This window comes from Rhineura floridana, chromosome 6 (assembly GCF_030035675.1).
Source record: "Rhineura floridana isolate rRhiFlo1 chromosome 6, rRhiFlo1.hap2, whole genome shotgun sequence".
Classification (NCBI taxonomy): Eukaryota; Metazoa; Chordata; class Lepidosauria; order Squamata; family Rhineuridae; genus Rhineura; species Rhineura floridana.
Genome location: NC_084485.1, coordinates 101119867 through 101567280, shown reverse-complemented (window position 1 = coordinate 101567280; position 447414 = coordinate 101119867). Strand labels below are relative to the sequence as shown.

The 447414-nt window shown below is 41.1% G+C and overlaps 2 protein-coding genes across 9 annotated transcripts; both read right to left on the bottom strand.

Moving 5' to 3' along the window:
- Positions 1-4696: 4696 nt before the first annotated feature.
- Positions 4697-338411, bottom strand: ROR1 (receptor tyrosine kinase like orphan receptor 1). Of its 6 annotated transcripts, XM_061633311.1 has the most exons (11): positions 245281-245422; positions 233985-234053; positions 233735-233799; positions 122454-122525; positions 67814-68101; positions 65650-65680; positions 21118-21245; positions 19692-20009; positions 18183-18428; positions 8817-9028; positions 4697-7367 (listed from the first exon to the last, which is right to left on the bottom strand). In XM_061633311.1, exons 4-11 carry the CDS (start codon positions 122521-122523, stop codon positions 5943-5945), a joined length of 2718 nt encoding a protein of 905 aa, XP_061489295.1. In that variant the 5' UTR covers positions 122524-122525; positions 233735-233799; positions 233985-234053; positions 245281-245422; the 3' UTR covers positions 4697-5942. The 6 variants fall into 6 exon arrangements, with proteins under 6 accessions (XP_061489295.1, XP_061489297.1, XP_061489294.1 ...); XM_061633313.1 differs by lacking the exon at positions 233985-234053; XM_061633310.1 differs by lacking the exons at positions 233735-233799; positions 233985-234053; positions 245281-245422 and adding an exon at positions 338029-338411.
- Positions 338412-385453: 47042 nt separating this feature from the next.
- Positions 385454-432727, bottom strand: PGM1 (phosphoglucomutase 1). 3 transcript variants are annotated; one of them, XM_061633299.1, is made up of 11 exons: positions 432380-432727; positions 407709-407871; positions 406940-407086; positions 406350-406475; positions 405079-405269; positions 401435-401589; positions 400245-400360; positions 389208-389343; positions 388303-388486; positions 386738-386872; positions 385454-386152 (listed from the first exon to the last, which is right to left on the bottom strand). In XM_061633299.1, the coding sequence occupies exons 1-11, from the start codon at positions 432623-432625 to the stop codon at positions 386063-386065; spliced, it is 1689 nt and encodes a 562-aa protein (XP_061489283.1). In that variant the 5' UTR covers positions 432626-432727; the 3' UTR covers positions 385454-386062. The 3 variants fall into 3 exon arrangements, with proteins under 3 accessions (XP_061489283.1, XP_061489282.1, XP_061489284.1); XM_061633298.1 differs by lacking the exon at positions 432380-432727 and adding an exon at positions 417201-417496; XM_061633300.1 differs by lacking the exons at positions 385454-386152; positions 386738-386872; positions 432380-432727 and adding exons at positions 386882-387020; positions 417201-417509.
- Between the last annotated feature and the right edge of the window lie 14687 nt (positions 432728-447414).

The window sequence follows — 447414 nt, the reverse complement described above, 5'->3', positions numbered from 1 at the left end:
AGCTCAGTCAGTGGAAGAGGTGAAAAGCCTCATGATACTGGATCAATTATACCATCAGTTACCACCAGAAATAAGGCTCCTGGTCAAAGACCGTTCCCCTACATCTGTGCAGGAGGCCGCAGAGATGGCGGATCACTTCGCCTCCAATAGAACTGGCTGGGTGGGGAAAACATCAAGAGAGTTTAAACCCAGACCATATAGTGCTGGCAGAAGGGATGTGGTACCACAGCGAGTGAGTCCTCCATTAAAATCTGAAGGGCACAGGACACCCCAGAGTGGACCTGTGTACCCTAAAAGTGAGGAGAAATTATGCTACAAATGTGGTAGACCGGGGCACCTACGTTTTCAATGTGAGGTTGCCAACCCCATTAGTAATCCTTCTCAGACAAGGGCAGTGAAAACAGAGCCCAAGGCTTTAGAAACAGCGAAAAAGGTTCAGTTTTGCCAGATAAACTGGACAGAAGTAACAGACCTGGATTCAAGTCTGAGAGAGGAAGTGAGTGTACAAGGGGCAACTTATTGGGCATTGCTTGACACTGGTGCCGCTCAGACGTTACTGAGGCCAGATTTAATAAAATCTGAAGAAATATTACCTCAGGAAACAGTGACTATCCAAGGAGTGAGGGGTCAACCAGAGAGTTTGCCTGTGGCCCTAGTGAAAATGGAATGGAGAGGCCGAAAGGGCCAATATAAAGTTGGTATTAATGCCCAGCAACAAGAACCAGTAATACTGGGAAGAGATGTTATGGGGGCACAGGGGAAAATATATGTAGTGACCAGACAGCAAATTGGCAGAGAAAAAGAAGCCATATTAAGGGGGGCTGAAACAAACAGGGTGGAATCTGTTAACCAGCCTCAGGTCACCATAGCAACCACTAGCAGGCCTGCTGAAGAAGACAAACTGTATCAAGTGGTCTCTGGGGAAGAAGCAGATCAATTCAGGGAAGAGCTGCATAAAGATATAAGTCTGAAGCAGATAAAGGAACAAGCGCTGACCCAACAGATTCCTTTCACTGACAAACTGAGGAATCAAGTTGTGTGTGAGAATGGGATTTTATATAGACTGTGGATGCCCGCTGAAAGGATGAATGTGAACCAGTGAAACAAATGATGGAAGTGGTGAAAGAGAATCTCAGTCAAGCTCAGCAGAAGCAAAGTTACTGGTATGACAGAACAGCCAGGGAACGTGTGTATGATGTGGGAGATATGGTTATGGCGTTCATACCCAGGAAACATGACAAATTACAGGCTAACTGGGAAGGGCCATATACCATCAGAGAAAGGCTTGACACAGTGACGTATGTAATCACCACAGATCAATTAAACAAAAGCAAAGTGGTTCATGTAAATATGTTGAAGCCTTACCATACCAGGGATGCACAGGTGTTGCAAGTTACCTTATTCCCTGAGGGAAGTGGGCCTGAACTTCCAGATTTGGTACAGGAAAGCAAAGACAAAGGAGGGGTAGATCAAGTGGAATGGTCAGAGGAGGTGAAGGAGGAAGTAAAAGAGGAGATTCTGAGAGTTTTGAAAACCTATAGGAATCTCTTTAGCAACAAACCTGGCCGAACCAGTATAGTTATACATTCCATTGATACTGGAGATCATGCCCCAATCAGATCTGTTCCGTACCATGTGAATGGGAAAGTTTTGAATGAGATCAAAAAGGAGGTGGAAGAGATGCTGGAATTAGGAGTGATCAGGGAATCCATCAGTCCCTGGGGCTCAAGTATTGTCCTGGTTCCGAAAAAAGATGGAACGACAAGGTTTTGCATTGATTATCGGCTAATCAATAAAATTACTGTCCCAGATGCGTATCCTATGCCTAGGGTAGACGCTATGTTAGAGTTATTGGGGGCAGCAACCATTATCTCTACACTAGACCTCTGTAAAGGATTTTGGCAAATGGAACTAGACGAGCAATCCAGAGCCAAAACTGCCTTCAGTACACCAGATGGGTTATATGAGTTTGTGACCTTACCCATGGGACTAAGGAACTCACCAAGTTCATTTCAGAGGCTAATCAATACTGTGTTGCGAGGCATGTCAGATTTTGCAGTGGCCTATATCGATGACGTGGCCATTTTTAGCAAGTCGGTGCCTGAGCATGTCCAACACCTGACAACAGTATTGGAGGCCTTAAGAAAAGCAGGCCTCACAATAAAAGCTAAGAAATGCCAGTTTGGACTAAAGGAAGTAATCTATTTAGGACATAAGGTGGGGAGTGGGAAAATCACTCCCTTATGGAGCAAGGTGGAGGCAATACAAGCGTGGCCGATCCCCTTAACCAAAAAACAAGTAAGGGCATTTCTGGGTGTGGCTGGATTTTATAGGAAGTTTGTGAGAAATTTTGGGGAAATAGCAACCCCCTTGCATGAATTAACAAAGAAGAAGTGTTCTGAGCGTGTGGTATGGACGGATGAATGTCAGAAGGCTTTTGATCTACTGAAGCAAGCCTTGTGCCAAGGACCCATATTAATAGCACCAGACTATGAGAAACCATTCATCGAGGCTACAGATGCGTCGGACCTCGCGCTGGGAGTTGTCTTGCTACAGGAGAGAGAAGGCACCAGACATCCAGTGGCGTACCTGAGTTGCAAGCTGACGCCGAGGGAGAAAAACTATTCGTCGGTCCAGAAGGAGTGCCTAGTGGTCGTGTGGGGACTGAACAAGTTGCGCCCATACGTGTGGGGACGAAGATTCACAGTGACTACGGATCATCGGGCCTTGTTATGGTTGCAGACTATGAAAAACCATAACACTATGCTGCAGAGGTGGTCCTGGGCCCTACAGGACTATCAAGTGGACTTCCAGTTCATAAAAGGCAAGGACAATGTACTGGCCGATGGACTTTCCAGGCAAGTGGCTGGGACTGCAGTGACGTGACCAGACAGAGGAACAAAGAAAGACATTTTCCCCATAGAGACTTTTATTTGTTAACGCGACGTATAAATCCTGGAACAGGAATAATACTCTGCCGTTGTTTAAGGGGGGGGAAATGTGATGTTCCTATATATTAGTGTATATATGGTAAGTGCTGGTTGTTTAGAGTATACATGGTGGAGTGAAAGAGGGGGAGTGAATGGGCAGTAGAATGCGAGATGATTGGCTGAGTGTTTAAAATGGCTGAATGTATAAAAGGAAGAGTGAGAGTGGAATAGGGGGGAGAAGAGAAAGAGTGGATTGCTTGGTGGGGTTTGAGAGAGTTGTTTGCCAGGAGAGAGTGAAGAAGGAGGGGGGTGGAGTTCAGATTGGTGGAGTCCCTGGTGGTGCCTAGAGACAGGCAGTAACCACGAGCAGGTAGGAACCTGACAGGGAGAGCCAGGGAAGGACGCATCACAGGGGCCCCCTCACAAAATATGATCTTGCATATCCATCCTAGAAAACCACCAGCCAGCCATTGACACCACTGCAAGATTCTGCCCCTGCTGTTGTGCTATGAAAGGACACATGCCTGGTACTAGTGAGAGTAGAGACAGGTTCTCATCCGACCTAGTGACTACCCATTTTGGGCCAATCACTACTCTGGAAATTAGATTGGCAAGAGGATTAGAAAGGTAAAGCCATTTATCAGTTACAGAATGTCACAGGACCTCTAGTGGTCTAAGCTACCCCTTGCAATTCCAAGAAATGCAAAATAATCATGATGTGTATGCAAATACTTAAGCCCCTACCATAAAAACATTTTATACATTCAGTTGCACATATTTGTAGTGCTACAACATGTGCAACACTGAGATCTACACTTCAACAAGAAAATAAGTGAAACACTGGATCAGGCCTGGTATCAGCATCCCACATCTTTGGGCAGCTGCCCACTAGTTCCAGGCTTTATCATGGAAGGGGTGGGTAAGTGGGTGGCAGGCAAGCTCCCTTTTAAAACTGTCCACTGTGCCCCAGAGTGATAGTATTTCAGGGGATTGTAGGTAATGACAGTGGTCATAATGGCTCTGCTGCTGCCTGCCACTACCACCAGTAAGCCCATCAGGGAAGCCTGCTGATGTTGGAGGGCACCCATCAGAGTTCACTTTGTTGTGGGACCCCTTATATCTGGAGCTAGCCCCGATTAACATCATCCACAAAGACTAATATTAACAGTAAAATGTTTCATTCAGTTATCATTAAACATTCTTGGGCAAACATCTGGATTGACAGGTGCAAAAAAGTTTTGCGAACAAATCTGTTTTGCTAATAACAATAGTCTGTGTAAGGAAGGCTAGCAAGATATGGTTTTTAATCCATCTGAAATGTTCATACTATTTATTATAATTCAGAAAATATGTACGCTCTCCTTAAAACCATGTAAAACCAGCATCATATAATAATCAGTGTTTAATATCATTCTGGTGTCTCAAATACAAAAATGCACTTAGCTTCTGTATAAAATAGCCTGTGTTACTACATTTACATGCTTACCTTCATGCAAGATCCTCAATGAGTAGATTACTAAAGCAATATAGTAAACAAATGCATGCAATGAAAACACAATAGGTATTAAAACAATGACTAAATATCACCATATGTTTTCAACACATTTTCATCTAGTTAAAAAAGGAGAAAGACGAAAAATAAAAAGCAGGATGTATTTTCAGTTCTGCTATACAAAAACAACATTTTTGTGCAAAGGATTGTTTAAAAAATTACTGAAAAAAGTTTCTGAAAGATTTGTGTGTATAATCCATACAAAAATTATTTTAATAAAGCTTGTAATTTACACAGTATTTTTTCAAACATTACAGTGGTTTCAAAATAAATCTAGACTGATTACACCTGAATAAATTTCAGTAATAAAAATGCCATTTTACAGTAGAAAGTTAATTCTAATTCACATTATTTGAATTGATATACAAAAGGTATCATAGACAATTTCTAGAAAATGGTTGTGTACATCTGATGGAATGTAGGCTTCCCATTTCAGGGTTATCACTACAAAAGCTATTTATTTTACCTGAAATAATAAATATTCTTGGGAAAACTGATTGTCTGTTATAAAATAAGTATTTAGAGCTTTCTTTAATTAAAGGGTTGCATAGCAACAAAGGGATACAAAAATTCTATTGCAGCTATAGATATAAAGTCAAATATAATTTTTCACTCGTGTATCGTATGCAATTCCATGAGGGTTCTTTTATTCTAAGAGTCTATTGCCCGTACAACCTCATCTGCCCATGAGCACATTTTATGATTTTTGCTTATGCATGAATTTAGGTGCATCACTAGATAGGAACTATTTACATACTCAAAACTGAGTATGTCTGAACAAATATTCTTGTCTAAAAAAGGAAACAATTACCTGTCATTCTGATTTGATATTGCACAGCCATTAAATTTCTGATTTGTGGTGGTGTTTAAAGGGGAAAAAACAGTCAAGTCAATGCCCAATGTGTGCCATCAGAATAAGATAAAAGCAAATTTGTCACTGTGTTTACCTTCACCCTAGTTCTGGATCAGGTACTTGCGGTGCCCCCAAACCACATAAGACCAAACAAGAATAAAACTTCTATTCTACATGAGTGTAATGAATTGTCATCAACATTAGTCTTCATTCATTCATGAAACTGACAAATATTAAAATGGTTTCAGACTAATAAGGTTGCTGAGACAGAAATTACTTGGTTTAAAGAACTGTGATTAAATAAAATGTGTTACAGTTAAGTTTTTAAAAAAAATAAAATAAACACCACTCATCAAACAAAGATTTCTTTCTCCTTGGTATATGTAAAATAAATGTACACTCAAAATGTTGAGTGTTAAGTCCATTTTTAAAAATCTGGTTCACACCTCTATCCTGTTAAGCACAAATAAACTTCACAGAAGATACTTACTGCAAATATCTCCTTATACAGCCAGAAAAATCTCCAATAAAATATTTGAATATAAATCTCCTCTAAAGCATTCTATTCCATATTGTAAATAGTTTTATTTACAAAATTCTTGTTTATTTACATCTCAGCTGAAATCACAGTTTCATTATGTCCATGAATATTGGAATCTCCTAATAGAGATGCCTGTTTGGAGTCAATTTTGTAGGGTTTTTGAGTTTTGTTTCCAAAAACGGTTATACTAATCCCACTTGGATGATTTTGCATTGACATATGAGATAGTAAAGGAATATTTGCATCCTGATTGGATCCTGAAGAGGGCAAGCTAGTCACATGCCCGGTGCTAGTTGATCCACTTGCACTACTTGGTGAACGACTCTTTGGCGGAGGACAGTGCTGAATCACCCTGGGTGGTCCTGTAGGCTGGTAGTGAGCAGCTGGAAAAGCAGCATATCCAGGAGGAATTGGATAACCATTGATAGGAATAAATCGCTGGTTCTGAGGTATTGGGGGGGCAATAAATCCAGCAATTTGGCCTTGCGGTATACCTTGTGCTGGGAACATGTAGTTAGGGTACCTCGTGTTACTCAGGTTGCTAACTGGACTCGCACTGAGAGAAGTTGTCTGAGTGGTAGCATTTCCACCAGAAGGAGTAGTAGAACTAGTGTGACTTGACAGCCCCTCCCAAGACCGCAGCCTAGCATGGATATCTTTAAATCTTGGTCTCCGAGATGGCAGCTCATGCCAGCATTCTGTCATTAAGCTGTACATTCTGGGAGGGCAGTCTTCAGAGCATGGCAAAAGTTGTCGTTTCCTAACCATTTCTATGACTTCTTGATTACTAAATCCGTAATAGGGCTGAAGACCAAAGCTGAAAATCTCCCACAGGACAACACCAAAGGACCAGATATCGGAATCAGAAGAGAATTTGCCATACAGAATTGCCTCAGGGGGCATCCAACGAATAGGCAAGAGGGACTTATTCTGAACTCTATAATAATCCGCTGAGTATATTTCTCTTGACAACCCCAAATCAGAAATCTTTACATGGAGCTGTTCTCCAATTAAAATATTTCGAGCAGCCAAATCCTTATGGACAAAAAAATGGCTTGACAAGTATTCCATCCCTGCTGCAATCTGGACTGCTATGTGCAGAAAATCTCCATGATCTAAACTAGATTTTACAGTACCATCCTCATCACTGCTGCACCCAACATCTGAATGTGGTGACCGCATAATAAGAAATTCATGGAGATCCCCTTGGTTCATGTACTCAAAGAGCATGCAGATTGGTTGCTCTTGAGTCACAACCCCAAGAAGGCAAACAATGTTAGGATGATGCAACTCTGCCATCAGAGAGGCTTCCTGCTGGAACTCTGCCCACTGCTGCGGGTTGTTGCAGTCCTTTAGGGTCTTGATTGCAACCAGCTGAGCATGATCCATGCCTGGGAGATAAAGATGTCCCTTGTAGATTTTGCCAAAGGCACATTCACCCAACTCTTCCATAAAACGGACAGCAGATAGAGGCAACTCTTTAGCTTTGCTCTGTTAGAAAGAAGAAAACATGACAAAGGTGATTTGGATCGTTACTACAATCTCACAGTGCCATAGGTCTGCTACTATAGGAGGATACTGGAAGAGTGGAGCTATAGTGGTTTTCACCCCCTCCCCGCATTTATATGTTGTTTACTTATGGGATTTAAAAGAACATAATCATAACTCTTGTGAACTTCAATGTTTCCATTCAAGAAAGAGGTGACAGTAACTGAGTGGGGAGCTCAGTGTTCCAGACCCTTAGGTAATTAAGTTTTCCTTTACTTGAGGTTCTTGTTACTCCAAAGCAACATGGCAAACAAACAAAAAGGAGGGGGAGCCTCAATGCATTTTATTATCATCTGAAAATGACACTCGGGACTGAATTCTAATTTTCCTGACCATTTACAAATTTTAGATAAATACTGTGTGAATTAATATATAGCAGATACATTTAAACAAGCAGCCAGTTCACTGTGCAGTGATGGCAGGAAATTAGCTGTATTGTTGAAAAACAGATGGTTTATATTATACAAATCCTTTAGGCTAAAACTTGTTTAGGTCTGGCATATTGTAAATTATATTTTAGTAAAGTGAAATGACCTCTGCCTGACCTCATACAGGGTTGTCTGTTTTAACCAACCTAGTGGAAAACTATGAAAGAAAATGAAGTCATAAAGTTTTGGCAGGAAAGGGGTTCATTTAAAGTTAAGCAGTTATAAATCTGCTTAGGTTTTGTTTGACAGGTATTTGTCATTTGGTGGTGTACAAAATGCAAAGAAGTGTAAAATACATATGAAGAATCATGTTAAAGTAAACCAAGTGCAAAGGAAATCTGTCAGGGACACTTATCAGTTGCTTCTATTAAATGAATGACAAGAGTGGACTGAATTTATGATATTCTGCAAGGTAATTAGCAGTACAATCCTAAGCATATAGTTTGTTGTTGTTGTTGTTATGTGCCTTCAAGTCAATTACGACTTATGGCGACCTTATAAATCAGTGGATGTCTTGAATTAGAGATTACTCTGTAGTAAATGTATTTAGGATGGCAGCCTAACAGTGCAATCCTATAAATATCCATTCAGAAGGAAATCCCACTGAGTCCTATACAACTGAGTTCCAGGTAAACAAGAATAGGATGTATAAAGTCTCATATATAAAACCAATGATTTGGTTTATTTATTTTTTTCATTGAATCAGTCACCATGTGTTTGAAACTCAGTATGATTCTATATTCAAAGAAAAAAATCTTATTTTATGGAATGGAAATAATTCTAATATTGTCTACTGTTATTTGTGATATGCAGCCAGCTGGGAGTAACACATTGTTAGGAAAACAATAGTACCAAAAAGAGCTGGAAGAGACTTAAATATCAAAGGTTTTTTGAGTTAGAATACTAAGTAGAACTCTTTCTCTTTTATGACATTGGCATATAAAGTAGATTTCATCAACAGTACCTTTGGTTTGTATGCATTTAGCATCGACATCTCTACATTCTGTCCTCTCACGTGCTTAGGCTGTCTTTGTACTGGAGGGGAGGAAGACTTTTGGTTGTTGCGGCAAATACAGATGAAGAAAAATAGCAAGGCAATAGCCAAGGGAATGGTAACACTTGGCACCAATATATAGAGGATTTCCATTTTATTTTTTTCCTTGGAGTCCTTTGTGTCTATTTCAGAAAAAAAGAAGTGGGTGGGAAACAATGGGGGGGGGAAGTGTAAAATCACAGTGCAGTGTTGTACACATAATAAAGACATAATATTCCCAATCAGGTTTGTGTGTCACATTAACTGTTCCTGCTCACTGTTGTATTTCTTAGCTGAACAGCAAATAGTCCTGGATGAGGAGGTGCAGGGAATGCTTATCAAATTTACAGATGATACAAAGTTGCGAGGGATAGCTAATACCTTGGAAGACAGAAACAAAATTCAAAGGGATCTTGATAGGCTGGAACATTGGGCGGAAAACACCAGAATGAAATTTAAAAGGGATAAGTGCAAAGTTCTATACCTAGGAAAAAGAAACCAAATGCACAGTTATAAGATGGGGGATACTTAGCTAAGCAATACTACATGCGAGAAGGATCTTGAGATTGTTGTTGATCACAAGCTGAATGTGAGCCAAAAGTGTGATGTGGCTGCAAAAAAGTGAATGCTATTTTAGGTTGCATTAACAGATGTATAGTTTCCTAATCGCTTTAAGTATTGGTTCCCCTCTATTCGGCACTGGTTAGGCTTCATCTTGAGTACTGCATCCAGTTCTGGACACCACACTTTACGAAGGATGCAGACAAACTGGAACAGGTTCAGAGGAGGGCAACAAGGATGATCAGGGGACTGGAAACAAAGCCCTATGAAGAGAAACTGAAAGGACTGTGCATGTTTAGCCTTGAGATGAGAAGACTGAGGGGAGCTATGATAGCACTCTTCTGAGTACTTGAAAGGTTGCCACAAAGAGAAGGGCCAGGATCTCTTCTTGATCATCTTAGGATCATTCTCGATCATCAGGACACGGAATAATGGGTTCAAATTACAGGAAGCCAGATTTCACCTGAACATCAGGCAAAACTTCCTAACTATTAGAGCAGTACGACAGTGGAACCAATTACCTAAGGAGGTGGTGGGCTCTCCAACACTCAAGCATTCAAGATTATTATTATTATTATGTAATAATATGTATTATGTGGAGCTGTTGCAGCAGGGGAGTTGTATGGTCCCTGTAACCAGCCCCAGTTAACATTCTGGCTGCAGCTCGTTGCACCAGCTGAAGTTTCCGAACAGTCTTCAAAGGCAGCCCCACGTAGAGTGCGTTACAGTAGTCTCAAGAGGTTCTCAAGAGGCAGCTGGACAGCCACCTGTCAGGTATGCTTTAATCTGGATTCCTGCATTGAGCAGGGTTGGACTCGATGGCCTTACAGGCCCCTTCCAACTCTACGATTCTATGATTCTAGTACAAGGGCTACTTATCAGCTAGATAGCTGTGTGTTAATAGGTCTGAGATCAGTTCATGTGGAGGCACTTTTGGCTCCGGGTGGATAGTCACAGATCTTATTTGGAAAAAGCTAGCCAAATCCCATCCCCCAAACTATTATTATATGAATTTACTCAATAGCCACAGGGTATGAAGTGAACATTGAGAAGCACTTTTAAATCTCCAACAAATTATCTTCTCTTAGTTCATGCATGCCAAAGGTATTCTTTAGTGAAGACTTGATAGTGGTTGACTAAGAATTAAGATAACCTAGACAAAAAAAAAAGATATATATCCATGCAAATTGGATGTGGTTGCCCTGTAATAGGATAGAATAGATATTAAGAGATACAAGGGCCATTGAATGCTTAGTATAGAATTAACTGTTTTTGCAATACTGCCTTTTGGCACAGCAGTAGTTTTGAAGCTCAAAATTGCCTTACTAGGAAAAAAAGCAAAACCAATTGTTTTCTTTGCAGAGAGTGGGTTTATGTATCATTACAATAATGTCCATCTGTAGTGCCTGTGGTGTAACTCATAAATGGCTAGGTGCGTCTCAATAATTTCCACACCAGAAAAATTTGGCTGAGTCTTTTTGATTATATTGAAAAGTTGCCAACAGATTTGGAAAGCCAGGCAATTATACAATGCCTTGGCCAAACCAAATTGGATGGAATGTTTTCCATATCTTTTAGGAAAAAGCTACATGCATAATGTATAATATTCTAGAGAGCCAAAAGATACTATTGTTTAAAACCCTGAAGGTATGAGACTGTATTATCTTACTGTGACATGAACCCCTTCATTTCTAAAATTCAAGTGCAGGCTAGTTCTCAAATTTCTTTTAAGTATTCCTAATTGTGCTCTGTGATGTCCCTGTATATATAATACTGTAAATACTGCTAGGAGGAAGGGCGGGATACAAATTAAATAAATAAATAAATATGGTAAGTTCAGGGTTATTAGAGTATATGTGGTAAGTGGACTGGTGAGAGGGGGGAGTACATGGGTTGGAATGCTGATGAGTGTAGTATGATAATTGGCTGAGTGTTTGAGTGCCTGAAGGTATAAATGAGAGGATGACAGTTGAGAGGGGGGTCGGTTGGTTCGGTGGGTTGGTTTTGGATAGGGTGGCTTGGATTAGGCGGGTAGTGAGGCAGGATATTGACGACTAGAAACATAAAGAGTAATGCAACTTATGAAACCACACGCTTGTTGACTAAACCTTTAAGTAATCTTGTTATTCCCTGTGTATATAAATAAATATTTCTTGGTTTACCAAAACGGCTGATCCTTGGCTGGGTTTACACAGACCAGAAGGGTGGGCAGGGCATATACCAAGGTTGGGAAACAGTATCAATGGTGGCAGCGGTGAAGAGATAGTGTAAACATCATCAGGTATCCAGAGCAACCCAGGGCTGTAATCTTTATAGGCACAAAGATACAGGGGGGTTGAGGCCTGTAAGTGCACCCAGACACAACGTAGCAATAAGCCAGGCACAGTCTCAAGGCAATATTGTTTACAGGGAGTGTCTGGTGGTGCTGCCTAGCAGGGGGATCTTGAGAGATCTTTGCTACAGCCGGTGAGAGAACCATTTTGAGAGCAGGACCCTGAGGTAGGACCATGACAAGGTGGTGACCACAGGAAGGGGCCTGACATGCTCCTCCAGGTATGGGCAAAAGTACAACTCTTAATTTCTGGTTCTCTAATTTATCTAGACTTTCTTATGCCATCCACTGCGTAGTCACTGGCATTGTTCAAATGTAATGTTAAACCATGATCTGTTACAAGTTCCTAGGGGAAAAAATAGTATATAGGCTTCTATTATATACCTGGCTGGATTTATTTCTCCCACTCTTTCTAAACTATCTGAAAAATGCCAAAGGTACTAAGTCAGATCCTGAATACATTTCAGAAGACCCTAATGCTTCAGGGTGAGAAAGCGGCGCTGCTTTTACAAAAAACAAAAAAATGAGACAAAGTGAAGAAAATGAGACAAGTGAAAACGGAATGAGACTGGAGAGAGGCTGCTGCTGTAGCTGGTGTTCTGCGCTGTTTCCAGCTGTGCCCCAAAGCCCATTTTTAGTAGTCTGGTCTGCCCCTCTTCTGCCTTTCCTACTTGAATAAGGCCACTTTGCAATACGGACAGCCTGTCACTTCTGTTGCAGATCATGTATGTACACCCAAGTCTTGCATACCAGGTTTGAGCCCCAGAGGACCCTCTGTGGAAGATGGTGAGGAAAGTGAAGCAGAAGTGCCTCATTTGTAGCTAATTCTGGCTAAGGATCCCTGACTGAAGGAGGGTTGTCAACTCTATTGAGTTCTATGAAGCTCTTAAGAACCTTGCATTAAAAAACTCTGTTCAGTAGCATAATTTACACATCAAAATTCTCTCAACTGTTAGCAAACCTCTCTGGCTGTTTTAACTACCACAAGTCACCCTGGGCTCCTACTGGGAGAAAGGGTGGGGTATATATCTAATAAATAAATAAGTCCATCCATGATAAACTAGGGAGGTTTAATCAGGGCTGTGGAGTCGGAGTCGTGGAGTCAGAGTCGGAGTCAGGAGCAATTTTGGGTGGAGTCGGAGTCGGTAGAAATGTACCGACTCTCTTCCAAATAAATTTTAATTGACAAGAAGCAATTTTGGGTGGAGTCGGAGTCGGACAGTAGAAAAATAGAGGAGTCGGAGTCGAAGGTTTGGCATACCGACTCCACAGCCCTGGGTATAATTAGTACATTTTATTTATTATCTCTTAATTAATAATCTTGTATTGTTATGCATCATGTTTCCTTTTTGTTGCTGGTATTCTCAAATCCTCCTAAAAAAATGAAGTGAAAAAATGGAGGGGCATGTGGATATCATATTGTAATAGGAAGGAAATTGCCCTTCCCATTGTTTGCTCTTGAGCATGCACATTTTGGAAAAAAAAGTTTGGAAGTTTATAAAGTCCTCCCTGCCTCTGGGAAGATGCTTGTTTGCTCAACACAAGTATATCTGTTTCTTTTTTTAAATTCTGAAGGCTGGGAGTTAATCTGAAGGCTGGGCTCCTACTGGGAGGAATGGCGGGATAAAAATCTAATAAATAAATAAATAAATAAATCTTTCCAATTCCTCCAGTGCTAGAGAACCAGATAATGGTCTTCCTCATTCTTGCACTCTATTCTTGCAAGAATGTAACCTCCTGGGGACTCCACATCACTCCTGGATTGCTAACAGCTGATGTCTGCTGACACCCACCACCCATTCCTGAAACAGCCATAACAAATGCTGGCCAGTAAGGTATGCTGCCAAAAGAGTTGGTGATTCCATCCAAAAAACTGAGTACTGGTCCAGTTCAAGCCCTGCCAAGAGGTGAGTAGCAGCTTGAACATTAGGCTGACATATCTTGAATGCTGGAAGAGGAGATGTGAACTACTAAGTCAAAGAAACCATATGTAGCAAAGTGATGAAAGAAATGAGAGAGACCAGAAGCATCACAACCACTTGATGAGTCTTTTAAGAATAAGAGAAGAGAAGAGACTTTTTGGATTTCTGGCAGCAAAACTTGTTTCACCTCTAGCCCCCTCTATTTAAATAACCAAGAAGTACATGAGCATATGTCAAAACTCAAGGAAGCATGTCTTTTGAAAATGTTTTGAGTCCAGCTCATTCCCTTTTTTTCTGCTGTTTTTGAGACTATCATCATCCTCAAAGGCTTTTAGAGTGGGCTAAGAACTTTTAAAATATTTTCAGGGTAGTTTTAAGGGCTATGCAATTATGGTGATCCCCCCCCCCCGCCCATGGATAAATTCTATACTGTAGGATGGAAGTTTGTTAAAAAATGTAAAAAACTTTTTTCAAACCTATTGTCGCAGTTAAGATGTAATGTTTTCACTCCAACAAACTATGTTTTGCTGGAGGAGAACTGAGCTTGGGCATTCCCACCTTCTCATCTCATGCACCTGGACTGAAAGGAGAATTCAGGGAAGGTTATCAATGGGTACTAGTCAAAATGGCTGTGTACTGTCTCCAAGTATCAGAGGTGGTATGTCTCTGAATACCCGTTGCTGGGGCACACAAGTGGGGAGAGTTGCTGTTGTGCATATGTCCTGCTTGTGGGCTTCCCATAGCCATCTGGTTGGCCACCCTGAGAAAAGGGCTAGTTGAGCTTTTGATCCAGCTTGGCTTCCTGGTTTGTTAAAACTACAGCTTGTGTGGTTTTACATATGAACCAAGAAACTTTGATTTAAGTGCTCCCTACAAATCAGGATTGCAAACCACAGTTTGATCCTGATGTCTAGAGTTCACTTAAACTAGTTTCCCAGTTCAGATGGCATGGTAAATTGAATAAACCAGAAAGTTTTCTTTGAAGTCAGGTGTGTAAAAAGAGGAAGGAAGAGGAAGAACACTATTTAAGCTCATTGCTTATTCCTGCTCTAATAAACTTTTTTTTGGGGAGGGGGTTTCTGGGAACTTTACATATGAGCCAGGCTACTGTCTTATCAGTCTTTAAAAGATATATATAGATTTGTTTATTTAGACATAGCATGTAAATCCCCTGATCACAATAAATCAGGCAAAGGTATATTTGCCTACTAAGATTAACTAATGTATGTTTTTTTTACTTTAAAATATTATATTTTTCTAAGCGTTCACAAGTAGCACGGCGCTGCAAGACTAGGCAGGTGATGCTGAGCAGCGGTGGCAATGGTACACGAAGTGCCCGGTGGCAGTGACATGTGAGGCAGCAGCAGCAGCAAAAGTGGCACATGAAGCACCTGGCAGTGGTGGCACACGAGGCACCCACTCGCAGTGGTGCACAAGGCACCAGTGGAGGCAGTGCACGGGTGAGCGAGTAAAGGGGTGCAGGAAGCTGTGCTTACTGGGCCTGACTCTGTGGGTGGGGGGAGGGAGGGGGAGGAAGACCCATGGGGGGAGAGAGAGCTGGTCACCCATGGAGAGGGAGGTGGGAGGGAGGAGAAAATTCGTGTCCTGTGGGGGGAGGGAGGGGAGTGCTGGTGACCCATGGGGGGAGGGAGAGAAGTGCTGGTGTCCTGTGGGGGGAGTGGGAGCACTGGTGACCTGGGGAGGGAGCACTGGCAACATTAAGGGGGGTTGACGAGCAAAGCGAGGAGGGATGGAGCCCCTAGTATCTTGATATATATTAATTAGACAAAAATCACTCCTTATATTTGCTGTTTTTCCTGTTCATCACCCTTTCCTTTTATATACCTTCACATCAGAAGGTGTCAGGCAGGAGCTGCTCATGGTTAGGAACGGCAAATACTGGTAGCTACAATGGTTACTTCAGCTGGCAGCTTCACATTCAGATCTTCTTGGACTTACTGAGGAGAGCAGAACTCTCATATCACTAAAATACTGTGTATGCCCTCCCCCACCTGCTCTTTATGGCTGCCCAGCCTTAAGGAGGAAACAGAAGGATTGGGAATTCTACTTCATTACCATAATATCATCATCATCATCATTAAACTTACAAGAACTGGACCATTCATTACAATCTAAAATACCTTGTTCTTTCTGTTGTGCCTCAGAAGTCTCCAATCAAGCTCAAATATATTACCATCCTTTAAACTCGGAATTCTTCCCCACTGTATTCTTACAAAGACTTTTTGTTGTTACCTCTACACAAACTTGAAATTTAATTACTGTTACATCTGCTAGAACTAAAAAAGGCACCCAGTGATACTACTAGAATAGCTTCTAATCCTAGACTAAAGTATATATGGAGGCCTCAGGGATAATTCCATATGTACAACAGTTCACCAATTATGTGGAATTATAATTTCTCTTAAACTGCAGATAACACCACAAAGCTTTGTTAAATGGATCTCAATTAAGCAAGTTTCACAATTCAAACTGTCATCAATTCTGAGTATTGTATAGTACCAAAAACTATGAACATTACAGTCCTAAGATAATTCACACTTCAGCAACATTGTACACAGTTCAAAATGCCAATTAATGTGACCGTTTGACCATTAATGTAGTAACATTACATTACTTTTTAATGTTTTTAATTGTTGTAAACCGCCCAGAGAGCTTCCGCTATGGGGCGGTATACAAATGCAAGCAATAAATAAACATACTTTTCTGAAATAGAGAAGTTGCTTTGCATCTTATTTTTGCTATTTTTATTTTTAGTAACACCAAAGCTAATAAAAATAATACAAAGTCAGACACATGCACTATAGAACTGATGGGAAATTTGCATTAAGTTGCAGAAGTGACTACAGCGGGGTGACCAAACACTAGCTTATGAGCCATAAGAGGCAATATTAATGCAGCTCCTGCAACTACAGAAAGTGAATATAATTTAAACTGCTGTAAATTACCCACCAAATACTTAAAACTACAGTTGTGGCCAAAGTCCACATCTAATAACATTTGATATAATGTATTAGTCTTACTTTTATATTAGTTTTACCATACTGAAGCATTCTGTAGTTGGTTTAGAACTTTGTATGCTATGATTTTCTGAACTGTACATTGTTCCGTGCATTCCCCTGTAATTCGACTGGAGTCTGCTTGGTTTATCTGTTTTGAAAATAAATCCACACCATCTAAGTAATAATAAAAAATATGTTTCTTTGTATGTATATGGGGCTCTGCTAATTAGTAGGCTGGTGGTCTCTCATAGCTCCTGGAACCCACCAGACCCTTCCAATAGCCATTGAGATCCAATATGTTCCCATCAAACATAGGAACTGTGAATGCTGCTTGGTACTGAGAAAGCTTCCCTGTCTAAAACTCTTTGATAGACAGACTCATCAGACTCTTGTAAAGATACTGAAGCCTGGATTGCCCCTTCTTTTAAGGACTTCATGTTTCTCATCCATAACTAGGCCTGCACTGGCCACACTGCTCCTGACTATTGTTCACCGGCAGGATCTGAGTCCTGCTTATTTCTCGGCACCAATTCATCTCTGTTGTGCGGCTGAACACTTCGCATGGCTCAGTCATCCTGACTGGCTTTTGAGAATTCCTTTTGCCACACCCAGACTTTTATTTGGCTTCTCCTCTTGCCACTCCAAGCTAGCTTCCAGCACCCCTCTCTTCACCATCCTCTCATTTTCAAAGAAGGGTAATTCTACCTCACTTGCTCTCTCCTTACCTTAGAACGTTCCAGTTTCATTTCAATGAGCATGTTTAGAACTTGCTCATGCAAATCATTCATTGATTTCATTCCATGAAATCTAGTGTACTCCTGTTGAACTCACTAAACAATATTAGTAGGCTGATTTCTTGTAATCATTTATACTGCACCTTACAGTTATCTACCAAAAGGTACAAGATGTACAAATGGCAAATGCTAGGAGAGATTTGCTATTTTTTTAAAAAAACACACACACAACTGCTCTAAACACCAAATGAGAGTGTGACTTCTTAACTGTGACTTTCTCAGGCTGGTTATTCAGGGTCAACCTACACATGGAATAAGTAGTGTTTAAACAAGGGTGGTCATTCAGGCTGCTTTTATTTTGGAGAAAATGCAACTGTGGGCCCCCATTCTAGAATATGTTCCTGATCCAGATTGGGGGTCCACACTGGTTTCTCTGAAAGCTGCCATCTACCTAGCTGCTATTTGCTTCAAATGGCACTTCTGGGAGCAATAAACAGCAAGAAGGGAGCAATGTTTAGCAAAAAAAATAAATAAAATAAAAACCTGGCACAGGCCCCCAATATGGATCAGAACCACCTTCTCCCAAGAAAAAGTCAAACCCAGTTGTTTAAACATGTCACTAATGTCACGTGTATGTTAGCCCACAGTCTAAAGCAATGCAAACTGTCAAGCAAACACAATAAAGCAATTTGCCTATTTCCCTTTCAAAATAGGAAAGCTGCATTTACCACAAGCAGGGATGTCACACAGCTCCGATTTAAAATGTTCATCTAAGGTGAAGCACCATGGAGCCTCCTTCTGATTCCCTGGATTACGGCAGTAGGAATGGCCCCCATTTAGCTCTGGATAGCGCACAGCAGTGAATGTGTGTGTGTGGGGATACTGAGAATTCCACGGCTGGCACTGTCGCCCAGATTTTGTGATGCTCATCGTCCCTCGATAGTCTGCTCCTGTGCTGTTATAACATTTGTGATCTGTAAAAGAAGACAGCAGTTCACTATAGTGAATCAGGAGGGTATTCTGCACATACTGATTGGTATAAGAACATGAAAGCTATCTCCAACAATGAGATAGGGTGTGCTTCTGCTGACTTATCTTCTGAAATTCAGTTCAGGTTCCCAATTTGCAGAGGCCAAAATGCTAGGCTTGCTACTCATTCATATTTTTGAGAACATTTAAAAGTTAGGTTTCAGTAATAAAAAACTGATTCCAAAAGGTTTTAGAATAAAATATAAGAAATAAAAACTTGCCTGGAAACCTGAAATTAATCACCTATTTTGGCATGAAAGTAAAGAGAAATGAGACCCAAATGTTACCAAGCTATCTTTAAATTTGATATTATGTTAATTCTAATCAGTCTGTAATCTAACATGAACTCTACTCAGTGTCTGGAGTTAGGCCTACTAATGTAGCCTACAAGCACTGCATAGCAACCTTTGGCCTTATAAGAAGTCTTTCGTTACCATTAGTAGTGCCGTTTACTTTAATGGAATGTCTAATGGGGACTTTAATGAGCAAGGCTTGGGATACCAGACATTAACTGGTATAAGAATACTAAGAACAGTTCAAATAATATTTTTTAAATTCTGAATTTAAATTTTAAAAGGCATTCTAAATAAACTGCTGGCAAACTAAATCCAGACAAAATGGGCGGGCGTATTAGAAGATGGATTCTGGAATAATGAGCTGGGCTTCCTACCATGCTAGTACAGGAATTCCCCGCATTAATGTATGCAATGGGTCCAGAGCAAGTACGTTAACCAAAAATGTACTTAAAGTGAAGCACTACCTTTTTTCACTTGCGCCGCCACTGTGCTACATCTCCTTCATGCGGAGCCTCAAAGCCCCGCGCTAAAGCCTCTGCTGCTGCGCTGCGGCACCTCTACTGCTGCGCCGCCACGCCTCGCAGCTGATCGCGATCGCGCCTCCCAGCTGATTCGCGGTCGCACGATCGTGTCTCTTTCCACCCCCCACGCACCGAAAGAACAGGCCACAACCAAAGGTTAAGTGTCTGTTCTTGCGTATGTAAACAGGGGAATGGTGCTACTGTAAGTATGTCCGTACTCACGAGTGTCCTTAAAGTGAAGGTCCGTATAGCGGGGTATTCCTGTAATCTGCAAATATGAACTTCTCTGTTTACAAACCATATTACTAATTCTTCTTGACATTTAGTGAAAGTACCAAAGACAGATAAGATATTTCATTTGCAAGACATCAAGTTCACAACTATCACTCACTCTTATTGATTGGATCTGCCATAGGGATGCCAATACGGATACAATTTACAGCCTCTGGGCTATCAGGCTGTGGAAGATCTTCACAATTAGGCAGCTTTAAGCGCATCAGAATCATGGGGTTGGATCTTGCAAAGATATACTCAGTTTGACAAAGGACATTTTCCAGAATTTCACACTCATCACGGCATAGATCCCGTGGCTTTGCAACTGAAGAAGTCTCATCACAGTATGGAAAAGCATAATGGCACAGTGAAGGAATCGCAAACTGGGAACATTTATCAGATAAATGACTGGAGGTTCCAATCATAGTGAAGGCAGCTGTAATACACACATACCAAAGAAGTTGAGACATGATGTGAAGTGACATATTCAATGCAATAATACTTGCACACAGTTTACTACTTCCAAATAATATACACAATAGGACATCTATTTCTTGGAGACTTTTAGTTTGAAATTTTCAGAAATCATTTCACGTCAAATGTTGACAACTCTGCACAACTTGTGGCCTGGCACACTGAAGGGAGCCTGCTATGGACTCATTTCTGTTTTTTTCCTGTCTGCATGGAGAAACAACAGGATAGTTGCTAAGCACCTAGCAGGTCACAATACATGGTTTATAGACCACAGATCAAGGCCCAAGTTTCACATGGTGAGTCTCAAAATATGCAGCCCTGCTTTTAGGGAACACTGGCCTATAAAAGTAAGGCAGAACGGAATCCCAGTTGGTGCCCTTGCGCTCATGGAAGGGCTTTTGATCCAGTGGTTGCCTCCACTAATGAAAGAGCACTACAGCCTCTGCACCACCTTCCATGCTGTTCTGAAGATTTTCCCCAACTCCCTAGAACTGTTTTTAGGCTTCAGGGAGCAGGGGAATCAGCAGTAATGATCTCAGTACCTTTTCCATTAATAGAGGTATTCATTGGAGCAAAAGCCTTTCTGCAAATGCAAGGGCATCAACTGGACTACAGCCATAGTGGCACTGAAAACCCCATTGATGAGGCTGGAGTTAAGTGATAATAAATCTACCATTCTTTTTCGATGGAACTTAAGTACCACTAACTTTGTCTGGGCTGTGGCCTATTTATTTTTTATAAAGTTGAAAAGCTATAAATAATATACACATCATGGAAAATATCAGTAAAGTTCAAATAATATACAAAGATATTTTTGTATTACATCTTTTTAAGTACCAATTTTATTTTCATGATAGTGTTTTCAAAATTTGTAAAGGGAACTGCATGTCTTATTTCTTCTGAATATATTTACCATAGTGCTAATCAAATATTCTACTGAACATGTAAGAGCAAAATTAGTATATTAAATATACTAAATCCAAAGCAAGCTTGCTATAACGTAGATTATGGCATGGTCAAGGATGAAGGCAATCTAGCTGAAAATAGAAGAAAGGGAATTCTTAACCTACCAGTAATCTGATTTTCTATTTCGCCTTGCATATGGAGAGACTCCATATAAATGGTTCGGTTTCCAATAAATCTCGCACATGCTATTCCTCTGTATGGCTGACAAAATCCATCCTCTTCATATTCATCACTAAAATCAAATATGCATAACATAATTACACTGTGATGAGCATTGTGGATTACTCAGAAATATTTTACATAAACACCTTGAATACAATTGCCTTGGGCAGACACAATTTTGAATTCATTCAAGGTAGTCAGATCTTTCCTGTACTCATATTTCAATGGTGACTCCATAAAAATTCCTCTTCTCCCACTTTATCTTTTTCAGACATTAGATCAAATTAAACAATTCATCTTTGTTCTAACTACCGTTCCCCACCTAGAAAGTCCAAAGCTTCCCAGAATGTCTAGGTAGAGAAGGGTTGTAGTGGAAAATGATTTCATGCACCTTTTCATACTGCTGCACATCTCTGAATTCTCCCCCTCCTAATGCTGCTTTTTAGTGAAGAAGTGAGCTGTAATGGTATCTTAAGGGCTGGAAGAAACAAGAAGCATGCAGAAATATGTAAATAAACAATAATATTCAAAGCTGGAAATACCCAAGTTGCCTCATGCTACAGATGCCAAGAAAAGTCTTGGAACAAGCAATTCACAGTAAGATTTATTTCAGCTGTAGGAAACATCCAGCCTGTGGGCCTAATTAGGCCCTCCAGATTGACCCATTTGGCCTACAAGCTATTTTGGCCAAGTCACACCTACCTGCCCTATACCTGATGTCGGATCTGGAGCAGGTAAATATGTGGCTGTTCCAAAAAGGGGGTTGCATAGCACCTTGCATGGCTCTTTGTAAGACCCAACAATCAGCTGATAGTGTTTGCAGAGAGCTCTGAGCAGTGCTTTGAAGCACCAAAGAACTGTCGATCATCGGGTCTTTGAAGCACCACACAGGGCTCTACACAAGCCCTAACCAACTGCTGATGTGGGGGGCTTGCAGAAAGCCATGCATGGTGCCTTGAAGCTCCATTGATCAGTTGACTGTTAGAGCTTCAAAGCACTGCACAACATATGGGATGAAAACAGGTTACCTGATGTCATTGTGATGTCAGGTGATTGCCAGGTGGGTGGCTGCGCCATCCTGTTAACGTTGGCCCACGGGTGCAGGTAATAATCTGCCAACTGGTCAGATCCAGTTCCCCACTGCTGGTTTATTTTGAAAATGAAGCCTTTCTGTGTGGATCTAGAATTTGTGAAGGAACTTTTTTTTGCTACACTAGTTGTGATATTTACAACAAGTCATTTTGCTTTCTGAATGCTTATATAATACTAGATTTTCCATTATAAGAACTGCCCAAATTTGGGTTCAAAACTCAAAGTCCATCTATTTATGGTTAAATACTGAACAATGAAAGGAATAAATCCTTTTCCTGGTAAGTGGGAGAACAGTCCCCCAGCATAGAGAAAGTTAGTTAAGCCTCATTTACTTCAATGGTTTGTTGTTGTTATGTGCCTTCAAGTTGACTACGACTTATGGCAACCCTATGAATCAGCGACCTCCAAGAGCATCTGTCCTAAACCACCCTGTTCAGATCTTGTAAGTTCAGGTCTGTGGCTTCCTTTATGGAATCAATCCATCACTTGTTTGGCCTTCCTCTTTTTGTACTCCCTTCTATTTTAAGATTTGTAGTAAGCTTCACATAAATGATCTTCCTTCCTAACTGAATTATCACTATCTTTTTCAAGCTAACTTGGGAGGTCTTTGCCCTGAAAAGTAGCATATACATATATTTTAAATAAATAAACAGAAGGAGCTTTGCCTATGAGAAGAAATATGTTTCTTTGATTTAACATGTGGAGATGGAATATATGGAAAAGAGTCTGTTCAATTGGGTAACTTATTTTATGCGCCTTCAGATAGGTAATTTTACTATTATATATAGCAGAACATACTAACACATATATTCAAACCTGTGATTTATTTTCGTTCTCTTAACAAACTCCCTGCCATATTCTGTAATGTTGTTCCAACTCTATGTGGAGTAAAATGTAAAAGCTTTTGCTTGGCAAGAAGACTTTAATGCAAATGGATAAATAATATTCTGTCATACTTTCCAAAGGAGTACAAAATAGTTGTGTCCCACTTAAAAATGAATGCATGCTCACTCTGTTTCATGACAAAAATTTGGAAATTCAGAGCCTATATTTCACTTTGGGAAGGGGAAAGAAAATTATCTCAGATACTATTTTTGTATCATTTGAGGCTTGCTAATGTATTTTCTGGGCTCCTTTGGGAGGAAGGGCGGGATATAAATTTAATAAATGAATACATAAATAATTGAAGGTGGACTTCTGATAACTTAATTCCTCCCTCTGTTCATCATACCCTGCATGGAACTATGTTGTCTGAATAGACAGAATTAAGGGTGAATTAACACATTCTTTTCCACAGATGTATCTTTCTGTATGTGTCGTTACTACCAAATCTTTTAGGTGATGCGATTCTATGACAATTCAATTAATGATTGAAGAACTTCCTGTGTATTCTGTAACAAGTTATGCTGTAGGAAGTTTCACATGAGTGATATGAAGCAAAAATTAAAAGTAATAAAAGAGCTATAATAATATTATGTTGACATAATTTAATTGCTCATGTGATATCTTAGAACAGCTAATGAAAATTCCCATTTCTTTCATGAATTTCACTCCTAACTTATGCAAGTAATTTTTCTGCAAAAAATATTTAGATGACAGAATCACTTACAAGAAACTGTTTTGAGGACTGGGTCCTGAATTCACAAGTACAGATGCATCTTTAGAATTGACTAGACCCATATAAGTGTTTTGGGCCAGCTCTCCGCCACACAGAAAAAGCAGTGGTCCAGATTTTTGTAAATACCAACAGCCACCCACCGCTCAGCTGCCATGCTGCCAAAAATTCTAGACAAGGAACCCAATGCTGGTGGTGAGTATGGACCAAATCTAGTCCTCTGAAAATAACCTCCTTATTTGCAGATTAAATGACTGGCAATAATTTATTTCTAGAAAGCCAGCTCTGCACAGAGAAGAGGCACAAAACTATGGTAGCTGCTGTCAGATCAACAGCAGCTGTTACTAGTTATGAAACAGCACTGGTAATACTGCTTGGATCTTTCCTAGTGGCTTTCTTACATCGTTTTTCAACATGAACTACAGCTCATATGCTCACAGTTATGAAAATGGCAGGAAACGCCTAGAACTCACTTTTTGTTTGACAGAGCTATTTTGGGTTTGTCTTGGAGGGTGTCTAACCTTACAAACTTTGGATAAAGAAATCTATACAACATAAGGATCTGACAAATAGGATATGACTATAAATGCTAAGCACTGCATATTGTACTGTACTTTTGTACAAAAGTCTCCGTATTTCATGCACTTGCATCATCATCATCACCACCATCATATAAACATGTAATTTGGCATCTGGTGCAGAAACTGAAATTCTGAGAATCTTAGTTAAGATTTAAAAACAAAACAAAAGCAAGAAGCCAAAACTATTATAAAAGTTAGAAACAAAGAGGATACCCTGGTATGACCATTTTCTAACTTGCCCTTTGGATACAGTAGCATCTTATTTACAGGATCTAACATACCCAAAATATAGAAGAGCCTTCTCCAGGGCACAGTTGAATGTGCTTCCTTCAACAGTACTTGAGGGTCATTATAAGAGAATACCATTACAAAATCGAATATGTCCATGTGGAGATGGCAGTGTCAAAACTGTGGTTCATGTACTGCTGTTTTGCTCTTTGTACAGAGATTCGTGTAAAGAATTGCTGCCCCAGCCAGGGCTTCCAGTGAATTATTATGTGACTTTTCTCCTTGCGGATCAATATTAGCAAACTGAGCAAAAACTGCAACATTTTTATCAACCACTATTAAAATTAGGGCCAAAACAGTGCCCTGAGTCTTAAACTGTATAATTTTTAAATTATAGTTGAGTTTGGTAATTTTGTCTGCTTAGTAATGTTCTTATGTTTATATTTGTGTACCAATTGCAATTGCTGGTGCTTTAATTTGGTTTGGTAAATTTACTAGCTTAGCTGTTTATGTACTTTTGTATTTTATACTCAAATTGCAAAGGCCAGTGGCTAATGAAAATAAATATCTGATCTAGAAACAAAATATTAAAGTTTCTAGTTCTTATGGTGGCCCAGATCCTTGAAAACATGTTGGGCAATCTATCAGGCAAAATCTCAGAAACCCAAAACAGACTGAACCAGACTACTGGTGAGAAAGAACCAGAATTATGCAAACATAATCAGATATATACAAATTTGATTTTTTCCATAATCTAGTCAAAGTGCAGAACTTAGGTTCCCTTGCGACAGTATTTGTACCAAGGAAAACTCTGCTTTTCTTCAACAAAGAAATATTTTACTACTCTCTCAGTATCATCACCTAAGGTATAGGAGGGCCCCGCTTATACGTCAGGTTCCGTTCCAGACTGCCGCCATAAAGCGGAAATCGCCATAAAGCGAAACCCATTGAAAATAATGGGGCGCGTCACGCAAAAATGTCACAAAAACGGCCTTAAAATGGGGAATTGCCCTCACTGAAAGCTGCTGCATCAGCGGAACGCCGGAAAACGGAATGCCAGTAAGCGGGGCCCTACTGTATATGGAACTCTCATCAATGCTCTGTGGGTAGCAATAAGAGCCAGTCTTATACTCAGTAATAATTTATTTTATAGCTATAGATACTTAAAATGCAGCTGGACTTGTTACTTATCACCGGATAATCACATTCAGTTGTTAGCCTAGGAAGTTAAAGTCAAATCCCAATTAAATTGAAACATGAGAGGAAAGAACTTCTCTTGTGGAACCAGCACAGTTTTAACCCTTAGGTTACTTTTAATACTTTTGTTCTTCAAAATTCCTTTTTAGCTGACACTTGATACTTTTTTAACATGAGCTTTATTAACAGTGATGAAGTACAACAACTTCACAGTCAAGCAGTTCTGTCTTTGTTGGCCACCCAGATGGCCAACCTTTCATGGCTTTGTTGTAGCTTTCTAGTATAAATAATATAGGTCTAACGTATCTGAAGTTGTCTTTAGTAAAACATTCCACTGTTTTTGCACATACAAAATCTATTTACCTGACATATTGGACCAGGAAGCTGAGATTCTCTAGAGGAATGCCACATATATATTCTTTGCCATAAGTAGGAATTATTATATACACACTTTAACACAGTGTGAGCCTTTAACTTTTTTCTTTCTTTTTTTGCTTATGAGGTAGAGAACAGGATACTTTTTACATCTTGGAATGACTATAAGCATTGTGCCAAATCCCAAAGTACCTGCTTAGATTCTATACAATCCTTAGTCAGACAGAAGTCCTTTATACAAAAGATTTGGTCTACTATTCATTTCACTGAGTTTCATTTGTGTAATGGACTAGTTATAACTTTAAGTACTGCAGGTGATGATGGTGTTAATAAGGCAAACTTGGCATATATGAACAGCCTTTCTGTTTATAGGCAAACAAAGTAATCAGCAACTGACACAGCAACAAATTCATCTTTGATTTATGAGGCAGGTGCGTGATGCATCCCCCCCCTTCACAGCAGGAATAAAAGCCAACAGTTGGTTTATGGGTAAAAACAGGCTACAATTTTATTGATTAGAGCAAGTAAGCAGTGTTGGCATGGCAGTAGGGCAAGAATCTGCTTTGACTCAGTTAGCCTGTGCTGAGGGAATGCTGGGTCAGTGCAGCAAGCAGTTGGTGCCCCAGATGGCAGCTGGCCAGTGCAGTCTACAAAGGGAGAAGAGGAGCAGCATCAGCCTGGCTGTGGCTCCAAAACAGAGGTGAGAGCTGGGGAAATGACAGCCACCCAACACGTGGGTAAAGGGGGGGAAGAGCTGGCCTACCCATATCTCTAAGAGGGCATACAAAAGCTGAGGCCCAAACCTACAATTAACTTGATGCTTTGATCTCACATGGATGCTTCACTCTCCAATCAAAACCTTCAAGCACTGATTGTCCCAGGAGGTGCGGCACCGGTGGCCGCATCACCCATCCGAGTCAAGGCGCCAGTGGAACTACCTCCTCGCTATGGTGGCCAGAGGGACCAGTTCACCACGTTCCTTGCCCAGTGTGAACTATACATACGTGTATGTCAAGCAGAGTTTCCAAATGGTGATGTGAAGGTGGTGTTTTATCAGCCTCTTGGAAGGAGAAGCAGCCAAGTGGGCTACCCGTATGTTGTAAGAAACAACCCTATCCTGGGACAATATACCGCCTGCATCACAGCCATGACCGAGATTTATTTATTTATTTATTGCATTTGTATACCGGCCCATAGCCGAAGCTCTCTGGGCGGTTTACAACAATTAAAAACATTAAAAACAAATATACAAATTTAAAAACACATATTTAAAAAGCAATTTAAAAACACATGCTAAAATGCCTGGGAGAAGAGGAATGTCTTGACCTGGCACCAAAAAGATAACAGTGTTAGCGCCAGGTGCACCTCGTCAGGGAGATCATGCCATAATTTGGGGGCCACCACTGAGAAGGCCCTCTCCCTTTTTGCCATCCTCCAAGCTTCCCTCGGAGTAGGCACCCGGAGGAGGGCCTTTGATGTTGAGCATAGTATATGGGTGGGTTGCTACGAGATGTTTCATGACCCTCAGCATAAGCAGACGGTCACCCACCAGCTGGGAACTTTGAAGCAGGGGAGGGGATCCATGGCGACCTATACTAACACATTTTGCATCTTAGCCCAGGAGGTGGAATACAATGACCTGGCTTTGATGTACTTCTACCGGAATGGGCCTAGCCCGGAGGTGCTGGATGAATTGGTACGCACCTCTCCACCCGGCAGCCTGGCGGAGCTGATCCAGTTATGTTTGCAGATAAGCAGTCAGATTGAAGGTCGCTGTTTGGAGCGCAGGGTAGAATTTCTGCGTTCTCAGGCTCCCACACCTCTCCCCCGCGTCTGTTTCCTGCCTAGCATGGGAACCTCGACTTTGTTGGGGGTGGAGCCCATGCAAATTGGAGGGGCTAGACCATGTCTGTTGGAGGAGCAGAAGGAGAAGCGCAGGAGGGAGGGGTTATGTCTGTACTGCAGGAAAGGGGGGCGCCTGGCCCAAGGATGCCCCTCCAAAGGAGAAAGAGCTCCGGTGCAGAAAAACTTCAAATCCCAGCTCTTGTAGAGGCCAAAGAGTTGGGGGCGAAGCAGGCACCGCGGCCTTGCCAGCAACTCCTCCTGTCGCAGCCTGCCCTTTATCTGTCGGTTCAACTGACGCTTCCTTTGGAGTGAAGTCTCCAGGTTAATGCCATGATCAACAGTGGGGCTTCGTCAAGTTTTATGGACTGGAATTTCACTCAGGAGCATGGTGTGCCCACCCAAATGCTTGAGCAGCCCTTGTCTGCCGAGACCATTGATGGGAGGCCCTTAAAGTCAGGAACTGTTACCAGGGCAACAGAGATGCTAGAAATGGAAATCCCGGGACACGTGGAGATACTGTCATTCTACGCAGCTTCCCTGCCTCGCTTCCCAGTGGTGCTGGAAATGCCCTGGTTGGTTCAGCACAACCCCACCATATTCTGGGATGAAGCAGTGGTGGTGTTTACCTCGGGATATTGCCATCTGCACTGCCAACCGCAGGAGAATCCCCCCCGATGTTGTGGCTGGAGTTGTATTGCAGGAGAGAGTAGTCCTGCCGGACAAGTATGAGAAGTACCAGGATGTGTTTGACAAAAAAGAAGCCAATCAGTTGCCCCCCATTGACCATACTACTGCACCATAAACCTGATACCAGGGGCGCGCATCCCTGCAGGGTGGATTTACTCTTTGCCAGAACCAGAGCTGGCGGCGCTAAGGGAATTCCTGGAAAATAACCTAAAGAGAGGCTTCATTCGACCCTCCCAGTCTCTGGCCGTGGCCCCTTTGCTGTTTGTTAAGAAGAATGGAGAGCTACGCCCTTGTAACGATTACTGAGAGTTGAATAAGATCACCATTCCCAACAGCTACCCCCTGATGCTCATCACAGAGATGCTGGAGCAACGTCGGCCAAAATTTATACCAAGCTGGATTTGAGGGTAGCTTACAATCTGGTACGAATCAAGGAGGGAGATGAGTGGAAGACAGCGTTTAAGGCACCTTATGGACAGTTTGAGTACTTGGTCATGGCTTTCGGACTATCCCAGTCACCAGGAGTCTTCCAGAGCTTCGTGAATGACATATTTAGGGACTATTTGGACTGGTTCATGATTGTGTATCTGGATGATATCCTCATATATTCGGACTCCCCAGCGGAACATGAGAAACATGTGTGGGCAGTGATACAACGTCTCAGGGAACATCATCTTTATGCCAAGCTGGAGAAGTGCAGCTCTGACCTGACCACACTGAACTTTTTGGGGTATCACATTTCCCCCACCAGGGTGGAGATGGACCCACGCAAGGCTCACTGTGTCTTCATGTGGCAGCCGCTCAAAACAAAGAAAGACCTTCAGTGATTCCTGGGGTTTGGCAACTACTACCATTGGTTCATTGCTAATTACTCTGACAAGACTGTGCCGCTCACAGACTGCCTGAAAGGGCCGGGTCCCTTTCGCTGGACTGATGCCGTGCAAGGAGCTGAAGGTGCAGTTCGCCTCGGAACCCGTGCTGCAACACGCAAACCCAGCATGCCCCTTTGTGGTGGAGACAGATGCATCCGACGAGGCCATTGGCACTGTGCTTTTACAACCAGCACGGGGGCGGGGGGTCTGAGACCATGTGCTTACTTTTCGCAGAAGTTGACAAGTTCAAAGCAAAATTACACTGTGTGGGAAAAAGAGTTGTTGGCCATGCGTTTGAAGCTTGGCGACACCTTTTGGAAGGAGCACAGCACGAGATTGAGGTGCACACCAACCATTGGAACCTGGAGAGCGTCCACACTGCCCATAAGTTGAAAGAGAGACAGGTGTGCTGGGTGCAGTTCTTCGCTCGCTTCCACTTCAAGATCCATTACATTCCTGAGGCGCAGAATAAGCGGGCAGATGCCCTATCCCGCAAACCGGAACACCTGGAGAATCCAACTTCGAGACCGCCTCAACTGATCATACCCCTTGAAAAGATGGTGGCAGGGGTGTGCCAGGACTCCTGGGTGGAGGATCTGCAGATGGCGCAAGAACAAGATCTGTCTGTCCAGGAAGCACTCAGAGTTAGAGGAGCAGCCTACTGGGAGTGCAAAGGGCTACACACTGAAGGGGGGATGCTGTATCATCACAACGCCATGTACATGTTCCCCGGGAGACATGAGAGCCAAGGTCCTGTGTCAGTGTCATGACTCCACCACAGTTGGGCACTTTGGAGTCTTCAAAACCTTGCAATTAGTCGCCAGGGTGTTTTGGTGGCCCCGGATCCCTGGCAGATGGTAACCATGGACTTCATCACTGACCTTTCCTCCTCACAGGGGACAACAACAGTGTTGGTGTTGGTGGATGCTTTTACTAAAATGGCGCATTTCATTCCGTGCACAAGACATGGCTCAACTGTATGTGTAGCACGTGTACAGATTGCATGGCCTCCCAGATAGTTTAGTTTCGGACCGAGGGACACAGTTTATGGCTTGGTTTTGGCGTGCCTTGTGGCAGCTGCTCCAGAGTGAACTAAGACTATCGTCATCTCATCACCCGCAGACGGACGTTCAGACTGAGAGAGTGAACGCCACATTAGAGCAATATCTCTGCTGTTATGTCAACTACCAGCAGGACAACTGGGTGTCCTTTTTGCCTCTAGCGGAGTTTGCTTACAACAATGTTTTTAATGCTTTTAATGTTTTTAATGGTTGCACACCGCGCAGAGAGCTTCGGCTATGGGGCGGTATACAAATGCAACAAACAAACAACGCAGTGCATGCTACCACGCAACAGACTCCATTCTTTGCCAACCTGGGATATCACCCCACACGGTAGTCCCTCCTTGCCACCAGCCGAAGACTTTGTGTAAGAGCTCCAGGCAAGAGCTATTAAGGGAACAACTAGAGAGGGAAAATGCGGACTATAAGAGAGCTACAGACCAACATCAACAGGAGGGGCCCGTAATCCATGTGGGAGACAGGGTGTGGCTGTCCACGCATTACCTGCCTACACGGGGGTGCTGCCATAAGTTAGAAGACTGAAAGATGGGGCCCTTTGAGGTGGAGGCTCAGATCAATCCAGTGGCTATTCGTCAGAGGCTGCCTCCTTCCTTCAAGATACACCCAGTGTTTCATCGCTCCCTGCTTACTCTGGAACACCCCCCCCCAGATCCCCACCGAACGCCAGAGTTGCCTCCGCCCCCCCGTCGTGGTGAATGGACAAGAGGAATATGAAGTGGAGCAGATTTTGGACTTGCGGAAGTGCCGAGGGCGGCTTCAATATTTGATTCACTGGAAGGGACACAACCAGATGGAGCGTTCATGGGAATCAGCTGACAACGTTCATGTGCCAGACTTGGTGAGGGAGTTCCAAGATGCTTACCCGGACAAGCCCAAGCACAGGGGGGTGGGGGGAGATGGTGCATGGAGGGGAGGATGATGTTGCACCCCAGGCACCCCAGGAGTTAGCTCAGGGAGAGGAGTCAGATGAGGATGAGGTCCCTGGGAGACTCCCTCGGCCAGCCCCCCCATCAAAGCAGTTCCCACTCTGCCTGCGAGCCCCCGCCTGAGCTGTTGGGAAGCAACCTCTTGCATGCACCAACCACGCCCCCATAGGAATCCCTGCCTGGCACTTCAAACACTTCCCAACCAACCAGCTTCCCGCTCCCTGAAGCTGAGCCATCGCCTATTGAAGCCCTGCTGTCAGATGGACTATTGGAGGCTCGCCCCCCCCCACCCCGCACAAGACGGCATGAGAAAAAGGTCCTTGAGAGGAGCCTTCAGATGAGCTGTCGTTTACGGGCATAGACCTTCCCTACTTAAGCAGGTGCCCACTCAGGCTCCAGTGCTGATTCAACTCTCCTCACATGCTGCAGAGACTATTTAGGTAGCTTAGCTAGGGAAAGTAGTGAGCTAGAGTAGACAGGTTTATGAAGCGCACTGCTTTGGACGTAGCCATCACTCTAATAAAATGAGAATTAAACCAAGCCTCGTCTCCGTCTTATGTCTCGGGCTCTGGGCAGGACACTCTGCCATTTTGGGTGAACCACAGCCACTTTTCCTGCACCTGACATCATATGATGTCAGACACAGAAAACCTCAAGGTGAAAGCTGCGAAGTAAGAAGCTGTATGGCAGGGATGGGTGACCTGTTGCCCTCCAGATATTGTAGATTTCATCTGTCATCATCCCCAGCAAGAATGGCCAAAGGTCAGTAATGATGGGAGTTGTAATCCAGCACATCTGGATGGCCCTAGGTTCCACATTCCTGCTGGTCAGTCTACAGTTCAAATGAGGGGAACCTTTGGCCCTCTGGATGTTGCTGAACTACAACTCCCATCAGTCTCAGCAAGCATGGCCAATGGAGGGATGATGGGAGTTGTAGTCCAGCAACATCCAGAGGGCCAAAGGTTAATTATGTAAAAGATAAGGCCTCCTATTATATAATTCTTTACATTACAGATGCTCATATCAAATCTTTTATACATTCTTGTTTAATTATTCATGCTTTCAGAAGTTATTTAGAAAATAAATAAAAAATAGGTAAGTTAAAATGTACATGTAATGTTCTGATAAACTAATTAGCAAAAGGAATCAAATTGCTGGGATGGTGGTCATAACACACATATGAATGCAAAATAAAATCTAAAAATCACAAATATGCCATTGGCAAGAATATTATCTTTCTAAAGATGTAATTGGTTAAAGCTCTTATGTAACTGGGAAAGGGAGAACATTAGCGGTTATCTCCCCTTGTTTACTGTTCCAATATTTTTCAAAACCATTAAATATTTCTCCCCTTGTTTTACCCATTAAATCCAAGCAATCTTACTTAAAGCTGCAAAGTCCTATAATTTAATATACCATTCTTGTAGTCAAGGGCATTATTTATTTTTCCAATACTTAGCATAAAGTATCATTCCTGCTGTGACCATATAAAATGACAGCATATTTCAAGTATGTTTATGGAAATATTTTAGATTCAGGACATTATTTATACATTCTACAGAGGCTTCCTAAGGTGAATGGCTCTATAATTATCACATGGTATCACAGGGAAATTGGTGCTGCAGGTTTGCCATGACAAGGAAGGAAGAAAGGAGTCTTTAATAAAGGACTTCATAGGCCTTCCCTTTGAAATGTAGGGCAGTAATATGATGGCTTCTATTCTATTTCATATCAGAGGCTGCTTCCAAGACAAATGATCTGAAAAACCAGTGCAAACTATTGGGCTGGTTTTAAGTTTTTATAGTCCCTGGGAAGGAGTTTCCCTTTCCATCAACAGAGAAGAGGACACCAGGGAATGCCAGGGATGGACCTGCACATACACAAAACCTTTAAAGCCAAAAGAAAGGTCATGTTCAGCAGGATAGGAGTGATGTAGTGGGGGAAACAATAAAAGGGGGGGGAGGAAGACTCACTGTTTGTTCTAGACAGGTCATCTGTATATTTTTTAATGTTTTCTGTAAATCACCCAAAATGCTTAAGTTTTATGGGTGGTATTGAATAAATGAATAAAATCAAGGATGGAGGAAGTGAAGATTATCAGGATAGCAATTAACCCTCTCCTGGTATGTCTGCACATGAATCCTCCCTGTCCCACACTTCTTCCACTGTCACTAGCAGTGAGGAAGAGGAACAACAGCTGCTGCCCTCACTGTGGCAGTCCTCTCCCTGTGGACAGTTGTAACTCCTGCTGCTTTTCCACCTTTTCCTCATTGCCACTGCTCAGTAGGACCCCTGGAAGACGCTCCCACAGTTCCTGCCATTCCTCTTTGGAGTTGTTCCTTTTGCTAAAGCCCAGAAAGAGAGCTGAACCAGCTGTTCATCCTCCTCCAGTACTGAAGGAACACAATGTATAGCCTTGTGTGCATGTTTAAAAATCACAGAAATGGGCATTCAGGCACAATTTTGGAGCTTTGATTCCACCTCTTCAAATGAGAGATTAGGGTGCAGTCCTAACCCGATTACCTGTGAGTAATCCCTACTGAACTCTAAGTAGTCATGGTTAGGATTGCACGATTATGTTCTCACCAGCATCACTTAGTGTCAAGCTTTAAAAACATAGTATATTAATATATGGTTATGGTATATGTTTTAATAAATATTACTCGGTGAACCAATGCTATGAATTTAAGTAAAAAACAGGCTGACCAGATCTAACAATTTCATGAATAGTGAAATACACTAATTGACAAAACTTAAGATATATATGCTGGCTAGTTTTTAACTGAGCACATATTACTACTTGCAAAAAAAAAAAAATTAAAAATACACTGCCAGAGGGTACTTAGAATAAGAGTTATTCCAAAGTGTGTACACAGTGCCCAGAGTATCTTTTTATACATATATGTGGCTGTAGTATGCCAGCAAATCTCATACTGATATTTGGTGTTGCCTAGTGACTGGCCAGCCAGATTCCTGCCACTTCCCTCTTCTCCTCCCCTATTGTTGTTGACAAAGTGCCCAGAAGCAAATGACTTGAGGTGGAATGTGATTGAGCTTCTTCCATCTCTGTTGCTCTGTTGCAGAGATCTTTCTTTCTGTGCTTGCTTACTTGCAACTTCAAAGCCTTTTCGCTCAATTCCCTCTGGTTGGTGAAGAGTCTAGGTACAGATTAGAGAGACCATCTGGTCTTTAGTGCAGGTAGTTGTATGTGCAATTCAAATAATTGTTATCTCTAAGCATCTCCCCTCATGTCTTTGTGCAGTCCCATATTAGAGACTGGCTAGCTGTCTTCCCTACAAGGATAATACAGAGGGCTCTTGTTACTGCCATAGGCTTTGCAGAACTTTTCATCTCACTGAGCCATCTAACCTCATATCAGGCACACAGCAGCCCTATTCAGGTGTTCTCCCTCCCCACACTTCCCAATGTGAATATTATCATGTGGTGGGGAGAGCAGAAATGAGCCCACTGGTCCTACCCCATCACTGGTCCTCCACATGTTGGGGGCTGCACATCTGCAATAGGCTGTCTGCTCTACTCAGGTAGGCTCCAGTGTTCTAAATTGCTCAAGCAGAGTAGGCTCCCCACTGCAGAAGTTCAACCGCCAACATGTGGGGGATTGTGGGAAGAAGCAGGTCCAACAAACTCATAATTTTATTGGGGGTCAAGAGAACTGAATAGGACTACTCTTTCATGAAGGGTTCAGACAAGGTAGACCAAGAGAACTTTAGTTCAAATAATATACCTTGGCTGAAGCATCACCTTTTTCCTTTGTGTATGTTGACATACTGGGGAGCTAAAATTTCACCAGCTCTTCAAAATGAAGTAACTGTTACCAGGAACACCATCTTGAGGTAAAGACTACAGGTTGCAATCAGTTCAAACAGCTTCTCAATTAGATAGGGGGGTGTGTGTTAAAAACCTTCCCCTTGCATTCAAGGAACATGTGAGGAGTTGCTTCAACTGCGTGGCTGGTGGCCAAGCTTTCCACGGTCCATGGATTCAGCAAGTTTGAGAAGGGACTCTACTGACTGGACCAGCATTGAGGGTCAATACATAAACAGCCCTTTCTCACGTTCACTGAACACCCAGATGGCTGCTGGGCATGGCGGGGGATGAGGTTAGCCCACATGACCCTGCGAACCCATTCACATGTTCCTTGAATGTGTGTGGGAGCCCTCAGTGGTGGGTGGAGATATGTTCACAAGTTCCTTAAGGAACCTGCTAAAAGCAAAGGAACCTCAGGTTTATCCGATATGCAGTTTCAGGAAAACATAATTAAGGAAGAGAAGCATACACCCTTGTCCTTGAGGTGAGTAGAAAGTCAAAGACAAGTCCTGTGGTGGAAATGACCTAAATAGGACAGGTTTTTAAAGTTTGAACCAAACCAGACCCCTATTTCTAAGGTCCTAAACATTTATTGTAAATAACCTCTCTGATTATTTGAGTGTGTTTGATGTCTTTTATGTATCAGAGTTTGCCACCCAACACAGAAGCACCAAATCTCAACCTCCTTTCATCCTGTTGGATAAGTGATGCTAATTCAGTTTTGAATGCCCTGTAAATGCTTAAGAGCAGAGGTGGAGAACGTGTGGCCCTCCAGATGTCGGTAGACTACAACTCTCATCATCCCTGACTATTCTGATGGATATTGCAAGTCCAAGAACAATCGTGCTGTTGCACTCACGTCCTTCTCGTGTGGTTCCCATAGGCATTTGGTTGGCACCATGAGTACAGAATGATGGATTAGATGAGCCTTTGGTCCGATCCTGCAAGCTTTCTCTTCCACATATTACCCACCCTTGCTGTAGAGGAACTTCTTTCTTCCTGTCAAGACAACTCTGCTGTATGTGAAGTGTTCTTATATTTATTTTTCCTTGGTAAAATTAATGGATCAGTATTTGAATGCTCAGTTTAATGTCTCCTCTTTAAAACTGAATATGAGAACTAGCATTGTGCCTCTTGTGTGATGAAGGGGAGAGTGGGGGCAAGTTCTACTTGCCCACCACACCACCACTCCTGCCTCTGCAAATGTCTACAGAGGGAAGTCTGATGTACTTGTGACATGACAGGGAAACGACGATAGCATGCTCCTTCCCATTCTCCTTCATATGATGATCACATGAGGAGAGCTAACATACAAACAGATCTTATCAGCTTCTCTGACTGATGAAAGCCTGGCCTTGCATAGCTGTGGTCAACAAGGATCACCCTATGCCCAAAATTCAGTTTGGCTTTCTCTTCTGTATATCAAAAGACAAATCAGAGAAATTTGAGAATGTTTTTCTCTTTGTATGGAATGATATCTGAGATGTTGTCTATAACTTGGTAACTATAGGATGAACTTCCTCCTTCTTCCAAAGAGTCTTTATTCTGAAGAAATATCTGAGTGACCCCATGTTGAAATGCCAAATGATTTATATAACTAACAGGGTGCTGACTAGGTTTTAACACACTGCATAATTTAATAATATAAACTGTTATAACATGATTGCATCATCACAAAAATATAGATCTAAATTTTCAGAGGAGTGGCTGTGTTCGTCTCCCATAGCAAAAACAAAAAAGATTGTCAGATACAGATAGGGATGGAAAGATCTGTCTGTTTTGGTTCTCTCAGTTTGTCATTTTTCCAATGTTAAATTCAGTTCTCTACATTTCTACAGCGATCTGCAGATTTTTTTTTTAAATCCTCATGAAAATTCTCCGCCATTTTAGTGCAAATTTCTCCAAATAAGCACATTTTTGTAGGTAATTTTGACAAAAGTACACATTTTTGCAAGCCATTTCTCATCATTTCATGCCTTTTTGCATGTTATTGTCACTCATATATTCATTTTTATGCACACTTTCCCCTAATATATGCATTTTTATAAATATTATTTAGTTGGCGAACTGCATTCCAAAATTCTAATAAATGCGAATTTCAAAGAATGGCTGTGTTTCAGTTCTCATATTGTTTTGGAAATTGTGAATTTGATAAATTCTGCTTGAAATGTGAACTGAATTGAAATTCTCACCCATTCCTATGAGACTCTGTCTTGCAATAACACCCTAGCCAGACAGTAGAATAAAATGCCTAAAAATTTTGTGTGTGTGTGTGTGTATGTTCTAAATTATGCTTTCACCATTTTGAAGGTGTTTTTTGCTTCTTAATTTAAAATGTCACGTAACCTATGATCTCTAAATATCCTGTAGACATTAATTTTTCACAAACATTCTGTTACTCTTAATTACAAATTCATCTGGCTCTTGTTAATTGATTTTGATTCCCAGATAATATTGGGGTTCTTTTTTGTTCTTTTCATAAGAGGACGTCAAAGCATTCTTCTTATCTCTTAATAAGCTAGATGGTGGTAGCGGTGTGTCAAGGTTTTTTTATACGTTTTGGGATCTGTAAATGGGCTGGAGACAGGACATGTGGCTAAAGAAAAACTCTGAGTAAAACAATCACTTTTTATCCTTTGGTATCATTCATACAATACATGAATATCAGTTTAAAATTACAGTATTGCAGGATCATAATATGAAAAGCAGAACAGTAAAAAAAATCAAAACAAGTCCAATTTCAGTGACAAAAACTACAATATTGCAGGATTACAATACAAGAAAATCAGAACCCCATTTCTTACAACTCCTTGCTTCATAGGAGATGATCCTACACATAGGGTTGTATCCAACATAGTGCTTAAGTTAGGATCCCATCAGCACAAGGATTACTTCCAGCACAATGGGACTATCTCCCCTATTACCCCATGCACCCCCTACATGTGTTCCAGGAGTTCCCCCAATCCTCTGGAGCACATTTGGGGAGGGTGTGGGGCACATGGAGGAGGAGAAGGGGAAGTTGCTAGTGGTAATCCTTGTGCTGACAAACGAGTTAGTTGAACACTGCCCATAGTGACTTTCCTGCATAATGACAAGTTTCCTCCTACAGAGCAGGAAGAAGTTTTGAGAAAAGAGGGCATTTTAGCTAGATTGGCTAGAGACTGTTGGAGAATGGCTATAACTCAGTGGCACAGCAACTGTTTTGCATGCAGAAGGTTCAGTCTCTGGCATCTCCAGTTAGGTCTGGGAAATACTCCCTGTCTGAAACCCTGGACAGCTCCTGCCAGTTAATGTAGACAATACTGAACCAGCTGGACTGCTGCTCTGCCTTTGGATAAGACCACTTCCTATGTGTGGGCTTCACTGAGGAGACAAGTAGGTTACAGAAAGGTACTTCCAGTGATGTTTGAGAAAATACATTTTGAAATTGGCTAGTTGGCTAGCTTGTCAGTGGAGTTTTGACAAAAAACCTTTGAGTTATTTTCAGACAATAATGTAAAATATTCATTTATTTTAATGGATATCTTAAGATAAGTCATGTTTTAGAATGGACTATTGTACTATTCTTGTAACATAATCCTGGAATTTTGTAAATTTTGGTACTAAAATTTAATATATCATGTTAAAAATAAAACACCCAATTGTGTGATATATTTTACAATGAGATTTTTTTTCATTACCATAGTTGTGAATGTATTTTTGCTTACTAGTATTTTTCAGGTCAGTCACCCCACCGCTACCTTTTAACTGAATCAGTTAATTCACAGAAGTGAGGATTAAGTCCCTTCTGTCTATTGGCAGAAACTTACTGTAGGTATAGAACCTCTTACTGAATTTTATTTTATTTGTTTCTAAAAAAACCCAAAACTTTTTGTGAGAGACCAGTAACATCACAGTAGTGGGAACTTCCCTTTCTGCTCGTATATATAATTCCCAGGACTGATATGGACAGAATAGGGCAAATGTTAAAATATCTAAATATGAACTAAAAATCTATACCGAAAGATACAAGTTATTTTTGGGGGCATGGGGGATATATAGCTCAGTGACAGAGCACATGTATCATTGGAGTTACCACATTTAATCTTTGGCATCTCCAAGTAAGGCATATTAAGTAATCAGGCTAGAAAAGACTTCTTCTTGAATCCCTGAAGTGACACTGCATGTGAGGGTATCCAGTACTGAGTAAGAACAACCCTTGGTCTGACTAGGGAGCAGATGGCTGCTTGAATCAATATCTTATATCTATAGTTGTGAATTAGTGTCATGCAACATTGTGCCACCTGAGCTCCTACTGGAAGGAAGTGCAGGATATAAAAATCAATCAATCAATCAATAATAAACATTATTGATAGAAAGGCACTCCAAGATAAGTTAAAGATACCTGAGAATGTAGATAATCCATTTGCTTAACATTATTTGTTACTGAAGGCAGAAGGGCTAAAATTGCTGAGACATAATTTCAGAGTATGCACAGTCTATTTAAAATTTATTAAAGGCAGTTCATTAAACATTACAAGAAATTGTTCCCTTCAGTTTGAATATATGTGAAGGAGAAAAAGTCAACTTTTTGCTGCTGATAAATTATCTGGGGCTTGTTTGGTTCAGAGCCTTGGTTTTCTAATGCCACTTGGGACAGCTGTTTTGTCCTTATTTCTTATATGCGGTTCCTCTTAGATAAAATAGATGAAGTGGTTAAACAACTGTGAAAACATTAGAAGTTCACATAACTTGTGTGTCTTTCATAAATTCCACTCCTGATAGACACGTATAAATAGAAGCTATTCATTGGGGAATAATTGGCCAGCTTTAAGAATCTCGGGAGCTAGATTAAACTGGAGCCTGAAAGAGTCAGGAAAGAGATTGCTCTTGAGATAAGAAACTGATTCCTACAGCAACAGACAGCTATGGGCATGTGCTTCAGTGAAAATTAAGAGTTGTCTCTGTATTTACAAATGGAACTGACTCATGCCAAAGAGTCAGTGCTTTCTTCAAAATTACCAAATTATACTTCTTCTACTTCTAGTGGGTCTAAGAAGATATGAGAGTATGAGGAGAATAGAATGTATCTCATGATTCCTGGGGACAGGAAAGACCACCACCATCATAGGCAGCCACGATAATCCTCAAGTTAAAAGGTCTTTTTCATTCTGGGTCTCTACTAGAGGTTTTCTTGCAAATGATCCTGGCCCTGGCCTTAGATTTTGGAGTCTTGCTGCTTCCTAAGCTGGGAAAAGTGAGTCTTTGGGAATCCTAAGGGAAGACTTTGGAGCAAGGCTCAAGTAAGCACATACTAGGGTTGCCAGGTCGGAGCCATCCAAAAACCTGAGAAAATGGGGGCGGGCCCTAGTGATGTCACGGGGCGGGCCCTAGTGACATCATTAAGCATGATACATTGTATCAACCGCAGTTGCTTGGAGCATGCCATTCAAAACAAATTCTCTGGAGATTAAAATAGAAATCTTACCTAAAATAGGGTGTTCCTAGGTCCATCTGAAGTGACAAGGTCATTCTTTCTCACAAGCTTAGGGTGATGCAAAATGGAAATGGACTGCCTTCAAGTTGGTCCCAGATAGGGTCTTCATGGTAAGCAGTATTCAGACAGAGGTGGTTTACTATTGCCTTCCTCTGAGTCTGAGAGGCAGTGACTGGCCCAAGGTCACCCAGTGAGCTTCATGGCTGTGTGGGGATTCGAACCCTGGTCTCCCAGGTCACAGTTCAACACCTTTAGGGAACATTTAATCTAGCTTCCTTGCTTCTGGCAAGAAGGGTTTACGTGCCCTCAGGCCAGGCCATTATAGAAAGAAAGGAGCTTAGTGTTGCAGAGATGTTAGATTGGAGCACAGATGGATGCTCCTGAAGGCAGCAATTATAAACATGCTTATTAAGGAACTAAGCCCCATAGAACTCAACAGGACTTACTTCTGAGTAGATATAGTTTGGATTGTGCTGTTAGTAATGCTTGACTAGGGATCCTCTGCAAAGACATCCATATCCAAGCAGGGTTGACAACCCCCTGCATGGAATGCCCTGGCCTTATCTTTTAATGTGGCTGCTCCAAACTTCTTTACAGATTTGACCCTTCACTTCAGAAAGAGGTCTGAGAAATGTGTAAGAGAAAGAAGATTGTCTACCCTTTCTGTCTACTCTGTGGGGTGCTATAAACTCACTTGGACAGCCAATCCAATTCCAGTGAGTAATAATTGACAGAGAGAAAACACCCATGGTTTGGTCTACCTTCACAGGCAGCAGCTTGGGAACAACAACTGCAGCCACACTTTCAAATATGTGAATTCTCTTTTACCATTAGTGGGCAAAAAACAAACCATCATGCAACCAACAAGGCACATCATCAATGGGTTTTAGGGGTTTAGTTGACCACATGGAACCACTGTTGTTGCTTCTATGGATGTAAGGGAGGAGGGTCAAAGGTACATGAAATGCAAACAGAAAATGAAAAAAGGCAGTGATGCTTCCCTAAATGCAATACCATACCAACCACAGCAACACATACCAAAGGGTCAGCATAACCCTTCAACTTCTGGGTAGAACTCTTACTAGGACATTAGGGACATTTCTTGGGAGGTGCAGTTCTGATGCCTTCTAGTTTACTTGCTTCTGGCAAGAAGGGTTTACGTGCCCTCAGACTTGGCCATTATTGGAAGAAAGGAGTTTAGTGTTGCAGAGATGTTAGATGGGAGCACAGATAGATGCCCCTGAAGGCAGCAACTGTAAACATGCTTATTAAGGAACTAAGCCCCATAGAACTCAATAGGACTTACTTCTGAGTAGATACGGTTAAGGACAAGGGAGGACATTCTAGGCAAAACAGACAAATAATTGGGTGTCCGAACAAATTAAACCAGAACTATCACTAGAAGCTAAAATGATGAAACTGAGGTTATCATACTTTGGACACATCATGAGAAGACATGATTCACTAGAAAAGACAATAATGCTGGGAAAAACAGAAGGGAGTACAAAAAGAGGAAGGCCAAACAAGAGATGGATTGACTCCATAAAGGAAGCCACAGACCTGAACTTACAAGATCTGAACTAAATAGGACTTACTTCTGAGTAGATACAGTTGCAGCCATGTTAAGGACAAGGGAGGGCATTCTAGGCAAGCAGTTGGCAATCACAATTATACAATTATACAATTACCTCTAGTATTAAGGTAAAGGTAAAAATGTGACAGAAATAAAACCAATAGCACCAGGTTACAAACAATTTTTTTATTAACAAACACTATCTTTAAGAGAACAAAGGCAGGTTACATCACCAATCAATCTGCTAATCATAATCCAATTGCTAGCCCCAACTAGAATAGAGACCCACTGAAGCAATGAAATTGCAGCTGGTTTTAGACATTTATCTCTCTTACAAAAGAGAAGTGGATGACATCCAAGGGATGTTTTCAACCATTATAAACATTATAAACAGTATTACTCTTTATAAAAGAAAAACAGAAAGAATGAACAAAGTGCTTTCACTGTAGGAACTGGTGGATGCGTCGGCCCCGTCTCGGCAGCGGCTGCTAGGAGACGGGTCCGATGCGGCTTGTCAGCCTCAGCAGGAGCCGTGGAGGGCAGGCTCCATTGTGTGTGTGCATGATGTTTTATTTATATGTACAGTCAGAGAATGAATTTGCTATTAGTATATAGGATTTTGAACAAGGGTCTGGAGCCAGGTTTTTAAGGACACAATCCTGTTCTCGGTATCCTCCAACTGTGCAGCTTTAGGAAGTAGTAGAAGCCTTACTATGCAGGCAGATCTTGAGATATGCTGCCAGAATAGCGCATACCAGCAGAATTCCCCTGATATACTTGTGGAAAACACTGCTGACAGAGCTATTCAACTGGTGAAGATATGCTCACAGAGCTGCTGACAAAGGGGGAAGATATGGGCAGCACAGAAAAGCAGCCCACTTAAACCAGATCCTATACCAGTGAATCTTCATCCATGTCAACAGCAGAACTTTTCCCCATAAGGAACTTCCCTTTCATTGATTTCAGCAGGAGGAGGAAAATTAAATATAACTGCCCCCATTATCTGCCATCCTGCATATGTTGCCAAGACTGAGGAGAAGGCATGGTGTAACTGGGAATCTTAGAGAAATTTGCATTTGTGCATTAATTTGGGATGTTCATTTTAGTTTGATTTATTTTATTTAAAAGTGTTGCTAAACTGCTTAATATTTAAAACTCTAGAGTATACAAAAATACAACATAAAAACAATAAAACTCTATTATAAAAAAGCTTTTAAACACACACACACACACACGAGAGTCGATTCTAAAATAAACTTTCCCCTCCCCTTGGAGCAAAATTTCTTCTGAGGAGATTAGGTAAATCCATACATCATTTTTTTTGTACAAAAAAAGAGCATTTGGGGGGAAAGAGCTCACTGGCAATTGTACAAGTCCCAGTTGCAAAATAGTTTTGTACTAAAAAAATTAAAACATGAGGTTTGCGAGGAATTGATCTGAACTTTCGAATTGATCTGAACTTTGGAACTGATGTAAAAAAAACTAAAAAAAGAATTTCTTGACAGCAGGCTGCGTGGGCCCCATCTCGGCAGCGGTTGCTAGGAGACGGGGCCTACGCAGCCTATCAGCCTCAGCAGGAGCCGTGGAGGGCAGGCCGGGCCGGCTCCTTAGCCCCGGAGCCGGTTCCCTTGCTCCGAAAAGGACGGCCGCCGGCTTCACCCCTCCTGCTGTGGGCGCTGCTGGGGGGCAGCGGCCGCGATGGGCCCCCCCAGCGGCACCCACAGCAGGAGGGGTGAAGCCGGCGGTCGTCCTTTTCAGAGCAGGGGAACCGGCTCCGGGGCTAAGGAGCCGGCCCGGCCTGCCCTCCACGGCTCCTGCTGAGGCTGACAGCAGGCCGCGTGGGCCCCGTCTCGAGATGCTGGGCGCAGTAGTGGCCATGATGCCCCCCCAACCAGAGACTGCAGCAGCCTGAGCCCCAGGGGAACTGGCTCCGGACCGGGCCAGGGCTAAGAGGGACTGAGGAAGCCAGGCTGGCCCAGCCTAGCCTCCGCTGCCACCGCTCGCCTCCACCCACCCATGGGCCATCAGATCACCCTCACACGCCTCACCTCAGCCTGTATGTTCTGTGGGTGGTGGCGGGAGCGGGCAGGGGCTGCTGCTGGAGAGGTCCCTCACTGTGGCGGCTGCTCAAGTCCTGCCTGCCTGAATGATAAAGAGCGGAAGTCGGCCAGCCACAGCCCAACGTATGAGTGGTCAATCACGCATGCGTGGGTGAGGGGGCCAATAAAAAGCCGGAGATCCACCTTTTTAAATGAAGTACAGCCGGAGGCCGGAGACGGACCTCTTTTCCCTGAGTCTCCGGCAGAATGCCAGAGACCTGGCATCCCTAGACATACACATAATCTTCAAAACAACACAACATACCTCCCCCTGCTCCAAATGGTATTAGTGCACCCAAGCTTGAATACTGACATTTAAACATTCATCCTGAACAGTCCCTATGTATGTCAGCCCTTATTTTATTTTAAAACTTTGGAATATATAAATGTATATATTTTGAGACCATATTTCCTTAAAGACTATGAACAGAAGTCATGTTATTTCTAGGCATGCAGCCATACACAGATTTCTTCTTGGTGCTTACATCTTCTGATTGCACAATTCCTGCTGTAAAGTTGGTGCTAGCCTGAATGGCTTCATAGATGATGGGTTTCTCACATAAAATTATATTGTTGATCATTTGGAATATTTAATATTTTATAGAAAATCCTTTTCTCTTGGAACAAGTTTGCTTGTTTCTAGAATTTTGCCTAATTTCTTCTCAAGTTTCCCAAGATACAACATTGCTATGGCTGTTAGACATTCAGTCATTTGATTGGCCTAAGTAAACCTGCTGAGACTTGGGCACTTTATGGCTACATAGGGTTAAATATACAAAGACTGTGAAAATAACTCCAAAAATTATCCAGCATGTCGGCTCAAAGGCAGCCAGATTTTTTAGTCTTAATTAATCTATTCCGTTATCAGACACCAGAATAGACATAGCAACATGTGGATACAGCAGAGAAATAGCACCTAGGACCAGGTGGCTTGCATAGCTTTATGGAGCCCTAAGCAGTTATCACTGTTATAGGGTAGAGACACACTCATTGTTCTGCCAGTTCCAGTGCGTCTCCATCTCTCTTTTCTGAAAAAGGGGGCACACAACGCTAGTCAAATAATCCTTTTACTGTAAAATCTGGAGGGATCAGTGCATTTTTAAAAATTGGCTTCAAAGAGATTTTGCAGCTGATCAGCAGATCAACCTGTTCCCCCTCCAAGTGTGGCCAATGGAAATGCTTTGCTGTATGTGACTAGCATGCTCACAGCCACAGATAGCATAGACAGCAGTTCATGTTCAGTCAGCTGTCCATTACAAGGGAAAGAAAGCTGTGGCAGGGATTAGAGCAGGGGTAGGGAATATTTTTTTCTGCTGAGGGTTTCATTCCCTTGGGGTCAATGTCAGGAGTCACATGCTAGTGGTGGCTGGGGTAGAAGGTAGCTGTTGGTAGTAGCGGAGTCAAAAGTATGTACCACCACCTTTTCTCTCCCTTTCTTTCCTGCCACCCCTTTTCTCTATTCCTCCCCATTTCTTCTCTACCCAGAAGGCTGCCATGGAACAGCAACAGTACCTTACCAAAGGTTTGAACTGATCATATGCAGAGGACTTTTGAACTTAAAAGGCTACATAAAATTAGGCCTAGGGACACAGGTTGCCCACCCCTGGATTAAAGAACCCTATGTTTCCTGCCTTGTCTTTGGTTATGCAAAAGTGGTACGGAGCATCATGTCCCACCACACACATCTTCTTCTAGCTTCCTTCACCCTCAGAAGATACCCCAAAGCTCATCAGCTACAAATGGGTTTCAGTGATCTTAGTTGAAACCTTATTTAGAAGCAACAGAAAAAAAAACAATATATTGTGGATGCTTTGGATGGGGTACAAGATAATACATAATGAAGATGGGTTCATTAAAATTCTAGTAATGGCCTTGGTAAACAACTGCAAAACCTTATCCTCAATATAATGCATGCAAATAATTTACAGATAACACAATATTTTGCTTTTTATGTCATTCTATTATTTAATATTTTTTAAAAAAATAATGACACCATGTATGAATTGTGTATAGTATAGTAAATATGGCTAAAGCTCTTCTGGAAAAAATTGCATGACAAGGTCAATTGTTATGATATTCTATGTAATGTTAATTACTATAGATAACCCTGTGTGCATTAATCATTTCATTTATCTGGCTTATCAGTGGAAAAATGATTACCTGGGGTAACAAAGATATTTCAAAGAAGCCGTCTAAGAGAACCTTGTATTAATAAACGTTGATATGGCATGTTTGTGTTGTTTCACTTTATCAAGTCAAAAAGCTGGAGTCTTAGGCTGGCTAGAAAGCTGGTTTATATCAAGTGAAACTCTTATCATGGTCTGGTAATAGAAAACATGCATTTTACAAGTACATTAAAAAAATCAGCTGTGGCTTCGGCCAAGTATTATTTTTAAAAATATGCCTATATGCTACCAAAACAATTAAGCAATGTTAAATTTATGAGCAATATGCTTTAGATGTGAATCAAAACATACAATTCTGTTTCTATTTCATTGGTGCTGTTAATTGACAGTTATACTTCATTTTGGCATGGGTAGTCTGCTCTCACAAAAGAGGAACTATATCTTAACATATATCTAAATTAATACAAATGTGGAACAATTCCCAATGATGCAGCTGCCCTGCCTTAACATTAGTAATTTAAGTTCAAATCCAAGCTAGGCAAGACCATCAGCCTATAATGTACAGAGTGGAGCTTCAGAGTATTTCTCAAACAAAGGCCCACAGGTCTCTTGATGACACTCTTTTGAAACTTGGGGGGGGGGAGTTTCAAAAGTAGATTCTGATGCAGTGCAAGGACCTGCAGTTGGAAATGAAGAACTCTCACCACTCTGCAATCTCACTAAAATCTCTTAAAGCAGGACATAAACCTTAATAGTGAATGTAAAAATAACTTGCCAATACAAGGACGTGGGATAAAAATGAAAACTGGTGGCATGAGTCTTAGTTGACTCAGAAATAAAAAACATCTAACAAGGGGTGGATAAATGTTTTGCTTTCTCACAGAAATAACTGTACATTTTTTGCTGTTAACAAGATCAATAAACTTGCCACATTGTGAAGTTAATGTTTAACCCTGTTTACAGCAATTGACTTCTGAACAGGAACTTCTACCATTACATTTCTTTCACTTTACTTACTTAAATATAGCCAACACTGTAGCACTGTATATGGTTTTAATTATCAGACTAAATGATGTAACACATTATAATCTGTCTTCTACACCCTTAATGATTTTGTGATGAAGTAATATAACTTGCAACTGACCTCTGTAACTACCACTCAAGACAATAATATACACACACTGCCTATGCAAACTATATTATCTTTACCTCTAAAAGTCCTTTCTATGTGTTCTATGGTTTATAAGCAGCAGTGAAAAGCAGTTCAGGTCACCAGAGATTTATTCCCTTTTTAATGTTTTTACTAGACTGAATAAACACATTCCCAAAGATTGAGACCACTGGCTACTCTAAAGATTGGTGAAGCACTGGGTAAACTTGTTTAAGTTGAAATCTGCAAGACTGACACTTCTTTACAACAATGGGCAGCTTTGTTAGCTTTAAATGGAACTGGTATGGGTCACATAGCTTACAATCTGCCCTGTTCCACTGAAAGCGATAAATGAATCTGGTCTTAGTAGCTTCATATTGGGTTTCAATGTCATCTTCACAAGTCTGTCTGTTATAAAACATTCTCATTAAACTATATATCACCCTGCCCTGATTCTTGTATAATGATTGTTTTCAGTTTCTGGTAGGCACCACAGAAAATATACACTTCAGCAATGAAGCCAAACTGAGAAGGACAAGTTAAACTTTTCTCCCCTGGAAATAAATCTGAAATTCTTGTGATGTTGTATGTGAAGAGTGTGGCTTCACCAGATCAGCCCTCTGGATTCCTGATATTCAATCACAGATAAAACGAGCAAGCCTCAAACTTTGCCTGAACTGGGATGAATATGTACTCTTTTTGAAGATTCAAGTCTCCCAACTCTTTCAAGTCTATGGCATGTGCATGAAGAATAGGATTGACACATGACTTCTAGCACAGAAAACATTTCACTTGTAGTTTTTCCTGTTCTTCCCAAAACAACCTTTTGGATTAAGATACCCACAATGAACTGAGTGTGTGGTTTTTTTTGTTGCTGTTGTTGCTGTTAGACAACCCCCCCCCTTCCCATGACTAGCTTGCTTTGTTGGTTTGTGTATAGCCCATCTCATCCTGAAAGTTCTGGTTAGGTAACAAGATATGAACATCCTATTTTTATCTATCAATTATAGGTTATGAACATTCCACAGCCTACAAAGGCCTGGAGCAGTCAACATGATGAGGACTTCAAAAGTCTGTCTCCCCACTGTTGGCAGTATTACTAGCTGAATTTTGCTGTAATGGAAAAACAGATGGAATTATGCATTCGCAGATTCTGCTGCCCAGCCTTCTAGCTTCCTTAGCTACCCTCTGAGTTCTAAAACTATGAATCATTATATGAACAGATCAACCTTCCAGCAGAGAAAACCCCAAATTGCTCAGTTTATTACTTCCTCCCACTCCCCCATATTATTAATGGCATTCACCCTGCATTCTATGGTGTTAACGCCTGCATCAGTTCTGCCAAACTGCAGAGTCAATAATTGTATTGTGGTTCCAGATTTAAGTGTTTTTGGCCAGTTATCAGTAAGTAATTTTTGCAACAATTCAACAACACAGAAATATATGGGATTAAGAAAATGAAAATGTAAGTACTGTTTAGCTTTGGGATCATGAGGAATTTTCACTGTTTCATTCTAAAACAGGGAGCATATAAATAAATAACTTTTACATTGGTTGCCAGTTCTTTTCCGGGCCCAACTTAAGGTGCTCACATTAGTGTATAAATCCCTAAATGACTTAGAAACCAAATATTTTAAAGACCGCCTCCTTCCCTACAGTCTCTCTTGGGTGTTAAGACCACTGGAGGGGCCCTCTTCGTAGTTCTGCTGTCCTCAGAAGTTTGGGGAGGGGCAGGGGAGGGCATTCTCTGTGGCAGCTGCCAGGATGTGAAATTTCCTCCCCACATAGGTGTGTCTGGCACCTTCATTAGCTAATTTCCATTGTATGCTGAAGATGCACCTCCTTCCTGTGGCCTTTGACACCTGAGGTATTCATTTTCAAGGCCCATCCTATTTCTGGGACCTTATGGTGAAGGGCAGGTAAGATATCAAATAAATAAATAAATAAAGCTTCTTTTACATGGGAGTCAAATGTACAGTTTTAGGATTTCCTCATGCAGTTCTATGATAATAAAGGTGTTAGCTGCAATTGCTTAAAAGAAATGAAAAACCAGCCTTTCACCTTCACTTCATGTATCAGTGTGTCAAGGGCCATGATGCCCTTGTGCTTAGCAAACAAGACTAAGCAACAGTCAATGTATAAAAGCATCATTAAATTAAATTTTCCCTTTTATGAGCCATAAATCTAGTTTTAAAACATATAATTTAACATCAATGTCTCATGTAACTTCCAGTAGAGAAAACCAAAGGTAAATTGCCCCACACATCATTGTATTATGTACTAGATGTCTACACAATGCCAAATGGTGTGTGCGTGTATGTATATATATATGTATATATATATATATATGTATATATATATATATATGTATATATATATGTATGTATGTATATATATGTATGTATGTATATATATATATATGTGTGTATATATATGTATATATGTATATATATATATGTATATATATATATATATATATATATATATATATATATATATATATATATGTATGTATATATATACACACATGTATGTATGTATATATATACACACACACACACACATATATATATATATATATATATATATATATATAGACACACACACACACACACACCCTTCATGCTTCTGGCTAGTTAAAACACAGCTCTCTCCTAAAATTAAAATATTAATTTCCTAAGAGAAGTCTACTATGGTGAACAGGATAATTACAGAACAATATTCAAAATAGACATTATCAAAATAAGATTCTAAAAGTTATGCAAATTAATAATATACAAATTAGCATACCTCATTTATGTCAGATTCAATAGATCTTTTAAGTGTGTAGTGTGGAAGATGTACTCTCACAGAAAATTAACATTTTTAACATGGCGCAAGAGACTATTAGGAAAAGTGGAAGGTGGGATACAATTGGAAAGAAAGGTGAGGAAGCTAGGGTGGCTCAACATTTGAGGGGGCCCTCTGCAAAGTGGTCTTAGATTTACAGGCATTGCATGTCCATAAAACTGGGAGGGACACAAAGGCTCTGAATGCCAGGATACTGCCACTTCTCTTCCTCTTATTCTGCATCAGTGGTGGCTTGCAACCACTGGACCTGGTGGGACAGCCAGACATGTAAGCGGTGGTGGGGCTAGTGCAGAATCAAGACGGAAATGAAGGTAGGGAAGAAAGATGGAGGAGCAAAGGAGTCCAGCACCCAGCCCAAGGCACTCCTAAGCCTGTTTTCAATTTGTTTCATTTTTTTAATCCCTAAAGACAAGGCTGGGTACATAGTGACTGTGATTGGCTGTGCTGTCCAGAGATAATTGGCTAGCACTGGAGATGGATAGAAACAAGTCCAGGGTGTCTTGAAAGGAGAAGAAATATATTGAATATCAATGTGGGGAACAGAGAAGATATGGGGTTATAGGTTCCAGGGGGGAGGTTCAAAAAGACTTCTGGGTATGCTGTGCCCACCTGCCCTATATGAAGAGTCCTCCATGCTCTGCATGACCCTCCAAACACCCATTGCCTTATCATACCCTCTAAAATCCAAATTATTCTTCTCCACATCTCCCTATCAAATATATCCCTACCATTCCTCCTTGTCCCTAACCTACTCTCAGATTTTCTAATTTAAGTCTGCCTTGGCTATGTCCATCGTAGAATCTGACAGCATACTCAGTGATAAACCTGAATATTTACCACTGTATTCTAATGCAGTAAGTTGACATGAGTACATGATGCATAGTGAGTATCTCGATGGGTTCTTCAATTCAACTTTAAAAGTCGGAAATAGCCATAATGGAAAGTCTTCCATCAGCACCCAAACTCTGATTCCTCATGCCAAGAGGCTGCAATTAATAAACCTAAAGTTACTTTTCTGTTGTTGTTTTAAAGAATTCCACAGGCTGCTGCCAGCTTCTAGAGCTTAGGTTGGCAACACCCAGGCCATCACCTGGGAATGTTTAATTTATGTGACTGGTATGTGTGCAAGCCAATAGATAACCCTGCATGCTGGAGGGATTTAAAAAAATACCCAGTTATGATGTAATCTTGGTAGACTGTAACATGGTTTCTGTCAGTGACAGGCATAACATGGCTTTCACAATGCTTCATTTCCCCAGTTTATTTATATATATTGGTCTCTGCTAATTTGTGATCCAGTATAATTTACATAATCAACCATATATAAGACTACTGTAACTTAGTAGGAAAGTATGTGAGCTTTTCATTCTATCTGACGGTTAAGACACCTGCATAGAGATTTTTAAATATTAAGTGGTTTATAAATGCTTTTTAAATAAAATTAAAACATGCTTTCATTCAACAGAAGTTGGTCCACCTATTTGGTATATCTAAATTAGTTCACATAGAGAACTGTTAAAACTATAACAACCAGAACTATCAGCCTTCAGACTGAAGAAAACATGCAAGAACCTATGTTCTATTCCTCCCCATAGCAAATGAACAAACAACCACACTAAACCCCTTTAAAATTCATCAATAGAAACAGATTCTCTCTACTTTGTGGATGTTTCTAAAGTCCACTAGATCTAGGATGCATGATCTGTTCTAACTTCCATTTGCAATGTGACACCAATGATACTTTATCATAACCAATTTGTATGTCAAATAGTGGCAACAGGAACAATCCAAATCCCCATGAATGCAGCGATTTCCTGTTTTCTTTGATGAAGTGAGACATTATGTGTTTGCACTGGCATTTTCCATAGCAGTCAAACAAGGATTCACACCTGGGTTCTGTTCAAGATGCTCTGTGCATATGTTGAAACTGACAGCTTTGATCGTATCCTCCTGATCCAGAACAGTTCAGACTGTATAGACACAGCCCTTTTAAAAAATGCTAAAAGCAATTATTTATTTATTGCATTTATATCCCACCTTTCTTTCATAATAGAACTGAAGGCGGCATACAAATGGTTCCCAAGAGGTCTCCCACCCAGGCACTGACTAGACCCAGCTTCAGCAAGGTGGTAGCCTCGTGTGCCTTCAGACCATAGCCTGGGACATTGATCAGGAATTCTATGAGGAAGGAGAATGCATTCGGATAGGTAGGTATAATGGAGTTTATGATATAGCAGCAGCTGGGCCACACTGAGTCTCAGTCCTAGCTGCATGCATGACACCTAATTGTGGCAGTGGTTCCCTATCAAATTAAAGATACTACACACTTATGGGTGCGTTTAAAGATTTATTTATTTATTGGGATTTCTAAATCATCTTTTCATCTAAAGACAATCACAAAATATAAGCATCATGATATAATTAAGGCTAGACTTTCAGAATGCTAGCAAAATCTATGTGTGAAAAATCAATATGTGTAGTCAGGGAAGAATAACAGCAGCTGGGCCACACTGAGTCTCAGTCCTAGCTGCATGCATGACACCTAATTGTGGCAGTGGTTCCCTATCAAATTAAAGATACTACACACTTATGGGTGCGTTTAAAGATTTATTTATTTATTGGGATTTCTAAATCATCTTTTCATCTAAAGACAATCACAAAATATAAGCATCATGATATAATTAAGGCTAGACTTTCAGAATGCTAGCAAAATCTATGTGTGAAAAATCAATATGTGTAGTCAGGGAAGAATAACAAATTGTTTTTTTTGCGTGGTCCCATTCAAGAAAGTTTGTAAAATAAAGGCAGATTTTGACAAAGTGCATATATTTTGTGGAAAGGTTCTACAGATGACCCAGGATGGCATCAACTGGAGTGATACAGGTGTCCAATTCATATGGGCAAATCCTGGATCAATATGTTTGGGCTAAGCGTGCTAAGAACCAGGACAATACACTGGTGCTGTAGGACAACATCTTAACTGGGGTTCCATTATTTTTAAAGGATGTATTTCAAAAGAGAAAGAGAAAACATAAGAGGGAGTGATCTTTTCCTTTACTGAATTTATTTCTTAAAAATAGTTTGTGTGATTGGAATCTAACTAAAATAGATTGCATTAATATATTGCAATATAAAAGTGATAGTATATTACACATACTATTGCAGATTTATATAGCACAGGCCTGCACATCTTATAACCCATCAACTCAAAAGCAGCCTATCAGCCATACATATCAACCTAGTAAGAGCTTAATTAATAAATCTTCCATTTTTTGTTGCCTACCCATGCCTGGAAAAACATGGGGGCTGTCAAGCACCTGGCTGGCTACTACACCAGAGAGCTGGTGTGGTGTAGTGGACTGGGAAGACACAGGTTCGAATCTCCACACAGCCATTATGCTCATTGGGTGACCTCGGGCCAGTTGCATCTCTCAGTATAACACATCTCAAAGGGGTGTTCTGGGGATAAACAGAGGAGAGAACCCTGTAGGCCACCCTCAGTTTGTTGCTGGAAGGGCTGAATATAAATATAAAAAAGAAACATATGTAATTTATGGCCTAATCTAGTGCACTTTAAGGATTCAAAACACGTCAAATACACCAACCTTCTTTATGCATTAATCACATGGAGTCAAGGCTCCATGTGAGGAAAGGGAAGCAAGGCTACACTGCTGGCCCTCCACTGGGCATCATATCTGTCCTCCTGACTCCATTCCTGACCGCCATACAGTGAGTGAAGGTCTGAAGGAGAAGCCAGCTATACTCATGGAGGCTGGTCCATGCAGTCAGTTAGGAAGCAATTGAGCCTCTCTGGGTGACTCTCCCTTCAGACTGTCACTTAACAGGCAGAGGTCAAGGAATGGGAGGATAGAAGTGAAACTGAGGGCAGGATTAGCAATGGAGCCCCATTTCTCTTTAGTCATGTGAAGGGACCACCCTATCTCAGTATTCTTTACAACAACCCCTGTAAGATAGGTCAACACTATCATCTTCCTAATGATAGGAAACCAAAATGAATGCACAGTGGTTTCCCTTAGATCACGTAGTGAGATTTCAGCTGGTGACACCCTAGCCCACAGTTTATTATGCTACACCAGTGGTTCTCACACTTCTTTCCACATAGACCACCTGAAAATTATTGAGGGTCTTGGTGGATCACTTACTGATGTTTCTGCCTGTTGTAATGCACTGTGCTAGATGCTGTATGATTTTAAATTACATTTTTATTGATTTTTCTAGACCTTACATGCCTGGCTGTGACAATGGACTGGATGAGGGCTAATAAACTGAGGCTCAATCCAGACAAGACTGAGATGCTGCTAGTGGGTGGTTCTTCTGACTGGATGGTGGATATCCAACCTGTCCTGGATGGGATTGCACTCCCCCTCAAGGAGCAGGTTCGTAGCTTGGGGGTTCTCCTAGAACCATCTCTGTCACTTGTGGCTCAGGTAGCCTCAGTGGCACGGAGTGCTTTCTACTGACTTCGGATGGTGGCCCAGCTACGCCCCTATCAGGACAGGGATAACCTGGCTTCAGTTGTCCATGCTCTGGTAACCTTCAAGCTAGATTACTGCAATGCGCTCTATATGGGGCTGCCTTTGAAGACGGTTCGGAAACTGCAGCTTGTGCAAAATGCAGTGGCCAGATTGGTAACAGGGACCAGACAGTCTGAACATATAAAACCGATTCTGGCCCACTTGCATTGGCTGCCTGTATGTTTCCGAGCTCGATTCAAGGTGCTAATTTTAACCTCTAAAGCCTTACATGGCTTGGGACCACAATACCTGATGGAACGCCTCTCCTGATACAAACTCACCCGTATACTATGTTCAAGGTCAAAGGCCTACTCCTCTGAGTGCCTACTCGGAGGGCAGATGGGAGTGTGGCAACAAAGGAGAGGGCCTTCTCAGTGGTGGCCCCCAAATTATGGAATATTTTTACTGACGAGGTGTGCCTGGTACCCACACTGTTATCTTTTCAGTGCCAGGTCAAGCCTTTCCTCTTCTTCCAGGCATTTTAGCATGTGTTTTAAATTGTTTTTAAAAGCTGTGTTTTTAAATTTGTATATTTGTTTTTAGTTATTGTAAACCGCCCAGAGAGCTTCGGCTATGGGGTGGTATATAAATACAATAAAAAAATTAAAAAAATTACATGTTGTATTTTATTGTACTACAATTTGAATTCCATAGAACCCTTTCCAAATGTCTCTCCTCCCCCTGCAATCATTTGCAGTCCGTTCTGCTCACCTTGCACACAGACTGGAACACTGAGAATGACGGAGCAGTCATGTGCCTGCTGTTTATAGCCTCTGCTCCCGCTATTCTTCACACATATGCTGTTAATAAAGCTCACAGTTTTGGAAACCCTGTGCTACACCACTGCCCTGGAGTAGGTTTTCTAATGCATATAACATCTTAGAAATGCCTTTGAATTTGAGTATGCACAAGGCATACTAGATCGGTGTCTTTTAATGGAACCTGACATACAAAATTTGTATTAAAGAGCCACTCTTAGTTTAATTTAGTTTAACTCTTAGTTTAATTTTATATCCAGATGACTTTGTGTGTTGCTCTTAGCTATGTCAATATAAATTCCTTCAAAGCCTTCAGACAACTTACAGTATGTCTGATTTATACTGGTGCAAATGCACCATCAAGTCTAGGATAATGATATAAGAAGTGGAAAAGGAGGGGAAATGACATGAAGATGGAAAAGGCTAGTGTTTCAACCCATTTTCCCAGGCTAAAAGTATTTTCTCCCCTTTTAAGAAATCCTCTTATCTCTGGGAATCTGCTATGCCATGTCTGCAGCGGCTGCTGCTCTTGCAGCACCAGACTGTTCTATCTCTCCTTTGATTGCAGATCCATCATGGTAGCAGCCAAACAGCTCAAAGATTAAGGAAATAATACAGTTCTAAGCCCATTAAAAGAGTAGGCTGCTCTATGGGTCATGGAAATTATCTCAGATTTCAGTGTGTGGCAAATAATGGATTACTACTTGGAAAACGTTTTAACACTTTTGGGATCAAAAAAGTGGCTCCATCACTTTCTTGCTAGTTTTCTTTTTTTATTATTATTATTAATTTTTATTCAAATTTTCAAAGACAAAAACAAAACAAAACAAAAATAATTAAACAATAAAATAAAATGTTGACTTCCGATTTGTCGCAGATCAGTTATAAGTCTACAATATATAACAATCCTGTCTCCTAAATTATATTATAAAATCACTTTCCTCCAGTAGTTATCTTAATTAATCATCAAATCTCATAAACATTACTTTATTCTTCCCACAAAAAGTCAAAGAGAGGTTTCAGTTCCTTGAGAGATATATCTTTCATTTTTTCTCCAAATAAACATGTCGATTAATCCATCTCATTCAAATCTGTTAGGTCCAATAATTTCAATAGCCATTCTCATTATCAATGTTAATTCCATCTTCTATCTTCAATAATCCTATTAAGTCCAATAATTTCAGTAACCATTCTTCCATTATCAATAATCCTATTGAATCCAATAATTTCAGTAGCCATTCTTCCATTATCAGTATCCCATAATAATCTTGTTGTCATAGTCATAATCCAAATAAATATATAGATTAATCCGTCTCGCCAAACCTGTTTGAGCCAATAATTTCAATAGCCATTCTTCCATTGTCAATATTAATTCCATCTTCCGTCTTCAATAGTCCTGTTCAGTCCAGTAATTTCAGTAACCATTCTTCCATTATCAATAATCCTATTGAATCCAATAATTTCAGTAGCCATTCTTCCATTATCAGTATCCCATATTAATCTTGCTGTCATAGCCATAGTCATATAGTAAGAGTCTGATGGGAATTTCCTTTATCACAAATATTTTCTTGCCATCAATTCTGAATATGTTGCTAAAATATTGTTGTAAAGTCATATCTCTGTTCTTTTTTACAAAATGCACAGGCTCATCTCTTAAGAATTTTTCCATTGTCACATATCTGTAGTCCATTCCATAGATTTTTTCTATGTCAAGCTCCATCACATCATTCCAGTCCAAAAAATTATCCAAGACATTAATAACTTTATCTCTATTATCTTCATTAATTTCTACAGAGACAATGTTGATTTCCAAACAGTAAACTTTATTTCTAGTATCCATAAACTCCAGATCTTTTTCCAATTTCACATTTGTTCCAATCTCCAAAGCTTGCATCTTCCCTTTAGTTTTTCTTTTTTCATCTCTAATCTCATCAACTATTTCTTTAAAATCCTGCGTCATTTTACTAAATTCATTTTTCATCTCCTGTCTACCCTGTCTCAGGGTTTGTTTCGTTATCTCAATCTCATCCATTATTTTCTGAAACATAATTTCTTCCATAGTCTCAGCCACTTTCCTGATTGCCATTCTTAAAACCACAAAAACAAAAATTATTTCAGTCACAATTGGGTTAATATTCCAGGCTTGATGAAGTCACAGTGTAGACAGTACAGCCTGCCTTATCTCTTGTATTCAGGAATACAAAACAAATTTAGTTCCCAGCTTCAAAAGAGTTAGTAGCGTCGTGAACAAGCAGATTCGTCAAAATGAAATAGACCAAAAAAAAAATAGTCCCAGACGTATAATGCTCCAAAGTTCATAAATCAAATTTATTTATTTCTTTTCCCTCCTTGAAATAGAAATCCCTCTTCCGTTTATATCTTTAGAATGCACTTCCCGGCCAGCTTTTTGCAATAAAAACTAAGATAGGCTTTTTCAGTTTCTTTCCTCCTTAGTTTCGTGAATAACAGAGAAAATTTTTAACTCACCCAGCAGTTCTTATATAGCCGATTCATTGACAAATCTCTTTTTTGCTGCAACGATTTAAACCAAATGAAAAAAAAAATATAGAAAGAAGGATGCTTGTTTGTTTAAGTTCGTTTTCTTTGAAGAAAAGATAAACGTGTCACTTAGTCAGTTAGAGCTTGATGGACGTCCTCCGGCATTGCTGGCTGAACCTTCTCTCATAAATTAATGAGATCCAGTCCTCCCAGACAAAAACAGGCTTTAATGGTTAATCTCTACGTTTTTCCCTGCCCGGGAAAAAATCATCACCAGTCAAAAAAGAACGTTCTGACTGATTTATACTGAAAAAGTTTCTTCTGAGACGAGAGCTCGTCTCAAAAAGCAGGCACAAGCGAAGTCATCCTTCCCGGAAGTCCGCTAGTTTTCTTTTTTTTAAAAAAAAAGGTGGGCTACCTCTTAATGAAGTAATAGACCAATGGCTAATTTACAGCACAATCCTATGCATGCCAACTAAAAAGTCTCACTAAATTCAGTGATACAACTGGACTGCAGCATTAACCTAATAATGCCAATTTTGGTAGTATTCAACATATCACAATGTATTATAAATGTTTCATTCAGATATTAGAACATCACATAAAGAAGCAGGATCAAGTAAGGTGCACTATAGCAGAGTTGCCAGTAGCAGAACAGGAACAGTAAAACGCTCTGATTCATTTCTTCCCAGATTCACTTCAATAACTACACCAATCTCGATAGCAGCATTGGATTACCCAACTGACAAGCACAACATAGGGTGGCCCCAGAACATAAGCAATGCTAGTCCCAATCATGTTTTCTGTGAAGCTACTAATTACTTTTCCACGCAAGCATCCTAGAATTAAATCCCTTTTATGAATAATGCTAGTGCTGCTCTCATGTCATGCCAGATCAGTACACAATAAGACCACTCTCCTCCATGATTTGATTGTGGATGAAGGTGCTGATTTGGTGTGCATTACCGAGACCTGGGTGGGTGAGCTTGGAGGAGTTGATCTGACCCAACTTTGCCCATCTGGATACTCAGTGCAACACCAGCACAGGCTGCAGGAATGGGGGGGGAGTTGCTGTGGTCTACAGAACTTCCATCTCTGTCACCAGGAAACCACTCTGTCTTGGAGCTGGCTGTAAGAGCCTGCACCTGGTATCGGGCCAAGGAGACAGTACACTAGGATTGCTGCTGGTGTACTGTGCACCCTGCTGCCCAGCAGCTTCTCTGACAGAGGCCGTCTCGGCTGTGGTGTTGGAGGAGCCCAGAACGGTAGTGCTGGCTGATTTCAATGTCCATGCTGAGGCTGCCTCTAGTGTTCCGGCCCGGGACTTCATGGCCTCCATGATGACCATCGGTCTGTCTCAAGTTGTTACTGGCCCAACACATAGGGCAGGGCACACCCTCAACTTGGTTTTTGCTCCAGATGGAGGAAGGGGTGGTATGGAAATGGGGTGGTGGTGGATGTCACCCCATTATCATGGTCAGATCACTTCCTGGTGCACTTTAGACTTATGGCTCTGATCCTTCCCTGCAGGGGCAGTGAACAGATTGAGATGGTCCGCTCCCAGAGCCTAATGGAATCCACAGGATTCCTGAATGCCCTGGGGGAGTTCCCAATAGATAGAGCAGATGACCCTGTTGAAGCCCTTGTCAAGCTGTGGAACAGCAAGGCGCATCGGGCTCTTGACACGGTTGCCCCCGAGCACCCTCTCTGGCATTGTGAAGCCCGGCTTGCACCTTGGTACACAAGTGAGCTAAGGGCAATGAAACAGGCTGGATGACTGCTAGAGTGCAAGTGGCGAAAGACATGCTGTCAGGCTGATCGGGCACAAGTAAAAAATCATAACTGTGCCTACTGTGTGGCGGTGAGGGTTGCGAAGAAGGCCCACTTCTCTGCCTCCATCGCCTCCTCAAGTAGCTGTCTGGTGGAGCCTTATTGTCAGGGGTCTGTTGACATCAGCACCAGGAAATGGAATTTTAGACCCTTTGGAGGCCCACTGTGAATTGTTTGCAAGGCACTTTCAGGGTAAAGTTGCTCACCTCCATAGCAGACTTGATGCCCCATCCACATCTACTGTAGTCCCCAATGAGGTGTCCAGTGCAACGTCTGCTGCAACTTCTTGGGAACGGTTTCAGTTGATGTGGCCTGATGTCATAAACAAGGTGCTTGTGATGATGCGGCCAGCAATGTGTCCTCTCGACCCTTGCTCTTCTTGGCTTATTAAAGCTTGCAGAGGGGGTCTGACCGAGTGGATCCAGGGTGTGGTCAACGCATCATTGCAGGAGGGAGTGGTTCCAGCTGCCTTGAAAGAGACAGTGATCCGACCACTCCTGAAAAAGCCCACCCTAGACTCACTGGTTTCTGACAACTACCAACTGATTGCAAATATTCCTTTTTTAGGGAAGGTGATTGAGAGGGTTGTGGTGCAGCAATTGCAAGTACTCTTGGATGAAACAGATTATCTTGACCCATCCCAGTCTGGGTTCAGGCCTGGTTATGGGACTAAATTGGCTTTGGTCGCCCTGATGGATGATCTTTATCGGGAGGCAGGGAGAGTGCGACCCTGTTATTCTTATTTGATCTGTCAGCGGCTTTTGATACCATTGACCATGGTATCCTTCTGGGCCGACTTGGTGAGATGGGTATTGGAGGCACTGTTTTACAGTGGTTCCTATCCTATCTCCAGGGTCGCTCTCAAGAGAATAGCATTGAGTGACTGGCAGCTGTGCTGTGGAGTGCCGTAGGGTACCATCTTGTCCCCCATGCTATTTAACATCTATGTGAAGCCCTTGGGAGCAGTCATCAGGAGCTTTGGGGCAAGGTGTCAGCAGTATGCTGATGATACCCAGCTCTATTTCTCCATAACATCTAAATACCATTACCGGTATGCGTTTTCACAATTTTTCCACTCAGCCAAAGGGAAACCACAAAACTCTGCGTTAATACATTTGTGCAAGCACTCTTCCAAACATTAACACCGTGATATAGATATAGTAGTCAACGCACTTGTTACTTGATGGATCAGAACCTACCAGCATAAACCAGATATACATCAAAACATGGGTGCCATCTAGCTCCACGGCATTACTTTCACCTGGATGTGAATTTTATCAGGGATATTGCCTATGTATGCTAGATTCTAAGTATGTAGACCTACCCCATTCATATGTTATATGTGCATGAACAGCTGTTAGTGAGAGAGGCAGGGCAGACATCTGGGAGAAGGATGGCAGTATTAAGATTCTATCTAGGTCCTACTCTTCAGCACACACATGAGAATGATCAGAAATAGTATTGACTGATCTCGGGCACTTGAAAATCCATAACTGCTGCACTTTGGCCTTCTTTAGCTCAGTGGCAGAGCATCTGCTTTGCATGCAGAAGGTCCCAGTTTCCATCTCCAGCATCTCCAGGGAGGGCTGGGAGAGATTCCCTGCCTTAAGTGCTGGAGAGCCTCTGCCAGTCAGCTGTCTACAATACTGAGCTGTAGACAATACTGAGGGAGATGGACCACCTATCTGACTCAGTATAAGGCAGCTTCCTATGGCCCTAAAGCAGTTTACATGACTACTTATGGAAAGTAATATGCTACGTGCATTGCTACTGAAATCCATGATTTATTATGGCCTAATACAATGAACCTTTCTCTTTCTAGCTTGAGACCTTGAGAATTCAATGTCTTTGCATGAGGGCATTACTATTTCTTACTTTTTTCCCCAGTCAGAATACTAAACTCCATATTTAGTACCATTTCGTCCACATGAAAGATCAAATTACCCATCAGCTCCATGCCTGAACTCTCAACATTTTAAAAAAACTAAACTCATTTCCATTATTGTGGGCTGTGGAGTGAGATGAGGCTGTTAATACGACTGGGGAAGTAGCACGGGGGTCATTCAACTATTTCATCCTTCAGCATTCCCTCAAATGCTACTATTTGCAACGTTGGGGGGAAATATAGTCATGAATTATACAGGTGCTTGTATCGTGAATGCCCCTCTGCAGAGCAAACAGTAGCATGAGACTGGTGATGGCGGGGTGGGGGGTAGGGGAGGTGCAGGTTAGAAAAGGGTTAAATGTTATTGGCAGTCACACTGTTCCCAGTGACAAATCTCCTTGTGTTGTGTGCACCTTGGCCCATAGTTACAGAAAGAGAAAGTGAGAAACCAACAACATTCATCAACTCTGTTGTGCTGCAGATTCCAGAAGAAAAGTGACTCGAGCAAAGGAAAGGAAAAAAATCCCAGCCTTTAGTTTATCTCATTTTTCATGTTCCTTCCCACCATCAATCTACTACACCTTGATTAAGAATAAAACTGAAGTAGACAAAGGCACTACAGATAATGGCAAAAGTTGTGCCTTACAAGTTTCTTCTGGATAACCAACAAATCCAAGTATACCCCACCCATGGGATTTAATACACATTTTGTTCAAGGCTATAAAGCTGCAGGTGGCAGGCTAAGTGGAAAGAAAATGCTCATGTTTTCCTGAGTAAACTGAATACCTTTATTTCAGTTATTTTCCTACCTAACACTAAGAAGCATTTTTGTGACTTTTTTCCATTAGAAATGACAGCAACATGTCAGTTTCTTATTACAGTCTTCACTAGATTGACAAATCATATTGCAGTACATCCAAAGTTGTAACTTTTCAGTACCTTCAAAGATGTACCACATCCAATGTGTAAATTATCCAATTCACACAACACCACCGCAATCCTTTGCACTTTTACTTACAATCAAGTCTCTTTGAACGCAAAGAGGCCTACTTCCTAACAAGAGTGTTTTGGAGTCGAAACATTAATTAGCCTCCATAATATATACACCTACGTGTATTAAGTAGGGCCGACAGCATGAATCGCTTAATCATAGATTAAAAATGGGAATATTTAAAATCAAAGCTGTCCCACATGAAAGACTGTTTTGCCTGGAGTACTTCTAGTACTTTGATTTTCCTGTTGTTAAATGATTTGACAGTGTTATGTAATTAAGTGAATCTCTTATTTTTGTTAACCCTCTCGCAGACAGGGCAAAAAAACCCCCACACTGGCCATTTCTGGAGTATACCTTTACTCCAGTGAGATTTCCAATGGAAGGATAGGGTAACTTTGTCCCTCAGAGACCATTTGTTTTGTGTTGTCAGCACAAGCATGGTTGACAATACCAAAGCACCTTGAGCAAAAAAAAAAACTTATTCAGAAGAGGTACAGTTTTTCTGAGCAGTACACATTGGCCCCTTCCCCGTGGATATTGAGTACAACACTATTTCTGAAGTATACTGTATTTGGATCCCAGTGTTTTTTTGTTTCCAGAAGGAAAATGGTAAGTGGTAACTGACTAAAATTTGGGGACGTTGTGTGGGTGACAGTTTCTGACAATGTCCTAGAAGGACAACTCTGTAGGTCTACTCGTGAGTAAATTAAACAATAAAAGTGTGCCTGAGGCAGAATGCTGTGGTATATTTAGATCACATGTGTTTGTTTCCAAAAGGAAAACAATAACTGGCTGAAATTTGTGGACGTTGTACAGGTTAAAAGTTGTGACAATGTCCAAGGTCTATTTTTGTGTAAATTATGCAATGAAAAATGCACCTCAGGTCCAAATGTACCCCAAACGTCAGCATGAAAGGGTTATCTGCATTGCAATACTATGATATTATTATTAGTATTACACAGTAAATTAAGAGAAAGAATTATTATAAGCAAAACAATTGAGCAATTAAGGTTGCAATCCTATCCATACTTATTTTGGAGTAAATCCTATTCAACTAAATAGAACTTACTTTTGAGTAAACATGTTTGGATTGAGCTGAAAGCTGAAGTGCAAATACATGAAACTATGCTTTGTTAAAAATCCATGGAAGTTCTTAAAAAGTGGATGTGAATCCAATGGTAAAATCATGGTACCAAAAACTTTCAATAATTTACAATCCCTTTGTTCTGCAATTCCCTTTAGATTTTTTACTCAGTTTCCTTAGTAGCAGAAGGAGCTTAATCTTACTGGTCAATAGTAGCTGTGGTGGCATAAGCAGTAGCTTGTTTGGAGCGATTCCTCAAGTTACAGGAATCCAGATTTCGACTGAACATCAGGAAAAACATCCTTAACTGTTAGTGCGGTACGACAATGGAACCAATTACCTAGGGAGGTGATAGGCTCTCCAACACTGGAGGCATTCAAGAGGCAGCTGGACAGCCACCTGTTGGGTATGCTTTAAGTTGGATTCTTACATTGAGCAGCGGGTTGCACTCAGTGGCCTTACAGGCCCCTTCCACCTCTACTATTCTGTGGTTCTATGATTAAGTCATAATATACTTAACAAGGGAGGCAGGGCTATCTGGTTCTGTCTCCTCCAACACAAAGCCTTCCTCTGCTCTCACTTCTTACTGAGGCCAGTGTTATAGTCAGAGCTTGGAAAAGTTACTTTTTTTGAACTACAACTCCCATCAGCCCAATCCAGTGGCCATGCTAGTTGGGGCTGATGGGAGTTGTAGTTTAAAAAAGTAACTTTTCCAAGCTCTGGTTATAGTAAACACTACTCTCACATGATTGGATTCTAAAATGCATTGGTTTTTAGTCTATAGTTTTACTCTGCCCTATTGCAAAGTAAAAGTCAGGAAAAAATATTGCAAAGCAAAAGCAAAGGCCAAGACTGGATAGAATTGAAAGCATAGTCTCTAAAAGTGTCTGTCAGAGGTGGGGAGTTGTTCACGCCCCATATATGAAGTGCTAACTGAGCTGAGCCTCAGACCTGACACAATCTGTCATCTACACTCTCTGCTGCTTTCCCAACACTCAGGAGAGTTAGGGTGGATTAAGGACCATGGAAGCAAGCAAACTATTTGGTCTTAGTGAAGGAAGAAATGGCCTCTTGCTCAGGCAGGACTCAATACAGAACTCCTAGTGTGTATGTATTTGGGGTTTTTGTTGTATGTGTGTAAAATGAACTCAAAGTGATACTACATATCCATTCAGTAATGATAATGGATCTTGAATTTAGAGCAGAATACACAACGTCTATAAAATCACTTTTTAAAAAAATATTGAAACACATGATAATTAACATAATAAGTGTCAAACAACTCACGATGTTCCTGGGCTTGCTGTCGGAGGTGGACCTAGAGAAATGAGATTATTTTTAAAAAGAGTGAGTTTTTACTAAGGTTTTAAGGGGGGAAATCTAGAATTCAATTTTAGATTTTGAATTGAATTGTTGAATTCAATTTTACTTTATTATATTGTTCTTGATTTCTAATATAAGATTCAAAGCTATTGTTATAAAGCAGTAGCTCTCTTCTATCAACAGATATAAATTTTGCTCTTTTTCACTTAAGATTACATATGAATATCTGTAGTTTAGTACATTTTGGCTTGGGACCCAGCCCATTCAAAACAATAAAGAAACCTCAATGTTACTACAATGCATTTTTTGACCACAAGTGTTCATTATTATGACTTCTGAGTACTTGCTTTCAGAAAATATAAGCGGAAATGGCAAAAATATTAACTGAAACACTGTATCCATTTTAAACACTCTAAACCTGCAAAAATTGTACTATCCATCCAAGGACCATAATGAACAGAAGTACAAATTACGGGTTTCCCTCCTTCCTTATCACAATACTTTATGTACACTACAAATCTATAGGTGGTATTGGGTGAAACTGCTTTGTATGGTTTGTAGAAAGGGGCTGGCCACTTAAGATCCTGAGGTTTGGGACCTGCTCACACAACCATATATACTCAGTAAAGTCATAACAATTTTGAGTTCTTTAGTGGATCTTGGCTTATTGAATTTAAATGCAAATGTTTCAACTCATCTCCAGATTTAGAATGAAGACCAACCAGATCCTGGCTCAACTCACTTTTTCAAGATTATCCAGGATATGGTGAGTTGCCTCAAAGACATGCTGAAATATTTGTAAGACTATCCAAAATTATTCAACAAGCTCTCTGGTTCATTTAACAAGGAAAAATAGCTCTGTCAACTGGCCCTTTATGTGTGCATGCAATTGCGCAGATTTCATTGACATAAGTAGGGTCCCCAGCAGATGAGTTAATCTGTGTACCAAAGACTCCTTCCTCTTTAGTCTATATCTATATGAGTCCTCCTACACCAGACTTGTGTTCTCAGCTAAGGCAGTTGCACTTAAGATACTTTGCCAGTTTGTTTACTCAGAAGCTTCCACCCTGCTTAATATCGTATGAAGGCATATGAGGCCATTACCTTGCTGAAGCTCAGCAGGTCTGGGTCTGGTCAGTGCCTAAATGGGCAACTGCCTGGGAACCATATGCACACACCTTGGGTTCCATAGATGAAGAAAGGCAAAATAAAAATAATAAATAGTGTTACATGTGCCAAAGGGCAGCACTAGCCCATTGGCCAGCTGTGTTAAGGGCAAAACTACTTGTGATGTAAAATGCATACAAGCATTTAACATGAACATTTTAAATTATTGTTTTTCAGTTGCAGGGGCTGGGGGACCAAGCAAGATCAGGATGGACCTATGCTGGAACTTAGTTATTTCCCTGCATTTTGCAGTTCAAAAGCAAATATTATCCATAAGAGAAAAGCTTCCCTTGGCACCAATAGCATCACCTTTGGAAAGTGGCTTTTTATTCCCCAGGGGCAACACACAGAGAAAGCATTGAATCCCTGCACATTGATGGCCCCCAGCCTCTGTGGCTGATTAAGTTTTTAAAAATGTAAATGTACTGCCTTCAAGTCATTCCGACCTATGGCGACCCTATGAATAGGGTTTTCATGAGGCTGAGAGGCAGTGACTGACCCAAGGTCACCCAGTGTGCTTCATGGCTATGTGGGGATTTGAACCCTGGTCTCCTAGGTCGTAGTCCAACACCTTAACCACTACACCACACTGGCTCTCCCAAGATTTTAAAAAGTGACCACTAAATGCTTTAATTCATTTAAAATAAATGTGTAGTTTGGCCTTTAATGGTAAAACTGTCCCTGCCTCCAACACTAAGCATTTAACAAGGTATTTCTAATTTAATACTATCACAAGATTCTGTATTGCAATAGATTGTCCATTAGATGTTATCTGAAAAGTAAATAATTGAATAAATTGAGAAATGTAACTGCTTTGTTGTTCTAAAGATGCATGTCTATGAGCTGGGTTAACTTGGTTGGGCACAATGAGAAAACTTCTATATTTAACAATTAAGAGAAGACATCTGCCTTTCACCTTTTATCAGAAAGAGGAAATTTTTCAGCATGAGGAACTTCTTACCGAATTTCACAAACAGTACCCCAGTGGTAGAAACAGTTTTCCTGCCATTTGTCGCCACACATTGAAAGTAGCCGGTGTCTGTGGTATCAAGGTTTCTTATCCGTAATCGAGATCCATAGCTTGTTGCACGGAAAGATAACCTTCGGGGTTCTTGTACAACAGGAGCATCATTTTTCAACCAACGCACAGTTGGAGGAGGATTACCAGAAACCTTACAGTGCAGTTCTGCTGTTTGGCCTAGAGTAGTGGTGATATTGTTCATGGGCTCATCAAGTGTCAAGAAATAATCTGTCAAATACACAAGGAAGAGAGATTAGATAAGGCAACTGAATATTAGTGCACTGTTTTAAAAGAATCAACTTCTTGCAGATGAGAAAAATCCTATTCAAACATTTCTAGTATATATACTATGAATAAGTCCCTTTTTCATTATCAAGAAAGCCTGATAAAATGCAGTTAGGCTGGCCCCAATTTAAAAACTTCAGTGCACACAAAAAGGCCCCTGTACTTCAGTTTCCTGCTTCCTCTTTCCTTGTGGTGGAACAGCACACATCCCTTTGCGCATGCGGAGCTGATGCTTCTGTCAGCATTAATGGAGATGGGTACATGTACTGCAAAGTATATATAGGTTTGGATAAAGGTAATTAACTATACAGATTTGTTGATGTATATCTATTACTACATACAACACATACAAATGTGTAAAGCAGTATAAGAGAAACTATAATGAATCTACTGAAGATGCTGTATTACATTCAGATGTATACTCATAAAACTGGCTGTGGGGAGAGTCGTTCTGTCTCTTTCACATTCCAAATGTGCTCATGGTTATGTTATGTAGACAGTATAGATAACTGCTCTGCATTGCCTTATAGACTATTTAGCTACTTCTGTCATTGTTCACCCACAGCACTTATTTCATTTTATTGCTATATAATTATGATCAGATTTTCAAAAGAATTTTAGGACCAATTTTAAAGCATTTAAAACCGATATTTGGCACCACTGCTAAGATTTTCTTCAACAAGTTTAACACCAACACATTGGTATGTATGTGTATCTATTTGTATTTGTAAAAGAGGGGCATTGATTTTGCTGTCTAAGTGATAGTTGATCCCTTTTCAGAAATCGGACTCTTGGTGCTTTAGAAACACTTTTAAAAACACAAAGAGTGGCACCCTTCTACACCTCTCAATAAGCTTGGTGGATATTTCACACTGTAGAGGTTGGCTGTAGAAACCCTGTCCAAGTGCCTGGAGTCGGTGAGTGGCTGGATGGGAAGGAATAAGCTGAGGCTGAACCCTGACAAAACTGAGGTACTGTTCGTGGGAGACAAGGGAGGGTTGGGGGATGTTGACCTGGTCCTCAATGGGGTACAATTGCCCCTGAAAGACCAGGTCCGCAGCCTGGGGTTCCTTCTCGACTCCCAGCTGTCCATGGAGGCTCAGGTTTTGGCTGTGAGCCGGGCAGCGCTGTATCAACTCCATCTGATACAGAGGCTGCGCCCCTACCTTCCCAACTACCTGCTCCCATCGGTGGTACATGCCCTCGTCTCCCCTCACCTAGCTAGACTACTGTAATGTGCTCTACATGGGGTTACCCTTGAAAACGGTCCGGAAGCTGCAACTGGTGCAGAATACGGCGACTCGCCTGATCAAAGGCAGCCGCCGGTGAGATCACATCACTCCAGTGCTGAAGGAGTTGCACTGGTTGCCGGTTATTTTCTGGGCCCAATTCAAGGTGTTGGTTTTGACCTTTTAAAACCCTATACGGTCTCGGCCCAGATCTGAAAGATCGCTTCCAGCTTCATCAAGGATGCCACGCAACAAGATCAGCCTCAAAAGGCCTCCTCTCTATCCCACCAGTTAAAACAGCTAGACTGGTGAGGACTAGGGAGAGGGCTTTTTCTATTGTGGCTCCCACTCTGTGGAATTCCCTCCCAAACAATCTCCGTCATGCCAGGGCCGGATTAAGCTGGGGAGGGCCCCTAGGCTGATTGGTGTTTGGGGCCCTCTTCTTCCTACCTTTCCACTTTTTTTCGCGCAGGTTTGCCATCAATCAAGATAGCAGCCAAGGTTTCCCTAAAGGACTGAAGCCTCTGCCGCCATCTTGGTTGATGGCAGCAATGCGCGCATGTAGCACGCATGCGTGCCATCAACCAAGATGGCGGCAGAGGCTTCAGCCCCTTAGGGAAACCTTGGCCGCCATCTTGATTGATGGCAAACCGCAAAAAAAGCAGAGAAAAAGGTAAGTGAAGGAGGGGGATGGCGGGCAGTTCGGAAGCTCTTGTCCCACGATAATTTTTTTTAGCTTATGCACGGGCCCCCAAGAGCTCCGGGCTCCTAGGCTTCATCCTAGTAAGCCTAATGGATAATCCGGCCCTGTGTCATGCCCCCGCTATGATGAGCTTCCGCCTTGCCTTGAAGACCTGGCTCTTCAGACAGGCTTTTGGGGTGGGTTAGGTTTATTACTACTGTTGAGATTTTAATGTTTTAATGTATTTGTATGTTTTTATTCTGTACGTCGCCCAGAGTGGCTGGACAACCAGCCAGATGGGCAACTAATAAATCTAATAAATAAATAAATAGAGTGATTACTGAAAGTTGCTGGAAAATGCAAGCATTTTGGATAAAATTACTTGTCACCCATTTTACCTCCTCACTGCCACACACACTTTGCTGCCTGTCATCACCAGGAATATTTGTGTGAAGGGTGAATCTGGCTGCAGGAGTAGAACTACACAGCAGGCTGGTACACCCTGCCGAGGCAATTTTAAGTGGCCATTTTAGGTAAACACATAATATGGCAACATGCTTCTCAATACCAATTGCGGGAACCTGCGAGAGGGGTGAGTGCTGTTGCACTGAGGGCTTCCCATAGGCACTGTGAGAATAGGTGTGAAAACAAGATGATGGACTAGATGGGCTACTGGCTTGATCCAACAGCCTCTTATGTTTGCATGTTCCTAACACGTACGTTCTACTAAACTGTGAATAAACTCCCAAATTATATTAAGAACTATTTGCTACCTAGACAGGAATAAGCCTAAGCCATTAAAAAAGAGATATAGAGTCTTTAGACAAGGTATTATTTCGTTAAGAATATTCATGCTCAGTTTTGTTGTTTGCTAAACATATGACTGACACATAAGATAAAGATTTATTTAATTTTGTGGAGAAGTGGAATTTTAAACCAGAATTTAATGACATGTTAAGTGCTTTTAATCCATTTTAGCATCTTCTTTAAAGGGTACATTAAATTTTTTTTAGTAGTAATACATTAGAACATTGCAAGATTTAAAATGCATTGTTAACATTCAACACTGTCATAGATGGGCTTGTGGTGTTCATAGTCAGATCATAGACTCAAAGCTATCTAAGTCTAGTTGTTAGCTATGGATGAAATCTCTATATAGAGCCACTCAGATATACATAAAATATAATGTCCTGAGCGTGAATTGCCTTCTTAGCCCAGCAGATGAGTTTCAGGTGAAGATGACAACCTAATTTGTGTCAGCACTATGCTGATGATAACCCAGCTCTATTTCTTTGTAACATCTGTGGATAGGTGGTTCCCGAGTTGGTCAATTGCCTGATATGGATGGGGTCATACTCACTCTGAAATAGCAGGTTCATAGTCTGGGGGTGCTCCTGGATCTATCTTTATTGCCAGATGCCCAGGTGACTCCAGTGGCGAGGAGTGCCTTTTACCAACTTCGACTGGCAAGAAAGTTGTGGCTGTTTCTGGACTGGGATAGCTTGGCCACTGTTGTCAATGCACTGCTAATCTCCAGGCTGGATTACTGTAATGCACTCTATGTGGAGATGCCTTTGAGATTGGTCCAGAAGCTCCAGCTGGTCCAAAATGCAGTGATGTGACTGCTCACTGGGACAGGATATTGCCAACATGTTAACCCACTGCTGAAAGAATTGCAAATCCCTATACAGCTTGGGTCCAGGATACCTAAAAGATCACCTTACTCCTTATATACTCAGTTGATCACTGTGCTCTGCATGTGAGGGCCTTCTGCAGATACCATCTCATCAGGAGGTACATTCCACACAACACAGGAAGAGGATCTTTAGTGCCTTTAAATATTAGTCAGGCACCATCTCTGTAATCTTTTCCTCTTTCAACAATCCTTTTAAATAGAGACCTTATCCCAGTCTTCATCTGTTTTGGAATTGTACTGTAAGATGTTTTTAAATATATTTGTTTAAAAAAGATATTTTAAAGATGTTTTATTTTAAAGATTTTAAAACATGTTTGTTTTTGAGATGTTTTAAGATGTTTTTAGTGTTTTGTCTCTAGTTTGCCATCCTGGGCTGCTTCTGGGAGGATTGGTAGGATAGAAATTTGATAAATAATAATAATTTAAAAAAATAACTGTTTTTGTTTTTGCAGTGTTTTACACATATTGCCACAGGTACCTCAGCCTTGATCTTCTCACCCTATCTGGGCAGGAAATGTTTTATTAAAGTGAATCTCTTTCCCACTTTTAAAAGTGGTCTCCTCTTTTGCTTTTGTAATGGGTTGCTTCATTTCACTATGATACCTAAGCAATGGTGTCAGAAAGGTAAGCTGCCCAAGAGAAGAATATAAGAGCAGCCCTGCTGGATCACTTCAAAGGCCCATCGAGTCTAGCATCCTGATCTCACAGTGGCCAAACAGATGCCAATGGGAAGCCCACAACCCAGCTCTTCAGCAAGTTGTGCAAGCTTGGCCACTCATTGATACAATTTTACTAAATGCTAGGTGCTTGATAGCTTTGATTGCAGGTCTTCGCATAAGGAGGAGTAGCCTGAGCTAATAAAGAGCATTTTAACAATATTTAGTCTCTTTAATATTCCTAATGTCCACCTAAATAGGCATGTATCTCTGGATTAGATTAGTTCAGCAAGCAGATATGTCAGTTCCTTTCAAGAGTGAGTTTCTAGTTTTGAACTAGAAATCTGGCTATTTCTGATGTTGATGCATATATTGGTTTTATTTTCCACAAGACCTACATCCTCAATTTTTTCTTGCTTCTTTTTTAGCATTTCATAAAGACTTAAATTTCACATATTAAATTTATATCCCAGTTTTTGACAATTGGCCCTTGTGATGTTCCTGCTTATGTTGTAAATATGGTAAGTGCTGTTTATATAGAAGACATATGGTAAGTGGAGTGAAAGAGGAGGGGGGAGTACATGAGCAGTAGAATGCTGGATGATTGGCTGAGTGTTTGAATGGCTGGGAGTATAAATGGAAGAATGACAGTTGAATCTGGGAGGTGGTGAATTGAGAGGTTGAGAGAGAGGTTGGAGGTTTTGAGGTTTGGTGGTGTGGAGAGTGAGTCGGAGTTCTGAGGCAATTAGTAAAAAGTCAAATACCTAACAGAATATAGATGAAGCCATATGCTTGTGAAACATTCCTTAAGTAATCTTGTTCTTTCTGATATTTAATAAATACTTTTTTGGTTTACCAAAGGCCTGATCCTTGGCTGGGGGAATATACAGACCAGAAGGGAGGGCAAGGTAATTACCAAGGCTGAACAGAAACTGTATCTAATGGTGGCAGCGGTGAAGGGACAGATTGTAACAAGTCACGTATCCAGAGCAACCCAGAGTTGTATGCTTTAAATATAAAGATACAAGGGGGTTGGGAACAGCATAGGCACACAGTCACAAAGTAACAAGCTATAGAGAGACTTAGGCAAAGTCTCTGGGAGTTTGGGTTACAGAAAGTGACTGGTGGTGCTGCCTAGCAGTGGGATCTAGGGAGATCTGTGCTAGAGCTGTAAAGGGTAAGAATAAACCTGACGTTCCTGTCTGCTGGTAGCCCCAAGTGAGAGCTTCACAGGTGGTGCTGGGGAAGGACGTCACTTGTGGTGGCTGTAGCGGTGGGATACGAACAATAGAGAGTCCCTAAAAGTGGTGTGGCAAAAAGAAATAACAAATATTACTTGTGAGACTGACTGGCAAAGTGTTTGGCTGAATATATAAAGATGAAAAGAGAGGAGCTGGTGGAGAAATGCATAGCATTCAATTTACCTCATGAGGGGCAGAGCTTGGAAAAGTTACTTTTTTGAACTACAACTCCCATGAGCCCAATCCAGTGGCCATGCTGGCTGGGGCTGATGGGAGCTGTAGTTCAAAAAAGTAACTTTTCCAAGCTCTGAGTCAAGGGTAAAGGGGTAGATGAATTGCGAGTAGCATTGATACATTCGCATCTGTCCAACAAAAACAACCTGTCAGAGAAGAGAACCCAGAAGGGTACTCAAGCAATCCTGCTTATGTAGAGTATTTAAGAGAGAAGTTAAGATGGGAACATGAGCTGGGAACTGAAAAGTTGAGGATGGAGGCTGATGAGAAAGAAAAACAGCGGGAGTTGGAAATAGAAAGGATGAGAATGGAGTTTGAGGAGAGGGAGAAGCAACGAGTATTGGATGCTGAGATACAGGTGGAAAAGTTAAAATTTGAAAGAGAGAAGTTTCATTCTGATGAAACAAGAAAGGACAGAAATGAAACAAAAATAAAGGTTACACCAAAAGACTTTGCGGTGTATGAGCCGGGACAAGATCCACAAATTTACCTCAACACCTTCGAAAAGGCAGCTCAGTTGTGGGGGCTACCGGAGGATAAATATATGCAATATTTATCAAATCTGATCAAAGGGGAATTGGCAGAGGTATACCAATATTTCCCCTCAGACAGGCCCATCACATATGCCGAGTTTAAAGAGGCAGTGTACAAAAGATTCAGGCTGGGACCTGACTATTTCAGGAAGTTATTTCGAAACTGCCAGATCCAGGCAGGGAGGTCTTTTGTTGAACTGGGAGCAAAACTGGTGGACATATTTGGAAAGTGGATGGGAAGTGCCAAAGCTCAGTCAGTAGAAGAGGTGAAAAGCCTCATGATACTGAATCAACTATACCATCAGTTGCCACCAGAAATAAGGCTCCTTGTCAAAGACTGTTCCCCTCAATCTGTTCAAGAGGCAGCAGAGTTGGCAGATCACTTTGCTTCAAATAGAACTGGCTGGGTGAGCAAAACATCGAGAGAGTTTAAACCCAGACCATATAATGGTGGCAGAAAGGATGTGGTACCACAGCGAGTGAGTCCTCCAATAAAGTCTGAAGGGCATAGGACACCCCAGAGTGGATCTGTGTACCCCAAAATGGAGGAGAAATTATGTTATAAATGTGGTAGACCGGGGCACCTACGCTTTCAATGTGAGGTTGCCAACCCCATTGGTAATCCTGCTCAGAGGAGGGCAGTGAAAACGGAACCAAGGGAGTTAGAAACGAAGAAAGTTCAGTTCTGCCAGATAAACTGGACAAATGTAAAAGACTTTGATACGAGTCTGAGGGAAGAAGTGAGTGTGCAAGGGGCAAATTATTGGGCATTGCTTGATACTGGTGCCGCTCAGACGTTACTGAGGCCAGATTTGATAAAATCTGAGGAAATATTACCTCAGGAAATGGTGACAATCCAAGGAGTGAGGGGTGAACCAGAGAGCATACCCATGGCCCTGATAAAATTGAGGTGGAGAGGAAGGGAGGAGATATGTAAAGTAGGTGTTAATGCCCAACAACAAGAACCAGTGATACTGGCAAGAGATGTTATGGGGGCACAAGGAAAAAATATATGTGGTGACCAGACAACAACTTGGCAAAGCAACAGAAGCCATTTCAACAGAGGCTCAAGAAAACAGGGTGGAACCTGTTTTCGAGCCTGAGGTTGCCATAGCAACCCTTAGCAGGCCTGCGGAGAGAGATACACTGTTTCGAATGGACTCTGACACAGAGACACAAAGGTTCAGGGAGGAGCTGAAAAATGATAGCAGTTTGAATATAATAAAGGGAAAAGCCCTCCAAACCAGAATCCCCTTTACAGAGACTTTGAGAGATCAAATTGTGTGTGAGAATGGTGTGCTGTACAGACTGTGGATGCCTGCTGAGAGAAAGAATGAATGTGAACCAGTGAAACAATTGGTGGTACCTAGCAAATTTAGAGCCAGATTGCTAGAGGTAGCCCATGATGTCCCATGTTCAGGGCATCTTGGAATAAAGAAGACCAAGAAAAGATTGGCTGCACACTATTATTGGCCAAATATTTCTAAAGACGTAAAACAATATTGTTCATCAAGTATGGTATGTCATAAAGTGGGAAAAAGTGGGGTAAAAACAAAAGCTCCACTGAGATTTCCTATTCCATTGGTGTGCTATGTTGTGAAAGAAACCTCACCCATTTGGTACTTTTATGGGGGGAAGGACTTTGGAAGTGTACAACTTACATCTTTGGTTAAAAACTACATTAGTCTTCAGAGTTTTCCTTCTCACACATTCACGAGGTATGGGTGTAATACATCCTGTGGGGAAAGAGGAAGGAACCCAGATTTCTTGATGGAAATACAATTAAGCAGGGTGAGATTCAAGCCTGAAGTATATCCATCTGGCGAATCAGAATGTGAGGTCAACTTGTTAAAGCAACCAGTTTCTTGTCAAGTGGTTGTGATTCAAGATCTTGAGAACAGAGATTGTTTGGATACATCTCAGATGAATAAATTTCTACACCTTTACTGTGGTAAAGAAATGTTTAGAAAGGCACATTCTAATATGTTGACAGTCAAAGCATTGCAGGTGTGTCCTGAGTCGGGCAGATCACAAGAGTGTTGTTTACGAGTGTCATTAGTGCCACTTTGTCTCAATATTGATCAGGATACCCTGGGGTTCTTGAAGGATTTCTTCACTAGTCTGTCTACAGAAGTAAAAATCCTAATGACTCTAGATCAAGGGGTTAAAAAGCCTCATGGTGCAGACATAACATGTACTTTACCCAAGCATCCCAGTAGTTTAAAGGAGTCAAGCTCGATTATTTCTTTTTCATTACACAAACGAGTGAGTCAGAATGAAAGAGTGCTTGAGGAAATCAGGAAACAAGGGAGAGCATTTTTAGGTGTGGCTGGTTTCTACTGTAAATTTATAAAAGATTTTGGGAAAATAGCAACCCCTTTGCATGACCTAACAAGAAAAAAGTGTGCTGAGTGTGTGGTGTGGATGGATAATAATAATAATAATAATATTTAATTTGTTTGTCGCCTATCTGGCAATTAGCCACTCTAAGCGACGTACATGAAAATGAGATAAAATACAAAAATTCAAATGCAATCACATAATAACAATAAATAAAATATTGGACAGTCATCGGTACATATAAAAACAGTTATAATAGCAGCATACGACAGATGACAAAATCATGGAGATTTACCCATCCCAAGGACCTCATAGGCCTGTTGGAATAGCCACATCTTCAGGGCCTTGTGGAATACGTCTAGGGAAGGGGCATGTCGGAGATCACATGGGAGGGAGTTCCAGAGAGTGGGGGCCACCACATAAAAGGCTCTCTCCCTAGTACCCACCAACCTAACTGTTTTGGTTGGCGGGATTGAGAGAAGGCCTTGTGTGGCTGATCTAGTAGGGCGGCATAGTTGGTGGCGGTGGAGGCGCTCTTTCAGGTAAGCAGGGCCGAAACCGTTTAGGGTTTTAAAGGTTAATACCAACACCTTGAATCGGGCCCGGAAGACAACCGGCAGCCAGTGTAGATCAAGTAATACTGGCGTGATGTGGTCCCAGTGGCGGCTGTTGGTAAGTAAGCGCGCCGCTGCATTCTGTATAAGTTGTAATTTCCGGGTCGTTTTCAAGGGTAACCCCACGTAAAGCGCATTACAGTAGTCTAATCGAGAGGTGACCAGGGCGTGTACCACGAGCGAGAGCTGTTGAACAGGGAGGTAGGGTTGCAGCTTACGTATAAGATGTAATTGATACCAAGCTGCCCGGCTCACAGCCGAAATCTGAGCCTCCATGGAGAGCCTGGAATCAAGAACAACTCCGAGGCTGCGGACCTGGTCCTGTAGGGGCAATTTCACCCCATCAAACACCAGGTCAACATCTCCTAACCCTCCCTTGTCTCCCACAAGTAGTACCTCGGTCTTATCCGGGTTCAACTTCAACCTGTACCTGCCCATCCATCGACTCACGGATTCCAGGCACTTGGACATGGTCTCCACAGCCCTCTCCGGTGAAGATTTAAATGAGAGATAGAGCTGAGTGTTATCCGCATATTGGTGACACTGCAGCCCAAATCTCCTGATGATCTCTCCCAACAGCTTTACATAGATGTTAAATAGCATGGGAGAGAGGATAGAACCCTGTGGCACACCACAATTGAGAGGCCAAGGGTCTGAAACCTCCTCACCCAATGCTACCTGTTGGCGCCTGTCAGAGAGAAAGGAGTGGAACCACTGTATGACCGTGCCTCCCAATCCCAAACTCTCCAGGCGATCTAAAAGGATACCGTGGTCTACGGTATCAAAAGCCGCTGAGAGATCCAGGAGGACAAGGAAGGTGAATTCTCCCCTATCCAATGCCCTCCTCATATCATCAACCAGAGCGACCAAGGCTGTTTCAGTTCCATGTCCAGTCCTGAAACCCGATTGGTATGGATCAAGATAATCCGTTTCATCCAAGTGTGTCTGCAACTGATTTGCCACCACTCTCTCAATGACCTTGCCCAAGAATGGTAAGTTTGAAATTGGCCGGAAGTTGTTTAAGATCTGGGGATCCAAGGAGGACTTCTTTAAGATGGGTTTATTGAAGGCTAGTGGCATAACAACCTCTTGCAAGGATGCATTAACCACTGCCTTGATCCCCTCACCCAATTTCTCTTTACAGCTCATAAGGAGCCATGCTGGGCAAGGGTCATTTAGACAAGTGGCAGGCTTTACAGATGAGAGCACCTTGTCCACATCCTCAGAAGAAAGAGGCCGAAATCGATCCCATTTGACCGGTTTGCAACTGGTCAACTCTAGTTCACTCACTGTATCCACGGCGTAGGGAATCGAGCTCCTCAGGTGCTCGATTTTATCAGCAAAGTGTTTTGCCAATTTGTCACAGGAGGCCTTAGACTGTTCCAAGGGTTCCTGAGTAACTGGACCGACCAGGCTTCGGACCACTTGAAACAACCTCCTGGGACAGCACTCTGCTGACGCAATAGAGGCAGCAAAGAATTCCCTCTTTGCTGCCCTTACCGCCACCTGGTAGGCAGCTATTGCTGCTCTAACCTGTGTTCGGGCATCTTCGGAGTGCGACTTCCGCCACCGGCGCTCTAGTCGTCTCACCTCCTGTCTCAATGTACGCAACCGTGGTGAATACCATGGTGCTACTTGAGTTCTGTTCAGGGGGAGAGGACGTTTCGGAGCCACTCGGTCTAAGGTCCCGGCGATCCTCTCGTTCCACTCCATCACCAGGGCTTCGACCGAGCGACCTTCAGCAGGTTCCAATTCCCCAAGCGCTGTCAGGAAACCATCTGGATCCATCATGCGCCTGGGGCGGACCATTCTAATAGGACCTTTACCCCTGCAGAGGGCGTGCGGCATCGAGAGATCCATCTTTACCAGATAGTGGTCTGACCATGACACAGGGGTAAAAGAATTAGCCCCCAACTTCAGCACACTGCCCTCCCCCCCCGGGACAAATACAAGGTCAAGAGTATGACTGGCTACATGGGTGGGCTCAGTGTTACTAAGGCGCAGTTCCCAGGAAGTCATGGCTTCCAGGAAATCCCAAGGAGCTCCCATGAGAGTGGTCTCAGCGTGTATGTTAAAGTCACCCAGAACTAACAGCTCTGGGGACAACATTCGCACGTCCGAGATCACCGTGAGCACCTCGGCCAGGGAGTCTGCCGTGTAGCGGGGCGGGCGGTACACGAGCAGGATCCCTAAACTGCCCTTCGAGCCCAACCTCCAGTACATACAATCAACGAAGCTAGTCCCACGAAGGGGAGGTCTGGCAAAGAGCAGCGACTCTCGGTAAATAACTGCCACTCCCCCTCCCCGCCTTCCGACCCTCAGCTGCTGTGCGTAATGGAAACCCGGTGGGCACATAGCCTCAAGAATAGGAGCTGAGGCTTCATCCAACCAGGTCTCCGTAATACATGCCAGGTCTGCACATTCATCCAAGATCAAGTCATGAATGATAGATGTCTTTTGTACTACAGACCTGGCATTACACATCAGCAGTCGAAGGTCAGCAGGAATCCTGCGTCCCCCAGCTTCCTTCTGGTTCTGGACAGACCTGGAACAAGGGATGGATATTATGTATCTATCCCTTGTTTCTCTCTGTTGACGTGGTCTGCCCCCAGCACCATTCCAGCACCTGCCGCCCAATCTTGCTATACTTTGGCCCCCCACCCTTCCCTCTTCTTCCCTCCCTGATTTACACATTTTGATGAATGTCAAAAGGCTTGTGACCTTCTAAAGCAAGCCTTGTGCCAAGGGCCTGTATTGATAGCACCAGATTTCGAGCAACCATTTATTGTGGCTACGGATGCGTCGGACCTAGCGCTGGGAGTCGTCTTGCTACAAGAGAGGGGAGGCACCAGACATCCAGTGGCGTATCTTAGTCACAAGCTGACATCGAGGGAGAAGAATTATTCGTTGGTCCAAAAGGAGTGCCTAGCGGTCATGTGGGGACTGAGCAAGTTGTGCCCATACGTGTGGGGATGAAGATTTACTGTGACAACGGATCATCGAGCATTGCTATGGTTAGAGACCATGAGAAATAATAACACCATGCTGCAGAGGTGGTCCTGGGCTTTACAAGAATACCAGGTGGACTTTAAGTTCATAAAAGGCAAGGACAATGTATTAGCCGATGGACTTTCAAGATAGATGGCCGGGACTGCAGTGACGTGACCCAGACGTGGGTGCGAAAAGACATTTTCCCCTAAGAGACTTGTTTTTTATTATTAACGCGTTGTATGAATCCTAAAGTAGGAATAATACTTTGCTGTTATTTTAAGGGGGGGGGAAATGTGATGTTCCTGCTTATATTGTAAATATGGTAAGTGCTGTTTATATAGAAGACAGGTGGTGATGGGGAAGGACGTCACAGCCCTCCTTGAAGCTGTTGATGTTTATTTATCCATTCATCTTTACTGTGGTCAATAAACCAGTGATTAAAATATAAAACACTACAAAGATGAAGACAGAACTAAGAAGAAAAAGGAGGAAATACAATTTAAATCTAAGATGTATACAAAAAAATTAGATAAAAAGTGATGTACATTGCTGTTTATGTGCCTTCAAGTTGATTACGACTTATGGTGGCCCTATCAATCAGTGACCTCCAAGAGCATCTGTCATGAAACACCCTGTTCAGAACTTGTAAGTTCAGGTCTGGGATAAGTGCAGCCCAGCAGCAGAGGAGGGAATCAGCAGGCGGCTGCATAGGCAAGCCCTGCCAGCTCTACAGAGTCTGTCCTGCTGAGCTGCACCACTGCCGGGGAAGAGAAGCGCCTGTCCTGAGTTTCAGGCATGGGAGGAGGGGCAGAGCTTACTGGCCTGTAGCAGAAGTGAGGCAATGCTGAGGGAAGGAAGGTGCTGAAAAAGAGTGTAACTATGTATATTATAATTGCCCAGAAGTAAGCCCTGTTGAATTCAGAAGGGCTTCCTCCCAGGTAAATGTAGTTAGAATTGCAGCCTAAGAGCGGAGCTTGGAAGGAAGGTAAGAAGGCTTTCCTGGTTTTCTTAGGCTGCAATCCAATAATGTCTACTCAGAAGTAAGCTCCATTGGGTTCAGTGGGGCTTTCTCCCAGGTAAATGCATTGGATTGCAGCCTTAATTACATTAAAAATATTGCCTCCCCACCCCCTTATTCCTTTTGCCCCACTAATCAGAGACAGTGTGTGTGTGTGTGTTAAGAGCTTCCCTTTCCTTTTACAGGCAAACTTCCATTGTTCAGGTCTGTCCTGGGGCTTTTGTATATGAATTCCCTCTCTCCTCCCCGCCTCCCCTCCAGTTGCAGCTGGGAAGCTCCTATTATTACTTTCACTGATATCTTGCTTTTTCTATAAGGAGCTCAAAGATGGTTCTTCCCCTCCCCATTTTATCTTCTCAACACCCCTGTGAGGTAGGTTAGACTGAGATACAGTTACTGGCCCAAGGCCACCCAGCGAGCTTCATGGCTAAGCAGGGATTTGAAACCAGGTCTGGCAGGATGTCTTTTAACTTGGAAACTTATGATGCTTGTAGCTGAATTATTGTGAATGCCTTTTTTTGTGGTTTGTGTCAGCAGTATGCAGAATGTGGTTTGAGGAGGAAAGGGAGGGGACAAAGGCCCACTGGTACCCTGTGCTCGAGGGCCCCCAGAAACCTGGAGCCGGCCCTGCTTTTACCAATCCTTTTTTCCCCACTCAAAAAATATTGATATTAATATCTATATTTTGAAAGTAAATATTGATAAAGGAACTATAAATAAAAATATTGATAATAATATCAATATTTTAGACACTGTTTTTAAAAAAAAAAAACATTTTCCGAAAATAGCAGTGGAAAATTGCTAGATAAAAATTTGATCCGCAACGATAGAGAATAAGCAAATTAATGGAAAATTCAGTACCAAATCCGAACTGGGCAGAATTCTAGCACAGAATTCTGGTTAACAGTATGATCACCATTTTACTGGAGAAGATAAAAAAGCAATGAAGACAGCTGACTCAGTTTTACAAGTGAGCAGAGGAAAGTGGCTTCACTGCTTGCTTAGGCTTCCACATAATCTGGCATCATGCTTTGAACGGTTAAAATAAAACTCATTGAAAAGTGTAGCCTGAGTCAGATCACACATTCTTGAATTCCCACAAAAATCTGCACTTAATAAAAGCACACTAATAGTGCAGAGCTTCCGAGTAACCACATTCAAATTTTAAGTATTCGATTTCTTTACTGTGCTGAACTTGATTACACTTCAAAGGCAGTAATTTAGCTGTTTTACAGTTCAATAGAGACAATATTAATTTTTCTATGATCATCATGCTGACAAGGGTATAGAAAACTAACACAGATGTACAGTGTTTCCAAAGAAGCAAAACATGTGAGGTATATAACTAACAGGGTGCTGACTAGGTTTTAACACACTGCATAATTTAATAATATAAACTGTTATAACATGATTGCATCATCACAAAAATATAGATCTAAATTTCCAGAGGAGTGGCTGTGTTCGTCTCCCATAGCAAAAACAAAAAAGATTGTCAGATACAGATAGGGATGGAAAGATCTGTCAATTTTGGTTCTCTCAGTTTCTCACTTTTCTAATGTTAAATTCAGTTCTCTACATTTCTACAGCGAGCTGCGATTTTTTAAAAAAAATCCTCATAAAAATTCTCCACCATTTTAGTGTGAATTTCTCCAAATAAACACATTTTTGTAGGCAGTTTTAACAAAGGTACACATTTTTGCAAGCCATTTCTCATCACATCATGCCTTTTTGCCTGTTATTTTCACCCATATATTCATTTTTATGCACACTTTCCCCTAATATATGCATTTTTGTAAATATTGTTTAGTTGGCGAACTGCATCCCAAAATTCTAACAAATGCGAATTTTGAAGGATGGCTGTGTTTCAGTTCTCATATTGTTTTGGAAATTGTGAATTTGATAAATTCTGCTTGAAATGTGAACTGAATTGAAATTCTCACCCATTCCTAGATATAGATATCTGAACTTGTCATACTGAATCAGATCTATGGTTTACCTAGTCTATTATTCACTTGGGGGACAGTGATTGGGGACCACATACCAGCAGTGCTGTTGCAGGGGTAAGATTGTGCTGGGACCATCAAGGGGCAAGCTTTCCCACCAAGCGTTTTCCACCTGCCTTGCCCCACCCCTGTGCCTGGACCTTATAAGGAGGAGCTGCAGACTGAGAAGTGCTGCTGCAGGGGTGAGACTGTGCTGGGACTGTCAAGGGGCAAGCTTTCCCCCCTGCTTTGCCCCCTCACCCCTGCTCTTAGTGACACTTTTCTGGGGGCTGCCTTTACCAGGAAGATGAATGCTTTTGGTTTTTAGCTGTTGTTTTTTAAGAAATGCTAGGATTTTGTTGGCTTGAATTTTTGTACATTGTATTGTTTTTATTTGTATTTGTGTTTTTCTATTTGTGTGTAAGCTGCCTTGGGGGCCTTTTTGGCCAAAAGGCAGCCTAGAAATAAACCATAACATAACATAACATAAGAGTGGTAAAACCAAAAGTGGGCAGGGATACCTCTTTTTGCCACTCTCTTCTCTCTCATCCCTTCATCATTCATTCATTATTCTCTTACTTTCACACAATCCCCCTGCACCCACCCACCCATTCACAAACAAGTATGGACTTCATTCTTCCATGATCTGTTCATTCTCTCTCTCTCTCTCTCACTCTCTCTCTCTCTCTCTCTCTCTCACACACACACACACACACACCATTCATGCAGACACACTCTTAAATTTGCAGACCATTCCTCTGCTTTACCCCTTGCTTTACCCTCTTATAGTCCCTGCAGCCTGAACTCATACATGTTTACTCAGACATTAAGTCTCAGTGAGGCATTTCCGAGGCACCTTCCTAACACCATCAAGGAGTTTTTCCCAAGAAGTGTTGGAAAGCATGTGGTTCTCAGAGGAACTAAAATCTCCTCAAGGGGACTGGGCTCTGTGGCCCACTCCTGAGCAAGTCAGGCTCCTGGTTCCTGTTGTGGTCTGGGCAGGCCATGAGAAAGTGCTTACAGAGTACAGTGGCAAGAATATTTTCCCTGTCCCAAGAGTGTAGTGGCTACAGCATCCTTCCAAAGGATATTATGCTGCTCTAGTGAGCTGAGCCACTAAGCACTGATGCCTCTGCAGAGATTATAGAAAAGATGAGAAACCGCTGGATGCCACCAGAAGCCGCATACATTAAGTCTACAAATTACCCACCTGATTAGAGTGTCAGGGAGATCCATATTCAAATAAAATCAGGATCTCCCAGCTGGGGCAGAACTAAGTGACCCTGAGAGAACTGCTGTCTATCATAGAGGAGAGGAGGACCAGAAGGTTCAGATGGAGTTTCAGAAGCACAGTCCTTTGGGTACTGCTTCACCTATTGCATACGTGAACATTGTCATTGAAAACAAGTTATATAATGGAATCTTGTCCTGACCCAAATATATCCTTGATCTTTATGCATTTGGGGGCTGTGGTATTCAAGCTACTAACACCAGAATACACCCATTTACTTAATTTATACATTTGTATTAAGGAGGATTTATGGATTGCATCATAAATCAGAGTTGGCCTTCTCTTCAGTTTTTACATATGTTGGCCTTCAATTGATACTACTTATGAAAACACTTTAATGTGACAAATTTTGAGCTGAAACCAGAAATCTAAAATGTAAACCACATATAATCTAATAATAAATCAATTTTACTTTTTAATTTGTTAAAACAATTTGCTCCCAATCTTAAATCCGAAATGCCAAGTTTCAACCCACAGAGATTTTTTTCATTATGCCCAAGTTATAAACCACTGAAAAATGCTGACAGACCCTTACTGTAGCAGGCCCAGTGGGTGCCTTATAATGAACTTCTAAATTACCTGAGATAATATCTGGAAAGCTTGGCTTTAAATATGTTTCTGGTTTTGACCTGTTGCCAGTGAAAACATTGCACATCGAAAGTCATCTCTATGAGTCTAAAAGTATAAACTGGAGACACAGAACACAAAATCTAAATATTAGGTGCCTTTATTTTGCATTTCCCCCCTCATTTTGTGTTATGGCATAGCTGCAGCTGTGCTTTAATACACAGAGAAATTTAAGAAGTTCTGCAACCACAAAATGTGTTTTATAAGAAGAATTATGCATATATTTCCAGTTATGTCCGGACATGGTTAAACAGGAAAACTTTCAGTCTATTTACTACGTTAAGTGGTGTTCAGGTGTGTTTCAAAGTAAAACTGTCAAATTCTTGCTAAGGAATTTGAATCTCTGTAGGATTGCTCTAATTTAAATTTCTGAAAGTTGCACCTCCTTGTGACAAACACCACCATTTGGCATACTAAGGCAGGGAATTTAAGGAACAAAAACACCTATTTAGGTTGCAATCCTATGCACACTAGGGTTACTTGGAGACTGGATTTTTGGGGTCCTCTCCAGGTCTCCGGGTGACTCACTGTAATCTTTGGACTTTCACCTTTCATTTTTTAAAAATTAAGTTTCTACATGGTCTGGTTCAAGATATTTTATTTATTTATTTATTTATTATTTAATTTGTATCCCGCCTTTCCTCCCAGCAGGAGCCCAGGGCGGCAAACAAAGCGTTAAAAACACTTTAAAACATCATAAAAACAAATCTTAAAATACATTAAAACAAAACAGTGTTAAAAACATTAAAAAAAACTTTTAAAAAGGGTTAAAAACATTATTAAAAAACCTATTAAGCAATTCTAACACAGACACAGACTAGGATAGGTCTCAACTTAAAAGGCTTCTTGAAAAAGGAAAGTCTTCAAAAGGCGCCAAAAAGATAGATGGTGCCTGCCTAATATTCAAAGGAATTCCACAGGGTAGGTGCTGCCACACTGAAGGTCTGTTTCCTATATTGTGCAGAACGAACCTCCTGATAAGATGGTATCTGCAGGAGGCCCTCACCTGCAGAGCGCATTGATCGACTGGGTATATAAGGGGTAAGACGGCCTTTCAGGTATCCTGGTCCCGAGCTGTATAGGGCTTTGTACACCAAAACTAGAACCTTGAACTTGGCCCGGTAGCAAATGGGCAGGCAGTGCAATTGTTTCAGCAGCGGGGTGACATGTTGGCGATACCCTGCCTCAGTGAGTAGTCTCGCCACTGCATTTTGCACCAGCTGCAGCTTCCGGACCAACCTCAAGGGCAGCCCCACATAGAGTGCATTACAGTAAGCCAGCCTGGAGGTTACCAATGCGTGGACAACGGTGGTCAGGCTATCCTGGTCCAGAAATGGCCGCAGCTGTCTCACCAGCTGAACCTGGTAAAAGGCACTCCCAGCCACTGAGGTCACCTGGGCCTCTAGCGACAAAGATGGATCCAGGAGCACCCCCAGGCTACGGACCTGCTCTTCCAGAGGGAGTACGACCTTGTCCAAAGCAGGCAACTGACCAATTATCTGAAATCAGGAACCACCAACCCACAGTGCCTCCATCTTGCTAGGATTCAGACTCAGTTTATTGGCCCTCATCCAGCCCACCACCGAGTCCAGGCAGCGGTCCAGGACTTGCACGGCCTCTCCCGATTCAGATGTTACAGAGAAATAGAGCTGGGTATCATCAGCATACTGCTGACACCTCACTCCAAAGCTCCTGATGACTGCTCCCAAGAGCTTCATATAGATGTTAAATAGCATGGGGGACAAAATGGTACCCTGCGGCACCCCACAGCACAGCTGCCAGGGGGCCGAAAGACAGTCACTCAATGCTATTCTCTGAGAGCGACCCTGGAGATAGGATCAGAACCACTGTAAAACAGTGCCTCCAATACCTATTTCACCAAGTTGGCCCAGAAGGATACCATGGTCAATGGTATCAAAAGCCGCTGAGAGATCAAATAAGAATAACAGGGTCGCACTCCCCCTGTCCTTCTCCCTATAAAGGTCATCCATCAGGGCGACCAAGGCCGATTCATTCCCATAAGCAGGCCTGAACCCAGACTGGGATGGGTCAAGATAATCTGTTTCATCCAAGAGTACTTGCAGTTGCTGTGCCACAACCCTCTCAATCACCTTCCCTAAGAAGGGGGTATTTGCAACCGGTCGGTAATTGTCACAAACCAATGGGTCTAGGGTGAGCTCTTTCAGCAGTGGTTGGATCACTGTCTCTTTCAAGGCGGCTGGAATCACTCCCTCCCGCAATGATGCGTTTACCACACTCTGGATCCACTCGGTCAGACCCCCTCAGCTAGCTTTAATGAGCCAAGAAGGGCAAGAGTCGAGAGGACACATTGCTGGCTGCATCATCACAAGCACCTTGTCCACGTCATCAGGCCGCATCAACTGAAACCGTTCCCAAGAAGTTGCAGCAGACGTTGCACTGGACACCTCATTGGGGACTACAGTAGATGTGGATGGGGCATCAAGACTGCTACGGAGATGAGCAACTTTACCCTCAAATTGCCTTGCAAACAATTCACAGTGGGCCTCCGAAGGGTCTAAGACTCCATTTCCTGGAGTTGATGTCAACAGACCCCTGACAATACGGAAAAGCTCCACTGGACGGCTACTTGAAGATGCGATGGAGACAGAGAAGTGGGCCTTCTTCACCACCCTCACTGCCACACAGTAGGCACGGTTACGATGTTTTACTCATGTACAATCAGCCTCACAGCACGACTTTTGCCACTTGCGCTCTAGCCGTCGTCCAGCCTGTTTCATTGCCCTTAGCTCACTGGTGTACCAAGGTGCAAGCTGGGCTCCACAGTGCTGGAGAGGGCGCTTGGGAGCAACCATGTCGAGAGCCCGACGTGCCTCACTGTTCCACAATGTGACAAGGGCTTCAACAGGGTCATCTGCTCTATGTACACCAAAACATCAGCCACACACAGCATGCAACTTCTGTTAAATTCCTTCGTAGCTGGCTGCTCTAACCCTGCCTTTTCAGGTTTGTAGCCAATAAGTGAAGTCAGGGTTGTGATTGACAAGGGATTTGTAGAACCCATTCCAAGGCCAAAACCTGTTTTTTTCCTGCTTGTCTGAATATCTCTGTAAGTTTATAGCTTTCATCAATAGCAAAAGTTTTTCTCTCTTGTGCGCAGGAGAACTTAATGCCATTGCAATGTGTTATGCTTTTTTAATTATGAGGGGTCAAACAAGTTTAAATTTTCCTGGGCTGTTGAAGAGGGCAGTGTTTTGAAAACCTTCCCAATATGAAGCTTTAATCCAATACTCGCTTTTCTGGGAGTAAAGCTGCAATGCTAATCCCACATACCAGGAGTAAACCCACTGAATTCAGTAGGACTTACTTTTGAGTAGACAGTTAGGATTGTGCTGTAAATTAATGGGACTTTTGAGTAAACATAGCAAACGATTGTGTTTGTAAATCTTTCTATCCCTCTCTAATCCTATTTTTAAAGCAATTAAGCAGGGTTTACTTAGGTGTCACTGCTTTTATTTCGTAGGAAACCAATACTGATTTTTTATAAAAAAAATCCGTAATGACCAACTGGTTTTGGCAATAAACTATTATATAAGGTATATGTATCTTACATTTCCAGTGTGTGGGTGCACTAGTGAGAGCACCAGATTGGCTCTGCCAGTGCACTTGCACTACCTTGACCTTACCAATGTCCTGTCTTACCCCTGGAACCAGCCTGATAAGCAGCAGTCATGGCAGCTGGCTGCATCAGGAGGGCAGCTCTCCGGCACCACTCCACGGTGCTGGCTACTCCTGTTCATAGCAAACCTGTGGGCTATAAACTACAAAGAGTCTTGTGAAAGACTAACAAACATATTGTGGCATAAAAGTGTGTGGACTACAGCCCACTTATCAGATACATAAAGTTGCAGTACACAAATATACACAAATACATACAACACACCCACACCCACTTTTTGTAGGGTAGGTATTGTAAACAATGAGGTCAAGGGAAAGGAAATGCGGAACGTATGAACAAGGATAAGAGTGGCAATTCTCAAAACAGTTTTTGGTAATGACACAGAAATCCTGGATTTGGTAAGCTAATTAACGCATACAGTGTGATAAAAAAAACCCCACAAACATTTCTTCCAATTCATACTTGTGAGAGAAGTTAGGCAGGGGACAATGATTTGCCCAAAGCCAATCAACAAGTTTCATAGCTGGATAAAGAGATAAACCTGGGTCTCTCCAGTCTTAGTCTGAGGATCAAACCAATATAGAACACTACAACATAAATCAGTGGAGGTTTTGATATTCTGAATAAACAACATATAACAGGGATCATAAAGTTAGTTTGAAGACATACCCCTGCTTTTTGAGTTCAAGTCCATGCATAGTCTCTTCCATGTATAGGAAGGCTTAAACTAGCAACAGAGCTACATTTTTAATAAAATTCCTACTAAATAAATAAATTTATTTATTATTTATTTATTATATTTATATCCCGTCCTTCCTCCCAGTAGGAGCTCAGGAATGAAGGAATAAATAACGTGTCTCAAAAAACATTTGTTTGTCAGATCCATTTCCTCCTCCAACTTTTTTTTTTAATTCAAACAAGGGATGAGTATTACTGTCATGTTATGCAGGTTTGCTTCTTTGAAGCATCTAACTAGCTGTGTATTCATTTTTTGAATGAGAGAGGATGCTGCAGTTCTGTTAAATACAGTAATTTTAATTTTTTAAAAACTGTCTTGTTGATTTAGACCAGGCTTTCACCAGTCTAGCATTCTGCTTCAGTAGTCAACCAAACGCTGCAAAGAAGCAAAAAGCTTATTATCATTACTAATGCTGCTACTGCTCCTACTACCAGCTGTATGACACTAGCATTGTTCAGCTAACACGCTGGAATCTGTTCCAAGCCATTCAGCAGCAAAAATAAGAACTGAACACAAGACCCTGGTTTCCTCTTTTACTCTTCCTTGGGGTAATGAAGACAGTGGCAGCAAAAAATACAATAGAATCTTTAGAATTAATCATTTAATATTGATCAATAAAAGCAAGAAAAAAGTACATTATCTTTTCAGACAACAAAATAATGCATTTTCTATTATTTGGCAACTCACATGAAGCATACAAAATAATTAAACAGAAATGAACTGAAACATTTGGTGTTCAGTGTTTTTGACAAGAAGGAGGCCAACAGTCTGCTTGTTCAGCCTGCTTGCTTTTATTTTATCAAAGCTCTCAATGAAGCATGGATAGAAAGCTGTACTAAAACACTTACTGCTGAATGGGTTTGGTTCCCTCTTTATTGTTCTAACATGTATATTTCCTTCCCAAGCTAATATACATAAGTGGTCAATAGGCATTAGAGTGGCTGGTGGATATATTCTAAAAGTTCAGCCACTGACTCACTCTCTCTCTCCAGAAGCTGAACAGCTTCAATGATCTACATCTGTATCAGCCTTACGCTACCAGCATTCAAGGCACAGGAGGAGGAAAGAGGAGGAAGGAAAAGACAGTGTGCTTTTGCATCCAGCATATCCACTGCCTAAGTTTATTTATTACATCTTTATCTCACTCTTCCCCTCAGGAGCTCAGAATCATAGAACAGTAGAGTTGGAAGGGGACTATAAGGCCTTCGAGGCCATGCATAGGGCCATGTTTAGGGTAGCCTGGTTCCCTCTCTCCATTTTATCCCAAAAACCCTGTGAGACAGATTATGCTGAAAGGGGATGGGGGGAGACTGGCTCACAGTCACCAGTTAGCTTCATGGCCAAGTGGAAACTGTAACCTGAGTCTCCCTTGTTCCAGTCTGACACCCAAACCATACGCTCCAACCACACTATATGTCTTTGGAACAGAACAACAGCCTATTCCCATATGAACCTACCCATTCCTTAAGTCTAAGATCTTCATTAGAAGCCCTGCTCCATGTGCCCCCACCTTGAGAGATTAGGCAGGTGGCTACCCAGGATACGGCTTTCTTAGGGATGACACCCCAATAATGGAATGTCCATTCCAGGAACTCAGCTGGTGCCTACTCTCTGAATTTCAGGTGCCAGGTAAATATAATTTCCTTCTCCAAAGCTTTAAATGGATCATTTAATTTTGCCTTTCCTGGCTATTGCTACTGTTTTATTGAGTTTTGCTATTGGCTCTCCTGGGTGTTTTTTGCTGAAAGCAGGTTAAAATGTCTTAAGTAAATAAATATCTGCCAGTATTTCAAACTGAAAAGGAAGTAGGATCATATTCCAAGTTCTAGTCTCTGGCCCACATTGAAGGGAAAGGCAATAAAACTAGAGCAAAGGGATTTTAATAGCGCATTCCATACAGACCACATTCCTAAATGCATTTATGATTCAATTTTATTACAAGCAACAGAGTCTTGTGGCCTCTTAAAGACTAGCACACTTACTATGGCATAAGCTCTCATGGACTACAGTGCGCTTCATCAAATACATGAAGTGCTATCCTGACTTAAAGGTGTATATACATATGGTGGTGGTGGAGGATTGTGTATAGTGAGGTCAGAAGAAAATGAAATGCAGAAAAGTAAAGATAGCGATAATTCAATAAATAACATTGGTCATTCACAAAACAATTGTTGATAAACACTATCATCCTGGCATTAGTAAGGTAATTAACACATAAAAAAATGAAATGGACTGCCTTCAAGTCGATCCCGACTTATGGCTACCCTTTGAATAAGGTTTTCATGGTAAGTGGCATTCAGAGGGGGTTTACCATAGCCTCCCTCTGAGGCTAGTCCGTCCCAACTGGCTAGGGCCTGCTCAGCTTGCCACAGCTGCACAAGCCAGCCTCTTCCTTGTCTGCAACTGCCAGCTGGGGGGCAACTGGACTCCTTGGGACTATGCAGCTTGCCCATGGCTGCACAGATGGCAGGGCACATAACCCGAGCCACTCACTGTGGGGGTGATCTTTAGCTGGTCCTTGACATCCAGGAGATACGAGTGGGGATTTGAACTCAAAAACTCTGGACTCTCAGCCAGGCTCTCCTCCCCACTGTGCTATACCAGCAGCAATTAACACATACAAAGTGCTAAAAATCACTTGTCTTGGTACAATCCGCAAGTGATAGTATTCAACTTGATGTATTGTTAGTCAGTGGTTTCACACTAGACCCTCACTTTGAAGTTCCTTTGCTCCAGGATAGCCATTTTAAGGTCACTTACAGGGTTTATGTTAAGTGTTGCTCTGGGTTGCTGATGATATTTTGTTTTCTATGGAGGCTGCTGCCATTTTATATTTTATGTAATTATTATGGTGGTTGTTCTTAACAATTCCTTGTTTTTTATACTTGATTGCAAGTCACCTAGAGACTGTCCCATGTTGGGCTACAAGCAAACAAACTAAATAATAATAGGTGGAGCTGTTATTATTAATAACAACGATAATAATTGCAGAGTGTCGTTTTTCCCCATTGGCACTTGAATATTGTCATTTCTTTCTTTTTTTGATTAATTTTTGAAAGATATGAAAAAGTTACAGATGAAATCGTAAAATAGAATATTGCCATTTCTGATGTCAGTTTTGTGCTAAAGACTGCTGTGCAGACTTGATTTGAAAGCTCAACAGCACGAAAGCATCCTAAGCCAGCAAATATTTATTGTGGGACTATCATTGTGCAATGCAGCTACTACTGTGATTAATGTACAATTCTAGCAGCTGCAGAGAGTGGGCAGCAAATGCATTAACTTTTTTACCGTATTATACATTCTATGTCTTGACAAGTAGCTAGGTAATTTTGCAGGTGGCATAATTATATAACATTTGAACAAAATACCAGTACATCACTGAGCCTCAAAACCACTGCAGATTAAAGGAAAAAATCTCAAGAGATCAAACAATCTTTAATTGTAGTTGTAGAACTCATCAGACAGCATCCAAACTGCTAACATTACATCAGCCTTAATATTATTTGTCTTTCATCCAAAAGGTAAATGTCTGTATGGGTCTGAGATTCACTAACCCTCATTAACAATCCCAAGGCAATCTCTCACTAATCTTGTGTCAGAAAGAGGGAATGTCTCTAAATGGAGAATGCGGCAAGTGGGACAGTGTATGTGAAATGGAATAAGGAAATGCTAGGAGCAGTTTGAATGTCTTGGTTTCATTGGCTCCATTTTCCCAGAAATTTCTACAAAAGGAAACAGGAAGAGGCTGCTGGTAGGCTACTCAACACAAATTCTTGAGTTGATTCAAAGCAAGCTTTGTATACAATACTCTTGCTTGCCTTGCCCGTCCCCCCTTTTTTGGATGCTCTAAATCAGTGGTTCCCAACTTTTATGAGTATGAGGCCCCCCGCATGGCGCTGGCTGGGGCTGATGGGAGTTGTAGTTCAAAAAAGTAACTTTTCCAAGCTCTGGGGGTTAGGCAGGGCTTACTTAGGTGTCACTGCTTTCATTTGGCAGGAAACTAATATTTCCTTTTTTAAAAAAATGTTCTGCAATGGCCGACTGGTTTTGACAATAAACTATTACATGGGATGTATGTATTTTTACATCTCCAGTGTGTGTGTATATATGTAGTCTTTCCAACAGCACTGTGAGGTAGGGTTGGAAACCAAGGCAGCTCACAACAAGAAATAAAGCCACTTATAATCCAATAACCATAAAACAAGTATAAAACAGTTGCAAAACAGCTTAACATGGCATGATTCTGAATTTTGGATTGGGTTAGTTAAGTTCCTTAATTATCACTGAACTGCAGTCCTGTGCATGCTTCCCTGTCTGAGTAAGCCCCATTGAATACACTGGGACTTGCTTCTGAGTAAACATGCATAGTCGTGTCCCTTGGGGTGGTCATGGTCCCCCCGTGTTGTTTTCACCCTGAGGGGCAGATTAGGCTGAGAGATGGTGCATAGCCCATGGTCACCCAGTAAACTTTGTCTCTTATTACCATTTAAAATTTTATTTATTTATTATTTGATTTATATTCCTCCCCTTCCTGCCAGTAGGAGCCCAGGGCTATGATATAAATTATCTATATGCAGGGAAGTAATGCAGTAGTATTAAGTATGAAGTAATGCAGATCCACATAATACATTTAAAGCACATTCAACCCGCCTATAAAGAGCATGATTTCCCCAAAAGAATCCTGGGAAGTGTAGTTTCCCCCTTACAGTTATAGTTCCCACCACCCTTAATAAACTACAGTTCCCAGGATTCTGTGGTGAGATTCATGTGCTTTAAATGTATTATGTGGATCTGCCCTAGTAAGCTGTGTGTTCATTAGTGAAATGAAAATAACAATTTTAAAAGATAATTTTTTAAACAGGGCTGTAGCTCAGAGGTTGGACACATGCCTTGCATACAAAGGTCCAAAAATAGAGACTATTTCCTGGAATCCTGGAGAGCCAATGCTAATCCATGTCAGCAGTACTGAGGTAGATGGCACCAAATGGCCTGACACAGTATAAAAGAGGGAAGAGACCCAAGGGCCACAGTGACTCAGAAATTCATTTATATTTTTTATTTACATTTATATACTGCTTTACTGTAAAAAACCTCAAAGCGGTTTATGGAAGGAATTAAAACAATAAAATTATCGGCAAAAACCATTAAAGACAGGTATTTAAAAACATTCAAAACAATAAAACCAACAATGAGTTAAAAACTCATTCTGTTTCATACACAACTATGTAAACTTTTTACTTCATCATGGCTGTGGAGAGGTCCCATTATGTCACAATTACATGTTAAGATTCACAGTACCAGTTCTTCTTTTTATGAAAACTTTAAACAAAGTACCAAGAATTCTGGTGAGCAATGTGGCAGGGTCAGGGCAGAGGCCAATGGTACACACAGGAATTGAGGCAAGGGACCCCTCATTTTGTGGGGGCATGAGGCATATTGCCCCAGTTGGCCCTCCCTCTGGGCAGCCCTGCAGTATTACCAAAGTGAATGGTTTGTGTAGAATTGCACAACATAGCAGTGTAAAGTCTGCTACTCCAGGCTTTCCCCCAGCAACGCCTATGAAAAGGGCCCAGAGAAAGCTACCTATTATTCACTGCTCTGCTTTCAGTGCACTCCAGCTCGAGATCTAGGATCTGTTGTGTGGTGTGGGTGGCTCTCAAAGGATGACTTCTTGGAGTTGTGGGCCTATATTCTTTATAAAGTTCAGCACACACAAAATGGCTCCTGCTGCAAGCTGTCCTCCCTGAGCCCCAGCACTCCCCCCTCAGCTATTACAGGTTTTTCTTTTAATATTTTTTCTTTTGTAACAGTTTCCATCTTTTGGTAAGCCTTCTTTATTTGACAACATCCATTCTTTTTATCTTTGAAAATAATAAAGAAAAGTTATAAATGCGAAAGTTATCCAGTTGACCTCTTACAGCTTATCGTTTTATTTCATTATTAGTTATATAGTGTTTAGACAGCCAGTGTGGTGTAGTGGTTAGAGTGTTGGACTATGACCTGGGAGATCAGGGTTCAAATTCCCACACAGCCATGAAGCTCACTGGGTGACCTTGAGCCAGTCACTGCCTCTCAGCCTCAGAGGGAGAATGATAAACCACCTCTGAATACAACTTACCATGAAAACCCTATTCATAGGGTTGCCATAAGTCAGAACTGACGTGAAGGCAGTCCATTTCCATTTTTTATATAGTGTTTATAGTATTTGAAATGCTAAGTGCTCGGTAACATTGCCTCAAAGTAAAGCTGTGTTCTGCTGATTTTTACTTAGTGCAAATGGCATCCAAGTTGAAACTGGGGAAAAAAATACTTTAAAGCCAATTGAAGGAAGATCATTTTTGTAGTTAGAACCCAAACAACCTATAGAACCTTGAAAAAAAGGTTACAAACACTTGCTTTTTGCCACCCTAGCTTACTGCTGACAGTATATTTTTTTAAAAATGCCACTGACAGGCTGGTGCCAGATGACAGCCAGGTTTGGCTCCTCCTTAGGGTGGGAGGGTGGTGTGACGATCCCACCTTTGGCTCCACCTGTCAGGTTCCCACCTGCTTGTGGCTACCGCCTTTCACTAGGCACCACCTCAGGACACCACCAGTCAGGATCGTCATTTTTATTTTTTCTCACTCCGCTCTAGCACAGATCTCTCAAGATCCCACTGCTAGGCAGCACCACCAGCCACTCCCTGTAAACAATACTGCTAGAGACTTCACCTTAGTCTCCCTATGGCTTGTTATTTTGTGTCTGGGTGCCCTTGTGGTCCACAACCCCCCTGTATCTTTGTCTATAAAGCATACAATCCTGGATTGCTCTGGATACTTGACGATGTTACAATTTCTTCCTTCACCGCTGCCACCATTAGATACAGTTTCCCTTCAGCCTTGGTAATTACCCTGCTCTCCCTTCTGGTCTGTATATCCCCAGCCAAGGATCAGGCTTTTGGTAAACCAATAAAAGTATTTATTTGATAACACTAGGAAATAACAAGATTACTTTAGGAATGTTTAACAAGCATATGGTTTCATATAGTGTCACTCTTATGTTTCCGGTTATATATATTCTGTCCAAATATCAGCCTAATAGAATCCAAACTTCCCTCAGAACTGTCAACTCAATCCCAACTGCCTCCCACTTCAACTTCTTTCCAATCACTCTCCTCTCAACTCCCCCCTACTCAACTGTCATCCTCTCATTTATACCTTCAGCCATTCAAAACACTCAGCCAATCATCATCCAACATTCTCCCGCATTCTAGCCCATGTACTCCCCCCTCTTACTCAATTCACTTACCATATATCCCTATATAAACCCACACTTACCATATTTACAATTTTTAACATATAAGGACATCACAGGTGGCACTCCCGTTCTGTGATTCTGCAACCCGACACTGCCACAGATTGCAGAGAGGGAGCTCCCAGGCACCCCCCAATACACACAGTTTGGCTTCAGTAAGCCCATCTGCCCCACCTACCTCTTCCATCAGTGTGAATGCCATGCACATTGTGCGTGCGTGCTTGCCATCACCCAAGATAGTGGCCAGGGCTTCCCTAAGGGGCCAGTGCATGTCTTTCACATGACTCAAGAGGTAAGTGGGGCACACGGGTGGGCTTATTAGTCCCTGTATCGGAGGGGTGTTGAGCTACAGCAGCATGGCCCCAGGGAGGCTGGTGCCCAAGGGCCCAGTCATTCCTGGCCCTGGCCACTAAGCTCAGCTAGGTGCCCCCTCAGCTCAGAGTTCCAGGCAATCCTTCAGCTCACCCACTCCTAAGGCCAGTCCTGTTTGCAGACCATCAACTGTGCAGTAGAAGAGTTATACGCATAAGATTTATTTAATAGGAAAAAAATATTTACATATAATGAAAGTCAACAATATACAAGATTAAATCTTATCAATATACGCTACTAGTTACTTACTTGATACTGTTCTGTTAAGGAAGCAGATATAACCTTTTCCAAGTTCAATTCCCTAATTAAAATGCAGTTCCCAATTACCCTTTTCCTAACTCCACCTCCACTCCTTGAGTGACTCAGAGGATAACCTGAAGTTTTTGGTCAGGAATTCACTGGAAGGATACAGGGTTGAACAAAGTCTCTCAGCTGTCTCTCACAGTGGAGTCTTGGAGTGGACTCTCAACGTTTTGGAGACAAATTAACTTTAAAGCTCATGTCAGCTTTTGCTTCTTCTGGTCAGGAACATAATGACCAGGAAACAGCAAAGAAGATATTCAGTTGCCTCAGCTGAACATTTCTTGCTTCCTAGCCAATAGCCTTCTGCTGTCAATCTGGCCAGAAACTTTCTGGAGAACCAAGTCCAAAGTGTTCCTCTCTCTGCTAGTTGTCAGTTTCTGTCTTCAGTGATTCCAGCTTCTTCAGACTCTTGCCTAAACTCTGCTGCTGCTTCCACATGGGGTGCTTTCACGCTGCACTTTATTCCGTTATTCCGACAGTTTCTTACCTGTTAATTTCCCCATTATATTTGACCTTTCACATGACATACCCGGTAGCTCCAGAATTCTGGTGGAATATAGTGGAAGCACTAATTTCTGTGACAAATGATACCAAAAATAATTTGTTAGCAAGGCTGGGAACATGGAATGTCGTGGGAGTTTTTCGCTAGTTACAGCCACTCACGTGACAGGCATCCCAGCATGCAGTGTGGAACAGAGGGGGAAATGAACAAGAGCCACTTTAAAAACAGAAGGAGAAAATGAGCAGGAGCCACCCCTGAGCTGCAGCCAAGAGCTCTAGGTGAGCCGCATTAACAGGCGCCACTGCCACCAAATTACTGAGGCCAAAGGAGGGTGAAGGGAGGTGCATTATCAGGTGTTTCCCCACCTCACCATCGACTGGAGCCACAGCCGCGAGCTCCAGTATGGATAAGAGCAAGGGTAAGGGGAGCTGCCCCCGCAAGCTCCCGATGGCTGCTAAAGCTGGCACCGCTGCCCCCGTGAGCTCCCGATGGCTGCAAAAGCTGGCACCACTGCCCCCAGCTCCCTGGGACTAGAGCTGCGAATCCCAAAATAAACGGCAATAGTAAGGGGAGCTGCCTCCAGGAGATCCCAGCAGCTGCGATAGCAGGGCCGATGCTGTGAGCCCCAAAAGCCAAGATGAGGGGGGGAATATACCAAACCCACTAAAACAAAGGAGGGGAGAAAAACTCTGAAAAAACTCTGAAGCATGTGCTGCTCCTGGAGGAACTAGTGAGCATGTGTATAACGGGAGAGGGATAAAGATGAGGCTCTGTTCATTGGAGCTGTGTGAAAGACCGTTGCACGAAATGCCGGTATATTGGCTGAAACAGCTCCTGGTCCTTAACGCAACAGGTACTGCAGTGTGAAAGGGATTTTAGAAATCGGGGCAGAAGTGCTTCCTTTTTAATCTGTTAAACTAACAATCAACCCCATGTGTGAAAGCAGCTCTGATTCTTGTTAACTGACCTATCAAACTCTGACCTTTGGAACCTCCTGTTCAGTATTTAAGCTGATGGCACTAACTGTGAACCACTAAGGCCTATAACAGCTTCCTTGGTACCTATAGCAACTTGAGCAGGCTGCTAACAGTAAGCCTTGATTAGAAAGTAACAGGCTTCAGTTAAAGATAACCTTTTTACCTCTCACTGTTATAATAATAACAATATTATATTCCATAATACCTTCTTGGTGTTATATTTATATAACATTTAAACAATATTTTACCACAGACTTCTTGATTCTTCACACATCAAGTTTTCTCATGCATGAATACAGAATCCTCACACCCCATATATAAGAAATCTTGTCAAGCTCCAAGCTATCAACCTTAGAACTCTGATGCCATGTATGATTGGGTGAATGCCCCCCCCACAAAATTACACTTATTCTTATACAGCGACTACCATTCTGGAAGAAGATTCAGTGAAACTTCAAAATGGAATGGGAACTAAACTTTACTGACATTATTAATTTATGTTGTCTCTTTTAAACTGAGAGTTATAAAACACGCAAATTGATATAGCTTAATTTTTTTCTAGGACTTTGGTGGCCTTTTTAGGCCTTCAATATTTTTGAAAATGATAGAGAATGAGCCATCTTCTGGTTGTCAATACAAAGTGGATTTTGTATCTGCGTGCTCCTTGAGGTTTTTTTAAAACTAAATCTGTGTTTCAGATTTTTCAATTACTTTGTTTTCTAAATTCATTTTAAAATTCCCAAAGAACCTTGGTGGTAGCTTTGACACTGAAAAATGGTGAGGGAGGAATTAACCTTTTATGTATTTAAGATGCACCTTACAGAATAAGTGGAAGGCCTCCACAGTTGTTACTATTTTATAAATAGTATAAAATATTATACTATTTAATATTTTCAAAATGGCCCAAAGCCATTAAAAACAAAACAATTAAGATTTTAGGGAGGGGAACAAGTATTTTTAAAAAGCCTACACAATAATAGTAGCTATTACAAATATATGATAAAGCAGCAGGATTGCAGCTCAGCACCTGTGTATATTAATGCACAGGGAAAAACAGGAAACTACAATCCAGAAAAGCATATGCAGTGACAGAAACCACTATGTTATAAATGACAAATAATTGTTTAATTTGTAACTAGTTAACAAAAATCCATATAATCCTATAATCCAAGGAACATCAAGGAAGTTTGTTGTCACTGTAATATGTTTGGGTTCAATATACAGAGCCAACAGTTAACAAGTTCGTTTTATTAAGTAGTAGATACAACGACGCCGCGTTTTCCCCTCAAGCTACTTTAGTTAGCCAGGCTCCACCCCACACCCCATTCTTCAGGGATCATCTCTAAACCCCCAATGTTTCTTGTAAGGAAATGTTACTTCAATCACTACAGTCACTTTAGAAACAATATTGTTTCAAATCACCAATGCAATACAAAAACTCAACCTTAAAAAAGTATATACGGTCTGCCTAGTAAACGTCGCAAGATGGCACCCTAAGAGTCGGAAACGACTCGCACTATAAGTGCGGGGACACCGTTACCTTACCTCTATGTGTATTATATATGTATATATCTCTATGTGGGTGTACAGATATATCACACATAATATATAGGCTGAAGATTAATGCTATAAAGCAGTGTCTCTATGTGTGTATATAAATGTGTATATCCTTCTACATAAAAAACAGCTGAAGAGTAATGCTATGAAGTCAAAGATAAGCACTTATTTTTGACATTTTGACATATAATCACATTGGGATCTGCTTCTTATTAGCCCTTCCTATCCTGTTAAAGGTCTAATTTTTAAGCCCCAAATGTCAGGAAATCTGGAACAGAAATATACCATAAAACACGTCCCTTGGCCCTCTGATCTATTAATCTTTCAAATAAACCAAGATAGCTGGATGAGCCAGGACAATGTTGTTATATATAGTTACCTTGTGTGTAATGTCAGACATTCATTATATGCACTGGGGTTTAAAAGGGGGGAGGGGAACCAACCGAAGTCTGAAATAAGTTACACATTTTCTGAAACAGTTTAGCAGATTGGTGAACGGCACTTAGGTCAATTTCTTTGGTAGCTGTTGTTGTACGACCTTCACATTTTACATCCTATATTACTCATAAATGAGACATTCAAGAAACACAAATTCTTAAATAAAAACATACAGTCTATCAGTGGAAAAGCAAACAAAAGAGCTAATGTGCTGTAACTAAAGAAATTCTCAAACAAAGTCATAGTAATTTACTGCCACAGCTACTCATGGGACCTCACAAATAGAATTAAAAAAAAAAACACCATAGTCCCATAAGGGGCACTTGATTTACTGAAAATCTCTGGATAGCAAGAGAAAACAAAAAGGTAAATTGTGCATGAATATGAAAGCTGTAATTCTAACTCATTTCACCACATGAATCAATTTCACATTTAAAGATTTTGGGAGAATCTAGGAAACACCACAGAAATAGGTGACCAAAGGCACCAGATTCTTGTTCAGTAGAATTTTACAGAATCTCTGCTCACAATCTCCTGATGTTACAAAATTTTCAACATCAAGGAGCAATCTATGAGTTAATACTATGCAACATAGTTTGAGCTTTGTCTCTTCATTGTTCATCCATAGATCAAGAAGCCAGTATGCCTATAGTTTACCAGAGCAGGTCCCAGTGATGTCACAGGAGCGAGCTCTAGTGATGTCATTAAGCATGATACATTAAGCATCAACCACAGTTGCTTGGACCATACCACTCAAACAAATGAATAGTCTCTGATTGGAAATTAAGATAGAAATCTTAGCCAAACGAGGGTGTTCTCAGATCCAGCTGAAGTGATAGGATCTTTTCTTCTCACCTGCTTAGGGAGCCTGGGTAGGGAATATTTAATCTAGCCTACTCGTTTTTGTCAAGAAGGGTTTAAGTGTCCTCAGGCCAGGCCAGACACCAGAAGGCCATTGTAGGAAAAAGGGAACCTAGTGTTATGGAGATGTTAGATGGGAGCACTCAGGAGTAAAGATGGATGCCTCTGAAGGCTGTAATTCTAAGCACACTTACTAAGGAACTAAGCCCAATAGAACTCTACAAGATTTACTTCTGAGTATGTATGGTTAGGATCCTCTGCAAAGAGATCCATATCAAAGCAGGGTTGGCAACTCTGTGCCTGGAATATCCACTATTGGGCAAGAAACAAACTGTCATGCAATCAACAAGGTGTATCATCAGTGGGTTTACAGGAGTTGAGTGGAGTGCATGGAATAATTCTTTCTGCTTCTATGGATGTAAGGGAATGAGGTCAGAGGTAAATGAAATGCAAACAGAAAAACAAAAACAAAAGACAGTGATGATTTCCTAAATGTAACACCATACCAACCACAACAAGATTCCTATGAGTAAGGCAGAAAACTCAGCATCCCACAACCAGTCAGGCTTCCTAACCAAAACGAAAGAAATTCTGGAAGCCAGTCAGCAAAGGTCACAGAAATGCCCATGCAGCACAACCTGACCCAGGAATTGCAGTTAGTGCAGAATGCTGTGGCATAATTGCTTGACATGATCCTTTGCTCTTGTGTGTCTTCAAGTTGATTAAGACTTATGGCGACCTTATCAATCAGCGACTTCCAACAGCATCTGTTATAAACCACCCTGTTCAGATCTTGTAAATTCAGATCTGTGGCTTCCTTTATGGAATCAATCCACCTCTTGTTTGGTCTTCCTCTTTTTTTCTCCCTTCTGTTTTTCCCAGCATTATTGTCTTTTCTAGTGAATCATGTCTTCTCATTATGTGTCCAAAGTATGATAACCTCAGTTTCATCATTTTAGCTTCTAGTGACAATTCTGGTTTAATTTGTACTAACACCCAATTATTTGTCTTTTTCGCAGTCCACGGTATCCACAAAGCTCTCCTCCAACACCACATTTCAAATGAGTTGATTTTTCTCTTATCCACTTTTTTCACTGTCCAACTTTCACATCCACAGATAGAGATCAGGAATACCATGGGCTGAATGATCCTGACTTTAGTGTTCAGTGATACATCTTTGCATTTGAGGACCTTTCTTCTAATTTCTTGATTACTGTCTCCATTTTGGTTAATGACTATGCCAAGGTATTGATAAATCCTTGACAGTTCGTTGTCAACTTTAAAGTTGCATAAATCTTCTGTTGTCATTACTTTAGTCTTTTTGATGTTCAGCTGTAGTCCTGCTTTTGTGCTTTCTTCTTTAACTTTCAACACCATTCATTTCAAATCATTACTGGTTTCTTCTAGTAGTATGGTATCGTCTGCATATCTTAAATTATTGATATTTCTCCTTCCAATTTTCACACCTCCTTCATCTTGGTCCAATCCCACTTTCCTTATGATATGTTCTGCATATAGATTAAACAGGGTGATAAAATACTCCCCTATCTCACACCCTTTCCAAACAGGAACCAATTGGTTTCTCCATATTCTGCCCTTACAGTAGCCTCTTGTCCAGAGTATAAGTTGCACATCAGGACAATCAGAAGCTGTGGCACCCCCATTTCTTTTAAAGCATTCGACAGTTCTTCATGATCTACATAATCAAAGGCTTTCTTGTAATCTATAAAGCATAGGGTGATATTCTTCTGAAATTCCTTCATCTGTTATTATTTTATTATTATTACTCTTTATTTTTACCCCGCCCATTTTCCAAAACTGGAACTCAGGGCGGCTTACAAATAAAAACTACACATAGGTAAAAAACATACAAAAATATACAATTAAAATAGAATTAAACTATTCGTAACATTAAAACCATGAAACACACACTTAAGATACTAAGACAATTTAAAACATTAAGAATAGGACCATAGAACAATACATCAAACTTTATGAGGTCCTATCTTAAACATCTTCTAGTCCAAAAGCCTGTCGGAATAAAAAAGTCTTTGCCTGCTGACGGAAGGATAGCAAGGAAGGGGCCATTCGTGCTTCCCTAGGAAGAGAGTTCCAGAACCTGGGGGCAGCCACCGAGAAGGCCCTATCTCACGTCCCCACCAATCACGCTTGCGAAGGTGTTGGGACTGAGAGAAGGGCCTCTCCTGAGGATCTCAACGCCTGGGCAGGCTCATATGGGTAGATACGGTCTGACAAATAGCCTGGACCTAGGCCGTATAGAGCTTTATAGGTCAAAACCAGCACTTTGAATTGTGACTGGAAACAAACTGGCAGCCAGTGGAGCTGTCGCAACAAGGGGGTTGTATGGTCCCTGTAACTAGCTCCAGTTAGCACTCTGGCTGCAGCTCTTTGTACCAGTTTAAGTTTCCAAACAGTCTTCAAAGGCAGCCCCACGTAGAGCGCGTTACAGTAATCTAAATGGGATGTAACTAAGGCATGCATCACTGTAGTCAAATCAGGCGTCTGTTCCATTATCCAACCTATATTTATAATAATATAATAATAATAAAATTTTATTTTTGAGTCGCCTATCTGGCGAATGAACGGCCACGCTAGGCGACATACATAATACAGTAAAATACAATATAAAAACCAAGAAAAGACCGTAATCAATAATTAATTAAACACCAGTTAATAACAACAGTTAAAAGACTAACCCACCCCAGAAGTCCCATAGGCCTGCCTGAACAGCCAGGTTTTCAAGGTCCGGCGGAAACTTGACAGGGAGGGGGCATGGCGAAGATCGAATGGGAGGGAATTCCAGAGGGTGGGAGCCACGATCGAAAATGCCCTCTCTCTGGTCCGCACCAGCCTAGCCACTTTAACTGGTGGGACCGAGAGAAGGTCTTTGCAATATGATCTCTGGTACCTCTTCCTTTTCTAAATCCACCTTGGACATCTGGCATTTCTCACTCCATATATGGCAAGAGCCTTTGTTATAGAATCTTGAGCATTACTTTACTTGCATGGGATATTAAAGCAATAGTTCAATAGTTACTGCATTCCCTGGGATCCCCTTTCTTTGGAATTGGGATGTATATTGAATGCTTCCAGTCTGTGGGGCATTGTTTAGTTTTCCATATTTCTTGACAAAGCTTTGTCAAAATTTGGACAGATTCAATCTCAGTAGCTTGTAGCAACTCTATTGGCATGGCATCTATTCCTGGTGATTTGTTTCTTCCAAGTATTTAGAGCAGCTTTCACCTCACATTCTATAATTTCTGGTTCTTCATCATACGGTTCCTCCATGAATGAATCTGTCATCCTGGCATCTCTTTTATAGAGTTCTTCAGTGTATTGCTTCCATCTTCCTTTTATTTCATCTCAGTCAGTCAGTGTGTTCCTGTTGATCATTCAACATCCCTACTCTTGGTTTAAATTTCCCTTTCATTTCTCAAATCTTTTGGAATAGGGCTCTTGTTCTTCCCTTTTTGTTGTCCTCTTCTATTTCTATACAATAACTATTGTCCCTAAGTACTAGTCATTGTATTATTGCATTTAGGGTTCTGACTGTGTTTCTATCTCCTTTTGCTTTTCTTCTCTCTTTAACAATTTTAAGAGGTAGTTTCTTCAGTCATCCACTGAGGTCCTTCTCTCTTTTTAACTAGAGGTATTGTCATTTTGCATTCTTCCCTGATAATGTCTCTGTCTTCACTCCATAGTTCTTCTGGTTCTCTATCAACTAAGTTTAAAGCCTCAAATCTGTTCCTTATTTGATCTTTATATTCTTCTTAGATGCTATTTAAATAGTATTTTGGCATTATGATAGCTTTGTTGTTGCTTTACTCTGATTTTCAATATTACCAGTTAATGATCTGTACTGCAGTCTGCTCCTGGTCTTGTTTTCACAGAAAGCATGGAACTTCTCATAATCAATTTGATTCCTATATCGACCACTTGGTGATGTCCATGTGTACAGTCGTCTTTTCGGTTGCTCAAAAAATGTGTTTGCAAGAAACAAATTATTGGTTTCACAGAATTCAACAAGTATTTCTCCTGCTTCATTTCTATCTCCTAAGCCCCATTTCCTCACAATTCCTAGTTCTTCTCTGTTCCCTACTTTTGCATTTCAGTCCCCCATAATTATCAGCACATCTTGTTTTGGTGTGTGATCAATTTTTTCCTGTACTTCTGTGTAAAATCTCTCCAATTCCTTTTCTTCTGTATTTGCCATTGGTGTGTATACTTGGATGATGGTCATATTAATCGGTTTCCTGTTTAATCTCATTGATATCACTTGTCTGCTCTGAAATCTGCATTAGTTGCAGATTTGCTACCAGGCCAAGTTCAAGGTGTGCTCTCCATGTTATGGGTGCTACATAGTACTTGTTCTGCTCTTGTACGAAATTGATCCTTTAGTGTGGGAGCATCTATGCTTTGAAATCCTCTGCCTATTGACATTAGGCAGGCATTTTCATTGTACCCTTTTTGGCACCCACTAAAACTATTTTTGTTTTGGCAAGCCTACCCAGGCATGCAGAAGCTACTATGTTTTTTTATCTATTTTTAACTCATTGTTGGTTTTATTATTTTGAATGTTTTTAAATACCCATGTTTAACTGTTTTTGCCAATATTTCATTGTTTTAATTCCTTTTGCAAACTGCTTTGAGGGTTTTTTTACAATAAAGCAGTATACAAATGTAAATAAAATACATAAATAAATTTTGAGTTGCTGTGGCCCTTGGGTCTCTTTCTTCTTTTAGGAACAAAGGAATCTACCTTATACTGACTCAGGCCATTTGGTACCATCTAGCTCAGTACTGATGACACGGACTACCATTGGTCCTCCAGGATTCCAGGTAATAATCTTCCAGAGATTGGATTTTGGACCTTTGCAAGCAAAGCATGTGCTCTACCACTGAGCTACAGCCCTTCCCATGTTTAAAAAAGTATCTTCCAAAAAATTCAGTTCACTAATGAATGCACAGCAATAGAGCAGATCCAAACCATTTATTTGAAGCACATTCAACACATATGAAGCACAGGAATCCCACCACAGTCATGGAAACTCTAGGTTGTTAAGGATGGTGGGAACTATAACTGTGAGGGGGACACTTTACTTCCCAGGATTCTTTGGGGGAAGTCATGAACTTTCAATGCGAGTTGGGTGTGCTTTATAAACTTTGCCTGCATGTAAATCATTTTAATTAATTTTTAAAAATTTTAAATGGAAAGCAGCTACCAAGTTGACTGGGTGACTCACCATCTCTCCACCTAATCTGCCCCTCAGAGTGAAAATAACAGAGGGGGACCATGGCCACCCCAAGGAAGAAGACCATATTTAAAATGTAGAGGAAATAATAATATACAACCATAGTGTAAAATCAGATACTTATCAGGACATAGTAGGAATAAATATTTATATGCATATGACTGTCAAAGATGTTTATTTTTTACATAACCTGTAAAGATATTTATAGTGCAATCCTATGCATGTTTACTCAGAAGGAAATCCCAATGTATTCAATGGGGCGCATTGCTGCCATCAACCATGCGTGCATTGCTGCCGTCAACCAAGATGGCAGCAGAGGCTTCAGTCCATTAGAGAAACCTCGGCCACCATCTTGATTGATGGCAAACCTGTGCGCGCAGTGCGCAGCCACAAAAAACAGCAGAGAAAAAGGTAGGTGAAGCAGGGGAATGGTGGGCAGCTCTGAGGGCTCCTGCCCTGCTATCTGTGGCAGCAATCCTGCCATGGATTGTGGAAGGGGAGTGCAGGGGCCCCCAGGGGCCCTCAGCCAGTGCCCCACCTGGCCGCCCTTTAGAACCGGCCCTGCTTGCGGTAAGAATCATGTCCTGGCAACCAGGAAGCGAACTTTTACAAAACTTTATTTTATTTTTATTTTTGGCCACAAACAACTAAGTTAGGTATATGTTAACAGATGTGCTCGTAAAAGGTTATAGGTTAGTAATTTACATGGGTTTCTTATTTTGGTAAGAAATTATAATCTTTTACATGTCTTCTCAGAAATAAATCCAATTGAATTCAATGGGGCTTACTGTAACCAAGCACAGGATTCCAACTATGGAGAAGGAAAAGACTTTTGGGCTGCTTTCATATCATACAATATGTAAATTATGCCCTATGCTGAGATTTATCTCGGGGTAGGAAACTATTATGTAGTTTATTGAGCCAAAGAATATTAATAGATGAGAAGAACTGAAAATGACAAAGGAAGAACCAAGTAGCATTTATAGAAATAAATTTCAGTTAAGGATAAACAGAAAGGAAAACAATTTCCTCCCAAAACTTATTATCATAATCAAGGAGGCCATATTTTTGCAGTATTTGGAAACTTCTTAATATGTATTTTCTATGTCTTTTATTAGCTGCTGCTCATAAAGATGGGAGGAGCCAAGATGGAAGGAGCCAGTTTGACTCATGCACTGGTAACCTTACAATTTGATTACTGTAATTAATCTTATGGGGCTTCCTTTGAGACTGGGCCAGAAGTTGCAGCAGAGGGGTTAAGTGGGACATCTGGATGTGCACATATTACACCTGAGCTGAGAGAACTACATTGGCTGCCAATTAGCGATCAGGTCATGTTCGAGGTCCTATTAACATATATAGTCCTGAACAACTTGAGATTCAGCTGAAAGCCCATCTACACCTTTAGGGATGTGGTAGATCACATGGCACCTTCTCTAACCATCTTTAGGTGCCAGGCAAAGAACTTCCTTTTCACTCAGGCCTTTGATATGCTGTCTTAGTCCTTTTTGGGTGTGTGTGTTAACCTTTGTATATTGTATGTTTTTAAGTTTGTTTTTTATTGTATGTTTTTAAAATGTATTGTAACTCACCTAGAGACCACTAGCAAATTAAACTAGACTAATTAATTAAAGGTAAATAAATAAGAAAAATGTCAAGCAATGATGAAGAACAATACAAACATCAGAATAAGTTTTCACAAAACAATTAAATAGTGAGCAATAAACAACAATTGGCTGGATTACAAATCAGTGAATGCATGCTTGAACAGAAAATTATTCAGCAAGTATAAACATGTAAGTGTTGCTACTTGCCTAATATCCATAGGGAAGGAATTCCAGAGAGTAGATGCTACTACACTAAAAGTGCTGCTCCTGGTGATAGTGGAGAAGGCTTCAATGGCACAAGGGCTTACTAACAATAAATCTCATAAGAACAGCAGTGATTGAGCAGGATCATAAGGGCAAAGGCAGTCCCTAAGATATCCAATTAATTAGGGTTTTGTACATTAGCAAAAGAGCCTTAAAGCTGCCCTGGAAGCATGTTGGCAGCCAGTGCAGTACTTTCAACAACAATGTAACATGCTGTCTGTAGGCTCCTCCAGCCAGCAGACTAGCTGCTGTGTTTTGCACTATGTACAGCCAGGGCCGGCGCTGGCATGTTCGGCGCCCCCCTGCAAATTATAAATCGGCGCCCTTACCTTTTATAAAAAAAAATTGTTCATTTTTCAATTCAAATGTTATAAAAAATGTAACAAGGCAAATAAGGACAAATAAGAAAATCATTATAGAGTAGGAAAATGTTTTGCGTGAATAGTAAAATAAATAAAGTAAAAAGAAAACGACCTTTTTGTATTGCCTTTAGCAAAAAGATACATAGTTACATGAATTTAGCCTTACGTGCTTTCATGGTTGCGAACTTATGAATTAGTTCACTAATGTTTAATTGGGAACACACATCATTTTCAATTGCAGTCATAGCTAGGTTTACAAGTCTACCTTGTGAAATACTTGACCGTAAATAATTTTTAATTATTTTTAATCTAGAAAAAGATATCTCGTCACTTGCCATGCTCACTGGCAGTGTCAGTAAAATTCTGTAAAATAATCTGGAATGACAGATGATTGGTCTGAATGAATTTTAGAATTTCTTATGGATTACAAAATTGACCAGACAGCAACTATACAAATAAGTAAATGATTAATTTAGCAACTGCATCAGGTAGAGACCAGAGCAGAAAAATAGAAGTAGGTTAATGAAACAAATTGGGTACAACTTAACTGAAATAAAAACTAGCAAAATATGCCACAATCAGGATGCCCTGAGCAGCAAATATGACATCAAACAGCTTATAGTTGTTTTTTATTGCAATTTGGTGAGAGCTTTTTACATTTAAAAAATGGTTCTACTTTTCCCTGTAGATTCTGCCCCGGTTACTTCTGAGTTCTCATTACACAAGGAAAACCCAGTTTGGGGCTACAAAATGATGAGGGCAGCCTTTTTAAAAAGTAGCTCAAGAAACTAGATCTGGATCTCTGAATATAACAGGCAATAAATACAGGCAGAGGATCTTGCTGCAAAAAAGGAGCCTGCAGCACTAAGGGTGAGAGGAGTTGACTGAAGCCGCCAAAGGATAAAGAGAAAATGCAGAAGGGCAGAAGAGGAGGAGGACGAGTAACCCATGGCTGACTGTAATATCATCAAGTGGGGAAGGAGGAGGAAGAGGGCAGCTGGGCTCCCTAACACACCCCACCCCACCCCACCCCACCCCAATGAAGCTGGCAAAGTGATGCATATGACCGACTGGTGCAAATCAAGGGAAATCAAACCCACCTCCAGAGAGAATTTCAAAAGAGGCAGCAAAACCTAGAAAGCCAGGGGAAAGCAGGCACTTTATCCACTCCCTGCAGCTGCCACCACCCCTGCCAGAGCTCCTGACCATGGCGAGTAGGGAGCCCCCACTGGCGATGAGGAACCCTGCAGGATCAAACATGGGAGCCCCACGAAGAAAAGGTGGCCCTTTCTTTGGCACTAAGCTGAGCTGCGCGTGTCTCCTGATAAGTGCGTGGCAGCTGGCTTGATCCAGCTGCATGGCAGCCTCAGCCTCCGACGGTTAAGGAAGCAGATCTGAGGGGCGGGAAGGGGGCCACCGAACAGAGCCTGGGCAAGGGAAGGACTCGCAAGCCGGCGCGAGGCACCAGCTTCAGCCTCCCGTTAAAAGCTGGGGGCGGGGGAGATGAGTACCCTGCCGGAGGCCCCAGACTGCAGAGAGAGCGACTCCCGCGGGTTGCTTCAGCAGGAGGAAGATGAGGACTGATTCACTTCCTGCCGAAGGGGCTGCCTGCCTGGCCTCCGGCGCCCCTCAAGCGTTGCACCCTCCTGCCTTGCTTACCTTGCTTAACGTGTTACGCCAGCCCTGTGTGCAGCTTCCAGACCAGCCCTAAGGGAGGCCACCTATAGAACCCATTGCCGTAATCCAGTCTCAAGGTTACCACTCTGGTTAAGCTGTCTTGGTCCAGGAATGGCCACAGTTGGTATACCATCTGAAGTTACTAGAAGGCACTCCTAGCCAGATGGTGTTTGGGCCTCTGGTGACAAAGATAGATTCAGGAGTACCCCCAAAAGTATGTACCTACCTCTTCAACGGGAGTGTCTAGAACAGGCAACTCCCAGACACGGGAACTACTCATCCACAGAGCCTCCATGTTGTCAGAATTCAAACTTAGTTTATTGGACCTCATCCAGTCCACCACTGTGTCCAGGCACCAGTCAAGGGCTTGCACAGCCACACCTGATTCAGATGTTATAGAGAAAAAGAGATGTGTCATCACTGACGACATCTTGCTCCAAATCTCCTAATTACTGTTCCCAAAGACTTCATGTAGATGTTAAACAGCATTGGGGACAGAATGGTGCCCGGTGGAACTCCTTAGCACAAGTGCCAAGGAACAAAAGTGTATCCCCCCAATGCTATTCTCTAAAATTAGGCCTGCAGGTAAGCCCAAAAGCAATGTAACACAGTGCCTCTGGTACCCATCCCACAGAATCAATCCAGGAAGATGGCATTGATATTGTAATAATCATTATGAGCCACCCAACTGTTTCTCACATGGATACAGAACCATCAACATGCTATAACTTCTAGCCTCTACTGACCTACAGTATATCTGAACTAGTGATCTACAGGCGAGAGGCCTTGTGTCCTTTTACCAATCTCAAGACACTAATATAGTTTCTTCATAAGAAGACTTTTTCTGAAAAGTCTGTGGAATCAGATTTCTTCTTGCCGCCGCTGTTTTCTGCTGCTGCCTGTGGATCTTGCCGCTGCCGGCTCCTATCTCCTGCCGCAGCCCGGGCTTTCAGGTCCCTGCTGCCTCTGCCGCAATACGCCGCTGCGGCGGCCCGGTCCCTAGCGCTGTTGCTGCCGTCGCTGCCGAGTTTTCTTTTGCGGTCCATGCTCTCGTTGCCGCCGCTTTGGCTTGCATACCCCACCGTGACTGGACTACTTCTTGGGAAGGCGGCGCCCCCTGGTTTTGGGGTGCCTCCTGGTGGATTGGGGAGCGGCCAGCGGGGGATGGGGTGCAGCGGAACAGGGTCAGGACTGGAGAGACGGAGTTGGAATTACCACCTGGACTGCAGACACAGTGGAAAGTGGTAATATCGACTGTGTAGGATAGGGAGTACTGTCGGGCTGACCCAGGAACAACGAGGGGCAAGAGGACCGTGGCCTCCTGCAATTGACGAACTAACTCCATTTTGGGGGGTGGGAGACACACGGAGAATTTAATTTATTGTTAGGATGGGGGGCCTGCCTGATTAGCGGACAGGGGGGAGGTCATGTGTAGATCGGAGGGGGATGTTGGAGGAGGGATGGGGAGTCACCACATAAAAAGGCTAGGCGGCAGATCCTGGATGGGCATGGGTGGCAGACCTCGCCGATATAGGGGAACAAGGGATAGATGCATTATATCCATCCCTTGTTCCGGGTCTGGCCACAACCAGAAGAAAACTGGGGAAGGCAGGACTCCATCCAATCTTTGACTGCTGTTATGTAACGCCAGGTCTGTGGTACAAAAGACATCTCTCATCCATGATATGATCCTGGATGAGAACGCAGACCTGGCGTGTATTACGGAGACCTGGCTGGATGAGGCCTCAGCTCCCATACTTGAGGCCATGTGCCCAGCTGGTTTCCGATACACACAGCAGCCGAGGATTGGTAGGCGGGGAGGGGGTGTGGCAGTTATTTATCGCGAGTCTTTGGTTTTTGCCAGATCCCCCCTCCATGAGACCAAGTTTGTTGATTGCATGTACTGGAGGTTGGGCCCAAAGGGCAGTTTAGGGATTCTTCCTGTGTACCGCCCACCCCGCTGCACAGCAGACTCCCTGACCGAGGTGCTTGAGATGGTTTTGGCTGTGCGGGTGCTCTCCCCCAACCTACTGGTTTTGGGGGATTTCAATGTACATGCTGAGGCCGTTCTCACGGGAGCCCCTCGGGATTTCATTGAAACCACGACTTCTTGGGAACTGCACCTTGGTAATACAGGGCCAACCCATGTAGCCGGTCATGCTATTGACCTTGTGTTTACCTCTGGAGGGGAAGGGAGTGCTCTGGAATTAGGGACTGTAAATTCTATACCCGTGTCATGGTCAGATCACTATCTGGTGAACATAGACCTCGTAATGCCACACACCCTCCGCAGGGTTCAAGGACCTATTAGGATGGTCCGCCCCAGGCGCCTGATGGAATCTAATGGATTCCTGAATGCGCTGGGGGATTTGGAGCTGACTGAAGGTCATCCGGTTGAGACCCTGGTGTTGGAGTGGAATAGGAAGATCTCCAGGGCAATAGACCGGGTGGCTCCGAAACATCCTCTCCCCCTGAACAGAACTCAGACAGCACCCTGGTATACACCATGGTTGCGGGGTCTGAGACAGGAGGTGAGACGAGTAGAGCGCCAGTGGCGGAAATCTCGCACCGAAGACGATCGGATACTGGTTAGAGCAGCAATAGCGGCCTACTAGGTGGCAATAAAGGCAACAAAGAGGGAATTCTTTGCTGCCTCTATTGCATCAGCAGAATGTTGTCCCAGGAGGCTGTTCCAAGTGGTCCGAAGCCTGGTCGGTCCAGCTGCTCAGGAACCTATGGAGCATTCTAAAGCTTCCTGTGACATATTTATTAAACATTTTGCTGATAAAATCGAACACCTGAGGAGCATGATCCCATACGCCGTGGATACAGGAAGTGTGCCAGAGTCGGCCAGTTGCATTCCAGTCCAATGGGATCGGTTTCAGCCTCTCCTCGCTGAGGAAGTGGACAAGGTGCTCTCTACTGTGAAGCCAACCACCTGTTTGCTTGATCCTTGCCCCTCATGGCTCATCATGAGCTGTAAAGAGAAACTGGGTGAAGGGATCAAGGCAGTGGTAAATGCATCCTTGAAAGAGGGTGCAATGCCATCAGCCTTCAAGGAGGCAGTGATAAAGCCCATCTTAAAAAAGCCCTCTTTGGATCCCCAAGAGTTGAATAACTTTCATCCAGTTTCTAATTTACCATTCTTGGGCAAGGTGATAGAGCAAGTGGTGGCCAAACAGCTACAGACACACTTGGATGAAGCGGATTATTTGGATCCATTCCAATCGGGCTTCAGGACTGGTCATGGAACTGAAACAGCCTTGGTCGCTCTGGTGGATGATATGAGGAGGGCGTTGGATAGGGGAGAACATACCTTCCTCGTCCTCCTAGATCTCTCAGCGGCTTTTGATACCGTTGACCACGGTATCCTGTTAAATTGCCTAGAGGGATTGGGAATAGGGGGCACTGTCTTACAGTGGTTCCGTTCCTATCTCTCAGGTAGGTACCAACGGGTGGCAGTGGGGGATGAGGTTTCAGACCCTTGGCCCCTTAATTGTGGAGTGCCACAGGGTTCTATCCTCTTCCCCATGCTATTCAACATCTATGTGAAGCCGCTGGGAGCTATCATCAGGAGTTTGGGGCTGCAGTGTCATCAATATGCCGATGACACTCAGCTCTATCTCTCCTTTAAGTCCTCACCAGAGTTGGCTGTGGAAACCATGTCCAAGTGCCTGGAGTCCGTAAGTGGATGGATGGGCGAGAACAGACTGAGACTTAACCCTGATAAGACTGAGGTGTTGCTTGTGGGTGACAGGAGAAGGTTGGGAAACATCGACCTGGTCCTAAATGGGGTAAGATTGCCCCTGAAGGACCAGGTCCGCAGCCTAGGGGTCATTCTTGACTCCCAGCTGTCCATGGAGGCTCAGGTGACAGCACTAAGCCGGGCAGCTTGGTATCAATTACATCTGATACAGAGGCTACGACCCTACCTTCCTGTCCATCTGCTCCCACAGGTGATACATGCCCTGGTCTCCTCTCGCTTGGACTACTGTAATGCGCTCTATGTGGGGTTACCCTTGAAAACAGTCCGGAAACTGCAGCTGGTACAGAATGCGGCGGCACGCTTGATTAAGCATAGCCGTCGCCGAGATCACATTACTCCAGTGTTAGTAGATCTACACTGGTTGCCAGTTGTTTACCGGGCTCAATTCAAGGTGTTGGTGCTGACCTTTAAAACCCTAAATGGTTTCGGCCCAGTTTATCTGAAGGACCGCCTCCAGTATCATCAATTAGGCCGCCTCACTAGATCAGCCACACAGGACCTCCTCTCGGTCCCACCAGTCAAAGCAGCCAGACTGGTGCGGACCAGGGAGAGGGCGTTCTCAGTGGTGGCCCCCACCCTCTGGAATTCTCTCCCTTATGACCTCTGACATGCTTCCTCCCTGACGGGTTTCCGCCGAGCTTTAAAGACCTGGCTCTTCAGGCAGGCCTATAATTTTAGGGTGGATTAGCTTTCTGTTGTATTAATTGATGTTTTATATCAGATATATTGTATATTGTAAATTGTTTTTGTATTGTATATCGTATATTGTATTTTAACCGTTGTTGTAAGTCGCCTAGAGTGTCCGAATAGTCGGACAGATAGGCGACTAACAAATAAAATTTATTATTATTATTATTTAATTAATGTACAATATCTTTTTGATAACTTTTAGCAACAACAAAAAATCATCTCTTCTCTGTGAAAGATTTATGATGATTTTATTGTTTGTTTTATGTATGGCTTCTTTATGCACATCACTTTGAAATGCAAATGATTAAGTGGTATATAAATGTTTTAAGTAGATAAAATATTTTTTTAAAAAGTCTGTTCACAAGTAGAAAGAGAAATGGAGAGAGAACAGAATGACACTTGATGATTCAGAGATGCTTTGAAAATGATTATTTTTATTTTTGATGCAGTGTTTCTTTCTTTTTAAAGTTTTGGTGAGAAACCACCACCTCTCTGCTGCATCAACTGCTGCTTTCAACAGGTCTTCACGGGTGGTTGCATCTCTTTTAAATTTCATTTCCTGATAAAAAGGATAAACAAGCAACTGTTTAATGTTGCCAATTTAGCTTATTTAATCAAAACTGAAAGTTGAATGAGTCTGAAGTCGGTAGACAATCACTGGAGAAGTAGTCAGTTCAGGCAAAAAAACCCAAGAAAAATACTCATTCAATTTTACAATATTTTAATAAGACCATGAAAAATATACCTAATGAAATACTGAAGTGAATGTGTTTGCAGGGAGATGAGGTCGGGATATTTCTGATGAGTGGCAGGAACTGTGAAGGCCACTGAATAGGGAGGGACATCTGCTTAATTAGAAGTGCTGGCTGGGAACCAATTTCACATGAGGCATTTAACAAGCGTTAAAATCAAGTTTATATGGATATTTCTGAGACCACATGCCACTCCTGGGGAAAACAGGTAGAAGCTGATTTCTTTAAACTGTATGTTTGCATTACCTGTGCATTTCTCAATGCAATTTTTAAAACAAAGGATATGTGGCTGCTGACCTTGCTATTATACACTATATTCAAGAAACACATGTCTTCAAGTGTTTTAAGGCCAAATAAGGGATTGGAAATCCCATCTAGAACTGACCATCTGAAACCCTAGATCCTATCGGGGTGAGGCTGTAGAGGACATGTTCTGCATGCAGAAGATCCCAGGTTCAATCCCTGGCATCTTTTTCTTTTAAAAAAGAGTCAGGTCAAAAGTGATTGGAAAGACCTTTGCCTGAGCAAGTAGACAGTACTGGACTAGACGGACAAACAATCTGCCCTGTTGTAACATAACTTCCTACGTTCCCACCCCATCAGAGGAATCTTTCCCTTGACCAGAAAGTGAAAGACTTTAGGACACTAAGGATTCTAGCTTTATTGATCATGTTTTCAAACTGTGGAATCACACTACCATTGGACCAAAAAAAAAGAAAGGGGATACTATGAAGCTTTGTATTGGTGCAGCTAGATGAGAGGCAAGAGAAATAGATGCCAATATGTTTTTTCCAGCAGGAAAATAGTGGCTTTTGATGGTATGGGCCGGTGTGGTGTAGTGGTTAGAGTGTTGGACTAGGACCTGGGAGACCAGGGTTCAAATCCCCATTCAGCCATGAAGCACATTGGTTGACCTTGGGCTAGTCATTGCCTCTCAGCTTAACCTACCTCACAGGTTTGTTCTGGGGATTAAATTAGGAGGAGGAGAACCACGTATGCCACTTTGAGCTCCTTGGAGGAAAAGTGGGATATAAATAAAATAATAAATAAATAAAAATAATAAATAAATTTATCAGATTTCTTATTCTATCTTTTTAGGATATTTGCCTCCCAGATTGAGGGAAATGTGGAATGACTCTCCAGCTCTGATCCAACCCCTCCTTCACTCAAGACTGGTTACTAAGAAAAGGACAAATTGTATGCATCTCCTGCACATTGTCTAGTTTGGTCCTATGCTGCTGTTATGCATTTCCTTCAAATATTGATTAAAATATTTTATTTTACAGCAATTTAAGCACAGCAGTGCTTCAGCAAGCTTTATGCAACACACCATCCATGGACTGCTGCCTACCAAATGTCTCATAAACTCCCTATTTTGCATTCTTAAGAAAGTCACAAAAACAGGAGGTGTATTTGACTCCAGGAGAAACCCTTTTGGGCTGCTTTTGGCTTGGTAGATCTTGAACAGATTATAGTGTCAAAATGAACTTGAACAATCTGTCTTGGCTACAAACTGTCTTTCCCTCTGTACATACCCCATGTGGGGAGATGAGAATGGTAAGATTTCATAATGAAAAGTGTGACCATAGGATTTTCATAGAATCACAGAACAGTACAATTGAAGGGGCCTGTAAGGCCATCGAGTCCAACCCCCTGCTCAATGCAGGAATCCATTTTAATGAGTAAAGAGTGAGATACAGGCTAGGAAAATATAGACTCGGAGCTTATCGTCTAATCCAGCCATTAAAAATGCTATATGTCCCATCAATGGATTGCAGGAAGACATAGGTGTAAACTTGGGGGGAGGGCTGTGAGATTCAAGACCCCCAAATTCCCCCAGGGGCAGCCCCCCTCAGCAGGCAGTGCCAGGCAGTACTGCCAGGCTTACATGATGGCCTAATTATAACATCAGCTGCAGCAAAGGACTGCCCTATCTCTCTGTTGGGTCATACTACAATTTCTATGATTCTTGGAGGCTTTGTTCCTGTTTGCCAGTATTTGTTCATTTATTTGTATATTAAGAATGTATAGTTCATAATAATTTATTAAGAATTTATACCCTGCCTTAAAGGGCCTATGGCCCCCGCAAAGTGGCTTAGGCTGCAATCCAATACACATCTGGGAGTAACCTTACTTGTGAACAAACATATATTGGATTGCAGCCTTAGTCTTTAACCTTGGCTCTGCCCACTTTTGTTGGAGCAATAGACTGCAAGGCTTCAGTTGGGCCCAGCAGATTGCAAAGCTGTAAAAGAAGACTCAACTATGTAAGTCAAGAGCCTCCATAATATTACATTTAAATAAAATATTGAACATATTTTACAGGGACAATAACCATTTTGTCACCGTTGGGGGTGTCTCTCAGTCACCATAAAAAGCAACAACAAATAGTCTATGGGATTTTTATTATGATAGTTTTTATTACAGAATAACCTTTTGTAGGCCAGAGTCCACTTTAATCATAAACAACCTTTGTGTTATTATTTTTAGTCTAAGTGGAGTCATGTGCCATCTTGTGATTGGTTTGAAGTTATGCTCTGTTCCTGAGCTTAGTGACTTTAAGGAAGTTGACTATTGTTACAGGATTGCGGGGTTGGTCTTTGGATCCCTTTCCAGCCTCTGATTTTGAATCTGTACAGATGGAGTTAGCAGAGACACCTACTGAACTAGTCAAACCGGTTCCTTTCATAAGCTACTGGGTCAAGACAGGTCTATCAAGTGCCCAATCAACATGTGTAAGGATTTGACCAAGAAAATATGTGTTGCCATAGGAATGAGGGTAGCCCTGTGCCCCCTCACCTGACTGGGGTGGGGAGTGGTCTGTGTGTGTTTGGAACTGGAAGATAGAAAGAAAGAGGTTTGCTCTCTGTGCTGAATCCCAAGCTATGGCTTGGGGTATTCCCCTAGAAACCTAATGGTTTCCAACAGGAGTGTTAATGCTCTGAGCCCCTCCATCTTACACTCAGGTTGTATATATGTGTAAATAAACCATATAAAGACACCACAGTCTCTACTGACCTTCATTCCAAGGAAATCAATCCTGGGTAAACACAGGAACCCCTAGAAGTCTTGCACCGCTTAGAGATTGGGATGTGTGCAACGCTGTATATCCACCCTGCCTGATTTTTCACTCTTGCATCTGAGGAAGTAGACACTGGCCTAAGAAAGCTTGTGCATTTTAAAAATAAATACAGTTAGTTTTTAAAGTGCCACAGACTCTTTCTTTGTTTTTTCCTGATACTACGGACTTAACACAGCTACGCCTGTAAAGAAAGTGGAAAGCCCATTCTGAGACAGATGCTTCCACTGGTGTACACCTACAACATCCTGCTGTGAAACTCGAATGCAGGGCCAGGAGGAATCTCCACTGCTTCTTCTTTGACAGTAAAATTAATAAAGGGGGAATCTTCCAAGATTAGAGCTCCTAATGTGAAGGGAAAGCCAGAATGACTGTACCAAGATATTTAGAAAAGCATCTATGAGTAGCTGTCTTATGATTTAATAACAGATAAAGCATATTGTGGCATCTGTTGCTCAGCAGCAAATGACATGTTAAAGTCAAATGTATTTCCAAGTTGAACCTGTACTGAGTTCGATGGTGCTTACTCCCAGGTAACTATGTGCAAGACTGTAATCATGCCCCATAAACTTAATTATGAGATTTTATGAGATTTGTTTGTTTTGAATGTCTGTGTTTTTAAGGTGAAGTTTTTTTAACAGTGATTTAGGAAAGCAATATATATAAGTGCCTGTGGATCTTCCTTGGGGCATGGCTATGGGGGTGGTCATGATGTATTTCACAATTGTTAGGATTTATTTATTTATTTATTAAATTTATATACCGCCCGACTAGCAATAGCTCTCTGGGCGGTGAACATAAAATAGCATAAAAATACAATGAATAACAAAATAATACTAAAATACAATCATCAATCCAATGCAATAAACATTTTAAAAAGTAAATCAGTGTAACTTAAAATGCTTCAGAGAATAGGAAGGTTTTGACCTGGCGCCGGAAGGAAAGCAGAGTCGGCGCCAGGCGTACTTCCTCGGGGAGACTGTTCCATAGTTCGGGGGCCACCACTGAGAAGGCCCTAGATCTTGTCATCACCCTCCGGGCCTCCCTGTGAGTTGGAACCCGGAGGAGGGCCTTCGTAGCAGAACGTAGTGCACGGGCCGGTTCATATCGGAAGAGGCGTTCCGCAAGGTATCGTGGTCCCGCACCGTATAAGGCTTTATAGGTTAATACCAACACTTTGAATCTAGCCCGGAAACATATTGGCAACCAGTGCAAGCTGGCCAGAACAGGTGTTATATGCTCGGACCGCTTGGTCCTTGTCAGCAATCTGGCCGCTGCATTTTGCACTAGTTGTAGCTTCCGAACTGTCTTCAAAGGTAGCCCTACGTAAAGCGCATTACAGTAATCCAAACGTGAGGTTACCAGAGCATGTACCACTGATGTAAGGTCCTCTTTACTCAAATAGGGACGTAGCTGGGCTACCAACCGAAGTTGGTAAAACGCATTCCTAACCACCGAGGCTACCTGAGCCTCAAGTGAGAGGGAAGAGTCTAAAAAGACTCCCAGACTACGAACCCGGTCCTTTAGGGGGAGTGTAACCCCATCCAGGACAGGGTATATATCCAACATCCGATCAGAGAACCCGTCCACCAACAGCATCTCAGTCTTGTCTGGATTGAGCTTCAGTTTGTTAACTCTCATCCAGTCCATTGTCGCGGCCAGGCAACGGTTCAGCAAATCGACAGCCTCACCTGAAGAAGACAAAAAGGAGAAGTAGAGCTGCGTGTCATCAGCATACTGATGACAACGCACTCCAAAACTCCTGATGACCTCTCCCAACGGCTTCATGTAGATATTAAAAAGCAGGGGGGACAAAACCCAATTGCCCCCAAATGTACTTGCACTCACTTATAGGATACTTGGTGAAGAGTGTGAAGTGAAAGGAAGATTGCCAATACTTTGAACTCTACATATTGCTCAGAAACTGAGTTAGTGCACGCAACTGTTTTGCACTCTGCCCTAGCTCAGAGACTAGAACCATGCCTTTACCAAATAAAGGCACCCATGAAGCTATAACTTAGTCAATTACATATTGTTAAGTCACCCTTCTGAATGAAGGAGAAACAAGACTCCTGCAGTTGAATGGCCAGGAAGATTAATATGTCCCCCTATTCACTTTTCTGTGTTTCCTTTATTAATGTTAAAATTTGTGTCTGTTCAGTCACTTGCATAGAGACTGACCAGTTTGTCCTATGTACATGCATGTGCATTTGCCGATCTTAAACTGACCATACCAAAAGTGAATTTCAAAGACAGGACACAGCAGGAGGCCCCTAAGATACCTCTATGCCCCACACCCACCTTTTCCTAGGTTTGGCCAAGACCCATGCCCGCCCACCCCCAAATTGGAAAGTCTACGCCTGTGCAGGAAGATGATGGCTCAGTCACATAAACGTCCAGCAATCTGAAGACAAGGAAAGCAGGCATGGGCATCAAGAATTACATCATCACATTGTGTGTGCATGGAAGACTCATTCCTCATGCAGGCACAAGACAGACTGCGGAGCAACACCTGCACATGGTATGTGTGTGTTTAATGTTCTAGCTCTATGACTGCTGTTCACAAATGTTAAAGCCTTTTTCATTACTCCTCTCAGTCCATAACTAACTGCTTGCCTCCAAATTTCATAGTAAAATGTGCATGCAAAGCTACTTAGACCAAAGCTTGTTAATATTGAATCCAGATTCCAAGAGGCACAGATGGAATGTCAGGTAGGTCATAAACTGCTATAATTCACATCTTGACATATTTTCTTAACATGTGGAACGCGTTACTTGAAGTGGAGAAGGGAGGGAGGGAATCCCAACATTCTTCAGAAATCACAGATTGGCGTGTAATTGAACATCAAATGCCTGCTTGGCAAACAAAACTGGCAACTCCTTCTTCCTCTGCCTTTAACAGCAGATTTTGATATGGCCAAGTACAAAACAAAGAAACGGCTTTTTAAAATCTAGAATATTTCTTTCCCTCACCCCCCCACATTTACCTTTGTCTAGTTCACTTGACACATTCCATGATGTTGTAGGCATTAAATCAGCAGCAGTTGACACATTCATTCCTGAAAGGAAAGAGAGAAGGAAAAAAGAATTAATACATATAGGCTAGGTAATATCATATGATTATTTCCAAAGAAAGACCCTTATGTGAGTGAGAATAGTTTTGAATCTCAGTTATTAAGACATCCTGAGCACGCTACACTGCCAGGATTGCTCTGAATGCAAAGGCCAGCATTCTGCTTTGTTCTGTTGAAAAAGCATAAGCCATGATGACTATGAGATCTTATACTAGCTAAATCTTCAGGGACTAATCAGTGTTTTGTAGATTTTGAGGAGATTATTGTAATGCCACAGTCACACTCAGTAGCTTAACATTGTACCCCGAAATGTGCACACAAACACACAAATACATACAAGCACTCTTATCTATCTTAATATATTAGAGAGGTTTGGGTTCAGATGTCTATATGGCAAGCTATAAGCATCTACTGGGACTTCAAAGTCTCCACCCTTCCAAATTCCCACAGCAAATCTTTATTATGTATGACACACACACTGAGGAACTCCAAAAGCAACCTCTGATTGTCCTGCTGGATAAAAATGTGACCTAAAGTACCATCCTGGACTGTAAAAATGTTTAACTAAAAGAAGTGTTTGCTCCAAGCAGTACAACTGCAGTGTTTCAAACAGTTGTCTTAACTAAAGGAAGGTAAAAATCATGAGGAAGTAAGAAACAATGTTCATTATCAATTATCTATTCCTTGTTGAACACTTAATGTGTTGTGAGCATGCTCAGGTGCTACAAAAGTGATGACAACTTATCAATGAATCCCTGGAAATCCACATTCACAGAAGCAACTATAATCAAGTTTTTTTATCTCAAATAATCTCATAGTTACCAGTGAGTAACTTATTTGTAGATTGTAGTGTGCATGAAGTAACTTCATTTGAAGTCATAACCTCCAAGAGTCACCACAGTTCACTTTTGAAAATTCAGTAAGACCAATTCTTATGTTGGCAACACCCTATCTTCAAAAGAATGATTAAATGGCAACTTTGTCTATTTTGTAATTAGTGTTTGGGCTTTTAAATATTTCTCAACTAATCTGTTCTTCAACAGCACTGTCACTTCTCTCTATCACTTGCAATTTGTTTAGAGAAACAGAAGAATCCATGCACAAAGAGCAACCAGTATCCGAATATTCTTATTAAAATGTAAACATAACATATTATGAATCCACTACCAAAGGATCCAGAACAGCTTTACTATGAAATTGAAAATAGGATTTTGCCAAAATGTAAGAAAATGTTATATTCTTTCACAGCTATATCATTTTAATACCAAAATTAAACTGAACACAGAGACTGTCGTCCAAACTACATGGGCATCCATGCTTACTCTTATGTGTATGTTCACTGGCCAAACAGATTATTTACACTATCAACTCTGAAAATACTAGTGACCTGTTAGTGAAGGAGGAGGAAAACATGGCCTAGTTTCCTTCCTCCCACTTTAAAAAATGGGGGGGGGGGAGTTTGGCATTGGAAATTTGGCTAATCTAAATTAAGCATATGTGAATGGATCCACTTTCCTCCAATTCAAGCATCACCTTATTTATTTGCATTTATGTTCCACATTTTCTCCAAGGAGCTCAAGGTGGCATACATGGAACTCCCCTTCCTCATTTAATCCCCACAACAACCCTGTGAGGTACATTAGGCTGAGAGACAGTGACTGGCCCAAGGTCACCCAATGAGCTTCACGGCTGAGTGAGGATTCAAACCCTGGTCTCCCAGGTCCTAGTCCAATGTGGCATCTACATGCATTTTTACTTTACCCTGCATAAAATACTGTTGCATACATATTGCATTGATATAGGGCAAAATGTCTTTACCAGGTTTGGCCCAAGACATTCTAATGCCTGAAGTGAATGACCAAGAGGGCACCCTCCTCATTCCATGTACCACAGCCAACAGGACTAGTAACTGAATTTTACTTGAGCATTAGCAATGAGACAGTGTCATCCACTGCAGCAGAGGGCAGAAGGCTAGCTTAGGAGGCACACGCATGGAACACTGACCCCTGTTCTTAGCACATCTACCACCTGAAACAGGTGTCTCACTCTGTCTAATAGTAGGCCAGCTCTGGTCTTTACTAGATTGCAACTGTAAGATGGTGTCACCGTTGCATTGCATTAGCACCTGAATATTAGAAAATGAAATGGAACAGAAACAATTTCAGCTAGCATCCATTTTGATGTCCATCTTTTGGGAGACATATAAAAACATATTAGTTGGAAACAAATAACTAGATTTCAACTCTTCTTGTAGCCTAAGTGCTCTGTACTTGACCTTGCATCCCACTGATTGCGGTCTCTTGGAAATTACTAGCATCAGTAGAATATTTTAAGGAAAAACACGTTTCTATGTCAAATGGTTTGTAAACTTCTTTGTTTTAAGTATGCAAAACATTTCATACATTGTTTGGAGAACTATTCAGATAACTCAGTATAGATATAAACTATTTTGTATAATGTGTTTCTATTTAAAAAGTTAGGTTTTAACTGAACCAGTTGTTTGTGTAAAGCCACTAAATTTATGTATAGTAGGGACACTACATTCTCATGGGAAAAAACAAATAAACAGAAAACCTTTCTCTTTCAAGCCCACCTGGTAGTAGAGCTTATTTAAAGTTAGCCAAGTATTTCCAAAGTAAACACAGAGGGTGAAGACATTATAATTCATCCATAAATGTTTTCATTGAATCAGCCTGTAACATACAGTACACAGAATCATGAAGCCAAGAATGTTAAGGTGATATAAATGATAAATTGTGTAAAAGAGGTATCATACAAGCAGTTGATCTGAATACCATGGAGGGATTTTCCATGACATTTAGCACTGGGAAAATGGTCTCAGAATGCAGGATACCACTTAATTTATTAAAATAATATAAAAGTGTTTAGAATGGACAAATGGCTGTTGAAATAACTGAAAATATATTTGGGTTATTTATAAACATAAATGTAAATTCTGCTTACAAAACAATGCATGTTCATAATGAAGCATTTTGTTTCTAGTCTAATGTTAGCTTTCTAGTGAAAATTGATTTCTTTATGACTCCTCTCAGCCTGAAATATCTGCTAATAAATATGGAGTGGATCCAGGGTTTGTGTTCCATGAATGGAACAGCTTCTTCTAAAGTTATTTATCCAGTGGAGGAATCCTGCTGGTGGACTCCTGAGCAGTTTTCTCTACAAGGGATGCCATAGCAGAGCAAAGCGTGTTTCCAACCCACTTGGTTTAACACAGACATTTCTCAGCTTTGGCAAAAGACCTCTTCCCCTCTTTTTATTGTGCTGCTTCTGTTCTTTATTTCCTCCTTCAGATTTGCATTTCCTGGTCTGCAGAAAGGTTGCAGAATGGTAAATAGTATCTCTACTTGGTCCTGCACTTGTTTCAGGCCCAGCCAGTGGGCGGCCAGGTTAGGCACTAGTCGAGAGCCCATGGCACTGAGAGGGGCCCCTCCTGCTCCCCGATCTGCACTAGCATCAGGTCACAGAGCATGTGCCCTGGGACCTGATGCAGATGCAGATCACAGAGCAGCCCCTACACCACAGTGTGGGCTGGCCACACAACTTCCTGTGGTGCTGCAGCACCATGACAGCGCACTGTGGTGCACTTTGCCCATCAACATCCCCACCATCTTGGGTGATGATAGGCATGTGCATACAGTGTGCTAATCCGTGATGCAGCTGGGCCTGTTTAAGCCCTTGGTGACAGCAGTAGTACCGCCTCTGCAGGCTCCTGCAGTCTGTTGTCAGACATGACTTTCTGATTTATTTTTCCCCTGGATGACTAAGATCAAAACCATTTTGATCGGGGCTGGTTAACAGACAGGCTAAAAAGACCCTGGCCTGGGACCCATGATTTTCATAATATAGCCCTTGTGCTATCTACTAATTTTCCCCTAGAAATTAAATGGGCCTTTCTCAGAAGCCTGGTCTAAGGTACATGATTTTTATAATGTAATCTTGGTTTTGATGACTATGTGAGTACTAAAGAAAAAAACGTTTATTAGGTGGTCTGCAGCAATTTTCAAGTGGTCTACAAAAGTTCTGAGAACCACTTTACAACAAGTTTAAAATTGTTACAAAACAACGTGTTAATTTGCGTGTAGCATCATAAACAGCACTGTTTGAATTTAGTACTTTGTATATGTATTTGACATATCACCTTTAAAAAAAAATTACCCTACCATGCGCAATCTTTTTTTTAAATTAGGAATTATGGGTTGTATCTGACTAAGGCTGCAATCCAATACACACTTACCTGGGATTGATCCTAATGGAGTTTACTTCTGTGTAGACATTGCAGCCAAAGTCTTACTCAGAGTATACCCACTGGAATGAATGAACTTTAGGTAGTCACTTAAACCCACTGATTTCAATGGTTCTACTACAATCCTATTTCTCCCTCATTGTATTACTAACGTAAAGTAACATGTATTTATCCCATAAAATGTATTAGTTATTCAGACATTTCCATTACCTTGCTTCTAAGTCAAAGTCTGGATTTTTGTATGGATATAATTGTCACTACAGTGACAACTCAGTTGGAGTCCTGGCCCTGATGAAAACAAAAGTGGTCACCATTCATCACCCAACACTAGATATGCATTCAAGTGATTCATCTGAGACTGTAAAGAAGATTATTCCTTTGCTGAGACACGCTAAAGAATTATATTGATCACTGTTTTGAGACCTTGGTATCTGTTTTATGATGAAGCCAAGAAAGAGCTTTAACTCAGAAAGAATCCATGGCCTAAAATGAGAATCTTAACAAACGTAAGAGGAAAGATCTTTCACCACTAGCTCTTCATAGAGTATTTATTGAACATCTTTCTCCCTCCACTGCAAACCATAACTTTCTTGTCTTTTTGCTCCGTATAGCTGCATCAGGGTACTGTTTTCAATATGCGAGGAAGCACTGGAAGCTCACATATTTAGTTGGTGCTTTTGCAAACTTCACTGTTTGATTAAATTTTAAAAGGGGTAGGCCTAGAAGTAGGCATTGTGAGAGCAGGGGCACAGGATATAAATTCAGAAGAGCAAAATTACCACAGGCCAAACCACAAGTGCCAAAGACACTTGAAGAGAGACACTGCTTACAAGTGCCTGTACGCTAATGCTAGGAGCCTCCGAACCAAGATGGGAGAACTGGAGTGCTTGGTCTTAGAGGAGAGCATTGATATAGTGAGCATAACCGAGACCTGGTGGAATGGAGAAAACCAGTGGGATACGGTTATCCCTGGATATAAACTATATCGGAAGGACAGGGAAGGACGTATTGGTGGCGGAGTCGCTCTATACGTGAAAGAAGGCATTGAATCCAGCAAGCTCGAAACCCCAAAAGAGGCAGACTCCTCCACAGAATCGTTGTGGGTGGTGATACCATGCCCCAGGAGGGACTTAATACTGGGAACGATCTATCGTCCCCCTGATCAAAATGCTCAGGGAGACCTTGAGATGAGATATGAAATTGAGGAAGCATCCAAACTAGGAAATGTGGTAGTAATGGGTGACTTCAACTACCCGGACATAGATTGGCTGCATATGTGTTCCAGTCATGACAAAGAAGCAAAGTTTCTAGATATTCTAAATGACTATTCCCTAGACCAGTTGGTCATGGAACCGACCAGAGGGACGGCAACCCTGGACTTAATCCTCAGTGGGGACCGGGATCTGGTGCGAGATGTAAGTGTTGTTGAACCGATTGGGAGCAGTGATCACAGTGCTATTAAATTAAACATACATGTAAATGGCCAATTGCCAAGAAAATCCAACACGGTCACATTTGACTTCAAAAGAGGAAACGTCACAAAAATGAGGGGATTGGTAAAAAGAAAGCTGAAAAACAAAGTCCAGAGGGTCACATCACTCGAAAATGCTTGGAAGTTATTTAAAAACACTATATTAGAAGCTCAACTGGAGTGCATACCGCAGATCAGAAAAGGTACCGCCAGGGCCAAGAAGATGCTAGCATGGTTAACGAGCAAAGTCAAGGAAGCTCTTAGAGGCAAAACGTCTTCCTTCAGAAAATGGAAGTCTTGTCTGAATGAAGAAAATAAAAAAGAACACAAACTCTGGCAAAAGAAATGCAAGAAGACAATAAGGGATGCTAAAAAAGAATTTGAGGAGCACATTGCTAAGAACATAAAAACCAACAACAAAAAATTCTATAAATACATTCAAAGCAGGAGACCATCTAGGGAGGCGATTGGACCCTTGGATGATAAGGGAGTCAAAGATGTGTACTAAAGAACGATAAGGAGATTGCAGAGAAGCTAAATGAATTCTTTGCATCTGTCTTCACAGTGGAAGATATAGGGCAGATCCCTGAACCTGAACTAACATTTGCAGGAAGGGATTCCGAGGAACTGAGACAAATAGTGGTTAACGAGAGAGGAAGTTCTAGGCTTAATGGACAATATCAAAATTGACAAATCACCGGGCCCAGATGGCATCCACCCGAGAGTTCTCAAAGAACTCAAATGTGAAATTGCTGATCTGCTAACTAAAATATGTAACTTGTCCCTCGGGTCCTCCTCCGTGACGGAGGACTGGAAAGTGGCAAATGTAACGCCAATCTTCAAAAAGGGATCCAGAGGTGATCCCGGAAATTACAGGCCAGTTAGCTTAACTTCTGTCCCTGGAAAACTGGTAGAAAGTATTATTAAAACTAGATTAACTAAGCACATAGAAGAACAAGCCTTGCTGAAGCAGAGCCAGCATGGCTTCTGCAAGGGAAAGTCCTGTCTCAGTAACCTATTAGAATTCTTTGAGAGTGTCAACAAGCATATAGATAGAGGTGATCCAGTGGACATAGTGTACTGAGACTTTCAAAAAGCGTTTGACAAGGTACCTCACCAAAGGCTTCTGAGGAAGCTTAGCAGTCATGGAATAAGAGGAGAGGTCCTCTTGTGGATAAGGAATTGGTTAAGAAGCAGAAAGCAGAGAGTAGGAATAAATGGACAGTTCTCCCAATGGAGGGCTGTAGAAAGTGGAGTCCCTCAAGGATCGGTATTGGGACCTGTACTTTTCAACTTGTTCATTAATGACCTAGAATTAGGAGTGAGCAGTGAAGTGGCCAAGTTTGCTGACGACACTAAATTGTTCAGGGTTGTTAAAACAAAAAGGGATTGAGAAGAGCTCCAAAAAGACCTCTCCAAACTGAGTGAATGGGCAGAAAAATGGCAAATGCAATTCAGTATAAACAAGTGTAAAATTATGCATACTGGAGCAAAAACTCTTAATTTCACATATACGCTCATGGGGTCTGAACTGGCGGTGACCGACCAGGAGAGAGACCTCGGGGTTGTAGCGGACAGCACAATAAAAATGTCAACCCAGTGTGCGGCAGCTGTGAAAAAGGCAAATTCCATGCTAGCGATAATTAGGAAAGGTATTGAAAATAAAACAGCCGATATCATAATGCCGTTGTATAAATCTATGGTGCAGCCGCATTTGGAATACTGTGTACAGTTCTGGTCGCCTCATCTCAAAGAGGATATTATAGAGTTGGAAAAGGTTCAGAAGAGGGCGACCAGAATGATCAAGGGGATGGAGCGACTCCCTTACAAGGAAAGGTTGCAGCATTTGGGGCTTTTTAGTTTAGAGAAAAGGCGGGTCAGAGGAGACATGATAGAAGTGTATAAAATTATGCATGGCATTGAGAAAGTGGATAGAGAAAAGTTTTTCTCCCTCTCTCATAATACTAGAACTCGTGGACATTCAAAGAAGCTGAATGTTGGAAGATTCAGGACAGACAAAAGGAAGTACTTCTTTACTCAGTGTATAGTTAAACTATGGAATTTGCTCCCACAAGATGCAGTACTGGCCACCAGCTTGGATGGCTTTAAAAGAAGATTAGACAAATTCATGGAGGACAGGGCTATCAATGGCTACTAGCCGTGATGGCTGTGCTCTGCCACCCTAGTCAGAGGCAGCATGCTTCTGAAAACCAGTTGCTGGAAGCCTCAGGAGGGGAGAGTGTTCTTGCACTCGGGTCCTGCTTGCAGGCTTCCCCCAGGCACCTGGTTGGCCACTGTGAGAACAGGATGCTGGACTAGATGGGCCACTGGCCTGATCCAGCAGGCTCTTCTTATGTTCTTATGTTCTTATTACATATACATCGCTATATAGGTTCAAACACTGTATAAAAAATGGCAAGATAAGCAAAATCCATATCTGACCTAGCATGCCATGCTGACAGGAAGTGCTTCTTGGTAATAATATGCATGAGCACAACAGGTGAAAATTCTGAATCCAGCCCTTTTGCTCATGCAAATCAACACCAGAAAACAATGCCTGTCAATGTGGTTGTACCTGCCCAGGTGTTGTTTAATCCACATGTCATGTCCACTGGAATGCTCAGGATTGTACAGAATTTGACACTGACTCCAGTTCTGAGGTGTTCCTCACCCTGACATGTCCATTGCCTGAAGTATACCATTTCCTAGTCTAAACTTACTATTTATCATATTATAAGCCCATTAGCCTAATTCATGTACTACCTGAACGGAATGGTTGCTGCTTGCCCTTGGACCACATTCACACTGTGCATCTATTCCACAATTATTCTGCTTTGAACACTCATGGTTTCCCTTAAAGAATCCCGGGAAGTGTAATTTGTGAAAGGTGCTGAGAGTTGTTAAGAAGACCCTATTCCCTTCACAGAGTGACCATTCCCAGAGTAGCTTAACAATCAATCCCTTTTAGGAATTGTAACTCTGTGAGGAGAAGAGAGGTCTCCTAACAGCTGTCAGTACCCTTAAGAAACTACAGTTCTCAGGATTCTTTGGGGGAAGCCATGACTGTTTAAAATGGAATAACAGTGAAATAAATGTATGGCATGAATATGGCCTTGGCCCGAGCTGCTCTATTAGAGTTTGAAGGTCAGAATGATGTGGGCAAACAGCTCATAGGCGTGCCATGCATGCTACTGTCCTCTGTCTTATCTAAGCTGACAACACTCTCATGGGTTGTATATGTACAATTTGTCTGTTAAATGTTATTCTAACCTTCAAATGTTATCAAGGTGATAACGGTTCAAGTTACCTGCAAGCAAGCACCATACTTCACTGGTAACAAATTAATTGGGCCATCTTTAGCATAATTCTACATGGTCCAGGGGTGTTTAAGTCTGTGTTTCATCATGTGTCATTTCTTCAGGTGAGAAGCATTTCAGCAGCGGTGGAGAACCTCTGTACTGCTGGCCCTACCAAGCCTCCCCATTTGCCCCACAAGGCCATTTCAGCCAAGCCACACCAACCGCTTCCAAAACTTATTTCATGTATGATGTTAGGTATGGGGCAGGAAAAGGCAGGGCTTAGATAAAAGGGGCTTTGCAGGTGCCACCGATCATCTGACTGGCGGTACCTGCAAAGCCTCTTCTGCAGTGATTCCCAAGCACTGACCATTTGCTGATCGCTGGCACTTGGGCAGCCTTATGCTCAGCACTTCCCTAGTGCTGTGTGGTTTGATTTCAAATAGGTCTGAGGTGGGTGCTTCCCCTTCACAAGAGTGCATGGAAATAAAGATCTGATCCACCATCCAGATCTTGTTCCCACTGCTGCATGTCAGAGATGACCCTCTGTTCATGCTAGGACATAATTTGAGAAGACAGGATTCACTAGAAAAGATAATAACGCTGGAAAAAACAGAAGGAGGTAGAAAAAAAGGAAGGCCAAACAAGAGATGGATTGATTCAATAAAGGAAGCCACAGATCTGAACTGATAAGATCTGAACAGGGTGGTTCATGACAGATGCTATTGGAGGTCACTGATTCATAGGGTCACCATAAGTCGTAATCAACTTGAAGGCGTATAACAACAAAAGGCAGAAGCATGCAATCTTGATCTATGCACACCAGCAGAGTTTTCAAAACGCAAAGCTCAGGAATCTAGATATATATGGACAGAATCATTTGGTGGTGGAATATCTCTAATCGCATTAGGATTTTCACCAATTATTATGAAATGCAGGCTAAAGTTATATTTTGCTTAGGGTTTTGTTTCAGACTGGAATTTTTAGCCCAAGAATGGGAACACACACAGAGCACGGGGCCTTTTAAATCTTACAAGCCTCCACAAAATGTCAGTAAGCTTGGGATGTGCTGACTGGATAAACTCTGTCAGTCATTTAATGTTGACATATATAGAGAAAGGAACTTGGCAAAACAGTACTGGTTAAACCTTACTGCCATTTGCTTAATCCACACCAGGTGTGAAGATATTAAAAATGCTCGGATGGGATATTAGAAGGCAAGTCACAGAACACAAGTGGCATATATTTTGTGCTCTATTTATGCTTCTCTCATGTATCCTACAGTTACAGCTGCCACTTCCCTTGAGGGTGGAGTAGGGTACTCATTCCTTTAAATTAACACAAGTTTCAGGACCAGTCGTCTCACACTCAGCATAGACACTTCAAATCAAATTAAGTTCTCTTAATTGGACGTTAACGCACCACTGAAGGCAGGTCAACAAAATCACATTGGGGAGATTATAGACCATGGTTTGTAAATGTTGTTTTTTGTTTTCCAAACAACACTACCAAAATGCTCATATTTAAGGAAAGACAAAAGTATGAAGGTTAATGCTGTCAGCTATGACAATGCTGATCACTTTGGGGGGGGGCAGAAGAGAGGGCCTAGAATCTGTTCTATTTTCCAGTTGATTGGTATTTGATGCTATTATTGCTGACAGGTCACTTGTCTGTTTGGTGGTGTGTGCATGATACAAGTGAAATCTCCCCCATGACAGAAGTGGAGTTTTCCCATTTGCAACACTCTCTTATGTGTGTGGGCTGCATCTAGCAGGGGTGAAACCTATTTCTGAGTGTGGGTTGCTCATGAAGAAAATCAAAACTATGGATTGTAAAATATAGACTATAAATTGCTGAACATTAAATATAACTATGTCAGTGATTGTGGCATCTATAATACTATCAAATAAATAGACACCAAATATTAAATTCAATGAGATATGAAAAACTGGATATCAAATGCTAAACAAATACTCAACATCAGCATTTGTAAGGAAAAATATCAAGGAAGATTTATTGGGATAAACTTGTTTCTGGGGTAACTTTTAGTGGAATGTGGTGCAAGTACATGTTTGTGCCAATTCAATTTTCGCTTGAAGACTCTGGTTTTTGGGGGTCCTCTCCAGGTCTCCAGGTGGCTCACCTTAATTTAAGGACTCTTTGCTTTCATTTTTAAAAAAATTAGTTTCTAGGTAGTCTGGTTCAAAAGATATAACCCAAAATGTCAGCTCCTTTCGCAACTTCTGTTACTACCGGCTGCTCTCATCCCTGCCCTTTCAGGTTTTTAGCCAATAAATGAAGTCAGGGTTGTGACTGACAAGTTTGGTGACCCCAGGCAATAGCTAAACTCACAGTTTCCTTTTCCTACTTGTCTCACATCAGGAATTCAGTAAATATATAGCTTTCAGCAACATAAAGAGTACTTTCTCTGTACAGGATTGGGACTTGCTTCTGAGTAAATATTTATTTACTATTTGATTTATATCTCTCCCTTCCTCCAAGCAGGAGCCCAGGGTGGCAAACAAAAGCACTAAAAACACTAAAACATCATAAAAACAGACCTTAAAAGATATTGAAACAAAACAACTTTAAAAACATTTTTTAAAAAGCTTAAATAAAAAGGGTTAAAGAACATATTGTTTAGAAAAAAAACTTAAAAAAAAATATTAAAAAGGAATTCCAACACAGGCGCAGACTGGGATAAGGTCTCAACTTAAAAGGCTTGTTGAAAGAGGAATGTCTTCAATAGGTGCTGAAAAGATAACAGAGATGGCGCCGGCCTAATATTTAAGGAGAGGGAATTCCACAGGGTAGGTGCCGCCACACTAAAGGTCCGTTTTCTATGTTGTGCAGAACGGACCTCCTGATAAGATGGTATCTGCAGGAGGCCCTCACCTGCAGAGCACAGTAATCGACTGGGTATATAAGGGGTAAGATGGTCTTTCAGGTATCCTGGCCCCAAGCTGTATAGGGCTTTGTACACCAAAACTGGAACCTTGAACTTGGCCCGGTAGCAAATGGGCAGGCAGTGCAATTGTTTCAGCAGTGGGGTGACATGTTGGCAATACCCTGCCCCAGTGAGCAGTCTCGCTGCCTCATTTTGCACCAGCTGCAACTTCCCAACTAACCTCAAGGGCAGCCCCACATATAGTGCATTACAGTAATCCAGCCTGGAGGTTACCAGTGCATGGACAACAGTGGTCAGGCTATCCTGGTCCACAAACAGCCGCAGCTGTGTTATCAGCCGAAGCTGGTAAAAGGCACTCCTAGCCACAGAGGTCACCTGGGCCTCTAGCGACAAAGATGGATCCAGGAGCACCCCCAGACTACGAACCTGCTCTTTCATCAGAGGGAGTACGACCCCATCCAAAGCAGGCAACTGACATGCATAGGATTGCACTACAACAGAAGATCACAGCAGGATCTTGGGAGGCATAAAAATGTACATGCAGGGTTTTTTTTAATTACATGCAAAAATGGCATATTATACATTTTATCTTTCAAATAATTTTTGGACAGAAGTTTTTAAAAGTGTACACACTGCAGTGTTATACTTTCTGATTAAGGAGTTAAACAAGTTTAGATTTTACTGGAAGAGGACAGTTTATTTGTCTTATTCATAACCAGTTTTTGAAAACCTTCCTAATATGAAGCTTTTCTGGGAGTAAAGCTGCAGTGCTAATTCCACATACCTGGGAGCTAACCCCATTGAATTCAGTAGGACTTATTTTTGAGTAGACGTGGTTAGCACTGTGCTGAAAATCAAAGGGACTTATTATTATTATTATTATTATTATTAATATTTTATTGTTATACAAAAACATATCACAGAAACTACAACTAATACAAATGAAACCTTTTCCCCTCCCCCTCCCCAGTATTTATGATAATGATGTATTTCATATATAGAATTGTAAGATCATATTGGTAAGTTCATACATACAGTTAAGTGTTTTACAGTTTGAATGACCAGTATAGTGTTATGAGGCTTGAGAAACATAAAAGATGTATGTTCAAAGTGACTTACTTATGAAAGCCAGATAGCTTTTGCTCTTGAAGTACGTTGATTATGTAAATCCTGCTGCAAAGTGTATTCTATAAATCGGAGATGCAGCTTAATTTTGTCCAGGATTGCTGCTGTCCAAATGTTTCTGTACCAGACCTGTATGTCCAGCTCATCCAGATGTTTCCAGTGTGGCAATATTGATATTCTTGCTGCCATTAATAATTTGGAAATCAAATTTTTGGATTTGAGTGTACTATTTTCACCTTTGAATAAAGTCAATAAAAACAGTTCCGAATTTAAATGGTTTCTTTTGTGATTTTATTGAGTTCCTCCTGAATTAAAGTCAAAAACCTGTTCATCTTTGAACAAGTCCACCAAATATGAAAATATGTTCCCTTTTATTACATTCCCTCCAGCACAGAGGAGACTGTGATGTCCTTCCCCGGCACCACCTGTGAAGCTCTCACTTGTGGCTACCAGCAGACAGGATCGTCAGGTTTATTCTTACCCTTTACAGCACTAGCACCAATCTCAAAAGATCCCACTGCTAGGCCTTACTACCCAACACTCTGTATCTCTTTTAACCTTTAGACTGTGCCTTAGTCTCTGCCAGGCTATCTCAATACCTTGTGTCTATGGGTAGAGGTAATTCCCAACCCCCCCTGCAGCCTCTTGCACTGAAGCATACAGCCCTGGGTTTCTCTGTGGTACTGGATACAATATATTTTCCTCCGCCGCTGCCACCATTCGATACAAACTGTTCAGCCTTGGTTACTTTGCTATTCCTCCTGGTATGTGTGTCCCAGCTGAAGGAATCAGGCTTTTATTTAACCAAGAAATATTTATTAAGAATTAGAAATAACAAGATTACTTAATTACTTTGTTGACAAGCTTATGGTTTCATATATGTTGTGACATGTACTTTACTTCTCATTAATTGCCTCAGAACTCCGACTCACTCTCAACAACACCAACCTCTCTTTCACCTCTCTAAACCTCCAACATCCACCACCTCAATTCACCACCCAATTCACCACCACCCCCAGATTCAACTGTCATTCTTCCATTTATACTCCTAGCCATTCAAACGCTCAGCCAATCATCCAGCATTCTACTGCTCATGTACTCCCCCTCCTCTTTCACTCCACTTACCATATGTCTTCTATATAACCAGCACTTACCATATTTACAATATAAGCAGGAACATCACAGAGACATTGAAGGGAAAATATGTGAGAGCTGAACCGGTGTGAAATACCACCTATGAAACGTTTTTAGTAGAATTCCCTTATGATTAGCTGAAATGGTTTTATCGTATTTGAAAGTATATATCAAAGTCGGTTAGCTACATCCAGATCCTTCCCCAGATCTTTTTCCCACAGATTCTTTAATCCTACAAGATTTCCCATATCATTTTCCAGCAATATTTTATACACTCTGAATACAAAACCTTTCCCATTATGACCATTTTCTAATAAAACCTTTTCAAATGTTGTAATAGCTTTAGTAGCGTATGTTTTAACTTGAGGATCCTTCAGTATGGATTCCAACTGGTGTATGTGTTGAGTGAACATAGAAAAGGATTGTGTTGTAAATCTTTCTCTCCTCCTCTGAGCCTTTTTTTAAGCAGTTGTTGTTATGTGCCTTCAAGTCAATTATGACTTATGACAACCCTATGAATCAGTGACCTCCAATAGCATCTGTCATGAACCACCCTGTTCAGGTCTCTGGCTTCCTTTATGGAATCAATCCATCTCTTGTTTGGCCTTCCTCTTGTTCTACTCCCTCCTGTTTTTTCCAGCATTATTGTCTTTTCTAGTGAATCATGTCTTCTCATTATGTGTCCAAAGTATGATAACCTCAGTTTCATCATTTTATCTTCTAGTTATAGTTCTAGTTTAATTTGTGCTAACACCCAATTATTTGTTTTTTTGCAGTTTGTGGTATGCCCAAAGCTCTCCTCCAACACCACATTTCAAATGAGTTGATTTTTCTCTCATCCACTTTTTTCACTGTCCAACTTTCACATCCATACATAGACATCAGGAATACCATGGTCTGAATGATCCTGACTTTAGTATTCAGTAATACATCTTTGCATTTGAGGACCCAATTTCTTGATTACTGTCTCCATTTTGGTTAATGACTGTGCCAAGCTATTGATAATCCTTCACAAGTTCAATGTCCTCATTGTCAACTTTAAAGTTACATAAATCTTTTGTTGTCATTACTTTAGCCTTCTTGACGTTCAGCTGTAGTCCTGCTTTTGTGCTTTCCTCTTTAACTTTCAACACCATTCATTTCAAATCATTACTGGTTTCTGCTAATAGTATGGTATTATCTGCATATCTTAAATTATTGATATTTCTACCTCCAATTTTCACACCTCCTTCATCTTGGTCCAATCCCACTTTCCGTATGATATGTTCTGCATATAGATTAAACCAGTGGTTCTCAAACCTTTTTGGTTCGTGGCGCACTGTAAAACATATAAAAAATTTCTGGCGCACTTTGTGTACAAAATTAAAAATATATTAATATATTTTAAACTATGAATAAAAATAACTATACAAATGGGTTTCTTCTCATTTTTAAAATATACTTTCATAATATTCGTGGCACACCTAGTCACCTCTTGCAGCACACCAGTGTGCCGCGGCGCACCATTTGAGAATCACTGGATTAAACAGACAAGGTGATAATAGACATCCCTGACTCACACCCTTTCCGATGGGGAACCAATCAGTTTCTCCATATTCTGTCCTTATAGTAGCCTCTTTTCCAGAATATCAGGACAATCAAAAGCTGTGGCACCCCCATTTCTTTTAAAGCATTCCATAGTTTTTCATGATCTACACAATCAAAAGCTTTGCTGTATTCCATAAAGCACAGGGTGATTTCCTTCTGAAATTCCTTGGTCTGTTCCATTATCCAACGTATGTTTGCGATATGATTTCTGGTACCTCTTCCTTTTCTAAATCCACCTTGGACATCTGGCATTTCTCGTTCCATATATGGCAAGAGCCTTTGTTATAGAATCTTGAGCATTACTTTACTTGCACGGGATATTAAGGCAATAGTTCAATAGTTACTGCATTCCCTGAGATCCCCTTTCTTTGGAATTGGGATATATGTTGAACGCTTCCAATCTGTGGACCGTTGTTTAGTTTTCCATATTTGTTAACAATTTTTTTGTCAAAATTTGGACAGATTCAGTCGTAATAACTTGCAGCAACTCTATTGGTATGCCATCTGTTCCTGGTGCTTTGTTTCTTCCAAATAATTTAAGAGCAGCTTTCACCTCACATTCTATAATTTCCAGTTCTTCATTGTATGGTTCCTCCATGAATGAATCTGTCATCCTTGCATCTCTTTTATAAAGTTCTTCAGTGTATTGCTTCCATCTTCCTTTTATTTCATCTTGGTCTGTCAGTGTGTTCCCCTGCTGATTATTCAGCATCCCAATGCTTGGTTTAAATTTCCCTTTAATTTCTCTAATCTTTCAAAATAGGGCTCTTGTTCTATTTCTTTTGTTGCCTTCTTCTATTTCTATACACTCTTGTAACAGTTCCCCTTGTCCCTATGTACTAGTTGCTGTATTGTTGCATTTAGGGTTCTGACCGTGTTTCTATCTCCTTTTGCAGAAGTACGTCCTGTTGGGTTCTATGGGGCTTAGTCCTGTAGTAAGTGTGTTAAGAACTGCAGCCTTCAGGGGCATCCATCGTTACTCCTGAATGCTCCCATCTAACATCTCCACAACACTGGGCTTTCTTCCTACAATGGCCTTCTGGTGACTGGCCTGGCCTGAGGGCACTTAAACCATTCTTACCAGAAACAAGTAGAGTAGATTAAATGTTCCTTACCCGGGATCTCTAAGTAGGTAAGAAGGAATGATCCCGTCACTTCAGATGGACCTGGAAACACCCTCATCTTAATTTCCAACCAGATATTTCTTTGTTTGAGTGGTATTCTCCAAGCAACTGTGATTGTTGCTTAATCTATCATGCTTAATGACATCACTAGGGCTCGCCCCATGACATCACTAGGACACACCCCTATGATGTAACCAGAGCATGCCCCCTATGACACCACTAGGATCTGCCCCTGAAATCTCCACGTTTGGGATGCTTCTGACCTGGCAACCCTACACTTCAGAACAGGTTGCCTTATAGAATTGTCTGGTATAGTAACACTTCTTGAGCAGCTGAAGTAGCTATTCCTCTGGAATTTAGAGAGAGAGAGAGACGTTTAAAGCTGGAATTGTTGTTTTAAAGCTATTTGTGGCAGGATTTGAGACTTAAGTTTCTTTTTCCCCCACAAAATAAAGAACATCAAAATGTCTAATGCCATAGGAGATGTTAAGTAAATCCTCTAAGCAAACATACTTGGCTTGGGGAATTTAAGGGATATTCAGTTTCAAATAAGCATGACTACTAACTAAACATCACTAATTAAAAAGCTAAAGAGTTTTACTGAACTATGAAATTGGACAGAATGCCCATGAAAACAACTTTTGTGTTTAAAGTGTGCTGATTCGCCAGTGGGAAATAAAAAGCTACTAACCAAGGGCACCTCCAGATTTTAGTAGAAGAAGGGAAGTGATATTTTTAGCAAGGGGGAGTGAGCTTTAGCAAGGCCAAATCCCTGCTCTTGGATACATTCAAGGTTAAATTACAAAGAAGCAGTGCATTTTAAGATAATACTTTAAGACCATTTTTGTATACATCACAGTAGCTATAGAAACATTGTCAACACAGGACAGCTACACTTTTTCAAAAAGCAATTTGGGCATTTGGCATGCATTCCAAAAATTGTACATAGTACATTTAATTGTTTTAACACAGTTACTCCACAGTGAAGACAGAACCAGTGAGAACAGTCATGTGTGGGGTGCTAAGGAGGGAGGGGAATCTCCCTGACTCTCTTTAAATGGTACCTAGTGCTTCACCACACAGCACTTATATAAATATGCTAATTAGATTACGCATAGAATCTGACCTAAAGAAATATCTAGAAATATCCTTTAATGCTTTCAGATAGTATGGCCCAGTGACTACCATAACAAATAACAAATTTAAGATTCAATACTGCAGATGATGTTGATGATGATGATTTGATTTATATCCTGCCCTTCCTCCCAGCAGGAGCCCAGGGCGGCAAACAAACGCACTAAAAGTACTTTAAAACATTATAAAAACATACTTTAAAATACATTAAAACAAAACATCTTTAAACACATTTTAAAAAAAAGCTTTCAAGCAGCTTAAGAAAAACATATTGGTTTTTTTAAAAAAAGTTTAGCAACATATTAAAAAGCAATTCCAACACAGACGCAGACTGGGATAAGGTCTCAACTTAAAAGGTTTGTTGAAAGAGAAAGGTCTTCAACAGGTGCCAAAAAGGTAACAGAGATGGCGCCTGTCTAATATTTAAGCGGAGGGAATTCCACAGGGTAAGTGCCGCCACACTAAAGGTCTGCTTCCTATGTTACAGAAGGGACCTTCTGATAAGATGGTATCTGCATGAGGCCCTCACCTGCAGAGCGCAGTGATCGACTGGGTATATAAAGGATAATACGGTCTTTCAGGTATCCTGGTCCCAAACTGCATAGGGCTTTGTACACCAAAACTAGAATCTTGAACTTGGCCCGGTAGCAAATGGGCAGCCAGTGCAATTCTTTCAGCAGCAGGGTACATGTTGGTGATACCCTGCCCCTGCTGTCTCGCTGCTGCATTTTGCACCAGCTGCAGCTTCTGGACCAATCTCAAGGGCATCCCCACATAGAGTGTGTTACAGTAATCCAGTCTAGAGGTTACCAGTGCATAGACAACAGTGGTCAGGCTATCCTGGTCCAGAAATGTCCGCAGCTGTCTTACCAACTGAAGCTGGAAAAAAGGCACTCCTAGCCACTGAAGTCACCTGGGCCTCTAGCAACAAAGATGGATCCAGGAGCACCCCCAGACTACGGACCTGCTCTTTCAGAGGGAGTACAACCCCATCCAAAGCAGGCAACTGACCAATTATCTGCACAACCAACCCACAGCACCTCCATCTTGCTAGGATTCAGAGTCAGTTTATTGGCCCTCGTCCAGCCCACCACCAATTCCAGGCAGCAGTCCAGGGCTTGCATGGCCTCTCCCGATTCAGATGTCATGGAAAAACAGAGCTGGGTATCATCAGCGTACTGCTGACACCTTGCTCCAACTTTCTGGATGACCGCTTCCAACAGCTTCATATAGACAGCATGAGGGACAAGATGGTTCCCTGCGGCACCCAACAGCACAAGTGCCAGGGGGCCAAAAGACAGTCACCCAATGCTATTCTCTGAGAGCGACCCCAGAGATAGGATCGGAACCACTGTAAAACAGTGCCTCCAATACCCATCTCACCAAGTCGGCCCAGAAGGATACCATGGTCAATGGTATCAAAAGCCGCTGAGAGATCAAGTAAGAATAACAGGGTCGCACTCCCCCCGTCCTTCTCCCGATAAAGGTCATCAATCAGGGTGACCAAGGCCAATTCAGTCCCATAACCAGGCCTGAACCCAGACTGGGATGGGTCAAGATAATCTGTTTCATCCAAGAGTACTTGCAATTGCCGCGCCACAACCCTCTCAATCACCTTCCCTTTGCGACCAGTCAGTGATTGTCACAGACCAAAGGGTCCAGGGTGGGCTTTTTCAGGAGTGGTCGAATAACCGCCTCTTTTAGGGCGGCTGAAACCACTCCATCCTGTAATGATGCATTGACCACACCCTGGATCCACTCAGTCAACCCCCCTCGGCAAGCTTTAATAAGCCAAGGGCAAGGGTCAAGAGGACACATTGGTGGCCGCATCATCGCAAGCACCTTGTCCACGTCATCAGGCCGCATCAACTGAAACCATTCCCAAGAAGTTGCAGCAGATGTTCCACTGGACGCCTCATTGGGGACTACAGTACATCTGGATGGGGCATCAAGACTGCTACGGAGGCGAGCAACTTTACCCTCAAATTGCCTTGCAAACAATTCACAATGGGCCTCTGAAGGGTCTAAAACTCCATTTCCTGGAGTTGATGTCAAGAGACCCCTGATGATACGGAAAAGCTCCACAAGGTGGCTATTTGAGGATGCAATGGAGGCATAGAAGTGGGCCTTCTTCGCTGCCCTCACCACCACACAGTAGGCACGGTTATGATAAATTCATAACACAAGTTCATAGCATTTCAATACTGTTGACACATTCACCTGCCAGTCATCAAAGGTAGATTCCTTGGACATTATTTTTGTAAATCATCTGTTGAAGAGTGGCAGCAAGTGTGCGGAGCCACAGAGAAGTAATCTGGGGCCTGGGGCAAAACATTGTCTTGGGGCCCTTATCCTGCACCCCTCTAAATGCTGTCATTAGATCATATTTAATTACATGGAATATTCACTTAAGAAATGTATTAGATAAATGCTTTTACTGATTCGTATTTTGTGGGTTTTAAATACCACTATGTTTTAAATGGTTTTAATTTTATAGTTAGTTCAATTACATTTTAATTAGAACTTCTGTATGTTTTATTTATATGTTTTTAACTATATTTGTTTTAATTTTTGTAAGCTGCCTTGAGTCCCAGTTCTGGGTAAAAGGTGGGATATAAATGAATAAAATAAAGAGAGAGAGAGAGATTTAGTGATAAAAAGCTGCTGGTTTAAGTTCAGAGGTAAGGCTCTGTTTGTTCAAGCTCTGCAAACCTGGGAAATTCAAAACTAAGGCTAATGAACGTGTCCAGTGATCAGTAGAGATGCTATGCAATATCACAAAATGTGTTTGCTTACAACTTACCCTCCATGTACCCACACAGATCTAAATTCAGATGGACAGGATGTAGTGCGTGGGAGAAACAAAGATGCCTCAAATTGTCCTGGCTCTGTATTGCCTTCTGAAGCATCTGGGGCTTACTATATTGCTAGAGAAATCCTCGTATGAGTTGTGTTCACATCAGCAACCAGCAGGTTGGGTTAAAGGTTAAACTTTTTTGAGCCAGTGGGCACATTTGAAATGTTGAGAAAGTGCTGAAGGTGCCAGTCACAAAATGGCTGTCATAGAATGTGTGGCACAATACAAAATGGCTCCCATGGGAGCATGCAAGAGAAAATGAGCCCATGCAAAAAAGAATATCATGCATTGTGAATTTTTTAGAGAATACTTACTGAGACCTTTCACAGGCACCACTGAAGGTATTGGTGGGCACACTGGAACCCAAAGCACACATGGACACCCCTTGAGTTAAAAAGTGGGTTATAGGGACTCCTCAGATACAGCAGGGTAAGGTCTTTATTGCTGCCAATGTCTTGGTTGTGGTGCTTGTAGCCCTGTTTCCTAGTACCAATATTACTGATATTTGTACCAAGTAAGTTTTGGAAATAACCCACCTGATTCATATATTTTAAAGAGAAAAAATGCATCTTGGCTGTGTAGAGGTGATGAACATACTTATTTATATGCTTCCTAAGAAAGAGCTGGGCCATGGGACACATGGTATAATAATAGAAAAAAGTATTGTGTGTGCAGTCCCATTCCCTTGTCTATGATTAAATGACCAAAAAAAGGTAAGACTTTGGGGTTAGAAGACACAATTTATAGCCTTGACATCTGAGTGACACCTCTCATTTTAGAAGTTAGACACTGCAGTCTGAGCTCTATGGAGTCAGAAAACATGACCACTAACACGTGCATTTCTGCCCCTCTGTGTATTATATCCCACCCAAAAAAATATATCAACTGACCAACACAGCTGCTGAAAGACAGGCACTACAACTGCCAAGTATGTGGGATGGGGTCTTCTCCACAGTGGCACTTTGCCTCTGGAATTCCCTTTTTTGCAAAATACAGTTTGCCCCTTGCCTCTCTTCTTTTTGATGATCACTAAAGGCGATTATTTATGATAACTGAAGTTGCTATGTTTATCCCTGATTGTGTGGTTTTGTTGTTCTAATGTATGATGATTTAAAAATAAAAATGATGCTTTGCAATTGTTCTTCTTATTGTATTCTCAAATATTGTTCACTCTTTGGGGCTGGAAAATGGCACAAAACCCAACAATAAATATCTAACAGCAACAACAACAACAATGGAACAGGAGTTCCATTTAAAACAGACAGACATCATCTTCTCAAAATATTGGATCAATATAGAGCAGAAAAAGAAAAGGCAGCTGCAATAGTATTCAATAGAATATACTGGGCCAATATACAGAATTCAGGGAAGCTGTGGTGAGAAAAATGATGTTCCATCTGGATTTTTCATTGTTAAGCCAAAACAGAAACCTGTGCACCAACTAAGCCAGTTTCCAGTGGAAATTTGATCAAAGGTACTTCAGGGCAAACCTGTTCTTCCTATCAACCCCAAACCACTTCTTGTTCCTGCCTGATTCACAGTTAAATAGTTATGCCTGTGGGCACATTAGCTATGTAAACATTAAAAAAAATGAGGCCAGCAAAAGCCCCATTCTCTATATTTTTTATTATTATTATATTTTTATTTGGAAATATACATAGAAAAAGTGTAATTTAAATATTAATGTAGTTCAGAGACCATATATACAAAGACGAATACTTTACATATGTGTTTGTTTTCAGTCTATCGCTATCCACTTATAATACATATTACTTAACATTGGTTATTTGATGATAGTTAATTAACAAGTTGACAAATCTCGAATCAAGGTATTGTTTTTTCTCAAAAAACAAAACAAAAAACTATTGTAGCCATAAGCTATTAAAGGCAGTTGGAACCCGTATTGATGCTGTTGTTTTGTTTATATGTGTAATAAAACACGACCATACTGTAGCAAAGTTTTCTTTTTTCTTTTGTCCTCTTGCTACTCTCAGATGTTGAGTGAGTTTCTCTGTAAGCACTATTTCCCATACTATACTGTACCATTTCCTAATGTTTAATCCTTTTGCCTCCATCCAGCATTTAGCTATCAGCATATGTGCAGCTATTAGGAGATACTCAATTTGCTTTTTGTGTAATATAGTTTGATTTTGACCACCCATTCTCTATATTTAATATTGTTGACAGTCTATATTTTGGTCTCCACCCTCCACTAAATAAATTCAGAAAGTCTTTTATATAAGCCAGGAAGTCCTTTTGCAGGGTGTCATTTAAGATATGCCTGATATACATTAATTAACCTAGAAACTAATTAATCCAATTCTATGCACTTCAGCTCTCAGCAACTTTGGTAAACCTATTCGCATAAACGTTGTTATGCATTTAGGATACGTTTTTAAGGCAAAAAATAATATTCAGCATATTTCCCCCCCTCAGTTCTAGGATGGATATCAAGCTTGAGTTAATCCTTAGCATAGTGTCACTGATGCCGCCACCTCGAATCATAGAATTATAGAGTTGGAAGGGGCCTTGTAGGCCATCGAGTCCAACCCCCTGCTCACAGCAGGAAATCCACAGCTAGAGCATCTCCCGCAGATAGCTGTCCAGCCTCTGCTTGAAAACATCCAGCGAAGGGGATCCCACCACCTCCCTAGGCAGTCGGTTCCATTGCCGAACTGCCCTTACTGTCAAGAAGTTCCTTCTAATGTCCAATCTGAATCTACGCTCCTGCAACTTAAAACCATTAGACCTAGTCCTACCCTCTGGGGCAGCAGAGAACAAATCTGTACCCTCCTCTATGTGACAGCCCTTCAGGTACTTAAAGAGTGCAATCATGTCACCCCTCAGCCTTCTCTTCACCAGACTGAACATGCCAAGTTCCTTCAACCTTTCCTCATAAGACTTGTTCTCCATACCGGCTATCATCGTTGTCGCCCTCTTCTGAACCAGCTCTAACTTGTCTATATCTTTCTTAAAATGAGGCGCCCAGAACTGAACGCAGTATTCCAGATGAGGCCTGACTAATGCAGAATATAGTGGGACTATTACTTCCCTCGACCTGGAAACTATAGCTCTGTTTATGCAGCCCAAAACCGCGTTTGCCTTTTTTGCCGCAGCATCACACTGCTGGGTCATGTTCAACTTGCAATCCACTACAATTCCAAGGTCCTTCTCACACGCACTACTGCTAAGCCGGGTATTTCCCATCCTGTACCCGTGCATTTTGTTTTTGTGGCCTAAATGCAGAATCTTGCATTTGTCTTTATTGAATTTCATTTTATTAATTTCAGCCCAATTTTCTAGTCTATCCAGGTCACTTTGGATTTTATTCCTGTCTTCCATTGTGTTAGCTATAACAGTTTCGTATCATCCGCAAACTTCATAAGGCTTCCCTCCACCCCATCATCTAAGTCATTGATAAAAATGTTGAAGAGTATCGGCCCCAGGACAGAACCCTGTGGCACTCCACTCGAAACCTCCTTCCAGTCCGAACCAGAGCCACCGACAACCACTCTTTGAGTATGGTTTTCCAACCAGTTGTGAATCCACCTGACAGTATTTCCATCTAGTCCGCATTTGACCAGTTTGCTAATCAAAAGGTCGTGGGGGACTTTGTCAAACGCTTTGCTGAAATCTAGTACGCTGATGACACGCAGCTCTATTTCTCCTTTTCATCTTCTACAGGTCAGTCTGTGGATGTGCTGAATTACTGCCTGACCGCGATAATGGACTGGATGAGAGCTAATAAACTGAGACTCAATCCAGACAAGACTGAGACACTGTTGGTGAATGCCTTCCCTGCCCAGATGGTGGATGTTTACCCTGTTCTAGATGGGGTTACACTCCCCTTGAAGGAACAGGTTCGTAGTCTTGGGGTTCTTTTCGATCCTTCCTTGTCTCTTGAGGCGCAAGTGGCCACGGTGGCAAGGAATGCATTCTACCACCTTCGGTTGGTAGCCCAGCTACGCCCCTATCTGGACAGAGATGACCTCGCCTCAGTTGTTCATGCTCTGGTAACTTCTAGGTTGGATTACTGTAATGCGCTCTACGTAGGGCTGCCCTTGAAGACAGTTCGGAAGCTTCAGCTAGTGCAAAACGCAGCAGCCAGACTGCTGACGAGGACCAGCCGGTCAGCGCATATAACACCTGTTCTAGCCCGTTTGCACTGGCTACCCGTTTGCTTCCGAGCCAGATTCAAGGTGCTGGTTTTGACCTATAAAGCCTTACACGGCGTGGGACCACAGTATCTTGTGGAATGCCTCTCCCGCTATGAACCGACCCGGTCACTTCGCTCAGCATCTAAGGCCCTCCTCCGGGTACCAACCCATCAGGAAGCCCGGAGGACAGTTACTCGATCTAGGGCCTTTTCGGTAGTGGCCCCCGAACTGTGGAACAGCCTCCCCGAAGAAGTACGCCTGGCGCCGACGCTTCTATCTTTTCGGCGCCAGGTTAAGACCTGGCTATGCTCCCAGGCATTTTAATGCATTTAATGTTACAATTTTAAATCTCTTTGTTTACTGTTTATTTATTGTGATATTTTGTATTTCTGTATTTTAATGTTTTGTACACCGCCCAGAGAGCTACTCGCTATGGGCGGTTTAAAAATGAAACAAACAAACAAATAAATAAATAAATAGATGACATTTACAGCATTTCCACCATCTACTAAGCTAGTGACCCGATCAAAAAAAGAGATGAGATTAGTTTGACAGGATTTTTTCTTGACAAACCCATGCTGGCTCCTACTAATCACAGCATTGTCATCTAGATAGTTGCCAATGGACTCTTTTATTATCTGTTCTAATATCTTTCCCGGTATTGAAGTCAGACTGACCGGCCTGTAATTCCCCGGATCTTCTTTTTTACCCTTTTTAAAGAGCAGGACGACGTTTGCCCGTCTCCAATCCTCCGGCACCTCTCCCGTTCTCCAGGATTTCTCAAAGATGATGGCAAGAGGTTCCGAGAGTACATCTGCAAGTTCCTTCAATACTCTGGGATGGAGTTCACCAGGCCCTGGAGATTTGAACTCATTTAGGTTAACTAGGTATTTCCTGACTATCTCCTTATCAATCTTGAACTGCAGTCCCGACCCCTTACTGAGATTGCTACCGATGCAAGGTTGCACACTGTTCCCTTTTTGGGAGAAAACGGAGGCAAAATAGGTGTTGAGCAGTTCTGCCTTTTCCTTGTTATCTGTTAACATTTTGCCATCCTCATTGAGCAGCAGTCCCACCGTTTCCTTGGTCTTTCTCTTGCTTTGAACATATCTGAAAAACCCCTTTTTGTTGTTCCTCGCTTCCCTCGCCAGCCTCAGCTCATTCTGGGTTTTAGCTTTCCTTACGCTATTCCTGAAAGCCCGAGCCGCTCGTCGGTACTCTTCCTTGGTGATGCGTCCTTCCTTCCATTCTTTATACATGCTCCTTTTTATTTTTACCTTCTCCACCAGTCTTCAGTGTAGCCACATTGGCTTTTTCCGATGTCTTCCGTTTTTCTTCCTCTTTGGAATTGTTTGCGATTGCGCTTTTTGTAATACGTTCTTCATGAACTCCCACGCTTCTTGGGCTCCTTTTTTCTTTAGTCTATCTAGCCACGGGATCCTACCCATCATTTCCCTGAGCTTGCTAAAATCGGCTTTCCTGAAATCCAAGGTCCATATTTGACTATATTCTTCTTTGGCTTTCCCCAGAATCATGAATTCCAGCATTACGTGGTCACTTTCCCCCACGGTACCGACCGCTTTAATTCCCATGACCAATTCGTCCCTGTTAGTTAAGATCAGGTCCAGGATTGCCAATCCCCTTGTTCCTTCTTCTACTTTTTGAAAGAGGAAATTATCAGCAAGGCCCATCAGGAATTTGTTGGAGGCTTTGTGCTTCGCAGAGTTTGTCTCCCAGCAGATATCCGGGTAGCTGAAGTCCCCCATCACTACTACTTCTTGCCTCCTTGAGATTTCAGAGATTTGTTTGAGAAAGGCCTCGTCTACCACCTCTTCTTGGCTAGGGGGTCTGTAGTAGACACCTACTACCATGTCGGTTTTATTTGTTTCTCCATTTATTTTTACCCAAAATAATCAAACACCATCCTGGAACCATTGCCCCCCCCCAGTGGTATTGCTGCTAGTGTTTGTCACCACTTTCCCCATCTTAATCTTCCCCTTCCAGGGTGGGCGGGCAGGGTGCCTTATCCAGCATTGGCTCTGTAATGGTTGGGAACCAAATAACTGTCATGTTTTATTTCACACAATGCAGTGCCTGTTAACATGACAAACTCTGCTCTGAGCCTATTACAGCACCAGTACTGGGTAAGTCTGCCTGGTGAAGTGATCAGTGGCTAGCACCCACACTCTGGGGTGGTGGTGGAAAATGGTGGCAATGACAGATGTTGGCCCTTGTGGGCCCTACTGGAGTGCATGGATCCCAGCAGCTACCTGAGTATGCCAGGTGCTATTCACAGGCCTGCTTAGTTTGCTTAACCGTTTGTTTAAAAAAATGTTGGGATTAATCCATAATATTGACATCTTTTATTATTATATCCTAAATTTCAGTCTTAACTATTTAAAATAATAACAGCCAACAATTCTGGTTCAAAAACAAAAACTGAGAAAAGCAATTTCTGGAACTGAACTCTTATACATCTCAGATTTAGAACAGTTTTCAAGTCAAATGTAAAAATACAACAATGAAGTTTCCAAAGCAAAGGACAAAATACAAAGAACCACTTGATATCTTTTGGAAATTTTTGTTAAAAAAATTAAATATAAATTGTAAAAATAAATACTTAGGTGAGCACAAAGGCTTACAGTAACTTGGTAAAGGATTCCCCCTCCCCCCTTCCTTTGAGCACCTTAGTTTTGAAAATCATGGTCTGGGCAACTGCTGTTCAAGAAACAGAAAATCCAAATATCCATTGGGAGCATGGAACTAGTTGCACGGTCCTTTGAATCTTAGCCAAAATATCTACTTTATACATATTTAATGAACATATAAAGAAAAATTACTCTTGACTAATGAGACACAACGGTAATTAAAAACCACTTGGCATTAAGCAAGCTAAGTCTCACTCATATATATTCTTCCCAGAGAGAAGCTGAATAATAGCTGACTTAATTTATGACATGTGCGTCACCTGAGTTTTACATGGGTCAAACCTGATACAGTCTTAATAATCAAACTATTTATTTGCAAGTTAATGTAACCTGCTCCTTTTGATCAAACCTGTATTGGTTCTTTTTTTCACAATAGCTACCAATTAAGTACAGCTCTTATAATTTATTATTCCAGGCCAAAACAAGAGATGGGTCATAATCTAAAAAAATCTGTAACCATACAGGTCAGCAGGGATTTTAAATTTTTTTTTTTTGAACAGCAGCTCCAAACCCACCATTTCCCCTTAGTCATTATTCCATTATATTTTTGCTTTCCCTTCAACCCTCTTTGTTTCACTTTGTCTCACCATACACTATTTGAAGATGTGAATTATCAAATCATCCACCACACCCCGTATTTGTTGAAAAAAACCTTAAGATGTTTGGCAGAAATTATTTGGATAAGGGAGAATAAAATTATATCCATGCTACTATTCAGGGCCGGTTCTAAAGGGTGGCCAGGTGGGGCACTGGCCCGACGGCCCCTGGAGCTACAGTGGGCCCCTCAGCTGCCCCTCCACTCCCCTTCCGCAATCCGTGTTCCCCCATGCCCCCCCACCTACCTGCTGTCTTTTACCATTGCCCTTAACGAAGATGGTGGCTGTGGTTTCCCTAAGGTACCGAAGCCCCTGCCGCCATCTTAGTTGATGGCAGAGATGCGCGCACATAGCACACACGCGTGTCATCAACAAAGATGGCGGCGGAGGCGTCATCCCCTTAGGGAAACTACGGCCGCCATCTTCGTTAAGGGCAATGGTAAAAGACAGCAGACAGGTAGGTAGGGGGCTGCGTGCATGCGCACACGTGTGCGCACACGCACACACATACCGGGGCCCAGGGCAAGCTGATGCCCAAGGGCCCCGGCATTCCTGGAGCCAGCCCTGCTACTATTTAGTGATGGATCTGTCTACTTATACATCCCATTTACAAACATAACACTTATCTGATCAGAGCTGTATATTTCTAATGTTTTACTTCAAAGTTGTTCCATTGATTTCAGTGGGGCAGCTGCTGAGTCCATGGTTTGAAAATGTTAGCCTAAATATCACTTTTGTTCACACAGATTTACTCCTTATAGACTCTCCACATTTAAAAGCTCACTTTAAAACTTTTGAGTAGCATTAAATATTTTTTTTGAAAATTTCCCATAAAGTATAGAAGCTGAACTTGTCAGTCATGGTGCTTTCATTTTATACAGGCAAAGGCCAAACTTAAGTTTACTGAGCTGGCATAATTGCATCATACCAATTTATGTGGTATACTGTTTACAGGGACAAGAGATTGTGGAACACCATGCCCAATCACATTCCAATCAAATGTATCAGATCTCCATTTATTGTTGGAATGACTGAAGTTTGATTCAGTAGAATTCAGTCCCATATTGTCTCAATCAAATAGTATCATGGTTCTAAAATTCTGTTATCAGAAAAGTACCTATCATTGTGTCAACAGGAGATTCTTATGTTGCCATGGAAAAGAGTGGTGTATGAAAGGCAAAAGAAAACATGTTCTGAGTCAAGAAGGACTAATACAGTAGGGCCTCACTCATACAGCAGGTTAGGGACCACACCCCCACCGAAAAGCAAAAAGTGCCAAAAAGTGGAACATAGCATCGCCCTCTCCCACCGTACCCCCCGCTAGCTTGCTCGCCCTCGTTATGGTGGCAGGCTCCCTGCCGCAGATCGCAGGGAGGGAGCCACCTGCCCGGTTGCTGGCCAGCCTGCGCCCGCTCGCTCGCCCTACGCCGGCTCCCTCGCTTGCCCTCCCCCCTGCCTGTTTGCTTGCTCGCCTTCGTTATGGTGGCTTGCTCCCTGCCACGGATCGCAGGGAGGGAGCTGCCCGCCTGCTCACCACCCCGCCCGCCCCTGCTCACTCATCCTCTGCTGGCTCCCTCGCTCATCCTCTCCTTCGCCCGCTTGCCCTCCCCCCTGCCTGCTTGCTTGCTCACCCTCTCCCCCCACTCACTCACCCCCCGCTCGCTCGCTCACTCAGTGCGCACACATTGCTTACCTTAAAATCTCTGAGTGTTGGCTGCAGCGCTTCTATCTTTGCCGGGTCTCCACGGCGCTGAGGAACGGTTTGGGGCTGATGTAGGTGTTATGCAGGCACTTGGCATTGTCCGCCCTTTCAGCCTTTAGGGCTGCGGGGCTGGCTGGCTCTCCGTTGCATGGCGAGCCTTCTCTGTTGCTCCTGGAGCTGGCACATTTTGCTCCTGGAGCTGGCACATTTTCATCATCTGACTCCAAGTCATCCAAGTCTCCATCATCTGACTCATCAATGAATTTTATTCATTTTGATGGTGGAGACCTGGATGAAGCTCTTGCTGTTGATGTTGACACTGAAGGTTGTTCAAGGCTAGCTGTTGCTGTCGAAGGTTGCAATGGCACTTTCTTGAAGGACTCCTCTTCACGAAACATCCTTCTTTGCTCTTCAGTAAGAAGATCTTCGTCTGTTAGCAATTCTGCCACATCCTCAGGCTCAACTTCCAATTCTAATTCCCTTGCCATTTCCACAACATTTGTAGCAACTTCCTCCACTGGATTCTCAAAGCCTTTACAATCATCCATAAGTGTGGGAATTAGCTTTAGCAAAAGTTCTTCTTAGCTAATAGGATTTAAACACTGCAATTACATCTTGGTCCATAGGCTGCAGCAATGAAGTTGTACTTGCAGGTAAAAAAACAACATTTATCTCCTTGCACAAACCAATTAGAGCTCTAGCATGTCTGCAAGAAGTAAAATCTTAAAAGGAATGTTCTTTTCTTTGCAGTAAGCCTCAACTGTAGGCTTAAAATAGTCCATGAACCAATTTGAGAAAACATCGCCAGTCATCCAAGCTTTTGAATTGGATTTATAATAAACAGGGAGGCTAGCTTTTGCATAGTTCTTTAGGGCCCTAGGATTTTCTGAGCGATAAATCATCATAGGTTTTAACTTGCAATCACCAGCTGCATTAGCCCCTAAGAAGAGAGTTAGCCTGTCTTTTGCAGCTTTGAAGCCAGGCATTGACTTCTCTTTAGCAATAAAAGTCCTAGACGGCATCTTCTTCCAACATAGGCCCATTTCGTCCACGTTGAAAATCTGCTACTTAGTATATTCACCATCTTTGATGATCTTAGAAAGCTCACGTGGATAACTTTCTGCTGCTACTGCATCAGCACTAGCTGCTTCACCCTGCACTTTGATGTTGTGGAGATGGCTTCTTTCCTTAAACCTATTAAACCAGCTTCTGTTAGCTTCGAATTTATCCTCATCAGCTTCCTTGCCTCTCTCAGCCTTCATAGCATTAAAGAGACTTAGGGCCTTGCCCTGGATGATGGCTCGGCTTAAAGGCACACTGTGACTGGTTTGATCTTCAATCCACACCAGTAAAGGTTTTTCCATGTCAGCAATAAGGCTATCACGTTTTCTTATAACTTTAATGTTCACTGGTGTGGCACTTTTAATTTCCTTCAACACTTTCTCCTTAACGTTCACAATTGTACTAGCTGTTTGGCGAGCCAAACCTAGCTTACAGCCTATCTCAGACATAGACATGCCTTGCTCACTTAGCTGAATCATTTCTAACTTGGCACTTAAAGTAAGAGGCTTACGACTCCTTTTTTTATCACTAGTACTACATTGAGATGCCATTGTAATTAACACAAAAATATTATATATTTTATATATATATTATATTTATATATATTATATATTAAACAGTATTACTGTATATAATATATATTATTATATTTATATATTATAAATAAATTTACATATTATAAATTATTATATTTTATATATATTTATATACAGTATATATAAATATTGTATTGTATAATATAATACAGAATCATAGAATCATAAATAGTAGAGTTGGAAGGGGCCTATAAGGCCATCAAATCCAACCCCCTATGCAATGCAGGAATCCAAATCAAAGCATTCTCAACAGATGGCTGTCCAGCTGCCTCTTGAATGCCTCCAGTGTTGGAGAGCCCACTACCTCTCTAGATAATTGATTCCATTGTCGTATGGCTGTAACAGTTAGGAAGTTTTTCCTGATGTCCAGTCGAAATCCGGCTTCCTGCAACTTGAGCCCATTATTCCGTGTCCTGCACTCTGGGACGATCGAGAAGAGATCTTGGCCCTCCTCTATGTGACAACCTTACATGTACTTTCATGAAGAGTGCTATCATATCTCCCCTCAGTCTTCTCTTCTCCAGGCTAAACATGCCCAGTTCTTTCAGTTTCTCCTCATAGGGCTTTGTAGCCAGTCCCCTGATCATCACTGTTGCCTGACTCTGAACCCGTTCCATTTTCTCTGCATCCTTCTTGAAGTGCGGAGACCAGAACTGGACACAGTATTCAAGATGAGGCCTAACCAGTGCTGAATAAAGGGGAACTAATTCTTCATGTGATTTGGAAACTATACTTCTGTTAATGCAGCCTAATATAGCATTTGCCTTTTTTGCAGCCACATCACACTGTTGGCTCATATTCAGCTTGTGATCAGCGACAATTCCAAGATACTTCTCACATGTTGTATTCCTGAGCCAAGTATCCCCCATCTTATAACTGGTTTCTTTTTCCTAAGTGTAGAACTTTGCATTTATCCCTGTTGAATTGCATTCTGTTGTTATCAGCCCAATGCTCCACCCTATCAAGCTCCCTTTGAATTTTGTTTCTGTCTTCCATGGTATTAGCTATGCCCCCAATTTTGTATCATCTGCAAATTTGATAAGCATGCTCTGTACCTCCTCATCCAAGTTGTTAATAAAAAATGTTGAAGAGCACTGGGCCCAGGACTAAGCCCTTTGGTACCCCACTCATTACTTCTGCCCAGTTTGAGAAGGAACCACTGATAAGCACTCTTTGAGTACGATTCTGGAGCCAACTGTGTACCCACATTTAGCTAGCTTGCTAATCAGAATATCATGGGGCACTTTGTCAAAAGGTTTGCTGAAGTTGAAGTGTATTATGTCCACAGCATTCCCACAGTCTACAAGGGAGGTTGACTGCTTTATAATCTGGTCCAGAGTTTTTCCAGGGATTGATGTTAGGCTGACTGGTCTGTAGTTCCCCGGTTCCTCTTTTTTGCCTTTTTTGAAGATACGGACAACATTAGCTCTCCTCCAGTCATCCAGCACTTCACCAGTCCTCCATGATTTCGCAAAGATAATAGACAGCAGTTCTGAGAGTTCTTCAGCCAGTTCCTTCAATACTCTAGGATGCAGTTTATTGGGCCCTGCCAATTTGAACTCGTTCAAAGTGATTAGGTATTCCTTGACCATTTGTCTATCAATCTCAAGCTCCAATCCTGCCCCTTCTACTTCATGTTTCCCAGGAGGGTCACAGATACTTTTTCGGGAGAAGACTGAGCCAAAGTAGGAATTGAGCACTTCTGCTTTTTCTTTGTCATCTGTTATCATTTTGCCATCCTCATTGAGTAGCTGTGCCTTCATTTCATTTCTCTAACTTTTACTATGGACATACCTGAAGAAAGCTTTTTTGTTGCTTTTAGCATCCCTCGCTAACCTCAGCTCATTCTCAGCTTTAGCCTTCCTGACACTATCCCTGCAATTCCGTGATACCTGCCTGTACTCTTCCTTTGTGGCCTGGCCTTGTTTCCACTTCCTGTATGTGTCCTTTTTTGTTTTCAGGTCATCTCTAAGCTTTTTGTGAAGCCACATTTGCTTCTTCTGTTGTTTCCCCCCTTTTTTCCTTCTTGGAATTTCTTGCCATTGCGCTTTTAGAATTTCCTTGTTTAGAAACTCCCACCCATCTTGGACTCCTTTTCTCATTAGGGTGGCTTGCCATGGAACCGTACTTACAATTGTTCTGAGTTTATTAAAATCAGCTTTCCTGAAGTCCAGGGTGCGCATGTTAAAATCAAGAATTCAAGCATGGTGTGTGGTCACTTTCCCCCAGAGTTCCCGTAACTGCTACTTCATCCACCAAATCATCTCTATTGGTTAGAATCAAGTCAAGGATAGCTGATCCTCTGGTTGCTTCCTCCATTTTCTGTAGGAGAAAGTTATCTCCAACACAAGTCAGAAATTTCTTGGAGGGGCCATGTTTGGCAGAATTTGTCTCCCAACAGATATCGGGATAATTGAAATCCCCCATTACTACTACATCATGCCTCCTCGAAACATTGACAATTTGCTTTTCAAAAGTTACATTCTCATCTTCTCCTTGATTGGGTGGTCAGTAATAGACTCCAAGCACCACATTCCTTTTATTACTTGCCCCATTAATTTTAATCCAGATACTCTTGGTGGAACTACCAAGCTCATCTTCCTGTATTTCTGTGCAGTAATATATATTTTTAACATATAACGCAACTCCACCTCCCTTTTTATTCCTGCTGTTCTTTTTGAACAAGTTATATCTTTCAATTGCTGTATTCCAGCCATGGAAGTCATCCCACCAAGTTTCAGTTATACCTATCAAGTTGTAATTGTCCTCCTGTATTAAGAGTTCAAGTTCGTCCTGCTTGTTTCCCATGCTCTGCGCACTAGTATACAGACATCCTTCCTTACTACATTTTTCTGATGATTGTCACTGGTCCCTATTACAGCTGATCTCTCTGTTCCCATTACTGTGCACAACACTTCATCAGTCATTACCACCAAGTTTACATCTCCCCCTTAGGATTCAGTTTAAAACCCTCTTGATGAACTTCTCCATGCTGTGGCCAAACACATTCTTCCCAGTCCTTGTAAGATGCAACCCATCACTTGCCAGCAATCCATCTTCCAGGAAGCATAGCCTGTGGTCCCAGAATCCAAATCTCTCACACTGGCACCACCTTCGTAGCCATTCATTCACACGGAGTATTTTTCTTTCCCTTTCTACTCCTCTTCTAAGTACTGGAAGGATGGAGGAAAAAACTATCTGGGCCCCAAAGTCCTTGAGTTTCCTTCCCAGAGTTTCAAACTCTGATGTGATTTCTTCATAGCTCTGTTTGGCAGTATCATTTGTTCCTACATGGATGAGGAGAAAGGGATACCTGTTGGTGGGCTTGATGAGTGATGGCCACCCTTCCGTCACATCTCTAATCCATCCTCCTGGTAGACAGCATACCTGGCGAGTCCACAGATCTTCTCTGCATACTTGGGTTTCGGTCCCACGCAGTAGGGAGTCTCCCACTACTAGTACTCTTCTCTTCTTGTTGTTGTGTGGCGAGGTTTCATTGGCCCTGCTTGACTGAGCTTCAGCCTTTTGCTGGTTGTCGCACGGGGTCTCCTGTAATTCTTCCACCACAGGCTGTCCTCCAGTCTCATCCTTGAGTGGTTGAAAGCAGTTTCATAGTTCCACTGGTGAAGGGTGTCTTCTAGCTCTTCTGCTCCTAACTGTCACCCTTTCCCACGGAGTTTCTTCCACTTCGTTGTTCCTCTCCAAAGAAGTCTCTTCTTCTGCTACCATATGCTGTTGCTCTTCCACCTCCACTTCTCTTTGCTGCTGTTGTTCCAGCGTTCTGTCTAAGAACTCTTCATTTTCTCTTATAGTTCTCAGTGTGGCCACCCGCCGTTCCAGGCCTCTCACTTTTTCTTCCAGCAGTGCCATGAGCTTGCACTTGTTGCACGTGTACACCATGTTGTTCTCAGGCAAGAAAACAAACATGGCACACACCTTGCAGGTCACAACCACTGGAGTATCCTTCCCGTTCATACTCTCTTCTATCTTTTGTTTCCTTCTAACTACTTGTTTTGGAGTGGCCTGTGCTTTGCCCTGTCCTACTACAAGGTAAACTTGAGAGTCCCACTTGTATCCGGTGTGCTGTACAAGGAGAATTAGTAATTTGGTTTTAACATATAATATAATATAATATAATATAATATAATATAATATAATATAATATAATATAATATAATATAATATAATATAATATAATATAATATAATATAATATAATAACCTTAACCTTTGAAAGTTTGGAAAATTGCCAGAATACAGAGAGACGCAGAGTGCACAAATGCTGAATCAGACTGAATCACTGACAATAAAATGGCGCCAGACACCCTTCTCGGACTCAGCTTTTTTGAAATACAACTCCCATCAGCCCAACTGTAGTTTAAAAAAGTAAATTTTCCAAGCTCTGACAACGCACTCAGCAGCTGAGTCCAAGAAGGACGTTGGGCGTTATGCCACAAAAACACTGAAAAAGCGGAACAAGCGCCGAACATAGCAAACATGGATATAATTGAAAACCGCCATATTAGCGGAGCGCCAAAAAGTGGGGCCCTACTGTAAATGATTTCCAAGAAAAGCACAAGCATTATTTTGGTGGGGAAAAGAACTACTAGCATATTATAAACTGCACTATTGAATTTCAACCAGGATAGAGCATCCAGGCAGTTAGAAGTGACTTTAATTGACATTTTCAGTAAGAATTCATTGGATCAGTCCATAAATTCCCTCCCTACTGAGATCCATCTAGCAACCTCATTGTACAGCTTTAGGCGAATGCTGAAGACGCATCTCTTTACCCTGGCCTTTGACACCTGCACATTTTAGGACCCACCCTATTTCATTATTCTGGTTGTTTTTAATACTGTATTTTAAGGTTGCTGTAACCCACTCTGAGACCTCTGGCTGAAGGGCAGGCAATAAATGTTAATCATCATCAACTATCCATAAACTAATATGCTACCCATAAGAGTGCATTTTGTTACATTATATTAATCAGAGACTGTTGCCCCTGCTGTCTAGGACTGTGTTAATGTTCAGACAATTATTTATCCTATTTAATTTAATGTTACTATTTATACATATTTTATAGGATTTATCTACGGTGTACTGTTACATACACAAGTGGAATGTGCCAAAACACTACTTAGAGAATATGTTGTTAACTAGCTATTATACATTTCCTGCATTGTGAATCTGAATAGTAACAGAAACCCTGTCTTAATTTCCAACCTTTAAACTGAAAAAAGGCACAAATGCAGCAGTGCTGTTACAACCACAACTCATCATTTTATCTTTGCCACTGGGGCTTTCACTTTTATATAAACAATAAGAGATATCTCCATGCCATTATCTGTAGTAATGCCTAAGGCTGTTGAGAGTGATGAATGAGGTGCGGAACTTGTTGTTGATGAGACAACACAGATTGACTATCAAGGTTCAGCACTTGGGGGAAAAAAACCCAGCAAGATACCAGAAGATTCAGGCTATACTAGTTTAATCTTTTGCTGATCTGTGTTCTTATATAGTTGTTTATGTATGATGCCAGCAACATTAGCCTGGAGAAAAATTAATTTCAGTGACAGGATGTAAAAAGCATAGTGTATCCCAAAAGAGGAAACATAACTCTACTAGTATTTGCTCTGGGAATTTACCTTGGTCCAGTGATTACTGATTAGGGTACATTCAGCCAAGCTGTTATGTGTTTAACTTAATGAGAAAAACAGGTCTGATAGATGGTGCACTAATAGAGGTGCTGTGAGTGCAAGTGAATCTTGAAACACATTTAAGCAACTTTTTCATGGGTGAAATTCACACCTCATGATTTACTTTCCCTATTTTTAGCAACTTGGTCTTTTAGTTAAGGTCAGATCTAAGATCGTAAACACATCCTATCAGTGGAAGGCAGACACAGCCAACATCTTTCTCATCTCTGCACAGAAAAAGTTGCCCAAGAAAATACACAGTAATTCTAAGCCTTCAAAAGGAGATATTAAATACAGATATTTGCATATGAATTTGCAAACTATGGAGCTTTGCTATGAACATCTTCCTTAAACAGAGCAATATCTCAATGTGATCCTCACAATGTAACTAAGTGCTTACTGGATGCTGGAATGACTGGCCCTACTACCCTATTTTTTTGTCAAGACTTTCAATGCCAAACAAATATGTACACACATTCATAAAGACACAGAACCAGTTTAGGACTATGACAAGGCTGTAAAAACCTGAAGGTGGACAACTAGGACTTTTGCTCTGCAGCAAAAACTTTTAGTCACTCCATAACATCACTGATATTTCAGTTTGGTTCCTTGCTTTGGAACTATTAAACACAAGGAAAATATAAAGACCAAAAAAGACACTCAGCAAATACCATGTGTGTGGGTACACAGAGGAAGTAGCTATGGTGAAATGGAGATTAAAACTACCATCCTTAAAGAAGGTACAGCCTCTACGAAATCAGGTTTCATCTGCCACCTATGTTCCACAAGAAGTAAAAACCTTAAAAGTGAGAGATCAACATGAAGAAGGGTATCCAGGGATATTGTTAGGATAAGCAACCTGGCACTTGTCCTACTTGATCTCAGTATCTGAGGCTAGGATGAAAATTTGTAGCCACTTTTGATGATAAGAGGCTTACTGGACATAAGACTAGTTCCAAGTAAACATTCATACACTTATGTTTTTAGTGCGTGTTTTACTGGAGATCTGATCATTTTAAAACATTAGCCATAATCCAGCATAGAGTTAATTGATTTTAACAGGTTTAACCATAACTAAAATTATGTTATGCTAGTTTGTGGCCACTATCTCCAGTGGCGATGACTCTCAAATACATGTGTAGTACCCAAAAGAAACTCTCTTTTTCTAGCTTTGTGGCTACTCCAAACATAAAAATTGAATATCAACTTACATGAACAGAGATTTGCTTTTAGTTTTGCAAGAAATTTGCAAATTTCTACTGACCTGATCAGGAAATATTTTCTGTGAATTCCAGTAATCAGAAGATGTAGATGGTTAAAAATGGAACAATGGAGGAGGTAGTCTATTAAATACAATCTACAAAGGTTTGTCTTAAATCAGGAGCTCTGGTGGCAGGAGGTTAATTTTCTTTGGCCCTTCCTTTCCAGATAGGTGACCCCACTGAGACAGTGCATTTCATATAACCTAGCACATATTTTTAGAAACCAGAAGCAGAAACCCAATGCATAGAGATAAGCAAGAGCATTACGCTAATGTGACAGGGAGCACAAGTGAAAGTGGCTAATATACCCAATGTTAAGAAGTTAAGAATCTGATGTCCTGGCATCTGCCATTGAAAATTAGATATACTCCAGTCCTCTGTAGAGAAAACTTCTGTTTTAGCAACTCATAACATAAAGAACATTTGACAATTCAACTGCTGCAGAGGAGAACAACATAAGTTTCAGAAATTTGCTTTGGCACAGACAAAGGACACAGTGGCACCGTTTATCTATACTTAGCAATTTCAGCATCCAAGGATTTTTCAATATTGTTGGAGATCTAATAAAAGAATGCTGCACATTCCTGGATTGGCAAAATTCAGACAGAAAAAATAATGTCTGTTTTTTCTTCTTTCTATTTAGGTTGCAATCCCATACACACTTACCTGTGGATAAGTGCCATGGAACATAATCGGCTTCCTTCAAAGTAGAGATGCATGGGATTGCCCTGTCAGTTTTGACATGTGCCTTCAAGTTGATTCTGACTCATAGCGACCCTATGAATAAGGTTTTCATGGTAAGCAGTATTCAGAGGGGGTTTACCATTGCCTTCCTCTGAGGCTGAAAGGCAGTGACTGGCCCAAGGTCACCCAGTGAGCTTCATGGCTGTGTGGGGATTTGAACCCTGGTCTCCCAGGTTGTAGTCCAAAACTCTAACCACTACGCCACAACCAAACACATCTTTTAAAAGCATTCCAAGTGCTATACTGGGTGCCAAGATAAAAGTGTCAATTTTTCAAGACACTAGGGCATTATTGATCATCTACAAAAAACCCAATTTTTAAAATATATTTTACTATTATTTGATTGATTCTTATAATAAAGTACATTTTTAAAAATAGAAGATTTCTTTATAATTATTGATAGAGTTATTGGAAAACTGACGCTTTATCTTAGCACTCAGTGTAAGTTGTTAGATGCCTGAAAATGTAGGTTTTGTTTTTATAGTTTCTTGGCCTCATAGTACAGGGGAAAATACGTTGATAACATATGCTGTACATCATGAGCAACATTTCCCAAAATGCAGCCACTTAAGCAAGTTTTGGGCACTAGGAGTTGCACCTGCAAACTAGCAAACAGTGTCAAACAACCTCTGCAATGCACAGTAATAGAGATAAAATGAAGAAGGAAAGGACCTATTTAATCCATACCCTAGATAGGACCTGACTGTCTGAGAATTCTGAATAAAGGAAGCTGATGCAAGAGGTAAGAGGAACTAAGCAGAGCCCAACAGAAGAAGGGTTAAGCAGGGCGGGCGGGTAGAGGAGGCAGACGGACATATATCAAAAGAGGAAGTTGTTTGTTGTTGTTGTTATAATATCGCCCTCTCCCAGTAGGAGTAACAGCATTCACCTCTTTTTTTTGCTACCCATAGAAACCATTTTGTCCTGGCACTAGGGATGGGGGACAATTTTGCTAACTTCAAACTTATTGATTTGCAAGTTTGTTATCTTTGCGGACTGATCTTGTTTACTATGCGCTTCCACAGCTTTTCCCAGTACTGGATTTTTTTAAAAAAAACATCAAATTCAATGACATTGTTATCAATGACATCTTCTATATAAACAGCTGAAATTCCTTTCATTCCTGTATTCCTTTCAACATCTTGTACTGAGGTGATAATAGTAGCAATTAATATTCATCGTTTTATTCTTAACTTGTCTCTCCTTGTATCTGTTTTGTAACTCACTGGCATAGCAATCATTTATACAGTCATTATCTGTCAGGTATGTCTGCTTAATGATTCAAGGCTGTAGGAGAGGGAGGGGGGAGGAAAAATAATCTTAAATCTTAAAAATGATCATTGTTGCTGTGACATCAACAGTAGATCCAGCAATATCATTGTTTGGTTGGCAAACAGACTAAGGAGAAGAATGCAGCAGCCAGTGAGTGGTAAGTTTAAAACTTTCAAACTTGCATCACATAGCTGGAAAAAAATTAATCTAGGCAAGCCTCCTTTAAAGCAGTGGTGGTGGGGAATTAGTTGACTGTCCTAGGACAGATAGCAAGCCTGAGGCAAGAGATGTATTTGATGGGAAATTATCTGCCTCATTTATATCTGAATAGAAAAACACACAGACCATTGGTAGAAAGAACAAAAACATTGATAGAAACATCTGTAGAAAGAATGATAACAATAACATTTGGGGGGGGATAAAAGAATAAAAGTAGACGATAGCAAAAAGTGAACAGTCACAAAACAGAACCAGGTGCCAGTCGAACTGGCACCAACAAGCAAACTACATCCCTGGCTGGCACCCAGGGCACTTTTTATCAAGGTATGAGTACCAGCACCTCATTTCTTATGGAAGAAAAGCCACTTAGTATAGATATGTGGGATTCATCAGCATTTAAAGGGGAATGGGATGGCATTGAATGGAAAATGATAGCTGGATTTATTTTAATGGTGACGTCTACTGAAAATGTCTAGATAATTTAGACTTAGTAAACCCTTTAAATGTAGCATGGTGGCAGGATAAGACCTTTTCTAACAATCCAGTCACTTGAGGTGTGTGTAGATGTTTGTGCACATGCTGTATGAGTGAATTTGTTTTTCTTCAGATTCAACAGTCCTATTACCCTTACCTAGAGATGTGAATGCCTGGGGGCCACAGAAAAATGGGGAGGACGATTTCCCCCATTTCTCCAGGTTATTTTCCTGGGGGGAAAATGGAGGAAAATTGGGAAATGGTTCTCTCCCCCCGCCCCATTTATTTTCCCCAAGCCTTCACATCTCTACCCCTACCTCTACAGGGAGAATTTAGAGTGATGTTTAAACGGGGAAAATTAAAGTGCTGTTTAAGGCTCAGTAGGGAGGATGGGTGACTAAATAAATAAAACTCTTGGATATGCACATGCATCTTGCATAGACACAATGCTTTTGACCACAACCATGGATTCTAATATTAGCCACATGTGATTTTTTTCTTCACTGATATCGAAAGAAGAATATGGACTGAATAAAGAGTTATTTGTAAACTACTTGTTAACAGAATTATTCTAAAGGACAAGTGTGTCATGATCTTGTAATGCACAAAATCTGAAGCACCTAATCTACCTTGAAGAGAACTCTGTCTATTGTAGGTGATGTAGAAAATGGAAGAGAACATGTCTTAAGGCTGCAATGTTGGGTTTTTGTGTAAAAGTGATAATGTCTGGTTATGTAAGGTGATCTGAATTATAGCTTATTTGGGAGGATTAGGAATACAGGAGCTTGGTTTGCTTCCAAATAAGGAGATTAACGTCAGTTTTTAAGAGAAAGACAAGCTGCTGGCTCACAAAGGAAACAAAAATTTCAGTCATCTGAAACAAAATACTAGTTTGCCTGTCTATGAAAGGATTTGTCAAGACTGCCTTTGATGCTATTTTTTTGTTGCTGTTGGTTGTCATATAACCATGCCCTTTCCAGAATTTAGGGGTGGGGTGCGTGTGGAGAAGAATCTATGTTACAGGGAGAAGTAAACAAGCAAGTGACCATCTGAGCAAAAATCACACTGTTCTTTTGTTATGGATCTTCTGACTGTTGAAACTGCATGAAATGTGCATGGCACTTTACAGAGTAACAGCAAGGATACAGGTTCCCTCCTGTCTTATGGAGCTTAAAACCTTTAAATTATGCTGGATGATAAAAACTAACGGGCTAGAATTTACACTCATAAAGCTATAAACACAAACAAATTCCAAATGCATTTTACCCGTTGGCCACTAATTTTCAGCATAGGCCACATTTTTACTGAGTCAGAGAGGATGGAACAGCAACACTGACTTCATGCCCATTTAAGCAGAAAAAAACCCCAAAGGGCCCTCTTGCCTGCTAGTGTGAACAGCAACAGAGTCACCCACAGCTACCCACTTCAACTGCTGACCTACATGCATGAGTCAAGACACAGGGAAAGAGGAGTGAGCAGCTTTTGATTGTTCTTTTGCTAGTTCACCTCTTTGTTGGTGTACACCACTGTTCAAGTTATTTTAATCCCCTTCTAGTCCATATTCCCCCTTTTTTTACATTGTCTCTGTGGACAAACTCATTTAACACCATGGCTTTAGTACTTATCACATATCAATTATTTAAGTTGGTTAAGAACTTTTAGTTCAGGTGTGGAGAACATAATTAGCCTCACCAGCCCTTGTCATTTGGGCCTAGATGTCATTTCAGCCAAGTCACGCCACCTCACCTACAGCTAAAAATGTGGCTTAGCCAACAGGGGTTTGCAGGCTTTCAGTGGTGCCTGCAAATCCCACAGAAAGTGCTGTGCAGGATAGTGCTTTGAAAGGGACTTAGCAAAACTCAACAAGCAACAAACTCACGCATTGCTAAGCATCTTGTAGAAACTTTGAAAGAGGATTCTCAAGACCTGATAATCAGCTGATAATTCGTTCTTGGAGAGCGCTTTGCAAAGAGCTCTGCAAGACATGTGTGGGGCAAAAAAGTCAGCCTAATATCATTGGGGCATCAGATGATTGACAGGTGGGTGAGGTAGATAAGGATCCAGTCCACTGGCCAGATCCAGTTCCTCATCCCTGTCTTAGTTGTTACTATGTACCTTGACTTGGAGGGATGCCATTTACCTCAGTCAGCAAAAGATTTTGGGTCAGTCCTGTCATTAATTGATGAGATAGGTACAAAACACAGTACTGAATTATACACTGTCCTGCATATAAATCCTGTAAATTCAACACAATAGTTTACATTGTCATGACACCTAAGAAGTATGAACAGTGAACTCTCATCCTTTTATCATGAAAAGCAAGCATTCTAAATTGTTAATAATATATCTTGTACTTCAGCTCTGGCTCTTCCTCCCCCATGCACTGATGAACATTGTGATTTCAGGAAAGTCCGTTTACAATCTATACTTTATTAAATGTCATGGCGAACTATGCAGGCAGTGATACACGGCTTATTAGTAGATTTAGGATTACAGGGGGTTGGTGGGAATGCTTCAAGACTCAAGTATGCTTTCCTAGGTTTATATCCCACTAGATGCTATTTTCCCTCATGTTTTAAGAATTGTTGGCTGCACTTTCTGTAAGTAATATCCATGGAGGTCAAAAAGGAAATTACTATTACAGGAATACTTAGATAGTATCCACAGCAGCACAAAATCCCTAAGCTAAATAGTCACATTCTGGTTAACCTGATGATGTGATGATTAAGAGCCCTTTCTAGAAGTCACCGGCCTCAGGCTGGGAATGTTCCCCACATGGCCTTTTCATCAAGCAAACTGATTTTGGGGGAACATTTTTGTGGTTTAGCATCCCACAAGATACACTTTTCCAGTCACCTTTCCTGTTGCACATCTATTTTCTTTTGAATTTTACTCATCAGTGTTTTGCAGAAAAGAGAATTTGTATCCCTGGGCAAGATAGATAAAAGGGCCAAAATGTAAAAAAAATAATAATTTTCTTTAAAGCAATGTCATTACCTGTCATTTTGAAAGAATAATGAGTGAGAAAGAGCAAATATCACACATGATTAGGAAAGGAATCAGTGAGGTGCAAAGGTGAGACCATAATAAAACACAAATGAATTGTGGCAAAATGAAAATTAAGCTTCTCTAAAACATGCTTTTTATTTTTTCCTAACTTCCAAGTACTCATACTATTCTAGTACCTCAGCTGGGCTTATCAGGAAGAATTTGGCCTATATTGTCAAAAAGAATCACACTACCAGAACAATAGAGTTCAAGGTTCTGGTTTTTGTGTACAAAGCCCTGTACAGTTTGGGACCAGGATATCTGAAAGGTACACCCCTTACATACGCAGTAGCAGGGCTGGCACCAAAGGGCAGCCAGGTCGGGCCCTGGCCGAGGGTCCCTGAAGTGCCCCTTGTGCGCACCTAGTGTACTGTACATGCGTGCCATTAACCAAAATGGCAGCGGGGGCATCAACCCCTTAGAGAAACCTTCACCGCCATCTTGGTTGATGGGAGTCCTGCATGCACAGCATGCACAACCACAAAAACAGGAGAGAGGTGGACCAAGCAGGAGCCGCACGCCCAGGGCAGGCTGGTGCCCAAGGATCCAGTCATGCCTTGCGCTGGCCCTGCCCAGTAGATCACTGCACTCTGTAGTGAGTGCCTCCTGCAGATACCATCTTATGAAGAGGTCCATTCAGCACACCACAGGAAGCGGACCTTTAGCATTGTGGCACCTACCCTTTGGAATTCCCTCCCCTTAAATAGGGGTTAACTTTTTGGCACCTGTTAACTTTTTGGCACCTACTGAAGACCTTCTTCTTTCAAGAAGCCTTTTAAATAGAGACCTTATCCCAGTCTGTGTCTGTGCTGGAATTGCTTTTTAAAATGTTTTTATAAGGTGTTTTAATATGTTTTTAAAGATGTTTTGTTTTAATATATTTTAGTCTGTTTTTAAGATGTTTTAGAGTGTTTTTAGTGTTTTTGTCTGTGGCCCTGGTTTTGTTTTCCTAGTGGGAGGAAGGGTGGGATGATGATAATGATGATGAAGATGATGATAATAATAATAATAATAAATGACAGCACAAAATTATGTCTCCCATCTTTTATGGTCCAGGGTTACCAAACTTTGGATCTAGAACATTTCCCTCAGGTAATACTTGCCTAGGGACTCCAAGAAGGTTCTGCAGTCTCATGTACTATGCAGCTTGATTCACATGTTTTGAGTCATTCAGAACTTTCTATTATCCAATTAATGTATGTTATGACCTGGACTATGCAGGTTTTGAGTCATTCAGAACTATCTGAAAATGAAATGACCTGCCGACCCTATGAATAAGGTTTTCATGGTAAGCGGTATTCCAAGGTGGTACCTAAGTACCTATTATCTAATTAATGTATGTTACGACCTGGATAGTGCAGGTTGAATTGTGGTGGGTGGATTGTGATATCTTAGGTTGGGGATTAACTGAGCTATCCTTTTTTATCCCCTGTAACACTGTTTCTTCAGAATGGTCTCATTCTAATAGCAAGATTCAGGTCAAGATCAAGATGACTTGCAACTAGGAGATGTTTTAATCATTAGCGTGAATTCAGTTACACCATTAGATTTAACCTGATCTTCTGCCAATTCTTATAGCAGGTATTTTTGCTAGAAAATTGATATTCTTGGCTTTGTGTGTTCACTGCAGTCTTTGTATGTGAAAATACTAGTACTATCATTTATCAAGAACACAATGGACACTTAAGCACTCCTCTGATAAAGGATAAAACAGATCTCTTGCTTGCAAGGAAGTTTATAGGCTAAACAGATAAGACAGGCACAAAGAAAAGGCAAGGCTTCAACATTGAAAGAATATGACCAGACTAGGTTCATGTTTTATTAACTGCATCATTTTCTGCATGGGTCTCATTTCCGTACCTTTTTTTTTAAAGCTGCTCAATAACAGATTTGGTAAAATAGTTTATTTTTTTTAAGTCAAATATGTGAAATGTAGTTATTTTTTAAACATGTTCTACTATCTCTGCCTGCCATCTATTCCCCTGGCCCACCTCAGTATCAGATCAGTATCCTCCTCTGTATAGCAATTAGAGAGATGTACATGCAGACACTGTACATGGAGACACTGGGGCAATTTCTACTTTTGTCGGTTTCCGCTATCACTCTGTTTGAAGTGGCAGTAAAAATTTTCTCCAGTAAAAGAAAGATTCCAACTCTCAGCAGCCATATCTCTATCACTGTAAATGACCCATAATGAAAAAAATAACTTTTCACCCACTTACCCCTAGAGATAGATGGAGCTGTTAATTTTCAGTTCTCTTAGTTTCTCATATTCCCAGTCTTAAATGCAGTTTTCCACATTTTTGTAGCAATTTACGATTTAAAAAAATCCTCATGCAAATTCATCAACATTTTAGTGCAAATTTCTCCCAACAATCACATTTTTGTATGCAATTTTTATTTTATTTTATTTTACAAAATGTATGTATCGCTTGATTGTAAAGATCTCTAAGCAGTTTACAAAAAGCATTAAAATTATCAATAAAACAGTTAAAGTAATTAAAACATATTTCAAGCAATTAAAACAGCTAGTACCTAAAAAAATTAAACTAGATCAGCATCTATGTGTCTGGATGGTCTTGCCTAAACAAAAAAGTTTTAAGCAGGTACCGAAAGGAATACAGTGAAGGTGCCTGCCTGATGTCAATGGGTAAGGAGTTCCATAGAGTAGGTGCTGCCACACTAAAATAATGGTTTCTTACAAGTGCGGAACAAGTATTATGTGATACCTGATTCTGTAGATAAAAGTGCAAAGTGCTCACGTGGACACGGTCTTGCAAGTAAACTGGTCCCGGGCTGTTAAGGGCTTTATATATCATTAGTAACACCCTGAACTTGGCCCAGTAATGAATTGGCAAGCAGTGCAGATCTCTGAGCAGAGGTATTATATGCTGACAGGGTCTCACTCCCATCAGCAATCTGGCTGCAGCATTCTGTACTAATTGCACTTTTTGAGTCAAGCGCAAGGGTAGAGATGTGAAGGCCCGGAAAAAAACCAGAAAAATTGGAAAAAATGAAGAAAAAATGGATTATGGAATGTTTTATTTTAGCATGATGAATAAAATGTTTCATTGAATCTTGCCCCCCCTTTTTTCTCAGTTCTTTTTATGGGAATGGAATCTTTATGTCTGCTTGACACCGTGGTGGATTAGTAGAGACAAAAATAATTTTCTTTGTTATTAATGTTGATGGTTTCTTCTGTTTTTTTAAATTGTTTTTTGCCTGCTCCTCATAAACTGGCAAAATGAAAGAGGTTCCTGTTCAATTTGTAATAATTGTTTGAATAAAATGTACTTTTAATATATCAAATGTGATAATTTTATGCCAAACCAACTTGTACATAATTACATTTGATGTTCCTGAAGTAACAAAGTGACTTTCAATCTCTAAAAAGTGCTAATATTACAGTTTTTCAATTTTTCCAAAAATTTCCATTTTTTTCTGGAAAAAAATGGGGGAAAAAACTTTTTCCCATGGCTTCAAAATCCCCAGAAATTTTACATCTCTATGCAAGGGAAGCCCCCATAGAGTGCATTACGGTAGTCAAGTCTTGAAGTTACCAATGCCTGTACTCCTGTGGCCATACAGATCACACGTGTCTCCATTGACTGAAATGTAAAAAAAAACATGAATCTGGTGCTTCCCAGTGCTGCAATGACACAAAAACAATGTTACTGTGGTACAGAAAGCACCAGATCTGTGATTTTTTTTACTATCACTGTAAACTTTAATTTAGTTGTAGTTCTTTTGGGGCTCCATGTAAAATCATGCAAATTCAAGAAGATCTCTTTAATTCTACTGTATCTTACATTTAACTAGACTGGTTGGAAAAGTGAAGAGTGTGCATGCACTTTCTCTCTATCAGATTTGGGAAGAATGGCCTGGGGAAGGGAGGATGTGAAAGAGACACAATCAGATGGATGGTGCCCACAGTTCACTCTCAATATTCTGGATGTGCCCACAGGCCCCAAGAGATTGGCAATCCTTGAGCTAGAGTATGGGGTATTATAACTACTTGTTGTGCTTTAAAATGTCAATTTCCTTCTATTTTTAAAGGGGAAGAACAGCAGAGCCCCTTCACATATTGCATATTAAAAGTGTAATGCAGAAGCATATTGTAGCTCCCTCCCACGTGTACATATAATACAGTACATATAATGCAGCTGCTTTGAATGTGATATCTGCATTATTTGTTACTGTATGTGTTTGTTTTTCAAAGGAACTCAAAGGGTTAATAGCTAAGAAAAGTAACAGGTGGAACTAGTGAAAGGAAAGAAAGCATTTAGTCATCATGAGTAATATAAGCAGAAAAGCAGCACAGTGCACCAGTCGAAAACAAATGAAAGAACAAGGATTGCGCCTGCCTGAATGGAATGCTGCAGTTGATAAAAGCCTGGTCAACACCACAAAGGTTCTCCGGCTATCTAAGAAAAGACTTTTGTATGTGAAAAAGACTTTTGTATGTATGTAGCGAGTAGCTATGCCATTATGTTTATATTGTTTACTGATTGTGCCATATCCGAGTAAAAAAGGAGAAACTGCTAAGAGCACGAAGTATATTACGTGTATCCTGTTTCTTTGTTATGTTACAAGAAGCCGTTACGTTTGACACCCTGTTCCTGCTCCAAACCATAACAAAGGTTATGGGCCCAGATCCAAGGTACCGGAGCAGTTCCTGAAGGAGGCACCATTGAACAGCGGTGGGAACAAGTGCTTGTGTTGCACGAAAGAAGATAAACAAGAAGGAAAAGGAAACAATGGCTATGTCCTTGAGCTCTAGTATGCCGTTAGAACGGTTAACTGAGAGGAATTATGCATGTTGGAGAGTAAAAATGGAAATGCTGCTCCAAAGGGAGGATTTATGGGATCCGATAGAGAAAGATCCGCCAGACGACCCTCCCCCTGAATGGCTTCGAAAGGAAGAAAGAGCCTAGGCCACTATTATTCTTGGTTTGCAGGACAGCCAATTGACGATGATAAGAGGGCTGACAACTACGAAACCTGTTTGGACTGCCTTAAAGGACGTATATGTAAGAAAAACAGCTGGAAGCAAAGTATATTTAGCAAGACGATTATATCAGACACGATTGAGCAAAGGAGACTCCTTGCTGGCCCATCTGAAAACCCTGCAACTTTTTTTGCAGATTTACAAGAGAGAGACATGACCTACTCCCCTCAGCATCAGGTGTATATCATTCTCTCATCCCTTGACTAGTCATGGGATACTCTTATCTGTACCATGGAAGCAATGGCAGAAGCGGATTTATCCCTGGAATACGTCACAGGGAAACTATTACAAGAATGGGAAAGGCGGCAGGAACAAAGCAAGATAATGGAGCACAGAGGCGTGGCGCCACAACAGAAGCAAATCAAAATGACAACGCATCCAGAATATATGGCGTGCGTCGATGTTATGAGTGTGGATCCGACCAACACATCAAAAGAAATTGCCCAAAAACTAAACGGGGTTATAATCCCGCAGACAAAGGAAAACACTGGAAAAAGCCTTTTTCTGTGCATCTCGTGAAGATGCAACATCGAAGAGCAGACACAACAGCTGCCATGGCATGGGTAGTTGATTCTGGAGCCACTCATTTTCTGTCTAAGGACGAGACACTGTTTAAATCCATGGTTTCCACAAGTGAGTATGTTATCTTAGCAGATGGCACACGAAGAAAAGTGGACGGTAGAGGGAACGTTTATGTTGACAGCATAGGAATGATTGTGACTGATGTTTTGTTTGTTCCTCAGCTGGAAAACAATTTAATGTCTGTATCCAAACTAGACTCTATGGGTTACACAGTAATGTTTGGTGATAGATTATGTAAAATACTAAAAGGAAAACAGTTATGTACAATAGGGAAGCTAGAAGAGGCATTGTACATCGTGAAGGATAGTAGTATAGAAATACACAGTACAAGAAACAGTATACAAGCGGGTAGAGTAACCAACAAGCCACCACATGATAATTGTATACACCTATATCTCAGACGGTTTGGACATGCAAACTTTAGAACAATAAGCAAAATGCCATAATTATGCGCAGACATGAGGTTAAAACCGTGCAATTCTTTCATGGAGTGTGATACATGTAATGAGCAAAAAGCAACAACAGCTCCCATTCCAAAAACATGTGAAAGAAGCACCAAAAGAATTTTGGAGCTGCTGCATACGGACCTAGCAGGCCCGTTCCACAAATCCATAGGGGGAGCTAGGTATTATATGGTGATTGTTGATGACTTTTCACGTTTTGGTTTTATTTACCTGTTGAAAAGAAAAGGGGACGCTGAACGGAAGTTTTGACGTTTCGTGCACTGGATTGAGGCAAAATATAATGCAAAGATAGCTGATGTATTAACAGATAGAGGAGGGGAATTCACAGCAGACACGTTTGAATATTACTTAGCTGAAAAGGGGATTAGACATGCATTAACAGCACCTTATTCCCCATCTCAGAACGGAATTGCAGAAAAAAGAAACAGATACTTGCAGGATATGGTGAGAGCAATGATCAATGACTCACCACTTCCTGTAACATTCTGGAGTGAATGCATTATGTATGCCAATTACATTCAAAATAGATTGTATGCCAGTGCTATTAATACCACACCTTTCGAGGTATTTCATAGCAATAAACCAAAAGTAAGTCATTTAAAAGTGTTTGGTTCTGAGTGTTGGATACATATTCCAAAAGCAAAAAGAAAAGGAAAATTGGCTCCAAGAGCAAAGAAGGGAATCCTAGTAGGGTTCGAAAATGCTTATTATAGAGTGTGGCTACCAGCCGAAAAAAGACTGACAGTGAGTAGGAGTGTGAAAGCCTATGAACAAGAATGGAAGAAGGTAGGACAGTTCACAGAAGTAAATTTAGAAATTGAGGAGCCCAACCCACTAAATGAACAAAAATACGAATTACATCACCCACCTGACAGGCAAGAACATAAGGTAAAACAGGAAGAAGGGGATGAGATAAGGGAATCTGAGGAATTGCAGGAAGAGGAGGGGGGAGAAGCCAAGGCTAGTCCTTCCCCAAGAGCCCTTAGGAGATCAGAAAGATCAAACCTCTGGAAACCTCCTGACAGATTCCAAACAAGTACAGTAAAAACAATATGTGCCAATAAAGAACCTGAAACAATCGCTGATATCGAAAAATTAGCCCCAAAATTAGCCCTGAACTGGCACAAAGCCGTGGAAGATGAGATCAATGCCATGACACAAAATTCTACCTGGACACTAACGCCATTACCCCCAGATAGAAAAGCTATAGGCTGTAAATGGATTTACAAGATAAAAAGGAATGCAGAAGGCAATGTCGAAAGATATAGAGCATGTTTGGTTGCAAAAGGTTATAGTCAAAAATATGGAGACGACTATGATGCCGTTTTTGCACCAGTAATAAAACATGAGACAATAAGACTTGTATTGAAGATAGCAGCCATGAAGCAATTACAAGTATTTCATTTTGATATTAAGACAGCTTTTGTTTATGGGGAATTAGAGGAAATGTTATACATGGAACAACCTCCTGGTTTTCTTACAGACCCTACCTTAGTATGCAAATTAAACAAATCCATATATGGACTAAAGCAAAGTGCTAGATGTTGGAACATCAAAATAAACCAACTGTTAGAATCCATGGGTTTCAAACAAGGTATTGCTGATCCATGTATATACGTTAAAAATGATGAAAAAAGCTATACATATTGTTTATTGTTTGTAGATGACATCCTTTTAATATGCCAATCAGATAAGGACAAGAATGAGTTCGAAACCCAGTTATCAAAGACTGTTGAACTTAAAAGCCTTGGACATGTAAAACACTATCTGGGCATAGAACTCGAAAGGGAAAATGATGGTAGTTTTGTTCTCCATCAAAGAAACAAAATAGAGCAGCTCTTGCAAGATAGTAACATGCAAGACTGCAAACCCGTCAAAACGCCGATGACAGTAAATTTCCAAAAAGAGAAAGAGGAAACGTCTTTTGATAACCCCATACTTTATAGGAGCATTATTGGAAAATTGCTCTACATTGCAAAAGTAACCAGACCTGACATATGCAATACAGTAGGTATTTTAAGTAGAAGAGTAGAAAAACCAGCCCAAAAGGACTGGAATAGTGTTAAAAGACTACTCAGATATTTAAAGGGTACTCTACATAAACGTTTGTGTTTATCAGCTACTGGAAATGATGGCTTAATATGCTATGTTGATGCTGACCACGCAGCAGATGAAATATGCAGGAAATCAACCTCAGGCATTGTAATTAAATATCATGGCTCATTAATAGATTGGCATAGTATAAAACAAGGAGTGGTTGCAATATCAAGTACAGAAGCTGAATATATAAGCCTATCAGCTGCATGCAATATGCTTCTCTGGTTTAAACAATTAACCTCTGATGCAAAAATTGGTGTAAAAACACCTTTCACAGTATATGAAGATAATCAAGCGTGTATCAAGTTAGCAAATACAGATACAGGGACTAATAGAACTAAGCATGTCCATATTCGTTACCATCATGTAAGAGACTGTGTACAACAAGGCCTAATAACCCTACGTTACTGTCCCACTAATATGATTGCCGATATTTTTACTAAACCTCTTACCGCAGAAAAACATGAGGAATTTATGAAACAGCTGGGCATGGTTGACAAACAATAATGACATATAAACACCTCCGTTCCATTGTAAAAAGGAGGGGTATGTTACTGTATGTGTTTGTTTTTCAAAGGAACTCAAAGGGTTAATAGCTAAGAAAAGTAACAGGTGGAACTAGTGAAAGGAAAGAAAGCATTTAGTCATCATGAGTAATATAAGCAGAAAAGCAGCACAGTGCACCAGTCGAAAACAAATGAAAGAACAAGGATTGCGCCTGCCTGAATGGAATGCTGCAGTTGATAAAAGCCTGGTCGACACCACGAAGGCTCTCCGGCTATCTAAGAAAAGACTTTTGTATGTGAAAAAGACTTTTGTATGTATGTAGCGAGTAGCTACGCCATTATGTTTATATTGTTTACTGATTGTGCCATATCCGAGTAAAAAAGGAGAAACTGCTAAGAGCACGAAGTTACGTGTATCCTGTTTCTTTGTTATGTTACAAGAACCCGTTACGTTTGACATCCTGTTCCTGCTCCAAACCATAACATTATTATGGTATCCTTCTGGGGAGAATGGCTGAGTTGGGAGTGGGAGGTACTGCATTGCAGTGGTTCCGCTCCTACTTGGCAGGTCGCCTCCAGAAAAGGGGAACATTGCTCGGCACCCTGGACTCTCCAGTATGGGGTTCCGCAGGGGTCAGTTCTGTCCCCCACGCTGTTCAACATCTACATGATACCGTTGGGTGCAGTCATCCGGAGCTTTGGGGTGTGTTGCCATCAGTATGCTGATGACACGCAGCTCTATTTCTCCTTTTCATCTTCTTCAGGTGGGGCTGTCAATGTGCTGAACTGGTGCCTGGCTGCGACAATGGACTGGATGAGGGCTAATAAACTGAGGCTCAATCCAGACAAGACTGAGATGCTGCTAGTGGGCAGTTCTTCTGATTGGATGGGGAATGTCCAACCTGTCTTGGATGGGGTTGCACTCCCCCTGAAGGAGCAGGTTTGTAGCTTGGGGGTTCTCCTAGAATCATCTCTGTCACTTGAGGCTCAGGTAGCCTCAGTGGCACGGAGTGCCTTCTACCAACTTTGATTGGTGGCCCAACTACGTCCCTATCTGGACAGGGATAACCTGGCTTCAGTTGTCCATGCTCTGGTAACCTCTAAATTAGATTACTTCAATGCACTCTACATGGGGCTGCCTTTGAAGACGGTTCGGAAACTGCAGCTTGTGCAAAATGCAGTGGCCAGATTGGTAACAGGGACCAGACAGTCCGAACATATAAAACCGATTCTGGCCTGCTTGCACTGGCTGCCTTTATGTTTCCGAGCTCGATTCAAGGTGCTGGTATTGACCTATAAAGCCTTACACGGCTTGGGACCACAATACTTGATGGAATGCCTCTCCCGATACGAACCCACCCGTACACTACGTTCAAGATCAAAGGCCCTCCTCTGTGTGCCTACTCTGAGGGAAGCTCGGAGAATGGCAACAAGGGAGAGGGCCTTCTCAGTGGTGACCCCCAAATTATGGAATGATGTTGCTGATGAGGTGCGCCTGGTGCCAACAGTGTTATCTTTTCGGTGCCAGGTCAAGTCTTTCCTCTTCTCCCAGGCATTTTATCATGTGTTCTATATTGTTTTAAATTTTTAAATTGTGTTTTAAATTGTTTTTTAAAAGATGTATTTTAAATTGTATTTGTTTTTAGTTATTGTTATCACTCCATAGTAAAGTACTTTTCAAACTTTAATTACTAAATTAGTCAATCAGGATCTCTGTTTCTTTCCCATATTTGGAATACAGATTTTTAAGCCACCTTTAAAACGGTGGTGATGGGAGCGAGTGTAGTAGTTGCCCCAATGCCAACAACAACAGCAAAATTAAGATTATCTTATCTTAATGCAATAAAAAACAACTGAAAAGAAGATGTAACACTACCATGGCTCCTGCCTCAGAATCCACTGATGTCAGGTGGCATCATAATAGCCTTTGGAAGAAGTCAAATGATCAGCTAAGACAAAAGTTGAAGAATCTCTGGATTAAATTAATTCCCCAGGCCTCTATGGAACACTTATTTTGTTTTTATCAAACTTTTTTTTAAAAAAATCCATAAATTAAACTTTCCTGGAGAATTAAACATTAAAAAGACTTCTTTTAAGACCAAGCAACACAATACCTATACATCAGGTGTTTTGTTTAAATAGAATGAAGAGAAATATCCTTACCTGATAGATCAGTAATTATAGACATGACTTTAGATATCTAACCTACAGCTTAAAGTTAATGATAAGTTGTAAAAGCAAAAGCAAACATTTGAGAACAAAAGCTGGCTTACCTTCACATATAATTATTACTTCATTATTTATCTTTGAGCCTATTATTAAGCAAACTGCATAATAAATGGAAAGTAAACCTATATTTATAGTATATGGTTGCATAAGAGGTGGAAATCAGACCACATGGGCACACAGGGACAAATGAAGGCCATGTATATGCAAATAAATTATATAACCATGAGAATGGCTGTATACTATATCCAACATGGGTTTTTTGCATTCACAATGTTAAATTGAAAATACCCCCATGCCATTCTGCTGCTTCCCATAAGCTCATTTCAAAACAAAATCTTACAAAACTTACAGTCCTGAACTCAGAAAACTTGCTTAATAACCCTCTAAGTTTTCAAGGTGATACACAAAACACTCAGAGAGAATTCAGCGTTCAAAGTATAAAACAAGAGAAAAAATCCAGACCCCTGTTGGACTTTTTTCTGTCAGCGGTCTCATAATCTGTTGAAATTAATTAAGAATCAACCATGTTAACAGAGTTCCTGTAATCCTATTACTAACCTTGCCCCATACTCTAACCTTCATCTTTTGCAGTTTAAAAGATAAAAAAAAAAAGCATGGCTGATTTTTAATTTAAGAAATTCAGCATTGGAGCCTACGATAGCACAGGCATGCTCAGTAAGAACCTGCTGTCACTGTTCTAAGTCAAACTAATAGCTGTTGGGCTTGGCTAATCAGGGGGCCACACCCACGCCAGACTTTATTCCACTTTAAACAGTCATGGCTTCCCCAAAGGAATCCTGGGAAGTGTAGCTTGCAAAGAGTGCTGAGAGTTGTGAGGAGATTCCTATTCCCCTGACAAAGCACCAATGGCCAGAGTGATTTAACAGTCAGCCTCTCTTCCCAGAGAATCCAGGTGACTGTAGCTCTGTGAGGGGAATAGGCTGTAAGTCTGTGAAGAGAATAGGATTCTCTGGGGAAACCATGACTGTTGAAAGTGGAATAAATGTCTGGTGTGGGGCCAGGAACAGATTTGGTTTAAATTTGGTTGGAAGACTACATGTGTCTGCTATAGCAGAAAAAGGTGGGGGAAACCCTGAAAAATAATGATACTGTTAACGTTTTCCTTTTGGAAAGGGGCTTTCTCTCTGCCCAGTGCCCACACACCCAATATCCTCCCTCCTCCCCCTCCCTCCCGCAGCCTTCCCTCTCCCTGCCCCTCCCCCAGGTCTGTTTTTTTATTTATTTTTCTTTCTTTCTTTATTTATTATTGTTGTTGTTGTTATTAGTTAAATGTATATCCTGCCCTTTCTCCCAGTAGGAGCCCAGGGCAGCAAATAAAAACACGCTATAAAACATCATAAAAAACAAACATTAAAATATATAAAACAAAACATATTTAAGAACATATTAAAACAAAACATATTTAAGAACATATTAAAACAAAACACATTTAAAATATCTTTTTAAAAAAGCATTAAAAGCATCTTAAAAAGCAATTCAACACAGAAACAGACTGGGATGTCTCTACTTAAAATACTTTTTGAAAGGTCTTCAGCAGATATTGAAAAGATAACAGATTAGCCTGTCTAATATTGAAGGGGAGGGAATTCCAAAGGCTCTGGACCACATGGCGCCGAAACGTCCTCTCCCCCTGAATAGAACTCAGTTAGCACCTTTGTATACTCCACGGTTGCGAAAACTGAGACAGGAGGTGAGACGACTAGAACGCCGGTGGCGGAAATCCCGTTCTGAAGATGTCCGGACACAGGTAACTGCCTACTAAGTGGCAATAAAGGCAGAAAAGAAGAGGTTCTTTGCTGCCTCTATTGCGTCCGCAGAGTGCTGTCCCAGGAGGTTGTTCCAAGTGGTCCGAAGCCTGGTCGGTCCAGTTGCTCAGGAACCCTTGGAACAGTCTAAGGCCTCCTGTGACAAATTAGCAAAGCACTTTGCCGACAAAATCGAACATTTACGGAGCTCGATTCCATACGCCGTGGATACAGTAAATGAAACAGAGTTGGCCAGTTGCAACCCGGTCAAATGGGATCGGTTTCGACCTCTTCCTTCTGAGGATGTGGACAAGGTGCTCTCGACTGTGAAGCCTACCACCTGTCTAACTGATCCTTGCCCATCGTGGCTCCTTGTGAGCTGCAAAGAGAAATTGGGTGAGGGGATTAAGGCGGTGGTCAATGCATCCTTGGAGGAGGGTGTAATGCCATTAGCACTCAAGGAGGCAATTGTAAAGCCCATCTTAAAGAAGTCCTCCTTGGATCCCCAAGTTTTGAATAACTTTCGCCCAATTTTGAATCTACCATTCCTGGGCAAGATCATTGAGCGAGTGGTGGCTAATCAGTTGTCGACACACTTGGATGAAACGGATTATTTGGATCCATACCAATCGGGTTTCAGGACTGGAACTGAAACAGCATTGGTCGCTCTGGTTGATGATATGAGGAGGGCATTAGATAGGGGAGAATTCACCTTTCTTGTCCTCCTCGATCTCTCAGCGGCTTTTGATACTGTCGACCACAGTATCCTTTTACATCGCCTGGAGGAATCGGGAATAGGAGGCACTGTACTACAGTGGTTCCATTCCTTTCTTTCCGACAGGCATCAACAGGTAGCATTGGGGAAGGAGGTTTCAGACCCTTGGCCTCTCAATTGTGGTGTGCCACAGGGCTCTATCCTCTCTCCCATGCTATTTAATATCTATATGAAGCCGCTGGGGACAATTATCAGGAGATTTGGGCTGCAGTGTCACCAATATGCGGATGACACTCAGCTCTATCTCTCATTTAAATCTTCACCAGAGTCAGCTGTGGAGACCATGTCTAAGTGCCTGGAATCCGTGAGTGGATGGATGGGAAGGAACAGGCTGAAGTTGAATCCTGATAAGACTGAGGTGCTACTCGTGGGAGACAAGGGAAGGTTGGGAGATGTTGACCTGGTGTTCGACGGGGTGAAATTGCCCCTGAAGGACCAGGTCCGCAGCCTTGGGGTTGTTCTTGATTCCAAGCTGTCCATGGAGGCTCAGATTTCGGCAGTGAGCCAGGCAGCTTGGTATCAATTACACCTCATTCGTAGACTGCAGCCCTACCTTCCTGCTCATCAGCTCCCACTGGTGGTACATGCCCTGGTCACCTCTCGGTTGGATTACTGTAATGCGCTCTATGTGGGGTTACCCTTGAAAACGGTCCGGAAATTACAACTTATACAAAATGCTGCGGCTCGACTACTTACAAACTGTCGCCGCCAGGAACACATCACTCCAGTGTTGTTCGACCTACACTGGCTTCCAGTTATTTTCCGGGCCCAATTCAAGGTGTTGGTATTAACCTTTAAATCCCTATACGGTCTCGGCCCAGTTTACCTGATGGAGCGCCTCCAGCGCCACCAACCAGAGAGACAGAGGGAGTGTAACTCTGTTGATTCTCCTTGACCTCTCAGCGGCTTTTGATACCATCGACCATGGTATCCTTCTGGAGAGGCTTGCGGAGTTGGGAGTTGGAGGCACTGCGTGGCAGTGGTTCCGCTCCTACTTGGCAGGCCGTCTCCAGAAGATAGTGCTTGGGGAACATTGCTCGACACCGTGGGTACTCCAATGTGGGGTCCCGCAGGGTTCGGTTTTGTCTCCCATGCTTTTTAACATCTATATGAAGCCGTTGGGTGCGGTCATCCGGAGTTTTGGAGTGCGTTGTCATCAGTACGCTGATGACACGCAGCTCTACTTCTCCTTTTCATCTTCTTCAGGTGAGGCGGTCAATGTGCTGAACCGTTGCCTGGACGTGACAATGGACTGGATGAGAACTAACAAACTGAGACTCAATCCTGATGAGACTGAGATGCTGTTGGTGGATGTTTTTTCCAATCAGATGGTGGATACATATCCTGTCCTGGATGGGGTTACACTCCCCCTAAAGGAACAGGTTCGTAGTCTGGGAGTCGTTCTAGACTCTTCCCTGTCACTTGAGGCTCATGTAGCCTCGGTGGCACGGAATGCGTTCTACCAACTTCGATTGGTAGCCCAGCTACGTCCCTACCTGAGTAAGGAGGATCTTACATCAGTAGTACATGCTCTGGTAACCTCACGTTTGGATTACTGTAATGCGCTCTACGTAGGGCTACCTCTGAAGACGGTTCGGAAGCTACAGCTGGTGCAAAATGCGGCGGCCAGACTGCTAACAAGAACGAAGCGGTCTGACCATATAACACCTGTTTTGGCCCGCTTGCACTGGCTTCCAATACGCTTCCGGGCCAAATTCAAAGTGTTGGTATTAACCTATAAAGCCTTATACGGCGCGGGACCTCGATATCTGTCGGAACGCCTCTCCTGCTATGAACCGGCTCGTACACTACGGTCTGCTACGAAGGCCCTCCTCCGGGTCCCGACTCATAGGGAGGCCCGGAGGGCAGTGACAAGATCAAAGGCCTTCTCAGTGGTGGCCCCCGAACTATGGAATAGTCTCCCCGAGGAGGTTCGGCTGGCGCCGACACTATCATCCTTTCGGCGCCAGGTTAAAACCTTTCTCTACTCCGAGGCATTTTAATTTTTTGTTAATGATTGTAATATTTGTAATTTGATTTTAGCCTTTGCTGTTTTTAGATTGTGAAATTTGATTTTAGACTGATGTTTTTGTATTATATTGTATTTTATTGTATCTATGTTCACCGCCCAGAGAGCTATTGCTAGTCGGGCGGTATATAAGTTTTAAAAATAAAAATAAATAAATAAATAAAATTTTAAGTCAATAAATGCTGTATACAGTGCACTCCCCTTTTTTCTCTTATATTTTTATTGAGAAAATGTTGATGTTCAATGTTCAATGGTCGAACGTCCAAGGCGAAAACCAGCTTGCTCTGGGGCGAGTATTTCATTTTGTTCCATCCATAACATTAATTTATCATAAAGATGAGCTGAATATATTTTACAAATGATGTTTAATAAGCTTATGGGTCTAAAATTGGCTGGGTCGTATAACGAACCTTTTTTATCTGTGTCCGCCACCCCCCAAATTGTGTTATCTGTAATCCAGACAAATGATATCATGTCCATTTTTGACTGCTACTGTAACTTGATATAATCAGTAGCATGTAGGTAGTTGCATTTTTCAGGGTGAAATCAGCCCTTTGATCTTTAGGTGAGGAGGCCCTTGTCATCCCCAGTAGCTACAGGGCTTTCCCCCCCGAACTATGAGTCCCTTCAGCTGCTCAAAGGTGAGTAATGAAAACCGTTCCATTTTTTATTGGTCAAAAATAGCAATCAGATGAGACCCTCAAGAATTAAGACTTATGAAGTAAACTTCCTTTAAAAGAGAAAATAAAAAGTAGTTATTCCCCTTTAAAAATCCCATTCATCCTGAATTATTCCTGCTGCCCTTAAAAAGAAAAAAAGAGAAACCTTTAAAATTAATGAGCACTCTGTGATAAATTATTGCTTAGCTCCCTCCTTCCCTTTGATTTTTTTTAAATAAAAAAGCCTAACAATAGAACATAGGCTAATTGCTCTTTAAATTGTCAAAATGTTTGAGAGGCATGCAGCTGTGCCTCCTAGACCAACAATGTCAATAGGATGGGTTAAATCCTCCATGCCCCCAGGTCCTTTTAGATCCATATATCTCCATTTCAAAGGTTGGATGGAGAATGTCAGACAGTATCCTGTTTAATCATGGATTCATTTTCCAGGATAAAGACTACATAACTATTAAGCCACGCTAAAGTATTTTTTTCTTTACTCAAATTAGTATAGATTTACAATTAACAATGCTCATGCCATTACGTGCAGACACTCAGATAAAAATGACTTTCAAACCAGCAGCTGATTTAAATATGATGGCTTCCCCATGGAGGTGCTATGTCAACATCCATGGACATGTATAACAGTTTTTGAAAATTCCAGTGCTTGTGCTGGCCTATATATATGTGCATCATCTGCACATCAGTGTGGCCACTAATAGGCTCCTACAAAGCCACTCTGCACGCAAGGAGTCTGTACAAGGGGTTAAAAGTCTTTTAAATCATGACAACCCCCATTTGGAATGCCTTGCCACCACAAGGCAAGTAGTTTTGGTTGACCTTCATGTGGAAGTCGTCATGTTTCAATCACCCTTCCAGCAATTTTTTGAAACAGTGGCTACTGTGGAATTTACTGTGGGTTTTTATAGTTGAAGTGCCCTTACTTTGGGTGTCTTTCCACATTTCCTGCAGTGTGCTTTAAACTATTGTAGGAAAGTCCCACATTAGTTGGGATCGTTCCAAGGAATACTTTGCTGTGAGATGTGTGCAAAGGCACCAAACTCAGCCAGGAAAAGAAGCAGCAGCAGCAGGAAGACTAGGGGGATCTGAGCCAGGCCAGCAATTATTTATCCAACTCTCACAGCATCTCTTTTTTCTGGCAACAGGTAAAGAGACCATGGATGTCCTTGTACTGTGAAAGGATATAGAGACTGCATTATCCCATTAACCCAGCTCCTGCTGGGAGGAAGGGCGGAATATAAATCAAATAATAAACAAATAAATAATAAATTAACGTGAAATCTGTCACTGCAAGTTGCCTTTCCTGAAAAAGAGAAGATTTTACCATGACCAGTCCACCCATTTGTCCTGCATTTTCATGAAAATCAAGCAACTGGTGGTAACGGATCAGGCTCTGCTCCTGCCTCCCACCACAGGGGAAGGAGGAAGGAAGCCAGTCACCTAATTAGATCCCTTTCTGCTTCTCTTATTGCAGCCCAGATACTTTTGTACTGTGAACTGTGCAATTATGTCCAGGTTGCTTTTTAGCAGGATAGCAGCTGCCAAGGATCTGACTAGCTACTTGCTTTTTCCTACTTTTAAGAGGAGTAGTGGGGTGGGAAGAAGGAGATCACCTAAGTCAGATCTCCTTCACTTGCCCTGACCAGCAGAAGGCAGCCTCTAATACTATCTTTACAGGGTATGTTCCATTCCAGCAATCATACTCTCTAGCAGGATATGGCATTGCCTTGTCTATGCTACTGAAAAATGCCAAGAGGCTGCCTTCTTTATTAAATGGCAACCAAACAAGCAGCAGCAAGGAATGGTACCCATATACTTGGGGGTGAGTACAAAGATTGGTCCCAGGAGCTGCTTTTCCTGTGCCATTATCTGTTCAGCCCAAAGCTGGCTGGTCGATTGACCGTAATAAATCTAATGAATGAAAAAAAAAGAGTTCAGCACAAAGGTATTTGGGATATACTTTCCAGGCCAAGAAAGAAATGGTCAGAGGGAGTGGATTCATGTCATATCCTCTCTCACATATACCAACAACTATATTGCATTGTGCTTATGGTGCTAAAGCCTCTAATAGTACTGCTAGTATGGAGGTTTATATTGATCATTTGCACAGCTAAGAAAGCAGTTTGCAGTCTAGCAACTGTGAGAGATGGGGAAGTTATCACCTTTGTTTAGGATTAAAATTGCCCATGGGATGGCTGGATGAGACTGAAATGTAGGAAAATGAGGTAGGAAAGCCAGTCTATGACTGGATTTAATCTGTCTGATGCACCTGCTTTTAAACCAACCACAATTTCCCCATAATGTCCAAACCTGCAGGCCTGGCACCAGTGGGTGGCCAGGTCAGGCACTGGCTGAGGGCCCCTAGGGCTGGGAAGGTAGAGCTCCTGCTCCATGATCCCTGCCAGCATCGGGTCATGGGGCACAACCGGACAGTGGCACAGATCGCAGAGCAGAAGCTCCACTCTTCCAGGTGACACCACCAATGCATGCACACTTAAATGACCTGGTTGCACCTCCTGTTGCATTGTCACAGGCCTGCCACCAACCAAGATGGGGGGAGGGGGCATCGCTGGATCAGCATGCATGCTTGCCATCACCTAAGATGGCAGCAGGACATGTTGACACCCCCACTGCTATCTTGGGTAATGGTAGGCATCCACAGTGACGTGCGCAACACAAGAGGTCACATGACCAGGTGCATTAAAGTGTGCACTTGCAGGTGGGGAGGGTGGGAATCTGATGCTCATGGCCCCACACTGATCTGGTGCCAGCCTTGCAAACTGGGATAGCTGTAGTTTGTTCAAGCTATCATTTGTTAGAACAATCCTGGCTTGATTTCATGCCATTATTTTTAAAAAGCACAAGTTCAAACATTATATGGAATTAGGTTTAGTTTAAAATCAGAATCCAATGCTTGCAGTAGCCTCTTCTGGTGCATTAAAGAGGAGCAAGAGGCTGCCTGTATGTTTCCGAGCTCAATTCAAGGTGCTGGTTTTAACCTATAAAGCCTTACACAGCTTAGGACCACAATACCTGATGGACTGCCTCTCCCAACATGAACCCACCCGTACACTACGCTCAGCATCTATGGCCCTCCTCTGGGTGCCTACTCGGAGGGAAGGTGGGAGTCTGGCAACAAGGGCAAGGGCCTTCTCAGTGGTGGCCCCCAAATTTGGGATGATGTGTTTGAAGAGGTGCACCTGGCGCCAACACTGTTACCTTTTCGGCGCCAGGTCAAGACTTTCCTCTTCTCCAGCATGTGTTTTAGCATGTGTTTTTAAATTGTTTTTAATTTTTTTTAAATTGTGTTTTAAATTGTTTTTTGTGTTTTAAAATTTGTATATTTGTTTTTATTGTTTTTAATTGCTGTAAACCGCCCAGAGAGCTTCGGCTATGGGGCAGTATATAAATGTAATAAATAAATAAATAAATAAGGAGGGAGAGCAGTGTTACATTTTAGCTAGAGCCTGTCACGTACTCGTACAGAATTTCCCAACACTCTGACAATTTTTGAACTAATACAATGGCATATAATAATCCAATCCGGGTTTAGCTCAGGCATGGTGGGCAGCCTCCACATGAATGGCTCAGCCCATCAAAGCCCATCAACTTGCTGACTCTGTGAAAATGTGATCTGGACGCAGGAGAGTGTCAAAGTATCTCTGCTCAAAACTCTGACTCAGGCTCAAACGCCTATGCAGACGAGCCCTAAAATGCCTGAAGTGATAGTGGGTTAAGCTAACATGGCACCCCTGAGTATCAGAGGCAATAATAAAACTCCTGAAATAGTAATATTCTAATACGCTGCATTAAAAAACTTGATTCAGTTATGTTGATGTGATTGCTTTATTATCATATAAAATAGCTTAAATAAAGGAGGAGAAAGAGTAAGTTTGAAATATCTAATTCTAATATTCTTCAAGACAAGTTAGGAGAACAAACATTAGGCATATATACTCTGTATGTGTGCACACACTCTTCCTCACTTTATGATGGATATACCTCCTCTGCGCAATTTCAGAGTGAACATTAACTGATATTCATCAAACTTCATATCAATTTCTCTTCACCAACTAAAAATATCTCTGTAGAATCTCTGTCTCTGCAGAAGATTACTGATGTGCCTATGTAAATAAATTTGTGAACAGGCATAAGAAAAATTAATTATAGGTTCATAAATCAGAACAAGCATACAGAACAACCCTCTTCCTTGGATATATCAACGGTGTCATCATAAAAGTTCAATGAGAAAGCAACACAAAAGAAAATGCTGATCATGTGGATTATAATAATCCACAGATTAATATAATGAGCAATAACTTGTTCAGGCAAAATGATCCTTCACATTTAGCTTCCCATGTGCCACCTTTATTCAGCAGAGCAGAATACAAAAGGGGCATTCATTCAGTTGCACATTTCTCATCAGGATCTAATAAATGCAGATGATAGAGGGACACAAGTTTGTTGAGAGGAACTGAAATGAGGGAAGGCTGACAAATGTTTAATAACATTGAAATGTGATAGCAACCTACAACATACCGTCCTGGGCATGAACAATGGAGTCTCAGAAATGACTCAGATTTGCAAATAAATTCATTGTCATTAAAAAAAAAAAACAGGTTTGATTTTTCAATTAAATAAGCGTTCTTAGGTTTACAAGCCCAGAAAGAAAATTAATTTTGGGCACAGCAGGATGGTGATGTAAATGTTTTTGCAAGATCATTCATCTTATGTCCCAGTTTGAGACATTGAGTAGTGAAGTGAATATGTGCTTTAGAACATCCACATCTGTAAAGTTCTACAGAGCTAGATAATAAAAACTGAACTATTTTTTAAAACATACACCCTTATTTTGAGAGATTTCAGATTTTAGAAGTTGGAGGGTAGAGGTTTTAAATAACATCACCAAAATATAACAATTTATAACTGTCAAGTAGGCAGGACAAAATGTTATTCTCTGAACCCTGAAACATCTAAGCGCAAGATCTTGGCTCTTCAAAGGCATACTGCTACCTCTATAAATTGGCACAGTTAAGCAAAGAAACTGTTACGTGTCAAAGCTGGATGGAAAACTAGAGATCTTTCCTTTGAACTTTTCAGTTCAGAAGTTCTCAACAAATGTATAAAAAGTTTAAGATATGAGCTGAAAAATCAATTTTAAAGCATAAAACAAAGGGATGTTTTTAGCAATATGCTCCTCAAAACCCATCCCTTTTTTTGGCATCCTTTATTGTCTACTTGCATTTCTTTTGCTGAATGTTCTATATCTTTTCATTCTCCTTATTCGAGCAAGACTTACATCTTCTGGAGGAAGCCTTCTTGCCCCTAATAATGTCCTTGGCTTTCCTTTTTAACCATGCTGGCATCCCCTTGGCCCTGATGGTACCTTTCCTGATCTGCAGTATATGTTAGCTGAGCTTCAATTTTTATAGTTCTGATATGAAGATATTTTACCCTCTTTCACTTTCAACTTTTTTTTACCAGTCCCCTCATTTTTGAGAAGCTTCCTCTTTTAAAATCTAATGTGACTGGGCTGGTTTTCCTTGACAATTGTCTACTGTTGAATTTAATAGTACTGTGGTCACTGTTTCCAACTGGTTCAACAACACATGTCTCACAGCTGGTCTTGGGTGCCACTTAGTATTGGACTTGGACTTAAGGTAACCTTTCCTCTAGTGAGTACCATGACATTTTATCTGAAACATGCATTTACCCAGTCTATGTGAGCATAAGTCACCCATTACTACAAAGCTTTCTCCCTTGTGTGCCTCCTTGATTTCATTCTCCATCTCAAGACCACCATTTTAGGTTTTTCTGGGGGCGGGGATATGTCTCCAGTACAAACTTACTTTTGGGGCCTGGTGTCCTGGTTCCCACCAACAGATTCAGACTCTGGGCTTGGTTATAGCCAATGGCTTTAATCCACAATTTAGCACACGACTAGAACATAGATCAAACAAGAAGTGTCAGAGCAAAGAGCACTGAAAGATACTACTTGGCATGGCTACACAAGCAAAGGCATTGTTGCAACACTTGACATGACCCCTGGATCCCCCTTATGAAGGATGGGGCAGGCATGACTACTTGCATGGGACTTGTTTCTCAGCTCAGGACTGGGCAAGCAAGTAGGCACTCCAGTGGGTGGGTTGGCTAATGGGCTGAGTCTGTTTGCACGTGTGCAGCCTGTGGCGTGTCTGTGGAAACAGAGGTGGAAACTACTCAGCCAGCTCATCTCCTGGCTCCACCTCCATCATTCACTCCTGCACTGGAGATAGGTTGATGGCAGGAGGCTGGCTCAGGGGTGACTCGGCAGTGAGGGTGGGGTGAGGGAATGGGCTGACAGCTCAGCCTTCTCTTTGACATCATCTGACATCTTGGGGAAGGGACTGTCTAAGTGTAGCCCCTCCCTGACATTCTTGTTTGTCACCCCCACACCTCCTCCTCTGGCCAGTCCTGCCAAGGTCTTTCAGGGTTCATAACACCTGGTATTGCCACTCACAGTGATTTTGTGGAGTAGTCTGCTCCATTTGAGATTTCTAGGTATTTTGACCCCATGCTCTCTTTTACTAACAGGGCTCCACCACTCCCAGCACACACTTCCCTGCCAATCCTGTAGCATTTGTATCCATAGATGACCATATCCCATCAGGTTTCCATTATGCTCACTATTTCTACATTAAACCAATCACTCCAAGTCATCATCTTGGTTTGACGGCTTACAGTATTAGCACGGATGTTGCTGAACTGCAATTCCCATCAGCCCTAGCAGGCATGGCCAATGGCCAGGGATGATGGGAACTGTAGTTCAGCAGCATCTTCTAGAGAGCCAAAGGTTCCCCACATTAACACATAAACACATATACGTGGTGCCCCTCTCCAAATGTGTCTCATATTTGCATTTTCACCTACAGATCTTTGGCATCTCTGACTGGCTATCATGTTCTATGGTTGTTTTTTGCCTAATGTACTCCATCCCTATTTGGACAGATACATTTTCGCACTCATCTCAAGGGATAACATACCCCAAGGCAAATGCTCTCTAGTTCTTGCCAGCTTTTCCCCACAGGTAGCAATTTAAAAGGTTTTCTGCAATCTTATTTTAAGTACCATCAGTCTAATTCCATTTTTGTTCAAGTGGAACCCTTCTCCTTTGTACAGTCCCCCAAGTCCCAAAATGTTCCTCACACTGCTTAACAATTCCAAACCCCTCCTTGCAACCCCACAATCTCATTTATGCATTGAGACACCTTAGCTCTGCCCATCTAGCTGGTTCTGCATGGAATAGGTAGTATTTCAGGGACAGCTATCTTGGAAATTCTGAATTTCAGCTTCCTACCCAGCAAACTAAATTTTGCTTTCAGGATTGCACAAATACATTTCTCCACATCACTGGTACTGATGTGCACCATGACCACCGACTTCTTCTCAGCACTCTTTCTCAACCTATCTAGACAAAATATAGCATCCAGTACCTCATAATAGGCAGGTCTACAAGCCCATCACGAACCCATCTATTCCTGTTTCTCATTATCAAATTGCCTACTACTAGGAGCCACCCCCTCTAATCTATAATTAGATTGTTAACTGGCAAAATAATATTAAGTCAAATTGCACAATGTCAACTACCTACTTTTAAAAATGTTTTTTCAATTATGGTTAATTCCTACCATAAGTTTATAACAGTAAGAATTCCAACACTATAATCATTTCACCAAGAACAACTGAAGTCTGTCCAATATATTGTTATATTTCCAAGGTACCACTTTACACAGAGTGCAGTATGCCAGGAAGGTATTTACAATAATACTCTTAAAAACATAAGCTAGAATATCTACTGAAAAGAGAAAGCATATCATGTTGAGAGCTGTATGTGCTGAACAAGCAAGGAAGCAATTATATTAGAAATCTTAGAAGGTGAAAAACTTACACTGCAGTATGAAACAGACTCTTAGTCCCCTACTCCAAAAGTAGATATGCAGTAGAGATACACTAGGCTTGTAAAGAGCCATTTGATCACCCCTGATCATCTGTGGCAGGGATGGAAACCTTTTCAGCCCAAAGGCCACATTCCTTTCCGGACAACCTTCCAAAGGTACATGCCAGTGGTGGATTGGGCCAGGACAAAAGTGGGCAGAACAATGAGTGTTAATTTTACTTTTGGATTGTAGGCTAGTTTCAACACACAGCCACACACCCTTCTATATCTTCCATCCAGATAAACAAGAGGCATTATCAACGCTGAAGGACACATTCCAGCCAGCAAAAACACATGGGTTGTGGCTGAGGAAGGGTGTGCCTGAGGAGAATCCCAAGGACCAGATAGACCATTGTGGTTGACAGCAGGCATGTGCACGTACAGCGTAGCGTGTATGCATGCCATCAACCAAGATGGTGGCAGGTGCATCAGCCCCTTAAGGAAGCCCCCACTGCCATCTTGGTTGATGGCAGCCATGCATGCACAGCATTCAAGACAGGAAAGGTAGATAGGGTCTGTAGGCCCAGGGCAGGCTGGTGTTCAAGGTCCCAGTCATGCCTGTTGCCAGCCCTGCTGGCCCTCTTCTGTGTATCAACCTTTCAAGTACTTGAAAAGTGCTATCATATCTTCCCTCAGTCTTCCCTTCTCAAGGCTAAACATGCCCAGTTCTTTCAATCTCTCCTCATAGGGTTTTGTTTTCAGTCCCTGAATCATCCTTGTTGCCCCTCCTCTGAATCTGTTCCAGTTTGTCTGCATCCTTCCTTAAAGTGCTGTGTCCAGAACAGGGCACAATACTCAGGATAAGGCCTTATTTATTTATTTATTTATTTATTGCATTTGTATACTACCCCATAGCTGAAGCTCTCGACGGTTTGCAACAATTAAAAACAAATATACTAATTTAAAAACATATTTTTTAAAAAGCAATTTAAAAACACATGCTAAAATGCCTGGGAGAAGAGGAAAGTCTTGACCTGGCACTGAAAAGGTAACAGTGTTGGCACCAGGTGCACCTTGTCAGGGAAATCATTCCATAATTTGGGGACCATCACTGAGAAGGCCCTCTCCCTTGTTCCCAGCCTCCCAGCTTGCCTCGGAGTAGGCACCTGGGGGAGGGCCTTTGATGTTGAGCACAGTGTACAGGTGGGTTCATATTGGGAGAGGCGTTCCATCAGGTATTGTGGTCCTAAGCTGTGTAAGGCTTTATAGGTTAAAAGCAGCACCTTGAATCGAGCTTGGAAACATACAGGCAGCCAGTGCAAGCGGACCAGAATCGGTTTTATATGTTCGGACTATCTCGCCCCTGTTACCAATCTGGCCACCACATTTTGCACAAGCTGCAGCTGCCGAACTGTCTTCAAAGGCAGCCCCACGTAGAGCGCATTGCAGTAATCTAACTTGGAGGTTACCAGAGCATGGACAACTGAAGCCAGATTATCCCTGTGTAGCTGGGCCATCAACTGTTGAGCCCAGGGGTGGCGGACCCAGCCTCCTTCCCAAGAAAGGAGGGGGAAGGCATGAGTTTCAGAAGCCTCAGCTGTTAGGGAGCATGGACGATCCAGCTGTCGTTGAGTCTAACCACGACCTTGGGGAAGAGAGCGAGATGCCTGCCCCGCCAGTTCCCATGGCTGGTCCTGCCCCTCAATGGGACAGTGCTCAGCCCCCCAGCACTCCCACGGGACTGTTGGGGGATGCTCCTGAGAGAGCAGACACTCCTCCTTTACCAAGCAGCATCTTAGAAACGCCCGACACTTCCCTGCCCTCTGCTCTCCTGCCTGCCAATCAGAAACCTGTGCTTTCCGATGAGCCCTCTGAGGCTTGCCCCCCTCACCGTGCTCACAACGTCGGGAGAAGCAGACAGGGCAGAAGGAGGCGTGTGTGCAACAGAGTGAGAGGTTACGCCCCAAGACCTCTCCTATTTCAGGCTACCGCACCCGGAAGTGGGCGCTGAGTCAACTTTCCTCACAAGTTGCAGAGCATGTCTAGAGTGCAGTTAGGGATTGTAGTGAGTTAGCATAGGGGTTTGTATGAGGCACACAGCCGTTGATGTATCCATTACTTTAATAAAACAAGAATTGATTGCACCCTCGTCTCCAACTGGTGGTTCTCACTCTGAACTGGACACCAACCGAAGTTGGTAGAAGGCACTCTGTGCCACCAAGGCTACCTGAGCCTCAAGTGACAGAGGTGGTTCTAGGAGAACCCTCAAGCCACGAACCTGCTCCTTCAGGGGGAGTGCAAACCCATCCAGAACAGGTTGGATATCCACCATCCAGTCAGAAGAACTGCCCACTAGCAGCATCTCAGTCTTGTCTGGATTGAGCCTCAGTTTATTAGCCCTCATCCAGTCCACTGTAGCAGCCAGACACTGGTTCAGCACATTGACAGCCTCACCTGAAGAAGATGAAAAGAAGAAATAGAGCTGTGTGTCATCAGCATACTGATGGCAACACACCCCAAAGCTCTGGATGACTGCACTCAATGGTTTCATGTAGATGTTGAACAGCATGGGGGACAGAACTGACCCCTGTGGAACACCATCCTGGAGATTCCAGGCTGCTAAGCAATGTTCCCCAAGCACCACCTTCTGGAGCTGACCCACAAAGTAGGAGCAGAACCACTGCCATGCAATCCCTCCCACTCCGAATTCAGCCAGTCTTCCCAGAAGGATACCATGGTCGATGGTATCAAAAGCAGCTGAGAGATCAAGGAGAATCAACAGAGTCACACTCCCCCTGTCTCTCTCCTGACAGAGGTCATCATACAGGGCGACCAAGGCTGTTTCTGTGCCAAAACCAGGCCTGAAATGCAACTGAAATGGATCCAGATTATCGGTCTCCTCCAAGAGTGTCTGGAGCTGGCCTACCACCACTTGTTCAAGGACCTTGCCCAGGAATGGAACAGTGCTAATCTAGGCTAATCAGTGTGGCATAGAGCAGAAAGAGTACTTTACTTGATTTGGAAATTATACTTGTGTTAATGCAGCCTAAAATAGCATTTGCCTTTTTTGCAGCCAGATCACACTATTGGCTCATATTTAGCTTGTGATCAACAATTCCAAGATCCTTCTCACATGTAATATTGTTGAGCCAAGCATCTCTCATCTTATAACTGTGCATTTGGTTTCTTCTTCCTAGGTGTAGAACTTTGCACTTATCCCTGTTAAATTTATTCTGTTGCTTTCAGCAAGAATAAATTTATTCTATTGCTCTAGCCTATCAAGATCATTTTGAATTTTCTTTCTGTCTTCCATGGTATTAGCAGAGTTTGGAAGTAACTCGTTATTTTTAACGAGTTACTTTTAATTCGTTACAATTTTAAATAACGAGTGGGTAATTCCATTACATTTGGCAAGTAACGGAATGAATAGTAATTTCCCTACTTTTCAGCTTCAACTTTAACGTTTCCACGTTAGGTTGGATGTTACTTGGGGGCGGGAACAAGGGGAAGTCAGCTCCTGGCTGTGATTGGTTAACACAAGACATATGCCTCACACTGATTGGACCTCTGCGCAGACTGTCTCTTCCCTCGTGATCTGTGTTAGGAGGCACGATAGAAGAGATGAATAGGCAGGGGGAGCCTGCTAGCGTCTGACTCTGAGAGGAAAAAATGGACGCCGGAGGAAAAAGCCAGGGCAAGGAAGGCAGAATGGCGAAGAGCTGTGGAGGTGAGTGACGATGATTTGTGTGTGTGTGTGCCTCGGTGTGTGTGTTTTCGGCTGGAGTCTCTGGTTTTTGGGGGGGGCTCCGGCTCTCTGGCTACCACCCCTTGCTCTCAGGACTCTCCACTTCAATTTTTTTAAAAAAAGTTTCTAGGTGGTCTAATTCCCGAGATATACACCAAAACGTAACCCCCCCTGCACAACTTTTTTTAAACAGATCATGCTCTAGCTACAACTCCCATCAGCCCAATCCAGTGGCCATGCTGGCTGGGGCTGATGGGAGTTGTAGTTTAAAGTAACTTTTCAAAGCTCTGGCTGCAACCCCGCCCTTTCATGATTGTGAGTAAAGTGCAGACTTGTGTTTGTGTTGTAAATCTCTCTCCCTCCAACCCTATTTTTAAAGAAATTAGGCAGGGTTTATCACAGTTTTTATTATGTAGGAAACTAATACTCATTTTTTTAAAAAATGAATGAAGTTTATTTATTTATTTTTATTATTTTATTTATATCCCACCCTTCCTCCCAGTTCAGGAGCCCAGGGCAGCAAACAAAAGCACTAAAAACACTTTAAAAATCATAAAAACAGACTTTAAAATATATGAAAACAAAACATCTTTAAAAACATTTTTAAAAGCTTTAAAAACATTTTTTTAAAGAAAAAAATTAAAAACATATTAAAAAGCAATTTCAACACAGACGCAGACTGGGATAAGCTCTCAACTTAAAGGACTTGTTAAAAGAACAAGTTCCTTATCACTTGAGGCTGCAGTTTTCCCTGGTTGAGTAAGCCCCATTGAATACATTGGGACTTGCTTCTGAGTAAACAAACATAGGATTGCACTATAAATATCTTTACAGGTTATATAAATAAACATATTTGATAGTCATGCTCATATAAATATTTTCATAGAATCATAGAATAGTAGAGTTGGAAGGGGCCTATAAGTCCAACCCCCTGCTCAATGCAGGAATCCAAATCAAAGCATTCCCGACAGATGGCTGTCCAGCTGCCTCTTGAATGCCTCCAGTGTCGGAGATCCCACTACCTCTCTAGTAATTAGTTCAATTGTTGTATGGCTCTAACAGTTAGGAAGCTTTTCCTGATGTCCAGTCGAAATCTGGCTTCTTGCAACTTAAGCCCATTATTCTGTGTCCTGCACTCTGGGATCATTGAGAAGAGATCCGGGCCCTCCTCTGTGTGGCAACCTTTCAAATACTTGAAGAGTGCTATCATATCTCCCCTCAGTCTTCTCTTCTCCAGGTTAAATATGCCCAGTTCCTTCAGTCTCTCCTCATAGGGCGTTGTTTCCAGTCCCCTGATCATCCTTGTTGCCCTCTTTTGAACCTGTTCCAGTTTGTCTGGATCCTTCTTGAAGTGCAGAGACCAGAACTGGACACAGCACTCAAGATGAGGCCTAACCAGTGCTGAATAGAGGGGAACTAATACTTCACATGATTTGGAAACTATACTTCTGTTAATGCAGCCTGATATAGCATTTGCCTTTTTTGCAGCCACATCACACTGTTGGCTCATATACAGCTTGTGATCAACAACAATTCCAAGATCCTTCTTGCATGTCGTACTGCTGAGCCAAGTATCCCCCATCTTATAACTGTGCATTTGGTTTCTTTTTCCTAAGTGTAGAACTTTTACTTCCACCCAGTTTTGTCATGCTGTGTCCCTATAAGTATCCAATTGCATACTATGGTTGTACAATACTTCCTTTACATTTTAAGTATTCCTTGGGGTAGTCATGGTTCTCCATTGTTTTCATCCTGAGGGGCAGATAGGCTGAGAAATGGTGAGTAGCCCATGGTCACCCACTACACTTTATAGCTTATTTTCATTTTGAAAAATTAATTAAAACAATTTACATGCAGGCAAAATTTATTAAGCGGATTCACACAATACGTGTAAAGCACATCCAACTCGCATTTAAAGCGCATGACTTCCCCTAAAGAATTCTGGGAAGTGTCATTTCCCCCTCACAGTTATAGTTCTCACCACTCTTAACAAACTGCAGTTCCCATGATTCTGTGGTGGGATGCATGTGCTTCAAATGGGTGTTGAATGTGCTTTAAAGGAATGGTGTGGATCTGCCCTACGTATGATGTTCATTCAAGAGTGAATTGAAAAGAACAATTTTAAAAGATACTTCTTACTCTTACTCATTTTTCAGACCTCTTTCTGAAGTAAAGGGTCAAATCTGTAAAAACATTTGGAGCAGCCACATTAAAAGATAAGGGCAGGGTATTCCAGGCAGGGGGTTGCCAACCCTGCTTGGATATGGATGTCTTTGCAGAAGAACCCTAGTCAAGGTTTACCAACAGCACAGTCCAAACTATATCTACTTAGAAGTCAGTCCTGTTGAGTTCTATGGGGCTTAATCCCTTAGTAAGTGTGTTTAGAATTGCAGCCTTCAGGAGCCTCCATCTTTACTCCCCAAAGCTCCCATCTAACATCTCCACAACACTAGGCTCCTTTGTCTCTGCTGTGGCCTTCTGGTGACTGCCCTAGCCTGAAGGCACTTAACCCTTCTTGCTGAAAGCAAGTAGGCTAGATTAAATGTTCCCTACCCAGGCTCATATATATAAAAGATAAACAGCATTTTGTCAAAAGTATTTTTGTCTACATTTTATACCTCATCCTTGGTTTTCCAAGCTTGGCATGGAATGCTTCTCATACAGAATTAATTTGAAATGCTGCATATTTATTATCATAATCATCATATTCAAAATAAAAAATATATGTACCGCCTTCAAGTTGATTCCAACTTATGGTGACCCTATGAATAGGGTTTTCATGAGGCTGAGAGGCAGTGACTGGCCCAAGGTCACTCAGTGAGCTTCATGGCTATGTGGGGATTTGAACCCTAGTCTCATTTTGTTCTCACAACAACCCTGTGAGATAGTAGGTTAGACTGGCCCAGGCAGGGTTATTCAGTGAGCAAATAGGATCTCTTTTAATTGTGCTATCGACCTGCTTACTTCCACTCTGACTGGGGGATCTTGCAGCATGGGGAAGAGATGGGGGCACATCACAGCTGAAGTTCACCCATATAGGAGCATTATCTCTTGTTTATTACAACCTGCCTGTTGCAGGTTTTGCTGCTGAGAGCAGCAGTCAGTTAGTGCGGCCACTTGAGTCACAGCTTGTTGATTCTGAGGAGGCAAAACTAGAAAGTGAGGTTCAGAAAGGAGGCCCTGTGCACGAGGAGGAGGAGGGCATGAAGCAGTGCCAGTTGCCCACAGCCACATCTGCAGAACAGCAAGTACCATGGTTTGGCTTTGAGAAAGCTTGTACATTTGTGAGCCAGAGTGGGAAAAATGTTGTTGTACGATGCAATTACTGCCTTCCAAGGATCAAAAATCTGAGATCAGCTGTTTCCCCCTCATCCAATGTGAAGAAACATTTTGAGGTAAGCCTTTGTCATGCTGGTCCTCAAAGAGTGTCCATTGTCTATTTATGTTTAAATTGTGAAGTTCCTCTTCCATTTTTTCTTGGATTCATGCTTTGTTCTTCTTCCTCAGAGGGCACACCCTGAGAAGCTGAGAGCAATTGAAGAAGCAATAAAGGCAAGGAGACGTGGCCTTCCTGAACCAATGCATGACACCCCTCCCCCCAAAATGCTGAAGCAGCAGCAGACAACCCTTGAGAGGTGGGGATCTGGCAGGGATATGCTTCTTCTGGCAGCCTGCGTACACCCTCGCTTCAAACTAGATCGGCTGGAATTGTGTCAGGCCACCACCCATACCAACAAGTAAGAACATTAGGGAAGCCCTTTGGGTGGATTACTCCAAGGGAAATGTTGTCTCAAGGGAGGCATCAGAGGGCTTAAGGTGGTAGGCAGGGGCTGGGCCTTTTCTTCCTGGGGCTCCTCATCACAACCTTGGGTTGCTGCAGGTAATCCTTAAGGGTCTGCTGTGCTGCCCCATGAGTGTGGTGACTTGGTCACCTTCCTACCTTCCATGTCATCATCCACAGGTTCAGGCTGGACCCTGAAGCAGGGGACATGACAAGCATCAGGAAATGAAGAGCAGATGATGGTTTCCTAACATATATGTGTTAACATATCCTCTCTCTTTCTTAGATACACAATGGAAGCCTTGTTGAAAGCTGAAATAAAGATGGGTGTACTTAATGAGGACAGTGATCAGTCTTCAGATAAAGACCAGGAAGGAGATGACTTAGAAGATGACTTCTTTAACTTTCTGCCCCAGGGCAAGAAGTCAGCAGTGGACACTGCTGAGGAGGAACTGGTGAGGTACCTGAGGTCTCCCAGCAGGGAAGTGTCATCACTCCATGGCTTTCCACGTGTGCTGCGGTGTTTTTTGCAGCACAACACAGGCATGCCTTCAAGCGCCGCAGTAGAACGCCTGTTCAGTACTGGTGGCAACGTAATGACTGTAAAAAGACATTCCTTGTCTGACATGCTCTTTGAGCATCTTGTTCTTTTGAGACATAACAGAAACATATTATAAAAGCATTTCAAGTGTAAAATTTGATTTCAAGAGTTGGGGTATCTTCATTGCTTGGGGGGATGTGAGATTCTGTTATGCCATTATGTTAATCTTATGGATAAAATTTTTTATTCTACTACCCCCTGTGTGTGTGTGTTTATTTTTAATATTGTTTTAGGCTTCTTAGATGTGCAGCAGCCAAGGCCAGCACCTTGTAGGAGTTTTTTAAAAAAAGTAACTGAAATGTAATTGTAGTGATTACTTTTGAGAAAAAGTAAAGTAATCAGTTACTTTCAGAGCAATTGCAATTGTAACGGTAATTACTACTTTTTGGGGCCAAGTAATTGTAACTGTAATTTATTACTTTTTAAAAGTAATCTTCCAAGCTCTGGGTATTAGCTATCCTTCCCAATTTTGTATCAACTGCAAGTTTGATAAGCATTCCCTGCACCTCCTCATCCAAGTCATTAATAAAAACGTTGAAGAGCACTGGGCTCAGGACTGAGCCCTGCAGTACCCCACTTGTTACCTCCCCCCAATTTGAGAAGGAACCATTGATACACTCTTTCCATATGATTCTGTAGCCAACGATAAATTTACCTGATAATTCCAGATACTGGAATGTAATCAAGAACAGAGAAAAGTAACTAAAGAAACAGACTAAGGGGAGATAAGGAGCAAAAAGGGTGAGGTCTCTATGCCCTTCACCTGTACATTCATTTTCCCATTTGAAAGGGATGATCACATAAAAAAATGTGTCTACCACTGTCCACATCTTAGTCCTTATTTGCAAGGTTACACTGTTAACCAGATGACAAAGGTAAAAAGAAAGAAATGAGAGGAAACAAAAGTAGGCAGTACTCTAGTTATGTAGGTGACTTAAACTGTCTCTGGATGTACAAATAAGGATTGATACTATGAAGGGGGAGAAATCCAATCAGGTTCACATTTATTGTAAAGCTACCTAATCTGCACTTCCCGAAACAGTATGCAAACCAAAACACAGCTAGACTTCAAAATTTGCACTTCTCCAGTTTTGTGATACAGTTGTCTAATGAAATACTGTTTACAAAAATGCATATATTAGTGAAAATAGCATTCAAAAATGCACTACTTTAGGAAAAGCTGCTGGGGAAAAAATGTGCATATTAGCAGAAATGCACACTGAGTTCTTGTTAGGCTGTAAGTAGTAAATAAATAAATGCACCACAACTGAAGAAGAAATGTGGCAAACATTTAACAGACTTGTCCATCCCTTCTTGACACAAATGCACATGTAGTAGTGGCTGCAGAGAGCTGTGCTTCTCCCTACTTTTGCTCACATACAGCTTCCAAATCAAATGCAAGTTGCCTCTTCCTCTTTGCCTGTTCCCCTGCCCCCCCCCAAGCTTCAGGCAGGCTGCCTGCTTTGTTACTATTGTTTCCAAATATTCCTTGCATGTTTATCTAAATTTGCTTCGCCATCTATTTTTAAAAATCCAGTTCATTCTTTGTGTTGGTTGTATGCTGTATTCACAATTAAGATTTTTATTTGGTACATGTGCACACACACGCTTGATCAGTATAAATTCTGAGCTGCCCAGAACAGAGAGTTGATCCAGACTACGTTAGTTGTGCAGAGGTCCCATTAGAAATCAATAGGGCAAGTCAGTAATGACATAAGTTCCATTGCAATGGGAACAAAGTTCAACCAACCTGCAGCCCAAAGTAAGTCCCACAGTTCAATGTGGCAAACTCCCATTGAGCACTTTCAGGGATAGGATTGCAGCCTTAGACTGGATCCAACACAGAAATTGAATGTTTATAAAAGGAACTTCATAGCTCTCATGTTTTCTATATTTCTTATTCATTGCTACTTTCTCCAATTTCCTCATTGTTTTGTATCTCACAACAAGTTGTGTACATATCACATTTTCTACTCTCACCAGAATGAAAAAGTCACGGTCAGCCACTAACGGCACAGTGCAACTCTTACTCAAAAGGGCTAAATCCATGGAACACACATATCCAGCTTTCTGAATTACCATACAACTAAACTTCCTCTGTGCATTAAGAAATCTTTAGAAAAACACTCCCTATTGCTGATATTATCAAATAATCAAATCCAGCACCAATAGCTGAGCATCTTTAGTAACAGATGAGACAAGGGAGATATGAACCAAACAAGGATACAAAGACAAAACAAGCATTTGAGAATAAATGGGATAGATACAACTGCAACATGCCTTGTTAGAGCTGCTGAAAGAGCTGCTACAGCATCACAAAGTCTGTCTATACTACATGGCAGACATTTCTGTGTTTCAAGTTAATAATGGCCGTAGATGCAGTGCCAAAATTAATACAGAGCTGGGAGGTACTGCTTCTGTTGAGTCACTCTTCCAAAACCAGACAGCCGGGACCAATCTTGTATGCAATTATCTCAACTTTGCAAACCCTTAACATGCTTTAAAACTGCTTTTGTGATTGAAGAAAGAAAACTTAAGTAAGGAGATAAAATAAAATGTTTGAAAGAAATGTTACCATAGTACCCTCTTGCTCTTGCCAGAATGCTTCTGACTACCATACAGAGAAGGCAATTGCTTTCTTTGGCTACACTGGCTACCATATGTAGTCAAATGGATCCCTGCAAAGCATGTTGAGACAACATTGGAAGCCACCCAAATATCTTCATTGAACTTGATCAGTGTTGAAATGCACAGAGCTGTTTGGGGGACAGGGAAAGATAACCTTCAACTGTGAAATATCATTTGCTCTTGACATTCTCCGAAGTCCGAGCCAGGCTTTTGATAGCCAGGCTGCAATCCTATGCACACTTATCTCAGAGTAAGCCCCACTGTACATAATGGAACTTATGTCTGTGTAAACATGCACAAAATTCAACACAGAGTATATTTTGTAAGGAACTATATGTACAAGATGAAAAGTGATATACCAGTGAATCATTTTGCTGGTCTGCCTGAATACCACAAGTGGCTGATCCTGCTGAGACATTAGCTTTAGGTTTATTAAATTTATACACTGTTTCCCACTACAAACAGTCCCAAAGCAATTTGCAATCAAAATTTGATTCTAGTCTTAATCAAGAATTATCTCCTTCAATGGAAATATTGTTCCTGTACTCAAAGCAAAGCAAAGCAGAAGCAAAGCAAAGACCATGCTTGCATATAGAGTTGTCCCTCCCTGATAACCTGTACATAGTTTAAATTCCACCAATGACAATACTTCAACTCATGAATTTCACTTACTCATTCCTTTCACAGATCAGAAACACTCTTCTGTATAATTTACAGTGTTATAAGATCTTTGATTCCCCTCCCCCACAAAACCATCTGCAATACATGTAACAAAGTCATACTTTTACAGCAGAGTTGAATAGCTTCTTTGCTATTGAGCTGGCAGAGACGGAGGCTCATATCCCTGACCCGCGGGGATACAGATTTATTTATTTATTTAGTGTCAAATTCTCACTATAAGATTCATGTAGGCATTCATTCATGTATCCAGTAATTTTCCTTTATAATTTTCCTATGATCTCCTACCTCTACTTTTCCTCCGAAGTTACACACTTCAAAGAGTAGTTTTAAGCTGCCTTAACCTTCCCCTCAGTTCCAATATTTCTTCATGTCACCTCCTCCTCACATTTGAGTCTAGTATTTATTTATGGGGGTTGGAGGCTGACAAGGAGAGTTGTTTATTTTCACCTTTTCACACACTAATTATGCAACTACTAATTTTAACATTTAAAAAATGCATTAGTTCTCTGTCAGTACATGGAGAAGGAATTCATAAAAATGTTTATACTTTCAGCTTAAATTAGACTTGGTTTCAATTTTTAAAAAACAATGAACTCCTTCACAGCCTTTGAATGCAAGTTTCAGAGCCCAGCAGCAGAGAACAGGTAGGGGTTTCCTGCTGGGTTTTGTTCAGAGGTATTATGGCCACCCAGTACTGCCTCTTCCTTCTGTGCATTCAGAAGGTAGACCCTAGTTTGATGCTACCAGGCAAAATTTAAGAGGTACGTGGGACAAATCCTGGTCAGACCAAGGTTCTTTTTCTTTAATTAATAAACGGTATAGTTCTGCATATAGGAGTCCCCAAAGTACAAACAAATGACTATTTTATTTTTGGATGCGTGGCCCTGTTTCACTTTCAAACTGCTGGGCAGCAGGTGAACTGGTTTTGCTATTAGAGCTAACTCATAGAGCACTATTAATGTAACTTTATCTAGTTTGTGCTCATGATCCTACAGTGACACCACTATTATTGTACAAGTGACTTGCACAAGCAAAGCTACATAGTGAAGGCACATTAGAAGTGAGATTTCCAGTCTAGGTGGAACATACAAACCACTCAATCAGGTGGACCATACAAGCCACTAGAAATAGTAGCACATTACTGAATATAACTGTTATGAAGCAGGAGCAACTTTGTATGGATAGAAACTATAGACATATAATTTGTGAGGCAAGCGAATTTCTAGAAGAGAAAGGAACGGAATCTTTATTTCTTACATTTCAGTCTGGTCAAGACCCATGTTTCTTTCTATTTAAGGTAGAAGCTCTGAAGGCAAATTTGTTATGACTGATCTAAATAATCCTTGAAAATGAAAGGAGGGAAATATTGGGTTGGCAAATGTAGAGGAAGATCCAAAATGCTGGCATTTGGCTAAACCTTCCTGGAAGGCTATATAATTGTCTTCTTTCAACATCCCAGATTATTCCTGTATGCCCCAGAGACCAATGAAGAGGTTTATAAATATCTTAAGCCTTTTGCAAGGTAACATTCTGTCAAGAAAGAAAGCAGGTTAGCTTATAGATAAAGAATTGCCTGTTCCCTAACTCGTCAACATGGGGATTTTGAGGTTTGGATATGTACAGTCTTGCACTACATGCAGATTGCTTGCTAGTCATAGGATTTATGCCAATTTTTCTTTTTAAACCTTCTGAAACTTGTAATACAATTACAACACAAAACTCAAAGCAGTGCAGATAATTTAAATTAATTTAGAAGAACCTCAGGGAAGGAATGGGTGATTGTGCATGGTGACTAGAAATGTCCCATATGTTGAATTTCATTTACAGAAATACTAAGTATTCTACTTATCCTAACTGATATGAAGGCAGGATTTTTGTTATCCCACCTAACCCCTTCTCCCCCCCCCTTTTTTTTTAGTTTGATCTTGTAACCAAACTCTGGCTTCCCTATTAGAGACCCTAAGGCTTATTGGTACCAAAAAACAAAACACATGCAATGGTATTTTCTAATGTGTCCTATTTGGAGGGCTTAGCTAAACAGGACCCATGATGGGGACCTCTCACTTAAAAAAAATAAATTCCAAAACCTCCTTCGAAACAGCTGTCTGTAGCTGCTAATTTGATCAGAGAAGAGGCAACTAGTAGAAGGGACTGTTTAACCTTTTCCTCATGAGCTATTTCACTAACCTAAATTCTCCACCCCCATTCTCCACAGCTGTCATTAGCGACATGGAGGTGAAACAGTCCTGAGTTTAAAATCATGTTTTTCATTTTTAAAATCAAATTAGCATATTTTATTTTAAGTAAGTAAGTGGTTCATAAAGCGGCAGTAAGCATGAAATCAATTTTTAGGAGATACCGTATTATGCCGCCTTATCGCAAAGTTATTTTAAAGGGTATATTTCAGCAGCCAACAATGCAGACAGCCAATTTTCGTTATTTGCATTTAGATATTACAAATTATCCATCACTTCAGGCTTTCAAATAGAAGCCTCCTGTTTGAATCCATTAACACCTGAAATCTGTATAATAAATATCCAAGTTAGACATCTGTCTTTACTCTGACAGTGAGAAAACACAGATTCTTACCAGCAGTGCACTTATACAGGCTTTTGAAGCACAATGTGGAATGTTTCTTCCCCTCCACTTCAAGTAGTAGATCATTCTTAATATGGGGGTTTCCACACACAAAAACTAAGATGTAACAAAGCCCACCAATCTCTTGGTGTGGTTTATTGCTTTTACTAATGTATGCACCTGTGCAAGCTCAGAACAGCAGTCCCTCGAGGACTTACATCAGATTTATATACTCTTAACACTACTTAAACATTTTTGAAATTAAGTATTTTGTCTCTGAGGCATCTACTGGTTTAATCATCATCATAATCAGAGACTGGATTCAAAATTTGTTTTTGTGATTTTTTACTATGATATATTGTATTTTATCTTGTTTGTTTACCGCCCTGAGAGCTATTCTGCTAAGGGCGGTATATAAATTGAAATAATAAATAAATAATAAATAAAATAGTATTTTCATGTATATAGGGTTGGTTCAGTCTGTTAGAGCAATGGAGGGGTGTGTGGCTCCACTGGTACATAAGTGTCAAGTGTACGTCCTTAGAGGTGATAGTGTCACTTCTTTCTATAAAGGGGAATTTTATACAACCAGATTAGTGTTTAAGAATGGATGTGTAATTTAATTTGTGGGCACAATTAAATAAAACAAATAAAAGATTTTGGGAACAAGCATTGATACGTGGACATCTGTGAGGATTCTTGAGGGCTCCATTGAGGCCTGTTTTCGTACACATGCAGGAGGTTACAATGGGCCATCAGGAGAAATGAAAGGTCTGTGCATGCCTTCTTTCTCCACATTTAGTCTGTGTACAATGCTTATGCTTGGATCAGAAAGGGGCTGGATGGGGAAATGATAGACAAGCACAGACCTTCCATTCCTCTTTATTACTCACTGCACTGCATGCACAGTTAGGAATGTGGGGTGGAGAGCTGGGACTCATTTGAGCCCAATCTGTATCCCCCGTACACAGTCTCTGCACCTACGGTGCAAGTAGATCATGCTTTTGTTTACATATGCAGACAGCTTCATATATAGAACAGCTCAATAGGAACAGAAGGACTACAAACTCCATTTTTAAGTACTAAAATTACAAAGACTTGAAAATACTAATGTCATATAGTATACTTCATGTACAGTACAGGTGCTGATGGAAGAAGAAAGTTAGTTATGGGAGACTCCCGTTCATGGAGTAACTCGTGTAAGGGGGATCAGACAGAATGCAGTGGATTTTAGTCCAGGGACAGAAAGGAATTGGTGGGAGGGGGAATGCAGCTGAGCACTAAATTATTTTAAAATAGTTTTTCTCTAAAAGAGATAGCACAAAGATCTACATTGTGTTTGTTTCTGGGCCACTGTGAAAAAAGTATATGCACCTTGGTTTTACATTATAAAGTTAGCATTCTCCAGTATCCAATTAAATGCTCACTGTATAAAATTAAACCAATACATGTCATTGTATTAGCAGGAGGCTAAGGTAATATGTCTGTCCTCAAGGTGACCTTCCACTGAAAACTAGGTTATAAACCATTTTCCTCAGAGAACTAGAAAAAGACCAGGGAAGATTAATCATCAAACAATAAAGAAAAGTGGCACACAGAAATAGGAATTTGCTGCTGTATTAAACCACAATGGAGTAAGTGAAGGATCTAGAATTTCAAGTGGAAATTTGAAAAACAGCATACAAGGGGAGTTTCTTTCCTCTCCCGTAGTTCCTATGCTGTTATGTGTTCAACAGAGTTGATAAAAGTCCTATTTAGGTGTCCAATGCCAAATGCAGGAAGGGGAGAGCAAGGCCATGCTTGCTGGCCCACCCTCTCTGTTGCATTTCATCCCTGATCACTGAGATTATCTGGAGGAGCACTGTTACCTGTCCTCTGTGTTACAGAAGCCCAACTGGACTCAATCAGAAGTTGGTCATTTAGTGCTGCTGGTCCCATACTGTGGAACACTTTTCCAGCAGAGATTTGCAGATGTTGTGACTCCAGGTGCAAAGGGAGTTAGATCAGGGAGACGAGTCAGATGTATGAAGTGCACTGCTTTGGATGTAACCATCACACTAAGAAAATGAGAATTAAACCAAACCTTGCCTCTATCTCGTGTCTCGGACTGTGGGCGGGACAGCTTGACTCAGCCACCACCTCCCTTCACTGACGCTCCCATGACCGAAACCATGGAGGCTAGCGGCGGCCTGAAGGGAGACTTCAGAGAACTGTCAAAGCCTTGAACACCGAAGTCCAGAATCTCCGTGCAGAAACCCAGAATCTCCAACTCAAGAATCAAAACTTTTTGATTGCCTAAGGAGGCGCGGCACCAGTGGCCGCACCACCTGTCCAAGTCAAGGCACTAGTGGGACTACTACCTTGTTGTGGTGGCCTGAGTGACCAGTTCACCATGTTCCTTGCCCAGTGTGAACTGTACATACGCGTATGACAAGCCGAGTTTCTGAATGATGATGTGAAGGTGGCATTTATCATCAGCCTCTTGGAAGGGGAAGCAGCCAAGTCGGCTATCCCATTTCTGGTGAGAAATGACCCCATCTTGAGTCAATATACCGCCTTCGTCGCAGCCATGACTGAGATGTTTCATCACCCTCAGCGTAGAGACAGCCGCTTGGCAGCTAGGAGCCTTGAAACAGGAGAAGGGCTCCGTGGGGACTTATACTAACACATTTCATGTCTTAGCCCAGGAGATGGATTACAATAACCCTGCTCTGATATTATTCTACCGGAACAGACTTAGCCCGGAGGTGCTGCACAAATTGGTGTGCACCTCCCCACCCGGCAGCCTGACAGAGCTGATCCAGTTATGCCTGCAGATAGACAGTTGGATTAAAAGTCGCTGCTTGGAACTCAGGGCTGAATTTCCACATTCTCAGGTTCCCACACCTCTCCTCCGCACCCATTTCCCACCTAGTGTGGGAACCTCAACTTTGTCGGGGAGGAGCCCATTCAAATTGGAGGGGCTAGACCACACCTGTCGGAGGAGCAGAAGGAGAAGCATAGGAGAGATTGTGTTTATACTGGGGAAAGGGGGGGCACCTGGCCCGAGGATGCCCCTCCAAAGGAGAAAGAGCTCCGGTGCAGGAAAACTTCAAATCCCAGCTCTCGTAGAGGCCAAAGAGTTGGGACCAAAGCAGACACCGCAGTCTTGCCAGCAGCCCCTCCCGTTGCAGCCCACCCTTCACCTGCCGGTTCAGTTGATTCTTCCTTCAGAGTGAAGTCTGAGGTCAGGGCCATGATCAACAGTGGGGCCTCCGCAAGTTTTATGGATTGCAATTTCGCCCAGGAGCATGGCATGCCTACCCATATGCTCGAGAAGCCCTTGTCCATCGAGACCATTGATAGGTGTTCCTTACAGTCAGGAACTGTTACCAGGATGACGGAGACGCTGGGAATGGAAATCCCAGGACATGTGGAGAGACTGTAAATCTATGTGGCGCCCCCGCCCCGCTTCCCAGTGGTGTTGGGAATGCCCTGTTTGGTTCAGCACAACCCCACAATTTTCTGGGACGAAAAGGTGGTGATGTTTACCTTGGGGTATTGCCATCAGCACTGCCAACCGTGGAAGGCACCTCCCCTTGACGTCGTGTCTGGAGTTGCACTGCAAGGGGGAATCGTCCTGCCAGACAAGTATGAGGAGTACCAGAATGTTTGACAAAAAAAGAAACCAATCAGTTGCTCCCCCCCCCCAACCATATGACTGTGCCATAAATCTGATGCCGGGAGCGCACATCCATTCAGGGTTGATCTACTCCTTGTCGGAACAGGAGATGGCAGCGCTAAGAGAATTCCTGGAAACTAATCTCAAGAGGGGCTTCATTCAACCGTCCCAGTCTCCAGCCAGGGCCCCTTTGCTGTTCGTTAAGAAGAAGAGCAGGGAGCTACACCCATGTAATGATTACTGAGAATTGAACAAGATCACCATTCCCAACAGCTACCCCCTGCCGCTCATCACGGAGATGCTGGAGCGACTGCCATCTGCCAAGATTTATACCAAGCTGGATTTGAGGGGAGCTTACAATCTGGTACGAATCAAGAAGGGGGGATGAGTGGAAGACAGCATTCAAGACACAATATGGACAGTTTGAGCACTGGGTCATGCCATTTGGTCTATCCAATAGCTCCAGAGTCTTCCAGAGCTTTATGAATGACATATTTAGGGATTATGTGGACCAGTTCGTGATCGTGTATTTGGATGATATCCTCATCTATTTGGACTCTCCAGCTGAACACGATGAACACATGTGGGTGGTGCTACAACGTCTCAGGAAACATCATCTCTACGCCAAGCTGGAGAAGTGCAGCTTTGACTGAACCATGTCGGACTTTTTGGGGTACCGCATTTCTCCCACCGGAGTGGAGATGGGCCTGTGCAAGGTCCACTGTGTTCCCATGTGGCAGCCTCCCAAAATGAAGAAGGATCTTCAGCAGTTCCTGTGGTTTGCCAACTACTACCATCGGTTCATTGCTAATTACTCTGATAAGACTGTGCCCCTCATGGACTGCCTGAAGGGTTCAGGTCCCTTTCACTGGACTGATGCTGTGCAAGGAGCCTTTGAGGAGCTGAAGGCTCAGTTCGCGTCTGAACCCATACTGCAACATGCAAACCCCTTTGTGGTGGGGACAGATGCGTCAGACGTGGCCATCGGAACAGTGCTTTTACAACCACCACAGGGGTGTGTGTCCTGAGGCCATGTGCATATTTTTCACGGAAGTTGACAAGTTCAGAGCAAAACTATACTGTGTGGGAAGAAGAGTTGCTGGCCATTCGGGATGCTTTTGAAACTTAGCGACATCTTTTGGAAGGAGCGCAGCATGAGATAGAGGTGCGCATTGAGCATTGGAACCTGGAGAGCCTCCACTCAGCCCGTAAGTTGAACCAGAGACAGGTGCGCTGGCCTCAATTCTTTGCTCGCTTTCACTTCAAAATCCATTACATTCCCCAGGCACAGGATAAGTGGGTAGATGCTCTGTCCCACAAACCGGAATACCTGTAGAACCCGACCTCAAGACCGCTGCAACTAATTATACCCCTCAAGAAGATGGTGGCAGGGGTGTGCCAGGACTCCTGGGTGGAACTGCATTCGGCACAAGAACAAGATCCATTTGTCAAGGAGAAGCGTTCAGAATTAGAGGAGCAGTCTCCTGGGAGTGCAGAGGGCTTCACGCTGAAAGGGGGGTGCTGTATCATTATGACGCTATGTACGTGCCCCCTGGGGACGTGAGAGCCAAGGTCCTGTGTCAGTGTCATGACTTCCCCACTGCTGGGCACTTTGGAGTCTTTAAAACCTTGCAATCAGTTGCCAGGGAGTTTTGGTGGCCCTGGATGAAGTGGGAGGTGGAGCACTACGTCCAGTCCTGCCCCACCTGTGCCAGAGCCAAACATGTCATGGGACGGCCAGCAGGACTCTTAGAGCTACTCCCTACACACCAGGGTCCTTGGCAGATGGTAACTATGGACTTCATCACTAACCTCCCCTCCTCTCAGGGGAAGACAACAGTGTTGTTGGTGGTGGATGCTTTTACTAAAATGACTCATTTCATTCCGTGCTTGGGACTTCCAAACGCACAAGAGATGGCTCAACTCTATGTGCAGCATGTTTACTGTTTGCACAGTCAGTCAGCCAATTTAGTTTCGGATGAGGCCCGCAATTTATGGCTCGGTTTTGGCGTGCTTTGTGGTGACTCCTGCAAAGTGAACTGAGAGAGTTGTCGTCTCATCACCAGCAAACGGACGGTCAGACTGAGAGAGTGAATGCCACGTTGGAACAATATCTCCATTGCTATATCAACTACCAGCAACTGGGTGTCCTTTTTGCCCTTAGCGGAATTCGCTTACAACAATGCAGTGCACGCTACCACGCAACAGACCCTGTTCTTTGCCAGCCTGGGACACCACCCTTGAGCCTTTGCCGCCCCACATGTCAGCCCCGTCATTCCAGCAGCCGAGGACTTTGTGAAAGAGTTCCAGGTGATGCAGCAGTTGTTGAAGGAACAGTTAGAGAGGGCGAAGGTGGACTATAAGAGAGTTACCGATCAGCATCGACAGGAGGAGCCAAAATCCATGTGGGAGACAGGGTGTGGCTGTCCACGCATTATCTGCCTACACAGGTGTGCTGCCATAAACTGGAAGACCAAAAGGTGGGTCCCTTTGAAGTTGAGGCTCAGATCAATCCAGTGGCTTTTCATCTGAGGTTGCCTCCTTCCCTCAAGATACATCCAGTGTTCCATCGCTCCCTGCTTACCCTGAAGCATCCTCCTGATCCCCACAGGATGCCAGAGATGCCTCCACCCCCCATAGCGGTGAATGGACAAGAGAAATATGAAGTGGAGCAGATTTTGGACTTGCAGAAGCGCTGAGGGTGGCTTTGGTACTTGATCCACTGGAAGGGGTACGATCAGACAGAGTGTTCATGGGAATCAGCTGACGATGTTCATGCGCCGGATTTGGTGAGAGAGTTCCATGACACCTACCTGGACAAGCCCAAGCCCAAGCCCAAGCCCAGGGGGTAGAGGGAGATGGTGCATGGTGGGGGGATGATGTTGCACCCCAGGCGCAAGGGGAGTTAGATCAGGGAGAAGAGTCAGATGAGGACGAGGTCCCTGGGGGCGTTGAAGGAGGGAGGGACTCTGCCAGCCTGCAGACTTCCTCAGCCAGCACCCCCATCGAGGCAGATCTCGCCCTGTCTGCGAGCTTCCTGCCTGAGACATCAGGAATCGACCCTGCATGCGCGCCAACCCCACCTACACAGGGATTCCCACCTGACACTTCAAATGCTTCCCCGCCAACCAGCTTTCTGCTCCCTGAGGTCATGCCATCAGCTAGCAAAGCCCCACTGTCAGATGGGCCATCGGAGGTTCCCCCACCCCACCCCACGCAAGAAGGTGAGGGAAGAGGGACTTTCAGAGGGTGGAACTTCGGAGGAGCCATCGTTTGTGGGCTAAGACCTTCCCTACTTAAGCAGGTGCCCACCCAGACTCTAGTGCTGAGTCAACTCTCCCCACATCATGGAAAGTAGTGAGTCAGAGTACACAGGTTTATGAAGTGCACTGCTTTGGATGTAACCATCACACTAATAAAATGAGAATTAAACCAAACCTTGCCTCCGTCTCGTGTCTCACACTCTGGGCAGGACAGCAGGCATCCTTGCTTTTGACTTTCAGGTGCCTCTTGAAGACTTTTTTTATGCCAACAGGCCTATGTAGTTGTTTAAAATGTCTCTTGAGCCAGTTGTTTTAATTATTATTTTGTACCAAACATGGGGGGGTGAGCTGGGAGGAGTTGATCTGACCCAGCTTTCCCCACTTGGATACTTGATACATCAACACAGACCGCAGGGACGGGACGGAGGAGTTGCTGTGGTCTCTGTCACCAGGAAACCACTCCGACTTAGAGCTGGCTGTGAGGGCCTGCACCTGGTACTGGGGTTGCTGCTGGTGTACCATCCACCCTCCTGCCCAGCAGTTTCTCTGACCAAGCTGTGGAAGCCTTCTCCGCTATGGTACTGGAGAAGTCCAAGAACTATTGTTCTGGGTGATTTCAGTGTCCGTGCTAAGGGTGCCTCAGTCCATACCTGAGGATGACCATGGGACTGTCTCAAGTTGTCACTGGTCCAACTCGTAAGGCAGGGCACACCTCAATTTGGTTTTTGCTCCAGATGGAGTTAAAAGTGGTCTGGAAATGGGGGGAGGGTTTTATGTCACTCCATTATAGTGGTCAGACCACTTTCTGGTGGAGTTGAGAGTCATGGCTCCAGACCTCCCCTGCAGCAGTGGTGGACAGATTAAGATGGCCCACCCCTGAAGACTAATGGAATCCACTGGATTCCTTAACACCCTGGGGAAGTTTCCAGTAGGTAGAGCAGGTGTCCCTGTTGAAGCCCTTGTTACACTGTGGTCCTACTGGGAGGAAGGGTGGGATATAAATCAAATAATAAATAAATAAACAATCAGACATGTCAGGCTCTTGGCACAGTTGCCCCTGAGTGCTGTCTCCAGCACTGTAGAGCCTGGTTTGCACCTTGGTACACCAGTGAACTAAGGGCAATGAAACAGACTGGATGACGGTTAGAGTGCAAGTGGCAAAAGACGTACTGTGGGGTTGATCGGGCACGAGTAAAACATAATAACCACGCCTACTGTAAGGTAATGAGGGCAGCTTAGAAGGCCCACTTCGCTGCCTTCATCGCATCCTCAACCAGCTGTCCAGTGGAGCTTTTTTGTATTGTCTGGGGTTTGTTAACATTTACTCCAGGAAATGGTGTCTTAGACCCTTTGGAAGCCCACTGTGAATTGTTTGCAAGGCACTTTGAGGGTAAAGTTGCTCGCCTCCGTAGCAATCTTGATGCCCCCTCCACATCTACTGTAGTCCCCGATGAGGTGTCCAGTGCAATGTCTGCTGCAACTTCTTGGGAATGGTTTCCGTTGATGCGGCCTGTTGATGTGGACAAGGTGCTTGTGATGATGCGGCCAACAATGTGTCCTCTCAACCCTTGCCCTTCTTGACTTATTAAAGCTTGCAGAGGGGGTCTGACCAAGTGGATCCAGGGTGTGGTCAATGCATCATTGCGAGAGGGAATGGTTCCAGCCACCTTGAAAGAGGCGGTGATTCGACCACTCCTGAAAAAGCCCACCCTGGACCCATTGGTTTGTGACAACTACCAACCGGTTGCAAATACCCCCTTCTTAGGGAAGGTGATTGAGAGGGTTGTGGCGCAGCAACTGCAAGTACTCTTGGATGAAACAGATTATCTTGACCCATCCCAGTCTGGGTTCAGGCCTGCTTATGGGAATGAATCGACCTTGGTTGCCCTGATGGATGACCTTTATCAAGAGAAGGACAGGGTTGCTGCTCCACGAGCTAGAGGGAGCCCCAGCTGACAAAGTGTCAAGGCCCCAGCTGACAAAGCGTCAAGGCGAGTTAAGCAGCAGAGCTAGTTCGGCAGCAGGGTGAGGAGGCCAGGGCCCCCCACTCTGCCCGTCTGTTCCCTGACCTCAACCAAGAAATGATGAAATTTTAAAAGGGGTAGGCCTAGAAGTAGGCATTGTGAAAGCAGGGGCACAGGATATAAATTCAGAAGAGCAAAATTACCACAGGCCTAACCACAAGTGCCAAAGACACTTGAAGAGAGACACTGCTTACAAGTGCCTGTACACTAATGCTAGGAGCCTGCGAACCAAGATGGGAGAACTGGAGTGCTTGGTCTTAGAGGAGAGCATTGATATAGTGAGCATAACGGAGACCTGGTGGAATGGAGAAAACCAGTGGGATACGGTTATCCCTGGATATAAACTATATCGGAAGGACAGGGAAGGACGTATTGGTGGCGGAGTCGCTCTATACGTGAAAGAAGGCATTGAATCCAGCAAGCTCGAAACCCCAAAAGAGGCAGACTCCTCCACAGAATCGTTGTGGGTGGTGATACCATGCCCCAGGAGGGACTTAATACTGGGAACGATCTATCGTCCCCCTGATCAAAATGCTCAGGGAGACCTTGAGATGAGATATGAAATTGAGGAAGCATCCAAACTAGGAAATGTGGTAGTAATGGGTGACTTCAACTACCCGGACATAGACTGGCTGCATATGTGTTCCAGGCATGACAAAGAAGCAAAGTTTCTAGATATTCTAAATGACTATTCCCTAGACCAGTTGGTCATGGAACCGACCAGAGGGATGGCAACCCTGGACTTAATCCTCAGTGGGGACCTGGTGCGAGATGTAAGTGTTGTTGAACCGATTGGGAGCAGTGACCACAGTGCTATTAAATTAAACATACATGTAACTGGCCAATTGCCAAGAAAATCCAACACGGTCACATTTGACTTCAAAAGAGGAAACTTCACAAAAATGAGGGGATTGGTAAAAAGAAAGCTGAAAAACAAAGTCCAGAGGGTCACATCACTCGAAAATGCTTGGAAGTTGTTTAAAAACACTATATTAGAAGCTCAACTGGAGTGCATACCGCAGATCAGAAAAGGTACCGCCAGGGCCAAGAAGATGCCAGCATGGTTAACGAGCAAAGTCAAGGAAGCTCTTAGAGGCAAAAAGACTTCCTTCAAAAAATGGAAGTCTTGTCCAAATGAAGAAAATAAAAAAGAACACAAACTCTGGCAAAAGAAATGCAAGAAGACAATAAGGGATGCTAAAAAAGAATTTGAGGAGCACATTGCTAAGAACATAAAAACCAACAACAAAAAATTCTATAAATACATTCAAAGCAGGAGACCATCTAGGGAGACAATTGGACCCTTGGATGATAAGGGAGTCAAAGGTGTACTAAAGAACGATAAGGAGATTGCAGAGAAGCTAAATGAATTCTTTGCATCTGTCTTCACAGTGGAAGATATAGGGCAGATCCCTGAACCTGAACTAACATTTGCAGAAAGGGATTCTGAGGAACTGAGACAAATAGTGGTAACGAGAGAGGAAGTTCTAAGCTTAATGGACAATATAAAAACTGACAAATCACCGGGCCCGGATGGCATCCACCCGAGAGTTATCAAAGAACTCAAATGTGAAATTGCTGATCTGCTAACTAAAATATGTAACTTGTCCCTTGGGTCCTCCTCCGTGCCTGAGGACTGGAAAGTGGCAAATGTAACGCCAATCTTCAAAAAGGGATCCAGAGGGGATCCCGGAAATTACAGGCCAGTTAGCTTAACTTCTGTCCCTGGAAAACTGGTAGAAAGTATTATTAAAGCTAGATTAACTAAGCACATAGAAGAACAAGCCTTGCTGAAGCAGAGCCAGCATGGCTTCTGCAAGGGAAAGTCCTGTCTCAGTAACCTATTAGAATTCTTTGAGAGTGTCAACAAGCATATAGATAGAGGTGATCCAGTGGACATAGTGTACTGAGACTTTCAAAAAGCGTTTGACAAGGTACCTCACCAAAGGCTTCTGAGGAAGCTTAGCAGTCATGGAATAAGAGGAGAGGTCCTCTTGTGGATAAGAAATTGGTTAAGAAGCAGAAAGCAGAGAGTAGGAATAAACGGACAGTTCTCCCAATGGAGGGCTGTAGAAAGTGGAGTCCCTCAAGGATCGGTATTGGGACCTGTACTTTTCAACTTGTTCATTAATGACCTAGAATTAGGAGTGAGCAGTGAAGTGGCCAAGTTTGCTGATGACACTAAATTGTTCAGGGTTGTTAAAACAAAAAGGGATTGCGAAGAGCTCCAAAAAGACCTCTCCAAACTGAGTGAATGGGCGGAAAAATGGCAAATGCAATTCAATATAAACAAGTGTAAAATTATGCATATTGGAGCAAAAAATCTTAATTTCACATATACGCTCATGGGGTCTGAACTGGCGGTGACCGACCAGGAGAGAGACCTCGGGGTTGTAGTGGACAGCACGATGAATATGTCGACCCAGTGTGCGGCAGCTGTGAAAAAGGCAAATTCCATGCTAGCGATAATTAGGAAAGGTATTGAAAATAAAACAGCCGATATCATAATGCCATTGTATAAATCTATGGTGCGGCCGCATTTGGAATACTGTGTACAGTTCTGGTTGCCTCATCTCAAAAAGGATATTATGGAGTTGGAAAAGGTTCAGAAGAGGGCAACCAGAATGATCAAGGGGATGGAGTGACTCCCTTACGAGGAAAGGTTGCAGCATTTGGGGCTTTTTAGTTTAGAGAAAAGGCGGGTCAGAGGAGACATGATAGAAGTGTATAAAATTATGCATGGCATTGAGAAAGTGGATAGAGAAAAGTTCTCCTCCCTCTCTCATAATACTAGAACTCGTGGACATTCAAAGAAGCTGAATGTTGGAAGATTCAGGACAGACAAAAGGAAGTACTTCTTTACTCAGCGCATAGTTAAACTATGGAATTTGCTCCCACAAGATGCAGTAATGGCCACCAGCTTGGACGGCTTTAAAAGAAGATTAGACAAATTCATGGAAGACAGGGCTATCAATGGCTACTAGCCTTGATGGCTGTGCTCTGCCACCCTAGTCAGAGGCAGCATGCTTCTGAAAACCAGTTGCCGGAAGCCTCAGGAGGGGAGAGTGTTCTTGCACTCGGGTCCTGCTTGCGGGCTTCCCCCAGGCACCTGGTTGGCCACTGTGAGAACAGGATGCTGGACTAGATGGGCCATTGGCCTGATCCAGCAGGCTCTTCTTATGTTCTTATGTTCTTATGAGTGCAACCCTGTTCTTACTTGATCTCTCAGCAGTTTTTGATACTATTGACCATGGTATCCTTCTGGGCCGACTTGGTGAGATGGGTATTGGAGGCACTGTTTTACAGAGGTTCCGATCCTATCTCCAGGGTCGTTCTCAGAGAATAGCATTGGGTGACTGCCTTTCAGCCCCCTGGCAGTTGTGCTGTGGGGTGCCTCAGGGTACCATCTTGTCCCCCATGCTGTTTTACATCCATATTAAGCCCCTGGGAGCAATCATCAGGAGCTTTGGGGCAAGGTGTCTGCAGTATGCTGATGATACCCAACTCTTATTTCTCCATAACATCTGAATCGGGAGAGGCCATGCAAGCCCTGGACCGCTGCCTGGACTTGGTGGTGGGCTGGATGAGGGCCAATAAACTGAGTCTGAATCCTAGCAAGACGGAGGTGCTGTGGGTTGGTGGTTCCCGAGTTCGGATAATTGGTCAGTTGCCTGCTTTGGACAAGGTCGTACTCCCTCTGGAAGAGCAGGTCCGTAGCCTGGGGGTGCTCCTGGACCCATCTTTGTCGCTAGAGGCCCAGGTGACCTCAGTGGCTAGGAGTGCCTTTTACCAGCTTTAGCTGGTGAGACAGCTGCAGCCATTTCTGGACCGGGATAGCCTGACCACTGTTCACCACGCACTGGTAACCTCTAGGCTGGATTACTGTAATGCGCTCTATGTGGGGCTGCCCTTGAGGTTGGTCTGGAAGCTGCAGCTGGTACAAAATGTGGCAGCAAGACTGCTCACTCGAGCAGGGTATTGCCAACATGTCACCCCGCTGGTGAAAGAATTGCACTGGCTGCCCATTTGCTACCGGGCCAAGTTCAAGGTTCTAGTTTTGGCGTACAAAATCCTATACAGCTCGGGACCAGGATACCTGAAAGACCGTCTTACCCCTTATATACCCAGTCGATCACTGCGCTCTGCAAGTGAGGGCCTCCTGCAGATACCATCTTATCAGGAGGTTCGTTCTGCACAATGTAGGAAACAGACCTTTAGTGTGGCGGCACCTACCCTGTGGTATTCCCTCCCTTTGAATATTAGGCAGGTGCCATCTCTGCTATCTTTTCGGCACCTTTTGAAGACTTTCCTCTTTCAACAAGCCTTTTAAGTTGAGACTTATCCCAGTCTGCATCTGTGTCAGAATTGTTTAATATGTTTTTTAATAATGTTTTTAACCCTTTTTTAAGGTTTTTAAAAATGTTTTTAATGCTGTTTTGTTTTAATGTATTTTAAGATCTGTTTTTATGCTGTTTTAAAGTGTTTTATTGCTTTGTTTGCCGCCTTGGGCTCCTGCTGGGAGGAAAGGCGGGATACAAATTAAATAAATGAATGAATGAATGAGTGAATGAATGAATGAATATATCCACAGGGTAGGAGTGCGACTGTATTATTCTTTCTTGATCTCTCAGTGGCTTTGATACTATTGACCATGGTATCCTTCTGAGCCAACTTGGTGAGATGGGTATTGGAGGCACTATTTTATAGTGGTTCTGAGCCTACCTCCAGGGTCGTTTTTAGAGAATAGCATTGGGTGATTGTCTTTCAGCCCCCTGGCAGTTGTGCTGTGGGGGCGCCACAGGGTATCATCTTGTCCCCAGTGCTGTTTAACACCTATTTGAAGCCCTTGGGAGCAGTCATCAGGAGATTTGGGAAAAGATGTCAGCAGTACTCAGATGATATGCAGCTCTATCTCTCTGAATTGGGAGAGGCCGTGCAAGCCCTGGACTGGTGCCTGCACTCAGTGGTGGGCTGGATGACGACCAGTAAACTGAATCTGGATCCCAGCAAGATGGAGGCACTGTGGATTGGTGGTTCTCAAGTGGGGATAATTGGTCAATTGCCTGCTTTGGATGGAGTCTTACTTAAGAACAGGTTTGTAGTCTGGGGGTACAGCTGGATCCATCTTTGTTGCTAGAGGCCCAGATGACCTCAGTGGCCAAGAGTGCCTTTTACCAGCTTTGGCTGGTAAGACAGATACAGCTTTTTCTGGACTGGGATAGCCTGACCACTGTTGTTCATGCACGGTAACCTCCAGGATGGACTACTGTAATGTACTCTATGTGCGGCTGCCCTTGAGGTTGTTCTGGAAGCTGCAGCTGGTGAAAAATGTGGCAGTATGACAGCTCCCTGGGGCAGGGTATTGTCAACATGTTACCCCACTTCTGAAATAATTGCCCTGGCTGCCCATTAGTTACCAGTTGAAGTTCAAGGTTCTCATTTTGGTGTACGAAGCCCTACATAGCTTGGGACCAGTATACCTGAAAGACTGTGTTACCCTTTATACACCCAGTCGATCACTGCACTCTGCAGGTGAGGGCCTCCAGCAGATACCATCTTATCAGGAGATCCATTTTGCACAACATAGGAAGCGGACCTTTAGCATTGTGACACCTACCCTTTGGAATTCCCTCCCCTTAAATATTAGACAGGCACTATCTCCGTTATCTTTTCAGCACCTATTGAAAACCTTCCTCTTTCAACAAACCTTTTAAGTAGAGACCTGATTCCAGTCTGCATCTGTGTTGGAATAGCTTCTTAAGATGCTTTTAAAGTTGTTTTTAAAGAAAGATGTTTTGTTTTAATATGTTTTAAAGTGTTTTGTTTTTAGGATGTTTTAAAGTGTTTTTGTTTGCCGCTGTGGGCTCCTTCAGGGAGGAAGGGTGGGATATAAATTTAATAAATAAAAATAAAATATAAATGAATAAATCTCCATCCCCTAGCCCCATTACCCTCCACATAATGGAGGGTGGAAGTCTACAGGGAGGAGCCTGTTCAACGTGGGTAGATTCCAGACACCTCTATTATGCAGGGAGCACAGCATGAATGTAATAGGCTGCTTGAAGAGATAATCTAGGACCTCTACATCTGTAACCTCTCAACCACTCTATTCTACATAATGGCATTCTTACCAGGGTCTTTACTGATAATAAAACAAGCAAGCAAGAACTCATGGGAGTTCTTGATCCATTGAGTTTCTTTTGGTTAAAACAGATTTAGCAGTTTTCTGACTGTTTTTCCTCAATGTGTTTTAATTTTATCTATAAATTAATTATTCATCTTGCTGTCATTTATCACCAACATCAATAAAAGTTTAAGAGTATTTTGCCATTAAATACTGTTTAAAAAGTCTCAATTTACTGGAATACTGCTCGCTATGAAGGCAGTTTTTTAAATATATGTTGCTTATTCAAACAGCAGTCAAGTGTTTTGCTGATGCTATCATTCTAGTTAATGAAAAAATTCCACACAAAAAACTTTAGTCACTGAATGTGCAAACTGAAGCCTTCCCTTGGTGTCAGATACAATTTGTATTACATCAGTCATCCCAGGTTATTTTGGTCAAATGGTGCCAGGCCCCCAGTGATACGATTAGTTATGACAGCTTGGCCCAAGCAGATCATGTTGCTTGTTACAAAATGACATGGTACTTCTGAGGTGGTTCCTTTGAGTTTGAAGCGAAGGAACAAATGTACACACATTCAGACAATAACTGGACCAGAAATTTAGGATTGAAATATGTGTGATATTTCAGCCCTTGTTACCAGACAGCTGCAAAATGTTTTAAAAACATTAGAATCGGTTTCCTAGAAATGGAACACCTAAGGATGTAGCACTTTATGAAGTTAAAAGACAATCCTAGGCAGAGCACTAATAAGTCTTGCCATAAAGTCAGGAGAGGAGGGGAAGCAGGGAAGAGTGGTGAGAGTTTGTGAAACATGGAAAAGAGTTGAGGAGGCAACCCCATTTTTGTGAAGAGTAGCTGGAAAAATGTTTATGGGGAGGAAAATCAAGGTTGTTAATGTGCTGGGGAACATAACATAAGTGTTCTTTCGTTGTGGTTTCCTAGCAGAAGAATTAGGATCAGTGTTTAATATCTTTAAAGGGGGGGAGAGGCGCTGAGCCTTCAATCTCTGTTGGAAATATGCCATGCATCATTTCTCAGTAGGTCCTGTTTCTAAATTCTAACTATGTGAAGAGGAGAGATGCAGTAGTTGCTCAGTGGTGAGTGGAAAGTACTCTGCATAATTTCAGAATGCTGAAGAAGCTGTGTTTTAAAATTGTTGTAACCCACCCTGGGACTTCTTGGTGACAGGTGGATTATTATTGTTGTTGTTATTGTTATTGTTCTTATTTAACAACAACAACTGATCAATGACTCTTGTCATTGTTTTTCTTTCCTTCTTTCTTTTTGTAGAAAGAAATATGTGAGGTTCTATAGCCAGGTTGTATATGAATTAGAGGTACTGATTCCTACCTCTTCTCAGAGCGATATTTGGATAGTATTTGGTCCTTTGGGTGAGAGACAAGGAAAATGCCATCGCCTAGTATGCTGGAATTGCATGAAGTGGTTTCTGTAGCTATAGCCACAGGGGGAGGGCCTGTTACTGAGCATAGATATGATCTGAGGATGTGCTAGAATAGTAGGTTTGAGTATATTGGTTTAGAGTATTGATTTGTTTGATTGATGTGAGTGTGTTAATCATGTAAGGGTGTGCTTGAGTGAACCGAATGTTATGTATTTCCAGGTGTAGTTAGATTATTGCTATTGAGGGGGCTGAGGATTGATTGATTAATTGGATTGGTTGGTTTAATGGTATGATTGATTGATGTATAGTAGCTGGGAAATCACCAGGAACAGATGGCATACCAATAGAGTTGCTACAAGCTACTGAGACTGAATATGTCCAAATTTTGACAAAAATTGTCAACAAATATGGAAAACTAAACAATGGTCCACAGACTGGAAGCGTTCAATATACATCCCAATTCCAAAGAAAGGGGATCCCAGGGAATGCAGTAATTATCGCACTATTGCCTTAATATCCCATGCAAGTATAGTAATGCTCAAGATTCTACAACAAAGGCTCTTACCATATATGGAGTGAGAAATGCCAGCTGTCCAAGCTGGATTTAGAAAGGGAAGAGGCACCAGAGATCATATTTATTTATTTATTTATTTATTTTTAATTATATTTCTATACCGCCCAATAGCCGTAGCTCTCTGGGCGGTGCACAACATAAAAACATCCAATATACAAGTAAAAACATATATCAACAACTTAAAAACAATATACCAAAAGTAGTAAAACATAATTAAACATATAAACAACTACAACACAAGCCTAAAAAATATTAAAAACGTATTAAATCAGTTAAAAGTATTAAGATGTTAAGATGTTAAGTAATTAAGATTACTAAAATATTAAGAGCGTAAGTGCAAATGTAGGTGTTACAATAGATGTTAAAAATGTTAAAATGTTGTTAAAAGATCGCAAACATATGCTGGATAATGGAACAGACCAAGGAATTTCAGAAGAAAATCACCCCGTGCTTTATAGATTACAGCAAAGTCTTTGACTGTGTAGATCATGAAAAACTATAGAATGCTTTAAAAGAAATGGGGGTGCCACAGCATCTGATTGTCCTGATGCACAACCTATACTCTGCACAAGAGGCTACTGTAAGGACAGCATATGGAGAAACTGATTGGTTCCCAATTGGAAAGGGTGTGAGACTGGGGTGTATTTTATCACCCTATTTGTTTAATCCAGTGTTACCCAACCTTTTTCAACCCAATGCCCCTTTGCAAAATCTTTTCGTGTCCAACGCCCCCCTCAGATTAAGTATATGCCAATGCTTCCTATTCTTTCCTTAAAATATGAGTAATGCATAAAAGGTATTTTCAATTATCATGCCTTTTTATTGCACTTAGATTACACATTGAATTCTTAGTATGATTTATTAATATACATACATAGTTATAGAAAAGTAAATAAAATAATAATAATAATAATAATAATAATAATTTAATTTATGTGTCGCCTATCTGGCCAATGGCCACTCTAGGCGACGTACATCTCGGTTACAATGAAATACATCATAATAATACAATACAAACAATAAAAACTATAAACAGTGACAGTTCAGAGTAATAGGCAATTTGTCATAGAGATTAACCCTCCCCGGAAGTCCCAAAGGCCTGTCTGAAAAGCCAGGTCTTCAAGGGCTGGCGGAATACATTCAGGGAAGGGGCATACCGAAGATCATACAGGAGGGAGTTCCAGAGAGTGGGGGCCGCCACTGAGAATGCCCTCTCTCTAGTCCCCACCAACCTAGCTGTTTTAGTTGGCGGGACTGAGAGAAGGCCCTGTGTGGCTGATCTTGTCGGGCGGCATAATTGGTGGCGTTGGAGGCGCTCCATCAGATAAACTGGGCCGAGACCGTGTAGGGATTTAAAGGTTAATACCAACACCTTGAATTGGGCCCGGAAAACAACTGGAAGCCAATGCAGGTCGAACAGCACTGGGGTGATATGCTCCCGGCGGCGACAGTTTGTAAGTAGTCGAGCTGCCGCATTTTGTATAAATTGTAATTTCCGGACCGTTTTCAAGGGTAGCCCCACGTAGAGCGCATTACAGTAATCCAAACGAGAGGTGACCAGGGCATGTACCACCAATGAGATTTATTATAAAATACTAGTGTGATCCTTGAGCTTGATGAGTTTTGGCTAACATCACAATATCTGGCATATACTTGCAGTGGCGGACTGGCCAGGGTGTCAGCTTGCCCGATGGCAAGTGGGCCCTGTGAGCCCCTGATGAAGTGGCCCCCCTTAAACATTAGACAATATGCTAAAAATGTTAATGACCTTTTAGTAGCTTGAAAATATAATAGAAGTTCCAATATTATTACTGTATGCAACTAAAATTTACGTTGTATTACTATTTTAATAAAAAAAATTAATAAAATCATTTTTCGAGGATACTTTATATTTAAGAATATAATAAATAACTCTGAAAAAATTATTCTGATTCGGGTTATGTGAGGCCGACGCATACGTTATATAGGCTCGGATCTTTACTATTGCGACTGCGCAATGAAGCTTAGCTGGGAATCCCAGCCTGGGATCGTGACGTGCAGCTGGAGTCAACTTTGTATCGAGCTATTGCATACATTGCAAAGACAGCAAATTTTTTCATTGCATCAGCCTCAGTTTGAGTGTGCTTCGTCAGCTCTTCACCTCGTGCTTGCTGTGTTTTATGTGTTTTATAAAAGGTATGTATTTAATTAATATTTTTTATAAACTGTGGCCCTATGTCCTTTAATTTAAATATAATGTATTTTCTTTCATTGTATAAAATTAGTATAAAAATACTAGGTAGTAAATATATATATTTAAGCTGCAGTCTCAAATAATAATATATACACATAATGCAAGTTCAATAAATAATAATACCTTTTATTTACTCTACAGTTAAAATTACTGTGATTGTTAAAATTGTTGTTAATAATACATGCATCTATAAAACATATTTCCATTGATGTGTTCTTGCGGCGAGTTCCATTATGTATTTCTAGTTGAAATACATAATGGACCTCGCTACCGTACTGTAGAAATTTTCTACAATACACTACAACAATTTACAAACAAAATGCAGAATACAGCAACACAATAATAATAACAACTTATTATTATCAAATGCAAACGTACAAATAGCCAACTTATGGCAAATGTTGGATTCAACATTTAATTGTAGATTTTTCCCAACGTGGAGTATTTTTAATTAAGTTTTAATTTCAGGAATATTACCCCTACCAGCATGGAAAAGAAAAAGCATAATAAATCTGGATCACTGAAACGCAAAGAGCGACAAGAAGCAGAAAGGCAGGAATCAGCCAAGCGATGCAGGTCTATTACAGATTTTATAATACCACAACCACCATCTACATCAATGTACAGTTCCGCAACAAATAATCAAGAAGCAAGAAACAATACTCATGGTGATGATGCAATGACTTGTGAGTTAGAAGAACAGGAAAGAGCTATTTTGAATGTAGAGACAAATACAATAGCATCCTTTACTCACCAACCCAGGCCCAGTACTTCTTCTGGCTTCATTGTTCCGGTATCTGTACTACCTGTAGTTGCAACATCTGAACACATAGCTTCAACTAGTTACAGGGAATCAGATATACCTTCAGGCATAAATGACTTGGTTTCTGAAGCACATCCTATAAATGAACCTACACAAGAAAATGAAAGATCAACTGCTGGAATCTTCCAATATCCATCACGAGCAAATCTGAAAGTTTTTTGCTGAACATCCATTTCAGCTACTTGATGATCTGCCATTTGATACTCATTTGTATGAGAGGAAAATTATGAATGACTCAGTCCCAAGAAAATGGCTAACATATAACAAAGAAAATAGGTGCTTATATTGTTCATACTGCTTGGCCTTTGAGTCTCCCATAACTTGTAATCCATCACCCTTTGTACGTGGCTTTAGTGACTACAGGCGTATTAGCCAGAGCTTGGCTTTACATGAATCGACAACACATGTCAGAAATGTTCAGCAATTTATCAGTGTGGTTAATGATGGCACCTTATATAATTTTTTTGCATCTTCACTAATTAAAAAGAAAGAAGAAGTGTTGAAGCAGAGGAGTATTGTCATGAGGATTATAGACATCATAAAGATGTTAGGCAAGCAAGCACTTCCTTTTCCAGGTCACAGAAATGAATCGGCCTACACTCTGGATAATGAGGTTCTGAATCATGGCAATTTTTTAGCTACAGTGCAGTTGATGGCAAAATATGACCCCATTATGGCAGCTCACGGTTCTGCAGTACAAAACAAGTCTACACAAAGAATCAAACGATTAGAACAACAAGGAAAGGCTCAAAGTAAAGGCCGTGGTGGACTTGTTACATACCTGAGTAAAACAACTATTAACATGTTAATCCAAATTATGAAGAATATGATACAAGAAAGAATTAGTCATGAAGTTTCTCAAGCAAAATATTATTCTATTCAAGTTGATTCAACACAAGACAATTCATCCATCAATCAGTTTAGCATTATTATTCGGTATGTGCTTAAAGGTGTTATCTGTGAGCGACTACTTTCAGTTGTGCCAAGTAATGATAGTACAGGACAGGGACTTTTTGATCTATTGAATGAAACATTACAGCATCTTAAAATTGATCCCAAAAAATGTTTATCTGATAGTACAGATGGAGCTGCAAGCTACCATGGCCAGTATAATGGTTTACAAAGTAAAATTACTGATGTGGCTGATCAACATGTTCATATATGGTGCTATGCCCATGTCTTGAATTTGGTGATAACTGAAACAACAAAATATTGTGTGCCTGCAGTTTCTTTTTTCAATTTGCTCCAGAATTTAGCAACTTTTGTGAAAACATCATACAAGAGAATGGCTGTATGGGTAGAAGTTGTTGGAAAACATCTAGGACAAGAAAAAATGAAACGATTAAAGCTAATTGGTGAGACAAGATGGTCAGGAAAATCCAATGCAGCAACAACTATATTTGGACATTTTGATGATGCCGCTGTCAGTACTTTTGTAAATCTATTGACATGCTTATCAATGATACAAGATTCAGACAAGTTTGATGCAAAAACAAAACAAGAAGCAAATGTTTTACTTCAAAGTCTTCTAAAGTTTGAAACAATATTGACAGCATTTACTTACTTGTATATATTTGAAACTACAGCCCCGTTATCAAGTTATTTACAGACAAGTGGTTTAGATATGCTTACTGCATGGAGTTTAGTAGATTCAGCTACAACAAAGTTGAAGGAACAGACAAGAACATTTGATAACGTTGACAGCAAGGCACTGGAATTTGTAAATAAATGTAATGACAAGATTTCACAGTTGAATATGGATGAAAATCAAACATTGGAAATTGACTCTTTGGAAACAGCATTGCCAGTTAAGAGGCAGAGGAAGAAGAAAAGAATGGCAGATGAGCTTATAGATGATGAAGGAAATTCCTCAGATTCTCTAGCTGATTTTTGAGTAAATGTGTTTAACCTAATAATGGACCACATTGTCCAGTCACTAGATACAAACAGTTGTATAAAGATTTATCCTGCTTGGACCCAGCAAAGTTTAAAACTATTGCAGAGAAGGGCCTTGAAGACGAAGCATTGGAAGGTATTATTAAGCTGTCTCCACAAATCAGCAAAGATCAAGTAATATTGGAATTGTTTTCTTTTGCTTCGAACTTTGCTTAATGATGGTGAGAATATGGATTCCAGTTGCAACAAGTGTAAAATTTGTAGCACTTGCCCATCGTGTGTACTAAAAATTCTGGCATCCAACAGACTTCATGACAAGGCATATGATAACCTTTATGAACTTTATAAAGTCATCTGCACACTATCAGTTACTCAAGTCCAATGTGAGAGGACATTTTCAAAGCTAAAGATCATAAAGACAAGGCTAAGAAATTCACTGTCTGAGGAGAACTTGGAATCATACATGTTGCTATCCAGTGAAAAGGAATTGTTAGATGAATTGGATGCAGAAGCAATTATTGACAGGTTCGCACAATCATCTAGTGAATTCAAACGATTGCTCTTAATATAGTGGACTGCATGAAATATGCTTTTGAACTACCTGTTAATGTGTAAAATGTTCAGTACAAGCAAACTATTTAAAAATATCCACCATTTATTTAAAATAAAAAAAATAATTTAAAAATTCAATTATAACAATCTGTATTTACATTTAGTATCTACTGTATACTGCCAGTAATATGTACAATATATGTACACTGTAATTACTAAAAATATACATTTATTTCGCAAAAAATTTAATTGTGCCTTTTTCCCACTTACATATTTTTTGAAAATTTTATTTATTTCTTATAAAAATTAAATGATAGCCTTATAGTTGTCGGTGGGCCCCCTTTGTCTCCTGGCAACCAATATTTTTAGACCCAGTCCGCAACTGTATACTTGGATAGTAATAGTCTTAAGTCACCACGACTAACAATATCCAAACGGTTTCGATTCTTCACTAGTATGTGATTCACTGCACTAAGCAAACATAAGCAAAAACTAATTAAGTCCACACAGTATGAACCAATAGAATACAATGTGTTACTTAACAACAAGCTCATTCAGTTTACTGGCATTGTTTTGTTAAACAAGTTCATTTAAACATCACAGAAACAACGGGTAGCGAGTGTGTCCCATTCCTGAAGAAAACCAGAGAATAACTGACTGTCTGCGTCACCCATTTGCACACGGCACTCATCCGCTGGAAGAATGCGCCGTCCACCAATATACCCAGCTTATCAAACACTCTCGTGATTGGTTCCAACATCCCTCAAGACAGCATCGGAACATTATCTAGTGCCAGGCCGTGGCTAATATCCCCATTCCTTGATATGACACTGGTCGCTATTCAGAATTTCTTTACTAAAGAGCACACACTATTTATAGTGTTATTTCCATGAATTGAGACTATTAAATACATTCTAACTGGGAACAAAACAGTTTAAAAATTAATGATTTGTGTATTAAATAAAATTAAACTTAAATGCTTCAACTGTCGCATCAGACCGCCAAATGTCAATGCCCCCTAATGAACCCAAACGCCCCCCTAAAGTTTGTAGTCATGCCAACGCCCCCCTGAAAGGCTGTAACGCCCTCCAGGGGGGCGCTACTGCCCATGTTGGGAATCGCTGGTTTAATCTATACGCAGAACATATCATACGGAAAGCAGGATTGGACCAAGATGAAGGAGGTATGAAAACTGGAGGGAGAAATATCAATAATTTAAGATATGCAGACGATTTCACACTACTAGCAGAAACCAGTAATGATTTGAAATGAATGCTGATGAAAGTTAAAGAAGAAAGCACAAAAGCAGGACTACTACAGCTGAACATCAAAAAGACTAAAGTAATGACAACAGAAGACTTATGTACCTTTAAAGCTGACAATGAGGATGCTGAATTTGTGAAGGATTATCAATACCTCAGCACAGTCATTAACCAAAATGGAGACCACAGTCAAGAAATCAGAAGAAGGCTAGGACTGGGGAGGGCAGCTATGAGAGAACTAGAAAAGGTCCTCAAATGCAAAGATGTATCACTGAACACTAAAGTCAGGATTATTCAGATCATGATATTCCCAATCTCTAAGTATGGATGTGAAAGTTGGACAGTGAAAAAAGCGGATAAGAGAAAAATCAACTCATTTGTAATGTGGTGTTGGAGGAGAGCTTTGGGCATACCATGGACCGTGAAAAAGACCAATAATTGGGTGTTAGAACAAATTAAATCATAACTGTCACTAGAAGTTAAAATGATGAAACTGAGATTATCATACTTTGGACACATAATGAGAAGACATGATTCACTAGAAAAGACAATAACGCTGGGAAAAACAGAAGGGAGTAGGAGAAGACCAAACAAGAGATGGATTGATTCCATAAAGGAAGCCACAGACCTGAATTTACAAGATCTGAACAGGGTGGTTCATGACAGATGCTCTTGGGGGTCACTGATTCATAGGGTTGCCATAAGTCGTAATCTACTTGAAGGCACATAACAACAATAACAAGCTGGGAAGTGAATTTATTTTCCTTTGCCTAATTTTATTGATTGGTTTATTGATACCCTGCCGTTCCTCCCAGTAGGAGCCCTTATTATCAATCATGTTATTTGAAAAGGTTGAATTTATACTTTTCACTTTATTTTTATTTGTAATTTTACCTCCTGATGTCTAGAGGAGTGGTTCCCAAACTTCTTTCCCCAATGGACCACGTGAAAATTGCTGAGGGTCTGGGTGGATTACTGATTAATTACGGGTTAATGATTTCCTTTGCCTGTTGCAGCAATTGTCATGTGCTGTGCTGTATGATTTTTAACTGTATTTTTATTGCTTTTGATATTTCTTATATTGTATTTTATTGTATCACAATTTGAATTCCATAGAATTCTATAGAATTCAAATTGTAAGCTTCTTCACAGACCAGTCACAGACCACCTGAATGAAGCTCATGGGCCACTCGTGATCCATGGACCACTGTTTAGGAGCCCATGGGTAGAGAATATTTTGTTTACTTGTTTACTATGATTATTAATTTTCCTTGTACTTTTGTAGCTGATTTTTATGTGTAATGTTTATTTTGATACTAGTTGTTAATACGTTTTCTAGAATGTAGAAATTCCCTGGTATTTTGGTACTTGCTATGTACTATATCCCTCCATGCATCGATATTTAAAGCTGAGCTCCTCTGATGCTTGCACACATGAGTCAGCAACACAAGGTATCATATGCATAAAGCCATCTAGCTAATAGGAAGGTCAAATTCTTTTGCATGTAACACCAGAAATTCATGCTAATCTATGATTAACACTAATTGTGCTTTTTGGCAAACAACTCACACTATCTTCCATATCATGATCAAGTAACATTGTACTTGGAACTCTGACAAATTTCAGGCTGAAAGAGAACGGGAAGGAAAGACATTTTACCCTTGCATGAGATGAAATGAGGGCCAGTTTCAAGTATCACTGTGAAGGGTCAGAGAGAGTTCATGAATCTTTCACTGCAAGACCACTAGAAAAGGCCCCATCTATACAGCCAAAAACTAGGAGAGGTGAGTACCGGGGGCAATTATTCTTCCACATTGTATAAACATACAGTCTAGCTGTTATGCAGAGCCTAGCAGCTATTTTTAAAGCAGAAGTTAATAGCACCAGTAGACTAATGCAAGTGGTATTTAAACCCCATAATATTTTTTTACTATGTGGTAAATGAACACATTTTTATTAAGGAAACATTCTCCTACCCATCACAGGAGTGGGAATTTGGACTTTTTCACTTTAAATACCAGATACCCATGCCTTATTAAAAACTGATTTGAAATTCTGCATTTCAAAACTAAAGCCAAAATGCAGATGAGAGACAGAGAGAGAGAGAGAATACTAATCATCTGTAACCTAACAAAGCACACATAAAACCCCTACATTTAGTTCTGAATTTACAACCAATATTACAGTTTAATTTCATTATTTTAATTTTCTTCTTGTAGTATGGGTTAAAAATCTCACAAACACAACAGAAGGAACAACAGAAAGATAAAGCCCCCTTCTCCCCCTCATAAATCTCTCAGTTATGGTAACCGCCTACATGTTTTATAACATGCTATACTCTTTGTTAGCATTTAGCAAAATTGAGGATTATCCACACAACCCAGAATCTGTCACACAAATTTAATGGATAGTTTCAAAAGAGATGTCTTAGGCACGCATGCCCACTTTGTGCTTTTTAAAAAAATAAATATGAACGCCAGATCCACATGTTGCAATGCAAATTGCTTTCGAACCTCTCAAACTGCTTTTGAACCTTTTCAAAACATGTTCATCATTAGAAATTGCTGTTCAAGTCCAAATTACCCTAGGATGGGCAGAACAACTAGCACATTTCTTTGGATCTAAGCCATAGGTGGAGAACTCACAGCCTTTGGCTTAATTTCATGCAGGTGCAGGGAGCAGTGAGGAAGGGCAGGAGGGGGGAAATGGGTGGGAGGGGGAGGAACTGACAGAGCAATAGAAGGAGGGAACCGGATGGAAGCCAAAACTGAATGAGAAATGAGAGTGAAGGGGAAAACTCTCTTCATCGTGCACAAGTGATCTGTCCCTCTCCTGATAGCCCAATGGGCAGGAAGGAGGGAGGAGGGGAAAGAGGGGCTGATAAATAGAAGGGGATAGCTGCAATTTTGCCTCTCATCCTGACCAACAATGACTTTGGCCATGCCCACTGCAGATACGCAGCCCCCAATAGATTATCCCCACAAGAATGAGGCCTACTCTTATTATAAGCCAATGTGCGTGGGTTAAGCACGCGGTAATGGTTTAATTTTTTATGTATCCAGAGTTTGAAACAATGAAACAAACAACTTTTTCCACACAGCTTCTCCACAAATCACTTTGCCATAAGACCAGCTATAAAATACACTAAAATCATAATACAACATAGGGCAAATTTTCTGTCAGAGCCTAAGCTCTGTGCTGGAAGAAAAAATACAGGCACAAGATAGTTTGAGTTTTGTATGTGGATTTCAACATCGCTTTACAGCAGCAAAATATACTCCTGTTTTAAGCGAGGGGGCAATATTTTGGTGTCTAGACTTATTACGGCCACAATTTGTTGGTTTATTAATAGAGAGCTGCACAGGATGCAAAAAAGACACGTGTCTGTGGATTTTATGCTGCCTACCACCAGTGGGTAAAAGAATGAACAAATACCAAGTAGTTAGAAATAGAAGTCTGGTACGAAAGATGTATAGAAGGCAAATCTAATCCTCATCTGGGACTGCAAAGAAGGAATAAAGGGGGTAGCAGTGAGGGAATGGCAACAATGCTGCAAAAAAGCATTGGTTAAGCACAGACCTCCTCCTTTGCTCCACGTCATTCCCTCCTGAAGCTGATTTTGCCTAACAGAAGTGACATTAACGCTTTGCTACACACAGTTGCATGTGTGTAGTCCTGCTCACAGGGAACAATCACCAAGCTCACGAAGGGAGCCAATGGTGTTTTGCAGAGAAACTAAACTCTCATGCAAGCATTGTAGACCTGAAAAATATCCTAAAAGCCAGTCTAATCATACACTATCCTTCATATCACAAATGCAAAAGTCCTAGCTTGCACTAATTCACAATCATTCATGAAAATCCTAGTTCCAGCTGCTGAGAATAAATGGAGGGAAGAGTTTTCCAACAACATGGACTGAGGCTTTAGGGCACAATTCATTAAAATGAGTTCTAAGGAACTTATGAGATAGCGAGATTCAAGCCCTTCATAAAAAAAATAAGCTGTTTTGGATGTTTCCTTCACCCTTTGTCCTCCTCAGATCAGGGCTCTTGAGAGTATCAGAGTGTCAATGGCCTACAAGTTTACAGGTGATTTGTCACAAGAGGAAGGCCTGTTTCCAATAAAACAGGGAACTTGTTTCTTATTCTGTTGGGAAAAAAGCTAGTGTTTATTTGGGGTCTCTTTCTAGTTGGCCTGTGCAGGAAATTGAGAAAAGCCAGACTTTTAAGATTTTTTTTAAGGATATTATACTCTCTTTTAAACTTCTGAGGACTTCTCCTTTTTGATTCTTCTCTTGTACATATACTTGAAGTAAAATTCATTTTCACTTGGAATAATCCAGTATTCTTCAACACCTTTTCCAACTCTATGATTCTATGATTCTACTCTGACAACAGCCCTAATAGTCTGGGGGAGAGCAGACTGAACCTTGCTTTTAAATCTGAATCCAAAGAGTGCCACTCTCTAAACCTTGGGGAAATTTCACAACATTACATTTAAACCTTGATTTTAATATAACTACATTTAATCCCCCAGTTTAAAGTGCACCACTCTTTAAACCTTGGGGAAATGTCACAATATTACATTTCACATCATATAAGGTTTTTATAATGTTATTATATCATTTTGATGATTGTTGTTACAAAAATACAATTTTGTGATTTCCTTCTTTGTTGCAGGGAGTTTACTAAAAGAGTCCTCATACCGTAAGAATGGATGTGCTAAAAGCTTGCATTTTTTGTGGTGAGGACAGAAACATAAAAGAGTCGAAAAGGCATCAGAGTATACAGCAAATGAGTGTGCTATGAGGTGATAATATCTTCATGAACAATTACATATACATTGTGTATGGCGTCACCAAAACTGTCTACTTACTGCTGCAAACATATAGTCATCTGAAGAGTCAATAAGAGGCTTCACATTCTGGTTCTTTGGGAAGTCTGCAGCCAGAGAAACAATTGAGACAAAGTTTTGACAAGTTCACATTTCAAGAGCACTGCATTTTCTGTGCTTCACAGTGTTCAATAAAACGTGATGAGCAACACCTATTGAGGTGGAGAGAGGCATCTCTCTCCCAACACGCAGATCATGCTGGAAAAGTCTAATTCAAAACGGCCATACTTACCCAGGCTGCAAGCGAAATGATCAGTGTGGCAGGGATGTCAACTTGCAATTCAACAGTGTCACCAGTGACCTGCATGCAGCAGATGGTTGTTATCATAAAGATTCCTGAGAGAAATTGTTCTCCAACAATTTATTTATTTATTTTATTTATTCTTGGATTTATTAGTCGCCCATCTGGCTGGTTACCCAGCCACTCTGGGCGACGTACAAAACAGAATAATACATTAGACATTAAGCATACCATAAGCATTAAAATATTAAAACATACAGTAAAAGTTTCAACCCATCCCAAAAGCCCGCCTGAAGAGCCAGGCCTTTAAAGTCCGGCGGAAGCTCATCATAGCTCAATCCATCACAATCTAATGCAGGCAAAGAAGACACTCCCTTACAGGCAGTGAAATGGAATTGGTACATGAAATGGAAAAGGACAAGTCCAAAGTTTGGAGTAGCATCACATGTCATAAACAGCATGTCGAGATGGGAGGGGTATTGTTGCAAAGCTCTTGACTATAATTTCCTGAAACAAGTTCTTGATGGACATCTGGAATTCAGTGGCTGGAACATGAACAGTTCTTGTGAGAGAGGAGTGTATCCACAAGAAAAAACGCGAGCTGCATTACTTGATATGATACCATCTGAGCCGGACACTATGAAGACAACTATAATTGAGGCATTGCAAATAACTGAAACAGGACGTCGGAACTGGACTATCTTCATAACTGATCAACAACTTTGTAAAGTTGCTGTCAATTTAACTTGGGTAGAGCAGCCATTACTTAATAATGTCTTACTGAGGCCAGGAGGCAAGCACATGATTATGTCCTTTGTCGGTTGAGTTGATGACAAATGAGTGACAGTGGACTAGGAGGCATTCTAAAGTGTGCATTTGCTGGGGTACCACAGTTGTTTTCAAGACATAAGTTTGCTCAAAACATGAGAGTCCTTCCGATGGTTACAGAAGAAATATTCCGGGGAGTTATTAGTGACCTGGTGATGCATCTATGAAAGATACGGTGGAACTGATTGATAAGGAGTCTGAAAGCAGTCAGACTTTAAAGCTACATCCTAAATCACATAGGGAGGCTCCACAAGTAGACCAGGCTTTCCACTGCAGACCTTTGCCCTCAAACTCATGTGTGCAGATGACATGCCAAAGGAGGCAGGGCTTGGTAGCATGCCCTTATTTCTCCTCATGCATTTGTATACACTTGAGGAAACTGAATATCCTAATAGGGCTACAGTCTCAAGATGCAGCTCAAAGGCTGACATGGGTTTTGTCTGTTTGGTGGAACAGGAGAAAGGTTCTCAAAGAACATAACTGCAACTGTTTTCCCTAGTCCTCTCTTCTCAGTTCACTGTAGCAGAGTCACTTCAACTCTGCTCTCTCCTTGAGGCTGCATGCACACCATACATTTACAGTGTGTTTAAAGCACATGGCTTTCGCCCAAGAATCCTGGGAACTGCAATTTACCCTTCAGAGAGCTACAATCCCCAGCACCCTTAAGGAATTACAGTTTCCAGAATTCTTGGGGGCAGGGAATTTGTGTTAATTTTGCTTTGACTCTGAATGTCCAAGAGGCCGGGGTAATAGGAAGCACAAGTGATTTTGCATTTCTTATCTTTCTATTTTAGTGTAACATCCAAGTACATTAATCATAGAATCACAGAATAATAGAATTGGAAGGGGCCTATAAGGCCACTGAGTCCAACCCCCTGCTCAAGGCAGGAATCCAAATCGAAGCATACCCGACAGGTGACTGTCGAGCTGCCCCTTGAATACCTGCAGTGTTGGAGAGCCCACCACTTCCCTAGGTAATTGGTTCCACTGTCGTACTGCTCTAATGGTTAGGAATTTTTTCCTGATGTTCAGCCGAAATCTGGCTTCCTCTAACTTGAGCCTATTATTCCTTGTGATGCACTCTGGTATAATCGAGAAGAGATCCTTGCCCTCCTCTGTGTCACAGCCTTTCAAGTACTTGAAGAGTGCTATCATATCTCCCCTCACTCGTTTCTTCTGAAGGCTAAATATCTCCAGTTCTTTCAGTCTCTCTTCATAGGGCTTTGTTTCTAATACCCTGATCATTCTTGTTGCCCTCTTCTGAACCTGTTCCAAATTGTATACATAAAGTGCGGTGTCCAGAACTTGATGCAGCACTCAAGATGAGGCCTAACCAGTTGGAAACTAGTACTTCACTCATTTTGGAACTATACTTCTTTAATGCAGTCTAAAATACTCACATTGCACTGTTGGCTTATATTCAGCTTGTGATCAACAATTCCAAGCTCCTTCTCGCATGTAGTATTGCTGAACCAAGTATCCTCCATCTTATAACTGTGTATTTGGTTTCTTTTTCCTAGGTATAGAAGTTTCACTTATCCCTGTTAAATTTCATTGTTATTTTTACTTTTGGAGCCCAAATCTCCAGCCTATCAAGATCACTTTGAATTTTCTTTCTGTCTTCCATGGTATTAGCTATCCCTTCCAATTTTGTATCATCTGTAAATTTGATAAGTGTTCCCTGCTCCTCCTCATCCAAGTCATTAATAAGTATGTTGAAGAGCACTGGGCCCAGGACCGAGCCCTGTGGTACCCCACTTGTTACCTCCTCCCAGTGTGGGAAGGAAACATTGATAAGCATCCTTTGAGTACAATGCTGTAGCCAACTGTGGATGCACCTGTTGTTTCATCCTGCCCACATTTAGCTAGCTTGCTAATCAGAATATCATGGGGCACTTTATCAAAACCTTTGCTGAAGTCAAGATATATTATGTCCACAGCATTCCCACAGTCTACTAGGGAGTTTACTTGATACAAAAAAATGAGATAAGATTAGTCTGGTAGGATTTGTTCTTGAGCACAAAAATCTCCCTGCGAGCAAAATGATTGCAAAGAAGTGTGACAACAGGAAATGCAAGATAAGGACGTAAAGAGGCAGTGATTTCCATCCTGTCCTGTGTTCACTGCAACTGATGCCATTTCGAATCTGCTACTGTTCAGCTTCTTCTAAAACCTAAGTTGTTAGCTGCACTATCCGCTATGGCAGAACCTAACATAATTATGTAAGCAATAACATAATCAATTGAATGCATATCTATGAAAGGGCAATGCAGAAAATAATGTAATTATTTACTACATAATGTTTACAGACTAAAAAATGATGATAGCAAATACCACTCATATTTGCTTGTGTGATTTCAGTTCCTAACCTCTGACGAACATATGAGCTGCAGCAATTTCCACTCTGGTTTTGATTTCTGACAAATTCTCCAACAACTCTAGTGCAGGCTCACTCATGCTTCCTCTTTTCCCAGTGTGCCAAACACCCCAAATGATTCTTAGTTGAGCAGACTTTTGACTCTTTTCTTGATTAAAAAGTGAATATTCTGTCAGCAATTGTAGTCTCAAAGACCCCTTAGTACATATATATATATATATTTGCAGTACAGGCAATAAACTAGATCATTGTTTGAGAAAGCCCATTAAAATAAATGGCTTGCATTAAGGGTTAGACATTTCAAATGGTCTTGTATATTTAGCTTGTTCTTACTCCTTTTCTAACTCTTATCCAAACAGACCTGACAGCTAATGTTGCAAGACTTCTGCAAACACCAAGTAGCTATACCAAGTATGGATGGTGATGACAGAACCATAGATTGCTCATAGCTACTGTAGGCACTTTTAATTCTTTTTTTCCCAAATTGCTAAAAGGGACTAATTGGTAAATAATTAGATCAATCATTTTCTAGATTAGTTCTCTTTTCTTCAAAAAAAAAAAAAAGCTTAATGAGAGAACGTAAACAATCTTTTAAGTATCCTGGAATAATTTAAATGTAAATCCTTCCATAAATATTTTTAAGGGCCAGAAATTATCCTTGCTGCCCACAGCTGGATTAAACAGTTGTGGGATTTCTGTGCTAAGCCACATTCTGGGCCCCACACATCTCTGTCTGTTAATCACACCATGCCCTGTGCCAACAGCCACACAAAACATGTTCATAATATAGTTTTCTTGAATGCTCGAAGCACTTCATATAAATCATCACAGTGTACATTGCAAAACTCTTGTAAAATTTGCCAGTAATTATAGGTTTCCAACATGGGGAGAAGGCTGTGAGACAGCAGTTTGAGGAAGTCAGTTCTTGATCATACTGAGATGTTGACTGGGACTTCCAAGTTCATCATTCATGCTTTTAGCTGCTAAGCCACAGCAGTTCTACAGCAGGATCCTACCTTGTGGCCAAAATGTTATACCGTTCACTATTTCAGAATACACACACAAAGGCATTTAATTCTCAGATCTAAAATTCACTACTCTGGACAAACCTTTTGAGCATTCTGCACTTTATACTAGGAAAGATAACAGTAGCTAATAGTTATCAAAGATGAGAAATTGGTCACAACATCATCATCATCATCATCATCATTATTATTATTATTATTGTTATTATTAATGAGATTAATTAATTAAACAATAATACCTCAGTTAACAACACTGATGTATTTCTGGACATTACTTCTTTAACAGAAACTTTGTGACCAGAGATAGGAATACAGTAGGGCCCCGCTCATACAGCGAGTTACGTTCCGGACCTCTGCCGAAAAGCAAAAACCGCAGAAAAGCAGAACTCATTAAATAGAATGGCATGCGACACCCGAAAACCGCCGTAAAAGCGGAACAAGTGCCGTATGAGTGGGGCTTTAGTCTAATTGCGTCTAACTGAGACCGCCACATTAGCGAAGCACCGTAAAACGAAGCGCTGTAAAGCGGGGGCCTACTGTAACATGGAAATAATAGGGATAGGTTCCTGCACCTGCTCATAGATGGTGGGGGCAGCTTTAACCGGGGCTTTAAAGGGTGCCTACCTGGCACCACCCACTCCCACTCCCTCCTTCTTTGAATCATATTGGATTATTCCCTCCCCAGTCCTGGGAGAAAGCAACAGATCTCCTCAGTGCAAAGCAAACATACAGACTTGCCACTTTCATCCTAGCAAAGCAAAGGCACAGGCCTGAAAGTTTATTCACAGCAAAGCAAAGGCACAGGCTGATCAGTTTCACCTTAAAGCAAGGGCACAGGCTTTAAAGTGTACCCATAGCAAAGCAAAGCTGCTCAGTTTCATCTTAAAGCAAAGGCATAGGCTTGTCAGTTTATTGATAAGCAAAGACACAGGCTGGTCAGTTTCACCTTAAAGCAAAGCAAAGCTGCTCAGTTTCACCTTAGAAAAAGCCTTCATTAAAAGGAGCTTCATTTCTGCAGGATTTGTTAACTGAGATATTGCTATATACATTTATAGTCCGCCCTTCACCACAGAGTCCTGGGGCAGGTTACATACAGCTTAATGCAACAAGTAAATCATAAAATAGCTAAACATGACTAGACCATAAATTATACCAAATCAAGAGCAATCAGAAACAGTAACAAAACTGTAATGGGACTTATGTTCTGATATCCCAGGCCTGCAACCACTGAGGTGATGCCCAAGGGGGCCATCCACTGAAGTCCCCCCCCATTTAAAAAAAATTAAAAAATTTATTACAGAAAAAATTCTTCCCCCCTCCTTTTTTTGTGCCCCCCAAACTTTTAGGCTGGCTACAAGCCTGTATCAGCCTCCACATGCCAAGGTATGTGCAAAAAGGTGCATCTTGTCATGATGTTAAACTTTAAACAATGTTGAGGCCAGATGCACTTCAGAGAGGAGGGTAATAACCTGGGGGCCACTACAAATAAGGCTCTCACACATCACTACCACAGGGCTTTTTCTGAAGATCTAAACATCTGGGCAAGCCCATAAGGGAGGAGGAGCTTCTTCAGATATTTATGGCCCGAGTGTCTGACCCGAATTGGGCTTGGAAGCACACACCCAACCAGAGCAGAATTTTAAGAACTAGTGTAATATGTGCCTGGCCTGTAACACCCACCAGTACCTTGGCCACTACATTCTGCACCAGTTAGCAATTTCAAAATTATCTCAAGGGCAGCCCCACATAGACTGCTTTACAATAGTTAAATCTTGAGATTACTAGAATATGGAACACTGAAGGTAAGCTAACGCTGTCTAGGGCTGCTTTCACACTGCACGTTATTCCTTTATTCTGATTTCTTACCTGCTAATTTATGCATTTTATTTTACTTTCTTATGACATAAAAGCTAGTTCTGGAAATCTAGTGGAATCTAGTGGAAGTTTAGCACTCATTTCCATGATAAATTATTCCGGAAATAATCCGTTTGCAAGCTTGGGAACCTCAAAAATTGCTGGAGTTTTGCCCTAGCTGCAGCCACTCATGTGACAGGATACCGTCATCCAATGCTTTCTCACCCTTTAGGCTTGCGCCTGATGAAAATTCTACCAGTATTCTGGCTTAGGTGCAGGTAGCACCTTCTCTTTCCCTATGTCCAGACACTAACCTGAGCAGTGAATTATGGGGGAACTACAGTGCACATGTATATAATGGGTGAGGGATGAATACAAGGTGCAGCAGTGTGAAAGACATTTGCACAAAATGCTGGTATATCAGCTGAAAAAGCCATGGTTTCTTAGTACAACAGGTATTGCAGTGTGAAAGGAATTTTAGAAATCAAGACAGAAGCGCTACTATTTTAATCCATTACACTGATGCAATAAGCTCCATGTCTGAATGCAGTCTAGGAAAGGGTGTAGTTGGCAAACTATCCAGAGCCAACTAGATACGATAGGTTCACACTCAAACTACATGGAGGAAATCTACCAAAATAGCATGTGTTTTAAATTGTTTTAAATTTTTAAATTGTGTTTTAAATTGTTTTTAAAAGATGTGTTTTTAAATTTGTATATTTGTTTTAATGTTTTTAGTTACTGTAAACCACCCAGAGAGCTTCGGCTATGGGGCGGTATACAAGTACAATAAATAAATAAAATATGATGCGGTGGGAGCAGGGGACAGGAACACAGCAAACATTGGAAGCCAACCATTTGGAAGTGCTTTTATTTATTAATTTATATCCCGCCCTTCCTCCCAGCAGAAGCCGGGATGTAATCTAGATGCTCCATAAAAAGTGGATGAACAATGGATATGAATACTTTATGTTTGTGAAGGAGCACCCATGGTGTAGAACTTTAAGGCTGCTGAAATTGGTGGCCAGGAGATCCAGAGAACTGCATGACTAGTTCTGAACACTAAAAAAGGGCTTGGGATTTTTTTTTGGAGACAGCAGTGTCCCATATTATATGGTGACTCTCTTCTGAAATTAAGCAACTTTCAAATATAGTTTGCAAGCTAGCATGTGGTTCAACTTTAAAAAAAGAAAGAAAAAAGGAAAGGATGTTTGTATTTGAAACAAACATATTTTAAGATGTGTGACATACTCAGCCAATCAACTTTCAGAATTTTGCTGAATACACATTTTCTATGTTCTCATTGAAGCCATAAACTTGTGTTTGGGCTGTACCACTTCATACTGCATCTGTGGCTTGCATGATAGGATGCTCCTCCATGAAAAAAAAATCCCTCCACATAGAGAATAGCAGGTTAAGGAAAATACTAGGCTAGAATACTCTTCCCTGACATAATACATAGTCTTCTTCCCTATGTATAGCAATTTTTTTAATGGAGGATCATTCAAATCATGTGGATCTCCACCTGCAGTCTCAAGTTGCACTGCCTAGACATAGGTTTGTTGCCTCAGTGAGAACTAAACCAAAATCAATAGTTTCAGAAGTTAATCACAGATCAATTGTGTGATTCTATGATACAAAGAAAAACCATTAGTATATTGTATTCTGTCAACTGTTTCACCTTTTCCAACTTTTCTCCTGCTCTGAACACAGTACAGAGCTCTAAACGTGTTGACAATTCCATTACATGGTGCAACCAACATTCACTGGGTTCTGGCAAAGACACAGGCTGCATTCAGACTATGCAAACTGGTGTGAGTGAAATGTAGTGCGACATGGAGGTTGATAAAAATAAATACAGTTCTGTAATGCAACAGTGTGAAAGGAACATTAGAAATAAGCACAGAGGCACTAGCATTATAATCAGGAAAAATAATTAATTAAACCCCACGTCTGAATGCAGCCACAATGCTATTCTACACTTGGGTTATTTAGTAAAGGTTCTGATAGCAATCATTGACTTTGAGCTGCTCTTACCGAAGTTGTGCAAATTAGATCATCCAACCTTAATGTAGGAACAGAGAAGTTGCCACAGATGAGGCAAAGGTTGAGGAACAGAACTGCCCCCTTCTCTCTACACTATTATTATTATTTATTAAATTTATATTCCCCCTTTACTCCCAAAGAAGCCCGAACAAGAAGAGATCAAACGAACAAGAAGGGATGTAACAATGAAAATGTCTCTAAAACAAAGCATCTTAAAAACAATTCCAATGCAGATGTAGATTGGAATAAATGTATCTACTTAAAAGGCCTGTGGAAAGGGGAAGGCCTTCAGTAAGCACCAAAAAGACAACAGAGACAGCGCCAGTCTAATATTTATGTGGAAGAAATTCCAAAGGGTAGGTGCAACAATACTAAACACCCTATGGCAGCGTTTCCCAACTAGTGGGCCACCAGATGTTGTTGGACCACAATTCCCATCTTTCCTGACCATTGGCAATGCTGGCTGAGCCTGATGGGAGTTGTGGTCCAACAATATCTGTTGGCCCACTAGTTGGGAAAGGCTGCCCTATGGTGTTACAAACCTGGCTGTAAGCACTAAAAGGAAGAGGACTGGTTCGGAAAAGAAGACTGGAAGATGAAGTGATTGACTTGTATGCCTATCTGGGCTAGGTTTAGATGTCTAAAAGAGGGGTTTTTTTAAAAGAAAAATAGTTCTATAAAATTAGAATTGAATCCTGCAAAGTAAAAGGTTCATTTCAGCATTCTTTGATATGTTTCAATTGAATTGCCCAGCATATGAACTAACACAGAAATCACTTTGCAGATGGGGCTTTAATTCTGGAGTTGGATTTAATTCTGGAGTTGGATTTCATGAAGAAAATGAAGTTAAGTTTGCCTGCCAGTAATGCTGTATGGATGTAGTTTAATTCTATAAAAGGGCATCTCTACCAGTCAGTTCAGCAGTTTTTCACCATCTCAGCCACATTAACCTACATTGCAGGCCTTCAGGATTTTCTCTCAAGGGTTAAACATACAGCTTTTTTAATTTTTAACCTGTCTTAAAACATATGGTTTTGTAGTTTATGGGCAGACTCTTGAAAAGAGGCAGGAACTTGATAGTGTGCATGATTTTATCTTACTTTATTTTATTGTAAAGATCACTTTGAAACACTGAATTAGTTATAGATGCTTTCCTACCCTACCTAATTCAAGGATTTTTTATAGGTTGGATAAAAAAAAATTCTAACAAACATATTAATTATGTATATTTTTCTCTTTTTGAGATTCAGATGAAATAATGTTTCAATAAATTAAACTATATTGTGTGTCAGTTTTAACAAAGTCCTTTGCATTAAAGGATTGTATCAGTCATACAGAGCATGTTTAAGCATTATGAAAAAATGGAGGAAAGCAGAAACAATGCTCACAAGTACTTGTCCCATTTCTAATTAATATTTAAACTTGCCCTAAGAAACACAATATAGGTTAAAATATATTTCACGGGACCAGTGAGTCATTTAAGGTATTCCAAGGAAACTTTATTGCGGTTTAAGAATGTTCCTATAGCCACAGATATTTCTATCAAACTTTAAAAAGCAAGGAAATTGGGCAGCTATAGTGAATGCACATGGGGAGCAGGAGTCCTGATCCCCCCCCAATTTGTAAAAATGCAAACACAATTTGGGTTGGTCTTTCACAGTCCAATCCACTTCCTGTGTAGCTTGGAAGAATTTGGTAACATGTGCCAAAGCACAAGATTAGGCAGTTTCCTTGATCTTGCCATTACAGCATCTTTAATAAGGAACTTGTAGTGAAATTCTTCCATCATTCTTCTTAAATGCATTAGAAATGTCAAGCACAGAGATAAGTTGATATTTCAAGGCTGCCCAAACATCTACTCCATTTCCCTTTACGCTTGCATGGTGATGAGCATGTGATATCTGTCTCTAGACTGGCTCTGGGATTCAGAATTTAAACTGGGCCTGCTCCAGTGGTTTAAAAATAAGTCTCTTGGGGGAAGATAGGTCCTTACATTCCTTTTGGACTATCATTTTTCTTGTGTGTATGTATGTATGCATGTAAGAGTAACATTAGCATTGGCAAACTTTAAGAACCATTTATGAGAAGACCTCTTCATCCTTAGGTAAGGGGAGGCTTTGCAAGGTCTTACTATAGACTCTATAGTAAGGTTCCATCCTTGGCCTCTGACTCAGTGTCATATGCAAGAGGAAAGAGACATTGATTCATACTATTTTTGCCTTTCCATCTGCTACATAATTTCTAGTGTCAATGGGTGGAATGGCGAGTTAGGTGAGAAAATGAGAATTCAGCCCATTTAGAAGTGAGCCAGAAATATCCAACTTATTACAAATTGGATTCAAAAAATGAGGACCAAGATTTACTGAATTATAGAACAAAAATGCTGTTTAACTATCAAAATAAAGCACACAATTCACTCTCACGCATTTGATTTAAACAATCAGCTTTCAATATAACAAAAATAGTCTGACCATTTCCAGTGCTTGCAAAGGAGATTTACAAGTGCCAGCAAGAACTGTGAAGTTAAAATCTACCTTAATGCAAAAACAGTTCTCCATAACAAAATTAAGGTACAGACATAAAATGCATTATTATAAAATAATGTCAAAAATTTAATATATATAAACAATCAATATAAAATCCTTATAAGTGTTCTCATATAGTATTAAAAAAATGGCCAAAGAACATGTAAACAGATCAGTGCCCAAACACAATAAAATACAAAATATATAATATAATCAAGGCAATATCAGTGTGGAAATCAAGGGCAACTTGTAAACAGTGGCTAATGTACATAAATCAATGCCGACAGAATGCACAGTGTATACCATAGCCAGACGCATTTCGACAGTTAATCTTCTTCAGTGGCTTTCGTGATGAGTATACAATATAAAAGGCAAGAATATAATAGAGAACATTAACTACTAATGGTGAATGTCTCCGAGTGAGGAATGTTATAGAGCTGATATGGCAAATGCCATAAAAACACTTTTGTATATTATATTCTAAGATATGAACTGGTACGTGGGCTGTTCATTAACTCAATTTTTCTGCATGAAAATAATTATAAATTAAGTTGCAGACTAATCCAATAGAAATTTTGCCAATAATAGATAAAATGATTTTATATATAAAGAAAGAAAAACATAATACATACCATTTCCTTCTATCAATCAGTTGTAAAAAATATATTGAGAATTTTGCCAACGTAACATATCTTAGAGATGTTGCTGTATTTTAAATGTCTAATCAGCTAAGTCGTTGTGGGAGGGTGAGTCTGCAGAACTAACACAGCTGTGGAAACTACTCCTCCGGCCACTCAATACATGCCATATCTCAGCTGAATTTGCTTAGCTATTATACATTAACCCTTAATGGGTAACCAGAGACACTTCACCATAGGAACACGACAAATCACCTGTATGCCAATAAACTGTCAAAATAACTATAAATTAACACGGAAAAATTCCAAAATGCAGATCACAAAAAAATGCTTGACAAAGAATTACGGACACAGAAACCCAAAGTACTTCTTATATCAACAAGGCCCCCCCAAATGCTTCTTGTTACAACAAAGGGGCCCAGTTTAAATCTTCATTTAGTCCATCTGGCACCATCGTCTTCAGGGAATATATCCAAAACAGTTCTCTTTTTTTCAGTGTTGCTTCCAGTTGTCTTCCTACTCCTATGACCTTCTCGATAGTCCAAAATTTTACATCATTTCCAGTATGTTCACAGCTTATGAAATGTTTTACCATCGGAGCATGTAGTCTTCCATTTTTAATGCAACTTTTATGTTCACTGATTCTCATTTTGATTTTTCTGGTTGTCATTCCTACATCCATGAGATTGCAAGGACATTGTATAGCATATTCCACTCCCTTAGTATTACAATTGTAAAACCCTCTGAGGACATACCTCTTGTTGTCAACCTGATTAGTGACCTGTTTTAGTATGGCATAATTGATACAAGTACTGCACTGGTTACATGGAAATTTTCCTGTTGCTTTATCAGACAAGATGGAATACCTGTTTTTTTCCGCTCATATTCTTATTAATATCGCTGTGGACTAAAAGGTCTTTCAAGTTGGAAGCACGTTTGAATACAAATAGAGGTTTCTCTTTACATCTTGGAATATCAGACAGTAGATCCCAATACTTCAAAATAATTTGTTGGATTTGTCCATTGTACCCATCAAATGTTAAAGGTATAGTCATTCTAGTGTCCATCCTGTTATTAACCTTAGATTCCAGCAGTTTCTTCCTATCTATCATCCTTGCTTTATGTCTGGCTTGTTTCAGAATCATTTTTGGGTAGCCCCTTTCTTGCAATTGCTTCATTAATATGCCGGCTTGCTTGTCAAAATCTACTAAGTTACTGCAATTTCTTCATATCCTGATCATTTGTGAGTATGGCAATTTTTTTAACGTATTTAGGGTAAATCTGTCAAACCTCAAGAAGGAATTTGCATCAGTTGGTTTCCTAAATGTGTCTGTAGATATTGATGTTTTCTTTTTCATTACTGTTATGTCCAAAAAAAATATCTTTAATGCATCATAACTCAAATAAAATTTTATGGAATGATGCTTATTATTTATGTACTCTTTAAAGGTCATCGGCTTTCTACTGATCCCTCCCAAATTAAAAAAAACATAATCCAAATACCGTTTATATGTGCTTATGTACTTCAGGAATTCATTATTCACATTTAGGATGTACATTTGCTCAAACCAATCCATGAATAAATTTGCCAATTCTGGGGCAAATTTACAACCCATAGCTGTTCCAGATACCTGCCAGTAATACTGAGTTTGAAACATGAAGAAGTTTTTCTTTAGTGCCACTTCTGCTAACGAGCAGATAAAACTAGTTGGTGGACTATTACACTTTTCTCTCTTGTCTAAAGTTGATTCACTCACTTCCATAGCGTGCCCCTGGGGTATATTTGAACATAATGCCACTACATCCATGGTGACAAGCAGAGTATCCTCATTCTCCAGGTTGACTCTCTCCAAATATTTCAATAAGTCACCTGTGTCTTTTAAACAGGATTGTATTTGTGGAATAAATGGTTTAAGAAAGTAATCCACATATTCTGACACAGGTTCCAGGTTCACAGGTTTTTTTTAATACTATATGAGAACACTTATAAGGATTTTATATTGATTGTTTATATATATTAAATTTTTGACATGATTTACAAGTGCCAACAGAATTCCGCTTGTCTCCATCCGGCACTGAAAGGTTAAGATTTCTATTTTAATTTCCATTCAGAGAAATGTTTTTGTTTGAATTGGATGCTCCAAGCAACTATGGTTGATGCTTAATGTATTGTGCTTAGTCACATCACTTGGGCCTGTCCCATGACATCACTAGCGCCCACCCCTGAAATCTCAGAATTTGGAATGCTTCTGACCTGGCAACCCTAATGTACAATGTCTATCTTACATTTATCCAGGTTATGCCTAGGTTTCTTGCTTGACAGTTAAAAAGAGCCAAGCATAAACTTTTGTCTCCCTCACTTAATTCTAATTTGCTGGGAGATTTTAGCCATAATTTATATATTACAGCTCTTTGCCTGGTAGATGAGTAACACTGTACAAGAATTCTCGTTATAAGGGAAAGTGCCTAGTACTAGCAAATTTGGATACCCTAGTTTATTTTACAATCTGTATTGTTTCTAAACTGAATTTATTTAGCTTCACCTAGCCATTGAGTCTTCCTCTGTGAGAGCTTGTGAGCAGCCACTGTTATACAAGAAAGGCAAATGAGGGGATAATTATCATTTATGTTAGCATAACTGCATCTGAAAATTGCAACTTTTGTAAATTTGAAAAATATGGAATCAGCAAATGTACAAATTATGGGCATTGGGAACAGTACATTGGGGTGGGGTGACTCTCATGGATGGTATGCTGGGGACCCTTAATCTATATAGTGACTTATTACACACCTACACCTTTCTTTTAAGTAGTGGAACAGACCAGTATATTAGCATTTTTATATACCACTTAATGCATTCAGAGAATTTACAACTAACTGTAAATTGTTGCTTTTATGTTATTGTTAGTTTTTATTGTTAGTCTCTTAATGTTTTGATGTTTACATGTTCTGCTTTGTACGTCGCTTAGAGTGGCTGACAATTCAGCCAGATAAGCGACTAATAAGTCGAATAAATAAATAAAGTACTTATACGGGAGCTTCTTATGGGCAATCACACAATATCACATTATCATTTATCATCCAAATATAGATTCTCAGACATATAAAAGCCATATAAAACATTATGAGGAAATTTACATAATGAAAATAATCAAACCAATTTTTGGAACAAGGAATAGAATTTTTTGCCCTAACGTTTTTACATTTGCAGTAAATTCCATAATGTATAATACAATTATTACCACTGAAAGAAAGAAGTCTCTGTGCCTGCCACTATGATCTGAAAAAGGATAAACACAGTGAGAATACAGGATACAATCACCTTAGAATATGAATTTTGGTAGGCAATATGTACATAGAAAAATTGCAAGTATGTGTTTATATATAATTTGTTAACAGCAAGCACTGCAAAGAAGGAAGAATGCTCCTAGACATGAGTTTGCAGTAGGGATTCTCAGTCATGCTTGCCTTCTGCGTTCCAGAGTCTGGAAACTGCCAGTGCAACAATATATTTAGCATGGTCAAGATTTTTACTACATCTTCCTCCTAAGAATTTTATAGGAGAAAAATAAATGTGCTCTTTAGAAACTGAATAGAGGCATTGTTTTTTGATGTGATCACAGAATCATGGCCTGAAATTCCATTTATGGTGCTGTCAGCTTTCCACCATAAGATCGCTTGTAGGGTTTGTGCTAACCCAGTGGAATTTTTAACTTTTTTTTCAAGAGATTATTCGTGTGATCATACCACAAACTGCTCTTGAAGCTCTCTTTAGTTTCAAAAGTAGGTTGCGGGCAGTTGCTGTTCAAAAACATACAAGCTCATTTTGGTTCATAGAATCAGTTTCAAGGTTCTGTGGAGAACCTTCACAACCAATTTACAACCAGGCCTTACACAACAAGGATGAGTGGGCCTATCACTGTGAAGCCCATGGTGATTGTATCTGCTTCAGATGACCAACAAGAAAGTGTCCATTTCATCATAGATGGAAAAAGCTGGTATACCATATGGGGCTGCCTTATACAACTTTAGACTACTACTCTCTCTAGCCCAGTAGTATCAGGAAGAGGTCATCAGATCCTATCCCCACCCCTCCCTGATTTCTTGACGTGTTCTGCTGCTTTCGTCCCTTGTCCTTTCCTGAAACTTTTCATATTTAAGCTACTGCCAAATATTCTCAATGTGGTGTAACACTCATTTTTTCTAGAAACCAGACATTCTTTTCTAGAAAGTCAAAAGAAGAGAAGCATAGGATGAAGTGTGGCAAATGACAAACAGATCCCACTGTAAGAGAAGGCAAAACAAATATGAACTCCATAGTCTTGAATTCAGTGCTCACCCAGCCAGCCAAGTTAAATACTTAACCCTCTACAGAGTACTATAACTGTCTGAGCCTTGGGTAGGGGAATGTGGTCTCAAACGTGCTGGGTCATGATTTACCTAACTTGGTATTTCTCTGCATTCTTCTGCAGGATTGGGAGCATAGGATTCTAAACTCAGTGCCATCTATTCATAGTTAAGGGGAAACCAGGTAGTGCTTCTGCAACCCAAGAGAGAAGAATTTACCTGCCATGCACAGATGAGAAACGAAATATATACAACCCCTCAATATAGGCAAAACAAATGAAGCAAAAACAAAAATATAGATTACCATCATTATCGCTGTGCTAACAGTCCTAGTATTTGTTGTGTCCAAACAGCAAAGATTTGGTTCAGGCCAATCTACAGAAAAACCTGAGAATCTTTATGTATGCATTTGAGCTGTAAGCCTGCCAGTGAGGACCTCTGCTTTCATATACATAAATTGGCCAGTATGGTACAGGCACTTTTACAAAAAATAAAGGAAGATACCACTTTTAGTGGTCTTATTTTTAAACATAATTTATGCTTATTCTGCTCAACTCAAACAAAAATGCAACTTTCTGGAGCCATGTGATTATGTGACAAATACTGATTTAATTAAAACAGAGGTTAATTTCTAACCCACACAGTTACAAAGCAAAGCTAGAACATACAACACAAGCTTGCCCTGAAGGCTGAGAAGTAAATGGCAAATTACAAATAGCATTTTTAAAGCCACGATTTTAAATCTGGTCTCATTCTTTTGGACAGCAGACAATTGTAAAGGGATTTGTCAGTACTGAGGCTGATCACATCTTAGTTTTTAGCATCCTACATTAAGTTGTTTTCAACACACTGGTTGTAAACTGCCACAGTATTTTCTCTCTGACAATTAGTGCAGGAGGCTTAGAGTCAGAGACCCAAAGGAAAACTGATTACTATGGAACCCCCTTTAACATTTTAAGCCTGGTCTATGAAAACAAGTACTTGGTTAGCACATCATAGTAAGCCAGGATGTATGGGCACCCAGAGAGGAATTCAAAGTCACTTTGCTCCTCCCCAGTCTTTTTTGTTCTCACATCATACTGAACTAAGCCAAGGTTTGGCTTAATGTGTCATCTGAATCCAGACTTGCGATTAAGCTCTCTCCTCACTAATCAAAAGCTAGAAGCCAAGTTTTGTAAGGAGAGCACTGTTGTACTCAGGTCCTGTCTGTGGGATACCCTTAAGCATCTGGTTGGCCACTGTGTGAACAGAATGCTGGGCTTAATGGGACTTTGTCCTGCCCAGCAGTACTCTTATGTTCTTGGCTATAGCTTGTGGTTAGTGAGGAGAAAGTTTAACCATGAGCTTGGCTTTGGATGACACGCTAAGCCAAGGTTTGTATGGCGCAGGAATAAAAAAAGGCCTTGTCACTTCAACAGTATACCTCTGTCTTTGTAGTAATCATCATAATAATCATCATAAAAATAATAGCAGCAGTCCCAGGGTGGGTTACAACCATTTAAAATTCATTACGAAAAATAGTTAAAAGAAGTTACAGTCACAGGAATAGCATGGATCTTGAAAACACACATCTCAGGTATCGAACGCCACGGTAAAGAGGTGTGTCTTCAGCATTAACTGAAAACTGTAGTGAAGGTGCTAGACACACATCTGTGCAGAGGAATTCCACAACTTAGGGACTGCCACAAAGAGTGTCCTCTACCGGGTCACCATCACTTGAACTGAGAGGATGGACTTACCAAGAGGGCCCTCTCTGCTGATCTTAACAATGGAGAGGATCTGTGGGAAAGAAGGTGGTCTCTCAGATATTTGGGGCCCAAGTCATTCAGGGCTTTAAACACTAACATAAGCAGCTTGAACTGGGCCTGGAAACCAACTGGCAGTCAATGTATTATGAAAGGCATTGGCTTGTTGTTATTTATATTCTAAAAAAAACCCAGATCTGTCCCACTTCTTGTATTTATCAGCAAGGTTACCACAGGTGTAAAAAGGTGTAAAAGCTATTAGTTGAGGAAAACATGCTAAGTAAACACAATCTGAGGTCTAAGTACAGTAGAGCCCCCTGGTTACGTTCCAGGCCCCCGCCGAAAAGTGAAACCCACTGTAAAGTGGGACGTAGCGTGCAATCAGCTGTACAGTACAGCTGATCGTGCACTACAGCTGCTCGCTGTCAGCTGGAGTGCGGTGGCTAGAGCTCCCTGCGCTCCAGCTGATTAACTGTAGTGCACAGTCAGCTGGAGCGTGGGGAGCTTCAGGGGCCAAGTCCTGTCAGCTGGAGCACGGCGGCTGGAGCTCCCTGCACTACAGCTGATTGCCCTGCTGGTGCCGTATTAGCGGAACACCGAAAAGCGGGGTGCTGAAACGCAGGGCCCTACTGTAATTTAAAGAGGATGGAAAGAATTATGTTTAGGTTTTGAAAAGTCACTAGACAACAAGAACTAATAAGCTTATATTTTCCAATTTGCAGAGCAGAGAATCATAGAATAGCATGGGCCTATAAGACCATCAAGTCCAACACCCTGCTCAGTGCAGGAATCCAAGTTAAAGCATACCTGACAGGTGGCTGTTCAGCTGTATCTTGAATGTCTCCAGTGTTGGAAAGCCCACCACCTCCCTAGGTAATTGGTTCCATTGTTGTACCACTCTAACAGTTAGGAAGTTTTTCCCGATGTTCAACCGAAATCTGGCTTTTGTACCCATTATCCCATGTCCTGTACTGTGGGATGATCGGGAAGAAATCCTTGCCCTCCTCTGTGTGACAGCCTTTCAAGTATTTGCAGGGCTGGTGCCAGAGGGTGGCTAGGTTGGGCCCTGACCACAGGCCCCTGAAGGGCCCCTTTTTAGGTGGGTGAGTAGCACTCCCTTCCACAATCCGCAGCAGTGTCAGCTCCCGACCCTGCTGCAGATTACAGAGAGGGAGCTCCCAGGCACCCCTTACTACCGTGCAGGCCTGCAACACCTGTCTGCATGCCCCACCTACTTTCCCCTTGAAGTAAGTGCTGGCTGTGCTGCGGGTGCATGCCTAACATCAAGAAGATGGCAGCCAAGGCTTCCCTAAGAGGTGACGCCCCTGCCACCATCTTGGTTGAAGGCAGTCATGCTCCTGCAACGTGGCCAGCATTCACTTCAAGGAAAAGACAGGTGGGGCATGCGAGTGGTTGCGGGGGCCTGGGGTGGGCTGGTGCCCAAGGGCCTGGCATCCTTGGCGCCAGCCCTGAATACTTGAATAGTGCTATCATATTTTCCCTCAGTCTTTTTTTTCTCAAGTCTAAATATGCCCAGTTCTTTCAGTCTCTCCTCATAGGGCTTTGTTTCCAGTCCCGATCATCCTTGTTGCTCTCTTCTGAACCTGTTCCAGTTTGTCTGCATCCTTCTTAAAGTGCAGTGTCCAAAACTGGACACAATACTCAGGATGAGGCCTAACCAGTGCCAAATAGAGTGGAACTATTTTGGAAATTATACTTCTGTTAATGCAGCCTAAAATAGCATTGCCTTTTTTGCAACCACATCACACTGTTGGCTCATATTCAGCTTGTGATCATCAACAATTCCAAGATCCTTCTCTCATGTTGTATTGCTATGGTATTATAACTATGCATTTGGTTTCTTACTTAGCACTTATCTGTTAAATTTAATTTTGTTGTTTTTAGTCCAATGCTTCAGCCAATCAAGATCACTCTGAATTTTGTATGTTTTCCAGGGTATGAGCCATCCCTCCCCCCAATTTTGCAAATTTGATAAGCATTCCCTGCTCCTTCTCATCCAAGTCATTAATAAAAATGTTGAAGAGCAGTGGGCCCAGGATCAAGCCCTGCAGTACCCCGCTCATTACCTCCCCACACTTTGAGAAGAAATCATTAAAAAGCACTCTTTGAGTTTGATTCTAAGCCAATTGTGGATCCACCTGATAGTTGTTCCATCCAGCCCACAGTTAGCTAGCTTGCTAACTCTAGATGGTTTATGAGCGAGTTAAAAAGCACAGGTCCCAATACTGAACTTGGCGGACTCAACTTTCTACATCTCTTCATTGGAAGAACTGTCCTCCCTTCCTTCATTCTGCTTCCTGCTGCTTAACCAGTTCCTGATCCACAAGTGGGCCTCTCCTTCTATCCCATGACTGCGAAGCTTGCTCAGAAGTCTTTGGTGAGGTACCTTGTCGAAAGCTTTTGAAAGTCCAAGTACATAGTATCCCATCTTGTCTTGAAGGCTTCTAGCACTAGCGTATAAACACTTGCATACAGTGTCTCTCTTCGTGTGTCTTTGGCACTTTTGGTTTGGCTATGGTACTTGTGCCTTTCTGGATTGCTTTCCTGTGCCTAGAACAATGCCTAGTTCTAGGCCTACCTCCTTTAAATTCTCTCTCTTTTTTTTGTCTTTATCCCAGGGGGAATTTGTTCCAAAATGGACCCTCCTCAACTCCTGTCACCTTTCCCCCTTCCATCAGTTTACAAGCTGCTCTGCTACCTTTTTTATTTTATGTGCCAGCAGTCTGGTTCCATTCTGGTTCAGTGGAGCCCATCCCTTTTGTACAGGTCTGGCTTGTCCCAAAGTGTTGGCCAGTGCCTAACAAATCCAAGCTCCTCCTCCTGACACCAGTGTCTCATTCACACATTGAGAATTATAAAGTTGCACCTGTCTAGCTGGCCCTACATGTGGAGCCAGTTATATTTCAGAGGAAGCCACCTTGAAGGTTCTGGCTTTCAGCATCATACCTAGCAACCTAAATTTTGCTTCCAGGACCTCATGTCTGCATTTCCCCATGTCATTGGTGTCAATATGCACAACGAACACTGACTCCTCCCCAGCACTATTTACTACCTAGCTGACACGTGAAATCTGCACGTCCATCATATATTCCACTATCTATGTTCCTAATGATCTAATCACTCAATACTGGGATCCCTCCACCCCCCAGGGAAGCATCCTCAGAATTAGAGAATATCTGCTTGTCCCCCAAGGAATGGATCCCTGTAAAGGGATTGTTTCCCTAATCCTCGGATAAACACTGTCCTTCCCTGAGGCCCTCATACTCCATGATAGCAGGACAGCTATCATCCTAGGAGTGGGACATAGTTGTAATATCAAGGTCTCATCAACAAACCTCTTTGCCTCATTCAGCTTCTCCAGGTCAGCTACCTTGGCCTCAAGGAAACAAACTTGTTCCCAAAGAGCCTAGAGTTCATTGCACTAAGGTCACACCCACAACTTCTGTCTAACAGATAGATAGTCGTACATGTTAGAGAAAGTGGAAAGCCCCCATGCCCCTGCTGGCTTCCTACCTGCATAATTGTTTTTGTAGTTTATTGAGTTAATTTATTGAAACCTTTTTTGAGCTTTATTTATTGAAAGCCTTTAATGAAGTTGTCCCAATATAAAGTCAAATGAGGATGTGGCCCACATTGTTTATGTAAGTTCTCCAAACAAAAATCAAAGAGAAGAGCTAGGTTAGGAGCTCTGATCAAAATAGGAGGCTTGCTTGTTCTTGGATGAAAGAGAAAGGAAGCAGCCTCTGCCATTTTAAAAAATATGAAATAGAATTGCCACATTAGTCAAATAATTGGTAAATTATTTCATTTTACTAATCACAAATTTATTACTTGTGAGCCGATGAACTTGTTCTAAATAGTTAAATTTACTGTCTCTTGCATTGCATTTAGGATAATTCTACAAGTTATTCATTCGTTCATTCTGCTTACCCATTCAAAATACACTTGCCATCATTAAATCTCCCTAGTTATGTTCAATGCACTGAGATAAACATGTATATTGTTTCATTAACCAACTGGTTAAAATCAAGACCAATAAGAAACTAAGGAAAACCTTTAATCTCAGTTATGATACTTAAAAAATAATAATAAAGTGTGTGATATATTTCAAGGATCCAGAGCTATGGTTAAATTTTAAATTGAGAATGTCCTTTGAAGTGAAAGGCATGTCTCTGACACATTAAATTAGGAAGGATGATTAAGAAATGCTTTAAAAATTGTGTTATGCCAACCCACCCTGATCTTTACTACAAACCCTCAGGTCTCCCATAAGAGCTGGATGCTATGTCAAAGCAATTTACCTGACATCTTATTAGCTATGTCAGTGGGTCTCACTCTTTAATTTGTTGAAATTGTTTGTGAATGCATTCTGTGCACCCTTTGAAGACAATACATGCAGATGAACTTGTTTTATGTATTTTAACTGTATTTTATGTAGTTTAAATTACTCTAATGTTTCTGTGTTTTTTATTGTGTACAATTTTATTATGTATGTGTGCAATTTTATTGTAAGCCACCCTGAGTGCCCTATTATAGGGCAGAAAGGTGGGATAGAAATATTTTAAATAAAGAAAGAAAATAAAAACATCTCTGGTGGCACTTGAAGAAAAACATAGGTTTCCCTCTGGCCTGCAGGAAGAGGAAATAACATACTGATTAAAATTTGGGACACACTAGCCAAGAAAGACCCGAACTTCCCCTCTGTCCCCATCATCTAAATAAATGAGTAGAAATGTGACATGTAGCTTGTAACTGCTTTATTCTCAGAGTTCAAACACATAACTGGGTCATTTCATCATTGACGATCACTCGTGGCCGAGTAAGATTGTCTTCCAGGGTAAGGTTTTGGTTTGGTTGGAAGATGCCTGTGCGTGAATTTGTTTTATGTGGGGAGATCGGTGCACGACGATCAACACACAATCTTGACAGAAAAAGGCTCTGATCCAATGGCATGGATACCACGACAATTGGAAGTCTTTTATCTGCTGCAGCCTTCATCCGCCTTCACAGCGGTTGTAACATACACATTGTTATCCTCTGCCTGTTCTGCCGTTGAGGACTTTCTTGGATCATTCTTTGTCTGGTTCCTCTCCCTTGACCTTACCGCCATGGGTGACCCTGCTGGCAGTACATGACTCCCGACGGCATCGCTCACAGGGTTCACTGGAACATGCAAACCCACTCACCACTGCAAGGTGACGATCCAGCAAGGGGTAACCCCCAGTGGAAGCCAGAAGGATCATACAGGCCAAAGAGGAAATCTGCTCTATTCCACAGCAGCATATGGGAAAACCCATAACAATCATAGCCAACATGCTTCATATGCACATTCTAGTTTTTCTCTCTACAAAACTCTATTCCTTAATACCCTGAAAAAATGAAATGAAATGCAGAGCCAAGAGCGTAAGGTGTAAGATCCTAAGAATTTTGCCATTGGCTTCTCGGGAATCAGAATTTCATCCCCCGTTTTTACACTGTTGCTCTTTCTGTTTTGATGACTAGCGCTGTTTTTCTTGCACACATACACTTATATGTATTCCAGCATTGCCTCATTTCTTCCATCTAGGCTGAAACACAACCTTGAGCATGTAACAGTGAACACACCCATGGCTCGTAAAAATATTTTCCAACTTCCCCCCTTAACTATGAATCATCTGTGCCATTTACTACCAGGATCTACTAATAGACTTTGCCTTCATACATTTCTCTCCTAGATCTAGAAATCATTGTGACTTGCAGCTTTGAGCCTCCCTCTCCCCAGTTAACTTTACCCACATCCCAAGACACAGCCAGCTCCCAAGACCCCAGAAGTTTATTGACTGGAGAATCACAGCTGTAGAGCCCCTGCTTTCAGAACTTCAAATTGTCCTGTCAGGATCAATCAGGTGCTCAACAAAAGGGCAAAGTCATTTACACTGAATCTCTATTTCTATATCAAGATCTGTAGTTCCTCATCAATCTGATAGGATGCAATGTGGTGAAATGCACTTTCATTTTACTGTGGTGAAACATGTTCACTATATGCCATTATCAGAAGATGGATCCATGACCAATATCTGCAAATTCCAGTTTGGGCATGCATGACCTCATGTTTCTAATACAACATGCTGAGTGAGGACTCCTGAACCTGTTTCAGATGTTCTTTCAAGTGTTCATTTAACACAACTAAGAGCTGCTTGGGATGTACCTGTTGGCCTCACCCCTGACCTCCATGCATATGGGTGCACATGAATATTCTCTCCAAGAATTAGGAAGTGGTTGTTCAAGGTTTATGATTCTGTAGGCAGCCAATACATGTACAGCCAATAAATGCACGGACGCTTCTTTCACATCATAAATTGTAGGCTCAGCAGCTCAGAGCAAGGTTAGCATATGTGTCCTTGCTCCTCCCCACCCACAGACACATATTCATTGTATGCATTGAAGGAATTACAAAGAGGCCTATGGTTCTCACCCAAACACACAAACTCTAAGGTATTCACCAATCTGGAATCCCTGCATCTTGTAAACATATGAATCTGTTACCTCACACAGCTGAAGTACCTACTCTTTTTAAACATCTAAAACATCTTAGTTTTCTTTCCTTTTCAAATAAATATACAAGTAACTATGTTTAAGCAACACTCCCCCACATCAGCTGATTTAAAATATTGTAAAAAATTCAATTTGGAATCAAGATTGGCCTTCCAAAGCCTTCCCAAATATGTCATAGCCTGGGCCTAATCTTCAGCTTAATGAACATAAACAGTATCTCATCTCTCAAAGTTTCAGATGTGCATTCAGCCTCGACATCTGCACATACCCACCTTGGTCTTTCATCAGCCTTTCATCTATTTTAAATTATGTTTTATGTATTAGCATTGTACACTGCCCTGATATTTTGTGATGTGGTGGTATAAAATATATGTATAAATAAATAAATATAAATTCAGACCAATAGTGGCAATCACAGAGCCAGTCTGCATGATACAATTCAAGTATTCTGTACAAGAACAGAACTGATTTTTCCAGTCTTGCTCACTTCCTGCATGTCCCATTCTGTGTAGCAGAACTGAGATTTAATCAGCTGCTCTACATGCCATCAATGTTTAGAAATAATGTAAATAAAATCATAAGAGTGAATATCCTTAGATACTTCCATAGCAGTTATACAGAGTAGGTTCCTCACTCCTATGTCCAAGTCACATGCACAACAACACATATATTTTTTTAAAAAGGAAGAAAAAGAATATGTTTATACTGCTTATCTTTAAATAGCCCTGAAGGTATACATGCCATGACTTGCTTCTTTGCCCTTTGATAACCACACATAGGGTAACACAAGTGAACAAACTGAGTTTACCAAGCACGAGTTTGTGCAAGCGCATATTTCCCTCCTTGTCCTCTCTGAAAGAGAAGATTTCCACATGTATGCCTGCTGGTACACAGACAACAATGTCAGAAACAGTATTTTTAAGTGAAAACTGCATTCCCCCCCACAAAAATAAAATTAGAAACCAAGCTGTGCTCTGGGCCCATCAGTGTTTCCTTTATATCAGAGCCAAGTTAACATTCTTTGATAACAGTTTAATCTCTTGAGAGGTGTAAATCACTATGTGCTATCTTATTAAAACCATTTGAAAGAAAGCAAGTGCTCTGGAAGCCAAACATTTATGCAGTTTTAAGTGTCTTGCACACGTTGATCGATGCAAATGCCTCTCTTTTACTAGCTTTAATTTGGAACCACTACATGAATTCTTTCCAGTCTTAAATCAGTTTGATATCCCAATATAATTTATCAAAGTAACTACTGCATCTCACTTCAAAAATAGCTCCCTTTAAACCATAAGAAACAGAAATTGTTCAAACACCTTTACCTAGACTTTTCATTTGTCAGTTTTTACCTGGTCAATTTAGGTCAGTCCATTCTCATGGCCCTAGCAGTTTATTAGGCTCTCAAGCTACAAATACATAGCAATGCCAAATACAGGGATACGAAAGATTGCAGATCCTAGGAATACGTTGTGCTGCTTCTTCACAGAGCATTTTGTGCCAAAAAAACGTGAAGGACCAGTAACACAAAAGACTCTTTGTCCTCTGTTGCACTTAGTCCACACAAGGCAAAAAGAAATCTACATGAGAGCTAAAGACAAACAAAATGCCACATCATTGTAAGACACTTGCAATTAAAGCTTTACAAGGTAGAAAATATACCTTCTAGCATTCATGTAGGCAGACAGCTGCTGTTTTCTGCCAACACATCTTTCTTTAATTTCTCAGCAATATTGCTTTGGATGGTGGCAGGCCGAGTGTTCAGTTCCCCATCTGACCTCTTAATTAAAAGGCACCAATCACTAATCTCTACCTGCAATCGCGGTATTCATGATCACAGTGAAAGTTGCACCACAACACCCTCAGGAGATTGCCAGTTTCAACTCTTTTAGGAGCTATAAATCTCACAAGCACACACCACATTTAAGAATAAGAAGCTCCTACAAAAATGGACGTGAAAATAAATGTTTGTATCAAACAGGGAACAGGAAAGCACCTTAGATGCACAATCCAGTTTTTCTCTAGGCATGAAGCATAGATACACTGTAGACCTGTGAAATCTGGGCTGAAGTTCCAACTCAGCCTTGAACTCACTGGGTGGCCTTTGCGGAGGCATTAAATCACAGGCTCTAAAACAAGAATAATAAATGATCAAGGTGTGGTTAAATAAATAAACATGGTAAAAGATTACAAGGTACTAGTACACTGATCAATAAAAGTCTCTTAGAAGTTCTGTTTATGATAACATCACTGTGCACAGACTCATTCCAGGTGAGCAAAACATGCCGAGGCACTTCACTAGGTTCAGGGAATAGTTATGTGCAATTCGTAATTGATGGCTAATAATTGGTGTAGTCTGTATCTCTATTTGTGTCCTGTCCCAATTAGTTATCCGCTTGCAGGTTTTACAGCATGAACGTTAGCTACTCATCTAATAAGTATTTTCTATACTATACTATGTGCTTTTATGGTCTCATTTCTCACAATATCCCAAATAATTAACATTGCCTCTTCCATCCCTCACCCCCCCATGTTACAGTATGCCTGAATATGCATGCATGATAGACACTTCATTTTGCTTTCGGTTGGTTAGAAGCAGGAGGACATTTCTCTAATATTGAATAGTAACAGTAGCTCCAGCTGCTGTACAAGAGAGCACTCTTATGTTTGTTTGTGTATATTCATCTTTAAAAAATAAAAACAAAACACTCCTTCTCAAGTAAACAATCACAGGATTGTGCTGAAGGGGGAGAAAGAGGGGAGGTCCTGGTGACTACTAATGTTGGCTTCACTACTATGACGAGTTGTTTGCTATGTGTGCATTACCACATAGTTTCATTTCCTCTAGTTTTGACTTTCTCTTATTAAAACCATTTGAAATAATAATTTATTGCTGAACAGATTTTTATATATCTTGCCATGTTAAAAGCCATGCCATGCCATATTAATTGTGCACAGTGACAAAGAGATTGTGAATAAATATAAAGCTATCTGGCCTGCTTTCTCTCTGATGTCCTCATGACAAATAAGGATAGTATAGTTGCAACAGTAATACTGGAGCTGGTGACTGCTGGTGGCTTTACCAAACTCAATGAACGATAATAAACCAAGACACAGACTGCCCTAGTCTTGAGAAACCATGAGGAGGATGGTACAAGATTCATGTCTGTGACACAGATGTTACTCCTCAACATACCTCTGCCTGGAAGGAGGAACCTGATCTCTTATGTGTGATCTGGACAAGGTCACACAACCAGTCTACAACTAAGTGACATGTCGATGTAACACAAAATACAATATAGCAAGGTGCACCTGTATAAAACATTATTTGAAATGTCCTGCTGCTTGTGGCTACAATGCTCTCAGCTTTTCCATTCCTATTGCTTAACAATTTCCTTATACTCTTTATGCAAGTGAGAAGATAGTAGCTTATTCTTTAAAGCTTGTACCCTTTACAATTTTTGAACATAATTGTTAATTCACAATCCATATTTCTGTTTGTTAATTTGTATCAACACTATGATTGTAGCATGTGCTTTTCATCTTGTATTATTATTATTATTATTATTATTAATTTGATTTATATCCCCCCTTCCTCCCAGCAGGACCCCAGTATCTATTATAAAGGGTGTAGCTGTGTCTCTCATTTATGGTCATGCATTTGTGACTACCCATCCAGTTTGGACATTCTAATTATAGGACATGAGTTGGCTAACAAATATGTAATAGGCTTGAAATAGCTGTGTGGGATGGTTAAAATGTACAAAGTCCAAAGCCAGGTTTGGGGCATATTTTGGGGGGAGGGGGGCACTATCACTAGAGCCCTCTAAAAATGTCACGCAACACCATGCAACAATGGATGGAAGCTTTTCATTCCCACTGTATTGACAGATGGAGATAGTCTCACAATACAAATGGGGTTTGAATTAGAAATCTTTTGCTAGATTGCATATCCACATTCAATTTGCATGTAGATTTCCAAGTCCAGGGGGGGGGAACCATGTGCCTGCTTGCTTGCTCGCTTATTTATAAATCTATTTGTATACTGCTATTTCATTAAAAAAAGCAAAGCAGTTTGTGAGTTAAAACAAACAAAGATATAACAAAAACGTTTATCATACTAGGTCAGCTACTGCAAAAAAGCATCTTCTTAATTGCCTGCATAAGCCTGGCAGAACAAAAAGGTTTTCAGCAGGCATTTAAAAGTTGAATCAGAAGGCGCCTGCTGAATCTCTATGTGCAGAGCATTCCAGTGAATTGGGCAGATGACACTGAAGGCTCAATTTAGTGTTGATGTTAAATGAGCCTTGCCAACTCGGGAGACGATCAGAGCTGTTCCTGCAGATGATGCTTACATACATGATTTCCTTTGCTCAGTTAAGGTATCCATGTGTAAAACTACACACACATTATTAAGGTTCTACATAGGCTACAGCTATAAATCAACACTAAGAGCTAATATCAAACAAAAGAAAAAACATTTTAGATGGTCTTTAAGTATATCTTTTATTAATCGGCTTGAAGAAAGATAAATCAATTCCTGCATGCAAAAACAGACAGACTCCACATTCTTGCTATTCTGGAAAGCTTGTTATTCTAGTAAACATCTCTCTTATGCAATATTTTGTGCCTATACGGCACAATGGAAACATTTCAAACCACAGCAATTTGAACTAGCAATTTGAATAACTACAGCGTTATTTGGAGGTGCTTAGGTCCTTAATCCCCTCCCACCTTCCTCCAACTGTCACCACAGTGAGAATTGCAGGAGAACCATCTTGCCCTGAGGGGAGGAGAAGAAAGAAGCTGAGGAACTGTCACTATCCAGCTGCCATAGTCTTTATTTTGAGTCTTTATTTTTGTGGCCTCTCCCTCCCTCAGTTGTCACCACAGGGGCATCTGCAGAAACATCTTGCCCTGAGGGGAGTGTGAAGAAGCAGTAACAGCTTCTTCTAAAACAAAGAAGCTGTCTTTTCCATTTTACTGTAACTTTGAAAAAAATCGTTACTTATTGTTATAATAATCATGTAAACCGCTTTGTGAGGTCTGCCTTAAAAGCAGTGTATAAATGCCTTAAATAAACAGAATCCCAAGAAACTTCCCATCTATGTAAACCTCTCTGCTACGTACATGGTCACTATGACTAATGTTGGGGTGAGGGAAAATAGACCATGTGTTTCTAAACGTGTATTTGCTAAAAATGCATCATATGAAACACACTTCAGAGTTGCCGTTTGACAGAGGGTAAATCATATAGCATTGCAAGCAATAACTGAACCAAAAATGTTAAATGTGAGTTTACCTTTAATGGTGGCAAAAAACAACTTGGACAGTTGTAAATCATTTGGGCCTGATTGTGCTTAGACACACAGGTGTTCAGCACCAGGCTGACCTTATTGTCAGGGTACATATGTACCATAAATCACTGGGCATCATGTAATATCAATTACAAGGGCAAGATATTGTAGATTTTCTCTTACAAGAAAGAAAAGACCCCTACACCTGCACTGCTGAGAGCAGAATCAAACACACAAAAACAACATTCCTCTGACTTCCATTCATCCTTCTGATTTATTCTTGTCATTGAAGAAAAATCTCCCTTTTCTCCCTGAAAAATAACAATTCTGGAAAGTGATAACTTACAGAACCCTAAGTCTGATTCAAATTCTCCTGCATCTATGGCACTGGTTTGAATGAACTCTGCATAATAACAAACAAAACATCATGGGTTACTAAACCCACAATATGGAATGGATGTTAAATTAAAAATCACCAGCTGACCAAGGCCTGAGCATTTTCATGGAGATTACTTGAATTTAGACATTACTGTAATGAGGAAAGTTAATGTAATGAGGCACAGAGCTGCAGCAGGCAGCATCTTCAAAGGTATTTGCCATTGCAAAGGTCCTGGTGGCCTAGAATCTGATCCAAAAGTGAATAAGGAATATTTATGGCTAGTCAGATGGTTGGCTCTTATGCACCCCTTAACTGACACAATAAAGACACAAACAATAGTCTAACTGGGTGACTTGCTATGTATTTTTTGAATCAGTGGGACCTAGACAAGCAAATACTGTCACACTTTCACAACTTTTAATGCTGCTCTGGTCCCTACAGTGCAGAAGTCACAAATTGGGTTCTCTTGCTAGGAGCTATTCTGTTTTGCTTTTTTTAATGAGATACCAGAATGGCTTAATTTTCAGATTTAGCTTCTCTGCCTAAGCTGCACAGACAAAATGATTTTAAAGTTTGGAGGAAAAGGAAATAATAAAAAATGGTTTAAAAAAAATACAAGAGATTTACAAATGGAAAACGCAACAAAGAAATGTTGCTCCCATGGGGTATGCAACTGAAATCTGGAAATGTGGTTTAGGAGAGAATTACCAAACCAGTTCTATGCACCACCTTAAAACAACACTCTTTACTGGTTTGGGGAAAATCCTCCAGGGTTCTGCCTATCCTAATGAACAAGAGATCTGTAAAAGCAGTTTGAATTTTTCAATATTAATCCACCCTACTGCTTTAATGTGTGGATTAATGTTGAAAAATTCAGTCTGCTTACCCTTTTTATTATCCTTTATAGACACTTAAGAATTTTATCAAACATTCTGCAAACTAGTCATAGCGCATTCAGAAATATGAAATTGCAAAATAAATCTAGCGTTCTACTTAGCAAAATCATTCATAATTGTGACAGTTCATTCAGCATGTAATGCCAAATTTGATGTAAATATTTTAGCTCCACCAAGGTTAATTAAATTACATTTACAGAAATGTCTGAAATTTCAGGAGTAAGTGATTGTGGTTTGGCTCCAACTTTAAAACACATATTAATGAAAACAGAGAGACAAAAAGTTCAGACAAAACCCAGCACACCAATCTAAGTTGTTTGTTTGTTTGTTTGTTTGTTTGTTTGATTGATTGATTGATTGATTTCCGGCCCTTACTCCCAGCAGGAGCCCACTAAAAATACTCTAATATATCATAAAAACAGACTTTAAAATATATTAAAACAAAACATCTAAAAATATATATTTAAAAAAGGATCTTTTAAAAAAAACTTTGAAAACATCTTTAAAAGCAATTCCAACACAGACGCATACTGGGATAAGGACTTTCCTGAAAAGGCTTGTTGAAAGAAGAAGGTCATCGGTAGGTGGCAACAAGATAACAGAGATGGTGCCTGTCTAATATTTAAGGAGAGGGAATTCCAAAGGGTAGGTACCACTACACTAAAGGCCAGCTTCCTATGTTTCGCAGAAGGGACCTCTTGATAAGAGGTATCTACAGGAGGGCCACACTTGCAGAGTGCAGAGATCTGCTGGGTATATAAAATGTAAGACGATCTTTCAGGTATCCTGGTGCAAAGCTGTATAGGGCTATGTGCACCAAAACTAGAACCTTGAACTTAGCCGGGTAGCTAATAGTCAGCCAGTGCAATGCTTTCTGCAGTGGGGTGACACATTGGCGATACCCTGCCCCAGTGAGCAGTCGCACCGCAGCATTGTGCACCAGCTGCAGCTTCCAGACCAACCTCAAGGGCAACCCCACATAGAGAACAGTACTGTAATCCAGCCTGAAGGTTACCAGTGCATGGACAACAGTGGCCGGGCTATCCCGATCCAGAAACAGCCACAGCTGTTTTATCAGCCGAAGCTGGTAAAAGGCAGCCCTAGTCATGGAGGTCACCTGGGCCCCTAGAGACAAAAAGGGATCCAGGAGCACCCCCAGACTATGAACCTGCTCTTTCAGAGGGTGTATGACCCCATCCAAAGCAGACAAATAACAAATTATCCAAACTCGGGAACCACCAACCAACAGCGCCTCCATCTTGCTAGGATTCAGACTCAGTTTATTGGCCCTCATCCAGTCCACCACCAAGTCCAGGCACCGGTCCAGGGCTTGCAAGACCTCTGCCAATTCAGATGTTACAGATAAATAGAACTGGGTATCATCAGCATACTGCTGACACTTTGCCCCAAATCTCCTGATGACCACTCCCAATGGCTTCTTATAGGTGTTAAACAGCATGGGGGACAAGATGCTACCCTGCAGCACTCCACAGCACAACTGCCAGAGGGCCAAAAGACAATCACCCAATGCTGTTCTCTGAAAACAACCCTGGAGGTAGGATCAGAACCACTGTAAAACAGTGTCTCCTATACCCATCTCACTAGGTCAGCTCAGAAGGATACCATGGTCAATGGTATCAAAAGCTGCAGTGAGATCAAGTAAGAATAACAGGGTCACACTCCCCGTCCTTCTCCTGATAAACGTTATCCATCAGGGTGACCAAGACCGATTTAGTCCCATAACCAAGCCTGAACCCAGATTGGAATGGGTCAAGATAATCTGTTTCATCCAAGAGTACTTGCAATTGCTGCGCCACAACCCTCTCTATCACCTTCCCTAAAAAGGGGGTATTTGTGACAGGGCAGTAGTTGAGAGCCAGTGTTGTGTAGTGGTTAAGTTGTTGGACTGGAAATGGAAATGGACTGCCTTCAAGTTGATCCCGGCTTATGGCTACCCTACGAATAGGGTTTTCATGGTAAGCAGTATTCAGAGGGGGTTTACAGGAGTTGTCACAAACCAATGGGTCCAGGGTGGGCCTTTTCAGGAGCGGTCAGATCAGCACCTCTTTCAGGGTGGCTGGAACCACTCCCTCCCTCAACAACGCATTGTCCACACCCTGGATCCATTTGGTCAAACCCCCTTGGCAAGAAAGGCAAGAATTAAGAGGACACATTGCTGGACGCATTGTTGCAAACACCACAACATCAGGCTGCATCAACTGAAACTGATCCCAAGAAGTTGCAGCAGATGTTGCACTGGACACCTCACTGGGGACTACAGTAGAAGTGGGTGGGGCATCAAGATTGCTACGGAGGCAAGCAACTTTACCCTCAAAGTGCCTTCCAAACAATTCACAGTGGGACTCCAAAGGGTCTAAAACTCCATTTCCTGGAGCTGATGTCAACAGACCCCTCACAATATTTATTTATTTATTTATTTGTTAAATTTTTATACCGCCCCACTAGCATAGCTCTCTGGGCGGTGTACAACAAAAAATACAGATATATACAATAAGATCCCATAATGTAATACAACAAGAACATATATAACAGAATGAAAAATCTAAAATCAGTTACAGCAAATTTTAAAACTAAATTAAAATTAGATTAAAATGCCTTAGAAAAGAGGAAGGTTTTAACTTGGTGCCGAAAAGATGACAATGTCGGCGCCAAGCGCACCTCATCGGGGAGACTATTCCACAGTTCGGGGGCCACCACTGAGAAGGCCCTAGTTCTTGTTACCGCCCTCCGAGCTTCTCTATAAGTCGGAACTCGGAGGAGGGCCTTCTATGTAGAACGCAGTGTAAGGGCAGGTTCATATCGGGAGAGGCGTTCCAGCAGGTATTGTGGTCCCACGCCGTATAAGGCTTTATAGGTTAAAACCAACACTTTGAATCTAGCCCGGAAGCGTATTGGTAGCCAGTGCAAGCGAGCCAGACCAGGTGTCATATGTTCAGACCGCTTGGTCCTCGTTATCAGTCTGGCTGCCGCGTTTTGCACGAGCTGTAGCTTCCGAACTGTCTTCAAAGGCAGCCCTACGTAGAGCGCATTGCAGTAATCCAATCGCGAGGTTACCAGAGCATGTACAACTGATGTGAGGTCCTCCCTGCTCAGATAGGGACGTAGCTGGGCTACCAACCGAAGTTGGTAGAACACATTGCGTGCCACCGAGGCTACATGAGCCTCAAGTGACAGGGACTAAAGTTCCCAGACTACAAACCTGTTCCTTTAGGGGGAGTGTAACCCCGTCCAGGACAGGGTGTATATCCACCATCTGATCAGAGAAACCACCCACCAACAGCATCTCAGTCTTGTCTGGATTGAGCCTCAGTTTGTTAGCTCTCATCCAGTCCATTATCGCGGCCAGGCACCGGTTCAGCACATTGACAGCCTCACCTGAAGAAGATGAAAAGAAGTAGAGCTGCGTGTCATCAGCGTACTGATGACAACGCACTCCAAATCTCCTGATGACCACACCCAACGGCTTCATGTAGATGTTGAAAAGCATGGGAGACAGAACTGACCCCTGAGGGACTCCACATTGGAGAACCCACGGTGTCGAGCAATGTTCCCCAAGCACTACCTTCTGGAGACGACCCGCTAAGTAGGAGCGGAACCACTGCCAAGCAGTACCTCCAACTCCCAGCTCCGCGAGCCTCTCCAGAAGGATACCATGGTCGATGGTATCAAAAGCTGCTGAGAGATCAAGGAGAATCAACAGAGTTACACTCCCTCCGTCCCTCTCCCAACATAGGTCATCATACAGGGCGACCAAGGCTGTCTCGGTGCCGAAACCAGGCCTAAAACCCAATTGAAATGGATCTACATAATCGGTTTCATCCAATAGCGCCTGGAGCTGGCCAGCAACCACTCGTTCCAAGATCTTGCCCAGGAATGGAACATTCGCTACCAGTCTGTAGCTGTTGAAATTTTCTGGGTCCAAGGAAGGTTTTTTCAGAAGTGGTCTCACTGCCGCCTCTTTCAGACAGCCAGGGACCACTCCCTCTCATAAAGAGGCGTTTATCACTTCCCTGGCCCAGCCAGCTGTTCCATCCCTGCTAGTTTTTATTAGCCAAGAGGGGCAAGGATCCAGTACCGAAGTGGTTGCACGTACCTGTCCAAGCACCTTGTCCACGTCCTCGAGCTGAACCAACTGAGACTCATCCAATAAAACATGACAAGACTGTGCTCCGGACACCTCATTAGGATCAACTGCTATAAACTGAGAGTCTAAGTCCCGGCGGATGCATAAGATCTTATTCTGGAAGTGTCCAGCAAACTCATTACAACGGGCCACCAGTGACTCTACCATGTCCTGAGGGCCAGAGTGAAGTAACCCTTGGACAACTCTAAAAAGCTCCGTTGGGCGGCAAAGAGATGACTTAATAGTGGCAGCAAAATGTTGTTTTTTCGCCACCCTCACCGCTCCTAAATACAGCTTAGTAGAGGCACTTACCAGCGCATAATTGCATCCATTGGGAGTTCGCCTCCACCTCCACTCTAGCCGCCTCCTATCTTGTTTCATCGCTCTCAGCTCTGGAGTGTACCATGGAGCTGTATGAGCTCTACACAGGAGAGGGCGCGCAGGAGCGATCGTGTCAACAGCCCGGGTCATCTCCGCATTCCACAGTTCGACCAGGGCTTCGACAGGAGCGCCAGTCTGGACAGTTACTTGAGGATGCGATAGAGGCAGAGAAGTGGGCCTTCTTCACCACCCTTACAGTAGGCACAGTTATGTTGTTTAACTCATGCCCAATCAGCCTCACAGATCATCTTTTGCCACTTTTGCGCTCTAGCCTTCATCCAGCCTGTTTCATTGCCCTTAGCTCACTGGTGTACCAAGGTGCAAACTGGGCTCCACAATGCTTGGGGCAACTGTGTCAAGAGCCCGAAGTGCCTCGCTGTTCCACAGTGTGAAAAGTGCTTCAGTACAGTCACCTGCTTTATCTACTGAGAACTCCCCCAGGGCATTCAGGAATCCAGTGGATTCCATTAGTCTCCAGGGGTGGACCATCTTAATCTGTCCACCAGCCCTGCAGGGGAGGATTAGAGCCTTAAGTCTAAACTTCACCAGGAAGTGGTCTGACCATGACAATGTGGTGACATCCACTCCCCATATCTCCAGACCATTCCTTCCAGCATCTGGAGCAAAAAAAAAGTCAGGGGTATGCCCTGCCCTATGTGTCAGGCCAGTGACGACTTGAGACAGCCCCATGGTCTTCATGGAGGCCACAAAGTCCCCAGCCTTAACATTAGAGGCAGTCTCTGCATGGACACAGAAATCACCCAGGACTATTGTTCTGGGCTCTTCCAATACCACAGCCAAGACGGCCTCCGCCAACTTGGTCAGAGAAACTTGTTGGGCAGCAGGGTGGATGGTACACCAGCAGCAATCCTAGTTTATTGTCTCCTTGGCATGGCACCAGGTGCAGGCCCTCACAGCCAGCTCCAAGACAGAGTGGTCTCCTGGTGACAGAGATGGAAGTTCTGTAGACCACAGCAACTCCTCCACTCTGCCCCTGCAGCCTGTGCTGGTGTTGCATCGAGTATCCAGGTGGGCAAAGTTCAGATCAACTTCTTCCAGCTCACCCACCCAGGTCTTGGTAAGGCATACCAAATAGGCAGCCTCATCCATGATCAAATCACGGATGAATGTGGTCTTATTGTGTACCGATTTGGCATTAAACAACAGCACAAACAGGCCAGTGAGCACAGCAAATGAGCAACGAGGAAGTCGTCCATGGGAGGAGTGGCAGTGAGGAACAAGGTGTAGATAGCCTTGCCCTCATCTTCTATGGTAGCTCACCACCTGCCCATGGCTATACCTCCCTCTACCCATGATCACTGAAATTGGGGTGGCATCACCCGTGTCTGTACTAAGACTCCTCCTAAACACCTGAAATGGATACAAGAGCACACCGACAAAACCTACCTGAACCAGTTATCACAGTAGGCCTCTAAGAAAATTGGGAATAGTCGACTTCCCGGAAGTGAGTGCTCAGCTGGTGGCCGTCTCTGACAGATCTCTGTCTCAGAGGAAGCTTTTTTCAGATTAAAAACCAGACAAGAGGAAACTTTGACTGGCTTAAATGTTCTCCAAGGCAAAGGTGAACCGAACAGATTATCCACAGGACTTCGTTGAGCTGTCGGCAGCTGGAATTGATCAGGAATTCCCTGAGATAAGAAGGCATACCGATCGGCTGAAGACGAAGTCAGGACTTCCAACAAGCTGTACTGAAAAAAAGCGAGACTTTTTTTTCTTCTTAAAAACGTTCTATAACCAGCGAGCCTCCTTCTGTCTAAATCTTATCATTTGCTTAAATTACTACAGTAAAAGGGATTTGTTTACGAATCAGCAATTGAGAAACCTGGGTGAGTCATACTTTTTCTCGTTTAAATAAAATTAAGGAAGAAAATGTAAACAACTTATATTTTTTTTATGACAAAAAGCTGGCCTGAATTTGGAATTATAAAGATTAAAACGGATGAGAGGCAACTTGATTATTTGATGGAAATATATTTGGGACTATTTTTTTCCTTGGATTACTTCTTTTTGGGCGAATCTGCTGTTCGTGTATGTTACTAATTGCTTGGTGTTGTGAACCAGAATTGTTTTGCATTCCTGGACGTAGATAAGAACTGTGCTGGCCGGACCATAATAACAGGCCTAGAATATTAACTCTTTTGTTGGTGGAGGAAAAAAAAAAGAAATAGACTGCCTCTAGGTTTGGGAACAGTGGTTAATATCAGAAATTAAAGGCTTTTTTTGAGAATGACAACCAGAAAAGCAGCTAAGGCTCAGGAGCGAAGAGGTTCAATTGATCCACTGGAAGGGGTTGTATCCCCAGATATGTTTCAAAAAATAATGGAAGGGATTAGTGATCTAAAACAAGAAATGAAAATGGAATTGAAAGATATAAAAGATCATATTAAAATACAAGTGGATGAGATTAAAGGGACAACTGGGCAAATAATAGAGGATGTAAAAAATACTAAAGAAAAGGTACAAATCTTGGAGAATAGAACAGATATATTAAATCTGGAATTAGAAAAAAATTTGGACTACATGGCTGTGATGGAATTGAGAAATAAAGAACATTGTTTGAGATTCCGTGCAATTCCTGAGGAAACAGGTGAAGATATCAGAGATAAAATTGTTAATGCCTTAGTAAAATTTTTGGATTGGAATGAAGATCGGATGGAATTTGAAATAGATAAAGTTTATAGAATTAATTCCAGATATGCAACAATGAAAAAAATTCCAAGATATGTGCTTGTTCACTTTATAAAAAAGAGGACCAGAGATATGGTATTACAACAACACTTCAACAATACCTTTAAAATTGATGGCAAGGAAATACTGGTGATGAAGGAAATTCCTATTAGACTTTTACGTAAGAGAAAAGAATATGCTTTCTTTACAGAAAAACTTAAGCAATGCAAAATTCAATTTAGATGGGATGTTCCAGAAGGAGTGATTTTTACATTCAGACAACAGAAATATCGATTGAATACTGTTCAAAAAGCAAGGGATTTTTTGAGAAAAGCTTCAAAAGACATGGAAGAAGATAAACTCAAAGATATGGATATAATTCCTGGGAAACAAAGTCAACAGGAACATGCAGAGGAGGGAAAGGAAGATGATGGATTAAAGGGAGCATCAGGTACATTTTAAAATACACGATTAAAGATGGATTACAAATATCTAACTTGGAATATAAATGGAGCCAACACGGCGCAGAAGAGAAAGTGTTTTATTATTTGAAAAAATTAAAATTGGATATAATTTGTTTACAAGAAACTCATATTAAGAAGAAAGACTCCAAATATTTGATTTGTAAAAATTTGGGCGAAGAATTTATTTCAGCTGGATTAAAAAAAAAATGGTGTTGTTCTTTACATTAACCCACAATTGCTTCCTAAATTGATATTACTGGATGATAGTGGTAGATTTGTGGGAGTTGAAATTACTTTACAGGGCATAAAAACTTTGATAGTGGGTATTTATGCCCCCAATGAAGATAAAACAAGGTTTTACACAGGACTTATGGAAAAATTGTCAGAGTTTTCATATGATCATTGGTGTGTCACGGGTGATTGGAATGGGGTAATCTCACCAAAAATTGATAGACTTTCTGAAAAAAATATTAAAGAGACACAGGGTAAACTACCGAAGATTTGCTTTGAATTGATGGAAAATTTAGAATTGGTGGATACCTGGAGATATATAAATGATAACGCAAAGGAATTTACTTATTTTTCAGAAAGACATAAAACATTCTCGAGGATTGATATGATTTGGATGTCTAAAAACTTAGTGAAAGACATTTTTAAAATGGATATATTACCAAAAACTTTTTCGGACCACATCCTGTGATATTAACTTTCAAAAAAAAAAATTCTTGGATTTAGATGGAGACTAAATGAATCCTTATTACAGAATAATAAAGTAGTACAAGAATGTAAGAAGAAATTAAAAGAGTTTTTTGAACATAATTTACATAAAGGAACAAATGAAAATATTGTCTGGGATACAAGTAAGGCATTTATGAGGGGATATTTTATTAAATGTAACTCTGAATTTAAAAAAAAGAAACAACAGAAAATGCAATTAATTTTGGAAGAAATAAAACAAAAAGAGGAAGAATTGAAAAAGAATCCAACTAAAGTTTCTATTGTAAATCAAATTAAAATGTTACAGAATCAAGTATCAATGCTGACAGTTAGAGAAATGGAAAGGAAACTAAATTTTGCTAAACAAAGGTCTTTTGAATTTGCAAATAAACCGGGGAAATGGTTAGCATATAAATTAAGAAAAGAACATCAAAAAAATCTTATTTTAAAGATACAAGAAGGAGATGAGATGCTGACAGATAATGTAACAATCAAAAAGGTTTTTCATCAATATTATTCAACATTGTACAAGTGTCAGGAAATCCCATCTGAAAAAATAGAAGAGTATATATCTAAACAGAATTTGCCTAAAATTACAGATTTTCAGAGACAAGTTATTAATGGTCCTATCACGTCAAGAGAGATATCTGAAGCTATAAGCAAAATTAAATCAGGAAAGGCGCCAGGACCGGATGGGTTATCAGCAGTGTACTATAAATGTTTGGAGGAAGAACTCTTGTTACCTTTACAGTATACAATGAATTCTATTTTGCAAGAGGGGAAGATACCGGATAGTTGGAAAAATGCTAACATAACATTAATACCTAAAGAGGAGCAAGATTTAACTAAAACAAAAAATTATCGACCAATATCTCTATTGAATAATGACTATAAAATTTTTACAATGATTTTGGCAGAAAGAATGAAAATAATATTGCAACAATTTATCCAGGAAGATCAATCGGGGTTTTTACCTAAAAGACAATTACGTGACAACGTCAGGAATGTCTTGAATGTGTTGGAATATTTAGAACAACAAAATGATAAACAAGCAGCTTTGATTTTCTTAGATGCTGAGAAAGCATTTGATAATTTGAATTGGAAATTTATGTTTCAGGTTTTGGAGCAAATGGATTTTGGAGACAATTTTATAAAATGGATTAGATCGATTTATACATCTCAGAAGGCTCAGATAATTGTTAATGGAGATTTAACGGATTCATGTGAAATACAAAAGGGTACAAGACAGGGATGTCCATTATCTCCCCTTCTATTTATTCTGGTCTTAGAAGTGCTGCTTAGAGATATAAGGCAAGATAAAAGGATTTCGGGACTAAAGATAAAAAAAGAAGAATATAAACTGAGAGCATTTGCTGATGATTTGATAATTGTATTAGAAAACCCTTTGGAAGGAATTGATGCATTGATGGACAAATTAAAAGAATTTGGACCGTTAGCAGGATTTAAGATCAACAATCAAAAAACAAAGATGTTGGTGAAAAATTTATCTTTAAGGGAACAGAAAGAGTTAATGGACAAGACAGATTTTACAATAGAGAAAAAGTTGAAATATTTAGGTATTATTATGACAAATAAAAATTCAAAGTTGTTTCATAATAATTATGAAAAATTATGGACAGAGATTAAGAAAGATCTGCTAAAATGGGATAAACTACAATTGTCATTAATGGGTAGAATATCTGTGATAAAAATGAATGTATTACCGAGAATGATGTTTCTGTTTCAAACAATACCTGTAATATCCTCTGACTTACCTTTTAAACACTGGCAAAAAGGTATCTCTAAATTTGTATGGCAAGGAAAAATACCAAGAGTTAAATTTAAATTACTACAAGACGCCAAAGAAAGAGGAGGTCTGGGATTACCAAATCTGAGACTTTATTTTGCTGCCTGTTGTTTAGTCTGGATAAAGGAATGGATTTTATTGAGGAATAAAAGACTATTGGATTTGGAGGGCCATAACCTGAAGTGGGGATGGCATGGATATCTATGGTATGACAAAGTAAAAGTAAATGTAGACTTTAATAATCACTTTATAAGACGTCCTCTGTTGAAAATATGGAATAGATATAAACCAAGGTTCTATTTGAAAATACCATTATGTGTCTCAAGTCAAGAAGCTTTTTACAGAAGAGAAATGGCTGGAAAAGAGAAATGGTTAACTTATAAAGAACTATTAGAAAATGTACATGGAGAATATATAATGAAAGAGAGAGAACAACTGATAAAGGAAGGATATAGTTCTCAATGGTTTGCCTATTTACAATTGTTAGAAAGATATAAAATGGATAAGAAAATGTATGGGTTTGAAATAAGTAAATCTGATTTTGAAATAGGTTTGTGTACAAATGATGAAAATATAATTGCGAAAATGTATAAACTCTTGCTGAAAATGGATATGGAAGAAGAACAAGTAAAAGAGTGTATGGTAAAGTGGGCAAAAAAATTTGGTTATAACATACAAATGGATCAATGGGAAAATATGTGGAAAAAAGGCTTGAGATTTACATTATGCTATAATCTTAAAGAAAATTTCTATAAAATGATGTATCGTTGGTACATGACTCTAGAAAAGTTGTCAAAAATGTATAGTAATGTTTCTAATGTTTGTTGGAAATGTAAACAACAAGAAGGATCATTTTATCATATGTGGTGGTTGTGTAAAAAGGCAAAATCATTTTGGGCACAGATAGGTAGGATGATGCAAAAAATTCTAAAGATAAACATTCAGTCAAAACCAGAATTTTTTTTATTGGGTTTTATGGATAAACAAATAGAAAAGAAATATGAAAGAATAATATTATATATGATTACGGCAGCAAGATTATTATATGCACAAAAGTGGAAAATGGAATCAACACCAACAACAGAAGAATGGCTATTGAAATTAATGGACTTAGTAGAGATGGATAAATTGACATGCTTACTTAGAGGAAAATCGACAGACACATTTCTTAAGGAATGGAAGCCTCTCTTAGACTTTTTGTTGAAAGATCAAAATAAAACGATGATATTGGGATTTGACGATTAACTAAGATAACCTATGGAGAAAAGTGATCCTGTATGTATATATTAAGGGACAGGTTTGATATATATTATATACTTATAGCTGATCTGCGACAAATCGGAAGTCAACTATTTTTTTTTCTTTTGTTGTATTGTTATGTTTTTGTTGTTTGACTTTGTTTTGTTTGTCTTTTGAAAAATTTGAATAAAAAATAAAAAAAGAAAGAAAATTGGGAATAGTCAAACCCACTCAATGTCTTTCACACAAGGCACATCTGCTCCCCCCCATCTCACACCCAGGGAGGGCCAGCCTTCTGCCAGTTACAGACTCTCACTCTGAAGGTATCTGGTGACTTTCTCCTATCATTCAGCTCACTGCACAGGCTCTTACCCTGTGCAGGAACTACACAGGCACATTACAACCTCCCCACTACCAACCTTTTCTAGATTGCTTAAAAAATAAAAGGGGGTAGTGTCCTTGCCCTCAGGACTCCCTAAGGGGCTCCCCAAAGGATGACCCCCAAGGGCTGCCGGGTTTTTATGCCTTCTGACCCATCCTATGAGCTGATGCAAGAGGCTGCAACACTGAATGCAGCCTCTCTCTGGATTCAGGGGGCAGTGCTTACAACACTTACGAGCGACAACAGCTGTCTCAAGAGACAGCAACCCAGGGGAGCAAGCAAAGCACCCAGATGCTCATGTACTCACTCCCATGGCAGGTATTCTCCAGTCGCCCAGTGCTGCAGCTGTTCCCCTTTTCTCCTGTTCTTTTGCTTGTGCCATCCATTTCAGCATGCTGCAAGGAAGCATTCAATTAACCATAATTTTCTGTTTTGTCCTAGAAACTATGGTAACCAGGTTGGGGACAAGCCACAGTTTCCTGGTTGGTTGGATGGAACAGGAAACTTTGGTAACTGACGACTAGGTTTAATTGTGATGTGCTGAGAAAAGAGGAGGAAGGGGGCTACATGCATACGCACAAGGCTCATTCATATCTTGGCTTATTACGTTGAGATACAACTTCCTGCATACAACCACTGTTGACTCAAACTAAGCGAGAGGCTGCTAATATTAGTACAATAGTATAAAGTATGAATGGTTGCCCTTCTTTCTCATTTTCAAGTATGAGAATTTGAGATACCAGAAATTAGCCCTTAGTAGTATTTTGGGTCAATTAAACAAACAAAAAAACTCTTCTAACATTTCCTATTAAATATGGCTTTCTAACAGTTGAGTTAATATTGATAATGATGTAATGCATAACAGGAAGTAAAGAAAGTGAAGGGGGCAGAAGAAAGAGGCAAGTTGAAGGAATGCATGATCCCATAGTCCATTCCCAATCTCTTAGACATCCCAGCATTAAATTAGCACTGGTCCTAACAGCCTTCCTGCTATTATCATCAATTCTAGTAAGGATGACAAGCTCTTCAGACCAACGTTTTAAGATCAACCTTTTTAATAGACCAGTCCACTTTCTTGTGAAACTATACTATAAATAGCTACTCTGCTTTGATTTTGCATTTTCTTTTAGCTGTAGACAAAGCCATAATCTCAATCAATTAAAGTTGTAGTACACAGGAGATTAAAAGTATCCTTTTGTTATTTAAGGACATTTTCTAGTAACGGATAAAAGGTTTTATGAGAAGCAAGATACTGTTCTGTGTGCATCTGTGTGCACCATATATACAAAGCTGTGGCTGTTGGAGTTTGAACCTATGAAGACAGCTGACTAGAGTATTTCCATCAATTATGACAGAAGGAACTTTTAGAAAAGATATTCCTAGAACAGTGCACTCTTGGATTATACAAAAGGAAATGAGAAATTGTGTATCCTGGTTATACGAAGAAAATGAAATAGTCACTAACATAAGCCTTTCATCTAACAATAGGGTATAATAGAATCAACCTGATGAAAGACTATCAATGTAAAACAATTATTTATTTAAATATAAATTGCAATAAATAAGTCCAATTTGTTTCCCACCCTAACAGTGGATTAGCCTCTCTTTTTAAAAAAAGTTTGCAACGCTCCTGTAAGGAAAGTTAAACTGTGAACCACCTAGTCCAATGGGAAGATAATTACACATGGAAGGTGGCAGGGTTGCACTGCACCCAATGCCTCAAACCTGGGCCATCTCCTGACATTTGCACACTGAATGAGGATATCTTAAAAGAAACCCAACAATTATTTGTACATATGGGTTCTACTTAGATGTCCATATTCACTGCATGAAATCAGGGAGCAGTCATAAGAACATAAGAAGAGCCTGCTGGATCAGGCCAGTGGACCATCTAGTCCAGCATCCTGTTCTCACAGTGGCCAACCAGGTGCCTGGGGGAAGCCCGCAAGCAGGACCCGAGTGCAAGAACACTCTCCCCTCCTGAGGCTTCCGGCAACTGGTTTTCAGAAGCATGCTGCCTCTGACTAGGGTGGCAGAGCACAGCCATCATGGCTAGTAGCCATTGATAGCCCTGTCCTCCATGAATTTGTCTAATCTTCTTTTAAAGCCATCCAAGCTGGTGGCCATTACCGCGGCTTGTGGGAGCAAATTCCATAGTTTAACTATGCGCTGAGTAAAGAAGTACTTCCTTTTGTCTGTCCTGAATCTTCCAACATTCAGCTTCTTTGAATGTCCACGAGTTCTAGTATTATGAGAGAGGGAGAAAAACTTTTCTCTATCCTCTTTCTCAATGCCATGCATAATTTTATACACTTCTATCATGTCTCCTCTGACCCGCCTTTTCTCTAAACTAAAAAGCCCCAAATGCTGCAACCTTTCCTCGTAAGGGAGTCACTCCATCCCCTTGATCATTCTGGTCGCCCTCTTCTGAATCTTTTCCAACTCTATAATATCCTTTTTGAGATGAGGCGACCAGAACTGTACACAGAATTCCAAATGCGGCCGCACCATAGATTTATACAACGGCATTATGATATCGGCTGTTTTATTTTCAATTTCTTTCCTAATTATCGCTAGCATGGAATTTGCCTTTTTCACAGCTGCCACACACTGGGTTGACATTTTCATCGTGCTGTCCACTACAACCCTGAGGTCTCTCTCCTGGTCGGTCACCGCCAGTTCAGACCCCATCAGCATATATGTGAAATTTAGATTTTTTTTGCTCCAATATGCATAATTTTACACTTGTTTATATTGAATTGCATTTGCCATTTTTCCGCCCATTCACTCAGTTTGGAGAGGTCTCTTTGGAGCTCTTCGCATCCCTTTTTGTTTTAACAACCCTGAACAATTTAGTATCATCAGCAAATTTGGCCACTTCACTGCTCACTCCTAACTCTAGGTCATTAATGAACAAGTTGAAAAGTACAGGTCCCAATACCGATCCTTGAGGGACTCCACTTTCTACAGCCCTCCACTGGGAGAACTGTCCATTTATTCCTACTCTCTGCTTTCTGCCTCTTAACCAATTCCTTATCCACAATAGGACCTCTCCTCTTATTCCATGACTGCTAAGCTTCCTCAGAAGTCTTTAGTGAGGTACCTTGTCAAAAGCTTTTTGAAAGTCTAAGTACACTATGTCCACTGGATCACCTCTATCTATATGCTTGTTGACACTCTCAAAGAATTCTAATAAGTTACTGAGAAAGGACCTCACGGCTGCATTTCCCCATGTCATTGGTGCCAACATGCACCACGACCACTGACTCCTCCCCAGCACTGTCTACCAAACTATCTAAACGACGGGCGATATCTGCAACCTTTGCACCAGACAGGCAAATCACCTTGCGGTCTACACACCCCACTGTCTATATTCCTAATGATCGAATCATTTTGTTCTTTTGTTTAAGTTCCAGAAGGGAGATAAGAGTTAGGGTCGTCCAGATGGATAGGCTTGATTACCTTTACCTGTGATGCTCTGACTTCCTTCCTTCTGTAGTTAGACTGATATGTCTTAGGGAAGCTTATCTGCTCCTCCTCCTTCCACCCTTTCCTCTCTTGTCTTCTTCGACTGTCCGAGAGAGAGGAGACATCTTTGTCTCTGCGCTCTCGCTCTCTCCTGAGCCATGAGGGCGACTCCCAAACCTGGGCATTGCGCCTCCAACTTAGTTAGAACTAGGTATGCCTTTCTATCTACTATGTATTTCTATAAATAAAGTAGCTTTTCTTATTTTACTAAGTCTCAGTGATCTCAATGCAGGGTAAAAGCCTGCTTTCTTAGGTAAACGCACACACTGACACACAGAATCTCAGACTGTTGACAATCTCTGCTAACAGTTATACAAATTTACACAACAATTAAAACAATGCATCACAGATGGTTAAGAGAATTTCACTTCAAAAACATCACTGATGGAAAGTGGCAAGTGGGCCATAAATAAAGATAGACTATTACTGACAGATCCCTTTTAGCAAGAGCTGCAAACTACTCAAAGATCAATACGGAAGATAATTTGGTGTCATATGCAGAAGGAACATATAGCATATTATCCAAATCCAGTCTCCAGTTTTTCTCCTGGTTTCCTTTTCTTTAAGACAGAAGTACAGACCTGATAGCATTTGTATAGTTTCTTCTATTTTCAGAGCTTAAACTAGCAATGACATTTTAAATGTTTACTGTGAACATAAAATTAAAACAAGATCTCTGTGCAATTATTTCAAATGTTTGGTATTCCTTACTTTTATAAAGAAGGAAAATCAGCCAGCTTTCAGAAAGTAAACAATGCAGAACTCCTTCAAATAACTCATTAAAACATCATTCCAAAGTTTTAAATATAATTCCAGAGCTCTGTTTTAGAAACCTTTTTTGTTCTTGTTTTTTTTTCCTCAGCAACCCTATTTTCATGTCTGCAAATGGCATAAGTTGATGAAAAGCATTTGCTCCTTTTCGGTCCTAAGTAAAACCAGCCATGTTAAAACAGGTCAGGTACAACACATACAGCTATTTGATGAGAAAGAAAAATGTTTTACTATGCTAAGTTAGAAAGACAAGAGAAAATATCTACCAGCTTGAAGCTACACTTTCTTTTAATAAAGCATTTTGAATGTATTTAATTAAATAGACAGGGGGTTCTTCATGGCACTTTACAAACTATTCTGAAAGCAGTAACTATCTGAGCTAAAGTGCACAGATGTCTTAGGTACTTCTACAGTTTCCCATTTTTGGAAGCCACAGCCTCATCTCCTGAGCCATTATTATTACATTTTTTTTAATTCTTCAATTCCCCCAGCAGGAAAACTAAGACACTCTGAATGGTGTAGTTTTATTCTGTACAGCAAGGGTTCCAACATCCCCCCAGTTTAATTAGACATTTAATTCAGATGTGAAAAATGTATCTGTCAGATCTCATAAATGCCAGCAATTTAACATTTGAGGGTACTGAGGAAACATCCATGGAGTTCTGAAGCACACTACGTTGTTAACTTCCCCATTTCTTTGGAACATTAAGGTGTTGTGTTCAAATTTATGCTTGTACCTCAGAACATGAATATACACCCCATACTCAGCCCACTCTAAGGCAAATAGCATTTCAAATATGAACCAATGTGGCCTTCTATGACTTTTGATATAAAACAACGGTTTATTTCCTGGTGACCTGACCTCTTCCCTACTCCAGTGGCTCATACAATAAAAGCCGGTTTAAGCTGGAAACACCATTATCTCCCCTTCCTCCATTTAATCTGTACTTCTTTGAAGGTTATTCCTCGCATACTGTTACAACTTGTACTGTATAGCTTTGCTGATATTCCCAATGACCCTCGATGTAAAACTCTTTTGTAATGCAAGTCTACCATATTGCTCCTGTCGCCACTTGAGGGGCGCCTGGTTGCAGCTGGGGCCTCATCTTTGCATTTCTCTTTGTCTCTGGCTGGCAAAACGCTTATCTCAAGGGCATGCGAAATATGCAGACCCAAAGTCTGAAAACACTCCCTAATGTTTCCAATGTTACTCTTCCCCAGTACCCCTTCACCATCTTTTACATATCTTTAGTTTATAGTGACAATCAAATGTTTCTTTGAAGTTTATGACGCTGATCCCCAAGATTGTAACCTTCGGGGAAAGCTATATATTCTTGTGTTATCAATAAACGGGGTTCCCATTTTGAAGAGCTACTGGCTTGTAAGTATTGGGACCCCTTTGCAAAGGAATTGTGTTTGTGTTACTTGATCTCTGATAGTGGGCATATGCACTCAGCTCCGCACCCTCCCGGGTGAATGCGAGTTGGGGTTGACAGAGACGACTCGCGTGTTGGGTTTGGACCTAACAAAGGCACTTTGGAGACAACAGTGGAGGCCTGTAGCACAACTAGGGGCTTGGGACAAGGTTAACTTCCCATTCCTTTTTCCTAGAATAAAATAAGGAAGAGCTCAGCCTGAGAATAAAAAGCACATGTTTTTAAACATAGGACTTAAACTGCCCTATTGTATCATGTACCTTCAGCCCATGTCACCTTTGAATATGAGAGCATTGAAAGCAGCTTGAAACAATACTTTCTTTTCTTTTTTCTTGAAATTTGATCATAGAGTGAGCCAATTACTGCACATTTTCTATTTATTCTATAACATCCTGCACTGAGAGGAAAGGTCACATATTTTGAAAGGCTTATTGAAGAGAACTCTTACTCCTATCTCGTTTAATACACTTTTTTAAAAAAGAGTTTTTCATCATTAAAACAAAACAAAAAAGATGGATAAAACAACAGGCAGGGGAAGCCTGTACTTTCTTCCTGACTGTCCCAATATAAAGCATCCTGAGCCCTGAGAGCATGTTGCAAGTGAAAAAGGGCTGGGGGGGGGTTGTTACACATGGCTCTTCAGGCAGGCTTTTGGGGTGGGTTAGGCTTTTACTGTTATGGTTTTAAATTTTAACGTTTTAATGTATTGTTTTTTTTATCTTGTACGTCGCCCAGAGTGGCTGGACAACCAGCCAAATGGGCGACTAATAAATTTAATAAATAATAATAATAAATAATGGCTCTGATGTAATGTATAATGTGCCCCTGTATTAAGAACTTAAGTAATTAAAATCACTACTTCTTCATGGACACAGTTAAAATAAAGAAAAAAGGAAAACACTGTGTTATCACAGCTGGTCCTACAAGTTCTTCTCTCAATCTATTCTGTTACTCCCTTATGTAACAAATCTTCTGAAGTCAGACTGAGTTTGCGTATGTATCTTATTTTATAAATTGTTCCAGTTCATCCTATTGATAGAGCATCCAAGTAGGTAATAACCATATACCAGGGGTAGGCGATATGGTACCTGCCAAATGTTGTTGGACTACAACTCCCATCAGCCTTAGGCAGCATTGCCAATGGTCAGAGATGATGGGAAATGTTGTCCAACAGAATCTGGAGGACACAAAACTGGCTATCCCTGTGATATACAAACCAAATCCAAATGTAAATTAAAAATAATCCAAATGCATACACTTTAAAAAAAGGTTATTGAAATAAGCCTTTCTTATGCCAGGCAATTAAAGATTACCCAAAGTCTCCAAAAAGTGCCCAGACATAGATCTGGGAAAACTTTATGAGAAAGATTAAGAATGTAAGAAAATCCCTGCTGAATCAGGCCAAAGGCCCAACTAGTCAAGCATCTTGTTTTCACAGTGGCCAACGAATGACTTGTGATTCCCAGCAAGTGGTATTCAGAGGCACACAACCTTCAACAGTGGAGGTAAAACACAGCCATTGTGTCTAGAAGTCACTGATAGACTTATCCTCTATAAGTATCATAGATCCAGGAAGCAATCATCAACATCTTCTTTATATGCTGCTTTTGTCTAGCTTATCACATGGATGTCATACATAGGACAGGAAATGATTGAGAAGAGACATTGGTGAACCACATAGAAAACCTATTCCACTTAGAAATCTGCAGATCAAAACTACCACTCTGAATTGTACTTAGAACATAACAGGAAGGACAGTGCATTCACTGGAGCACTGACAGCTCCCTCCCAGGAACCCACATGAGGAACAGTGCCACATTGTGCAGCTGCCACATTCTATACTATCACTGAACCACACTGTAATAGCATAGCCTTAAGAAGAGCCCTGCTGGATCAAGCCAAAGGCCTATCTTATCCAGCATCCTGCTACCCACAGTGGGCAAACAGGCAATTGCCTTGTTCTGCTGTTGTTCCCTAGCAAGTGGTATTCAGATGCATGTTGCATGCATTGCTGGAGAAAGAATATTGCAGTCATAACTGGTAGCTAATGAAGTTGTAATTGGTAATAATGATCTCATCTCAAGAGCTGAGTGAAGAGGTAGAGTAGTAAAAAGCAGAACTCACTAGCCTTTTTTTTAAAAAAAGCTGAATGCAGCAGTTCCCAACATTTATAGCGTGTTTCCTTCAGATGCTAATATTTCTATTTTCTCCCCAGAGGAATTTGAAATTGCTAATATCTGCATGGATTACAACAGTGGTGGGGAACACTTTTCACCCCAAGGGCTGCTGCATCCCCCTCTAGGAAACCTTCTGCGAGCCACATACTAAGAGCGCGCAGGCCAGAGGCAAAGTAGGAACAGCAATAAATATAAATGCTAACTTTGTTCAGTAGGCTAACATTTCACACACACCTCTCTAACCTCCATCCAGTCAAGCAAGAGGTGTTATGAGAGTTTAAGGACACACTCTAGCCAGGCAAAAACATTCAAGGAGGGTGTGAAGCACAGCCAATTAGAGGTCTGGAGAGCTGCATTTGGCTGCTGGGCCCAAGACTTCCCACCCTAGCTTACAAGAAGGGGACCATCACAGCAATAGTCTGAGGAGCTCTTGTTCCATACTGATAGTGTGTGTAACAGGGATGGCTAACATGTGGTCCTTCAGATGGCCATACTGGCTGGGGTTGGAGGGCAGCCCTGTAGCTAGGCGGGGGAAATGGGGGCACTGCCCCCCCCGAGCCTTGCTTCATTCCCCCTCCCTGATTAGTTTGGATAATTGTCTTCTTTTTAACTTATGAAATGACAAACAATGAAACCTCCATTTAAAGATGAATAGCTTGTTTTAAGAACAGGAGCAATTTAAGAAAGACCCTCTGGAAAACAATAGTGAAAGAGGCAGGGCAAGTGCACAACAAAAGCCTTATCTAGAAGAGCCCCCAAAAACCTGTTCACTCAAGACTCACCCTCTAGTTACTTACACGATCTTTAAAAAAACAGCCTGTATAGTAACATGACCATTGACAAGTTAAATATTAGAACTTTGTATTATGGGCTAGAGTTTAGGGTTGCCAAATTGCCCGGTTAGCAGGGGTTTACCCAGATTCTATCCATGCCACCCAATGCCTGCTTAGTCCATTAGGTGGCCCAGATTCTCAGCTTTAATTTTTTTTAAAAAGCTAGCCCTTGTGGATCCAGAGATAGAAGGCAAAATGTGGAGGCAGTTTTCTGCCCATTTTGCCCAGACTTCCAATGCAAAGTATTTAGAGTTTTCACCATAGAGATGATCAGGGCTTTAGAGCGACGCCAGTCTCCATCCATAAAGCCCATAAGCCAATGTCACTTCCTTGCTTTTTCTTTTAGAGCTTTGGCGGGCGCACATGCTGCCCGCGAGTAATTTTTTGTTGCTACCGCAACCACCCTTTGCTTGGTCAGGTTGCTGTGTTGAGTCCAGGGGATGGTGTTTCTTGTGAGTGGACCAAGTGGTGCCATGGGCCCTTGGGGGGGAGAGACTGGCTGCTCCTGAGCCCCAGGCAATGTTCAACCCAAAGGGATCAATATAAGAGCATACTTTAGTCATAGAGGAGGTCCTGCTAATCTCTTGACTAGTCTACAATATCAAGGCTAAAATTCCTTCACAATTTCTGTAAAAGATTTAAAACCTTTTATCTTGGGTAACTCTAATATCACACCAATGTACTGCATAGGCTTTGATTTGTAGTTTATAATAATATTCTCCTGTGTAGTACACTGCTACAAACTGCATTGATCACATATTATAGCCATTCCGCCCCGTGTTATCCTATAGGTTTTTTTAAATGGAACCAAAAAATGAGGAGTAAATATTAAATGTAGAGGGACCAAATATATCTTTTTAGAGAAACAGAATAAATGTGTTGATTACTGTAGCAGAATATATGATCAGATTGTCTCTTTAGATGTACTTTTAAATGTACTTTAGATGTGGTTTTTGAGACTAGTAAACTTTGTATCATTTAAAGTGCAATCCAATACATGTCTACTCAAGTAAGCTCCATTGGGTTCAATGAGATTTACTCCCAGGTGTGTACTGGATTGCAGCCTTAATTATTTTTTATGTTTGTTAGATTTTCTACGTATATTTTTTTTAAAAAGAGATATGTGGAGTAATTCAAATACATTTTGTTCATTTTCTTTCATACTGAGGATATGATCAGAATTTCCCATAACCCTGGAATATATTGTTATTGTTCCCAGCTAAGGCTATTCTGCCTGCCTCATTTAGCGTAGATGTTCAATGTAAAGTTTCACAAGTCAGTGAAAGATATTTCATATATTTTACAGTCTTCTGTTCAGACCAACATCACAGTATTGCAATACAGAATTAGTAAGCTACAACAGACGTTAAAGAACCATAAGGAACAAAATCAGCAGGGAAATATTATTTACAAAGTTGGACCAGTAGCACAATGGCTTTAGATCTAGAACTTACCTTATAGTATTTTTTAAATTATTATCTGAATTTTGACTTGTTTTTAACAGTGGAAGGGCAGGATATAAATCCTCTTAATAAATAAATATTCCATAGCATTGGAAACTAAAGTCCAGACATTTAAGGCTGAAAATGTAAGGTTTTTTAAAGAAAGAGTCCTCATATCCTCCCCCAATTTTTGATGGTAATTACTAGGCACAAAAACAAAACAACTGGACAATGCAACCGTTAATATACTTAATTTACATAATTGCATAATTTGCAAATTAGCCTGCCCAGATTTGTGGAACTGGAATATGGCAACCCTACTAGAGTTAGATTCCACCCCTTGGACTGGAGATTCCTTTCACTCTCTGGATGGAGGAGGAGTGAGGGGGAAGGTCACTGCCTTCCCCTTCCCCTGGCCTGGTCCTCACTTTCTCTCCACTAGTGCTTGCATGTGGGGGAGAGGATTGGCTGGCACTATGTGACTCTCCATATGCCTCTCCCCCCAAAATGCCCGACCTAGAAATGTGGCTGCTCCACCTAACAAAGAAGGCTGGCTACAGGGCTATTGGAGGTCCACTGGTTAGACACCCCAATGCATAACATTCAGTGAACTGCTCAGGAATGCTTTCTTCTACCATGAATTAAGCAGTAAGGTACTGAAGTTATTATGCAGCCCTGAAGACCAAAGGAAACACATGGAAACACTCAGAAATAACTCTCATGCAAGGCAGTATAAAAGGCTGATATAAAAGGATGGTATTCCATATTTAAAAAGAAAAAAGAAAAGATGCAATGACTCTCACGACTATTTTGTATTTTGTTTAATCCACATGTGACAACTTTACTGTTCTAAAACACACTAATGAACGCGCCTACACATACTAACAAATATTCAGTATGCAAAAAGCCACTGCAACAATCAACTTATTTTTTCACTTACAATAAAGATACTTCCTTTCAAATTTGAAAGTGCTGGTATAATCAGGATTGTGTTTGCTACAACATAACAGTGATGGGTTGGATACACATGGTCCTAGTTGAAAGATGGTATTTTCCCATTTGAGGAAAGTTAAACCTGTAAAAACATTCATCTTTTTTATGTGGGAAGAAATCTACTCTTAATTAGTATGACATAGTGTAGTGAATAATTAATTCCCAGAGGAGAAATTAATATGGTTGTGAATATAAAGGACTGATAGTTCTCATAGTTTCCCAACACAGCCACCCAAAACAGCATGGAATTTGCAGAGTACATGTCTACAGTCTTAAAACTCCTATAGACTGCATCTTCAATTGTTCATGAACTTTCCAAAAAACTTTCCAGAAATATGCAAATTGCTTCCTAATGAAACCATTTTTCATTCCAAAATAAAAATAGGCTGCCAAAGCAAAAAAGATGTTCTAGAAAATATTTCCCCATCAAAACTCATGTTTAAAAATTTCTAACTCAAGACACTACCTCATCGCACAGTGTACAACAGCAGGAAACATTTTCCATTTAAAGCCAGACTATTTAATAGAATTTGTATACTGCTTAATTGTAAAACCTCTAAGTGGTTTATATAAAAGATAAAATATACATTAAAATTATTGATAAAAACAGGTTAAAAACAAGTTGACCTAAAAAAAATAAAATATAAATAAAATCAGCAGTTAAGAATGTACATTATAAAATAAAATCTCTGTCAACTTTATATACCTGGGTAGACTTGCCTAATCAAAACCATTTTTATCAGGTGTTAAAAAACACAATACACCACATATCTAATGTCAATGAGCAGGGAGTTCCAGAGTGTAGGTGCTACCATGGTGAAATAGCAATTCCTTACCAATGCGGAATGAACATATACTTGTAAAAGTGCTAGTTCCACAGATCAGCTAGTTGAGTGGACATATATGCAGTAAGGTATAATTTCATCTAACACTGGCCTATCGGATATATCTGAGATGTTCACAAACAGAATTTGATGGCAATAATCATCAATCTAGCCATCCTAGCTGCAATACTAAAAGCACTTACATGGAAATGCTCAGTGAAATCTGGAGGGGGGTACATATTCAGAGGACAGGGCTCCTGCACCATATGCAAAAGAGAGAACTTTGTTAGATACAGTTTGTTGTGCAAGAATGAGAAAAGATACATCAAATACCCTGATCTATCCAGCTGTTAAAGAGTTACAGTAGCCTTGTCCTTTTATTTTCATTTAGTCACTGCACCTGAAATTAATAGGACTAAAGTTTTGAGTAAATCTTGGTTAGGTTTGTGTTGTAAAAGACATCTGGAATATGAACACTATGCTCAAGCATAATATATCTTTAATCCAGGCCTTATGGAAACACAGTAGACTGGAGTCAAACAACCATGAACAGAAAGGAAAAGGATGCAAAACACAATTCCACAAGCGCTTGAAAAACACAATAGGTAGGTTCTATAGTGGTTCTCATGATGTTTTTACAAGAGGTTGCACAAGCTTTTTGAGCAAATAGAAGATCACATATGGATTTAGTTTCATTTTTTCTCCCACAACAATTTGGTGCAAGGCGAGTGGAAGACACTTCCTGAATGCAGAACATCACCTTGGATCCAACTCAATACTGCTGTGATAATTAAAAGATGTCTCCAGATAAAAGGAGAAGGCTATGGGGTAGATAGCCAGCAGAAAAATGTAATGCCTGAAAGCTACCAAAACATTAAAAAAAAAAAATTCCAAATGTATTTGAATAAGGGAAACGTTCACAGATTTCTTTCATTCCTTTTCAGTTCACTGCTGTGTAGAAACCTCACTATTACTGCACAGAACATAAGCAGATTCATCCCTAGCACAATTAACTTCTCTGTTTAAAGAAGTGCTAATGACATTAACAAAGTTTGCCAACTCAGCCAGCTACCAATTAGCTACTGTTTCTAGGAGCACAGTTATAAAACCACTAACACAGTACCCACTTTAAGCTTTGAACTAAAAACACAGTAAGAGCAAAAAGAAATAAAACAGATTATTTTCCTCCAAATTTGTGTCTAAAGTTATTACACTAATATTGAACAGGCCGTCAGTTAAATTCCTGTTCTGATCATAAGTTTCATCTTTATTTACAAAATTATTTTTTTAAAATAACAGCATCATTCTAACCTACAGAAGTAAAGGACCTCCTAACCTGCTGCCCAATTTCTAACATGCTCTCAATTACCAAAGTAAAACTGCAATGGCTAAAAGTCAGCATGGAGAACATAGAGTATATTCACTTTAGCAGGCAGGGTTATTACTAGCTTACATATTCTCCAACACAGGAATGGGCACACTTGTGTACCATATAAACAAGGGCTCCATAGCAAAGCAGTGATCAGGTGACTTCCACAGTTTAATGGCCTATTCAATGCTGCCAAAAGATTTTTTGAAATATTAAGTTAAATATATATATATCCCTACTATATATACATATACAGACACTCATTTACATATACTAAATGTCATAAATGCTTTATCTATAATATATTAATGCTTTCAAAATTCAGCACATTCTGTAACAGTTATGTGATCTAGCCAGATAGATCTGCCCGGAAGGAAGGAAAATACCAGCAATGGGATTTTGAAGGGTTACCAGTGAAGGCTTCAATACTTCCACAGGGCACAACTGTGTACAAAAGTGCAACTGAATCTGACACACACACAAATAAACCTCAATAATATTTTATTCTCTTTTTTTAACATTAACTAGATTCTTTATTATCCGCTTCCAGCCTTGTCAACTTTATGGGCAGAGCAGGGGCCCAGGAGTGCTTGGAGTAGCAGAGCTGCCGCCTCATTCAAATTCCAGGCCTGGCAACCAAGAGGTCTTCTGTATCTTTAAAAGTTGTGCAGGGGGAAGGGAGAATTCCACCTTGTGGTTTTTCCCATTACAGAATTGCAAGAACACTTGCACTTGGCTGACTTTCTCTTCTCCTAAAGATACAGGATCAGTCTCAGGCCATGAACCTGGCAACCCTAGTTCACATAATTTGCCTGGGCACAGCCAAGTCAAACAAAACAAACTCAAGAAAGAGGAGTCTGCACAGGTAATTTATACAAGAGGCTATAAAAATATATATTTATTTAGATTTCTTTCAGGCCCTTTGTTAAGACCTTAGCATTTAATGTTAGCCTTTGTAAACTTCTACATAGTATACTGGACTTGGGGAAAGCAACTACCCTGGCAGTGCAATAGAATCACAGAATAGTAGAGTTGGAAGGGGCCTATAAGGCCATCGAGTCCAACCCCCTGCTCAGTGCAGGAATTAAACTAAAAGCATACCTGACAGATGGCTGTCCACCTACCACTGCCTCTTGAATGGAAAGCCCACCACCTCCTAGGTAATTGTCGTACTGCTCCAACAGTTAGGAAGTTTTTCCTGATGTTCAGTTGCAGTCTGGTTTCCTGCAACTTATGCCCATTATCCCATGTCCTGTACTGTGGGATGATGGAGAAGAAATCCTCATCTTCCTCTGTGTGACAGCCTTTCAAGTACTTGAAGAGTGCTATTCCCTCAGTCTTCTCTTCTCAAGGCTAAACATGCCCAGTTTCAGTCTCTCCACACAGAGTTTTGTTTCCAGTCCCCTGATCATCCTTGGTGCTCTCCTCTGAACCACTTTCAGTTTGTCTGCATGCTTCTTAAAGTGTGGTGTCCAGAACTGGACGCAGCACTCAAGATGAAGCCTAACCAGTGCTGAATAGAGGGGAACTAGTACTTTATGCAATTTGAAAACTACAGTTCTGTCAATGCAGCCTAAAATAGCATTTGCTTTTTTTGCAGCCATATCGCACTGCTGGCTCATATTCAGCTCATATTTCTTCTCACATGTAGCATTGGTGAGCCGAGTATCCTCCATCTTACAACTGTGCATTTGGTTTCTTTTTCCTAGGTGTAGAACTTTGGTACTTATCCCTGTTAATTTCATTCTGTTGTTTTCAGCCCAATGCTCCAGCCTATGAAGATCCCTTTGAATTTTCTTTCTGTCTTCCAGAGTACTACCTATCCAATTTTGTATCATCCTCACAATTTTGTATCATCAGCTAATTTGATAAGCATTCCTTGCATCTCCTCATCCAAGTCATTAATAAAAATGTTGAAGAGTGCTGGGCCTAGGACAATCCTAAATAGAAGCCCTATTTAGTTCAATGGGCCTTACTCCCAGGTGCGTTTGCACAGGACTGCAGCCTGAGGCTACTGATAATGTTCTCCCCTAAGTAAGGATAGAAACCAAGAACTCCTACATCTAAACCAATACAACATCAACTGCAGCACCCAGCTGCTTGTTTTTTCAATTTACTGTAAATTTAAATAGCCAAGAGGTTTCCTTAAATTATCACTAACTATTCTAAATTATCATAAATTATGAAATTATAATAAATTATCATACTCATTGCTGGGGCTATTTGCTCTATCACACCTGCCTGAATGGACACAGGCAGAAATAGTTTGGTGGTATGAATGTAACCTGTGAAGGAGAAAAAAGGATCAGAAAGGCTAGAAGGGAGCTGTGGTTTGCTTTGAGGGATTCTGTTTTAAAAAGACAAGTACTTGTCTGGATTTCTGTTTCCTGCCTGCCTGCTTGTTGTTGTTATATGCCTTTAAGTCGATTACGACTTATGGCCACCCTATGAATCAGCAACCTCCAATAGCATCTGTTATAAACCACCCTGTTCAGATCTTTTAGTGTTCAGTGATACATCTTTGCATCTGAGGACCTTTTCTAGTTCCCTCATAGCTGCCCTTCCCAATCCTAGCCTGATTTCTTGACTATTGTCTCCGTTTTGGTTAATGACTGTGCCGAGGTATTGATAATCCTTCACAAGTTCAATGTCCTTGTTGTCAACTTTAAAGTTACATAAATCTGTTGCCATTACTTTAGCCTTCTTGACATTCAGCTGTAGTCCTGCTTTTGTGCTTTCCTCTGTAACTTTCATCAGCATTCACTTCAAATCATTACTGGTTTCTGCTAGTAGTATGGTATCGTCTGCATATCTTAAATTATTGATGTATCTCCCTCCAATTTTCACACCTCCTTCATCTTGGTCCAATCACGTTTTCTGTATGATATGTTCTGCGTTTAGATTAAACAAATAGGGTGATAAAATACACCCTTGTCTCACACCCTTTCCAATTGGCAACCAATCGGTTTCTCCATATTCTGTCCTTTCAGTAGCCTCTTGTCCAAAGTATAGACTGTGCATCAGGACATGGGTATTGGGGGGGGGAGCCATTAATCCTCATTACTCTTTTCTCAAAAGGAAACTGACCCCAAAAGAGCCTGCCCCTGAGCAAATTGTGCCATAAAGGAAGTGATGAGTACAGAATAAAATAACGACAAAGATAATAAATTAAGCTAACCTATACAATGTAAAATCATGTGGCCTACCACTCAAATCAGAATAGTGTCACTGTCAAAGCATGGATACTTGTATGGGGCAGATAAACACTAATGCGTTAAAGTCCCAGGTGCAGGGTACAAGAACAAGACTTGGATTTATGCCCAAATGCATGTACAATGTCTTTTGTCAATGCCTGTGTTAATACATTTATGTGTGTGATACAGAAACAGGAAGAAAGATCAGACGGACAGGACAGAAGTCCCATCACATGACATACTTCATGCATTGGAGGGAGCAGATATGAAAACCTGCTCTCAACAGTGAGAACAAGAAAGATGCTGCATCTAAGATGGTGCAAAAGAGCAAGGCATCATTTCACGTAATGATTCTGAAACAGGTAGACCAAGACAACCCAGTAGCAACCCCTTTGTGGGTATGTTGCCACTAATTTGTCAGTTTGGGCCAAGAGCAAGAGAAATGTAAGATAGTTTAGGCAATGTCTTTCATTACCTTGGCTTAAGCTGGCAACAGGGTAAATTGATTAATCATCTCAGTAACATAACTTTTTGCCAGACTGAAAAAAAATGTAGCTAATGGTTTAATTAGATGATATGATGTGAACTGAATGCTATGAGCAAATCAGTGTCAAGTTTGAAGATTTCCATCGCAACAAAAAAGAGATAGACAAGACATATATCATCTCTACAGTTCTATAAATTAATCAACTTTATTTATTTACAATTTTCCAGCCCTGCTTGATGAACTCCAGAGGAATTTCGAGGAAGGTTACACAAATTACCTATGGAATAAAACTATGACAAAAATGACCATTACAACAAAGAAAACCCCCCAAAGCCAAGTAACTTAAAACCAACCCACAGCAACATCCATAGGGGACCAGATCAAGCAGTAAATGCCCATTCAAAAGCAGCCAAGTCTTCATCAACTTACTAAATATAAGTCAGCAAAATAAGCCTGTTAGATCTGCTTAGAAAGCACGTGCTACAATACGGGGGCAGCCTATAAGGCAGCCCCATGTGTTTTAGCCATCCATTTCACTCCAGAAAAGTTGGCATGTTGATCCCTGGAAGATATAAAAGCATATGCACTGGAGACAAATAGTTAATTATCCAGTGGCACAAAATACTTAATTCCTTTCACCAGCTTGCTTTTCCTTGACACCACAGGTTACTATATTTGTCAGTTTTACTGTCATCCACCTCTTGACACTCCTGCACCAGGTCTTGGGAACTCTCAGATGGGGCAAGCTGCCAAGTTAGCTAGTGAGTCCTAAAGGAAAGCAACATTATTTATTATAAATAATATTTTAAAAAACAAACACCAGAACCGTCTTAAGGAGTTAGAGCTACAACAGAGCAAGAACCCAAGGACAGCAGTGGACTTTTTAAAGGTATGAACAGAATTGACATTTGGAGCCAGCAGGGGGCATGTGCTGTTTGACATATAACCAGTAAGAGAAGCATAAGAAAAGACTTGACATTTTGTGTGCTAGAGTCAATCTGCTGCCCCATGACCTGCTCAGTATGCATGCAAAGGACTGCTGGGAAGAAAAAGAAAAGGCAAAAACCAGAAGCAGGCAAAAGAGGTATGAAATGCTACACGTGGAAACAAGGTGAATGGCTGAGCCAAGCCAGCAGAAGTGGCAACACACACCAGAATTCTGCAAAAGGAAGACTGGTTAAAAAGGGGAAAACATACTCTCATGATGCTTAATGTCTTTAAACATTTCTCCTACTTGTCCTCACATTCTTTAGAGTGAAATGAAATGAATCTTTATTGCTCAGAGCCATAGGCTACCACAATTAAACACATGTAAAAGGAAAATGTGTTCCAGCACATATTGCAAACTGGCTTATTGCCATCTTTGCCACCTTTAAAAAAAGGATTCTTAGACATTATGTTTTTCCATCAAACAGCCACCCTCCAAGTAATAAAACGATGGATTTCTAGATTTGTTTCTGCCTTTTAGTTTGGCCATACTTAATACACCTGAGAAGTAGTGAGTCAAACTGAGTGAAAACCAGAAACATAAAGTGGAGCAAAAAGCCCACGAACAGCTTCAATTGCCCTCTGTGGGATGCTATGTGCCTACTTTTTGGATTCCCGCTGTTATAAATAGCTTTTACTACATAAATAACCTAAGCAACTGCACCCACCCTCCCTGCTTCTCCTCTCCACAACTTACTTTCAATTCCAAGAGAATTTACCTACATACATGGCTTTTGTATTTTTGTTATTGTTTTGCTGCTGCTCAAAGTACTACAAAAGGTTTCAGAGAAACCTAATCAGACTTTTAAAAGAATTTAGACACAATGAAAAAACCCTCTTTCATTTCAAAGCAGAAACAGGAGACTCACTGAGCAGCAGATAGCTTATCATGTCTACAGAATACCTGCCTCTACTTAACCCTCTGGGGTTTTCTGCTTCAGCTAGTCCTTTCAAACAGAGTTTGTAGATCAACAAGAGCTCTTTAAGTTCTTCAGAAACAAATACTCTTTCCTCTTCCTCCACTAAATAATGTCTTAACTAACAACTTTCAGTTAAAATACAGGGCTTCCGTCTGCAGGGCTTTTCCAAAAGACTCCAAATGAGGGATCACAGCAGAGGTGGAACAAGTCAGATTTGTTTCTGTCAGCTCAGATACCCTTCTGTAGATTGAAAAGGGTATCTGTGATGGGTCAGGTATTACTCAGATGTTTGATGTTACGGATCCCTTTTATCAGGCTTCTCATGTGCCTTCAGGGAAATGTGATGTTCCTGTCATGAATGTGTGCATATTTTTAAAGAATTTCTCACAAAGCTGTGAACAGTAATATAAAGTTAAACAAACATATAACAATAAATATAAAATTTTCAAGTAAAACACAGAAAGTCAGTTCAAAATAGTCATAGAAAAAATTAAAAGCCAATAACTAATAAAACAAGCCACCAACCCAAGCTTACAAAGACTGGCCATGCCCAATAGTAGAAAACAAACCCACCAGTTGAGCCCTCCTTCAAGAAAAAAAAAACTACAGAAAAGTGTCTTCAAATGTTTCTGGATTCACATAATGAGTCCCTATTGTGTTGAGCATTATTTTATTTTTTAAAAAACATACCTTATGTTGAAGTGCATTGCTTTCATTTCAAAAACAAAAAATCTGCACTCCTCAGGCACACACATTATTCAATAGCACACACTATAGCCATGATCCCCATACCACACAGTCCATCTACCACACAGCAGCCCCATTTGTCTCAGGGTCCCTTTACCGCGCTGGCTGAAGATTAGCTACCCCAGCACTTTTGGTCCAGTAAAGGAGCACATCAGTAATTAACTGTATCAATACAACAGCATTATGCTGCCATCACAGGCAGACACACCAGTGCTAATGTTTAGGCAAGGTATTACACTGTTTCAAAATCTTCACTCTACACGTTTATTGCCACTGTAAGGTGCCACAATTCAACTTGGACTTATTTTCTTAGCCTGCAACAAAATTATTTTAAAAGGGAGCTGCATATAAAAATGTTTGTAAATTCTTTTTATCTATATTATCATTGTACTATCTGCATTAGTCAATGCCTTGTGAAAATCATCACCTCAGATTATAAAAAGGAGCTTATGGCAGCAATGTAAATGTTGTTGCATAGATGCTGCATGTTTTCTGAGTCTCTTTGCCCCCTTCTCACAGAAGACGGCATTACAGAAGGTTGTACAAAAGGTAACAGAGCTTGGTGGGAAGTGAAGATGCTTGACTAGGCTATTTAGAATGGAGCAGAAAAGTCTATTAACACTCTGTTGTTTCTGCCAAGCCAGGCCAATCACCCTGTGGGGAGATTTATCATTGTTAACCCTCCTTGTTATGCATCACATTCAGTTTGCTGCAAACTGAAAGGGTGCTGGAAGTACAGAGATTTAATCACTTTGCTTTAACCATTTCTTTCAAGGCAAAAACATGTCTGTGCTAATAATAGCATAATTCTCTGTTAAATGCCCATCAAAGCTGTATGGTTCTGGTATTACTAGCCATCTTGGGCATTCTTATTTATAATTTTGATGCATTTAAGCTACGCTCACTTACCTAGGAGTAAGTCCCATTGAACTTACACGTGCACATGATTGCACTGTTCTGACCATGTACTACTTAAGAGCAATATGAGACTTCCATTCCCTGAAGATAGTATGTTGTGTTCTGTGTCCAGCTACAGATGTTTGCAGTTATAGTGTAGTCATCACTGCTATGCAAGAGAACATCAGTTATTCTACCCTCCCAGAGCTTGTCTATACAACTGTAGGACTAGGTCTCTACTGAAGATACAGGATCTAGTTGAGAACTGTCTGCTGTCAGAGGTGCACTGTCTAGTAAATGTCCTTTGTACACACAACATAGCAAAAAAACCACAACCTTTGTCAACAGATCAGGGCTTCCATGGGGATGAGCGTTAGTGATGTGATGAGACAAAAATATATAACTTGGCCAGTACTGATATTAGCAGGGTTAGAGATATGAACCTAATGACCTTAAGAACATGGTCAATTTGGAAGTGGAACAGCACAATACTAATGTGGCTTAAGATGTTGTTTAAGATTTAAATATAATCATAGTCACAGATCATGTTGCTGAACTTTTTGAATGATGTTTTAAACGATGTTTTTAAGCAGTAGTATAGTGGCAAATTCAGAAGTACAGGATGCCTTCATGTTAGTCATAGCACCCCCTTTTTAGCTACAGGGTTGAGAATGAGATCCTTGTTAATGCCTTCTCCCATTGTAGACATTCCCAGGAGCCAATAAGCATGAAAGGGGAGAGTGTTAGCTACTAATAAGATTCTTCTCTGTGGTTGACTCATCTCCTTTCACTCTGATTGGCTCCAATCAACAGGAAAGGTCAAGGAAGCATGTTAGAAGATTCTTTTCAGTGGCTAACATACTCTCCTTTCATGCTGATTGGTTCACAGGATGCTGGAGACACAGGGACCCTGCTCCTAAAAAAGTAAAAGGTCTAATGGTCCCCCCTGAGCCCCTGGATGACTACGTTCCTGTTTTCAAGATTGTTTTTACTGATTTTAATTCTGTATGTTGTATTCCACCTTTATATAATATTATGAAAGTGTGGATTATAAATACATAATAAAAATAAACTTTTGGGAAGTCGTTGGCCTAGTTCACACATAACACTAAGTCATGGTTTATTAAACTATAATTATTAAATCATGTTTAAGCATTATGAATCCTGCCCATTGGCTTAATTATGGTGTGTCTTCTGCCAAGAAACCACAAATTGAAGTCATGGTTTGTTGTTGGCTCATGTCCTTGGTCTCTTTTAGCTATGGCTTTGTGTTACATGCAAACCCAGCACCCTTCCTTTTTGGTTTGGCCACCCCACCCCAAACATCTACCAAGGTATAATGGCATGAGTCAAGAGCAGCTGGAAAACAACCTCTTGAGAAACAACCTATGGTTTGTATGACCCCCTGTAGGACAACACATGGTTAGCTGGTGGTTTGCCCTGATTAATTTGTGAATATTTTGCAAGTCCTTCATGACAACATGACAGCAACAATTTTGGACAACAATGGTTTCAGAGCGATCCATTCAGAGTCGGATCTGACATAAAACAGGGATGTGTCATTGCTCCTACCTTATTTGCTATCTTCATTGCTATGATTTTACACCTTATTGAGGGGAAACTTCTTAATCTCAGTAGGCTGAAAGCAAAAAGTAAGGTAATGTCAACCTCTGTCATACAACTTCAGTATGCCGATGATAATGTAGTCTGTACATTCAGAGAAAGATCTTCAAACCATCCTAAATGTCTTCGCAGAAGCATATGGTAAGCTTGGGCTCTCACTTAATATTAAAAAAAACCAAAGAGCTTCATCAACAGGTGAACACTAGCCCCTCTGTAGCACCATCAATCCAGCTTAATGGTACGATGTTGGAGAACATTGATCACTACCCCTATCTCTGCAGCCATCTCTCTGTAAAAGCTGACATCGATGCTGAAATTCAACAACGTCTGCGAGTGCTGCATTCTTCCAAATGAAGCGTAGAGTGTTCGAGGATCGGGATATTCACAGGGAGACAAAAATGCTTATTTACAAAGCCATTGTACTACCAACCTTACGGTATGCCTGTGAAACATGGACCATTTATAAACGCCACTCCCAACTTCTTGGAAGATTCCACCAATACTGCCTCTGGAAAATTCTGAAAATTACTTGGGAAGACTGACAGAATAATGTTAGCATTTTGGAAGAAGCAAAGACTACCAGTGTTGAAACAATGATCCTTCAACATCAACTTCGCAGGACCGGCCATGTTTCCAAAAGGCTAATCACCATCTTCCAAAGCAGCTACTTTACTCCCAACTTAAGGATGGAAAACGGAACATCAGTGGACAGCAAAAGAGGTTTAAAGATGTTCTTAAAGCGAATCTATGAGTTGATTTTTCTCTCATTAGCCGTTTTCACTGTCCAACTTTCACATCCATACATAGAGATCGGGAATACCATGGTCTGAATGATCCTGACCTTAGTGTTCAGTGATACATATTTGCATTTGAGGACCTTTTCTAGTTCTCTCATAGCTGCCCTCCCCAGTACTAGCCTTCTTCTGATTTCTTGACTATTGTCTCCACTTTGGTTAATGACTGTGCCGAGGTATTGATAATCCTTCACAAATTCAGCATCCTCATTGTCAGCTTTAAAGGTACATAAGTCTTCTGTTGTCATTACTGCAGTTTTCTTGACGTTCAGCTGTAGTCCTGCTTTTGTGCTTTCCTCTTTAACTTTCATCAGCATTCGTTTTAAATCATTACTGGTTTCTGCTAGTAGTAAGGTATCATCTGCATATCTTAAATTATTATTTCTCCCTCCAATTTTCACACCTCCTTCATCTTGGTCCAATCCCACTTTCCGTATGATATGTTCTGTGTACAGATTAAACAAATAGGGTGATAAAATACAACCCTGTCTCACACCCTTTCCAATTGGGAACCAATCGGTTTCTCCAATATTCTGTCCTTACAGTAGCCTCTTGTCCAGAGTATAGATTGCGCATCAGGGCAATCAGATGCTGTGGCACCCCCATTTCTTTTAAAGCATCCCATAGTTTTTCAGGATCTACACAGTCAAAGGCTTTGCTGTAATCCATAAAGCAGAGGATGGTTTTCTTCTGAAATTCCTTGGTCTGTTCCATTATCCAACGTATGTTTGCGGTATGATCTCTGGTGCCTCTTCCCTTTCTAAATCCAGCTTGGACTTCTGGCATTTCTCACTCCATATATGGTAAGAGCATTTGTTGTAGAATCTTGAGCATTACTTTACTTACATGGGATATTAAGTTAACAGTTCGATATTACTGGATTCCTTGGGATCCCCTTTCTTTGGAATTGGGATATATATTTAACGCTTCCAGTCTGTGGGCCATTGTTTAGTTTTCCATATTTCTTGACAGATTTTTGTCAAATTTGGACAGATTCAGTCTCAGTAGCTTGTAGCAACTCTATTGGTATGCCATCTGTTCCTGGTGATTTGTTTCTTCCAAGTATTTTAAGAGCAGCTTTTACCTCACATTCTAAAATTTCTGGTTCTTCATCATATGGTTCGTGAATGAATCTGTCTTCCTGGCATCTCTTTTATAGAGTTCTTCAGTGTATTGCTTCCATCTTCCTTTTATTTCATCTCGGTCAGTCAGTATGTTCCCCTGTTGATTATTCAACATCCCTAGTAGTGGTTTGAATTTCCCTTTCATTTCTCTAATCTTTTGGAATAGGGCTCTTGTTCTTCCCTTTTTGTTGTCCTCTTCTATTTCTATACAATAACTATTGTAATAGTTCTCTTTGTCCCTACGTACTAGTCGCTGTATTGTTGCATTTAGGGTTCTTATCATGTTTCTATCACCTTTTGCTTTTGGTTCCCTTCTCTCTTTAACCATTTTAAGAGTTTCTTCAGTCATCCATTGAGGTCTTTCTCTCTTTTTAACTAAAGGTACTGTCTTTTTGCATTCTTCCCTGGTAATGTCTCTTGCTTCAGTCCATAGTTCTTCTGGTTCTTTGTCAACTAAGTTTAAAGCCTCAAATCTATTCCTTATTTGATCTTTATATTCTTCTGGGAGGTTATTTAAATTGTATTTTGGCATTATGAGTGCTTTGTTCTTCTTCTTTAGCTTTACTCTGATTTTCGATACGACCAGTTCATGATCTGTACCGCAGTCTGCTCCTGGTTTTGTTTTTGCAGAAAGTATGGAACTTCTCCATCTTCTGTTGCCAATTATATAATCAATTTGATTCCTATATTGACCATCTGGTGATGTCCACGTGTACAGTCGTCTTTTCGGTTGCTCAAAATATGCGTTCGCAAGAAACAAATTATTGGCTTCACAGAATTCAATAAGTCTTTCTCCTTCATTTCTGTCTCCTAAGCCCCATTTCCCCACAATTCCTAGTTCTTCTCTGTTCCCTGCTTTTGCATTCCAGTCCCCCATGATTATCAGCACATCTTGTTTTGGTGTGATCAACTTCCTCCTGTACTTCTGCATAAAATCTTTCCAATTCTTCTTCTTCTGCGTTTGCCGTTGGAGCGTAGACATGGATGATGATTATGTTAATAGGTTTCCCGTTTAATCTCATTGATATCACTCGCTCAGACCTTGCGTTGTAGCTCCTAATTGTTTTTGCTACATCACTTCTCACTATTAAAGCAACCCCATTTCTTCCTGATTTCTCATTTCCTGCATAAAATATTTTGTAGTTGCCTGATGGAAAATGTCCCATTCCCTTCCATTTTAATTCACTCACGCCAAGTATTGTAATGGTGATACGTTCCATTTCTTGCTTGACAATTTCTAACTTTCCCTGGTTCATGCTTCTCACATTCCATGTTCCTATTGTTTGCATCGTACAACTCCGGACTCTCCTTTTGCATCTGTGCGCATCAGCCTCTGGGCTTCCTTTCGGCTTTGACCCAGCTGCGTCATTAGTTACAGCGCTACTCGTACTTGTCCTTTGTTCTTCCCCAGTAGCTCAGTGAGTGCCTTCTGACCTGGGGGTCTCATCTTCCAGCACTATCTCGTGTTGCATTTTTGATACTTTGTTCATAGGGTTTTCATAGTAAGAGGTATTCAGAGGTGGTTTTCCATTGCCTTCCTCTGAGTTTGGATGCATCTTAGTCTGGTGTCTCAGCGTTGACTATTCCGCCTTGGGTGCCTCTGCTAGGAGTCTAGCCTCTTCATCTAGACTCCTGATGGCTTTGCTCTCAGCTTCTTCAACACTCTCAAACCCCCTCACCACGTTAAGGTGTGCATCCTAAAGGGGGATGTATTGTAGAGAAAAGCCACCAAATTTAATTTAATTAAATGAGTTCAGAACAATGCAAAATAAAGAGAATTGGTTTGGAAAAAAATCTTTTCTGAGTCAGTGCAATAGCTTTAGGCCCAAAACATTTATCAAGATCTTGAAAAGGAACACTAAATCATTTAGTCTTGAGGGCATATCTTTTCAGCCCTGCCAACCTAGCTGCAGAAAGAAAACAACAGTCTTATGATTTTATATGAGAAAGAATAAAAAGAACATATCTTCAGTTAAGATAAAAAAGAAGACACATCCTGCACTTTTAAGTCCTTGGTACAGACATGTGCAGTGATCTCTGGTGGAACCTATTCTGTGGGAGACTAAGTATAATGGCCAACTTTCTCAGAATCATTTTGAACCCCTAACTCCAGTTTGGTATGCATAAGCAGCTTGCTCCTAAAGCCTGCAACTATAGCTCATCCTCTTCAATTGGCTTTTATTCAGAAACATCATCTGTTGTGAGAGTAAATGATCAAAGCCCTTTCCACTCGAGGAGCTGAGTAGGCATCTCCCTAAAGCATGCTGTGAGATTTATTTATTTATTATTTGATTTATATGCCGCCCTTCCACCCAGCAGATTTAAGGCTCTCTCGGGTTGTCTGGTAACATCTATATTCATCTGAATCTATCAGTCAATTATCATGATCAGAACAACATTATTATTATTTATTAGATTTCTTAGTCACTTGTTAATTGAAGGTCTCCAAGAAACTTACAAAGCTATTAATGATGCTACTGAAAACAAGACTTTGATGACTATATGCAATTGTAAGTATTTATAGCTAGATTCCTTTGTGTAAAACAGTCCTTCAGTTGTGCCTTAGCTGCAGAAAAATCAGAGTTGTCATCTGTACCACAACGCCTAAACATCCTGATGCTCGCCTGGTCAGATCACCCAAGCCCAGATTTTGGATAGCATCCCTGGAATATGTGTGTTGAGGGGAACTAGCAGGCGCTGTCCCTCACCATACGTGTACTCATTAGCATCTCTGCACTGTGTTTATGGATGTACATATCCATCCAATAACCAGAAATTCAGCGTTCTCAATTGTATGGAAAGACAAGTACACACATGGGCATGTTAGAGATGTTCCAAGGAATGCATGCATGACTTTCTGTACATCCAGTGAATCTATAAAGGAAAACCTGAATGTCAGAAAAGAGCTCCAGTGTTGCCCAGAGTCACACTAGCAGAGGTGTAACACTAGTGGAACTTACTTGATAACGTAAGCATTTGATGATGATGATGATGATGAATAAAATTTATATCCCACCCTTTCTCCCAGTAGGAGCCCAGGGCTGCAAACAAAAACACTAGAAACACTATAAAACATCATAAAAACAGACATTAAAATATATTAAAACAAAACATCTCTTTTTTAAAAATCTTTTAAAAATCTTAAAAAGCAATTCCAACACAGACACAGACTGGGATAAGGTCTCTACTAAAAAGGCTTGTTGAAAGAGAAAGTTCTTCAGTAGGCACTGAGAGATGGCACCTGTCTAATATTTAAGGGGAGGGAATTCCGAAAGGTAGGCGCCACTACACTACGCTAAAGGTCCATTTCCCATGTTGTGCAGAATGGACCTCCTGATAAGATGGTATCTGCAGGAGGCCCTCATACGCACAGAGTAGGGATCAACTGAGTATATAAGGGGTAAGACAACCTTTCATGTATCCTGGTCCAAAGCTATATAGGGCTTTGTACACCAAAACCAGAGCCTTGAACTTAGCCCAGTAGCTATTTATTATTTATTATTTCAATTTATATATACCGCCCTTAGCAGAATAGCTCTCAGGGCGGTGAACAAACAAGATAAAATACAATATATCAGAGTAAAAAATCACAAAAACATGTACAAACAAACAACAGAAAGCACAACAAAAACGAAATACAACACAATATTTATTATTTATATTATTATTTAGCTAATGGGCAGCCAGTGTAATTGTTTCAGCAGAAGAGTGACATATTGGTAATACCTTGCCTCAGTGAACAGTCTTGCCACGCCGCAGCATATTGCACCACCTGCAGCTTCCGGATCAACCTCAAGGGCAGCCCCACATAGAGTGCATTATAGTAATCCAACCTGGAGGTTACCAGTGCATGGACAACTGTGATCAGGCTATCCCGGACCAGAAATAACCACAGCTGTCTTACCAGCCAATGCTGGTAAAAGGCACTCCTAGCCACTGAGGTCACCTGGGTCTCTAGTGACAAAGATGGATCCAGGAGCACCCCCAGACTACGACACTGCTCTTTCAGAAAGAGTATGACCCCATCCAAAGCAGGCAACTGACCAATTATCTGAACTTGGGAACCACCAACCAACAGCGCCTCCCTCTTGCTAGGATTCAGACTCAGTTTATTGGCCCTCATCCAGCCCACCACCAAGTCGAGGCACCGGTCCAGGGCTTGCACAGCGTCTCTGGATTCAGAAGTAATACAGAAATAGAGCTGGGTACCATCAGCTTACTGCTGACACCTTGCCCCAAATCTCCCAATGACCACTCCCAAGGGCTTCATATAGATGTTAAACAGCATGGAGAACAAGATGGTAACCTGTGGCACCCCACACCACAACTGCTAGGGGGCTGAAAGACAATCACCTAAAGCTACTATCTGAAAATGACCTTGGAGGTAGGATCAGAACCACTACAAAACAGTGCCTCCGATACCCATCTCAGCAAGTCAGTTCAGAAGGATACCATGGTCAATAGTATCAAAAGCTGCTGAGAGATCAAGTAAGAATAATAGGGTCACACTCCCCGTTCTTCTCCTGATAAAGGTCATCCATCAAGGTGACCAAGGCCGATTCAGTCCCATAACCCATATTGGAAAGGGTAAAGATGATCTGTCTCATTCAAGAGTACTTGCAATTGCTGTGCCACAACCCTCTCTATCATCTTCCCGAGAAAGGAGGTATTTGCGACAGTGCAGTGGTTGTCACAAACCAATGGGTCGAGGGTAGGCTTTTTCAGGAGTGGTCAGATCACCACCTCTTTCAGGGTAGCTGGAACAATGCATTGGCCACACCCCACATCCACTTGGTCAACCCCCCTCAGCAAGCTTTAATAAGCCAAGAAGGGCAAGGGTTACAAAAGCACATTGCTGGCCACACCATTGCAAGCACCTTGTCCATGTCATCAGGGCACATCAACTAAAACCAATCCCAAGAAGTTGCAGCAGATGTTGCACCGGACACCTCATTGGGGACTACAGTAGAAGTGTGAGGGGCATTAAGATTGCTATGGAGGTGAGCAACTTTATCCTCAAAGTGCCTTGCAAAGAATTCCTAGTGGGCCTCCAAAGGGTCTAAAACTCCATTTCCTGGAGTTGATGTCAACAGACCCCTGAAAATATGGAAAAGCTCCACTGGATGGCTACTTGAGGATGAGATGGAGGCAGAGAAGTGGAGATTCTTTCCCACCCTCACCGCCATATAGTAGGCATGGTTATGATGTTTTCCTCGTGCCAATCAGCCTCATAGCACATATTTCACCACTTGCATTCTAGCCGTCGTCCAGCTTGTTTCATTGCCCTTAGTTCACTGCTATACGAAGGTGCAAACCGGGCTCCACAATGCCAGAGAGGGCACTCGGGGGCAACTGTGTCAAGAGCCCGACACACTTTGTTGTTCCACAGCGTGACAAGGGCTTCAACAGGGTCACCTGCTCTATCTACTGGGAACTCTCCCAGGGCATTCAGAAATCCAGTGGATTCCATTTGACTTCGGAGACAGACCTTCTGAGTCCTAGACTACAGTGTGACCAGTTGCAGGAAGATGAAAGTGAGAATTAAATAACAGCATATTCTGCAAGTCACCATAGACTTTTGGTCCGTGGACTCTTGTTATGCTGAAGTCAAAATGAACCCTAGAATCTTGCCCTTGTAGTACTCACATCACATTTTATTCGACGGAAAAGCCAATAAAGATTAAGAATGATGTCAGAACTTGGAAACAGTATATTAACACACACACACACACACATGTCCTCACTTTGACTTTCTCTATATGAGTGCTTTATAAAATTCAATCAGTACTGATAGAATCCTTAATAAGGAAAGCCTCCAACAGACTACAACATGGTAATGATACCATATAGACTCTTCTGGGATCTTGCCAAATTGTAAACAGCTTCAACATATGTAGACTTCCAACAGGAAATTAAATAACTGCCTTGCTGGAAATATAAATTTATGGTGGTCAAACATGAGCTTTCCAAAACATTTAAGCAACATAAAGCTATATGAAAATCTCAATGAAACCCAATTAATGATCACCCTAAATCACAGATTTTGTACCACTCTCTAGCCTAAGACAATTCATGCACCATGAATCTTTGTATTTATGAACCAATACATAGGATAGACATACAAAGCCACAATCTTTGCTAACAAAATCAACAATAATCCTCTCCCCCAACCATTTCAAATTCACCATGATAAAACATGTGACACTTATAACATAAAGCCCTATTTCATATACTTGTATGAACCATTACAATTAGAATTGCAATGACCATTATGAGTCTTGTATGTAATTACAATTAATGTAATTTTCTGTCTTTATTTCACCCTCAGTTCCTTTTTCTTTTTTTTTTTAATAATTTTTATTCAAATTTTTCAAAAAAACAAACAAAACAAAATACAACAAACAAATAAAGAAAAAAATAAAGTAAAATAGTTGACTTCCGATTTGTCGCAGATCAGCTATAAGTATATAATATATATCAAACCTGTCCCTTAATATATACATACAGGATCAGTTTTCTCCATAGGCTATCTTAATTAATCGTCAAATCCCAATATCATCATTTTATTTTGATCTTTCAACAAAAAATCTAAAAGAAGCTTCCATTCCTTAAGAAATGTGTCTATCAATTTTTCTCTAAGTAAACATGTCAATTTATCCATATTCAAATTTTCAAAACCAAAATAATACAAAAAGAAAAAACACAAATCCATAATTAATACAATAAAAAGAAATATATATATATATATAAAAAATTGACTACCAATTTGTCATAGTTCAACTATAAGTCTATAATATATAACAAGCCTGTATCTTAATAGCTTATAAAATCACCTTCCTCCAGCAATTATCTTAATTGGTTACAAATCTCATTAACATCATATCATTTTATTCTTCCACAAAAAGTCAAAGAGAAGTTTCCAATCCTTGAGATATATGTCCATCAATTTTTTTTTCTAGATAAACATGTCAATTAGTCCAACTCATCAAGTCTATTAGATCCAGTAATTTCAAATCGCTCTTCTTCCATTATCCATATTGGTTCCATCTTCCATCTTCCATCTTTATGCGCCCAATAGTCTTGCTGTCATAGTCATATAATAAGAGTCTGATAGGAATTTCCTTTTTCACAGATATTTTCTTGCCATCAGTTCCAAACGTATCACTGAAATATTGTTGCAAAGCCGCATCTCTGTTCCTCTTTTTTACATGATACACTAGCACATCTCTTAAAGATTTTTCCATTGACACAAAACAGGGATTAATTCTGTTAGCTTTCTCCATTTCAAGTTCCATCAAGACCTTCCAGTCCAGGAATTTTTTTGAACCAATAATATCTTTATCTCCAATCTCTTCCATTCCTTCAGGGACAGCGCTGAGTTCCAAACCGTAATATTTGTCTCCAGGATCCATCACCGCCAGAAAATCCAAATCTTTTTCCATGTCCATATTTAATCCAATCTCCATAGTTTGAACCTTGCCTTTAATTTCTCTTTCATCCTTTTTTGGTTTTCCAGATCTATCTTTATTCTCCTTTCTCATAGAATCCTGAATTTCTTTCAGCTCCTGTCTCATTTCGTCAAGTTCAATTCTCAACGCTTGACTATTATTTCTCAGTTCTTGTTTTATTTAATTAATCCCATTCATTATTTTCTGAAACATGTCTATAGATAAAGTCCCTTCTTGTACATCCATGATCTTCTTAATTGTCATTCCCAAAGCCAAAGGAACAAAACTCCTTCAATGTCCCAAGCAAAGAACAGTTTATTTCTTTATCCAGTTACAAAGGAGTTAATCTTTCAAACCAGCTAGCGTCACACTCTAGACAGCCCTTATCTCTTATATGCCCAGAAGTACAAAAACAACCTTAGTTCTCAGCGTCCAAATAGCTAATAACAGAAAGAATGAGCAGATTCGTCAAAAAAAAAATAGATCAGAAAAAATAGTCCCGGACATATGTTACCCAAAAGTCTTATAAATCAAAAAGAAAACCCTCATCCGTTGTAATCTTTATAATGCTATTTTCCATGTCAGCTTTCTGCAATAAAAAAAAGATAGGCTATTTTTATTTTCTTCCCCCTTAGTTCCGTGAATTAAAAAAAAAAAAAAGGAAAGTTTTGGCTCACCCAGGTTTTCTTAATTGCTGGATCTTTGACAAATCTCTGTAGCTGTATAGATAAGAAAATAATAAGCGTAAGACAGAAGAATGCTTGCCTGTTAGGTCGTTTTTCTTTAAAGAAAAAAAAAGAATCACTTTTTTCAGCTGAGCTTGGCTAGAAATCCTCGCTCCGTCCGAGCTGCTGGAAGACCTTCTTTTCACAGAAAATTCTGACGAATTCCAGTCTCCAACAATCACAACAAAGCTGTGTGGGAAATCTCACGTTTCTTCCTTATCCGGAAGAAATTATCCCCAGTCAAAAAAGACCCTTCTGAGTGGATTTAGAACTGAAAAAGTTTCATCCAAGACGGGAGCCCAGTCTCAGAGGCTGCACAGGCGTAGGGATCCTCCTGGGAAGTCCCCCCTCAGTTCCTTTTTCACATCTTTACAAACTGGGTTTCAATCCTAGGCACACTTACCTGGAAACTTAGAATTACTGAATACAGTAGAATTTACTTCCAAGTAAGCATGAATAGGATCAGGCAGAAGATTCATTTCAATATCTTCTTCCACCTGCAGGGTTCCTCTATCAAGATATGATAATTTGATGAGCAGTTAATCCTACAAATTTTATGGAGATAAATGAATTCTCACAAACTACATGAGGAGTAAGAACAACACATTTTTATAGAACAATACATTTTTATAAATTCTGTAAGCATTAAATGCTTTCCATGATAAGCATCTAGCTCCTGTAATGGTGAAGATATGAACTCAGATTATGATTTTGGAACAATTTGCTTAACATTTATCACATTTTGGGTTATCAGCTCCCAAAGTTCAGGGTGGAATTATTTAGAGCTATAATGTTCAAATTACTCCCTCAGGCTAGTTGATTTTATGAAAATTTACATTGACTAAAAAAGGGCCATCCACTTTGTTGGGCAGCATATTTTAAAGAAATTATTTAAAACCAATTTAGAGCCAAGGCTGGTTCTCCAGAGTATTGTTCTTAGAGCGAGTAATATTATCACAGTTGGCTAACTAGGTAAAATAAGATCAGTTCATATAAACCTAGTTCTCTTTTTTACCTTATGTAAAGGATAGGAACAAAGGAAAGTCAGATCTCCAGCAGACCAATATGCCTTTGGTGTTTGTTTTTACTTTTTGTCTTGAAGATGACACCACAAGATGTTAGAAAGGAATCCCGAATAGGTGAGTTTATTGTACACAATGTACAATTATCCTGATTGTAACAATTATTCATTGTACTTCAGCTTTTGTTAAATGTCTTCAGTGTTCCTTGTTATGACAAAAATAACAACATATTTAATACAGGTATTTAAATAAACTGCAGAAGGCATTAGCACCATCTTTTCTTTAACCCTATATGAGAGAAAAGGAGGAATACCTCCTCTGAGAGCCACTGGAAAATTCCCCCCCCCACTTCCCAGGAAGATCATGTTGGCCACAGAACAAGCAGCTGTTTCATGCCTACTCTGCTTCAACTGCCAGCTGCCCTGCTCCTGTAGAAGCAAAAGGGATAGGAAACCATCCATTGGCCAAATAGCACCAGCTGATATTCAAGCAAGAAACCAGTAAGGGAAGATCAGCCTGATCCAAATGGACTCTGCCTTGGAAATCTCTTTTGAATTAACATGATTCCACCTATAGCTTACCACTTCATTCTTCCCTTGAAGGCCTGATCTCACACTACGGTTGCCAGGTCAGAAGAATCCCATACCCTGAGGTTTCAGGGGCAGGCCCTAGTGATGTCAGGGGGTGGGCCTGAGTGATGTCACAGGGATGGGCCCTAGTGCTGTCATTAAGCATGATACATTAAGCATCAATCACAGTTGCTTGGAGCCCACAATTAAAAAAAACATTTATCTGATTGGAAATTAAGATAGAAATCTTAGCTAAAAGATGGAGCCCCGGTAGGGAACATTTAATCTAGTCCATTTGCTTTCAGCAAGAAGGGTTTAAGTGCCCTCAGGCCAGGCCAGTCACCAGAAGGCCATTGTAGGAAGAAAGGAGACTAGTGTTGTTGAGGTGTTAGATGGAAGCACTTAGGAGTAAAGATGGATGCCCCTGAAGGCTGCAGTTCTAAACACACTTGCTAGGCCCTCAACAGGATTTACTTCTGAGTAGATATGATTTGGATTGTGCTGTTGGTAAAGCTTGACTAGGACTCCTCTGAAAAGATATCCATATCTAAGCAGGGTTGCCAAGCTCCTGCCTGCAATGTCCTGCCTGTACAGTAGGGCCCCACTCATACAGCGGGTTACGTTCCGGACCCTCGCTGTAAAGCGAAAACCGCTGTAAAGCAGATCCCATTGACTTACATTGACCAAAATGGCGCCAGGCAGCAAAAAACCGCCGTAAGTGCTGTAAAGTGGGGCCTTTCTACAATTCACAAGCGCTGTATTAGCAGAACGCTGTAAAGCGAAGCGCTGTAAAGCGGGGCCCTACTGTACCTTTCAACATGGCTGCTCCAAACTTCTTAACAGATTTGACCCTTCACTTCTGAAAGAGGTCTGAGAAATGAATAAGAGTAAGAAGATTCTCTACCCTTTTCTGTCTACCTTGTAGGTTGCTATAAACTCACTTTGACAGCTGTAGTAAAAGTAAAAGAGAATGTAATGAAATAGATAAAATCAAGGCCATAACCCAGGACAACAGGAGACTTGCAAGCTACATTCACATACGCAACTGTGTATGTCTTGTGTCTTGTTCTGCACATTCCTTCCTGTCTGGTTAGATAAGCCTTTGTGTGCGCCTCTCTGTGTAAGCCTTTGTGATTTGCAAAAACATATAAAAAGGGGAAGCAGAAAAGGGGGGCGCTACTCATGCTTCACCCATTGAGTGTAATGTATGTGTTAGCCCTACTGCAGTAGTTAATAAAGCCTTGAACTCACCGCTACTTTTGGTCTTTGGTCTCTACCCGAGAGAACCCCTATAAGTTTTTACAACAACAGCCAATTCCAGTGAGTAATAATTGACAGTGAGAAAACACATGCTTTGATCTACCTTCACAGACAGCAGCTTGGGAACAACAACAGTTGCAGCCACACTTACAAATATGTGAATTCTCTTTTACCACTGTTGGGCAAGAAACATATAGTCATGCAAACAACAAGGTACATCATCAGTGGATTTAAAGGGGTTGAGCTGAGAGCATGGAGGAACCACTGTTGTTGCTTCTATGGATGTAAGGGAGTGAGGTTAAAGGAAAATGAAATGCAAACAGAAAAATAAAAATAAAACACAGTGATGCTTTCCTAAATGCAATACCATACCAACAACAACAAAATTCATATGAGGAAGGCAGAAAACTCAGCATCCCACAACTAGTCAGGATTCCTAACCAAAAACATGAAAAATGAAGAAATATTTGTATAAGCACGACTATCAAATATGTTGATTATTTACACAACCTGTAAAGATATTTATAGTGCAATCCTACGTTTGTTTATTTAGAGGTAAGTCCCTATGTATTCAGTGGAGCTCAACCTCAAGTGATAAGCAACTTCATTCACGCAACCCAAAATTCAGAATCATGCCACTTTAAGCTGTTTTGTAACTGTTTATACTTGTTTTTATGGTTATTGGATTTTAAAGGCATTTATTTTTTATTGTGAGCTGCCTTGGTTTCCAGACTGCAACTCTACCTCACAGGGTTGTTGGAAATATTCCCATACACACACACACACACTGGAGATGTAAAAATACATGCATCCCATATAATAGTTTAGTGTCAAAACCAGTTGATCATTGCAGAACATTAAAAAAAAACAAAATCAGTATTAGTTTTCTACATAATAAAAACAGTGATACCTAAGTAAGCCCAGCCTAATTGCTTTAAAAATAGGATTGGAGGGAGAGATAAAGATATACAACACTAACACAATTCTTTGCTATGTTTACTCAAAAGTCCCATCAATTTACAGCACAATCCTAACCATGTCTACTCAAAAGGAAGTCCTGTTGAATTCAATGGGGTTTACTCTGGGTATGTTTACTCTGGAAAAGCAAGTACTAGATTAAAGCTTCATAATGGGAAGTTTGCAAACCACTGCTCTCTTCAAAATTTAAACCTGTCTGATTCCTACACACAAGAGAGAAAAAGACTGAAAGCTTACTTATTCAATTTGTGAGGTGTTCAGAAAAGCAGGGAAAAGCACATTTTCTGAGCCTTGGGCCATTCACTGCCTCTCAGCCTCAGAGGATAGCAATTATTTATTTTATTTATTTATTATTTGATTTATATTCCTTCCTCCCAGCAGAAGCCCATGGTAAACCCCCTCGGAATACCGCTTACCATGAAAACCCTGTTCATAGGGTCGCCATAAGTAGGAATTGACTTGAAGGCAGACAATTATATTGTATTTTATCCTGTTGGTGTACGTTGCCTAGAGTGGCCGTTAATTCGGCCAGATAGGCGACTCAAAAATAAATTTTTATTTTATTATTTTTATTATAATTCAATTTGACTTAATCATTTTTGGCTCTATAATTCCTTGTCAATCACAACCCTGACTTCTTATTGGCTGAAAACCTGAAAGGGCAGGTATTAGAGTAGAACTTAGAGGAACTAAGAAGTTGTGGGAGGGTGGCTGACATTTTGGTGTATATCTCTGGAACCAGAGCACCTAGAAACATTTTTTTTTAATGAAAGCTGAAAATCTGGAGATTAAGGTGAGTCACCCCCAAAAACCTGCATCTCCAGCTGAAAAACAGAGATCCGGTAACCCTAGACACATACTGTTTGCTAAACCCTTTGTTATTTGCCCTTCATAGAGGAAACAAAGCTTAAAAAGCAAAAAACAAAACAAAATCCTGGGTAAGGATCAACGTCCATCAGATGACCGCATGTTTCAGATTTACACCAGAAGATGAAAGCTTAGGAAGCTCCTGCTGTTATTCATCCACTACAGTATAAAATACACATTATTGGCATGAAAGTTACGTACACTCAGCAAAGAAAGTGATAGTGATTCTGATAACAATCCAACCCAAAACACATGTTATGCAAGGATTCTCCCTTTCATTTGCAAAATATTTGATATTGTCATAAAGGAGAGAAGTAGCACAAGAAAAAATACTGCAGTAGGGCCCCACTCATATGGCAGGTTAGGTTCCAGACCCCCGTTGGAAAGCGAAAACTGCCGAAAAGCAGATCAGCTGTAGCGCGGGGGTCTGGAACTTAACCCGCTGATCACACCAGGAGGAAAAGATCAGATCTTCCCCTCCTCCGGCACAATCAGCTGGAGTGTGGGGAGCTCCAGCCCCCCCTCCAGCTGATCACCCCGCTGGCGCCATATTAGAGGAATGCCGAAAAGCGGGACGCCGAGAAGCAGAGCCCTACTGTATTCAGTTACAACACAATATACAGATGTAATAAGCTCTAAGTTAGCATATTACCAAGCTTATTTTACTCACCTCAGCCTTTAGCCATTTGCACTAGAATAGGTGCCTAGGACAGCAACACAATGTTCACAATTTATGGCCATGCAGGAAAAGATGAGACTTACAATATGATCCTATACATGTTTACTCAGAAGTGAGTTCCAGGGTGCCAATAAAGCGTATTCCCAAGTGAAAATGGAAATAGACTACCTTCAAGTCGATCCCGACTTATGGCGGCCCTATGAACAGGGTTTTCATGGTAAGCAGTATTCAGAGGGGGTTTACCATTGCCTTCCTCTGAGGATGAGAGGCAGTGACTGGCCCAAGGTCATTCAGTGAGCTTCATGGCTGTGTGGGGATTCGAACCCTGGTCTCCCAGGTCGTAGTCCAACACTCACATCACTGTTAGCAAACCATTTGCTAACTTAGTAGTGAGGTCATGTCTGAATCTTGTGATTTGTTCAATGTTGCTAGTAAAGGACGCTGTAGGCCAAGAGATTGATGCTGACCTAACAACTCATTGCAGGTGTCCTCATTTTTTTCTTCACTGGGTTTTACATATTTTTTATTAACTACAGTATTTATTCAAGTCTTGACAAACTGAAAAACATGAAGAAAACCTTAGATGAATTGGCTAAGTACAGCTTAATACAGGATCCAAACCATCAAGTTTCACAGGACAGCATGGTTCTCACAGAAGGGACTACCCACGAATTGTACAATATGAATAATCATCACTTTGTTTTTTTTTTTTTCAATAATTTTTATTCAGATTTTCATAAAACATACAAGACAAAATCATAAAACATTCAAAGACAAAAAACAAAATCAAAAATAGTTAAACAAAAAGAAAAAAAGAAAAAAAAAAACAAAAATAAAAAATAAAGAGTAAAATATTGACTTCCCATTTGTCAAAGATCAAATCAGTTATAAGTCTATAATATATAACAATCCTGTCTCTTAAGTCATATTATAAAATCACTTTCCTCCAGTAGTTATCTTACTTAATCATCAAATCTCATAAACATTACTTTATTCTTTCCACAAAAAGTCAAAGAGAGGTTTCAATTCTTTAAGAAATATATCTATCAATTTTTTTTTCCAGATAAGCATATCGATTAATCCATCTCATTACTAATTATGATAATCTTATTGTCATAACCATAGTCAAAATAAACATTTCAATTAATCCATCACATCAGAATCTGTTAGGTTCAATAATTTCAGTAGCCATTGTTCTATTATCTCTATTAGTTCCATTTTCCATCTTCCATCTTCAGTAGTCTTGTTAAGTCCAGTAATTTCAATATCCAATCTTCCATTATCAGTATTCCATAATAATCTTGCTGTCAAAGCCATAGTCATATAGTAAGAGTCTGATGGGGATTACCTCTATCCCAAATATTTTCTTGCCATCCATTCTGAATAGGTTGCTGAAATACTGCTGTAAAATCATATCTCTGTTCTTTTTTTCAAAATACACTGGGTCATCTCTTAAAAGTTTTTCCATTGTCACATGGCTGCAGTTAATTCCATAGATTTTCTCTATATTGGGCTCCATCACATCATTCCAGTCCAGAAGATTATCCATGCCATTGATAACTTTATCTCTAGAATCTTCATTCATTTCTTCAGAGATAACATTGAGTTCCAAACAATAGATTTTATTTCTAAAGTCCATAGACTCCAAATCTTGTTCCTGTTCCACGTTGGTTCCAATCTCCGGGATCTCCTCTCTCACAGGGACCCCTATTCCAGTCTCCAGGGTCACCTCTCTCACAGGGACCCCTATTCCAATCTCTGGGGTCTCCTCTCTCACAGGGACCCCTTCCAGGGTCACCTCTCTCACAGGGACCCTTATATCTTTAATCTCCTGCTTCATTTTACTCAATTCAATTTTCATTATCTCAATCTCATCCATTATTTTCTGAAACATAGTTATTTCCAGATTTTCAGCCACTTTCTTAATTGCCATTTTAAAAGAAAAATATAGGAAAACCACTTCTTATTTCAGCAACAATTGGGTTAATACTCCAAACTTGGTGACATCACAGTATAAACAGAGCAGACAGCCTTATCTCTCCAATAGTTAAGTAAACAAAATGCAGTTCCCAGGATCGAAACAATTAATGGCAATCGTCAAGAAACAGATTCGTCAAAATAAAATAGACCAAAAAGAGAGTAGTCTCAAAACAGTATAATATTTTTCAAAATAAAAATCTGGAATAGAAATCCCTCTTCTGTGTGTATCTTTAGAATGCAAATCCAGGACAGCTTTTTGCAACAAAAACAGAGATAAGCTATTAATTAGTGCGTAGCAGAGAGAAGTTACGGCTCCCCAGTGAGATGTCAAAAACTGATCAATCTGGCAAATCTCTTTTAAACAGCAACAATTTAAGTCAAGTAAAAGAAAAATATAGAAAGAAGGGTGCTTGCCTGTTAGTGCGTTCTCTCTTAGAAGATAAGGTGAACGTTCGCTTTATCAGATAGAGCTTGCTGTTAAAAATCCGTCCCACCTTCGTCGGCTGGACCTCGTCCCATAAATTAATGAGATCTGGTCGTCCCAACAAAAATAGGCTTTGAGGTTAATCTCTTCGTTTCTCCCTACCCGGGAGAAGTTTAATCAGTCAAAAAAAAAAGAAAAAACTGACTGATATATCTGAATAAGCTTCTTTTGAGGCAGGAGCCCGTCTCAAAAGCAGGCACAGGCTAAGTCACCCTTCCCGGAAGTCAATAATCATCACTTTGTAACACAATAAAGCCATTTTACTTCGAATAAAACCATGAAAAGTCAAAAGGATGCAGAAATAACCTCAAGGCTATAGTCAACAAACACATTTTTGTGGACTAAAATGGTTCTTTCACTGAACAAATTGTGAGCAAGCCAGTATAAACAAGAAGGCCACACAGACAACCAAAGAAAGCAACTCTTTCCTATTCAGGAGAGCAAATTCCCTGAATTAAAATAAAATAACTTGGGATTTGGTTTTCCTACCAGTTTTTGTTCTCCTCTAAAGAATAAAGCACAAAAACATTCAGAATACTATCCACATATTCCCTCATCAATATGTGCCTTTTGCAATAAATTATGAGAGATACAGGCCATTTTTAAAAAAGTTAAATGCTTCTTTCAAATGCTTCTTTTTTAAACGAGATTGTTTTAATGTAGACATATTGGCTGCATTCAGACAGCAGTTTATTCTGCTTTCCCGATGTTTCCTTACCTGATAATTTCCACATTTTATTTGATCTTTCACATGACGTAAAATCCAGTTCCAGAAATCTAGCAGAATCTAGCAGAAGTTTAGTGCTTATTTCCATGTTAATTGCTTTTAAAAATATGTTTGCAATCCCATTAACCCAGAAAGTGGGAAATAAAGTGAAGGAATACAGTGACGAGATTTGGGGCAGTATACTGACATACATTTCTTTACTTCTGTTTTCATGGGGAATCATGGGGGAACTGAACATTCATTGCTGTGTCACATCACACCCACTGGTGTGAATGAAATTTAGCATGGCATGGTGGTATATTGGTCAAAAAACCACAGTTCCATAATGCAACAGATACTGCTGTGTGAAAGGAATGTGAGAAATTGGGACAGAAGCGCTACCATTATAATGAATGCAATGTCTTAATGCAGCCTTTATTTGGATACACTATGGGGAACGTATCTTCCTTACTGGACCGATCAGCTCTTTAAAATGTTGGAAACCCAAATTTAATCAGCCTAGAGTAAGCTAGACTGTATGTCAAGATCAGGAATTGCCAACCTTTTTGGCACATTTCAAATTTTGAGAGAGTGATGGGGCGCCAGGCACAAAATGGCTGCCATGGGGTGTGGCATAATACAAAATCAGAGCATAGTCATGGTTAAGTTTTTCCTATCATATTTCCATACTAGAAAAGGCTTTACCTGCTGGATTTCTGCCTGAAAATTGTTAAAGGCATAAGAACTATGTTTTTCTCCAATGCAAACTCTATGCCAAAGCTTAGGCTGTCATCCTGTACCCACATATTTGGGAGTAAGCACTATTAAACACACAGAGACTTACTTCTGAGTAGACATGTATACCATTGTACTGTAAGTTAACTATACAGTGAATTCTTTATGACTCCCTGGTCTTTAGCTCCTACAAAGCAGATGCCTAAGCCTCTTTGCAAAGTTTTCACGTTTGAATGTCTTTAACATTCATCCATACTTATTGTGTAGTAGTGTTTTCAGAAAATAATTTATAGGCACTGCCTGATCTCAGGTGAATCCAGCGCAAGAAAGATGCATCCTGGCTGTTAGGAAAAAAAGAAGGCCAAACTATGGAGTTTCCAAGGGCTAGAAAATGAGGCAGAAATAAGCAAAGTTTACTAAAGGGGAAGGGGAAACAGTAGCTCTTTAGGACCCCAGGGATTCCTATTGCCTTGTGTCCAAACAACTCCCTCATCAATCACAGCTCTGATTTCACTCAGTAATTAAAAACAATGAAAGGCAAGAGGAGTGACTGGTTCATCTCACTGAAATCACTTCAGAGGTACCTGCACATTTTGTTCCACAACTTCTTTTACAGGAGGGTTAGAGACTCACTTTTTTTAAAAAAAAATGAAAGCTCAGATTTTGGGCAACCTGCTGGGTGTGCCCACAAACACTGGGGTAGCAACCCCTAGTCTAGACTGTTTATGGATACCTGGTTGAGTCTTGTATTCTTAAAACAGAGAATATGAAATCTCAAAGTGATTCTTTATGGCTATATTTCCATGGAAGGTGAATTCACTCTTATCAAGTGCAGAACAATTAAGGACAAAAGTAATTTAAATAGGTAGTTCATTGCAGGACTAGGATGACTGGAGTAAATTAACTCTTGGCATCATTTTCATTCCAATTCTCCTTTCTCACTGCAAATATTATTGTCTTAATGCAGCTGATAATTGTGCATGAGCATGCTTTTTTTCTGATAATGGCCACTGTTTCACTACAGCTGCAAAAAAAAACAGAGAAAGAGGGTGTAGTGTGTGAAAGCAAGTTCATTATTACAACTACTACTATTATGCAGCCATGAGCTCCTTTTAGGAGAAAGAGCAGGATATAAATTTAATAATTAATTATCATTAAATCATCATCATTACCATTATCATGGTTATTATTAAATGAATTTCCCACCCTTCATGAGAAGGTCCCAGGGTGGATATACAACAATATAAAATACAGTTTAAAACAAATTAGAAGAATACTGACTTGCTCAAAGTCACCTAATAAGCTTTATAAGTGAGAAAGGATTTTGGGCTTTCTATATCCAAAATAGCATTTGAAACAACACACAAACATTGGAAATTAGTCCCCATGTCCATACTAATACAACCACACATATAATGGAATCTCTCCAGTTCATTAAAAGTTTTCACTGCAATCTATATCAATTTTCAAGAGAATAATACCAGAAATCTCCTTCATGAATTGTTTCCTTTCAGTTAAATTAACATTACCTACATTTTTAAGAGCATGAGCAGTTTTTCACTTTAACCATGTCTTTAAAGAGAGAGTTAAATTTAATACAAATGATGAGCAGGACAAAAATATGAACTTCACGGGTATAACATGCATTCTCTTAATGATCCTAATAGCTCTTACCATTGCTTTGACAGGTAACATGTGTAATCTAACCTCTTAACTAATTACATTTAATAGATACACACTTAATCCCCTTACTTCGAAAGACAGGATTGTTACCCTTAGGTCTTTTTATCATTTTATAGGATTATCTGAAGTAATTCCAAGAGCGGCAGAACTGACAATAAACCATGGTTTGAAAAAGGGGCTCTCTATAATAGACTTGGCAATAACCAGTACAAAAAAAAATCAAATGCCAAGTAAGCACCCTACTTCTTACACTCTCCCTTCCCGGAAAACTGCAGTTCTTCTTTTGAGCATTTCATTCAATTTGGATCTAAAAATGTTGAAAAAGTGTTCTAGCACCACATAAACCAATTTCAATCACTTTACTTGTAAAGGACTTTGGATAATAGTTACTTAGAAACAGCTGAACAAATTTATTTGATCAAAGGATGTTACATAGATCATCTCTTCATATCAGCAAGAGACAAAGACAGTAAGTATTCATTTTGAAGTGGTCAATTCTTAACTTTTAAATGCTTTATTCACATTTCTACATGAAACTTGAAGTGGTGAAGTCCCTGTGTAAGGATTGTACTGCCTCATTCTTCAGGGTTGGCCCACAATGGCTTAAAGCATGATAAGAAGAGGACGATAAACAGTGTGGGCATTGACATAATTCTACAGGAGAAAGTTGACAACTGCACTAGCCATTGATGGCTTTACAGGAATTATCACTGCTCATCACAGACTGACTGAAGGGGAGGCTGCATGACCAGAAGACAACATTAATAATGAGGCTATGCTGCAGTTTCAGGAAGGGTGCTTATCCATTGTTCTGCAAGCTAATGAAGAAAACACACATGTATCTTTCTTTCAGTTGAATAGGTCTTCAGTGTTACTCTAGAAAAATCTAAACCACAGGTATCAAAGCTTGGAAAACACCAGATAACTTGCAAAGCAAGCAATGGGCAACAGCATGATTCCAAGAGCCAAAGCAACAGCACACAATCATTACAGATTTTCTGTGACCCACAGTATTGTAATGCAAATACTCCTTAATTGTAATTGACCATAGTGGGCCTGCAGGCTAATGCTATTACCAGTTTTGCCTTCTTAGAATCTACTGCACATTTTATCTCTCTATTGCTAATAACAATATTTTAAAGAAATATCAAATTCTATACAGACAATCAAAAAATAAATACTCCCCCCCTAAAAAAAACCCTTGGGGTTGTTGCGGTCAACAGGAGGAAAGACTGGAATGCAGCATACTTATCCCATAGAGATTTACTCAGAGAGGGTTTAATTCATCCAGGGTTTATCCAGATGTCTGCCACATCAGAGATTCCAATGATTAGCAATTCTATAACATGTTTATATTTGCATAAAAAATCAGTATGCAGACTGGCTTCTATTAGCCAATTACCATCCAATGTATAAGATTTCACAACAAAAGCTTCAGGAATGAAAGTAAGAGGGAACAAAAACAATCTGTTTTAACGCCACAATAATTGCTTCCTGCTGCAAACCCTCAGGCCACAGCACTAAGCTTCATTTCTCATCTCTTTTCACCAGTCGAAAGAATCCAAACATCACTTCACAAAAACTGTTCCAAAGGACATCATCGGTAAATTGCTGATTTTCCAGTACACCCACACAATGTTTAATAACCAAAGTAGAAGAAAAGAATATGCAGTTTAGATAAAAGACAGTGACTGATGAGGATTGATGCCTAGTGGCTATAAAATAATATAGCCCAAAGGTTCCAGCACAATCCTAAGCAATCTAAATTAAACACCTCCTCTGTAAAATAGGTCTAGAGAGGGATCATCTTGATTACTGTGGTGCCACTTCGAGAAAAAGCATGTATAATCTACCTTAGGTCCTTCTTTCAATGGAATACAATGCTACAAATAGCAGATATGAACATTGAACAAGATTGGTACTTCTAGGCTTGCAGTCTAGCTTGCATTCTCCAAGGTCATTCAAAAGCTCTGGGCTAGCCAAAGAAGAGATTAATTCTGACCTGCCTGAATTTCTGCTGAGGGAATATTGGCAGAGGGACAATAGCAAAGTGCACTACACTGCACTTGAATGGCATGCATAGGAAATAAAACAGGACAAATAGGTTTCTTTGGCACACAGTCAAGGATCGGACCTAACTAGCATCACTGACATCTGATGGCACAAGACATATGACTAGAATACAAGACCAGAGTTTGGCAACAGCAGAAGAGAAGTGGATGGAGATTGCATGTCAGCAGCGGGTGCCTGATCTGGGCAGCCACTCTCACTATTGTAATTGACATGGAACAGAGGCAATAAGCATTTCCTCCATTGCTTTGGGTACTGAAAAATGAGATGCCTTCAAGAAAGATAATTTGATCCCCTACAATAAATAAACCAACCTGTACATTGGTTGCACTCTGAAATGAATGCCTAGAAAAGCTTCAATAGTCAGCTTTTTAAGAGTTAAGTATCTAATGCTATTACCCTAAAATTTGAATAACCCCCTGCCATGCATGCACATACTCCCAACGTTTTACGTTAATACATATGCCTCCTTAAAAATATCTACAATACATACAGAAACTGATATTATATACCACCTTGATCCATCTTGCTCATTGGAAACATGCAAGCCAATTCTCTGAGTATTTACTCAGAAGTCCAATGGGTCTTATACTCATTGTGGGTGTACATAGGATGGCAGCCTCAGTTAATGTAGTCAGAGTTTAAACGGGTTTTTTAAATGGCAAATTCAAATAAACAAAAAAGGGCGGAAATGACATCTACCTCTCAACAATAATAGCAAATACTATCTTGAGTCTACAAATAACATTTATTTTCTTCTGCCACTTCTCTAGATCAGAGCACACAGTGGCAACACAGCATACAGTATAAAAAGTGATATAAAATAAAACAGAGTAAAATTATATATATTCATTCAAAAACAGCAATGCTAAACCTTAACTCTAATCTGAGCTGAATTTAGACAGCAGTTTATTCAATTTCCCCGATGTTTCCTTACCTGATAATTTCCATTAGTGTGAATGCCCACTGGTGTGAATGAAATTTGGCACAACATGGGAGTATATCGTAAACCTGATGTGGAGAAAATAATCCTTGACCAAAGACCAAATAAAGAAAAACAAATAAAGTCAAGGTCTAATCAGACATGATATGGTTCTAAAAAATGTATAGAAGTGAATAGTGGAAAATATAGTCTTGGCTGATAGCCGACAGAATACACAATAATGCCCAATTTCAAATGCACATACACTTTACTACAGAGAGTGTGATGCAAATTGATAGCTGTATAGACATAATATATATACACTCCCAATGACAACACGGCAATAAAATGGAGAGGTGTACAAATACAGAAATATAAAATGCAAAGATAAAATCCACAACAAATCTCAAATAGTATGCCAGACATGCCAAACGTGTTTGACTTGAATCAACTCTTCATCAGTGGCATCTATTTGGAGAGCTTCTCTTTGTGCGTGGATTCAGATTACACAATGCATGTGAACTATGTTGCTGCTGGAAATATCATTTATGAAAATCATGTTGCAATTCTTCTGTAAACCAGCATGATATAAGCCCAATTGTAATAACTTCTTACTCTTATATTCACTCTTATACAGCATGCATACAGGAAGCATATCCTGTTGGCTATCAGCCAAGACTATACTTTCCACTATTCATTTCTATATATTTTTTAGAATCATATCATGGCAGTATATTATTCAAAAAACAACAGGTCCATAATGCAAAAGGTACTGCAGTGTGAAAGGAATGTTTAACATCAGGACAGAAGAGCTACCATTATAATCAGTAAAACTAACACAATAAACCCCATGTCTGAATGCGGCCCTAATTTCCTCCTCATTTTACTTCCTTGTTTTCCCTGTATTTTATTGTTTAGAATTTATATAACATCTTCAATATACATAGTTTCACAAATAAACATAAATAAGAATGGAGGTGCTTGCCCCAAATGAGCTTACAATCTATAGATAGCAACTCTCTGGTTCTTTGTTCTGTATTTAGTAGCATCCTGTTCCCTTTTGCTGGTCATGCAACACCTTTTATCTACTTTCAGAGTATCTTAGCTTCCCGATGACTCCACAGTCACCCAGGAAGAGGCAAGATAGACTGGAAATTATTCCAGAATCAGAAAACATTCTTCAGTGGTATAAACATTTGACAGATAATCATGTAGGACCCCAACTCTCCTTTTGTTTTTTCTCAGATTAACGCAACTTCATGAGCGGGCATTTAAAGCAGAGAGGTGGCGGGAAAAGGAATGGGGTGTTTATTTTCCTATAGGCCATTCCCCACCCCCCAATTACCCCCAGCTGTTTTTTTTCTTGTGGAATTCTGATCTCTACTGTGACTGCAACTAAATTGTGGAACTCTGTTCCATGAGGTTCAGCCTTAAAAATGTCTCACCATATAACGAAAACATTTCTGCTTAGGCAGATTTTTCCCAATAATTTTTTATCCAATGCCTTTGTTTTATCTCTTGCAACTGACTTTGTTTCTATTATATTGTTTTTGTTATATTATACTTGTGGAATATTATTGTATTTTGATGTTGGTTTAAATTATTGACAGTGGAAGCTGGTCCATTAGGCCAAATGGGACATTAGCCTACCAACCTCAGTCTGTGCTCAGCTAGCGCCCACCTGCCTACCTGCCTGCCTTCTTACTTACAACCAGTCTAGGGTGTGGCATTCCTTAGTAGCTTCCTCCTCCTCAGTCTCAGTGTTGCCCCCTGTAGAACTCAGCAGGGAGGAAGATGGGGACAAATCTAGAATCAGTTGGTTCTGCCTATCATTGGCTCCGGCTCCACCTACTATTGGCCTCCCTACCTTCAGACCTACCAGTCCCAATGGGCACCAGCCGCCACCAATTGTTGATAGCTGCCCTGATGGGCAAGTAAATACTAGAAGAGCAGAATATGAATCTCCAAATGAATGCATGCATACATGAAGAAAATGTATATTTATCCTCTTAAACACTAAGCACCTGGGGAAAAATCCTGAGCAAAAAAAAAAAAGCAGAGAAAGGGTTAAATACCCCTTTCATCCCTCATTTTTTTAATCCACAAAGTTGCATGACTTGATAACATGACCATAATTCTGAGATATTTACTGAAGTATGGGGAGGTTCTGTGATGGAAGATTATGGGTGGGGCACAGTTAAGTCATTCAATGAGCCACATATAACTGAAGATATACTATAGGATGCTGTTAGTGTTATTACTTATACATATGACTCGCTTCACACCAGCCTTACAGAACAAAAAATTAGACAAAAAAATCAAACACCATTAAAAACCATAGTATACATTAAAAGTGATCATCCAACAATAATGCTAAAGAAAACATCTTTCCCACTCACCAAATCATAATCAACACAAAACCAACAGAATGCTCTCTAAAACAGCAGTAGAACTAAAATCATTTCAGCACCAGATGCCTGGAAGAACAAGACGGTCTCTGCCTGGAGCTGAAAAGATCTCAGTGTTGGCACTAGGCAAATTTCCTTAAGGAAGGCATTCCACACAAACTGGCGTTGAAAAGGCTGTTTTCTCATAGCCACCCTCTGGGCTTCTCCCAGAGGGGGCAAAAGGAAAAGGGCCTCAGGTGACAATCTCAGGGTAGACAGGTAGACTTGTATGGGGAAAGGTGGTCACAGTGTATGAGGTCCCAAGCCATGAAGGTGTTATAGGTCAAAACTAGCACCTGGTTTGAAAGGGTGTTTGAAAAGGTGTGGAAATTCCTAGCTTGTCTGAAACATTCCTCATAAACTTAATGGTTCCCCCTCTCTCTCTGTTTCCAAGCAAGTCCTCCTTCAATTATTTTACAAAACAGCAATATTTAAAATGTCCTGATGATATGCAATATGCTTTAACAAGTTTTTAAATGATAAAAATACACTATTTACTAGTTTTCTTAAGCAACGAGAACATATGGCTTTGCTGCTAGGAAATGGGCTTTTATTTACCAATTTCACACAATTATTTGTTTTTATTTTGCATTAGGCAGCTGTATAGATATTCCTGGAATGCAAAATCATCTGTGCAACAAGCACCTGCTTTTAGTTAAGGGGTTTTGAATCATTTTCAACTGTGAGATTTTCAGAGTCTCAAATGGCTATTGCATTTCACTGCCTGTCTCTAAAGAACAGTATCCAGTGTCACACCTCAGGGAAGGCATTTTTGTCCAGGCTTATGTATTCACAAGTGATCTTCAAATATCTAACTCTTGCTTGGGAAAGTTTAACTTAAGTTACCCAAACTTTTTTTGTGAGTACATAAATCAGCACATACCTCCCAAAAGACATTTATTAAAGTAATATGTGAAGATAAGACTTTCTTAGGAACTGTTTCTATCCGGGCAGAAAGGCAGGGTAAAAATGAAATCAACAAGTAAATATAAATGATTAATCCTGGTTCATACAGGATCAGGGTTTCATCAAAAATATGTTGGTGTCTGAGGTGGAAAATACAAATACAATCTTCCTCAGCCTCCTGGAGCTTACAGATAAGAGCTGTATGATAGATTGTACCCGTGATTGTCTCCCACTTCATTAACAGTACCCAACATTTGTCATCTAAAGTAGCTTCCTCACAATGCCTTACGTTCAGACCATCTACGAGTATTTTCCCATTTGGTGGTTGGCAACTATTAATGTAGATTTTGTTGAGGACTGTACTACCTAAGAGCCTCTCAAGGGGAGGGGCTGTAGAACCTATGTCTCAAACTTTAGGGTGGAGAGTCTCCATACTTCTTTATCCACTCCAGTATAATGAGCTTCCTTGCATATTTCTTCCCTTGCTATAACATTCAGAGCAGGTTACAGCATTATTTATTCTTTGTATATGTGGATAATATTTCTTTGTGAGACAAGGCAAATAAGCCTCCAAAAATAAAATAGGTTCAGAAACCTCCTGCAGTACAAGAGGACTTTGTGCAGCACAACCACAAGCCCCTCAATGTGTACCAAATATGATCTTTAAGACCATGGCAAGCAGAGGTAAAACTAGGAGTTTAGATCCTTAAGCACCAACATGGCTGGTCTGATCAGATCTCTGTTTAAACTGAGCATAGATTAAAAGTCATGTTTTTCTAAGACACCGATTCAGAGGATCTACTGTAAAAGGTCAAGCTGGTAAAGTGGCACTTCAAGTCATCTGGTTTCTCCAGTGATTGTCTTGTTATTGCAAGCAATACAGATCAGAAATTGAACCCCTAACACCAATATAAACGTCAGTGTTACCAGCAGGAATCAAGGTAGTAAAAACAAGATAAATGGTAGAAAAGCCTTTGCTGCACCAAATCCTCTGGCCATTGAAGCTCAAAGATCTAGAATAAAGGGGACGCTGGTATTCCCGCTGCTGTAGCAAATCCCCATCTTCACTCTGGATCGCCTTCCTTCCTCATTGGGAAATCCTTAGGCCATTTGTTCTTCAGTTTCTTCCACAAAGCTTGGGCATCAACCAACAGAAGCTGTTAAGAGATTTGGGTTGCCTCTGAATGTTGATGAAAGTTAAAGAAGAAAGCACAAAAGCAGGACTACAGCTGAACGTCAAAAAGACTACAGTAATGACAACAGAAGATTTCTGTAACTTTAAAGTTAACAATGAGGACATTGAACTTGTCAAGGATTATCAATTCCTCGGCACAGTCATTAACCAAAATGGAGACCATAGTCAAGAAATCAGAAGAAGGCTAGGACTAGGGAGGGCAGCTATGAGAGAACTAGAAAAGGTCCTCAAATGCAAAGATGTATCACTGAACACTAAAGTCAGGATTATTCAGATCATGATATTCCCGATCTCTAAGTATGGATGTGAAAGTTGGACAGTGAAAAAAGCGGATAAGAGAAAAATCAACTCATTTGTAATGTGGTGTTGGAGGAGAGCTTTGGGCATACCATGGACTGTGAAAAAGACCAATAATTGGGTGTTAGAACAAATTAAATCATAACTGTCACTAGAAGTTAAGATGATGAAACTGAGGTTATCATACTTTGGACATATAATGAGAAGACATGATTCACTAGAAAAGACAATAACGCTGGGAAAAACAGAAGGGAGTAGGAGAAGACCAAACAAGAGATGGATTGATTCCATCAAGGAAGCCACAGACCTGAATTTATAAGATCTGAACAGGGTGGTTCACGACAGATGCTCTTGGAGGTCACTGATTCATAGGGTCGCCATAAGTCGTAATCGACTTGAAGGCACATAACAACAACAACAACAACGTCTACTGCAGTAATACCTCAGTTAACCAATCCTCCAGAGAGGAAGCTCCTTTTAAGGAAGGCTTTTTTTAAGATGAACCTGACACAGCTTCCAAGCCTATGCCTTTGGTGTAAGGTGAAACTGATCAGGCTGTATCATTGCTAGGGTGAAACTGATAAGCCTGTGTGTTTACTTTGCAGTAAAGAGATCTCTTGCTTTCTCCCAGAACTGGGGAGGGAAGGATCCAATATAATTCAGAGGAGGAGAAAGAGGGGAGGGGAAAGGAGGGGAAGGGCCTTTAAAGCCCCTGTTGAAGCTGCCCCTACTGTCTAAGAGTGGGTATAGGAACTTATCCCTATTCTTTTCATGTTATTCCTACCTCTGTTACCAAAGTTTCTGTTAAAGAAGTAATGTCCAGGAATGCATCTACTTTGGTAACTGAGGTATTTCTGTAGTTTTCTTTTGTTAGTATCCATTTTCTATAAAGAATTAATAAATGTTTCTTCTTTTACCAGCAATTAAGTGAAAGCAAGGTTTGCAAAAAGGAATATTTTAACAAACATTAGGAATGGCAACTAGCATTCATCACTGGTGTTTTAAGTGGCCTTCTGTTCTCACCCTCAACAGAAATGTACAAATGTGATATGAATTACTACAACTATTAAAATACCATCTAGTTTTATAGGCTTTACCCTTCAGCCTAGGGTAGAACTTAGGGGTTAAGAACAGAGAGTTTGACAGATGGATTTTGAGGTCAACGGAAACAGTTCAAATCCACCTGTTTGGAATTTTGAAATACTGACAGGTATGCATCTGCATCTTGGGAACAGATGGAACTCTAAAACCACAAACAGAAAATGGGCCAGCTTCAATACCTGGAACCAAGAAATGACCTCACAAAAACAGTACATGAAGGCTACTTCCTTTCCGTATATGTAATAGCAAATAGTCATAGATGCATCACTATGTGCAACAATCATATAATTGTCTATATATGGTGGAGAACTGTGTCCAATTGAGCATTCAGATGATCCTAACTTGGATTACTAAGCCATGATATGAGTTGGTTGCCTGTGCATGGAACTTCTTTTCTCATCCCTTTACAGCACAAGCAACCCAGAAATCTTCCATTAACCATAATTTATTGTTTCATCCAAACCAGGAAACTATGGTTACCAAATTCACAGGAAGTCAGGATATTAAACCAAATTCAAACCATGGTTTAATATCCTGGCTTCTTCCAGAACTGGAAACCATAGTTTCACACTTTAATTACTGCCTTCCTGGTTTATTTATGGCTTGCACAAATGGCCTGTGCATGCAGGGAGCAGGCTTGTTCATATCTTGACTTAATGGTGTCCAACTGCTAAACTGGACAGCCATGGAAGCCACAAAAGCAACATGAACTATGTGGAGAGTGATGCGGGAGTAATTTCAGGTGCAGCAACTTCACACTGCTAAGGTATCACAAATTTATTGTGTCATGAACTGTCATTGGAGAAACGTATTAGATAGATAGATGCATCCTTTAAAGGTTAATTTTAAAACTACTGCTGCAAATGAGATTGTTTTAATACAAGTTTCCATGTATATTTTGCTAAACTGCTACTGGACCAGGCCCACCTAATGCTCAAATTATTTTTCCTTTAGGCAGGGAGAATTTAATTTTAGTTTTATGTTTTCATTGTTCTGCACCTGGTCGACTTCACACACTAAAGAAGTAATCATCACTTACTAATTGAGAAGTAAAATATCTTATTATATTTTATGTTATATTTTCAGTGTTGTAAATCTAGATTTATTTAAAAAGCTGGATTTTAAGAACTATAATGAAATGTTTAAAAAATTTTTTAAAAAAGAACACAAGAAGAGCTTGCTGGATGAAACCAATGGCCCACTAGTCCAGTATCCTGTTCTCACAGTAGCCAAAGAGATTCCCATAGGAAGCCCACAAGCAGGACCTGAGTGCAAGAGCACTCTCCCCTCCTATGGTTTCCAGCAACTAATATTTGGAACCATGCTGCCTCCGACTATGGAGGCAGAGCATAGACATCATAATTAGTAGCCATTGATAGCCTTATCCTCCATGGATTTGTCTAATCCTCTTTTAAAGCCATCCAGGTTGGTGGCCATCAATGCCTCTTGTGGGAGCAAATTCCATAGTTTAACTATACGCCTTGTGAAGAAGGGCATCATTTTGTCTGTCCTGAATCTTCCAGTATTTGACTTCATTGGATGTCCACAATTCTAGTGTTATGAGGGAGGGAGGAAAACCTTTCTCTATCCAAATTCTCCAAGGCATGCATACTTTATACACTTGTATCATGTCACTTTGTACTTGCCTTTTCTCTAAACTGATCTTTTAATACTGTATTTTTAAACAATTCCCAATCAAGTGGGTTAACTTTATGATACTTCCTGTTGAAATTTCTTCCTAGTCAGAAATGTCAAATGCATAACGTAAGGGAAAGCATTCCATTTGGCAGCATCAGAGACATATAATTATTGACAATATTATCTCTAGGTCCTGATTTGGTCAACTTTGAAAAGAGTAACAATGCAGTCTAACTCTGAAAGATGTTTTACAGAAGAAATATGTAGGAATGCTTGGAATTGTGGGGAAACTATCCAAGTTTTCCTCTTAAGAGACAGCTTTGTTAGAGTATTTTGCAAGAAGAGTGATAGTGATATGAAATGTAAAAACCCAGCAGAACATTATCTAAATAATGGATTTAAATGTTTAACCTTTAGAAAGAAAAATTATAAACTTAAACTTCCACAGAAGATATTCCTAAGAAAAAGATAACACCCACTTATTAGCTTTTACATTTTGCTGTTTCATGGTATTTTTTCAGAATAAAGTAATATTTTACTCTTCTTCCACTCTAAAAAATGTATATGTAATCACATTAGATCAGTATTGCAAGTGGCCTTCCATATAAGCAAATTCTTTCTTACTCCCAAAAGTAAAAATCTGTAGCAAGGAAAGCTGGTTGGCCTCAGACTGTTCAGTTGACCCAGAGAACAGGTTGCAACCAGCTAGTCCCTTCACTATCCTAAAGAGGTCCTGGATCCATCTTTATCACTGGATAGCCCAAGTGGCCACAGAGACTAGAAATGTCTATTTCCAGCTAGGGCTAGCTTGCTAGCTATGACCATTCCTGAACTAGAATAGTTTTGCTCCAGTTGTCTATGCCCTGATAATCTCAAATCTGGATTACTGTAACACACTTTACGTGGGGCTGCCCTTGAAGACAGTTCAGAACAGGGCTGGTGCCAGAGGGTGGCCAGGTTGGGCCATGGCCGAGGGCCCCTGAAGGGCCCTCCTTAGGTTGGGTGGGTAGCAGTCCCTTCTGCAATCCGTGGTAGTGTCGCCTCCCGACCCTGCTGTGGATCACAAGAGGGAGCTCCCAGGCACCCCCCTTACTGCTGCACAGGCCCACAACGCTTGCCTGCATGCCCCACCTACCTCTGCCTTGACATAAATGCTGGTTGCACTGCAGGTGCAAGCCTGCCATCAACCAAGATGGCAGCTGAGGTTTCCCTAAGGGTTTGATGCCCCTGCCGCCATTTTGGTTGATGGCAAGAATGTGCGTGCATAGCACGCATGCATGCCATCAACCAAGATGGTGGTGGAGGCATCAGCCCCTTAAGGAAGCCTCGGCCATCATCTTGATTAATGGCAGGCATGCACGCACAGCGTGGACAGCATTTACCAAGGGAAAGGTAGGTAGGTGGGGCATGCATGCGTGTGTGTGGGTGCCAGGGCCCGGGGCAGGCTGGAGCCCAAGGGCCCCAGCATGCCTGACACTGGCCCTGGTTCAGAGGCTGGGCAGTTACCCAGGGAACCAAGCTGAGCTCAGTGGCTGCATTTTTTAATGTACTGGCAGCAGTGACCTAGGGTAGCAAAAAGCAATTGTCTGTAACCTTTTTTCCCCAAGGTTCTACAGGTTGCTTAGATACTAACTACAAAAAAGATCTTCCTTCAATTAGTTTTAAAGTATATTTCTTTTTCAATTTCCACTTTGATGTCATATGCACTAGGTAAAAATTAGTGGAGTGAGTGAGTGAACACCACCCAAGATTTCCAGGCAATGTGCCACTGGACAGCCATTTTCTGTGGCAGTTATTACAGGGAAAAGTGTAGGAGTGGTGTGAATAGTGGAGAAGACCAGCAGCAGCCACAACCAGAAGCCCTGTGAGACTGAGCCCCAGGAAGAAAAAAGAAGCTCTGCCAGAAGGGGTTTGGAATTTGGAGGAGGTACTCAGGAGAAGCACAACCGCCCAGAGAGCTTCGGCTATGGGGCGGTATATAAATGTAATAAATAAATAAATAAAATAAACCTGATCCCTCTTCCCTTATTCCCATGTAAGAAAAAATAAAGCACATCTGTCATTCTGTTTGATTCCAGGGGAAGGAGGAATTCTCACGTGTGGTTCATGTATGCATTAATTCTCACATGTGGCCCCTAGCTTTGTACACACAGTTTATCTGAAAGAGCTCCTCCAGCCTCATCAAGGATGCCGCACAACAAAATCAGCCTCAAAAGGCCTCCTCTCTATCCCACCAGTTAAAACAGCTAGATTGGTGAGGACTAGGGAGAGGGCTTTTTCTATTGTGGCTCCCACTCTGTGGAATTCCCTCCCAAACGATCTCTGTCACGCCCCCGCTATGATGAGCTTCCACTGGGCCTTGAAGACCTGACTCTTCAGACAGGCTTTTGGGGTGGGTTAGGTTTTTTATATTGTTGAGATTTTAATGTTTTAATGTATTTGTATGTTTTTATTCTGTACGTCGCCCAGAGTGGCTGGACAACCAGCGAGATGGGCGACTAATAAATCTAATAAATAAATAAAATAAATAAATGCATAGGTCCCTATAGGGGACAGCAGCAGGGCTCTCAACTTCATATCTGCACCAAACCCCATAAAGCGTCTGGGTGGCCCTGCAAAACTGACCACAGGAGGATGCATTCCTCACCCAGGCACCATTTATCCTAGGGCCAGTCCAGTACATTACAAACTGTCTTGCCCAGTATGTCCCAGCCCAGACACTGATCCTTGGAGAGGACCCTTCTCTTGGGCATTGTCTGGAGATGGGCTCAAATCAGGGCCTTCATGGTGGTCATACCTCTTTATGGAAATCCCCATCTGCGGAAATATATCAGATATCTCAGTTTTTCAGTTTCTTAAGACACACCTCTTCATTCAGAGCTTCATATCCTGTGATGCTGTTTTAAGGGGGCCATTGGGACCACTGATTTTCTGAACAGTCTACCACTATAATGGGCTCAAGTTACAGGAAGCCAGATTTTGGCTGAACATCAGGAAAAACTTCCTAACTGTTACAGCAGTACAACAATGGAACCAAATTACCTAGGGAGGTGGTGGGCTCTCCAACACTGGAGGCATTCAAAACGCACCTGACAGCCACCTGTCAGGTATGCTTTAAGTTGGATTCCTGCATCGAGCAGAGGATTAGACTCGATGGCCTTATATGACTCTATGATTTTGCTGCTGCTGCACTAATGTGCTCATTTTGGATATTTTAAGAGTATTCTTCTTTTATTAGTTGACTGTGGATTTCTATTTTATATTATCTTTTGTAAACTACCTTGTAATTTGTTTCTAATCAAAAGTAGTATATAAATGAAATAAATAAGTTGTCCAAAATTACATTTCCACTCAACCAGCATCCTTGAAGGCAGCAAAGACCTAAAAATATAATGTGTGAATGCAACAGACACTGTTTACAAACACACACATCACGGATATACATCTGTCTGAACATCACATTTGACTGTGGCTTCCTGTCAAGTATACACTTGTGATCAAACTCAGATTTGCAGTTGTGTTCACATGTAACACACATGCATGGTCTTGGACAAGTTATTTTCTTGCAACCTTACCTACTTTATGGTGTTGTAATGAAGATAAAATGGAATATCCCTATATGTATGTCCCAGACTACCTCAGAGGAAGGTGACATACAAGTGTGATAAATACATTCTCAATGCTTTCCATGTAGCTTCAATTCAGTTTTAGGTCAGTAGGCAGCCCAGTCCTAAGTGTATATACTCCCAAACTCAAAAGTACTTACAAACCTGGTTAAGATTGCACCCTGACCGCCTGAATCCAACCTGAATTTAACAGTGATTTGGCGCTTTATTTGCAATTCTCATGATTTTAAACATTTCTTGGAGTTAGTGCAGTAGCAGATTCGGCACTTATAAACCTTGCATTTAAAAAGACAAACAAAAACATGGACATGGGGGTTATAGTTTAACTACAGGACCAATATTGACTCCAGCCACTGAGTCATTCCTAACCAAATGGAGACATAGGCCCTGTTCAAACAATAAAATCTCAGCTTGGTAAGCACCCCACACAGCTGCTTTGCTTTCTCTTCACACAAGAAGGTAAACAAGTCACGAAGTCACAGTTAACCATACATCTGAACCAGGAAACTATGGTTAGCAGCTTCCAGACAAGCCAGAATATGAAGCTGAGATTTAAAGTTGGCTTCCATATGCTACCTTATTTGGAAGGCATTAACCATACTTCCCAGTTTGGAGGTAATGGAAAGCTATGGTTAACCATCGCTTCTTGGCTTGATTCCCCACTTACATGAAGGAAAGATAAAAGAAGCTGTGTGAAGCTCATAAGATGAGACTGACCATCCAAATGTCACCATAGGTAAAGAACTTAGTAACCCTTTGCCTCTAGTGTGAACATGAGCAGAAGCTTCAGTAGTGAGCTTTCATACCAGCTCCTAACTACAATCTGCATGACTTGATTTGTACTTGGCTATGAGCTGCTATACTTACAAAACCTCCCATTACTACCGAGACTTAGAAAGAATGATTTTAAAAGCTTAGCTTAAGCAAAGGTTGCTGAAGTGGAGGTAGGGTATGGGTGTGAGTAGATGAGAAGTCTTCCTCCCCCCCCCCCGATTTTCCCCACCCTCAATGGTCTTACCCTCTCCTATAATTTATTAGAGCTTTTTGACTTTCAGTCTTCTTAGATTTGGATTACAAAAATAAAAATGATGAAATAACTTTAGTCCTTATGGTTACAGTTGCAATGATAGTTACAAAACTTGTAACGCCTTTCAAGTTTGTTGCAAAGTATATGTGTTTCCTCCAAAGATTTGAAAGCAGCTAATCTGCCCTGAAATCTAAATATCCAAACAAAAACGGCGTCCCAAATTCATGTTGTTTTCACATTATTATAATAAAAAACAATATTTGAGTATTTGATTTCTTTTATATTGAAACATTTGAACTTGGTAATATGGCTCAAGCAACAGATAGTCAAACATTTATTTCTCCCCCTTAACAAATAAATAGGACTTATCCTGCACTAAGATTCTACTGAGATCCATTTTTCATTTCATTGCAAATGCATTTTCTTGGAAGCATGATTAGGCTGCTCTTGATGCTGATTCACATGAATGTTCATCACGTGAAGATTGCTACATCCAAACCCTCTTCAGCATTCCATATAAGTAAACATGCAAGGGAAGGCCATGGGGTGGGCCACCCTAGCTCCATCCTCTGTCACCCTGCACAAGTTAGAGGCCAAACTTTTAAAGAGGGGAACCTACTGTACTCAACTCCTTGCACGTTTCAGAATCCTTTCCCCCCATGGTTTATGGAAAGAAGCAAGCCTGAAAAAAGTTCCAGTGATCAAATTTTTATTAGAATGGGATGCTACAAATTTAATGCGGCAGATTAAAATTTTCACATGACCTCAAGTTATCTTATATACAATGCTTTCCAGTGAGGTATGTTCACACAGTCAGCCAACCATCATCAAGCATATAGTAATGAATTCATGTGTGAAACAAATATTATAACCCTAGTTACTAATATTTACTAGAACTAATATTCTAGTTTTAATAATTTGATAAGAATTTCTTTTACGAAATATATACATAAAATCACTCTCTTATGCTCACCATTGGTTCAGAAAAGCTAACATCTAGGACATTACTGAGATCCACATCAAATTAGCTTCAACAACATTCAGGTTTTTCTGAGCAGCTAGAGATGAAACTAATCCACATTAAGGCTACAATTCATGCTCACCTAGGAATAAGTTGCACAAAAGTAAGCAGCAGTCACTTCCGAGTAGACACGCACTATGTGATTGTGCTATGTAATCTTAGCACCTTTGCTGCGTTTGCACCTTTTAATGCAGCCTCCAATCAAAATATACTTTTTAAAAATTCCAGCCAACTATGTATAATTTACACACACACTAATGCAGCTATTACAATAAAAATCATTGCCTTTCTATAATTATTTTTTGCATCTGTAAATGCTTGCAGAAACAATCCTCAAAAACCACAATATTCCTTACCGGGGGAACCAACTATATATCCTTCTTGGTCTAAGAGCCTGTAATCCTAAATATGTCTACTCCAAAGTAAGTTTCACTGAATTCAGTGGGACCTACACCCAGGTAACTTGGTCTATGATTGTGGCCTCGGTCATCTGTCAGCTTTTCACACACACACTCATTCTTCAAGAACAGCCTAACTGAATCCAAAGGAGCAACCCATCATCTCTTTCATTATTTTCCAGCCCAAAAATAAAAAAGAGGGGGGACTCTGAAATGTTTCCCACAGAGATATTAATAAAGCCCGAGTTAGTCTTATTAGCTATTTAAAGGAAGCCATTGTGTTTTCTGTCTTTTTTTTTAGTGCCAATTCAGATAATGTTGAAGAATCCACAAATCAGTCTGACTAACCAAATAGTTGCCATTAGGTTCTGCAGATGATGTGCTGAACACACAATGTATGCATAGATCTTATTGAGCTCTGCTGCAAACTGTGAAAAGATGTAAGTGATAAACAAGAGGAGAGTTCGAGACTTTTGTTTATTCAGATTTAGGCATGGACCTTCAGTGTCATTCAACAAAATGCAAACTTGGGGGGGGGGGAGGCGACACTCCGATGGTTCCTGCAGCAGCTCTCACAGAAGAGCTAGCAAAACAAACAGAATAAAATGAGACGGGAAAAGCCAAGGGAATCCTCAACAGCAGCGACTCCGCAGGGGAGCGACCCCCTTCAAGTAAAGACTCCACTACCTAGGCATTGTCACTTCCAAGTCTCTCGGGTTTCGGATTTTGTTTTCAGTGCTTGTTGCTGGAAAATGTGAAGCAACATTAGGGTTACTCTGAGCATGTGCAGAGTATTTCCCCCAATCATTGTACAAACACAATTGCAGACATATCTGGAATCAGGAGGAGAGACTATCAAGTTAAAGGGCACAGCTGGCAGGCAAACTGGGACTCGGCAACTCTCGTTTGGGAAGTCAAGCGCCGGAGAACACCCACCCAATTCAGCTCCTGAGATAAAGAGAAGTTGAGGCAAACAACTGAGGACATTTGGAGTTAGCAGGAGGCGCAACGTCACCAACGGTAGATGCTTCTCTTGAAGGAGCATTGTAGAGAGCGTGATTTGTGCGCAGAGAACGACTTATAGATTCATTTTTACAATGAGAGATACCAGGACTCAAACCCTAAACGCCATGTTGCCCTGATCCCATATTAGGAGAAGGTAAGGACTGTGATTCCACAGTGATGAAAGACACGCTTTCTGCACATGCTCACAGGCACCCCTCTTCGCACTTTCCTGCCACTGACAGGCTCCTATGTTCCAACATGCCAGGCGAGGCGGAATCCTTCCTCTAATTAAACCCCAATATCAGATTCCGACCATCCTTCATTATGACTACGCGGCCCGTTTATTTGGGAGCTCATCCCATGAAGCTTCTTCCCATATAAGTATAGGCATAAGAGGAGACTTATGGGACTTCCTGCCAAATAAACGTGTACCGTACAGGGCTCTCGTTTCCCCCTGGAAGTGGGTCCCGCTGATTGCAGCGGGGCTGGCTTCGGCGCGCTTCGAGCGCGCCACAGCCTCCTCAGATGCCGACATTTCTCCGATAGTCGCAGCTTTGACAAACCACCACCAAACTCTTGGCAACTTCAAGGGAGAGAGGGAAGGAAGCCCGCCGTGGCAGCGCCATCGACGCAAAGACTGAGCAGCAAGAGGAGAGGCAAGCAAAGAAAGAAAAAGACATTTCCTCGGCCGGCGCATCCGCAACCGCAACCGCCCAGCAGCAGAGGAGGAGGAGGTGGCGCCGCCTTGGCGGGCGGGGGCCTGGCTTACCTTGGGCTGCGGGTTCTGCCAGGCTCCGCGTGTGCAGCCACAAGAGCAGCTGGAGCAGGAAAGGGCTCCTCTCCCAGCCGCCCGGCCGGAGCTGCCGCTGCATTCCTGAGCCGGCTCCTCGTCGGTCCTCGCTACTCCAACATCCAGGAATCCTGACCCGGGGCGCAGGGACGGGGCTTTGGCCGCCCGTCCTCCGTTCCTATTCTACCCTTTCCTTTCTTTCTTGAGGTGGCTGCCGCTCCGAGCGCGCGCTCTAGCTCCTCTCAGCTTCCTTCGCTTGTCAGTTTCCAAAAGCTTGGCTCCAGACCGCCCCATCCCAGGCCAACGCAGCCCCGCTGGCTGGAGGAGGCCGGCAAGCCAACTCTGCTTGGCTCACCAGCGTCCCCTGCTGGACCAGCGAGGAGGACAAAAAGCGCCACGTTCTTCATTATTCTATGTGAAAAGACCCAGCTGGACGCTGTAATGCTTGGCTCTCTCTACCTACCTAGCTACCATTTCAGTTACAACACACGCACAAGTTTTATTTAAAGTTGTTTTAAGACATACAATATTAAATGAAAAGAACAGCTAAGGAAGCCAGTTTGGCATATAAGCGATATATAAATCAATTACTGCAACAACAACAATTGTATAGAAATGGAAATAGGGAAGACTAAGGCAAACTAGGCAGAGTGAGGCAGCCACCTGAGGCACAGGCTAGTACGGATGAGGTGTTAAGAGAACAGAGTTGTGTGTGCCATAAAGCCTGCTGGGCACTCGTTAAACTTGCCTCCTGCTTTCTGGCTAAGTGAAGGATGTTGTTCCATCCCAGTGCTGAGATGAAATTCTGCTGCCAGTCTGGTTGGCTTCTGTATGAATAATAGGGTGAGGAGGAGTAACCATCTTGTCTTTTGCCTCAGGCAGTAAAATGGCGTTGGCTGAGAAAGAAACTAGCATAAGCTAACAGAAGACAAACGTATAGCGGCACTGACCTAAAGAGAAGTGTGTTTTTAAAGTCACATTTTAAAAATGGTGGTTTTGCGAGGCAAAGCAAGAGAAAGAGAGTGTGTGCCTGTTGAGTAGTATAAGTGTTCGGTTTTGTTGACAAGGCAAGTAGAGTGAAGTGTCATGTGTGTGGATAACATCATTATATAGTCTAGTCACTAGGTGGCACAGGATTTAATTTGGGTCTGGGTGGAGTCAGGAGTTTCCTGTAACCACTTTGTTCTTGTTGACGAGGGAAAATAAAGTTATCGTCTAGCTTTTTGACTGGTGTGTCCATGGCAGTCTTCCATGGCAGTAAGCTTCTTGGGAGTGTGTCAATACCCCTACCTAACATTTTATGCTGTAGTCCTTTCTACTACACACACAGCACAATGCTATAAATACCTACTAAGCATTAAACCCATTAAGTTATTAGATTTAATCCTATTCATATTTACCTGAGAGAACAACTCATTAAACTCAGTAAGACTTAACTTCTGATCAGCCGTATGTAATGCTGCACTATTACTGTGGCATTTCATGGGCTAGAGCCTCTTTCATCAGATGCAAGAAGGGCTGTAGCTCAGTAGCAGTAAATCTGCTTTGCATGCAGAAGGTCCCAGATCCAATCTGTGGCATCCCCAGTTAGGGTTGGGAATATCCCAGTCTGAAATCCAGGAAAACCACTGCTAGTGTAGACACTGAGCTGGATGGACCATGGTCTGGCTGGATACATTCCTATGTAAGTGGCTTGCAGGATGTGCTGGTCTATGCTACACTTTTCCCTTGGGATCTGGGGGAAGAGATCCCAGTCCAGAGGACATGGCTTTCAGGAAGGATTGTGGCCCTGCTCCTCTCATTTTAGGAAGTTGGCATGTCCTGGGGCCTCCTTAGTTTGTAATCTGATCCATGGGTTAGTCCCATTTACATTCTGCCTCAGCCTGAAACATGGATGAGAAAAAACTAGAATTACAAGCTATTTCCTATTGGAAGTCTATGGGGTGGGAAAGCTCATGCCTACGGGCCAAATTTGGCCCACAGGCCTTTCCCCAGGCCACACCCCTCACTGGCTCTGGTTCACACCCATCTTGAGTGTTTTGGCCTGCATGGTCTTGAACTCCAATAATGGATCTTACTTGCCTGGATGGGAGAGAGAGAGGGTGTGTAGAAACTAGTATACTGTACAAAAGTAAAATTCACATTAATTGCTCCATCCACTTTTGCCTCTGGCCCTATCCACCACTGGCATGTGGCCCCCTGAAGATTGCTCAAAATGGAATGGGCTGGAAAAAATTATCCACCCTGGTTTAGGCCATAGCAGTACTGCTGCAAATACACAACCTATGCTCCACCGGGGGGGGGGGGGAGAAGAGTTCTAACAGGGAACCTAGTGGGTGGCAATAGAGAAAACAATAGGAGAAAATTCAGTTCATTTCACTATGGCTCCATATCAAATAAATCCCAGATTTATTTTATTTATTTATTTTATTTCTATCCCTCCCTTCCTCCCAGCAGTAGCCCAGGGCGGCAATATTCTCAAGATGCTGTAGCTGAATGTTAGCTAGAGTACTGTCTGTTTATTGACACATCATTTTAAACAGATGCAAGATGATCACGTTTGCTCATCCATATCAGGATGCAAATTGAAGTGACTCTTAATAAAGGAACACATATTTGAAATTGCTGACCAAAAACATTTCTTGTAGTGGATGAGTCACTTACCTAAAATTTGAAGAAGAGGCAGGAGAAGTAGTGAGCCAAGTCTTCAACTTTAGGGAAACTTTCCACAGCAGCATCATAGGGAAGAGAAAGACTGAATTTATGGAGAATATAAATTTTCAAAATTATATTAGTCAAAATGCTAAGTCCTGCTACAATGGGAATTCCCTAAATCTAAAAATTTAGAAATATGAAATAGGCAGTGGGCAGAGAAATCCTATCCTCCTGATCCGCTGTCTGGAGGGGCTAGGAGAAGGTGGCATGTCTGCTACAGAGGCCCTTGGTATGCCTGTGAAAAGCTCCAAGCTATAGGGCTACTGATGGCAGTATGTCCACTGATGATGGCTAGCAAGAGGCCCTGAAACATGATATTCTGGGGCAGGCACAACTTTGGATCGGCTGGATCCAGAGCCTTTCCATTTCCCCAAGTGCCCCCAGGATCTACTACTACTACCCACTACTTACACCAGCCTCGAGTAATCCCCCATTGGTTTCACTGCAAAGGGTTTTAAAAAAAACAAAACCAGAACTAGATAGAACAGACATGTCCATCCCACCTCTGCCTAGCATAAACTGGCAAGACTTTGTAAATGGTGGATTATCTGCCACTTGACACTCCCCCCTCTTCCTTATAGAATTGCACTCTTGGCACTTCTTTATAATTTTTTTCTCTTTTAGCCATGAAAGATTAAACAAGAACTGTGAAAATAGATGCTATTAATTGGTTTAGCAAAGAGACCAGACTCAGTTGGAAAGTACTGCAAAAGTGCAATGTAATCCTGATCAATAGATTAAATGCATCAGATATATTCAGTTTGAGAGGCGGAACAAAATAATTTACAGTAATAAAACACAAAAACATTATTTTTAGCTCCCCATCTGCCAAACTACCCACAATTAGCAAATGCAATATACTTCCTGGCCTAGAGACTGTTCTTCAGAGCACATCAATGAAAGTTGAAACACATGCTTGGGGAATACATCTGCTCTTAATCTGCAGCATTCTGAAGTCAACACAAATATTTTTGCTATTTTCCCCTTAACTCTCAACAATCAGAAGGCCTGTGGTGTGCTACAGTGGAAGAACTGAAAATAGATGGAGGCTGCAATTCTTTGCACACTTAAATTGTGGTTTAAATTGTTTTTAAAAGATGTGTTTTTAAATTTGTATATTTGTTTTTATTGTTTTCAGTTATTGTAAACCACCCAGAGAGCTTCGGCTATGGGGCGGTATATAAATACAATAAATAAATAAATAAATAATACCTGGGACTAAGGCCCATTGAATTCAGTGTATCTTACAAGTAGACGTGTACAGGGTAGCAGTGTAAATTTGAAAAGTAGGAGAAAGAAACAAAGCAAAGCCCAAATTTAAAAGAAAATAAATTGAAGCATCAGACATCCATATAACTCTGTAATGATATAGAATAACTATGACTGGGACAAACACAGACCACGGTATAGTGATTAGATTTCCCATACGTAATTAACTGGAATCTACTGAGATCTGATGAAACCATCAGAGGAGCAACTCTTTGTAGAAGCCTTAGAATTATGCATTCCAACATTTTTTTCTGAAATGACAGAAGGCTTGTAGTGAATATCCTGAAGGAATTAATTCCAGCAGGAAAGTTATACATTATAGACTACTTTTTTAATGAAAAGATAATCTTGAAGCCTGGGAATAATTTATAAAGTGAATGTAAATATGTAAAAGCAAATGTTATGTAATGTGAGAAATTAGCTTCCAATATACAACATTGCCCACTTGTTGGTCACATAGGCTCTTGAGTACAACCACATTGCAGGAATATCTATATTTTTCCTTCCAAAATATGCTTCCTACCATATTTTCAAATTATATTAATAAATAATCACACTTACAGACTTTTTTCCAAACATTTGGTAGGAAGATTCCTTGTTCTTTGTCAAACACACTTTTGGAACTGGGAGGAAGTGGAGAAAACCATGGAGGCAATGTGGAGTAGAAAAATGGTGCAGCTGCAAAAAGTTTTAAAAGTTACCTCCCCACTGTCCTTGCTGCCTCTCTGCTCTAACTTCCCTCATAAAATGGCTTTTCATCTTTTAAAAAAGGTTTCAGGGCTCATATGCAACATATTTGTGTTTGTTTAACATGTAGTTAGTTCTTAGTCCTAATAAAATGTCAACTCATAAAAGTGACAGATATACAACAATTTTGATCAAAAGCTACTATATACTTCTTCAACAGTGGCAACATTTCAAATTTCTGTAGTATCAGGGACAAGACTATCTTTAAAGGACACTCTCTTGGATATATTCAAAATACCTTTACTTTCATTGAGTGCATGCCAAGGTTAGCCAACGTTTTGAAATAGAGAGCAGATTTCAAATTTTGAAAGAGTGCTGGGGGCACCAGTTACAAAATGGCTGCCATGGGGGCATGGCATAATAGACATGGTGAAACTTTTCCCATAATTATATATCCCTTGTGAGAAAAGGCTTGACCTGTTAAATTTCTGCCTGCCATACAGCTGTTAAGGGCACAAGAACTGTGTTTTCCCCCAATGCCAACCCTAAACAAAATCCTACGCTACCATCCTGTACACACTTACCTGGAAGTAAGGCTCATTCAACACAAAGAGACTTACTTCTGAGTGGACATGTATACCATTGTACTGTAAGTTAGCTATACAGTGAATTCTTAATGAGCCCATCTCTGGTCTTTAGCTCCTGCAAAGCAGAAAATATGCCTAAGCCTCTTTGCAAAGCTTTCTCTCTTGCCTTTTGAAAAAGAGGGGATTCTTTAACATTCACTAACATTTATTGTGTAGTAGTATTTGCAGGAAATAATTTCTAGGCACTGTCTGTTCTCAGGTGAACCCAGCACAAAATGTATCCTGGTTGCTAGGGTAAAAGGAAAGGCAAACTATGGAGATTACAAGGACTAGAAAAATAGAAAATCAGGAAAAGTGTACTAAAAGGTACAGCAAAACAGGAGCTCTTTAGAACCGCAGGGATTCCTATGGCCAAACAACTCACTTATCAATCACAGCTCTAACTTCACACAGGCTGGCTCATTTCACAGAAATCACTTAAAAGCGTACCTGTACATTTTGCTCCATAACATTCTTTCTAGGAGAGCTAGAGACTTGCTTTTTTCCTTCCTTCCTTCCTTTCTTCCTTCCTTCCTTCCTTTTTTTTTTTGAAAGCTCAGATTGTGGGCTTCGTGCTAGGGGCATCACTGAAGGTATATGCTATTCTGGATGGTCTTTAATGCAAAAGTAGAAAGAAGATGTATGACAAGAAGCAAAAAGAAGGCAAATAACACTCTGTTCATGAAGATTTGCCAAACTGGACAGTTTTATGTATATGTGTATCTACTTTTTATTTTATATCCACACACAACGTCTTTCTGGACTATTTCTATCTAACTGAAAAGAGTTGCTTTATGCAGCAGAGTTCACTGGAGATATAAAGGAATATGAAAGAGAGTGGTGTTTATCTTAAACAAAATATACTCATTTTTATTAAAGTACATACGGATAGGAAAGCCTAATCATCTCCACTAGCTGGATTCAAAAAGGTAGGGAGAGAAAGAATTGTGGGGGGAAAGGGGAGGAAGTTGACGTGATGATAGCCCTGAGAATATCAGTCTAACCAATCTGAGGCATGCTTAAACTTGAAAGTAACAAGGAGAAAATTCAGACAGGGACCCTTTCAACTGACTAACAATATCTATTGCCCTAATGGTCAGTAGATTCAGAGTACACAGTGAGACCATGCATTGATTGAAATGAATATTCCAACACCCCTTCTCATTGTCTCACACTCCAACTCAAGACTGCCATCCTTTCATGAAGATCCTGAAAACACTCTCTGAGCAGTGGTTTGGTAAGAACATCTGTCACCATTTCTTCTGTCAGGCAGTATATCAGCTCAATGAGCCCTTTCTGTTGCACATATCTCATGCAGTGGTACTTGGTATCAATGTGCTTTGTTTGCAGTGTCACCATTTCTGATTAGGATAGCAAAATACAGCTCTTGTTGTCTTAATGCATTCTAGTTGGCTTTGGTTAATTGATTCCAAAGTCTAAGAGTAGTCTGTGTAACCAGGTTGCTTCTTGACATGCTTGTGCTGCAGACATATATTCTGCTTCTGTTGCAGACATGTACTCTACTTCTGTAGAGGAGAGGGCTACAACTGACTGTTTCTTACTAGTCTAACTGATGACTCCTCCTCCATGATAGAACAGATTCCTACTAGTGGACTTTCAGTCTTCTCTGTCTTCAGCCCAGTTTGCATCCATATAGCCCACCAGTCTGGAATTACTGTTTGCAAGTAGCATCAGTTTCAGATCTGCAGTTCCCTTTAGATATTTTCCTATCCTCTTGACTGCAGTTCAATATTTTCTGCACAGTATCCCAGCTGCTGCTGCAGTGTCCTGTCCTGTTATATTTGATATGTACAGGAGCTTTCCAATTGCTGTCTTGTACTGACTGTTATCTTACAGTGGTTCCTCGGTGTCATTATCTTTAAAGAAGTCTACTTCCACTGATGTTTCTGCTACATTGGCTTCTGTCAGCCCAAGGTGCTCTATCAGGTCCATTATCTTCTGTTTCTGGTTAATGAAGAAACTTCAATTTTCTTCCCTTTCCATTTGGATTCCAAGATAATAAGAGATGTCTCCCAGCTCTTTCACTTCCATTTCTTTGTTAAGATTTCTCACAATTTCATCACTGTCTTTCTTGTCTTGATGTTGTTGTTGTTATGTGCCTTCAAGGCTATTACGACTTATGGCAACCCTATGAATCAGCGACCTCCAATAGCATCTGTCATGAACCACCCTGTTCAGATCTTGTAAGTTCAGGTCTGTGGCTTCCTTTATGGAAACAATCCATCTCTTGTTTGGCCTTCCTCTTTTTCTACTCCCTTCTGTTTTTCGTAGCATTATTGTCTTTTCTAGTGAATCATGTCTCCTCATTATTTGTCCAAAGTATAACCTCAGTTTCATCATTTTAGCTTCTAGTGCAGCCTTTCCCAACCAATGTGCCTCCAGATGTTGTTGGACCACAACTCCCATCAGCCTCAGCTAGCATTGCCAATGGTCAGGAAGATGGGAGTTGTAGTCCAACAACATCTGGAGGCACACTGGTTGGGAAAGGCTGTTCTATTGATAGTTCTGGTTTATTTTGTTTTAGCACCCAATTAATTGTCTTTTTTGCGGTCCATGGTATGTGCAAATGTGTTGCACATTTCTTGATGACATAAGACCAAATCATCTACATAGGTCAAGATGAATGTCCATCTATTATTCTTGAACCTTGAGTATAGGCAGGGGTCAGCCTTTCCTTGCATGAACACCTCCTTAACTAGTAGTTGGTCTAGTTTGTCATTCCAGGCCCTAGCAGCTTGCTTCAGGCCATAAATGCTTTTCTGAAGCTTGCACACCAGTCCTTCCTTCCCAGGTTTTATCTTCATATAGGAAGGCTATCTTTACATCCAGGTGTTGAACCTGCATCTTCCTTAAGGTGGCGATCCTGAGGAGTGTCCTTGTAGAAGTGTGTTTGACTACAGATGCAAAAGTTTCATAATAATCTTCACCATACTTTTGGAAGTATCCCTTAGCAACTAGCCTAGCTTTGTAGTGCTGGATATCCCGTTCTGTGGCCTCATTTAGTTGTAAAGATCCATTTATACCCAGTAGGCTTTCTCCCTTTTGGTAGCTCTGTAAGAGTCCATGCTTTGTTCTTGTGGAGACATTCTATTTCTTCTCCAGCAGCTTGCAGCCATTTGTCTGTCTCAGTATCTGGTATCCCTTCAATGCCTCGCCAATTGGATGGCTTTGATGTCTCCTCCACTCTGGTTAGAAGAGAAACTCTATTAGGTGGCATCCCTTTGTTGGGTCTACTTGAGCATCTCAACTCTTGGTCAGCTCTTGCATCCCCTTCTTGCTCAGGTTCACCTGAAGTTTCAAACGTCACAGCCTCTTCTTGCTGCAACTGCTGCACTGTTTATTCTCCTGTTGGGATGTCTAGTTTGATTTCTGACATTTTACTGGTATTTGGTTTTTGTCTCTCATCGAATAATGCAATATTACACACCTTGTTTGTTTCTGTGGTAGGATTAAGTACTTGTAATTAGTATTATTGGCCTTTGCAGCCCAATTCATAGCCAACAAAATATGCCTTCTTCACTTCTGCAGTCTAGTTTGCCCCTCTGTTGTTTGGGAATGTAAGCATACACCTTAGATTCAAACATTCTAATATGCCTTACACTTGGGTTTGATTCTACTCTACAGTTCAAATGGTGTTGCTTCTTTGCATTTAGTTGGTAACCTGTTTTGCAAGTAAGTGGCTGTCATGAATGCTTCCCCACAATATTTGTTTTGCAATCCAGCCTTGAGAAGCCTACTTCTTGTCATTTCTAACAGTGTTCTATTTTTCCTTTCTGACACTCCATTTTGTTCTGGGGTAAAAATAATTTTTTTTTCTTGTTTAATGCCTTGTTCCTTTAGGTATTCTTCAATATCTTTACTTATGTATTCACCACCATTGTTAGTGTCCATTTGCTACCGGGCCAAGTTCAAGGTTCTAGTTTTGGTGTACAAAGCCCTATACAGCTTGGGACCAGGATACCTGAAAGACCGCCTGGACTTGGTGGTGGGCTGGATGAGGGCCAATAAACTGAGTCTGAATCCTAGTAAGATGGATGCTCTGTGAGTTGGTGATTCCTGACTTCAGATAATTGGTCAGTTGCCTGCTTTGGATAGGGTCATACACCCTCTGAAAGAGCAGGTTCATAGTCTGGGGGTGCTGCTTGATCCCTCTTTGTCACTAAAGGCCCAGGTGACCTCAGTGGCTAGGAGCGCCTTTTACCAGCTTCAGCTGGTAAGACATCTGTGGCTGTTTCTGGACCAGGATAGCCTGACCACTGTTGTCCATGCACTGGTAACCTCCAGGTTGGATTCCTGTAATGCGCTCCATGTGGGGCTACCCCTGAGGTTGGTCCGGAAGCTTCAGCTGGTGCAAAATGTGGCAGCAAGACTGCTCACTGGAGCAGGGTATCAACAACATGTCACTCCACTACTGAAATAATTGCACTGGCTACCTGTTAGCTACTGGGCTATGTTCAAGGTTCCCGTTTTGGTGTACAAAGCCCTATACAGCCTGGGACCAGGATACCTGAAAGACTGTCTTACCCCTTATATACCCAGTTGACCAGTGCACTCTGCAGGTGAATGCAGGTGACCACTGCACTCTGCAGATACCATCTTATCAGGAAGTCCATTCAGCACAACACAGGAAATAGACCTTTAGTGTAGTAGCACCAACCCTTTGGAATTCCCTCCCCTTAAATATTAGACAAGCACCATCTGTTATCATTTTGGCGCCTACTGAAGACCTTCCTCTTTCAACAAGCCTTTTAAGTAGAGACCTTATCCCAGTCTGCATCTGTGTTGGAATTGCTTTTTAATATATTTTTAAACCTTTTTTATGTTTTTAAAGCTTTAGAAATGTTTTTAAAGATGTTTTGTTTTAGTATGTTTTTAATGGTTGCTGTGTTTTAATATATTTTAAAGTTTTTATGATGTTTGATAGTTTTTTGTGCTTTTGTTTACCGCCCTGGGCTCCTACTGGGAGAAAGGGTGGGATATCAATCAATCAATCAATCTCCAATTATGTCTGGGCCCATGTCTCTATGAAGAAAGTTGCTTTATGTCAAAGAGTTCATTGGAGATATAAAGGAATATGAAAGAGTTGTGTTTATCTTAAACAAAATAAACTTATTTGTATTATAGTACATATGGAAAGGAAAGCCTAATCATCTGCACTAGCTGAATTCAAAAAGGTAGGGAGAGAGAGTTGTGGGAAGAAAGAGGAGGAACTGGAAGTGATGATAGACCTGAGAATATCGGTCTAACCAATCGGAGGCATGCTTAAACTTGAGGAAAGTAACAAGGAGAGAATTCAAGCAGGGGCCCCTTCAATTGACTAACTATATTTATGGCCCCTAACAGTCAATAGATTCAGAGCACACAGTGAGACAATGCATTAGTTGAAGTGAAACTTCCAACACTAACATGGTGAACAGCAATACAACCACAAAAAACAGTAAAATACAATGTAATGCAACATAATGCCATAAGACATGCAGAATATATCATGAACCAGAGCTTGGAAGTAACTCGTTATTTTTAACGAGTTACTTGTAATTTGTTACAATTTTAAATAACAAGTGGGTAATTCCATTACATTTGGCAAGTAACGGAATGACTAGTAATTTCCCTACTTTTCAGCTGCAACTTTAACGTTTCCACGTTAGGTTGCACGTTACTTGGGGGTGGGAACAAGGGGAAGACAGCTCCTGGCTGTGATTGGTTAACACAAGACATGTGCCTCACACTGATTGGACCTCTGCGCAGACTGTCTCTTCCCTCGTGATCTGTGTTAGGATGCACGAGGGAAGAGGTGAATAGGCAGGGCCTGCTAGCATCTGAGAGGACAAAATGGACGCCGGAGGAAAAAGCCAGGGCAAGGACAACGGAGGAGAAGGCAGCAGCAGAATGGCGAAGAGCTGTGGAGGTGAGTGACGATGATTTGTGTGTGTGTGTGTGTGTGCCCCCCGCGGCACTGTTCTGCCCCCCCGCTGCCCCCCCGTGGCACCGTTCTGCCCCCCCCACTGCCTCTCCTTATATTAGTTCTGATTGTCTATTGGGCTATCATAGGTTATATGTTTTTTTCATTTTCTATGGCAAAAACTCCAACTTCAGTGGAATTTATGTGATGTGTTCTAATCATTTGAATTTGGCTAATGAATGCTTTATTCTTTCATCAGAACTTTAGCAGTAGTACTAAAAAAATAATAAAAAAGAAAAGGGAAAGAAAAAATACTTTACATACATCATTCAGCTGTATTGCTAATTATAGATATAGATATAAAAGATAAACGGCATTTTGTCAAAAGTATTTTTGTCTACATTTTATACCTCATCCTTGGTTTTCCAAGCTTGGCATGAAATGCTTCTCATACAGAATTAATTTGAAATGCTGCATATTTATTATCATAATCATCATATTCAAAATAAAAAATATATGTACCGCCTTCAAGTTGATTCCAACTTATGGTGACCCTATGAATAGGGTTTTCATGAGGCTGAGAGGCAGTGACTGGCCCAAGGTCACCCAGTGAGCTTCATGGCTATGTGGGGATTTGAACCCTAGTCTCATTTTGTTCTCACAACAACCCTGTGAGATAGTAGGTTAGACTGGCCCAGGCAGGGTTATTCAGTGAGCAAAAATGATGCAAATAGGATCTCTTTTAATTGTGCTATCGACCTGCTTACTTCCACTCTGACTGGGGGATCTTGCAGCATGGAGAAGAGATGGGGGCACATCACAGCTGAAGTTCACCCATATAGGAGCATTGTCTCTTGTTTATTACAGAGACGCCTGTTGCAGGTTTTGCTGCTGAGAGCAGCAGTCAGTTAGTGCGACCACTTGAGTCACAGCTTGTTGATCCTGAGGAGGCAAAACTAGAAAGTGAGGTTCAGAAAGGAGGCCCTGTGCATGAGGAGGAGGAGGGCATGAAGCAGTGCCAGTTGCCTACAGCCACATCTGCAGAACAGCAAGTACCATGGTTTGGCTTTGAGAAAGCTTGTACATTTGTGAGCCAGAGTGGGAAAAATGTTGTTGTATGATGGAATTACTGCCTTCCAAGGATCAAAAATCTGAGATCAGCTGTTTCCTCCTCATCCAATGTGAAGAAACATTTTTTTTTCAATAATTTTTATTCAGATTTTCATAAAACATACAAGACGAAATCATAAAACATTCAAAGACAAAAAACAAAATCAAAAATAGTTAAACAAAAAGAAAAAAAGAAAAAAAAACAAAAATAAAAAATAAAGAGTAAAATATTGACTTCCCATTTGTCAAAGATCAAATCAGTTATAAGTCTATAATATATAACAATCCTGTCTCTTAAGTCATATTATAAAATCACTTTCCTCCAGTAGTTATCTTACTTAATCATCAAATCTCATAAACATTACTTTATTCTTTCCACAAAAAGTCAAAGAGAGGTTTCAATTCTTTAAGAAATATATCTATCAATTTTTTTTTCCAGATAAGCATATCGATTAATCCATCTCATTACTAATTATGATAATCTTATTGTCATAACCATAGTCAAAATAAACATTTCAATTAATCCATCACATCAGAATCTGTTAGGTTCAGTAATTTCAGTAGCCATTGTTCTATTATCCCTATTAGTTCCATTTTCCATCTTCCATCTTCAGTAGTCTTGTTAAGTCCAGTAATTTCAGTATCCAATCTTCCATTATCAGTATTCCATAATAATCTTGCTGTCAAAGCCATAGTCATATAGTAAGAGTCTGATGGGAATTACCTCTATCCCAAATATTTTCTTGCCATCCATTCTGAATAGGTTGCTGAAATACTGCTGTAAAATCATATCTCTGTTCTTTTTTTCAAAATACACTGGGTCATCTCTTGAAAGTTTTTCCATTGTCACATGGCTGCAGTTAATTCCATAGATTTTCTCTATATTGGGCTCCATCACATCATTCCAGTCCAGAAGATTATCCATGCCATTGATAACTTTATCTCTAGAATCTTCATTAATTTCTTCAGAGATAACATTGAGTTCCAAACAATTGATTTTATTTCTAAAGTCCATAGACTCCAAATCTTGTTCCTGTTCCACGTTTGTTCCAATCTCCGGGATCTCCTCTCTCACAGGGACCCCTGTTCCAGTCTCCAGGGTCTCCTCTCTCACAGGGACCCCTGTTCCAGTCTCCAGGGTCTCCTCTCTCACAAGGACCCCTATGTCTTTAATCTCCTGTGTCTCCAAACAATAGATTTTGTTTCTAAAGTCCATAGACTCCAAATCTTTTTCCTGTTCCACGTTTGTTCCAATCTCCGGGGTCTCCTCTCTCACAGGGACCCCTTCCAGGGTCACCTCTCTCACAGGGACCCCTATATCTTTAATCTCCTGCTTCATTTTACTCAATTCAATTTTCAGCTCCTTACAACCCTGTCGCAGGTTTTGTTTCGTTATCTCAATCTCATCCATTATTTTCTGAAACATAGTTATTTCCAGATTCTCAGCCACTTTCTTAATTGCCATTTTAAAAGAAAAATATAGGAAAACCACTTCTTATTTCAGCAACAATTGGGTTAATACTCCAAACTTGGTGACATCACAGTATAAACAGAGCAGACAGCCTTATCTCTCCATGCTTAAGTAAACAAAATGCAGTTCCCAGGATCGAAACAATTAATGGCGGTCGTCAGGAAACAGATTCGTCAAAATAAAATAGACCAAAAAGAGAGTAGTCTCAGACAATATAATATTCTTCAAAATAAAAATCTGGAATAGAAATCCCTCTTCTGTGTATATCTTTAGAATGCAAATCCAGGACAGCTTTTTGCAACAAAAACAGAGATAAGCTATTAATTAGTGAGTAGCAGAGAGAAGTTATGGCTCCCCAGTGAGATGTCAAAAACCGATCAATCTGGCAAATCTCTTTTAAACAGCAACAATTTAAGTCAAGTAAAAGAAAAATATAGAAAGAAGGGTGCTTGCCTGTTAGTGCGTTCTCTCTTAGAAGATAAGATGAACGTTCGCTTTATCAGATAGAGCTTGTTGTTGAAAATCCGTCCCACCTTCGTCGGCTGGACCTCGTCCCATAAATTAATGAGATCTGGTCGTCCCAACAAAAATAGGCTTTGAGGTTAATCTCTTCGTTTCTCCCTACCCGGGAGAAGTTTAATCAGTCAAAAAAAAAAAAATCTGACTGATATATCTGAATAAGCTTCTTTTGAGGCAGGAGCCCGTCTCAAAAGCAGGCACAGGCTAAGTCACCCTTCCCGGAAGTCTCCAATGTGAAGAAACATTTTGAGGTAAGCCTTTGTCATACTGGTCCTCAAAGAGTGTCCATTGTCTATTTATGTTTAAATTGTGAAGTTCCTCTTCCATTTTTTCTTGGATTCATGCTTTGTTCTTCTTCCTCAGAGGGCACACCCTGAGAAGCTGAGAGCAATTGAAGAAGCAATAAAGGCAAGGAGACGTGGCCTTCCTGAACCAATGCATGACACCCCTCCTCCCAAAATGCTGAAGCAGCAGCAGACAACCCTTGAGAGGTGGGGATCTGGCAGGGAGCCTGTCACCCAGAGCAATCTCGACAGGAGAATCATTGATTTCATTATAGAGGAGACATTACCACTTCAGACTGTGGACAAACCATCATTCATTAATCTGGTTCGCATTGGACTCCCCAAAGATCTCACCATCATATGTGCCAAGACTCTGAGAGACAGAATTGAGAAGACAGCATGCCACATGAGAGAAACTCTTGCAAACTGAATGGGTGCTGTGGCATATATAGCAACCACTGCAGATTGTTGGACCAATGGCAAGAAGAGTTACTTTGGGGTAACAGCCCACTGGATCAACCCAACTACCCTGAAACGTGAGGTCGGGGCCTTGGCTTGTAAGCGTCTGAAGGGGCGCCATACATACAATGTCCTTTCAAAAGCACTGCATGATGTACATGTGCAGTACAGGATCCACAACAAAGTTATGTGCACTACTACAGACAATGGCTCCAACTTTGTGAAAGTGTTCAGAGTTTTCATGGCCAAAGAACCAGTGGAAGCTGCAGGCACCAGTGACGATGATGGTGATAACCAGGAGGAGGAGGAGGCTGAGGTGGAATTTGTGCCTATCTGTGAGATCCTGGACACAGGACCTGAGGCAGAGGAAGAAGCTGCAGACTCAGGAGAGGATTTTGTTTTACCACCACACCAGAGATGTGCTAGCCACACCCTCAACCTTGTGGCAACACAAGACATAGAGGCCATGCTTTCTGACTCCTCCAAAAGTAGTTTTCTTGGTCCTTTCAAGAAACAGTTTCGTTCCTTGATGGGAAAGTGCAGCAAGTTGTGGTCCAAGCAGAACCAGTCAGCACAGATTGCTGAGTATATCCATGTGCAATGTGGTGTGTATCTGAAGGTACCGAATAAGACCAGGTGGAATTCCACCTTTGATGCGTTGAAGCAACTACATGAGCTCCTGTCAACTGTGCCACTAAAAATGCATGCCATAATGGACCGCTGCTCCTTGTCCAGGATCACAGCTGCTGAGATTGAAGTGGTACAGGAATACACAGAGATTATGGAGCCACTAGCCTAGTCCCTAGATATCCTGCAACGGGAGAACGGCATGTTCATGGGGTATTTGCTACCAACGCTCTGCAATCTGGACCGCAAGTTAGAAGGACTGGAAAACAAACCTGAGAGGTACACATACTGTTTTCAGCTGCTGAGAGGTGTGCGCGAAGCCCTAAGAAAGCGGTTTGCAGCTATCTGGGAGGACAAGAGGCTTCTTCTGGCAGCCTGCCTACACCCTCGCTTCAAACTAGATTGGCTGGAATCGTGTCAGGCCACCACCCATACCAACAAGTAAGAACATTAGGGAAGCTCTTTGGGTGGATTACTCCAAGGGAAATGTTGTCTCAAGGGAGGCATCAGAGGGCTTAAGGTGGTAGGCAGGGGCTGGGCCTTTTCTTCCTGGGGCTCCTCATCACAACCTTGGGTTGCTGCAGGTAATCCTTAAGGGTCTGCTGTGCTGCCCCATGAGTGTGGTGAATTGGCCACCTTCCTACCTTCCGTGTCATCATCCACAGGCTCAGGCTGGACCCTGAACCAGGGGACATGACAAGCATCAGGAAATGAAGAGCAGATGATGGTTTCCTAACATATATGTGTTAACATATCCTCTCTCTTTCTTAGATACACAATGGAAGCCTTGTTGAAAGCTGAAATAAAGATGGGTGTACTTAATGAGGATAGTGATCAGTCTTCAGATAAAGACCAGGAAGGAGATGACTTAGAAGATGACTTCTTTAACTTTCTGCCCCAGGGCAAGAAGTCAGCAGTGGACACTGCTGAGGAGGAACTGGTGAGGTACCTGAGGTCTCCCAGCAGGGAAGTGTCATCACTCCATGGCTTTCCACGTGTGCTGCGGTGTTTTTTGCAGCACAACACAGGCATGCCTTCAAGTGCCGCAGTAGAACGCCTGTTCAGTACTGGTGGCAACGTAATGACTGTAAAAAGACATTCCTTGTCTGACATGCTCTTTGAGCATCTTGTTCTTTTGAGACATAACGAAATGCTTTTATAATATGTTTCTAAGTGTAAAATTTGATTTCAAGAGTTGGGGTATCATCATTGCTTGGGGGGATGTGAGATTCTGTTATGCCGTTATGTTAATCTTCAAGTGTTGGGGTATCTTCATTGCTTGTGAGATTCTGTTATGCCATTATGTTAATCTTACAGATAAAATTTTTTATTCTACTACCCCCTGTGTGTGTGTATTTTTAATATTGTTTTAGGCTTCTTAGATGTGCAGCAGCCAAGGCCAGCACCTTGTAGGAGTTTTTTTTTAAAAGTAACTGAAATGTAATTGTAGTGATTACTTTTGAGAAAAAGTAAAGTAATCAGTTACTTTCAGAGCAATTGTAATTGTAACGGTAATTACTACTTTTTGGGCCAAGTAATTGTAACTGTAATTTATTACTTTTTAAAAGTAATCTTCCAAGCTCTGTCATGAACCATTTGTTTGTTTTGTTTTGTTGATGCAATTAATGTAGGCAGGCATTGCTCCAGTTTTTATTAATCAAGAATACTTGTCCAGTTAATAAAAAGAAAAGAGCCCTAAGCCACCTATAGCTGCTAGTTGGTCATTAACAACTGACATGCAGTAACTGGTAACCTCCAGGCTATATTACTACAATGCTGATTTTGGAGGCAGTTCAGAAACTGCAGCTGGTGCAGGATTTAGCAGCCAGATTGCTGACCAGGGCAGGATGGTCTGAGCATATACCAGATCTGACTCAATTGTGTGTTCTGGAAATTCATTTCTGGGCTCATTTCAAAGTGCTGGTTTTAACCTATGAAGATTTATGCAGTTCAGAATCCCAACATCTCAAGGGCCACCTCTGTCCCCTGTGTTCATCATCTGAGGCCCTTCTCCATGTTCCCTCTTCAAGGGAGGTGCAGAAGGTGGTGATGTAAGAACAGGCCTTTTTAGTGGTGGCTCCCTGCTCATAGACCACTCTTTGCAGGAAAGCATGCCTGGCACCATTGTTGTCTGTTTTTAGGTGCTAGTCAATTTTTATTATTATTAACCAGGCCTTTGGTTCTTAATTGCAAGGGTAACTAATTTTGTCTGCAGCCTCTTTTTGTGCTCATCCCTATAAGTGAGGTGGGTGGGATTTGTTCCTTTTAGATATTTCTTTTTGAATAATCACTTTAGGTCTTGTTTTATTGCTGTTTTTACATTTGGTTTTAATGTTTTTTTGTTATTTCTATTTTTATTATGTAAGTTGCTTTAAGACACTTCAGTGTAAAAAGCTCTGTTTCCGAGGTCGATTCAAAGTGCTGGTTTTAACTTATAAAGCCTTACATGTCTTAGGATCACAATACCTGATGGAACGCCTCTCCTGACATGAACCGACCCGTACACTACGCTCCACATCCAAGGCCCTTCTCCAAGTGCCTACTTGGAGGGAAGCTGGGAGGCTGGCAACAAGGGAGAGGCCCTTCTCAGTGGTGGCTCCCAAATTATGGAATGATTTGTTCGATGAGATGCGCCTGGCGGCAACACTGTTATCTTTTCGGCACCAGGTCAAGACTTTCCTCTTCTCCCAGGCATTTTAGCATGTGTTTTTAAATTGCTTTTTAAAAATGTGTTTTTAAATTTGTATATTTGTTTGTAATGTTTTTAATTGTTGTAAACCGCCCAGAGAGCTTTGACTGTGGGGCGGTATACAAATGCAATAAATAAATAAATAAAAGCAACAAATCAATATAAATAATAACAACAACTGATGGCCCTAGATGGGTTTCACATCCCCATACACAACATACCCATCGAAAGAGGTATCTAGCCAATTAAGTGGGAATGAGCATTATAATACAGATTGTGAAGTTTATCTGCATCTGTCTCAGCTATGCCTGCAGAAGCTGCTTCCATGTGTGGCTTTGCATGGTGAGATCAGAGCACTGGAGGATACAGAGAGTCACTGTGGCATAATGGTTAGAGTGCTGGACTGCGATGGGGAGACCTGAGTCTAAATGCACTCATACATAAAGCTCATGGGCTGACCTTCAGCCAGTTGTTGTCTCTCAGCTTTCAAACACTTTTCACTATACTCTGTGCTATGAAATTTTAATGACGTGTTATCATCTGATGTATTATACCTCCTACTCCTACAATAATAACAATGCTATAACACTTTAAAGATGCCATTCACCAAGCATTACTCTCACACCAGTACCAGTGAAGTACAAGGAGCATTGTACCCTTATTTATACACAGCCCTTTACCATCTTTGGAACATTCAGCATTCTCAAGTAATGCTGTTAAATAGATCACCATAATTTTTGCAAGATGGTGTCTAGCTGAAGGCCCCTCAGTGAGCTACGCCATCTTAAAATGCAAGGTTACAACATTCACATACACATATTCTGGCCCTTGAGTACAGTCCAAAACATTTATTCTATAAGTTAAGAGAATAATTATGTAATTATACTATAACTGGTTAGACACAGGGGATACCATTTTTTCAAAAGTAGATTGAAGATGGAATTATTTCTATATTCACGATTGCCCTCTGAATGAGAAATGTTATTTCTGTTTATTAGCAATGGAAACACAAGGTTTTTTATTTCAGTTGCAGCTCAGAGATATCTGATCTGATAACTTTTTATAAAATAGTTGAAGTTACCACATAGTCACATATTTGATTTCTACAAGACTTGGAAGTTTTGCTCCCTGCAGTGTTTGAAGCCCTAAAACACTGCCCTGTTTTGGAGAAGAAACATCAGAGAGCATATACTCAGTCAGTCACTGTAGTCTGAATTTCATTTTGTTCTTGGAATGAAGAAAGGCAAAAAGCACAAGCTTGCTGGGTCATACACTCTGAAATGTGAGAGCAATCAACTTCTTCAGTGAAGTTTATGGGAATGAAAAGGAAAAGCCTCTTCTAAAGAGAGGGGGGAACGTTGCATCATACCGAAACAATGGAAGAACTGTCTGTAATCCTGAGGGTTTGGGGGTCTTAGAAACTGATGTGACCATTTGAAACATAAAATTGGCTTTGCTGTGGTGAAATACAGTCAGTCATCTGGTGAGCAGCGCTGGAGATTTATAAACAAGGAACAGAAATAAGGGGTGGGGAAAAGCAGACTGTTTTTAATCCTCCATCCTCCCCCATTAATCCCTTTCCTGTTGTTCTCTGGAGTATAAGAGGAGGAACATTTTTAAAAAAAATCTAATCAGATTTACACTGACAACCTCCTTATTTGGAGGCCCCCAAACCACTCAAGAGTTAGTAGTCTCCTCAGGTGATAATATACTGAATTGTATGGCTAGAAAAATATAAAGGGTAAATGGCTTAATGGGGAGCCATTATACAAATTTGGGGGAGAAGCATTTAATAAACATTCTTTGAACAGACTGAGAAGCCTGCCCCCCCTTACACACACGCACACACACACACCATTTACCTTTCAATTTAAGAAACAATTTTATGGTTGTTGGCATGTTTCTTTCACTTTACAGATGACAGTAAGGTGTTCCATAACTTTGGAGAATTCTTTATATATACCTTATTATTCATATGCAGTTTTTGCCAAAACATATACCCCTCATGTTTTTTGGGGTCACAACCTACCCCAAAGGGGAATTTTAAAAACATGAAACTTTCCCCTTTATCTCTTATACACTCAATGTATTCTTCTGGGATTAATTCTTCTGTGGTATTTAATCCTCCCCCAAACGTTGTTTGTTTTTAATTTGATGGTTACATTAAAGGAACATTGGGGTTAATTTATACCTGAGTTAAAATGAATGGTGTCTGTGTATATGTGTGTCAATGAATAAAATACTGCATGTCCACAGCACTGGGTTTCAAAGGCCTTTTCAGGCATTCTTTGCTCCAGTATTGAACAACATGAGAACAAGGTGCAGAGCCACACTGAGTATCCTCACCCCCAACTTTAGTCATTCTATCCCCATCATCCACGTGTAAACCTCAACATGTGTAGAAAGGGGGCCTCTGCATATATAACTGCACATGGAAATTTCCCCCCAGATTCTGAGGAAATACAATACCTCTCTCCATAGTGAGGAAGTCACTGACCAGGTGCCTGCTCATTTTGCTGTTCTGGCACTAAGTGCTGATGAGAAACTTCGAGGCTGCTGCTCTCCCTTCTTATGGTTCTTTATCTTTAAACCATACTTAAGATGAATAGCCCTTCTGAAGGAGGACTCCTTCAAACAGAGGACTATCCTCTGTAAAGCAGGATGCTTGGCCATCCTGGGCAGCTTTCAGGCCAAAGACTGACCAAATCTCTGTGCTCAGCTCAGCACTACCTGTATGGTGGTGGCCAGAGTTTCCTCTATATACCTCCTGACCCAAGCTGTGATCCCCACTCTGTGTAAATGGACTTTATGAGTACCAAAAGCAGCCACCTGGTGCCTTATTTGCCTAGCCCCATCTCGCACTTGACCTATGTTCTGTCTTTGACTACATTCCTGCCTCTGGCCTTCAGTTCATGTCTACCCAAGTCAATACCCAACCACTTGCTCATCTTATGGCTACATTTTCTGCCTCTGGCTTTTTAGCTTTCATCTGCCCAACTTGGTACCTGATCACCTCTGGCCCGTTTGATCCTTACCCAGAGCTTGGAAGTAATTCATTACTTTTTTGAGGAACAAGTGGGTAATTCCTTTACATTTTAATTGTAATAGAACTGGGAGTAATTTTATTACTTTTGTGGAGTAATTGTAATGTTTCCAGCATTACATTTGGGCATTACTTGGGGGGGGAGCAGGGGAAGTCTTCTGCTCCTCTGATTTGTGGATGAAAATCATGTGCCTCAAACTGGGCTTCTGTGCAGTGTCACTTCTCTCTCATGCTCTGTGGGTGGGTAGGAGGCAACAAGGGAGGAGGTGGACAGTGAGACGGGGTGGAGTGGAGAAAACAATTGTTTAAAAAAATGGATGGTGTTGGTGAAGAATGGAGTGGAGGGAAAAAGGAGCCGGAAGGCAAGAACATGGATAAAGCAGGAAAAGGAGACAGCAGCAGAATGGAGATAAAGAACTGTGGAGGTGAAAGATGACAACATGTTTGTGTGTGTGTGTGAATACTGTGTTTGCACTTGGCACAAAGCCTCCACCACCCTCTCTGACTACTGTGCTGCATTTGCAGTATTTTAACTTTTTTGCATCTCAGGGGAAAATGTTTGCTTGGGTTAGTGTCCCTTAGTTGGTGGCACAGCAGGGTGTGGGAGGTGGTTAAGTGAGAGAGAATATGCTTGCTGGCTGAGTGGGGGGGTTGCACTTGGTTTGACATGCAAAGATCTGAGTAGTAGCCTCTGCCTCCCTCCCCATCTGCCTTACCAGCAGAGAGACCACCACTGCTATCTTATGGATAAAAAGAATTATTCTACTACCTCTGTGTGTGTTTGTTTTTAATGTTGTTTTAGGCCAGCACCTTGTAGGTGTTTTTTTTTAAAGTAACTGAAATGTAATTGCAGTGATTACTTTCAGAGCAATTGTAATTGTAATGGTAATTACTACTTTTTTGGGTCATGTTTCCAAGCTCTGTCCTTACCTGACTTGACTAGAATCAGACCCCTGCTGCAGCTTGCTATGAATCAAGGATTAGGTACCATATATGTATAAAACAAGTTTGGGGGTGGTGGGGGGTGTATCTCCAGTTTGAAGATTTTAAAAAAAGACATGTAGAAGAGCAGATCTGAACAATTCACCCTCCCTCAATTTATGTCCCTACAGTCCATCATCTCAGGCACTTTTCCTGAAAGTCAGCTGGACTATGAGAAACATTCCTGAGGCAATAGGAAGCTGCTTAGGGAAGGGCCGTGGCTCAGTGGCAGAGCATCTGTCTTGCACGCAGGAACCCTCTGAAACCCTGTAGAGGTGCGGCCAATCAGTGTAACAATACTGAGCTAGATGGACCAATGGTCTGACTGGGTATATCAGGAGTGTGTGTGCTGCCTAGGAGCTCCTGCTCTGTAATCCACAGTATCGTCGGGTTGCTGGGTCCCACAACCTGCCACTGAAGCAGATCACAGAGTGGGAGCTTTACCCTTCCAGCCTAAGGAGGGGCCTTTGGGGGGCCCTTCTGGGCTGCAGGGCCTTTGGCCAGGGCCTGACCTGGGTGCCCCCTGGTGCTGGGCCTGCAAGGCACCTTCCTATATTTCTGCCTTATACGAAATCAGACCATTGGTTCACCTAGCTAGTACTGTCCATGCAGGGGACATTCCCAACCCTACCTGGAGATGCTGGGGATTGAACCTGGGACCTTCTGTATGTAAAGCAGATGCTCTACCACTGAACTACGTCCTTCCCCCAAAGTCTAGGCAGTGAAGGGAAAATGTTAAACCCTCATCTACACATATCCTTTTCATTTAAAAGATACTCCTCTTCCTGTTACATGTAGTTTGGGACCACGGGGTCTCTCTTAGGAAATCTCAGCTATGCAACTACACTCAGTTGGTTTGTCCAGTTTCTCCCTCTGCCAGAGTAAGCACCTATTCAGGGCTGCTTTCCTATGTGCAGACAATGGCTTCATTCTAGGGTTGCCAGGTCTCTGGCTTTTGCCCGGAGACTCTGGTTTTTGGGGGTCCTCTCCGTGTCTCTGGGTAAGTCACCTTAATCTCTGGACTGTTAGCTTTCATTTAAAAATAAATTAAGTTTCTATGTGGCCTGGTTTAAAAGATATAAACCAAAATGTCAGGGGGGGCAACTTCTGTTAGTGCCAGCTGCTCTAATCCCTGCCCTTTCAGGTTTTAAGCCAATGTGAAGACAGGGTTGTGATTGCTAAGATTAGTTGACCCCAGGCAATAGCTAAAGCCCATTTCAAGGTCTGAGAACAGTTTCCTTTTCCTGCTTGTCTGACATCAGGAATTCAATAAATATATAGCTTTCAGCAGCATAAAGAGTACTTTCTCTGTACAGAATTGAGACTTACAAACATGCATAGAATTGCACTACAACAGATCACAGCAGGATCCTGGTAAGCAGGGTTTTTTTAATTACTTGCAAAAAATGGCATATTATACATTTTATCTTTCAAATAATTTTTGAACAGAAGTTTTAAAAAGTGTACATGCTGCAGTGTTATACTTTTCTAATTAAGGAGTCAAACAAGTTTAAATTTTACTAGACTACAGAAGAGGGCAGTTTATTTGTCTTATTCATAACCTGTTTTGAAAACCTTCCCAATATGAAGCTTTTCTGGGAGTAAAGCTGCAATGCTAATTCCAAATACCTGGAAGTTAACCCCACTGAATTCAGTAGGACTTACTTTTGAGTAGACAAGGTTAGGATTGTACTGAAAATTTTCACTGAACATAGAAAAGGATTGTGTTGTAGATCTTTCTCTCCCCCTCCAATCCTTTTATTTTTTTAGCAGTTAGGCAGGGCTTACTTAAGTGTAGGTGTCACTGCTTTTATTTGGCAGGAAACTAATACTTTTTTTAATGTTCTGCAATGGCCAACTACTTTTGAGAATTGCCACCCTGGGCTCCTACTGGGAGGAAGGACAGGATATAAATCAAATAATAAATAAATAATAAATAAATAAACTATTATAGGGGATGTATGTATTACATCTTTAATGTGTGTATATGGAATATTTTCAACAACCCTGTGAGGTAGGATTGGAAATCAAGGCAGCTCGCAACAAGAAATAAAGCCATTTAAAATCCAATAACCATAAAACAAGTATAAAACAGTTGCAAAACAGCTTAAACTGGCATGATTCTGAATTTTGGACGGGGTGAGTGAAGTTCCTTATCACTCAATTGCAGTCATGTGCATGCTTCCTTGTCTGAGTAAGCCCCATTGAATACATTGGGTTTTCCTTCTGAGTAAACATGCATAGGATTGCACTATAAATATCTTTACAGCTTATGTAAATAATAAGCATCTTTCACATTCATGCTTATGTAAATATTTCTTCATACTATGTCTTGATATGTATCTGATTTCACACTGTGGTTGTAAATTATTATTTACAAATGATTATTTCCTCTACATTTTAAGTGTGCCCTTCTTCCTTAGGATGATCATGGTCCCCTTCTGTTGTTTTCACCCTGAGGAGCAGATTAGGCTGAAAGATGGTGCGTAGCCCATGGTCACCCAGTAAACTTTGTAGCTTATTTCCATTTTAAAATTTAATTAAAATTATTTATATGCAGACAAAGTTTATGAAGTAATGCAGATCCACATAATACATTTAAAGCACATCCAACTCGCATTTAAAGATCATGACTTCCCCCAAAGACTCCTGGGAAGTGTAGTTTTCCCCTCACAGTTATAGTTCCCACCACCCTTAACATACTATACCCAGGATTCTGTAGTGGGATTCATGTGCTTCAAATGTATGTTGAATGTGCTTTAAATGCGTGGTGTAGATCTGCCCTAGTATGATGTGAATGAATTGAAAAGAACAATTTAAAAATATATTTTTTAAACGGGAAGGGTATAGCTCAGTGGTATGGTACATGCTTTGCACGCAAAGGTCCAAAATCCAATCTCTGGAAGAGACTATTGCCTGCAATCCTGAACAGCCAATGCTAGTCCATGTCATCAGTACTGAGCTAGATGGTACCAAATGACCTGACTCGGTATAAAAGAGGAAAGAGACCCAAGGGCAACAGTGACTCCAAAATGTATTATGTATTTTATATACAGCATTTACATGTCTTATAAGAGCAGAACAGCTTCTATGTGGCAGCTGTAACATGGAAAGCACACCTTGTACTTGGCGTGGTAGCAAATCAGCAAGCAGTGCACATTTCAGAGCAGAACTATTATGTGCTGATGGGGTCTCGCTCATGTCAGCAATTGAGCCACAGCATTCTGCACTAACTGCAGCACCTGGGTCAGGTTGTGCTGCATGGGAATTTTTGTGACCTTGGCTGCCTGGCTGCCAGGATTCTTTTAGTTTAGTTTAGTTAGGAACCCTGACTGGTTGTGGGATGCTGAGTTTTCTGTCTTACTTATAGGAATCTTCTTGTGGTTGGTATGGTATTCCATTTAGGAAATCATCACTGTCATAAGAACATAAGAAGAGCCTGCTGGATCAGGCCAGTGGCCCATCTAGTCCAGCATCCTGTTCTCACAGTGGCCAACCAGGTGCCTGGGGGAAGCCCGCAAGCAGGACCCGAGTGCAAGAACACTCTCCCCTCCTGAGGCTTCCGGCAACTGGTTTTCAGAAGCATGCTGCCTCTGACTAGGGTGGCAGAGCACAGCCATCATGGCTAGTAGCCATTGATAGCCCTGTCCTCCATGAATTTGTCTAATCTTCTTTTAAAGCCGTCCAAGCTGGTGGCCATTACTGCATCTTGTGGGAGCAAATTCCATAGTTTAACTATGCGCTGAGTAAAGAAGTACTTCCTTTTGTCTGTCCTGAATCTTCCAACATTCAGCTTCTTTGAATGTCCACGAGTTCTAGTATTATGAGAGAGGGAGGAGAACTTTTCTCTATCCACTTTCTCAATGCCGTGCATAATTTTATACACTTCTATCATGTCTCCTCTGACCCGCCTTTTCTCTAAACTAAAAAGCCCCAAATGCTGCAACCTTTCCTCGTAAGGGAGTCGCTCCATCCCCTTGATCATTCTGGTTGCCCTCTTCTGAACCTTTTCCAGCTCTATAATATCCTTTTTGAGACGAGGCGACCAGAACTGTACACAGTATTCCAAATGCGGCCGCACCATAGATTTATACAACGGCATTATGATATCGGCTGTTTTATTTTCAATAACTTTCCTAATTATCGCTAGCATGGAATTTGCCTTTTTCACAGCTGCCGCACACTGGGTCGACATTTTCATCGTGCTGTCCACTACAACCCCGAGGTCTCTCTCCTGGTCGGTCACCGCCAGTTCAGACCCCATGAGCGTATATGTGAAATTCAGATTTTTTGCTCCAATATGCATAATTTTACACTTGTTTATATTGAATTGCATTTGCCATTTTTCCGCCCATTCACTCAGTTTGGAGAGGTCTTTTTGGAGCTCTTCGCAATCCCTTTTTGTTTTAACAACCCTGAACAATTTAGTGTCGTCAGCAAACTTGGCCACTTCACTGCTCACTCCTAATTCTAGGTCATTAATGAACAAGTTGAAAAGTACGGGCCCCAATACTGATCCTTGAGGGACTCCACTTTCTACAGCCCTCCATTGGGAGAACTGTCAGTTTATTCCTACTCTCTGCTTTCTGCTTCTTAACCAATTTCTTATCCACAAGAGGACCTCTCCTCTTATTCCATGACTGCTAAGCTTCCTCAGAAGCCTTTGGTGAGGTACCTTGTCAAACGCTTTTTGAAAGTCTAAGTACACTATGTCCACTGGATCACCTCTATCTATATGCTTGTTGACACTCTCAAAGAATTCTAATAGGTTACTGAGACAGGACTTTCCCTTGCAGAAGCCATGCTGGCTCTGCTTCAGCAAGGCTTGTTCTTCTATGTGCTTAGTTAATCTAGCTTTAATAATACTTTCTACCATTTTTCCAGGGACAGAAGTTAAGCTAACTGGCCTGTAATTTCCGGGATCCCCTCTGGATCCCTTTTTGAAGATTGGCGTTACATTTGCCACTTTCCAGTCCTCAGGCACGGAGGAGGACCTGAGGGACAAGTTACATATTTTAGTTAGCAGATCAGCAATTTCACATTTGAGTTCTTTGAGAACTCTCGGGTGGATGCCATCCGGGCCCGGTGATTTGTCAGTTTTTATATTGTCCATTAAGCTTAGAACTTCCTCTCTCGTTACCACTATTTGTCTCAGTTCCTCAGAATCCCTTCCTGCAAATGTTAGTTCAGGTTCAGGGATCTGCCCTATATCTTCCACTGTGAAGACAGATGCAAAGAATTCATTTAGCTTCTCTGCAATCTCCTTATCGTTCTTTAGTACACCTTTGACTCCCTTATCATCCAAGGGTCCAATTGTCTCCCTAGATGGTCTCCTGCTTTGAATGTATTTATAGAATTTTTTTTGGTTGGTTTTTATGTTCTTAGCAATGTGCTCCTCAAATTCTTTTTTAGCATCCCTTATTGTCTTCTTGCATTTCTTTTGCCAGAGTTTGTGTTCTTTTTTATTTTCTTCATTTGGACAAGACTTCCATTTTTTGAAGGAAGACTTTTTGCCTCTAAGAGCTTCCTTGACTTTGCTCGTTAACCATGCTGGCATCTTCTTGGCCCTGGCGGTACCTTTTCTGATCTGCGGTATGCACTCCAGTTGAGCTTCTAATATAGTGTTTTTAAACAACTTCCAAGCATTTTCGAGTGATGTGACCCTCTGGACTTTGTTTTTCAGCTTTCTTTTTACCAATCCCCTCATTTTTGTAAAGTTTCCTCTTTTGAAGTCAAATGTGACCGTGTTGGATTTTCTTGGCAATTGGCCAGTTACATGTATGTTTAATTTAATAGCACTGTGGTCACTACTCCCAATCGGTTCAACAACACTTACATCTTGCACCAGGTCCCGGTCCCCACTGAGGATTAAGTCCAGGGTTGCCGTCCCTCTGGTCGGTTCCATGACCAACTGGTCTAGGGAATAGTCATTTAGAATATCTAGAAACTTTGCTTCTTTGTCATGACTGGAACACATATGCAGCCAGTCTATGTCCGGCTAGTTGAAGTCACCCATTACTACCACATGTCTTTTGTTTTTGTTTTTCTATTTGCATTTCATTTACCTCTGACTTGACTCCCTTACATCCATAGAAGCAACAACAGTGGTTCCATGTGGTCAGCTCAACTGTATGAAAACTATAGTGAAGGGGCCAGACACACCTCTGTGAGGAGGGAGTTCCACAACTTAGGTCTGCCACAGACCTCTCCCAGACTACCATTTCCCAAGCTTCTGAGGTGGTGAAAATACCAAGAAATCCCCCACTGCTGATCTTAACACCCAAGAGGGTCGGTAGGGAAGGAGGAAATCTTTCAGATACTTGGGGCCTAAGTTGTTTAGGGCTTTAAACATTAATGGGCCTGGAAATGAACGGGCAACCAGTACAACTGTTTTAAAAAAGGGGTTATATGAGTTTTTAACTGAGCCCCAGCCAGTAATTTGGCTGCTGCATTTTGGACCAATTGAAGTTTCCAAGTTATCTTCAAGGGCAGCTCCATGTAGAGTGCATTGCAACCATCCAGTCTGGAAGTTATCAGAGCTTGGAGTACAGTGGCCAAGTTGTCATGAACCGCTGCCACCAGCTCAGTCCCAGGACTCAATTTCCCAAACCCAGGGCAATTGAACCTGGCAAGGCACAACCCATGCCTCCCCTTAGCAGGGCTGAGTAAACCAACAGCAACCCTGCAAAGTAGGTAGACTACTACCACTCCTTAATCTGGTCACCCACTCTAGGCCAAGGGGAAACCCAAAGTGCCAGAAATACACCTGTCAAGAATTCCAACAGACAAGAGCCAAATTACACTCCTTGTCTTGGAGCCTTAGGCAAAATACCCAAATATACAGCAGTCCTTGCTTAATTGGCCAAAGTACTGGATTCAGAGCCAAATCCCCTCCTGCAATGAACACACACTGGTAAATAAGATCTTTATTAAATAAAATATAAGTGCACAATTACAGAAATGGTTCCTTAAAACCCACACTAGGTAAAATACCACGCTAGGTAAAATACAGAGAGTTACAGTCACAAAACAAAATAACAAAGCTGTCTAGCCTAGTCTATACTGACAAAAAGGTAAACAGCAAAAGAACTTCATGGTTCCACATCTCCTCAGAGATGTATAGCCTGGATAGCAGATGGAAGATTGAATCCCCACCTGGGTAGTATCAGCAACCATAGGGAAATAATGGGGAACAACAACCTAAGGTCTGAATCCTATTTTTATGGAAAAATGCCCAGCAACAGCCAGGAATTAATTAGCCAATCAGGGGGCTTTCTGATGATGAAGTATTTCTGGAGTTTTTGTGCCTAACGGTCACCTACTCTCCAACCTTTCCAGGCAGATGGCCTTGATGTACCAGTCTCCACTGATAAGCAGGTGTTCTTGCTTGCAGCTTAATTAACTAGCTTCAGCTGTGAGAACTACAAACTCATAGCCTCTCAGAGGCCCCATCTCAGACAATATGTTTTCCCCCTCAATTCTTTGCCTCAGAACCATTTTAGAACCATGCATTCTTGACACAAGTAATTTCTATCCAAAAAGGGCTGTAACTGGCAAACCAGCAAGAGCTGGAAAAAGGCACTCATAGCAACCGAGGCATCTGAGCCTCCAGTGACAGTGTTGAATCAAGGAACTATGGATCTGCTGCTTCCAATGGAGCACAATCCTATCCAGAACAGTCTATCTCCCCATTTCCTGGACTCAAGAACTTGGGATACAAAACACCTCTGGTTTTTCAGAATTCAGCTTCAGTATATTGCTCCACATCCAGCCCATTACCACCCCAAAACACTGGTCTAACACCTCAACTACCCCTCCCAATTCAGATGATTTAGAGAGGTAGAAATGGATGCCATCCACGTATTGACTGCAAATCTGATGACAGCTCCCAGCGGCTTCATATAGATATTAAATAGCATGGGGGACAAGACAGAACCCTGTGGAACACCACAGGAAAGCTCCTATGATGTCAAACAGAAGCCTCTCATAACTACTTTCTGGAAATGGCTCTGGAGGCTTTGGAACTACTGAAGCACAGTGCCTAGATGCTCCAGAAGGATATCGTAGTCAGCTGAACCTGAAAGACTGCCTTATCCCTCATATACCCAGTGGGTCACTGCAGTCTGTGAGACAGCATCTTCTGCAAGTTTCAAAGATATCAGAAGCCTACTTCACAATAATTTGGACCAGGGTTTTCAGTATGGTTGCCCCGTTCTTTGCCATAAGTGTCTATTTTGCATTGTTTTGTTTTGCTTTGTTTTAAATATACCTGATGTTCTTTGTGCATTTAACTGTTTCTTGCTGTTTTTATTGTACATTGACTTGAGACAATTGTGCAGAACGTGATTAACAAATTAACGATAATAATAATGCTAACAACAAGAACTACAACAACAAAAGTATTGAAAACTACTGTGAGATCAAAGCAAACAAGCTGGGTTACACTTTCCCCATCTTTCTCCCAACAAATGTCATCAATCAGGGTGACCAAGGTGGTTTCAGTTCCATGGCCAGGCGTGAAGCTAGACTGAAATGGACCCAAGTAATCAGTTTCCTCCAAACATACTTAACGCTGGACTGCCATCAACATCTTGAGCAGCTTGCCCCCAAAGGGGTTATTCACCATTGAGCAAGAGTTGTTTAACACTTCTGGGCACAGGAAAGTCCTCTTCAGCAGGGGATCCTTCAAGGCAGGTGGTACTTCCCTTTCCTCCCGTGAAACATTAATCACTCCCTGGTACCACTCAGTCAACTCCCTATGGCTAGCTCTAAGAAGCCAAGATGGGCAGGGGTTCTGGCAGCCAAACTTCATCAAGCAGCTTGTCCACATCCTTAGGTTGTAATAATCAAAACTGATCCAAAACAAATGGGACAGACAGTGTTCTGGATGCCTCCATTGGACTTGCTCCAATATAGCAAGCCCTGGATTTTGCATGTCTGGAATGTAGCCCACTGTACAAAGGCAAGAGTCACATCCATTGCTCCACTCACTTTTGCCTCTGGTTTTGCACGCACTAGCATGCAGCCCCCCCCCACCATATTGTGCATGAGGGAATGTGGTCCTTGGCTGAAAAAGATTCACCTCCCCTGTTCTAAATAATCTTCGGAATTTTCATTAATGTGTATTAAACTGAAATCTTAATGGGGGGGAATGACACAAATATTCCAATAAATAAATATTTTAAAATAAAATTATATGACACACAAGCATTAAGCTAGCATGTGGGAAATTGTGTTTTTATCGTTCCTCTATTTACATATTTGTTCCAAAAGGAGATGCATGAAGACCACTACCCTAATATTAACTTCAAATGTTCTCCCTAACATTTACAGTGAGCGACCAGCTGATTTAGGAGAAAAGTGACAGTCAGCTTGGTTAGTTTGTTTATTCTGAAGATTTCAAAATAGAACAGAGCAAGGGAAGTCATTTGGGATAATTAAAATATGTTCAAAGAAAACTTCCTTGCAGAAGTGGAAAGCAGCATTTAAGTACCATAAATCAGTTAGATTAAACAAGTGAGGTTACTATTTTATAAGATTCCAGCCTTTTGAATGGCAGCTTTTCTGCAGTTTTGAAATGCGTCACTAAAATTTAAACACAAATGTTAAAAGGTTTTCTACCAGTGGGAGCAGCAAAAATGTTTGCAGTTGCCCCAAATGTTTGATTATTTCAGCTACATCAGCAAAATTAAGAAATAAGTTCTTTCCTACTACTACAGAGCAGAATTAAAAGCTTGGAGTTGTTTAGAATCATGTTCTTTCATTTTGTGCCATGGATTTTAATAGCCGAGAGTCAGAAAACTGCCATTATAAAACTTTCTTCTTTTGAGGCATTATAATGACAGAGCAGCTTTAATGCTTTTATCTTTACAGCATGTGGAAGAGGGTGTAAATTTGCAGTCGCTGTCTCACGATTTGCTCACAGAGGAGAAAACGTATGTATGAAACATTTGCAAAGTTTAGACAAGGAATTTTCAAGGGTGGGGGACAGTGCACCTTCCTTTATTGGACTTTCATAAACCATATAGACAGTGTGACCAATTGCCCTACCCCCTGACACACAGGCCAGTCACCAGAGAGGCCAAAGAATTTTGTAGACAGCATTATTTAGCACTGCAATCCTATGCATGTTTATTTAGAAGTAAGGATGCCCGGATGGCATCCACCCGAGAGTTCTCAAAGAACTCAAATGTGAAATTGCTGATCTGCTAACTAAAATATGTAACTTGTCCCTTGGGTCCTCCTCCGTGCCTGAGGACTGGAAAGTGGCAAATGTAACGCCAATCTTCAAAAAGGGATTCAGAGGGGATCCTGGAAATTACAGGCCAGTTAGCTTAACTTCTGTCCCTGGAAAACTGGTAGAAAGTATTATTAAAGCTAGATTAACTAAGCACATAGAAGAACAAGCCTTGCTGAAGCAGAGCCAGCATGGCTTCTGCAAGGGAAAGTCCTATCTCAGTAGCCTATTAGAATTCTTTGAGAGTGTCAACAAGCATATAGATAGAGGTGATCCAGTGGACATAGTGCACTTAGACTTTCAAAAAGCGTTTGACAAGGTACCTCACCAAAGGCTTCTGAGGAAGCTTAGCAGTCATGGAATAAGAGGAGAGGTCCTCTTGTGGATAAGAAATTGGTTAAGAAGCAGAAAGCAGAGAGTAGGAATAAACGGACAGTTCTCCCAATGGAGGGCTGTAGAAAGTGGAGTCCCTCAAGGGTCGGTATTGGGACCTGTACTTTTCAACTTGTTCATTAATGACCTAGAATTAGGAGTGAGCAGTGAAGTGGCCAAGTTTGCTGATGACACTAAATTGTTCAGGGTTGTTAAAACAAAAAGGGATTGCGAAGAGCTCCAAAAAGACCTCTCCAAACTGAGTGAATGGGCAGAAAAATGGCAAATGCAATTCAATATAAACAAGTGTAAAATTATGCATATTGGAGCAAAAAATCTGAATTTCACATATACGCTCATGGGGTCTGAACTGGCGGTGACCGACCAGGAGAGAGACCTCGGGGTTGTAGTGGACAGCATGATGAAAATGTCGACCCAGTGTGCGGCAGCTGTGAAAAAGGCAAATTCCATGCTAGCGATAATTAGGAAAGTTATTGAAAATAAAACAGCCAATATCATAATGCCGTTGTATAAATCTATGGTGCAGCCGCATTTGGAATACTGTGTACAGTTCTGGTCGCCTCATCTCAAAAAGGATATCATAGAGTTGGAAAAGGTTCAGAAGAGGGCAACCAGAATGATCAAGGGGATGGAGCGACTCCCTTACGAGGAAAGGTTGCAGCATTTGGGGCTTTTTAGTTTAGAGAAAAGGCGGGTCAGAGGAGACATGATAGAAGTGTATAAAATTATGCATGGCATTGAGAAAGTGGATAGAGAAAAGTTCTTCTCCCTCTCTCATAATACTAGAACTCGTGGACATTCAAAGAAGCTGAATGTTGGAAGATTCAGGACAGACAAAAGGAAGTACTTCTTTACTCAGCGCATAGTTAAACTATGGAATTTGCTTCCACAAGATGCAGTAATGGCCACCAGCTTGGACGGCTTTAAAAGAAGATTAGACAAATTCATGGAGGACAGGGTTATCAATGGCTACTAGCCATGATGGCTGTGCTCTGCCACCCTAGTCAGAGGCAGCATGCTTCTGAAAACCAGTTGCCGGAAGCCTCAGGAGGGGAGAGTGTTCTTGCACTCGGGTCCTGCTTGCGGGCTTCCCCCAGGCACCTACCTGGTTGGCCACTGTGAGAACAGGATGCTGGACTAGATGGGCCACTGGCCTGATCCAGCAGGCTCTTCTTATGTTCTTAATTTCCATTTAGTTCAGTAGAACTTACTCTGTAATAAGTGATTTAAAGGAATGCAGCCTCGATTAATTAAGTATGTAGTGTTGTTCTCTGCCCAAGATGCCTTTCCATTTGGATGTAAAATTATATTTCAAAGCATATCCCTTTGTTTCATCTGCTACTTGGTACCCAATCATGTGGAACAAAAAAGTACTAAACTGCCCATCAGACTGATGCTCTGTCTCCGATAAGCAACCATAGAAACATTCTTGTTATTTTTTTCCAGGATGCTGAATGAGCCTGCTCAATTTGGCATCCTCAGTATGGGATGCTAAAGGCTATGGTGTTTTTGTAGTTAAGCATAAATTCACTAAAATTTTCCTTTTTAAAAAATACGTCTGTTTTGTCTAATATGCAGTTATTTAACTAATTCAATACAGACTAAGCCCAATACTCAACTACTATCAGAATCAGTTTCCAAAACTACCTTAATCCAAAGAACAATGTAAAGCCAGCAACCTCTTGCGTTAAACAGAAATTCAAGCCACATGGATTTCAGCTGTTGTCTAGTCCAGTCTATTCCCCCAAGGACTGATGGAGGATGGGATAAAAAAGTCAAAATGTGTAGGTACTTCTGATTTCTTTTGTAGGGTTCCAGAAAAACACAGATTGCATCCTGGGATCCTATCTTTAAATTAACGGGTAGGGAAAAACATCTTCAGTTATCACCACAAGATTAACAGATGTTCTAAACAACCACTAATGGAACATCAAGGGATATTGTTCCATCAGATGTCTGTTAGATTTCAAAGCTCTCTAAAAATCAGATTAATAAAAAGTTTAGTTAAGCACCACCTTTTCATATGGTGGAATCTTCCAATGTCACAGAATTTTATTTGTATTTTGGGACCATATTTTGATTAGTTGCTTTGTTAAAGATGAGACACAGAACAGCAAATGTGATGCATATGCAAAGGGATTTCCACAAATTAAGCCTTGTGGACTTTTCAGCTTTTTAGCTGCACAAATCAGATCTGTTTGGTGATGCTGCAAACCAAATTTCAAAACATCTGGATCTAATTGAATTCTGGTAGAATGTGCAATAGCCGGTAAGGAAGGGAAAGTGTGTGAGGTACTGCTCACACAACTGCTCTTTTGCCCAAGGATATTAGGCCTTTATGAAAATATTTATTGCTATATTTAATCCAAAATGGGACTAAGTGTTCCATAAACTAAAAATACAGAGTTCTATGCCATTCACCAAGCACAAAAATTAACTTTTAACACAATGCATCTAAACATTAGGGTAGGTGCAACTGGGCATTGAAATTAGCTGTGGAATTCCTGATAGAGTAGCTCCACACTCTCTCCCAGTTATCTTAAAGGGACAAGATTCTTTTTCCTTGCCCTGGGAGACCGTTCAGCCAGCTGTGCTGTGCTTTTATTTCTATGGCTGAAAATAGTACTATAGGGCTATTTGGTCTGTCTTTTCCCAGCTCTAAAGAGGCATCCCACCTTGTTTTATACACTTATACCACTGTGTGCTTCCGGTACGCTAGATCTGTTAAAACTGAGGCAACTGGTGACACAGTTGTATGCTACTGCTACTACATGCTGCTGGTCAAGCACAAATGCTGCTGGATGCCACCCGTGATGCAGTACTACAGAACGGTATGGTCTGAGGCTACCACCTAGCTGGAACGGAAGACCTTCTGAGAGCCACATTTATGCAGATCCATGATGGAAGAAAGGTGGGACATAAATATAAGGAAATGTAAATGTACTAATTATTATTATTATTATTAACTAACAAAACTAACAATACATGTCTGAAATGAAATAACCAGGTCAGGTAAGCCTTGCATACAGGCTTGAAGGCTTCTTCCAAAATGCATCAAGGGATGCCTGCCTTGCCTTTTTGCTTTTATCATGTAGCATCTTGCTATAGCAATCTGAAGCTTTGAACACAGTTCTCTCCATACACTCGAGCAGGCAAGCAAGGGGCAGCCACCACCACCACCCTGTACTTGGTCTTTCTCTCTCTCTCTCTCTCTCTGCACCACCCTTCCCTACACTCAAGCAGTGTACGTGTCTGCAGTAAACAGTGCTTCCAGGGCGCCTGAAGCACTGTTTACTGTGGAACCTGTGCTACCTGACAAGGAGAGCCATTTCAGAGAGCTGCCTGCAGCTGCTGCAATCCAGTAGACAAGGAGCCACATTCTGACTATGTCAAAGTGTGTGCCTCCCATCCCTCTGCACCCAAAAATACTTTGTAAAAAGAACCTTCTTTCCTGGAGGATTTGTTAACTGAGGTATTAATGTGCTTATAAAAGTGACAGATGTATTGATCAAATATACAATATGTCTCTTCAGCAGTGGCAACATTTCAGATTTCTGTAATATCATTATGGAGCAAAAAGCTAGCTTTAGTGGACTTTTAAAATATATCTTCACTGGGGTATATTCAAGATACCTCTACCTTCTCTATTATTTATTCATTTTATTTATAAAAATATTTCTATACTGCTATATCATAAAAAAATAAAAAAGTTTACAGCATCCATACATATGGTATGTAAATATTTCAAGCATAAACATTTGAAATCAGATATTATCAACTAACAATTACAGAAAGGATGTTTCCTTAATTGCCTGCATAAGCCTGGTGACATATACTCTATACAGAGTAGATTCAAGAAATAGTTGTCTCTGTATAGAGCAGAAAGAAAAATAGTTGTCTTGACACAGCCTAAGATTCCTGATAGCTACAGGAAAGTAGACTTTCCAGGGGGAGGTGACATAGGAAACGGTGGGTTCGGGCTGGTGGGTATAGTGGTATCTCAGTAGTCTCCTGCTGTATCCTGTCTTTGAAATTTGTTTTTGGGATGGTCACTTTAAGATCTGCAAATTTACATGCATGTACACAAGACAAACATGTCAGTCTCTACAGAAGAGACTGAATGGATACAAATTTGACATAAAGAAAGGTAACACATAAAAGCTTGTAGGGGAACATTTTAATCTTCCTACCATTCAATTGCAGGAGTCTTGTTTCTCTTTCATTCAGACGGGTGAATTAACAACATGAAATTGATGAAATTATAGCATCATAGGTACCTTTATTTGGTAAAGGCATTTCGTAAAGGTTGTAGTCTCTGAGCCAGTGTAGAGTACAAAACAGTTGCTGTGCACTAACTCAGTTTCTGAGCAATGTACAGAGCTCAAAGTATTGGCAATCTTCTTTTCACTTCAGACTCTTTAATAAGTATCCTATAAGTGCGTGCAAGCACATTTTGGGGCAATTCCTTAAAACGGTGAAGTACATCATGACCACCTCCATAGTCATGCCAATCCATAGTCATGCCACTGGAATTCTATTTACCTTGCTTTTCTAATACACTCTTTAAAAATGTCACCTTAAAACCACAGGCATTCAAAACAAACAAACAGCTAATAAAATCTCATACTTAAGTTTATGGAGCATGACTGCAATCCTGTCCATAGTTATCTGGGAGTAAGCACTATCGAACTCAGTATAGGTTCAATTTGTAAAACACATTTGGCTTTAACATATCATTTGCTGTTGAGCAACAGATGTCACAATATGCTTTGTATGTTAACAAATCAAGAGAGAGCCACTCATAGGTTCTTTTCTGAGTATCTTGGTACTGTCATCCTGGCTTTCCCTTCTCCCCCTTAGCTAAGTTTCCTGTCAAGGCAGAAGTTACAGAAATTCTTCCTGGCCCTGCATTCAGGTCTCCACTGTAGGATGTTGTAGATGTACTTTCACCAGTGGAAGCATCAACCTCAAAATGGGCTTTCCACTTTCTAATAACCAATCTATCCATGATGAATTGGTGAGAATGATGGACTGAACACAATTCAAAGGAAAATATCAGGATTCTGCAGAAGGAGAATCACTGTTGCAACATGTACATTCCAGTATATTTACTGATTTAAAAAACTGCCAGTTTAAGACCAGGGTTAAGGCTATCCCATGTTGGCTCAAGCTGGCCAGCTGAACAAGCTCATGTTAGCTGACAAAAACCTTATCTCATACTCACTCTTTTAAGCAGTTTGACATTGTTTCTTTTTGCCTAAATTGCATATAAAAATAGGATAGGGGTATCCGTGTTAGTCCACAGTATCAGGAAAAAAACACAGAGTCTGTGGCACTGTAAAGACTATCTATAGAAATACCTCAGTTAACAAAGCAGACGCATTCCTGGACATTACTTATTTAATAGAAACTTTTGTATCAGAGGTAGGAATAACATGGAAAGAATAGAGATGGGTTCTTATACATAGATGGTGAGGGTAGCTTCAACAGAGGCTTTAAACTGGCTCCCCTTCCCCTTCCCTTCCTCTGAATCCTATTGGATCCTTCCCTCCCCAGCCCTGGGAGAAAGCAAGCGATCTCTTTAATGCAGAGCAGACACACAGGCTTGTCAGTTTCATCCTAGCAAAGCAGAGGCACAGGCTTATCAGTTTATTGATAGCAAAGCAAAGACACAGGCTGGTCAGTTTCACCTTAAAGCAAAGGCAAAGGCACAGACTTGAAAGTTTACCCATAGCAAAGCAAAGCTGGTCAGTTTCACCTATTAAAAAGCCTTCATTAAAAGGAGCTTTGTTCCTGGAGGATTTGTTAATTGAGGTATTTCTGTATATTTATTTTTTTCAAAGGCATAAGCTTTCTTAGACCAGTGCCTACGGATGCATGAGTGAAGAATCAGGCAAGGTGGATATTTAATGTTGCGCACACCCCAATATCTGAGCGGTGTGAGACTTCCAGGGGTTCTTGTGCTTACCCAGGGTTTGGTTTCCTTGAAATGAAGGTCAGTGGAGACTGTGGTATCTTTAGGATATTCAGTTTATTTACACTTATATACAACCTGAGCATAAGATGGAAGGGCTCACAGCATAACAGTCCAACAGACCTTGCTTCCCCATTAGGTTACTAGGAGAAACCCCAAGCCATAGCTTGGAATTCAGCACAGAAAGCAAGCCTCTCTCTGTCTTTTCAACTTCCAGCTCCAAATCAGAGTAACACTAATACACACGGCCCACTTCCTGCCCATAGTGCAGTGGCAAATTTAGAAGCCCAGGGTCCCTTCATGAGTCACCAGGATTTGCCTCAATTTGGCTGTGAAGCCAAATTTGACAGATGACTGGAGGCACCCACCTGTCAATCACATGAGATCATTATCCAGCCCGCTTATCAAAACTCCTTGCAGGGGGTTCCCAAGCCATAACATCCTGCCAGTAATCAGGTGCTTGGAAATTGCTGCACATAGGGCATTGCTACCCCTGTGCTCAGCACTTCCCAAAGTACCAAGCATAGAGCTAGCAAAGTGATTGTTTCTCCCCTCCCCATGGGGGGTGGGGACAAAGAACCTGGTATTTTACAGGCATTGCTGCCTGCAAGAAAGGTCTCTGTCACAGCTGATCTGCAGAAAACAGGTTTCTTCCCTCTGCATTTTGCATGTCAGCTGAGAGAAGGACTCTCTCGTACATGATGCCTGTAAAATACAAAGGGCATTGCCTGACAAGTGTTTCTTTCTTCTGGCACAAACTCATTGCAGCTCAAACGGAGGGTGCATGGGGGGAGAGAGAGAAAGAGGGCTGAGAAGAGTGGGTGGGGAGTGAGGTGAGGTGGCATCTCCTCACAAAGAAGGGGGCAAAGGAGGGGTGAAGACAGGGCTGGATTTAAACTTGTTGTGGCCCTAAGCTATAACATGAGTGAGGCCCTTCCCTCTTCAACAAATAATAAAATGGTTAAATGCAAAATACGGGCTGTACAATTAAATGGAATTTGATAAGTCGTGTAATAGAGGTATTAAAAATGCAAGTTATATGTGTGCACATTCTTTATTCAGGAGTTTGTCAAAAACAACACAATTAAACAATACAATATAAGGTTATAATATATAAATTAGATTTAATATAATTTATATATACACATGGGCTGTTTTCTGCAAGAATCCAAAAGGCCGCATGTGTATGATGTTCTATAGGATTGTTTACTGTTTACTGTTGTTGGCAATCAAGCCGCAACAATTATATTCAATACCTAGAAAAAATTATCTTCATTTTGTATGATGTTTATGGTTTCCTGGTGGGAACGTTGTAAATTTTCTTTCTTTCTTTCTTTCACGAGGGCCCTCGTAATGTGAGGCCCTAAGCTGTAGCTTGTTTAGCTTGTACATAAATCCGGCCCTGGCTGAAGAAAGGGAGAAGGAAGGCTGCCTGTAAAATACAAGGGGAATTGCTTGTAAAGCAGTTCTTTCCACCCTCAATTGTGCTTTTTGCAGATTGTCTATGAGAAAGTGGGGGGGGGAGAACTTAATGGAGGGTGAAGTAAGACAGAAAGAGCAAAGGCCTAAGAAGAATGAGGCTGCCTGTATTTTACAAGGCGAAGAAACCTGCTTTTTGTAGATCAGCTATGAGAAAGAGTTCTGTCTCGCCCAGTGATGTCTGTAAAATACCCTCACTCTTCTTAGCCCTTTGTCTCTCTCCTCCCACCCTCCACTTTCTCCCAGACAATCTGTAAAAATCACCATTTAGGGAGAAAAAATGCTTTACAAGCAATGCACCTTGTATTTTACAAGCAGCCTTCCTTCATCCTCCTCTGTGAGAAAACAATGCTTTGCCTCACTCTTACCCCCATCCTCCCCCCCACCCGTGTGGCTGTCTTCATCTACCCTCTGTGTTGGCTGCTATGGTTATGCATGGGACTGTTTGAAAGCCCTTCATTTTAGTAAGATCCTGATGCAAACCCCCTCTGAAATTGGAGGGGGTGTCTCTCCTCTTCTCAATAAACTTCCCTCTCTTAACTCCTGTTGACTCTCTCCCTTCTTGTTTTTCTCTCCTCCCCACAACAATAGATGATGGAAGCCAATTAGCATGCAAGGATATTAATATTGATGGCTGATTAGCTGTAGTTAAAATCCTGACTTTGCTGGATTCTTGGCTCCGTAGCCTTAAATGTAAGCATACACTCAGTGTTTAGGAATTGCTGTGGCTTGATTGGCTGTAGAGACAGCCATATGGACTCCAGGAGGGGCTGGCAGGGGGGCAGGTGCAAAAAAAGTAATGGGACTGCATCCTGGAGCCTTCCCCCCAGGAAAACATACCTGTTTCCTGCCCCAGCCAAGTGAGGGGAGGAGGCTACCCTCGTTCTTATGGCAGTACATCTTTTCTTGGCCAAATCCCTACATGTTAATGGAGCACCTGATGGACCTGGCTGGACACATTAGCTTATGAAAGGAACTGGTTTGACTAGTTCAGCAGGTTTCTCTGCTAACTCCATCTATACAGATTCACAACCAGAGGCTGGAAAGGGAACCCAAAAACATTATCCAGACCAACCTCACATTCCTAAACAACAGTCAACTTCCAGGCCATTCAGCTATAGATCTTAAAGTTGTTAAGCTCAGGAACACTTACTTCAAAACAATCTCAAGATGGCACACGACTCCAGTTAAACTACAAAGAATAATAAAAAAGATTGTTTATGATTGTTTCTTTGTTTATTGTAAATTCTGTTTTATTTAAACTCAATAAAAATTATATATCTACTTATTTTATATTTATGTAAATGTTCATGCGTAGTGTGATGCTTACACATGAGGCAGGCAAGGACAAACTGTGAAGCCCAGCACAGTGGCAGGCCTGCACGGTGAGGCCCAGGGTGTTAGTGGGCCTGCACGGTGAGGCCCAGGGTGTTAGTGGGCCTGCACGGTGAGGCCTGGAGCTTGGCCTTACCAGGTGGGTGGGACGCCAAGGGAGGAGAGGTCTGCCAATGGGGAGGAGAGATCTGGCACCCCATGTGGTGGTGGTGGGGAGAAGGGGGAGAGGAATTCTGGTGATCCCTGGGATGGTTGTGGGGGAGAAGGGGGGAGCTCTGGCGATACCTGGGGTGGTGAGGGGGAAAAGGGGAAGATGGTACCCTGCAGCATCCCACAGCACAACTGCCAGGGGGCTGAAAGATAGTCACCCAATGCTATTCTCTGAGAGTGACCCTGGAGATAGGATTGGAACCACTGTAAAACAGTGCCTCCAATACCCATCTCACCCAGTCGGCCCAGAAGGATACCATGGTCAATGGTATCAAAAGCTGCTGAGAGATCAAGTAGGAATAACAGGGTTGCACTTCCCCTGTCCTTCTCTCAATAAAGGTCATCCATCAGGGCGACCAAGGCCGATTAAGTCCCATAGCCAGGCCTGAACCCAGACTGGGATGGGTCAAGATAATCTGTTTCATCCAAGAGTACTTGCAACTGCTGCACCACAACCCTCTCAATCACCTTCCCTAAAAAGGGGGTATTTGCAACTGGTCGGTAGTTTTCACAAACTAATGGGTCCAGGGTGGGCTTTTTCAGGAGTGGTCGGATCACTGTCTTTTTCAAGGCGGCTGGAACCACTCCCTCTCGCAATGATGCATTGACCACACCCTGGATCACTGGTGTACCATTAGCTCACTGGTGTACCAAGGTGCAAGCCGGGCTCCACAGTGCTGGAGAGGGCACTCGGGGCAACCGTGTCAAGAGCCCGATGCACCTCGCTGTTCCACAGCATAAGGACTTCAACAGGGTCACCTGCTCTATCTACTGGGAACTCCCCCAGGGCATTCAGGAATCCTGTGGATTCCATTAGGCTCCAGAGCAGACCATCTTAATCTGTCCACCATCTCTGCAGGGAAGGATTGGAGCCATAAATCTAAACTTCACCAGGAAGTGATCTGACCATGAGAATGGGGTGACATCCACCTCCCCATCTCCAGACCACCCCTTCCTCCATCTGGAGCGAAAACCAAGTCGAGGGTGAGCCCTGCCCTATGTGTTGGGCCAGTAACAACTTGAGACAGCCCCATGGTTGTCATGGAGGCCATGAAGTCCCGAGCCAGAACACTAGAGGCAGCCTCAGCATGGACATTGAAATCACCCAGGGCTATCGTTCTGGGCTCCTCCTCCAACACCACAGCCTTTATCACAGAAATAATAAAGGAAGATATTTCTTCACTCAGCATATAGTTAATTTGCTACCCCAAGAGGTAGTGATAGCCAGCAACTCAGACAGATTTTAAAAGAGGATTAGATGAATTCATGGAAGAGAAGTCTATCAATGTCTACTTGTCACAATGGCTATATATTGTCTCCAGAATCAGAGGCAGCAAACAGTTGAATATTAATTGCTCGGAGACACAAGCAGGGGACTCCTTTTGTGTTTATGTCCTACTTGTGGGCTTCCCAAAGACAGCTGGTTGACTATTGTGAGAACAGAATGCTGGACAAGAAAGACCCCAGGTCTGGCAGGGTTCTTGTTCTTATTAAGTGCATCACACTAAAGGCCTGATATTTGAGTTATTTAGGGCCCACAGTGACCTCTACAGGCTATTAACCATATCTGCAGCCTATACTAAATACATTTTTATACAAGGGAAAGGTGAGAAAAGATGCAAATAGTATTTTCATGAGAACTAGGGGACAGGGTGAGATTCTTAACTGAATTCATACTCTCCTTTCTTCCTCCAAAGAATTTCACTCCTGTCACTCCTGTCCTGTCTTTTGGCTTACATATTTGAATATGTTTTGATCTTAATAGAGCCTAAGCAAGGCTTCAAATACCACAACTCAAACTCTCATATAAAAGTTTCACAGAAAACTACTATTCAGACATTCAGCACTACATAAACTCCAGAATAAAGGGTGCAAAACTGGGAAAGGATATACTATTGTTTAGCAAAATATTTGGCACATTGATAACCGTAGCATCTTTTGATTTGATTAGAGAATTATTTATTCCAAAATTCACCATTGGGGAATGCCTTTATTAAAGGTAAAGGTGTCCCTGCACTTATAGTGCGAGTTGTTTCCGACTCTTAGGGTGAGTCTTGTGATGTTTACTAGGCAGACCATATATATGGGGTGGGTTTGCCAGTTCCTTCCCCGGCCTTTCTTTACCCCCCAGCATATGCCGGGTATTCATTTTACCGACCACGGATGGATGGAAGGCTGAGTGGACCTCAACCCCTTTTACCGGAGATTCGACTTCCTCCTTCCGTTGGAATCGAACTCCGGCCATGAGCAGAGCTTCGGCTGCGTTACTGCTGCTTACCACAAAAAAGTTGCAAATTAGTAAATAAACTTTCAAATCCTTTATCACCAGAGTATATGTTACATAAATAAGGGTGGGGGAAGGAAATAAGAACACCCCCTCCAAACATACAAAAGTTAGGCTGGATGTTGAAGCCTTGAGGCTTGCATTTTGAAAACACACAGCTGTTGTCCAGATTTGTTTCATGCATTAAGTGAATATTAAGGCAAATGTTACCCAGAGAAACTGAGGCTGCATTCTACACATTTACCTGGGAGTAAAACCCTTTGAACACAGCAGGAATTCCTTCCAAATGCATAGGATCGGTCTCCCTCAGAACTCTGAAAAGTTACAATCCTAAACATGGTTACTAGTAAGTAAATCTTACTGGATTCAGTGGGAATTATTTCTGAGCAGGCGTGTTTGAATTGAGCTAGGAGGAGCTTACCTCTGTTTGCACAACAGTGCTGTAACTGTTGTAAAGCCAGTTAAAACACCCAAACTGATATGCAATAGGTTTAATATATATTTTAAATGGGGATGTTCTTCAACTGCACTACTGTGTGGTGATCTAGATTAGTGCTTAATATTTTTTTTAACAAATTGTAATCCATACTGCTATTCAGAATAAACAGAGATATATTTATAATTTACTATTAGAGTTTGAACTTGTCTCACTAAATAAAAGTGTGATCAAATATTTCTCTCCTTCATGGGACTTGGTATTTAGAAGCTGTCATGTACAATTATGATTGTAGTTTCCACATTAAAAGGGTAAGAGGGGGAAGGATACACCCAAGAGTAATTTAGAAGCCTCATTATGTGCCCATCTGGATTCTTTTGGCAGTGCTTGCAGCATGATTAGTTTTGCCACAGCAACAGCTTACATTAATGGTTGACACTTGTAGAAAAATAGTGCAGAATAGTTTGTTGGACTCCTCCATTAGTAGCAAAGTGCAAGCAATTTGACTATACAGCTATTAGAAGCCTTAGATGCAAGATTTGGTCTGTTCATCTCACTCAGGAACTTCACATATCTTTGGGATGTGTTGTCAATGAAGATGGGGGAAGAAAAAAGGATGCACAGAAAATATGACTGGATAGAAATAATGTTTAGCTAGGGAACAATTGCCAGAGATACTCCAAAATAAATTTAGCTACCCAATTCCTAAGGCTTCTATAAACTTTCATCATTAAGGACCCCTATGCAATTCAGGGGAGGAAATTGGTAAAGGATCTTTTTTTAGATTGGTTAAGTGAAAAGACATATTGTCTAAGCACAGCATTATTATGTCTAGTCTCTTGTGTGGCAGCAGGTTCAATCTATAAACATATACAACAGTGCTCTCTGCATAACATGCAGCTTTGCTTTGTTTAAACTTATAATGGGGTGCTGGCCAGACTATGAGGGGAAAAGATGCATGACTCATATGGAGAGAGTAACATTTTGAGTTGTGAAAATGAGATCTTGAGTAAAAATCTTTGTTGTTGATGTCTGAATGAAGAGGAATGCTTGCTTTAATTTTGCCATATTTTAGATACCAGGTGTGGTGTGTGTTCATTACCATATGAAATGGATGAAAACAGGGTTATTCATAGGGCAGTTGTCACTGTTAAAAAGTTGAAAATCCAAATGCGTTTGCCAGCCAGCTTGAGCGCAAACCAACCCTTCTCTCAAAATGTGCCTTCTAGTGCTCAAGCAGTCTTTCCTCTTATGAAGCAGCCAAGCTCCGATGGCAGTCTCTGTTTCTTATGTTAGGGTTCTTATTGAAAAAAGTTGTACTTATTCAATGGGACTCACTTTGAAATAAGGATATAATTGTATACAGGTGAAAAGTTTCACAGCCCAGATTCACACTTGTTTTCTCATCCAACTGAAGAACCTCTTAGCAAAATTCCTTCCTGAAATTTTGAAATGACAGGAGGAAAAATCAAAACCAAACATTTGCAAGCATAGAAGGGAATTCTAACTGCTTTCAGACTATCTGAAGAGAACTGCAGGTAGTGCTGTCTGCTCAGAATGCTTTACCTGGTGGCGGCCACCACCACCAATGTATTCTTGGCTTCCATTAGACCCTTTTCAATACCAGTATGAGGTATGAAAGCATCAGGAATAGTGGTAGGTGGAGAGTGACAAAGGAAATGAGACATGGCTGACACCCATTATCTCACCTAGCAAAGCACAGGGCAAAGACTGGGAGCCTGTGGGCAAGAAACTAGTGGTGTCCTAAAAAATATTGTATAGCACCTAGAACATAGTATGGATTTTATAATAAATGATGATGAAGATGAGTGGAACAAGTAGGGGAGCTGGCATATAATATAGTATAGGAATATACTATAGTACAGAATATATGGAACTTGTCAAGGATTATCAATACCTTGGCACAGTCATTAACCAAAATGGAGACAACAGTCAAGAAATCTGAAGAAGGCTAGGACTGCGGAGGGTAGCTATAAGAGAACTAGAAAAGGTTCTCAAATGCAAAGATGTATCACTGAACACCAAAGTCAGAATCATTCAGACCATGGTATTCCCGATCTCTATGTATGGATGTGAAAGTTGGACAATGAAAAAAGCGGCTAAGAGAAAAATAAACTCGTTTGAAATGTAGTGTTGGAGGAGAGCTTTGTGCATACCATGGACTGCGAAAAAGGCCAATAATTGGGTGTTAGAACAAATTAAACCAGAACTGTCACTAGAAGCTAAAATGATGAAACTAAGGTTATCCTGCTTTGGACACATCATGAGAAGACATGATTCACTGGAAAAGACAATAATGCTGGGAAAAACAGAAGGGAGTAGAAAAAGTGGAAGGCCAAACAAGAGATGGATTGATTCCATAAAGGAAGCTACAGACCTGAACTTACAGGATCTGAACATGGCGGTTCATGACAGATGCTCTTGGAGGTCACTGATTCATAGGGTCGCCATAAGTCATAATTGACTTGAAGGCACATAACAACAACAAAAATATATGGTAAAAGGTAACAGTATCGTTCCTAGTGTGTTTTATTGTTTGCTCCACTCGCCAGTATAATTCATTAAATAAACCTCACTTAATGCATAATACAAGCAATCCATAATATATAAATAAAACCACTCCACAGTGATACTGCTTCATTTGTTCTTTAATATCTTATAACATTTGTATTAATTCTGTGCAGGGTTGGCAGTGAAATCTTTGTACAGCAGATCATGGGACAAAGTACAATTGATAGATTTTTTTAAAACGAGGCATTCCATGGCGATTGGGGACAGTCAGCTGTTCACAATGATTGTACATTTTGTTGCACAAAGCTTAAAAGGAAGCCTACACATTGCTGATAAAACCGGGGTAAAAAACCCTTTGTGCAGAGGCAATTCAGAGGAACTCTGCAAGCAGAGAGGGGTAACATTATTTCAGGGTCTACTCCCATTGTTCTTTCTATACAGTCACTTTTTACAATTCTTGCTAAACCAAAAGGCAGCATATGTGTACTATGCACAAATTACAGAGGTAACAGATGACATTAAAAAGACAGTGTATTATCAGCATATACATAGTGTAAACTTTTAAAAAATACCACATCTATCCTTTTATCACTTTATAGTGCTTTTGAATACAGTGTTAGCATTTTTAGGATTAAATTTGATAACTCACTAGGAAGGAAGACTAGCTTATTCCAATTGACAGCTGCCAGTCACTCCACGACGTTTATCCAAATGTCTTCAAGTTTAACATTTATGTGATGACGGTGGGGCCAGTGCGGCCAGTTCTCTCATGAAGCTGTGAAAGTTTCAGTGCAATGGAGATGAGGGGAGCCAACATGACCTGCAATAAAGGGAGAGAAAGGAAAAAAACAAATTGGAGAAAAAAATCAAAATCTCGGAAACTGTGTAACAGTTATCATTCCATCATATTCAGAACTTGCTCAGAAGCCTTGTGCAAAAGGATAAAGCTAGAGATCCAGAAACCCACAATGCTAAAATCACACTATGGAGTGAGAACCTATGCCAACATAAGGAAATCTATGGAAATCTGATAAGCACAGCTTTCATGGAACAAGAAGTTTCTAGCCCACATGGTTAAGCACAGTGATATTTATGTGCTGAAAGCTCTGGAATTAGAGTCACAGAGCAGGTACTTTGTATGCCTCATTATGACCACTTTATTTAGATATATGCTAATATATATTAGCATCTCCTTTTCCTACTAGGAACACTTTATACTTTCTTTTTTCTCCCAGTCTTCACTGCAAATAAATCATTATATTAAGAACATTTATGTAAATCTGTACCAATTATTCTGATCATTAGAATCCAGACTATCTGATACCCGTGGAACTCTCATTACAAGAAAGGAGTCTTTAGAAGAGATGGAACAGAATGAGATGCAAAACTTGGCAGTGAAACCTACCTGGGGATCTTCATGTATTTTTGGTGCATCCTTTTCATAGCTATCAATATACAGTCGCACAGTTGCTCCAGCACTCCCTGTACCACTTAGCCTGAAGATGATGCGAGAACCGTCAGCAAAGATCAGCCTCAAACCCTAACAAGAGAAAAATGCACAATAGTTTCCTTGGAAGGCCACTCCTCACTTTTAGCCTTTTTGAAAGTACAGACACAAGAAAGGTAAAAAATCCAAAGCCTTGTTTGACAGCTGGTCAACAATCCTTTGGTCATCCTGGTAATGTCATCTGGGAGACAAAAATTCAAAATTTAAATTTTTGCTGTGTGGAACCTCATGTGTTATAAAATGTGTAAGTTAAATAATATATGCCATGATATTATATATCTTGCAATGCATTTGTCCATTATTTATTATCCAGCTAAATGAACTTCTTAGGTAAGTTTACAGGAAAACTCAAGGGAGACAGAGACCACACAAAGCAGAACTGGACAAGAAAATGGCAAACAGACATGGATAAAGGAGCTTCTAGAGAGGGTCTAACGTGGAGGCGGAGGCTAATGAAACTAGGACAGACAAATTATTCCCAAGTGAGCTTAACTGCATGCAAGCAGGACAGGTGATTTCATAGTTCCTATAGAAGCAACCCATTTTACTACTGTTCACTGAAACAGACAAGAGTTACGTCAATTCAGCTCTGAAGTATATTTTCCTTTAACATGAATGGAGCTGGGATCATAATCACCAAGGGACTCTTTCTGGCCAGTCTGCAACAACAACTCAGATGTTTGCACTCTTCAGAAGACACAGAGCCCAAAAGATAGGTTCTCTTGCTTTCCCATATCATGCTGAAAGGACTTCAGGAGGTGGAGGGCAACAGGAGAGGCTCTTGTGACATTTTCCACTAAGCTTCCAATAGAAATGTTATGGCACTAAGGTCCTACATTGTCATGATTATAGTTTACCACAATGGTTCCCAATTTTTCCCCCCACGGATCACTTGAAAAATCACTGATGGTGGACCACTTAATGCTTTTTCTGCATATTCTAGTAACTGTAAAGCACTGTGCTAGGTGCTGTATGATTTTTTAGTTGCATTTTTATTGTTTCTTTTATTTCTTATATTTATTTTATATTGTATTATTTATTCCATACAGTTCAAATTGTAATACAATAAAATACAATATAGGAAATAAAAGAAGCAATAAAATACCATTAAAAATTAACATTAATATTTAATATGGATATGCCACGGATCACCCGGATGAAGCTTGTGGACTACTGGCAGTCTATGGGCCACAGTTTGGGAACCTCTGGTTTAGCATAATAGCTCCTCCTGCCCATGGAAAGTAAAGAGAAGGCTACAGGGCTTCTATGCTTCTCACAGGTTACCAGACATGTTGGGCTACGGTGACATGATCTTATCATTACAAACTGGGACTAAATACAAAATGAAGCATTTTTTAAAGTAAGCTATGCGCATGTTTAATAGACATCATTAAACTGATTTACAAAAGTAGAACATCTTTTCAGGCATTTAAATCTACAGCAATTCCCATTTTTTTCTCTACCTGGTTCCTTGAGATGCTTCCATCCACAGGATCACTGTACTCAAAATTATCAGCTTTCTCCACAGTGTATGATTTGTCGCCTGCCGATAGCTGCTTCCCTACAAAGGAACGGTCAAAGAATAGTGTCTCTAGATCCTTCATCATCTTGTTGGCACTATCAGCATCCACTTCTTCATAGTCATACCTAGAAATAGTCAGGGAGATTTTAGTAAAACAAAGAGGGACAAATATGGCCAGCAAACACTCACACACAACATTTTTTTATATTTAACTTTTGTGCAGTCTTTGATGGTGTGCTTTGCCTACTGCCCCTTATTTTTTAATCCAGGATTTATATTGTAAGGAGGTGAACCTGTAGAGCTTTCTCCTTTGGGCTTTACTCATCCACCCCACTTCCTGAATCAGTAAACTGGGTTTTGGTTTCCCCTATCTTTCAAGTTCAAACAGACTGATTCATATTTAGTGGGAGAATGCTGATAAAACAGAAATTGTTATCAAATAAAATGTAAAAAAGCAAGATGTCAACATCTAGCATACACAATAGAAATATACATTAATAAATACTATATATTTTGTGATCTATATTAAAACTGAATCTAAAGAAACATGAAAGAGATAGCATAACAGTTTGTTAAATTACTGTATATGGTTTCATGGTCTTCACACTTATATGCATTATTTTACTTTAATCACAGAGCCCCATGAAATTAGACAATGGCAAAATCTGTATAGAGTCTACATAATGTGATGTTAAGTTTGGTACAGAATGTGGGATTCCAAATTTGCAGACTTGTTTCTTTCATGGAAGCTGGAACTATGGGACATCTGCTCATTCTGGCTAATCATATATAAAATGTATAGAATTGTCATGAATTAATTCTTATGTAAAATGGGCTAATCCTGACCTTGTGAAGAAGTTCCGCCCATATTTTTGCCAGTGATCTTTCAGGATTTCTTCCACACTCTGTTTGCGGACAGCTATAATTGACAGCCATGCCAAGACAGCCCAGAGACCATCTTTTTCACGGATATGGTCAGACCCTGCAGCACACACAAATCATACAAATGGAACAGCACCTCTAGGAGAAAAGCTTGCATTAAGAATAACGGAATAAAAGATGTCCAATCCTGCAACTCACAAACTTGCACCTAGTACACCCAAAATACAGATGGTAGGTAAATGGTTGCACTAAAAGCATACATAAAAGGAGTAAGTAATTAATGCTTCACTGAGGAACACATCAGAAATACAATCAGAGTGTTGAAACTAATATTTTGCATACTATGGTCTTAAGGTGGCAGATGTCTTCTCTCTGGTAAAAATGTTTGTCTACTATACAAATAACATAGTCAACAATAAGAAGAGATTTATCTAGTCTTCAATGTCAAATTTCAACACAGCCTCCAAAAAATGAGTGACCACCAATTGAATCTGAATGACATGGCTGATTTTAATCATTTCACACTAATAAAAGTTAATTGTGTCTATAATTGATCTTAGGTGTCCAAGTAACTATTACACATATGGTTATTAGGGCTGCCTGTTATTTCTGGTTTTTACTCAGTCTGGATTTTTGGGGTGCTCTCCAGGTCTCCAGGTGAGTCACCTTAATCTCCGGACTCTCAGCTTTCATTTAAGAAAAAAGTTTCTAGGTGGTCTGGTTGCTGAGATATACACCAAAATGTTAGCTGCCCCCTCCCCTGCAACTTCAGTTAAATGAGCTCGTAGCTGGCTACTCTAATCCCGCCCTTTCAGGTTTGTAGCCAATAAGCTCCTACGCTTGAGGCCATGTGTCCAGCCGGTTTCCAATATGCACAGCAGCCGAGGGTGGGTAGGCGGGGAGGGGGAGTGGCAGTTATCTATCGGGGGTCTTTGGTTTTCGCCAGAACCCCTCTGCATGAGACCAAGTTTGTTGACTGCATGTACTGGAGGTTGGGCCCAAAGGGCAGTTTAGGGATTCTACTTGTGTACTGCCCACCCCGCTGCACAACAGACTCCCTGACCGAGGTGCTCGAGGTAGTCTCGGATGTACGGATGCTCTCCCCTAACCTATTGGTTTTGGGGGATTTCAACGTGCATGCCGAGACTGTCCTCACTGGAGCCCCTCGGGATTCCATGGAAACCATGACTTCCTGGGAACTGCACCTTAGTAATGTAGGGCCCACCCATGTAGCCGGTCATGCTCTTGACCTTGTGTTTGTCTCGGGAGGGGAGGGAAGTGCTCTGAAAATGGGGGCTGTTTTTTCTAACCCCGTGTCATGGTCAGACCACTACCTGGTGAATATTGACCTCTCAATGCCACACACCCTCCGTAGGGGACAAGGACCTATTAGGATGGTCCGCCCCAGATGCCTGATGGATCCTGAAGGATTCCTGAATGCGCTGGGAGATTTGGAGCCTGCGGAAGGATGCCCGGTCGAAGCCCCAGTGACGGAGTGGAATAGGGAGATCGCTGGGGCAATAGACCGGGTGGCTCCGAAATGTCCTCTCCCCCTGAATAGAGCTCAGATAGCACCCTGGTATACACCACGGTTGCGGGGTCTGAGACAGGAGATGAGACGACTAGAGCGCCGGTGGCGGAAATCTCGCTCTGAAGACAATCGGACACTGGTTAGAGCAGCAATAGCTGCCTACCAGGTGGCAACAAAGAGTGAATTCTTTGCTGCTTCTATTGCATCTGCAGAGTGTTGTCCCAGGAGGTTGTTCCAAGTGGTCCGAAGCCTGGTCGGTCCAGTTGTTCAGGAACCCATGGAGCACTCTAAAGCCTCCTGTGACATATTTGCTAAACACTTTGCCGATAAAATCAAGCGCCTGAAGAGCATGATTCCGTGCGCCATAGATACAGGAAGTGAGCCAGAGTCGGCCAGTTGCATTCCAGTCCGGTGGGATCGGTTTCAGCCTCTTCCCTCTGAAGAAGTGGACAAGGTGCTCTCTACTGTGAAGCCAACCACCTGTCTGTTTGATCCTTGCCCTTCGTGGCTCATTATGAGCTGCAAAGAGAGGCTGAGCGAAGGGATCAAGGCAGTGGTAAATGCATCCTTGGAAGATGGTGCAATGCCATCAGCCCTCAAGGAAGCAGTGATAAAGCCAATCTTGAAAAAGCCTTCCTTGGATCCCCTAGAGTTAAATAACTTCTGCCCAGTCTCTAATTTGCCATTCCTGGGCAAGGTGATTGAATGAGTGGTGGCTAAATAGTTACAGACACACTTGGATGAAGCAGATTATCTAGATCCATTCCAATTGGGCTTCAGGACTGGACATGGAACTGAAACAGCCTTGGTCGCCCTGGTAGATGATATGAGGAGGGCGTTGGATAGGGGAGAGTATACCTTCCTCGTCCTCCTGGATCTCTCAGCGGCTTTCGACACCGTCGACCACGGTATCCTTTTAGATCGCCTGGTGGGATTAGGAATAGGGGGCACCGTTTTACGGTGGCTCCGTTCCTATCTCTCAGACAGGTATCAACGGGTGGCATTGGGGGATGAGGTTTCAGACCCTTGGCCTCTTAATTGTGGAGTGCCACAGGGTTCTATCCTCTCCCCCATGCTATTCAACATCTATGTAAAGCCGCTGGGGGCCATCATCAGGAGATTTGGGCCGCAGTGTCACCAATATGCGGATGACACTCAGCTCTATCTCTCATTTAAGTCCTCACCAGAGTTGGCTGTGGATACCATGTCCAAGTGCCTGGAATCCGTACGTGGATGGATGGGAAGGAGCAGGCTGAAACTAAACCCCGACAAAACCGAAGTGTTGCTCGTGGGAGACAGGAGAAGTTTGGGCAATATAGACCTAGTGCTTAATGGGGTTAGATTACCACTGAAAAACCAGGTCCCCAGCCTTGGGGTCATTCTTGACTCCCAGCTGTCCATGGAGGCTCAGGTTTCGGCAGTGAGCAGGGCAGCGTGGTATCAATTATATCTGATACGGAGGCTGCAGCCTTACCTTCCTGCCCATCTGCTCCCACGGGTGATACATGCCCTGGTCTCCTCCCGCTTAGACTACTGTAATGCGCTCTACGTGGGGTTGCCCTTGAAAACGGTCCGGAAATTACAGCTGATACAGAATGCGGCGGCACGTTTGATTAAGAACAGCCGTCGCCGTGATCATATCACCCCGGTGTTAGTAGACCTACACTGGTTACCAGTTGTTTACCGGGCCCAATTCAAGGTGCTGGTGTTGACCTTTAAAGCCCTATATGGTTTTGGCCCAGTTTATCTGAAGGAGCGCCTCCAGCATCACCAATTATGCCGCCTGACAAGATAAGCCACACAAGACCTTCTCTCAGTCCCACCAGTTAAAACAGCTAGGCTGGTTCGGACTAGAGAGAGGGCATTTTCGATTGTGGCCCCCACCCTCTGGAATTCCCTTCCTTTTGATCTTCGTCATGCTCCCTCCCTGATAAGTTTCCGCCGAGCCCTGAAGACCTGGCTGTTTAGACAGGCCTACGGGATCTCTGGGGTGGGTTAGTTTTAATGCTGTTGATTGACTGATTGATTAACTGGTAGAGTGGTGTTTGGTTAATTATTGATTGTGGTTTTACTGGTTTTATATTGTATTTTACTGTATCAACGTACGTCGCCTAGAGTGGCCGTTAATTCAGCCAGATAGGCGACTCATAAATAAAATTTTATTATTATTTTATTATTATTATAAGTGAAGTCAGGGTTGTGATTGACAAGGTAGTAACTAGAGCCCTTTGCAAGTCAGAAAACTTTTTTCCTGCTTTTCTGAAAATCTCATAAATTGAGTCAGTATATAGCTTTCAGTCTTTTTCTCTCTTGTGTGCAGGAGTCAAACAAGTTTAAATTTTCCTGGGCTGCTGAAGAGGGCACTGTTTTGAAAACCTTCACAATATGAAGCTTTAATCCAGCACTTGCTCTTCTGGGAGTAAAGCTGCAATGCTAATCCCACATACCCAGAGTAAACCCCATTGAATTCAATAGGACTTACTTTTGAGTAGACATGGTTAGGATTGTGCTGTAAATTGATGAGACTTTTGAGTGAACATAGCAAAGAATTGTGTTTTGTGTTGTAAATCTTTCTCTCCCTCTCCAATCCTATTTTTAAAGCAATTAGGCAGGGCTTACACAGATATCACTGCTTTTATTATGTAGGAAACTAATACAGATTTTTTTTTAATGTTCTGCAATGACCAACCGGTTTTGACAATAAACTATTATATGGGGTGTGTGTATTTTTACTTCTCCAGTGTGTATGTGTATATGGAGTCTTCCAAACACCCCTGTGAGGTAAACAGGTTAAAGTGGTATGATTCTGAATTTTGGGTTGGGTGAAGTTCTTTATCACTTGAGGTTGCAGTTCCCTGCATGCTTCCCTGTTTGAGTAAGCCTTACTGAATACACTGGGACTTGCTGCTGAGTAAGCTACATAGGATTGCACTATAAATATCTTTACAGATTTTGTAAATAATAAACGTATTTGATAGTCATGCTTATATAAATATGTCTTCATACTATGTCCTGATAAGTATCTGATTTCACGCTATGGTTGTACAGTATTAGTTTCTCTACATTTTCAGTGTGCTTTTCTTCATTCGGGTGTTCATGGTTCCCTTCTGTTGTTTTCATCCTGAGGGGCAGATTAGGCTGAGAGATGGTGAGTAGCCCATGGTCACCCAGTAAACTTTACAGCTCATTTCCATTTAAAAAAATTAATTAAAGCTTTACATGGAGGCAAAGATCCACACAATAAAGCACATCCAACTTGCATTTAAAGCACATGACTTCCCCTAAAGTACCCTGGGAAGTATAGTTTCCCCTCACAGTTCCCACCACCCTTAAACTACAGTTCCCATGATTCTGTGGTGTGATTCATGTGCTTCAAATATATGTTGAATGTGCTTTAAATGAATGGTGTGGATCAGCACTAGGTGTGATGTGCATTCATTAGTGAATTGAAAAGAACAATTCTAAAAGATACTTTTTTAAAACAGGGGAAGGGTTGTAGCTCAGTGGTAGGGCATATGCTTTGCATGCAAAGATCCAAAATTCAATTTCTGGAAAAGACTATTGCCTGGAATCCTGGAGAGCCAATACTAGACACTGTCATCAGTACTCAGCTAGATGGCACCAAATAGCCTGAGTAGGTATAAGGCAGATTCCTTTGTTCCTAAAAATGGAAAGAGACCCAAGGGCCACAGTGACTCTAAAATTTATTGATGTACTTTAATTACATTTATAGACCACTTTATTGTAAAAAATCTCAAAGCAGTTTACAGAAAGAATTAAAACAATAAAACTATTGGCACAAACAGTTAAAGACAGGTATTTAAAAATATTCAAAAGAATAAAACCAACAATGAGTTAAAAATAGATAAAAACATAATAGCTTCTACATGCCTGGGTAGGCTTGCCTAAACAAAAATGTTTAGCAGGTGCCAAAAAGAGTACAATGAAGGCACCTGCTAATGTCAATAGGCAGGGAGTTCCAAACTGCAAGTGCTGCCACACTAAAGGGCTGATTTCTTACAAGAGCAAAATAAGTACTATGTGGCACCCATAACATGGAAATCACACCTTGAATTTGGCCTGGTAGCAAATCAGCAACCAGAGCAGATTTCTGAGCAGAGTTATGTACTGATAGGGTCTCACTCATGTCAGCAATCGTGCCACAACATTCTGCACTAAATGCAGCCCCCAGTCAGGTTGTGCTGCATGGGGATTTATGTGACTTTGGCTGACTGGCTGCCAGGATTTTTTTAGTTTTTGTTTTTGGTTAGGACTCCTGACTGGTTGTGGGATGCTGAGTTTTCTGCCTTACTCACAGGAGTCTTGTTGTGGCTGGTATGGTATTGCATTTATGAAATCATCACTGTCTTTTATTTTTATTTTTCTGTTTGCATTTCGTTTACCTTTATCCTCACTCCCTTTCATCCATAGAAGCAACAGCAGTGGTTCCATGCACTCAGCTCAACCCCCTTAAACCCACTGATGATGCCCCTTGTTGTTTGCATGACGGTTTGTTTCTTGCCCAGTAGTGGTAAAAGAGAATACACATACTGGGCAGCATGGCTGCAATTGTTGTTCCCAAGCTGCTGCCTATGAAAGTAGACCAAACCATGTGTGTTTTCTCTCCGTCAATTATTATTCACTGGAATTGAGTTGGCTGTCAAAGTGAGTTTATAGCAGCCCACAGGGGAGATAGAAAAGAGTAGAGAATCTTCTTATTCTTACTCATTTCTCAGACCTCTTTCTGAAGTGAAGAGTCAAATCTGTAAAGAAATTTGGAGCAGCCATATTAAAATGTAGGGGCAAGACATTCCAGGAAGGGGGTTGTCAACCCTACTTAGATATGGATATCTTTGCAGAGGATCCCTAGTCAAGTTTTGCCAACAACACAATCCATACCATATCTACTGAGAAGTAAGTCTTACTGATGTCTATGAGGCTTAGTGAGGGAAGGACGGGCTATGACCCTACCTCTTCGGATTCCCCAGCAACAACATACAATTTGTACGAGGTTGCTTGTCCCTTTGCTAAGCATCAAGCCTGTAATGAACCTGATTCATCTAATCACAACTCCTCTGTGTTCTGCCTTGTCAGATGTGCATGTTTAGTCAGAAGTATGTCCTATGGATTTCAAATGGGAATTACTTCCATACAAATGTATATAAGAATGTAGACTTTGGAACATTTATCCTTTCCTTACCGCCAACAGTCTGATACTTTTGTTAACTTGCTCAGAGGCAATGTTTCTGAAACAGGGAACCTACTGTAAACTTTATTTTGCAGCATAAATTCCATCATGAAATTCCATATAACACAATATTTTGGTTTATAAAAATGTTATACTAAGGCAGCATCCAATATCACATGAAGTGACTTCTGCTTTTGTAATGGTACTTCTCTGCCTGCAGTGTCCACCCCTAATCTGTTTGAGAGGACCCCCCCAATTCTCCTGAACAAAGTTTGGGGTTGCATGGATGCTATGGGGGTGGGGAGATATAGGAAATTATGTTGTCCAGGTGGAAGTTAATTCCACTGCTGGGTGGCCACCAATGAATGTCATCCTAAGAAATTAATAGCAGCGTAGGGTTCAATTCTGTCACCAGCTGAATGAGTCTTACTCCCATGTAAGTGTGTATAGGATTGAAGCTTTCATCAATCAATTTTTATTTATAGTCAACTGACCACAGACACATAATATTAAATGATTTGTATTAAACAAAAAGACATAATAACACAAACTAAGAAAATACAGCATATCAGATTATACAAAAATATATCTCAGTCTAAATATAATCAGTGATAATGAGTGGCCTGGCCAGAATAGCCAAGTCCAGAAATTTTGCAACTTGCTCAGTGATCAACTTATTTGAGCCCTCAAGTAAAACAGTCTAACGAGGCTCAGAGAAACAGCCTGGGAAAGACTGCGTAATAGGGTGTATTAGATCTTTTCTACCCTCCTGGTAATAACTACAATTGAAAAGATCACATAGAATAGACTCCACTTCATCATTATTACAGGGGCAGCATCTTTTGTTAATTGGAGTTTTATTTATATCTACCACACAAACGTTTGGAAGGTAAGACATTAATGCAAGCCAAAGAAAATGCCCTCCTATATTTGGGAATAAACATCTTAGGTAGTGCATGCCATCTTTGCAAGAAAGACCCGACAAACCCACAAACCCAATGACAAGAGGTGGGGACAAAAACCCTGTGCAGCTGCATTGAGCTCTTGGTTATCAATATCCAACAGCCTCTGTTTGACAATCACTTTGGCACTTTCTAGGCCCATAGAAAACAGATTAGAAGGTGAAAGATCTACTGAGGTAACTTTTTCACCACAGCCTTTGCTGAGGATGACTCAGAGGAGTCTCTCATTACCTGGAGTTGTGAGTAAGCACAAGGCAGCAGTGAAGCCAAAAGTCGATAGAATAGATCCATGCTAAGCATTTTAGAGACTTAAGGCCAGCCTCTAAGTTAAGGGTTGCTCCAGAGATGCATCTGGGGACACAAAATATGGACCTAAGAAAATAGGACTGAGTTCCTTCAAGAGAGCCCTTAGAGTATGGAAAGCAGATTGGTGCCCCAAAGAGAATCTGGGGAACATTTTTGGCTTTGAAAACATGGATGGCTGCTGGAAAGAATTTTCCACGCTTTGTGAAAAAAAAAAGGATTATTGTGCTTACATTTTGTTTGGCTTTAGCCTTGGCAAATTTTTCCTGGACTCTCCAGGTTGCAGCTTCGAGGAATCAAATACCCAAGTATTTATATGAGCCAACCTGTTCAATTCTATTATTCCTCAGAGGCCAGAGATATCTCACCTTCTTCTTGGAGAAGACTAGTACTTTGGATTTAGAGTAATAAATTGTGAGAAGCCTTCATGTTGTGTCTGATGGAAAGTATAAGACTGTATATTTTTGACAAATGTACATGTGGTGTCTCATTATACAGGCACAAGAGTGGCTATATACTATAGTCAGCATGGATTTTTTGCATCCCTCAATGTTAAATTAAAAATACCCCCATGCCATTCTGATGCTTCCCATAAGCTCATTTCGAAACAAAACCTTACAAAACTTACAGTCCTGAACTCAGAAACACTTGCTTAACAACCCTCTAAATTTTAATGGCGATACACAAAACAATCAGAGAGAATTGAGAGTTCAAAGTGTAAAACGAGAGAGAAACCAGACTCCTTTTGGACTTTCTTCTGTCAGAGTTCTCATAATCTGTTGAAATTCATTAAAAATCAGCCATGTTCACAGAGTACCTGGAATCCTATTACTGATCTTGCCCCATACTCTGACCATCTTCTGCAGTTTAAAAGTTTTAAAAATGCCTGGCTGATTTTTAATTAATTTAAGAAATTTTGCATTGAACTGAATGATAGTGTCGCGCATGCTCAGTAAGAACCAATTGTCGGTGTTCTAAAAGCCAGAGTCACAGTCGTTTGGCTTGGCTAATCAGGGGGCCACACCCAGGCCAGACCTTTATTTCACTTTAGACAGCCATGGCTTCCCCCAAAGAATTCTGGGAAGTGTAGTTTGTGAAGGGTGCTGAGAGGAGACTCCTATTCTCCTAACAGAGCTCCAGTGGCCAGAGTGGTTTAACAGTCAGCTGCTCTGATCAAAGCTTTGTGAGGGGAACAAGGCATCTCCTAGCAACTCTCAGCACCCTTCACAAACTACACTTCCCAGGATTCTTTGGGGGAAGCCATGACTGTGTAAAGTGAAATAAAGGTCTGGTGTGGATGTGTCCAGGGACAGCTTTGGTTTAAATTTGGGTGGGAGGCTACATGTGCCTGCTGTAGAATAAAAAGGTGGGAGAAACACTGAAAAAGAAAAGGGGCTTCCCCTCTGCTCAGTGCCCACCCATCCAATCTCCTCCCCTCCCTCCTCCTCCCCTCCGCCCCTCCCCCAGGTCAATTTCACCTATCCTATGCATAATTGCACAGGAGTAAATCCCACTACACTCCAAAAGCCTGCAAATGATCAAACCTGCCCTCCCCTGCTATCCCCTCCTTCTTGCCCCTTCCTTCCTACACCCCTCCCCCTTCCTATACCCCTCCCCCTACTGTTCCAATCCCCTCCTTCTCCTTCCCCTTCCACCCTCCTCCTTCCCCTCTCCCATGGTCAGTTTTATCTATCCTAAACATGATTGCACGGGAGTGAATCCCACTGAACTCAATAAGCATGCAAATGATCAAACCTGCCCCCCTCCTCCCTCCCATCACCTCCCTTTTGCACCTTCCCTCCCCCTTCCTTCACCCCTCCCCCTCCACTTCCAATCCACTCCTTCCCCCTCCTTCTACTCTCCCCTCCCCCTCCTCCGCCATGGTCAGTTTTACCTATCCTAGCCATGATTGCACAGGAGTAAATTCCACTGAACTCAATAAGCATGCAAATGATCAGGCCTGGCTTTCCCCTCCTTCCCCTCTCCTCTCTGTTCCTCCTCCCCTCCCCACTCCAGGCCTCCCTCCCCATGGTCAGTTTTACCTATCCTAAGCATGATTGCACGGGAGTAAATCCCACTGAACTCAATTAACATGCAAATGATCAAACCTGCCCTCTTCCTCCTCCCCACCTGCTGCCATCCCTCTCCTGTCCTCCCCAACCCCTGTATCAGTTTCATCTATCCTAAGCATGATTGCAGGGGACAAATTCCCACTGAACACAATAAGCATGCAAATGATCAATCCATTCTCATCAAACTTGCACAGGATCCCATTTCTTACCTCCTGGATTAAAAAGCAGAGAAATTCACTAATAGGCAAAAAACTTTGCGGTTTAAGAATGTACCTATAGCCCACAGATATTTCCTTCAAACTTTAAAAAGCAGGAAAATTGGGCAGCTATAGTGAATGCACCAGGGGAGCAGGAGACCTGACCTCTCTGAGATATTGTACTGTCCTACAAATTTGTCAAAATGCAAACACAATTTGGGTTGGTCTTTCACAGTCCAATCCACTTGCTGTGTAGTTTGGAAGAATTAGGTAACATGTGCCTCTGAACATATGGTGAGTGGTGGCAAAACCTGCATTTTGACCAATTTGTAGGGCAGTACAATATCTCAGAGATGAGGTCAGGTCTCCTGCTCCCATGGTGCATAGCTGCCCAATTTCCCCGCTTTTTAAAGTTTCATGGAAATATCTGTTGGCTATAGGTACGTTCTTAAACCGCAGGGTTTTTTGCCTATTAGTGAATAATCTAGTTTAGTAAAATATTTGTAAATAGGACTGATTTAATGTTTATGCATTTTGAATAGTTTATTAACTGAACTGTTTTTCCCCATCAGGCACTGAATTTAAATTTTTCGTTAGCCTTTTAATTTTTTAATATATTTTTCATATTGTTTGGTTGCTGCTTTTTTATATTACTGTATTTGATTTTGTATGTTGTTGTGAGCAGCTGTGGTCAAGTGGGATGCAAACACTGAAATGAAATAACTGGATACTGCGAATGTTTACTTACCAGTACCAAAACTCTCCTCTCCGCACAGAGACAGTTTGTTTGCATCCATTAAATTTCCAAAGAACTTCCAACCTGTTGGAGTTTCATACAATGCAATCTTTGTAGCTTTGGCCACCCTGCAAAAAAAAAAAAAGAAAGGTCAAACGAGAGTCACCAGTGTTTTATTATAGAAAATATTAATTGTTATTGGGCATCCCACTTATTAAACCAGAAATTTGGATTTCAACACTTTAGAGAAAACTTCGGAGCAAGGCCAGGTCCCAAAGGTCCAATGCAACTTGATCCATGTGCCAAAAGGGGCTGTTTGGATTTGGTTTCCCGAAATGGAAGCCCCTCCTGCTGCACAACAAACCACTTTTGAAATGAGAGAAGTCTTAAAAGCAGTTTATCTGTCAGGCTTTGTTGTTAATACAATAATATTTTCAAAAGGCCAGAATCTCACTAGGCATGCCCAAGCTCGGAGATCTAAGCCAACAGTGCTTGCAATAAACATCATAATAATTTTTTTAAAACATGATAGAAACACTGTGTGTTCAAAATTTACATTTATATCCTCCTCCTTGGCAGATTTGTCACTAAAATGACTTAGACACATAAAATGAAACCAAGTAAAATCAGTTAAAGCAAAAATTACTTTAAGAGGTACTATAAGAGTATCAGAACTCCAGCCAACAATTAAAAACCACTATTTTAAAACAGTTACCAGTCTAAGGAAGAAAGTACTATCTTAAAGAGGAAAGTTATACATGCTATAAAACTACTTACTTCGTCTCCAGCCCCCTGTGATTTCACAAGAACCTTCTGTTCATTCCACCTATTCTGAGATCATCCTCGCTTCTGTTATTACATCTCTCTACAAATATTCCCAAAGCAGACACAGGAAATAGGGTGGCCAGAGGCTCCTGTACCTTTAATAGTTGTGTAGAAGAGATATTTCATCATGCATAGTTTGTCATGCAAGCTCCACTGACTGAAATCTCCTCTTGTACACAACTATTAAAGGTGTAGGAGCCCTGTTCTCTTTTGCACCTTGCCACCCTAATAAGGCAACAATATGATGGTGTAGGAACACACTCATTCCTATTGCTTACCCATAGTTTTGTATCAACTATTCTTGATAACTAACATAGAGAAGGATCCATCCAAAGTAGATGAATCAAGCAGAAGGTGTTCCATGTGTTGAATTTTACCTGTCAATTGCTCCACTAGTAGGCATGCTTCGGGCAAACCCTCGAACACCCGTCTGTTGAAAGTAAGGAATACTGAAAATATTTGCAGCAATAACAGCTACAGAGTCTGAGGGATTAACAAAGAATCCATGTTTTCCAAGTATCATGTTCCGATCCTAATGAAGACAGTAAAAAAAAAGACAACAGATAGTTACCTTTTTGATGCCAATGGTTAGAAGAAAAATATATAGCCGTGTACTCGCCATTGACTCTAAAAGAGATCAAGTTTAAAACAGACTGACAATAAAATCCAGGATTCCAAGAGAGAGGAGGAGATAGGCGAAGACCACTGTAGGGCCCATTTCAGCTGGAGTGTTGCTCCGCCACTGAGAGGGGGAGGGGTGAAATGGCGGGGAGGTTGATGTGATGCAAGAGCACCAGATTGGTTCTGGCCAGAGCGTTTGCACTGCTCTTATCTCCCCACTGTCTCATCCTCTCCCAGTAAGCATCAATGATCCACCTGCTAGGAAGCTAGTGTAGTGGTTCCGCCCCACCTGCAGGACCACTTCCACCTATTATACTATGCCTATACATTTTCTTGAATGTCCTGGCATTCCTATTAAATGTAAAGAGAAAATACATTTTGAAATTCACAACAATTTTCTTTTATATATATTAATAAAAGATAGAAGGGGGAAAAGTGAAAGTTGTTAGGAAACTTGATATGCAGACTTTGTTTCCAGTGGCTGAACTGGCACTAAATCCCATGAGAAAACAACAATATCAGGAGAAGGATCAAATGCAAAAATGCAGTATTGGGATTCATGTAATATTGGTTACTTTGCATAAAGTATGGCTAGAATATTACTAGCTTCAACAGAACAGAGTACATGAAATGTGGCATAAACCATATAGAGCCATGTATGCTCTTTTATTTCACTAGGGACTTAAGAAATTGCACCTCTGATTTTAAAAAGTGATCTTTCTAGATCTCATTTTGTGGGAAGAGTCTTGATATTTTAAAAATAACATGAGTTGGGACATTGATGCTCAATTTAATATGCAGAATAACTAAGTCACTAACCAATAAATGACTAGAATGGTGAGTTAATAATGAAGTGCATATACAATTAAAGAAGAAAACTCAAACCACAACCATAATATAATGTCATACAAATGCATGAAGTGAACAGTAAACAATAACAAACTGTGAATCAATAGGGATAAATGAACACAAGAAGATCCAAAACTATGTCTCAATAGGTTGAACATTTGTTAAAAGAGAAGCAATTAAAGTTCCTGTCACTTTGGGTTTGAATGACAAATAACATTTATTTGTTTTTCTGTAAATTAGTCCTGATATCATTGAGTTCATTTGGGCCCATTTTTCAGGAGATTGTTTGATATATCATAATTTTTATTTGATTTAATTGTCCATTATCAGCACAATATTCTGTCTCTTTAAATTCCATACTTGATTAACAGCAGCTGACCTTGCCTTCTCTATACATAGAGTTGAGGCCGGTGTCTATTCATGAGCAACCTTTGATTATCTCTCTTTGGAATTTCAGTGCCCTTTCTTAGAAGTGTTTAGCATATTGGCGGTAAGATATCTCTTATAGGTTATCACTACAGCAGTTTTTGTATTCATAATAATTTTGACTCCTTATTTTATAGTTTCAGGGATTTCAGGGATAATGATTCCCTTTAAGTTTTTTTTTTGTTGCTTTGGATTTTTTGGAATCAACTACTTATGGGGCACAGCTTTCGGGGGGGTTTGTTAATTTTTTGTATTGCTGTAAACCTAGTTTCTGAAGTAGTACTGAAACAAAAATACATTCTAGAGTTTTTGTAAACTGAAATAGAGAATATGGACTGTTTATTTTTTCTGTTCATAAACCAATCAGAATTTGGACTAATATTTCTGTTTATATACTAGTTTCATAACTCTATTGAGATACAGTTTTGTGCTCATTTATCCCTATCAATACACTGTTTTCTTATTGTTTACTGTTTGCTACATCATGGCATTTGTATTATATTATGGTTGTGTTTTGAGATTTTTTCTTTAATTGTATATGTATTTAATTATTAACTCATTATTCTAGTCATTTATTGATCCATGACATGGTTATTCTGCATGTTTCTTGCGGGACCTCTTCCTCTAGTTTATTATTTGATGCTCAATTTAATGCCTTGATCACCTTAGAAAAGGCTTCCTCAGCATGGTCCTCTCCAGATATTTCTGATTACAACTCCCATCAGTACAGTCGTAGTCCAAAACATCTGGAGGAAACCAGGTTGCGGATGGCAGGCTTAGATGAAAAGAAGGCTTAACTTGTGAGGAAGAACACACTACAATTTCTTACATGTGTTTTTTTTCATTAATTTTTTTATTCAAAGTTTCAAAAAACAAAATGAAACAAAACAAAACAAAAACAAATTAATAACTAATACAATAAAATAAAATGTTGGCTTCCGATTTGTCGCAGATCAGTTATAGGTCTATAATATATAACAAACCTGTCTCTTAATATATTACAAAATCACTTTCCTCCAGTAGTTATCTTAATTAATAATCAAATCTCATTAACATCACTTTATTCTTTCCGCAAAAAGTCAAAGAGAGGTTTCCAGTCCTTGAGAAATATATCCATCGATTTTTCTCCAAATAAACATGTCGATTAATCCATCTCATCAAGTCTGCTAGGTCCAGTAATTTCAATAGCCATTCTTCCATTATCAGTGTTAATTCCATCTTCCATCTTCCATCCTTGCATCCATAATAATCTTGCTGTCATAGTCATAGTCATATAATAAGAGTCTGATGGGAATTTCCTTCCTCACAAATATTTCCTTGCCATCAATTCTGAATGTGTTACTGAAATATTGTTGTAAAGTCATATCTCTGTTCCTCTTTTTTACGAAATGCACTAGCACATCTCTTGAGAGTTTTTCCATTGCCACATATCTGTAATTAATTCTATAAATTTTCTCTATTTCAAGCTCCATCACATCATTCCAGTCCAGAAATTTTTTCGAAACATTGATAGCTTTATCTCTGATATCTTCATCAATTTCTTCAGGGACAACACTGAATTCCAAACAGTAATCTTTATCTCTAAGGTCCATAAACTCCAAATCTTTTTCCAGTTCCACATTTGATATATCTGTTCCAATCTCCAGTACTTGCATCTTCCCTTTAATTTTTCTTTCTTCTTCTATTGCTTGTCTAGTTATATGTTTGATCTCATCAACCTCCTCTCTCATAAAATCCCCTATTTCTTTCAGCTCCTGCTTCATTTTGCCAAATTCAATTTTCATCTCTGGTTTGCCATGTCTAAGTTCTTGTTTCGTTATCTCAATCTCATCCATTATTTTCTGAAACATATTTACTTCCAGGGTCTTAGCCACTTTCTTAATTTCTTACATGTTGACTGCCATTTACTCTTTTTTGCTAAAAATATATTCAAATTACAACCCGGTAGCTTATTAATTATTTTATAAGTGGCATACAATGCACAACTTTTACCTCACAACTCTGGAGCAGAGATAAATACATCCCAGATTTCAATACGAATTCTACCAATGATAGGCCTAGTCCAATCACTTATGAAATCATCAAGTATTCCACATGTTTGCAGGAGGAAGATAGCCCCACCTACCCCATCTCCATCAAAGGCTGCTCCAAAATCATACTCTCCTGTCTTCATAGTCTGGACCAGATCAGCAGCATAGGTTAAGTTTGGATCAGGATGATGACCACCAAAATCCTCAAGAGGTATGCAGTTCACAGCAGAATTTGCTGGTGCTCCAAGTTCTTCACAGAGGATCTTTTTTACATAAGGGCCAACAACTGATTCAGCAATACATGGACAGATGAAACAGAAACATATATAAATTAACAATTAAAATTTAAGCTTATTTTCTTTAAATATTTTGCTCCCAATGCTTGTGGTTAAGGAATGTTTGGCTACTAATGTATGTTAGAAGGATTTTTATGTATTGAACCAACAAGGTATTGATGTGCTTCACACAAGTGCTTCAATATTTAATATGCACTTAAGCATTTGGGTACATAAAGTTCAAGAGCAGTGCTGGCCCAAGACATTTTGCTGCTTGAGGAGAAGGCATGATGGTCCTCTTTCCCCCTGCTTCCACATATAAAGGCGAACTGTACTGTCATGTGAATTATACTTCAATACTACCAATGGACAGCATCCTTCACTGGATCTGACAGCAGCAGGTTAACTTAGGGCAGACATGGGGAACCTCAGGCCCAGGGGCCAAATGTGGCCCTCAGAACTCTCCTCCTGCCCCTATCCCCAGGCCACACCCCTCACGGGCTTTTGCCTAGGTGGAGTATGTCCTTGAACTCTGATAATGCCTCTTGCTTATCTGGATGGAGGACAGAGAGGGTGTGAGTGTGTGTAGAAACTAGGCTACTATACAGAGATATTTACAGTTATTGTTCCACTCACTTTTGCTTCTGGTCCCGCCCATTATTGGCATGTGGCCCTTGGAAGGTTGTCCAAAGGGGAATGCGGCCCTTGGGTTGAAAAACATTCCCCATTCCTGGCTTGGGGGTACAAGGCAGATTGCATGGCACATTCAGCTCTGTTCACTCTGCACCCTTCAGCATCTGCCACCTGAGGTGGTTGTCTTACTCTGCCTAATAGCAGGGCCACAGAACTCCATCTACCTCATGCTAATGGAACAAAGAAGGGGACGATGGAAAACTTGACAATATTGTAATACAAGGCATTTGTAAATGAAGATATACAGTTTGCCCTGCTTCCACTTTCTGGCCCAACTAGCGATGGCGCTTGGAAACAACAAACTGAGTCTCTTTTTCCTTATCAAAATATCTTCAAACAGTCTAGGGTAGAATTGTTGTACTTTTCCAGTGAAGCTGTCCCTATTTCATCTTCCGTACCTCCATGCATAGCATCTATCCGAATCTTCAGATGGTTTTGGCCCGAGAGTAGTTCTTTCAGTGCACTAAAATCGAAAATATTCCTCAGCATGTTGGCATATGCTTCTACCGAATCCACAATTTCAACTGAAAATAAAAATATACAGACACAGAAAACCACAATGATTTGAAGAACCAGCACAATGCGAAATGGTAATACTTCTCAATTACCAAATTATAAAAGTGGGATACGGGCATTGTCTTAATACAATGAGAGGTAAACTTTGATACATCAATGGTTATTTGAAGATGGAACCAAACACTTAGTGTTTTCCAGTACAAAACATATACATGTGTCTTTGTTGCCTGTGAATTTGATTATCAAAACAATATGGGTTAGATCCAGACTTTCTGTATTTCTATAGCAGACTTTCTGAAATCAAGGAAACTAAGTCAGCCATGAGAAACTCAAGCATGACTAAGTCTGGGTCCAACCTAAGTGAAAGTTTCCTTTTTCAGCTTTCCAAGGTGAAATACCACAGTGTTTAAATTGCCAAGTATTGCAAGCAGGAACCTTCATTAAGAAGAGGGAGAAAATGGATTTTACTTGCCTGCAAATGGTTTAAACTTGTTCTCCAAGTCAAACTGCTGCTTTCCAATTGTACTGAGGTCTACATTTAAGTCTGGACATATAGCATACTCTTCGATAGTCTTACTAATTTGGAAAATTTTATCAGTACTTCCTTCAGGAGCAGGCCCTAGTGAGAAAAACAGAATTTTACAACAGACCACAAGAGATACGCTCAGCCTGAAGAGGCAAAGAAATAAGAGTGTGCCCCCTGAGTGAATAAGAAAAGGAGGCAGATTTAATATATGCATAGAATTCAGCACACAAAACTACACCAGTACAACTGTGGTCAAATAAAGATACAAAATCCTTTACTCAGACATTTTTTGTTTGGGGTAAAAAGCAAACATATCTTAGGTTTGTTAAAGAAAAGTAATGACAGCATTTATTGCTCCAAAGTGGATGTTGTTTCTTCTCAGTTAGTACGTGCAAGGGAGTCCTCATTTCATATAACTGATGACTGGACGAGTTGTCCACTTAAGTTTAAAAGGGTGTCTGTGTCGAGGTAAAGAAGTAGTGGATGCACCATTTCCTTAGAACATCCATTGCTGTGGCACTGGTGAAACTAAGTGTAGCATTCCAACTCTATTGCTTTATTTCTGAAATTGCTTCCTTGTTTCCCCTTCAACAACCTCTTCTCCCCTGTTCCTTTTCTTCAACTTCTGCTCCACCTGCAGCAGCCAAGCTGATGCATTTACCAATAGTCAAGGGATCACAGGTGATGAGTGGGACTGAGATTCAGAAGTACTCACCTCCATTTGAAATATTGAATTTAATACCAAAGTCTCCATTAGGTCCACCAGGGTTGTGGCTTGCTGTCAAAATGATACCACCAATTGCTTTTATTTTTCTAATAATGCAGGACACCGCTGGGGTAGAAAGAATTCCATTCTGTCCAATCACTAAACGGCCAATCTAAAATAACAATTGAAGGGGGGAAAATACAACAGTGCTTTAGAAACATATAGCAAGTAAACATTAAAAATGAATGCTCTGTATTAGGGTAGCCAACACAATCCTATCCAGAAGTTGCTTGACTACAACTCCCATCATCCCTGACAACTATCCAGCTAAATGGAAGCTGGAGCTGAACATTTGGAGAGCATTATGTTGGCTACCTTTGCATGAACCAACCCTTTCCTAGACTCCTATCCCAGATATTGAGTAGTTGGAAATGACAACCAAAAGGAAAGGGCAACCAAACTATCATGGAGATGGACCAGCTCCCCTCTGAAGAAAGGTTACAGCATTTGAGGCTTTTTAGTTTAGAGAAAAGGTGAGTAAGAGATGACATGATAGAAGTATATATAATTATGCATAGTATGGAGAAAATGGATAGAGAGAAGTTTCTCTCTCTCTCTCTCTCTCATATAACACTAGAACTCATGGACATCCAATTAACCCAAAAGTTGGAAGATTCAGGAGACAGCGCATAGTTAAACTATGGAATTTGCTCCCACAAGAGGCAGTGATGGCCACCAACTTGGATGGCTTTAAAAGAGGATTAGGCAAATTCATGGAGGATAAGGCTATCAATGGCTACTATCCATGATGGCTTTGCTTCTTTTCCATAGTTAGAAGCAGTATGCTTTTGAATACCAGTTACTGGATGACCTTGGGCCAGTCACTGCCTCTCAGCCTCAGAGGAAGGCAATCTGAATACCGCTTACCATGAAAACCCTATTCATAGGGTTGCCATAAGTCGGGATCGACTTGAAGGCAGTCCATTTCCATTTTGCTAGAAACCGCAGGAGGGAATAATGCTCTTGTACTCAGATTCTGCTTGCAGGCTTCCCATAAGCATCTGGCTAGCCACTGTGAGAACAGGATGCTGGACTAGATGGGACCCTGGCCTGATCCAGCAGGCACTAGCAGTTGATGGAGCGGCATGGGTGGAGCTCCATAGCTCCCCTGCCTTCTCAACACCACGGGTCGCTGCCACAGACTGAGAGGGATGTTCCTCTGGTAACTGAAGTTACAACTTAGTGGATTGCACTGCAATTCTTTTCTACTTCAGCATTCTCCAAGCGAAGGTTAACTGGCCATGTGTTTTTCTTCTTCTTTTGCAATCAGTGGCTCCCTCTTTATAAAGAAACTAAACAGTTAAGTTCTCAGTAAAATCCAGAAGTTTTAGCCTTCACCCATTTACACTTTCTGTCCACATTGCTTAAGCCAACCCGTACTTATTACAGCAATTTAGTATGGGTCAGAGCCTTTTATCAAATTGCCCTCTCAATTCCAATGAAGCCAAAGAGGCTTTTTACTTTCTTCACTAAATAATAACAAAATAAGATGGGTTCGATCCAGACTTACTGTTCTGCAAACAGAACTCTGACTATTTGCAGAAAGGACTACAATTCAGGAGGGGCTCCCACCTGAGGAATGGGTGTCATTTTCACCAATTCTTTCTAAGCAGCCCCTCTCACAGTTCAGGAGGATCAACCAACCTCCTGGAGCTGATTTTTGGGGGTACAGGGGAGAGGGAAGGAAGAATTGGTGAAAATCCCCTCCCTCTCCCCTCCCCACTGTATCCAGTGAAAGTGTACTGTGCGTGGAATTCTCTTTCTGGCAAGTTTTGATCCAACTCTGTGTACTTATATAATGTTTTTTCCAAGTGCTCAAAGCGATTCATGTACTTTTGTTGATTTTGTTAAGCAATTTTTGTTTGTTTGAACATCTATCTATATAAAATTCCCCTAATCCGAGCACTACCAATATATTTTTGCAAATGTCTGCCTCCTTATAAAGTTCTTCATCTATCTGAAATCCTTGACCAGTTTTCTCTCTCCCTCTAACACACAAAAAGTGTATGAAAAAGGAAAAGGAAGACATATGAGCTATCCATAGGGACTTGTAATGCTGGCTCTAGAGAACATCTGCTATAGATTCTTATCCAAGCATCCTGGGTCAGAGTCAGAAATCCTGAAGCATGAAGGTAGGTCATCTAGCTAAGGTTGTCCAAATGTTAGCAAGAATTATGTATGCTGAAGTAGGGAACTAAAATTGCAAACCTAATAAAGAGGAATTAGAATGTATGGGAGCAAATGACAATTGTCAAGTTAACAATAATGTTAAAGAAGCAGTGGGATTATAAAGAAATATTGAATGAATGGAGATCAGTTGGGCAATAAATAAGAAAAGGACTTAGAAATGCAGAGGATGAGGTAGATAGATTATCTGCTTATGGAATGGTGTAAAGTAACAATGAAAATTTTCATTTCATATTTTAGGCTCTTTTTAAAATTGTTTAACTATATAAACAATGAATAATTGTTTACATTAGTTATTTATATAAATATTCTGTTTATGAGATCTGTATATGACTTATTTTAAATATTTGGAATTTATAATGAATGCATGAATGATATGAAAATAAATGTAATGCATCTAAAAATTTTACTGTGGCCATGTGAGTTTGGGCAACCTTTTGGATCATGTCCCAATTCTGGTGTTGATGACATGTCCTTAGCACACCTATCAAATACTGCACACATGTCCTGGGTAGTAGTTAGCTATTTCTAGCTATGTCACCTGGTTTGAGGAATAGGCACTAACTTAGACCCCTTTTAAAACCAACAGGCCCATTTTTTTATTTTTATACACAGCAATGCAGTTAGTCTCATCAATGGACAAAATTAATCTACTTAAGAGTGCAAAGTTTTTATCTCAAGTCAGGCTCCATATTCAGGTGTTTTCTACTTGCTTTTAAGATTAAATGGGTTGACTCCCCCACATTTAATTATTCTGGTGCTTTCCTATTACAGTTAAAAAGAGCTTTGTGCCTCACTTCTGGCCCCTTGGGGTGAGAACTATGTGAACTTCGACTCAGCTGGCCATATTCAGGAGCAACATGTAAAAGATAGTGTATACTGATAGCTTGTTGTGACTCTTTGTGAGTTCATAGCGGCTTTCTAAATTAGGATAAAGTTGGAAGGGAGAGAGAAGGAAAGAGGGCGGAAATTGGTGTAAGTTACAACTCAAAACTTTAGATGAGCACATTTCAATCCCATTTCCTGCAGCTAACCAAACAGCTCATTTGTACATTCCAAAGGTAAAGAAGGTTTCTTAGCAGAACACAACCATGGAAATCATGAAATGATAAATCTGTTGAATTATAAAGAAAAAAAAATATATGTACACCCCCCAAAAAAAACCACTAACAGGCAAGTTCATAGTATCCAGGTTATAGAATTCTACAACCACAAAGCAGGAGGGTTCATCATGAACCACACAAAAGAGTTTTCTGCAGATCATGGGAAAATGTTTAAGCAAAACATATTTCATCTGCTGCATTGCCTATAGAGTGAAATAAAATGATTATTTGAAATTCCAATTCAAAATAGATCTACTGATATAACCTTGATAGATTTTGTCATTTTAAGTGATACGGCATTATTTATGCTCTTAATCAAATTCATTCAGCATACTTCTCTTATTTTTCTTTTCAATCACAAGGCTAGCTCTTGGGGCCTTAAATAGTATAGATCAGATTCCCCAATCAAGCTGGCTGATATCTGTAGAACCATTTTCTTCATAAGAACATCTATCCGACAGGAAGGGACTGGAACTGCATATCAGCATTCTAAATGTGGCTTCAACAGCCTTTTAACCATGCTATAATTACAACTCCAGTTATAGATATCACTACCTAGGCATGCCACATGAGGGAACTACTAGCACATTCACTTCCTTTAATTACATTAAATCATCATGTAAAAAATGGAAAATACATTACTTAACTGACCAACCATTTACAGTAGTATAGTCCCATAGGAGCCAGTAAGAAATAACCAGCATAAAAGATAATAATTCACTTCTCAAATATGTGCGGTCTTATTTGGAAATCCTCTGGATTCATTATTCCTAAAGAAGTAACTGTACCTGCCTCTATCACATGCTGTTGTTCACACCTACGATGTGGTATATTCATCTCATAAGCAGTTTACATTTACAAATGTCCTTGAAAGCATACCCTGAATTCCCCCACAACTACTAACAGCTGAAAGCCATAAGTACATTATCAGGTGTTGAAAATCATTTCATAGGAAGTACAAACTTTTAATAAAATTGTATTTAATGTATTGGCATGGTAAACCATCATGTTTGCAATGAAATAATGACAGGTGATCCTTGTCTTAAATTCCATTATCTAATATGTTGCCAAGTGAAGAGCTTTCCAGAACTAAAGCCATTAGGATAGCGACTGTGGGCCAAATTACTTGCACAAAGTCACCACCAGTTTCAATGGGTTTTAAACAAGTGCACTATGAACTGGATTGCAGTCTAATCATCATTTAGATGCTTTTTATATGTTTGTTCTGTTACAGGCATGATTTTTGGTGAGATGGAAAAATAACCCTTTGAAAAAAGTCTGTTGAGCTTTTCTAGTTGGAAGATACATAATGTCTACAATGTGTAATGCACATAGATATAATTGGATGTTAAACTGGGGAGAGGTAACAAGCAGGGTACCGCAGAGCTCAGTCCTGGGCCCAGTGCTCTTCAACATTTTTATTAATGACCTGGATGAGGAGGTGCAGGGAATGCTTATCAGATTTGCATATGGTACAAAATTGGGAGGGATAACTAATACCCTGGAAGACAGAAACAAAATTCAAAGGGATCTTGATAGGCTAGAGCAGCCTTTCCCAACCAGTGTGCCTCCAGATGTTGTTGGACCACTACTCCCATCAGCCTCAGCCAGCATTGCCAATGGTCAGGAAAGATGGGAATTGTGGTCCAACAACATCTGGAGGCACACTGGTTGGGAAAGGCTGGGCTAGAGCATTGGGCTGAAAACAACAGAATGAAATTTAAGAGATAAGTGCAAAGTTCTACACCTAGAAAAAAGAAACCAAATGCAGAGTTATAAGATGGGAGATACTTGGCTCAGCAATACTACATGTGAGAAGGATCTTGGGATCGTTGTTGATCACAAGGTGAATATGAGCCAACAGTGCGATGTGGCTGCAAAAAAGGCAAATTCTATTTTAGGCTGCATTAACAGACGTATAGTTTCCTAACCATGTGAACTATTGGTTCCCCTCTATTCGGCACTGGTTAGGCCTCATTTTGAGTACTGCATCCAGTTCTGGACACCACACTTTAAGAAGGATGCAGACAAACTGGAATGGGTTCAGAGGAGGACAATGAGGATGATCAGGGAACTAGAAATAAAGCCCTATGAGGAGAGACTGAAAGAACTGGGCATGTTTAGCCTTGAGAAGAGAAGACTGAGGGGAGATATGATAGCACTCTTCAAGTACTTGAAAGGCTGCCACACAGAGGAGGGCCAGGATCTCTTCTCAATCGTTCCAGAGTGCAGGACATGGAATAAGGGGTTCAAGTTGCAGGAAGCCAGATTTTGGCTGAACTTCAGGAAAAACTTCCTAACTCTTACAGCGGTATAACAATGAAACCAATTACCTAGGGAGGTGGTGGGCTCTCCAACACTGGAGGCATTCAAGAGGCAGCTGGACAGCCGCCTGTTGAGTATGCTTTCATTTGGATTCCTGCATTGATCAGGGGGCTGGACTCAGTGGACTTATAGGCCCCTTCCAACTCTACAATTCTATAATCTGGGCTGTTTTATTGCAAGGCTAGGAAGATGAGCTCAACAAGGTTAACACCCTTAGTGGTAATGAGAGATTGGGCTTGAACAAAACAACAACAAATAATGCAGCATGGCAGCAGAATGTTCAGATGCCATCTCACTGTTGCATTTCTATTGGGTTGGATTCCAAGATTCTAGTGGAGTTCCACTTACAGAAAAGGCACTCCCAGTGCCTATTAACAGAAGAAAAGGGCAAAACTGTATTAAATAACTCCCCTCCCCGCTGCAGCCCTCTGTGTCCGCCAAAAAGAGAGACCCTCAGGAACAGCATGGGAGGTGGGGAGGCGTCTGCAGCGCAACAGGGAAACTAGCAAAGGTCATCTACCCTTCTGCGCATGGAAGGGCATCTTAGGGTTCAACCCATTGCCCAGAACTCCACAGGTCCATGGATGTAAACCACACTTCAAACATGATGCCCATGATCCAGTGCATATTCCAGAGGACTAGCTGGATTAGCCTGCTGCAGAAAAAACAAGGAAGAATCATTTTGCTGCTTAAAGATTATGGCTTTCATGGGTCACAACCAACTTCATCAGATATACGATGTGTCCCCCAAAGTGGGACAGTATACTTAACCGAAGTACAGTTGACAAATACTAAATGAAAGGTCAAGAGATAGCATTAAGCAGCATGTCACAATCCTATGTGGGCAAGAATGAATCCAGAAGCCAGTCAAGTGGTTACAAGATCCAAATGGCATGCAAATAACCCTCACCCACTCTTGACTAGCACCATTTGTGATGAATAGGTTTAGCAAGATAAACAGTGTAAAAAAAACCTAAACGACGGAAATTACTTTTTGTAATGAGCTAGCTGTTCCCAGGACCTGTTGAGACCAAGTTCCAGGGTCAAATTTGTTAATAAATTCCAACCTAGCAGCCTTATGCTGACATCTATTTTCATCCCTTTGAAATTGTTTTTGTGGAAGTATGGTGACTTTAAGTTGGAATCGACTTGAAGGCAGTCCATTTCATTTTCACAGAATGCCTCAGGAGACCAACATGCTTCCCCAGTCGATAAGTTTATGCTACAATTTTAAAAGATCCGATTTGTGTTCCATTTATTCACTTGAACCATTTATCCTGTGTACACCAGTGTAGACATGAGCACATTTTAGTTCACTGGGTTGGATCCAGTCTTAATTATGCTTGGAGTAGAACCACAATTCCCATTGATTTCAACAGGGTTACTCTAAGCATGACTTAGGCTACAATCCAATACATGTATACTCAGAAGTAAGCTCCACTGGGTTCAATAGGACTTACTCCCAGGTAAGTGTGTATTGGATTTCAGCCTAAGTCTGGATCCAACCCATTGCCCTTTAACAAGCTTAAAACACACTCAAGTCTGTGTTGGATTGTGGCCGATATCCCCAAAGAATTTTTACAGGAAGTTATCCCTTTAATTTTTTTTTATTCAGCACTTTATCATCAAGATATATGGAAAACACTGAGTTTCATTAAAAATATATAGATATTAGCTGTCCATTGTAATCTGCTCAGCACTACAGCAGATGATCACAGCCTTTGTGTTTATATAGTGAGAAGGGAACAACACACCTGCATCACTTCTTTACTCCCTGAAATATTTTGTGATTCAAAGGGGGAGGGAGAGGGGGAATGCTGTAGCTATTCAGCCATAACCATGGCTCCTCCATACTGTCGAAAACTTAAGACAGAGAGCCCGTCTCTACCCTTCAATTTCTTTTCAAGCATAAAGAACCTAAGAAGAATCTGCTGGATCAGACCAATGTCTCACCTAGTCCAGCATCCTATTCTCACATTGGCCAACTGGATGCTTACCGGATGCCCACAAGCAGGACCTCAGTATTTTATCATGTAAGCAATTGACATACTAAGATGTTGCCTTGAAGAATCATCCTTGGTGATGAACTGGAAAATGTCTCAAGTTAAGAGATCATTTGGACAATGCGATGAACATAAAGGTCAATTCCACTGGTTTTGAGCAAATGCCTTCCAAATCTTTTACTTGGGCTACTCCTCCACACAATACATTGGTACACTATAGTATTCACTGTCACAAGACATGGCGATTAGCACCAACGTGGATGGCGTTAAAAAGGGATTAAACAAATTCATGGAGGATAAAGCTATCAGTGGCTGCTAGTAACGACTGATATACTCTGCCACCAGGATGAGAAGCAGCATGTCTCTGAATATCAGTTGCTAGGAAACTGCAGCAGCAGAGGGCTACTGCCCTCATGTACTGCTTGTGGGTTTCCCAGAGGCATCTAGTTGGCCACTGTCAGAACAGAATGTGGGACTAGATAGGCCTTTGGTCTGATCTTTCTTCAGTATATGTACTCAGGCACCCACACATTTTCCACTGACACCCTCCCTCTCACAAGCCCTCCATGTGCCCCTGAGAATCCTGAAGCCGAAAATGCCTGTATCAAAATTCAACATTATATGAGACCACCTTCTGGGGGCTGAGTGCTAGTGGTGGGCATGGCCAGAGGTAAAAGTGTGTAAAGCAATGGATTTGCATCTTTGTAGAGGAGGCTATATTTGTCACACAAAACTCAGAGGTTTACACACATTTATACCCCCCTTATACCTACCTCTCTCTCCATCCAAGCAAGAGTCGTTACCACAGTTACCACACACTCCTGTCAAGCAAAACCACTCAAGAAGGCCATAGAGAAGTATCAGTGAGTGTGCAGCCTAGGGAGAATCCCAAAGGCAGGACAGGGAGGACTGGGGACTGCATTAGGCCCCAGTTCTGAGGTTCCCCAGCCATGATTTAAGCAAGCCACCATTAGCATTTATCACACTAAACTGAGGTTAAACTGAAATCAGAAGGGAAAGCTTCCTATCCCTCCTTGAGGCTGTGCCAGAGGGGAGAGGAGGGACAAAAGCCTCAGGCTCACTGGGGCTTGTTCACATCATGTTAAACTATGGTTGGATGTGACATCAGAACACAGCCATTATCTTCGACAGGCCATTCTGAAATACTTAATAGTTTCTCCCCAGAACTTGCTAATGAACTGTTTTAACTAGCCATGTAGGCTGGCAGGCATTTGTGTATGGAAATGCAAAACCTACATGGGCTAGAATGCTCAGTGATTTCTCTTTTGCCTTAACAATATTCACAGGTAAACTGCATGTGAGAAGCTCAAACGTACTTTTAACATTATCCTTCAAAAGTTTTACAATGAAATCAAATCTAAGTTCAACTGTCCTATATTGAACTATAGGAATGGGCAACAACAACAACACAAAATCCATCTCTCAAGCAATCATGTACTTTCTAATTGTACCACAATATTTGCAATATTAATCCAATGCCATAATATACCCAAAAGCCAACTTTTGTAGTAGACAACCTAGAAACAAGTAACAGAAAATAGTTCTACATTACCATCAAAGTTCACCTTCTTTTCAAAGCTAGACTACAGAACAACACAAAATGACCGTTGGTTTTAACACCACTAAGGCAATCCCCACCCCCTTCCCGGAAATCTCTTTTCTCTGACCCTTAATAGTCAACAGCATCCTGATAAAAATGTGTTATTACTGCATTACAAACATTGATAATTTTTAACATGTTAATGAGCATATCAGAGATCTGTTAGGTATTAGTGATGCAATCACATTTATGATATACCAACCCCATTGGCTGCAGCCATCTGAACTATCAATTTTATTGCAAGCTTATTAAAATATCTCCCATCTCCTCCAACTACCAAAGTAGATCCTTGTCGATCTTTTAGATCTATGGAAAAAAATATACTTTGGATAAAATTATGCAGGTAGTTCAGCTTGGTTTGAAAAATATATGTCTTCTTCTGTAATCCACTAGTTCCTGGCTTCTGGTCATAATACGGTGCTGTTGGCAAAGTCAGGATTGGCAATGGACTGTCTTCCATGATCCTTTTTTGTATAAATACATTAAAAATAAAAGTAAAAAATTACAGCAATGGTGAAAAAAAATATTTGAATCACCCCTGTACTGGCAATAGTAGATCTCTTGGTTAGAGGTTCAGTTAAGTAGTTCTGTACCCTAAAATAGCTCCTTGAACCTTCTGCTGAATGTGGTTTCTGTAACTGAAGAACTTTTCTTGCACTTGCTCTGAAAGATCACTGTCAGAGAGAATACATACAATTCCACACTGCAATCCCTCAGGAAAATAGATGTTCTGGAGTCTTTAAAGCCTTTTGATCACTACAGCAACAGGACCCTGGAAGTCCCGGTGTCACCACAAGTTGGATTCAGCAATGAAGTCTGTCCATCATTCTTTTTTTGGGTGGAGGAAATGGCTAGAGAAAGCTGTTTAGTAGGTCAGCTCCTCAGTCAGAAGCATTGACTGATTTGTCACTAGACCGAGTGCTCCAAACCAATGTGAAGCTAGAATTGTTTCAGCCACATAAGCAGGTTTATAAATTGACTGCTTGGCTTCCAATTGTGGCTCTCTCTTTTACACAGTCCGCATCAAGAGATGAATATGCCAAGAAGGTAAGATCTGTTAGTGTGGTATGTAGCACTAAAGTTAATTTGTGAAGTCTAGCAAGTAAAAGGTCACTCTGAAAATGGAAGTCAGGACTTTTTAATTACCCACAGTTTCTTTCTCTCTCTGTTATTTTAATAACTTAAAAGTTATCCAGTGCAAAAGTGTTGTGCTGCCTACTGTAACTGAGCTAATGTAACAGCTATTGAGCAGTGCCAAGTTTTGCTCCCAATTTCCAACCTGTCTTGGATAAAGTGCACTATAATGGTTTTAATTCCAAACACTTTATTCCAGTTACAATGCATTTTAAGCATGATAAAATGCATAGCATCTTTGTTAAAATGCCACTTGTATGTTTACAAGATGTATTGCAATCCATAGCACAAGAGCCTGCCATTCTAAACATCCCACAGCTTTTAACATTTTTATCGGGAACAATTAAAAAAGAAGCAAATCAGGTGCAAGGTCTCAAAACATTTTGCATTAGCAATTAAGCAACTCTGTAGCCCTGCTACTTAAATTCCTACAGTAATATTCTGAAAGGTTGCGATCATTTGTAAAGGCTTTTATGAAGTCGCTTCCTCCCATTAGGGCTGGCCAAATGGATGGCTCATAAGCTATGTGTAACATTTGGCACTTGAAGAACAGTTCTTTACTCGTTTGCAGGGACCAAACTGGGATAAATGTGGAAAAGACAGAAGGAGTCACTCCTAAACTAAACTGCCTGGGAGAAATGGCCCCTAAACTAATGTCTGGTAAATCACAGCAAGGTGAACAAGATGGCCACAGCAGAAGGCTAGCTTCAAAACATATTTAAAGTATGCATAAATTGAAAGTATGACTAAAATTGGAGACTATCCTGTTTTGCTAATGGTTTGTACTCTTTTACACATAGATTTTTCCATCTTCTTGGGATATGTGTGCAAATTAGTAATGGTATATACAGGACAGTATTGTGTATATTTGCAAACTGTAGCCTCATTCCTGAGAAGAGGGCTGGTATAAATATATAGTACAGAAAATGTCAGGCTATTGGTATGGGGAGAAAACAATTTTCTTTTTATAAAATCCTGTCTGTATTGAAAGTTGTGGAGTATGTGCACTTGCACTTGGCAGAGTGGTTGAATTCACAGAGAGAGGCTTTCCTCTTGTGGTACATAAGTGAAATTGCACGTCCCAGAGGGAAACTGTACATTCCTGACACACAATAGGATTTCCTTTCCAATTACTAAAACAAAGAATCTTGTGGTACTTTATAGACTGACACATTTATTACGGCATAAGCTTTTCTGGACTATAGAAAATTTATGCCACAATAAATGTGTTAGTCTTAAAGGTGCAACGAGATCTTGTTGTTTTTGCAGCAGACTAACACTGCCCTTCTGCAAATTGTTTCTAGTTACTGTAGGCCAGGATTCACATATAAAACCTTTGGTATGGTTCAAGCAGGGGTATAGTCGTCCAGGGTCCTTGGGGGGTCTTACACCCCTTATTTTTGGGGGAGCAGGGTCCCAGCAGGGTTCCTCTGTTTTCAATATCCTCTCCTGGTAATTGGAGCCAAAGTTAAAGGAGACAAGTCAGCCACTGAGAAGGCTCTTCTCAGTAGTTAACATACTTCTCTTAGTATGGCAATCAAGAAGGTAAACTCAGCAAAAGAAGTTCCTTCCCTGTAGCATCTTAGTAAATATGCCCAGGTATATGCAGAAAAAATAGTAGATCTAGCTGAAATGCAACACATGTAGATCTGCATTGATCTTTGCAATGCATCACTAAGGGAAACTACTCTAAAAGTAAGAGACTGAAAGCTAATTTTATTGCATTATCTTAAAAGGGTGAATGGCTGTGAGGGTATGTGATGCGACTATTATGAAGGGACCCTGGACTTCTGAATTTACCACTACACCACTGGGTTGAAGCCAAAACTTTGGAAAAAGAAGTCCCCCTTACCTCAATCTGTGCTTGGAAGAAGAAATATTGTAGCCAAACATGCTTTGAGTAAAAACACTTTGAAGTGATGCCATTTATTGTTGCCCTGGGCTCCTTCTGGAAGGAAGGGCGGGATATGAATTTAATAAATAAATTAAAAAATGTATTCTGTCACAAGTTAGCATTATCACTGGCATTTCTGAGACAGGCTAGTCTGCATTACACACTATTTCTGAGCTAACAAGAGCAATAGTGGAAAAACTGGGATTTGTTAACCAATTTTATTGTAATTCTCCAAGTTTGAGGAGGGTTATCTCACTAGAAATAATACTCAGTTTGGTTATGTGTATATGAGACTTATGAATGCCCTTCAGTCAACTTATTATTTAGAAGATTTATAAACTAATCAAAGAGTTCTCTCAGTATTGTAGAAATAAAACTGTAGATAAAACACAGCTAAAACCCACAAAGCAATTAAGAAACAAATATACACAAAATCAGCATCATTAAAACAGAGAAGATCAGTAAAACTTTTATAATAAATGTAGGTAACTAAACTGATGTCTGGATAGGCCTACCAACACAAAAAGTTTTCAGCTGGCATTTAAAATATAGCAAGGGTAACTGGACTGCCTGATGTCAAACTTGCAGTGGAAATTCAGGGACCCAAGTTTTGCTGTAAGTGGTGAAGCTACCTTTTGATAAACTGCCCTTTTTGTTGGCTATTCTGTATGTAGCTCTCATTACCACATATTTGTAGATTAAGAATTTTGGACTGAAAAAAGGCAGGAGCACAATGGTTTGTATCCAATATAGTGCTAAGTGAGTGTTCCATCAGAGCAGGAACTTTTGCTTGCACATTGCAACGTTCTCCCCCCCCCCTCCCCATAGCATGCCCCCTAAATCCATTCTATGGTTTTCCCCAAACCACTGTAGCAGACTTGGGCAGGGCAATCAATGCCAGCTTCAAACTCCACTGTTGTTGATCAACTATGCAACTCCTTAGCCAATTTATTCACTATTGTAATAGTTGCCACTAACCCACAGGATATCTAAATGTCCCCAAATCAGACAAAGGTGTGCAGCATTTGTACACCTTGTACTCTGTTGAAGACTTAAATGCTATTACTTCTCAGCATAGATCAGCAACACAAGGAAGGTATTTACAGTGATAAGTAACATGTAAGTTTAGAAACTCATTCTGGGTGTAATGGACAGAGCTGGACTTGGACTAGGAAGCCTTGTATTCAAATCCTTGCTCATCTGTGAAGGTTACTGTGGCCTTGAACAAAGTACTGCTCTTTGCCTAGCCTACCTCATGGAGTTGTTGTGATGATTAAATGAGATAAGCCAATATTTGTCACTCTGAGATCCTTGAAGGGACAGCGGATACAATACAATTTATAAAATGGTATGGGTAGTTGTGGGAGAGGGACATAACAAGAGCCCCGTGATCCATGATTCCATCAGTTAGGAAAAGAAAGCATCAAGACACCAAGAACTGCAATGTAAATGTCCTGTATTGGGATTATGTTACATCACACAACTTTTCAAGCCTTTACAAGTTAAGGGAGATACCTCAAGAGCCAAGAGGAACAAGAGGCAAGTTGCTGTCCAGATAGGACAAGGAGTGGTATCTGTCACAATTCTTAACCTACAGCCCATTCAGACCACTGTTTTATTACAGGGCTATGCAGCAACATGTCATTTACACATTAATGGTGCATTTGAAGGGGATTTATCCTGGACTATCTTACTGCATTATCAGTTCTTCTGTGATGTTTCCACAATGCTCCTGCATGATTGTATCCAGACTTTAACTCCACCCTTTCCATTGGCCGCCTTCCCACAACCCCCAATTTCCCCTTTTTCCAACTGCATGTTAGTTGTACTAGTAGTACAACAGCATAAGCGTCTCCCGGCTTTTCCCCCAGCGTATTTTTTTGTGTTATGGTGCCATGCCACCATATTTTCATTCTATACTTTTTATGATCAGGCTGTGATTGTTGTGCTAAACCTTTACTCATTTCCATGAAAAGCCCACAGGACTACCAGTACCCGGCATCAACAGGATATGTATGTGAGTGGCTCTGTCACAAGAAGAAAATTCATTCTGGCACACTGTGCAACAAAAGTGGGATGGAAAAAACCCAGAACATGTGTGGCATGAAATATGGGATTTCAGCCAAAAGCTATGGGTCATGTACCGATTGTTAATGGAGCAGTATGATCACCCCAAACAGTTTCGAATGTGCATGTATAACCACCTGATACCATCAAATCATCATGAACGCACAATAAAAAATGCATCTGCAGGGGCCCCTAGAGTCAGAGTTCTTTTTCCTTCCCAGTCACTCTCAAGGTCGGTATTTCCCCTTAACAAGAGACATGGGTGTCTGCAGCATTTTTCCAGAGGGTGGGGTGGGGTATGAGCCATAGTAAATAATCCAAAGAAACTTAACACACACACATATACAGTGCCTTGCAAAAGTAATCAGACCCCTGACCAATTATCTCATATTACTGAATTACAAATAGTACATTGTAATTTCATTCTGTATGATATTTTATTTTGAAATACTGAAACTCAAAATCAATTATTGTAAGATGACATTGGTTTTATGTTGGGAAATGTTTGTAATGTTTGTAAAATGTTTGCATCAGTATTCAATCCCTGTGCTGTGGAAGCTCCCAGTTTACACAGATGAAAGAAATTGCCCTATCAAGAGGATCATTGATCAGGCTGTGGATCAGAAGGAAAATGAAGACCAAAGAACATTCTACAGAAGTGAGAGATAATGTAGATCAAATGCATAGATTAGGAAAAGGGTGCAAAATAATATCCAAGTGTTTGGCTATCCCAGTGAGCACAGCTGGATCAATAATCAGAAAGTGGAAGCTGCATCACACCACCCAGGCATTGCCAAGAAAAGGCCATCCCTCAAAACTCAGTGCTCGAAAAAGAAGGAAACTTGTGAGAGAAGCCACAGAGAGGCCAACAATCACTTTGAAGGAGCTACGGAGTTTAGTGGCTGGGAGTGGAGTAATGGTGCACCAGGCAACCATATCAAGAGCTCTGTGTAACACTGGCCTGTATGGGAGGGTGGCAAGAAAGAAGCCATTACTCCAAAAGTACCATCTGAAAGCACATCAGGAGTTTGCCAGAAAGCATGAGAGTGCCCCAGCTGCCACGTGGGAAAAGGTTTTGTGGTCAGATGAGACCAAGATAGAGCTTTTTGGCCAAAACTTAAAGAGCTATGTGTAGCGCAAACCTAACACTGCCCATGCCTCAAGACACACCATCCCTACAAGTGAAGTATGTTGGTGGCAGCATCATGCAGTGGGGATGCTTCTCATCAGCAGGGACCGGGCATCTTGTTAAAATTGAAGAAAGAATGGATGGAGAAAAATACAGGGAAATACTACAAGAGAACCTGCTTCAGTCCACTAAAAAACTGAAGCTTGGGAGGAAATTCACTTTTCAGCAGGACAATGATCCCAAGCACAAGGCCAAAGTAACACTGGAGTGGCTCAAGAACAAAAAGATGTCCTTTAGTGGCCCAGTCAAAGTCCTGATCTCAATCCCATTGAGAATCTGTGGTGCTCTTTGAAAATTACGGTCCACAAGCGACATCCAATCAACCTGAACAACCTGATGAATCTGCCAAGAAGAATGGGCCAAAATCCCTCCAACACTGTGTGCAAAGCTGGTATGTACCTACCCCAAAACACTTAAAAGCTGGTATTGCAGCAAAAGGCGGCTCTACCAAAGATTAATGTGTGAGGGTTGAATACTTATGCAAGCAACACGTTTCAGTTTATGTTTCTTACAAACATTTCCCAATATAATACCAATGTCACCTTAAAATAATTAACTTTGAGTTTCAGTGTTTCAAAATAAAGTATCATACAGAACGAAATTACAATGTACCATTTATAATTCAGTAATATAAGAGCATTGGTGAGGGGTCTGATTACTTTTGCAAGGCACTGTATACATAACTTGCATCAGAGAGCAGGCCAACATTTCAAGAACATCTGGTGATGCAGCAATGGTGAGGCCTGGTAGACCTGGCCTCTGTGAAACTTGTATTCCAGGTTTAACCCACCATTGCTTCTCAATGGGGAGACGTGGTATCCAGATGTCTTTCCACTCACCACTCTTCTCGTGGCTCCCTTTATGCCCTCCAGCCCTCAATTAATTGCACTGCTGCTACAATCCACAGCTGCCATCCCCTTCAAAACAAAACAACCAACACACCAGGATAACAACGCTGGGCTACAGTTCAAGGTTGTCATACACTACCACTCCTTCCCCTCCCCTCAGCAAAATGGGTATAACAACACTTGGCTACTTAAAAGGGGTAGCAAGATCTACATTATTTCAGTTACACCTCCGACTATTGCACTATGGGCATAATAATGGTGCATTTTATCTACATTTCATTAGCACAGCAATGTTTATAAATACTGGGGCGGGAGCAGGGGGAATACCTTTTCTTTGGCATGAAGTAAGACTAGAGTTAGAAACATCACGAACTCCTGTCTTTGCTACTCCTTTTTGTTCTTGTGTTAACACACTAAGAACATAAGCAGAGCCTGCTGGATCTGGCCAATGGCCCATCTAGCCCAGAATCCTGTTCTCACGGTGGTCAACCAATTGCCCAGGGGAAGCTCGCAAGCAGGACCTGAGCACAAAGAGCACAAAGAGCACCCCCCCCCGCGATTTCCACCAACTGGTATTTGGAAGCATACTGCCTCCAACTTCTCTGCAACCACAAGTACAAAATCCTGGACACCTGAATTGTGTATCTGTGGGGCAGCAATCACTTCTCAACCAGGAAAGACCGAACAAAAGACTTAAAAAGTTCCTTCTCTAGAATCAAGACAATGGGTATTTCCCTCTAGCCTTCTCTTTCTCCAACTGGCTAGATCCGCTTTCCTAAATGTCCATCATTGCTATGACTTTATTTATTGACTAAAAACCCTGAAAGCCAGGAGTAGGCTAGTTTCTAACAAAACAAATGAGGTGAGTAGTGTCTGTATATTTTGCCTTATATCTCAGGTTCTACAAGTGCTAGAAATTAAAAAAAAAAAAGCTAGGGATCTGGAGATTATACTGTAGCTTAGTGTACCCCCCCCCATGCCCAGGATTACAGATTTGGATACAGCTCTGCTTGATTTAGGTGTCATCACTCACCTGAAGAAGGTAGTTTGGCTCCCCCTGGTGGGGATCCCAATCACCTGGGAGGTTGTGGAACAGGTCTTCCCTCTCTGCACTGTAACCCAGATAGGGTAGGGCTTCAAAGAGAGATCTAGGGAAATTGATTCCTACCCCTACCCCTTGCAGTGATTGCCCTGGGGTGGTTGGCTCAGGTTATTTAAAGCTGCTTCTTATGGAGTTTTAGGTGGTGGAGGTAGCTCTGCCCTGTTATTCCTTGGAGAGGGACAGAACAGCCCTCCAGTAAACAACTTCTTTCCTTTAATGTTAGACTCTAAAGAGAGCACTGGTGTGAGGCTTCCTGATGTCTCTCCCACTTGCCCCCCATGCCATCCACACCTTCTTTGTCTCTCCCAGGGACACTCAAGAACCTCCCATCATAGAGCCCTTCATCAGGGTTAAACATATTCAGCTACCTGCCGCCTCACCCACTGGGCTGGCGAGCAAGACAGCCCCATGCCCTGTGTAACTATCTTGTCAATGGAGCATCTGGTCAGTATTTCATTGCAGCTGCATTGGCTTCTGGAAGGCAGGGCCAATCATGGCTCCCTTAAAAGGGCAGGCAACCTCAAAGCTGTCCAACAGCAGGTGAGCCCTGGTGACTCCGGACAAGTAGCCTAACAGGAAGCCATAGTTGCCCACTCTATGAATGAACTGTGGATAGCCTGAGGCTCATGTACTGACCCCTCCTTCTCCACAAGGAGACACAGGCAGTTTTTACCTGACCTTCAGTCATTTGCATTGTTGCTGTTTATTGGGAGGTAGAGGGGAAGTGGAGAGGCACTGGCAAGTTTGGTGCAGGGCAAACAAGTAGCAGGAGCATTGGATTGGCTCCCTTGGTGCACTTGCACTGTGGTGACCTCACAGCTGCTCCACCCTTCCCTCTTTACCTCCTGTTAAGCAGCAGCGATGCAAAAGGCCAGAAGTCAAGTGAGTGCTGCTACCCCACCACGCCATCCACTACTGGTTTTAAACAAACCAGTGTTCCCTGTGATGTTCCGGTGTGGGTAACCTTTGGCCCTCCAAATGTTGAACTACAGCTTCCATTATCCTTGGCCATTGAGTCATGCTTACTGGGGCTGATGAGAGTTGTAGTTCAGTAACATCTGGAAGGCCAAAGGCTCCCCACACCTGCTCTAGCTCCCACATCTTGAACTGTTCTGGAAGGTATTTGGAAACCCATGCAGATCCTGTGGCCTGTACTGCCAATGTCCCACTCTACTCCCAGCTTGCTTGGGAAGCAGTCACTGGATTCTGCAGGAGCTAAATTTTCCAAACAGTCTTCAAGTCATACAGCAGACTTAGTTCTTTAGCCATGAACATATCTGATGAAAGGGATCGCAACCTTTTCACTAAGTGGAAGCAGTAAACAGCATCCCTAGCTACCACTGCAATTCTAGGCATAGCAATGAATCCAGACTCACATTGCTACGTACCTCAGTAATGAGTGGATGGTCCCAGCTCCTCACAGTTTGCAAGTTCTGCTTACCAAGATAATCAGCGCACTGTCCCCTTTTTATGGTTATTTTTCTTCTGTTAACTATTCTCAGCCCATGCCAGGGTAAGGAACTGGATCAAGGGGGGAGACCAAATCCTTACCTCCAACCTCCCCCCCGCAGGCCAACCCTGGCATAGGCCATGGATGGGGCTGCCCACCTGTCAATCACATAACACCATTATGACATAAGATACCAACTTCAAAGGGGCTAGCTCCTTTGAAGGCACCCTGTCAGTACCAAAAATGTCTGTTTGCAGGCACAACAGTAAAAAAATGTCAGTTTACATACGTGGACTGCATCCACGTTGTGCCTGTAAACAGACATTTTTTCTCTCTGTTTGTAGGTGCAGTTTGAATCCAAACTATTCCTGCAAATGGTATTTGAAGGTGTGCTGTCAGGCAAGGACTTTTAAGTGCCCACAAGCGCCAACAACCAGCTGATGATAAAGGCACATCACCACTTTGCCCTTTCTTTACCTGCCTTACACCTGATATTATATATAACGTCAGGTGTGAGGCAGGTGGGCATGGCTTAGCATCATGGGCCAAATGGAGAGGCCTGCTGGGCCTGATTAGGCCTGTGGGCCAGAGATTCCCCACCACTGGTCTATGAAAACTAGATGCCTTAGATTGCAGTTCAGTACATACTTACATGGAAATAAGTTCCACAGAATTCACTGGGGCTTACTTCTTTATAGACATTATAGGACTGCATTGTTAAAGCACAATGCTATATATGTCCATTCAGAATTCCCACTGAGAACAACAGGATTTGCTCCCATGTAAGTGGGTATAAAACTTCAGGGTTAATTCATTTTCAAACACATTAACTGCAAGCCAACTTCCCTTAGAAAACATGATCTAAAATAGGTTGAATGCTGATTGACACAGCTACATTTTTAATAAAGTTGCTTTGATTTTACCACTACATTTCTTCTGGTATGTTGAACTGCTCCTGTGCATGTTTTACCACGTGTCCAGTTCATACCTCATTATGTGCCAATTCAAACTTTTTAGGAGAGTCCCAAGCTTGGACGCTATATGGGAATTATAAGGTCACTTCAACACACTAAAATCCACAAAGAGGCCCTTTGAACTATGCTTGCACATCCTAAATTACAAGAAAGTATAGGTCGCTGATTCATAGGGTCGCCATAAGTCGTAATCGACTTGAAGGCATATAACAACAACAAGGTCAGAGAGAAAACTGACCTTAGTTTTCAACAGCTCATAATGGCAGGGGGGAGGGGCCTCTGCAAGCAGAATACTAAAATATGTGTATATGTTAGAGGACACTCTTTTTTAAAAAAAAAATACAAAGATATCTGTAGTGCATATCCAGAAATATGCAGCACAGTTCTATGCATGTTTACTCGGAGCTAAATCCCCACCATGTTCAGTGGAGCTTACTCCACAGTAAGCATGCTTAGGATTGCAATCATAGTATCAGTTAGGAATAGAAATTGTTCCAACACACATTCCCCCCCACCCCCCAGAAAGACTAGGACTCTAATGTGGCCTAATTTCTGATTAATCCTTCACTTCTTGGCATTGCCATGACTTAAGCAGAAGCATTGCTATTGCAGTATTGCTCAGTCTGATGGAAATGTGCCATGTTCCATTAAGATCCTCTGGGTATACTTCCAAAGTCTGGACAAACCAGTCTTTATATTTAGCTGAAGCCAATACCAATGAATGCCTATTTGTGCTCTTTCTTCTGCAAAGCAGGCAAGATCTGTACATATGCTTACCCATGTTCTGAAAAGCAATGCTTATGATAGTGCTGTATCATGAATTCCTTCTTCCCATGGAAAAAAGTTTTATTCTGGAATAAGTGTGGAGAACCTTTTTTCCTGTCAAGGGCCACTTTCTCTCAGAGGGAGTCTGCCAGGGGCTGCATGTCTGTGGTGGACAAGGCCAGAGGCAAAAGTGGGTGGGGCATCACCTTTGCTTTCTCTTTCCTCCATTCACTCCTTCCTTACCACCCACATTCAGTGAAAGTAGGCCAAAGGTTACATAGGGCCCTTGGGCTGCAGGTTGCCCACCCTTTTCTAGAACTCTGATTTTAAAGTCTGACCAGTTTTAAACCTGGAATTACAACTTTCCTCTAAGTCCATTCAACATCTGAGGGGGTGAAAAGGATTGCATTTTGTGTTTAAGCTATGGTTTCGCAGTAAAATGCTGTTGGTTTTGAGTGCGTGACTGAGTGCATGAGAGAGACAAGTGGCCTCCCCTTTTTTCTCTTCAACTATGCCCACCACAGCCACGTCTCTACTTGCCCTACACCTGATGTGACATATAACATCAGGTGTGGGGCAAATGGGTATGGTTTTTGGGAAAACGGACTTGTGGGCCAAATTTGGCCTGGTACAGGAATCCTCCCCCCCACTCTACAGTGTAATCCTATACTTCTGAGGAGACATGTAAGCTCTGTCTACTTAAACAGGACCTTCTCCCAGGTAAGTTGTATAGGATTGCAGCCTGAAACAACTAGTTTTGCTTTAAAATTTCCAAGTGTTAAAACAAATTACCCAGTTCTGTAGAGCCAGAAAGCATATCTCCAAGGCTGACAAGGCAATTCCCATTTGCTAAGATTCCTGTGGCTGTCCAGTGAGGCCAGGCTAATCTATAGGACTTCACTTTATGAGTTTCTGACAATAATTATGTACTTCATTTATGTCGGGCAAAAAACAACAACACCAAAACCCAAAACCAAACAAACCACAAACAAACATCCAAAGAAAATCTGTTTCAAATTTCTTAGGGCTACTTCAGATCTTACATTGTGGCTATTCCACATTATTGAACATAAACTAATGTATGTTATATGCATACATTACATTTGTGTTTGTACACATGTGTGTGCACAAACGTTCTGTAAAATAGGGTCACTTTATGACACTTTGGGAGGCTGTATGCCTGAGAAGTGGTATATAAATACCTAAAATAAAACAAGCATGGACAGCCAAGGTTTGCCACCAAATGCTCTCTCAACTGGGCACACCTGTATGATCCATGTGCTTCCAAGCATGTATTTGATGTTTTCAAACTTTATACTTAAAAAACATCTAAGGGCATGGGTGGTTAACCTCTAGTTCAGGGGCCTGATCCAGCCCCCCAAGCAAGTGTTTGTCTTCTTGCCCCCAATTCCAGCAATTTTGGAGGTGGTGGCAAATGGTGGAGGGGGGAATAATGTAGTTACAACACACCCCGATGGCAATGTAAGTCATCCCCTTCCCGGTCACCACACTGATCATTTGATGAGCAGAGAAGGGGCAATAACTCCTTCTTAGCTAATTTGCCTAAATCAGCTGAGCAGGAGGAGCGTGCGCCTGTCTGCCTGTGCATGTGAGAGCTTGGGCACTGACTTTTGGCCAGACCCACCACTGGCATGCAGCCTCTGAAAGAGAGGCTAAGGGTGAATGTGCTTCTCAGGCCAGAAAAAGCTTAACCACCCTTGTCCTAGGAGAACACCTAAAAATGCTTTGTATATGGATTATAGGAAACAGACTCAAATTTTGGACCCAAGCATTTCATGCCTTTGAACAATTCAACAATTAAGGCTATGAATAATGCTGAACTTAAAGGAGGAAGATAAGCAGAGGGAGACAAGAGCAGATGCAGCACAACTGCTAAGAGACAGCCATAAATCAGTAAATCCCAGTTCAAGTCCAGCTTCTGTGATGAACTTATTAGGTGAATTTAGACAAGCCACTCTCTCTCAGCCTCAGAATTTACAATATGTGGGATAACAGTACTGACTTACCTTACAGGGTTGTTGTAAGGATTACAACTAGAAAATGAATGTGAAACATTTTGAACATTGGAAAGTGCTGTGCAAATGTTAATTATTATGATGTATCCTAGACTGGTCATAGGCATAAGCATACTTTGGTAAATGAAAATACTGAATCACCATAGCCTAGGCCTGCACAACCCATCACTTTTAACGTAACCCACTAGCTATATATGGTGTCCCACCAGGGACTCAAAAACTCCATGCTTGGTTCCCTATGTAAGACTGGAAAAATATGAGAGTTGTCATGGTCTGGGGACCCCACAATGCACGGCTAGTGAGCTGTGCACAGATTGGCAGGTCTCAAGTTGTGCAGGCCTTGCACAGATAGAATAAGATATACCAAGATCTCTTACAAGTTTCATTCCTCTCCCTTGGAAAGATACAAATTCACCTTTAAAAAGTTTTGCAAACTCTGTTCACTTTCAGCTAAAGGAACAGAAAATCTCACCCACTTCTTGCTTAAGTTCTATTCACCTTTGCCTGAACTAGACACCTGAAAGGTAGTTTCTTTGAATTAACGCTAATCATTATTTTAGTTCCTGGCTGGCAAGAAGCCAATGTTTTTGCTGGCAGGAACCAAGGCCTTCTTATAACCATGCCAACAGGCCTAGCAATGCAGTTGACACTAAAGCTGCTTTTGAGGGAGGCAGCAGGGAAGAAATCAAAGGTGTTTTAAAAATATAAGATGTGCACTTTCAACTGTCACGAGGAACATTATGCTTTTGCACAATCGAGGTCTTTGCAAGAGGCCACACTTGTGCAAGCATACACACAAGGCTATGCAGGAGAGGATACCAAGATGTCTACTTTGCAAAGTTTCAAAAATCCTGTTTTATTTTAAAACAAGAGTTGACTGACTCGTCAAGAGCTGCACGTACTCCTGGAGCAAAGCAAGAGAAACCATATCTCTAATGCCTGAAAGGTTAACTTAAATGTCAAAGATTGCTGAGCCTTGTGCAGTAAGCAAGAGTGCCATCACAAACACCCCCCTCTAATGGCAATGAGTTTGTGTGTAAAAATAATTAAGCTACCTAAGCGGTACCTCAGCCCCTAACTTTCCTAGTGCCTTCATTGTCTGTTAGAAGTCACCACAGTCACAAGGAGTATTTTCATATATGACACATGGAACATCTTTTACTTTGAAACACATCCCTTGAGTTGTGTCAGTAAGGCAACAGAAAGTGGGAGAGAACCATGTACATGCACATTATAAACAACATAACTTCTTTCTTCAATTTACACACACTATAAATAGGGTTGTGTTTGTTTTAAAGATTTAAGGTTTAGATGTGGGATTGGTCAAATCACTTCCTACCAATTCAGACACAGGTTTTAGGAGAAACATATTCCTCTTGCTTTCACCCCCAAATTTTAACAAGACTCCAGTCAAAATGATTGGTGAGGGGGGGAAACCATGAGAGGAAAATCAGGAAAAATGAAACCTTATTAACTTTTCAGTCACCAGCATGTGGGTTATAGCAGAGCCCATCACGGGGCATTAGCGCATAGACCAAAACATGGTTAGCAGGCCCACGTATGACCAGGAAGGAAGGATGGTTTAAAATCTCAGGCCCTGCCTACCCCAGGCTCCTCCCCACCCCCACGCCCCCCACCCCCACCCCCTTCAAATCGGCCCCATTTCTTTTTCCTCAACTAATGAACAGTCTCTCACGACCAACTTTACATGCCTGTGTGGACTTTTTTTGTGGGGGAGGGGAAGAGCGCACGAAAGGCGGGCAGAGGGAGATCAGGTTCTACCTGCAGCCCAGGAGTTGCAGACGGCACGTCGTGAGTTAACCCTCAGGCGCCGGGGACGCTCAGCAGTTCCTACAACGCGTTTGCAAACACGCAGGCATGGGGGGGGCCCTTCCGCGCCGTCACATCTCGGCCCTACTTACCCCGTTGGCGGCGGCGATGCGGAGGATCAGCTGGATCGCCTCCTTCATGTAAAATCTGCCGTCTCCCCCCACTACCAACGTGGCCTCTTGCCTCTCGTCAGGGTCGATCGTGGAAATAATGCTCTGGATGAAATTTTCGGCGTAGTTGGCATTGCCCTGGAACACCTTGACCCGCTTTCGAAGGCCGCTGGTGCCGGGCTTCTGGTCGGTGTAGGGTTTGGTTTTGACGGTCACGATCTTCACCATGGTGCCGCGGGCTACGGCTGTTGCTGATGGATGTACGAGGAGCTGGGCTGGCTGCAGGGTGACTTTTTCTTCCCCTTTCTCCACCTCTAGTAGCAGCTGCTGGGCTGGGTCTGCTGCTGTCACCGCTCACACCAAGCAGCCATCTCCTCCCTCTTAAAGTCACAGAGGCCGGAGATATGTCCCCCTCTTATCAGCTACAGTACAATTCAGCATTATTCCATCTCTGGTGGTCGGACGAGTCTCCATTCGTGCAGTCCGAGCCTGGGCATGTTTACTCAGAAGTAAGTCCCACAGATTTAAATGGAGCTCATGCTCAAGTGAGTATGCGTAAGACTGCAGCTCCATATGTCTAGCTACAGAAGCACCCAACGATTCTGTGCGTTGAATTGAAGGCTTAATCAAATCCAGGCAATACACCGAGAGATATGTAGTGGCAAATTCAGAACTGCAGGGTTCTTTCATGATAATCACAGCCACACACCCTCCCCTTTTTCTTTTGCTGCTGGGTTAAGAATGAGATCCTTGTTAATGCCTTTCTCCACAACAACAGATGTCCCTAGGAGCCAATCAGCATGAAAAGGCAGAGTATTAGCTACTGAAAAGAGTCTTCTCAGTGGCTGCTCACCTCCTTTCACTCTGATTGGCTCCAATCAACAGGAAAGGACAAGGAAGCAAGTTAGAAAACTCTTCTCAGTGGCTAGCATATTCCACTTTCATGCTGATTGCTTCGTAGGACACAGGAGACATAGGGACCCTGTGCCCCAAAAAAGAAAGGGCCTAAGACCCCCAAAACCCTGGATGACTACACTCCTGTGTATGACTTGTTTCTTTGCTTCTGTGGCATTTTAAACTAAAATGCTACATGCCTAGTTTCAGACTGTTCTAAAGCCCAGTGTGCCTAAGTTTTAGAATATCTCAAAACTTAGGCATACTGGGCATTAGAATCAAGTAAGGAATACTAATTTTATTTAACATTGACTGTTGCGATTGTTATTGTACCAAAGGTTCCATGAAACTATAATATTTTTGAGATGACGGATTTTGGGCTACAGAATGAGAAAGCTTCTAATAACTGACATGTCTGTAATAAGACACATGCATTTCCTATGATAGAGCTGTGCTGTTTTGAAATAAGAAATCTGTAATGGCTATAAAGTTCAGGAAGGCTCAGCAACCTGTTAAGGTGCATACCATCAGGTTCCATGGCACTGTGATGTTGATGTTTTGAAAGAGAGAAAAAAGACACAACCGGGATTAAAAAAAACTATAGCTTTTTATAAATAAGACTAACTTTTTCAGAGAGCTGAAAGTGTCATGATAGAGCTGCTGTTACAGTGTGTACAATTGTTTTATGCCAAAAAAAATATTGACACACGTCACAGGTAGTAGTACTTCAAAAACCGACAAAGCCTGTTTGACCAGATACTATAAAATGCAGAAGTAGGGAACCTCTGGCTCTCTAGAAGCTGTTAGGACTCCAACTCCCATCAGCCCCAGCTGACATGGGTTACGATCAGGGATGATGGAATTTGGAGTCTGGCAACATCTGGAGGCCACAGGTCAGCTACCAGTTGCTAAGGGTCAAAAGGAAGTGAATACCACAAGCAACTGTAGCTTTGTCATGCCACTTTCAACTGCCTTACAAATGACTGTCTCTTCAGAAGCATGTTGCCAAAATACAAATTAATTTGATGATCAGTGACTTACTTGCCCATGCAACATGTAACACATCCCAGTTCTGAAGCTTACTAACATGCATTATCCGTATGATAATTATATGCATGTAATAATTATATTCTCACCACTTAACTGATTTGTGAGGCCTAATAAGCAGCAGTAGCCCCAAAGATAGGAATGCAGAATAACTTACATGTCCCTCAAAGATCCCTGTATTTAACTAAAAAGCCTATGTAATGGCAGGATATTAATCATTAAGTCAGATGGTAAACTATAATGGACAAAGTTCAAGCTTTTGTTTGTTCATTACCTTGTTCTTTGGGACTTGAAAGGTGAAATGGGGCCCTTGAGCTGTACCCCTATATTAACAAACATAAGGTCATGAACTAGTTTGACTGCATATGGTTACTAGTTCAGTTTTTGTTGGTGAATTAATTTGCTCACCTGCTTTTAAAAATCATATCTGAAGTACTGCATAACTACTAACTCCCATGTCCTACTGTAACTCAATCTGTAACTACATTTAAGATGACAGATCTACACCATATGTTTATAGCACATCCAACACACAATTAAAGCACACAACTTCCCCCAAAGAATTATGGGAACTATGGTTTTCCCCTCACAGAACTATGAACTCCTAGCACCCTTAAACTACAGTTCTCATAATTCTTTGAGGGAAGTTATGTGCATTGGATGTGCTTTTAAATGTATGATGTAGACCTGCTATGCACTGCTTCCTTGTTTAACTATCACGAACTTTCCTCACCTTCTGCAGTTGTTTTCCCTGTGTTGAATTTAAGATAGTAAGCTCCTCAGGGCAGGGACCTGTCCTCTTATACTCTGTAAAGCAACATGCATGCTCACACATAATGCTATAATAATAATAATTTTCTTCAATTGGGGAAGGTTGCTTAGAAAAAATAGCTGTATTTTTTTAAAGGTAAAGACTGAAGCCAAATGGGGAACACAAGATGATTATTTATGATACTCTATAAAAGCTTAACATTCTAAAACAAGCCAATAGGTGTCACACAAATTGCTTTTAGAGTTTATTGCTATGGGTAATTATATACTGATGAGTGGGAAGTGGGGCTTCTCAAACTGCTTAGACTGAGCAACATTTTCCAAAATTGTAGTACCTTGGGTAGTTTTTTTTCTGGATTAAAATCAGAAGCAAACTTTACTCCAGTAAAAGGAGAAGTAGTAGTAGAAGACGTGTTTTCTTGATAATGGAACAACCCTGCAGGTGACCCAATTGATTTATTTAAAGTATTTTTTACCCCACATCAGTGGAAAAGAGGCTTCCATAATGGCTTGCAATAAGGAGTACAATCTAAAATACACAATACAAATGGAAAAGGGATTGAGGGGGAGGAGGGAGAAAGCAAATTCAAACAATAGTTTTTAGTTACAAGGTTTTTGTAACAGCCAAATAGAATGGAAAGGGTTCAAAGAGACGAGAAGCCAAAAGTTCAGCTGAGCTGATGGAAAGGCACATCTCTATGTGCTGTAGCTTGTTGGATTAATATTGTCCTTCTATCCTGCCCTCTCCTTTGCCCAGTGAGTCAGCATTTTGGAGCAACGGCAATGCTTCTGGTATGCCTCTGTGCCTGCCAGCTTTACGCAGGCAGTGTTAGGGAGTCCTCAGTGTTCTAACTCCCTCTCAGACTGTGTACACACCAGGGTGTTAATGCGCATGTAGGTTGCACATCTGATTTTTCTGTTTGTGCTTTGTCCACACTTGAGTATTTTCAGTTTAAATCTATCTCAATGTTTCCCATCCATACTAGTGGGCAGTGTTTGATGGGATGTATTTGCGCTGTATGTTGTTTTCCCCTCTCAGTTATTATTCCTGACAATCCAGAAGTTCCAGAAACCCGAGGTCTGTTGTGGGAATGCACCCAGGTATTTATTTACCTCTGGGGATTAGCGCAATAACAAATTTTTGCCAAAGCCAAAGTTTCAAGCATGTTTCAGAACAGATTTAGGAAGTGTGAGGGGCACAATTGGTGGGGAGGTAGGGAGAATTCTATTGTGCAAGTGTAAATTCTTGTGCTAATGGAATGAGGGCATTGGACACTACCCATATTCTGGGACTCAATAGTCCAGTCTTTGTTGATAGCCAGTAGGTCACAGGGATCAACTTGGATGTATGAGGACTGCACAGGAAGAAGGAAGAATGAGCATGTTTTAAGTTTAGATCACTGTATACCCCCATACATTGTCCCTATTCTTGGTAACAGAAGACAGCCAGATGTCTGTTGCTACTCACATCCACTTCTTTGGACCATCCTTTATTACTTACTTTGCTGTCATCACACAAGTGCCAATTTTTCCATGGCAATCATGTTAAGTGTACTGCATTTTCCTTTTACATCTCTTTCAAGACAGATTACATCTTCTGTTTTTGAAGTGAGTGAAAAACCTACTTTCCCTCAAAAGGGTCAGGGGAAAAATATTTGGAAAAAGATCCCAAAATGGAAAGTGCTACCTTTGAGAATAAGCTATTTTCATAAAAGCTATTGTTGATAATAGAATGCTGGAGTATGACTTTAACCTGATCCAGCAAGGCCAGTTCATATGTTCTTAAGATGAAACTACACAATGCTCAGTTGTGTGTAGCTTCTCCAAGAGTTTCTTCTTTTATGAAATGTAACCACAGATGCAGCACTGTGCAAAGGAAGATTAGCTTGTGTGTGAGAGAGGAGATTCTTAACCCTTACTCCTCAGGTAGCTTTCATGCTCTTCTCCAGCTGTTTTTCCTTGTTGGGGAAAATATGGTTGGACAAAAAAATACAGGTACCTTTATTTTTGCCCTTCCGGGTGGGTGAGTGTGTGAGCAATTTTAGCAGGGAACAATTTTAGCACGTGGGTTAAGAAGCCTATACACACACACATACACTTGTCAGTTGCAACTATATAGATACATTTTATAAAAGTAGAAGAAAATTAAAGTTTCCCAAAATTAAGTGGGAGAATGAGTTCCCCACATGATGACTTTTTGAGACCTGAGTTGTTAAATATCCCTTAGAAGCCTTTGCACTTCTGCCTATGCCCCTAGCTATGCCCTTAGCTATGAAGTGTGAAGGGCGACCTTAAGCTCAAGTATGAAACACCTGGTCTGTGCAAAGTAAACAAGTGCTCTAATCTAGTTCCAAGTAGACTAGACATGTGTTTGAAAAAGAAAAAATACACTTACTATCTGTATAAAGGTAAATGATACAGAAAAGTGCATCATCTGAAGTCAGGTCCTGCATGATGCTATATTCTGCAAAGTGTGGCATGAGAACAGAGTTTGGAATAATCCAATCAGCATTATGCATATGAATGTAATGATTAAGAGTTCTATAAGTGTTTTCTTTTTACAAAAAAAGTTCATATCATCACGGTTTAAAATTATAGCATTTAGCACCCTATAAACCAGAGTATAAACTTGATTTTACTTTGACACAACAAAAAATAGTTGTCATGTGTTCTTAAAAATTATCTTAAGCAGTTAGCTTCAGCATAGGGAGACCCACATTGTTAATACCTCTGAAAATAAGAAGCCTATCTTGTCTTTGGCTTATATAGATGGCACATTCTTTGCACCAACAATTGTGCTAGACCTGATCATGTAGCCTTACTTTATGAAAGAAGAGACTTAGTTGTTCAGCCTTTTTCACCCTAATATAAAAAAGGGAACTATGTACTTCTATAGACACCATGAATGACAAATTAACATTTGCGGTTCTAACCAAATACGTTTTACTCAGAATAAACCCACTAAAATGAATGGACCTATGTTAATCACATACATTAATTTCAGTGGGTTTAGTATTAGCACTGCATGCAACTCTTAGTAAATGGTTGTCTGTATTAATCAGTAGGGAGAACTTGAAGGATCAGTGCACAGAAAAAAAAACACCCTATGGGATGTTTGGTGATGAGAAAAAAATGTACACACCACGTCACACAATGTTCTGACCAAGCCAATCCTACCCAGTTTCACATTATTTGGTTGCCTTTCCTGCAATATATGATTGATTGATTGATTGATTGTATTTATATACTGCCCCATAGCCGAAGCTCTCTGGGCAGTTTACAATAACTAAAAACATTAAAAAAAAATACAAATTTAAAAACACATCTTTTAAAAACAATTTAAAACACAATTTAAAACAATTTAAAACACATGCTAAAATGCCTGGAAGAAGAGGAAAGTCTTGACCTGGTGCTGAAAAGATAACAGTGTGGGCGCCAGGGACACCTCATCAGGGAGATCATTCCATAATTTGGGGGCCACCACTGAGAAGGCCCTCTCCCTTGTTGCCACCCACCGAGCTTCCCTCGGAGTAGGCACCCGGAGGAGGGCCTTGCATGTTGAGCTTAGTGTATGGGTGGGTTCGTATCAGGAGAGGCGTTCCATCAGGTATTGTGGTCCCAAGCTGTGTAAGGCTTTATAGGTTAAAACCAGCACCTTGAGCTAGGAAACATACAGGCAACCAATGCAAGCGGGCCAGAATCGGTTTTATATGTTTGGACCATCTGGTCCCTGTTACCAATTTGGACGCTGCATTTTGCACAAGCTGCAGTTTCCGAACCGTTTTCAAAGGCGCATTGCACAGTGCATTGCAGTAATCTAGCTTGGAGGTTACCACAGCATGGACAACTGAAGCCAGGTTATCCCTGTCCAGATAGGGACGTAGCTGGGCCACCAACCAAAGTTGGTAGAAAGCACTCCGTGCCACCGAGGCTACCTGAGCCTCAAGTGACAGAGATGGTTCTAGCAGAACCCCCAAGCTACGAACCTGCTCTTTCAGGGGGAGTGCAACCCCATCCAGGACAGGTTGGACATCCACTCCGGTCTATCTAATATACAATATACTAATAGTATCTAATATACAATACTTACTCTGGCGAAGATAAAACTGTATTATATTTATTAATCAGTTAAGTTAGACCAGGAAAAATCCATTATGTTATAGCGAAGGATTAGGTGAGGGGGCGAGGATTATGATATTTTGGAATACAAAATTCTGTTTAGGCATTTTAGTAGTTTATATGTATTAGAATGATTTAATGGAACAGTAAGGAACAATTATAGGTTGAAAATTCTGCTATAAAAAGATAAAGGATTATTGATTACATTTTAAACATTGATGTAGATGCAATATGTATCTTCTTGATCCAATTATAAGTGTAGATTTTTTTGTACTTTCTTGATTTGCATGAATTATCTATAAACTATAAGACATTTTAAAAAAATAGCGAGGGCACTTTCCAAGCAAAGAATTCTTGAATGTGGAACTAAATGTGGGCTTGATCCAAAAACTTCTCCTGTACAAATTTCATTGAAATCAGAAGTTGCTCAAAAACAAACTTCTGCTCTTGTACAGTTTTCACAGTTTTCAGTGGAACATGTACAGATCTTTCCAATGGATTTTTAATCATTCCCAATACATAACGCTTCTGAGCAAGAATCTTGTTGCTACCTTTTAAAGAGTATAATAAATTGGCATCAATTAACTTCTTATGATCTTAAAAACAATGATGAGGCTCTAGTCATGTTTATCCAGAAGTTACCATTGTTCACATTTCTGTTCATAAGAACATAAGAAGAGCCTGCTGGATCAAGCCAATGGCCCATCTAGTCCAGCGTCCTGTTTTCACAGTAGCCAACCAAGTGCCCATGGGAAACCCTCAAGCAGGACCTGAGTGCAAAGAGCACTTCCCGCTCTTGAGCTTTCCAGCAACTGGTATTTGGAAGCATACTGCCTGCGCCTATGAGGCTGAGCATTGTCATAATGGCTAGTAGCCACTGATAGCCTTTTCCTCCATGAACTTGTCTAATCCTCTTTTAAATCCATCTAAGATGTTGGCCATCACTGTTTCAAATTATTCAGGCATCAAATGCTACAGCTTCTGTTGAACCTCAGGGGTAATGAATCTGTGGTCCTCTGGATGTTGTTGGATTCCAACTATCATCATCACTGAACATTGGCTATGCCAGTTGGGCCTGTTGGGGTCCAACAAAATCTGGGGTGGCATTCAACTATATAATTGTGCAAGTGGAGCTACTTCCGCTTGCTCAATGGGACTTTCCCCCTCTCCAACCCTGCATGTTCCTTGCAACACTCCCAAATCTGCTCCAGAGGTTTAGGGGAAAACCCAGAACAGATTTAGGAGGCATGTGGGTAGAGAAGGGAGGAAAATCACATTATTCAAGCAGAAGTTGTTCACTTGTACAAGGAGCTACTTAGTGCTACTTTGAACACAACACCTGGAGGGCCACGGTTTCCAGGGCTGGTTCTAAAGGGTGGCCAGGTGGGGCACTGGCCTGATGGCCCCTGGAGCTCCAAGGGCCCCCTCAGCCACCCCTCTGCTCCCCTTCCGTGATCCGCAATCCACGACCCCCCCACCCCCACTTACCTGTCTGCTGTCTTTTACCATTGCCCTTAACGAAGATGGTGGCCGCAGTTTCCCTAAGGTACTGAAGCCCCTGCCGCCATCTTAGTTGATGGCAGAGATGTGCGCATGTAGCATGCACGTGTGCCATCAACAAAGATGGCGGCAGAGGCATCATCCCCTTATGGAAACCGCTGACACCATCTTTGTTAAGGTCAATGGTAAAAGACAGCAGAGAGGTAGGTGTGGGGGGCTTGCACGTGTGCACACACGCCGGGGGCCAGGGCAAGCTGATGCCCAAGGGCCCTGGCATTCCTGGAGCCGGCCCTGACGGTTTCCCACCCCTGATTTATCTCCCAGTTTCACTTCGTCATCATGTAAGATAGGAAAAGCTTTCATTTTGAGTGTGGTGTAGCGGTTGAGGTGTTGGACTACGACCTGGGAGACCAGTGTTCGAATCCCCACACAGCCACGAAGCTCACTGGGTGACCTTGGGCCAGTCACTGCCTCTCAGCCTCATGAAAACCCTATTCGTAGGGTCGCCATAAGTTGGAATCAACTTGAAGGCAGTACATTTACATTTTAAGGACAAAAGAAGACTCCTAATATTGCAGACTCCTAGATATGTGATTAATAAATTCTCTAATACAACTTAATTTTTTCCTTTTTTGAGACAGAACTTCTACAATAAAAAGTCCATTCTAGAAAATTGTCAAATGCTTTTTACATCCAGGGGAACTATATGTTCAAAAAGAAAAAATAAATAAGCACCCGAGTTTACATTGTCGCACCAGGCATAGATCTAATAGTCTTCTTCACTTAGCAACTCATAATGATACGGTCAAAGAAACAAAATCTGGGTTTTCTCACTTTGTCATACTGACACCTCCCAATTAAGATTTGGCTTTGTTTTGTTCCAAGACCTAACTACCAGTCCAAACCCATGGAGTCTGCAAAAGCTGGAGTCGCAGGAACAGTGACCATTGTAGTTTGCTATCCCTGTCAAAAGGTAACAGTTTATCACTATCAAAATCCTTATTTTCAGTTTAGACCAGTTCAGGGCTGTGCTAGACTCTGCTGCTCCAATATGATGTCACCTCAAGGGTCTGCCAGTTGCCCACAACTGTCTTTATGGAGCATCACTGTGCTTTCATTAGGAGAAAGGGGGGAAAGTTGGCATAACAGGCTAGCTTGCAACACCAGCTTAATGCTTTGGCATAATTCTGAAATTAAAAGAATCCTGGCATCTTGGACTTCAGGATGCGGGAATCAAGAAAAAAGAAAACAGCACAGTCTTTCTGACCCACAGAACTCCTTAGGTCCTTGAGACATGAACCTGAAGGAACAAAGAATTTGCCTTTCCCAACATGGTGCTCTCTAGATGTTCAGTAGTGGCCTGAACAGTGGGGCAGAGCCATGTTACTGCAGCTTATATGGATAGGGCTGGGGTGCACTAGTGTGGTTGAGGCTGCATGGGTGCACTGGCAGAAATGCTTAGTTGGCTCCACTGTCACCCCACCCCACCCTACCCCACCCCCATCTATGTAACTTCAGCAATGCTGTTGTCAGGAGGGCAGCTCTGTAACTCCAGCCCACCTCATTGACTGCTACTGACTGCTCCCTTTTGGAGGGACTGAAGGTAGAGCCTGACACTGATTTTATGACTTCTACATTAAATTTTACCTTTGTAGTCCCTTTAGTATCAATCCCTATATATATGTATATATATGTGTGTGTGTTGTATTTTAATGTATTTTACATAATTTATTTTAATATTTTTGTGATTTTACTGCTTACAATTTTATTATGTACATGTCTGATTTTATTTTTGTAAGCTGCCCTGAGTGCCCTATTATAGGGTAGAAGGGCGGGATAGAAATATTTTAAACAAATAAATAAATTAAATAAATAATACTGACTACAGCTCCCATCATCCCTTGGCCATGATGGCTGGGGCTGATGGGAGTTTTAGTTCAAAACATCTGGAGGACATCATGTTGGGGAAGGCTGTTCTAGGGAAGATGTTGCAAATTTTGGGTGCCACAGCTGAAAAAGCCATCTTTCTGGTGCTCACATGCAGAACGTGTGATGGTGGACAAACACAGAGGACTTCTGCAATGGAACAACAATCTCAGGTAGGTTCATGTGGAAAGAGGAGATTCTATCCTGGTAAGTAGTGTAGTAGCAAATTCAGATGTGCAGGGTCCCTTCAAGTAAAATGGCTCAGCCTGAAGGGATTGTGTGGAATATCTTGTATAGATTTCTGGGGAAAATTAGGATGTCTCCTACCATCTAGCTGCAGGTTGTTGGTCTAAAAGGGAGGCAGATGAATCTTATCTGTCTGCCTGTACCAAGGACAGGAGGCCCAAGTAGCTGTAAATTAGTAGGCCTTGCCCTTTTCCACTTTTCCTTGCTTGCTTGCTCTCCATTGTCCACACTCCTTTCCACACGTACCTTCTCCCACAAAAGATTCCCTAGGAGCCAATCAGCATGAAAGTGGAGTGTGTTCGCAGTGGCTGACTAACCACCTTTCACTCTGAGTGGCTCCAACCGGCAGGAAAAGATGCTGGAGATATCCTTGCTGGGATCCTGCTCCCAAAAACGTAAGGGATCTAAGACCCCCCAGGACCCTAGATAACTACACCCCTGACTCTGGTCCAAGGAAATTTAGAGCATAAAAACCACTACCTTGAATTATTTTTACTTATCACTCTATAATTTAAAGGCCTGCCTCATAAGAATGAACTATTATCACCACCACCAGCAGCATAATCATTTATTACCATGGACTCTTAAGCTATAAAAAGTTTATTCTTCTTTGCTAAAATGTTGCTTTAGTTTCTCTATTTAAAAAAATACTTTCCAAATATATTTTTCAATTATTCTACAGATTAAGATATACACCTAAGCCAAGCACCAATGAGAATAGCTTCAGCCAGACTTATGCAGGCAGTCGCTGCACTTGACATGGCTTTAATTTCAGAACTGACATTTACTTGCCTAGTGTCCTGTTACAGCATAAGAAGTCAGTATGAGAGTGGCTATGAGATAAATATAGCTTTTCAAGACTTCTTGCACTTTCTTACACAAGGTCAGATAAATCTGATATCTTATTTAAATTATAAGCCTGCTTTTAGTTGGCAGTTTAGTATGTACCTCCATCATGCTCCTCCTTTCTAACCTTTTTTTCTAAACTAAAAAACTCCAAATGTTGTAACCTTTTCTCATAGGTTTTTTAAGACATTTCCACCTCTACAATATTCTTTTTGAGGTGTGGAAACCAGTACTGTACGCAGTACTCCAAGTGCAGTTGCACCATAGGTTTATATAATGCATTATAATATAGGCAATTTTATTTTCAATATCTTTCCTGATTATCCCAGAAACAGAATTCATTTTCTTCATAGCTGCTGAGTTGTGCATTGGCATTTTCACTGAGTAATCCACCACAATTTTGAGATCTGTTTCCTGCCAGTAATTTCCAGTTCAGACTCCAAAGTGTGCATGTGAAGTCAGGAGGTTTTGCCTTAATGTGCATCACTTTACACTTGCATCATTGAATCACATTTGCCATTTTAATGCTCATTCATCCAGTTTGGAGAGATCCTTTTTGTTCTTACCACCATAAACTATTTGATGTCATCAGCAAACTTTGCCACCTCACTGCTCACTCCAGATCATTTATGAGCAAGTTGAAAAGCACAGATCCCCTTGGGAGACCTCATTTTTATGTCCCTACCTTGTGAGAACTGTCCATTTATTCCTACTCTCTGCTTCCTGTTCTTTAACCAGTTACTGATCCATAAGAAAACCTGTCTTTTTCCCCTCTATGACTGCTTAGCTTACTCAGGAGTCTTTGGTGAAGGACATTATCAAAAGCTTTTTGAACATTAAGCACACAAATCTACTGCATCTGTTGGCCAGTAGTGCAATCTATGTGACTCACAGACAGAGGTTTTGCAGAGAAAAGGAAACCTGAAGAAAACGGGTAACTTGAGCAACAGTGAGTGCCAGAGCTGTCAAGGCCAGCAGGTGGTTGGCAAGGGCAACTGCTCTGATAAGAGCAGCTCTCGCAGAAGCTCTAGTGTGGGGGAAAAGTTGTATGGAGAGAGGACTGCGTTTGAAACTTATTTGTCAGTAAAAGACTCTTACAAAGAACTTTGCCTGGCCTGGATTATTTCTGGTTCTGCACAGCTCCAGAGTCGCTTCTCTGGACCGTACCGACGCACACGCGCCAACAGGGGTTATGGGCCCAGCTTCTGGTCCAAAGTAAGAGGTTCTGGTGCTGTTTGGATCCGTGGTTGCAGAGGAAAGAAGCAGCAAGAAAGAGGCAAGTAAAGAGTGGACAACATGGCTATAAACCTGTCATCCGGGATGCTGATGGATAGATTGAATGCGGTTAATTACTCCAGTTGGAAATGGAGAATGAAAGCAGTTCTGGTCAAAGAGGATTTATTTGACGTGGTGGAAAATCCCCCTCCGGCCTCCGGCCACTCCATCAGCAGCGTGGACGAAGAAAGACGAGAAAGCGAAGGCTTTTATTACTCTGGGGCTGTCTGATACACAATTGTTGCTAGTGAGTAATGAGCCGACATCTCATCAAATGTGGGAAAAGCTAAGAGCCGCTCATGTGCAGCAAACCGCAGGGAGCCGGCTGTGTTTAGCGCAGAGACTTTATCAGATGCGTTTTACTGATGAAGTGACTATGGGTGAGCATCTTGCTGAATTTCGTCGATTATTTGGAGATCTTCAAGATAGAGGAGTGAATCACAGTGACATTCAGATGGTTTATATACTGTTATCTTCATTTGATCAAAAATGGGACACTTTGGTTACTAGTATGGAGACGTTGCCAGATGGAACTTTAACTCTGGACTTTGTAGAGCAAAAACTGCTACAGGAATGGAACAGAAGACAAGAAAGTAAAAGGACTGAGTTCAAAGAGGCTGAAGCTGCTCAACAAAAGTATCCAAAAACAGGCAAGAAAATAAAATATGTTATTTTTGTGGGTCCCGAGGACATATACAAAAACAGTGCTTGAGTATGAAAAGAAGAAACAGGGACTATGGATGGCAGAAATCCAGTGTGAGCTTTATTACTGAGGAGGACAATAAACCACTTAACTGTAAATGGCTTCTAGATAGCGGGGCGTCAAGCTGCCTAATTACAGACGCAAGTCTGTTTTACACTTCAAAGCCTGTTCAAGAGAAGATTTATCTAGCTGACGGATCGTCATGGGACGCGATTGCAAAGGGGACGATCAGGTTGAGTAATCTGAGAACAATATTAACAAATGTACTTTTGGTTCCTGATTTAAAATGTAACATTCTTTCAATAAGAAAACTAACTCAGATAGGTTGTAAAGTATATTTTGAAGGAAATAGATGCATTGTGCAGAAAGGTGATGAGATATGTATGAAGGGGAAATTGCAGGACTCAATGTTTATGGTACAGAGTGAGCATGATGAACCAAACATGTGCCTGGATAGGAGTAAATAAAAACATACACAAAAATTGCATTCATGAGTGGCACAGAAGATTAGGGCACGCAAATTTTGAGAAAATTAAGAACACCCCAAAGTATAGTAAAGATTTAAAACTAACACACTGTGAGCATGTGGATGAATGCGATGCATGCTATAAAGCAAAAATGACAGTGACACCCATAATTAAGAGCGTTGAGAGCACTACTACTGAACCATACCAACTTATTCATGTGGATTTGGCAGGACCTCTCCAGTGTTCAAAAGGAGGGGCAAGATTCTACTTAGTGATTGTTGATGATTTTTCCAGATTTACACATGTGTTTTTGTTGAAAAAGAAAAGTGAAGCAGAAGATAAATTACGTGCATTTATACAGAGAACAGAGACACAATATGGGGTTGTTATTAAAAATATAAAATCAGACCAGGGAGGTGAATTTACAAGTAATTCATTGAGAACATATCTAGAAAAGAAAGGAATAATTCAAAGTCTCACTGCTCCTTTCTCACCATCATCCAATGGAACTGCAGAGAGGAGGAACAGGTCTCTGCAGGATTCAATGAGAGCCATGCTGGCGGATGCAGAAATGAATAATACCTATTGGGGTGAATGTATTTTATATACTGCTTACATACAAAACTGCCTTGTACACAGAATGATTGGAATGTCTCCCTATGAGAAGCTGACAGGGAGAAAGCCCAGGCTGACACACATAGAGCGTTTCGGAGCAAAATGCTGGGTGCATGTTTCTAAGCAGAGAAGACATGGAAAATTGGCCCCAAAAGCTCAGGCAGGTCGTGTTTTGGGTTTTCAGAATTCGTATTATAGAATCTGGGTACCTGCAAAGCAACAGGTAGTACTTAGCAGAAGCATAAAGGTAGTAGACCAACCGTGGAAAAGTAGTCAAACAGTAGTGCTTGATGATGCAAACAAACAGGAAGCAGCAGATGTTCCTTTTGGTCCTCATATATCCTTAAGAGCTGCGTTAACTGATTTAATTAAGGGTGGCAAACGTAATATTAAAAGACTGAGAAGTGAGGACATAGTAAAGCAAGATACAGAAGTACCAGGAACAAGTGCAGGAACAAGTGCAGGATCAGGTGCAGGAATAATTAAAGATGAGAGTGATGAAGCAATGGAAATTGACAATGTCAGACGTTCTACAAGATCAACGAAAGGAAAACCACCACATAGATTCACATTTAATGTAACACAAAACCAGGATGAGACAGATGAAT

Coding starts and splice junctions, on each gene's coding strand:
- ROR1 (XM_061633310.1), bottom strand. CDS start 338,131: ATGCAGCGGCAGCTCCGGCCGGGCGGCTGGGAGAGGAGCCCTTTCCTG. Junction 18,429..19,691: donor GGCAGATCCAATCAATAAGA/GTGAGTGATAGT, acceptor CTTCTTTTACAG/ATCACAAATGTTATAACAGC. Junction 7,368..8,816: donor TAAATGCATACAAACCAAAG/GTACTGTTGATG, acceptor TCTTTCTAACAG/AGCAAAGCTAAAGAGTTGCC.
- PGM1 (XM_061633298.1), bottom strand. CDS start 417,458: ATGGAAGACAGTCCATTGCCAATCCTGACTTTGCCAACAGCACCGTAT. Junction 405,270..406,349: donor GATAGATGCTATGCATGGAG/GTACGGAAGATG, acceptor TTGCTGAATCAG/TTGTTGGCCCTTATGTAAAA. Junction 388,487..389,207: donor GGGCGGAACTTCTTCACAAG/GTCAGGATTAGC, acceptor GACTATTTCTAG/GTATGACTATGAAGAAGTGG.